The sequence below is a fragment of the Vanellus vanellus genome, assembly GCF_965231255.1.
Source record: "Vanellus vanellus genome assembly, chromosome: 3".
Taxonomy (NCBI): domain Eukaryota; kingdom Metazoa; phylum Chordata; class Aves; order Charadriiformes; family Charadriidae; genus Vanellus; species Vanellus vanellus.
Genome location: NC_138907.1, coordinates 101086143 through 101634029, shown reverse-complemented (window position 1 = coordinate 101634029; position 547887 = coordinate 101086143). Strand labels below are relative to the sequence as shown.

General features: G+C 40.1%; 7 protein-coding genes and 1 long non-coding RNA gene across 10 annotated transcripts; 3 read left to right on the top strand and 5 right to left on the bottom strand.

Moving 5' to 3' along the window:
- Positions 1-43066: 43066 nt before the first annotated feature.
- On the bottom strand, positions 43067-53131 carry LOC309670848. 2 transcript variants are annotated; one of them, XR_014269054.1, is made up of 4 exons: positions 53088-53131; positions 52754-52830; positions 52286-52390; positions 43067-43882 (listed from the first exon to the last, which is right to left on the bottom strand). It is a non-coding gene; the product is annotated as an uncharacterized lncRNA (long non-coding RNA). The 2 variants fall into 2 exon arrangements; XR_014269055.1 differs by lacking the exon at positions 53088-53131 and having other exon boundaries at positions 52754-52850.
- Positions 53132-108712: 55581 nt separating this feature from the next.
- Positions 108713-421890, bottom strand: DST (dystonin). Of its 2 annotated transcripts, XM_082481488.1 has the most exons (97): positions 421671-421890; positions 421169-421203; positions 405886-406074; positions 387118-387325; positions 323507-323568; positions 303497-303586; positions 300543-300620; positions 298179-298271; positions 279087-279253; positions 263298-263410; positions 263056-263162; positions 262401-262520; positions 261974-262069; positions 261767-261894; positions 258754-258847; positions 258279-258433; positions 256947-257409; positions 256732-256860; positions 256460-256537; positions 256186-256347; positions 255979-256083; positions 254133-254228; positions 252701-252826; positions 252140-252292; positions 251733-251887; positions 251473-251599; positions 250136-250319; positions 248964-249121; positions 248455-248633; positions 248088-248226; positions 247068-247261; positions 244630-244792; positions 243854-243937; positions 243656-243763; positions 242812-242910; positions 231440-231574; positions 228807-228895; positions 228029-228161; positions 217476-217628; positions 216336-216569; positions 215776-216057; positions 213455-214000; positions 211017-211193; positions 208225-208348; positions 206086-206294; positions 205505-205822; positions 205170-205336; positions 204422-204578; positions 204045-204171; positions 201631-201693; positions 200412-200647; positions 198615-198744; positions 196847-197046; positions 194249-194744; positions 191807-193281; positions 181840-182001; positions 180794-180964; positions 179342-179508; positions 176136-176295; positions 175582-175908; positions 175327-175411; positions 173981-174222; positions 172766-172972; positions 168841-168960; positions 168558-168665; positions 166569-166787; positions 163300-163503; positions 160221-160452; positions 159642-159868; positions 158851-158973; positions 157977-158078; positions 155881-155982; positions 154540-154713; positions 153577-153732; positions 150994-151191; positions 150379-150507; positions 147113-147283; positions 145632-145787; positions 145195-145401; positions 143434-143553; positions 137868-138037; positions 137371-137530; positions 135748-135942; positions 134449-134577; positions 130518-130661; positions 129474-129662; positions 126261-126390; positions 125281-125444; positions 124807-124969; positions 123175-123329; positions 122940-123014; positions 122044-122061; positions 118323-118440; positions 114913-115112; positions 114326-114436; positions 111438-111561; positions 108713-110036 (listed from the first exon to the last, which is right to left on the bottom strand). In XM_082481488.1, exons 1-97 carry the CDS (start codon positions 421849-421851, stop codon positions 109771-109773), a joined length of 17049 nt encoding a protein of 5682 aa, XP_082337614.1. In that variant the 5' UTR covers positions 421852-421890; the 3' UTR covers positions 108713-109770. The 2 variants fall into 2 exon arrangements, with proteins under 2 accessions (XP_082337614.1, XP_082337613.1); XM_082481487.1 differs by lacking the exons at positions 242812-242910; positions 243656-243763; positions 243854-243937; ... (30 more) ...; positions 421169-421203; positions 421671-421890 and adding exons at positions 219017-219250; positions 220261-220407; positions 220593-220808; ... (1 more) ...; positions 221328-226946; positions 239639-240949.
- Positions 232914-234806, bottom strand: LOC309669506 (desmoplakin-like; the record flags this gene model as incomplete). Its single annotated transcript, XM_082480208.1, has 1 exon — positions 232914-234806. One exon carries the CDS (start codon positions 234804-234806, stop codon positions 232914-232916), a length of 1893 nt encoding a protein of 630 aa, XP_082336334.1.
- On the bottom strand, positions 235364-238204 carry LOC309670305 (uncharacterized protein; the record flags this gene model as incomplete). The annotated part of the gene is made up of 1 exon (XM_082481185.1): positions 235364-238204. One exon carries the CDS (start codon positions 238202-238204, stop codon positions 235364-235366), a length of 2841 nt encoding a protein of 946 aa, XP_082337311.1.
- A 402-nt stretch (positions 421891-422292) lies between the features above and the next one.
- BEND6 (BEN domain containing 6) lies at positions 422293-446113 on the top strand (the record flags this gene model as incomplete). Its single annotated transcript, XM_082480748.1, has 9 exons — positions 422293-422455; positions 436340-436568; positions 436675-436820; positions 437340-437438; positions 437827-438004; positions 439481-439698; positions 441117-441309; positions 443277-443415; positions 445960-446113. Exons 2-9 carry the CDS (start codon positions 436373-436375, stop codon positions 446111-446113), a joined length of 1323 nt encoding a protein of 440 aa, XP_082336874.1. The 5' UTR covers positions 422293-422455; positions 436340-436372.
- Positions 446114-465713: 19600 nt separating this feature from the next.
- Positions 465714-507602, top strand: ZNF451 (zinc finger protein 451; the record flags this gene model as incomplete). The annotated part of the gene is made up of 14 exons (XM_082481352.1): positions 465714-465794; positions 474309-474392; positions 475562-475687; positions 477222-477333; positions 477954-478104; positions 479019-479145; positions 480856-481009; positions 483018-483165; positions 484110-485749; positions 486852-486986; positions 490197-490327; positions 494265-494451; positions 504906-504980; positions 506450-507602. 14 exons carry the CDS (start codon positions 465714-465716, stop codon positions 506500-506502), a joined length of 3204 nt encoding a protein of 1067 aa, XP_082337478.1. The 3' UTR covers positions 506503-507602.
- Positions 507603-514573: 6971 nt separating this feature from the next.
- Positions 514574-523489, top strand: BAG2 (BAG cochaperone 2). The gene is made up of 3 exons (XM_082481037.1): positions 514574-514895; positions 521143-521252; positions 522630-523489. The coding sequence occupies exons 1-3, from the start codon at positions 514744-514746 to the stop codon at positions 523028-523030; spliced, it is 663 nt and encodes a 220-aa protein (XP_082337163.1). The 5' UTR covers positions 514574-514743; the 3' UTR covers positions 523031-523489.
- Positions 523490-526387: 2898 nt separating this feature from the next.
- Positions 526388-543189, bottom strand: RAB23 (RAB23, member RAS oncogene family). The gene is made up of 8 exons (XM_082480990.1): positions 543154-543189; positions 541948-542149; positions 541026-541111; positions 535522-535678; positions 533891-533973; positions 532474-532566; positions 531031-531253; positions 526388-528627 (listed from the first exon to the last, which is right to left on the bottom strand). The coding sequence occupies exons 2-7, from the start codon at positions 542100-542102 to the stop codon at positions 531114-531116; spliced, it is 714 nt and encodes a 237-aa protein (XP_082337116.1). The 5' UTR covers positions 542103-542149; positions 543154-543189; the 3' UTR covers positions 526388-528627; positions 531031-531113.
- Positions 543190-547887: the final 4698 nt, after the last annotated feature.

Below are 547887 nucleotides of genomic sequence, written 5' to 3'. Positions count from 1 at the left end.
TGATTTCTACTGAACTATGTGAAGTGGTACTTGCTCATATAAGCAGAGATTTGGTGAATCAAATGTCATGATTATAAGACAGGATAGAATTTTACAATAACATATCTATGCATATTTGAACAGAAACTTTTTTCCCCATTGAGTTATTTGGTTTGCATTCAGAACAACATTGTCTTTGTGCTGCTCAATAATTGGCAAACCAACCTACTGCTTTTAAATTTTGTCATATTTATGGGAAAATCTCTAAACCATGAAAAAAAAAAGAAGCTAAATTCAGGACAAATTTTCAGAAGCAGTTCAGGGCCAATTTATTGCACTACCCTTCAGCACCACTAATTTAAGCATTTTACATCTAACCAGAAGACTAAATATTCCTCTTTTCTCTGCAGGCTTTGCTTTGTCAGTCATGTTAGTCTTTATCTAGTACACGACAGCTTATCATTAGCATTCTTGCTGCTTTTTTCAGCCCATTTCCTCGAATTGAAATGCCTTCCTTTAATAAGGCCAAGACTCCTTCCATTTTCATATCTTTTTCTTCTAGTCATAAACCTTTACTTATGCGCACACCAAAATGATCTACGCACTCACCTAAAAGGTCAAATATAAATGAAAGTATTTACTACACACAAAATTAAACGTCAATATATCGGGGGGATGATAAAAGTTGTGTGTATTTGTCCTTTCACCAGTAAAAAAAAGTACTGCCAGATGTTCTGAAACTTCTGTAGTGCTGGAAAATACTGTTCTTCAAAAATACACCAAAACACAATTCAGTATGGCTATTGAAAGTGCCTCTTAGGAGAAGAAATAGGTAAGTGGAAATAACTAACCATTTTCTTTGCCAAGACTACTCAAAGGAGTAAACTGAAGAGAATGCCATTTAATCACTATAACATACTGAGCAGCCATCAAGCAGCCAGTAAGCTGTTATCTGCAACAAATTTCTATAGCAATTAAACATAGACCTTTCTCTCTAAAGATGTATATACCTCGAGCACAGGTTATTTTTTCATCCCTACTTCCCGTTGTGGGCAGTGACATTTAAAGGAACAGACGAGCTCAGTCTATTAATACGTGGCTCCGTGGCTGGTGTCATTGCCACAATTTTGGGTTTTTCAACAATGGAATGGCCTATGTGGCACCAGGCCCGCTGGCAGCAGATGGGGGCTGGCTCACTCAAAGGGGGAGAAGGGGTTTTGCCCAAAAATTAGCAGGGCTCATTAACAGGGCTTTAAACTAGATTCAATGTGGGAAGGGGGTATTATCAGGTTTGCCTGTGACCAGCCAGGGATGTTGTACCAAGGACAGAAGAACGGGGTGCTGGTGAGGGCCTGCAGCCATTCACTCCGAAATGTGCTGGCGACGCTGCAGCATGCTCAAAGTCTTACATAGACGAGCCAGGAGCTCCTGGACCAACAGGAGCCAATGGAGAGGCACCGTTAATACATGGCACAGGAATGCTGCCTGGAGAGCAGCACAAAGTAATTACAGCTGTTCCAGCCAAGTCAGCCTCAATGAAGACACGGCTGAAGTGTCTCTATGCAAATGCACGGAGCATGGGGAACAAACAGGAGGAGCTAGAGATGTGTGCACACCTCCAGGGCTACAATCTCATTGGCATCATAGAAACTTGGTGGGATGACTCCTATGACTGGAGTGTTGCCATGGAAGGCTACAGGCTCTTCAGGAAAGACAGGCAAGGGAAATGAGGAGGCGGTGTTGCCTTATATGTCAAGGAGCAGCTGGAATGCATGGAGCTCAGCCTAGGGATGGATAAAGAGCCAACTGAGAGCCTATGGGTCAGGATTAAAGGGAAATCGGGAGCAGGGGACATTATAGTGGGGGTCTGCTACAGGCCACCCGACCAAGAAGACCAAGTAGATGAAGCCCTCTATAGACAGATAGGGGCAGCATCACTTTCACAGACCCTGGTCCTCATGGGTGACTTCAACCACCCCAACATCTGTTGGAAGGGTAAAAGAGCCAGGCATAGGCAATCCAGGAAGTTCTTGGATTGCATTGACAACTTCCTTCTCCAAGTGGTTGAGGAGCCAATGAGGAGAGGAGCTATGCTGGACCTTGTTCTTACCAACAAGGAGGGGCCGGTAGACAGTGTCAAACTCAAGGGGAGCCTGGGCTGTACTGACCATGAAATGGTCGAGTTTGAGATACTCGAGGCAGCGAGGAAGGCATGCAGCAGGCTGACCACCCTGAACTTTGGGAGAGCTGACTTTGGCCTCTTGAAGAATCTGCTTGGTATGGTGCCATGGGATGAAGCGCGGGAGGGAAGAGGGGCCCAGGAAAGTTGGTTAATATTCAAGGACCACCTCCTCCAAGCTCAGGAGCAATGCATCCCCACAAAGAGGAAGGCAGGCAGAAAAGCCAGGAGGCCTGCATGGATGAACAAGGAGCTCCTGGACATGACCAAAAGGAAAAAGGAGGCCTATAGGGAGTGGAAACAGGGGCGGGTAGCCTGGGAGGTATACAGAGGAATCGTTCGAGCAGCCAGGGATCGGGTTAGACAAGCTAAAGCCCAGATAGAACTAAATCTGACCAGGGACATTAAGGCAAACAAAAAATCCTTCTTTAAGTATGTCAGTGAGAAAAGAAAGACTCGGGAAAATGTGGGCCCTCTCCAGAAAGAAACGCAAGAACTGGTTACCTGGGACAGAGACAGAGCTGAGGTACTGGATGACTTTTTTGCCTCAGTCTTCACTGGCAAGGACTGCAGCCGCACTGCCCATGAGGCAGAATGCAAAGACGAGGATTGGGCAAATGGAGAACCGCCCACTGTAGGTGAAGATCAAGTACAAGACCACCTGAGGAATCTGAAGGTGCACAAGTCCATGGGACCTGATGAGATACGTCCACAGGTCCTGAGGGAACTGGCAGATGAGGTCACTAAGCCACTAGCCGTCATATTTGAGAAGTCATGGTGGTCTGGCAAGGATCCTGCTGACTGGAAAAGGGGAAACATAACCCCTATTTTCAAAAAGGGAAACAAGGAAGACCCAGGGAACTACAGGCCAGTCAGTCTCACCTCTGTGCCTGGCAAGATCATGGAGCAGATCCTCCTGGAATCTCTGCTGAGGCACATAGAAAAAAAGGAGGAGATTGGTGACAACCAGCATGGCTTCACCAAGGGCAAGTCATGCCTGAAAAATTTGGTGGCCTTCTATGAAGCAGTTACAATGGCAGTGGACAAGGGAAGACCAACTGATGTCATCTACTTGGACTTGTGTAAAGCGTTTGACACTGTCCCACACGATATCCTGGTCTCTAAATCAAAGAGGCATGGATTCGACAAATGGACCACTCGGTGGATAAAGAACTGGCTGGACGGTCGCACTCAAAGTGTTGTGGTCAACGGCTCGATGTCCAAGTGAAGAGCAGTGACGAGTGGCGTTCCTCAGGGGTCGGTACTGGGGCCTGTACTGTTCAACATCTTTGTCAGCGACATGGACAGTGGGGTCGAGTGCACCCTCAGCAAGTTTGCTGATGATACCAAGCTGTTTGGCGAGGCAGACACGCTGGAGGGGAGGGATGTAATCCAGAGGGACCTGGACAGGCTGCAGAGGTAGGTCCAAGCCAACCTGATGCAGTTCAACAAGGCCAAGTGCAAGGTCTTACATCTGGGTCGGGGCAATCCCAAGCACAAATACAGATTCAGCGGGGAATGGCTGGAGAGCAGCCCTGAGGAGAAGGACCTGGAGGTGCTGATTGACGAGAAGCTCAACAGGAGCCAGCAGTGTGCAATCGCAGCCCAGCAGGCCAACCGTATCCTGGGCTGCATCAGAAGAAGTGTGGCCAGCAGGTCAAAGGAGGTGATTCTGCCCCTCCACTCCACTCTCGTGAGACCCCACCTGGAGTACTGCATCCAGCTCTGGAGTCCCCAACATAAGAAGGATATGGACCTGCTGGAGCGTGTCCAGAGGAGAGCCACGAGGATGTTCTGAGGGCTGGAGCACCTCTCCTGTGAGGAGAGGCTGAAATTGTCGGGGCTGTTCTGAGAAGAGAAAGCTCCGGGGAGATCTTATTGCGGCCTTCCAGTACCTAAAGGGGGCCTACAGGAGAGCTGGGGAAGGACTTTTTACTAGGGCATGTAGCAATAGGACAAGGGGGAATGGCTTTAAACTGGAAGAGGGCAGGTTCAGAATGAAAAATTAGGAAGAAGTTTTTCACTTTGAGGGTGGTAAGGCACTGGAACAGGTTGCCCAGAGAGGTTGTTGAGGCCCCATCCCTGGAGGTGTTCAAGGCCAGGCTGGACATGGTCTTGGGCAACCTGGTCTAGTGGGAGGTGTCCCTGCCTATTGCAGGGGGGCTGGAACTCGATGATCTTCAAGGTCCTTTCCAATGCAAAACATTCTATGATTCTATGACATGATGTTTTTAGGAAAATGATATGGGGAAAAAGGGATTACAGAGTTGTGGGGGCAAGAAAATAACAAGTACAGAGGTAGTAATTTCAATGTCAGGTTCATTTCTGGTAGATTCATGATCTGTATTTGCCAAATAGAAGATGTGCCACAAAATCAGTAAGTTGATTTCCTCTGGCTTTTCAGTCAGCTGCTTTGCTTTTTCCACTGCTTATAAAGCACTCATTCCTTTAAGACAAAAAAAAAAAAAAGTATCTCCACAAACAACCTCAAGAAATGCACAAAAGTCAATTTCAAGGAAATGCTACTCCTACCTATTTATAATCCCCTAAAGTTAATCATTCAAAAACATAATTATTATGTTATTAAATATGACCTTCAGGTTACAGATAATTGCAAGGTAACACCATACTTTGTTATTCATATTACCTTGCACCAGAATGGGTGAGAAACCAGATGAAGCAACTTGGAGTCTACGGGATAGGACATAAGATGCACTGTTCAAATGATGCTACACAAATACTGGGATGTCAACTTCATTTAAATAGATTAAGTAGCAGTTTCTTGCCCCAGCTATTTGAAAAAGGATCTGTTTAAACTATGAAATTAAGTGTATATAATTACATGTAATAGGCATGTAATACATGAGAAAATCTTACCATAGTAGAAGTGGACAATTTACTTTGATTATTTCAGACTTGATGGTTTGTAAGATTCACTATTTTAAAATCACTTTCAGCCATTTCCGTGGCATGTGTTACTGAAGGGTGAAACACGTCTCTCATAAGGCCAAATTGAGCGATACCAAAGAACATATGAAATTAAATCTATGTGGGAATTTGAACAGCAAGCAACCAAAGGACTACTGCATTCTTTGAGAATATCAGAAAAATGTCAGCCTATAACCAAAAAAAGACAGACTACATACAGAGAGCTGATATATATCAATAAACCACAACGCTGGCCCCAACAAACTGTAAAATCCTAGAGATTCCTCCCACCAACAATCCCAAAAGAAACAGGTCCAAAAATTGATAAGGAATAGTTGTGAAAAAGACAACTGAGGAAAATACCACAACAGTACATTAACTAACTTTTGGTGTTTGTCATCTCTGTGGTTGCCTAAATGGTTATTTATGTAAAAGGAAAATAAAAAACAAGCAACTTAGTGACTTCACTACATCAGTCTTCATTAAAAAAGAGTACAGGCACTGCTACCATTAATATTGCACCTTTCTTTGAAAATAAAGCAGCACACTAAATTTGCAAAATTAGTTTAATACGCTTCCTACAGCACAAAACTTGTATGTGCTCCCTGCCATAAGCACAGGCACTTCAGGTCAGGCGGGGACACTGGGATCCTCTCTGGTCTCTCCGGTCACCAACACTTGCAGAAGCAATTAATGCCTTCCTTAAACTGCACCACATCCTTTCATCTCTGCTCACCCTTCCACAAACATTTACCTGCTGGTATCTTCAGGGATGAACCACCCCAAGATCGGCAGGAATGAGAGAAGATACAGGGAAAAGGAAGATGCTCAGAGCTGGCTGGGTGGGAAAGGGAGAGCAGGAGGATGCAAGGAAGCCCTGTGCCCCCAAGGAAGGAGGTGCTCCACAGAAATACTAAATGCTTCACCGTGGGAGAGTTGATATGCTGTGAAAGCAGCATTTACTGGCTGTCCTGGAGTAGAGAGTGTCAGGGAGCCTGGTTTAGGAGCAGAGGGGAAAGGTCATGTCAAAACCACTGCAAATAAGAGATGAGGGGAGTTACAGGCGAACTAGAAGTAAGCAAAGGAAAATTCATGGGGATATTCTGTGGTATGCCCCACTCAAGCACCCAGCCAAAATGTGCTGTCCTCTGAATTTTTCAGTTCTGCGTTCTTCTGTCATTCATTTGCATTCATCTCATTCATGCATATTTTTTAAACAACAGGCAAAAATTAATGGCACACTCCTCCTATGACCCTGCCAGTCAACTCTCATCAAGTTGCCTTTAAAACTCCGCAAAACAGGAGTCCTGAAAGGAAAAAAGGTGGAACACAAAAGAAGAAATATTTGCAAGTTCCTCCTGACCCCAGCCCAGCTACCCAGAGAGAACTCCTGTGCACCATGCAGCCCTGGCCTCACATGAGCACTATATCCAAACTCACTCTTGCTCCACCAATAAAAGAAATAATACTGGGAATACCTTCACAAGCTATCAGGCATCAGTGTCGGGGAGCACAGGAGGGAATTACAGGGCAGGAACCAGATATGTCTCACTTATCACAGTGAAGAATTTCGATTCGTCACTAGTGAATGCTACAGCAGCTGTTAGTGTACATCTCTAATCCTGAAAGACATTAAAGTAATGAAACTATCACATCAGAGCAAGATTTCCTTCAGTGAAAACCATGCTCCAATTTATATTTCTTAAAAAGAATCAGTAAAATAATTGGTAAAACAAGCTTATCTGATTTGCAGAATCAAATTGTATTCCCTCAACGGATCAATTTTTCCATGTATTTGTAAGAGTCCTTCTGTATTTCATTTACAACAAAGCCTGAAAAATATGAGATACTGAACTTGAGAACTTCATTATAAGCATAAAGCCAAATAACTATTTAGTCGTCCAAAACAGACTTATTAATAGAAACCAAAATTAAAAGGACAAACCCAAGACTTAAGCAACCAGCCAATAAGGATTCCAGGAATTATCCAGTATTCAATTTATTTGAAAGAAAATAATAATATATCACTGCATTTTTAACAGTCAAAAGAGATGCCAAACCAACAACTCCAGAGACCAAACCTCTGTGTCTTATTGATACAGTAATTATAGCACAGGCAATAGAAGTGTACTTGAAATTACTTACAGAAAATACTTGCCCAAGTGCCTTATTGCTACCATGGAGAGGCCACCATTAATATCAGCCCAGGACCTCTCCAATGACATTACTGCTGATCACATCCCTTCTATCTCCAGGTTTTTTAAGAGAAACAGAGAAAGTTGTCTCTATGGTGGTATATGGATGTGATCACTGCTTTCTTCTCTCCCCTGTGCACTAAGGGACGGTAAATCTGTCCCAGCACTGCACAGGCAGAGAGACAGGGGATTCACACTTGCTCCTTATTTCCTCCGCATCTGCAAACAGTATCCAGGACTCAGTGATCCTTATGATTGCCTTCCAACTTGAGATATCCTATGATTCAATGATATTATGCTAAGCTATGTGATAAATAAATAAATAAATAAATAAAACCAACAGAAAAGAATATTAAAAATAAAACTTTTACCTCCTGTCTTTTTCCAAATTATCCAAATTGGAAGGATTGCCTTCCAACTTGAGATATCCTATGATTCAATGATATTATGCTAAGCTATGTGATAAATAAATAAATAAATAAATAAAACCAACAGAAAAGAATATTAAAAATAAAACTTTTACCTCCTGTCTTTTTCCAAATTATCTGTTGTGATTAGTTTGTAGTTTTACCAAATGTAACCAGGAAAACACACTAATCAAACTGCTTTCCCACCTCTCAGTTGTTCCAAACCACTTTTAGTGTTGGAAGCTCAAGGAAGAGAAATCCATACAGGGTTACTAAATAGATACACAGACTCGCATCCAGCTCAAGTAAAGGATTGCAGACAGTGAGTATTAGTGAAGAAATAGCTTATGTGTTACTGTATTTTTCAAGGCATCCCCCATGGTTATTTCATTTTTCCACCTTAAATGGGACAGTGTGCTGCGCCCAGAGACTTTGTAATTCTGGTGATGCACAGGGTGGCAGTAACAAGCCTTTGGCTGTCTCCCAACTACACAAAACTGTTTAAATTAAAGCCACAAGAGCCTATCAGACATTAACTGAGACAGGATACTGGGTTGGGTGGACCTTTAGTGTGACTCATTATGCCCATTCTTCTGTTCTTCACTGTATGCTTTTTATCTTGTTTTTTTACGTGCCACTTTGATAGCAAAAGGGATGTTTAGAGTGAGTGGAAACAGTCCCCTGAGGTAAAATGGTCTACCTTGCACAGAGGGATCCCAAACATTTTATGTAAAGGTCTCTGCTCTGAGCCCTTGAAACGAGGGGTTGTAGAGTACACCGGGTATTTTTGAGTATGTTTGAGACTTGCATCAAGACTCAGGCAAGTTTCTGTGCATATCAGAGTAAATGAAAGGTAAAACTGTAGCAGCACTACTAAGCATCAGGTCCTTGAACCATGACCCACAGGGCTGTAGTGTAAGACCCTGTTCTCCACCAAAGCAGAGTTAGCAGACTATTATTTCTATCTTCACCAAAGGCAGGAGAGAAAAAGGGTACAATAAAGCTTGACTGTTATCAGCCCATGCCCTGTCAGTGCACGGTCAGAGACAGATGAATTACAGCCTCCCCCATGCACATTCAGTTGTTGTCACGTATAGAAGGAAAATCTCAATTAAGTTTGGAAATTGGTGACATATTGACTCACCTACATGCTGTGTCATTTTAGGCAGCTTTAACCAAATGGACAGTTCCTGCCACACATTTCTTGCTTTCTTCTGGGCACTGCAATTTTGCTGTACAGCAGCATTTGCACAAACAGAGCCACTGAACACCTCTGACTGGGAAGGAAATTGAACTCAGGTTTTCTACGCAGTGGACATGTGGTACAGCGATTATTGAAACCAATAGCCTCTACTCGATTTTTGAATGAATTCAAGGCTGCCCATGTGTTAGAGGTGGCAAAGGCATGCAACCCCCACAACAACTTTGCTAGGCAGAAGTGCCCAGAGGCTCAAAAGGCAGCGTCTCCTGTATGCATGCACAGCAGAAGAATTTCACATCCAAATTAAGTTTTCAGTAGGAAATTTAGGTGCCTAAGCAGGTTATGCAGTATTTCCACTTTGCCTTTAAGATGCCTAAAAGCAGCACCTTCTGTATCTCAAAAGGCAGTATACTGATGCAGTCTTTCCATATTCAGCTTTCCAGCACCCATATAAGTATACAATTTTACTCTTCCCAGGAATACTCTCTGAAAAAACTTTCCATTTAGAGCAATTTGGAATCTTCCAGAATCAAAAGTATTTGCTCTTCAGTGCAGTTTTGTCACTAGTCAATCCGGGGAATGGAGAGAGAGAGAGAGATTTCCTTTCTCTGAAAACCCTGGCTTCTCTGCTGCATGAAGATTTCTTGCCGAAGAACTACCCTGAAGAAATATACTGAAAGGGGGAGTTCCTTCCTTCACTTCTTCCCATTGCTAGTTACTGCCTAAGAAGAAAGCCAGGAAGGGTATGATTTTAACCTTTTCCAGCATTCCAAGAAAATAACCAGACTAAAGGTTATATATATCATCTTGCCTTCCAAGTATAAATTAACACTTCTCTCATATTACATCACTGTATAAACATCTCTTAATCCAACTAGAGATAGTTAGGTTTGGCCTACAAAGGAACAAATATTAAAACATTACAGTAATGATTGAAAGGACATACAGGAGATTCTTTGCATTTCCAAAACTTACGCAACACTACAAAAACTGTACAGCAAGAGAAAAGCAACCCTGAAAATCCTGATTTGAACGCATTAAATAATGTGGAGAAGTAATGCAATATTCCATCACCTTCTTGTTATATTTGTTCTCCCTGTTTTCAAAATTCATGGTTTTTACAAATGAAATGTTAAGGCTATTTACATTTACCTATTTATCCTTAACTCTACCTTATATTACCAGTTTTAAGCATTCAAAAAGTCTATGAGGTTACTCTAAGTCAGTTACTTTTAACAAGTCTGAGTCTGTATTTATTTCCACTCGGATTTCAGTCCCATTCTGCATTCATGTTTTCTACATATTCTTCCTCTTCATTTGTTTTTCTTGGTGGGCACAACTGATGGGGTTATTATATTTGCAAACATTTAAAAGAATAACAGCATTTCCTGGGAAGGGTGAGGCTGTGAAGATATTAATTTAGGCTTGGTTTACATATACATATATGTACATAAATGCAAGATTGTCTATAAATAGATAAAATCTCCCACAGTGACAAGTACACTAGTATTCCCCACACCATTTCTTTCTATTTCTATGTTGGAATTAACTATTTTGGCATAATCACACTCATACCACGAGTGTTCTACATTAAATACATGATTACAAGAGTAGTTCAGATGAGTTTTTATTAAGAGGGGTCAAGTGAGAAAATCATGCGTTTAAGTTACACACACTGTGAGTTTTCTTAATTTTTTTGAATAGTTAGTACTAGTGCAACAATGAAAAATAGTTGTAAAATGGTTCCATTCTGGCTAAGCAATACCTGTAATTAGTCTATATAAGAATAGGACGTGGCCTTGGGCAACCTGGTCTAGTGGGAGGTGTCCCTGTCTATGGCAGGGGGGTTGGAACTCGATGATCTTCAAGGTCCTTTCCAACCTAAACAATTCTATAATTCTATGAATACATGGCTAGACAAAGTACATAGTTAGAATACACAGTTTGAGATATTTTATTTCCTAACCCTGAAATCAAGCAGAAAGCACTGCTTGGACTCCTGTAAAAAGAAAAGGCTAATGAGGCTTTTGTTTGGGCCCTCTCTCCCATTCCCACGACTTTAGCTGTCCTTTTTACAACAGTGGCCAGAGTAAGAGGCACAGCTTTGTTTCCCCTCCCTCTAGAAGTGTAAAAGCCTACCTGCAGACAGACTAAAGAGCAGAGATCTCCAGACAGAGCTGGAGAAACACATGAAAGAATTGATGAGAGATGCAGACAAAGACCTATTGCAGCTGAGTGAGTATATCAAGTCCACAGCTGCAGCAATGGGAGCCGTGCCGCGTCGACGGCAAAGCAACCTGGGTTAGCTGAAGGTGAATGTCCAAGCACCTGCAGCAAGTGAACAAATATTGGAAATCTCAGACAAACAGTAGCATCACATCTCGTCTGCATTTTCAGAAATCAATCTCACTTGTCACTGCATATACACCTACATCTCTGGTCCCTCAAGTATGCATGGTCCGTTCCCACTGCTCAAACATTATTTTGCATTTCTCCCCCAAAGCTCAGTAAAGGCACTAACAACTACTTCAAGTTTGTGTTTGATATTTCATTAATTTGTGCCGCAGCCACAATTTAAATCCCTCATTAAAAAAGGCTGATTTAACAATCAGAAGAGCATTGCCCAAACTACTGACAAAACAAACCACTTCAATCTTCACTCCAAAAGACATTACAGGAATAGGTAAGAAAAAAAACCCAATGGACTGGGAGTTAAAATGAAAATATTCTGCAACAGGATTACAATTTCCACTATTAGAGGTATTCAATATACACAAAATAAACCCATAGGAATTTGTACTGCACTCTACATTTATAATTTTGATATATAAACTGCATGAAATATTATGCAGATTACATAAAGGCACAGAGAAAATTATAGAAATTATCGTATTTTCAGCAGATTTCAGAAAGAAGACTTCATACCATCTTTGATGCTGTACATCAAAGACCAACGTAAGCAGTTGATATATACTTTAACCCAAGCAAGAAGATACGTATTTCTGAAAGCAAAGAATCCTCTTAGGTGGGATGGGCTGACTGTTTATTTTGCACATGATTCAGTAAAGCACAGCAAACCCACAGACTCCTCCAGTCTACAGCAGAGAAAGTTTGTGTTCCTGCTCCAACATCTGAAGTCACATAAGGCTTGTAGTTTTAAATCCAATTTATTCTGGCACTTTGCACTTTGTTGGATTTATTCCCACTCCAAGAGGATGCTGTGCCAGGTGCTGGCAATTAGTTATTACGGCTTAAAGAAAAAGAAGGCTTACCACAGCATTTGAGCTGCTGGACTGATACACCACTGATGGGAAAACAATATAGGATGGGCAACTTATGTAAGCAACCACAGTTGGCAGCTCAGTGTTCTGGCTGCAAACAAATGAATTTCAAGTCTCCCTGGAAACCATGATTTCATCCCATCTGTGAAAAGCCCATGCTGTTATTTCTCTCTTTATCAAGCAACTTAAGATTCCACAGAATTTTCCCTCCTTGGACAGACCCAAGGAAAACAAAACCAGCTAATCAATAGGATAAAATCTGACACTCAAATCATACAGCTGAAATTAAGCTAGCATACGATGATAGGATTCCGCCTAAGAAATGTTTCAACCTACTCCTACAGGAAATCCAAAAGTCTGAATTCTGAGTGTGCACATGTATATGTGTCTATGTTAACATACAGGGAAGCAGAAAACAATTTAATACAAATGACTACCTGGAGCAATAGTTTGGGAGACCACTTTGAGCTAAGAAATGTAGAGTTCAATTGGGCCAGTGGCAATTTTGGTAATCAGAGGGAAAACCGTCATTGGGGCACACAATGCAATAACTGGAAATTATATATAATCATGATATATAATTACACATAATTGTATATAATTTAGCAATGAAACCACTATAGAAATTGGCTCAAGTCTGAAAGAAAGGTACAATGATCTCCAACAACAAATGTTGACAGGAAGAGGCATAAAGGCAGCATAAAAATGGAACCAATCCAAGTAAGAACTTCAAATGCAATTTAAAGACTATGTTAGGATCATGCCTAGTTGACAAAAGAATTGACACAGAATTGCTCTTCCATTACTGCTGCAGTCTCAAAGTCCTCAGAAAAGCAAGCCAGTTGAGGATTCAGAACTATTGGCAGTGCTACTCAATTCAGTTAGGTCCTGGTATGTCAGATACACATTTCTGCCAATAGCTCCTCACTCACTTCTTTCTTTCCCCCTAACATTTATTTTCTTTTCATCTTTTTATTTTTGTTCTCTGCTTTTAAAGAAGGGAGGGTAGGGCCGGCTTAGCTAAGATGTTATTTGCAATGTGATGACTGCAACATTTGCTGGGAAAACAAGACAGAAGCAGTAAGAAATACACAACAGGTGATTTAAAATAAGTTTGCTATATGAAGGAAAGAATAAGTCTATGGGCTCTGTTTGCCTCCTGCAAGTGAGGGCCAGCATCAGAAACAGAAGTTCTATTTTCTGTCTTCCTATCTTTTTCTTCTATTAATTTGTCTTGTTTATTATCCCTGAAACAGGTTTGGATTCCAGCATCAAGCACAACAGATGGAGGCCACTAGTGTTATTCATTGTCTTTCCCACAAATTATACTTAATGCTGTTCTCAGTGTTAATAAGTACTGTCAAATGCTGGAGGGGATAAGAATGATGACACTGACCCCTGCTTTAGCTGAAGGATTCAAAACTTTATTTGCAAGCTTAGTCCTTTCCAATTCTTTAACTGTCCTCCCTCTTTTTCCCTCATTTCCAGAAAACGTTCAATAAAAGGCAAAACAGATTTGTCTTTTTTTTTTTTAAAAAAAAAAAAGGCAATCCATAGCCATGAGAAAAGCTGGTTGAAGTCTCTGTTCAAGCTTCAAAATTCGATTTTATTGTTTTATGCTATGGAATTAATGGATGTTTATTTCATTTAACTTCATACAAGAGCCTTTAGACTACATATAAAGGTATCATGAAGTAGACTGGCCTTTAAAACATTTGAATATATGTTAGCATTTTGACAACGATATATAAACTCACTGACATCAAACCAAGAAGAACCATATAAGGTGAATAGACAAAAAGAATTTCACGTTTTCCAATTCTATGTTTTTTCAATGACGGGGGGGGGGGGGTTACATAGTTTTGTTTTTACTGAAAATGTTGACAAGTCATTCAAAGGAGGCTGTGATTGCTAAAGATATCGAAGTAGTAGAAATTCTAGAGAAATTTAGGACCTGAACTGCTGAAAAGTTTGACAGAACTCCGGTTGTCTTCAGTGGAGCTAAATCAGACCCTTAATATTTTAAGCAGTTTTTTGAGGGAAGAAAACAGAAATTTAGCACATTCATGCTCAAAGGGGAAAAGACAAACGTTTGCTGTTTCAAGTATATCCAAAATTTGGTACCTTGAGAAACACTCATAGTTCCAGATATGGTATAATCCCAAGCAAAATTAAAACCATGCAAAATTTACACACACTTAGCTGCTTTTCACCTGCCAGAAGACTACAGATATTCCAGCAAGTATTCAAGCTCACTTTCTCTGCAATATCATGACTCTTACAGCCTGTTGTAAGAAGATAATTATTTTTATTACAGTCATAAAGTATAAAACTGCTTCCTGCTCCCTACCCCATGTTTTTCCTTCAGTCCACCAAGCAAATAAGGACACAGTAGCTGCAGAGTCGAGCAACTAATGAATGGACAAATCACACCAAGAAGGTTCTGCAAATGTTCGGGGTGGGGAGAAGGCCAGGGCCATCCAGCACTATACAACCTCTGTCTCTGGGTATTCCCTCCCCAGAAAATTCCTGTTTATTCCTGTTTTCAGCTTTGTTTCACACAGGTAAATAGCATTAAGAAAAAAATATGAAGTAAGCCAGCAGATAACATACAACCCTCACCCTGGATGTAGTAAATCACTTTCTGACATAGGAAAAACACAAGTATTTCCCAATCCCACGGATGGGCATCTGAACAAGGAGCTGTTTGAAGTTGTACATGAAAGCACACACATTTAGAAAAGAAATGCCATTTCAACATCCATACAGTTAAGTGAAAGTTCATCTGCTTTGCTAAAGCTATTATGCATGATCTTGGGAAAAGAAAGGATCATCCAGGATATTTTTGTCATCTAGTTTGACCCCTGTATGCATAGGATATAGATTGTTTACATGAAACTGGATTAAACTACATTTTTAAGAAAAATACTTAATCTTGCTTTGATGACTCAAGTGCATCCCTCCTCAACCCCTTTAATCTTTTCCACTGCCTAATCAGCTCCGCTTTTAAGAAACTGCATCTTATTCCAAAGATTAATTTGTCTGAATTTCCAGCCACTAGTTCTGCCTACGACTTTCTCACCAAAACTGACAGGTCCCCCTGACTCCTTTCTATCTATATGTATACGCAGCCACCACTCCCTATCCTCTCCTTCATATACTAAACAGCTTGATCCTTGTAAGACTCAGGTTGCTTTACTTGTTTTCCACATCCCTTCTCCTTTTTGTTACTTTCCTTTGAACTCTATTTTTGACATAATGTTTTTGAGCTGTGGACATAGAACAGGGCACAATATTTTAGCATGCTTGTTATTTTAAGATCCCAGATTAATTCCCTGCTTCTACTCAAAAGCCTTGTACTTCACACATCCAAACTGACTGGCCTATTTTGTCCCAGCCCTGGAGCAACAGCGCATATTGAGGTGATTATCTAGTGAATGGTGACACCAAAAACCCCAACATCTCTGAAGTTATCTACAAAGAATAAACTGATGACAATGTTTATTCAGGATGATCTCAGCAGCACCACTGGAGGTAGATATCCCTCAGCGTCTGTAATGAGCCTGTTTCTAATTGTTTAAAGAATGGCCTTTGCTGAAGCAATTTAGCTCCGGGGGGGAGGGAGGCGTGCAGCATTGCTACAAGTCACCAAGAGAGAACCCAGAAGAAGGTCTGATGTCTGGGAGGACTCTGTAGGACTCCTGGGTCGTGGGGGGCGAGGATGGGGAAGCTGCATGCAGTCCTGGTCAATATTGTTCTGGGGCTGCAGGGGTCTAAGTGGGAGAGAGGAATAAAATCAGCGTCTCTTCCCCTCTCCCCCATCGCCAAGCTCCCTACCTAAATGCAGGGAAAGCTGCAGGGAGATCTGAGTGCAGTCCGCAGCTGCCTAGAGGGAAGGTGTAGAGGAGATGGAGGCAGACCCTCCCCACAGGGGAAGGGTGAAGTGAAATGGACACGCATGGGAACAGAGGAAATGCCAACTCAATATAAGGGAAACTTTTTCTACCAGGAAGATGGCCAGATGCTACAAGAGGTGGCAAAATTTACACCTCTGTGGTTATTCAGACCTGGACTGAACAAAACCCTAGCCAGCCTACACTAATTGGGTCTGCTTTGAGCAGAGGTCCTTTTGAACTTCTGTGTTTCTGAATCTCTGAAGTTGCTTTCCAGGACCCCTCCTTCTCACTCTTCAGAATACAATTTCCAGGACGCTTGCCCTCACGGTGCACGGCCCCCGTCCCTCAGGTACATCACCCTTTTCCAAGCCCTTTGCTTTTCTGTTCTGTTGCAGAACAAGGTCTATGAAGGTAAGAGGAGACTGTGATGAAGAGCAGAGAGGAGAAAGAGGTGGGACAGGGTGAGGAAAGCGGGCATAGACAGCCCTGCCCTCCTGCTGCCCTGGAGGGTAGAATGGGGCTTCAGGGATGGCCACTGCCACCCCTCATATCTTGACCTCTCCTCTTGGCAAGAAGACCAGCAGACAGCTGAATAAGCAGGAGACGAAGTCTGGGTGTTCAGAGTACACCCCAGACTTTGGGTACTCAGAGTGCATCCAGCAGCTACTCCATTTCTCCCCCATCACATGCACAGAAAATACAGCCATATTGCTGCATGTGAGATGTGTACCAAACGTCTTCCAGTTTCAAGTCAGCAATGACAAAACAGTATTTTTTTTCATTATGACCCCTCAGAGGTGCTTAAGAAGGAATTAATTGTGTGGTCAGAGGCAATAGGAGCCTTTGCAACAGACATCCACCAGTTCTTTTTCAACTTTCCAAGTGGCCTTTTATTGCCTGTGACTCTTTAACAAGTAGTGGTGGCCTTCCCCCTTTCATGAGTAACTCCAGCTCTTCTCTTTTGTTGTTTAGGGGTCAGTGTTTGTATTAAAATGTTACCTACATGTCTTTGGGTGCTTGAATTTTCTCATGCGATACTTCATACTTGGATACATAGCTCCATATCGGTATCCTAACTGCCTAGCTATCACATTTTTGTTTTATGATGAGCCATACCCTTGGTGATGCTGGGGAGTGATTCTACCACTACTAAGCTAGGAAAAACATAAGTACCTTCTCATCTCTCCCTATGAAAAAGTCCCTGAAGCCTGTAATACTGCTATAACCATTTACCTCCAATCTCTTTGCTTTTTCTTTTCTCTCACTCCACATAATCTGTGCTATTGGCCACTTGTTCAATATCCAGACATTCACTAATCAGGATTTAATCGTACAATAGGAGTACAACTCCAAATCTCCAGGATACCGTGAGGAGAACAAACTCAAGTCTGAGAGGTGTTTGTTTTTACAACAATTACAACAGTCAAGGCCATGCAAGTTTGTTACGCACTTGGAAATTCTCAGAAATCTCAATGTTCAAAACTGAAGAAAATTATTCCTCAGCCGTTGCAGACAATTCCCCGCAAGCTGGCACTGCAAGGATGGAGTGGGGGTGGAGGGCAGCATCCTGTTCCGTCTTGCCAGGTTACAGCACATGGGAAGAAGGCAAATTCTTTCCTCCCACTCTATGTCTATGAAGAAATCTTCAACATATGGGTCAGAGAGCCATCTGGGCCCCAGGGATGAGATTTGCCCCTATACTCAACAGTGATCCCAGTCAGTCATAAGCACTCATCACCCACACACCTCTTAGGTTTCCAGCAGGGAATCAGAAGAAATAAGGTGCTCTTTTCCCCTCTTTTGAGCAATAATTAGCTGTTATTTAGCATAAAGAGCATGCTACCTCAGACTACTCTGACAGATTATATCTTTTGCAACATTCTAGCCCATACAGTAAATAGCTGAAGACTTTCCCATTCTGCCTCCTTCATACCATTCCACTTGCAACTTTTCTGGTCAAGAGAACAGAGCAAACACTCTTACTTTTTTACATTAAGGGGACTAGAATTTTTTAATAATTCAAGAGTTTCACATTTCTGAATCAGCCAACTTGACTTAAATTAGCAACAGGCGAATTAAATGGCCATTAGAGGTCAGAGCAGTTTAGGCAACACTTTTTCTTTCAAAAGCACAGATGAATTTTTCCAAAGTAGTTCCCGTATCTCAAAACATAGAAAACATGTGTAACTTATTTTCCACAGAGCCCATTAAGAAATGTCTACTGTCACCAATGTAGTTGCGAAAGAAAAAATAAAACAACATGGCACACTTGCTAGGACCCATGACAAGTTGCTTACAATGTATATTGATGTATCAGACAGGCCCGAACAAAGCACAGGGCATGCTTTCTTGCATAAACAGGTGTATAGCTTACCTTTCAGAGAAATCCCACAAATTAAAAAAGCAGACTTTATCTTGTCAGAAATTTTAATACTTTTTTTTTTTAAAAAAAAAAGTGAAATGAATACAATATGTTATTATTCATGCCAGAAATTTGACATTTCTAAAGATGCCAGATGCATTTTCAGATGTATTCCAGAGTTATTAAAATTGAGATGGGCTTTTTTTTTTTAAATGTCAAACTCGTGCTCTTACAAAAAATGGGTAGATTTGTTTGTTTGTTTGCTTGTTTTAAAAAGCTGAATTTATATACAAGAGAGAATTCTAATATATTCTGTGTTCCCAAGAACACAAAATCTTGAGCATCACTTACAGTATTTCAGAGCAAACACTTAAGAGTGTTTCTAGGGTTTATTCTGGCATTTGAAGCTAAGGATTATACAGCTGGACAAAAGCACCATGCATGCAATCTTAGTGACTTCATATAAAGAAGGCTTGTGGAGATAAATTAATCTGTTAAATGTCAGTTCTAATTTGTATTTCTTACAGTAAATGAAAACTCATGATTCAAAATCATTACTAGCACAGATTCTTCAGACCAGGGTGTTCCGCAGCCTCCCTTTTGGGAGTAATCCTTTTTTATTATATCCAATCCTTAATCTTCTACAAGCACTCTCTAAGACTTTGACCATTTATCACCAGAACACTAAAGATGCTGGAGGTAGCAACAGAAGGTTTCTACACTTTTTTTTTCTTCAGTTAATTTTTAAATACTTGGTGCAAAGTAGTTACTTACAAAATGAGGTGCTGCTAGTGCCTGCCATGTTACAAACCAAACCCTCCGGATTCATCAGAGTTCAAAGCCTGCAGTCATGCTACGGAGCACCAACATAAAATCATTTGGTTCATATTTGCTCTCCATGATGCACAAGATTCATCTTCATTTCTATAGTGTTATTAGAAAATATCTATTAGCGTTTAAATTGTGGGATTCAAAAACTGTCAAAAATATAGTAAACCACCAGCATGAACAACCATTAAACAAACACAGAACAAGATAAAGAAAAAAAAAAGTTCTATACCAAACTTATCCAACGTATAGCAACAAATAATTTATGTTAGACAACATACACAAAAAGAGATCAAAATGGATCTAGATGAAGAGTTTCTAAATGTATTCCCTTTTATATGAAGTTCTCTGTCAATGAAGTTTACTTCATAACCAAAGTTTTAGTAGTCTTAACGTGAATTTAAAAAGACAGGTTCAAAAATGCATTAAAGCTTTATTTCTGTATTTCAGTCCTCTACTAAGGTAAGAGGTAAGAACATGGTACAACTACGAGAAAGAACTGTACCAGAAAGAAACCTCCTGGTGGTGAAGGGCAGCCTGGAGTCGGGCACAGTCTTTGCTGGGCACGTGTTGTCCGTCAGCGCTACAGAGCATCACTGAGTGAGTGTCAGAGAGACACTTCTTCAGTTCTGCTCAGAGATATCTTGAATAGGAAAATCCTAAAGAAGCTATTGAGTGTACTATGAAAAAGCAGTACAAACAATGCATTTGTGTGCTTTAATTTTGCAGGTTTGTTTCTAATAGAGCAACAGACACCCCCAATGTTTGCCATTACCCTTGATGAAACAAATCAGACTTTCCATGTAGCTTTCCTCTCCATCTAGTAAGAAGCATAATCTGTACCATAATTGACACATACACACCTCACTGTGGTCCAGTGTAAACAACTAATGCTTCCTGAGAGATGTGGCTTACTTTTAGAGGTCTAACACCCAAAACAAATCGGAGATCTCTAGTGTTGGTGAACAACAGTTATGCCACAAGGATCACTTTAGAAACTGAAAATGTGATACCTGTATTTATGGCTCTCTGCAGTACAGGCAAAAAAAGGCCTTGAAACACACAATACCACCCATAGTTACATCTATCCACCTCTATCCAGAAGCTCACCATTTAAACATTTACCAGAAATGTAAAGCAAATGGTTCGAACTGCTTCAGATTGAGGAAGGAACTAAACCTTGGTCTTCTTTTCTGACTAATGCTCTAACCACATGATATAAAGAGTAAAAAAATACTGCTTTTTGTGGAGCTTGCTCCAAAAAAACAGGTCTTAAAAAATCCTGCTGGATCAGTATCCACAGGTGAGACAGGTGCTAGGTACCTACTGTGCCACACAGTTCTAGGCACACCTAGCAGCAGATGTATAGGTGTGTAGGAATTTTTATTGACAGAAACACAGGCATATTGACTTCAGTTACCCCTGGGGCTAAGTAAAGCACAAGTCTCTATGGTATTTAAATGCCGGACCTAGGAATCTAAAGTAGAAATTACATACCAAAGTCCTTAGGCCTTTGAGGAATGATATAATCAAGGCTCATTTCTGTACCTGAGGGCAGCCCTCTCTAAGTAAGCCAGAACGTACCAGGAATGCAGAATGCAGATGCTCTGCAGTAGATTCTGTGCTTCAAAATAGAGATGCAAAATTTAACTTAGGCGCTGTTTGCTGAAGCTGCATTCCCAGAAATCCTGATTTCAGTGGTCTCTCCTTCTCAGGTTCACTCTTCCAATTTTTCTCTGTTCCCATGTGTCCCATGGAAACCTGAAAATCGAGTTTCTTTACTGTGACTTGGCAAATATCACTCGTCTAACTTCACCTGCATGACTATGCTCCTCGCTGTCTGCCCACAAGTAAGATCAGTTTTTAGAAATTTGTAACCGCTCAACCCAAAGCACTTCACTGGTTTCAGTTCTACACAGATTTTGATGGACCATTCAATAGTGGTTCATTCATTAGCACAAGCCAATAGTAATACAACCTGACCTGCACCAAAGTATATAGAAAACTTTGAACAGAATTTAATACTAAGGAGGAGATGGAGGAATTCCTTTTCAGTAAAGTTCAGTGTATTTTTATGTAGTAAAGCATATTATAGTCTACATTCTAAGATGAAGTATAAAAAACCCCGTAAACTCTAAAATAAAAACTGTAAAATAAATATAACATTTACCTGGAAGTTGTAAAACTAGCATATGTAGGTTTAGACAAAACCAATCATTGTGCAGACACAGTGTCACTCCTTCAACTTAAAATGATAAGGTGGACTGCTGTTTCCACTCAAAATAAAAGCCCCAAATAAATTAATAGCGATCTCAATGGATCATAACATTTGCACCTGGACTGTAATTTGTTGCATTTAGGCCTAAATAAACACATCATTGTCTGTAGGACTGGGCCTCCAAACTAAACAAGTCAGAAAGTCATCAAAATAAATAGGCATATGCATTATATTGTATAACTGGAAACTTTAAATACTGACTATTCTATTTCCAGTAACAGAATGATATGCCATGCTCTTACCTCCACCTAACATTGCTTTTCATGTAAAAGAAACAACCACAACTCAAGAAGTATTCTTTGAAATTCTATTCCCCCAATTTTGATACTGTATTTACAAATACATAACCACTGAAATACTGAATACTGTGAGAACTTAATATGTTTAGGAACATTTTATAGAAGCTATATTTGCCTGTGCAACAATGATGGTATTTGCAGGTACTTTAAGACCACAATAGTTATATAAGTGGTCTGTGAATTCTAGATACCCCACACAATAAGCTAATTAATTTCATATGTTTATTTACCACTTCAGAATGACTTGTATAAAAATGTTACCTCCTTCAAAAATAGTCTCATCGGAACAATCTCTGGGGTATAGTATCAACAACCAAAGACGGTGTGTATAACATCATATACTGTTCTCTTACTTAAATTATAAGAAACTGATCCACTGCTTGGCTAAAATGGATTTTCTTGCTTCTAAGCCTCATTCCATGATGTGTGATTATATTCTCTGTTTTTATATGGGCTGTATAATTGATCAGAACTCACAATCAATTTGCAAGTAACAGAATTTAGCTATAATTTGGCCACAATAACTAGCAACTATATAATCCATAAGCATTGCTTTGTATTTTAGAGCGTTAAAAATCAAATGCTGTCATGTTTGTTTTGGAATGAAATTGTTAAATATGAACTCTGTTTTTAGACACATGGTTATTGGTTCTCAGACAGTATTAAAGGTGAAAAAAGCACATAGACAAACACAGAAAGTCAATTCCTTTACAGCCATATTATAAAATATTCTTCCATGACAACGAAAATAGATTCAAAATATCAACCAGTGAAAATGTATAAGCAAACAAGACTAGAAAATAACCACTTCAGGAAAAAAGGCGGCAAAATGTCTATGTCACAAAAGATAATAGCATTCTTTCATAATAATTATCATGGAATCCCGGAGATTTCAGAGTTGGAAGGGACCTCTAGAGATCATCTAGTCCAACTCCCCTGCCAAAGCAGGATTGCCAGAGCACATTACTCAGGACTGCATCCAGGCGGGTCTTGAAAAGCTCCAGAGAAGGGGACTCCACAACCTCCCTGGGCAGCCTGTGCCAGTGCTCTGTCACCCTCACCGTAAAGTTTTTCCGTGTATTTGAATGGAACTTCCTGTGTTCTAACTTGTGCCCATTGCCCCTCGTTCTGTCACTGGGAATTATAACAATTATGAATATTTTCCATGGTCTCAAAATATTCTCTACTTCTTGGCCTATTAATTTTCAGGAGAAAAAGGCTGCCTCCTGTTTATTCAAACAAGAAAGGAGGTTAATGTTTCAAAGTGATTCTACCTTTATTTCAGGTGTCAATCATGCGTGCTTAAGTTCTGTTTTGCTGTCAGTGTAGCAAGAGTTTTCAGGACAAAATCACCACACAACAGAATTTTCATATCACTTTGATTTCTGAGCAAGATTTCACTGCCTGCAGTTGCCTAACTTTCCAAAGGCATCCTATAACTAATTCTGCAGGAGCAGAAGACATCTGACCCCAGCTCTATTTAAAAATCAGAGTGAACCAGGACACGAATCCAAAAGTGCATGTGGTCAACTGTTGAGGAGCAGAGAGAATTGGGTCCCTACAAAGCACCGAAACTTTTGCAAAGGGAATACTCTGTATTGAACAGCTCCAGGACGGTTTTGTTGGATGCCTTTTTCTTGCTACTGTCAGGTAGCACCAAACCATGAACTACCTATAGTGAGTACTTACCCTAAGTAGGTATACTTATGCATACACAAAGATGAATTTCTCCTTTGCTAGAAACACCTCTTCTGAGGGCAGATAACTTATTTAAATCCAGATTGGAAAAAAAAAAAAAAAAGAGATAAAATAAATGGAATGCCTTTACTCTTTAGGAAATAAAAATTAAGCTTTTTTCTTGGTACTGCTTGGCTTCCTCGAAGACAACTATGTGCTTCTGAAAATTAGGTGCAGCTGTCCTCTCTTTTGAGCTCCTTAATGAAATCCTCTGCATCTTGGCTTCCCTGCCCTTTTTGGCAAAAGTTGTCAATGTTCGTTTCAGCTGAGTCATGAGCACACCATGACCATGTGGGCCTCTTTGCACAGCAAATGGACTTAATCACAGGGGCATACAATTGCATTCCTTTCTCCTCATTGCAAATTCATCCGGGAATAACAAACATAAAACTCCATTGTCTAGGATGTTAAAAAAAAAAATCACTGTTACTCCTATTCAGCAAATCTTCCTCCCCTTCGCCACCCTTCATTCTTTTCCATGGTAGCAAAAAAGCAAGAAACCCCTTTATCACTTTAACTTCTATTATACTACAAGAGTATATTTCTCACAGTTTAATATATTGCCAGCATTTAGGTACATTTTATCATCGGTGATATCTCATGATTTGCTCAATTCTACATAGGATCTGAAGGATTCTCAATGTTACTTTTCAGGGATAGGAAGAATCTCGTCCAAGCCTCTTAATTGCCATTATTTCCCTGTTCTTCTTTTTCTCTCAACTTCCAGCCAGAGCTATTAAAAAAAACCAACATTTAATTTATTTGTTTGGTTTGCTTAGGGTTGCCATTTGATCCTCACTTTCTCTGCAAGTGACAGAGTTTCTGAAGGGCAAAGAGGACTTCTTTTCAGTAGGTGCTAGTTTCAGTTTCCTTTCAGTAAGATAATTTTTGTCTCTGAAAATTCCCCTCAACATATTAACACCTTTTATTTTTGCATTTCCACCCAAGGTTTCCTTTAAGTTGCTATGACATAAAGGGTTCCACTCTTTACATAGCTCCAATACTCTTGGCTGTACTTTTCCACATTGTTCTATCTATCTCATGAGTTGATGGTGAATCTCATGGTGTATCTCAAAAGTTCTCTCACTTTCACCCACCCACTTCTGCTCCCTCCTAATGGAAACCTTTTAAATGAAATGCAATAACTAGGCAGATACCATTCCCCTTGGGAAAGGAGGGCACACAGTTCCTTACCAAGGCACTGACATACAGTTTTACTTATATTCTTCCAGGAGTGATCTACTTTATCTTTCAGTCTTGTGCTATCAAGGCCAAGATTTTAAGAGCTGGAGACTCCCATGTCTACTTCCCATAAGCAATCAATCCTCCAATTAAATGGAAGTTCATCATTATATAACTTTCCCCTGGGTTTTTGATGGGCATAAAGTCTAATCTCAGCGAGCCACTTCCCACAGATTGCTTTTGTTCTGAAACATTTCCCACAGCTGAGAAAGGAAGGAATTCACGACCCTAACAGTCCAGCAATGGTCTACTCCCACTTCTTCCATTTTCAAGTCATATTTTGCATAATTCCCCTACCCTTTAAGTTACTGTACAGATGTACCTGCCTCCTCTTCACCACATAGGACACTGCAGCTACGCTCACAGTGTTTATTTTCTCCTCTGCCTTTTTATTTAACTGGGAATATTATTCTATCTTCTCTACTTGTACTGAGGAAAGGGGAAATAGTAGGAAACCAGGGTCAGATCCCAAGTGCAAGTAAGTACATGCTGATCTGGTCAAAGAGCTGCAACTAAAGGAAGAGACATTTATTTAAACAGCCTTGCTTAGATCTTTGTCTAGTGGAGTGTGTCTGGGCCAGAGCTCCAAGAGTGACACCCAGGAGATCCCAGGTGGCTAAAAGACTTAAAAAAAACATATATTATATTTGGGGACACTAAAGGCAATAGGTACTTTTCTAATCGCACCTATAATTTGAACCTTTTAAGTGTCTGCTGTCAGGGAAAGAAATAAGGTACCACTTCATACATCTTTCCTCAAATGTACACTGATAGTCTAGAAAGCTCATCGTGGGACCGTGTGATCCCTTCCTGGCAGCTCCCCTGCTAGTTTGGCAAAAGTTCACACAGTTTCGTGCACTTTAGTGAAGCAAGAGTTATACCACAAGATTTTAAACCGAGCTCAATAATCCAGTAGTTTAATAAACTTTACTGTTGATACAACTATGTAATGTTATCTTTACCTCTCCACATAAGATACTGCAAGCTGTTATGGAATTAAGGAACTCATAAGGGGGTGAGAATGGGAGTTACCTACTGAGACCAAAAGAAGCACAAGTTACTCTTGACAACAAAGACTTCCCAAGTGTCTGTCAAAGGCAGAGCCTAGAACTACTCCTGCTGTTATACCAACTGCAGCACTCTTATACGTCTTCAAGTCACTTTAATTGTGCTCATTTTTATATGCTGCAACAGTTTTTACTAAAAAGGAAACTTTTGGAAATCATTAACTCTACTTAATGAAGAAAGTACAGATTGTTATAAAATATTTTGGAAAATACAAGCTGGCATGCTTTAAAAATTGTTGGCTTAATCTCAGACTAGAGCTCAGGAGGTTTTTTTTCCACTTTCTGCTGATGTAGGATATAAATGAGTCCAGGCAAGTTAGAACATGTTTTATCATCACCATGGCTCTGAAGATTTACACAGAAGAAAGAGGAAAAGAAAAAGAAAGAGGAAGAGAATTGACAGTTTGAATAATGCAAATCAATATTGTACATTTGATAAGTTGGACTAAATAAAAAAAAATAGAGAGCTTTGGGTAGAGTAAATGGTCTTTAAAATATATAAATATATAAAAATGTTCTGAGCTAACCAATTAGTGTTAATGTACACTCCAACAACAGAAGCTGGGACACTCATTCCAACAACTCAATTTCTCCCTTTCAAAGACAGCTTTGATAAAGACGCTTGTCTAGCATGTTCCACAGATAAAATCTTTTTAAAAATCCTACAAGTTTCGTCATATCAGCAAATATACAGCACACTACAGCCACCTGAGCTGTATATATACCATGTCCAGACACACATTTAGAGGCCTCCCAGATAATCTTAACTTCCCAATTAAAACTTACAAAACCCCAACAATCGCTTCTTTGTTCAAGGTCTTTTACACCCACACCAAACTTGCACACTTCTAAGTAGTCCTCTTCCACTGGCAGATTTCACCTGCGCCAAAGGCTGACATCACTCCAATCTTCAAAAAAGGCAAGAAGGAGGACCCAGGGAACTACAGACCAGTTAGTCTCACCTCTGTCCCTGGGAAGGTAATGCAGCGACTCATTCTGAATATCATCTCCAAACACGTTGAGGAACAGGAAGTTATTGGAAGTGGTCAACATGGATTTACCAAGGGTAGATCGTGCTTGACCAATCTGATAGCTTTCTATGATGTTATAACTGGTTGGCTGGATGAGGGGAGAGTCGTGGATGTCATCTACCTTGACTTTAGCAAGGCTTTAAACACTGTCTCCCATAACATCCTCATTAGGAAGCTGAGGAAGTATGGGCTAGATGAGGTGACAGTGAGGTGGATTGAGAGTTGGCTGCAGGACAGAACTCAGAGGGTTGTGATCAGCGGCACAGAGTCTAGTTGGAGGCCTATAACCAGCAGTGTCCCCCAGGGGTCAATACTCGGTCCAATTTTGTTTAATATATTCATTAATGACCTGGATGAGGGGACAGAGTGTATCCTCAGCAAGTTTGCTGAGGATACCAAACTGGGTGGGGTGGCTGACACCCCAGAGGGCCGTGCTGCCATCCAGCATGACCTGGACAGGCTGGAGAGCTGGGCAGAGAAGAACCTAATGAGGTTCAACAAAAGCAAGTGCAAGGTCCTGCACCTGGGGAGGAAGAACGTAAAGCACCAGTATAGGTTAGGGGTGGACCTGCTGGGAAGTAGCTCGGAGGAGAAGGATCTGGGGGTCGTGGTAGACAGTAAATTACCCATGACCCAGCAATGTGCCCTTGTTGCCAAAAAGGCCAATGGAATCCTGGGCTGCATAGGGAAGAGTGTGGCCAGTAGGTCGAGGGAGGTCATTCTCCCCCTCTACTCTGCACTGGTGAGGCCACAACTGGAATACCGTGTCCAGTTTGGGGCTCCCCAGTTCAAGAGGGACCGGGAACTGCTGGAGCGAGTCCAGCGAAGGGCAACTAAGACAATTAAGGGATTGGAGCATCTGCCTTATGAGGAAAGGCTGAGAGAGCTGGGACTCTTTAGCCTGGAGAAGAGAGGGCTGAGGGGAGACCTTATTATGACGTACAAGTATCTAAAAGGTGGGTTGAAGGGGGATGGAGCCAGGCTCTTTTCAATGGTTCCAAGTAACAGGACGAGGGGTAACGGGCACAAGTTAGAACACAGGAAGTTCCATTCAAATACACGGAAACACTTCTTTACGGTGAGGGTGACAGAGCACTGGCACAGGCTGCCCAGGGAGGTTGTGGAGTCCCCTTCTCTGGAGATTTTCAAGACCCACCTGGATGCAGTCCTGAGTAATGTGCTCTAAGCAATCCTGCTTTAGCAGGGGAGTTGGACTAGATGATCTCTAGAGGTCCCTTCCAACTCTGAAAATTCTGTGATTCTGTGAAAGAAGATGGGGATGGCAGAGCTACACCCCAAACTAGCTGATTAGCACCTCCTGTTTACACAGCACTTCTGCCACCACCTCTAAGGACAGAGATCAGTGTATGTGAAGCAGCCATACCCCTCTGCTGAACTGCAAGAGAAGCAAACTTCGCTCTTCAAGGTCACTGAAGTGTCGTCTTCACCTCTGCATAGTCCCCTTATCTCTCTTCATATCTCCCTTTATCACCTTCCCAACAGCCAGAACAAGTGACACTGCGACCCCATCCCCTTTCCCAAAGCCTGGGAGGGGAAGGAGAGTTGGCAGGGACCAATGAAGAGGGAAAGGAAAACTGTTAGCTTGAGACAAAAATGGATGGCTGCAGAGGTGATAAGAAGCAACCACAATATAGAACAGTGGAGAAGACAATGAGAAGAGCTGGTCTGGATGAAAAGCATTGAGGGAATATGAGTGAGCATGCTGCAACAAAGCTCCCCCAAAACCTCCCTGTCCTAAAAATGCCTTGAGCCCTCCTCATACCTCTGTCCCTGTGTCAGTTCCCAGAAGACCCCCACCCTAGTCCCACAGCCAAAGGCCCTTACAGCCACTTCTCAACCCCTCCTGCCCACAAGAGCTGCAAATAATCCCAGCCCCTCCCTGTCTTTCCCTCACGATCTCCAGAACATGCTCAGTATTTATTTCTGTCTACACTTCTAAAAAGCCTCCAGCTTCTCTTTGTTATTAGTTCAGTGTCTCATGCCTCAAACCAGAGCTTCAGAGCAAGCTACTGGAACTAATCATGGGAGAGAGAAAAGTCTTGGAATATAAAAATCTGAGTTATGAAGAGGACTTGAAGTACTAATATACAAGGCAGAAATTTAGATTTCCTATGTGCTAATGCAGTACTCTTAACAGGCTTACTTTGAACTGACAGAGAATTCAAGGAAAAATGTAAATCTCTCACTGGCATGAATGATAGTTTTATTTTTCACCACATCAAGTTCAAACAAACTTCCCTGCAATTTTTGCATGTTCTTAGTTATAGAGAATATGTCTCATTCCAGTGCCTGTGTGTTTTACTTAGAGCAGCTATTAACTTCTCACTATTTAAATCCTGTTTTATTACAGCATAAAACACACCGATAAAAAGATCAATTACTCAATCCAACATTGAAACGATATAAATCACACAAAATTCCAAAAGGTTGACATGTATTTACTTTGTACTGTTATTTCCATTCATAATATTATTCAGTATGATCAACACTGCTCATCTCCCTGGTTTCTATCTGCTGTTAATCATGAATAGTGTGCCTGACATCTACCCTGCAAGGCTAAATCAATCAGCGCTGCTTTAAAACAATGTCTGTGCAGATTTATAGTAACTTAGAAAAGTTTCTTTTGTAAGTCTCACAGTACCCCAGTATCATAGAAACTAGAGAGAGGAAAAAAGCCTCTCAAGCCATTTTGTCTATGCCCCCCACGGGTCTAAGTTTTCTTCTACCATATATTGCTTTTTTCCACAGCCAGTCCAGTTCTAAATGAAGCAACACAGAAGCCTTGCAGGGCTCAGCCTATTTTCAAGGGCAAAAGCAGGGAAGAAATGCCAAGCCTCGATTATTACTTTTTTTTTTTTTTTTAATTTAACAAAGCTATATGTATTGCCATGGTGTAGCAACCTCTTTAACACATTTCTGCTTACCACTTCATTTGACTCTGGACTAGTAGAGTTGGCTACTTACAAGCAGACCCTGTAGGCTCACCCTTCCTAAAGCCCACATCTTCGGATACTTCAGATACTGCTACTGTGCTAATGGGTAGATTTCACACCTTTTCACCACAAAATTTGGATCAGTGAAGCTTTGAAGTTTGTCAGGACCCTCACAGCACAAACAGGTCTTTACTGGCCCCTGCCTGTGGCCAAGGACCCCATGTCAGCCCCTGAGGCCCTCAGCCCCTGCCCCAGCGACGCGGCAGCAGGGCTGGCTGCTCTCCAGCTCCCCACAGCCCTGCCCAGCCATGGGCCCCGCTGGGCCGGGACCACCTGGAGGCCCACATCCCAGCCTGGCCTCAGCTTGTCCCCATCCCCAGGGAGGTGCCCGATGCCCAGGGCTGCCCCGGTGCCCCCAGCTGCCCTGCTCCTGGCTGGGACGGCGGGACGGGCCCTGGCTGCCAGGCCCTGCCCTGGCGGACCCTCCATGGGGAGCCCCCACTGCTGTGCCCTGACAAAATGTGTCCTTTCAGACGATTCAGAGAAATGCTGACAGCATACAAGGCAACAAACTGACATCAGAAGAACTAAATGCAAGACAACACATTTTGTAATGTGCATTTTGGTCTCCTCAAGCACTCTAGATAGCTCTGGGTGTGATGGGAAGCGAGGGAAGCAGCAGAAGATGCTGCATGAAGAGCACGTCTTTGGCAGCGTTACGGGGCTCAGCTCTGGTCATGCCAGCTCCAAGAAGAGAAAAAAGACAGAAACAAAGACATCTTAATAATACAGATGACTAAGAGCATTAAAAAGGCCTGTCTTATAAAGAGACACTGGAAAGATTGAATCAGCTTTACTCAATGCCTCTCTAAAGCACTAAGGGCAGAACATGGGGACACAAAATAATAACAAATAACCTAGAAAGAAAAAGTAGGCCTTGTCTGATCCCACTCCTATAAAACAGGGATGTTCAAAAACTTAAGTGATCCTTTTTTGGACTGTGGAGCTAATTTCACAAGCGGTCGCTGGAAGCAAAGAACGTGGTAGAATTTTTTAAATAATTAATATGTAAATTGATAATAACAACACATAGAATAACACAATAAAAGAATAAAACTTGAGCAAAGCAGCAAAACCCTCTAGGTAATGGAAGTAAGGCAACAAAAACACCAAGTCTCATTCCAGCCAGCTATTTCTGTAATTAGTTGGGCTAATAATTGGACTGGGCAAAAAACTTGCTTAATCCAGTAGGACAAACTACACTTTTCAAAGTATGTTTAACAACTGAATTATAATCCAAGTAATTTCAAAGATGATGATCACAGCCAAGATAGAGATAAATTAAACCAAAGTAGTCAGGTTTTGCCTGATGGACTGCCTGAAACACACCTGTACTGCTGAGGACCCGAGGGAGCAATGTGATACAGTTTACAGAACTGTACTTTGAAACAGAGCTCCAATCTCCTAACATTTACCAATAAGTCAGTTTACTGGTTGTGATGGTGCCAAATCAAGATGTGATGTTCTTCAGCAGATCATCCACCACTGCTCTTTGATTTCAACTGTAAATGCAGTTAGAGCAGAAGGAAGAAGAATCACAAAATCTAGCATAAAAGTTAGGGACGTGAGTGAAATATTATAAGTGGATTACTGAGCCCTGTTTACCTTACAAAGCTGCCTCTTTGATATGCATGGTCGTCACCAAGAGTGTGAGAGTTCACAGGCTGGCCTCCTGGTAGCCTCTGCCACCCCTGGAACCTGTAAGGGAGCTGGAGAGGTCATGTAGTGTCTCTCCCAACCAGAAGGCACAGTCACCCTCACTTTAAGCATTTCTGGTAAATGTTTGTTAGATCTGATCTTAAGAAGCCCCAGTGAAGAAGATTCCACACCCTACCTGGACAATCCAGTGCTCAATTACCTGTACAATTAGACACCACTTTCCCTACCATTTAACCTAATCTCTCCTGCTGCAGTTCAGCATGCTGGTTCTTGTTACACCTCCACTGGAAGTGAAGAACAGTTTCTTTCCCGCCACTCTGCAGCAACCAATTACACATTTGAAGATTGTTATCACATCTCTCATCAGTCTTTGCTTCCCTAGGCTGTAAAATTCCAGTTCTTCCACTATTTTCTCATAGGTTATGTTTGCTAGATCTCTGATCACCTTTGCTACTCATCCCCTGCCTAACTGGTTTAACGGTGGTGCCCAAAATCCCATCGGGTACTGACACCAGACACAGACTCCAAAGTCACAGCTACAATGAGATGCCATCATACATCTGCAACACTCCTGTTACGCATCCCAGAATGATGCTTGTCTTTATTCTTTTACTTAAATATCTACACACACATATAAAAACAACGTGTGAGTTCCTTACTGACTGCTGTCCAGTTTCTGATCAGCTGTAACTCCTCAATCCTTCTGTTGTAGAGCCTCTGCTTTGCCAGTTCACCTGACCTTGTACTTACACAGCACATTTTGCTCCTGTCTTTAACATGTTGTATCCTATCAGAGTCTTCATGCTGAAAACTAAATTTCCTAGGGGAAATGCCTAGCACAGTTTTCACAGTTCTTCAAATAAATATTTTGTTTCCATTCTTCAGTTCAGTATTATGTCTTTGAATAATTATTTGAGAGACATAGAATAAGCACTCCCACAATCAGTAAGGTTTGGGAAAAACTTCCAAGTTTACTGGGTAAATGTAATGAACCCACAAGGCTTTCTCAGGTGCCTGAAAACTGGAAAATTATCAGAATTCACCAGTGGACTGTTTTTCCAGCCTGTGAAATCCTCGAATCAGAGACCAGATCCTTTCAGCACAGTAAGCACGATGTAGTACACCTATGCATAACACAGCTGAACAGTGGTAATTAGAAGTGGCCCACAGAGCAGATTTTTCTTTCCAGGTAGGGAAACAAGTACAATTGCAGTTATTACGAACCCTTCTACTCTACTTGCATAATGTCTGAACTCCCGTGCCACAAACTATCAAAGTTAAAGCCACACGTACGCGCAGTCAGTAACTTGTTTCACCCGCGGTGCGAGAGTAAAGCAGATTTCTGTATGGCACAGAAGGATATAATGCGATAGAAATGATTTCATCTCCTGCCAACGACACCGAGCAAGGACTTTAAGCTAGCACAGTCTGCCCGCGGGCACTGCACTCACAAGACCACACCGCCGACACCGTCCACTTTCACCTCCCCGTTAAAAGGCAGGCACAGATTTCCCCACCTCACACCCACGGCCTTCTGGTACCCAACGTCCCCACGCCCGGGCTCCCGCGGGGGCAGACGGAGGCTGCACCTGCCTGCTCCCGCACACTCCGGGGCGAGGGGAGCCCCCCGGGGGTGAAGCGTCCCCCGGGGAGCTCGACTCTCCCCCCACCCCCTCCCGCTCCTTCCCGCTCCCCCCGGGAGCCCCCGCTGACCTGCCGGTGGCCGCACGCCCTCCCTCCGCCAGCCGCGCTGCCCCACCTGCCGCGGGGCTCTGCTCGCTGCGGCGCGGCGCTGCCCCCACGCCAGCTCGGCGGCGGCGGCGGCGGCCCCAGCCCCAGCCCCGGCCCCGGCCCCGGTCCCAGCCCCGCACCGCCCGCGGGAGCCCGCCCCGCCGGCAGCACCGCCCCCCCGCCCGCCTCCCCGCCAGCGGGCACGGCCCTGGCTTGGCCGCTGAGCAGCGCTGGACCAGAGCCGAGCCGAGCCCGCCGCTTTGCTGCTCCCCCACCCTGCCCCCCGCCCCAAAATGAGCGCCCCTGCCATCCCACCCTGTTCCCCGTTAAGGGGTGGGGACAGGCTTTCCCCCGTCTGGCGGAGCATCCCGACCCCTGGCTGCATCTGGGATTAGCAAACTGTTTTGATGCAGGAGAGGTAGACCGATAGCTTGAAGTAACTTGGTGATGATGCACCTTGGTTTGGTGCGCTTACAGCATATTGGGTACTATTTGACCTCAGAGCTCCTGTTGCACATGTGGTTTCACACCTTCTGAAATGAAGCTGTCCCACAAACCTCCACTGATGATCACACGACCCTTTCATCCACACCCACAGCACCACCACCCGTACCAGGGTACCACCACCTGTACCAGGGTACCACCACCCGTACCAGAGCTCAGCTGCAGAAGCCCTTTCTCTGTTCATGCAAAGCTATTGGTGCCTGTTACCCAAATGCCTCCCTCCCCCTTGCTCCTTTGGACAACACATTCTGCAAGGTGTTCCAACGCAGGAATAGATTTAATCCTACACCTGTGAAGGCAATGCCCCGATGGACACCTTGAATAAATTCCCGGCCATCCTCATGCACTTCTTTTTCCAGATGGAGGGAACAGGCAGGATGACTTTTGTGAGCCCTGGCCTTAGTGACTGCTGTGTCCAGGAGACAAGCTGGTGAGAACATTGTGCCCTTGGGAAATTGGATGACCAGTGAGTGAGCACATGACTGACTTTCACATGTGGAGAGGTGTTACCAAAGCCAGGAGCTGGTGTCCTTCGCTGCCTTTACACAAACTTCACAAACCCATACACTTGAGGTGTGGCAAGCCTGGCACAGGCAAAGTAGTATTTAAAACATTTAGGGCCATTCTCTAATTGTTCTTTATTCACAGGTTGTACCTAAGTGATGTTCCCCATGTCTCCCCTTACATGTTCATGAAGGTCCTGGAGGAACTTCAGAGCTGTGCCACATGGGCCCTGTACTCCTGTGAAGGAATGCATATGAAGAAAAGCATTAAACAATATGGAAGTGGCAGCTTTCATCAGACTGAAGGCTGGATGACAGAGGTCTGAGGCTGGCAGGTAGGAAAGGCAATGCAGCCTCACTAGTTCACTGTTACTGATATACATGTTCTCTGAAACATAAACAGATACCTGCGTTAGAAAGCAGTATGGGTTATGGTTGCCAGCAGTCCCAGACAGAGGCTCCTTGCTCTCATACTTAAGGTCTTCACCCCCTCTGCCACTGCTATTTCCAGGATCTGAGGCCAGCTTGTCTTCTTGATGCTAAATGGGCTTTTCCAAGACATCGAGGGCTATTTGTACTGTGGGCACAGCAGTGCCCATGAGCAGTTCATTCATTTTGCAGTCAGAGTGCACATTAGTGAAAGACTTCAGCTGCTCTCTTCCCACAGATCTTTCTGGTTTACCTTATACCCATGCCTATGTACAAGCTTGTGTCTGCATAGTTCATTCAGCCAGGAGACAAATCTGCATTCAAACATAACCCTGACATGCTTTAAAGGGTAGTCGCTTTTCATAGGGTAGTCTCTTTTCATTTTGAGGATGGCTGAATAGCAGCAGATTTTTTTGTGAATGAACAAGGCAGTAAGTGTCTGTGTTGTGTGCTCATACATAGAGGCAAAGTTCAGGCAAACACCTCCACACTTGACAGAAAGAGCTATCACCTTCCAGTTAAGTACAAATAAGAAAGGAATTTAAAAAAAAAAAAAAATAAAATCAACCCTGCTGCTGTCTGTCTATCCAAACACAGCAAATGATCAAAAGATGCTTTTCATTATAAATCGTATCCTAGAAAGGCACTATTTGGGAACACCTGAAAGGAACATCTTTGATAGCAATTCCTTGTTTCCCACCCCTGCTCTGACCACACACTCAGAAAACTGAACCACTCAGCAATGAAGCAATGTATATCTTACTTTGTGATGTTGCAGTTTGATTGCTGTCAGTGAATTCATTCATATATATGTATATATATACCTAAAGACACACACATATGTGTATTTTGTGTATATTTTTTTCCTATTTAAAAGCTACTAGAAGGTGTTTAAGGGATTCTGCACATGTACTGTCATAAAGTAGACAATATTTATTTTAGCTAAAAAAGTTCAAGACGAAAAAAAATTTTTAACTATACCATGGACAGAGAACGTAATAGTAAATGCCAGTTCTAGGAGGGCCTAAATCTAACAGAATCAGTATTTTTCAATATGTAGCACCCCTGGGCCATTGTTCATATGAAGAGAATATTTCTATTAACAGCATGAACAATTTCCTACTGTTCAAGGCCAAAATATTGTCACCCTGTCGTGATTTAACCCCAGCCAGCAACTAGGATGATGCAGCCACTCGCTCACTCCCCCCCCCCCCCCCCCCCATCCAGTACGACAGGGAGAAGAGGGAGAAAAGGAGGGGAAAAAAAACTCGTGGGTTAAGATAAAGACAGTTTAACAGAACAGTGATGGAAGAGGAAAATAATAGTAATAATAATAATATTGACAAAAGAATATACAAAATAAAGTGATACAGCACAAGTTGCTCTCGCCACCTGATGATCGGCTGCCCAGCTCATCCCAAGCAGCGATCGCGGATTCCTGCCCCCCAGCCAACCCCCATTTCTATACTGAGCGTGATGTCTATGGTATGGAATATTCCTTTGGCCAGCTTGTCCTGTTTACGCTCCCTCTCAGCTTTTATGGGAAGCCAAAAAAGTCTTTGACTTAATATAAACATTACTTAGCAACAACTAAACCAATATGTGTTATCAATATTATTCTCATACTAAATCCAAAACACAGCAGCTACTAGAAAGAAAGTTAACCCTATGCCAGCTGAAAGCAGGACAGACTCCTTAAACGTGAATCATTTGCAAGTTTTGATGATGCTCTGTTTAACAAATTTGCTTCCTGGGAATCAATTATAATGCTATATGCATAAACTTTGCCTTTAACAGAATCTACAATGAAGTCTGAAAAATTAAAGTAATAAAGCTCAATCACAATTAGCTATCCTATGGCTTAAATCCACCAGTGATCAGCCAGTCTTCACTAATGATTTTTTTGTTGAACAGATGCAAAAAGGTAAGTCTTGTTTACCCGTAGGCTAGTCATGTTAGAAGCAATTATGCACGAAACTGGATTTGAACACATCCCCCACTATGTCATTGTTTTGCCATTATGACGTTTATTCACCCATTAAGATGCCCCTACCATTAAATTATGAAAACGGTGAGGTTTTGGCTGATTATTTATCAATAATATTTAATATCATTTCCTAGATGCTGAGCATGAAGAGGAAAAAAACCCCACGTTCTTATGCAAAGCATAAAAAAGGTATTGTGCCCAGTGGGGCCATGCGAAAGAGGAATTAAATGAAAATGCAGACTGAAATCTAAGCACAAATTGTGTCCAAATTAGTCATTTGGAGGTCTCAGCTACATTCCCGCCTTGCTTCAGGCAATCAGAAATTGTGTCATCCTCCTCCCACACTGTGAAAGCTCTCGATGTCTTTGTCTCAGGATTCTGTGCTTTCAAATTAAGTTTCTGGTTATTCCACAAACAAGTTACATTAGCCGAGTCTGTGTGGACAGAAAACTGTTTCCTTGTGGAAACTCTCCAAGTTACACTGAGCTAAATCAGTGTTACATAAATATATTGAGGATTCAAACTTTACTGACTGGGATTAAGAAAAGTACCTTTCAAAACCTATTCTTCCAGGTCTATTTTCCTCTTCACAGTATCACAGTATCACAGTATGCTAGGGATTGGAAGGGACCTCAAAAGATCATCTAGTCCAATCTCCCTGTCGGAGCAGGAACACCTAGATGAGGTTGCATAGGAAGGCGTCCAGGCGAGTTTTGAATGTCTCCAGAGAAGGAGACTCCACAACCTCCCTGGGCAGCCTGTTCCAGTGCTCTTCCTGAAGTGGGTATCACATTCTGCAGCCCTTATTCCTCCTCACTCAAGAAAAATCTTAAGATTGCCAATTTTTCCTTAGTGAAGTTTTAAAGGGCAGAATAAACAGGAACATAGCTTTCCTGTCTTACCTGAAGAGAAATGTTCGGCAAAGATAAAATGTACATTAATAAACAGTTATTTATGACACGGTTCTGCTTCTGTAATAGTTTGCACACTAGTAGCTTTACTCAAAAGAATTACGTGGTGTGCGTATTGATGTGTGCAGGTCAAAGTGTCCTGAGGATGTGAGTCATGGAGGTAGCGTGACTCATCAGTGTGGAAATCATATGAAGGTCAATTCTCCCAAGACCCAGTTTACCCGCCACAAATTCCCATTCTCCTTCCCTCACGGCAGCAACACAGGGCCCTCTCCCATGCCCTTTGGCGTGGGACAAACGGAGCGGATGAAGTGGTGGGCCGTGAAAGACCAGTGATGAAACAGCATCTTTTAAATTCACCAACTGTCCGGCACAATGTTTAAAAAAATATATCATTTATTTAGATTATTTCCAATGTAATACAGTGTTCAGATCATGTAATTTGAGAGATTTACATAAACTGCTCTACTAGTGATCACCGGTAAAATAGTGATATTTCAATGTGTTGCAGAAGACTAGGCTGGTATTACTTATACATTCAAGCTTAAGAATATTTTCTGCTAGCTCCAAACATAATTTCTAGTTTTCAGGTTTGTCTGGCTTGAAGGTTCAGTGAAATTCTGTGCCGATGATTACTTTTGGCCATCCCTACAAGTTGGCAATAAATAGTAGGAAGCCAGCCAAGAACCAGTAAGCTTGGAGGTAAGTGTTGACACTGGACCAGCTCAATTTACACCTGTGTATGACAGATAATTTTCATGGGACCTGTCCCGCTCCTGGCAAATAGCAATGCTTCTTTTAACATCAGCAGATGCCTAACAAATATTTACACTTCTGATACACATATGCTTGCCTGTGAATGAAAATATTTAGTAAGAGTTTAGGACACCGGGATCACACCTCGCACCCAAATGAGGTCCAGTGCATTTTAGACAGATATAACTTTAAGCTGTATATGAAATCTCAGTAAACACAGGAGCTGTAGTAAGAATACCAGTTAGAGTTTATGCTATAGAAAAACAGCAGTGCAAGACATTTACTTAATTCTGCTGTCAGCAACCACACCATATTCTTAAACCATCTCTGCAAGATCAAGTTATTTTTTAAGGGACAAAAGTTCGACAACCTTATTGCACACCAGTGGTTTTGTATTTTGCATCACTTCTCCAATAAACATACTTTGGTTTACCATATTGACATAGCCAAGATTCTGAAATGAATTCTGCGTTATCATGATGAGAGCAGGGACTGGGGCTGGGAAAAGAGAAACTAGAGCTAATGCATGAGAAATAAACAGCTGGAAAATAGTAGTTGGAGCCCAGGATTTGCAAAACAGAAGTTTCCACAATCCCCGTCATTTAAGCCATTGCTTTAAAAAGCTTGCTGTTTGGAAAGCTGTATTTCCATAGTTAAAAGCAATAGCTGTTCATAGTTTAATGATGATAATGTAGGCACTCTGGGCAAATGGATTCAAACACCCAAGTTGGGTGTCCACTTTATGAGCTCTGTCTCTTTGCATAAACACTGAAGAGAGAGACACTTCTCCAAGATACACATAAGAACATTTAGACTAAGTCTTTATCCTTCATTAATAATACAAATCTGGAAGGAAGTTACATAATGTGACTAGCCCTCATGGATTAAATAGGTCATTCAAAAATGGGGTAGTACAATTGATTTTCAGTAACTGTAGTCATTAACACAGAAGACAAGAGTATTTAAAATGCACAGAAACTTTTGAACTTGGAAAAAATTAACTCCTTGGACTTGGAAGATATTACAGATATCTTACAGATTTCTATTCACACAAAAAAAGTAAATAAGATCTAGGATCCCCTGCTTTCACTGCGTAGTGTTACATTAATTCAGTAGGCTCATCTACACCTTTACACCTTTTCAGAGTACCACAATCAGGCTAACTCAGGAGACGGAATCCGGTCCCGCATATATCATTTCCATATAGTCTGGTTATACAGAACATTCTCCAGATAAAATCAATCTGATTTTCCATGAGAAAGAAAAAAAAAAAAAAAAAGAAAAGAACAAAAGTAGGATTTATCACAGATAGAAGGCTGCAAGTAGCAGAGTCCAGTACTCTCGTGCATGGGGTGGGAAACTTACAGATGCAACAGCTGTCCTGTAGCTCAGGCATCCTGTAAACTGCACCATGAGCTATTTTCTTCCCCTGTGAATTAATATAATCCATATTGACCATTTGAAGCTCAGGATTGAATTTAGATCTCCTGTAGGCAAAAATTGTTTCCAATATATTTGCACTGGCTAACACCCAAGATTTTGTCTGTGATGTTATCATTGACTTACAACAGCTCAATAACATGCAGGTCCCAAAATCTGATTTTAACCTTGTAACGTATATAAGAATCTTCTCATTTTTACTCTAAATTTATAGACGATTCTCAATATGGAACAGCTGTAACTTTAATAATTGCCTAGCTCACCATCGTTACTGCAAGCAGAGACAGGATGCACAGGAAGGCAGCTGGCTGATTGGGCAGTCCCTGTAACAGTCTGCTCAAGAGATGGGCTTTGAAGCCTGAGTGAAAACTCATTTTGTAAATGGCTCCTGGTGAAGAAAGAGAACGTAGTGCATAAAACGATGACCAAGAGTTGCAAGCAATGAGCAGAAACTGTCATGGAAACTTCATGGAAGCATTTTTTTTCCCCCAGAGGCAAAACATGAGTGATTGTCAATGTAATCAGAAAATACTGAAGGACTTCAAGGTGTGGAAAACTCACAATAATGTCACTGGCCAGATAAGCGAGAAAACTTGTTTCTTGACTGGCTCCAAGCCGCATGGTATTTACAGGTGCAGTAGACTTCAGAGGCATCAGATGGTAGAACTATGCTGAGGAGTATCACCTTACAGGAGAAGAAAATCTGGTGTCGCTGGAGGGCTGGCAGCAGTTTTCAGAAGGACCTGGGCAACCCCAGAGCTTCTGGGATTCTTGTAATGCTTCTCTACAGACACCCACAGCTCAGAAGTGGCAAAGCTGTTAAAATGGTAACTGACCTGCACAAAAGAAGCAGTGCTCAGGTGGCTGGGCTGAAGAAATTGTGCTTAATATTAATCCTCTGCCACTGTAGACAAAAGTACAGCTTACTTTGTGTGCTTTCTTTCACAGTAAATTATTTTGTGCTGTTATAATATCAACATTTCTAATCAAGGTGTCCTGGTAAGGGGTTTGATCCAAGTCATGGGTATCCCCAGGGCACTAACAGAATAAGGTGGTTTCTGGATAATATTTGGGTGCTCAATATCTGTAGGAAGAAGTCTGACCTCCTGAAGCAGTGGCCTTGCATGCAGGGTGACAAGGAGGACATTCTCTCATTACTCTCATTCTAAGCAAGGGCTCATAATAGACTTAGAAAGATGATAAATCATCATGCATGTACAATCTGCAAGGTTAAGAACCACTCTTTGAAACTGGTACTGCTGTCTTGCAGAACTTTGATTCAAGCTAGATGAAAGATTGAGCTCTGAGGGAAAGGAACAACTAGGAGAAAGTGCAGCTGAAGAAAAAGCCAGTGATGGGGAGAGTGTGTGCAATGGGGCTGGTAGTTTAGAGCTTCTTAGAAGGAGAGAACTCAAAAGTGATGGAGTAGCACAAGAATCAAAAAATCTAGTAACAGACCCAACAGAAATGTGCACAGAAAGCAGTGACAGGAAGCCAATAGAGCAATTATTTTGTACCTTGTGTTCTCCAAGTATAATGAAGAGCTGGGCACATATGATGAGGAGCAGCAGTGAAGCATAATTCGTGGGATATTGCTGGGATGCAACAGCCTTGCTCCCATTGGATTTCCTAGCGTATCACATAGTACTTAAAAAAAAAATTGAATTTCATGCTAGAGAATGGCTTCAAGAAACAATTGCCATGATCTTCCACACTTGTAATTGTACCAAACATCTGATAGAGACATGAAAGGACATCAGGATTTCTGTTACAAAAGTCTTCATTCACAGATCAGGCGGCCAAGATCACTCACCATATTATACAAGAGATACTTTGGAAAAAAGGTAAGGAGCAGAATTAAATTTGTCCAATACATGGATATCCTTCATGTTGAATTATCATTCAGAGATAGAGGGGGGAATAGAAACAGCTGTTGTGATAACCTATGGATTGCTTCAGTGGTGCAGAATTCCTGTTAGACTCTTGAATGCACAAGGGACATTTCAGATGTTTGTGAAGAGTATAACCCAACTCCTGAGGATCAAAAAACATCCTCACATCCTTAAATGACTTCATCTGTTCCCATAAAACATGGGTGGAACATCTGGTAGAAGTGGAAAGTACTCCAAAACCTTTTAAGAGCCAGGGTTTAAATTTGTAAGAAATAATGCTCATTTACAAAGGATCACACAATTTTCCTGGGACAAAAAGTCAGTGATGGTGGGCTGGAGCCTTGTGTCCAAAAATATGGAGAGTAAAATAATGGAAAGTTCCTACATATGTGAGGAGGGCACAGTGACTTCTGCAGCAGCTTTGTACAAAATTTATACAGAGCAGAAAATACAAGCTACTCTTCTAGACTGAGAAATGTTCAAAGGATTAATCCTGAAGGAGGGAGGGACTTCTAAATTGTGCTGTGCCAGAAGCATCCCAACCACTTGCCATAGACCTGTGATAAGCCAAAGTTTTCTGTTAAGTTTGTACTTTGAAAAAAAATAAAAAAGGTCAAGTTCGACAGGTACAGAAAAATTGTCGAAGGCGAAAAACTAGAGAACCACAAAAGATCATTTATTTGGTTACTATGGAGATCCTCCATTTTTGTCATAAATTTACTTACTGGATACAGAGCTCACAGGTACATAGACCACAGTCTCTGGAGTGACTCCAGGGATGTTTGTGAATTCACAAGGTGCCTGAACATGCATTCAAATAACACCACAATGCTGGAAAGTGAAAAGTGGTTATGAATTTAGATTCAGCTACAGACCTAGTGAGAGTAACTTCATCCCTAACTTGGGATCACTTCTCAGAATGACAGTTACTTTGTAAAGCGGCTCTTCAGCACCACTGGAGAAGGCTTTCAGCTGACCAAGTCAGATGTGCTACCTGAGCTGCTGTACTCTGTCTCCTCTAAACAAAAGTCCACAAAGCAAATGGAAAAAAATCAAAGAATTTCAAGCTAGATCGCACCAATCTCAGTACAACTACAGGCTAAACCTATAATCAAATGCTGATCCTGACTGGGCAGATGAATGTGACTACATGTGCCAAGTAGCAGACTATGTAAATTCCTAAGGGTTCAGAAAAAAAAAGAAAAATCAGTTTGAAAAATAAATTTCTGCTAATTATTAAAATGGTTAGTGAAAGTCAATTAAAAAGTCATCTGTTACTGTTAATTCCTAAAAAAATTATAGCTTAAGGCAAGTTGAGGTCATGGAAGTCAATGAATAATAACCAGGGAAAAAAAAAAAAGAGGCTGTCAGGAACCTCAAGAAATCATAGTCCCTGTCCTAAATCATTTCCACGAGGTGTTTGCCTAATTTACTCTTAAAGGTGCCCAGCAATAAATAATTCCCACTTTATTCAGGCAATCTCTTATCAACTTCATTTACCAGTATTGTTAAAAGATATTCTTCTGATTTAACTTTTTTTTTAATTGACTGTTATGCCCACTACTGTTATTAACTTTTGATTTCAAGAGCAGATAATTTTTAATTTTTTTTTTCAGTTTCCCAGTTTTAAGACCAATAGAATAGCTCCATTTGCTCTGTGCCTTTGCAAATATCAAGTAAAAATTTGTGGTTCTCATATTAAGAACAACCTTTTTCATGTTAATTAAGAATTAATAATATTTGAGTTCCTATCATAACCTACGTGCCACTGATATTAAATCTACAGAAGCCAAAGTGAGTAAAGACAAAGTCAGATATTGCAAAATACTGCATCTATGCTACAGCCTGATCAATACTAGAAATTTATTCTTGATTTAGAGAAAGAATTTATATGGATGAAATCTGGCCCTATTGAAAATCAGTGACAGAACTGCCATATGTTTCCTTAGGGCTAGGATTTCAAGAAGGGGGATGTGTTTCCCTGTCAATGACTTGATTTAAACAAAGGGTTATCTTCCACATTCTTTCCTCCCTCTCCATTGTGGTTTTTTTTTTGTTGTTGTTGTGGTTTTTTTTTCCAGGAGTTCCTTCTTCTTCTGTGCGTATTATTTTCCTGCTTTTGCCTTTCTTCAGGTTTTTCAAATGTCTGTAAGTTGTAAGCGAGTGAGAAAATAATGTTAAGCAGTATTACATTGCTACCTAAGTAAAATGCCTAGTTCATATTCTAACCTCCATATAAAAGTTTCATAATTACTAAAGTATAATAGAAGTTTGTGAAAAGTACTCCCATCATACCATGCAACCCATCAGATTAAGGCATTATATATTTACTTTTTACTGAAAATTCTTATATATCCATAAGCTTATATCAAATAAAGTACCATTTATGATTTCCAGTACAATAGATAATAGTGCTGGGAATTATTCAAGGTTTGCATTGTTTTCCAGTAGAAGATTTTATAACCGAAACACAGGCTTTTTATTCTTATTCCATTATTCTAATACTACATATTTGAGCACCTAGTTTTTATTAAGTTCCCCTTACCAGCTCCAAGAAACAGCCACTATAAGTTAATTTTATACGGAATACTTCTATTCCGGACAATTTGTCAACCATTCACTTAATGTAATTTAATGAACAGAAAGACAGCTGTCAAAGTGCAATAAACAGGGGAATAACTATATTACAAAAATTAGACGATGGAGATTTTTGTCAAAGGATGTTACACATTTAAATTAATCAGAAATGCTCTAGGCAAGTCTAATATTCAATGGGTATTTTTAATATGGATGCCTGGAACAACTGCATGATATCAGACTTGTGGCATCTCCAGAAATGGCAATTTTTCCCCCTCAGTCTGCCTAACACACAAATTCCCACTATTACTTAGGATTATTCCCCTTTCTCTTTCAAGAGAAATGTGAACATGGAGCCAGGAAAACATGGAAAGCAAGGGGGGAAGGTAGGAAAGAAAAATCAGGAAAGAGTACATAAAATGGAATTGCATTTGAGGAAATACAGACTCCTGAAATGACACGCTGACTCAGTGCCACAAGGCTTGTATGGCTCCCCAATGGCTCTCTGCAACGTCTCGATGATATTCTGACTCCTTTTCAAGTCTGCTGGACCCTGGGTAGTCCAGAGAACAGGCAGGAATTTTTTTTCCAGTTCTGTAGTTTCAAGTGCTACTGCTTGAAGTATAATCAAGTCCATCCTGTTATTACACAAGGTTCAGCAATAAACTGGTGCAATAAAATTGTGACTCTAGCATAAAATCTGATCCTACTGTCTTTGGGAACTTGATTTCTGGAAACTTAGGAAGTGAAGCAACTATAATACTTTCCTTCAAGATCAACAGATATTAATATTCTTGTCATCATCACTGGTTACTGCCCTCTTTCACATATGAGAAAAAGATGACAGTTTATGTTTTGTGTGACACTGAGCTGTTTTTCCTTGGTAGTACACGCATCAGTAAATTGACATCAAATAATTAAAAGGATGGTAATTGAGAAGTCAAAACTCAGTTGAAGAAACTTAAAAAAAAATGTGTTAAGATGAACCTTAGAGAAAAACGGATGTGAGAATGAGCTTCTTTTTGAAAGGGTGTAATTTTACATCACCATACAGTGAATCCTATCTTAACCCAATGAAAGCTGAAAAAAAAAAAAAAAACAAAAGACAAACACCAAAATGCTGTTATGAATGAGCCAAATGAAGGTGACTGCCATTGCAACCTCTCAGCAGCCCCAGAGGGAGGGAGGGCAGACAAGGTGCCAAGGTGGGACTGCAGGGTGAGTCATCCCAGGGTTCATTTACTGAAAGGTCAGTGGGGAATGGGACAGGGACCAACCAGCATTACTCAGTTGCTCTGTGAGTTAACATTTCCCACACCCTGGCTTTCTTCTCTGATTCCAGCATGTCCTTCCACTCAACATTTTTTATTTGGAAAATTTGGACTATTTCCTTGGAAAATGTATATGCTCAAGTTACTAGAAGCAGTTTTGTAAACCACTGCACATCCAAAGCCCATGTCAGCATCATACAATGTCAAAGACCATAACTTATCCTGGGCTAATAGCATTAGCCCGTGACTACTCTGTACAGTTTCTGTATAAATTAATTACATTCCAATTTGGCTAAACTTTGTCTTAAGTTTCTGCTGTTTCTTTAAATAGTGAAGGGAACAAACAGAAGAGGATAATAAAGATAATTATGTGTTCCATGAATAAAAATATTTCCATTCCAATAACTGTGTAGTGTGTCTTAAATTCTAATTTTCCTCACTACAGAAAGCAAGAGTGAAAAATAAACATATTTGACTGTGTGATATTTAACTGCAGTAAGGCACTCTAAGTATCCCCAGCTATATGTTTAGAATTTAAAAAAAAAAAATTCACAGTACCAGAATACCAGAGCTCTCTTCTTGTATATTTAATGTCTTCAAAGGGTTTTTCTTTATTTTTAAGTCTGTTAAGTTGGAATGCTCCTTTTACTTCAAGCAAATTTTGTGATGAGCATTTTATACATCAAAATTAAATATTGACAAGATGTGCTTGGAGTTAATTTTCTGAGGTGTTTTAATAATATTCCAATTTCCATTCAGATTTTAAAACCAGTCATTTTCTAAGTGATTTCCAAGAAATGTGGTGACCTGATAAGGGAACCTAGCATTCATGTATAGACTTGAAATATTACAGTTATATCAAAAACTATTAAATATTCATACATTCTTACTAGATTTATTGATTTATTTTGAACAGTGCTTTGATTCACCATGCTACAACTCCCAGAACTCAGACTAGCTGGGAGAACTTTCTTCTTCCTGTAAATTTGGACCTGATTACCGTGCAAGTCTTCAGTGAGTATGCCCAGCAAACTACATTTCTTATTTTACAGCTGGCATAAAAATTGGAAAACATGTTTCTTTTCCCCACTGTACCCTGTCTGTACTAGGATTATTACTATTCAGTTAAAAACTCCAACATAACAAACACACTATTTGCACATATCATATCTGTTTGCAGAGTGCTTATTTTATTCACCAGCTTCTGTTAATCTTCATATATGGATAAAGAAAGTTGTATATAAAATTTGTATAGAATACAGAATTTTGTGTATTCCACCATGTACGTTCAGTGGTGTCCATATCTTCAGATTTTAACTCAAAGATTAACTAAAATATAGCTATAAGAAGTTTTGTCTAAAAATCTATACCATGCAGGTCAGAAAAAACACGAAAACTTTCACGGTGTTGTGTACATCTAGCAGCAGCATTCAAAGACGAATAATACTGCCATAATTTGTTAAAAAAAGGGCATAAGAGTCATGCCAGAACAAGGTTCAACAGTTTGTTTCTTTCGTCCAATTCATTGCAGAGATTTCAAAGTGTGCTGTCAAATAGCTTGGGCCTGATATAGCTGACCTCATTTTAGTTATTACAACTTGGCATTCATTTTCCTCTAAAGAAAGAATGCTAGAAATACACTATTGGGAACTACCCCTGTAAATTAAAAGCATTCCAGATCAATCACCCTACACGCAGTTAGACATAATCCTCCAGATGCTGAGTTCAACCCGTTCCACCACATGCTCTGCCCACCTGCTAGGCAGGACTTTCAAAGCGCCACAGTCCTCATAGCCTCGCAATAATAAAACACATAATAAAGACGTTCTTGGACATTGAGTTTAATAGGACAAAAATATTTGTGAGGACTAACCGTACTGCTTACTGCATCCTTCCCCTGCCCAGGCAGTGGAAGAAATCAGGAGCACCAGAAAGAATACAGAAAGGGGAAGAGAGGGAGATTTGAAGCAGGGCTGACTGGAGGGCAGAGAAACAGGCAGAAGTAAAGGACAATTTTTGGCAACAAGGCCAAATCCACTGTAAAAAAACCTAAGCAGTGACAACACTATTTATATTTCTTTCTCACACATACTGTAGAAAAGGTATTTTAAAAAAAAACTCACAACAAACAAACAAAAAACAGAAGGTGAACCAAAATAGTATATTCTTTTAAACCCTCAGGATCTCTTGGGTCAGTTTTAGGATTTTGGTGCTTTACAGCATACAGATTATTTATTCTAAATTATTTTCCAAAGAGAAATGATGTTCAGTTGTCACAACAGGATGCGCACATACATGGGGAATCATGCTGGATCACAGGCTGATCTGCTTCTGACAGAATCAAAAATACAGAAGTAATCACACAGACTGTGTTTTAAATGTATTTAAATGTATTTTTAGCAGGAAAATTTTCAAGAAGAAAACTTACCCCTTGGATCTTGGTTGACTTCAAAGCCACTTGAAGGCTATAATGCATAACCTCTGCCCCCTTTACCTCCATTTTCACCATGCTCAGCTAAAATTTGTGGGGTACTAACCACAACCACACTGGCAGTTTTTAATCACTACTAAAATGATCGGTCTCTTAACTAGTCACCCACTATTTTTCAGCTGCTTCAACGCCTCCCTTAAACTGACAAGTCTGCCTTGAGTTACAAACCCAGACGAGACAAAAGGAAACCTACTGGTAAGAACGATCAACTCAAGGACCTGGATCACCTGGGAACGTGTGCTTTGGGAAATGGTCTTCTTATCCTCAACACTAACAATTTCTTTTAGCTGTGGCAACGCTGGCGTCAGCAAAGGTTTAAGACACATCCTTGTATCATTTTTCCAAAGCAGCAAGCTCTGCTCAAGGAGGGAGCAGGAGAATAGCAGTTGAAACAGAGGGCACGGGAAAGCCTCCAGCTTCAGCAGCATCCTCCTCCATGAGGAGTGAGAAGAAAAGGATGAGAAGGCAGTGCAGCCCAGGCCCTCTTCCCCTCTGAAAATGCTCTCTTGTAGTTGGTGAGGAAAAAAGGAAAGAAGGGCTGAAATGTGGGCATGCAGAAGTCTACTTTTGCTTACATACAGAAAGGGGAAAAGAGTAAAAAAAAATCTTTTCAATATATTATCTCATGAGACATGTTTTGTTTTTTTTTTTCAAATACGTCCAGCTCAGGTAGAAGATTCATATAGTGCTGTTACAAAATAGTTTATATAGTGGCTGGATTTCGACATCCCTCATGTTCTTTATGTTTGAGTTAGATTTTTCTGATCTACTTCTGCCACCCAGTGGATAGCTCATGTGAAAACTCCCCTTAGGGCTTATTTTAAAAGTTGTCCTAGAAAATGCATCTTTGTCTGTGTGATTCTCACCTGGTTGCTAACACCGGGGTCTCAGAGAGCAGCCACCAAGCGTGAGCTTCCCAGGGTGAGTATCAGATCGAAGGTTTGATTGGCAGAACAGGGAGAATGGGTTGTATAAAGCAAAGTACTCTGGAACATAAATTTCAGGAGTTTGCTGTGTTTTTTAATACCATAGAAATGGCTCTTTTTTTTTTTTTTCTCCACCATGGTCCTTTTGTTCCTCAGTTTCATATCTATGGAGGAGAGATGAAAAATTCCTTTGCCATACAACGTAATGGCAGATAAAACTAACTCATCTTTTTGAAAGAGAGAAGACACTGCAGCAACAGCTGCCTGATAAAAGCCCTTATGAAGTTAAATGATATTTTTTTTCTAACAGCAGCTCAAATATCATCAAATAAGAACACACAGAATCACATACTGAGGTCAACAAAAGATCTAAAAGCTGTTCCTGAGGCAGCATTACCTATTCTGTGCTCTGAGTGATTAACCGAAGCAAAGCTGTATTATAATAATTAAAATCAGGCTTGAATTGGGCTTTTCCTAACATTGGAAAATTTTGCTTTCCAACATGGAAAATATTCTTATGAAGGACATTTTGCATTGAAATAGAAATTAAATTCATCTTCCATCTAAAAGGCTTCTAAAACTTACTAAAATTCATATAAATCAATGGAACAATCCTGGCTGTTTATCTTCTACCACAAATACTAGCTGTAAAAAGGGAAGGCATTACAAAAGACTCTGAACAAGGTCAGACTCTGAAATTATCACTTAGCTCAGCAAATCTTTATGTGTGACTAGCCACAACAGTTGTGTGAACACTGTAGTGTTTACAGGACTAGGACTCCCGAGTAAGCTTATTATAAGTCTCTCATATATCCACCCATTACACATTCAGAGACCAGTCTATGGGCTGAACTCTTCTTCATTAAGGTAGGGAAAATGGAGAAATTAAGACTACTATTAAACTAAAGTATAAATGCATATCGCTTTCACTCCCATTATCCCAAATGAATAACAGAGAATAGCCCTTTTAAGAGAAATCGTTGATAAAGTCCTGATCACATTGTGTATCCTTCATTTTGTTTATATATTTACATATTCCTACAAAAGCTGAATCGCTTCATGCAGCTTTATTTTCAACAGCTGTGTATCATCAGTCGGTTGAACAGGTTGTGGCAGTTTTGGAGATGACCATGGTTATACTGTGCACCTTCAGGTGTGTGGTGCATCCATGTTAACAAATAATTTTTCATCTTATTTTTTTCAGCCAACCATCAGATTGGTCAGTTTGACTCATTTGTAACTTTTGCCTCCAAAGTGGAAGGAATGGCTCCTGCAGCATTGCTGAGGTGAGGTTAAGATAATGAAATCCATTATTCCTGGAATAAATGTCATTCAGTCCCAGGCAGCGCCAGCACACAGACAGCGGTTCAGAGCAGACTGCGCTTTCACTAGCTGCTTCTCTGACTTGACCCAGAAATACAAATCTCCAAACCAGATAACTTTGGAAAAACACTGAACTATCCTCGCCTGTCTTGTTAAAGTGGCTTTAAAATCCCTGTGCTCACCAACAGCTCATCCTCTCCCGTACCTTCCTGAACACGCTGATCCTTCCTGCCCATTTCTCCTAACGCTCATAACTCAGTCTCATGTCACTTACAGACACACGTCTCCAGTTTGACTTGAGTCCCCAAGGGGAAACTTTGGGAATGGTTGTTATTCCCAGCTTCCTCTCTCCCTTGATAGTCTCGCTGCAGGGAGGGATGCTAATAAGACCAGAACAGAGAGATGTCTGCTAGCAGCTTAAAAGGATTAAACCTCAATTTCCCTTTGTCCAGTAGCTTGAACTTTATGGTTCATCAGGGAAAACCTTAACCCAAGCTGGAAGATAGATGTAAAAAATGCAGTATCTCAGCTATCATTTCCACAGCAACAGGTTTGGCAGCCAAACCAGTGAATAAAGTAGCCTTTCAGCTGTATGAACTTAACCCTTCCCGAACCCCATGGTCCTGTTTCTCCAGATCTCATACACCCATGTTACATGAACAAACGTGAACCATGTCTTGTTCTGCTGTTATGTAGCAGGAGATGCTGGGGAGAGTGGAGGACGTTTGATGCACCTTACAACCAAGCAACGACCTTGGGCTTTTGTGTTTGCTGGTTTGTTCCACAGTAGCATCATAGCAATCGGGCTGCACAGGTTTTCAAAGACCTGTGAGAAGAGCAGCTTTGATATTCTGTACCTGATAAACACTACGAAAAAGAAAGAGGGAGAGTCGGAAATTCATAATTCAAATAAGAATGAACTCCAACAGAAGAATACGAAGGGGAGACAGAGATAGATTTGTCCGTCTGGAGATATGAGAATATTATATTGAATATGTACATATTCTCCCCTACATAAGTATTTTCCTTACAGCTGTAACTGAGAGTAAAAAGAATACTTTATACGAGAGCTGGCGGAAAGCAACCATTCTGTATTTTTATATTCTACCTCCTGTGAAGACCCATAAGATTGCATCATATAAACTTCACCTTATAGATAACAAAAGGGATGCCAAGAATTGGTAATAACTTACCTGAAGCCATAATTTGCTGGATTATATCTGGTACATGATAATCAGAAATAACAGATTTTCTGCTTTCCAGTCCCATGTTCTAGTCTATAAACCTTCCCCAAAATACCTCCCTCCCTGCCCCAATACACGCTGTGTTCCTCTCCCAGCTACCCATCCCCAGGAGGGGCTGCTGGGGTCAGGGTCCTGGGAACAGCTTTGCTGACATGACCGTTCCAAGGGCTTGCAGGAGGAGCTAGCGACTCACAGCTGCCATGGGGAACCGAAAAATGAACAGAGCTGAAAACACTAAACCACTTTCTTTGAGGATGCAAGGGTACAAAAGCCGCATTGCATAAGCAGCGAAGTTAACGGTTCACAGGGGCATACTCATTTAAAATGCTCCAACTCAGTGCCCAAGCTGTTTATTTTGCTGTTACTGGAATGCATCACAGAGAAAATATATTCTTATAGGAAATATATGGTCCAGCAGGCAAATGCAACCAGCCTTGTGAGATGACATTGCTGTAAATATTAGGGTGTACCTGTTGTAGAGCTGTCTCCTGGAGTGCTATCTGGGGCGCGTGTAAAGCACAGCAAGCAGCATAACAGATACAGATAAACACGACAAACAAGAAAGAAGATCTCTGTCCTAGGGTTTCATGAAGTAAATAGTGCAAACAGTCACCCAAATAGTCAATTTTGCTGTTGATTCCTCGCTGGCATCCCAGGAAAAGAAATACAAAGGACAAAGTATGAAGCTTAGAACAAAGAATGCCAAGGTAAATATACTTAGCATGGTCTCTTCACATTTATTATTCTTAATAGCGATGCTGTACTATGGCTTGAGTGGGTACAAAAAGTCGCTGGGTTTCTTTCTTAAGGAAGCAGGCTTTGCTGAAAAAGAGAGAAAAAATATAAAATAGCATCTTTCCTGGCATCTTTCCTGCAAAACAGGGGAGACAGGAGACAAAAATGTTGAACAAAGAATGTATGAGAAAAATAGGGCTGTGTTTGAGTTGGATCTGGGAAAACTGCAGTTTCACTGTAAATTGAATAGATCTTGTGCCTTTGGTAACAGACCATCATACAAAGCTCTTCTTAGTACATGCATGTATACTAAGAATATGTATTTGTATGTATTCTGATGGTATTTTTATATCTATCATTGTAAATGTCATTTTGCAAAGCAAACAAAATTTCTTGTTGTACAAGTCCATTTATTCCCTTGACCATCAAAATTTCAAGAACAAAACTTACCTCTTGGGCCTTCGTTGCTTCAAAGCCAACCAGTCCAAAACTTCTGGCCCCTTTATCTCCATTTTCACCATGCTCACCTAAAATTTAATGAGTAAAATAATTTTAATGTTTACATCCACGTGGAAAACTGTTCATTGTTCATAAATTTTGAATTTGGAATTCACTGAGCAAAAGACAATATAAAAAAAAAAAGTCTTTCAAAGACATTCCACATCTCAGTCTCTGTTTTCCAGGATTTATGGGATCACCTGGCTAAACAGGTTTCTCAGCACAAAGGCGAAATGCAGGGAGTTGTAATTCCACTCAGCTTGGAATAGCTTAGGCAGATCCTTACCTATGCAGAGATGACTTGGGGTGAGCTGCGGAAACGGCTCAGCCCGGGGTTGCCTCAACTCTGCATCATACTAAGGACCAAAACCTGAATTCAGCCTGGAATAATCCCTTAACAAACAAAATGCCCGAGTCCCATTACACCACTATTCAGTAACTTTGTGTACTAGACATCACAAAAATAGCAGTAAAGACTAAGGGGCCACCACACCACCAAAGATAAACATGCCAGATAGTGTAATCCACTCAGGCATAATCCTGCCCACCCATCAAATCAGGAAATAAAACCCATAAGGTTTGGGTAGAAAATACGGAGTCTTTTCCAAGGATACAGCCGGCAGGTAGGAGATTCTTCCCTTCTGTCTGGGACACTGTACGAGGTAACTTCCCAGGGACTAGGAGGCCTTACCTGAGAGAGAGGGTAAGTGATTAAGAAACATATGTATGGTATTTGGCATGCTTTAAGATTGTGATTAGTGCGCTCTATTAAGGTATTAATATCTAGCGCGCTTGTGGTTTGTGTTAGTACATTCTGGGAATCACTTGTGGGTTGTAATAGTGTATCCTGTGAATTGCTTTTTAAATTGCAATGGTGCGTTCCTCCATTGTATCCATAAAACCTGCAATAGTGGCATATGGGGCCTGTGAGTGAAGTTCAAATAAATTGTTAGTTTGACCCTTACAGTGAAGTCTCTCTCTCTCCGTCACGCAGGATGACCAAAATCACCATAAAATCCTTCTGCCCCATACTACCCATCAATTCCTTTCAACGCAGGTTTGCCCTGTAAAATTCTTAATGTTGCTGCAAATCCATTATTTCAGATTATATTAATTTTTCCTTGTTTAATTGGAAACTGTAACATCAAACAAGATAAACTATGGCAACAGTGGAAATGAGTCCAAATTTTCAGTGTAGAAAAAGCGAACCAGCAATCTGAGTCTGAATAGAGATACAGCTTTTCTTTGCTTATGAACTAGACTCTTTGAAAATGCTTTTTTCTTTACACAGAAGGCATAGTAAAAGAATAAAGAAATAAGAAAAATGAAACGGAAGGACAACCTGAGAGACCTGTAGGACTTAATATGGGAACTTCCTTGTGTGGTTAGTTATACCTGTGAGAGCCAAGAATGTTTGTTCTAGATCGTGACCACGTGAGAAAAAGGCCCAAAGCATCTACAGATGCCTGCTTTATTAGGAATGGTGCTTAAACTGTGACAGCTGAGAGCTGGTGGTGTGGACCTGACTATGGCTTATTCTGTTGTGGACAAGGAGAGGTCCCGTAGTCCCACAGGCAGCAGTGCTCTGCATCACCTCCCGGCATGATTCTGTGTTAGTATGATTTCTAACTCTTTTATACCTGGGCAGAGATGATGTGAAGACATTAGGGAAGCTGGGAGAGGAATGATTATTCTGCTCACACATCAACTTTGAAAAGTGAGGCTTGGAAGGGGTGGAGATACAGAGAGAGACATCTCCCCGTGGAGGAATAAAGCAGAGACCTCATAGGAGCAGCCCGTGGAGAAAAAAAACAGCTCAGGAAAAACAAAGGGATCAGGAAGGCAAAGACTGTTTGGAGCAAAGAAATAGCATAAAATAAAGTAATTTAAAGTTTGTTTAAAAGGAGAAAACCAATAAAATCCAACAAAAAATAACAAAACCCCAGACATTTAACTGTCAAGAACTGGAAAGAAAACTGAGGTAATGTTGTGCGCTTTCAGTCTGGCACTGTTGTGTACACATACTGAAATTGTGTTAGGGGGAGTCAGAGCAAGGAGGGAAGAAGAGTTAAAAGCAGATGGGTACTTTCAGTCTCATTAAATTACTTGTAATACGGTAAGGTTATTAACATGTTATGTCTATGTGAGATGGTAACCTAAAATTTGCAAGGTGAAACAAGTTTATTTTTGCCTATTTTCCAAACCTGGCACGCAATCTCTTACCATTTTATCCCACTCTCCAAAGAGTATTTTGTCTATCTTTGGAAAACATGGCTAAAAATACCTCATTACCATGCTTTAACTCTAGATTTGGAAAATAAATCTTACCTGTTTTGTGTTCATGACACTGTAGGCAGTGGTCAGCAACACAGTAACAAAGACATATGAAGAACATATATGAAGATATGTGAAGGCAAAACGAAATAGCCCAGATATTTTTGCTGATAACTTTTTAAACCCTCCCTTTTCTTTTAGGTCATGCGAGAAGGTTTTGGCTGCAGCACGGTAATGAACAGAACTCCAATAAAAGATTTGCTTTGGAATTTACTCTTTAGTGGTATTCTTTGCTGTGGGTACTAGAAAATGCTAATCAACTGTATATAATCAAATTATGATCCCTCAAAGGTTCCTCAAGAAAGGAAACAGTAAATTATGGTCCCTCAAGACCTTTTAGATCAGATGAATACTCAGGTTATGAGTCACTGTTTGCTTTCAGAGTTATTGAGAATACGGACATAAATAAAGTTTTTAAACTGTTGCATATAATTTGGGGGTACTTTTTTTTTAAAAAAAAGTTTATTGGATTATTGCTTAGCTTGTAATAGCATTAAAAGTGGATTTATCTAATCTTTTACCATAACTTCACTGCCTGTTTCTCTAGGCTAAACTTAACATAGTAACGATCTCAAGTACTTGCTTTGGGCATTTTTCTTTTGTTTTGCAGGCTTCTAATTTCTTCCATAGCTATTCTGTATTTGTTTTCCCTGCAGAAAAACAAATTCCCCTGATTCCTGTTGAAGGAAATGGAAAACTCACTTCGGCTTTAGTTCAGTGAGGACAAAATCAAGTATAACATTACACCAAACAAAGTCTTTTGTGTTCTTTACACTACATGTTCCACGTCACTCAGTGCTTCAGCTACACTTAGATTTGTGAAATGGGCCTATTTTTCTCTTTCACTACACTTACCTCTTGCCCAGGGTATCCAGGAATATCCCTAGGACCTGGAGAACTCATCGGCACGTTTCTGTAGAGGGGGCAGCTGCTGGCACATTTCTTCCTCATGCTGTCTGCAAAATTTGATGTTTGCTCTAAGAACATTCTTTCACACACTTCTAATTACATGAGTTTCTGGAAAAGGTAGTCCCTGTAGTTAAAGAGCTTTAGAAACATTAGGAAAATAAAGTAGAAACAGTTCCATCAGAAAATCCAACCGAAACGCCTCCTAAATTTCCTGTAATTATCTGGTTAACAATGTTTGGCTGTACTGCCCTCTTCTAGCATCCAGCTAAGGCTAAAATGATGTTTATAGTCCCAATATTCAAGTGTGATTATTTTTAAACACGACTTTTACAAAAATAAGGAAAAATTTTACAAGAAAATGTCTGAGATCTTATCAGTTTGCATTAATTTCCTTGTAAAGTTAAATTCAGATTCAGTGAGCCAGAAATCTTCCCTAATGCATTTTCACTGGCCTGAGGAATAACTTTTCACCAGTTTTGTTCCCCTTCTGGTCTTTCTGATGTGTTAGTTATGATTTCCTGCTGTGTTGGCTCAATTTCATGTATCTTAGAATCATAGAATCATAGAATCCTTTGGGTTGGAAGGGACCGTTAAAGGTTATCTAGTCCACCCCCCCTGCAATGAGCAGGGACATCTTCAATTAGATCAGGTTGCACAGAGCCCCATCCAACCTGACCTTGAATGTTGACAGGGATGGGGCATCTACCACCTCCCTGGACAACTTGTTCCAGTGTTCCACCACCCTCATTGTAAAAAATGTCTTCCTAATATCTAGTCTAAATCTTCCCTCTTTCAGCTTAAAACCATTACCTCTTGTCCTTTTGCAATAGGCCCTACTAAAATGTTTGTCCCCATCTTTCTTGCAAGCCCCCTTAAGTACTGAAAGGCCATGACAAGGTCTCCCTTCTCTTCTCCAGGCTGAACAACCCCAACTTACTCACCCTGTCCTCATAGGAGAGGTGCTCCAGCCCTCGGATCATTTTTGTGGCCCTCCTCTGAACACTCTCCAACAGGTCCATGTCTTTCCTGTGCTGAGGCCTTCACAGCTGGACGCAGTACTCTGGGTGGGGTCTCACCAGAGTGGAATAGAGGGGCGGAGTCACCTCCCTGGACCTGCTGGCCATGCTTCTTTTGATGCAGCCCAGGATGAGGTTGGTTTTCTGGGCTGCAAGCATACATTTCCAGCTCATGTCCAGCTTTTCATCCACCAGTCCTTCTCGGCAGGGCTGCTCTCAGTCCCTTCATTCCTCAGCCTGTATTGATACTGGGGACTGCTCTGACCCAGGTGTAGGACCCTGCACTTGGCCTTGTTGAATCTCATGAGGTTCACACAGGCCCATTTCTCGAGCTTGTCCAGGTCCCTCTGGATGGCATCCTGTCCCTCAGGTGTGTCAACTGCATCACTCAGCTTGGTGTCATTTGCTGAGGGTGCACTTGATCCCACTGTGTCATTGATGAAGACATTGAACAGTACTGGTCCCTGTGGAACACCACTTGCCACTGGTCTCCATCTCGACATTGAGCTGTTGACCACTACCCTCTGGATCCAACCATCCAACCTATTCCTCATCCACCAAACAGTCCACCCATCAAATCCATGTCTCTCCAATTTAGAGAGAAGGATGTTGTCAAGGACTGTGTCAAAGGCCTTACAGAAGTCCAGAGAGTTGACATCCATAGCTCGTCCCTTGTCCACTGATGTAGTCACTCCATCATAGAAGGCCACTATGTTGGTCAGGTAGTACTTGCTCTTGGTGAAGCCATATTAGCTCTCTTGAATCACCTCCCTATCCTCCATGTGCCTTAGCATAGCTTCTAGGAGGACATGTTCCATGATCTTCCCAGGCACAGAGGTGAGGCTGACATCTCAGTAGTTCCCAGGGTCCTCCTTTCTACCCTTTTTAAAAATGTGTGCAATGTTTCCCTTTTTCCAGTCACTGGGGACTTCACCTGACTGCCATGACTTTTCCAATATCATGGAGAGTAGTTTGGCAACAACATCAGCCAATTCCCTCAGGACTCTTGGATGCACCTTGTCAGGCCCCATAGACTTCTGTATGTTCAGGTTCCTCAGGTGGTCACCAACCTGAGCTTCTCTTACAGTGGGAGGGACTTTTCTCCCTCAGCCCTGCCTTGTGGTCTGTCCACTTGAGAGATGTGGAAAGAGATTGCCAGTGGACACTGAGGCAAAAAAGTTGTTGAGTACCTCAGCCTTCTCCTTATCCATTGTTACCAGTTTACCAGCCTTGATCGTCAAGGGGAGTACACTTTCTTTGACCTTCCTTTTCTGGCTGTCATACCTGTAGAGGCCCTTCTTATTATTCTTTACATCTTTTACCAAGTTCAGCTCCAGCTGCCCCTTGGCCTTCCTGGCCCCATCCGACACAACCAGACAGCGTCCCTATACTCTTCCCAGGATACTAGTCCCTGCTTCCACTGCCTGCACATCTCTATCTTGCCCTCTAGTTTGACCAGCAGATCTCAACTCAGCCATGCTGGTCTCTTGCCCTTCTTTCCTGATTTCTTACACCTGGGGATTGAGAGCTCTTGAGCTCTATGGAGTGTCCTTAAAGATCTGCCAGATCTGTTCTGCTCCCTTGTCCCCGAAGTCAGTTTCCCAGGGGTCCTATCAACTACCTCCTTGAAGACCTGGAAGTTTGCTTTCCTAAAATGCAGGGTCTTGACCTTACTCTTTGCCTGACTCATTTCCCTCAGGAATGCAAACCACCAGTGCATGATCACTACAGCCCAGGCTGCCTCCATTCTTGACATCATCAATTATCTCACTTGTCTTGGTGACCAACAGGTCCAGTATCACATCCCCTCTGGTGAGGCTGTCTATTACCTGGCTTAAGAAGTTATCCTTGATGCATTCCAAGAGTATCCTGGATTGCCTACAGCTCACCATGATACTTTTCCAGTAGGTGTCAGAGTGGTTGAAGTCCCCCAGCAGGGCAAGAGCGTGCGAGCGCGATGTCTCCTGTAGCTGGAGTAAGAAGGCTTCATCAATAGGCTCCCCCTGATCAGGCAGCCTGTAGTAAACACCAACCGCAAGGCTCCCTTTGTTGCCTCAGTCTCTTATTCTTACCGATAGGCTTTCAACCTGCTCATGGCTATTCTTCAGAGACAGCTCTTCACACTCCATCCATTTCTTGATGGAGAGGGCAATGCCTCTGTTCCTCCTTCTTCACCTGTCCCTTCTGAACAGCCTTTAGCCATCAATAGCTGCACTCCAGTCATGGGGTTCATTCCACCAGGTTTCAGTAATGGCAACAAGGTTGTAGCTTTCTAGCAGCACGGTGGCTTCCAACTCCTGTTTGTTGCTCATGTTGTGTGCATTGGTGTAGAGGCACTTCAGCTGGGCTGTCGGCTGTGTCACCTTCTTAGAGGAACACCCCTTAATTCCTTTAGGTATGTCACTAGTGTTTCCCTGTTGGCTCCTATTACCTCAGGAGCCCCTGGCTCATCTCCATAAGACTTCAAATGTGCTGCAGTGCACCCAGCACGTCTCAGAGCAGCAGGCTGCAGGACCTTGCTAGCACCCCGTCCCTCTAACCATTGCCTGTCATCCCACAGCTTCTCACAGGCAAGCCTGATACTGCTCCCGTTCCCTCTCAAGCCTAGTTTAAAGCTCTGTCAATGAGCCCTGATAGCTTGTGAGCAAAGACCCTCTTCCCTCTTTCCAAGAGGTGAACCCCATGTGACACCAGCAAGCCTGGTGCCATGTAGGCCATCCCATTATGGAAAAACCCAAAATTGTGTTGGTGACACCAGCCACGGAGCCATGTATTAATAGACTGGGCTTATCTGTTTCTTCCAATGTTACTGCCTGCAACTGGAAGGAGAGAGGAAAAAGTAACCTGTGCTCCAGATTCCCTTACCAGCCTGAAGTCTCTTTTGATTGCCCTTGGACTACCATATGGAAGAGCAGCAATGGGTAATAGTCCAAGGGCTGTACCAGACTAGGAAGTTTCATAGTGATGTCCTTAACCTGGGCCCCAGGGGGGCAGCAGACTTCCCCAAGAGGAGGGTCTGTCCGGCATATTGGACCCTCTGTCCCCCTCAGAAGGGAGTCGCCTACAACTATAACCTGTCTTTTCTTCCTCATGGAGGTAGTTGTGATAGAGGGGGTAGGCCTTTCTGAGCTTGGCAACACATCTGGTGAAGATGGACTGTGATCCACATCATCATCCATTGGCTGACCTTCCACATCCAGACCCTCATTCGTGTTGTACATAGGCACCTGGGAAGGTGGCATGGGCAAGGAGGAGGTTCGTCTTCTGCCCTGAGAGTGAACTTGCCTCCATTTACTCCTCTCCCCTAAGCTACTGCCTTCAGCTTGGCAGAGGGAGGATACAAGATCCCCTTCATTTTGGTTTTTTGCTGATGGTTGTTCCCATTTTTGTCTCAGGGAGGGTAGAGCATGGTTCCACCAGTCTATCTCTTTCCCAGACCCCCTGATGCTCGTTAACCTTTCTACTTCCTCTCATAGCTCCACCACCAGGCTGAGCAGACTGTCACACCTCACACAGCTTTGTACTGTTCTTGTCATGGAATATTTTTTTTTTTTCCATGGAATTTTCCGAGTTGGAAAGGACCTCTAGAAATCATCTAGTCCATCATACTGACAGCACGGCACAGGCAGTCAGTGCCAACAGCATGTTACTCATGCAATTACCAGATTTTGTGGAGGAAAAAAATAACCCAGATATTTTGAAAGTGCAGAGAACTGAAGCTCTCTGAACCTCTGTTCACTTCTCATCATTGGAAGGCAAATAATAAAGGAAGTCTTCCAGTGATTTACACACAGGTTCTGCTTGATTCGTACATATATCTGTCCAGCAGTGAGAGGAGCCAGAAGGTTTCCTCTCGACTCTGGGGAGGATAAAAGAGCCAGGAACAAATCACTGGTGTATATGTGTACCATTTCTGCTCCGCAGAAGCATTTAACACACTAACAGAGGTGGGAATGACTAGTGGTGGAAGTAGATCTGTAGGACCTCAGACCCAGCCAGCAGCACTGACCTGCTCTTTGTCAGACACCATTAAGAGCAGTGGCAGCGAGCGCACCCAGGTTTCCCGTGCTTCGGGGAGCACTGTGTTTGCAGCAGGGTGCACGCCACAGCACACACATTGTGGTACAGGTTGTTCATCAACAGTACAAAACAATCACAGCAACGCCGAAAGATTTCTCCCAAGAAGGGAGAATTAAAGAAGAAAAAATAATCTTCAGTATTGTCTTCTGTATTTTATGGGTGCTTTTTTCCCTACAGACACACACATTTACACTTAGAAACTGGATATGTTTCCAACTAGCTGCTAATGGGCTTTCCTTATCTGTTTACCCCTACAATATATTTACTCTCCACTTTAACTTTAAATGCCCTGTGCTGACTACTGTAATAAAAAAATCAAAAAAGTGTCTAATCCTCATTTTAAAGCGAAGCCTCGTGAGAAACTGTCTCTCTCGGTACCTTCTGTCCATGGCGTCCTGGTAGCCCTGCATAACCCTGCGGAAATGAAATTAAAATTTTGCTAGTTACATTTCTTAGCTGCTTGATGGCTACCCATGTTAAGCTATATCCCAAGTCTCTCATCCATTCATGTTGATTACAAAACTGACTGACTTGTTTGCATGTAATTAGTAACAATTTAAACTCACAACTGCCCCCAGGGAGACTTGTAAGTCCTGGACTTCCAGGAATCACTGCTCTTCCTTTTGGACCAGCTGGCCCCTGTTCAGGTTCATATTTTGGAATCTATCGCAATTCTGTGACCATCGGCTACCGAAGGAGGAAAAAAAGAAAGTTTCACTTAAGCACCTTTCGTTGTGTATTTGTTTCGGTGGCTTTGGTGGCCCACATCACAGTGCCAGCCAGCATGCAAACAACAGTTAGTGTTTCCTTCTCTCCATTTGTCTCTCCATTTCTCCTAGAGCACATTCAGCTCTAAGAAGAGCCCTCCCCAAGAGCTCTTTCAGAAGCCAGTGGCCACCTCCCCCCACCTAAAGTATGCTATTAGCCAGGTCCACAAATATCCCAGCTGGACAACTAGTTATTCTGTTTCTGTTAGAACATATACACATATGCCAATATCCACTGAAAATTCAAATCTAGATTAAAAGAAAAAGCATACACCAAAGCATGCCTTCTGTGAAAATAAACCAGATTATTTCAGAATGGACAATCCCAAACAGGTCACAGAATGAAACATCTATAAGTTATGTCTGTCCCTTTTATCATGTTTTAAAACCCTGAAGAAATGTGACCATCTGTTCAAGAAAAATGAGCAACAAACCCATGATAAGTGCAAATTAGTTCTTCCTCAAGCTGTCACAGGAGCTGAATCTACCCAGAGCATTTGCAACCCTCTGCCGTGAACAACAAGAAAGGGCTCCTTGGTGCAATGTACAGTGGCAAATTTCAGCTTTTAAAGACCATGACGAAAGTAACCAGAACGTACTTGCTAATGAGAAGAATGTATAGCTTGTTTATGATCCTGTTTATGATCTTGAAAAGCCAGGTGGAAGTAAAGATGTAGTTACTCCTGGATTTTCCATCAGTATGAATCAGAGCTTCACTGGAAAGAACTGTTGGTCTTCTGTCATGGTGTTTGTAGACTCAAGGATAAAATGATAGACATATTCTGAATCACTTTCCCATTTACATTAATGACAAAGAAGGCTTTGGCTTCTTTTCCTGCTCTTTTACATGCTGTCAAAATAAGTTTTGTTTAAGAGAACTATTAAATTGATAAATAAGGAAAAGTTGGCTCTGAGAGAAAAGCCTCAAAGACTGTGCAAAGCTAGGCTTAGTCATTGAAAGAAGCTGTTTCCAGGCTTCCTTAGCATTTGCACATCCTTAGCATGGATATACACCCTTTCCTAGTCACCCAGAGCTCTGCGGGTGCATGCCGATTTCTATGTCAGTTATTTCATAAGTAATTGTCAGCCCTACAGAAGAGAAGATGCTGCCAGTAGCCCAGTGAAACCTTCCTCCTTTATGTCTTTCTGTTTATGACAGGCAAGAAATCCTCTTTCCACTGGCACAGCTCCAACCTCACCATAGAAAATGGTGCAGTTCTGTTGCCCTCCAAAACAAACCACAAATGGATCAACAAATCTCTTGTAGAAGTTTTTGTGCTTTGGATGACCACAAGAGCATGACATAGAAGAGTACCCCAGAATCCATAAAAAGGTCCAATTTCTGCAGCTGAGACAGCCAGTTCTCTCTTTTCAAATCCATCCCCCTCCCTGCCCTCCTCTCAGCCTTTCCCAGTCCCACCGCCCTTTGGAGGAAATCAGCTTTGTGCCAGATTTGCATAAAGTATTAAAAATGTGTATGCCCTATATATATAAACAGGGTTAGCTAGTAAAGAAGGCCAATCAGCCTTGGTCTTTGGTCGCTAAGCTGTATACAGAATTTGGCGGAGTTGGATTGTAATCTATTTGTATAGAATACAGAAATTTTAATCAAAATTAAGAATTCAGATTTTGATTCTAAAAACTATTCTTAAGGGATCACTCAGCAAGGATGCAATGGTAAGCAGGTGAGGGACCATGTAAGTACATTACTTGTACATTAAGTACATTACTTGTACATTAAGTACATTACTTGATCTTAATGGCTAAATTATTTACTTTAGGAACTACTAACAGCAAGTTTTGAACAGTGAGAAATTCCTAACTCTCTAAAATTTGTGAAATACATATGGATTTGGAAAGGAGAGGGGGGATATGCTGCAATATCAAAAGGAATCATTGTGATCATCCATTGGGACTTTCTGCCACTGACCACTCAAGTTTCTGCTACAAGTTCTGACCAACTTCCTCCACCTGACTCTGTAAACACAATTAATGTCACTTAAAAAACTTCTAAAAGTGAAGGAAGGAATACTGCATACTTTTTGAACATTTTTCTTAGCAGCAAAGATAACTAATAGCTGGAAAAATGAAACAAAGAAAGTAATGCTAATCTGTGCTTTAATCACCATTACTGTAAGTACTTCTTAACATGGTAAACCACCAGCCCCATTCAAACCTTCATCAAACATCACATGTTCATCAACTACAGTAATTAAAATTGTAGTTCAATACTCAGTATGTGAGACTATGACAGAAGTAGAAAGTAGTCATCAGCAGCCCGTGTGTACTGCTTGTTGGCACTGCTGGGAGCAATGTCTCAGAGAAGCAAAATGCTCAGGTCCTGGTCTTTAACTCCCCGCCCCACCAAGAGCATCATAGCTCATTGCAATGGAAAACCACACAATTTTGTGGCAAAAACTGTTGAACAAGCATAGGGTCGAGCTAGTAAGTCCATTGGGCAGAGTGTTGCACTGTATAGATGTAACAACTCAGGTTTCCAACAGCAAACCAGAGTCATACGGTGCTGCCTCCAAGCTGACAGATGCATTTCCCCACAAAACCAATCAATCAGCTTGCATACAGCCAACTCACCTGCCACTCTTAATTTCAGAATTAACATGAATGAGCTTCAGATATCTTTGTGTTGCTCCATCCACATTCTGCATTCCCTCAGTGCTGTAATTGTTAGATTTTTCTTCCACTGTTACAACAGTTGTCTTATGTTGTCAACTAGAATTAGGTTGGTTGATAGCACACTGGATTTTGAGCTGCCCTATTTCTATCTAGGATTTTCCTGACAGAAACACACTTGTATATGCACATACATGTATATGTGTGTGTACATACATCACAGAATCACAGAGTGGTACGGGTTGGAAGGGACCTTCGGAGATTATCTAGTCCAACCCCCCTGCCAAAGCAGGGTCACCTAGAGCAGGTTGGACAGGAACACATCCAGGCGGGTTTTGAATATCTCCAGAGTCAGAGACTCCACAACCTCTCTGGACAGCCTGTTCCAGTGCTCTGTCAGCCTCAAAGTAGAGAAGATTTTTCTCATGTTGAGATGGAATTTCCTGTGTTCCATCTTGTGCCCATTGCCTCTTGTCCTGTCACTGGGTACCACTGAAAAGAGTCTGGCCCCATCCTCTTGATACACCGTCCTTTAGATATTGATAGGCATTGATGAGATCCCCTCTCAGTCTTCTCCAGGCCAAACAGACCCAGGTCTCAGTCTCTCTACATAACAGTGGTGCTCCAGTCCCCTGATCATCTTCATACCCCTCCACTGGACTCTCTCCAGTAGTTCCTTGTCTTTCTTGAACTGGGGAGCCCAGAACTGAACACAGTACTCCAGATATGGCCTCACCAGGTCAGGGTAGAGGGGGAGGATGACCTCCCTCAACCTGCTGGCCAGGCTTTTTTTAATGCACCCCAGGATACCATTGGCCGCCTTGGCCACAAGGGCACATTGCTGGCTCATGGTCAACTTGTTGTCCACCAGGACTCCCAGGTCCCTCTCTGCAGAGCTGCTTTCCAGCAGGTCAACCCCTAACCTGTACTGGTGCATGGGGTTATTCCTCCCTAGGTGCAGGACCCTACACTTGCCCTTGTTACACTTCATGGTGTTTCTCTATGCCCAACACTCTAGCCTGTCCAGGTCTTGCTGAATGGCAGCACAGCTTTCTGGTGTGTCAGCCACTCCTCCCAGTTTTGTGTCACCAGCAAACTTGCTGAGGGTACACTCTGTCCCCTCATCCAGGTCGTTGATGAATATATTGAACAGGACTGGACCCAGTACTGACCCCCAGGGAACATCACTAGTTACAGGCCTCCAACTGGACTCTGTGCCACTTATCACAATCCTCTGACCATATATGCATATATATATCTGCATATACATATATATGTATGAGATACACATGCATGTATGCGTATACTGCCTGCATAAGTAAACCCAGCACTTGTGGGCAGCATCAACCCGCTAGTGCAGATGGACTCTGAGCTGTACAGAATCTGTTCATGCAGTCCAAATGGGATGCTTTACACGTCTGACACATGCACAGTGCAAAGTGATCCAAGCTCACAGCAGCAGAGATACAGTGACTTCACAGGAGTTTCAACTGGGTTGCAGGTGTCAAAATGTCCCAGAAAAAATGTTTTTAAAACGTCTTTTAAATCTGACTACACTAAGCGCAGTGTTCAAAAAGGATATGTCTGGATGAACTTGGATATTATTTGCTCTAATTGGGAGTTACTCTTTGTGTATGGATTTAACGATACCTACATTATGTATTAAAATACTTAGAGTATTGCCAGAAGGATGTCATCAAATTTTAGTATACATTATTGCTTTGTAGTGAACATTATACAGTTTGCTATGAAGTTTTAGACTTTATAGCTTGGAATCCCCCAAGTCCCATAAACTCAATTTCTCCTTGATCTCCCTAACAGACTGAATAACAGCTATCAATATTAGATACAGATGTTTTACTTTTCCCCCGGAATCTACACCAGTAATGTAGCACACTGCTGCAGAGAATTCAATGCAATTCATGTATCTTTACCTTCTTACAACACTTTATATTTACTTCTCTGGAGTTTTCAAATTCACACACACGCACACACAAAATACAGCCGTAGTTGCAGTGAACCACCAATACACTACAGCAGTTTTGGGGAAGGAATGAAAAATACTTCTATGGCTAAAGACAGAGAAAGTTTGAATGAAAAATACTTCTATGGCTAAAGACAGAGAAAGTTTTAGTCTCTCTTTTTCTGGGACAGAAAAGCAGTAGATAATTCAAAAACCATGAGTAACCAGAAACAGGTTTCTGAAAGTCATCAGGAAAAGGGAATCACCAGAAAGGTGTCCTTCTAAAAATTCTGCAACACCCCCAATTCAGCACTAACTCAGTGAGAAGAGAGCTGTCTTTTGAGTCATTGGTATCATCATTTGCATATCAAGGTTTCTCCAGCCATAGGACTAGTATGTTCAAATTTGTTTCTTCTTTTGAAACCGTAATTAGTGATCCCTGCAGTGGCAGGGAGACTTGCTGCAAAACAAATGAAGGGTGTTCTTTACATATCTTTGATGATCTTTATATATCCCCACTGAAATAAACCATTCAGCCTTTACTTTCCTTCTATATCTTCTACCAACATTCACGTAGTTCAGCACGTGGGGAAAAGCAACACCAGCTGCAGCTGGGCCAGACCTCTGGTGGGGCGTAGTGGGCACTTGCCACCCGACCAGCCTGCTGCTGCCCAGAAGAGAGGCTGAGTTCTGTTTATCTCCCCCAAAACAGGGACTGCTAACCCCAGCCCCTCTTGGTACTTGGTCATCCCTTTTCACAAAGCTTGTAAGACCTTGTTCACTCTGAGGTGAGTCACATTTTCTTGGAATTAGCCAATGGGACGTGGAAAGATAACAGTAAGAGTGATGCAAAAGCTTCATGCAGGAGACAAGTCATAAAATCAACCTTCTCCCCCTCTGCTTTGGGTTATCCTGTTTCCAAGTCTTCCAGATATTCCCTAAAGGGGAAGAATGTCATTCGTACTAACAGCTGCTTTCAGTGATAAGAATTTTATGTCTCCGTTGTAACTGAAGATGATGACATCATGTTACACATATTTCAACTCAAGACTCTAATAATACACTTAAAATACGGGAGGCACACAAAGGTATTGCAGTCAAAGAGCTGTCCCCCTTTGAAAGAGAAACTCATTCATAACACAGAAAATACTGCAGCATTAATCAGCCTGTCAACCAAATTAATGGCTTTTATTTCACCTATTTCATACAATTTTCCAACCAAGTATATAATTTCAAGCTTCAGCCTGAGTTTCTTACACTCGGGTATATTGCATGGTTCTGTGGATTTTAAAGAAGCTATACAAGGGAAGCACCTAAGGGTGTAGCTTTACGTTATTGGTAAAAGAAGGTCATACTCCTCCCTCATGCTTTTATATTTACCATTTACAAAGCATCCAGATAAGGATTTTAATTAAAAAGTGACATAGTTCCTTGTCAAGGTGCTCATTTTCTCTTAAAAGCTACCATAAAAGAACATTCAGCTTGCTTGGTTTTCCCACATGTCAGGCCTTTGAAAGCGCATGGAATAGAAAGCAAAAACTATTCCATCCAAGACATGAACTTTTCAGGCCTTTTTCACTTTAAACACTCACTATCGCCTGAAGAAAAAAAAAATCTTTATGAAGGAAATAAAACCAAAAATTAATCAGAGACAGTATGAATATAAAAATCTACTAAAATTATATGGTTGTGCCAGAACTCTGATATTTCCATGTTCTTCTGGGTCACCCAGAACTCCCCTAACAAGAAATAATTGCATTGTTACATGTTAAGTGAGTTTATTATTGTTGAATATTTTCAAATGACTGCCCTGAAACACAGCGCTTTCCGCTCACCTTCTAGTTACACCCTGAGGCAGACCATGCTGCAGTTTTACCCTCTTGCTCAGTGTGGTCCAGGAGGACATGGAGGTATGTCCAAAGAGAAGATGCTGCCGTTTACTTACCCCTGTAGTGATTCCTGCAACAGTCTATATCCAAGATAATGCCTGGGGCTGAGGAACCGACATTTCTAGTGCCGGCTACAGCATCTGGCATGCGTGACAGCTAAACGTGAGAAACCTTCACATCACACGTGTACAAAATGTAAAGGCACAGTGCAGATGAGGTCAGAGCCTACCACGACAGCAAGGATTAAAACCTCTCATCTTCCTCCATGTACTTTCAGGTTTGGCTGCCCGGATGACAGCTCACTCAGAGTGACATCAGAAAACTTCAGCTTGGGATTTAGGGTTTTTTTCCCCCAAAAAAAATTGTAAGTGTATGTTGCTGTCTTAACGAATAGTTAAAATCTCAAATCCCACAGCAGCAGCCCTCAACAGACCGTGGCCCTGTCTTCCTCCCTGCTGACAGGAGCCAAACGAGTCCTATACAAGGCCAAGCTTCTAAAGCCCAGGTGCTTTTCCACAACCGGAGGGAAAAGGTGTGGGAAGCCGTTTATAGTTTGTCGTGGGATCACAGTGTGCAGGTGTCCTGGTTTGAGGTAAAACAGAACCAATCCAAAAATTGTGCTGACCACCACCTTTCACTCCTAAAGGGAGCAGCAAAACCACACTGTTACTGGAGCCTAGCACAGATGGAGGAAAGCACCTTCACCCTGGCATTGCTGCTCTGCTTCCCACCCTACTCACTTCAAAGCTGACTTGGTAACAGAAGGATGAGACCTTCTTTTGATATCAAACTTTTAATATCAAATTAATATCAGTTTTAATAACTCTGTCTCAGACCATCCTTTTTGCCCTTGGTAGTTGTATTGAGAGAAAAACGGGGTATAGAGGGGAATCAGCAGCACTTCCGTGTGAACATGAAAAGCTCCTCATGGACAGCAAATTATGTTTAAAGGTTACCTGGTGGCCCAAGTGCTCCACATCCTTGTAGTCTGCTGCTGGCATGACAGGTTTCCAGTGACACCAAGTTCAGCACTTCCTCCATGTTGGCAACGAAGACGCGTTATTTATTTCCTGTGTCCTGATTTCCATCCAAAGGCAAATTTGCTGGCAAATGAGTTTCAGCGGCTCTGCAGGCAGGGGAGGGACAAGCAGCGGAGAGCTGGCAGGACTTTTCTTCTCCTGCGCCTGGGGAGAAGACTTCCAGGACAAAGCCTGGGCAGGCAGGGAGGAGGCAGAGGGAGGTGGAGAGAAAAGCAGCCCCCAGCTGTGCCAAGCCAGCTGGGATTTCAACGAGGAGCTCTCGGCAACGGGACTTGGTCCTGGCTTTGGTTTTGATTTTGCTGTGTGAGGGACTGCAGAGCTGCTGCTTCTCAGAGTGCATTAGAAAGGCTGTAAAGTCCTGTGGCAGAGCTGCCTCTTGGAAGACACTGCGAGTACAGTCACATAAATGTTATGGAGCTCCTGTAATTTCCACATCAAGCGGGACGTCCGTGGTTACCGCTGGCTGGGCACCCCGCGCGCCCCTCGGGAGGTGACCTACACGGCACCAGGCTGGCTGGCGGGCACAGCAGCTCTCCTCCGTTCCCAGCTAACGACCCCCTTCTGACCCCTCTCTGTGAGCAGCACACACTGTGAACATCAGCCTCTTCACTTTGACAAAAAACACCTTTCCAAATGCTCTCCCTTCTTATGCCAAGTGAGTGGAGCCTAAAGCTTGCTCTTTCTGTTTGTAATCTCATTTCAGCTGTGCAGTCGATAACGAAGCTGTGTGTTCTTAGGCAATAGAGAATTAGGGGGAGCTGGAAAGCGAATCTTAAGTAATCATCAGCAAAAGCAATCATGAGAGGAAGCACACAGTGCCGGGAAGAGCGCACAGCCTGACTGTATCGGGAAGCTGCCGGCAGTCTTCCAAGCAGGCCTTATTTGCATTACGGCCTGGATTTCAAGTTGCTGTAAGACTGAGAGACACATAAAAGAATTGCTTTGAACTACACACAGCATGACAGTAATTAGTACACAAATACAAGAGTCAAGCAAACCCACAAAACAAACCCCGAAACCTGTTCTGCTCCTGGACACAGCTTGTCACCACACACGTACAGCAGCCACCATGTCTGTTGTAGTAAAATTGACATAAACTAGGAAAATGAAATGTGAAATGTAAAATGTAATTGAAGCAACCAAGGAAACCTGCTCCTGCTCAAGTCCTCTGTACTGCCCCAAACCTATTTAATTATTTACCTTGTATTAAAATAGAGAAATAGTAACTAGACATGATTTATCTACGATTCAGTTAAGGAACTAACCACCAGACAATGCAGCATCGTTGATAAGCAGGGCATTCCTGTCAAGAGACTGATGAACTGTAGGCCTGGTCAGCAAACCGAGAAAACCACTTGGAACCGCCAAGATCAGTGGAGAAGTAGGCAAAAGATAATTCCAGCAGGGGGACATCACGACCACCAACTCATTGAACACCTACCCAAATTATACCACTTACTCAAAAGAGAACAATGGAAGAAGAAAACAGGGTCTGTGCGCTAATTTACATAGGAAGTGAAGAAATCTCAACCAATCATTAAAGAGAATAACAATAAATATGTATTAATTGTTTGAATATGTAATAATCAGTGTATAAAAATGGAGATTTTTGAAACTAAGGTGTCCTCCTGCTCTGGGAGGAGCACCCGATTTCTGCACACTAATGAAATAAACTTGGAAATACCTCTGCTCTGTGTGTTATTGGCTTGCACACCAGGTAGAGAACCCAGATTTGGGACACGTTGATCAGCCTTGTGACAGCTCTGTTTCCACACAGTCTTGGACACTGCCCCACTGGCTTCCTTGATCCCTCCATCCATCCGGCACCAGTAGGTAATCCCACACGCAAGACTGCAGGTCCTACAGAAAAGCTGCAGAGTCTTCTAGGAGGCAATTACATCTCTGCTGATTTCGGGGTTTTTTAACAATATATTAATTTACTTTTGCAATTGAAATTTTTAGGTAAAATACTCACTGTCTGCAGCTTTATCAGGAATAACACTCTTTTGTATTAAAAGTGTATTTTTGTCTAAGTAGTTTCTCTCCCTCTTAATTTCTTCCGTTTAGGATGAACAAAAAATATTTAAATTAATCCATTAAACTCTTTCACAAAGACCTAGTCTCGGTTAGTAACCACAACACTGCATTTACACACAAAAAGGATGTCAGCACTACACAGAATTGCGCAGCCTGGCAGTGTAAGGCACACCAGCGGGAAAGCTTCCCTCCTTTTGGAGCCCTACGGTCACCACTAGAGGGAGGCGTTGGTTAAGTAATACAGTTAATTCCATTCGCGAGAAAAATACCGACCAGTTTTAAATAGCTCTTAAGAAAGATAACTGCATAGTAAGAAAAGGGAAGAACAAATTTGCCACGTTTAAAAGCTCAATTCTTCTGCCTCGAAAAATCAGGGTGTTTTTTCCAATTTCTTGAAGACGAATAAATAAGAAAAAAAAAAAAAAAAAGAATCTGCCTGAAGAGCGTTAAAGATTCTCAGTAAAAGGGAAAAACGTAATAGTAAAGACTGCTTTTGGCAGAGTTAAAAACAAAACAAAAAAAAAAAGTTCCACAACCAAACGACAACAACAAAAAAAGGATACTGCCTATAAGGAAAGAAAGCGTGTCTTAAGAGATTACACAAGGAACAGTTCACACCACAGATGACAAAAAAATGTGCACTTATAAAAAGCTCATTTAGTAAAAAAAGATAAGAAAATAACCCACTAGTGAGTCCCACCAGTGAGGCTCACTGGTCAAGCCAGTCAGCATCCCACTCCGTCAGGCACTGGGAGGAAGCAGAGAGTGACCTACCTGGCTGAGCTCACCAGACCAGAAGACTCATCAGCTGATGGTTTCAGTGGTAAGATATATTGATTTCTGCAAGTGTTGCTCTCCTTGCTTGTTGGGCTAGAACCGATCTACCAACAATCAAGCAATAATTTTGCATTATTTTCTTTCACGCTCAGCGCTGTCTTGTGCCAAGAACCATCAAAAGCTTTCCTCGCATTCTTGTCTGTCCTGAGCATCAGCGTTTAATCTGGTGTGGTATAGAAGAGACCTGTCCATCAGGATGTGAATGCAGACATGGTCTTTGCTGTCAGAACTGCTGACTTGCCATAAATCCCACCCAAGCCATGGACTGTCTTTCACAACCTCAAAGGCTGCAATGATGGAGTACTTGGATGGGAAGTCATTTGGGTAAGCCACACTGTAAGAAAAATACATGTTAGATTCTGCCTGCTGACAAATACAGAAAAGATCCAGTCAATAAATCACATTTCTAATGGTTTTCACATAGCTATTTTAATGGCCCTGTAATGCGGCAGCGAGACCCACATCAAGAGATGTTAAGGAATACATTTTAGGATCAGTATTTAAAGGATTTGGCTGCATGAGGCTTCCTGATACTAATTAACCATGTGTCTGGGGACTTCAAAGAAGAAAAGGTCACTGTCTGCATTCTTATCTCAGGCAAACTTCTGCCGAAGACAGCAGGGCCGGTCTTCCTGTGGGTCTGCGCAGCATCCAGCGCTGCTCCGCCAGCTGTGCAGCGGGGCAGGCTGAGACTACCACCAGCAGGTTGCCCACTTACCTGATCCTTTGAGGTGGGTTGCCTTCCAGCACACCCAAAGGGAGTGATCTCAGGGAGCTTTTATGCGTATTGATTGCAATTAACACAATGATTTGTTTGCTTAGTGGTGTCTGCCTCTTAAAAAAACAACAAACCACCGAGGGCTTAATTTCTAGCTTGCGTATAGCTTTTGCCATGCTGCGTGGTAGGATTTCTGTGGTGGGCTACAGTTCACAAGCTGGATTCTTCAGCTATGCTTATCTCACTTGCTTCAGACAACTTGAATCCCTGAAGAAGCCCAAACACTGCAATTTGGAAATATTTTTATAACTCTAATTTGTTTGACATGGATCCACGCAAATTCGCACTTGGTAGAATTTTCTGTCTATCTGTTTGACCTCAGTGGTGGAGTTGCTCTTTAGAGGTAGTTGCTTATCTAAAAACCCTGCCTTGTGAATGCTGCCAACAGAATATCTAATCGTTGTGGTTATTTCCCAACTTATATTTTAAAATCATCAGGTTTGGCAACTCAAAGGGGTGAAGATACTGCCCTTCTTTCAAAGAAGGTCTGTATGCCAAGGGCATGCACAGCCCTAGTGCTGGCAATTCCCAAGGGGATGTTGGCTGCCCCGGAGGAAGTCAAAGACAAAATTATGGACCTGCTTCCTCATCCCCTACTAAAACTGGAAGTTTATGATGGTTTGGACTGGAGGACACACAATCCTAGCTCCCCACAGCTTCTAAATCTGCACCTAAATCGATCACCTGATTTCTCCTTTAAGAAAGCTCAACGTGATTTTTATTAATTTCCTTGTTTTCACTACCTGAGGCGTTCTCCAGTAAATGCACTTTCAAACCAACAGACTAGTTGGAAGGTATGAGACATTTCCTTCCCCAACTCTAACAATGACTTCTTGCCCTGGGAAAAAATTGCTGCTCTTCACAATTGCTTATTTCATAGGTAATTAGAAACAAAAAGGGAGTGTTTTGTCAGGAAATGCGTTTCTTATCCAGCTGCATGAAACACAATTGCATCTACTTGCCTAATTTACGTGTGGGCTTCAGTTTTGTAAGCCTAGTTGAAGTGCCTCAGTGCCGGCAGCTTGCAGGCTACAGGCTGGGACAGCACTGAATCAGCTGTAGAAATCGAAGCCAAGAACAGCGCTCGGTATGAGCGTTTCCGCACCAATATCCAACGTGTTATACCAACTAAAGGAGATTTACAATTTCAGAATACACTGAAAGACCCACTCATAGATGTAGAAAAAAATTTGGTGAGTTACTTTCTAAAATAGCATAATCTTTGCATTCAGAGCATATTTTTTTCTGTTCATTTTTACAAGACAGAAAAACATTTTAAGTTTAATGTTAAATTGCATCCCAAATGAAGGTGCAGTTCAGGCGGTCTTCTAATTCTGTGTATACACAAATGAAATAAGTACACATAAATATGTATACATCTTAAAAAAAGGGGGCACACACATATATTTTAACCAAAGATATCATTGTTAATTCCATGAGCTATAAGGTCATTTCTCTCAAAAAAACCCAACCAAAACCAACAAATGTGTTGCACTTAATTACTATTAATAGAATTTGTTGGACTATTTCCATTTTAAAACATCATGGATAAATTATGAAGAACAAGCATGGTTACTTCTCTTTTTTCTTCATCATAGTATGTTTGTGTAGCAAAGAAAAGTATTTTCAACCAATTTCAAATTAGAATTTATCAGCTATGAGGAGAAAAGGGTAAAAGAGAGCACTTTTATATTTGCATACTTGTAGCATTGATTAAATACAGACACAAGGAAGTACTGAAGAGTATCACCAGGAGAACTGAAACAACCTGAAATTGCGTTGTATGATACATTATATAAGTATCTACAGATGAAAAATTTAATAGTTAATTCTGATCACTAATAATGATAGTGCATTACTAACAATCTCTTAAACATTAGGCTTGCAGTGATTTTTATACAAAAAAACACATGTATGAACATAAACAAATTAGTTGATAACCGTATTTAATGTGCTATGAATGTAAATATCCCTTCACTATATAAATTCATGGCCTAGAAATATACACTGCAATACTTTTGAAAATTAGAATCATCTACAATAAGAAAGCAGTAAGTAGTATCTTCCATAGCTAGATTATTAATATAGCAACTCCTCACATTTTTTTTTAAAATAATAGAATTTGAACTAATGTGTATCAGTAACATTCCAGATGTAGCGCACAGAAGTAGTACAATTTAACTCTCTTTTGCCAAGAAGTGAAGCTAAATATTGAAGGTGCCACTTAGAGTTTACTGTGAAAGTTTGCTCTAAGAATTCAGCTTTCTGCTTTTCTACAGACTCTCACTAGATGATTAATGTAGCTTGCTTTTTTTTTCGCATGGTTTTGATGGTTTTTCTCTTTCCTGTTTCCTGAATTTAATTAGCCAGACATGGATCGTATTTTCTACAAGGAAAGTTAAGGTATTAAACAGATTTACTTCTTACCATTTTTACCACACAAGATCCAGCCATAAAGCTAGTGATGTCAGAGGAGTTTTGCTCTTAACTTTGTTTTCAAAAGATAAGGCTCAAAATTACTGATGGCAAAACAAATCTCAATTTGTTAAATTGCTACCTGCAAAGCAAACTTCTGCTTCCCTTCGGACTGCAGGGGGGTAGGGAGGAGACACCTGGTGAGAACATGTGGAGGTCAATGAGTTCCCCACTGATCAACCATTCCTGTTCCTTCTACTTCTGATCACCGTAAATGATCCTCTGCAGCTCTCCATCGACAGACTCGCAGTGCTGTGTTTGCAGCAGTGAGATCCTCACCACAGAGGGCTAATGTATGTATATACATATATAACATCTGTGAGTGCATGTATCTCTTGGAGAGAAAAAGAAGGACTGATCAATGAGTTCCAGGAATACCCTGCAAAGCCTCCCTGGAAACGATACAGAGACAGATCCTCCTCCTGACGTTGAGGCATTTTGGAGCGCTTCCAGCCGTGTAAGCCGAACTCTGAGCCCAGCTGTACCCTGCTCAGCATCAAACCTGCCATTGCTGGGGTTTGCAGCACCCAGCCTGCGTTATCGTCTTCCCCATCAGCCTGTTTCTGGCCATAAACAGAAAAGAAGCAGAGGAGTAAAGAGATAACGCATGCACGTGCGTACAAATGCTTATCAAAGCAAGGATAAGAGCATTAATGTGCTATTAGGCTGTTGCAGCAAAGTAACAATATGCATTTGGAGCATAGTGCTTTAAATACTGATATTCAAACAAATAACAACACCTAGAAATCACTTCCTAAAATAAAGATCGAAGGACTTTGAGAAGTCAGCTTTCAAAACTTTGCTTAAACTGTTCTATTAGTATCCCTGGTTACTTTTATATCTCTGCATACTTAATATAGGGAAATGTTTATTATATCACTTCATAGATATTTTTGCTAAATTATGTGTATATTTACCTAAAAAGACAGCCTGCATATTTTGTACTTGATACCTTGGCGAAAAAAAATGCTTTTAACAGTCCTATAATACAACATTAAAAAAATTATTACATGAACTGCAGTTTAACCAATTGATCCTTTATGTGTTCCAATTATTCTGAATAAAACCACACATTGTTATAAAGAAAAGGGAGGGAAATCAAATGTAAAAATTCTTCTGACACAGTTGACCATATGCTGTGCTTTCATGGCAGCCAGAAGGAACAGACATCTGGGTTGGATACGCTATGATGAGTAAAACTTTTACAATAGAGGAAAGCAACATTACAAATACAAGCAAGAAAAAGCAGATCTTTGGCAGGCAAGAGGCAAAGCTGCTGTGGGAAGTGAAAAAGTCTAAGGGCACACGTGGCACACACAGGTAAGCAGAAGGAAATACATAAAAGATTCAGATGAAAATGGACCCACAAGGATACTTCCCACCAAATGCCTTTTTCAGTCCCCCATTACCTTTGGGCACCTTTTCCTTCCCATTGCAGTGCCAACAAACTCTGCTTTCTTGCAGTAGAGTGGGATTACTAGGTCTTTGCTCCTCTTGGAAGGTGCCTTGCCAAATGGAGCTGTCTGGAGAGTCTAACCATGGCTGAAAGATATTTCTGGATTGCTTGACTCCCATCTGCCCAAGAACTTTCAAATACGTGACACCTTAGTGTCAGAACAATCAGCTTTAATTAAGCTCTGTTCAAGCATCCTTGAGGCTCAAGATTTCTCAGTTACTGAGCGTTCCTTATAAGATTTTCTTTTCCTTGTTTTACCTGAGGGTGGTAATATTTCAGCACATCACTTACTTACAGTCCAGCAGTAAGGGATACCTGCGGAACTGAAATCTAACAAAACTAACTGCTACTCATATCTACCATGGAAATTTTGGCTGCCTGTTCATTACAGAACACCAGAGTTAATAAAAATCTTCATTCACTATAGTAAAAGAGATTGTTGCTGATAATTAGAAGTCATAAGGAAACACTTCATTATTCTCCTTAGTTGAGGCAATTCTATTCATAGGTGTAAGATTCTGCTGGACCCTGTGAGACATTGTGTGGTAACAAGGTGTAATATTTTACAAGGACTTGGTAAATCCAAGAGAAATATATCAGCTGTGGACAGAATGAATTTTGGAGGTTTTCTCCAAATGATGCTGCTTGACTTCTAAAGATACCATACAGAAAAAGAAACAATCAGTGTTATAGCTGAGCAGTCCGTCAGTAACCATTTATTTATTGCTCCCTCTCACACCACCTTAGGGAGACTCCAGGGTGATGTTCTCCTTAAGCTACCTGCGGGCATTGGGATAGAGGAATGGGAGACTCCATGGCTGACACTGAAATGAACCCAAAATAAGCCATTTGAGTCCTTTTGTGGAGCCCGAGCCATCCCACCAAATTATCCTGGAAAAAAAAATACATGAAAACTGAGTAGTTGCCAGTAAACCAAATCAACAGTTTTGAGTGGTCCCTGGGTTATATTGTGTCTGGCTGTGTAACTAGCACCAGCAACAGGGGAGCAGGTAACTCTCACTGGTACCTGGGTGTATCTCCTCACTCAACACTGTATATAGTAAGTTCCAGGGAATACATGTGGTAGTAATTACCGCCATCTTCCATCAAGACAAAATGCTAAAAAATTCCTTTTAATCTGTACTTTTTCTTCCTGGTAGACCAGATACTTCAGCGTGTGACATCCAAGCCTGTTCTTTCTGTGAGAGCTGCACACTCCTCCCAAAAGAAGCAATAGCATTCGAACATATAATACATAAGAAGCTCCCCACTTTCAAATTTCCCTCCTGCCCTGAGCAAATCTAGTGCTAATGAGCTTCTATTATATACTACCTGCATCAAAACATAAAATCATGAGAGGAAACAGAGAATTAGTGTGTTTAAAATAAATTGATGCCACATTCAGGGTCCTTATTTAAGAGCTTGAATGGAGTGCTTGCCCGCATACTGTAACCTTGGCACTTGCACAACCACAATGTAACTTTCATTAACTTCTTGACTTAAAACACTACAACAACAATATTTTTTTTTTCCAGAGTAGTGTATACATCCATAGGTTTGAGGACTGTTACTTCTTCTGTTGCTCTTTAATGACAAAATAGAGATGTTTTCTATTCCTCTTCAAATTATCAGAAAATAATTCAGCTTCAGCCTACATGTCTAAGCTTGCTTTAGATTTCATGAAACCTTTATTGCAGGAGTGAGTACGGCACATTTTTAATAGATTTCTTGGTATCTCAGGGAGGACTCCTTACAAAATTTTAGTAATAGTGAAAGTTAGTGTTTGGAGAAGTAGGGAAGTAAAACTTGAATTAGGAGAGTAGCAGCATGCCTCTCAACTGGGATAAAATAAATCCAGCATGGTAGCCATTAAGTAGCCTTCATACCAAGAATTCAGCTGAAATCTGTTCTGTAGTAACCCTTCCAGCTCTAATACCCAGAGAGCAACTGCAAATTACATGAACATTTGAAAAAAACATGGGCCGTCAGCACACAAATAACTACCACCAAGTCACAAGCTCTTCAGGCTTTGGTTATCATGTGGTTCATTTTTATTGTCTGATAAGAATCACGCCTAGTTTCTTGGACTGAAAACAAACAGATTAATGTTTCTCATTCTTGCTACCACTTCCTCTGTTTCATACTAAAATGTCAGAACAAAATCAGCTGTGAAAATATCCATAGCCAAACCCAACAACTGTCCCCTGCAGCAATGGTTCAGCTATATCTGTGCTCTGTATTATAAGGATGGAAACCTAATGAAGTCCTCTGTACCATCATGAATCAACCCTATGGTCATCAAAAGTCTCCCCTACACAGGAAAATTCCCGGCTATAGGTACACAGCGAATATCTCTTCCAGCCTTCTTAGCGACCCTCACAAATTCTGATCCCAGCATCCATGCCAGTCTGTTGCTTCTTTCATTTCTTTGCAAATATCCATCCCTTCGACAGCTGTCCTTTCTCCACTTCCACATGAAATTTTTCTCCTTCAGCCCCAATCACTGCCTCAGTTTCCTATTTTGGTAAAGTGGGTCTTCAAGGGCATCCTCTCAAACATTAGCCAAACTAGAAAATATTTTAACAGTAAATGTTTCTAGATAAAATACTGACATTAGTCTTCCGCCAAGGACTACAACTGGTACACAGTTGCTGATGAATAAACGGCAAGGTCAACATGTCGTCATTGGTATAAAATACAAAAGTAATATACAACAAGCAAGCACAAAATCCACTCCCAAGCATAGATTCCTACAGATTCCTCATATTCGTAGATCAAGATATTACAGGAGTAGAGAAAGGAGAAAATTTTCCCTATTTCCAGGTATCTATTTATAAACCCCCACTTCTGTATTGCTCTTCTGTTTGTGGTAGAAAAAGTAAATCCCTCTGTAGCCTGAACAGGTAACAACTGCAGGTCCGCACCTTCCCGGGTAGCAGATGAGTCACTGGTCTACCAGGCAGAGCTTTTACATTTTGCAGTTTAAAACCAAAAACCATCTACTTTTCAGTTCAGGTAGAACACAGAGCCTTAGATACATTTGAAGCGATAGGGTCTCAGTGGCGCTCCTGTTAGCAGGGGATTTTCTCTTGCTGGTCCAGTGGAGGGCAGCAAAATATTTACTAAAGATATTTCTCATTTAATGTCCTCATCACTCAGTTGTCTCAACAGTTTCATAAAAATCTTGGAAGAGTTCAGTACTTCTTTGTTTGGCTTACAAGACCTTACGTATTTGCTTATTTTAGTTAAAATTAAGTTTTTAGAATATTTGAGGGTATTTTTCACATCAGAGATTGTGCCTTAAACAAACAATGCTTCCTGTGTAAATAACCGTGCTGCTCCCATTCTTTCCAGAGCCAATGACATCCATATCAAGGGAAGGAGGGTACTAACGCTCTGCCTCGAAGCCAGCTAGTCCTTTCTCTGGAAAGCTTGTATAAATTTACCAGTGGTTTAAATCCAACTGCGTATCTCCAGCACAGCTGTATTGGCACACTGATCATCTTGCATCATTCATTTGCTATGAGCACACGTTATCGCAGCTTTTAGTTTAATATAAAGGGGAGTCAGCAGTACTAATGGAGCAGTTTTGAGACTGTGTCTTAAGCTGGAAGCCAAACTAAAAAAAAAGGAAAATATTTTAATGTATCTGTTAATGGATTTTGTACAATTCTCTTTAGTGGAATCTGAATATCAAATACATGAATTTTACACTGATATTTCATGAAAAGCTACTGATAATAACCTTCCACATAGGGACAGATCGACTGCAGAAAGACTGCTGAGAATAAAATACAGAATGTCTCAAAGTCTTCAGTCTAAATCACAGGAGATATAAAAGGTCTTTAACTAAGGATTGCACATGTGTTTTATAGCCTGTAAAATCCCACTGTCTTTATCGAATCTTTGGGGCATCCTCCTGGAAAAGAGCTTTCCTACTGATTTTTACAACGACAAGAAGGCAGAAAGCAGAACAAAGAGGCACCACAGAATGGTTTGGGGTCAGGAAGGGAGCAGAGACGGCTGCAAGATGCCTCCGGCATCTGCTCGCACTTTACACAGAGCTGGCGATACCTGTGCCGCAGAGCGGCTCCAGCACTGGCAGGAGAGGGGAGCAGATGTCGGAATCCCAGGGGTGACAACTGTTGTGCTTCTGGCGTTGGCTTTAAGCAGTCAGGTCAGGAGCTCAGGCTGAAATATTGAGGAGCACACACTGGGAACAATGCACGCGTTCTGGTCAGAACAGAAACAGAAAGGGGTTTGCTGTGTTTCTCACAAAGGTATTGGCAGCTGCTGGTGCTGTAGCTACTTGACTGCAGACAGCGAAAGCGAAGAAAACCGTCATGCAGCAGAACTGCACTTTGAACCACGAAGAGCAAGGACTCCAGCTGGGGGATGCAGCAAGCTACCGGGGCTTTCCTGTAGGGTTGCCATACAGCCAACTCCAGAGTATTCACAGCTGATCCCTTTAGAGAAGGTAAAATTCTGGATAGCTCAGTGAAAATACAAAAGGGACAAGAGGTCTCTGAGTGAGACATGAGATTTAACCAGGAAAGGGAACAGCACTAACAGGGGCAAGGGGCAGAATTTTGTGCAGCATAATTCATAGAATCATAGAATGGTTTAGGTTGGAAGGGACCTTGAAGACCATGTAGTTCCAACCCCCCTGCCATGGGCAGGGACACCTCCCACTAGACCAGATTATTTTAATTCCTATGTTAATAAACTCCTTAAGTAGGCTATTTCAACACAAAACAAATTACCAACTTCCTCTTGGAGCTGTATGAACTACCTATAAGTAATGCTCACCTAGATAGGATGTAATGGTATGTAATACATCTTGGCAATGCACAAAGAACCTGTACATACATATAAATTCTATTTTATGTTGGCATTTGGCTCTGGCAAATTCTTTTCACTGACATATGCTGTAGTAAACGTAATTACAGAAAACACAGTGCTCACAGAGTGAGCACCAGCACCAGAATGGGAATCTTGCAGAAGAAAACTGCTCTGCTTTGCCGTACGCAAGGATTGACTGAGTAACTGTCCCGGATCGTGCAACGTTTAGGAGGTCTTGAGGGCCTGCTGAAGAGCAAGAGGACTCTCCGTGCAAGTTTCGCCCAACGTAGTTGTTTTCAACTGGAAAACATCTATATTATTTCTAAAGCATATGGAGCTGTCTTAAGTGGTTGTTTACAGTGGTATTAATTGCTATGGAGCCTGATCAGATGGAGATGTTGAAAGGAACAAAGGCGGAAAAGTGAAACAATAGCAAAGAGAAGGAGTGGCCCTGTGCACACAATAACCAGGTTCACAGCTGCTAAAAAACATCTCACGGACCCGGCTCCCTGGGACTGAAGTGTCTCGCCAAGGTTGTCCAAAAGACACCCATGCAAACACTTGAGCTGGTCTTTCCTTCCCAGGTTTGCTGGCTTCCCGTCGGGCCTGCGGGAAACGCCCTGTCCTGCTCACAGCATGTTCCCTCAGGCTTTTGCTGCGAGGCTCTTCTTACCTCCCACTGGCCCATCTCTGCCCGCTTAACTCTGGCGCTTTTATAGCACCAAGCGCCACTGAAGGGTCAGTAGCTCCCTTTCACCCTTGACAAAACACAAATCACTTATACCACCAGGATGAGACTCAACACAAAGTTTCTTTACAGCTGGAAGTCTAGTTATTGCATCTTGAGGTGTCCCTTGTCTTGGCTCTTGCCTGGCCTGGTTCCCTGATAACTTCCCTACTTTATACCCCTCCATCTTATGCAAAAATATGGGCAAACAAGTTAATGGCTTTTACTCTTCTCCCAGCTCCTTGCCCTCACCTCTACAACCAGTTCATTGCTTTCCTCTTATATGTCTCATTTTCAGTCCAGTATTTTTGCCAGGGCAGCATGCAGCTTGCTTGGAGCAACAGCTCTGACGTGGGATGTAGCACATTGACTGTGTAAGTGATTTAAAGTTCACCCGGGAGCACACAGCAAGTCTGGTAGGCCCAGAAAACTTAAGGTCTAACCGCATTAGCCGTTGTATACGATCGCTTGACATCACAGACTTACCCATATTTCTGCCTGGGATTTCCCTGCACAAACACAGAATATCTGCTAAGAGTCTCTCAGACGTAACTACCCCTGCAACTCTGGTTGTAGAAAACAAAACAAAAAATATTATCAAAGGTAGCGCAAGGGTGGTTTATACTCTTTTCCTGCAGTGAGCGACTAAGCCCAAGGACAACGAGGTCTGGGAGGCAGCCAGGGCTCCTGCCCTGGTAGAGCAGCACCTTCCTGCCCTGGGCTCCGTTTCCTGAGTTATACACAACAGTGGCAAAAGCTGCAGCTGGGGAACAGAAGAGCAGCTTGCCAAGCAAGGGAGTGAATGATGGCTGGGAGGGAGGCACCTTGCAGCTGGGACAAATAACGTGGGTACGGGCAGGAAACCAAGAAGCCAAGAGGCCCCGCAGAATGGCCAGGGGAGAAGCAGGACGCAGTGCCAGCTCCGCGGGGGGCTCGTGTGCTAAAGGATGGCCGGGGTCTCCAGGAGGGAGGGAGATAGAGATGTCTATCTAACAGCTTTTGTGTGGGCTGGAAGTCTGAACTGCAGAATGGCTCCTTTGTCTCGGCCCCTTGCTGGGGCGAAAAGCCATGAGGCATGCGGCCAGATGGCCAGGGCGGGCTCCCGGGACCCAGAGGGAGGAAAAGAAGGAAAGCTTCATTCTTTAAATTTGTACTGATCCCTGAGGCTTAGAGGACAAAACTCCAGGGAGCACACACAACTTCAGGGGGGTGATTTAGAGACTGAGGTTCTCAGACAGCTAGAAGGCACTTGCGAGGAAGGAGAGGAGCTGTGGATGCACCTACCTGATGTGACATGTAGTCTTAGCTGCGTAGACCTGCTTTATGAGACGTGTGTGACTTCAAAGTGCAGCTGGTGAACGGGATCTCCGTTCACTTACCGTGCCATGGGCACAGGAACAAATCTATTTTTAAAAGAACGCCCCATAACCTTGTGGTCCTCTGAGAGCAGTCACTCAGGGAGCTTCCCAAAATAGAAACCGCGTAGTGGGTGCCAGAGGCAGTGAGGCAGCGTAACTAAGAAAATGGATGAAAAACAAGTGCTGAGCAACAGAGGTATTTTTTTATTAACCTTGCCAAATGGATTATTTATATCCTAATCTTCTGCAGTTGGTATGACTGAGCTTTTTGAAGGAAAGTTGCAGCCAGCTTCTCCTGGTTATTTAATGAGGCAGATAAGCTCACACCTTAATGTGGTTCCACTAACCTCTGGCTGCCATCCCATGCATATGGATTTCAAGATAATTCTTAAGGAAGGCGGAAAATGGCAGTTTACAAAGAGTTATCCTGGGGACGATAGGACATCAGGACTGCCCAGACGGTAAACAGACCTTAAGTAGCAAAACTACATCAAGCACCGAAAGCGTGTAGCTTCAAGAGAAACATCCATGGCATGAAATGTTGATTTGAGGACCTGGAGCCTGGAAAGGGGTGACGATGGCTCAAGTGGTCTTTGCTGCCCATGAGTGTCAATGAAAGCCGAAAAGCAGGCAAACATACCTAAGTAGGACAAGGTGCTCCAGTTCATGGGAGTCAGGTGCCCCGGCGTGAGCACACAGGAGCACTTGGAGAACAGAAGAAAAAGAAGCTGGACTCCAGAAACCACCCTGAAAGCTTTAAGGTGAGGTCATTTCTGTCTTGAACAGCAGCATTTCACCAACAGCACCCACAGAGCTGACACCTACCTGCAACCCAAGACCTGCCTTCAGGTGCCTCCTTTTGCAAAGCCCTAGAGCCCCTCTTCTGTGTTACCAAAATCCAGGTATCGCTCCCTGAGTGACTGAAGCCACCTACGTGGGACAAGCAACAGCTTCTGCCTTTTCCTCATTAGCTCTGTTCATGTCATGATGTAAGAACAGTCATCCTCAAGTGTCCATAAGAGGCTACATAGCTCAGCACAGCTAATCACTGAACTAAATGTCCCAGTCAAACTTTATAAATATATATATATTTATATACATAGTATGTATGTATAGACATTTATTTTCCAGAATTTTAATAATGACCTCCTGCCACATCCCACTTCTCCTTTCAAGAACCTCCAGTACTTTGCTATCTACACTATTAGAACATTTATTTTCCTCAAAGTGTAACAGAAAGCTCCCTTACTGCTATTCAAGACCATTGCTTCTCACGTTTTCCCCACTGGAACAAATAATTTATTCCCTTCTTCCTTGGAGCATCCTTTAAAATATTTTAACAAACACTGTTATCATGCCTCCCCTCAGTCTTCTTTTCTCTAGACTAAACAACCCTAGTGTCTTCAACTCATAGAGCATGGTTTTCTAAACCTCTGGCATTCTTTTTGCTTGCTTCTGGACTCCATCCAACTGGTCCACATCTTTCTTGAAAGTGCAGTGTCCACAGAATCACATCTGAAACTTCACCAGCATGTTAAATTAGTTACTTCATAAATTAGTTATTTCAAAAGATCTCATTATATAGTACTCCCAACATTACGTCTCAGTGCTGGACTTGTTTTTAACTTCTTTTTTTTTTGTTTTTCAGGCTTTCACCGGGGAAAAATACAACTTGGGATGTTACCAAGATGGTTGAGGAGTGTAGCATGGACTCCCAAGGCAGCAGTCTGATGGATCTGTGTAACAAACCAGGCCAGATGCCAGGGTAGACTTAGGAGAAGAGGTGTTACCTCTCACTAGGTGATAGTCTTGACAGCGAATTTGATTCGACTTGGAATGATGTGCATAATGCTCTAGCCCAACTTTTTCAATACATCATGAGTGGCAAATGAGGGTATTTCTGTTGCCGTTACAGCACTTTTGGGGGATTTGGTTGTTGCTGTGTTTTGGGTTTTTTTTTAAATAAAATTACTTCTTGACCACTAAACTACTTCTTCACCCATTGTTAAAAATTATGCCAATGGAAAAACTAAGGAAGAAATACAAATAAAATTACTTATACACACACAAGTGTATGCTGAGATAGATGTCATAAATTTCCTAACTTTGTGAGGAAAAACATAAGATTATGAAACAACTGCCGCTATAACCCTAACAGGGAGGAAAATAACATAATGCTTGATTTAGGACTGAAGTTTAATTATTTGCTCTGCCTAATTATCTAGTAGACTCTGTGGCAGCATCCACAAAAAGTCTTCACTAACATCTCAGTTATCTTTCCTCAGCATCGAGATCTGCAAAAATTCCTCCAGAGCTTGCAGTTCTTCTATTTCTTCCAGATTGGCCTGAAATTTAACATCCAATTGCACTTTTTAAGCTTCACTTATGATTGCCTACCAAATTTTTTCTCAGGGCAGTGTCTGACTCATACAATCTGGCATCATCATCCCCCCAGGACTGCATGTTTGTCTCAACCAGCCAAGCTCTATGATAAAAGCTTTTAAGGTTTCTCCTTTCCTTGGTGGTTCTTCTTCTCTTGACCTATCTCCAAAATTTCCCTCTTGGTGGGGATTTAAGAGTGGGCAGAATCTGCATAGCAACACCTAATAACCAACCTGCTCTTCCTCGCAATATGTAGGCCAGCAAACATATCTCCTGCTACTAATTATGCAACACACAGAAAATTACCCATATTTCACTTCCTAAAGCATCTTCATTTCCCTTTATGAAAAGGCAGCTCTCTCACTTGAACTGCTTCCACCTGTCAGCCAAATTTTTTGAGACTGCACCAAAACTGTAAGCTTCTCCATATTCTCATTCACCACGTGTCTCTTTTCTTCTTGGTTTCTTCAATATCTGTACTACGTTCTTTCTGGTCTTGTCCCCATTTACGGTCTTTCCGGTCTTGGTCACATTTCCAAGTGGAGATTAATGAGGAGCCTGAGTCAATGTTTAGAATTAGCGAACAGGTGGGTTAATGAGCACTGAAGAAAGGTCCTTGTGGGAGGGAGAATCATGTACCTGCATTAGTCACACCGTTAGCATCAACACTCTTTAACAACTGGTTTGTACTGGAGTACTTCAGGAGTGGGTTAGATTTCTGCTTTTAAATGATTGCGTACCTTTGCGCTCCAGATTTAGAAATTGGCTCAGTTGCAAGCTTTACAATCTTTTCTCCTAACATTAGCTGTTTCTTCCATATTTTAGAGAAATTACGTGAAGTTCATGCAAAGTATACAAAGATCTTCCAAAATCAGAACAGGGTTAGCCTGTGGGGAGCACTGCAGTGGGGAACCCACCAAGGTCTTGCAGCTAAGTTGGGAGACTTGCAATCATCCAGAGGCTGACACAAAGACTAGTATTTTAAATTCTCAACTGAACCTAACAGAACGTAGTAAGCAACAAAATCAACAAAAGAAAACAAAACAGAGCAAACAAAGGGGAAAAAAAAAAAAAAAGAAAATCTTTTTCCTTCAAATTTAATTTGGGGTTCTTGCCACACAGAGAGGCAGGTACCCATGTTGACTAGGCTGGAGATTAACATTCCTGTAGCATGTAGCATCAAGTCTCCTCTGAGATTTTATATAATTAGAATAAATTTCTTCTGAGGAAATGAGGGACTGCTCAGAAGAATGAAAAGCCTAGACAGCATCTGCCTGGATAGAAGGAAGAGGGAAAAGAAATGTGTTGCGTAGACACTGATGGGGCTGTCTCAGCACCGCCAGCCCTGAGCTGGAGCCGACTCCTCCAACAGCTTGTAGGTGTGTGTGGCCCGCTCCAGTCTGGTGGTGCTCCCAGAGCGCTAGAAGTGTGTTCATGGAACAAGCCCTGGCTCTGCAGGCAGAAGCTGAGGTACGAACTGAGTGATCAGCAATGCCTGCGGAGTGAGGGTTTGGCGCACACCTCAGTGGGCTTCCAGCCATTCTCCCCCAGGGGTGGGAAGCAGCGCCTGGGAAGCTCTGGCCCTCAGCCCGCTTAGAGGTTGTTATCTTGTACGGGCGCAACACACAGATATCTGATCCACTTTTGGGCCAAAAAGAAAACCTGATAGCTGCCACTGTACCTGTGCTAACAAGCTCCTTCAAAGGCAGTATCAATAGCAAAAAAATGAAACCACCCACGAACACAGAACTGCCTAGATAACCACGGATGCCAACAGCACTATAGGATGCGCAGTCAAGCCATTCCCCAACCTGTAATTTAAGGTTTCTACCTAGCTCCTAGATGGTAGGGCAGCCAGCATAAGCGCCGCTTCCCAGGAGCATTCAGTGGTACTGCTCTCAATCCTGTGGTAGCACAGAGCAGCATTGCACTCAATCCTGTCATCCAAATTCTTCGTTGTTCTTGGAAAACATACCAGCATACCATGGGAGCAGCTGGTCTAATTGCTTCCTTTCATTACCATCTATGGATGCTTCTGTCAAGCTAACCTCCTTTACTCACTGGGCTTCTTTACAGCTCTTGACCTTCAGCCTCATGAGAGGGTTTGATACACCAGCTATATTGTCCACTTCCCCCATAGTCTGTTTTTTAACCATTCTCTGCCCTTCATGGTCATTCATAGCAGTTGCTGTTTTCCACAATTCACCCTGCTGCACAGCTTAAATTGCAGTTTTTCTGAAGAACAGTATGGACAGGGCATTTTGTGCTTCAAACAGGATAGTGGCCATAATATTAATTTTTTTTAAGCTTTCCAGGTCCTTTTTTTCTTGACAGCCTAGTTTCCTGTTACTTACTTATAAATTCCTACAGGGAAGAATTCTTCTTTGGTGTGAGGAAGCTATGGCAGAGAAATCTCCATACTCCTGTGAGGATCCCACTTCCTTTCTCATTCCCAGTACTCTGCATTGTTTTTACCAGTAACCACTATCTAAATAATGTTTAGCAGAATATCTGTGACACCTGTGGTAGGAAAATCACTCCCCATGCAGAATCATGAGAAACAGCAGCAGAATTACTGCAGAAATAGCAAAGCATTAGGTCATTTACTGAACACAGAGAGGAGTAAAACAGGTGCTTTTTTTTGAGACTTTGTAGTGGCCAATAATTAATAATCAGCCATTGAAATTTGTATAGGATAAATTTTATTTCCCTTGAGCTCCATTTTTTTTTTTTAACCCCAAAAGTAGACTTGTTTCAGATCATCAGTCCAACAATGCCACAATCTGATTCCAGCAGAAGAGATACAGGAGTTCCATCAGCCAGTGATGGTGACCCTTCACCACCACAAGACCCTTTCCTTGGTGTAACATCCCTCAGTCTTGGCAATTTTATCTCAGTCCTTTAGATGCCAAGAGAAAAGTGGCAAAGTCTGACGAGGATGCAGATTTCTCAGGTTCATCTGCATAACTTGTGACTTTGTGCTTAGAAGATGCTTCTAACAGGAAGGTTGGATTGTCCACCAGCTGTGACATCCGCATGGACAAATCAATGCTTGGTTGGAAACTGCATGGAACAACTACAGCATACCAAGGCAGGAGAGGATTCCCTTTAGCATCTTTGAATAGAGGCAATATTAATAACAGAAAATAACCACAACCATTTTGGACTGCTTGAGGACTAGCTAGAGGACTTGCATCTGCACTTAGCATCTGAAAGCTATACCAATTAATTTTTCTAATACTGGAGCATTTTCAGCTTAGACAGGAACCACACCAGAACAAGGCAAGTTGATACAGAGTGAAAGCATGAACTCAAAAAAATAGATATAAGAAAAAAGATAAGGAATTCAATCTACATTTGTGAAGAAAATTCCCAATCAGAAATACAGGGTATTAGTGATCCCTTAAAACTCTCCATCTTCACATTTTTCACATATTCAGCTAGACAGCAGGTTGCAAACAAAGGCGGAATTCCTCTCATGAGGCAAACCAGAAAAATGAACCAAATGGTAGAAGTTGAATTTGATTCAAAAGCCAATTAACCCCCAAAAGCCAATAACCCCCAAAAGCAAAAACATAAGTTTCCTTCAGACAAGTATTTCCATTGCTTAGCCGGTGGAAAATGGCTCTATAATTAGAAAAAGAATGAACTGTTTTTTTACTATTTATGTAGTAATACGTATTTTTTTCTGATAAGAACATTTGAGATACCTAAAAAGTTTTTGTCTTTATTTATAGATTTGCAGAGTGAGGTAGCCTGACCAACAAAACAGTATTATCAAGCTAGGGGGTTTAAAACACCAAAAATATGCACAAAGCTGCAAACCCAGTCCTCCTTGCAAAGTTTAGACTCCAGCCGACAGCTTGAGGTGAGAGAAGAACTGAAAGCTCCAAGAAGACAACTCTAAAGGCACGATCCAAACTATTCTTAAGGGTGAAAAAAAAATGAAAACAGATAATTTGCAATAAATGTCAGCTTGAAATTATTTGTGTTATAGCAGTACCCAGAGAGTTTCTTACAGCATCTGCTGTGTAATATACTACATAGTGTAAGTTTAAGGTCATATATGTACCACACAGTAGATTGTCATTTTAGCAATATCAAGGGTGATGCTCAGCAAGATGGTCTGGGTATAAACATCGTTAGCCAAAGCATCTGTTGTTGGCTGGTGTCAGAGACAGGATATGAAAACAGAGAAGCTTTTGATTTTATATTGTAAGGCCAACGGGCTGCACAGAGATATCAATTTGGGTCTCGGTGGCAGCTTAATGCTGCCAGCTTGACTCAATTAATTGTCCTTTTGGGCTGTATGAGCTGGCCAGGCACAGCCAGAGCCCCAGCGCTGCTGGGATATCTCCCCAGAGTTTAAATCTCGCTAACTTCAGGCGAATAGGCTGGGTGGAAAGGACCAGCCCGCAGAGGCCTGTGAAGGTGGCAGCTGCTTTCTGTTGTATGAATATTGTTAGAGACCCCAGTGTAGGAAGGTCACCATCAGCAAGTGACAGCAAGTCACTCGCTGAGTGGCTGTGCCAAGGGCACTGCAGGGAAAATGAGAGGGGGGAAGAGCAAGAGAAAGTATCAGAGTGCCCCAAAAGACTTTTGTCTACTTTAAATACACGAAAATCAGGTGAAACTAAGGATTTTCACCATGAAATAAAGGGTGGGTGCCATAAAATAATAACACCATGAATGTGAGTGAGACTTACTGTCAGAAAAATGAACAACTTCCAAATGACGGAAGCACTACTGAAGGACCCTATCTGTGATTGCTGTGCAGAAGCACCGTGTGAGGATGGGACCGCTCATCCCAGCACAGCAGGGCTCTGTGATGAGACTTAACAAAGGTGGGGGAAAAAAAAAAATAATAAAAAAATCAGGCTGAAGAGACCAACTTGGAAATCCAAAACATGTGTGGCCCCCCGCTGAGGAGGGCATGCACACAGCCGGCACTGCCGGAGGAGCGCGGGGCACCTTATATGGGACAAGGGAAACTGTTCTGATGAGCCACGGGAGATGTTACATGTGCAGACGGGCACTGCGTCGTGGCACGTTTTGAGGAGAAATCAGCATATGGAGATGGAAGAAAACCACCTTGGGTCTCCAAATGGAACATAAATAAGGCTGTGCAAATAAACTGTAGCTCGCTCAGCTGTTCACAGGAGATGGTCTGGGATCTTCTGAGATGTTCTTCTGAGGGAAAATTAATAAATAGCTAAAAACCTTCACTCAAGAGCAGTTGCAGGCTGGTACGTAGCAGAGACCCCGTCATGGTATGCTGAGCATCATGGTTACAGCTCTACACTGACTAGAACTGGGACCACTACCCAGCACTCGAGCCAGACGCCATGTAGCGACTTGCATCCCTATCACTAAATCCACTCTTCATAATAGGGGGGGCTGTATCTAAACCAGCTACTAGCATGGGATGAGGGCTGCTCCCCACTCCCAAACTGCACCCAGGAATTGCTTACGAGGGCAAAAGTTGGTTCTAGGCCAAAACCCTGCCAGAGAGCTTTCCAACAGCTTCATGCTACGGATGGACCGGGTACCGGTGCTCAGGCACTGTGTAATTCACTGCCATAAACACAGCTAGTGACTCCCAGCAGAAGTCTAATTCCTGCCGTGCACAGTATATGTTACAGTCTACATACTAAACTATATGCAAAGACTATATAAATCTTTATTGGGAGATGCTATATAGAGACTAAAACTGTTCCTAGGTAGTAACACCCAACTCCAGTTTTGTTTTAATGAGGTCTGTGTGACTTGAAGAGGTATTTACCAATAAATCTGACCTCTAGACTTTAGAAATTGGTAGAAACTATAGCAAGAAACAGAAGCAGCAAACACTGCCCAACACGATAGCCTGCAGAGGAACGCTCCTAGAAAAGAGGGAAATCATCTGTCAGCAAACTACTGGAGTTCCTGCAAGGATGGTACACCTGAAGTAATTTTCTTGGATTTACAAAACGCTTTGAATAAGATCCTTCCTAAACACCCCTAATAAATTAAGGCTGGTGCCAAGGAAAAGGTGAGATCCTTTATAAAACAATAATTTTAAGGGTGGGAGGAGAAAAGGTAGAAATGAAAACCAGCTTTCACAGTGAAGATTATGTTCCTGTAGGGAACTGTGCCTTTCAATGTACTCATAAGCGGTATAGGACAGGAGGCAGTTTACCACAAATGAAAGCAAAGAGCTGTGAGGACATCACATAACTCAGTGATGGGGCAGTACAATGAAAAATGAGGTTCAATGCTAAACAGCCAGAGGGTGTCGCGGGACAGTTTCCCATGAGACAAAAAGCTTACAACCAGCAAGTAACATTAAGCAATGTAATGAGGCTGGTAAAAGGCCCAGGTAAGTCCTTTTCTGATTTCTACCATTCCTGGAGGTACAGTAGAAGGCGGCGACAGCGGCAGAGCAGATCATAGCCATGCTCTCGAATCAACAACGCTTTTCTGGGTAACTCTAAGAATACAGCTGGAAAAAATAAAACAGTTATAAACCTGGCAACATAACTAATTTTATTTTTAGACTGTTGTCAAAATACAATGCTTAAAAACATCAGTGGTAATGGAAATTTCTTTATGAGACCCACCTCTGCCCTTATTCATTAGCTATGGCAGTGGATAGAATAAAACAATTTTTCATGTGTTTATTCTATTAAGCTGACCGAGGATAGTGCAATTTTAATCTCTGCTCTTCCCTGGTAACATCTATGACATATCACATCACGTGGTCTTATCTCCTCATCTCCCATTACGCCTTTGATCCTACTTTTCCAAACATCAGTTTTGTTTCCCCAGTCTCTGTTTCCTGCAGCAACCAACACGACCGTTCCTTCTGTAACATCTCTACGAGAAGGGAAGGATTTTGTATTCACAGGAAACACGACTTCCTAACGGAAAATGGTTTTCCCAGCCGCGCTTAGGTAACCAAAGTACAGCACCGCGCTGGCAAAATACGTTCTCTTCCATTTTAAATGATCTCCAGGCTAAGCCGATACACAAAAGTACTAAATGTAGGGTCCAAACACAGAACTTCGGTTCCTCTAACTATTATTTCTAAACTCTGTTGAAATTCAGAACTTCATTGCCAGAAATTACCATTGCTCACATTTTAAAGGCAGAATCAGAGCAGCTCAAGACTTGGATGATTTGCAGCTGGATCCCCTTGTTTTTACAAACAGCTGGATCCTTGTACCCCTTGAACTCTGCAGGCTTAAACTACGTCTAAGAAACATGCTTAACATAAAGACTGCCGAACCTGGCAGAGATGTAAAACGCCACCTGCAGCATTTATCCAATTTATTTGCTTTAATCCCATATTACTCGGTGCAAGGAGACATGCATTAGTTATCCAAGATTCATTCTGGTATCAGAAAACATAGGAGTGTACACAAGTCACACCAGAGTGGAAAAAAAAAAAAAAAAAAAAAAAGGGAACTTTTTCCATTAGCAAATCTGAAAACAAGTGCATCTTTTGTTTTCTGTTGGAACAGGATCCAGATCCGGCTCGGTTATGTTACATTCCTGGAGGGAGCACGCCCTTGCAGCATGTCATATATCAGATCTAGGCTTGAACCACTGAAAACTAACACTTGCCACAGGTGTTAGAAATTCTTTGTTTTCTGTGTTCCAAGGGATTTTTTTTTTCTACTTTGCTGATAAATATTATCAGACAATGCCTGAAATATAAAATCCTCTGCTTGCAGAGGAATGACACCAAGGGTGGCTACATGACCCTCAGCATCGTGAAGACCTTCTCCCTCTAGAACTGAGTGCTGTGCCCGGCTGGCTCCTGTCCTGGCCGCTGACCAGGCTGCCATGCAGCACTAATTTGTATTTTGGGTTTTGTCCTGCAAAAACTCCGCACTAAGACCATTCAGCACAGAAGCACTGCCCCAGTAACCACCCCATCTAGTCTGCATTGAAACCATTTGACGCAAGCTGAGGGGCACCTTAATCACTTCCTGAGCAATCCGGTTAGCTCAGTTAAGTCTTCAGCATCCCAAGGAAAATAAACTGCCAGAAGGAGAGCAATCCTGCATGCTCATGAAAGAATCGTCTTCCCCTGTCTGCCCTTCCAAAAGAACCGATCCGGGCTTACAAAATGCCTCTGCACGTAGCAGCAAGACAGGAGATGTGTGTCAAGCACAAGAAAAACCATCATCAAAATTTGACATGACAGATAAACATAGGAGGCATTAACAATAGCCGTTTTTTTCATAGCCTGCTTAGATCCCTTGGATAAGAGCAGGCACACGATCAACCAAAAATTCTAGCCAATAGCTGATGTTATTTCAGCATTTTTCAAATGCTTCAACTAGAACCTTGTCAAAATAAACGGTGGATTTGTGCTGTATGTGCTTATATGGCAAGGTTGATCCACGCTGATACTATTACAGTGTTGTGGAGCATAAAATCTAGTTAATGGTTGCTGCCAAACCATGAATCAGTTGCAAAATAATGACCTGAAGTATGTTCTTTTTTCCATTCTCTAATATTTCTTCGCAGCACAACCCAAACAATTGCTCATAATTAAACTGATTGGAGGAGCAGACACTGGCAGGAAATACACTGCTGGCACTGGTCCGATAGCACTTCATTGTGCTGAATTTAGAACAATTACATCAGTTCCTTTCATTTTGCAGAAAAAGAGCAGGGGGGCTGCTTTTTTATCTTTTGCTCTCTACGAGCAAAATCAATGTTTATCAAATCTCCTGAAGCAGATTCATGTGTTTTTAATGAACAGCGTAAGAGCATCCCTGGGTGCCCTGATGCCTTTGCTCATCCTGTTTCACCTTCTTTATGGATGTTTTGTGTTATTAGTCATGATCCATCAGAGTTTTTTCTAGGAAAGCATAAGCAGATCAGCTTTTAGTAATGGAAGGTCAGAAAATGAAACATATTATAAAGCAAGCAGGCAAAGGTGCCGCGTGAAACTCAAGTCCACATTTAAAACTACATGATGACTTGTGAATTCTTATACAATCATAGCACCATTTATGTTGGAAAACACCCTTAAGATCATTGAGTCCAACTGTAAACCTACCACTGCCAAGTCCACCACTACACCATGTCTCTCAGCACACATCGACCCGTCTTTTAAATACCTCCAGGGATGGTGATTCAACCACTTCCCTGGGCAGCCCGTTCCAATGTTTGATAACCCTTTCAGTGAAGAAATTTTTCATAATATCCAATCTAAACCTCCCCTGGAGCAACTTGAGGCCATTTCCTCTCATCCTATCACTTGTTGTCTGGGAGAAGAGACCCACCCCCACCTCTCTACAACCTCCTTTCAGGTATTTGTAGAAAGTGATAAGGTCTTCCCTCAGCCTCTTTCTTTCCAGACTTAACAACCACAGCTCCCTCAGCCACTCCTCATAAGACTTGTTCTCTAGACCCTTCACCAGACTAGTCTTAATTCCCAGTATTTTAGAAACTTTCCTTTCCCACACAAATCTAAAAACATTCAACTCTCTTTGAGTACCTACAGCTCACAGCTCTGTACATAGATAGAAGCCATTTTTAGGAGGTCCTTTAGCAGAATGAATGCCCTATATTGCATGGAGCACGGTTTTCAGATCCCATAGGTACCCTGAAAGAGCAGGCAGGGATTTGTCTTCCTTCTGCAGCGCACAGTCTACTGGGCAGTTCACAGAGAGTAAGAGGACAGGGTGGCCCAACAGGGGTTTCTTGCTCCCAGCAGAACATGTGCAGCCTTGGGCTTGTACAGAGGCCAGTCACAATCTGGCAGTCAGTTAGTTACTCATGCATTCAATTAAAGTGCTTTTTCTCTCACACATGCCCAGAGATGTAGCACTTCCCATGAGTGGCTGTGAATAGATCTTTAAAGAGGTTCTCACAGAATGAATGTACCTCTGTTTCCCCGAAGTGCTGAACAGAGGGCAAACGTGGTTCAGAAATATAATCTATATTAGTATATTTATAACAAGCGAGATCTGTGCATTCATATCTCATTTGTTACCCATGCAGACCTTGAAACAAAATCCTGAGTGTTTTTGGGGGGAAAAAAAAGGGGGGGGACTTGTGAATAGAGCACTGTGCAGGGAATAAGGAAGATATGACTTGCAGCTTGCCTTCAGCAAATCACTTTGTTTCTTTGCCCTTTTATTTCATGGTCCTAAGTCTTGCCTACCTGTATTGACAGCTCCTTGGGAGACATAGCTGTGGCCGATACTCCTAGCTTCAGTAGCAGTATAAATATCAAATATCATTAAGAATACAATTTAGTATGTTCTAAAGATGAGAGTATAAGCCACAGAATCAGAGAATTGTTGAGGTTGGAAGGGACCTCTGGAGATCATTTAGTCCAATCCCCTTGCTCAGAGGATGGTCAGCTACAGCATGCCACTCAGGACTATGTCCAGTTAGGTTTTTAATGTCTCCAAGGATGGAAACTCCACAGCTTGTCTAGGCCACCTGTTCCAGCATCATATCAACTTCAGAGCAAAAAGTTTCTTCTAAGTACTCTTCCTGTATTTCAACTTGTGCCCATTGCCTTTTGTCCTTTCCCATGACACCACCGAGAAGAGTCTGCTTCCATATATCTCCCAGTCAGAGAGCGCTCCCTTTCTCTCAGCCACTCTTTTTATGTAAAATTCTCCAGTCCCTTCATCATTGCGGCCTTTTGCTGGGCTCCCTCCAGTTTGTCCATGCCTTGAACTGGACAGCCCAGAACTGCACACAGGACTCCAGGTGTGGCCTTACCAGTGCTGAGCAGAGTGGAAAGGTCCCCCCCCTCGACCTGCTTGGCAATGCTGTCCCTAATGCAGCCCAGGATGCTGCTGGTCGCCTTTGCCACAAGGGCACACTGCTGGCTCATGGTCAACTTGGTGTCCGCCAGGAGCCCCAGGGCCTTTTCCGCAAAGCTGCTTCCCAGCTGGTTGGCCCCCAGCCTGTCCAGGTGCTGGGGGCTATTCCTCCCAAGTACAGGACTTTGTACTTCCCTTTGATGAACATCACGACAATCCCACCTGCCGTTTCTCCAGCCTGCCGTGATCCCTCTAAATGGCAGCACAGCCCTCTGGTCCATCAGCCACTCCTCCTATTTTTGCGTCACCTGCAGAGCAAGTCCCAGACCCAAATAAACATGGTGTGGATTGTAACGCAGGAGCAGCAGTGTGTTTCGATCTGTCTTCCTAGTGGATTCTGGTTGTACGGTTTGCACAGCCCCAAAGCTGCTGAGGCCACTTAGACTTGAAGATCACAATCAGCTCACCCGTCAGAGGCACGGTGGGGCCGCTGTGCAGAAAGGCCATTTGTCATGCTCGTGCTGCATCGTGCCATTCTCAGCCATGAGAATAAATCAATTACATGGGAAAGTGAAGGAGAAATAACAGCTGCTTATTACAGAAGTGCAGCAGCTCTGAGATACATGTAAAGTGTCAGCGTTTTTTATTGGATTTTTTCCATTTTGTGAACAATCTCCTTTTGCAGTTTATCTTTCAGCATAAGAAGGAGGGTGCCTACTTTCTATTTATATCTTTGCTGGGAAAGATTCAGTGTTTTGATTTTATTAGAACACTATTAAAACAGAAACATTCCAGAGCCCCAAACTGAAAGATAAATTCATATTCATACTTGTGTTTCCCTCTAGCCCGTGTTCCCCAGCAGAAACACTATATGGGCACAGTGTAGTGTAAGGGCTTGACTCGTACATTTGTACCTACCACATCCAACGCCTTCTCCACCAGATAATCCCCTATGAGTAAACGCTGACATTTAACTATTTTTAAAATTAATCATAATTTAAATTTCCAGATAACTCAGGATGCCTTTGCAGACAAGGAGGATTAAATTTAGGTTCCTAAACAGACGTAATTAAAAAATGATGTGCTTGAAAGAGAGGGATGTTCTTTTCAGGTTGAGGACTTGATGAGGTTTAGCGTGCGCCAAACTGGTATCCTGATTTGCCAGCAAATTTCCTCAATATTCCCAGCCAAATTGCTTAATCTGCTTCTCTGTTTCCTGCCTGCGAAGGCGGCATATTCCCACTTCCCTTCTTTCTGCTCTTTAGCTATCTTGGTTGCAAAACGGTAAGAGCAGAGCAGTACTCTGCAGAGGTTACAGATACTAGAACAAGGGACCAGCAGCGCCACAGTGATCACAGGTTTGTATTTAGGACACTTCCTCCAAGGACTGAACACTTGTACCCTGTGTACAATGTTGGTCCATGCTAACTTTAGCAAACGCTTCTTGTTTCTCTTTTGGGCCACATTGTTCAGAGCAATTTAACTTCACCAGGAGGTGTTTTTCTGCTCTCCTATCTCATCTGCTTTTTAATTTTAAACCTCTCTGTGGAGCAAAACTTAGATAACCTTATCTCTAACATAAGAGAAAGTTTGGAAGTACACAGATTACTTATCCCTTTCTAAATCAACCACCTATTGGCCTGAGAAAAAAAGAGGGGGGGGGGGGGGGGGGGGGGAACAGAAAAGGAAAAAGTGTTTCAGTACATTTTGAATTCCATTCTCCAGGTGAACTTTGTTTGTGATATGCTAGGAAGAAATATGTAGGAACAGGAAAAAAATACCCCAAGGCAAACGATTGAAGATTAAAGTTAGACTTGCATTTATTTGGGATTTTTCAAAGTACTCACATATATTGACTTTTGCATTCTCACATTGCACTTCATTTCTTGGTTTCGTTCAACATAGGGAATAGAAATACCAAATAGTCGCTATAATTTTTCCACCCAGAACCATGAAATCCAAGAACAAGAAAACCAACCCCCTGTGAGCAAGAAGTGCCATCTCTGGTTTTCCAACTCTGCTAGTCATCGCTGTCCATACAGTCTTCAGTTTAGCGAGAGAGGAAAAGTGTTGGCAGAGTGCCGTAACCACTTCACCAGACCAGACCAGACAGCAAAGAGTTAGATTTGAGAGGAGAGTCACCATCAGAAGTGCTGGAAACAAAATGTGTTTTGTTATGCTGATGTTTATTGGAAGCACAGCGTCACTGAAGCATTTCTGAGGCAAACCAAGACTAGCCAGGAAACTAACACATATGATATTTTTCATATTTCCAGTAATTTGTCTTTTTTTTTGTAAGTATAGAATGATCACCAACACAAGTGCTTTATACTGGTGCCTTATAGAACTGCGTCAAGAAATACCAGTTCCAGAAATGCCCCGATATCCAGCCTGACACACGAGCTTGCCACTTTACATTATTTTGCAACATCCTTCTGTGTAAAGATTCTCCCAATGTTGTATCGGCTTGAAGAAGCACTGTTCATCTTCTGCTTCACTGCCAGAACAAGAGCCCTGCCAAATAACAGCTATTGCAAGATATGACGTTAAATCTGAGACTCCCTGTTTTCATTTGGCCCGTCTTCCCTCCTGAAAGACTGAGGAAAATCCTTGACAGAAAACACAACTAAGCACTGATTTAAAAAAAACCCCAAACCTATAAATTTAACTTGATTTTTGGCCATCTTTCTCCAGGCTCGATCAAGTCAATCCCACACTCAACCTTCACCCACCCACCCAAATGCTCATAGACAGGAAAATACGTTTGGGCTACAGGACTTGCTGCTCATGTTTTAACTGTTGAGTTCCGTCAGATATTTCTACTGGAATTGCACACTTATTTCAGACTTTAATTAGGAACTATGTTTTAATATGCTTTTTCTTTGTCATCCATAGCAATGGCATTTAATCGCCATGATGTAGCATCCTTGGACAGGACAGGAACTAGGACAAAACCTTTTGTCTACAGGCACATGGATTTCAGCCTTGTTTCTGCTGTTCTAAGAGGTATGAATAAATTAAGCTATAATTTTCTCTGACATGCACTGTTAACTAGATCTCTCCAGCGATAGACCCGTCTGGTGCTGCAGTCTGAGACTACACATGTGAGTTTACACAGTACAATTTACAGCAAAAATATCTCCTTGCGAGTTACTATCACAACAACAAAATGATGTCTTTTCTTCGATTTTAATCCAACTGATTTTATCTCTAGCTCTACCTTCCAAACCATGTATACAACCTTGTGTTGGACTGCAAATGACCTCAGTCTGGTAAGCTCACACACAGGCCACCGGCAATCACAAAAAGCCATCACCAACCCTTAAACCAGGACTCTCCAAATCATCACATGGTGTTAATGCAGCTGCCTAAAATATTGCTTATCCAACAGGTGTTTCTAAACATTTTCAGTACTGTAACAAACATACCCTACATAATCATTGCACAATTATGCATTTTTTTCAGAGATTTTTTTTTTTTTTAATGGACGAATGACATCACTGTGCCTGAACTCAAACTCCCTCAACAACATTGGAGTACTCAGTTGAAAATACTTGCTTTTATTTATGTAGAGCTGGAGACTACATCTTATACCCTAGAGTTTAATAACATAGCATTCAGGGCCAGAGTCTGACTACTAATATATAAAGACATAATATGAAAAGACATTCCTGTATACTGCAGGCTGTATATCTAAAACAGGGAAAAGATTTCTTAATCTCTGCCATTTTTATTGAAAAACTCATCTCCAGCCAATAATCCCCCCTTTTGCATTGCTATTTAGGAAATTCCTGACTAATTGTCTACTTCTACTAGCATTTCACTAGAAATGAATAACATAAACTGGAGAAAAAAGTTAATAAAACAAAGGAATGGGTCTGCATTATCTACCTGTCTTTTCTGCCAAAACTAGTTTAACTCTAATCATGGTTAATAAAACTACAGGAGACCGTTCCACCCCTTCCAACACAATGGCATTTTATACAAGAAAAGAAATTTTTATCTTTTTCAAAGAGAGTTTTTAGAGGCATTAATTCTAAATTTTCGCCATATTCTAAGAAAAAAGGAAAAATTTACTACCTTCCTTTAGGAGGAGAAATGAATGCATCTTCAACAGTCCTTCCAACACAAAAATCATGGGGCTTTGTGAATAAAGAAACATGACCAAACTGGAAATTTCCACCACACATAAAGTCCTGTCCTTGAGGGAAGGTTAGAAAAGAAGAAAGCGTATCTTACAGCACTGAGTCCCACTGCTCCGTTACTCCTACATGGTACTCGTGTGCTGCAGCAAATAGCATAAATCCTGGTGGACCACCATGGACCAGCAGAACACAAGGTGATGGCACAGTCCCACTTTCACCTCCTGTGCAAGTACTTGGAGCTACAGATTCAATACACAGTTACACACATGCGCCTTCAGAAAAGGAGACCAGGTTTCCCAAATCCCCACCTGCCACATACTTCCAGAAAGCCCCTGTGAAGGACACGAAGAGAGGACGCTCAGATTCCTGCCAAAATGGAAACGCCAGAGCAGCTAACAGCCGATGTAGTTGTTGGTAACTACTCCCGGGTAAGTAAAAAACTATTCAGTTGCAGACTTTGGAAATTACTGGGGCAATTCTTGCCCTGTATATCGCCATCACTTTGTGATACGGCAACTGGCTGAAAGAAGCAGCCAGCCCTGAGCCTGATGAAGCCACGGAGGAGAGGTCCAACACGTGCAGAACCTTCCCAGCAGGGGCATGGTCTGGCCGGGGGAAATAAGGCCTCTCGCTGCTGGTGGTGAGGGTGCCCAGCTGTCCTTGAAGTCCTGTTTTTGTGAACCCAGGCCACGAAGCAGCTGCCTGCCACCCACCCCAGCCACCAGCTCTGCCCACAGACTGGTCTCTGCTGCTGAGAGGGCAGTTTCCCCTTGTGTTGACCTCAAGGCATTGGTCCTGCAACGGGGAGAGGGTGGTGGCGGTAGCCTAATGGCCCTGTAGCCACTGCACCCTAATGGAGGACTTGGGCGATTACTGGCCAGGGTTGTTGCACTGGCTGAGATCATGCCAACATGCTGTAGGTGAACCTGCTTTGGCATGGGGGTTGGACTAGACCATCTCCAGACGTCCCTTCCAACCCTGACCATTCTGTGATTTTCGGAGTCACACACGCAGCACTGGGAACAGAGTGAGAGCTCAGAGGGAAGGAGGAGCTCTCTTGCATGGAAAGCTTTAAAGCTACCAGATAGTAAGCGCTCATTCAGGGGCTGAAGTTTCCTTCGATAATTAAGAGGAGCTTTTCCATTAGCGAGAGCTACAGTAAAATTCTTTTGCATCATTAATAACAAAATCCTCCTCAAAAATCTGGAAAGATTTAATAAGTCCTCATAAGCTGGGAAAAAAAGATGGGGGGGGGGGGACCCTGAAGTGTGTGTGGGTGACAGACTAATGATTATTTCTTCACTATTCCATCTCCCAGGTAAACACAAAGTGTGTGTATAAAAAAAGAAATCCCATGGAGAAGACTGTGTTGGCTAAGCGACCACATCAGCAGACTTACAAAGACTTTCCAGCGCCTGAAAACGCTGCGGTCAGGCTAACGAACTTCCCGAACATCGGCAGAAGTAATAAGCCATCACCTCCCGGCAGGCCGTTTCTCTCCTGCCGCTGCCAGGCCCCCCGGGCGAGGAGGCAGCTGTGCCTGTGCGGGGACCATCACCCCCATCACCCCGTCATTCTCTGCCAGGAGGTTCAGCCCGGGTTCAGGAGCCACGCGTGGCTCGCACACACACACACACAAACACCCCTCCTCACCATCTGGCCGCGGGAAGCATCGCTTTGGCTTTTGTTACGGAGCCACGCACGCAGGCTGGAGAATTCGGTTCGCTTGTTTTAATAGGAAACGCTGCAGAGCCGCTGCTGTACAGCTCAGAACAACCGCACCGAGTATTTGCAAATATACTCTGCGAGGAAAAAACAATAACAACGCGTGGAAACAGTATTTGCTGCTGGCTTTTTGCCTTCCTTTTGAAAAAGGCGTTAGGCTTGCCTAATTTACTTGTGGTTTGTTTACTGCATCTCATTGTATTTTTACAGAACAACTTAAATTTGCTGTAAAATGAACGTCTGTGTTTTGCCCTTGAGTTCCAATATAATAAACTGTGCTCCGGATTAATTTCTGACTGAACAGAGAGCTATTCAAAGAGATAGTTTTCAGTAAATATTCATTGCACCCAGAACTTAACGCTTAATTATTTTTATTTCTCTTCATTCCAGAAGGAGCTGTTTATGCATGGCCACACTCAACTGCGCTTATATGGAATGCAAATAGAGAAAAAACCCAAAGCAACCACACCAAAGTAATGAATAGCTCATGTCTTTTGGGAAAACCCCTTTCTGTTATCTTCCTCCGATCCATAGGACACTTGAAGAGAAACACATCAATGTGGTATCCTTTTCAATGACTTAAGTTTTTAAATGGTTTGGGTCTTGAGGAGATGCATGGCCTGCCAGGGTGTCCCATGAAAGATGTACTTATTTATGCTGATGCCAGTGGATCCCAGTAGGATGAATGATCGGAGAACCCAAAGGAAACAGGATTTGCAGGTGCTCTGCAGAGGCGGCTGTGCCCGACAGCAACACAGTGTGAAACACAGTCGCTCACACCTGGGTTTGCTGCTGAAAGATCCCAGGAATGCTGAAAAGTTCCGAACATCTTTGAGAGCAATGTGACTCGATTCTCCACCCATCTTGCACAGTTTGTGTTTCTTGAATGTGACTAGAAATGGTGCTAAATTATACGTTGGTCTGTGCTTTGTATATCCCTAAAATACATTTAGTGCACCAAAAGGGTGTGTGAGTGATAAAAGCCAGCAGAACTTCCAAATCATTAATGAAAATCCCATCCCATGTCACCCTTAGCTAGAAATAAACTCATTAATTTGGGGTGGGATTCATCCTACTTGAATTAGCCACGTAAAGATTAGCTGGTGAGGGCTGAGCTAGTCACTGCGGGATCCTCAGCGTCAGTGGAAAGCAATGCACACCTCCCAAGAGGCGCAATGAATCACAGAGACGCAGCGATGCTTTTTTCCAGAGCACCCTTCCAACAACGTGCACTTGGGGAACCTCTGAGCCAGCATTTGCAGCTTTGCGTTAAAACCTGTCAAGGGCTCTGCTGCAGACCTCTTTCCCCTGTTAAAACTGACCACCTTCTCCTACATTGTCCTTCCTAGCCTTTAACATGCTATTTAACTTCACGAAGACCACCCTTTTGATCTCATAAGTGCTTACTTCTTTAAGAATCTGTGGTGAGAGACCTTGTTGAATTTTTTTGGAAAGCCATGTGGTCTTTCTCAACCTTTGTCCACAGTAACTGATCCTTTCAAGGGCTTCCAGGCAGCTTGTAAGGCGTGACTTCCCTCCAGAAGATAAGCCAACTCTTCCCTAGTATATTTATTCAGGTTTGCACTAATATACCATTCTACCATTTTTTTTTCAAGTCCAAAATGATCAGCAGTTTCCCAGAGCCTACCAGTACCTTTTAAGAAAAAGCTTGCCTATACGTTAGACCCTTTTCAATCCTCTTGCATTCCCATGGAACGAGAGGACTCCAGGTAGCAGCTCAGCTCCTTCACCCTTCAGTTGCTGTAGCAGCCTTTGGAGAACACCCCCTACTCCCAGTTACCTCGTTTTGATGATTTGGTCTACAAAGCTTCAACTCAGTGTTGGTAGAAGTGAACTTACACACCCTCTTCTGATCAGCAAATGTGGAGTCGTTCAATATTTGCAGTATTTACACGGGTTTTTTTTTCATCCTCATTTTGAACTGACTTGGTCCCCGTCTTATACTTTGATCAACAGGCTGTTAAATGCAGAGATATTTCTTTATCGTATGAACTCATTGCCTTTAAAAATAGCCCAGACAGTGCAAATGCTTCCATAGGTCCCTAGGTCCCTGTTATTCTGCCAATAAAAGAGGACTTGGAAGAGCTGTGATCAAGACCCGAAAAGAGGAAAAAAAAAAAATTAATGGTGTTGGATATTTTTCTAAATGCTGGAAAGACCATCGTGACCCCCACCAAAAGCTCCAAGTCAGCTTTTCCTGTCAGGACAGAGCAATCATCACTCCGTCTGCCTCCTCCCGGAGGAATAAAAAAACACTGTAGTTGTTGACAGGTCCTGATTTATGGTTTGGGGTTCTTACTCATAGTCAATCATCCGAGTGCTAAGAACACATCTATTAACTTTCTCATACACACTCATCCAGGATGAATGGCGCAATTCACCTTCATCATTCTTTTCTTCAACTTTCAAATATGGAAACGCAGTTTGAGCACCCCGAGCTGCAATTCAGACTATTTGAACAATTTCTGTGAAGAAGAACTACTTAATTATGAAATGACAACCCCCAAGACTCTTTTAGTTTTGGGTTAGATACCGCTTCATTTTAACAGAAGGACTTCAATCTGCATTAAAAAAAAACACCTTAAAAACATCAGCCACCACGCGTTTTCATGGAAGTTATGTGAAATTTAAGCTGCTGCCTCATCCATTATTTCTGCAGAGCTCCCTTTTCCTCTGTAATGTTCCCCTTTTTAACAAACACAACTTATTTTTTTCAGAGATGAACAGCTTACCTGCGTTTAACCTGACAACGCTATTGAAAACCTAACAAGCACCTGAGCCAACCATCTCTCCCACCTCCATGTCTGCAAACAGGTTATTCAAACTCAGCAGAGAGAACAATTTTGACGAGGAAAGCACATTCTCTTTGTTCTACAAAATTCCACTCACCTTGCACGAAGACAGAAACCTGCTAACACCACCGCTCCCTCCTATAGCCCACGGTTAGAGCAAACACCTAGCGAACCACCAGGAGCTCAGGTGCTCCCATTCAGCCTAAGAACTGGAAACACCTGGAAGCTGTTGGGGCAGCTGCACTGAGATGCAGCAAACCAGGTAATGCTTATTTTCCAGCCCTGTGGTTGTTTACAGAACATTTCATAGGTTGTTTACAGTTGTTAAGTTGTTGTCCTCTTGCCCCGTACCGTGATCAACGCATGTAAGCACTACAGCCCCTCTCCCATGCGCAAGCTCTGGGGCGTAGATAGTCTTGCCGGTCCCATGGTAGACATCAGCAGAGGCAGCTACAGGTTGAAACGTTGCTGCTGCTGATGGTATGGCATAGCTGCTTGCATCAGAGATTATTTTTATGAAATGCATTAATTTTTAAATTATGATTGCATATAACCTCTTCGCTACACTGTGAAGAGATGCGCTGCAGGCAAAACCTGAATTGCTGTTACCCGTTACACTGGCACATGAGTAAGAGGCTCACAAAATACCTAAAGCGAACAGGCTGAGGACACCTAGGCCACAAGGCGTCACTAGCTTTTCTAATGGTGCATTTTTTACTTACAGGTTTCACCTGCAGATTTCAGAAAATTCTGTAAACACTTTCCCATTTCGAAGGCAGCAAAACAGGCAAAAAGCTAAAAAATGACTGAGAAAGTGAAGGAGCCTAAAACTGAGGCAGCTTTTCCAAGTGCTAAAGAGAAATTATTCGCTAAAGAGTACGGCTCTTGCAGTCATAGGCTTTCCAACCCTTCTTCCCTCCCCATCACCTCTGCTCCTTCACTGCAGAGCAGAATCCCAGAATACGCAGGTCTAAGAGCCAAGGCCACACTAAAAGATCAACTCTACTTACGGTCACCCAGCAGGTTGGGTAGATTTAGGATTAACTCCTGTTGGTAGAAGGGGGATAATAAAAGGGAGAAAACACCTCTCCAATGATGAGGTTGTGTGAAAACTCACATTACTGAACAAGGTGGGGAACTGGTTATAGGGCTGATCCTTCCTCTCCCGTTTATGCTGGTACCAAAGAAGAAATTTTTTTGAATTACAGGAGGATGGAAACGGAATACCACTTCTTTACAAAAATAGTTCACTAAAACTGAGCTACCCGTCACTTACTTGAAGTCCTAAATACACCTTCTTCTTCAAATTCTGCAGATTCGTCCTTGGTTCCGAGAAGTGCAGAGGATCTGATGTTTATTTTCAGACTTTTGTCAGTGTGATTTTTGTAACATAGGGAACAGAATTTTGGAAAGTTTCTTAGTTTTGGGAGTTCTTAGTATCAACCTAAAGCAGTCAAATCATTTTTGGAAGAAGGTAATTAAGTAAGCTATAACATCTTGAGAAAGATTTTGGCTTTTTTTAACAGAACCCCTTGTCCCCCTTAGTTTGCTCTTATGTGGGTTTTCAATGCTGGATGATTCTCACACGCCCATAAAAGAACTTCCCCACTACGCAAGTCCCAACCTCCCCTGTTTTGCAGCAGCCAACAAGCCACGGAAATCCACTTGGTCCTTGGGTTCTCTTAGCTGACACTGGGTTTCTCAGAAGCTCGTCATAGCTGTAATATTTCTGTAAAGTTACAACGTAGCAACATGAAAATTCCATGAAGTTGCATCATTAATGAAGTATTATGAATACATCTAAAGCTAAGACCACAATATACACACAAAGTTCTTCAGGTATGTGCCAACACTACCTCCCTCATGCAGAATGAGCTGCTCTGTCCCTTTGGGGTACAAGGAACTGAACTACGCACCTATTATTGCAGGGGAGCGATCCAGGTTTGCCATCCCTATGCCTTCCCCATCAGCTCTGTGGTTATAAAATGCACCAAGAATGTTACATGGGGCACCATCTCCTCACACAGCCAAGTTATCTCTGCAAGTGCCTATATTCTACCCTTTTCCTTCCTTCTGCTGACAAGTAGAGATGCTTCAGTGACCACCTGTAAACATAGACTACTTCTCTTTATCCAAGGGTGTTGTGGGGTTCCAAAAAGCGCTGAAGACATCCTGATATATTTCAATGTTCTAGGAAAGCAATCACTGAACAAATTGCAGCAACAGGAGAGGTGAAACAGGGAAAGATAAAGTACTGCAGCACAGACTGATGCTTTAGTATTCGGTAAATGTGCGTGCCGATTCCCAAACTAGCAGCAGTGGGACTGGATACTGTCTGCTTTCCACAAACACTCACACAACTCCATGCTGGAGGAAATCCTGACACAAGTGTATTTTGACTGATTGAATTATCTTTTGAGCATTATTGTGGTTTTCTGTTTCTTATAAACTGACTGCGTGAGTCAACTTGTGAGTCTGCAGGAAGCTCTTGTGACAACTCAGAAAACATTGTCTTAGTAATGCTGCCGGTAAGTGCCACCAGGGAACGCAGATATCACCATTAACTGCGTGTAATTGACTGAGCTTCTGCTTCATTTTCAGCATGCTGAAGGACCAACCATAAACCAGGCTTTCCCCAGAATTCCTCTGCTAAAGGTACGGCATTTTCTGGTAGATGAACAGTCAGGTTTAGCTTACTTTGCCATGTTGGCCAAATTCTACTGGAGTCTTTCTGATATTATCAAAGAGCATTTTGAATTTCAAAGGACTCTGCCACTACTTACTACAGCATCTACCCAGGCGTTCCACAGCACTCCCATTTGAAGCTGCATCCTTCTTCCACTCAAAATGAACCATTATCAATCCTTTCAAAGAATCCATGAATGGCAAAAATATTTCACGGAGAAAAAGAGCAATCGAATTACTCTTTATGCCTTTCATGCATGGTATGTAAATGTCCCAGTTTAATATGGAGAAAATAATGTCAACAATAATTACATGTAATTTCAATATGTGCAATTTAGTGTTTTATTAAACAAATACAGTAGCTAACCAAAATATGATTGGTGAGAATGGGAAATTACATTAAAGCCTATGTTACTATGGTAATTACTGGTCATCTGAAATGATATACACCCTAAAACGTAACGCAGAAAATTATCTTCCTGTGAAATAAGAAATACAATAGAAATAAAGTTAAGGGACGTTTATTTCGGAGCTTTCTGCAAGCAAAATTGCTTTGATACAAAATGAGTTCAATGATACAGTGCTACCATCCACTCAAGCAAAAGAAAACCTCACATTTACATGAATGCACCTTATATTGATATTCTTACAGAATAATAGTTCAGATATCCAGAATGTGTCTGGCCTCATTGAAAGCAATGGCACAGAAATGCTGCAAGGTATTGGAGTATCATATTACTGGCAAGTGCTTAATTAACTCTGTGAGTTCTCCGAGAGATGCGGTATAAATAAGGGTACTGTGAATGTGGGTTTGTATTCCTTAGTAGTTTTGACATACATCCTTTAGTGTTTGTTTAGTTAGCTCAAAATGTGTAATTGTGTCTTTTGGCTTTTTAGTATTCTCTTTTTCTTTTTTAAAGAAAAATCATGAGGTATCCTTTACTGTTAACTAATGTCATAGTGACAGGCCTATTTTATTTAGGTTGCAGAGACTTACTGTACATTCAGTACACTGTACATTCGGCAATTATTTTTAGTGTACTTTCTACACATTACTGTGTACAACTGTTAGTTTACATTAAAACTCTTCCCCCTTCTCACAGGATATGGCATAAACAAAAAAAAATCTGACAAAAATTATACACATAAAATAAGAAGACAAATACACAAATAAGGCCATCTGCAGAATTAAAAATCCACCTCTTGCGATATTTCACAATAATTTCTACATAATATTTTACATCTTACGAACTTAAATACTTAACGTAAAAGGAAAAGACCTTTACGGAGCCAATCGTATTATCTCTTCAAGGACTTGTCCAATTTGCTGGCTAGTGGCCTTCTCTGGGGAGTTGGAATTTTAGAAGGCTTGGCTGATCCTGGCCGAGAACCTGCTCGGGGTGTCGGTCTGCTTGTAGCAGGAACAGTCTCTGACATATCTGAGCATACAGACTGGATTTCTGAAATGTCAAAGTCAGACGCGTCACTGCCTCGGCGGCTACTTGACCTGCTGCCAGCCTTGCTTCCTGCTCGGCTTCCAGGTCTGCTTGGAGTTCTTCTGGTTTCTAGAAAGAGAAAGGACATCCATCAGTATTAGAGGTAAGGATGGAAAAGGGGTGCAGTTTTTTGGCAACCCCAAAAATTCCTCATTGCACAAACTAAACTTTAGACCTCTGGCAGGCAAGCTAGATGATGAACAAAGTTCATCTTGATATTAAACAAGAACATAAAACAACACCATATCTCCCACTAAAGAGAAGGAAATGTGAGATCAAATGCTGAGACATAGTTAACTTGTCACTAGTACATCTCATTAAAAATGTATTATCCTGGCAACTTTTCTTGACTTGCTACACATGCACTGTTTATTCACTTAGCAGCCAGCTCCTTTTTTTCCCCTGCCATTTTCTCAACTCTGAATTGAAAGAATTCAGGATCTGGCTTCTCCATGCATTCAGGGTTTCCCAATATATGTACCTTGGAGAAGCAGATGAATATCCCAACTTTTAAATGTGTACCCTTCTTTTTTAAAAAAGTCAAAACCATACAGCTGAAAGCTGCAAGTAAACAAAGGCAGAGTATACATTCTTGCAAACAAAGGCCTGAGTCAACAAGCTCTCAGCAAGCCTGCTAAAGTGAAAGCCTGCCCAGACAGTGTGCCATGAAGAAAAAACCTCAACAAAGAATCTTAAACAGAAAAACATTAATGTGGTTTTTCATAATTTTCCAATTACTTATTGAATCTTTTTGATCTTGACTAATCTGGTTCCCTGTATGTGTGAAGAACACCAAGCTGAAACCGAAATCTCCGGTGGCTCATTTTTCAAATCCCCTATAACTTAAGAGACATCTACTCTTTGAACAGGATTTTCCAGTACTGCTCAGTATGATCTGCAGAGCTTAAGACATGAGGGAAAGCCAGCAGAGCTATCTTCTGTTCTAACCATCTAGCCCTCTCCCTTACACAGAGCTGCTCTGAGGATCCTGGAAGAGCACAGCTTCACTGCTTTCTATTTTCATATACTATTTAAAAAATATCTCTATGGGATGTTCCATTAATAAAGCCATCTACAGCTGTTCCCTGCAGTTCTTCTTTCCAAAGAAATGGACAAGTCACGATTAAGTGACCCCTTTGCTGCATCACAGTTGAGCATAAACTTGAACATTGTGAAGAACTGAACCCTTTCTAAGTACATGGTTCTTCCCTAGTTCTTTAGGCAGGTATATCGGAGGTACCGTTGTCAAGAAGGTTCCAGTCATGAATTTGCACATCCAGAGCTGAACGTACCGGCTGTACAACCATGTGATCGGAGGACCATTATCCTGACTGTGCACACCCTTGGCAATACAAATGTGGAGACAGTAGGACTGCCCACTCTTCTGACATCTCCCTCACACCCTATCGTGACCCTAAGTATTCCAGTGCAAACAAGTGGTGGATCAAGCTGTAAAGTCAAGACACTCACCTGCAAACTGAGCTCTAACTCTGGTAGCTGCTGTTGACAGGATGCCACTGTCATCTCCAGAGTGGAAACCCTTCCCTGATAGATATCCTGGCAGTCTGAGTTTACTTCCTTGAATTGGTGTTCCCTATGCAAAAAAAAAAAAAAAGGCAAAAAAAACCCCCAGTTGTTTTCAATTATCACTACTCAAGATAAGGTCTGTCATTAGGTAGCACATAGCTTAGAATATGATCATCATAACAACATTCACTGTGAATCTGAAATACTGCTCTGAGTCACTATGGACGTTTTTCATGATGTGAAGTTTTGAACGTTCCTTTAGGAGTTAGTATTTGAAGTGGTCCAAATGTAAGACAACAACAACAAAAATATCACTTTAACAGTCTGCTTGACATTAACATTTTAGCATTCTTTGTGTGTATTTCAATGCATGTAAGGAAAGAAAAATTCTACCTTCTTATAATTAGTCAAGCACATAAGATTAGTTGATGGTACATGACTTAAATAGAGACAAGTAGTTGAGGTTTTATGTCTGCAGAGCTTGACTCTCCACCATTCCGACTGTGGTTACAGGTGATGAATACATTGGTTTCAATTTTATTAATATTTTGATAGTAAAACAAACCTACCAGATTTCAAAACATTTTGCTAGAAAAAACAGCAGAAAAAAGACATAGGACTAACCAAAAAAGTTCTTGTTGTCAATATATTGCCTGAAATGTCTCTACTCCATAGTCTGACCCTGCCTGCTTTCTCATTTCTAAAATAAAATGAGTCTTTATTTACAGTCTTCCCCAAATGGGAAGATTTCTTTCAAACCCACAAGAATTAAATCCTCAAATCTCAAAGTGCATGTAACATACTGTATGCAAATAAGAGAAAAACTACAGTACTCATATTCTTTTACTCAACACAAAACTACTAAGTATATATCCAAAAAGAAGAACAAACACTGCAGCCATGAATGCGGCACGTTGAGTGGCGTGCATCCCAGGATCCTGTGTTCTGTGCCTTAGATCCCCATACAGTGGTAGGGTAGAATTAGTTACCAAAAACCAAGATCCAGAGGAGTGTGTTGGGAGCTACCCAGAGCTAAGCATCGAACGGAGGCCTGGCAGGAGCTGGCCTGGCAGCTGCCAGCTCGGACCACTTCTGGTACATCTGAACAAAAGAGCATTGAGGTGCCACAGAGCAATCTGCTGGCTCTGAGAGGGATGGTCACAATGTTAAACTCTTTAAAGCCAAGTGCAAGTGCTCAACAACCTGCCAACCACACCTTGGAAATCTCGGCTATACAGAGAGTACCTGGGAGGATGAGGAGAAAGAGACCGCTCTCCATTACCCCCACTGAGCGGCTGCACTTTGGGCAAAGCACTGGGATAGAATCACCGGTGCAAGAAGAAAAAGAGATCAAGCTTGTTCTTCATTTTAGCCCTAAACCCAAATGTAGTCTACATATGAAATACAACCGCAGAAAATGCTGCAGAATGCCTCAGAAATTCACTGCAACCTACCCCACCCCAGTCGTTCCATTTATAATCTTAAACCATGGTGGCTTACATAAGAGAACCTCACTGAAACTACTGGCAGTTGTAAGAGCAGGTGAGAAATACGGTGCCCCCATTTGAAATCAATGCCAACTGCTTTCACCTCATTGTAATTCAATGAAACCACCACCTTTCCATGCCTTATAAACCCTTTAAAGTACCATCAATTAATCTTACAATTCAGTTACCAGCTAAGAGATGAAAGAAAATACAGGAATATATTAGAATCTGACAACTGACTCAACTTTGTGCTATTGTTAATCATTCTAAGCAACAGCCCCGTATGCTTGAAGTGCTATATACACATGCCTGCAGTGTGCATAAGTAACGCACCCACTCGCACAGAAGGAGGGAGTGAAAAGTTCGTTATGCATCTTTGAGTAAAGCCACGCCGAGGTCACGTAAATTTAGCACCAAAAGGTGTCACACGAATAGCAATAGGCATCAAAGCGCAGATATGTGAAAAGCAGGTATAACAGAGGTGATGGTAGCACAAGCTTCCCCACACCGAGCCCTCCATCTAACCCAGGGCAAGAGTAACTTCTACAAGTGACGAGTCACTTCGCAGCCTGATCCAGCTGCAATCTCTTCACTGACTGTAACGACGTCAGAGGAGACACTTTGGGTCCAAGCCCATTCAAATTTTGCTCATACAGCTCGATTGCCAGCAAAATCCTAACTGCTCTACTAGCAGTTTCTATGCAAGTCATGGGCTGGAAATAAGACCAAAGCTTGTTTCCTGTTAAGTCATCAAATAGCTATCTTATTAGAGCAACAATTGGTCACTACCCCCCTAAAAGAAACTTTCAGTTGTTGGAAATATTTCTATATCACAGTCAGGCTTTTGTGCCATCTTCTTCACACTCACTGGGTATTTCTTTCTTTAGTGTTTTTGCGCTAGAGATCATAATTTATTAAACTCCTTCCCACAGTTCATTAATATCACGTTACATTATGAACTCAAAGTAAACAATTTTAGGAAAGAAACCTGCAAAGTATATAAACTGCTTTATTAAAAAGAAAAAAGTACTTTTCCACATTTGCTCATCCAGTTCATTGCATACTGTTATGATTTATTAACCATTTGCACTTTAAACATAAATTCATTGAGGTTGAGTTTTCCTAAAAGTCAAAAACCGTAACAAACAGAATAACAGCAACAAAGAAAAGACTTGGGGGGGGAAAAAGGAAAGAAATAATTTGACAAAGATCTAAAATAAAGACAATGCATTAATACACAAAGGACGTTGCAGCTGTGAAGCACTGTAACTCTAATGGCTGTTAGTGAAGTGACAGTTTTAGTGACGGAAGGTCATTAGACTAGAATCTCTGTCCTTACTGTACCTCTGCAGACGACCCTTGATAGTCTGAGGATTCTGGTGGCTTAGAAGGAGTTGACGTTTTGCTGTTTGTCAACCATGGTTTACCATAGTTGCGTGTTAAATGATGGGGTGTCTGTATGAAACAATGGTAAATCAAAATGTGAAGGACAGCAGATGGAAAACAATGTCATGGAGAAGAATACCCAGGTTTTCACAAGGAGATCAAATTTCATAGCAGAAATAAAAACTAAGCAGAAAGAATTGATGACAAATGTTCTGGAACGAAGAGATGGCAGAGCTTATTTTTTAAACGAAAAGGAGAGGTTCATTGCTCGTTCAGAGCATTTCCCAAATTGCCAGTTAGCTCATGCGTCAGCTTAAATGTAAAGAATTCTTCTATTCTCATATTGCAAACAAATAGTAGAGAAAATACACTGAAAAGACTTCTCAGATCCTTCCCTAGACTATGAAATAAAATTGAGACACCTCTTCCCTATCAGCTAGGGAAAGCACCGATATTGCTGGAGCAAGGAAAAAAAAAAAAAAAACAACCAAAACCAAGCTACGCCCCATTTGTTAACCAGTGTAGTTTTGTACATTTCTCCTTACCTTTGGCGTACTTGTAGCAACTGCTTGAGGGGCAGCTGCCTGGCCAGCCTGACTTGACAGAGAAGTAGATCTGTTGGGAGAAGCACCCCTCGAAGAGGGTCGTGATCTACGTCCCCGTGGTCGGAAAGCTGCCATGCTTTGACTGGCACCATCTGCCAAAATGAACTTTTCACGCAGCTCCACATTTGTCCTCCCTTTAGCTGCAGCAAAGAAAGATGTTCATTTAGTCAAGTATGAAAATTGTCACAAGGCTGTTTATTGTCATTTTTGCCATGCCAACTCCAACATATTTTAACAATAAATGAAATGCATTACAGTGTAATGCATTTATTTTGGACACAGAAGAGTTATGTGCAGGACTCGCTTATTCTAATACTTTATGCCAGCAGGAATGAACCACTGTCAAAGGAAGTCAGCGTGATAATGGAATGCTCAACGTGCTAAATCATTGTTAATCAATCAACTATTAATACATAGACACAACCTGATGAGCAGTTTTGCTAACTCTACAGCTATTCATAATAAATAATACTTGCTTGGATGTTCCAGAAAAAATTGCTAAGGACAAATTACAGGAAAGCAGCAAATATATTTATTCAAAACTACGAAGTTATGTAGTTTGGCAACATGCAATGATGAACATAAAACCAAAGTATGATGAGGTAATTGGTGGTTAAGCACTCACACACACACATACAAACACACATATGAGAGAATGTTCCGCAAGAATAGATGCAAGACATGTTAGCGTTTAACTGTGTCAGTGTGAATGACAATTGTTTTTGAAACACTCTTAAAGCGTGTCAAAAAAAATTAGCTCGCAAAGCACCAGCCCATGTAGGAACACATTAAGCTAAAAATGATGGGTGTAGCATATTGTTAAAAGTATATATTTTAATAAAGTGGGGAGGAAATGAAGAGAGAGGAGAAGAGGAAGAGAAGGAGACAAAGAGAGGGGTTTGCCAACCTATAGTAGGCTGAGTGGTAATTGAAGAGTTTGATTCCGAACGTAACATTTTACTCCCGTGATGATGAACTAGAAAAAATGACACAGGACATGGGTCACATTAAAGAAAATCGTTAGCAGGAGAAGAAATTAAGTACAGCAGCTGCATATGCAAGAGGCTCAGAGCACCGGGCCAAAAGAGAGGACTCGGAGCAAAAGCTGTCTCTAAGTGCTCCGAGGTGAGTTCTCAAAGGTCTCCTAGGCAAAAAGATAGACTTGGATAGACTCAGCTGCAGTCCCAAGTATACGTGTGTAACGGTATTTATCTGCTGACATAAAGAAGTAATATAAGCTAAACTTATTTTATATAACTAGGTCCAATACTTTTAAAGCTGTTTATGACAACAATTACTTGAAATGCAATTTATCTGAATACACAAGAAGCCCTTGGTGGAAATGCAGATTTGCTAGGTGAAGTGCTTAAGGAAAAGTCTGATCCTGCACCACTGACAGCAACGACTACTTTGCATACCACTGACTTCAACAAGGCTAGGATAGGTACCAGCATGCAACATCCAATGGCTGGGGGATTTTATAGAGATTGGTATTCCTTTAGACCCACTGCGTTGACTTACTCATCTGCTCATGTATTTCCCATGAAAAAGGGATAAAGTACTACAGAAAATACTATAGAAATATATAAAATACAAGGTTTATTAAAGAGGGGATAAAGTCCCAAATGACTCTTAATCTGAGGACAGTAATGAGGAATTCCAACAAATTATTTAGTTATTAAGTGTTGTATCTCTGAGTGTCAACCCAAGTAGGAATTGCAACAGTCTACCTGTCCATAGGCCTGAGAAAAATGTTTGAGATACATCAAAACTAACCAAGTTGATCCTTCAATGAAGTCAGATTTTTTAAGGCACGTTTCATTTTCCACTACCATGCATTTTTGAGGAACAGGAGCAGAAAACTATAACGTAAGGATGGCCCTGCAGTCATAAATGACTTTCCTATAGTAACAGGTGCAGAATCAGGTACTAAATTTCAGTTAGACCTGTGGTCCAACACCAATGAACATAACATTACTGTTGCATTTCTTTAGTAAACAATATATGCAATATGTTGGTAAGCAAAAGGACTGGTTTTAATACTGCTGAAAAACTCACAGATGTCATCACAAGGTTATGACAGCTCTTTTACAATACTATGATAAGAAGTTTTATGGGTACCTTTTAAGCCTGTAGACAAAGGTTTCTAAGCCTTAGTGGCACACTGTCAGCCCTTATGGGGCTTTGCAGTAGCTTCTTTTTGGATTTAACATCCTTGACTTAGGATGACAATTGTTACAAATACACCCTCTCAAGGTCTGCACCAAACTGTTAGAAACCTTGGTCCCAAAGTAGAACCCGTGTAAGACAGCTGACACTGGAGTAAGGCCTACACGACAGCCAATGGCTGTGTCTTCACTAGCTCACTTGCTTCTCTTGAACTCCTCTGTGCTGTTCTCATGCTATTACAATATTGATTATGATTCTGCAGAACTCCTGGAAGGTAAAAATGCAGTAAACCTAATGCTGCTAGTTAATAGGACAGAATTACCTAGTTACAGAATGTCAGCTCACTCTGAACACAGTCATTATACTTTCTGCAATTTTAGTACTCTGGCTATTATTTGACTTGTATATCTCCCACTCCCTTCACACATGGCTTCTTTCCTATCTCCAACTGCTTCTCCAACAATGGTGCCAGACAGATCCGATTTTCCCACTACAGAAGTACGCTTTCCAACAAACTAAGTGTACTTACGTTGCTGTGTACTGATAAAACAATGCACCTGACAGAAAGCCCTGGAGAGCATGGTGACAGAGCGCTCCCTGCTTCCCCACAGCACAAAGTCCTTCTAACCAGAGCATTTTCCACTTGCTTTGTACAAGGCTCAGGGCTCTGCGAAGTGGTTCTGGGGAGGACGCCAATGAAAAGACAGGGCTACACAGACAGAGCCTGAAAGCCTGGGCACAGCCACTGGCCAGAGAAGGTTTTTTTGTGTTGTTGTTGTTACTCTTTGATTCAATTGCCTTATTTTGATTTATTGCCTTAAAACTTCTCTCTTGCCGAGAAGGTTTTATTGGACATTTCTGTGTGCTACTTCTGCCAAGTCATACAAGCAGTTTACATGCCATAAACTCTAGCTGGGCTAAGTTCAATTCTTAATTACACCACTCTAATGCTGGAGGAACTGTGCAGAAGACACCACAATTATTCTAGACATCAGTGCAAGTGAAGAGGATCTTAACCATGGGATTTAAAGTTTACAAAAACAGATCATTACATAACATTTAGTGAGATGATGTTTACAGGACTGGCATTTTGTACAATTCAATCTCCATTTTGAGACAACGAATGGTGACAATATCCAAATAATTATCTGCATGTCCATTTTAACAGTGGTGTTACATACCCCTGCAAGGATCATTTTTCACTAAGAACTCATCAAGTGCCATCCAGCCACCTCCAACACGAACCATGACTGTACTTCTTAGGATACGAACAAGGCGCAGTTGCTGAGAGTCACCAAACTGCAACAAAAATCAAACAACAGTCTCAGGTTCTCGTTCATTCAGACACAGTTCAACACCGATAGGTTAAAATCAGACACTTAAAAAACTTTATTTTGATATTTAATCATTAGTATATGCTAAAAATCAGATTTATTTATGCAGATTATTAAAGCTGTTAAGATTTGTCAAATCAGATGCTGTTGCATTAATCCAAAGGATATGGCAGGACGGTAAGAAAGAATCTCAGGTTTAATTTTATGCTTGATTCTGAAATGTCTGAGCTCATAAAGGAAGCAAAATTAGTAACACATTATTTAATTGGTTACAGTCTGCATTTGTGCAAATTAATGAAGACCTATTTGCATTATTTCACCATTAAAATCTTAAGCAAATTCTCTTCTGCACCAGTCTAGATTTTAATGATGTCAGCTGAAAGGAAGGCAGCATTGCTTTAAATGAGCAGTATGCGGGCTGAAAAATCAATGCATTATGAGTGTTGCACAGCTCTATTGAATCATTTATAGGGATATTTTCAGGTATGGCGTTGACACCGCTCACCTATAGCAAGGCTCATGTGGGGAAGGGAACATTAAAGAAGTAATGAATGATTGATAGATATAATTATTTTCCTTTGCTATAAACTGTCACTCCTCTGTCTACACATCAAGGTTCTTCACAATTCAGATATGCACAAAAACCTGTTTCATATGACTCTTGTACTAGCTCATTCTTCCTTTGGGCTGATGGCCAGGCCTAACATATGTTTTGCTCCTGAAACCTGTGTAACAAAATCTGTATCTCCATTCAAATCTGGATCAAAGAAAACATGACCAAAATGTAGACCCCACAATCTCATGAAAGCTAACCAGAAGAATTCAGTACTTTTTGGCCAATGCCACTAAAATATTTATTTTGATAGCAGATCATCAGGTCAAGTGTAGTGCTCTTGCACGCAAACATGCAGAGCACTCACTGAAACCAACAGGAGTCAAATACACCTCTTTGGGCCAATCTTTGACCCTTGGAGAAGGCTGGCCATAGTTCAATTGTACCTACTTGCTCCAGAGAGGGGACTGAAATGCTTTAAATGCAAACCACACAAACGTGCTCCCTACTTGTTAAATGACTTTAGTTTTTTGGTACTACTTAAGCCAAGAAGAGAAAGTTTAAAGGAATATTACTTTTAGGAACCAAACAAAAGCAAAGCTTGCTGCTTAATTCAGTAATATCTTTTTTTTGTTATAAATAAGAACATTCACATGAGCATTATTTGTAAGGGCTTTTTAATAATGCATTCAATATGTGCTGAACAAAGAACCATTTTATATATGTAGATCAAAGTTAATAAAAGAAATGGCATCCAAATTGATGCTGGTTATTTTCATAGAATCATAGAATTCTCTAGGTTGGAAGAGACCCTTGGGATCATTGAGTCCAACCATCTACCCTACTCTACAAAGTTCTCCCCTATACCATATCCCCCAACACCACATCTAAACGTCTCTTAAACACATCCAAGGATGGTGACTCAATCACCTCCCTGGGCAGTCTATTCCAATGCCAGACCACTCTTTCTGTGAAAAATTCTTTCCTAATGTTCAGTCTAAATCTGCCCTGTTGGAGCTTGAAGCCATTCCCTCTTGTTCTGTCATTAATTACCTGTGAGAAGAGACCAGCACCAACCTCTCTACAGTGTCCTTTCAAATAATTGTAGAGAGTGATGAGGTCTCCTCTCAGCCTCCTCCTCCTCAAACTAAACAGTCCCAGCTCCTTCAACCGCTCTTCATATGATTTGTTTGCTAGGCCCTCCACCAGCTTCGTTGCCCTCTGCACTCACTCCAGCACCTCGATATCTCTCTTGTATTGAGGTGCCCAAAACTGGACACAATACTCGAGGTGTGGCCTCACCAGCACTGAGTATTTTTTCACTGGCTTGTTTGTATAAATAATTTTTCTAGAGGTTCTAAAGATACTATCTTTTTTCTTTTCTTTAATTTTTTTCCTCATCATAGCTTAATTCTTCAGTTAGACCCCATCAGGCAACTGTACCATGGGTGAGATACAGTATCCTTTGGAAACTGCCTGCCTAGGCTGTGGTTAATTCAGACAGTGGGGCTCCTGGAAAATAACACAGGGTACCTATCAAGGCATTTGTCTGAATGGTAATTCAGTCCATTTCCTTCTTAAAGTAGCCTGGATACCAACTTTCCTTAAGCAGTATTTAATATTGTTTCAAATAATCAGAGGTAAAACCACTGGAATAAAAATGGAAAAGAAGTCTAGTTTAAGCTACAAAAAGGCCTGTTCTTGACAATAGCCATATAACACCACGGTCACTAGAGAAGCCTTAGCCAACTTGCTGTAGGTGATTTTTACTATGATGCTGTTCTGCACCAGTAAGAGTTAGATGTTCTCAAAAAAATGCTTTATTTTTCCCAGATCTGAAAGTACAGATGGCAGATAAGACTCTTAACATAATTTCAAATAGCCTTTTCACATAGAGGCTTGTTCTATATACGTGGAAAGCATTTTAAATTATTACTTAGATATATTGCTTCAGGCATGTGGTAAGATTATCCACTGCTCTTTGTGCTTTCTTCTATATTTCAACAGTCTTTGCCAATAAATAAGAATGCATCTACATTTTCAACATTTCTAGATTTAAAATAGCTAATGCTGTTAACACTAGCATTTCCAGAATGGATTATAGATACTATTGCCTTTATAAGAACATGAATAAGATACTAATAGTATCCAGTATCCGGTTTGTGTAAGATATTTCCACTCTTACCAGGCAAGCATGATTTAACAATTTAAGAAGCTGCGTGTCAGTATGTACCACAGGAGTAAGCGAGCACTGGTTAGCATCTCCTCCCTGTACCACTGTACAGTGCTACTGTGGTATGATTCACCAATGACCCAACTGACAAAAACTATTCTTAAACAGAGCTCCAATATATTACAGACCTGCCACAGCTCTTTCAAAACTCTTTGGGAGAGGGAACAGTCTAAACTGAAACGGCAAGTTTCATTTGCCTATTTCTAATATATGTATTTAGTGATTCACTGCATTAGTATATAAAATACCAACAATCAGCTAGGTTCTTAATCAGTCTGATTGCAGAGATATTTTTTTCTGAAAATGAAACTATTTTTGCCTAGGTTGCAATAAATAAGTGATATGAGACCAGGATCTGTTTGCTGTGATTAGCCTTTAATCTGATGAAAATGCAACATAGAATTTTGAATTTTGAAGCATTCCACTATAAAACTGAAAACTGATAAAATAATAGTAATTCTAAAATTGCAGTTTAAATGCTCAAGACTTTTACTATGGAATTGTTGCTGACCATTATCTGGTTCCTTTAAAAGTAATCTCCTTAATGAGGAAAATGGCCAAAGAAAGCAGGTGAGGAACTGAAGAGAAGGGATCCTGAGACAATGAATGCCCCATAGCATTTAAAGAAATACCACAGCTGACCAGCAATGAATTAGCTGAAGATGAAAGGATGGCAAGACGACTGACCATTGCAAGCTTAAATCACTATGTGTTAGAAAAAAAGGAAAAAAAAAAAAAAGGGAAAAAAAAGAAACTTCATAACACATTCCACTGGTTTATACCTGATTTCCCAGGAAGAACTGATAAGAAATGAAAAATGGAAGAAAGACACGATTAGTTTACAGGAAATTCTCTATATGACTCTAGAACACATGCAAACTAACACATTAGACATTCTAAATAAAGTATCTACTTCGGAGATGAGCAGGGTAGGTAGCCATCCGGAGACTGAATATTGGAAAAATATTCAAGGCCTTTGTTTCCTTCCCATTGCTGTTTTTGTGGTCTTTTAAAATCATCTACAAGTATTTAGTAAACTCTCTTAGCCAAATATTGCATATTTCATCTGAAATTGTTCTGGTTGTTGAATCTAGGGGTAGCAGATCTTTCTCTACAATGTGGTATTAATTTTTCTGTGATCTAAAATCCTTCTGCAGATAAATTACCCATTTCTTGCACTTCTTCAGAAGGAACAGTGTGCTCCAATAAATTGACAAGGGAAGATAAAAGCAACTGAATGCACTTTGGTGAAAGATTTTTGAAGTACAACATAATACCATTGGAAAATATCACTATTTTTACGAAAGTAATAGAAAATCAGCTACAGTTTAAACACGGGTATCCAGGCAAAAATATTGGCTTTTAAGGAGCTGTTGTATGTATGTATGCATGTGCGTATGTATGTATGCATGCAGTTAAATTTTAAAAATTCCCATATATTGAAAACAGTTTCAGTAGTTTCAGTGAAAATAAATACAAGCAGCAGGATTTTCCCATATTTTTAGCCTATATGTTCTAGCAAGAAAAAACCCATAAAATTTAGACAAGCTTAAAGTAAGAGAACATACAATTGTCATACAAAATTCCTGTAAATGAACATAGACTAATTCCTTACATAACCATGTCATACGAAGAATCTTGTGTCTGAAAGAACTAAGAAGGTCCTTGGAAGACTTACCCTGTACTTGTTATCCCCAATCTGTTCCACTTGAAATCGTTTTGCACATTTACATTTAGCTACCTGCCTTGTAACCTGCAAAAAAACACAACTGGATGATTACTGCTAATATCACATTTCTAAATATTTATGTAACTGGTAAACTTCAAATTATACAGGAGTGAAAATAAAATTAATTATTAAAGAACATGACCCCAGTAGAACAGAGTGCAATCTAAGAAAGCAGAGAATGTACCTCATCTTCAATTTTGTCAGCATCTGTGAGAGGCTTGTATGCATCCTTGTTTGGATGAAGAGCTGCTACAAATTCATAATAGTCAATATATCCATCACCATCTCTATCAAAAATGTCTGCAACAGCACTCATTTCAAGCCGGCTTGTTGGGAATTCTGTAAGACAAAGACAACAACAAAAGCTAAGTTTTTTGGCTTTTCAACCCCATTACAATGAAAGGCTTTATCACAAATATTAAAACATTTTTAGGCACTAGGTGACAGAGTGCTTATCAAAAAAACCAAGGACATTCAAAAGAGTGTTTTTTCAGAAGGATTCCTTCAATCTGGATCGCCAATGTTACCTAGATATTGGACTAAAATGAGTATCATAGTGTGGCTTCAAGAGACACAGAAGCAAGGGCGCACATTAAACTGTAAGATATATGTATTTTTTAAACATTCTGACCTTCAAAGTGCATAAAATACCACAGATTAGGAAGATAAATTTTTAGTGAGGAAAGGTCAAGCAAGAATTTCACTGCTAATTAAATTTGGAATGCAAGGCCTTCCCACTGCAGAAATATACACTGTTTTGTGAAGTGCTTCTTTAGATCAAGTTCACAGCAGCAGAATATTAACACACACAAAGAGAATTTCAAGACGGTGAACAGCGATTAAGTCATGTGTATTTAGCAGTTATAACAAGTTGATACCAACTGAGTTAAATGAGTAAGCTGTTTAACCTCTTGGTGGTAATCAGGGTTTTTTCATCAACTTCTGTCAATTCATGAAAAACAGCCATGCACACATATAGGGATTATATCACTGCATTTCCTAAAGCAGGGGCAAAATATATACACTACAATACTCTCCTACTGAATAACTCGAACATGAGATGCTAAAAGCAGCCCAATTGTGAATCTTCGCTGCTCAAAGCAAAAGTCTCTACAATCTGAAGATAAAGGATTATTTTAAGTGGTAGGCCCTTATCTGTTATCAGTCAGTTGCTAAAGGGAAACGTTATCACACAGACATGATGTCGAAGGCTTATGTTACCACCGTGTATACCAAAGGAAAAACAATCCATCAGGAAAGCTAGGAAAAGTCCCTTCCTAGTCAGATTGCCTGACATTTTGATACTCATTATACAGTTATAGGAACATGGCCATGGATCATGGAAACACTGGTTTCAGAAATTACATGGTTTCCTTCTATAATTGAAACTACTCCATATAACTTCTTTAATAAAAATCATACAATCATATGAACTGATTTTGAAAGTTATCTATAGGTTTTATAAGGTACATTTTACCATTCTGACTAATCAATGAAATGTAATTGCTGAAGTGGCTAGTATACTGTAGAAATGACAACCCCAGACCAGTAAACCAGTAAACTATTAATTAGCCAATAATATAAATGTAACATTTGTAATTTCATTCACAATCTAAAAGAACTAGAAAAAGTTTCCAGAATCTAGAAATATTTTCAGGTAAAGTAATTATCGTTTAAATTAATCATAATTAATGACTTGAAAAGGGAAATCCGTGACCTTCTAACACCATAAACTGCAAAGGGTACGCTATATAGACAGTAAGACTTCATAAGATGTTTGTTCCAAGTTCAACATTAAGTTAATTTTAAAACTTACTTGAAGAAAGAATTCCATCAATAAATTCCTGCCTTGTAATCTTTCCATCCTGATCTTTATCAATCCTCCTAAAGAAGTCCATCACGCGAGACTTTTTATGGTTCATCCATCGCATATATTTTTTCCTCCAAATATCAAAATCAAAGTTGGCAAATTCTCTCAGCTTAATAAAAAAAGAGAAAGAATTTTTACAGTTGAAATCAATCAATCTAGAAAAATCAATGAGAGATACCATCTCTGTTCTTTTGAATACTTGGTTCTTTGAGGACCTATATAAACATTTTAAACATCTTAACTCTTCTCACATTTAAAATGAGAATGACAGCTTTTAAAGCACGTTAAGGCATGCATATCTATATGCAAGTTAGCTATATCATACAATATATGCAACAAATATGGAAGTTGTTTAGAATATTTACAGTTTAATCCAGGGTAAACAAAATTATGCAAAAATATTTATATTCCTTTTCTGACCTCTTCAAGTCTGTCCAAAGCATCATTAAGTTTTCTTCTTCTTTCCAAGGCCAGAAGCCAGACTTGCTGCCATTTGCTGACTAAAAGGTTTACCCGTGGATTCTTGGTTTCGATTTGTGCCTGGGCTGCTGATGGATATATGCCTGGTGTTGGGGAACGCTTTCCTGTTAAAACATGATACCCAGTTCAAACAAAACAAACATCCACGTGAAGGGTACTTGACCTTCCTAAAACTACTCCTTCCTGCCCCATATAATGAGCCCATACCCTGATATGATTCCATCTAAAGGGATTTATTTTTATTTTTTTTTTTAACAATGCTGGGGAAGGACCACGTGGTGGTTAAAGTAACTTTTGTCTAACCAGAAGCAGCTAGTAGTACCTGCACTAGTGAAGCTGCACAGGTTAAATAAAACCTTTGCAAATCTCTGAGAGCTGCAACACAAACAATGTGACTTCAGAAGCAGGTTCCATGTATGGGTAAGTAGAAAGTACATGTGGGTACTTTCTAGAAGTGGGTAAGTATATCTAATAATACAAAAAGCAATTTCCTCACTTGATGATTCACCTTCCATTCAACTTCACCGAACACACTTTCTAATTGGATCCATATAATTTCATAGCCCCTAAGAGCAAAATTTTGTTTTTACATCTTTATGCAAAAGTTGTTCGCACTTTCGGATAACGGTAAATTTGCAAAGACTCAGCACCTCAACATTCTTGGAAGTTTAACAGCACATGAAATGCTGCATGTTTTAAAAGTAGGTATTCGAGAAGTATAGGACAAAATTTAAAAATACAAGTCTGCTATGAGAAATTTCCTCACAATGAAAAATGAGAGATAATTAGAAAAATCAAAGAGAATTTCACTCTCTTTCACTAGAAGCTAATCAAACCTATTAGATTATTAGTAATCTGTTATCTTTATAGATAAAGCAATGGTGTGTGTGTGACCTGTCCCAAAATACTTCGTTACTTACTTCCTGCTCTCCCCTTATCAAGGACAGGAATATGAGATTGTACTGGAGTGGGTTCAAGTGCCTTTCTTTTATAGGTCTTTGTAACTTTATCCACGTCAGGTTGTTTTCTGGTCATTTCCTCCATGAACGACTGCAATCAGAGAGAGGTGGTTTTAATTAACAATACACAAAAGTGATCACAGGAGTGAAAAACATGTAACTTTGTTGTTTTGCTATTGTATAAGAGTGGCACAGAAAGACCCTTATAATGCCAGCCTCACAAAAAAGACACAGATAAAGGTTTCGTAGGTAAGAAAAATCAGCAGTATAAGACTTTAAGACCACTATGGCCTGGCTGTTAAAAGAAGGCTAAATCTAGAAAACAGTCTGTAAAACTCCTTTATTAAGTGTGTACGGTGAGGTGATGTACAACAGAATTTTGATACTGAGTACTCAGGTGTTCCTTGTTGTCCAGACTGCAGTTCATAGAAGTGGTGTGTAAGCTGGGGTAAGCCTATGAGCACTCACTGCATCAGCAGCTCCCTCTGGCACTTCATAAACATATATTTGAAATCAATGGTAGACAGTGGTAGACATGGTAGACAATCATTGGTAGACAGTGTCAAACTCAAGGGGAGCCTGGGCTGTAGTGACCATGAAATAGTCAAATTTGAGATCCTCAAGGAAGTGAGGAAGGTGCGCAGCAGGCTGACCACCCTGGACTTCGGGAGAGCTGACTTTGGCCTCTTGAAGAATCTGCTTGGTGTGGTGCCATGGGATGAAGCTCTGGAGGGAAGAGGGGTCCAAAAAAGTTGGTTAATATTCAAGGACCACCTCCTCCAAGCTCAGGAGCAATCCATCCCTACAAAGAGGAAGGCAGGCAGAAAAGCCGGGAGGCCTGCATGGATGAACAAGGAGCTCCTGGACATGACCAAAAGGAAAAAGGAGGCCTATAGGGAGTGCAAACAGGGGCCTGCAAGGTATACAGAGGAATCGTTCGAGCAGCCAGGGATCGGGTCAGACAAGCTAAAGCCCAGATAGAACTAAATCTGGCCAGGGACATTAAGACAAACAAAAAAATCCTTCTTTAAGTATGTCAGCGAGAAAAGAAAGACTCGGGAAAATGTGGGCTCTCTCTGGAAGGAAACACAAGAACTGGTTACCCAGGACAGAGACAGAGCTGAGGTACTCAATTACATTTTTGCCTCAGTCTTCACTGGCAAGGACTGCAGCCACACTGCCCGTGATGCGAATGCAAAGATGAGGATTAAGGAAATGGAGAACCACCCGCTGTAGGTGAAGATCAAGTACGAGACCACCTGAGGAATCTGAAGGTGCACAAGTCCGTGGGACCTGATGAGATACATCCACAGGTCTTGATGGAGCTAGCAGATGAGGTTGCTAAGCCACTAGCCATCATATTTGAGAAGTCGTGGCGGCCTGGCGAGGTTCCTGCTGACTGGAAAAAGGGGAAACATAACCCCCATTTTCAAAAAGGGAAACAAGGAAGACCCAGGGAACTACAGGCCAGTCAGTCTCACCTCTGTGCCTGGCAAGATCATGGAGCAGATCCTCCTGGAAACTCTAAGGCACATAGAAAACAAGGAGGTGATTGGTGACAGCCAGCATGGCTTCACCAAGGGCAAGTCATGCCTGACAAATCTGGTGGCCTTCTATGAAGGGGTTACAGCGGCAGTGGACAAGGGAAGACCAACTGATGTCATCTACTTGGATTTGTGCAAAGCGTTTGACACTCTCCCACACGATATCCTGGTCTCTAAATTGAAGAGACATGGATTCGACAAATGGACCACTCAGTGGATAAAGAACTGGCTGGATGGTCGCACTCAAAGAGTTGCGGTCAACGGCTCAATGTCCAAGTGGAGAGCAGTGACAAGTGGCGTTCCTCAGGGGTCAGTACTGGGACCTGTACTGTTCAACATCTTTATCGGTGACATGGACAGTGGGGTCGAGTGCACCCTCAGAAAGTTTGCCAATGATACTAAGCTGTTTGGCGAGGTAGACACGCTGGAGGGGAGGGATGCCATCCAGAGGGACCTGGACAGGCTGCAGAGGTGAGCCCAAGCCAACCTCATGCAGTTCAACAAGGCCAAGTGCAAGGTCCTACATCTGGGTCAGGGCAATCCCAAGCACAAATACAGACTCAGCGGGGAATGGCTGGAGAGCAGCCCTGAGGAGAAGGACCCGGGGGTGCTGATTGACGAGAAGCTCAACATGAGCCAGCAGTGTGCGATCGCAGCCCAGAAGGCCAACCATATCCTGGGCTACATCAGAAGTGTGGCCAGCAGGTCAAAGGAGGTGATTCTGCCCCTCTACTCCACTCTCGTGAGACCCCACCTGGAGTACTGCATCCAGCTCTGGAGTCCCCAACATAAGAAGGACATGGACCTGCTGAAGCGTGTCCAGAGGAGAGCCACAAGGATGATCCAAGGGCTGGAGCACCTCTCCTATGAGGAGAGGCTGAAAGAGTTGGGGCTATTCATCCTGGAGAAGAGAAGGCTCCAGGGAGATCTTATTGCGGACTTCCAGTACCTAAAGGGGGCCTACAGGAAAGCTGAGGAAGGACTTTTTACTAGGGCATGTAGCAACAGGACAAGGGGGAATGGCTTTAAACTAGAAGAGGGCAGGTTCAGGTTGAAAAATTAGGAAGAAGTTTTTCACTTTGAGGGTGGTAAGGCACTGGAACAGGTTGCCCAGAGAGGTTGTTGAGGCCCCATCCCTGGAGGTGTTCAAGGCCAGGCTGGACGTGGCCTTGGGCAACCTGGTCTAGTGGGAGGTGTCCCTGCCTATGGCAGGGGGGTTGGAACTCGATGATCTTCAAGGTCCTTTCCAACCTAAACCATTCTATGATTCTATGAAATCAGTAAAGCCACACTGTAACACTAGTTCTACGACAGCGGCACTATCGTGTATTTAATGTGGGGTTGTTTTGTTTTTTTTTTTTTTTATTATCCTTGTTTCTATGGGGAGTTGTAGGTTTGATTTTAGAACAATGTGGCACTGAATTTTTGTTTGGTTGGTTTTTTACCTTTGTATTGAATAAACTACAAGCACATCGTACACATACAAAACACACAACTGAGATTTTGAAAAGGGATTTGATTATTAGGAGAGAAAATAGCTAAGGAGATTCACAGTTGATTACGAAGCCCAGCTAAAACATGAGCACTATTTGTAGAATGCGTAGGACACTTGTCACTTAACGTGCCTTACCTGATGTTCGGCTATAAGTGCTTTAACATCCTCAATCTCCTGGGGGATAACCTCTTTATCTTTTTCAGTAAGTGTAGTCTCTGCCCACTGCAACCAGGACAGCAAGGCTTCCAGCAATTCCTGGTTAGCAATAAGTCCAGCCAGAGCTCCTGCCAGTCTCTGTTGATGTTGTTTAGCCCATGCTAAGACCTTGATAAAAGAACCAATGCATGAGTATGTGTATGTCCGAAATTCTTTAAAATGTATTTAAAATTGCTCTGCTAACTGTAAACTCAGAACTTCCTCCCAGGCCTATTGATGTTTGATTATCAAAGGTGCTAGATGTAGTGGCTGATCACTAAAGGTGCTAGGTAACTATAATTCCCAGTTCAACACATTTTTCCCACAGATGTTCAGAATTAGGTGCTGTTATATGCAGTAAATAGCACATTTGGGCAACATATAAAGAACTTTATCAAACAATACATTTAAGTCAGTGAATCATGGAGGATTTGGTGTCCATCTTCCTCCTGGACGTTCCTGAAACCATACTTTGCTAACCCAGCATTTTGTTTTTCTTTAAACTTAATATTCACAGAAAATACCACCTTAGCAGTTGAGACTGTGGCACATCCTCCAAGACCTACTTGTAGCCACTTTAATCATTTGGAAATCATCTAGATTAGAAATATGTTGGACTGAAATCCTTCCTAATGCAATCAGAAAATGCTTCAAGTTTGCCCTGTATTTTCTTTCCTCCATAACTTTTAAGTTTCTCCTAGAAACTATTAGTTTTCTTCACATGGGAAGTGTGAGGCAGTATTCTCTTTAATACATACAAACAAAGAAGCTTGACCATCTGCTTTAGTTCTTAAAGTCCTATAAGTTTAAAAAAAAAAACTAGGAAATCACGGCTGGTATTCACATCCATCACTGTGGGTATTTTAAAGGTTTAGGTCTCAACAGCTGGATCATTTCCTCCCAGTGTAACTACCATGTTAGTTGTCAGCTATATTCCAATCAAAGATGGACTGTCGCAATGAAGATGGCTTGACATATACTGACCTCTTCAAACCTGGCTCTGATGATTGTTATCCAGTGCTTAATGGTGGTGATGGAGTCTGGGTGGCAGATAGCTAGGATAGCTTCTCCCATACCTGTTGCTTTATTCAGTTCCGCCTTTTTCTCTTCCAGTTTCTTCATAAATTCCTAAACCAGAGGTAACAATTTCAATTAGATGTTGACAAAATTTGCAAGAGAAATCTGAGTGCATAGTCTGGGATGGTCACAAGCCTCTCAATTGCTCAAAGAGATTCAACTTCCAAGAAACAAGTTTAATTTGTCTGAGAAAAGTTATAAAAGTTTAAAAAGCCTATTCCACATAAAGTGCTAAATGAAGCACTCAAATCTTTACCTCAGCTTGCCACTCCTCAAAAGCCCACCATACTGTAAATACTTGAAAGACACATGTTCTTATTAAAAAAAGAAGGAAAAATCACAGCATTTTAGAAGTGCTGTAAATCAACTAGATGACGGTTAGAATCATCATTGGCAACATTTCAAATGACTTGGTTTGTCTGTCAGTTAGAGTAATTCTTCATAATGAACTATCAAGCTCCTAGCAGAGGCTGGAAATGTCCAACTATAATTACATGTTCAGACAAGATGATAGAGGACTTCAGGAGCAGCTATACTAAACTAACACAAATGTGAAAACTCAGCAGCTGAGGGAGAGACACATCAAGAACAGGGACAGAGACTGCTAATTAACCAGCTGTTTTCAGAGGAGCTGCCATGTGGGAAAAATCTTGTAAAAGCAAAAGGATGTTTACAGCTTTAGACATCCAAGTTCATAGCCATTGATGTTTCTAGGGAGTCTGGCAGAGGAAAGGGTGGCAGGACCAGAATTGGGTCCAGGGGGAAAAACAAAAAAACTGAAGGACTTTTCCCATCCTTTCTACAGTGTGCATTTATTTTTATTTCTTTTTTTAATTATTATTACTACAATGGTTTTACTGATCCTTTTTTGTTACCTTTGTTAACCTTTTTTGTTATGTGTAAATGTTGTGCAAGTCTGTATGTCTTTGTGAACACCCTTAACTGGAACTGCCAACATCTCTCAGTGCCTAGTAGAATTTTTTTGTTATATTTTAATATCTTTAATTGGGCTACAAAATGGAACCGTGTCTCCGACAGTTTAACTCTTCCTTTCTCCATCCACAAAGGGCTATTTTGGATACCAGAAATTAAAGATCAGCCAAGCTACATCCTAGAAAACTCAAAGTCACCTAAACATTGTAAAAACAGTTTCTACAATTCCTCATGACATTATCCTGTGCCTTTACAAAGTAAATATGAAGCTATTATTTCATAAAAGTGTAAAACAAACAATCTCTTCTACACAGTTCTAAAAGCCTGGAACAGGTAAGCTGTATATTTAAAGAGATTCGTTATTAACTGATTTTGACTTAAGCTTAAATTAATGTCAGAGTTTAAGACCCAATCACAATAGCAGTCCTCTCAAAAAAACACATGAGTTCTTACAATATTTCAGTTCAAAAGGGTTTTGGAAAAGTTGAGGTGGGTTGTAGTGAGAGATTATCAAAATAAGCCAGGGCCAGAAGGAAAACAGACAACAACAACATTGCACAACTGTACTAGAATATCTCAAAACCTAAATCTATGACACAGTACATAAGCTTTTCCTCAACTAAGGGTACTAACTGTATTGAACTCTGGGGCAGTGTGGCGATATAGACACACTTACAAGAGAGGGGATAGGATACTTATCATTAACTAATGCAGTGCATTAACCTACTACACCTCTCAGTCCCTACAGAGAATAGCAAGTGACAGAAACCTCTCTGCCTGAGATAGCAGAATTCATTAAATCATGTGCAGTATTCACGAAAAGAAAATTGGTAATGGGCATAAAGATGGACCATTTGCATAAAATATCGTCCTGAAGAAACCTTTCAACATGTAGCTGGATACAAATGCATTAAAACTATTTTAGAAGAATCACAGTGCTAAAAGGAAGACACATTTCATATTTATATTTTACAAAGGCACGTAGTGATATTTATATTTTACAAGGGCACGTAGTGATAGGATGAGGGGTAAAGGCTTCAAACTGGAAGAGGGGAGATTTAGAATATTAGGAAGAAATTTTTCACTATGAGGATGATGAGGCACTGGAACAAGTTGCTCAAAGAAGCTGTGGATGCCCCATCCCTGGAAGTGTTCAAGGCCAGGCTGGATGGGGCTTTGAGCAACCTGCCCACGGCAGGGGGGTTGGAACTGGATAATCTTTAAGGTGCCTTCTAAATCATTCCATGATTCTATGATTATGTAAATAATGTCAGTCATACATTTTTTGATATTAATACTGCAGCATTATAATACAGCCACGGTGTTTAAAACTAATATCATATATTACATTTTCCCTTATTTTCTTTTTTTTTTTCTTCTTGAAAGCTAATGTTACAAGCTTAAGAGGAGAGACCACTCTTTCAAGGAAGATTTTGCTGTATGTGCTCTTGAGTGTTAAAGCAGCAGTGCCACAACCTTTCTTAGCTGGACAAGTACTGTATTTCTATTATTTGGCCTTTAAAAAGAAAATGTGGTTGGGAGAACATCTTCTAAAGCCTACCAAAAAAAATTAAATACAGTATGGTCACATCTAACATGGAGGCCAATTGTGTTGTGCTAACAATTATTCTCCCCAGCTGGAGACGGTTTCTTAGAGACAAACTTTGTTTTGGTTTGAGGTTCCAAGTTATGCTTCAGCTTTGGCAGCACAATTTTGAGCTTTTATACAGAAATATTTCGTTAATTGCAGAGGTAGAAATTTAAGATTTTTTTCCTAATTATTTCAGTGGACTTAAGATTTCATTCAGACAGTTCTCTGTATTCAGAAAAGCAAAAAATTAAATAAAAGGGAACTGATGAAGCACATGGAAAGGCAGCTAAAGCCAAATTTAATTGCATTGGAGACAACAGGTTCCTACTGCCAACATTAGTCAGCATATGCTGATGCATACTTACATTTGCCAGCTAAAGAATAGCACCCAGTTTCCAGGGCTCTAAATTAAATCTGCTCTTCAAAACATTGCAGTCTGAGTACCTTGAAGACTCCTTAGCTAAGAACCATTACCTAGTCATAGCCTGCACGAACTCCTCTGCATAATAATATTCCCAAACTCAATTTAAGCAGGATGCTTTTCCACTCTCCATTTTATAAGTTTTGTTATAACTTTCTTCAAAGCAATGACGAACAAATCCATTACTGTTATGATTTGATCTATAACAGTGTGGGCACTACATTCTTGGTACTATTACTCCTGCACAAGAAGAGTTTCGCATGGGCTTAAATGTGCATGTTTGTAGTCTCCTACTTGAAGAGTGAAAATGACCTCCATGGTCTGTCCTTAGCCATTTTCCCATTTCATTACTGCAAAGTTAGTTTGAAGGCCTATAATCTACTATCTGCAGTACCTATGGCACTGCAGTATTTCAGTACCTAATGCACGTGAAGTATGACAGCACGCTGTTTCACCATGACAGAAGGTTAATGGATAATAACATAATTCTGCTGACATTTACAAATGACCTTGAAAGAAAAATATATGCTGTTTTGCTCAATGGTGGTAAGAGGACACATAGATTTTTGCTACTGTAGCAGTCTTTGTTGTAATTGTCAGGCAGCATACATTCCACAGAAGGGTTTGCATCTGTCTCTAAATGTTTACAGCAACTTTCTAAAGGCCCAGTATTTTTTTAGTAAGCCAAGAGGACGTAAACAACAGCCCAACATCAGTATGGGCACCAAACTGTCAACTCCATTAAATTTATGGCTTCTCTATAGAAACAGTTGCAAAAACAAACACTGGATGCTGGATATGACTATATGGAATAGACTTTGCCTCCTTTCCTTTATTCTACCCTGTAACAGGCCTATCAGAAGGAAGAGGATCCTCTTCATTTTCTTGCTTACCCTGTGCTGTTCTATCAGTGTACGCAAGGCGTCTTCATCATCTGGGAGGACCCCATGGAAACGAAGAGCCTGCTCCGCCTCTGCCAGCCACTCCAAAAGGACATGGACAACTGAGTGGAATTCTTCTGCCTGTTAAAATACAAGAAGTCACGGTCACTCATGAGGGGATCTGACAGACACACTGCAGCTTACACAAGGAGACTGAGCCCCCATTTGGAGTCATTAATCACTCAGCAGTGCTGGCACATTAACTTTCCATTAAAAAGTCAATGATATACCGTACTACATTTTCATAACTGTAAAAATATCTCATGCTTCCCAAAAAATTATAGGAAGCCTAAAAGCATGAACAGGCTTTTAGCCATCTGATTTATAGTGTATTTGCAGCTCAGTTGAGAATGTCATGCCTTTACACTGACAAATTACACAGGAGGTGCTTTCACGGACCAGCTGGAGAGATGAGAACTATATTTTCTGCATAGCCTAAATCACTGGTTAAGCAAAATTAATTGACAGCCCGTTGGTTACCGACCCTTTCATGCCTGGAGAAAAGACAGGTCCACCTTTAGGCACAGCCATATTCAAACACAATTAGTGTTTGGGGTAGCTCAGGATTGTGCCTGCTGAGAGACTGGAGAGCTGGACAAACACAGTACCCTGGGAAAAGCAGGGCAGGAATTTTGTACACAGTGGATACATCGCTACTGCAGAAGCCTCATCCTAGCATCAACCCAAGCTAGTGCATCTTCACAGAGCTGTACATACTATTTGTTTGGGATCGGTACCAGTCAATACTGACACACATACACTGTTCACTCACACTGTGCACTCAGCACAACTCCGTTTTTTCTGCAATGCACTTCACCATGCACTGTTGTTGTGCCAATGTAAACAAGTTTTCAGTACACAAATTTACTTCTTTCCAATAAGGCACGAGGGGAATAAATATGACTGCAATCTCCAGCTTCCTGTGAAGGGAGCATAGTTCTTAATCACCCTTCACGCTTGACTGTAAATTCAGTGATTTCCTTAGATGGTAAAGTTTTTGAAACATTTGCTTTGCATTTGTGGTATAGACTAATAATAAGAGCAATAATAAATGCTAAGGGGCATTATTTATGTGCTGGGGATGGAGACAAGGTAAGCAATGCATGAGCAAGAAAATTAGCATTTTAAAATTAAATCAAATGAAATTGAATGACATGAAGTAAAAATGAAATTGATTTTTTGTCAACTAGACTGTAAGATATTTTCTCTGCTTCTCATAGAGTACACGTAGCACCATTAGTACTCCTCTACCTGCCGAAGAGCCTGTTCCAGTCGTGTTTGCTTGGATACTGACAGGGCACAAACTGTCTCCCAGCGAGTGCTTAGCTCCTGCATTTGGACTTTCACCCAGGAAGAGTCATCACGACTGCCTTCTATCAGCTCTCTGGCAGAGCGCTTCAGAGCCTGGACACTGCTTGTTCTTTTTCCCAGCTCCTTCTGGAAGACCTAGGTACCACCAAACACATTTGGTATGTTTAATTCATTAAGGCATAATTATGTAAAGAGAAACAACCTACTGGTTATAAGAAGAAATCGAAATACGGATTTAGTTAAATCAATAATAACTCCAAAGTGACTCAAAATGCACAAGTTCTGCTCATTAGATTCCATATGAAGATATATTTACACTCTATCCTATCCTAATAAAACTGGAATGTAGTAGGAAAATGTCAGGCAGATCCTGAGAACCCATCCTGATGCAATGCATGGGAAATCTAGCCTCCTTACCATGCTGGCTTTACACTCTTCATCAAAGCAATTGATCTGACACACTTGATTAATGTGCAAGATTGCCACAGCAGGAAAAGATCAGATAAAATGACAACAAATAAGGAGAAGGTTTAAAATCATAAAAATGGAACTAAAACCCCATCTGGGGGGTTGACTATAAGGCTGTAGATCTCACCACATATCCATATATTTGCATGAGAGTATGTTCACATTTGCAGACGGAACAAGCTCCAGTTACATAAAGGAAGAAAATACAATTACAGTATACTGTGCCACTGACTATGACCTAGTTGTGACATACAATGGGATTTCAGAAGCAATTCCAGCATATTTCAGGCTAATTTTTATAGACAACACATGTTTCCAAATACTTATTTTTAATGAGGGACAAAGTCTCCTCCTCAGTGAACAGTCTTTGGGTACTGGAAGTCACTGGCAGATGAACAGAGGGACTTTCACCTTGTAATCCTCTCAGGCTCCAGAGCTCTGACTGTGCGTACCCTTTGCAATACCAGTAACTTCAACAGCTGTTTCTTCCGACATACTGAGCTGCAAAACTGGGATTCAGAGGCACAGTCCTACATCTCCTACTTTCCCCCATCTCCAAAAACACTTCAGTAACAAAATACTGTAGCTTGCCAATGTAGGCTTCCTAGGCTGTAATCTACTTGTATACTTCTGTGCACAACTTAAGCATTTAAATTACTTTTCTCCATGAATATACAGCAGCCCTGCAGGTTTGAAATGCTGCTGTAGTCATGATGAGTGCACTGGACATTTGGTTAGCAGATGTACTAAATAAAAAGCCCTGTCTCCCCAAAGATTTCCAGTAAAAGAATTTTTGCCACCTCTTGCCCACACACACATGTTCATAAGTGCACGCTTGTGATTTTTGACAATATTCATAAATACACAGGATAGCAGCAATAAACAGAATCTCTCAGTGCTAACTGGTGTCAATGAGTCACTAACAGTTGTCTTCTTCCACATATGTTTTATAGCATTTGCCATTGATGATGACATGTTTGTGTTATAAAACTACTCCATGTTTCTAAACATTACAGAACAGCCAAGTAAATATAGCATTAAAACGCTAGACTTATAAGCAATCTAGTAATTGAAAAAGAGTATTTTTAGAATTACCTTGTGATTGTCAATCAGGTTCATCACTAAATCAATGTCTCCGTGTACTGGCTGATCTTCTGCTAGCTGAGGTTCAATTTTGTATAACCAGTCAATGAGAGCTTGCAGAGCATCAGTAAATTGTCCCGAAAACAACAGGGCTTCCTCCAGTTTATTTTGTCTAGGGAAAAAAAAAAAAAAAAACACAACCAAACACACACACACAAAATAAGTCATTCATAAACTTCATGAAAACATTTTCAGCATAAAATCATAACTAAGGCCTTCAAACCAGTGTTTCCCTTTTCAAATTGTGGGACTATTTGTGTCCCTTGCCCTTCCCACCAGCCTCTCTCATACCATCAAGAACGTACGCATTTCTAGTATTTTACTGTTTTGGCACTCTTAATTATCAAACAAGCTAGCCACTCTGGTTTTACTTTTACACAACAGATGGCAAAAGAATTCTCCTAAGTCTTTTTCTTATCTGCTGAATAATTAGATCAGTTTTCATTTACCTTTCCACTGATTTTCCACAAATTGTATCCCACTTATCCCTTAATTCACTCAGCATATCATCAAGTTTCAAATTGTCATCAGCCAAGGTGGTTTTCTCTTTCAAGGAGCGTCCAGTCCTATTTGTGGTATCATACACAGAATGTTTGGCACCAAGAGATTTCTGGAATTCCTGCACATATGGAATAAAAAGAATACACCCATATAGCATTAACTGCTTACAGGCCACATTTAATTAATCTTTGACATATTTGCGATGGAAATTGTAAATTTTATTGCAAGAAAATTTTAAACTTGCTTCAAAATTTCTAGTCTGCTAAAGCCACAGTGCACCTGAAATTATATGGGGCTTGACACTAGCAGAGTCCCTGCCTTTTGTTCCTCTCTGGGAATGTAGCTCCACGCCTACTGTGAACCACTTCTGGAAAATCCCTCCTTCAGTGAGAGCACAGATTCCTGTCCTACCATAATATTCCTAAATTTCAGCAAGGGGCTGCCTGGTAGTCAGAAGAATGTGAAAGAACTGCTAGTTTGGAAGCCATAAAGCCACAAACTGCTAGTTTGGAAGCTTCACACTACATTTCTACATACAAAGATTTCAAGCCAGTGTACAGCACCCCAAGGGCTACAAAGGTCATTCTGTTTTACCTCAGCATAGTCAAGCTGGGAAACCTCCAACCACAGGAATTTAACCCTCCTACGACTGAAGCATGCTATATTCGGGAAGAATTGTATGCCTAAAGTACACAGGTCCAGGCACAAGAAGCAGCTAGGTGACATCCCAATAACTCAATTTGGGCTGGAAGCCACGATCACAAGCAGGTTTCTGTGATCCAGGGACTGCAGAAGATGACAGTGACACAGCAGTTGCATCTGCTTGCCAGCTCTGACAGCTCCTTCTGTCCAGAGCCCCTGGAAGCTGTACACAGGCACAGAGGAGCACATAGAAACACAACTCATCTGATACTGCAGAGGAGTTAACCAACTGACAGAGTAAATAATTAAATAAAGCAACACTGCCAAAAGACAAAACCAGCACTACGCAGCAGCTTTTAAATGGTAGGAATGCTTCAAGTGTTTTATTTCACACCTTCATGAACAGCTAGCAGGAAATCAGTTTAAAAAAAATAAAAATCACAAGTTTGCTTTAGGAAACTCATATATACAGAATCAGATAAATATTCTTTTTTTTTTTTTTTTCCCACAAAAAAATACTAGGCCAAAAGAGCTTTTGCTCAGTGTTCGCTGAAACAGATTTTCATCTGGTTCTCAGAGCAGCGTTCAATATCATCACATCCAGCAAGGAAATGATTACCATTTACAACTTATAGTAATTCCTCCAGGCGTGTAAAGATTGCAAAGATTCCTCATGGCCACTGCCCACATGTGTATGCTTGCTCCTGCTCACCTCCAACTGGCAAGCTGTTCCCAGCTGGCCTGCACCAACGTGTGCCACAACTCTTCCACCAACTTTCCCATGTGTCCACATAGTCATCTGCTCTTTTTAGATGTGAATGTGTGTCAGGAAACGCTCAGGTGGAATGGAGGTGTCTTGAGCAGGAGGTAGGCATTGGGTTACGCCATGCCATGCGGACAGTATGACAACTTTACCTGGGGTGATTCAAGGTTGCTTTTTTAAAACTTGCTTGGCATTTTGCACTGTACTGTCCTTACTTTAGGGTTACTTCAGAATCCAGAGGGAACTGAGGATTAAAATTTATCAGGGGGAAAAAATAAGGCAGCATTTGTTTCGGAATTCAGAATTTCCTTGCTGTCCTTTCATTTTCCTCATATAAAACAACAAGGAAACACACTTTAAGAAAGAATACAAACATCGTTGTCAAGCTAGAACTACAATAAAAATAATTTTCCAAATGAAAATAACCATTCTTTTATAAAAGTTCCTTCCACACAAACAATATGTCTGTGGTTCTTTCATTTAATGGTGTTTATTAGCTACTTAACACTACATGCACAAGTGTTACTTGATTTGCATGAGAAAACACAATGAAATTGCTGCCAGAGAAGAATCGTACAGGAAAACCAGATATAAAGGTGAACAAAGGGTTGCAGTCAATTCATTCTTTGAGAGCCTACACACACTACACCGTATCTACTTCCATTTGATTTCACGGAGGTGTAACTGAGAGTAGATTTTGGTTTAAGCTGCCAGGAGCAGACAGGTAAGATGAATGAAATCTCAGTAATTAATTATCTACCTTCCTTCTAAGGAAGATGGGTACATACAGATAAAATTAGCCAGGTTCATATAAATGTACTCTAAGGAACATTCAGCATTAGCACAGTAATGGATTGGGTGACCTAGTAAGGGTTTTTCCATTCCTGACTTCTGAAAATGAGAAAAAATTGCTGATAAACAGACCATGAATAACCCCCAAAAGTCCCTGGCAACACACTAGATACGAGTGAGAGAGAAAACATATTATCTTGGCTTTTCTCTTTCAGGGTCTTTTTTTTTTTTGGCAGTAACAACTGGCAAAGAGTGAGTCCAAATTATTGCTTACAGCACACAGAGAGCACACACTCAGTTCAGATAGCAAAATCGTTAACTAAATGAAGCAAGGAAACCTTCAAGGCTGGACAGAAAAGACAAAGACAGACACAGGGGGTATATGTGGGAGTGGAAGGAAAAGATTCAAAATATAAGGAAGGACATTGCAGTGTTGGGAGGTTTGACAGCTCATTAAAAAACAATTGAGTTGATTTCTTGGGGGGGTTGTTTGAAGTTTAAAGTCACAAAGTTCACAGAACTCCCTCACTCACACACATTCATCTTTTTCTTCCAAATCACCAGTTTCAATCCTAATGTCCCTGTACCACATTCCACCCCATTCCTTAATGAGAAATAAGATTCAAGCAAGTCAAGTAGCTATTCTCTTGCAGGCATTTTAGATGAAAAGACGCTGGAGAAAAGATATGTTTGAGAGAAGTGACGAGTCTGCCAATCCACGTGAGGAAGCTTGGGCTCATAAAATGAACTGCTGTAGGTATACAGAACAAATGGGATTACCAAGTTTAACATTTCAGAAGAGGGGAGGAGAATAAAAGTAGAGAGTCAAACCTCAGGACCCGAAAGGACTTCAAAGCAAAGTCACAACACGCTGACCGTATTTGTGAGAAGTTCGAACTTCACATAAAGAAAGAGGAGAGTGGAAGGATTAAAAGATTGATAGAGTCACAGAAGACAAGAAAGACTATCTTAACAGAAACTTTTTTTCCCCTCCCTAAGTTCCCATCACTGACTTCAAAATTCTGGCAACAGCAGCAATTCCAGAACAAACTGAAATTGCAGAGTTAGTGTAACAGAATGTTAATGTAGGTTTTATCTAAAAGTTTTAAACAGCAAACATAGGTAAAACTTTTTGCTTGACCACCAGCCAACTTTCCCATATTAAAGGAGAATATTTTCCTGGTTGATAAACAATGCTTAAATCATCATGTAAACTGAGAGATGATAAAAATATAAAGCAGACTGAGACAGCAACCAATCATTAATATACATGGCAAAACTTGTTAGAGGTGAAAGCAATCATCAGAAGCTACATTGAGAGGGAAAAATTAGATACACAAACCCTTGGGGATATTGTGCAGAATGAAAAAATAGGAGTAAATGGGAAATAATAAGACTGACATGAAAAGTAGAAGTAAACGTATGCCAAAATGTAGAAAAATGAATGATCTTTCAATACTCTGATGAAACTGCTCCAAGATAAATCTTGAGACACAGTCTGTGTCTGAAGATTCTACCACTCACCCACTTGATCCTCAGTAATATATTATTCTAGGCTCTTTGCAAAAGTAAAAATGAAGTAAAGACGTGTTCCATCCATCCTTTTGCTCTGCATCTGATGGAACTACAGAACTTTTACATTATCGTCATTTGCTTGAAAAGTCAGGTCAATCAGGGAGATTTTTACATTTTCACCTACAGTAGCTGGGATTGTGGAAGGCTAGTCCTGGAATTTTGAATCCCATGAAGAGAAACAACCTTTGCTACTAATGGCATCATTGTACCTTCTAAAGGATTTAATTAATATTTCCACTTCACAAAAAAGGGGCTGCCAATCAAAATACAAGATTATTTTTCAGTTTTGAGATGGTCCTGTAGTATTAAAAGGAAAATCCCAACCCAAATAACCGGATGGTAAAACTGCAGTTTAAGGACTGAAAAAAGCCTGTAATACCCAGTGACCTGCTGGAGGGTCGCACTCAAAAGAGTTACGCCCAATGGCTCAATGTCCAAGTGGAGACCGGTAATGAGTGGTGTGACATTCCTCAGGGGTCATTGGTATTGGGACTGGTGCTGTTCAACATCTTTGTTGGTGATGTGGACAGTGGGATTGAGTGCACCCTCAGAAAGTTTGCAGATGACACCAAGCTCTTTGGCAAGGTAAGACACGCTGGAGGGGAGGGGTGCCATCCAGAGGGACCCGGACAGGCTGGAGAGGTAGGCCCATGCAAAACTCATCAAGTTCAACAAGGACAAGTCCAAGGTCCTGCACCTGGGTTGGGGCAATCCCAAGCACAAATATAGGCTGGGTGGGGAACAGATTAAGAGCAGCCCTGAAGAGAAGGACTTGGGGGTTGTAGGTGGATGAGAAGCAGAACATGAGCTAGCAATGCATGCTCGCAGCCCAGAAAGCCAACAGTATCCTGTTCTGCATCAAAAGAAGCATGGCCAGCAGGTCTAGGGAAGTGATTCTCTGCCACTACTCCACTCTGGTGAGACCCCACCTGGAGTACTGCATCCACCTCTGAGGCCTGGAACATAAGAAGGACATGGACCTCTTGGAGCGGGTCCAAAGGAGGGCCTTGAAGATGATCAGAGGGCTGGAGCACCTCTCCTATGAAGACACACACCAAGACAGTTGGGGTTGTTCAGCCTGGAGAAGAGAAGTCTCCAGGGAGACTTCATAGCAGCTTTCCAGTATTGAAGGGTGCCTACAAGGAAGCTGGAGAGGAACTTTTCACAAGGGCATGTAGTGATAGGACAAGGGGGAATGGCTTCAAACTGGAAGAGGGTAGATTTAGATTAGATACTAGGAAGAAATATTTCACTGTGAGGGTGGTGAGGCTCTTGAACAAATTGCCCGGGGAAGCCGCATCCCTGGAAGTGTTCAAGGCCAGGCTGGATGGGGCTTTGAGCAACTTGGTCTAGTGGGAGGTGTTCCTGCCCGTGGCAGGGGGGTTGGAACTAGATGATCTTTCAGGTCCCTTCCAACCTAAACCATCCTATGATTCTATGAATCAAACCTCTTCAGAGATCCCTATTCTGAGATAGTATTACTTTGTTTCTTAAAGTTTCCACGGTGCTGTATTATTATGTCTGTCTTCTTCACAGTTAGCCATTCCTCCAGAGACCAGGTACTGTGAAAAGTTTTTTTTTCACTCCTCACCTGTAACACACCACCATTTAATTTAATGTTAATAAGCACTCCGTTGTAGTGAGGCCACAAATCTGCTTCCTTTGCTGACTGAACAGTGCAAGGCTGATAAGACTTACCTACATCTCACTGGGCACTCTGCTTTTCATCACTCATGACTCACCTTATGCTGTGCAAGCTGCATCTTTATTTTGTCAGGGTCATTTGCAATTTCAAGATCTGAGTCCAAAGATTTCTCTGACTCTTCTAGCCATTCCATAAGTTTGTGCCAGGCTTCATGGAACTGCAAGAAAGTCAGATTTGCATGGACTTAAAAATTCACTGATCATAAAATAGTCTGAAAACGTTAAATCCCAACTAATTCTCTACAGGCCAAACAAGAACTCTACAGACTTCAAAAAGATTTGGTGTGCTTTCTCTGCCCGGTCTCTCAAACAGGGACTAGCCCAATCATGTGCCCATTGGACTTAGCCCCCCTTCTCCCACATGAATTAGCAACCTTTTACGTACATGATCTTCAAACATAGTATGCCTCTTTCAAAGACATATTGGTAACTTCCGTTGATGTGTTGGTCATTTAGATTTCAGTAATGAATAGCAAATACAGCAAGAATGGGGCTTAGCCATTGTCTATATAAGACAGCGGTAAATCACTGGGGAGAACTCCCGTCTGCATGACTGCTCAAGATTTTCCCTGGGACACTCATAAATGCTCTCATTATATCAAATGCTATCTTAACAGGCAAGGAACAGATCCTTGATCTTCCTTCCTCTCTCAATAAAGAGTGCTTCAGGGAAGGAAGCAGGGAAAGACCAACGATTCAACCAGCTCTCACAAAGCAGCTTCCCTTTGGGATTAAATTTTTCTAAGGTGGTTGATTCTCTTTCTGTATGTCTCTTGAAAATTCTTTTTGCCTGAGCTGCTTATACATTAAAGTACAAGGAACCAGTTCAGAAACGTCTCAAGGCTCCTGGACCCTGTTTTTCAGGGCTGTGGATCAGGTCTTGACACCAGTACCCTTCAGGACCCCTTCCCTGCTCTGCATAGATAGTTGTTGTCCTAAATTAACAACTTAGTGTATTCAGCTCTGCTGTGTGTGTGAATGCACAAGAGAAACTGCTGGAAATAAATAACATTTGATTGGCTTATGGGTTAATTTATTGCTCAGAGAAGTTCTTACTCTATGAGCCGAGTAGCAGTAGCAGTGAACATGGGAATGTGGTTTGGCTGTGAACAAGACTAAATCTCCAATGGTCGTGTTCACTTGAATAAAAGGAAGCTAAAACTTCCTATGGACATTTAAGCAGATTACATTCCTCTCACAAATTTTGCGTTTTATCATTTATGTTCCTCAACGAGGGAAACACGAATCTAAGGAAAAAAACATGAATGCTCCCTGGTGAGGAAAGCTGTGTAAAAAAACTCTCCAGGTTTTTAAGGAAATAAATGGAGACATCTTACCACACAGCAGACACTGGTCTAGTAACTAACATACAGGACTGAGGAAGTGATGAGTCTTAATCAGGGTACAATGTAAACCCAAGAAGAAAATACTAAGGAATACTCCCACAGATTAGTGAAAGGCATTCATCACATTCTTTAAAATATAAGGGGTTGATTGTGAAACTTCTTTTTGAGGACAGATGGCACTAATACACATCTGGAAGCCATACTGTAACTTTCTTCTTTCAGACTATCCTGTATTGCAGACAGAAGTCACTGCTTGGGTTGAAAATGATGCTTTCACCTCTCAAATGAAGTGCTTTATGATTGAATCACAGAAATTGCTCCACTAACTCAACAGTGTCTGTTACACTAAACCCAGACTTACTTGAAAGTGCTTTAAAGCACCATATTCTTCAAGAGCCTGGATGTAATTACAGCTAAGTTCAAAGAGTTGTACAACAGCTGTTGTTCGATTACCTGTTTGGCTCTTTTCCTTGCATCATCCAAAGCTCTTCCCCTTTCAACTAAGCGTTGAACTACTTTTTCCCATCGACTCTGTACACTAATCAGCAGATTCTTAATAAGGACAACATCCTGTTTCTGGCTGAAATATTTCAAATGGGTTCCAGTTTTGTCCAGCTCTATGATCTGGTCTCGATGAGAATTCACTTCTGTGGCAAAAACCTTGGAAAAAAGGGAGAAAATTATTCTGAATACTACATTGCTCAAGCACTGGGTAAACGCTAAAAAACCCAGTCTGATAAAGAATGATGTAGCGAGAAAGACTATAAAATGCAATTTTAAAACAAATTAAATGTTTCTCTCAGTGCCAGTGTTACAGGGTTCATTTGGACATTGTTAAAGTATCTCCACAGAGTGGGAGAAAAACATTACACATCTGTTTCTTTACATACCTTGTGTTCATCAATTTGAAACAAGACAGTGTCCAAGATAAGACTTGGCCGAGAAGCTGCAGTTAGAGTTTGCTCAGCCTGAGTAAGCCAATTGATGAAATCTTGAAGTGAGTTGTGGAACTCCATTGCTAAATTGAGGGCTTCTTCCAGTTTGGTCTGTAAAGATACGTCATACTTTAATAGCAGTTGATATTGTGCAGGGGCTTCAGCCAAGTAAACCATTTTGGTTCAGCATTTTGGAGTACACCATTTTAGTTTAGCATTTTAAAATGTACTTCCAACTCAAAGTTTCAGAGTTTTAAAATGACAGCCTACATTTCAGCATATTAAGAGAAGAGTAGCAGTAAAATTATGTATGATAGATTAGTAGAAACTACAGCACCAAGTATCAAGATAAAATTTTCTACATTAGAACATTACATCTTCTACTACTTAATCCTAATAGGACATATGAATTTATCAATTTCAATACAAAACCAGTGGAGTCGCAGAAATCTAAGGTGGCAGTGCAGTTGGAAGAACCTCAAAGAGGTCATCTAATATATTCTCTTGCACTGAACAAAGAACAAATTTGCCTAAACCACTTCTTTTTAATAAAGTCCAATTGTCATCTTGCTTGCCTGAACCAAGACTAATATGGGGTACAGAATTTTTGTTCATCATGAGAGAGTAGTCAGAGATCTTCAAACGATCGCGCTGCTGGCCTAGGTGACAACTCCAACCTTACAGCTGCCTGCAAGAAGGTGCTCATGCTGGGTATTAGCTGGACATTCTTACATTATACAGTTACCTTAAGAGACACCAGCATTCTTACTTTAAAATATAAGTTGTTAGTTAAATATTTGTGCTTTATACATATCAGGGCTGTACAGAGAGTTCCTCTGTTTGTAATTATTGATATTTTTCATTGTTTGACTGAGGTAGAACAAGTGGACTACACTTCGTGAAGGAATGAAAGCAAAATGAAATTAATAAGAAGAAAACGTATGTTGCATATCAGTGAAATCATTGATCTATGTTAGAACAGAAGGTAGTCACTTGAAGTAAGTGGCAGAAGGCCAAGTGTTTAGCAATTTTAAGAAAAAAAATGGATAAAAGCTAGGAAAATTAATGCAGCGATTCTGTACTTGGAAGGATATAAACTTGAATGATCAAATAATTTTATTCACTCTCTCATGTCTATGATTACTGTAATAAAAACCTGAAAAGCCCTCGTCCTACCAAATGAGCATTATCAGTACCAGTTAACATATTTCTATGGAACAGGCTTGTGCCATTCTCACCCATCTTCTCCCCAGTTATGGATAATCAACTTCTTGAATCCCATTTACTTTCTAAACACACCAATTAATTCTGCATAACTGTGTCTACAATTGATTTTGAATCTAAAAGATCAAGCAAGTACGCATGCATAAAAGCACTGAACATTAACATCCTTAAATACATGATTTACACTTCCATTTTTATGTAAAAACACATACTTTTCTTTCACTGAGCTTTGTTTGTACTGATTCCCATTTTTCTTTTAAGTTATTTATGTCCTGCTCAACGTTTGTTTCAGCAGACTCTGGGCATCTTGCAAGCATCTGCTGGCCTTTCTGCATTAGACACTTATATGTCTCTTCTTTGGCTTCAAAGGCAGCACAAAGTTCCTACATAAAGAAAGCACAAAAAATAAGTCAGGTAGAAATTCAATACTCTTTACAAATGCTAGTATAATATTTATTCCTCCCCCAACATTTAGCCGGTATGATTAGGACTAATGAAGGAAACATATGTAATTAATAAAAAGTCAAACAAGCAAAGAAAGGGCCCGATTCTTCAGGAAATGAGAACTTGTACTGTCTGTCAGATGTTTTCTCTGAGATCCAAAGCTCGGCAAAGAAAGTACTATGCACTTATTGCACAAGATTTGCTACAATTTGGTTGGTTTCAAGTCCATCTGTAGCTGAAACACAAAAAGTGTCAGCGTTATACAGCGCGCTGAAAGCCCAGACCTACCCTATCCACCTTCAAAAGTGGGTGGGACAACTTGGGAGGGCTGCTTTATTGTAAACCATCTCTTTTGGTTTGTCTGTATCTTCCTTCACTCACCAAGCAAGAGCACTGAAGACATTTTGCACATACAAAGAAAGCTGGAAGAATAACTGTAAGAACTGTTTTACCAGCTAACTATTCTACTAATTATTTCCTTTTAACCATGTTAAAGATGAGGTGGCAAGAGCTCCCATGCACCCCTCTGACTCAAAAGGGCATATTCAATATTTGTCACAGATCATCCAAAATGTACCAACGAAGTTGCTGCAAACTCCCAAACAAGGAATGTCTTCCAGGAGATGAGCACTTAAATGGCTTGCAAATAGGAGGAAAAGAATTTTTTCCTCCAGTTCCCAGGACAAGAGCCCAAATCCAACGTTTTCTTTGGGTTAAGAGATACCGTACACAGGGTTGTACCTGATCACAGAGGAGAGCAAAGCAGGAAGCAGGTTCAACTGTGAGCTAAGATTTTAACAGGACAGAAAGCTTCCCTGCTTTCTTTCTGAGGACTATGAAAAGTGGTATCTCCTAGACTGCTTCCTCCTATGCTCCCTACCTCCCTACAATATTTCTGGTTTCCATAACTCCCCAGAGCATCTTATTTTACTGCGACACAAGAAGCCCTCAGCAGTAAACATAGGGAACACAGCACAGGCGAGACATGCACAGCAGGAGTGTCCCCAAACACTGGGGCTGGGCTCAGTCTAAGACAGGGGCTCATCACAGTGGTTAATTCTGCAGTAGTCACACACTTAAGACAGCAGGAGCAATTAAAGTTATTTTAAAGGAGGAACTGAAAAAACGATTGTTTTAAGAAAAGGGGAGGAATGTTCTGAGCAGCACTGGGCTAGTCAAAGAGGCCTCTTCTCAAGCCCCTTCCCTGCTGGTGTCCTGTAATGTCTCTTCCTATCTTTTGTTTTCCTGGAGCTGCCTTAGCTGGAAACACTGCCCAATCTCAACTCCATTTGTGAGCTGATTATGGTTGAGGGGTCTTTTATTCACATCTGTAGAAACAGACCTTGCACTCAAGAAGATGGGTCATAACATTATTTCCAATGAGAAACAAATCAAAATATAGTGCAAAACTTTCTTATCCAGTTTCGCATCACAACTTAACATGGTTTGTATCACTTAGGGGCAAGTTTGCATTTGGAACTTATGATAAATAGTACTCAACAAGTGGCCTCAACATTTCAGAGTATTTACACATAACTGCAGAGACTCTGAGGTTTAACTAAACTGAAATCAAGTCCTATTTTTTAAGGGTAATATACATTAAAGGCTAACCAGTCAATGCCTGCAGTTATATGATGGCCCACAGCACAGTAACAATCTGTTAAAATGTACACATACGGTTAGGAAATGATTGTACATATAGAGTACATATTACTGCCGACATGTTCACATTTGTTCCAACTATAATACTACATTCAGTTTAAAGATTCTTCAATTAATCGATCCAGGAAAAATTTTTTGGTCTTGATCTGACTTTAAATCCAGGATGAAAAATGGAAAAAGCTCCACTGACTCCCATGGAATTGTGATTATTCCTTACTCTCACAGAAAATAAATGAAAAAAAAAAAAAAAAAAAAAGGCGCTCCCCCCCCCCTTTTTTCTTTCTGTTTTTCTAAGACAAAAATAAAAGGATTGGGGGTTCAAAACTGCAAGGTTATTTCTACATTTTGTCCTAGTTTCCTGTCATAACTGGTTTTAAAACTGTAAATTATTTTCCGTCTCAAAAGTAGTTACTGGTAACTTTTGGAGGAAAAAAAAGAAGAAAAGAAAGTGTCCCACATTAGTGGACAAGACCTTTAGCATCATTTCAAAATAAAATCTGATTTTTAAAGCTCTGACAACGCAGTATTCTAATGGAAACTGTGTAAGGCATATTCGAGTTCAAGGACAGTTCAGTAAATATCACACTTATATCTGAGCCAGAAGGACAGGAGTTAGATCACTGGGTTTGGGGTTATATCCTGGCTTAACAGCACAGCCTGATTTTTGTATAAATGGAGCACTATGAACCACCTTCCTCTGAGGTAAGAGATCAAGTTTAAGTGTCTTTGTTTTTTTTGGGTTTTTTGTTTTTTTTTTTTTTTTTTAAGCTCTATGGTTCTTCAGGGTGGAGAAATCCATTGAACATTTCTCAAAAAGAAAGGAAGGGAAGGAAGGGAATAATTCAGGCATCCTGATCATCTTGCCACTTAAAATTAAAGCAGAGTCCCTATATGAGCCAGTAGTCCTTATTACATCTGTGCTAATGATGATTTTAATGTCAGCTTTGTTTAGATAAAGAATAAAGAATCGAGTCTTTTAATTCAAGGTCCAGTTAATGTGGACCGCTTTTAGATTCATCTTCATATCTTAGATAAAGCATAAACGTAGTTATGGGAACCGAAGGGAAAAGAAGAATAGGAGCCACTGAAAAAAATCTGTAAACACTTTCTGTTTTTCTTTATGACAACAAGGATGCAAGAGTTCTTTTATTTCTTTCTCAACACTATTAACGGTTCAGTTTTGGGCATCTCCCAAATGACTACTTTTCCTACAGTGAAAATAACAGTGTTGTTTTGAAGGCTATTAAAATTTTTTAAGATACTGTACAGACATTGTGATATATAGAACATGCTCTATATTTACCATAAACACTCTTGAAAGATAGTTAGTCCTAAAATGCAATTTGCAAAGCATTCTAATACTGATACTTACCATATGGGTATTAAGCTGCTCTCTTGCTGTTTCTGGTAAGCCTCCAACAGGTTTTGATGCCAACAGCTGACGTTCAGTGTCTGTCAGCCATTGCTGCATATCTTCAACTTCACCATGGAAACCTTGGGCCTAAATTATACCATAGAGCTTACTTAAATGTTCTCCATTCTAATACTAGTTCAGATGCAAAAGTATACTGGCAACAGATTTAAGCAGATATTTACAATAATCGAAGGAAATTAAAGGAAAAAAACAACCCAAAATTTAAACTAGCTCAATCTAATCTAAATGATAAAAACAAAAACAAAACCCTTGGAAATCTTGAAAGCAGGCTAAATGAGCAACTGTGAGATCAATGTCTTCCCTGAATAATATACCCATACAGAAGTTTCATCCTTTTAAAATATGTAGGCCAAAAGCAGGAGTCTTGATTCAACACTGTAAAAGACAGTGGCCACCTGTGGAAGATACAGCTGGATTCAAATTTTCTCCACACTCAGGAGTGTCTGCATTATGGTTTTGATTTAGGCCAACTTCTAATACATGTATCTATGTATTTAACGTAAAAAGACACTTTTTCTTAGTTATCTCTTTATTTGATCATTTCCTGTTCACCTGGATCAAGGCACTGTCCAGCTGCTGTTTCCTTTGTTCTGTTTTTTCCAACACGTTTTGCCAGCGCTGATTCAGAAGTTCCAACTTGCTTCGTAAATTACTTGCTTCTTCAACAGCACTTGATTCAATCAGGTCATTTCCTGCTTTCTTAACTGCTTCCACTGTAGACTGATGAGCTAAAACATCATTTTGTAGCACCTACAATTGTAACACAATATGTATGATTGGCCATGTTGATAGGTTATTGAATGAAGGCAACTACAGTGACCGAGCTATTCCTAATCCAGTGACAAGGCAAGTTTAACATCAGCACAGGTATTAGCAATTAAAGCTAATAACTAAGGTCTCTTCAATCAAAAGCAGTAACAGACCATTCTGCCAAAATGCTACATTTTATTTTCATATCTTGGAAAAAATAATATATTCCTTCTGAATACATATATTTCTTTCTGAAATTATGAAAGGGTTTTGGTACTGCTAGTAAAGAATTATTTCTTCACTTTCCGTAATTTACAACATACTTTTCCTTAATAGGATTTTTCTTTGTTATTGAAGATACGGTGTGAAAACAGTTATATATAGCAATGCCAATTGCTTGTGGAACAGTAGTCTAAGAAGAGAGGAGAGAGAGAAATAAGAATACTATGTGCCTGCTGTGCCATACAACAACCTGACTGCCTCAACATCTTTTCATGCATTTCAGGTCTACAACTCGTTTCACGTTATGTCAGGCTACCAGGACACTTCAACTGTGCTAAAAGCTGGGGAATGACTGTAATACTAACACCACAACACCTCCTCCATCTGGTTGAAAACCCGTTATCACCAATCATAGTAAAACCATAAAATGCAAAAAGTACATTTGGGAAACAGATGCTGTTTTCAGAAATATTAAAAACAAACAAACAAACAAACAACAAACAAACAAAAAAGAAGATAATGCTTTAAAATACCAGAAATCAGAAAAAGAGAAGATGCAAAATAGCTGGCAAGGGAATGGTAAACCCCATCTAAGAAATTCAAGTTTATGACTGCTGTCATAAACATAAACATAGGGTCTGGTTCAAAATCACCTCCCTCAAAATGCTAGCATATGGAAAAAATATAAAGCTAAATACAAAGGAACTTTCAAATAAACTATACAGAGCACTTGATGAAATAGCAAGTCACAAGTAGCCCTTGTATATAAAACGTGCATCACATTTGCTTTAATTCTTTTAAGCTAAGCACTGGAAGGTATTCGTTATTTTATTTTGCTAACAGAGCGAAAAAAAGGGATATTCACAGAAGCAGATGCATCTTATCCCTTCCTTCCTACTGAGGCTCACTAAGAACGAGGTCTATTCTTTCCAAAGTTATTCAAGAGATGGATGTTTTTCCAGGCTACCACAGGATGCACTACTGTGTGAACTTTCTAACCTATAAACTCTTGTTTTATGAAAAGGAAGCAGATTCATTCATGTGTTTGCTGAACTCCCTCAGCACTGAAGGTAGGTGAAGTCATAAATGATGTCTGGATGCTTCTTCAGAGCAAAACACTTCCGTTCAATAAGACTATAAAAGGTTCATGAAGTGGAAGCTGGATTTGTAATTTTTTTTTTTTTTTTAAGAGCCTGTTTCTAACAGTAGTCACACATGTTTTATTCTGCTCAACTTCCAACTGACCACACAAAAGACTTCAGAAGCTCCACAGCTGCATTACCACAATGAAAATGCCTTAATTATCCGTGTATTGTCAATTTCAATCAATTCCCTCTAAATCCAAAATGGACTCTGAATACTTTTCAAATCATATGCAGGCCAAAACTTAAATGGCAGATTTAAAGGAAAGGAGAGGATTTATGACATGAGTTTGAAGTCTTCAGGCCCAGAAAGAACATATCATCATGAATAGCATCGAATCACACAAAGAGGTAGAGAAGACCTCTTGCTCATGGGAGATATTCTTGAAAATAAAGGCACAACAGAAGCATTCTTCTACATGCTCCAAAGTCACAATTATCAGTAAAAATACTTTAAAAATAAATAAATAAACCCTACATTGTATGTAACAAAGAAAAAGATGGGGGCATGGATACCCCTAAAGTTTGCTGAGATTTTCAGAGATGCATTCTTTGTGTTAGTTGGACCCAACTGAGATACAATCCTGCAGAATTCAAAACAAGAAATCACTATTTTCTGAGAAGGAAGAAACAAGAATAAAAGATCTGTAGTGGTCACATGCATTTTCTGAGACCTGGCTTAAACAGAACTAATCAAGCGGTTTATTGCTTCAGGGAGAGTACCAGGTTCAGTAACTTCTGAGTTCCCGGGGTCAAATTAAGGTGAATAAAAGTGGAGACTAGAGTGAGCTGCTCTTTTTGGCTAAAACCTATGCCACTTGCATGGCATACGCAAGGAAGGAAGGAATACAGAGGAGTAAAAGGAAAGATATTAGTTATTCCAAGTCTGCATTTCAGCTATAATCTGCATCTTGAAAATCTCTAGAGACTTATTTATCGAGTGCTAAGTTTTACTACAAGTCTCGTCACTAAGATAAACATCAAAAGAACGTTTCAGTTAATATTCATTATAATCACATACATGATGTTTGGCAAGTTCAATTTCAATAGCCTTGGGGTCTCCACCCACGGGTTTCTGTTCATTCAGCAAGTCTTCTGTATGCGTCAGCCACGTCAGTAACTCATCCAGGGCATGCTGGAACTGCCCCAAGGCTAACAAGGCACCTTCCAGCTTGTGCTATAGTAAAAACAAAATTAACAATAAAACGGTTTCACAATGCTATTGAATTGGCTTATATTACCATTAGTCACCATAATCCAGAGCGGAGTCCATCCATAAGATATCATAAAACCCAGGGAAAAACAGTTTTCCAACACAAGCAACTGCCTTATAGTTAGAGCTGAGTTAGCGATTCCACTGTAAAGGCTTACATGCCAGGCTTAAATTCCTAATCTTCGAAGACCCCACATGACCAGAGCAGAGTTAAGTTTGGAGGTTCTCTCATCAGAGATATGACAGTAGTTTTTTATGACTTAAAACAGAATTTCAATATAAATGCAATTTGGTGCATGATCTTTTTAAAACCTTTTCTTTGTCATTAAATGATTCCATTTTGAAAAAAATACACTTCAAAGCACTGCATCTTTAAATCTCTCTTTCACTTTGATAATTTAAGGAAAGAAACTGATATAGTTTAAGATTAAGTTGTGGGTTTTTTTTTTAAAGTGCTCAGTTCAGCAGCTAATATTACTTTTGCACATATAAACATGTTTTCAACTGCTACTTAAGATGTCAAATAATTGAAATAACAATGATTTGACATGGCATTGCTGACAAAGGAAGTGACAAAAAATACTGCTAAGGGTTTAGAAACCATAAAAGCAACTGAATAAATTGTAAAATTCAAATTATATTATATATAGTTCTGTAATTTCCAAACCAAAAGGAATAAATATGTAAATTGATACAAACATTATACATAATAAAAAGCTTTTCTCAAAAATTTAAGTCATGAATAAAGCCCCCACCTTCAAGTTTATTTACCTGTCTATTTACAATTTTTTCTTCTAGGCTGTCCCACATTAGTTTGAGCTCTGAGAGAGGGTCTTGAACAGTGTGCTTGTCACTCTCCTCTGTTACCTTCTTCAGCAGTAGTTCTGCCTGATGGTTCAGTCTTTCCATTTCTATCTGCTGCTGATAAGCTTCTGTCTTAAATTGCTATGGTAAACGGAAGAAGAATACACATAAACCTATCACAAGCAATGACCTTCTTGAATACGGCACAGTACAGCAGCATTTACAATACTAATGCACCACTGTCAACTTTCATAAATTTGGGGAGTTGTATTCTAGGGTCAAAATGCTTGTGAGACACTGACAACCCAGGCAGTCCCAGCTAACTGAAAACATGCAACAATGTCAATATTCTAGCAGATGTTGCTAACTGTGGCCAGAGGATGATAAAGATGCCCAATAGGAAAGTATTCTCCAATGATCTCCCTGGTCTGTAAAAGAGGCAGAATGTATTTTGAGTAACTTCTAGCTCTTGTGGTTGTGATAATACAGTCCTTTAAACTTCAAGTAGGATTGTTTTTCAAAAGATCTGAAAGCAAATTTTCTCTAGTAGAACACCCTCTCTTGTACACACAACTTGGATAGCAGTCTGAATGCAACTCACATAGGTGCGTTCTGAACTATGTAAGATTATGGTTCATTTGAAGTTACATCATAAAATAGACAGATTACACAACCTGCCCACAGACAAAAAAAGTACAAGTGAGCAACAAAACCAAGGACATTCCCTGATCATTATACATCCCTGTTTTTTATACATAGCACAACAGCCTACTGATGTTAGGAGCATACTCAGTCTCAGATCCATACACACAGGTTTCTATGTTAGCCTGAAAGTTTGATTTTCAGCTTACTAATGTACTGGGAATGTTGTGATCTGCGTGAGCATTTATATAAAGCCTGTAATGGCAAAAGTGAAGCTTTGGAGGCATTCTCTCAGAGCTTCAAGGAAGCTGTTTATGATAGAAACCAGAAAATGAAAAAGTCATAGCAAAAGAAACCTGTACAAAATAACCTCACAGCCTTTCAAAGAGAAGGAATGCTATTACAAGTATTTCTTGGCTATCAGAACATATTCACAAAATAAAATGTAGTCTCACCAAAATTCGGAATAGATTTTAAAATGAAACACATTTTCAAATGAAAAGTTTGCAAGGAAATGTTATCTGAAATTTTCATACAGATTCTTTTTTACTAGAAATCGAAAATGAAAATGGCTTTTGACTCTTGAAAGATACATAAAAATACTAAACTACAGAGAAAAAATGCAGACAGTTGAAAATATAAATGAAATAAATTCCTAGTTCATACCTTAAGTTCCTCGGTTTGCTGCTTCACTGTCTCCAGATCTGTTCCAACTGGGGACATAGACGCCAACTTGCTGCCAGCAATGTCTACCCAGTCAAATATTGCCTGAAAATCACAGGATGAAATTGAAGCACGAGCAGAGAAATAGTGTTGTATTTCAAAGTTGTATTAAGTAAAATATCATAATTTTTTTTGTTCTCCAAAGAACAATATTGCTGTGCTCTTTGAAAGAAAACGGCTTTCTTCAGCAGAACCTAGGTTTCTTTGCAATACAAGGGATCAAATATTAACTGAAGTACTCCATGTAATGGTTACGAGGATGTATATGCTGCAAGACTGAACTTCTATTAAGCAGTAATATTCTGCCACTGCTATTCACGCTGACTAGTATTCTACTTCTTGAGTAAAATCAGCAATTTAATGAATACCCTGAAAGGTAAATACAAGACAAACTCTGTTCTGCAGTCCTTTGGAGCAAAGATGGAAGGTGGTAGCTGAATGATAATACACTTTAAATGACGATTACAAACAAACTTCTTTTGAAGGACTTTATCTGTGTAAGGAACATGGAACACAATCCATTCAGTACATATTAGATAGTGTAGTGATGGGCAATAGCTGAGCTTGACTGTATCTCGATAGGATAATGCAGTGATAACTTTAAAAAACAAATGAAGTCTCCCCAGTTCTCAGACTTTGTGGGTACACTTTTGCTCCTGATATAATGGAGAACAACCTCAAGAATATGCCACTTAAAGATTAAGAATGCCTGTGTCAATCTGGGTATTATTAAATGGGGAAAAGATACCTCTCTGCTAGGCCTTTTTCCTCCTGCCTGTTATCTGTGATTCATTACAGAGAAAGGCTTAGGACAGCTTGTCAGAGCTGCCCACTGCTACACAGCTCCTTGAGAAAAGGAGAACCACCCCAACAGGATGAGGCAGCTGTAGCTAACAGTCCGTTCACAATACTTTTCATATTGTCTATTGAAATGAGCATAAGAAGGCATTTAAATACAGTTCTTTCACAAAGTACCAAGTTTGCAGGATGTACAATGTACAGCCACAGGAAATACAAAGCACTCAAACCAATGGCAATGTTCCTAATGTAACCCTACAAGTCAATCTCTGCGCAGTATGAAAAAAGAGAACCTGGAGTTCATACAGAGTGAGGGTGCACTGCAAAACAAGCACGCTGCATTATTATTAATGAGTGCTGTTTGATCTGCACTGACCACACAAGCAACTGCCCTCAGTGTCACGTGAAACGCTGTTTTTAAAGATTTAATGAACAAAGAAAGATAGTAATTCCACTGAGCAAAAAGTTTTGCAAAATCTGACCATCAAATCTTTTCAAATGTTTCAATCTTCTAGCCATTCACTGACAAAAGATATGAGGCCTGCCACTCAGCCAAAACGTGCAAAGAATATGCAAAAAAAAAAAAAAAACCAACAAAAAAATACAGCACATATACAGAAAAGATATCTTAAAAAACTGCTGGAAAATTTACCAGAATTTAAAAAAGGTATCATCTTCTAAAGTATTGTGACTGGATAAATTATACTAACATTATGTTAATATTTTTTCCCTAAAATATTCAAACTTAAATATTTGACTTATAAAAAGTTGGAATAAAATTGAAGTTCTTTCACTGTCCTCCACTCAAAGAGTGAATATATGGACCTGTATTCTGTTCCTTTCAGATCATGTAAACATGACACAACTTCAACTCGCCTATCATGTAAAGTACTGACTATCACAAGAAAAAGTGAGCACAATTACTGTGAATTTGTGTGGTATCAAAAACCCTCTGCTTTTATCAATAAACATGGGGACATTAATTTCAAATCTAAACATAGTGCAATATATGAACAACTACATAAAGAAAACTACCCAAATAGATTTATTCTTTAATGCAAAAAAAAAAAAACAACCCACAACCCAACCAACCCTGAGAAAAAAATATCTGCCTACTGAAGAAAATAGTGGCTATGATCAGACTGATACATGTCACCTTCCCAATCACTTGACCTTTTTTATTAAAGACACATTAAATCCTATTGACTCAAGACTGGGTTAGGTGTATCACACCATCTTACCTGCAGTCCATCTTGGTATTGAACAGCCGCCTGCATAGCTTCAACAAGCTTATCTACCCGTTCTTTCCATGTTTTGTTTAAGGCATCCCAGGCAGAATTCAGCTGCAAGTAAGTGCAATTTACTCCAGTGGACAGAAGAATTTTACTGCTGTATAATGTGCATGCACTATTTATTCACTGATCAATAACACCAATAAACTCAGCATGAATAGTTCATATTCATTCCATATTAACACTCTTGTTCTCCCTATCACTGCGTAGTTACTTTCCTTCAGAATACACTAGAGGTTCTGGATTACAAAAGCTGTAAACTTCAATAATGATTATTGAATATTTTTATTAACACAGGGATTATAGTTAATATGGGAAATACTATTATTAAATCATTTGGTGTTCCATCATTATAAAAAAGGTAGCTTAAAAGAAACATACATTGTTGAACAATTGAGACACTAAAAATACTCTGTAGTCATCCAAACAGGATTGTCTCAGTTAAGATGTCTCACTTGGCATAAACCAGATATATCTGAAATTTATTCTAGCATTACTGTTGCAAAAAGTAGCCATCTGTTGTATTAATCAGTATTTAAAAAAAAAAAAAAAAAACAAAACAAAACACCAAACCCTTTCTGTCTTTTACAAAACTTTTAACCCATAAATCAATAAAATAAAATTGTCTGTACATTCCAGTCCAATGTGAGACAAGATCCACTTACCTGAATACAAACCTTACTTTAACACAAAGGCTTCAGGGATATCTTACTTTTGCCACAAAAATTTTATTTTCAAAATTTCTTTGGGGCAGGGAGGATATACCAGTTTCAGCCGAACAAGCATCTAACGTAACAGATTTAAGCATCTGCATTTCCCATACCTCATCTATACTCTTGTTGACAATAGGTTTGTCAGGCTCTCCACAAGCAGCTCTAAGCTCAGAGCCAAGACTCACAACTGTTTCTAGTTCCTCTTGTAGTCCATCAATTTCTTCTTTAACAGCCTACAAAGAGAAAAAAAATCCAATGCTGCTAATACTAAATTTAATAATCTATGTACAGTTTGTTTTCAAGATAAGACATGGCAGGATTTGACCTTTGCTTTCTTTAAAGTCACCTGGTCTTACAATTGGATGCTTAAAATACAAGTATCCTTTGCAGTGTCAGAATGAAATCAAGTGACAGTCTAAAATGTAACAATGGCTTATGATGTCATTTTGCCTGAGATGGAAAAAAATAAACAGGAAGTTTTCAATTAGATTTCTTTAATCAGAGTGTTTTCTTTTTCAGAGGTTATCATTCAACCTTCAAATCTTTAACTATCAGCATAAATAATTACAGGCTTAGAGCACAATACATCTGTACACCTTTCATTTAGATGTTACGTATTACTCAGGGAATCTAAAGTATGTATAACTTTTAAAAGTCTCACTGACATGCTTATTATATACATGTTTATAAGCAGATATGTAAATGTAATGACAGGCACATGTTGTATGCTCATTGCAATTACGCACTGATACATGTTATTTACCACAGTCTCTTGAGATATCATTATAGTACGTTTCTATACAATTATCCCTCTTCATCTCTACAAAAATATTCTCCTTTGGCACTTCATAGTAATTCTGTCTTTTCTCTGTATACTGTAAATAAAATACTTTCAACTGACCTCAGCAGCTTCTTGTTGTTGCTTGACTACAGATGGGTCAACTCCAGGTCCCTCCAGTTCTCGAATGAAGTCCTGAGTATCTTTAATAGTAGCTACAAGAGCCATATGATCACACCAAAACTTTTCAGCTAGTTCCATTACATCCAACAGTTTGGCCTCCCTTTCCTCAGTCAAGGTCTGGATGTCTTCCCAAATGAGGACCATTTGGTCTAGTTTATCTTGAACAGCTAAACAACAAAGGAACTAGATTACTACCTTGGCAAACAATTCTTGGACATAAATCTTTCTACAGTTCTACAGCAGAAACATAAAACGTACGCATAAAATTTAGACTGCAAAATTGTTTCTTTACGGGACTCCTTATAATGTTAAGTGGAAACAACCAACATGGCCTTTAAAAATAAAACAAAGGTCATACGCATGATGAATTATTTTAAATGAATGCTTTGCTTTTATAAATCTTTAGCAGCTTCTCCAGGAGAACACAATCCCCAGATTAGTGGTCATCAGAAATGAAGATTTTTTATATGCTGCAGCTTGCTGCATTTCCACTACATGAAACTTTCCTCAGTCTACTACCTTTAGCAGATATATCCTTATCAGCTCCTTCTGAGCGAGCAATCATTTCTTCCCCTCTCTGTTTAAGTGTCTCATACACCGGCTGAAGTTTTTCCAGATCCATGGACACATTCTTATTTTCACTGATTTGCTCTTTAATCTTCTCAACTTCTGCTGAGATCGAAGGTGGCTGCCTCAGACGTTCAACTATGCGTTTCAGACTCTCAAGAGTTGGATCTATCTTGTCATGAAACTGGGAGGGTGGTAAAGGACAGAAAGAAGCAGCAGGGAAATTAGGAAAAAAAAAACAACTGAAAAACAGCATCTGAAATTCTATTGGAAAATGGTACTTTAAAATTAATGTATTTAGTATCTCTATCCAACACGTGTATATGCAACTTGCAATACCACCTTTCGTGGTTCTCCCCCTCTTTGAATATCTAAATTACAAAAATGACCTTGCAAAATGGCACTTCCTTTCAGATTTAAGAATTTTACTATGAAGTCTGGGTTCAGTCTTGAGACACTCCATCTGAAGATACTATACATATGGTAGAATCTACTTGCATTTAGTCCTGCATAATTCATACAGTAGTTTGTACCTTATTTTGGAGAGCCATGGCTTTCTGTTTTCATCATTTTAGAAAGCTATTTACCTTAATATTAAATACATACTTTTTCATATCAGAACCAACATACTGGCATATAACCACTGATTAAGATTTGATATGTAAGGTCATTCAAAGAGACATTTGTTAGTGCCCAGGTGATGCTTGTTAGTGCAGTAAAGGAATGTTACTTTCTGCAACTAAAAGCACACAACGGCATGTATTATGCTCACCCACATTTGACTGAGCCCAGGTAGGTGCCCAGAAACTCAATTACAGCTATGTTAATATGGTTCATCCATTGGTATAGGTCTAAAGTTAGCTTTTACTATATGCTTTTGGATCCAGAGAGACTCCTAAAAATATCTCATCACAATGCCCCTGTCAAATTACAGAAATTAGTAAATTGTGAGTGCATTTAATGATCCTTCAGGATCTACAAAAAGCAAACCTGACTACACTTGGGAAAGGTGCTAGAGACAGCACAGCAAAACAAGATTACCTTATGTGAACAAATAGCTACATCCTTTCTATTCAAAGGAATATAGGCAATACAAATGTAATGACTTTTTCCCACCATACAACCCACTTCAAATCAAACTCTGTGATTAATGTTATGGACTCAGTGATTTTGTTAGAAGTGTGAATACCATACAAGCCAGCAAAATGTGTTATGAAAGATAAGGAGCCTTCCCACATTCAAGACTTCTGAAAAGCTGACTGCGGCAACAAAATCTTACAAAAGTGATAAAAACAGAAATTACATTGGCAATATTCGGGTCTAATTTTAGGACATATACATTACATTTTAAAATTGTCAGTACGTTCAGTAGGCATCCTTGTACTCATACTTCAATGAATGAGACAAGGTGTTTTAAAACTTAAAAGGAAGTAAATGCAAGTCATTACAACCTCTCATTCTGGCTCCATAGGTTATGTGCTGCCTTTGATACATAACGCAATTTAATATAATTTAAAACCTGAAGAGTTAAATAATTATTCTTCCAGGACTGTCTAGACAAACATTGACCTACCCATCACAGTACAGAGGCCTGATAATATATATTTATGTATCTTAATAAAAAAGTAGATTATATAAAATTACATTCTGGGTGTTACAATGTTTTGCTTCGTCATCTGCATATACATTTATGTATAGAAAATGAACCTTAAAGTATTGCACAAATAATTAAGTATTTTCTCAACATCTGATTATATTCTAGCTGTTACCAAAGAATGCATTTTTATTCTTGCTTTTTGTACTTAGCCAGTACACGTTAATGTCTATCACATACAAAGCAGGGACTCGAATGCTAAGTAAGTATCTTGAGTTTCAAATGTGCAGCTCCATGAGTATTAAGATAAAGAAAACACTGAATCTAAGTCATCAGGCATCTTTCAGAAGTCTGAATAAGGAAGGTGTTTAGAATGACTTAAAGTATAATATAATGTCTATAACTAGTTCAAAAGCAGGATAATATCTGATGTCACTTTTTTTTCCTTAGCTTCTTAAGCTCAGTCTGCAGGGCCTAGGAATATGACATTAAGTACAATGACCTATGACAAAAATTATTTAGAATGTAGAATTGATGAGGAGTTCAAGGTGTATTTCTTTATTTAGTATTTGAGGCCTGAGCAGAATATAGCACTTAATCTTCAGCAAACAGAGAAAAAGGAGAATTTCCTATAAAAAAATGCAGTACAGAACAAAACATTTTTATTCAGGTTTTTGTATGGGTTCATGTACACAGTTTTACTGAGTTCTTTTCTGAATTTGGGCTTGAGTAAAACAATTTTAGTTTGGGTTTAATGACAATTAAGTCTATATTTAAAAGTCTCCAGAATGTGACACCTAACAATACCCTATCGAGGTTCATTGCTGATGAATCTAAGATGTGCAGCTTTTAGGGACTTCACCTGAATTTTATGCTTATGATGAAATTTTGTGAGGTCTAATTTTGCTCACAATACTGTTACGTAACAGTTCAAGCATATGTTACGGTAAGTTCTTGTGGGTCTGCAACGAAGACCAAACGCTATTACCACTGCCAAACCACCCTCTAGTTCCATTGGCAACGAGCTGTTACTAAAGCTGTCAAGTTCAAGATGCAACTATATTCAAGTTAACTGAACAGTGACATCCATATACAAAGGGAGCATCAGCTAGTAACAGACCAGCAAGAGAGAGCGGAATAAATGAAAATAAAATCCCACATTTTTAAACCAATTTTTCCTTTTTTTACTTCAAAATTAAGAAGCAATAACATTTTTCAATGGCAGCAGTCTTAATACTGACCAATATATAAAATTATAACCCCTCAAGAAATAGAAAAATCAATGCCGTAAGCAGTGATATAAACTTTCACAGGCCATTAGGTTGAAAAATACAGATAAAACAGAAGTTTAGTCTTGATATATACATGTAAGAGGACAATGTCTGTGTATCTTTCCATTTGAATGAATCCAATTATACTTTAAACTTAAATTGATACCTGGGTACACTGAGAAATGGCTTCATCCAGTGCCAGTGCTCGCTTTTTCACATCTTCCTTAATTTTACTGTAAAGGGTGTCAGCTGCCACATATTTCTCTTGGATAGAAAAACCTTCTCCTGGGCTCAGCTCCAGCAACTGAGGCCCAGTTTTGTTCATCTTATCTATATGAGGCTTGTGCTCAGCGATCAGCTCACGCAGTTGCTATAACAAACGAAACAACTTATCAGTTTCTTATGCTTGCACCACCACATTACAGCTGTCCACACTTCTAGCACATCCAGCTGGCAAGAAATTCCAAACAAATACCCTTCGTCCTAATGTAAAGCACAAATAATATCAAATAGAAGTTAGTGACTGCTCTGCCAGTGATGGCTTCCATTCCAACACAGAACTATCCAGGCATGAAACATCACAATTAGAGACACTGGAAAGGTCTGTGCAATACTCTTGTAGGACATATGATTACAGGTAAAATAGAAGATGCAAACTATGCATATGATGCTGGCAACAAACACTCTCCATCACATATAGTACCTATAATGACAGAAACGGCAACAATATTCCAGACACGTACATAACACTACCACATATATACTTTTCATGTCGGTATTTGTCACTTGCCGCAAAGTCTTCCATTGAAGATCACAGAAAGAGGTACTGGCACTGCAAGAATATTAATTCAAATTATGCTTCCTTTAAGAAGAGGGAACCAGTACAAGGAAGAGTCAAAGAAATCAGTGAAAAGGACAAAAGCACAAGGAAGAGTGATTAGTAGAGACCTATCAACCTATTTTAGCAGCCTCCTCTCTAGCCCCAAGACCCCTCTGTCTTCACAATAGTGCTATTACTTATCTGACACAAAGTTTAACAAGTAATTAATTAAGTAAATTAAATTTGATCTCAGCTGTCTACTCCCTTTCATCATCTACTCCCTAAGTAAGTCAAAACTGTACAGAAGACTGCAGAAGCTTGTGGAATTGAAAGGTCACAAGGTGTCTTCCAACTTGCCTGAAGATTTTGGTTTAGTTTACTTGCACCCATAGATCTGACAAAAGGGAAAGGTTTTTTGTGGGAGTAGCACGATTCTTCCCTCCAGTTTTATTTGTTTTCTGAGCTCATTCCTCCCTTTTCAGAAAAACCCCACTGTCTTGTGAGGCACTGTCCCTTCTGGTGCTGTGAACTCCACGCAATTTCTACCCTATGGCCCCTGTGCAGGAACATGAGAGGCACATGCTCTGTTCCTCTCAGCTCAGAGTTTGTTTAAATTAATGAAGACACAGAAAAGGGCCTATATCAGTCTCAGTGTAAATAAATCCTCTTCTCATCAACTAAGGTCCTTCCCTTAAAAAGAAATCCTGATACTGGCTTGCTTACTTGCTCCTCCCCAGAAGAGGAGAGGCTGAGAAGATTGAAAAGACAGTGACCCTGACTCTCTACAGCCCCTAGATGACAGAACAGCAATGAAAATACAAAAGCCCCTGACTCGAGCTACTTGCTGAGAATGTAACACTTTGCATACCTTGCAAGAAGAAAAATAATGTTGATTAGCAGAGAAGAGGAAAAGATGAAACTAAGAACAGTCTGAAAGTTTGTAGAAAATAATTCTGTGTGTTTTATTTTTGTGCAAATAGATGATTTGACACAAGGCCACAAGAGTACACATTTCTGGGTCCAAACCTTATGTTAGTACTTTCCCCACGGCTCAGTTCAAACCAAATTGACTGCATGCTACTCACACAGAATCAACTCTATGAATTCCATGAGTTGGAACAAAGACAGTCATCAGTAAATACATCAGAACAGAAAAGTAAGTTAATATAGAAAACAGTTTTTGATTCACATTCAGAACCTTTTTTTTCCTTAATAGAACAATAAATGATTTGATCTTGTCCATAATCTACTATTGGGTAAACAATTCCAGTAAACAAGTATTACAGATGAGATTACGTGTTAAAATTGCCTGACATTAATCTTCTACTTAACAAACAAATCTCGGCTAATGGCATAGCCCAGGGAAAATGCAAAAGTAGAAGCTCATCTAAAGGGCCTCTCATGCAAGCCGAATGATTAAAGTAGATGGGGAACAATCCTGTAAGTGAAGCAAGCATGATTTGGTTGGTGACTAATCAAGATAGTTTGTAAAGCTCATGTTATATAGCTAGTCTTAATATAGCATGTTTGTTCATTGTGGACATAATAGGAAGACAAATGGGTGAACCCAGTGTTTACCAGTACGTAAGAGCAGCATATCTTCATTAACTGGTCTCAAAGTAAACAAGACTTTGAAGCCAGGGTTCATCCTATCTAACTTGAGTCACTTAATTGAGTCAGCTAAAATTAAAAAAAAACTAGTTACTCTATGCTCAGCAGGGAGAGACAGGTATGTCTAGTAGCTATATGGGCTTTGCATGTGCCAAAACATGCAGGCTTTTAACTTCGGTGAGATACATCTGATTCCATACGATACTAGTAGTTATATATGAAACGTACCAATTTTTATTCCAGCTGATTATTCCTCCATATAAGACAGCCCATATGGTGGCCAGCCTACAACACTGTTGCCTCTATTTTGTGATGTTCTGGTAAACAATTATTTCTTTTAATTATTACATAACAAATCCACTTGACATGAAAAAAGATTATGGGATCAGCTGGAACCCAAGCAATGCATTCTTGGCCCTTTAACTGCCCATCTTCCTGGCTCAGCTAAGTTTACTTCCAATGATAGCAACAAAATAAAAGCTAAATTTTTTACAAGATCAACATATGTGCATATTTGCATACAGACTGTACACAAAGGCAGCATTTCACTTTCAGCGTTCTGAGAGGAAGTACTCCAGTTCTTTAGATAATCAAGTTTTACCTTCTTTTGTTTCTTGCTACAACATCCCACGCCTGTTCTTTCTGTTTATAGGTTTGGTTCCTTCTAATACTGACATTAATGTGTACTTTTAAATATACTTCTTAAGTATTAACTTTTGCATGCTCAGTTCTCTCAGCACAATGATATTTTTTTCCCCTTTAGACCGCTTTAATGCTTATACATTGTTGCTTTCCCCAGAGAAGCTTGTTTGTATGCAGTTTGGAAAACAGCAGAGGCATGACTGAAAATGTATTTATTTTGTATTATTATTTTAAATAATTCTTCTTTCAACAGAAGTATAAGTGTCTGGGTTTTCAGCGTTTAGCAGAGTACTCCACAGTTCTAGGCAGAATACTACTTGGATTTTGACACTTTGTTTTTCATAAATTGGCAAAATGCTTACCCTATGCTCTTCTTGTTGTTGCTTCAAAGTTTCATATTCAAGGGCTGGTGCAGGAAGCTGAGAGATGATCATTTCTGTTTCAGTTAACCATGGCCAAAGCTCTTCATAAGTCTCCCAGAACTGGTTAACCAGGGACTGAGCTCGTTCCAGCTGGAGGTTTCTCTCAGAGTTCATTTGACAGACTGCATCGTATTTCCGTAAGAGGCTTTTCATTTTTTTCTGTAAAAAATTATTAACAGAAAAATCAATGTATGTTTTCCCACATCTATTACCTAACAATTTTAATTATATATATAATAATCTATTTCTAAACAATCTTTGATAATTATAGCACTAAACCACAGTGACCCAATTTTTAGTTTTGATAAAGTTTCTACAGTATCAGTGTTTAAGGTGGACAGAATTAATATTGCAGGAAATTGAAAGTACTCTGCCAAATTCTTAAGTAATTAGAACATATTTAATGATACTAATATTTACAAATAACACTTTATTCATAGGGCTTCCAGTCAAGCTGCATATGATTTGACTGCAGATCTTCGCCCCACTTCCTTACTGAAGAGGTTTATCTTCAATGACACTTGGCAGAAACTAAGTTTTCCACAGCATTTCTGAATCAAAGCACCACCAACAATACATGAAAATCTGTTGGGTTTGGGTTTTGGTTTTGGTTTTTTTCTATATAATCTGGCAAAAGAATATGGTACACTGTTGTACTTGTAGCTTACAAACTTGCAACAGAAACCACAAAACATTATTTTCAAGGTTAGCATACATTAATTAATGAGGATGTGTTACCATTAATAAAATGATAGAACTACAAGTTTTAAACATTACAAATCTACTGTATTTGGGCATGTGATAATAAAAGAAAGTATCAACTAGCTATACATTTTTCCCTGTGGAAGATTGCCCATGTTATCATTTTTATGAAACATTATATGTGACAATGCACATAAATGCTAGCCTTGGAGAAACTAGACATAAAGGCAAGCTATCGAATGTGAAGTAAAGAATCTTTTTTGGCAGAACAAGCTATCCTTTCATTTGTTATGTCTTGCATGTAAATTAAGTATAGAGATGCTATCCAAAGGACAAAACATAGCCTAACACACAGATATACAATATTTTTGACAAATACAAATATTTAATACTCGCATAAAACTGATCCCCCTTTCATAGACAGAACATCTCATCTATTTTAAATTAACTTAAGAGAAAATCAAATTTATTCAGAGATCCTGCAGCAGAGCATAATTAGTGAAGTATTGTTCAAGGAGGGTGATCATTGGAAGGACTAAATTTACACAACATATTCAGCCTCACGATAATTCAGAAAAAAAAAAAAAAAAACAACGCCACAACTAATCCATTCTTAAATGCCAACAGGAAAATTCTGTCTGTATATATATATATACAGCCCAAACATCGGGGGGGTGTGTGTGTGTGTGTGTGTGTGTAATAGACAAAGGCATAAGAATGCATTTCATGGACTGTGTTAGTAAACAGGATGGAATAATCTTGGCAAGTAAGGTCTTCACTGAAATCAGCAGAAACAAAAAGTAAAGATTCACGCTGAGGTGCACGACCATTGAATCTGGCACAGAAACACACACGCCCAGTGTCACTGACCCAAAAGAACTGGAGAAGATAAAAAGGCAGATTCCACACACACCATCCCAAATACCTAATACCTATTTGCTCGATTGTCCATTGGCTAAAATACTATTTACCATGATTGCAGATGATAAATGGGGCTCCAAATTAGTGTCAGGTAATGAAGCAAGTACACAGCGTTTGTTCTTTGAACATCCTGAAGGAAGGACAGTGATACACAACAGCATTTCTTCTAATATTACAATGCTCAGACTAGAAGTGGCTGTAATTAATGCTTTTTCATTAGTATTTTAAAAAGGACACTATAGGAATCCTTCTACTTATATATTGTCTGCATATCTACTGCTGTAGCTGCAATTTAAGGAACTTTACCTTCATGGTCTGTTTCTCTTCTTCGGTGCATGTGTTCATAATCTTATCCCCAGATTTAACAAGTTCATCTATAGTATCTTTGTGCCTCAAAATCTCCATGGTAAAAGCCTTGAAACACAATACAAATTGGTCAGAAAAAAAAATAAATAGACTACATGGAGTAAAAACTATTTTTGAAGTGCATCATGATGGACTGAAAATTAAATCATGCCAGTACATTTTCGAGATGGAGAGTGTGCCGGCCAATAATTAACATGACAGTTGGAAAATGCATTTCTTTTACCTTTTGAACTTGTAGCTGAGCCATGGTCTGGTCTTGCTCAAGCCTAATATCACCCAGAGACATCAGTTTCTTTTCTGTTTCTGCAATCCAGGCAAATTCAGCATCAGCTGCTTGATCAAACTAAATGCGGGAGACATGAATTAGTTCAGCGGTTCTATAGACATGAAATTAGAATGACCATTTCAAAAATTTTAAAGACTAAAAAGAATACTTTTGAATTGTTTGAAAGATAGCGGCTCACTTTCCATATGAGGGTTTTATATAAATGAAACACAAAGCCCAAAATGGTTCTGAGGGATCGCAATACAAGCAGCTTAATTCATAAGCATGACAAAGCAACAGAAGCAAATACATTTTTCCAAAGCCTACAGCTCTCTAACAGACATAAGAAAATAAAAAGGGTTATAATTTCAGAAATTTACCTAGACTATTTATTCTCATTTTATTCTCCTTCCATGTGTCTTTTCCCTCTCTATGTTAATTATTACTGCTAGTGTTGCAATTACGCTAAGAAACAGTTGTTTGATGTTATCCTTTTAATCTTAAGAGCTGCTTTGGTATTAAATGATAAAGGCAAAACAATCACAATTCAACTAAGTCAGTGGAAAAACCTCACCGAATTCAGAGAAGATAGGATTTCACCCAAAGCTAGACCTGGGATTAAATGTGAAAATTCTTTCAGGCATTTGAGTGCAGCCAGTCCTTTTCCTAAAAGATTAACTTTTGACTACTATTTGTCAACACTTAAATGTTTCAGAAATTACCTCAAAGCACTAAATTAATGAGAGGATTTAAAGGATTTGTTTCTTATTAATTTGTGAAGGAGAGCATGAGATCCTGCAAAGAAGTACATAGGGACCTAATTCTTCAGAAAAATAAGACCAAATTTAAAAAAAAAAAAAAAAAAACAAAAAACCAACACAACACAATCACACATCCTCTCTTCAGCTCAAGTTTATAGGCATGCATCTTAGCACACATGCATTGCAGTACTCAACAGGGGCACCTTTGAGCTTAAGCCATACAGAAATATTACATGGGAAGATCAGATGCACAAAACAGCCATCGTAGAAACTACTAAGAACTACTTTATTTATTTATTTGTTTTAAACTCTGACCCCCACTGCAATTAGTTGAACACTAATATGGCTCTGAGTTATTGTGAAAATCTATCAAGATGTTTTAGGTTAGAACTTGCTACTTCTGTTGTTGATACACCCACTTTCCCCAGAAGACTCTTTCTGACCATTCTCAGTCCCTCTTGCGTTTTAAATCTGCTGGTCTGTGCCTTTGTGGCTGTAGACCGTGACAGCCCTGCTCCTGCAATATAGCTAGAGTTCACTTTAGCCACTAAATTAGCCTTGTCTTAGTGGTTAATCATGAGTCACACAAAAACAAAAGAAGCAGTTCTGAGATTTCATTCTTTATGAGTCAATCTTTTTCAGCCTTTATAATCCATTTGTTACTTGAAAGAGAGCACATTCTTTTTCACTATATGTCATTTTTTATAGAAGAAACAGAAAGTAAGTTTTGTCCTAAATATTGTGACTTCTGAATAGAAAGGTATGTTCCAAAACAATCATGGCTGTAAACATTAGCACTATGCACATGCACCAGTGGTATTTTAATCCTGGCTTCAGAAACTGCAGCTCACACCAAGCTCTTCTGAAGCCCGTCTTTTTATGATCCAAATGAAGGAAATGAAGAAGGTGATTTCAAATACGTTAGATGTACAAATTAACTGCAACATGACTTCCCAATACCAAATATCCATGGATACATAAAATAATACTGAGCAAATATTTAATGGAAATAACAAAATCAAGGCACAGTGGTGAAAATTCTAGGTTAAATAGCATTGAGGAAGGACAGGGACTCTAAACTCCATTCGCTGAGGGTATAGGATTTCCAATTTGTGATGTTCAAATATAACACTAAGGAATAAAAACCACAAAATTGGTACTCTCTGCATCCAAAATTTAAAGTGTTTTCTTCCCATTATGCATGACAGTTATTTATGAGCCCTGAACTTCACTTGAGTCACTATAAAATCATCTATTTCATCCCCACCCAGTTTAACCAAGCATAGTTCACTGTGGTACTTTTTCTTCTAACCAGGAATGATTGACTTCTGAATATGATAACGTTGTGACTTGCTCTGTGAATGCTTTCTAAGGCACTCTCTATGGCTGCTTTAGAGTGAAGAACAACAAGTAAGCCAAAAGTAGAATGTGACCTTCTGTTTCTATGTAGCACTCCTCCACTAGGGTAGAAACACTGACCACTGCCTTCAGTATTGGGAAATGAAGATTAAAACATGCAGCTAAATTTATCTCTAGGATAATACTATCCATCTGAGAGCATTTTGCCCAGGTAGTTAAAAAACAGGGCATTGCATTAGTCTATTAAGCCTTCCAGCTTCCATTCACAACATGAAACAATAGGCTTACCTGTTCATACACCTTACTGCATTTCTCACTTTGGCCCATTAACATCTAGCACGCACCCTACACTACTCCCAATGAACCCCCATGTTCTTAGTGGCTTTGCCCCCACCCAAAACTTTTTAATAGTACAGGCATTTGAACAAGTTGCCACAATGTAAGCTTACAGAGCACTAGCTTCTCCAAAAATATTTTTTATTTTGCCTGGTCTTTCTCTGAGCTAAACGGAAAGTAGCTTATCCTTCACTGGAAGCATGTTAAGCCACTTGATATTTATCATAGGATATAGTGTATAGAAGAATATTGTGGTGATGTGAGTTGGGCTGATGTGGAGGCTAGTGGAGGCTAGGGGTATACAGGACTAAGGTGCAATGTGCCCTTGCAACATTAGCTAGTGGAACAGCAGCTCTGGACCTTTCATGCCTGGACCTGAATCTGCTGAACTTGTGCTAAGGGATGCAACAGACTCATGGAATTCAGAAAAGTTGAAGGAGAGCCAACATACACTCTTCTACCTCACCTTATCGCTCACTAAAAAAAAAAAAAAAAAATCACCCACCCTTCATTTTTGAGAATTTGTTTAATGACACAGGATAATATTCATATAAACCCCTTCAAAAGAAACATGAAGTTATTTTTAAAATCAGTTATGAGATCCAAGTTACTACCAGCATCTTTTAGTTGGCTTTCAGCAAACTTCGAAAATACCACACATGCTTTCTCCTTGTGCTGTTACAACTGTTTATGGGAACTATTCGCAGAAACAGAAATCGCCACCGATATTTTTACGCCTGAACTGTAGGCAGACACTGGAAAAATCATTTTTCTACGATGCATTTATAAGCGAGCTTAAATATGCGATTATTTAGTGATGAAATCAGAGTGTCAGTTCTCAAAGTTTACCCCTTTATATATACCTCTGTGCATGTATAGAAACCTCCACATATGAAATAACTAAATTTTTGAGCCCCAAGAAGAAAAGCATGGTGGATGTGAATAACAGCAATTGTTATTTAAATCCTCCACTACAGCTTGAACAAGATGATCCAGCTTTTAATTGTGGAAAGTACAGAGGAGCTAGGCAATCAGCTGATGCTAAAAGGTGTGGCAACCCTAGTGATTTCAGTGCTGCATCCAGTAAAATTGGATGGGGATCTGGAACATATTTTACTTAACGCAACACGATCTACAAAAGACACAGGTCAGTCAGTTCTTACTTAAGCAAACTCCCACTTAAGGAGCCACAGGATAGTTACAGTAATTTTAGCTACAAGACTGATGTTTGTGTAAACAAAAAGGACTCTAGACACAAGTGTACAGATCAGCTGAGTTCTGGAATTCATATCTTAACAGTGGAGTCCCATTTCATTCAAACAGGCCTTTTGCTGCTCAAGCACAACAAACTTTTGGCAACAAGGACATCTTTTGTTCAGGTACACATGGCCAGAGACTGTTATTGCCCAAAGAACAGGTTTCAGTACCTGCTGAGATCTCAGGATGGCAGCATCAATCTCATCCACCTTCTGAGAGATCGCGTCACTCACAAGTCTGTAACGTTCATTGTCCTCTGTTATCATCTTGTCAAGCCCCTCTCTGGCCCTCCATGGCACCAGCTCTAGGAAGGCACTGCCAACTTCATTCAGAGTGTCCAGTAAGCCTTTGTTGTTCTTTGCTTCTTTTTTCAACTCCTGAAAAAGGCCATTTAAATTAAACATGTGAGCATACAAGATGAACACATGCAGCTTGCATGTTTTTTTTATTCTTCCACCACTCCATGAATCAAGAACTACAATGTTTTCCATGCAAACCAAAGGGATAAATCAGCACACTTATTTTCAGCTCAGTTGTATTAGCTTTTTGATACTGCAAGCTATTTGGCAAAGAGGGTGATTCTTGAAGAGGATTTTCTACAGAATCTATCTTAAATATATTTCTCCAGTCAGTATGACAGTCTAAAATTCTTCGTAATTTTGCAAGAGTTGTTAGTACTTAATGAAGAAAATAAAAATAACGGATATTCATTGCAACCTGCAACTCAATAAGGAACTAAATCACCAGCAAGTGAAATCAGGCATGCAATAAAGCAAAATATGATGAATTCAAGTGATTCCTTAAATGAGCAATGACTGGATTAAATTCCAATCAAATCACCACACAATGCTTCAGGAATGAGTTTTTACCTGGATAGAAACCCCCACCGCTCTTTCATTTATTTTTATATATATATAAGAAATTTAATGGAAAGATATTTTTTTCAGCTCCCCCCCCATTGTTGTCCATGCCATCCAGTTTATACTCCAATTTTTCTTTTGAAATAAATATTGTTAAACAAGATTAGTAATATATATTTTAAATGCTGACTCTTTTTATACTTTACAGTATTTTATCCATGTAACAACTAAAAACCAAAATAACTTTGTTTGACAACTTAAGAGTTTTCCCAGGATTAGGTAGCTGCTTAAATAAAAAGGAAATGTTGTGCTTTTGTGTTAAAAATAAACCTCAGCCCAATTTTGTAAGTGATTATAACAGATGACTCTGGAAAGTGAGTTTGATTCTTAACTACTGTTACATTTAGTCAAATGATCTGATGCCAAAATTAGTTATTCACAAAAAAACTTCATGCCAAACATAACTTAAACCAAAACCTAGCTGAATCATACAGCAGTAAGTAACTCACAGGTTCTAAAACCTACTTTTTGTCTTTCTTGTACTTGGCTTAATTCTTCACCCTTCAGTATTTGAGTTTCATATGAGATTAACTCCACCTCCACTTCATCAAGCCATTTGCAGAGTTCCTCGTGAGTTGAGTGCAGCTGACCTGCAAGCTGCAGAGCCTGCTCTAAGGTCTTGGATACATCAGAACTCAATTTCGTAATGTCTTTGTATCTCGCTTTAATGCCTTCCAGTTTATCTTGAACTATAACAACTTCATCACCTAAAATATCAGAGGGGTGTTATTGCCTGTGATCACAAATATTTAACAGCAAAAAGATCACCCAAATCCCAAACCCCACCCACTACAGAAATCTCAGTATTTAAATTATAAAATAACCTAAACAAGATGACAAGGTCAATCCTCAACTGTTGTAAATTATCCTACCGTCACTGAAGACCACAGAGCTACAAAGCTTACCTCAGCTCAGGATCTGTCCTTGTCTTTATTTCTGCTTTACTAAACTATTAGAAAGTAAGAACTTAACAGAAACGTTCTTTAAAAAAATCCGTCCTTAAATTCACAATACTTCTTATAAAGACCAAAAAAACCAAAGATTATAAAAGTGTTGTTGAAAATGTGAAGGAAAAAAGCCCCAACAAAATACTATCTAGATTTTCCAATTACAGTAATATTTGACATGACTGTCCACCCTCATTACTATCCATTTGAAACACAACTCAAAGGCTAAATTAAAAAAAAAAAAAAAAACAACAAAAAAAACCCTACTGCAATTTATTAGCGTATATTCAGATTTCATTATAGACTGCATAATGTCTAAGTCTGGAACAGAAAAGGATACCCCCCACCCCCAACCATATGTGTGTCTTAAAGAGTTCAAGAACTTCAGAATTACATCCAGACAGATGTTGATCTACAGAACAGACACATTGTGTACAACTGGAATGCAACTTTTCCCACAGTATTAGCTCCAATGGCCGAAGCTTTCCTCTTGCAGTAAAAGGTAGTCTAATATCTTGTTCATCTGTGGATGCCTGCAGGGAATTGACTGCGTCCACTGCCAAACAGCCCTCCATTATGAGTAATGTCCATAACTCGCTATTAGGAATGGAATGCAGGTTCACTAAAATAATTTTCCACTAAAAATAATGAAGGATTCAAGGGCCAAATTCTCTACAAGCAAAAAAGGACTTTCGCTCACTGACTTTAATAGTAAAATTGGCCCAAAAACATCTTACCTTGACCTCAAACCTTTATTAAAATAAACAACTACAACTGCTTTAACCAGCAAATATGAACAAACATTTGCATATTCCACTTCAATTTTCTCATAAGCACTTACAAGTACAAGAAAAAAGCTCTCACCTGTTGTTTGCTTGAGAAGCTCTAAGCCATTTTGTATAGCCAAATCAACATTTTGTTTTCTAAGAAGAATCTCTTCTTGAAGATCCTAAGAGAAAAGACCATTTGTGGTAGCACAGCTATAACAAATTATATTATTTTTACTTGGAATAAGCATATTGCCATTTTAAAATATATTAATGAAAAAGAAATTAAGTATGGAAAAATAAATAAAATTTTAAAACAAATTAAATAATAAATGAACAGAAATAAAAATACCAGTAGTTCAGAGCGCTGCTTCTCAAGCAATTCTGTGCTGTGATCTTGGACTGACAATTTGCTCAGTTTATCATGGATTTCATTCAGCCAGTTCATCAATTCAACTTCGTCCTCCCCAAAAATCTGAGCATTGCTGTAAGCTTGCTGGAGAAGTTCAGACCTGCTGTTGCTCTTCTCTTGAATCTCAATGTATCGGGCCTGAGAAGAATCTAGCTTTTCCTGCACCATATCTTTATCTTCCCTGGAGCTCATAGTCTTTAGAGACTGACCAGCGCTAATGGCCTGATGTAAACTCTTATTGTGAGCTAAGACATCATCTTCTAGGGCCTATATTTTTTTAAATAATGAATAATGGAAAAGAAAATCAGAAAAACATAAAAGAAATGTAAGTGGAACTCAATGAAAACTGAACAAAAAAGGACTTATTGCCAACGTAAATATATAAAACTTAAATTACAGAAAAAAAATTCAGTATGGTAAAACATAGGTACACCACAACAGTTTTGCCAGTTGTGCTGTACTTTACAGAAGCAAGTGTGCAGTTAGTATCTTACTTTATGCTGAGAAATTTGCTGCTGCAGTTTGGAGGCCTGTGTTCCAATGGGTTCCGCATTTGCAAGCCTCTTCTCTGTGGCAGTCAGCCACTCCACCAACGGCTCCAGAGCTTCATGGAACTGCTGTGCTACCACCGAGATGCCTTCCAATTGACGGTTCCTATCAACATACAAAGAAAAAGGTTATTTTTGTGATGAAGTAAGTGCGAAATAGTTAAAAAAAAAAAAAAAAAAAAAAAAGCCCCTGGAATCCTTTACGAAGTAAAAGAAATAGTTCTGTCTTATTGTAGGAACCAGTCACCAAATGAAATAGACATATATCCATGATACTCAATGAAAACCAACGTAAAGTAAAAATCAAATAAAATTAAAAAACACCACCAAAGCTTTTGAAACTGTTTTAGCTAATATGCAAGTGTTGTAATTAAAAACAGCATCACTTTATTCATATACTTTTTGCTAAAAATAATCTAGCACTCGATTTAGCAAAACACTGGGTTATACCCAATCAGACTAGTTCAAGTTTCTAGCTGTCTTTAAGCATAAAGTTACACTCCCTTAACTATTTTACATGTTTTAAAGTTGGGCAAAGGCTTTACTGAACCAGAACATATTGTCATGCTTCCTCAGCATTGTAAAACATCTTTAAACGTTTGTTCAATGATGTGAACAGAACTATTTGGCTCTACTTTTGCATCTTCTGTTCTGAGTAATAGCTTTCAATGAAGTTAGTGGGACAACGTTAATAAAGCACAGAGACTTGACCTCCAAAATAAAAAAAAAGGAGTATCTAAAATATTCCTGTTTCAGATTATTAAATTTCAGAGAAGTCTCTTGATTACAGGAACAGTCTTCTCTACAACCACTGCTGAACAAACTTCGTTCAAGCAGACTTTTTCCCCTATGTGAATCACAAACCGGTTTAGGTTGGAAGGGACCTGAAAGATCATCCAGTTCCAACCCCCCTGCCATGGGCAGGGATACCTCCCACTAGACCAGGTTGCTCAAAGCCCCATCCAGCCTGGCCTTGAACGCTTCCAGGGATGGAACTTCCACAGCTTCTCTGAGCAACCTGTTTCTGTGTCTCACCACCCTCACAGGGAAAAATTTCTTCCTAGTATCTATTCTCAATCTACCCTCTTCCAGTTTGAAGCCATTCCCCCTTGTCCTATCACTACATGCCCATGAAAAAAAGTTCCTTTCCAGTTTCCTTGTAGGCACCCTTCAAATACTGGAAAGCTGCGATAAGGTCACCCTGGAGACTTCTCTTCTCCAGGCTGAACAACCCCAACTCTCTCAGCCTGTCTTCATAGGAGAGGTGCTCCAGCCCTCTGATCATCTTCAAGGCCCTCCTCTGGGCCTGCTCCAAGAGGTCCATGTCCTTCTTATGTTCCAGGCCTCAGAGGTGGATGCAGTACTCCAGGTGGGGTCTCACCAGAGTGGAGTAGTGGCAGAGAATCACTTCCCTAGACCTGCTGGCCATGCTTCTTTTGAGGCAGAACAGAATGCGGTTGGCTTTCCAGGCTGTGAGTGCTCGTTACCTGCTCATGTTGAGCTCCTCATCCACCTACAACCCCAAGTCCTTTTCCTCAGGACTGCTCTCAATCTGTTCCCCACCCAGCCTATATTTGTGCATGGGATTGTCCTGGCCCATGTGCAGGACCTTGCACTTGGCCTTGTCGAACTTCATGAGGTTTGCACAGGCCCATCATCAAAAGCATCACAATACTTTCTTTCAAATGGGGATCTCATTCCAGACAAAAGCTGTGTTTATATATGCTTCCCAAGGCTTATAAACAAGGTAGACATGAGACACTTAGCCACAAAACACTCAGTGAAGCGCTCTATATAGTTTTCAAAATATCCTCAAATCTCCTCTTCATTTCTAGAGACCAGCCAAAGAAAAATGGAGATGAGCTTGCGGTTAATAGATGGGTTGAAAAAACTGCAATTTGATTTTTAATTAAATATCACCAGACTGGGAGAATAATATTAAATTAAACATGACATTAACATTTACCCCAGCTAATGAGTCAGATTCCTTCAATAACAAAAAAAAAAAGAAAGAAAGAAGGAAATAATGGTCTATTAGTGGTTGGCTCCACTAATTAAATAATCACATTATTAGTATGAGGTAACAAAAGAGGTTCAGAGTAAAGGAACTAAAAAGAGGCTACCGAAAGGACTGGGAGACAACTGAGGAGAGTTCAATGCTACTCTGAGCGCCCAGATGCCAACACATCCATTTGTTCTTCACTGTTCACTTAAATTCCTTTTCTTCAAATTTCCAAGTCCTTTCTTGTTCTCAATTATGTGCCTTTTCCAGGCCACCTCTTATGCACACTCTTCTTCTCTCTGCTGTGAACAAGGCTGTCCTTTTTCAAATCCCCACCCAGAAAACACATTCATCAACCCTTTCAACACAAATTTCTTCAAAGACACTTTACAGTTCATAACTTTCCAGGTATTTTATATGTCAAGAACAACTTATAAATCTAAGTGTGTGTATACACAGATACTGTTTGTATGAGTTTGTGGTTTTTTTGTTGTTTTTGTTTTGTTTTTTTTTAATTGGAACTTGAATTGGACTGCAATGTCTTTAAGAGACAGTGTTTTCTGTGTTGCTAGAATATATCTACATACTTTGACGGTCCTTTTTCTTCCTGAGAACTAAGGGAGCTCAGCACCTTGCATAAGTACATCAGTAACTGACAGTATGAGGATCTCTACGTTGTAGAATATAATTATATGGATGACACCAAACAGGAAAAGGGAAGAAGAGTTGAGTGCTTCCTCTTTGTACCAGCATTACAAGATTTTGAAGTTCCGAGGGAACATCATTATTATTTGTTAAGTATAACATTTGCACTTGATTCTATGCAAAGCAGGTTCTTGCATCAAGAAACTTGCATTCTAATGAACTAACAGAGGTAAAATATTCAAAAGATACATATGCAGTTAATGTTAGCAGATACTGGAATCTTAGGCTAAACTTTTTTTAAAAGCTTTTGGTCTGTTCAAGTCACTTCTCTCCACTTTTCCTTCAGAGGACCTATTATATCAACATCAAGACACAATAATGTAATGTAATAACAAGAATAATAGTACTTACAAGATTTCATACCATAGAGTTCCACACGCTGCTTCGAACCATCTATTACATGCTATGTCTACATTTTTCAAATCTATGAAAGAATTTCAAATACCTTGTTTCAGCTTTAGTGAGCAACGCATCCCATCGACTATCCAGGAAACTCAACTGTTTCAAGATTTTCACTCTATCAGCAGGTTCTGCTGACTCTGCAATTTTCTCCCCTTCACGCTTGATCGCCTCAACAGTAGGCTTGCGGTCATCCAGCAACCTCTGGAGAAGCTACAGAGAAAGCAATCAGGCAGCCGGTTATTAAGAAACATTGTAGCAACACAAGTATAAAAACAGAAGGAGCTAGACTACTTGAAAACCTGTTAAATCAAAAAAAAGAAAAAGCGATACCTATATTGTGATGAAAGTGTGAATACTGTTAATCAAGAAGAGACACACACACACACACACACCACCCTGCCCCCCCACATACTCGTTTTAATTTCTCACTTGTTTTGCTATGAACAGCAGAGTTTCACCAAGCCCAAACAACCTCCTTGGTTTCTACGGGGTAAAGATGTGTGGCAGCCCGAAGAATGAACATATAGAAGAAAAAGTTCTATTTAATACCATTGAGGGAAACAAGCTATTTAGAGTATCTGATACATCATATAGGAACAATTTTGAGAAAGCTGAATGCCCTTCTAGATTTGGCAACACAAAGATAACTCCGATATACAGAGAGATAGGAAAATAGATGTAAAAACTATTATATAAGTGACTCATCACTCGTTTGAGACACAATTGAGTTCACTGATCTAGTCCAGTAAATGAACTTCTCTGTGAAGAATAAAACACACCTCTGTCTAAAATCCCCCCTTCCTCCATGCTCTATTTGCCTTTGGTAACATTAACATTTTGCCTCTGCAGATATCCCAACACGAATACCTGTATTGACAGTAACTTTATATGAAATCTCTGGGCGGCAGGGCCACACAGCCCAGCTGCATGGACTGTATGTTTCATAAGCTACATTATGGTTCATTCATTTTTCTAGAACTATTATGAAAATTTGCAGAAGTTGACAACACTGACACCATCTCTACATTAGCACAGGTCATTTCCCAACAGGATTCCAGCTAATTACCAACAAACAAATCACAATCAGGATCAAGAGCCAAGTATTTAAGTCCATAATCTGCAAAATTACCTTGGAATTATTACAATAAAAATGTACTAGTTTTTATTTCCTACTTTCCAAATGGCCAAACACTGCATTTTTTTTGCTTTCTCTTTTTCCAATAGGCCATTATCAATCCTTTCCGGACAGCCTTAATAATTCTAACCAGAGGTCAGATTGCACAGTGTCACTCTTTGTCTTACGTGCCAGAAGACAAGCACCTCTCCCAACCACAGACAGATTCTTGAGTATTGAACAGATGGCTGCTTTAAAACACCTCAGCACACTTCAATGTAATGTAATACACTTAAACAGATTTTATACTTTGCCAAAGACTAGGAATTTATTCTCATTGGTACAGTGCAAGGAGAGATATTCTTAACATATTTCACTTACTTTCTGTTCTTGTATTTGGGCCTTCACAACTTTGAATTCAGCAGATGGTGGTTTCTGATTAGCCACAAGGTCTTCTGTATCAATGAGCCAGCTAAGCAGAGATTCAAGGGCATCCTGAAATCTCCCACAGTGAAGGAGGGCTTCCTGCAATTGCGCAGCACGCTGGGCAACCTGAAGAAAATGAAGTACATTTGTGTTTCAGACGGTCTTTATTTTCCTTATAGAAAGACTGAGCCAAGCACCCAAAGTAGCAACTCCTGGTAAGGGGCAATAATACCTTCAAAGGGAAGAAGAAATAGTAAAGAAGGCAGCAAATAGGGTAACCACAGGTGTCTATGGTTCTGCTGCATCACTCCTTCAGGAAGACACAGTGGAGGAAAATGAGCACTGTTTCTACTTTCCACCCTTTCCATTTTCCAACAGAAGCTACTGCTGGAAGAGGACTCTTCAAAAACATAGAAAAACATCTACAGCCAGTTTTCCAAAACAGTGATACCCTCCGATGCCTCAAGCAATACAACCTTAAAGGTGCTATAAAGGAAATGCGTCACTAGTCACACAGAGCTGGGCCATATCACTGCTCTGTGCACTGTGCAGGTACAACAGTGTACATGAACAAATACAACAGAGTGAAAAAACGTGTAAACAAAGACTGAAGAAGAACTACTTGAAAGTGACTGGCTACAAAGTGACATAGCTACCTTCCCCATGAATGTGTCAAGACTCCAACCTCTTTGATTGGGTTATCAAACATCCCTGCTCTGCTTAAGTAGGAAGGAACACATGGTCCTAGAGGAGCCTTTCCTGAATAAAAATCCAGGACAGACCTATAGAAAGTTTGGCAACACCATATAAGTGATAGTAATACCTCTGGCTACTACTGATATAAATCTTATCCTCAGAATTACCAACAAAGTGATTGTGTAAAGTATAATATAATTCATATTCTTAGTGAATATTTAATTTCCTGTATTTTGAAAGGCATCAGCAAGCAAATAATAAAAAGCAGGACACAACAAAAGCAGAAGAGTATACAAAATAATAACCTTCTTATTAAGAGTCTTCCATCGGGTGTTGACATCTTCAAGGTCACGTTCAAGGTTTTCTGTGTTGGTACTTTTAGCAGCACTTTGAATAAGGCCTTGACCCAACCAATTTACCTCCTGTTGTTTTACTTGCAGGGGTTCAATTTCTTCTTTCTGGAATACCTGCAGTTGAAAACCAAGACACACATGAAACATTGTATCTTCTGACATAAAATGCATCTGGTGTTTACATTACAGCATGCAAGAAAAAAAAAACCACTGATAATTGGCATCTAGAAGAAAGGAAACCGTTTCTCATCAGCACCTTCCTGAAAACAAATTATTAAATCTAAACAGAATAGACTCAATCTAAACAGAGTAAATGCAATACATCACAGAGGGAAAATGATGTACACTTCCATGAGTAGATTTAGACAGGAAGGAAAGGGAGAGAGAGAGAAGGGAAGAAAGGTTTTGGGGAAAAAGAAAAAAAAAAAAAGAAAGAACTTCTAATAGAGGAATCAAGACTGGAGAAACTCATCTATCTATTTAATTATCTATCTACAAAATCTACAAAAAAAAATGGTACAGAAGGATCATTAAGTTGTCCTCAAATAAATAAACACACACACACTAAGAGAGACAATTAGGCATTATTTTCCAAATTACAACAAAAAGCAGAAGTTTTAAGTTAAAGAAGTAGTGAAGAAAGAGTTATTTTAAGGTAGTTTTTACGATACATATACATAATGGTAACAAGTGAGGAGGAGGCACTACAGATGCTGCTGAAACAGTATCCCAGCAGACTCCCAGGAGAATGGGTTTTCATTCAGAGGGATATTCTTGCAAATTGCCAGGGTTTTGACCGTACCCAAAGAGCACTTTTCTGTTTGCTTTATTTTACTCTTCCAGGTATTTAAGCTTTTCCAGAGCCAGATTATTACCATTAGCAACAGCAATGTAAATCTCCATTTGTATTCAGCTGCATTAGGCAGTGTCAATGAGATCAGAAAATGGCCTGAAGCCCCTGAATTAATTACACAGGCCAGTGAAAAATAACCAATGAATAAACAATGCTAAAGAATGCTCAACTTTTGACCCTAAATCCTTCTATTTCTATAGCAGCATTCAGTAACTGTTTTGGTGTACACTTAGTGCATTCAAAGCAACCTTTCTCAGCATCCTGAAAAGTAGAGATCACATTGAACATACCAGTGACTCTCCTCTTTTGCACCAAACACAGTGTGGCAAGTGATTGCTTTTAAAGCAGCAGACCTCAGGTGGCTGAGCACGCTTCCACCAGCTTGACAAATCAATCTAGGAGCTAGAGCAACTACACTAAACACGAGGGGTAAAATAAATTAAGCACCCCTAAGAATTTTGTTCCTAGGCACAAAAAAACCTGTAAACTGTCAGACCATGGTTACATGAAAACTGAGAGAGTGCAACCAGCTGGCTGCTCCCAGAAAACGGAAAAAGCTTGTGTTTTTCTTGACTGTAGGGTAGGGAGGAGGCAGAATAATATTTCCACACAGAATCAATAACAAATTCTTCCTTTATGTGCCATAAAGCCTCATCTTTTGAGAGCAATGTCCTACCACAGAGAGGACTGATCTCCATAATCTGCCCTTTAAAAACACATGCATTCTTTGCAGAGAGAAGCTTAAAATAAATTACAATTATTGCTGAGGCCAAAGTTTACCAGAACAACTTAGCAACAAAGCTTGAAGTATCTCAGATTTCAACCAGAGTGGGAAGAAAAAAATTACAGACCCGACAAACACCCTTTCCTTATTACAAAGCTTCACTTCTTACTCTCTTACCTCATCCACCAAACGCAAAGCGCTGCAAGATCCTGCGCTTGTAAAATACTACCGTAACGTCAGAACTGCTTTCTGGCACACAAATGCAAAAGTCGACTTTCAGAAGAAGCAGCGAGCCTTTAATCTGCCTGCTTTGGAAACCACAAGGATCTCTGATATTGTTGCTTATACCTTGATGAGTAAGGCTGGTCGGGCTGAACACATGGGCTGTAGCTGCCCTTGAATGGCATTGCCTGTAACCACGCTCTGTACAAACACTGAGCACCAACACGGGTGCGTGGAGGAGGCACTCCACGTCGGGAGTAACAGGCACCAGCTGGGCAATAAATAACCCAGCCCCACACAGCTGGAAGTAATCATCCCTCTCAGAATTTGCCCCCAATTCATTTTCTGAACTGACCATCTCACCCATTTTGGACATCTCATGTGTGCTATGCAAATGATACTGATTACTGCATCTGCCAAATTAATTTAAAAAATGACATTTTTTCAACAACAAAACTTAAAGAAAGCTTTAAACAAATATCTTTCAGGTTGCATTACAACTATTCCAAAAATCCACAGATTTTTTTTTTAAATTACCTTGTTAGACAATAGGCCATTGCAGACTGTATCCAAGGTTTCTTGGATGCCAGTAGTCCAGATATTGCCTTTATTTCTCCCTGGAACAGCTTTTGGACAGTTTACAGTACTATCTAATTCAAGCTGTTGAACAGAAAACATCATTTCACTTGAGCCCATACGTGCTATACTAGATTCCTCTGTATCAGATAAAATCTCGTATTTTGCTAAATCCAAGTCACTAGTATTTACAGCAATATTTGCATAAACATCTACATCATGATGTACATCATCCACATAATCCTCCTCTACTCTTGTGACTCGCGTTTTAATTTTTTCTTGAACTTCATACGCATTTTCCATTTCATTTTTGTCGAGGGAAATACTTCTTCCATCACTCTGAGGAGGATCTTCGTGTGACAGAGTTTTCTCTTTGAAGCCTTGCAAGTGAGAGTATTTCCCCCCCACCTCTTCCTGATCAGTCTCACATGTCTGTGCATTGCTTTGTTTTACTTTTCCAGAGGGTAAAATGTCATGCAAAGCCGATCTGCAGCTTTCTTTGACAGGGACACTACTGCTTGCAAGCAGTGGGGTTTGCTGCTCTCTGCAAATTGCTGGGAAGTACGGTCTGAACTGACCTACTGCATGGATATCTTCTGCAGAAGATAAACTTCGTATTTGAGCTTGCTCTCCTGCTAACAGTGTGTCTTGCTTTTCTTCTCTTTCTGTTGGAGGGCTGCATAAACCAGAATCATCCTCCTCTGAGGTAAGAGAATTTGTACCCCATTTGCATTTGCCCGACCTAACTGTATCTGACATATCAGCAGTTTCATGAAAGGAGCATTCACTTTTATTCGTGTAATCCGAAAAGTTGGGAGGAACAAACATTCTCCACGATCGCCTATGCTCCTTCTTTTCTGTATGAGACTTTGCTTTGGGTAATCCAGCTGTCCGAATTATATCACTGTTCAGTTTGAGAGCATCAAAGATCATTTTTTCATCTAACTTATTAGCTTCACGACTTCGGAGCTCAAAAACACTGGAAGAAGTAAGGGCACCATTGGAGCACAAAGTGCTGATGTCCAGTGTTCTGTGACTATAGGGTAAGGTTCGGTCTGTGAAATGCCTCGAGGAGAGGCTGCCCTTGGAGCCCGAATCGATCTGTTCATTCAGCCGCACAGTGTCATAGATGGACCTCTGGGGAACGTAGCAGTCCTCAATATTTAGATCTTCATCTTCTTCCCCTTTGCCAACACATGGAGGATTCTGACGTAGACAATCTGGCCTGCTAAGTGGCTTCCCCATCCTGAAAGTATTCTCACAAGTACTCCACTATACCTCTGTTTTCATGGATACAGGGGAAACATTTAAAAAACACTAGCACTCTGAAGAATTATAGTAAACTTGCCCTTAGCATAAGATGCATAGATACAAAATACACATCATAACTTATGAGGTGGTTGAGGTCATTCATAATCAGTGCATCAGTTTAAATGTGTTACCTGGATGTGAGGTTTTTCTCCCCTCCCTCCCACCTAAAATATAAAGTGCTTCAGTAAGAAAAGTAACAGAAATCTTCCAATGTCACAGAAAAACAAAGTACAGCAAAACCCAGCAGTAGCTCAAATATTTCAAATACTCCATCGAAGGCTTTATTTACTTTTCCAGGTCAGAATCTGTATCTGAAATCTCCCGATTTAAGCCTTCCAAATGAACAAGCGTTACAGAAGGCAGCACATTATCTTCTGTAGGTGACGGCTTAACTATAATCCATTTAACTCGTTTGCAGAGTCCCATCTCCTTTATAAATAAAACATGGTGAGGCAGCTTAAAAAGACACGAATCCACAGTGGCTGTGTATGGTTCAGACCAAGGCACGGAGAAAATCTTGAGGGGGGGGGGGAGGAGAAATAAGTTAATTCCAGAACAGTAAGAATAATAAACCAGCCCTCTACTTTTTTGGCAGTCACTATAAATAACCTTGATCCGAAAGGCAGCTTATCCTCCTCTTGTACCGGGCTTGTCCGCGGTGCCTCCACAAGTCCCACAGGAAAACATCACTTTCTAGCAACCAAGCCAACGCGTCCTTCGAGCAGACGGTCGGAAAAAAAAAACAAAACAAAAAAAAAAAAAAAAAAAAAAAACCAAACAAACCCAAAACGTTTTTACACCGATTCTCCCAACACCATCCTGGAGAGCTGTTTTAAGGCGACCGCAGAGCAGAAGCAAGCGCGGCGTGTTCCCCCCGAAAGGCACGGCAGGTTTACATTCGGCAGGTCCCCGCTACAAGCAGCAGCCAGCGGGCTGCCCTCGTTCCTTCCTCCTCCTCATTTCTGAAGCGCAGCTGCGAAGGAGGCTGCGAAGGAGGGAAATCCCCCCCCTCCGCTCAGCGCCCGCCGCCGTCCAGCTCTGCGCCTCGCCCCGCTCTCCCGCGGGCCGGCAGCGCCCTCCCAGCGCCGAGCTGTAAGAAACGCCCCGTTTCGCTCTTCAGGCAACATCTGCTGCCGGCCCGCCCGCTCCCGCGGCGCCGCTCTGGGGGCTCCCCCCCGCCTCCTCCTCCTCCTTATCTCCTCAAGTCCCCCGCGCCTTCGCTGCTCGCTCGTGGTTCTGCCGGGCCGGGCCGGGCCGGGCCGGGGGGACGCCTCGCCGCCCGCCCGGCGGTGACATCACGGCAGCCTCAGCCCGCCGGTGGGCGGCAGGGGAGCCGGCTGAGGCGGGAGCGGGGCGGCACGCCGCCGGCTGGCCGGGATTGCCCCCACCGGCGGGGCGCGGTGAGGTGAGCCGGCACCGCTCCAGCCGCCCAGAGAAACTCCGGTAACGATACTCGTGGCTTTTAACCACCGTCCCCATCAACGCCGGCTGATAAAGCCGTCATTTAAATGGACGCTTCCACGCGAAAGTTAAATCGGAAGTTTATCGGTGCATTATGCTAAAAAAAAAATAAATACCCCAAACTCGTCTGTAGGTCCCGGAATAGTTACGCACTACTCCATTTGCCATGCAGAGGCTCTCAGCCCAGTTCTGATTCCCTTCAAGTCTGGTTCCTGGCTCCGAGGCAACAGTTTGGGGTGGCCTTGTCTGACGGGGCAGCCACCGTCCCAGGAACACGGCAGCGCCAGGGCACCCCGCTCCCACCCGAAGAAACATTAAACTGTTGAGGAAAAAAGTATCTGCATTCGGAAGGCTTTTAAAATGAGACTTAGAGCTGCACAAAACCAGCCTAACAGGACAAAAATTGGGGTTTGGGATATGTACATCTTTTAAATACTGTTCAACATTTTGCACCTATGCTCATAATCACGTACGTGAAGGGTTGGGAGACTCGTGGGTAACTCGCCAACAGTACCGGAGAAGCTGTCAGGATCGAGCTCCAGTAGAACCCATACCCCCAAGAACCAGCGACCTGTGCTGCTCGTGTGACAGCAGCCATCAGTTACAGCCACAATTCGGACCTCAGCTTAAGGACAGCATATGGCAATTAGTGCTAAAACTTAACATAGAGCATTAAGTCCAATCAGCTGGAGCTTTCCGCATTAAGCAGCGAGCAGGATCCACTGTATGCAAGAAATACAAACACACCACACTTCTTGTTTAGTGATTTGCTTGATGTACAGTCAGCTACATATCAAAACACTGAAGTCACCTGAGACAAAGTCTCTCTTCCTCCTGTCTGGTGAGCAGCCATAATGTATTAAAAATATGCCAAACAGATACTCACCTCTGGATTCTCTAGTTGAGAATACATACTATAATGGTAAAGATGAGAAAACTATTTTTTGAAGTCCTGTCATCTGTGATTATTCTCACCCAAAACACACTCTAACAGGTCCTTACTGAATTCAAAGAGTGCCGCACCATTTTATAGGGGAGTGTATGACTGAAATTGGTCTGTATTTGTTGAACAGCAAAATTACTTTATTAACATTTAAAAAATAGTTTACCATTTTTCACTGTATCTACTGAAGACTTTTATATGACTCATCAAGTCACTTTCAAATGCAGTACTTAAAAAAAAAAAAAAAGTTTAAACAGTCACTTATTTTACCTTTGCTTTTCAACACAGACCACCCTAACTGTAGTAAACCCCCAAGGAAGGTTAGTATCTTATTCCAGTGTTTGTAAACCAGTGCATGGGAAATGGCAACACTTCTAGGTTTTTATTGAGCATGAAGACAAACCTCTGATTATTCTTTCAACATTATCTGCCTTCAAAGTGAAAATCAGATGACAGCCACTCTACACAACTAACATAAGCCAATTAAAATCTTAGTCCAAGCTCATTGGCAGGAATACTCAGGCTAGCTAAAAATTCCCATGAAGTCCAATTAGAAGGCAACCTCTAACGACTACATCTACTTTTGTTCCAAAAATAAAAGCAAAAATCAAATGAACCATATACTGATGAAAGCTGTACCTGTGCCATGTTGGTTTCAGTAGGAAGAATGCCTTTTAATGGCAGGACAAAGAATTGTGCAAAACTTTCAAGAAGTAAAATAATTCAACTTCTGGGTTTTTTCTTTTTCTATTTCAGAGAGAAACCAGCTGGAAATACTGCTCCTACCACAAACATCCTGGCACTGTGCAGCTACCCAAACCCAGGGCGTTCCGTTCAGCCCATTTGCACAATTCTTTTGTGTTTTGCTTTTGAAGAATGGTGGCAGACCCAGTGTACCTCAACAGAGCTCATCTACTGAAATTTCCTTTTAGTACTCATCTATGCATTGCATACAGACTTTGGGGAAAAAATGTCTAACAGAACTGAGTTAATCAGTAATAAATTTTGTGTGTTTTATATTAATTGCGACAAATTCTTCATTTGACTATACTCTTCCTGGAGTACTTTGTGAAGAGTCGTGGTTCTAATTTCAAATGAACTCCACGGGACATTTACATTTACAGAAAGCAAATTTTACATCTGCATTGTAAATAAATACAGTTTCACACTGACAATAAATATGTTCAGTTTAACACTCTATACTGACTTGAATAAGTAGATTACAAAGAAGGAATATAAATAAAACAAGTATGTATATATGTATTTTATATATATTTATAAAAATACAAATCATAGCCTGTTTATTTTTTTTAAATAACTACGCATCTTAATGACATGCCAAGAAGACGCACAAAGCTGTAACTCTTTGTACATAAAAAATTGGTCAAACCACAAAAAAACACCTCTGGCCCATGACACGAGATCCTTCCCTGAAGAGACTGAAGATTTCATGTGAATAAATCTATCTACCAAAGAACAACTCTCTTGCTTTACTCTTGAGGAATAGAAGTTGATTGTACGTGACCACAGATGCTAAAGCCATAAGGAGCTAGACTGTGGTTTTGTGGGCACAGCCACATTTTCAGGTTGTGTTTGCGTACGTGCACAAACATGTGAGCTAATACACTGCGAGTGGAGCAGCATTTGTGGGAGCCAGAGTCTCCCTACAGTTTGCTGCCTCAGGTAAAATTGCTCTGTGGAAGGGTAAAGATTACGAAGAGGTACATTACCTACTGTAATTTCGCTGTGCCCCAGTAGCACTCACACCGAGCATTAGGTGAGTAATCGTTGATCCCGATCCTCCTGCTAGCACTACCCCTTTGCCACCTATCACCTTCACCTAGTAAAACTTCCCATTCTGGTCTTCCTATTTCCTTTCTTCAAAGGCTCCCCACTCTGCTTCTTTATTCCTGCATTTGCTCTTCACTTATTTAAACAACCCCTTTACCTTTTCATCGTTTTTTACCTCCTGTTTAATGGCATTGTGTTTTCACTCATAAGCAAAAGCACGGCTTAAAATAGTTCCTTCGAGCAAAACACATTTCTAAGCTTATAATTATATCTAATATAAATACAACCCTGGAGTAGATGTCTGCATATAAATATGCTGCCATCACTGTTCTCCTTTATGCCTCTCCAGGTTTTTTGGTCTTTTTGCTGCACAAGCTCTTTGGACACTATGGCCCCACAGGTCTGCACAGACGAGAGGAGCCTCACACTCCTCAACTGTACAATTGCTGTGTCTTGTCCAATGCCCTGATGAAGTGCAACAATGAGACAACACACAGGGAACTGGATTCTTCCACTGCTCATTAGGCTGCTTCCCCCTAAAAGCATTGTTCCTTGTAGCCAAAAAAAGATAGATAGATATATATAGTAACAAAGACCTGAAGCTGCACCTAATGTTTGAAAATGCAAGAAATGTGGTAAAATCAGAGATCACAAACTGGCTACAATTGAAATCCTGTACAGTCAGCCTAAGAGCTTTTGCTATTTTCCAATATCCAAAGTGTTTTACTAACCACATACAAAGAAAAGCCATTTGTTTTTCTTTTGCATTGAGATAGACTTGTTAGGACACACTGGCATACAACTTTAATCCCCCCAGTCTAATGGAATCTCCTCATAATGTAACTATTTGTTCAAGATTCTTGTCTCTATTTATGTGTTTTGAAAGATCATCAAAACTCACAGTAACTTGCATCCGAAATTCCCACACTAAAGTTTTCAGTTTTAGTTTTCCTTTCTAATACGGTTTAGTTTAAACGAGCAAAATGCACCCTCTGTTGGGCCAAGCATGTAATAACTTTTTTCCAAGGTCATCTTTTTAACAGCATGGTTTATCAAATCCTGTTACGAAGGTTTGTTTTTATGATTAACTGTGAACTACTGTAGAAGTCACACAAACATTTAAATCAATATTAGACTGAAATGAAACCAAAGCAGCACAGAATATTCAGTGCTACTATATAGCCACTAGGAGATTTATGATCTTTTTCAAATACTGCTTACATCTGTAGGATTTATAAATCTTTCCAGTGAGCACTGAAATTCATATATTGTAACCTAAAACAAGGAAATATCTGTGCTTTGTTTCAGCACCAAAGCATAATTACCACCCACTATGACCGCAATGCATTTTTTTTTTGAGCTGGACAAGGATTTCTAACTGGCATATAAAAAAAGCTATGCGCAGAAGCTCCAAAGTGCATTTTGGATAAGGATGCTAGAGTAAACTCCCAATATAAAAAGGGGGTTATTTTACCTGATTTCTTCTTACTCAGATGTTTCTAGGCAAGGGTGGGATTCAATGAGGTAAAACTGGCCAATGTATCAGAACAGAAAACGGCAAAAGCTGAGGTCTTAAAAGTACATATGCTGCAGCCTATACCCACGTGAAAAAAATTAAACTACTCAGATGAGCAAAGTGAATATGTGAACACTGGAGTCTCACACCATAGTGAAGAAGAAAGTTTGTGTAATACACGGACAACAGAATAGAAACAATACGCAGTTCTCAAAACCAGAAAAGATAGATCGCATAGGGAAACAAGACAGTGAAGCGAGGTGAAGAGGGAACTGGGCTGCAGGAACTGTGAGGTGGGACACAAAGGTAGCAATGTTTGCCAAGGCGTAGCAAAGGAAAGTTTCTCTGGAGCATGAGAAGATATCCCATTTAAAACAGATAAAAAGCTTACAGGTAGAACTGACTGCTGTGAAACAAGACTTCTCCAAGGTCTGCACTAAACCAACCCCTTTCACAGTGGTATTTAACAAAAATTGCATTGTGGTAAAATACTTTCTAGCAGTAAGAAAGAAATCTTCCTACCTTGAATGTATTCAGCTGCTGATTAATAGTCTCTGTTTCCATTCCAACAGGACCTTGTGACTCTTCATGCTCTTCGGCTCTCCCAAGCAGACTGGAAAATTCTTTTAGCTTACTGTAAAACTCCTCAACACGGCTAATAGTACCCTCCACTTGATCTTCCCTGGCTTTTGCTCTGTCTAGTAGCTTGTTGCACTGTTTATTTAAAGCTTCCAGGTCTCTTTTTATACCAACAAGATCGGGAGAGGCTTCAGCTTCAGTGGCTAGCATCATTTTACAGTTTTTATTAGCATTTTCATTATTCATTATAAGATCCTCCAGCTTTTTCAGGAAACGTTTTATGTCCTCTTTCTGCGATTGCAGTACCTCGAGATCTCTCCCCACTGGAGCCATGCTATCAAGTTCATCATCAAACTCTGCAAACTGAGAGAACATCTCTCGGATGCTGTTTTGGAAATGGCCGATTCCCTGAAGTTTAGTCTCTAAGAAGGAGCACCTATCTTCAACCTGCTGGTTCACTGCAGTATATTCTCGCTCCAAAGATTCGGCTTGGAGCAAAAGGTCAGAAACACCTGCCGAATCAGAAGCGTCTACCACAAGGTCTTGGGCAAGCTTTTTTGCTAAATCAACATGAGGCTTTAAAGCCTGCAAGGCTTTCTGCTGGGCCTGCATCATCGTCAGGTGTTTGTTACTGAATGACTGAGGTCCAAGCGAGTCATGAGCTTCCAAATGCTCTTTGGCACTTTTAAGCTGTTTTTCAGTTTCCCTGGATGATTCCTGAAACTCTTTCAGCCTTTGAGCCATATTTTCCAAGCACTCTCTCTTCTTATGTAATTGTTCTGTCACCGCATTCACTTTCTGATTCAGCACCCTAGTTTCTTCTTGAACAATTTCTTTATCTGTTTGACTTGCACTGAGCAAACTTTCAGCAGTATTATTTAATAGCTCCACCAGCCCATGGTGTTTATCCAGGTCCTTCTGCCAGGCCCTCACCTGACCAATAGAATTCTCTATTTCAACAGGGTTTATGCCAACTTTTAATTCACACAGGTTGCTTTGGCACTTCTCTATCCATGGCTGCAGATTTTCTACATGCTGCTTGTATTTGAGGGCTTTCTCCAGACAGTCTGTTAATTTTTCTTGCCTTTCTTTTACCTGCTTATTCATTTCATCCCAGTTACTTCTGAGTGTGGCAATTTGGGATTGTAATGCTGCTTTGTCAGCTCCTTGAGTCTTCTGTAAGATACTTTCTCCTTCTGCAACAATTCTTTCATATGAACTAATCTGATCAGTCATGGTCGTCTTAAAATCTTTCTGTTCTTCGATCAGTGATTGCAAGGCATCAAGTTTAGCTGATACAGGACGAGCCTGGTTCAGCTCTTCTTTCTTTTTGCCCAGCCAGGCCTGGAAGTCCTTAGACATTTGCTGGAACTGATGAGAAGCGGCATACGCCGACTGAAGCTGCTGAACATGGTTATCTACAAAAGAGAAGACAGCACAGAGGTTCATTATCAGAACCTGCTAGTATTCAGTGAAGAAATAATAACTAATATTGATTCTATTATGAATGATCATTAATGAAAGGAAAGATGGTCCTTAGTATGTGGTATTTGACGGGAAGACAACCAAGTCAACCAACTTTCTTGCAAGGGACAGACTTGTGCCTGTACAACAGCAGAGCAGTGAAGGCATTTGGACGTGAATCACATGAGGTGAGCTTAGCCAACCTGTGTCTACATGAATCCCATTCAGGCAGATTTTGGGTGTAAAAAACACAGTTGTGTTTCATGGTATTATGAAGTGTAAACACAGGGAATATTAAGCAATCTAGCCTTGTATTGTCTAATTCATGGCCTGCAGGCAATATGTGTTCTTAGGGAGATCCTTTGAAGTTCCTCGTGACCAGAGGAAATTAAAAAGCTAAAGCTGAGGCTGTTAGGGAGAACAAAGTATGACATCGCTTACAGTGTATTACTTGCTCAGTTCTGTTGTTCACATGGTAAGGGAAGGCTGCAGAGTACCTGCCCCCTTCTGTTACAGGCAGTTTTATACAATTACCACCATGTTTCACCAAGCCATTAACTGGTGCTTGCCTAAAAATTACTGTTTTGGTTTACACTCTGCACCTATGCAGTTAAGTAGCTTACTGAACAGCATCCTCTTTTGGTATTCCAATTCAGTGAAGATGCACCTGAAGGAAGAGGTGAGAAAAGCAGCCCTGCTAGTGCGCATCAAATTCTCTCCCAAACTGTTCACTACAGATCCCAAGTATTGTTTTTATCTTTTCAAGGTATGGCAACTCTCCTAAATTCTAATGTCTGGAGGTTGGACTGGACAGAGAGCTGGCATTAGGCTCAGCTTGCTCAACATCTCTATAAAGACAAATGAGATTATGATGCTCTACTTTAAGCCTTAGTTACCATTTTTCTTTAAATAAATACTAACCTGATTTTTGCTCAATATCCTTAAACGATTTTAAGATGCCATCTAACTGTCTCGTAAGTTCTGCTTTCAAATACTCTTCTCCAACCAGCACTGACAGCTCTTCACAAAGAGCTTGAGCTGCATTTATATTCTTCATTTCCTGTTCTATTTCTTCCTTCATTTCTCTAGCAATTTCCAGTTGTTGTTTTACAGCATCAGGTTGTGTACTCACAGCCAGGCTGCTGCTTAGTTTGCTATCCAAGGCACTTAGCTTATCAGACAGACTTCTGAGTAGACTTTGATACTCTGTGCTTTTCACAATGGCTTGGTCAATTCGGTCACATCTGTTCCTCAGTTGGCCAGTTAGGCTGTCCCATTTTTGTGCCACAGCTGCCAGTTGCTCTTTTACAATTTCATGGGAGGGTGGATGTTCACCAGGTCTCTTCAGAATCCCTTCACCAGCCAGAGTCAACTGCTCATACTGTGGCTTTCTGGTGTCAAACTCTTTGAGCAGAATCTGGGAAGAAAGAAAATTTTAAAAAGCATTTACCTCATGAAAAAAAGAAGCAAAGTGCTTCTGACAAAACTCTTGTAGAATTTGTTGTAGCTAAGCTCTCTTATTGAGTAATCAATCTCAGAGTTCAAAAGCCAGTGAAATAATTGCACCTTCCACACATAAGATGTGTTGTTTCCAAGCATTTACATCAAAGAACCTAATAGAAATCTAACAGAAATGCAATCAGCAGATACAAGTAAACAATGAATTCTGTTAATACTACAGTAATTAAGTAACCATACCAAGTTAAATAATCACTATTTAGTTTCAAGTGGTGTTGACAGTTTCAATATTTGTCTTTAGAACTTCAAAGAAGGTGTGTTCTGACATAATATTGCGATGTATTATTATAGCACAGAGAATATTTGGATAATTTACGAAATGACTAAATGTGTACTTTAGGACCTTTAAAATTTACATCACTACTTCCCAGTATTTTTATTTTTTTTGACAGTAAGTCATACTGCTTGCAGAAAAAGGAAGAAATAACATGGTTTTACTTAACAGAACATTCCAAACCCTTTCTTTTAAAGTCAATTAGGTTTAACTTTTAAGGACTGTTAAGTGATATGTTATAGTCTTATGCCAGCTGTCTAGATTTTTGAAGCACTTACAAACCAATATTAAGTCATTTTCACATAGTATTAGAATATAGTTCATGTTTTAAACGCTTCATTTTAATCTACATTGATATTCCAGCTTTTATAATATTTTTGTGAAATAAAAATGTTATTTCTCATCACAGTTTAAAATAACTGGCAGCAACAGAAATGTTTGAAATTAAAATTTCTAGTTTCTGCAACTTTGATTTAACTTTTGTTTCTTTTGTCTGCAGTTTGCTGTATTTCTGTAAGTTCATTCCTCCACTTTTTCATTAAACTTTTTCTTCTGTCTTTCACACTCTTGGCCCTATTATCTATTCACAGTACTGCATTTCACTTGCCTTCATAATTTCATTAGCTACTGGCACAGTCACAGAATCACACAGAATCACAGAATTATCAGAGTTGGAAGGGACCTCTAGAGATCATCTAGTCCAACTCTCCTGCTAAAGCAGGATTGCCAGAGCACATTACTCAGGACTGCATCCAGGCGGGTCTTGAAAATCTCCAGGGAAGGGGACTCCACAACCTCCCTGGGCAGCCTGTGCCAGTGCTCTGTCACCCTCACCGTAAAGAACTGTTTCCGTGTATTTGAACGGAACTTCCTGTGTTCTAACTTGTGCCCATTGCCCCTCGTCCTGTCACTGGGAACCACTGAAAAGAGCCTGGCTCCATCCTCCTTCAACCCACCCTTTAGATACTTGTATGCCATAATAAGGTCTCCCCTCAGCCTTCTCTTCTCCAGGCTAAAGAGTCCCAGCTCTCTCAGCCTTTCCTCATAAGGGAGATGCTCCAAGCCCTTAATCATCTTAGTTGCCCTTCGCTGGACTCGCTCCAGCAGTTCCCTGTCCCTCTTGAACTGGGGAGCCCAAAACTGTACACAGTATTCCAGTTGTGGCCTCACCAGTGCCGAGTAGAGGGGGAGAATGACCTCCCTCGACCTACTGGCCACACTCTTCCCTATGCAGCCCAGGATTCCATTGGCCTTTTTGGCGACCAGGGCACATTGCTGGGCCATGGATAATTTACTGTCTACGATAATTTATGGATAATTTACTGTCAAGTGAATAAAATCTCAAAAAGCTAGTTCTGCAGCATAGAGAGTGTATGAGGACTGACCATAAAATGTTACATACACACTCAAATTAATAAAACTGGAAAGGAACATTTTCATTTGACTATAGAGAAACCACAGTATGGTCAAAACACAAAAATATATCAGAGGTTCGGTATCTCCTCAACATTTTTTCCTTTAGCTGTTCTGATCTCTCTTCACTCTTATAACAGTTTTTCTCTTGTAATTACTGTAGTCAAGTAGGTCTTAAGCTGATATTTGCTGATAAACAAATGTAATACCTCAAACTAACTGTGCTGTACTCTATCTAAATGCAAAATAGTACTTTGCTAATAGCAAAAAAGCAGAAGAAACTTAAGCCAACAATGCATGTTGGCATGACTCACCTGAACCTGTTGCTTTTGCGTATTCAGCATGTTAGGATCAATTGAGAGCGGTCCCAGCACGCTGACCATTAGCTCTTTTTCTAGAAGCCAGTGCTTTAATTGAGCTTCTGTTGTATTGAACTGCGTCACGTAATTCGAAGATTCCTCCAGTTTTTGTTGTCTTTCAGATGTAACATGACTGAGGTATTTCCATTTGGAATCTAACAATGATAATGTTAACATATTGCATGCATGTTCTAGCAGATGGGCTGTCAGACAGCAGACTATATATGAAACATAAACAGAGCTCCCTAATAAGGCTTCTCACTGATTAACTCCAGATGCCTTATTGCAGTGACTCGGCAAATACATCTTTTAACAGTCAGATTCATATACACTTGGATGAATGTCTGCAGTTTAGCACAGCCACGTGCGGAATTTTTAAGACCAATGAATATACAACATGTAATAAAATTGGATTAGAATATTACTAAGTGAAACACCACCAAATTTAGGCTTTGGTCTCAAATGACATAAAAGCCAAAGGGCTGTACTCAGTTATAACTTTGGTGCCTGGTTTAGATAGACATAGATAGAAATCTTACCGCTTATTCAGTAAAAAGGAAGATAATTTTCCATGGGTGAACAGAAACCCTAAGTAAGTCTTCTACTCTGAACAGCCCTCTGAAGGAGCACACCTCTTTCAAGCATCTGTATTAGAAGCCTGTGGAGATTAACTACCTCATTTAAACATCTAAACCAGGTACCTAATGACAGGCAATGAGAATAATTCTGTACATAGGTGTTTCAAAAGTGCTGTGTGAGCTTAGGTTCACACCTATAGCAAGCCACGGTCTCTTGCACTTGTAGAAGGTGGCTTCCGGAGCAGCGATTGAGTCTTACTATCTTCCCTCTGTGATACTGCCGGCGCTTGCTCAGTCAGCTCTGATATTTTGCTAACTCTCCTTGTCCCCGAATTTCAACTGTGTTTTTTCAGTTTCTTTTGCCACTTCACTGTCTTTGTCCTCTGCTCATTCTGTATTAATTCCCTGCCAACAGTACTCAAGTTCTCTTGGAGACCTTACCTGCTACTTAAACTTTTCAGAGTTTCACTTACAAACAGGACAGATCATAAAAAATCTCAGCTTTATAATTATTATTGGTGTAGCTATAGACATGCCTGTCAGTCTGAAACAAGATGGACCTATGATTTATTTAAAACATGACAAACCTAAAAAGAATTTTTAAAAGCTCATGAAAATTATGCATGGCAGTATCTCAAAATCCATTGTCCAAACATGGTAATTTCCAATTTTTTTTGGCTAAATTTATGGAATAAGTTTTAGAAAATGGCAAAAAGCCACCAAAACCAATGACAAAAGCCACTAGTGCATAGGGAAAAAGCATGCAGAAAAGCATTACCAACAACTCAAACTGTTCTTTCCATGAACCTTAATTTGTTCTATTTTGTAAGAACAACATACATATCTGGAGCAATAACTGACCAGTCAAGTTTTAGCAACACACTGTCTGAAAAAGACAAAGCCCTCTCAAACAGGGAGTCAAGCTGTAGCCTCTCTTAGTTGCACTGATACAAATTCAAAGCCTGTGGACTTCAGCAGAAATACTCCACATCTACACTCTTGCAAAGGGAGTTATTTCCACAGAATTTAAGGGCTAGGAGGAAGCAAGATACGAAAAATACTAGTGATTTCTAATAAATTTTAAAAGTTCGTAATAAAACAACTTCCAAATCAGTCTGAGCTATAATACAGCTTTACTGAAGTACCTATTTTATCCAACATTTGTCTCCACTTGGGTGCCTCAGGAGAATCAGGGTTCTTCTCCAACAGCTCTGTCACTTTGTCCTTTAGTTCCTGCACTTTATTCGCACTTTGCTTTAATTCCGTTTCAAAAAGCTGCAAAGTCAAGTGATAAAATAAATAAATAAGAGACTAAGACGAACAGTAATGTGTAAGTTTGAAGTCCATAATACTGAGATGCCAAGCATGAAGACAGACAACAAATATCTAGCACTTGCATATTACTTTTCTGCTATGAATCTCAAAACACTTTGTAATGGCGTATGTCAATTTTTTGGAAGACACAACCTGACAGATTTAAACTATATTAATAATAATTGTTTACGTTGAACAAGCGACGGAACTGGAAGAATTCAGATAAATAAGATCCACTAGGTCCCATCATATCACATACAAACGGAATCTGTTCTTGTATGGAAGGCAAACTGACTAACGCACAGTACAGTTCACAGCAGAAATAACCCAGCTAGCACCAACAGAGAGGAGCGTGGTGTAGCCTCATTTACCTCAGTGAAGTCCTGCTATCACAGATAGACTGCTTCTTGTAGATCATCTAGAACTACAGTTTAAAGAGCACCATAGCTTAAAGCGTAGACCTAGCAGGAGACTGAGATGCCCCAGCAATTCCTAATTCATGCTGCTCTTACAGAGAGAAGTGAACAGTCCTTGTGCCCGGCAAAGGGCTCCTATATGAATATTCTTAAGTAACAAAGTTTGCCCCATGGAACCGGATTTTAATTATCCAAACCCCACTAAAATAAACACTGTACAAATCTGTGCTTGATTTAGAACTTTTAGTAAAAGGTCCGACTGCGTCAGAAGGATGACTCTTGCCTGAGCACTCGCTCAGTTTACCACTTAGCTGTGAATGAATACTCTCCTGTTACTACACTGAGGGTAAGATGGTCATGTTATATTTGCACATGCTCTGTTAAAAAATAAGGAGCTAGTTTTCTTCCACATGTAGTCTGAGTTTTAGGACTGAATGTTATCCAAGTCTGAGGAAAGTCAGTAGCTGTTCAGGTTAATTTTTAAGGGTGGCCTGCCAAATATAAAAGAAGTACCTCAGTTGAATCAAATTTTGTCCTTGTTTATCCACAATCACAGGCAAGGAAAGAATTTTCCCTACCCATTACATTTCCCTTTATAGATGACCCTTTCCATGCGTAAATATTGTCCCTCATTGCTAAAGCAGCATACATCTCCAATGCTGAAACAGGACAGAAGCTTAGTGCTGATTCAGTGGTTTTCTCACATCAATTTAAAAGGGGGGAGGAGACTGTTGTGCAGCTATATAACTTAACAAGCATGACGTGGTTGCTGAAGAGAAACACTGCCTTGGAATAAGCATAAGCCACTGCAGCTGCAGAGACCGGGAGGTCTGTGGAGTGTCAGTGAACCAGCAGCTGCAGAAACAGCTTTTGGATAGATATAGCCTTTCAGATCTCATGAGCAATCCAGCATACATCTCTAAATCACTAAGGAGATAAAAAAATTTTATTGCATAATCAGTATAGCCTCATCTATTTAAACTGGCCATCAATATTACTATGTTCTGACCTGCACAACTCCTTCTCTCTGAGACAGCACTCCTTTTACTCCACTGACCCAGTTTATGAGATTTGCTCTAAGCCTGACTGGCATGCTTACTAGGATCATTCAAATACTCTCTGCAACATTAAGTTAGTCTGAGATATCAGTCGTTCAAACAGAATTTGCCCAATAATTGCAAGAAAGAGCATGTTTTTGAAGGCACAAAGTACCTTATGTTGCTCAACTTGGGTTTTAACCGCTTCGCTATCAGTTGGAGCAGCTTCCCAATCTGATGCAGTTTTGTCCATTTTTTGCAACCACTGCATCATTGAGGTCGTTTCTTCTTGAATATTCTGCATTTTTGAAAGCAGACTTTCTAGTTCTGAAATCTTTTCCTTCAATAAAATTCCCAAATCTTCGTAACTGTGGTTGACGTCAGACATAGCTTGTTGAACAGCTGTCAGTTCTGTAAAAGGAGAGATGCAGAAAGAATATGTTAGCCGTTACAGGCCCTTCAAACAATCCTGAGATTCCACAAACCTCTAAAAAGCACTCCAAGTTGCAATAGCTAATAGTGTCCCAAATAAGAAGCTGCTGAACATGTAAAGAGTTATTTCTAGTTCACTCTAAATGTGATAACACTACACCTGAATGACCTCATATAAGTTCATATTTGCAAGAGTTTCTCATTTCACAGAAATCATTACTTTAGCACACACAGGTACACAATACCTTCGACCCATTGTTACTTTAATATTTTAAGTAACAATTCCACGACAAAAAGTTCAACATACTGGACTACAGTTCAGTTACTTATATGAGAACCTAATATTACTGCAATAATATTTTGCTCATATTCATGCACCATTATAAATGTGTTTTATCACTGAGAGAGCACAGCAGGCAGACTGTGTACTAAGTAGACTGCAGTTTAGAACAGACAATGCAGACTCAGGACATAGTAAGTCACTATGCATAAGCACATATAAGTGCCTGCGTAAGCTCCTTTGTTTCTGTAATATGTATGTACAATGTATGTATATTCTGTAAAATGTATGTAAAATGGGTGTCTTTGTGTATGTTTGTGTATGTGTGCGTTGTGAATGCTGGTGAGTGTTAAAAAGTTTCAAACCACATACACACATACTAGAATTTTCTCAAAAGCCATGGATTGTATTAAAATAGCTATCCCTGTATACATTTATAGAAGCACATACTAATTCAGAAAACACAGCCAGATTTGATCTGTCTTCAAAGAGAATATTGAAGGTAGGTATTTTTACAATTAATTTTAGTATCATGTCCTAGTCAATATAGTTTCCTTATGTGATGAAGTCAAATTTCAGTCTAGTAGTGACTGCTACAATCAGATTTATATACAAAATACTTATATATTTAACAGTAATTGGCAAGTGCATTTTTTTATCACATCCTGAAATTTTTACTGACCTTTGTTTTTCAGGAAATCGTGAGTTCCTGGCGCTCCTCTTTCACCATTTAACATTGTGCCACCTGCGGATCAAGAGAGACCAAGTCCCATGCTTATCTGGGCCTTTTCCCACCAAAATCCCAGCACTGCATTTCCTCTTCAAAACATGATACATAGCTCCCATTGTAACATTCAAGAAGTATCTGAATGCTAACCTTGTAATAGCAGATATTTTATTTAAACTATTTTATATATTTTAAGGTTGTTTTACTTTTTAAGCTGCTCCAGCCAGCTAGTACCATAAATGGCACCACGTATGCAAAACATATGCATAGGGAGTGGGTGTGCACATGGATGCACATATAAGTATGCACATAAGCATGATGTATATAAGCAGTCCTACCACTCACAATACTATGTTAAATAAATGACTATAGTGGACAAAGGTCTATGCCCAGCTGTGAGGCCTACTCACATCCATATGGTTACCGTCACTTCCTTCCTCTCCCTGAAAGGAACCCGCTCCCTACTGCCTACTGAGAACAGGGTTTTACCCAGCCATGCCTGGGTATGGCCTAGAAGAGGGCTAGCTGGCAAATGTTGAGAATCGGTTAACAGTTGGACTCAATGACCTTAAGGGTCTTTTCCAACCTAAATGATTCTGTGATGAAGCAGCACCCTATCACTGCACAAAAAGCTCTTGATACCAACAGGACAAATCCCTCCCTATCTTGTCATGTTGAGCACATGCCCCATGACAGGGATTGCAATGTGGAGTCTTTACTGTCACTCGGAGGCAGCCACTCACCCAGGCAGCCCTACTAATTAAACATAATTTCAAAGCCTCTGGGACCAGGGCTACATGGGCTTTGTAAAACGCTGTCAGACCACAGAGCTGGGGCACATGATCAAGCCACAGACAACTGCAAGGAGAATCACTTCCCACTCTCCTGCACATATGTATTCCCAGATGAGCAATTAACAGAGAAAGATTAACGGTTGCCTTGGAAAAAGCTATGCACCCACCCCACAGTACCAGCTGGATAGTGAGGACCACATTAGTGGCAGCTGGAGGATGGCAACAGAAAATAAACCAGATAAGAGAAGTCACAGGCCCCAGTCAGAGCCTTGTAAATCTTCATGGTCTATTAGCTGGACTCTGGTATTTATAACTGTGATTAAGTGATACACAGTACAGCTCTTGTCTAGGAGGGTGAATACTCTAGTCTGGAGGATTACAGCTGCTCTTATATGCTAGTTATTTAATATTTTTCTATTTGGATGCATAGGAGTAGAAAAAGGGGCAGAAAAAGGAGCCCAAATATCCCATATAAGCTTCCAAAATGTTCTTTGAAAGATTTTTATTTAAAATTCAAACAAGAATGAAACCAGAGGCAGCTACTACAAAGAGATGTGAAAAGAAAGTGCTCTACTCTTGCCAAATAGGTATCCTCTGCCAGTCCCCATCCCCTCAGTCCTTTGCAGATGATCAGTGAAGGGCAACACACTTGAACTGACTAGTTCTGGAAATAAATTCAAGATCTGACTGATGTGCTTATGGCCATTAAAACACCATTGGTCCCATATGCCTTGAACTATGGCTTGAATTATACTTAGCAGAATTACTGGTTTCTGTAAAACAAATTAACATTTAAACACTAGAGTGCAGAAAATCATGGAAATAGATTTGCTGTCTTTAAAATCAGATTACCGATTTAGATGAAGCTCCAGACTGGAAACACATTTTGGCCCAAGAAAGTCATGCTGGGATACGGAGCTGATTCCCTTCCGTGCTGTTGTTTCAACTAAAATACTGACTAGCATTAATTATACTATCCTACTGGGATGATAATGTTCGCCTAGGCTCAATTTTGAGATAAACCATGTCCCTGTCACCCTTCTAACAAAAACTCTATGACTCTGCAAACCTTTATGTGTTCATTTGGCATCACACAGAACAGCCTTGTGGCCATGAAAGAGGTCTCTCTGTGGCAGCAAAGGGTTTTGAAGGGTTTGTATTTGTCCTGCTTGCAGACTTGGTGGATATGTGAAGCACTGAACACCGATGTGAATAAGTCAGTTTCTCATTATCAAAACTTTTCTGGGATGAGGTGAAGGCAACTGTGATACTGTTAATTTTGTTCATTATCTGGAAATTACATACTGGAAATAACAGCTTTAGGATCTGTTAATCATTTACACTGAAGTGCTTTTATGCTATTTTAGCAGTGTAAAGAAATCAGAATGTGTACAGCAGTCAGACAGTTTAAATGATAGTTATAGCAAACAATGGTCAGAACAGACATGGATAACTGACTTCTCACAAGCCAAAATATTCAGAAAGCTAATCCAAGGGTGAAATATTTAAATTTTTGTCTTAAAGGTTTTAAGAACTCCTAAAATGTTAAGCTTACCTGATTATACAAATACATACCTGATTTTGCAACTGCTCTCAGTTTGGCAGGAGAAGTTACAGCAGTAATTAGATTACACAGCAATGTTCCTCTGCTATTCATTTGCTGCAGTTCAGGTGCTTTTAATGTCCATTCATCGTTTAAATTCTGGTTAAGAAAAACAGTCACTTATTCACTACAAAACTGATTTCAGATTTAAAAGGTCTAGTGCAGAGAAAGGAATAACCTTGCTACTTGGGAATCCCCTGCAGTATATGCAAACATGCAAAGGAAATGGGAATGTAAATGTAGACTACAAGCTCCCTAGTCCCAGTTACTGTGACTGCTTACCCCTTAAGTCTGTACTTTTATGTTACTAATAGATACCCTATTTCACTTCTCATCTACAATGTCTTACCAATGTATCTTCCAAAGGTTTCTTTAACTCCTCTGTATTCAGAGAGGGTTGCGCTGCTGGAATTCGTTCTGTCGTCTCTTTTATCCATTTCTTTAATGATTCTACAAGGAGCTCAAAAGTATCCATTTGTTTCTGACAAGAAGATACATCCTCTTCTCTAAACAATTAAAGACAACAAAAGCAATTGAATACTGAATGTCCGTATTCCTTCTGATAATTAAACCAACAGATATTATCAATCTGGTATTGCTATTCCTAAATTCAAAGAGTCACAAAACCTAATTTTATGGATACGAGCAGAATGTGGAAAATCTAGTCTTGCTGTACAGGTAACTCATATGGAAGCTCTAACAATTTCTCAAGTTTTCCTTTGCAGACTGATTCTAAACAGTACTCTAAAGCAATGTGCACAAGCAGCAATTTATATCTATCGGAGAAGGCAAGAAGTATGGTTTTCTTAGAGCTGACAGGACTCCTGTGAATGTTATAAAATGTGAAGAGTTACTTGTCTTTACAGCCAACATTAGAGCTCTTGAACCAGACAAACTAACTACAGAGGCATCAGACTAACTACAGAGGCATTTCCAAATAGGATATCTTTTTTTTTTTTTTTTTTTTTAATAAAAAATCCTCTCTACTCTGTGGTTAACTGCAATCCTTTGAGACTGCATGCAAGAGGGTAACAGTCATCACAACATCCACACTGTATTATTAGCCAAGGTGGGAACACTTTAATTATTCAACTTACTTTTCCTTTACCGTTTCCTCTACCTCTCTGAATTTCTTTGACAGAGCATTTACTTTTTCTAATACCAATGCTTTATCTCCAGGAAGAGCATGGAATGAAAGTTCTTCAAGAAGCTGCTGCAAAACTTCCAGATCCTTCTTATGTTGTGCCAATTCTAAACTAGCTTCCTGCAAAACAGCATTACATCCTTCATATTAGACTTTACAATCACTTGTTCAAAATTAAATTCTTGATTTTACCTAACTAACCAAAGTTGGAAAACAAGCATGCATTTATTGTTCAATCACTTAGATGAGTTAGACTAGAGATGCACTATATGTACAAATATACAGTACCTGCATATATTGAGACACTTCACTAACATCTTTTCTTGGTGCCTCCGTCTCACTGAGTGCCTGGCTTTTCTCATCTAGAAATGACTGAAGTTTTTCTGACAGACCTTCAAATAACTCCACTTTAGTCTTCAAATCCTCCATTTTGACAAGCTTCTCTTTATGTTTGTTACTTGCTTCAGAAAATCGTCCTGCAAGTTCACTCATTTTAGCTTGCAGCGTGGATGCAGTGGATGGATCTGCTGTTTCTGTGAACTTCTTCACTTTTTCATTCATAGCGTTTATGCTGCTTTGGCGACCTGCAATGTCTTGTTCTAGCACCTGAAACAAGCAAGAACTACTTTGTATTGCTTGTAACTAAAGTTTAAGAAATGCAACTGGTCCACCATATGAAGCAACAGATCAGTACAGTTAGACCATCAGTGTAGATCTATTTATTTGAGCTACAAAAACCCTTATGTGCAGTTTCACTTCACACAACATTAAAGGTTGAATCCATTAAAGGTGCCAAACTAAGATTTTAGTTCTTTCTTGAAATCTGAATTATCAAACAAATATTTCTTCTTTCGCAGAATGCTACTTACAATGCTTTTACTAATAATATCCTGAATAGCAGCAGAATTCAAAGGCACTTGATCTTGTTCTTCAAGGCTCTTTTCAACTCCTTCCATCCAATCCAGCATTTCATCCAAACCATCCTGCACGCTTAGGGATCGTGTCAGAGTTATCTGGAGCTTCTCATTCCTTTCATTCACAGACTTGGATAAATTGTCATACCTCTCCACAATATCATCTGATAAGGAGAAAATATATTTCAATTTTTTCCTTTAGCCAAACTAAGCTTTTAACTCATTTTACCAGTTCTCACCATGCAAGCGCAAGTCAAAAATTGCCTACATCAGAACAAAGCAAAGACATAAACTTTATTCAGTAAAAACACACCAGCAAAGATCAAAATCTTCAAATACAGCCAAGACGCCCACAGGACAATGGAGCATCTTACAGCTGTGCTCCCCAGCTTTTAGAAGCTGGTTTCCATGCGGGTGTAGCTTATGACAGCTGTTGACTGTTCCCAAGAAATAAAATAGCAGAGTATTAAGACAGCTCTTCTACAATTATGTCTCTTATGTTATTGTTAGAGCTGAAAGGTTCTTCTAGATGGTTCCTCATTAGATCTTCAACACTTTCCGAATAAGCCTCTGAAAGTTACGTTTCATATACCTCCCATGGAGTTTCACCACCGACTCCAAAGTGGCAAGCCCACAGTTGTTTTGTTCTGTTGCACTGCAAGTTACTTAAGGGATTCCAGTAAGAGACAGTTGTGTGATACACATAGAGATTCTTCAAACTTCAGACGGTGGTGAATGTCATGCTGTGCTGATTTTCACAACTGATAGGAAAAAGTATTTGGTGTAGGTTGTTAAGGTTTTGGTAGTGGCAAGGTTTTTGGCCTCTGTGAGAAGAAGCCAGGGGCCGCCCCATGAAAGACACAGACAGTTCCAGTCAGCTCCAACTGATCCACCACAGAGCACAGCTCAGCTCCTCAGCCAAGCTGGGAGTGCTTCTGGGAAAATGTATTTAATTGGCAGGGGAAAATGCTGCCTGGCACTAGAAGCGAGGGTAAAGAAAGTGTGAAAAACAGTCCTGCAGACACCAAGGTCAGACAAGAAAGAGGGGGAAGAGGCGCTACAGGTGTTGGAGCACAGCTTCCCCTGAAGCCTGTAGGGTCATGGGTCACTGGAGCAGATAACCACACTGCAGCACATGAAGGACTCCACGCTGGAGGAGGTGGATACTTCCTGAAGGAACTACAGCCTGTAGAGAGCCCACACTGGAGCAAGATTATCCTGAAAGATTTTGGCCTACGGAGAGGACACACGCTGGAGCAAGGAAAAGTGTGAGGAGGAAGCTGCAGCAGAGAGGAGCTGTTATGGACTGACCACAACCACCCATGCCCCATTCACCCCACCCTGTTTGACAGGGAGGAAGTGTGAGCAATTGGGAAGGAAAGAGTGATGGTGAGCCTGGAAAAAAGAGCAGGGTGGGAGGAAGATGCTGCTTGAATTTGTCTTTGTTTCTCACTATCAAAACCTATTTTATTTTGTAATAAACGAAATTTAATTTTCCCCAAGTCAAGTCTGTTTTGCCCATGCCAGTAAGTGGATCTCCCTGTCTTTATCTCAACCCATGGGCTTTTCCATCTTATTTTCTACCCTCTTCCTGTTGGACAAGAGGAGAGAGACAGAGCAGCTAGGTGGGAGTATGGCAGCCAACCAAGGTCATCCCATCACAGACAATTTCTTGATGTCAGAAGGCAACAATTCCTTGGCTAAGCAAATTTCAAATAATTGCTGGGAAACAGATAGTTGGAGTCACATTCCTTGAACCTGAATGTGCTCCTTCCCATCGGAGAATTTATGATCCTCAGCAAATCACTAACTGTTTGGCATGCCCACCTGTAACATGGGAATTAAACATAATCCCTGCTTCTGAGAAAAAAAAAAAGTCAAAAATAAAATGACAGCTTTTAAGTGAAAAGCATATGGATCGATGTAGGAGACAGACCAGCAATGAAGCTACTGTGTTGTAATAGCTTATGACTCAACAAAACATGGACTTGAACAGTGACACAGGAATGTGGAAACTCTGTATTTTGTCTCTTCCAGTACCTGCATGCAGACACAAGTGATAAAAAGAGGTATTAAGAAAAGTAAACATTTTACCCAATGTTTTCTGAATCTCATATTTGTCTGGTGTCAACTCTCCCCTTGTATCCAATAACACTTCAGCAACTTTTTTCAGTTTTTCTACAGCAATTTGGTGGTTAGACACTTGTCCCTGAAGAACCTGTAAAATTCCACAATTATCAGTTATGCTTTTCAATGCAGCTAATAGTTACATATGCAAGGCTTGAGATAGGCCATACAACCTAAACTTAGTGCTGGAAATAAACTAACTCAATTTGTAACCTCTCCTTAAGAAAAATCTTCACCAATGGCTGTAACTGCTGTTGACCTTCTGGCCCTTGTTTTAGTTTATTCACCATCTTTTTTATCTTCTGTTTTACAATGCTTCTGACTCAACTGATTTCTTACATGTAACTTCAAAATGTGTTTTTGATTAATTGTTTTTAAAAAAACACTTGTACAGACTCATATACTATCCAAAAGAAAAATAGACATATTTTTCAACTCAGCATCAGAGTACAATTAAGGGGGAAAACTTACAGTCATCAGCAGTAGTTACACATTCACCATCAGTTGTATTGACAAAGGATAAGGCATAACCAGGAATAGCTTGAAACAAATGATGGCCTTCACAGTTTAGGAACTTCTTGGAGCCAGTGCCACTGAATTTTGCCTATGTTTGTCCATTTAACCAAAGAACACAGGTTTAGAACCTAGCCCAGCCATGACTCACTCCAGAGTCAACGGAGAAAGACAGGAAGGCTGTACCAATTTCTGAAAGTGGCTTTCTGTCTCCAGTGTGTAAAAGTACTTTAGAATGAATAGTCTTTAAATGATTTCAGGCCTCTGCGATAATATAGATAATGTATATAATGTACCTTTGTCTTGATTCACTTGAACTTTATACAAGTTCAAAATGAAGGGACTTCTCATTTATTTTTTCATACACACTAACTCAATGAACATCTGACTCAAAAGGTAATCCCATCTGCCCTGCCAGGACAAAGAAGTCATGTCTGTGCATTCAGCACTGGTAACCAGAGCACGACAGTATGCCAGAACATAGGATGTCTTGCTGACCCATTTGACACAATAAAACTCAGATAGACCTGAAGAGGAATTTTCCTTACACTAGAGAAATATACTGTACTAGTGCAGAAAAAAAAATACAAAAAAACACATACAAGAAAACCTTATATGCTGACAGAAAGCAACCAAGCTGATGCCAGAGGCACTGAAAAATATTCTGAAGAACAGTTAATCCCCATGAAAAGATTAGACCCCACCATGCTGCCAAGGTCTGTGTCTAGCTGGATTATCAGCTGCATGTGTTGGCTACAAGAGACAGCTTTAACTTGCAACACCTGACTTCTTCAGAAATACTCTTTGTTTTGCTTTCATTAATTGGCTTTCTTTCTTCAGCCTCCTGTTTTTTCCCTTCCTTTGAATCTTTTGACACTTTGTACCCTCTCCCTTCTTCCCAGCTCATAATCATTGAGTGCTCTTTTGTGTGGCAAGTAATCCATGTAGGCGTTTCATAAAAGAACCCCAGTACTCACTCCTTTTGTATTACTTGCATGAAAATTGGCATTATACAGGATATAACTCGTTTTGGCATTAGGAACAAAAGTTTAAATTAAGCTTCAAATTGTAATTGGTGTTATTCCTATTTTTCTAGTGCTTGGAAGCACAAATGTACCTAACTTGTTCCCCTGTTAGGAGTTCAAAATTTACACTTTTAATTTTGTTGTCTTACAACATCACTGTAATTTGTCTCCTCCGATGTGTCATGCACCAAAGTGTTGGGCAATTCCAGTGGCAGATTTGAAAGATACCATGTGGTAAAGGTACTACTGCTCAGGCTGATGTAAGGGAAATGGTTAAAGCATGCACTTTCCAAGAGCCGTTGATCATCATTTGTCAATAGCAAACATATCAGACCTGCATGGATACTCCACATAGTACAGACAGAAGAGCGAGGAAATGCCCAACCAATAGCCTGCTCATTGAAAAATAAATAATCTTGCATTTTAATTACAGTATAGATGATTGAATGTGTTTATGAAAATGTAAGAGTCAGTTCAAAGACTTCAGACTGTATGAAACTTTATATAACTCACCTTATACCTAGGTTCCTAAAGTCTTCTGTGAACCTACGTTTTACACAATTAACTGGAGTTTTACCTTCACAAGCTCCCTCAATCTGTCTTGCCTCTACTAGGTTTTACATGAAGTTGCGAGTTACTCCCTCAGAGGGGAAAAAAAACCAAACCCCACCAAAATACCATTTTTTTGTGCAGTGCATATAACGTTATATTCACTCTCTGCAGGGCATATAGTACTGGATATAACAGAAGTGGGCAAGCAGACTAGTCACATCGCACCGCTTATTCAGTATGATCCCTTTCACAGTGCCGTAACACACAAATGTGAACAGAAAAAAGCAAAAGTCACAGACAACAAATATGAACGTGTTCTGTATCAGGAACTCGGTCCCAAGCCGTACTCTGATAGCAAACTGGAGTCACTAAATCCTTTCTTAGTCCAAAACCTTTCCAGATTTCACCCTATCATTTGCTAAGCAATACGAAACGCATCTTGCTTTCACCACTGCTAATGGCATCTTGGTCCCTCATTTTTTTTTCACCTTAGTGCTTTTCAGGTAACACTCTGGACAGCTGAATTTCAGAACTATAAAAGTTGCGTGCCCACATGCAAGGCAAGAATTTGGCCTGCAGCTACCTGGATTATATTACATTATCCTGTTTTTTGGACAAAAAGCAGTTCCTTTTAGGACATAAGTACATCTGCATTTTAAAGCTTTTCACCTTTGTTTCTTCTAGTTGTCTTTGGAGATTTTTGGGATCCACTGCAATAGGCTCCGACAGTTGTTTGTTTACAGCTATTTCAGAGGCCTGAAGACCTGACAAAAGTCCAGATGAAGCATCTTCATAATGCTGGTATTTATCCACCAGGTCTTTAAGGTTATTTCCAAGGATGCTACACTAAAAGAGTAGAAAACAAACAAGCAAATACCCAGGTATTAAACTGTGTGCTGCATTTCATACCAATCTCAAGGTTACACTTTCCTTCCTGAAATACTGCATGATTTTTTTCCTGTCATCATTCCACTGTCTAACTGATTTCTGAACTAAGACACAACAGCTGGTCAGGCCATGCAGGTCTTTCCAGTTTGTGCTCCTCAACCATGATTTAGGATCAAATTCACTGATGCAGCTGAGAAACTGGAATCTAACCCATTGTACTAGAATAGGAAAAGCTTTAGGAACACTTTTTGACCCATCAACATAAAGATTCTTTATCAGCACTCTGACACCAAAAAGGTAGCCAGTGGAAGATAGAACTGAAAAAAAAAAAAAAAAAATCAGAAGATATACATATGTTCATTAAAATACAGACAGCAGAGTATTGCCTTCATAAATATCTTATCTGCAAAGCGAATCCGAAGTGGTATGGCTCGGTATTGAACATATGCTTTGTTTTGGTCACTTAAGAATGTCATCTGACCAAGATCCTATTAGTTCTATATATTAGCACACCCCAAAATGTATACATCACGTAAAAAGGTCGGTGGAACTCCTTCAGACTTTCTGGGGATGGTTTCACAAGCAAAATCTGATTGTATCATGTCATAATATTTATAAACAGTTACTGTAAATATTTATCTTCTGAACCTTCCATACATTATATTTAATATTTACATTTGGTACTTAGTCTCCACCTGGTGGGCAAACATAGAATGCACTCATTTACATAACCAGTTAACTGAGAACTGACTTTAAGATTCCTTTAACATATAAGCCTATAAACTCATATGCGTGTGTGTGAATATATATACATAAAACAATAAAAGCAATATAAATATTTATTAAAATCAAACCCATTTACAACTTGGAAGATCTCACAAACTGTGGAAGATCTCCATTTTTAAAAGTCTGTACTTCAACACTCGATTTAATAAGAAAAGTCTACTTTGTGTTGGGTTTACTCTGGCATATTTATGGTCAAATATTTACAGCATTCACACTCATACTAATCCAATAAATCCACTGGAGGAATTTTAACATGTTAATACAAGCTTTTAGCTTCATTGTTCATATAAGTTAAGTAAGAAAATTAAAATGAGCTTCTGTAAATGGAGAGCCTTCTTCACAAACTGTTTGAGAGAACACAGTATACACTGGTCTTGTAATCAAGCGATCACATCCACATCTTTACAGAATTTACATTTCTGAGCAAGAAAACATTAAAGAGATGAAAATTCCCAGACAAAGATGGCAACTGCTGCAGACCAACACTGTATCAGTGGACACTGAGGCTCCACTAAGGAGTCTGGACCTACGATCTTTGAAAATTATGAAACGGCATAGTCAAAGGATACTGACCAGGAACTGTCTCCTAAATGGTTCAATTAATAATTGCCTCAAAAGTTTACAACTCCAGAATGTTATCAATATTGAACAACACTTTGTTGTTTTTTTTTAAAACAGATGGAAAGTCGACATGTGAGACCAGTTGCTAATGTTTGTCTCATTCTACCAGACAGATTCCATACATGAATCTGGCACAGACAGCTGGATTATCTTCCCTATCTAAGGTACATGGAGGATTTTGCACTGCTAGTTTCCCATTATTTAGAGACTCATCTCAGATTGTTAAGGACAAAATGTTTATTTGGCAGAGTAGTGGAAAAGAATTGGTATCCTCAAATCAGTATGTTCTTGCACACCTAGTGCTGACAACAAAGGTCACATTGGGACAAACTATTTCAGGATACAAATCAAATTGAAATTCTGAATGTTAATCTTAGCATCTCTCTTTCTATACTCATTTTATTAGTAGGAAGCCAAGTAAATAAGCAGTTGTTGGAAATATCCCAAGGAACTAGAGAAATGTTATTCATCTAGAAGCTTTACAATTTCTTTCCACCCCAAAAAGCTACTGAGGCATCAAGTACTGTAATAAACTCTAAGAGTCTGCTTAAGGCTGGAAAGAACAATGCGGAAATCTGGTCTGATTTCTCCCTTATAACACAAGGTAGAAAGTTTCGTCCATTCAGACCTTAAATGGTTTGGCACTTGTCTAAAGCAGATCTTCTAGAAAAGCATCTTGTTCTGTTATCTAACTTTAAGAAACAAAGAATTTACAACTTCCCACAGTATTTGTTTCATCAGCTAACCCCTTTTTATACAAACTGCCAAATCAATTGTAGTAGTCTTTCCTACTCAATATAAATAAAACTTACCTTAGTATAGAGAGATTTGAAACGATCTGAAGCACTATCCAGTTTATTTTGCACTTCAGCATATGTCGCCGATGTATCGATACCATCTTTGTCAACCTTCACACCATCTCTTTTGCTACATGACCTTGCAGCATCTAAAACTCTTTGTCCAGAAATTGTAATATACCGTAAATCACCTTTGTGAGATATAACATCTTCTGAGAAACTCTTTTGCCTTTTCAGTTTGACCATAATACCACTGAAGTCAGAAGCACCTGCCTCCAAATTGTCAAGTTCTTGTTCTGCCTGCTGCAGCCAGGTTTCAAATTCACTATAGTCTGCATCAAATTTCTCAAGTTCTTCTCTTAGAGAATGAGTCAACTTCATTTTCCGTTCCGATTCAGCTAAAGCAGTCTCGTATTGAGCCTTGAGCTCTTTCATGTTCCTCTGCATCTTGTCTTTTTCTTCAGGGGAAAGGTAGTGGCCTTGTTTCTCAAGCAGTGCCTGAGCAGACTGAGTTGCTATTATGACAGCCTGCTGCTGTGAAATAATTTTCTCGTGTTGAGCCTTCAAAAACAAAAGAAACAAAAAACCCCAAAATTATGACCAGCACCTTCTCGGATGGTTCCATTAGACCATTACTGTCTTGAAATCTCTGCTGAATTCTGCTTAGAAACAGAAAATAAAAACGTCCATCAAAATGATAAAAAGCTTTTCTAATTTTCCTATTATTTATTAAAAAATATTTTGTGAATAATTTAAGAGAAAGTATGACTCCTGGTCATCATATTTCTGTGCACTTTCAAAATTTTACAAAAAATCAATGGCAATTTTAGCCAGATATACAGGGAGTCTTCAAATATCACTGAACTCAGAAATACTAGGATATATATCTCACCAAAACGCTTTCACCTGTACTTCTAAAAGACAACTCTATATAGTAAAGCTAGATATTATCAATCTCTTTAATCTTTTTTCCTAAAAATTATTTGCTTATTATTTAACATTTAGGGTAGTGTGTAATCAACGTTTTCCCAATTCCCTGTCTCAAAACAGGATTTATCAAATAAAGCATTCAAAGGTAGGCAACTTTCCAAATCAAAACTCTTTCATTTCCTTTTACATATATTGTAGCTACCATTTCAGACAAACAGACCACAAGGAGTGAAAGTATCAAACATTAAAAAGAATACAGATACTTTCTTCTTTTCTGAGTGAACAAACATTATTATCCAGGTTTTTTAATTTCATTTTTCAGTTTCAAGAGCAGTGATTCTTATCAAATATACTTGGTCATAAAACAGGTCCATTTGACTTTAAAAACCGAGACACAATCTGTGCATGTAAATTGTTTCAATCTCATAAAAAAACAGTAAGACGCAGAAAGCAGAACTGTATGCCAAATAAAACCCATATTTCGAATACATTCTTTCAGAAAATCTCCATTCTTGAAGATCATCTATTCCCATGAAAAACAGCTATGTAAAACAGACTGGTATGCTTTTCTTCCATGAGTACAGTAGGCAATTATCCTGTAGACATTAGATGCAGAAAAGAACTGTCAAAGACGCGGAAGTAAAAACCAAACTATTTCATTTTCTTAGGTTGGGGTTTTGTTTTTTTTTTAGTAATAAAGGAAATGCAAAATAGTATCAGCTGTCAGCATAATCATTTTCATCAACATGTCCATCAAACCACACCTGAAAGTTCTTGGTTGCTGAACTGTAAGTCAACAAAAGTCATAAAACTGAGCTCTTACTATTTTAAATTATTCCAATTATCTTACTTGGAAAATCTATTTTTAGAATGCTGTGCTGTGGTTTTATGGAACTTATCCTTCTGAAGCCTCCACAAATAGTGCTTTGCCAATGTGATAAAGTTAAAGGGAATAAAGACTGTAATTTCAGCAAACTATTATTTGCAGCTATTGGTAATCAGTGTTCACAGGGAATTGCAGGGGGTTGAATCATTTGGCTATTACAAAGATTTTTGAAAAAGTCACATAAAGGGTATGAATTTATGTTGCTGCTTTGTCCATTTTATTTATCTGCATTAATTTCTCACTATAAAAATTAAGAACGGACTCATTATCAGGATTCTTAACGTTTACCTTGTAGAATATGTCCTTTTTCTTATTTTGCAGGAAACAACCATAGCAACAGCAAAAGAAGTGACAAATTCACAATACATTCTAACTACTGAAATTCCTACCACCATATATCCCTAACTTCCTAACACCTGTTCCAAAGTCTATGACAAAAAGGATGAGACTGAGTTCACTCGTGTTGAATGAGGACTGACACATTTAGCACCTAAATGTTGAATAAACCCAGTAAAAGTACCTTGACTTTCTGATACTGCTGGTTCAGATTATCTTCTGTGCTTTTTACTAGTCCATCCACCTCAGTTTCAATGCCTTGCTGAATTTCCAGCAGATTACCATTGACATCATCCTCCTCTCCTTCCAAAGCCTTCACGTCTCCCTCTTCGAAGTGTGTTCCATTCTGTTCTATCACCTGCTTAAATTTCCGGCTGTGTTCCGCTTCTTTATCCACATTCGATAACCAATCCAAGAGATTTTCTATTGTATTTTTACTTTCTTCCAGCTGTTCTATGGCTGCAACCTACAGAGGAATTTCACAGTTTCAGTTTAGAAATCTTCTTGAGGCACTACAAAATATTATATGCAAACAGACCATTTAAAATACAATAACATTAAACAACATTTTTGATTGACATATATGTTGCTGTTCATTTTGTAAAAAAAATAAACCCATTTATTAGTCACCCAAATGAAATATGATTTTAATCTCTCCACAGTATATCAATAATAAGTTGTAAGACTAATCCCGTAAGACATGTAAAAAGTTTCAATAAAGGTATGAAATGGTTGTCTAAAAACCTTTTCTGTTTCCTGCTTAATTGCTGTTGTCATAGCCTTATCCAGTTCTTTTTTGGACTCTTCTGCCTTCTGGCTAAGGAGCAAACACTTTGTCTTAGCTTCATTCAGTTTCTGTTCAAGAATAGTCTTGTCTTCTTGTGACAACTTTTCTCCATTCTCTTTCAAGAAGGTTTCAGTATTTTTCACAACCTCTGCCAGTGTCTGGGCACTCATTCTCATGTCTTTTTGTATCTCCTTTCGAGAAAAAAGAAAGCAAATGGAAGTAATTTATTAATCAGATCTTTCTAATTAACTATTGAAAATCTTTCTGTTATCGGGGTAAGCACCATACTGATCCTTTTTAACTTGGGAGAGTACATGATACATCACTAAATTGCAGGATTATTAAAAAAATAAAATCAATTCAAAATTGATCATGCATTTTTTTTTTATTTCAAGTCTGTTGACTTCCGCTCCTATTCAGACTGAGGCCACTTTTTTCCTGTGTTTAGCAGCTCAAATATTGTATTTCCATGTACACAGAAGAAAATGTATCTTATTTTTTAGATATCAAGAGGTAAAATAAATCTGCTACGCTGGAGTTAGTAAGTTGAGGCTCTTGACAAATTCTGAAAGGGCTCTGTTACATGAGGACATCAGAGATACTGCAAGCAACACTAGAAAAATCAGAATTCAAACCAAAACAAGTGTGAGGCAACGGAAAGCCTCAGGCAAGAAAAACCCTTGCAGCGAAATTCTTCAAAATACTGTGAACAGAAATAAGCACTTCCTGATACCATTCAAAAAGCTGGTTAAATGATTTTAGTGTAATCAACAAGCGTGATTTTATCACAACCGACAGGAACAATCTTAAGCTAATATACAATAAATTTCATGCCTGCTCCAAGAATGCTTCTTGAAACATCTAGCGCATACTCCCTATTCTAGTGTCTCCTAATTTGAAAGTTTCTTTCCTCCCACTGGCGCATACTGGAGTGTATTCAGTTTAAATGCAAACCATTAATCCTTTACTTTTGGGAGGTCAAACAAATCTATTTTACTCTCCTCTCACATGACAGTCTTGTTATTCAACAAAAGAGTCTAGTCATTACCCTCTGCACTCAAATCTTCTTTAACTTATCTGACTAGAATTGTGCGTACCTCCTGTTTGGTCTGGTATTGTTCTAGCTCAGCCTTGCTGTCTCCAATAACAAGAGACTCTTGCTGTCCGATGAGTCGATTTTCAGTCTGTGTAAGCATATCACAGATTTCCTGCAGTTTCTCTTTGCACTCCTGCTGCCGTTCAGCCACATCCTGTATTAGAGCCAAATACAATCAAACAATAAAACAAAAACATCCTTCAGGAGCTAACAGACACTCAAATAGGCATTACCTTTGAACACCAATATTGCAAAGCAATTCTTTTAAAAGTATGCTGTAAACATGATAGCAGTGGTACAAAGAGCAAGATGAACATACAGAAGTTATGGATAAACCTCAAATATGTTGTAAGTAAAAGAGACCATGTCTGATGGAATTGCCCAATAGAAGTCTGGCCATGCACATAGGTGAAAGATGAAATCTCCAAACAGCAGGAGTGAAAATCCAGTCTCTTAACCGCTTGAAATCTGTGATAAACACTATTAATTCTGAAAAAAGGATATCAAAACAGAGGTTAGTTGTGATTGTGAGTTAGCTCTTGTTGGTATGCATAACATGTTACCTGAATAGAAAACGTTGACTTTTTAAGCAGTAGAAAAGAACAAAACATGCAAGCTCATTATTGTTACTAAGTCCTAGGAAAGTTATCTGTGCCTTTCCTTTACTCAATTTTACGTTTCTTTCCCAAAGTATGGAGGAAACAAATGTTCTTAAAATGTCAAAATAATATAAAGTCCTCAGAATGCTAAACCACCTTTCACCACGCATAAACTGGGGGTTGAGGTGGTGATTCTGAGTCTTAACTGTGCTTCGATGAAAGAAGAGGAGATGAAGTTACAGTGAAGCATCTAATCAGCCTCCTTTGATTCTACAAAGGCTGCTTACGCTTGCCAACTGCAGCCACGCCAGCTGAAGAGGTAACTGTCCCAACTTGACTCCTAGCTTTCCCAGTGACCGTGCCTAGAATTGCAAATATCTGAGCTGATTTACTCATTTGTTTGTCCCTCTAACTCATCTCAGTCAAAACAAGCCATGCTAGCAAGGATTTAAACAAATCTGGTTTTTTGACTACAAAGACCTAGAAAAAAGATCACGTAAGCAGACTACCTGGCAAATCAGAGGAAAAGAAAGTCTTGAGCAGGATAGATGTGATGAGCGATGGTGGAATAGTAAATTCATTATCTATACAGTTGCAGCCAGAAGAGTTTACTGCTTTATTTAATTACTGATATAGCTGCTAAACAAACAACATCTGTGAGCAACCTTAAGTAAATTTCTCTAATTGCTAGAAAGAGCAGACCTGGACACCTCAGGCTGTACAGATCCTAATGGCCAGAACCATTTCTGGCCATTTCTGTGACTGTATCAAGGAAAGACAAAAATGACAATTCACCAAACCTGATCAATACCATCTTTGTACAGCTATGAATGTAGCTGTAGTAAAACCGAGGACAGGAATACACTTAATACCGCATGCTGGTATTAAAATTCCTCATCCATAGACAAAACCACTCAGCACACATTTATACAGAAAGGCAAACCTTCTGATCACCCAGCTCTTGCGCTGCCTGTAACTGAGTCTCTAAACTTTCCATCTGAGATGTTATTGCTTCCTGTACTTCCTGAAAAGATTTCTGGGTGGTATTTAAGAGCCTCAGCAGCTGTTTGCTCTGATTAGGAGAAAGATCTTGGGCATGTTCAGAAATGAAGAACTGAACATCAAACGCAGTGGACTCCAGTTGCATTTTTTTACTGCCGAGCTCTGCAGCACAGTTCTGTAAATGAATAGAAGGAAATGACTAGCAATGAAGACAACTTCAGTACAAATAAAACACAGGTATCACCACCCTCTGTTCATAGCTCCTGTTCCAAAATGCTTTTGGGAGACAGTTTAGCCATGGTAAATCAAAACTCTGTCAGAATCATTCTGACACATTCAGATATGACATTTGAATTTGTGCATGCCTCTTGGACAGTCCATGTCCAAGTAGTAAATAAGATGACCATGAACATCTATTTCTTTGCTCTCTCATGGATGTCTGAAAACTGGCTTCAGCTCTGGAAGACTTGTGGCAAGTTAGGTTTAGCATTTGCAGGTTCTAGGTCTGAAGACCCAGAAATGTTAAAATATTTACCTGAAAGCATTCCTATTCTTAACTCCACAGCGAGAAGCCCCATTTCCAGCAGTGTGGCAAATTCTGCCCATAGTTATACACTGTACAACCCCTACGACATTACCATGCATACTGGAATGCTATTAAAGCCCAGTAAAATAATGTTTATTTTATCATTCAAACATACAGAAGTGTATGAACTTTACTAAAAACTTGTTCTGATTTGGTTTTCATTACTCATTTCATGAAGTGTGTAATGCAGAGGCTTTTTATCTCTCCCAATCTCCTGTTCTCACATGTAATTGATGTGGAAGGCAATTAAACTTCAGTAAAGATTTTGGATCTTATGCATAAAGATCCAATTTTAATGACTGAAATATTTGTATTATAAATTAAATTTCCAAAAAGGGTCAGCTTTATTGCAAGAAATGTAAGCAGAACCAATAGCTTTCTTAGTAAGCCAAACTCTATCAAATTTTTTTTCAAGACAAAAAGCAAATCAACATGATTTTATTATTAGATTATCAAGTAGCTGTCTTCTTAAGTAATTCATTCTAGCAGTCATTTAAGCAATAGACATTAATGAACAGGTATGCAAAAACTAGCTAATAATTCATAATAAGTAGTAACATTTATCAGAAGCACCGACATCTGCCATAAAGGATACTTACTTTAAGTGTCTGTAAACTTTTCTTCATCTCTTCTATATCATTAGTATTCACTATGCAGTCATTCATGATTTTACGATTTTCTGTGATCCAGACTGAAAATCTCTGTAGTTTGCTTAAAAGTTGTTGGTGTAGTACTGCAAGCTTAGACTAGAAAGGGAAATTGTATATTTATTTATGCCCCTGGAGTCTAGTCACATTTTCTATCACATTACATAGAATCATATATATATTTATATTAAAACAAACTAAAATAAAGCAAAATCAAACTCTTCTTTTTAGCCAAATTATCTTGAAGAAAACCAAGATAAAAATGCACACCAATAAAAACATACCATTTCTGAGTCAACAGCACAGACTATTTGTTTTGCTCGTTTCGAAGATGTATCACAGACCACCAAAAATGCTTCCTGCAAATAGTCATAGCTTATCTTCAGCTCTTTAAGTTTCTGTTCAGGAGTATCCCCGTGACAAAACTTTAAAAACTCTTCTGTCAACTTCATGTCTTTTTTTAAGATAATTGCAAAGGTAGCCAGTCCTGATTCAAATGACTACAAGGAGAATATATATCAAATTCATTAAGTTACTAAGTAAGAAATACATTTAAATCTGAATTACTTTAATTATATTTGAAATCTCTTTTTTTTTATCTAAGGGCTTTTTCTAGCAACCATCACTGAAGTACAAGCATAAGGAATACTTTACTTACCTCTAGTTGTTCCAGTTCCTCTTTTAGTATTTCCAGGTTGTTACTAATAGGCTGTTGTTTATCTAGGTGGCTTTTCATATCTTGAAGCACTGCCAAATGTCCTCGAATTTTCTCTGTTAACTTTAAACATTGTTGTACTCCATCGACCTGAAAATGAGTTTTAACAATAAGAAAAGCTTTTCCAAATGAACAGACTTGAAAATAAGCAATAAAAGTCCTTGTTTTAATTATCATGTATTTTAAATTTATCATTTAATTTTTCAACCATTTTTCTAGTCTAATTATTCCCTCCAGTGCTTGGAGGACTCATGCAATTCCTTTAACACAGGACACATAGCACATACCAGCTGTTGTTACTTACCACGCTAGTGGAGGTGTCTTCCAGGACTGCTTCTTTTCTTTGGAAAACAGGGTCAGTAAAGCCTTTGGACAGGCTGCCTGTTTTCCCATGCTCCTGGTCACTTTTCCAAGCAATGGCTGTGTCATCTGCCAATGTTTTCTCTTCAGCGATTTCTGATCCAAACTCCAATTGTTCTGTTGAGAAAAGCGTACAAAGCCCATCTACTTTGCCTTTACCCTCACATTCTGTGGTGATACCAGCAACCTGTGAGCTTGTGAGCAAACCACTTATCAGCTCCTCTAACTTGCTTGTACTTTCTTCTCCAGGTGAGAGTTGAAAAATCTCCAGAAGTTCAGAAGCAGTAAGTTTTGGAACAGGAGCTTTCACATCTGTTTCACTCTTCCTTTCACCTGGATCATCCATCTTTTGCTTGCAGGATTCCGGCTTCAGAATATCACGAAGAAGATCAGGACTTCTGCAATCAGGCCAAAGCAATGAAAGAGCATCCCTGTCCTTTGGCTCTGTACACGGTGGGGTAACCATTAATGCAGTTCTAACAGCATTGCTCATTTGCTTCAGATTTGACCCACTAGACATGTCACTCCCAAGCTGTGTACTTCTAACCATTTGAAGTAAATTTTGCATTAAAACTTTGGTATCAGAGTAACTTAGGGGTTCACCTTCCTGCTTACAGCAAACACGTTCCATTTTCAATCTCCTTTGTAATATGTTCTTTAAGTCTTCCATTAGTGTGTCAGTCATTTCTGGCAATTGTGAAATACCTTGCTTTACTTGAAAATTTTTGCAGGGACCCATTTCCTTTTGTAATGGCTCCACGGACATTTGTTTTTCGAAACCATTTCCAAGGGAAGAAGTCTCACTGGCCATGAAATTTTCTCCCTTTCTGTTTTTCAGCATCTCATGTTCTTTCTGGGCACCATAATTCAAATCAGCCCCTATGCTGCTCAGAATTGCAGAACAAACATCAGTGGTATGGGGATGACTCCCAGAAGGTAGCACTTTGCTCCCATCGCCCAATTCTTTGGCATCCTCAATACTTCCTAAAGCATCTGCTTTTATTGGGGAAAATTCACTATCATTGCCGCTCTTGTTTTCTGAGAAGTCTTTAAGAACACTGTCAGTATTTTGACAAATACCTCTCCCTGTTTCTTCAGTTATGCTAATTTCCTTTGGTTTCAGTGTGTCAGCTGGGGGAAAAGAATAAGTGCTAAATACACTTGAATGCATTTCTTCTGTATTTAGCAGAAAATCCTTTTCATTCTGTACACCCCTTTTCCCTTTTTCCCTGTCCTGAAAGCAACAGGATTCAGTTTTATCAAATTCTGAATGGCCACCTTCTTTTATATCAGTTGTATATTGTTTTAAAGAATCAGAAATGTCAAAATCTCTCTTAAATTCATCTGATTTTGCATTACCTCCAATGTCAAGCAAAGCTTTATCAACATTTCCATGTTCTTTAGTTGAAACAGGAGTTTTCCTCTCAGCTTTAATTACTGATGCATCAAATATTTCCCCAAGGCTTTCCATCTGAATGGGACTTTTACCTAGCCCCATGATATCACACTCCTCCGTAATACTTACTCTATCTTTATCTTCTGTAAGAATTTCAAAACCTCTTCCTTTTTGACCATGCTTCCTACTGGTGACTGGATGTACTTGGTCACTAAGTGACCTATCACCATCACTCATGTAAGGCATATCTGCAAGGAATTTATTGTCCATTTGGGATGAACTTTCCTTTAGTTGTTCTGTACCAGACATATCATTTAATACATTTTCTTCTGCAAATACTGCTTCTCTCTGTCCATTATCTGAATTTAACATTGGCATGGTACTATTGCTTTTATTCACACTATGAATAAAGCTTTCTGAGACAAGCAAATTTGTCCAAGTACTTTCATCATCATCAGTAGCTTGCTTTGTAATTGGGAAGGCTGTTACACCCATGTCAGATGTCACAACATCATCAAGAAACTGAGAACTTTGAACCTTAAGCTGTATTTTATTATTTTCTTCACTCTTACAGGACATCCATTTAGTGTCAAAGGTGTTTTCAGACTGAACAGGCTCAGTAATACCATGTGACATGTATTTACTTCTGACACAAGTCCTATATTCATCTTCTGTTTCCTGCTGTGTGTATTCTTCACTTGTACATGTAAGACTAACACATCTTTCCTCAGAAACACCTGAAGCAGATTCACATTTTTCTGAGGATTGTTTTCCATTTTCATTGTTAGACTGGGATTGCAAAGTATACCCTCTCTTGTGGCCTAAAGAATAGCAACAGTCATCAATATTCTGATTATTTTCATCACTATTTTCTACCTCTCCTAAGGAAATTAACAGCTGGTCACCTTTGTTTATACATTGATGGTGTGAGTAAAAAATACCCATTTCTTCATCACTGTCAGAATCTGTGTCAGAGTCATCATAGCTATCATAATCCTCCTCATAATCTTCCTCCTCCTGTGTTCCTTCAGATTCATCGTCATAGGAGTCACTTTCCGCTTTCATTTCATCTTCCTCAGTTCTGTCTCGTACTTCTTCCTCATACATCTTCTGTAAAGAACTAAGGCCTCCTTCCTTTCTTCCTTCACTCTCCAGAGGAACTGGTAATTTTTGCTCCTCCTCTCCAAAGCTCCCTGTTCTTTCCCTTTCCTCCTCAGGGATTCTTTCCATAGTTTCAGCACTTGCAGAAGCTGTATTTACGCTCTCAGGTGGACCTGTCAGATTTACATGGACGCTCTCTCCAACATTATTTGCAAGTTCCTGAAAAGAGCTGGTTTCTTCTCTCAGGGTTATCAGACCACCTCTCTCCTCTAGAAAACCTAATGGAACTGATGTTCCAGACAATTCTGGCTCTGGTGTATCATCATCACCCAACTGCAAGGTATCAAAACCATCATCACCTTGAGGAGTGTCATAGGAATCATCGTCATCAATTTGTGAAGTGTCATAGACATCACTGTCATCATCATCAACCTGAGGTGTTTCATAGGCATCATCGTCATCATCATCAAACTGAGAGCTGTCACCTTCAGAGGCTACCTCACCACACTCATGCTGCAAGCCGTTACTTTCAAACTGTAGGATGCCATCACCCCCTTCTACTGACGAATCAGAACTACTGTCACACAGCAGTAACTTGTCGAATGTAAGATTGCTTTCTTCTACTGTTAGCCTTTCTGCTGTGCTGTCATTTTCCCCCACAGGCAATCCAACATGTGTAACAGTATCTCCACCTGATGAAGGCCTGCAGTGCATATCTCCACTGTCTTCTAGACACAGTTTACTCCACAAATCAGTACAATCCTCCAAGGATGGCCTGCCATGTATATAAAGATAGTCCTCTAGGGGTGGCCTGTTATGTACATCAGTGTGGTCCTGTAGAGGTTGCTCACTATATCCACGATCTTCAAACTGTAGTGTGTTACTGAACTGACTAACCAGTTCTTCTTGAAGTCTATATTCAGTATCTGCACTGATGGATGAACCAAGACTTCTCTGAAAATCATCTTTCTTGTTGTTATCCAGTACTGTTCTGCAATTGTCAGCTTGCAGTATGTGAGGCCTGGATTTTGTGCACCTTTCCAGCTCTCTCCAGGTTTCATTATCTGACAAATTGTTCACGGTGAAGGAACTTTCTAAGGTTTTATCATTCCTGTTTTCATTACCCAGACTGTCTGCCATATAAACCCCTTCTTTGTCTGTTTCTGAAATAAGATTTGGATTTGAGTCATTTGGAAGATATCCTTCAATGTTTCCTGAATTTGCCTTCTGACTGTTAAGCTTAGGCAGTTCTGTCCACTCACAAGCCTCCGGAAGACCTCTGACTGCATTTCTGTTCATGGAATTTTGAGTGCTACTTACTACATTTCTAAGTTCTATAGGGTTAGTTAACAACATCTCCTGTGTATATTCTGATTGCTCAGTACCAATAGCATTGCAAACATCTGGTCTACACACATGGAGATCATCTTCCTGTAAAGATATGTAATTCCCCACATCTTCAAACTGATTCAATTTCCTGTTATTAGAAGTATTCTCAGCACCTGAAAGATCACCTTGAATATTGCCTGTGACATTATTAAAGTGGACGCTGCCAGCCGACTTTAGATTAATTCCTTTCAGGTTTATGTACTTGTTATTAAACTCCATTTCTGACACATCAGCATTGCATGCAGCACCATCACCTTCCAGCAACATACTGATGGCTTCTTGGAGTTGTCCATCATATAATAAAAGTCGTTTTCCAGTGTTTGCATCCATATAACTATTTACCATCAGATAAGATATGAATAATTTCTTAGCTTGATCTAAATTATGAAATACAGGGTCTTCTGTGCCAGAATCTTCATGTTCCTCCTCACAGTCATGGAATACCGATGGCACGAATTCATACATCGATAACCATTTTGCAGCATTTTTACAAGGGGACTCTAATTCTTCTACATTGGGCATTTTATCTGGTAAAGTCACATTGGTCAAAATAGACAGAGTATTGATGTCTATTATCCCTGATTGTGCAGCCTTATCTAGACTGACTATTTCACAAGTTTCTGGAATGTAAAGTGCAGCTATTTTCTGTCTATCGTTTAGTATTTTGAATGCCAGCTCATTTGTTATTATCTCTTGGTGCAAAGAAGTTGATATGGGGAATATTTCACCTGTGTGAGGCCAAATTAGTCCAACAAAGCCTCTCTGTGCTTCTAATACCAGCAGCGCACTAGTAGATGATATTAAGTTGCATTGTACAGCTTCATCAACAGTCAAGCGCTGTCCTGAATTTGGACAAAGGATTCCACCAGTCTGAACCTGATGTGTGAGGATCCCACAAGCAGTGTCCTGATCTATCATCCCTTGTCTCATGGCCTCTTCCACAGTCATTTGCTTCCCTGAGTCCGGGTCAATTATACCTCCAGACATTAACTGAGCACCCAGCAGCCTGAACATTGTCTCCCGATCGATGAGTCCTTCATGGGCTGCCCTCAAAACAGTTATCTTCCTTCCACATTTGAACATGATTCTACCTTTTTCTTGTGGTTTCACAGGTAGGAGTCTTAATCCTGTTTCTTTATGTATTATGCTTCTACGAACCATCTGTTCAAGGGAAATCTTCTCAGCACAGTTGGGGTCTATGAGATCTTTACACGTGTCTTGTCTTTCCAGAATCTTTGTATATAATGTTGGAGAAATCAGGTTTCTCTGGAAGGCATTCTGCAAAGTCAGGTTTTCTCCAGTAGATGGCAAAATCAAGTGCCCACTTGAAAGCTGATTCTCAAGAATTTTAATAGCCAAATGTTCTGAAATTAGACCTTGTTCTAAAGCTGATACAACTGGAAGATTTGATAACGATGATTCTGAAACAAGCTTCTTTGCATTACTTAATTCCTGCAACTGCAACAAAGTCTGTTTATCAATTAAGGCATGAGCTTCAGCTTCTTCCAAACCATAACATACTCCTAATTCTGGAGAAACAATTCCAGAAAGGATCAGCTGATTCTCAAGCAATTTAATTCCAGTGCCATAGTCAATAAAACCTTTTAAAATAGACTGAAAGACTGAAAGGACTTCTCCAGTCGTTTGGTCAATGACACCAGCAATGACTTTATTCACCTAAAAAGGAATATAAAAGAAAATTATCACTATTTTCAGACTGTGTATTTTAAATTTTCTTTTGATTTTGAAAGCATGATAAGCATAAAAACAAGTACTTACCAGGCCTGGAGGAATGCTGTGAATGTTAGCAGCTCAAAATGCGCAAGTGATCTATGTCAGTCATTCAACAGCACACGATGTGATAAAAGATTTAAAATCAACATGCATCTGTGAATTGAAAACCTATGCTTTGCATACATAAATAGGGTTAGTGAAAGACAATAGAAGAAATGATTGCAGAGTAAGCAAATAGAACATATACCTGAAAGGCAAATTTTCATGCTCTAAATGTCTGTGAAAGGTTAGATATTTGGAAACAGTACATGATTCAAAACTACCATGCTATTCATGTTTACAGCATACAGCACTTCTGTATATACACTCAACAATATGGAATCAGATACTCTAGCACCAAATAATGCATTTAGTTTGCATGGAAAGCACGAAGTCAGTTTGGCAACACTATTTGAACTAATTACGCAGACACTGCTTCTATGTGTATATGAGAACACTCATTTGCAACATAATTTCTAAGAATTCCATATTTAAGATCCATTAACAAATGTATTTGTAGTGTTTCAGAGCTAATCACGTTATGTGCTCCCATTTTCATATCCAGATAAATTTTAAGAAAAACTGAAAGTAGATCTCTTCTAGGACATTTCCAAGTGATATATGGGAGAGATTAACATGTTATTTTATGGTGTCATTTTTGCAGCAGAAACACAGACTTATCTAGCAGTCAAAGAATGGCTTTTAAGAGAAGAGTTAAGAGATGAATGATTTGTTTGTCTTTCTTCATGCAAGGCACACATTATTAAGACTCTTCACACAAAAAATCTGATGAGCAGAATGTTCATATGCACAGGTAAGGTCACACACAGTATTCCATAGCAAATACACAAAACCTTCAGTTAATTAAATCTCAAGTTCCTTTACACACTGTTAATTGCAGCTTCTTCTTTTACTGATCATGTGTGGTTCCAAAACCATGCAGTAAACCTCAAAAGAGACTGAAATGTAAGTTTCAATCTTGTTACCTTTTCTTCCATCTTTTCATCACTCAGATGTGCTTCCTGCAGCTGCTTCAAAGCTTCATTGGATAACAAGCTGTAGCTCTCCTGGAGGGATCTGACTTGCTTTTCCATTTCATTTCTCTCCTCATCTGTCATTCTATTAAAAAAAAAAAAAAATGCAAGAAGGAGATCTTCAGGTAATTTGTAACCTGCAGGGAGTGATTTGCTTACCTTTACTTTAAAAAAGGGAGCTGAAATTGGTAAAAGTAGTCTGAAAAAAATATAGCCTAATTACAGAATTCTCAAGAAAGCTACAAATTGCTTGTAGTCATTCAGAAAAAGGAGTTATATTAATCTAGAATTTATGGCATTTCACATTTACTTGTGCCTTTGTCTACTGATTTTCAGTCAAGACAGGTAACATAGCTAGCAAGGAGTCATGAGATATCTCAGCAATTTAGTATCTTAAAACAGTCTGGTATCAGACACAGATGAAACCAACTTGTGACATATAGTTCAAGTAATAATTTACTACTAATTTGTTAATTATTTTGACTTCCAATTATAATATTTTTGAGCTGACCAGAGGTAAATAAACCTAGCCAAATTCTTGAAATAAACAAAACCGCATCAAGCTTCCACAAATAGGAAGACAAAATTATAAAATTAAAGAAAAAAAACTCCCATATTTGTATATGAAATGTAATTGAAACTGTAAGGTGAGGATATGATTTCTTTTTAAGCAAACAGTATGTACTGATTCAATTAATTTACATTATTTCAAAAATAAAAAATGGCATACTTGTCACTGTGCTTAGCTAAAAATGACTGAGTAGTCTGCAGAGCTTCAGCTATTTGTTCTTTCTTGGTTGACATTTCATCCAGGGAAATCTGAAAAATAAACAACCCGTGTTCAAGACTTAACTATGCAGGTATATAAAAAGAAAAACAAACGAATAACATAGTATTTCTATCTCAGACTAAACTCAATAGTGTAAGAACTTGATTTTTTTTCTTTAAATCCCAGCTATTCTTAGAGTGATATTTGCTATAGAATTGGATCATTTATACAAGGATAAGTCATTGTGCCATGCCTTTTGGTTAAATAAGCTGTTTGAAAACTATTGGGTGAGAAAAAGACAATTTATTTTTAAATGTTATTTGTTTGAAAATTAACTATTCATTTAAAACCACTTATTATAGTTGGCACAATTTAAAGCAGCTTTATAGATATGTGTACAATGCTCACATTGAAGAAGTTGCTCACCAAGACAAGAGATAACAACCTTTTAAAGAAAAACACCAGAAGGCCACAAACCTTCGTGAAATTAGATGACTGAGACCAATGCAATATCAGACACTTGGAAAAAAATGAATTACGTATTATATTCTCCCTGCTACCATTTCTGCACCATCCTCACTCAATCACTTCTTCTGGCAGAGGAACTTTCAAGAATTTGATTTTGTAACTTTTTTCAGAAATTGCCTGCAGTCTCTTCAGAGACAAGCACTAATTTTGGATAAATAAAGGCAAAGTCTCACAGGGGAGTCTATGACTTCATTAGTAAGCCCAAGGTATGTTCAATGTCAGTGCCAAGAGAACTCTAGCAAGGTGTTTGAGCCCTACATTTACCTGGGTCTGGACACAACCAATTCTGTCCCTGTGTGCACTGTGTCAAAGGGCCTGAACACCGTATTGAACAGAGCCTCCCTCTGCAATCACCACCAGTGAGTCACAATCCCACCATTTGTGCTGCTTGGACAGAAATCAAGAAAGCAAGCGCTGTATGTACTATGCAAGAAGGCAACGGGAGCAAGCTGAGGCAGCACGTGGGGTCATGACCTCCACTTTGCTCAGGGAAGTGGCATCACTGCGACTCCTGTGTATGCCCTGTCACTACTGGCACCAGCTTCTCCACCCACTCCACGGCTACACCCCACAGCAACCCCAAACCACTGTGTGAAATGCATTTCAGCTAATATTAGTTACCAAATCGCTAGTCTACATGTTTCTACAAACTTGGCAAACTACCCACGCTAGCCAGTGGAGACACAAAACCAGGCACCTCTAGAAGGTGATGCTACCTCGCTGGGCCATTTCTCAAGGGAGGAAAACACCCTCAGCAAACGCCCATCTCCCACAGGCTGGAGGAAGCCAATGCGGCTACCTCAGAGGTTACTCGCTGAAGGCTAAGGCTGGATGGGGAAGATACCAGCCAGGAATTAAGCACTGGCCCAACGCTGACAAATGTTTGCACTATTGCCATTAACAAGGGCAGAAAAAGACCAGTGTTGAAAGCTTTTTGCAAATCCTGATCCTAACTGTTAGTGATTTACCAATCAATATGCTCAAATAAATACAAGCTTACTTGCTCCTGTAATACAGGGACAAACTCAGTAACAGAGCTAGCACTGGTCCTCTATGAACAAGCAGTGTGCTGGGACCAGCAGCCATCGGGACTGAAGGATTGCTGACCTGCCCAACAGCAAGCTTGATTTATGCACCACTGCTCCAGTGGCTCTAACCAGCACCAGCATGTGTGACCAAAATAAAACCACAAGAACAGGCTGCCAGGAGGGCCAAAATCACATTTGCATGACCACATCCAGCCCTGTACTGAGGGGTGAGGAAAAGAGATTGCTCCGTCTCTCTGCTGCTCAGCGTGCAGGTAGACCTTCACCAACTGAAATCTTTTTAGGTGTCACTAAGCTATTTTGTGCGACAAGCGTAGCAGGGGAGCTGTTAGAAATGATAGGAAACTTCACAGATGGAAATTTGTGGTCAGAGTTACAACTGTATAGAATGACAACGTACCTCTTAAATACAAAGGTGGCAACATGGGCCACTCCAGCAACCTATGGACTAGCGTGATAATGAAGAGGGCTCAGACTACACCTGACGTATTCCCTAAGAGAGCAGTTTTGACTATCCCATAAGAGGACCCCTCAAAATAACTTTTTAAAAGAAAATAAAAAGAAACCTGGCCCTCAGGTCCCTCCTGCCATCTCTCTTCTTCCTAGCGCCAGGGCAGAAGTTACCAGACTTATTCACTGAACTATTTCAGGACAAGGGGGCAGACCTACAAAGTGCCATGCTGCCAGGATGCACTGTCCCTCTACGAAGGCTGAGTTATGGTCTGCAGGGTCTGGTTTCTCTGAAGTGACATTTTGCAGTGTCAGAATACGTCACACACCAGGCCTGTAAAAAGCAGTTTGCACTTCTTCCCGAGTAACATGTTTGTGTTCCTAAACATTGGTGTTCATTTGCCCAACCCTCCAAATGTGAGGTTTTGCCACCAAATGTGAGATTACATCTTCAGCAAAATGTGGATGGTGATTTGGAGAAAACAAGTATTTATGGAATAGTTTCTCACTTTAATCAACACAGAAAGCTAAAAAGAGGAAGTGGTGTTTTACCAAAAGATATCTGTGTACCTGCTGCTTAGGCAAATCTGTCTTTTCAGCCTTTTCTCCTTCTTCTTTGCTGAGTGTCTTGCTGAGGTTTGACACCCATTTCAGTAAATCCCCAGCTTTCTCAACATGCTCCTTCTTTTCTTCTTCCATTGACTTCTGATGAGCGCCGCGAATTGTAAAAAACATGTAAATGTAAATTGTTGCAATATTTAACATTAGTGTCCCTAGAAACACAATTCTACCACAATGGCAGTATTATCACATAAACATAAAGTGATTTCTTTTTATTTATCACCACATGCATTATTACGATACTTTGATGTAGGAACAGAAATGCCACATAATTATAGACATTAACAAAATAATTCCTCAAATGATTTGCAATCATGATTATGGTGCTTATTCATACACACGCACATTCATTGTAAAATGACTGATAGTAAGAAAAAGCATAACTTCCCAGCCATTACTCAGCAGATAAAATGTAAACAACATTTGCATATAAAGTATCTTTGAATTGCTGCCTTTGCATTACCCCCATGTGTGAATATATACAGTCAGCATAGGATATCAGTATTTTGCAATCTATGCACACGGATTACTAAATTACAATTAGGAAGAATACACTGCTTTTACATCTACAGAAAAAAAGAACAATAAAAGTAAAATACTGAGACGTTTCATCTTTTTCTGCAAAGGAAAATATATTTCTTTTTATAGTAGTACAACCTGTTAGTAGTTTGAAACTTATCAATACTTAGGAAACATGCCTAAGTCCTTCCAGTCCTTAAGTAAAAATGAAAATATTTTATTTCAATTGATTGTTTTTAATTTGATATGTAATTGCAATTCATTTACCTACTAGAGCATGAAAACAATTCTAAAAAAAAAAATGTTACCTGAAGTGAGAGAAAAAATTATGAGTAGCCCATTAAAATTAATGAAATACCAGTGTGAGAAAAATTACTTATATATATGTTTACTAGACTGCAGATTTAATCCTTGTACACTTTATTACGCCTTTTGTAAAATAAACGATATCTGCAAACTGATTTGTAACATTAAATGAAGTATTGGGTCACATGAAATACTGCACTGTCTTCATTTGCAAAATGGCCAATCTCTTTCAATTTTTAATATGAGAATCTGATTCTTGTCTCACCTAAGTCTACCCATTTTGTACTAATGTTAACTTCACCAAACTCAGTATAACATCTGATTTACACTAGCTACATGTAGATAATGTCACACAAGGCCTTCGGGTAAAGACTGAACACCTAGTCTGCATTTTGAAATCACAAATCTGCCTTAGTTTATCTATAAATTTCAACTTTGTAACAAGTGGTTTATCCTAATTAGTGGTTTGTACTAATTAGTTTTACAGCAACTCATGATTACTTTAGAAAACATCATTTATGATTTTCCTTGAAGGCCATCTTAGATCTTTTCCTTGACTTGAACAGGTCCCAAAATGAGTACTAGTATCATGGTTCCATTACGAATTATAGTAAAGACTGGAAATTCCCGTTTTCATGGGCTGAGCTGCTTCTAACAATCGCAGCCCAGTGTGGCAATCAAAAACAGCTGTCTCTAAAGCTTCTTTGTAGGTTAACTTCTTCTTCGTTTTGGGGCATGTTAAAACTTTAACATACAACTTTTCATCTTTCATCTTTGTAGCTGTGACAGCATCAATAACACCATTCTTAATTGCATCTTCCATTGTTAATCTGGAATGAGACTTTGGATCTATCAACCCACCAGTCAAGTATTGATATTCCAGGCAGCGCATACCCATTTCTTTGTCTATGGCATTTACATGCATAGCTTCAATAGCTGACATGACCGTATTCCTTACAGGGTGAATGATCCCAGTAAAGATCAGTTCACACTGCTGGATTTGCTTGGCACAACCATCATCAATTAACTCCCTTTGCAAAGCTTCAGAAACACTGTACTTTTTCCCAGTAAATGGATCAATTATGCCTCCTGTACTAATCTGAGCTTCAAGACACCGGAGGGCAGTAACTCTATCTACCAAGTTTTTACGTGAGGCTTTTAAAACCGGAATTCTTTCATTGGTTTCAGAAAGCCAGAACCCTGCAATAGGACTGTTTAAATCTTTATTTGGCTGTGAACTGCTAACTAAAATATCCCCAAACTCATTAGCTGTGATTAAACCCTCCTTGTATTTATTGACTAATGCTCTGCCAATTCTAGCCTCATTTAAGGTCTCCTCGACATTAAACTGTATACCTGTTTTAAGATCTGTAAACAAAAGAAAAGAATTCCCATCAGAGTCAAAACACGTAGACTCCTTCCAATCAAATTCCTGTTTGGAAAGCTCAAGATATGTAGCTTTATCAACACAATTTTTCTGATAAGCCTCATATGAAGTCATTTCAGCTCCTGTTTTGATGTCTACTACAGAAATTTTATGACTTTTCTCTGCTGATGGGCTGCTTATTTTCCTTTCACCAAGTGGAAGAAGAAAGCATTTACTGCTTACACTGAACAAACACATTTTCAGCAAATCACAGTAGTACATAGCTTTCCTGTTATTTGGATTGTGAAAACATTTTGCATTACTAGAAGGCTCATGCAAAAATTTTAAAATTGTGTTATTAAGCAAGCCAAGCTGCACGGCAGTTTCTGGAGGTACGCGAACGCTTCTTACAGGATCAATGACCCCTCCACTAGCAATTTGAGCCTCAAGGATGTTTTTACCTTTTTGCCTTTCTAAGAGTCGAGCTTCCATAGCCTGATACACAGAGATCACTTTCCCAGAACAGCAATAGCCCAAAACAGCTTTCTCTGCCTCAAGGAGTCTACTCTTGGATTCATTATCTACAAGCCCTCTAACGACTGAATCATCAACAGAGAATTTCTGACCTGTTGTGGGATCAATGATGAAACCAGTAGCTGCTTGGGCCTCTAAAAATGCTAACGCCAACGCTTTTCCTATGATTCTTCTCTTTGCTGCTAAAGCAAAAGAGAGTACTTCTTTGCTGGATTCAAGGTACAGCCCAGCTACGGCTGTAGGTTTAGTTAAAAATTTTTCAAGACTTTTCTGAACCTCATCAATAGTTTTCTGCCCTGAACGGAGCTGCTCAACCGTAAGCCTGTCTAAAAGTTTAACTTCAGTCAACTGTCTGGCAGTTACATCACGTCGGAGACCTTGAAATTTAATATCATCATATTCCTCTATAAAATATTCCGACTGTGTAGCATCATCAACAGTTTTCAGAATCTCTTCCCCTAAGAAAGAGCTCATCTTTGCAAAGTCTTCTCTCCTAAACCCTTCGGATGTTTTGTATCCCTCAAACATTCTCTCTTCATTACCAAAAGTCTTGTCATTTTCTTGGTTTAATGTTGTGACTTCAACATGCATGTCATACTGCTTGTTCTTCGCTATCTGTAAATAGGAATTTTTTGACACAGTGAGAAATACATCTGCAGAACTATGCTGTGCATAATTCACTCCTAAATCCACCACCAGAGAAACAAAAGGGAGAACTTGAATGCAAGTCAGAAAGGAGAACTGCTACTAGCATTGGAGAGCAGAGAAATACAGATAGATAGTTTTAAAGTGCATTTGACATTTCAAGTATTTATTCAGTAACAGGAATATGACTAGACTGAGCAACAATAACTGTTGTATGCTACTATATGAACTAAGTGCTGTTAATCAAAGCTTATTTTGACCAACAATGATACAATGGTGTATGTGAATTCCTATTTCCACTACAAACTTTTTAAATAACGCATTTCTTAGATATTAACAAACCTGCTACAAAGATCTAATGAAAAGTGGTTTGCGTCACCCAAGAATGAAGGGGTTCCCTTCACCAAGGTAAGAACATAAGAAACATCAGAAAGAATACAGAATAGTGATAAAGCATAACTATAAAACAAACAAACAAACAGACAGAATAGTAAAAAACAGCACTAGGAAGGCAAAACCTCACAAAATGTAGTGTGTACCTCCAAGGGATGCAGTTTTACCACTCCTAATTCATGTTTCATGTCTTCTCCATGTCTAATAGTTTGTCTGGAACTGTGTAGGTTCCTGTTTCTCAATTGGTCCCTTTCAGATGTTCCAGACATTTGGCTTGCTTTATCGAAAGTTATCTGGAACTGCGTACTCGTTTGAGAAATAAACTCTGTAAAAGATTGTGGGCTTGCATCTTCTTCTAGTGATTGGTTTATTCTTGACAACTGGAACTGGACCTCTCTCGGCATTGTATCATCAGCACTCACGTACAATGTATTTTCTTCTATTTGATCAGATTTAAAACCTGATCTCTCCTGTTTCTGCCTTAACAAAGGGGAGCTAGGTTTTGCAGGTGGAGGAAGCTGTCCAAATTCTCTAGCTACGGTGTCACCCAGAAAATTGAAATCATTCCCTCTTCTCTCACAGCTCAATTTAAATCCAGAATCTTGGAGTTTATTATTTTGCTGAACTTCATTCTGAAATAAACGTAACCTGTGTTCACTCTCCTTGACCTGCAGGTCCATCTTCTGTTTCAAGCTCTCAACTGTGCGCTTTTGTGCTTCCAATTCTTCCTCAAGTTTCCTGCACTTCTGGTGATAGTCCATTTCAGCCTGCTTCCCTTGCTGCAGTTGTTCATGACATTTTTTAAGCCTTTCTTGCAGATCTTCCATTTGTATCTTGTAAAACATGATGTTTTCCTCAGCCATATGCTTTTCCTGCTGAAGAGCAACACATTCTAGTTTTATGCCAGAAATGTCCTTTTCTGTCATGCTATGGGATTCCAGTAATTTTTCAACTTTTTTCCTAAATTCCTCTGCAGAGTGTTTAAACTTAATGGACTCTTCCTGAAACAGAATCATCTTCTTGCGTGCCATTTGTTCATCCAGAGTCTTCTGATGGAGTTCATCCTGCAATTTTTTTAATTTACTACTTAGCTCTTGTATATGAGCTTGTTGTAGTTGTATCTTCTGCTCATGCATTCCCTTTTCCAGAGTTAAAGCATTTATTTGGGCATTTAGATTTTTAACTTCCCGGTCAATGGTTAGGGTGGAAGCACTTTGTTTATCACATTTTTGTTTATATTCACTAGCTAAGTCTTTTGTTTTTGCTAGATCAACTTCTAGACTTTTGATTTTACATATGAACTCTTGCTCAATTATTGTTTGCTTGTGCAATTGTTCATTTGTCATACGCAGTTGCTCTTTGAAACCATCTGCTAGGGCTTTTAATGCATCATTTTTCCTCTGAATACTTTGCTTTTCCAAAGTCATCTTCTCTGATTCAGACTGAATTTGCTTCATCAGTAGTTTTGTTTCAGTATTCCACTTATTAAGGTCCTCTATCTTTCGTTTCAATGTTTCTGACACCTGATTGCTTTTGGCTAATTCATTCTTCAGCATCTGAATTTCCTGATGTTTTTCTTTCTCTACTTTTGTCTTTTGAAGCAACTGTCCCTGAATTTTCTTATACTGATCTTGAAGATTATTTGCTTCTCCTTTGCATGACTGTGTTCTGTGTTCAGCTGCCAGCTTCTCTTTTTGAAGAGAACTGATTTGGGAATTTAAATGTTTAATAGTAATTTCAGCTTTTGTCTGTGATCTAGTTAATTCCTCTACTTCCCTTTTCAGCTGTGTCTTTTCTTGCTGAACAGATTTCAGCTCCTCCTGATAGTTCATCTTAATTTTCTTAAGATCTATAGCTTCTTGCATCACCTCTTCAGCTTTACCTGTGGTTCTGTGTAGCTGCTTCTCCAGTTCTTTCAACTGTTGCAAATACCGCTGCTCTACTTGGTCTTTTTCCTCCAACTTCATTTTTAGGCATTTAAGTTCACTATTGACTTTATCTAGTTTTTCTTTTAATAAACGAGACTTTTCTTCTGTTGATGATTTCTGAAGCTCTATTTCATTCAGTTCATATTTCAGGTCTTTAATAGTTTTATCGGCTTTTTTGTTAGCAAGGGTTAGCTCATCTATCCTCTGTTTGAGCTCTTCTACTTTTTTGGCTTCTTGCTTCTTCTGGAAACTTGTGATTTCAGAATCAGTCCTATGCTGGCTGCCTTGCCCAGCCGTGAAAGTTGGCAGGGAAGTTTCTTTAGTTACAGAGTATCTGCCTTCAACAACCTTCCTTCTGGCTTCAGTTTTCTCTTTCTCTTGAAGCTTTATTTCTGATAGATTCCTTTGAAATTCAAGATCTTCTTCCATTTGCTTTATCAGTTTCATAAGTTTCTCTTCTCCTTCCGCTTTTTTCTTGAGCTCCTGCATTAACGTTGTTTTTTGTTGCTCTAAATCATGAAGATTAGTATTTTTTCTTCTTAGATGCTCTTCAAGGTTTCTTCTGGTAAAGGTGCTTTCTTCTACTTGATTTCGAAAAGCACGGAGGTTTTCTTCCAGTATACTTCTTTGAGTCTCTGCCTGAAAAATGAGCTGCCTTACACACTCCAACTCCTGCTCTGCATCTGCTTTCTCTTTCTTAATGCTCTCTAGGTCTACACGACACTGCTTTGCCTCTTGCTCAGCCTTGGTCTTCTGAAGACAGATCTCTTCCATGTCCTTTTGCTGCTTCTTCCGCTCTTTTTCTGCAGCTTCCCTCACTTTAGGGAGCTCCTGTTCCACTTGGAATTTTTGCTTCTTCATATCCTCCAACATCTCCTCAAGTGTTTTTACCTTTCCCATGAGTTTTCTGTTCTCATCAATTGTGCTATTTTGCTGTGCCATTAGATCTGAATATGCCTCACGCACTGATGCTTCCTTATTCTTTAAAATCTGCAAAAGAACAAGATAAGTTGGAATGTACATTTTGTCATATAGCATATGAAACATGTTAGGCTCTTTGAAAAGCAGAGTGGAAAATACTTACTCAGATATATATACGGTACGTCCAGAAAGCAGGACAAGCAGTTCCCACCACCATCACCTTCTCTTGATACAATAAGCTTCAGGAAGTTACCATTAGCCAAATATGAAACCCTTCATAAAGACATCCACAAAGCGAAGAAGTCCTGAAGCCTCTCACTTCAGTCAGATGCGTCTTAGCGGTAAGCAGCGTCAAACAACAGCTTGCATGTGCTTTTTCTCCAAACAAATGGGTAGAGCAAACAGTGAGCCAAACACTATGTGCAAGAATTCCCAAGGAGAAAGTGGTCTACCATTTCTGGATCGGTTCAGTAGGAATAGAAAGAAGGATTTTATGCTTGCAAGCACAAATAACACAAGAGAAGTTTGGAAATCCCCTCCAAGAAAAGAAGGAGTATCTACAGCTAGAGCCAAGATGCATCAGCTCCAGAAAAAGTAGTATCTAAACCCCAGTACATCTACGCTCTGTAGTGCGTTCCACAGTCCCAATGCCTCCACTGGCTCAGCTGGGGCACTGGTAAGAGCACAGCTGCTCTGTGGTGTAGAAACAGTTAGAAGTATAAATATGGTAATTAGGAAAATCCTAGTGAAAACCAGTCAGGTAGTAGTCTCTGCATGTTGGCAGATCAAGGGAAACTCTTATAAGCAAGACGTGTATTCACACGTAATAACATGGTTGAAACCATACATACCTTGTCTTCATTAGCACTGTTATGGCTTTAGTTACCAAATGTGAGCTAATATGAGGTAAGAACACACCTACATTCTTATGATCATACAAACATGGCATGATGGGTAATTATAGCAACATTTTCAAATAAACAAAATGTTGGTTTAGTTAAAAATTACCAGATTTAGTTCATTTTTCATACGATATATGAAACTTATTTCCTAAAAGGCTAATGCAAAGGCAGCTTCTTCAGTTCCTCTCCATATTTTCCCTGTGTTACAATTTTGAACAGACCCCACTGGATACAAAATATATAAATTTGTTTTTTATCAGATCTCTTTTTATGCGCCCATAGGCACAAGATCTAATGTATTACACTTGAAGAACAGACACAGTCACGAACTATATCTTGTTAACTTTCATTATTTCTAATCAACGTGGCTGAGCATCAGCTGGGTGGAGAAAAGGATGATAATTAGATAGTAATATAAAATGAACAAAAATAAATGTCTAAGAACTTAAAAAACGTAAGTATCTCAAAATGCAAAGGAATTAGTATCATTAGCATATTCATTGTTTAAATTATGTTCAATCAACTTTAAATCACCTGACCTTGACATATTTTGAGATTCAAAAGTTGATTTAGATTGGTTTAGAATCATTCTTAAATTAACTGTTTCATTTGCATTGCATAAAAACTCTGGTACCTTAATAATAGTTGTGTTCCTTTTCTCTTCACTATCATTGTGTCTTTTTTTTTGCTTCTCTTTTTTTTCACGCGAGGCTTTGTTTCCTGTTTTCTTACAGAATATTTTCTGGAGTTCAGTGTTTTTTCCAGGTACCTTTGTGCTATGACCCTTATCTCTACTGTCCATTTCTGCAACTAGCAACAAATCTTTACGTTTCTGACCCTGTTCTGACCTGTGTTCTTCATTCTGCTTCTTCCCACTTATATTTATGTTGTCCAAGCCACAAATTTTACCCTGTGATATTTTCTTCTCACTTACTTTCTCACCGTGACTCAAAAGCTTTTTTGCTGATCCACATTTTGATAATGGAAAACAATCCTCTCCTCCAGAAATAATTTCTGAGAGGGCTATATTTGCATTTAAATCACCAGTATTTCCTACCAATTCAGTTCCTAAACTTGGATCACTCTGCACTGGTGACACTTCAAAATCTAATGGGTTAGATTCAGAGACTTTTACTGCATAATGTCTCTCTGAAACACGTCCTGAAGAAACAGCCAAAATTTCTCGTGTTATACTCTTGGCTTCATTTGGATTTAAATTTTTTTTTCCCAAGATTTCATTTTCTGCTATGAAGTAACTTTTATCCAGAGATGCTTTGTGCAGTTTGCTTGTATCCCTTTCAACACTACCAGAAACGCCTGGATTGCTCACAGATTGCAAATTTAACTTTGTTTTTCCACCTTGATTGTGCACTGCCAGCTTTTTGAAAGAGGATGCAACTTCCTCTAAAGGTGTTGCATCCCTTGCACCTGAAAGAGTCTCACCTATTTGACCATGCAATTGAAGCTCTCTGTCTTCAGAGTTTAAAGTATTATGGCTATTACATTCTGTAAAGCAGTGTTCTTTACACTGACATTTGAAATGAGTTCTTGGTGAAAAATGTTGCTGCTTGTAAGGGGCGACATCCAGGGCATGCCTTCCAGTTTTTGGAGTAACTTCATCTTTTTTCACTGTTAGCTCAAAATTAGTTTCTGATCGCATCTCACATTCTTCCTTTGTGGAAACATTGTTCCCTGCCTTTCTTGAACGCTTTTTTCTTGTGGCTTTGCGTATCATTTCCACTTCAGGCAATTTCATTGATACTGCCTCTGTTTTCTGTCTCTCTTCATTAACAATTTGCTCATTTAGCATTTCACCAGGATCATTATTCATACTCACACAGATCTCAGCTGAAACAAAACAATCTTTTCTACCATTTTCTTTACTTTGATTACCAAAACCCATTAAATTCTCTTGCTCTGTATATAGCTTATTTTCTCTGTTGCCATTAATGCAACTTTCCTGACCACTGAAATTTAAAAATTGCTTTAGTGTTCTATCAATTTTGATTTTATCACGTGTGTCTACATCTACTTTTCTTCTGTCAATTTCCAATTTATTTTCTGTGTGTTTAGGTTTACTGGAAGAGTTATGTTTTTGCAAATATTCCACATCCAGAGTGCTTTCATAAGGTGTGTTTTCCTCTCTGAATTCAACAGCTTCATTACATCCCAAACGTTGAAAGACTTCAGCTGACTTCACAGGTTGCTCGCGTTCACTCTCCTCTGGTAAGCTCTGAGCATGACAGCACATGGATTAAACTGAGATATCATGGAAAAGATCTTATTTTTTCCTTATTCTGTGCGTTCTGAATGCCATTACTGAAAGTTAGGAAGAAAGACTGGCACGGAAGAAAATCTTAGAACAATCACAGACTTCAGAGGTCTGATCCCACAAGAAAAAAAATATCATTCCTCCTTTGAAAAGGCTTATTCATTGCCTGATTTACTACCCTGATTACAAAGAAAAATCAAATCACTTTGAGACTGGAAACCTACTTAGGTTATCTTCAAAGAAGCTATCAAAAATTTAGAAGGTGGAGGAGGATGGAAGATTGGGGGTGTTTGATATCTAAAAAAGCAGTCCTGGAGATTCAGAGCAGACTGAAAACGTAAAAGATTCCATTTGCTCTTGAAGAACATGAAGCCTATCGGCATTCATGGGTTTCTTGATCCTTATTTCAATTCTTGTTCTTTGTTTCACTTTTTATCCTTGATACCATTAGCATTATTAGTCATACTAAATCCTCAGTTATAATGGCTACTTATGAATAAACATTATCTATTTCCATCTGTATGCTCCACCACTTCATGACGCACAGACACATGCTGTTAGTGTTACAGTTTGTCCAGAGGTATTCAACAGCAAGAAAAGCCAATAAAGAGAAAGCCAGCACCAGAATGATTTTTTTTTCCTGTAATAATAACATTAAAATTTATACCCTATGAGACTGTTCTCCAATCATGAGTAATTTACACAGGACTACATTTAATACAGGCACACTTAATTGCAGGACTACTTTTCATATGGGCATTATTTTAGAGATGTGCACTGTATATATTATACTAAAACACTGTAGTCCCTTAAGAATGACTATACAATCTCTTTCAGAGAGAAGCATTTCCAAAGAAAGTGAAGAATTTGAGAAAAATATTTTTAATTGTTTGGAAGGTTGATTCTGCAGCAAGCATGTATTTTGAGCAATTTGCCTGCTCAATTTCACTAACCTGCTCTCGTTAATAAGATTCAATGCTATGCATAAATAAAATTCTCTTTGACCCCAAGGAATCAATACAGTAGAAAGGTAGAAGGAAAAAAAAAATCTAAACGTGTCAAAGAAATGTAAGAAATTAATTAAGAGGGCACCGCATCTCCCTGTTTAAAGAACTCCCTTATATATTAAGTGGACCAGAATGCATACTATGGAATATTAAGGCCTACACAGGATATCAATGGTGCACGCACACTAAGTTTGCTCTCATCTTAATGTCTGCATTTATCCACAAGATCAAGCCCTAAAACATTAAAGCATTAAGATGTATGTAACTACATCTCCATCAGGATTTAGTGAATCATATGACCCTTCCAGCTGGAAGAACTGGTAAAATATATGGATGGTAGAGGATTTTGCTTATCTGAATGATAATGGTGTAATTTAACACTTCTACATTCCTATATAAAGTGCAGTATATAGGGAACTTTAGTCTTTCATATCTGCTGCTAACTTTGTGAGTAATTCCAACAGGTATGTTGCTCTTTGTTTGCCTAGCTGTTCTTATTGCTTGATTGGCTGCCAAGGGAAGACCTACCTCTTCCTCTTCCAGTCTTTTCAAAGAGTCACCTGCAAACTTAATGTATTGGATCATCAAGGTCACTAAGGCAGTATAACGAGTCCGTAAATCCATGAACTGCAGAGAAACAAGGTGCAAGGGAAAAGAGAGAGGGAAACACTCACATTAACTTTCAAAGTGAAAAACACTACTCTAGAATCTATCCCTATTTTGATTCCAAAATCCTGATTGTGGAATCCACAGTCCTAATTTTGATTCCAAAGTTGAATGCCATCAGCAGGTTTCACTCACACAAATAAATCCTAAGGATCTATGAAGAAATCCAAAGGAGAAGAAACAGAAGACAATGTTTTGACTTCATAGTCACTTGATTCTTCCCCCCAGTAAGAACAGGTTATGAGAGGGACAGACAAGCAGTGCCGGTCACTATTCCTCTCTCTAAGAGTTAGCCGGGAGACAGATTTCTCTTTCCCACCCAAATGAGGCTGTTTTGCCTTGGAATCTGTTCAAGTGTCCACATCTGGTAAGTTTTACCATAGCAATGATGAAAGCTCCCCCTGTTTACTCTGATCAAGATCCAGCCCAGAGGTAGTTCTAAACAGTTTTATTGAGGTACATTTCTCATATAGCTTTTTATAATTTGGGGGACTTTTGTTCACCAACAGCACTATACTGCCTCGTTACCTAAATACCGCATAATGACCATTATTTATCACATCATAAATCTATATAGAGAAAAAATAAACTCTCTGGGATTACCCTATTTCATCATTACTAAATTCTAAATCCCATTCTTGTGTTTACTCTGTTTTAAGCAAAGACTCAAAAAACTGTGTTGTCCTGACATAAGAAATCCATTTACCTCTTGAATAATGAAGTCTGATGAGCTCTGCATTCTTCGGCGTTTCACTGGAGATTTTTGTTGGGAGTCAACCATAGCTCTGTAGGTCATAGTCTGCAACTCATAGTCCTGTAAAAAGAGAAAATATACAAAAAGATCAGCATTCCACATAATACTGACACTAAAAAAAAAGATTCTGAGTGTAACATTATTTATTACCTTCACAGCAGCTGAGTATTGTTCTGAATACTTCTGGCATTCATCTATTTTGCTTTGTTTCATTTCAATCTCAGAAACCAGCATCTGTAAAACACAAATCTACATCTTCAGCTTAAAAGTGATTTTTTTTATTATTACTAGCATTTCTACTTTATCTAACATCATGACATTTACATAATATGCTCATTTCCATGTGTGTACAAGTAATTACATCCTCAAACCTGTGTCCTGGCTTTGTGAGACTTACACAAATAGTGAAAAAAACCTGCCAGGTTTATTAGCTGGTGAGTGAACTTAAAAAGAAATTAGGAATTGTCGTGGTTTAGGCCACAACATATATATACCACTTCATGCATATAATTTGTTATTCTGTCTCTTATTTAAGCTGTACTTCCTTCTTGCAAGAGAGAGTTATTGAATTTAGCTCTGCCTCCATGAAAATATTTCTACGTCCATAACTACCAAGAGCAGTACTGAATAAAAAATGATGTGATAAGGAGAACCCAGAATTGTAGGCACTCTCTAAGGTTTTGCTCTTCTTGCAGATTTGAAGACCAATACAACCTGATCTATAAAATGGCTATAATCTGCGAGTGATACATTAACAACGTTAGCTGTACTGTAAACATAAAAGCCGGTGAATATTTGGAATTTTACAATAAGGGCTGAGGGACACAAGCACTTCCTATCAAGAAATAAGACTGGGTTCAAAAGATACTTTAATTCTTTTTCAGTCATTAAAGCAGTGCTTTCCTACAATGAGATCCCTTTCATACCTTATGTTGGTTCAGCTGTTTAGCCAATGCTTTGCTATTTTCAGGATGGATTTCTTGAATCTTTCGCTGAGTATCTTCCACTTGTTGAATCCATGTGTCCAAAGAATTGTAAGTATCTTTGTAATACTTCAGAGATTTATTAATACCTTCTAAGTCACGCAACCTGATTTTATGTTAGAAGAGATGCCAAAGGAGAGAAGATGAAGATAAAAGTACAACACTAAAGCCAAATACAGCTTTAAAGGCTTCAGATGCCTTAGCTCTGCTATAGCTCACACTATAACATACCAAAATAACACTAACTAAACAGTAGATTAATTTCTCAACCATCAAGGTTCCCAGCTTCAAGAAACCTTTTCATTTGTCATAAGTGACACCCAGGAGAGATCCTACTACAGAAGAAATTCTGCATATAACCCTCATTAGTGAGCTAAACTGCTTGAAACTCCATGAGCACAGGAATCCCCAAACAAGAGGGAGGGCTCTGCAACAGCAATTAATTCTGTTATAAGAAAGGAGTCTATTTCAAATGTGACCTAAGTGAATCATGAAGGGAAAGAGCTGTACTGGAGGTTAAGTAGCAGTTCACTAGTCTGTGCCTCCCACAAAGCAACAGGAGTTACACTAACCACAAAAATTTTAAATATTCTAATGTGCAAAAGCAACTGATCCTGTTGGGCAAGTCAATTTGTAAATCATGGTTTTGACCTGGAAAAACAGTGGTGTCTATTTCTTGAAAGTGTTTTCCATACTGACAATACTGACAACGTTTCTTTCATGATCCTTATACTTCAAAGATCATACAAATACAACTAATCTAAAACACTGCACGATTAAGGATAAACATACTTAGTTACAACTTTTTATAGTCTGATTTGGAACGAATAGTTTGAATTGCACTAGTGTTGTTCTCTAGATGCTAAAAGAAGACTGAAAAAGAGCAAGCAAAGGAAACAAAATTGCTCAGGTTTCATACTTAAGCATATTTTAAAGCTAATAACCATGAAAAAGAGAAAGGATCATGATAACTGCAGCCAATATTTGTACATACTTTTTGGATAATGATCATCGGTGTCAAGCTGTTAGGAAGCAGCATAGTGAACATTTGCAGAAAGCAGCTTGTTTATGGCTACATGCTGCAACTACCACAATCTGTCCTATTTACACTAGAAGTCACTATGTATTAACTGTCATTTTTCAGCATATTCTATTCAGGATAAGGCCCTGAGAGGAAACCACGTGGTTCACATTTGCCCTCTGAAAAAATAAGGACACTTCAGTACCTCATGAAACTACTCTTTTATCATTTAAGTTCTGTCATGCTACCAGATGATGAAAAATCTGAGGTGGATTTAAAGCTAGCCATCCTGTAGTCAGCTGTAAATGAGTTAGCTTTTGCCCACCTCCCTTCTGACTTCTAGCAATGTTAAATAGAGACAACTAAATTAGTTAATTGCAAGTGAATAACTTCAGTATTACACCTGTACGGTTATTCGGTCCTTAAAAAAGGAAGACAAAAATGTGAAATGTTGTTGTGTGAAGTTTTACATGAAAAGAACTATCTTTGATGCTCTTGTTCAGGTTTGCTATAATGAAAAACTAAAGTAGATATTATAGGAAATAAATTCAGGCTGTATAGTACAGACTTCCTTAACTTGCTCATACTTTTTCCTTCAGACTCTATAGTTCTGTCTTCTTTCCACATAGGAAACAGAATTATAGAGACTGAAGGAAAAAATGTTTCCAGGAATGTCATGTATGGACGTCTCCTTCGGAATCACGGGTAGGTGTGCCCTGTTGTATCTGTACACCTGTGTAGGCATGTGCATTTGAGTAACATTCTCCAGTATCATCATGACAGTAATGCTGAAGGGCTGAATTTAGAGCAACATCCCAATTGGATATTGAGGCTGCATGAAAACAGTTGCACGCCAAAAGAAAATACTGGCACTTCACCAGAAGTTATTGTGACAAAATTATCACAGAAGTCAATGGAAGCTAAGGACTTCCAGATTTAGCACTTGAGTCATTAAAAGCAAGTTAACATGAATCTAATCACAACTGATGAATCAGCTCATCAGTTTAGCCTGTCAGAACTAATTATGTGGAGAAACAGATGGTATTTCCATAGGACAGCAAGCCAGTTCTGCAGGCTTTTTTTGGAAAGAAACAAGACAATTTATCTCTACTGTGTCCCAGTAAGTCATAAGTAAATAAAACTTCTATATCTTGTTAATCTTTTGGTGCTCAGTAGTAACAGACATTTCTTGCAGAAAAGTAAGACAACAATGTCAACAGCACAGAAAAGGTAAGAATCCTTGATCTTAGCACTTTTCACAAACTGATCAAAAAACTATTCTGATCTATTTTAATATTTCCTAAGAAACAACAAAACCAGCATAAAACATGAACAGATTATAATAAAAAATTATACAAACCTATTTTCAATTTGAGAATGAATGTTTTGCCACCTCTCGGCTAACTGATCAACTTTTTCTTTATGCCAGTCAAAGTCAAGATCACGTTCCTTGTGCATTTTAAACATCTGATCACTGATCATCTTTGCCTTCTGCAGTTCATCCTCTAAGGCATGGAACACTTGTCTTTTCTCATCTACTTCAGATCTCCATTGCTAGTATGTGATAAATGATAAATTGTAAATAACTCCTAAATTATGACACTATTTTATAAATTAGTATCTTACATGAGTAAAATATATAAATGAATAAATGAAGAATGTTTAAATTAATATTTTACTTCTGGTTGCTGAAACAATGGAATGGCACCAGAATGGGTCTGAAGCAACTAATTAGCTATGAACTGCAGAATAATTCTTAGCAACAGCATCCCCAACAACATATACGTCAAAACAGAGACAGCAAATTAACATGTTTATCTTATAAACTACAGCTTTCAAAAAAAAAATCCTTAGGTAGGTGCCAATCATTCTAACAAAAAAGCATAAGTAATAATTTGCAATATTAAAACGAGGTATATACAGCACACAAAAAATGCTGAACTTCAATCTTACCCTTTCTCAAAGACACCTGCCAAACCCCCTAGGAAACCCCGAGTAGTGTACCATAGCAGTAGCAGGAATGTTATTGTGACCACGTTTATATAACAACTTATTTATGTTATCTTAAGCATATGTTACCTTTTGAAGTGACAAAAAAAAAAAATAAGTCTTTCTGCAGCATTAACAAGTACCACTCTTGGAATTTCAGATACTGCAAGGCATTTCCTAACAGCAGAAACGAGCATGCAAACTATCCTAATGCTCCAAAGCTGTCATTTTTTTTCTGAGATGTCAATCCTAACACAGACTTTCGTACAAATACACAAGCCAACTTTTGATAGACTCTACAGTACAGCATAACCAAAATAGGTGTTGTAGGACAGATAATTTTCCTATCATTTTCTGATTTGCCCATGAAAAGGTACAAGCCAATTCTTACCTTTAATGTACCCATCAGATTTTCAATATTGTTTTTGTCAGCCGTTACTGCCTCTTCTTCACACAACTTAGTTTCATAGCGCTTTACTAACGATTCTGCATCTTGGGTGTTCTTCAGCACCAAATTTACAGTTTTTAATCTGAAAAACAGTAATCTCCTGTTAACTGAACCATCAATAACAACACTCAGAACACTTGTGTTTTTCAGCCTTTTCATGTCACAGGGTAGCCCTTTACACAACGTTAAAATATGTTAACTCCCTTTTCCCTGATCAGTATTATTCATACAAATATCTTTACTTTAAATTTATTTTTAAGAGAAAACTGTAAAGTAAAAAACATGAGATGGGAGATGGCCTATTACATACTTATCTATGTAAATGGAAGACATGGAATAAACTTGGTTCATGTTCTGAATAACAACATTGAGTTCAGAGCGCAGAGTGGGGACTGAAGGTGAACCAGCAGCTTGACTGAAAAACTCTTCGCATTTATCTGTGATGACTCCCAGGTCTTCCTTCAGTCGATCCAGTTCTTCCTTCAGTTTCTGTAAAATGAAAGGCGATTGACAGCGTGTTTACCTTACGTCAACCTCATGTATACTCTAAATATCATTATCAGTATGGGTCTGCTCTCCTTTGCTTGTTTCATGATGACACCATTAAACATTTTTAAAAAGGAACGTATGCATTAGAAGGAAACTAACAGAGCCGCCATTTATTGGCATCTTTTTTCTTACAAACACAAGCTTAATCTTTGACTCTTGTCTTTTCAAAATCCACTGCAAACTTTCCTGGCTACACTCAAAACGTCTGGATATATTTGTTTTAAAATAAAACTCTTTTCTTAGGTAAAATAGCCTTTCTCAAAGTCTAACCTCTTGCTCTGAAATCCTAGATACACTTTCCTCGGGATCATCCCTTTCCATTGGGGTTCGGATCTGTCGTATTAACCGCTCTTCACAACTCTCCAGCTGAAGTCTGATATTTCTAACTTCGGAGATGTACAGATTGTAAATAGATTCTTCCTGCTCCTCTGTTGAAAGAAACAAGGCACATGTTCACAAACAAAGCCATCCATCATATTATTTCCACAATGTCTTCCTACTAAACACTTTATGAAGTCACCATTCTACAGGTCTTTTCATGACTGGATGAAATCCTATCAGTTTCCATTTGAATTTTTGGCTATAAGGCAAATGTTAGGAACTTTTAAATTTTAGCCATTATTAGATCACCACCTTACAAGTGAAAAATTAGCATACCTCTTTGATCGTTCATCCCAACCACAAGCATCGCCCCTTATGCAGAAACTGCTGAACACAGTGACTGACTTTTCAGTCAGATATAATAGTACAGTAGTTCAGGCATAATAGTACAGTAGATCTCCAGGGTTTGTGTTTGGTTTTGTTTGTTTTTTTTTTTTAAAAAAAAATCCTCTCTTTCAGACATACAGGGCAATACACCTTTCCTTAAGTATAGTAAACTATGCTAATGTAGTAATCAGCTTTGCACTACTATATTTCTTTAAGTCATTAGCTACTTGACAGTAAATCAGAGCAGATATTTTAAGCTTTCTGTTCTTATTGTATTTAAAACCAGAGTTAAGAGAGAAATAACTACAGCATTCTGTGGAACTAGGAAAACATCTAGGACACGTTTCTTGCCTTAACAGTGTGTTCTAATTCTGTTACAAACTCAACCAAGTAATTGAGTTGCATTTCCAACATTCAAAACTAAACAGTGAGTTGTAGTGCACAGAATAAATTCTTGGGTGTAAAATTTTTGTAGCGCTCTATATTTAACACATCAATATTTCTACATAGGTTAATATATACAAAGTTAAAAAACTTAGAGCTTCTGTAGAATGTAATTGTTTGCATTGTTAAAATGATGACTCTCTACCTGTTCAGAAGAAGTGAGGCATTAACAATATCAACATGAAAAAATGGATAATTTACCAGAGTTTGTATTCGGAGACAGAAGTTTTACAAAGAACTACAATGTCTCTCATGAGGGCATCTTTCTACGCTTATCAGCAGAGCTTTACCTCTTTCTGCAGATTTCAGAAGCTCTTGATAGTATTGCTTGCAAACATTAACTTCCCTTTCCAGCTGTGCTGTATCAGAGCTTGTAAAGATTTTGGACTCCTGGCTATCCTCCACAAAATCATCAAAGCGGGACTGCAAATTGCTTAGAACCTGCTGATGTTCACCTGGCAACATCGTCTTTATCTGCAACAGATTATAAACCCAAGGCACAGTCAGCAACGATGCATCACCCACACAGTTCCCTGTAACGCTTTTTATCAAAAAGCAGTATTGATCAATTACTAAGATGGTAAAGTCAAAGAATCGAGGTCCTGAAACCTTGCTGCTCCTCGGCTGGAGTCCACTTGACAGGTACCAGCATAACAGCTGATAGTTTACACTCACTATAGAATCTTTTTCCATCTTTAATGCCAGTAATGTAGGATTGTCTTAACACAGCCCATCAGACACCATTTCTCCATCTAATGCCACGTAGCAACAAACACGAAGCCAGCAAGAGCCACAGAAGTAGGGACACTTCAAGAATTATCTCAGATTCCTTCTTTTCAACAGCAACAGTGGGACATTAGGAGTGAAAACGTTGTTTTGGGTATTACAAGTAGTATTCCAACAGTTTGTAGACAGATATACACTAATGTCATATAATTAACTATTATGTTAAATAGTGTTATGCTACACATCTTCAGTGATCTCACACTGTTATAGCCAGACAGAATAGTATTTTGATCTATATCACTGTATCATTTCTGACAAAATAATCCTAATTAGCTACTCAACATTTCAAGTTACAGATGTGTAAGAATGAAAAAAATGCATTACGGAGGAATGAGTGTTCAGCTGCCTTCAGCTTGAAAGACTAAATGTCACTTCGCCGTTATTCCATTGTTAGTAAGAAGTTGCAACCATAAGGAAATAATGGGGGTTTTCATGAAGATCAACCTTAGCCTAATGAAGCAAATGTCCTCAGATATCTTCAACATAAATGTAGAAGGTAAATTCTTCCAGAAAAAAAGTCAGATTTAGTCACTGTTCAATTGCTTTCAAGAGATCCTGTCCCTCTGCTGACAACAGGAGACTAGAGAGATTAGCGCAATAAGGCTACAGGTAGTGTTCAGAATACAACCTCTCTGCTCCTTCCCCAGATGCCTCTGTGTAAAGGCTACTCAGATCAAGGCCGGACGTTGCACTGGCCACTGCCAGCTATTCCCACACGGAAGATGGGATTTTTGCAGCAATCTCTTTGCTGCAAATTGTTGATTATACAGTATTTCTGGGAAGTGTAGCCTACCACTTCCCAGCAAATGACTAAGAGGCTCTTGCTAGACATAGCACATACCGAGGCAACATTCCCAGCTCGAACAGCTTCAATTTCATTTGTCAGGTAATGCCAGGACACCACACTTTTCATGTTTAGATGTGACTCGTGCCAAAGGGCCAGAACATTCTGAAATTGCTGTTCAATCCTGAAACATAGAAAGACTCCAACTTTAGATGAAAGTAACACATGAAAAGGGAAAAAAAGTTAGACATTATTTTAACCCAAGCTTCATATAAATGAATTTTAAAAGAAAATGGGTGTTTTTGTTTCATCCCTACCTGTTGGCTGTATCTATTGCTTCTTTGTTTGGTGGAGGAACTGTAAAGCATACAGATGGAACCATAGCCTCATTACCACTCGGGCTAATGACTTTCCATTTAGCACGATGGGAGTTGTTTGCTAATACACACTCGTCATCTTTGTAAATAGTTATCTAGTATTAACAGAAAAGCAGAATAATTTAATGAGCTAAGCATTACACAATCCTTTTAGAAAGCACTTCTGCAAATGGTGTCAACAAATAAGCAACAGAACAACAAAAACAGTGTTCAACACGAGGATTTGCTCTTATTTACTAGGGTGGAAGAAATTTAGAGCCTAGTGTTCTCCAGGAACATGGTAATTAATGAAACTTCAGCTGAATTCTCACGTTTGTAATTGATTTGAGTAAATTCAAGTTTCTAACCTCAATTTGTCTATAGTCACAGATGGCTTTAATTGGGATGGATGTTTTGAGTATACAGTCAGGGTTCCTTGGCTTCAGCTGAATTATTGCCTTTGCTCTCCCCACAAGGCCTGCTACTGTGCTCTTATACTGCAAGAGTTGTTCTTTTTCTTCCTAAAACAGTTAAGAAAAGAACACATCGTAAGAGATGGCCAGAATACAATGCTGCTTCTTTGATCCTGTTAAAGCTTTTCTTTTCCTGACTCATTTTACTGTGTTCCTTAAAAGTAACACATTTTACAAGAACAAAGCATCTTTCTGAAGTCACTGGTTTCCCACAACATCTGATATTGTAAAAACAAAGAAATAAATAAAAATGTATTTTAAGGGTATGAAAAACAGTCATTATACATGGAGAGATGCAATTATTTAATTATAAGTTCTAAAAACCAAATCTTCGTTTTGTATTCCTTCACTTCAAAGGAGTAATTTTAACACACCTTTTTTATATCCAATATATTTATAATCTACACATTTCTTGTTTAATTGTAACTCACATTAATAGGATCCTTGCATTCTTACCATAGACTCCTGGACAAGGTCTTCCAGCCTATGAAGGCTGCTTGTTCTGTCACAACTGTATTTTCGGTATATGGTATCTTTCAAATTCTTTAAATATTCCATGGCTTCTTTGGCATCACTGAAAAACTAGGATAAGAGAAAAATCTGGTTTACTTTTAAACAACCTAAAAAGTATACAAACAGCTACACTATAAAGTCTTCTTTAAGTGCTGTCTTTTTAAAAATAATCTTTTCTAGTAGCTTGAAGTGACCACTGTACCACACAACACTGTTTGTGATCTTATGTCTAAATGTACTGTTCAAGAAAGCACACGTTGTAACACAGTTACTCTCGGTGCTATTTACATGCAAAATTAATACAGCAGTTATTGAACTTTGGTTAATTACTGTTCCTGCAATGGAAAAATTTTCTGAAGTGATTCTTGCTTGCCTGAGAATTACAATTACTTGTATATATAAAGAACAGACAAAGCCTACAAACTGTAGCAAACTGGCTCCAAACTTCAGCAAGCACACTGGAGCAAACATTTTGTGCAGGAGGGGAAGTGAGCTGCCAAACTTGGCAGTTCTGCACAGGCATCTGCACCTCCAAACTACAGTCCTGGTTAAGAACGATTCGGAAGGGAAATGTCCTGTGATAATCCTCACTCCATTCTGTCCCTCAAACCTCATTTCTCAAATCCAGATTTCCCATTTCTTCCCCCTACCACTAGGAGCCCAAATCGCTCAACTTTGTCTTCTCCAGTGTCCATTTCCTAACTTTGGGCTCTCACCCTTCTCATCTGAATGTCACCCCCCTTCCTCTTCAACCACCCGACCAAGCCAGAAGACACTAAGGACTAATCTTTACAATTTAAATGTAAAAAAAAAAAAAAGAGTAGTTCTCCTCAAGAAACAAAAACTCTTAAATCTTCGATCCTCAAGTGTGTAATTGAGTACTGCATCATTTGCTGAGTATGTAAACAGGGGATAATCAGAAAGGTGTTTCATTGGATGTGTCTGCTCTCAGGGTGTCCTCTGCTCCATTTATTATCCATGCTGTACGTTCCATTTCTATTTGGGTAGTCCTGGAAAAAACACCCAGAAAATGTTCTACCTTGGCCATCACAAACCACCCTCCACTCTACATCATCCACAAAAGCTGTATTGACGGCAGTTGTGTATGACAGGGAGAGAACACGGCTTCGTTCTCAGAGTCTCTACTTGAAGCTGCAGCGCTATGAAAAAACGTCAGGCCAGATTTCCATCTGCTGTGAACTGATATAACTGTAGTGAAGACAATGCAGGTGTGGTAACACTGCGGAAGCATGGCTCATTATCTAATGACTGCACATGACAAATGTCAATTCTACAACTACTGAGAGACAGCAACTAGCACTTTCAGTGGAACTTTTTTGCTATGGTCCTAACTTAAAACGTGTCACATTCTTACCTCAAAATATGCAGCATTTTCTCTCAAATGTTGCTCAACACAGTGACAGAGCTGAAGAATCCAGCTCCATTGTGTCTGCATTGCAGCTCTGTAGGCCTTTAAAGGAGACGAGATTTTACAAAATGAAATTAAAATTAAAACATGCATACATTTCCAGAATTTAGGAATCATAGAAGTAATGTAGCAAACACAAACATCTAAACCTAACCTCTTCATCAAACAAAAGCAAGCTGCAGCAAGGAAAATTCCAATTAGACATGAGAAAAATCCTATTGCTACAGCACAGTCAAACATCAAAAAACTCACCCAGAGAAGCTGTGAAATCACCACATCCTCGGGCAAGTTCAGTATTCAGCCAAGCAAAGCCCTGACACTGCTTTAAGCCGGGGCTGGACTACATCTCCTGAGGTTCCCCCAGTCTAGGCTAGTCTATGATTCTGAAGCTCTATTTACTCATTCCAAATAGCTGGATTCTTCCTTGGATACAAATTAGATATTAAAGTAACACTGAATGCACAATAAAAATAATTAATCAGGACTCGCTGCAATGCGTAATTTTGTGTAACAGCTGCACATGAATTTAAAAAACATGACCCTACTCGAATGGTGCCCGTCCAGTGCCATCACTAAAGATGCACTGCACGAGTGTTCACCAGCAGAGGGTACTCTAGACTTTGTGAAATCAGCCAAAGGTCTCAATTTTTCAATTCCGTATGATTATCGGGGAATTCCTAAGAGCTTTTCTATTGGCTTAAATGAATTTCAAACTGATGCATTAATGCATAGATTCTTCTGTAAAAAAGGCATAAATTTCTTTTTTTATTTTCTTTTTAAATGTCCTAATATAGCATTATTGCAGACATCATAACCTGCATAGTCACTGTGATGGCCTGGTTTCATAACAAGTACCTTTAATATATTCATATATTAATTATATTATACTGACAAGAACCTATTAGAACAGCATATACTTTTAAAGAATAGAATTCACCACATTAGTACCTAAAGTCATTTATTATTCAAAGTAAGCGTTATGAGAAGAAAGGAAGGGAGCCAGTTTTCTTCATGTTTCCAATTTATGCAGATATAAACACACTGAGCTAAAGAACCATAAAAATCCATCCTCTCTGTTTTCATTCTTATATAATAAACCAGCTTTTTATTGTTTCCATTTTTACCACCCACTGTCTGTATTTGCTCTTTTCTTGAAGATCTACAGGGAAAAGCATTTTACATTCTCTTTTGAAAACTCATGACTCTACAACAGCTACAATAAATTTTCTGTAAACTGTTTACCTGTAATACAGAACTTGATTCAAGCCTGGTAAATCACATCACCTGGTCAGATTTTTAACATCCAAACAAGTTCCATAATTCACTGACAACAAAGTTCTGAAATCAACCCTAAACCATAATAGCAACTCGTACATACAGCAAGCGACTAGAAAAGCTCTACTGAAACTTCTTTCAATCCAACAGGAGAGAAATAACCTAAGGACTGTTCTGTGCCCTCAGTTTGCCAATGCAATTTGTATCAATAACTCTAGAAGCTGCATGTGTGACCAGAAATGTCTGTACGGACCAACTCTGGAAATTTTCATTTTAGACTTTAGGGGGATTTTATCTAAGCAACCCAAGACATAACCATAACTTTACAGAAGTGCTTTTACTTTTTGGAAACTGGAAGATAGATACAACAGAGATGCCAAAGAGGAAAAAAAAAGGCCCCATTATTCAGAGTCTTGTTGTTTAATTTCCTGTGAGTTACCACTTCCTTTCTTTTCTCCCCAAATCTATTAAATCACAAAATTATTTTCATGTTTGTGTGCTGTTTTTACTAACTTACCTCAATGGTTAGCCTCGCTGGGTGATTTTCAAGAAGCAATTGCTCGGCTATTTCTTGTACCGATTTAATAACTTCTTCTTTTTGATCAAGCTCTCTCATTAACTCCTTTTTTTCCAGACAAAAAAAAAGATAGAGAAGTTTCAGAAATCTCTTAAATTCTTAAAGATAATTTAATTATTCCCTCTGGATTATGCTAGCAATACATACTGCATGGTATTCCTTTTTTCTTGTTATATTGGGGTTTCTTTCACTCCAGTCATATGCAACCTCTTCCTCTTCTTTTTCATTCAGCCATATCAGCTCTCTAGTAGCACGAGACACAAAATTGTGAAGAGTATCTAGATGCCTTTCCTGATTTCTCGATGTGTTCTTTATTAAAAAGAAAAAAAAAGATTTACAAAAATCAGAATTTAAACCTCATCCCTTATCAAAGATGATGTACACTGAAAAGCTGAACATTGAAGAGGTATGACAAACTTACCAAGAGTTTTGAATACTGACTCTCCAGTTTGTGCAATTTTTCTGCATAACTGAGTTTAAGAGGGGCAGTCATTTGGATCTGTATTTGGTATACGAGGTCAAAAGACAACAAAAAGGTTAGATATGTTAAACCATTAGATCTCCTGATTTCATGACATGTCATCTAGAGGTCAGAAGTAAAAGTAAAGAAGACCGTGAAACCCATTCTAAAATTCAACATATGGGTCACCCAGTAAGAAAGTAACCAAAGAAATAAAAAATGTGGTGCCGTACCTCACTGATTTTAGCTTCTTTAAGGCTGGATTCAAATTCCTCAATAGCTTTGTGGACATTTTTGTGATTTTCTAAATGGCTTTCAACACTTGGTAAATCTGAACCCCATTCTGCTCGATCAAGTTGCACCTTACAAGCAAGAAGGAAAATCAGCCACGATCTACAAGGAGTAAACATAATAATTAAAAGCAGACTGTTTCTGTAAAAATTGCTACCTGCATTTCTTCCACCCAGCTCAATAGGTCCTGGACAAATTTCATGTTAACCTCCTCTTCTGTTAAATTCTGATCCACAAAAGCTGATTTCATAAGAGGTTTTCTGATTTGCATCAGTTTGAGTGTTTGCAGAGTCCCACTGTCTACTCCTGTCACATAGCTTTGAATTAACCGTGGTGGGATGCCTGGTGCGTAAGCAGGAGTGATGGTTGGTGTCAATCTGGAAGTAAGACCTGATGAAAGGCTAGATGTCAAGCTGGAAGAAGTCAAAGTAGGTGTTAAACCTTGGGTCATTGCAGCATTTAATTCAGGGGTTAAGTTTGTTGTAAATCCTGAGTTTAAGCTTTCAGTTATTCCTGATATCATCAGCTTTGTCTGCTCTGTTGTCAGTGCATGCCCCTTGTTGTACACGGAAGAACATTCGGTCCGTATGGCTATCAGTTCATCACGAAGTTTTGCGACTCTATTAAAATAAAAGAAAATAAATAAATAAAATCATTTCAATCAATGCTTATGATTAAGGTTTATTATGCTGAACTGAATAGCAGTATGAAATCACATGATCTCTTACACTTCAGTTGTTCGTAAATATTAATAAATAAGCATTTGTATCAGAAAGTATAGGGTATGTCACCTTACACTTCTATAAATACAGAAAATAGATGCAGAAATCGGGCAATGACCAGAAAATCAGCACGATATGGGCACTAGCATGCGCCATACACAATTCCAGGGAACAGTCAGCAAAGCAGAAATCTTACAAGATACTACATGTTGCAGTAGATCAAACACTTGCAGTTCACTGCCAAGGAGCTGTTTTGTGCTTGATCTCACCCACTCCAGGATGAATCCTGAAAAACTTTGGAGCCACTTCTTAAAAAGATTGAATTATGCCATTTAAATGCATCTTTCTGCTAAGACCGTACACACTGCCACATATAAGCTAATGTTACCACACTTATTACCTGTTAAGGCATCTACAGCTATCACCAGAAATCTCGCTTCCATTTTTAAAATCAAAGTTAGTGAATTTTAAAAGCATTTTTGGTGCAATAGAAAAAGCCAACATCTTTACACTCAGATATCTAGTAAACAATACACATGTAAGTCAGATTCTGGTTGATTACTTCATTTTCGCAGATGAGTACAAACAGCTCCTTCTGTCTTCAACAACATTTGTGGGCAATGTACCCACCAGAATAGCTGATAATCTTTATTTGGTTGCCCAGTGACAGGTTGCGAAGTTTATTCATAAAGATTTGAAAATGTTGTCCATAGTGGGTATCCATATTTGGGACATTTATTTATTCATATAAATACACTGTAAAGTACCTCTGCACAAGCTGGTCTGCCTGATAGTATTTTCCATCAATAAGAATTTGGGCATCAATCACTTGCTGGCGGAGAAGGTTCTCAGATTCAAGAAGATATCCAGCTAACTCTGCTTCATGTTGGAACTGGAGCCCTGACTCTAATCGCTTGGTGTCCTGAATAAATAAGAGAAAGCCATTAAGCCCAGCAGCTAAATCAGAGAGAGATGAGCTGTAAGAAAGCCTAAGATTTTTCTAAAAACTACTGGTCTTGAAACAATTGTGAAGCATTTTATCTAACTAGTGACAAAAAAAATATCTAACAGAATTTAGTCTAGAATTTGTTGAAGAAATGCTAAAGTAAAAATAACAGCACAACAAAAATAAAAGTAGCAGCTGTTAAGTATGGACTAAAAAATCCTAAAGATTTTTTTTTTTTAAAAGTAGCCATTCCATTGCAGTAAGTTCATGAACACAGACAACACTGACTAACTTACAGATTGCAGAGCATTCCGGGCAAGTATTAGTTTGTCCTCACAGCTCCGGCTGTCCCGCTGAATTCTGTTTGCAATCTGCTGCAGTATTTCCAGCCTAGGTGATGCCAAAGTATTTCAGAAAAATTAGTAAGTATTAACATTATCTATATTTACTAGACATGTTGCATGACTTTAAAAACAAACAAACAAGCCAACAGCATCTAACACAAAGCACAAATATATATGCAAGTTACCTGTTTCCTTCTAAGGTGCCATTACCAAAGCTTATACAAGATTTAATCAGTGTGGGACCACAATTAACAGAAAGGAAATTCTCATTAGAATCAACACTGGTTCGAGCACTAGTACTGTTGCTAAACAGTGAATCACTGCTATGATAGCTATAACTACTGCTATTCATTTTTACATCCAGAGCACGGTCCTTCTGGCTGTTTACATTTGCTGAAAAATGAAAAGATAAAACTCCTACAAAATGTACAGCTCCTAGGGATGAAATTTCACTACTGGCTTTTGAAACACCTAGCACTCCTCCTTTAAATAGGCTTCAGTATGCATATTCAAAACCCAGCAATTAATATTCTGCCAGCTCTTCAAAGGATTTTACCTGAGGCTATGTACGCTACCTTGCTTTTGGCTTCCCTACCTTGCATTAAAGCTTTGCAAGTACAGACTAGGCAGCAACATTAGGGCGTCTCTAGGAAACAGGCGTGCCAAATATTTTATTTAAGTGTCACTAAATGTCTATAAGCCAAATAAGAACTTAAAGAAGTCTTTGCAGTGTTTCTCAGACTCTTCAATGAAAAGTTTCAAAAAGGAGTGAAGTGAGAACTCAATGCTCCACAGTACGGTACAAAACACCTCTAGATTGGGCTGACTCCTTTTCCTTCACATGGAACTGCACAATAAACCTGGGGGAATATCATGGTTAATCAGCTCATAACAATTTAATTTGAGACACCTGTACACCATCTAACCCACTGTCATTACTCCACTGTCCAAGTATGCACATTTACTAACTAATCTGTCCTTCTGCAAATTTCCTGTCAACTTCTTCCACATTCAGAGCTAATTGCTTCTTGCTGTTTTGACCACAAAACAAGTAAGAAAAATCTGATCATTGCCCTTAAGTTTAAGCTTTAAGTCAGAATTTGGGTTAGGGGTGACTTTTTCAGTATTAAAAGCAGGGGGTGCTTTCAGGATCTCCTGAAAACCACACCCACACCATAACTTGACTGTTTTTACGCAGAACAGCATAGCACAGGCATAGACACACCCCTGCAGTAATGCCAAACTCAGCTAGTTTTGCAAACTAGAGCTCAGTTTGGCACTCTCCTCACTGACATCATATTAATTTTGATCCCATACACCAGTCTGGCCACACGTTGTATATTTGTGTTGATACTCTCAGATGCATCCACGAGACTTGCAAACAAAGTTTTAGTACTTGCCAAATTTCAGTATTAGCTGAGGTAACGTTTTTGCCACAACCAAATCCCACTCCAGGAGCTGTATCAACAACTCATATTAGCGAGATGCACTCATAACCAATACAAGAAACATGGATCAAGTTCTTGTGTCCAGATCAACCGACAACTTTAATTTGCTCACTAAGAATCACTTAATCAACTTTTAGCTCTCATTTTACAGTGACCACCACACATAGTGACCACCACGATAAGATCCGTCACTTTAAGTGTGTTTACTAACCCGGAAATACGGGAAGGAGTTTATGTTTATGTTTGTCTACCTGTGCTCAGTCCATCTGAATAAGAAAGAAATAAACTAATGTCATTTATACACATTCTCAACAAAGATAATGCAGCTTTCTGCAAATATGAATTTGCCTTTTGGCGAAGGGTGGCACTAACTTTGCTTTTGGCAGGTCAGGACAGATTAACCTACAAGATCTAGCAGGCTGTATTTCTTTCGCTGCTTTCCAGTGTCCTGCTCTGCATGGTGGGGACAACTTTCTATTTCTCTGAAGGAACTTCTTTCACAGCAGGATGCTGTGAATCAACACCTCCAATTGAATCTGCCATTTCCATCATGCTCTGGCTTTTGTAAGCATGACACATATTTAATCGACTCTGACTGTCTTTGGAATCTTCTCTTGCTAAAATCTGTCTTTCTGAGGACTTCCTACACAATGGTCTGGATTCTTCACACCTAATTTCAAGTACCTAAACCAGAGAGAATGATCACCCTATTGTTACCAGAAAGTCAGTGCCAGGATTCTCTAGAAAGCGATTCAGATCTTAGGTGTCTCCCTTGGATGCTTAAAGTTAAGCAGAATGAATCCAGACCCAGGTATCTATATCTACCTCCAAGTAGAAGCCCAAAGAATCATTTAACTTAAGAGTTAAATAAAATGGGGGTATTTAATTAATGAATGTATAGCAACTGTGTCTGCCACAGAACTCAAAAGAGGTACCATTATAAAGCAGAAATGCTCAAAGACTGCATCAAGATTTTAAACATGCCCAGTATGTTACTAGTGACGTACAAAACAGTGTCACACATTCTACTGCCATGGAAGACTACTCTACGCTTTGCACATCTAAACGCTTTGTGTGCTCTTGACTACAACCAACTTTTAAACAACCTCAGAACGAGATGTTAGCCCACAATGCTGCTCACCAAGTGAAAGATACATTTCATGTAAAGGATGAGGATGTTGCTTATATGAAATCAAGGCCAAATCAGAGTGCAAAGTGATATGAACCTAGCTCTGACTAACTGTACAAAGAAGGTGGTTATATATCTGTTTAAGTGCTTTGATGATCTGAGGCACAAACACTATTCATCGTGATCTTCTGAGACCACCCAAGTTAGTTATATCTGGACCTGCTTTATGAAGTAGGTAAAGAACTCGAGGCCTTGAACAAAGGCAGGATTACTTGATCTAGAAAAACAATGTAGGTGTTATCATGGAGGAAGACATTTACAATTTTCAATACAGGTTAAAATAACAGGAAATATATTAACCAAGCCTGTCAAACATTCACTAGTGTACCTCTCCACTTCAGGCCGAAGGGTCTTCTCTCTTTCCAGCATGGCAACAATAAGCTTTCCCCATTCCTTTTCTATATCATTTGGATGATAGCCTTGAGGAAGCTTGATGCGTCCAAATTCTATCCAGACCTTAACAATTCATACATATTTGTTATTTTAAGCCACAGAAAGAGAACTTCTATATATTTCAATGCATGTTAAGACTTACCTCTAGCAGTTTATACAGACGTTTAATTTTTGATTTATCTGTCTCCTTTGGTGGAATTTCTGTTTCTTTAAACTGTAAATATTGATTATAAAGTGCCTACAGAAACATAAAAACCATCATCAACTTTTGTTTACAGTCAATGTAACCTTACTCTCTAAACCCTCTCCTAATATCCTTCGTAAGCTTATGTTCTCATACTGTTCTACTTGAGTTCTATAAAAAATGATCAGCGGCAAGCTAAATATTTGCTTTTGATTGTTCATATGTTAGTAACTTATTTATTGTTCTTTGAAAAGGTTAAGGAGTAGTACTGTTCTACAGTTGATTTGATTGTATAAATCAACAAGCACTTCATTTGTTCAAGCATGCTTTCAGTCAGTGAGATAAAGTGTCATTCCAACAAGGAGTTTAAGACGCCACACCTCACCTTCAATTCCACAGGATTGTTGGGAAAGGTTCTGTCAGACATTATCGTGACATGGTGTCTGATCCACTGCATGAGGTAGTTCACCATATTCTGATATTCAACCCATTTGACTTCAACATCCTACCAAAGCACAACCCAAATTACAGATCAGAAAAAAAATCATCTGAGAGCTCATTTTTGCTTTATCTTTGAAGTCTGAGGTCTTGACACACATAGAAAAGAGATTTCTAAACCCTGCAATTCTGAAACAATATACTTGCTCATTATAGCTCACTTAAATATACGATTTCAGTCTTCAGTTTTGGTCCCAAATAATTCCACAGAAAACACAAAATTTTCTAGTTTAATAAACTTAAAATTGATAATAATCAGAGAGGCACAACCTCTAGGCACAACCATGACTGAAGAGTAAGAACTTTGACTCTATCTTTCTCCAGCTTCAGGTATATTGTTTTTAGTTAAGCTCTTTGCATGAATATTTTCATGTCCAGAACATGACATAGCTGCTAAGCCTCTAAAATCTCAACCTAGAAAATCATGTCAAAGAGAAGTGTGACAGCAGCCCTACGGAAGATCCAGCTAACATTCTGGAGCTGAAACCAAGAATCGTATTAATGAAGCTCAGACACTGCACAAGGATTTTTCTCCTACTTACATTTGCACCAATGCCTTCACCACCTTCTGGTACTTTGGGAAATGCATCATAAAGTGATGACACATAAGTTATTACTGACTTCTCATCAGGTGAGGAAACATCAACATCTAAAAGAGCAAGACAGAGCAGCGCTTTATCACGTAGTTGTAAGAATGCCCACAAATACGCTACAACCTGCAGGCAGATTGGATTTTATTTTAATGTTAGGGTTTTTGCAACAAAGCCCTTTGCAGCTATCTTACCTTCAGGATCCAGAAGTCTGGCAACACCAAGTTTTTCTGCTACAAAAAAAGCATGTTCTAAATTTGCAAGGTTGCTTTGAACAGCAACGGTATTCATGTCTATCAGGTCCGGCCTGTCAAATAAAAACAGTAACACTTGATTACAACTCTTTACCGGTTTTCAATCACTGCTGTATTAGTAAATCAAACCAAGAGCCTGGATGGATACAGCAACAAAGTTTTCATTAAAAAAGGATTTCATTAAAATCATGTGAACAAGCTGAGGTCAGTGCTAACTGATAAACACAAGCAGCAGGTAACTACAACACTATCAGTTTTTCTTTATCTACAAGCCAAAGTTTCTAGCCATCCCTTATATATATATATCTTTATTTTCTTATGCATATTTATTCATGTGCATTGCCATTGTATTATCATGCCTTGTCTTTTTCACTGCCCTTGAGGAGGTTAAACTCACTTTTCTCTTAGGACTCATTTACGTGAGGAACTTCATTTCTACTGCCTTTACAAGTTTTTAGTCATTCTGCATCAAACCCTTCAGCACATGTCAAAACCCATACAGAAACAAGTTCAGTCACAAAAATATCACTTTAACTTGGAAGACAAGTATTCTTACTGGGCTTTAAAGAAGACTTGTTCAAACTGCATTGAAGCCCTGCTTTCAGATACACATTGCTGTCAGTTGTCTTGTAGAAAGCACTCAGCCCCATGCACGTACACCCTCACACCTTCATCCTGCTAAACTCCACTGCCAGCCACAAAACTCCTGTTTTCACTTGTCTTAAGCCAATCTTGCCTATAAACATTTTTAAGGCCCATAAGTATTATCCTGTACCAACATCACTACTTTAATGTTTTAAATTAATGTAAAACTTTAAAATTAATATTGTCCTTTAGGTTCGCTATGTGGTGCTTGGCTTTTAGATCTTGCAGTTCTCGGGGCAGAATGTTACTGTCTGCTTCCTTCACCACCGGGAATCCTCTTAGCCATAACAACTAAAAGGAAGGAGGGATTTTCAAAGATCCTGAGCAAAAACTTATCCCACTGAAGTCAGCTAGAGTCACAAGGCTCTGAAACCTTTGCTACTGAAATCCTACGCTACTGAAAACCAGACCCACACTGAAAAAACCTAAACCAAAACCCCAGAAGACAAAAATATGACATACATTTTAGTGAACTAACTTCACTTTTAGTGAAGTTTTAGTCCTTAAATTTTACAATTTTTGTTTCTGGAGAAACTATTTTCTTAGTTTTACCTAGCAGAAGCTTTAAATAATTCCAACAGAGAGAAATGAAATTGTTAAATATCACATTGTTCAAAACAAATGATAACATTTCATTTGGCAACACCCCAAATTCCCTTGATCGCAAAATGGTATTAACTTTGGGAAACTCAATACAAGCTTGTCTCTGAATTAACTACAAGGGACTGTAAATAAAAATTTATTTCTTTTCAGCCATTTAGAATCACTGGTTTCCTCATGCTCTTTAGAAGACAAGTCTACAAGGAAGATAACAATACAGCACCTATTATTTCTTGAAAGAACATTTAATTAATAATAAAACTTAAGCGGTGTAAAAAGAAACATAATCCTCCCAAACCAGCGGGACTTTCCGCTTCCAATATGCTTAGTGGGAGCATGATGAAGTTCATGCCATTCTTCTCTGAATTTCAGTGCAATGAAAACAATGCAACGAAACCAATATCATCCATTGCTCTTAGCAGCACAGAAAATCCATGAAAAATAAAAGACAATACTAGAAAGGGAAGCAGAGCACTCCAGTCTCTTATTTCAGCCACAATAATGGAGACAGTAATAAAGATGGCTTTCACAGCACAGTTTTGACAAGAGAAGCAGGTTTTTGTAAGTGTACACTGTTGGTTTGGTTATTTTTTTTCACCTGCCTTCTTTATGTTTGTTTCACACTTGATAAAAATGGCCCAAGAATCACTTATGCTGCCTGTTCGATTGCCAACTCTCAGAACAAGAAAGAACAAGTTGTTGTAAAAGCCTTCCCTATTCCCAGAAAACGAGCTGCAAGCTGCAGACACACTGACATGATAATCTCCTTAGAACAGAACTTCCATTTAGACGAAGAAGTAAGGTTTTTCTCACTAAGATACAGGTAAAAAACAATAAAAATAACTGCTGTTGCATAATACATCATTTTACATCAGTGCTGTGGCTTTAGCCCCCAGCTGAAGAACCCACTCTGTGAGATGCTGAGATGCCTCCCACCCTTTTAAACATGCTTTCCCATCCCTGCAACTGCTACCAGCATAGGGTTATTCCGGTTCCCCTTTAACAACAGCAAGAAAAAATTGCAATGAATACTGCTGGTTTCAGTTAACTATACACTACCAACCTAGATTAACTGGTCTATATTTATCTAAAGAACCAGCCTATATTTATCTAAAGTCTTGATCTACCAGAAAATACTACAGAAGACAGCATTTGCCTCTGTCTTGATAGTGCTTGCCTTTGGTTTTCTGAAGCAGACAGAAGGCTCAACAGCTGACTGAGAACAAGCACACTGATGGCTTATAAAAGGGTAAAGACAGGTATTACGACTCGAATGCAAAAGCACCTGGTACTGGCCATGGGAAGTGCACGCTGCTGGGGGCTTGGGGCCTCCGCCCTCTGCAGGTCACCCTTTCCCCTGCCCAAATAGTAGAGGGATATGTTGCAAAGCCACAGAAGGAGCTTACCTCCCACAGCTCAGTAAAAGACTTTTTTTTAACCCCAGAAAAATGCATCCAAAAAACATGGCTCAGGAAATCACTAATTGCCACATTGTCCTACTTTTGTTTAAGAGTGTTTTCTCACAGTTTTAAATAAAAATAAAAGTCGCTCTGAGCTGCTGCAAGCTTGCAGAGATACCTGCCCACTAACTGCGTACATGGGAATTTGCATTTGAGCGTGCGCAGGGATTTCAGTGCTGAGATCACTGATCACCATCCTTCTCTGAAGGATCAAGGGAATCTGGTATAACTGAGCATAGACTGTGCACAGCAAGTGTTGTGGGGCTTACAAATATTTTCCATTATCTTTAGCATTTCATTTCTCCTTTCAATTCTGAAATACTACTAACTGCTTAAATTGCAGCTGTGATGAGTATCCTTCTAATATGTATTTATTTAACTGTCTTAATTGAAGCAAGCACTAAATTTAAAAGCATCATCCATCATGGCAAATGTTTTCATTTTTAAGACTAAAGACAAAATACACAAGTTTTGTAGAAGCTATTTGTCACGTATTACAAATATATTTTATATCAATTTGCATAGCACTATTAAGTGGTTTTATATGTAGTCAAGAACAAATTAAATTAAATGCACTTTAAGTAAAAGACGATGACTCTACCTTCTGTCATAATATTGTGAGTCATCTTATGGCAGATTTTTCAGCGGGCTGGGCCCCTGCCATCAAAACACACACATAAACATCCCAAACACCAGCCGAGTTGGAACATTCCATTCAAAGGAGATGCTCCGCTGCAGCCGCACCTAAGTCAAGGGGTTTGGCTTCTACATTGTGAGTCATTAATCATTTCATTTATAAAAAGATTGGTGCCTGCCATCGAGATCTTAGTGTAGGTGTTCGAAATTAGACACAATTTGTATCAGAAGTAAGGCAAAAAAAAGGTGTGATTAACATCACTTCAATTAGGAAGCTGACAAAATTATGATCAATTCAAGAAAACAAATACCTAGCACCACAAAGAGAAGCATGTGAACCATATGTGCAGAACAGCATGAAGAAACAAAGGGGTTTATAATGCAAGTTAAAGTTACATGGATCTAATGCAAGCTTTCTACTCTGCAAAGACTCCTTGAAATCAAAGAGTCATGCATAATAAATAGTTAGGCACATGTAGATTTTCCCATAGTCAGACCCTAACACATAGTGAAACAGTTCAATATCCAAACTAGCAGCTATAATATTTACCCATTAAAATAAAAGGTTAGATTTGAAGGGAATTTGATATTTCAAAGTGGAAAAAGGTATTTAACTGAACTTTTATTTTCCCAGGCAATGATGAAGAAACCACATCCTTCGCTTCACTGTTCCCGGATGACAGTTGCCCAAGTTACAGCAATGTTTAACTTTATTAAGATATATATACATCAGAGTATAATATTCCACATGAAAATACTATTAAACAAGTTCAAGAGGCTAACTGACAAGCCTGAAGTTATTTACATGAACTATTCAAGCTGTTTAATCTGCACAACTGTGTTTCAGTCAAAACTCTGGCCTCTAACTAATATCTGATACTAAAAGGATATTTCTTTCTTGGCTTATATTGAGCAGCAATATTAATGCAGTGAGTTTCAAACAGAACTCTCAGAGAAACTGACTGAATATGCAGAGTAAAGCATACACGTCACTGCAGTCCAGTTAGTTTTTCCACTGCTGTAATTAGAAAATGCTTACAAAAATTTAAAAAATTCTTTGCTACATTGTTCACAGACAATTGAAAAGGCCAGGTGCCAGAAAGACTACTACGTTTTTCAGGGATGGGAGGACTACTGAAACAAATTAAAGACCATGCCAGAATACATAGTCATAAAACACATTTTTTAAAAAAGACAACAATAGAGATACTGAAAGGAATCAGAAGATAGCAAACAACCATGTAAAACAGAAATTTTAGCTCTATCTGTTCTAACATTTATCTCCTGTTACTTTCCCAGGAATTCTACAAATGAGATGATGAAGCAAAATCTATTTATTATTTAACCTAATATATAGTAACACCTACCATTTAACCTACCCCTTAACAGAGTTTCAAAACCACTAAAAATATTTGCACCAGTTTATATGCAGAGTCAACCTTTGGGAACTTATAATTTGTCTCCACATCCAGTACAAATCTAAATCTTGTTCAAAACAGCGTACCAAAGAGCCTGCTTCGGAAAGACTGAGGCATCAACACAATGGCAATGACTCCTGGACTTCACCTAACATGCACTGTCCTTGTGGGCATTTCTATTGATGCCCAATGTTTGCAGACACAGTGCTCTATACAGCTTCATGACCATGAGATCTAGTTACAGTGTTAGAGATATCCTTTGCTAATGCATATGTATACCACAGTTGATTTCCTGATCATTTTCCCCACTGTCACATCAGAGCTTCAATATAAAGGATGCTATGTCTTATGGGAAAAAAAGGCCATATAGGACTAGCTGGGTTCAGTAGCCCAATTTCAGAGAACTTGGAAACCCAAGTTTCAGGGACCAGAGTAATTCAGATTTCCTTCCACATAGCCTGATCACTTACAGAGGAGGAAGAGGAGAGCTTGTGCTAAAAAATGGCAAGCAGGTATGACTTTGTGGCATTAAGGAGGAACAGACCTCCTCCATCACCAGAATCAAAGACCGCAATAGAGACACACAGCACAAGGTTCTGTAGCATGTTCCTTGGTGTCAAAAACACCATTCTGAGACGAGGAGGTAGAATATCATCTCCTGAATCAACACTATCTTCGACTGTACCCTAGGCTACCCCCCTTTCAGAAGCTCTGGATTCCTTACAAAAATGTGGATTTGCCTCAGAAGGATCTATGGAAAACAATCACAAATGACGTTTTCCAGCTTCATGGAGTTTCTTGCTCTGTGTTGGGAAAGAACCCTTCAGTCTCAGACCTCAGTACAGAAACATGAGCACTAATTTCCATGCCAGCATCTGCAACTGGCAAAAGTAAGTTTTGAACCACACGTCCAGATGTCTAAAACAGGTGACCTTTGTTGCCTGAAGCTCCTTGGCACTGGTCCCTGGGCTCATGGGTCTGCTAGATGGATAGTTTTGCACACTGCTCACAAACATTTGAGTAGAAAAGCTAGAAAATTAAACACGAACGATACATCCTGGACGTAATTTTGACAGAGTATCTAAATGAAGAAGAAATGGCTGCAGCTGTCCTTCAGAGGAAATAGTCAAAGGACAGGCAGGACTTTTAATCTATAGTTATACCACTATTAAGATTTGCTTAGGACTTCTTGAAGATCTTCTCATTCAATTAGTATGAAACAAATTCAAAAAGGTTACCAAAATTTTACCACCATAATTAAGGAGATGCATGGTATGTCATGTCTCATAGCTCATCATTCAGCTCTTGACTGGGAAAGAGGTGAAAAGTACTCCATGAAATCTTCCTGTCTTGGCCAACTGACACAGATTACTTGAAGTAGTTTACATAAATATTTGACTACTTTTCAGAAATATCTTTTTTTGGGGAGGAGATATGAAAAATATTTCATGCAATCTCAAATGTGAGACTAAAATGACTGTTCAACCATAGACTTTACAATAACATCTTCAGCTAACACATGACATGGTGAAACAAAAATTACCCCAATGCATCAAACCACTGGGTGAAGCTGAGCAGTGTCATCACTGAAATTAGGCAATACATCAGAATTCAGGGAAAATGCAAACAATTTTCCAATTGAAAACTGTCATTATAGAAAAGTTTTATCCTTACAACTGTGATAAACCAAAAAGCATGCTGCTGAATACAGCTCTGCATATTGTTTGTTCAAGTATGTGGCAAATGCTTTTCTCAAGCTCCACAGGTCCCCAGCCTCGATGACACACTGCGCTAATGTATTTCGCATGATCATTATGACTTGTACACACTTTTTGGTTTTGTCTTCTCTTGTGTTGGTATGACAGGAATGCATGTACTATTCATTATTTTATGTGCCTCTGTAGATGTCATTCAATGCCCCTCTGAAGATGAACAATCATGCCTTTTTATTCTCTCAAGAACTGAACAATTCTTATGTGATCTGAACACTTCAGCTCTCCTTTGTGTCTATCTTTTCATAATTCTTCATATAAATTTTCAGATAGTATGAATAATTCCGAAAAAAAAACTATTGCAAGTGACAGTGCAACAAGGGCACACTATTTACAGATACACTTCCTATCTATTCTTCAGACATCCCAAGACGTTATATCAAGACTTCCTATACAAAAAGAATGAATGTTTTAACTGCACTGAAAGTAAGGATTAAAAGCCCTCAGCTGCCCTGATTTATTAATTTAGCCCCTAACAATATACACAGCTAATTCAGATAATTCCTTCTATCGTGCATGTCCTTGATTTGACAAGCACCAAGTTTAAGAAAACTACTGAAGCCTTCTGTGCCGCCTTTGTTAGCACAGCAAAACTTTACCTGTAACTTGCCATACAATTGATTTAGATAAAGACACAATGGAGGCATTGTAACATCAAAGACCTATTGGTTAAACGTGGAGTTCAGCTTTAGCCATGCCTTGAAAACCCTAATCAAAACTTGGCAGTAAGTTTGCAATGTAGATTTCAAGCTCAGTATACACATGAATGAAATTAGAAAGGATCTCAGTCAGTCCTTTCACCAGCTTTAAAAACAGATTTTACATTCTCTTTGTAACACGAGATGTTTTTGTCATTACAAAACCAGAAAAGGTATAGTAGCTTTGCCAAATTTTTGCCTATAATAAAATTTAAATAGGAGCAAGGCTCATAGCTGTTAACCTCAACCCACACTGTGCAATCTACAGAAATAACCATAAATAATGTACTTTTCCATGGAGTGTCTGAATACCAAAAAGACAATGAAGAAACCCAACCAAATTATTTTTCTGTTCTGCTCCCTGAGAAAACTCCCTCCAGACCCCAGCAGCAGCTGCCTGACACACTAGTTTCCCAGTGGGATTAATAGTTACCAACAGGGAAGAAAGATGAGGTACCACAATGAGTTCAAAAGATTTCCCAAAGGTTCCTTGTGCCATCCTGTCTTGGAGGCAACCACTGCTCCTTGTGCCACAAATTTGTGAAAGGCATTTCCAGAAGACCAAGACCTCTCCCTGCCCAATTTATCATGGGCACATACGCCACCACTGCTCACACACCACACCCTTTTGGATAAAGGTTTCTAACACCCTTTGGTGTCCTGGTCTTTACCGATCAAAGAGTAAGAGAGGGATGAAAACTGAATAGAAAACTGGCCTTTTAATCCAAAGCTTTATTTTTTCACTTTACTCCCATTTGGCCTAAGCAAGAAAAAAGCTTTAATTTCATCCTAATATTTTTTTCTTCTCAGTTATTGCGAAAAGAAAACTGTTACCTTTCATTCAGCTGCTACTTAGCAGTAGGATTCAGCACAACAAACACAGGGATCATTTTAAGTCCAGATCTGAAATTAATCAACCCAACTGCCTGGAAGTCTTCCATCTAATTCCCACTAAGGCTAACCACCACCACAACACAAGATGTTAAAATTGCAGGCCCACTTCCAGTTCTATTTTAATATAGCCTTTACCAAGAGTCATCTCAGAATTTTTCTGAGTGTATTCAATTAAACTGCAGCTGAGGTTACTTGCTATTTCTAAACCCATTAGTTATATATATGCGCATACTTAGGCAAGTAACATTAAAAGCATGTCTGCTTGTCAATATTTTTAATCATCCTAAATGCTGTTTATCTTTTCCCAAATTGCCATTTCTTAGTGCCAAGTTTGTTTCTTCTACATAACAAAAACTGTTGAAAACAGTAACAACCATGCTTCTGAACATGGAGGTTGGTGGGAAGCGGGGGGAAACGCAACCAAACTCACATTTTCATTTTGTTAAGGCTGGGTAACAATAAATTACAAGTTACAAAATGGCAAGCCAAAACTAGCAGACTCAACTAATCTCTTTATTTAAAACACATACTCTAGCATTTTAAGGCTTGACACTGTGTAATATTTAGTTTCTTTCTCATTCATTCCCCAAGGGTGTTCAACAAGTTACTGCAAATTGAGGCATCACTATCCCTCCCCTTAAGGAATGTATTCGTGTCAGTACCGGATCAGCTGCAACATGTTTTAACATCAGAGGGATGCCACATAGGCTGCTTAGTGTTCAACTAACTATACATACACGGCAAATTGTCCTGGGTAAGGTTGAAACAGCTTGTTCTAAACCAGAAGACTTATTTAGCAGGCAGGAATCTAGCTTGTTCCCACACTCCAAAAAACATCTACTTAGTAATTCTGAAAGTGTATGGAATTATTATTTTAATATTTCAAAAGAAGAGTGTTGTGACCCTGGAAAATTTGTTTCTCACTTTATCTAGCATTTATGGGGCTGTCACAGAGCTCCTTCCTTTGGGGACACATTCTTTGCTGCAGTTTCTATTCCTCTTCCTCCAACTTGAAGCACTCCGTGTACCTACACTCTTTCTGTGCTGCATTCACTGTCAGCCTCTGTTCCTCTTTCGTTTGGGGATAACAGCCATTCTCTTCTTGCTCCCTCTCTAAACTATACACAACTTAAAAGTATAGGCATCACTAAGCTCTTGCACAAAGTTTATCAGTGTCAGAGGCCCCTTTGGATCACATCCTCACATTTCATCAACAAAAACATTTTCCTTCTAACTTGTGCTCAAAATGCACCCCTTTGAACTCTATCACCGCTCTCCCTCTCTGCAGCACTTGTAATACTTATCATTATTCTTAGGTGGTGCCAAAATTTGTAGACAACTGTCTGCATGCAAGGTCTCAGCAAACCTTGGTATAGCATTACATGAAATAACCTCGCTTGTTTCCTTGTCTCAAACCCTTCATGTGTACACCACAGTCCTGCTTGCTTGTCAGACTGCTGCCTGACCTAAACACAGTTTATCCACTTTTTTTCCTAACCAGTGTCTTTCTATTTGGTATGGTTGCTGCAATTCACCTAGAAGTCCAGGCATAATTGGACATGTCTATGCTGAAAGTGTAGTACAGAAGTCCAGATCAAGGGCCCATGACTCTTTAATTGCTAGTCCTTCCCATACCATGACCATGGCCATTGCAATTCATGCCCTCCCAGGCAATACCTGGACCCAGTTCAAGGGACAGCACCGACCTAGGACTGTTCTCAAGAGGCTGCAGCCTGTCTGGGGGATGGAGGGGAGGACTCAGCCATGCAGACACAAGCCCTGCTGTACCATTTACCCAGACAGCAGGAGCTGGACCTGCTTCATTCATGAGAACAGACTTACCACCTGAGACTAGAACTTAAAAAAAATATGGTTTTATCTGGGAACTGAGCTTGCAGTGCTTCCTGAACAGACACTATTTTTCACCATACAGGCACCACTGGGGCTACTCATTAAATGTTATTATCTAGTTACACAAGAACATACTGCTCTTTCTGGAATTCCTTTTGTAAGTGTTAAAAGCAAAATTATCTCTTTATTATAAAGATTGTAAGAATACAAAAATAAAATGTAGAAAGGAGTGCACACATTTTTACAAAAAGCATTTATGTCTGATGTCAATCTTCTCTTCCTACCCTCCATACTTCACTTTTTTTCTTTAGAAAGTAAGATGAGCTGGTCTGTAACCACATCTGTTTTCTGAGTATCAGTAGCCACTGTCCTTAATGAAGTTCTATAGGTGCCATTTAACTGTAAATCTTACAGCTATTATTTTTCCTGTTTCCTAAATTCCATTTTCAGACACTTTTTAACTGAAATAGCCTGCGGTCTTTATGTACCAAAGGCCGTACCTCAGGGCAGCCTGAGGTCAAAAAAAAAGCAGTTGTTACTTCAATGTAACTTTTTATTTGAATTTGCTTTGCTTTAAAATAAATGTATCTGCGAAGTGTAATGTAGATCTCTAATTTAGATTACTAGCTCGAATTTGGCATGCAACTCCTAATGAAAGAAGAGTAGCCTTCATTCTCTATAGACGCCAACTATTTCTATATATTTTACCAACAGGATAAAGTTCTAAAAAATAAGTATTTCTTGTTCCTAAGCAAAAGGCATGTACATATGAAAATGAAAATACAAATCAAGAGCATTTACCTAAAACACAGTCTAGTAACTAGAAATACATTATAGACCTGCAAGATGAAGACCCCAGTGTGTAGACAGCAGTACCTCCAGGAAAATCTGGGCATTACACACTGATTAAAGTCAGCCTCCAACTTTGAAGTCTGACTTAAAGGTTTTTGCTACGTATGATATGATGGTATGAAAGAAACATCACGTACTTTTTAAAGTGCCTGAAGTCAGATTTCTTCCAACACAACACACTGAAGCAAATAACATGTCTTCAATGAAAAATTAAGCTATAAAAGGCCAATTACATAAGAGATGAGACATACGGAATATTCTCAAATCTCCGGGGCATATCTGTAGCTTTCACTAATGGACCTAATCACCCATCCAGAGAAAGGTGTGGAGGTTCAAAAGAGAGTCTGAAAGATGATATATTTAAATAAAATTGTACAATTAACAAACCTGGTAATGTTCAGTATTAAAACTGAGTTTTTGATTTTATAATTTTATTAGGTTTTGCTATGAAAGAACAAATTTTCACACAGAATGACAAAATGAAAAGTAACATCCATGGCCTGCAATGGAGCCCCCTGAAGCAGTTCTTGAGGCTGGTGTGGAGCCCCGTTCATTTCCCAGGGATTTAACTGCATACAGGATGTTTTAAAATAGATGCTTTATATACTCTTCAGAAGTTCAGCTGAATAATCTTCAATCTTACCCTATAAACACAGACCACTGGAACCTGTTGAAAACATAAGCAACCTTCTCATGTGGAAACAAATTACATTTTCCTAAATCTGGGGGAAAAAAATCAAGTTGTATATGGAGCCAAGTACCTCAAATAGAATAATTTTTTCCTCTCATTTTGGTCATTCATAAAAGTACTTTCCTTTGATTTAATGAACACTGCAAAATCACAGGAAACTCATTCATACCCTTAACAGAGGTAAGAGAGAAAGTGACTTAAGGCCCTTACAAAAAGCTCTGACAACCTAATCCTTGTTGCTTGAGAGGAACAAACCCAAATATTCTGCATTTGCTCAGGAGAGCAGGTGATTGACTTGAGTGTGTGTGATCTGGCGCCTGCCTGCTGCCCATGTCCCCAGGCTCGGAGCTGGAAATGGAGCACTGCCAGCATGGCTGCGGGTGCATGCAGGGCAGGGAGACAGGGAGGAACTGGGCTCTCCCAGCCACCACACACATAAGATGCTGCAGCGGGTACTATAGTTAGTCATGCCAGGGAAATGTCAGCCTTATCCTACTTCTCCCACGCACCTTGGGTGGAACAGGGAGCCATGGCAAATCCATGCACTATTCCTGCAGTTCTGCATCATAAATCTTAGGTGGTTTGCACCAAAAAAAAAAAAAAAAAAAAAAGGTGCTGCGATCCTCTGCCGGGACAGGAAAAAAAAAAAAAAATGGAGACCACTACATGCAGCCCAAATGAAACAATCCTCACCTGCTGTGAAGAGCAGGTGGGCTGTCGGCCCTGCCGAGCGGAGAGGCTCCCTGCCTGCTGGCGACTGATTCACAGCCCAGCTCCTTGCCCAGCCCTCCACAGCTTCAGCAATTTCCTGAAGTCTTGAAGCTGGTGCTTACTTGTGATTTAAAAAAAATCTCTTATGCCTGGAAAGGAGGTAATTATAACCTGCCACTCCAGTCCCGTCACCTAGAACCGAACAGTGACATCTCCCTGTCTCACGGACGGCCCACTGTAGGGATCATGCTGGACCCATACGGTTTGTGTTCTCGACGACGCATCCAGAAAAGGCCTCTCAGCCATGGTATCAGGGCTGTGAGCAGGGGGGTTTCCCTGTCTGTGCTCAGGTTCAGCTCAGAGACAGCATGGCTCCTGTCCTCCAGGAGCTGCTGGTGCTCCCACCTCTGGCCCCTGGCTGAGCTATGGCCCCTGGAGCAGTGCAGCCCACCTGCAGGCCCACATCCCGGCCTGGCCTCAGCCTGTCCCCATCCCCAGGGAGCTGCCCGATGCCCAGGGCTGCCCCAGTGCCCCCAGTCGCCCTGCTCCTGGCTGGGGCGGTGGGACAGGCCCTGGCTGCCAGGCTCTGCCCTGACGGACCCTCTGCCACTGCGCCCTGACAGCTTACTGTCACTCAGTACCACTGCCATTCTAGATACCAGTAACACACCCAGGTATTTCTGAGTCTTCTGGTTATTACTGTCATAGCACTTAACATCATCCACTTAAAATTAGGTCTGGGTTGATTTAAATCCCTTCCAGGGCAGCGGCATTCCTGCTGAAGAGCCCCATTCCCACTTGCAGAGAGCGGATACTGCTCCTGGCCCAGGGCACATGGTGCTTCTGTAGGGAGAGCTATCTCCAGCAAGCATGGCATACCTGGCACAGGAGGGGCTGCCATGCTGCACCACAACGGACAGATGTACACCCACGGGGGTTCTCTGTGGTGGCAGCATCACAGTCCCACCCCACCACCCGAGCAGGCACCCCTGGTCATCTGTCCTGGTGGAGCACGCCAGCCGGTGGCATCGCAGGACTCTCAGCCTTGCTCCTGAGACCACCTGTGATCCACAAATTGGGAGCTACTAAAACAGACAAACAGACTATATGGACAATCACTGCCAGAAATGTGCACATTTTGTTAGTGTTTAACCTACTTGCTGCTCAGAATACAACCCAAGCTTTGAAAGAGCTCTCTGGAGTAAAATAATGTAGTTAAAAATATCAGATGACTGTTTGGAAAGACCATTCCTATCTCGTGAGCAATAGCTGGGAATTATCTCTGTTTTAACGGTACAAAACGGTAAAGGAAAGAAACATAGAAGCTCACTGAAATCAGTGTAAGAATCTCATTGATTTCATCAGCAAGGCAGAGTCCAAGAATCTGTAACCTCTCACAGCAAAAAGACATCAAATAAGAACAGTAAACATTCCTGGGAAGGACACGGGATCCTTAGGTGGAGAAGATATGTTTACAGGAAGAGGATAAGCTAAATGGAAACTGGTACAGAAGCACACAAAATGGGGACTCTGCTCCTCAGTCACTGAATCATCTGCTTTGTGCAACACACTCCTGTCAAAGGTGCCTGTGCTTTCCGCTGAAATGCTGTGAACGAAACTCACGGAGCGCTGCCAGAAACACTGCTCCAGCAAAGCAGTGTACTCAGTCTTGTCTCAAGGCATTAACATTTGCACAGCTGGAGGACCGAATTCAAGTTTTTAATTATTCATTAACTGATCTGTACCACAACTACTAGTTGCTGAGCTGTAAAAACTACACTGCTCTATATAAGTGGTACAAGGCTCTGAAGAAGCTCTAGGAAATATTTTCCATTATTTCATCTGATTAAGCTACTTCCTTTCTTCCCTGCTCTCTCTCTGTATCTTTCAAACTGTTTATTTTTTCAAATACTTGCCTGTGCTATGTTCATTCTTTTAGCTGCTCTGTCCTGAAGTAAAACAGCCTAGTCTTTTGCCAGCTATTTCCCTTTGTCTTGCCAGTGTTGTTAAAAGAAGACTTGATTGCTGGCATGCACCTCCTCCCTGACCAGCTACCCAGAACAAAAGCATTAGTCAGAAAAAGACCTCATTGATTCAGAGGCAGCTTCGTTTTACCACACAGCTACACACTGCCATGGCTAACTTCTCTAGGACTCAGAGCACTGTATCTTATCCTTACAGCCTTTTTACACAGCATGTGAGGAAAAGGCTGCATCTGCTTAACTTGTCTCCCATTTTACTTTAGTGTCCTGGTCCCCATACCACATGCACGTTGGCTCTCCCTAGGCTTCTTTCTGTGGTGAGCCAAACGGTCCCGCAAGAGGAAATCCAAGAACAGAATGATCTGCTCCAGCGTCTGTTCCCTGGAGCTGCATTAAAACATACCAAATTTGGCACTTTCTACTCGGGACACTCCTTCGGCATTATACCAAGGAAATCATGTACCCTCAAACTTCCTTATGATATGCCCCAGGGAATACAGCACAAACTCTTTACACATGCTACAATAAAACCCAGAAGATTCAACCTTTGCACAGTGAGGGACAAGTCAGTACACACTAATTAGCCCAGTGGCCAGAATACTCTCCTATGAGGTCCTCTAAGACACAAACCTTCTTATTCAATTTAGGAACCAAAAACAGAGAGATGCCACCAACCAAGAGGGAATGCCTGAGCACAGCAATGATCTTAAATCTCATTCCTCTGCTGAGTTTTGAAGTCGGTTTTGTCAAGAGAGACCTGTTTTTACTTAGAATCCAGTATTAGAAATCCTCTCTTGTCAGTAGACTTCTTCAACTGTACTTTATGTAAGTTAATATAGTGCATCCTCGAGCTTCTAGCCACAGCCACAGCCACCGGTGGTTTTACAGATGCCTGTTTATAAGATTGTGGTCACAAAAGCATAGAAAGTGGGAGAAAGTAGCACAACTCCCTTCTCAGATTGAGAACGTTCAAGGCAACTAGTCCTGTTTTTCATGAGAATACCCTGCCATTTTACAGGGGACACTTCTCAGAATAGATCTGGGCTCCAAGCAGAACCACTGAAGAAGCTGTAGGCTCCAGGGGTACGGTAAAGTCATACAGGGAACAGTAAGGGGATCTTGGGCATATCTCAGGCCGTGCAGTAGTTGATGGATTTCACTAGCAGTGCAGTTTTGGACTTCAGGGATCAGTTCTGATTCTACCCTGCCTATACTTAAATGTCAGAATGACAAAAAGGAACTGTGAAAAAGACTGAACCCTGGAGACATTCTTCTCAGCAGCTTGGAGGTACCTCATGAGAGATGCCCAGGATTTGTGGAGATGCTCCTTTGAGGACAGAGGGACACGCAAGGGCTAATGAAGCATCCTTGGCTGCAAACAGCAGGAAATTGCCCAGGGAGAGGCAGTGTCATCTCCACAGCTGCACTGCTATTACAAGCATAAATCACAGATCCCTCTCTCTATGTACATTAAAATGCTGCAATTAATATTTTTAAAGAGAACAAACAGAGTACTTACCTGTATTTATGAATGATGGCATTAAATAATCTTCCATCACGCCAGCAGGTAGTGAAATTTTCACAACGGATTCCAGCATAACCCTCGGTTGTCTGCTGTGACCATAGAAGCAGTCTCTCTTTAGCAGACATATCCTCTGACTCTCCAGTAACATGGATATCAGATATCTAAAATATAGTTAAATAAATATTAAAATTACATCTAACACATAATAATGTTCAAAATATTGCAGAAACCTACTCTGTATTACTGAAGAATTTTCTGTCTGATAACTGCATACACGAATATGTTGGTTATTCATGTACTGTATTAATACTCTTTCATGTTGTTATAACCTTACACACTCTTCGCATCTTCAATATGAAATACAAAATTCATAGCTTCACAATTTTCTTCAGTTAGCTAGTTCTCAGCCTCATAATTTTTGAGGACAATATAATACTATTACATAATTAAACATACTTAAATATGTCTATTTTATGTTTATAATGTGAATAATAATCTATTTTATGTATTATATCTATTATACATAAATGTTACATAATTACATATAAAATACAACATATTTTATACATATATATTCACACCTATGTAATACACATATTTATATTATACATACTTTATTTGGCTACAATGTTCCTCTCTAAAAACAGGTTAAATTATAATATATGCTCTTCTGGAATTCAATAACAAAACAGTCATTTACAGTGAAAACTGACAATAATGGGTTTAGGGCAAAATTTTCTAAGAAGCATTTTAGGAATGACTGAAAGGTTAAAGGCTTATACATGAAAATTTTGCCTGATACAGAAGGTTTGGATTTGTATTATCTAAGCATTGTCAAATTCATGTCAGACAAAGTAGGAAAGTATTGGGAAGTTGACACACAAATACTACTTTAAATTCTCCCCTAATGAAGTTCAGTCAGTTTGCTTAGAAAACTATCACTATAAAAATATAAAGCAGACATTTCTCTAATTTGCTTGTGTATTGTTCGCACTTTATGTGATAGAAATGGTATTCAACGGATATCTGAAACGCAAGATAGAACAAAAAGATGACATGCCTTGATAAATAAGGTGATATCACAGGTTATCGTTCTTCTGAGTGGCCACCTTTTACCACTTATTCCAACAGCAGTAGATAATATACTATGTTATTCGGAAAAACACTAAGAACCCAGGTACCATGAGGCATTGTGTAAGGACCCAAGTACCGTAGCTCAGACATTACAAAAAGCAGGCTGAGGGACTCAGGCAGAGGCAAGAGGGTTTGAGACAATAACAAGATTTGTAGGTGGACACTAAGCACCCCCATGAGCCCACCTGGAAGTGGCCGTACCACGCAAGCCTACACCCATCATTGCCAGGACAGACAGGTCTCCTGTGGCTCTGGAGCCAGCCTGAGGTCAGGGCTCGGGGGAGGTTTACCCACAGACAAGCTTGGAGATGAGGTAGGTGCTCAAGTCAGCTGCAGAAGAGGCTTAACTTGAGCTGTGTTGATTCCAGCAGTCCTGTTCTAGTGTAAACCAGAGAGCTACGTTCATGAGGTCAGATGGAACAGTCATGAAGATACCTCCTGGCCTTGAAATCTCTGCAAGCAAAGGTGTCTTCTGCCTGGACTCTTCCTGGGGGAATTCAGACAGGCTAGGCTGGAAATTACGTTTTTCTCACATCAGAGCCACACAAAACACGGTGTCAGGAACAAAGAGATGTAGCTTTCCTACTGACACCACTATGTCAATGCCTAACAGGAGGTGGTGGGAAGCACTAGGAAGCAGGGGACTAAAGGAAGAGCCTTGGAGATGTCAGCACAATGTAGCTGCCGCAGCACTCGCACAATTGCTGTTTAACCACCTTTCACTCTTCCAGGGGACAATGAGCATTTACAGCCATACAGTAAATGGTAAGTAAATTAATGCAGGGAACAAACTAATTTACATTATTTTCTATCCAAGTATCCACAAAACACCAAGTTTTGAAAGCAGTTCTTCAGATACTTATCACAGGCCATATCTGCTGGCTCTAGGTAAGGGAAAGGTACAGGCACTGATGCTAGAAAGCAAAGTAGCTTTAACTGTTCAACTAGCCCATAAAAACCTCCAAATATCTGACAACATTTTTTGCATCCTATTGTCTCCAGCTTCAACACTGCACATTTTTAAGAAAAATCAAAGAGAAAAAAAACAACCTTTACTGTTTAAAACACTGAAGAAAAACATATGCAGCTGTGGCTGTTTATAAATTTCTATAGATATATAAATATCAAAATCCTGCACGGAGTATTTACTACATGAAATCACACAAAATACAGACTGTATGAGTCCTGTATGTGAAGACAACAGGGAATCCAATGTGGCAAAACACCAACTTAAATCACTCCAAAAATGTTCTTGTAAAAATCTGGGGAACTCATCTGTAGTGTAAGATTTCCTTTCTGTGGCTTACCTTTATTCTTTGGTATTTCAAAGCAAGAAAGCAAACTAAATATTTTTTCAGTAGCTTTAGTTTCTATTCATCACAGAACAACCAGACCACAATGTAAATGAAGTCAACCATTTACTACTTATCCGGACATCGCTTCTGAAAGAGATGATGTCATCTGGAAGTGCCAGATGTCTAGCAAAAAAAAAAAAATCCTATATTTTTTTTCCCTGTTGTTTTCAGAAAGTCTTTTATGTGTAATACTTAAGTATCACATTTTTTAATGTATTCTAACTAAGCAAGCTAAAAATGTAATTTGCTAATGGCCATTCCTTACTGCTAAGTTCAAACCTTTCGCCCCCTTCACGGTTAATTGACTAGCAATGGCTATGTACATTTCAGACTGCAGAGAGTGCAAACACAGCATATTTGAGTGCACATTAGATTCCTCTGGCAACAAGTGATTTCAGACATCAAGGCAACTTCTGAAGGTCGTACTTGTATCTGTTGTTACATACAAACAACATTTGTAGCTATGGACACAAACACAAGGAGAATATTTCTTATTCTGAAAGTGACCACTAGGCAAGCTTGCAATCCAAATTTTGGAGGACTAAAACACGAATTTAGCTCATTACCCTAAGATCAACAGAAATTCAATCCAAAAATCTTCCAAGCACCATTCAGCACCCTAGTTGGCCATCTAAAGAAAAAGGAATAGACTAGACTGGCTTTAAAAACTGAAATTGCTTTTCACTTGTGGAGGTAGCCCGCGTTTCAATCCAGGTTAAAGAACACTAACATTAGCCTGAGACCTGAAACAGCCTAAGCACTTCCGTTCTCTAAATAAAGTATTTCAGATTCCAAAGCCCAGATTTCAGACTTTTTCATAAACACCAAATTCATATTTATTGACGCCATTTCCTCTTGTCCTATCGGTTGTAACTTGTGAGGAGAGACCAACGCCCACCTCTCTACAACCTCCTTTCAGGTAGTTGTAGAGAGCGATAAGGTCTCCCTTGAGTCTCTTTTTCTTCAGACTAAACAACCCTAAGTCCCTCAGCCAGTCCTCATAAGACTTCTGCTCCAGACCCCTCACCAGTTTCGTTGCCCTTCTCTGGACACACTCCAACACCTCAATGTCTTTCTTGAAGTGAGGGGCCCAAAACTGAACACCGTACTTGAGGTGGGGCCTCACCAGTGCCGAGTACAAGGGGACGATCACTTCCCTAGTCCTGCTCACCACACTATTCCTGACACAGGCCAGGATGCTGTTGGCCTTCTTGGCCACCTGGGCACTCTGCTGGCTCATGTTCAGCTGGCTGTCAACCAACATCCCCAGGTCCTTTTCTGCCAGGCAGCTTTCCAGCCACTCCTCCCCAGGCCTGTAGCACTGCTTGGGGTTGTTGTAGCCCAAGTGCAGGACCCGACACTTGGCCTTGCTGAAGCTCATACCATTGGCCTCAGCCCATCAATCCAGCCTCCAGTTGTTTGCTAGAGATCCAGTTCTCCAAATGATCTCAAAGCCTGTGAATTACAAGTTACACAAGAAAAAGGAGACAGAAGTAATTCTCTGCACAACCCAAGTATCTCAGAATGAGCCTTAATTGGCACTAAATACACTATTTCTTGTTTGTAACTGGGAGAACCAGTTCACCTCTGCTGCTGCAAGTGTTTTTTCTCTGCAAAGAGTACACAAAATCCATACACCAAAAAGCCTCAAGCTCTTTGCTTGCACTGATTTCAGTGATGCAGTTTTAAGTCCAGAGAGCAGAGCAGATCAGAGAACACCTTCCAGGAGATCAGCGGTGGTGCTGGATTTCTGTGGCTTGTTTTTTTACAGTGCAAACAGAAGAAGAGCAACGCTGGTATAGATAGTAAGGAGTCTTCCCTCTGATTCCATTTTATCCCAAATGTATTGAAGCAAGTCTAAACTTGACACAATGTACTTAACTGCACAAAAATATATAATAGGCTAGAGATGTATGATGTATAATGAAATGTATTCCAATGGCAGCTAGAAAAGTCTGAAGAACACAAAGAAATAAGAGAAAAAAGAATACATGAATATGGAAAGATTTTTAAATGCTATTTTCCACCTAAGCTAAGTAGTTATGTGTTGTGTTTGAAAAGGCCTGCTAACAGCACATTGAGGGAAGTATAGTTATACGAATGGAATTTGAACTTGCATGTGATCACAAGAAGTCAACTCCCCTGACGTTACAGTTGGACTTTGTAAGTTTCAATCTGGCCATAAATTCAAGTGCTCTTATTCAGCTCTTGCAAGGCTTTATGGAGCTGCGAGTCCAGCTTTGGTCAACACCCTTCAAAAAATATTGGTTCAGTTGAAGCAGATCGAAAGAGAAAAACAAGAATGACAAAGATCTAAAAATACATGACTTGTTAGGATTGAAAAATTTGGTTTATTTATTCTAAGGTAGGGAAAACTGGGGGGAGATCTGACAACAGTCTTCAAATATGTAGAATGCTGCTGCAAAAAAAGGTAATAAATCAACTCTTCTGGGAATGGGAAAAGAACTAATGAGTTTAAAATAAGCATACATGTTTTCAGTTAAAACCACGTTTTTATACAGAAGACAGATAAGCACTACAGTAATTACTCAGGAAGCATGTGAAACCACCAATAAGGCAGACACAGAAGAACAAGTATCAGTCACAAATAGTTTTCATTAAGTTATCTTGCCTCCAGGTACAGAGATGACCTAGATGACCTGTCCAGAATCCTTCTGACCCTAGTTTTGTAGTTCCATCAATGATTATAGATCTTTATTCACCAGCATCTAAGGTGTATTGCGCCTGCTTCTTTTGAGTATTACAAGGAAGCAAACAATACTACACCAATAAAGCAAGACTCTTGACTTCTGCACCTTTGCCCTGTCGATCACATTCCAGGAGATGAAGTGGCATCTCTCCCTCTCTTGACTTTACTACTTGAATAGATAATACAAGATCATATGATGGTGGACATAGTTGGAAGGTGTCCTGTTATCTTACATTTGTAATAATAACTGAAAAAATAAACAGTTGACTACTTAGCCAGAACTATTCCACTGAACATGCTGATTACAAATAATCTACATTTTTTTTATTTAAAAGCAAGTGTATTGCCTTCAGCCTGACTCAAATACATGTGGTTTGTTTTCTTGCAGAGTATTAGTAGTATTGCAGATGAGATAAGAAATCCACTGTATCAGACCCTATGTAGATGCATGGCGAGAAAACAGCTGAGAAACTTGCAGCGAAGTCAGTACTGGAGCCGAGTACTGGAAGTAGATGAATGATCCTATTTATATATTAGACTTTTTTTTTTTAGAAAACGTTTACATCCATAAATCAGAATAGAAAATACCACATATCAGACTAGAAGAATAATGATAATGATTGATAACATGATACACCTATATCATTGGTTTTAACACAAGCTCATAACCACCAAAACCTGGTGGCAACATCAGCTGGTAGCAATCTTTTGCTGATACTGAATGAAAACCATGGCTTGTTTCAGCCCAGGAGACAATATCCCCGTGTAGTGAAACCAAAACTACGGCCTTGATTTTCTACTCTACCTCCATTTGTGCTAAAACATCACTGAGAAGGGGTCTGCTGCTCACAACTTCTTGACCTTAATGCAAACTGCCATCTGCTCTAGGACAGCCCTGAGTTAGAACAATATCAGAGCATATCTTGCTTGAGGAAATAATCTTCCTGTAATAGGAACAAGGGCTGAACAAATTAGGCTCCAGCAGACAGTAAAAATACTTTTATCTGAAAGCTATTAGTGAGAAGTCAGGACCAAGCTTCAGAACACCCTGCTTACCTGAATTTTGCAAATAGGAAAACAGAGGAAATGAGGTAGCACAGATTTGAATACAAAATCATACACACATAGGAAGACATGCCACAGAAAGAAACTCATACGATATATTCCAGTAGTGGGGAGTATGCTGTTTCAGAAGGTAAAATGTCATATCTCTGTGACAGCACAGATTAGCCAGCTGTACCAATGAGTTTCCTCTGGTGTTTCTCCGTTTGAAAAGCCAACACACTTTCAAGTATCAGCCACATCTGAGGCACCGTGTAAACTGAGTACGCTACAGTGTGGGTAAGCTTACAAGGTGAGTGGAGGCTACTGATCTCTGTAATTACAGCAAAGAATATGGTAAAACCTGAGATGGGTAACTGCAAACCTTGTGTGTTAACTCAGGCTGACAACAGGAATTTTGTGGATTTGTATAAATAACAGCTTTACTGTTTTATACTAAAATACAAAATATTCAAATACTTGCTTAGTTCTCAAATGCAATCAAAAGGAAAGTTGTCATGACTTTGTAAAATAAGCTAGAGTCTGAAATCTAGTCTTCTCCTTGGATTTGTTTTTAGATCAAAGCTAGGTGCTCTTAAAATTACATATACTCAGAATTTTGGGTGAAGAAAGGGAACTGAACTGAAAACCAGACATTTCAGCAGCCCAGGCATTTAGCTTGATCTGTCAATAGATTTCATTTCCATATAATTACGCAGTGTTTTATCGATATGACCAGCACAAGTCTCAGTATTGATGTAGGTGTTCAGCAAAAGCCTCATTTTTTCCCCCTTCCCCCTGTGGTAACAAGGGGTATATGCCTGGTTTCAACAATAACTGCAGCAATATTAGAAGCTGTATTACTCTGCTTATACAGGAAAAAAGCAGCCATGCTTGGCTGAACGGACAAGGCCTCCTACTCTTTTGCTCAGTAATGACGTTTTGTTCAAATCAAAGAACATCCCTAAGCTGTTCCTGAATTCCAGCTAAGATTAAGAGGGCAAAGATCTCCGTCTGTATTAGAAGGCTATTTGTATTACTGTGTACTGTCTGTTGTAATTGGGCGTGTTATCTGTACTTAAAAACTAAGCTTGGAAAAAGTATAATTTGATTCCTCTTACAAAAGTAAATTATATAAACAACAGAAGTGTAGTTACTCTTTGCTGGAAAGAGTACATTTTGCAAATGTCCATTCCCTCCATTCACTCAACTCAAAGCTCAGATGTCCCTGTTGAGCGAGGGAAAGCAGTTTTGGATCACATTGTAGTATCAGTGTTTGACCCACACCTACAGATTTGAGTCATGCTGAAGATAAATGGGGCAGAACTGGTAACATGGATTGAATTCGTAAACATGAATACCAACAGACAAAAAATTGCTTTCCTTCAGACACTCTGCAACTAAGCTCGTATTTTGGTTGCTTTTATTATAAAAGGAAAATAATCCTACCCTCAGAGAAAGATGGAATTTCAATAATTAATATGAATAGGTCATCTAGACAGCTTGGGAGGAAAGACCTTTTAAAAGAAGTGCAGAGCATTATTAACACGATTTATGTTCACTTTCTCTATTTCAAGCTGCCTACATATTTATCTTTCTTCAGTTCCTATTGGTCATAACTAAAAAGAATTACAAATATTCCTTTCCTTGATACAAGACCCAAAGGAATTACAAGACCGTCAAGAGTTGATAAGAAAATTTACTGCAGATATTGAATGTGACCTTAAACAACTGTAAAACTCACTCCACCTGCTAGAACCATTTTATCATGAAAATCCTTTTCCTAAATTAGGAAACAAATCAAACTACAGACAGCAAAATAACCCAAGGATACATCAACACCCCTGAAGTATAGAGGTACTACTTAGCCTGTGAAAAAGATTAATTAATATGTTCTGTCTTATGACTACCTATAGTATCACAGCATGAGTAAAAGGCTTATACACAGCAAAGTGAATGTATTTTTCTAACAGTAAAAATATTGTTCCAATATTTATTCTGAGCTAACTTTCAAAGATAATGCACCGTGCCAAAATATTTACCTTGCTTCTGTTTGGTGGAATGCTAAATGATGCCTTTTCTTTTGGCAATTGGGAAAGCACAGCATCAGAAGAATGAAACTTCTTTTGTTCAAGGAGCCGATCACTTTTGCTTTCAGAAAGAAAATGATGCAAATTTTCAGATTTATTGCTTTCTGGGACATCTTCAACGATTCTGCAAGAAGTTATGTTTAACACAGTTTCTTCAGGTCGTCTGCCTAAAATGTGGATAGCAGAGTCCAAGCTGGCTGCTTTTCCATAACAAAGACCACTAGATTTCTTCAGGAATGCTAATTCTCTCCTATTGCTACCCTCCGAGTATTTCCTCTTCCATGTACAGCGTTTCTCTGAACTCCTCTTGTCTTGTTCCTTTAACCACGTCTCTGTTTCATCAGACTTGGTGAGCCTCTGATTGACACCATGAAAACTGTCCCCACAAAGAAAATCACTCTTTGTTTCACCCTGTAAAACTTTTGCTTTAACAAGATCAGACGAAGGGTCTGTACTCACGGGCAGAGCATCACCAGCCACTGTCACTCTCCGGGGGAAGGAATCAGCCAATCCCTCATCCTTGGAACATTTCTCGGTGTTTTCTGAAATCCCCACTTCATTCCGTCTTTTTTCTGCATTTCCTTTAACATGTACTGACTCTGGTCCCTTGTCAGTTGATTTCTTTCTCCTTTTTCTTCTGAAATATTTTCTTCCAGGGGAATGTTTAGCTGGACTTAAGGGAGCTTTGGCAGGATCTAAACACTGTTCCTCCTTTGCAGCCCTCACACATCCACAGACATTCCCCATTTGGCTTTCGGTAACTCACAGTCGCACAGTCTCATTCATTCCAGTATATTTACATACACTTAAATCCTCCTCAGAAAGTTAAGAACTGCTGTTTGCCCTGTAATTTCTTCCAGACTTCATGTCCATCCTCCTCAGTACGTAGCCATTTTGCTTATGAGAAACGCACACGCAATAAACGTAGTGGCACGGTGCCCAGGCAGGGCCTGTGTCTGATTAGACACTGTGGCTTATTTCTGGCCACCAATCCTCTTAAATAAACATCACTGCTTCAGCGTTGGGCTGTAATGCTGATGGCCTTTCACAGAGATGACATAGCATTTATGAGCAATAGAAATTTCTCGCATGCATTTTAACTTCCCGTTTCATTTAGTAACTCGAGCAAGATAAAGTAGAAAAATATGCAGCAACCTTTGAAACTATTAGCTGCACTCCAAATCCAAAAGCAAGCAGCGCAGCAAATAGCAAGGATTTAGTTAGCAGATTTGGTTTGCACTTCATATGTTTTTATTACGTATCCAATGACCACAGAAGGGAAGATTAAAGTGAAGGATCAGAGATTGCTCTGACAGCTTGTTGGGGGTCAAATTTTTATTTGTGTGTGGAGTTTTGATAGCAGCTGATGTGATTTTTTCACTGATTTGTCAGCTATAAATAACCTGCTGCTTCACTACTATCACACAAGCATAACAGCTTGCTCAGGGCAGTGGTGCTGCGTACCGGGGGCTGGAACTCTGCAGCAGATTTAAACCTTCTGGCAGATAAAGGTGAAACAAATCATAAGAGCGAGTCTGTCTAGAAAACTGTCCACAAAGTTACTGTTTATAAAAATGGAGCTTCATCCCCCTCTCGTGCTCCTGTTCTGTAGGCATCTCTGTGTAGCTCTGAATATAACAGCCAAGAAGCATCTAACTACATATGAAAACTAGGCAGAAATGTAAACTATTAAAATGCAAGCAAGTCTAATCACCAACATACTTGGTTTGAAAAAATATCCGTGTTTTGAAGCTTCAGCTTCATTTCTGTCACCAATATAAAAAAAAACTATCAGCAGAGGTAGATGTGCATGGTTTCTCATGCTGAGAAAGAACTACCAAGTGACTTGCCAACCATTATCAGGTGTTACCATTGACTTTCCCTTGTTTATTTGAAAAGGAATTGCAATAATGAAACCCAGAGACTTTATCCCCAGGCACCAGTTCCACTGAAGTATTCTATGACGTTTTACTGCTGGGACCTAGAATGAATAATACAGCAAAGAAGCAGGATCAGCCTCCAAAGAATTTCCAACAATACAGATGCTCATTGCTGACCAGTCTCAGGGCACTGGGGTAAAATTTGACAGTGATGCTTAGAAAATGTTATACCATAACACTAAGGGACTGGAAGGCTGGTACAGAATACCCCGTACTGCTGACAGACAGGCAACTACCTACAGGCACAATGCTAACATGTTTCTTTTCCAAGTAGATGTTTATGCCGTGACCACACTCTTTCATGGCCTCAATTTGTATTTGCATTTGTAGTATGCTTAACACACAGGTGCAGTTGCGACATTTGCCCCCTTTAGTCACAGTAAAAAGCTGTATTCTAGTCAGCTTATAAGAGCGACTTTTAGTCAAGGCCCAGAGGATTCACTGATTTAAAACACATCCACATTGGACTTAGTAGGGTCCTGACTTGCCCCTCCTTTAACTAACAGAAAAGCACATTAAAAAAAAAATAATACCACAGTCTTTGTAAATGACATCGCTGTGTTTGTACAAACAAATGGCTTTTAAAATATACCTCTTTCTCCTCTCTCATCAGAAAAAAAGATTCAGGACTTTGCAGTGCAATGGACCAAGACTGATTTAATTTCACACAGATACAGCTTCTGGTTTAATAATAACATGTCTAATAATAATAATACACGGTAAAACATAGTATAATAATATTGAAGTATTACATTATGTACTCATAAAAAAGATGACTTATGACTATTCTGATAAAGCAGAAATTACATAAAAAGTTAAAGACAAGAGTCCAGCATTTGAATGAAAAATTGCAAGCTATCAAGCTATATTAAATGTCTAATCAAAAACACATTAAAGTAAATATAGCCTAACACAAGTACACTGCCAATGTTGTTCTTCATCCACAAATTTCACAGGAGTTAAGAATTTGCTTAAAAATACTGCAAATTTAAATTTTCCACTGCAAGCACATATTTAAATTAAGACACATGGGCACTGAGGTTTCTGAACAATGATTATATTAGACTATCTGAGTTCTAATGGAGTGTGATTTAGTATATACTTTCTTTAAACTGTTTACCTGTTTAACAATCAGTATGATATCATGTTCTTCCAAAGAGAAAACATCCCTAAAGCATTCTCTGTTATTTCAAAACTCCTGTTAGAATTGGTGTCACTCTGACTGTCATAAAAATGTAAAATCAAATCTAATTCAAGATAGGTCAGAAGATACACATATTGTTATTTTACACTGACAATCTCTGTTTTGTAATGTAATCAGTAATTTAGAAAGTCTCTGATTTAGCATATCCTCTTTCATATATACCTTAAATTTGATATTTTTTTTTCTTAAGACTAGGCAATTCACTTTTTCAGAAAATCAGGTGCTTCCAAAGTGGAATTAAAAAATTGAGGCAGCAAAAGATACAAGAATCAGTTCTGAAACACTGGTTACAAGCTCAGTGCTCCCAATAATCCTGTCTTACTGCTGCATATTCCAGGTCAATTTAGTTAAATGCACAGGGTGTATCTGCAGCTACTCCTAGAATTTAATCATTTCTAAATATTAGCTAGGAATATTTGTATTCCAAATATATCTCTACAGATTATTAGTAGTATTTGTGTCTTTCTATCTTCCTAGAAATAGGTAACAAATATGTATTTTTGATACCTAATAACCAGTTTAGCAATACCTACCATCTGTTCCTGAGTGAGAAGGCTACCACCTCTCAATTAACAATTCTTTTTGCGGTTCCTTGTTTTTCCATGAACGAAAAAGTAGTCACTTTAACTTTATATGTCACTTATGTTCTTGAACCAAAGAAAGGGTCAAAGACAAAAGAATTGCCAAATTGCATTTAGATCAGTTGTGGGGTTTTTTTATATAAAAAACCCCCTACGCAAAATAATATTCCAGGTTAATGGAAGATGATAAATGAAAGTGCGAGTAACTAAAGACAAAATGACCAGTTTCAGCTAACTGAAATTCTATAAAGTTATTACTTTGCTCTCAGCACAGAAAGAGATGGAGATTAAACTGGAGACACAGAAAAGGGAAATTGAAATTTCTTCTAAAACCTGTCTGCTAGAGCAAAGAAATATGATATTCTAAAGCATCAAAAGAGATTACCACTGAAGCCAATGAGAACCACCACAATATAACAAAGACCTGACCACACCAGGGGCTTTGTCTGAGACGTTTGACTAGACCCGAATTGAAGCTCAGCACTGGCTAAAGCCAAAGATCCAGATGATCAAACCTGTTAAAAATACTATCACGGATTGTTGTGTTTCTTTTCTTTTTTTCATGAAAAACCCAAAGATACAAATTTATACCCACCAGTGCTGGGAAGTTTTAAGGGGAGATTAGCAAAAGACTTTCTGGCACATAAACACTTAAGAAGTATAACATGAATGAAGGATTAGACCAACACTTGTCTGCAATTTGATCTGTCTTAGAGGCTGCTTAATCACAAACAAGAGGTTAACATTAAGACATGGCAAACAAAAGATTAACATCAAGACATGAAATAGCTTATGCAGATTTGTACATGTTTGCATTTAACCCTAGATTTCTGTAACTTATCAAGCACGCCTGTGACTGTGAAATGCCTTATGCTGTTGACAGGTGTATTCACATTTGTTGAGTAACTGTGTATTTGTTAGTCTGCAAAACGCTGAGACCATTCATCCTTTATACACTGCTAATTTATGCATTATCATTGGTCATATAGTTAGCAAATGTAGTACATGAAAGGTTATTCCACTTTGCCAATCAAACTATGCCTGGTACCTTTTATCCTAGAATAACATGATCAAAAGTCTGCTAGGAATACATTTCAGGCAGTTTTGGTCTAGGATCCCTTCCCCCTCTTTTTTTTTTTTTTTTTTGTTGTTGTTTATGCAACACAGCAAAAGCAATGGAGCATTTAGCATAAATGGGACATGTCATTTCACAGTACTGAAACAGCATACCAGATAACCAGGAAGCATTTTGTTACATAGCCCAAGGGTCACATGCAGAATGACAGAGCCATAAACATAAGCCAAAGAGAAAGTGAAAATTAAAGCAGCACAAGACAGAGAACAAGGCAAAAAATAAAGGCTTGCAGTACACAATATAACAAAGGTTATATTTGGAGGTGTTCGAGCTGTCCTGGCAATCACTACTCAAAATCTGAAAGAGCTGTTCAGCTTTTAGGTACCACTAAGGTACCAAAAGTCACAACCCTGAACAGAAGAGGTTTTACATCCAGTGAGATGGCTTACAAAAAGAGGAATTTATTCCTTGTTTATGGTTTTATGAGATTAAGGATGAAGATAATCAAACAGATGAGCTAACTGCTTGTATATCTTATCCTGCTACAGATATCCCATTATTTGTAGAGATAAAGTTTAAATATGATTCTGCAATGAACCTTAATGCCTCTCATTCTTGCTGTGATTCAGGTGAGCCCCAGAAATTCCAAGAACTCCACACACATTTTCTTAACTGAGAGTTAGCAATTTATTTTTCAGATTGCTGAAGAATTCAGGAAGAGATAACTAGGAGCTCAGCTGAGGAATAAAATACAGGAAGAGTATACCCTATCGTGCTGAAGGACAGGTCTGCTGCACTGGGTAATGACTGGGAACTGCAGCTCCCAGGTGGAATACAGTTTACCCTACAACCACTTAATAGTCAGAGATTAGACAAATGGGTGCATAGTTCCATCTTTAAATCTTTGAGAACATCAGACTTTGAACCCTTTTAGCTGTTTTAAAGTAGAGGCAGATTAAACTTGAATCCTTGGGCTCCAAGACCCACAGCTCCAGCAAGACCCAGAGGCAAGCTGCAGAGCCAGCTGCCGCCAGCCAAGTGCTCCCAGCAGAAATGGGCGCCAGCAGAACAGTGAGTGGAGGCCAGACCCAGCGCTCTCGACTCCCCACTGCCACCTCAGGAAAGAGAGGAGGAAAGCAGGCAGCATCTCTCTTGTATGGTGACCTCATCACGGATTTAACAGCAGAGCAGCTGAAGCAGAAGAAGGTGCACGGGTCCCACAACACCCCATTACTCTTCTGCTTTCTGCATGTCATTTACTGGAATGGACTACCACAGCTGAGCTGTCTCCTCCTCTGGCCACCCCGTATGAAGGCCACAGCCTTCATGACCAACGCAAGAGTGATTCAAAATTACTACCTGCACTGCAGGCTCTGAACACCTAATTGTGGTAAAGGGTACTAGGAACTTGAGAAATGGCTGGGTAGCTGTCTTTTATCTCAGCTGAGTCATCTACAAACAAATCCACCCTTCTTACCTTTTTTGCCCAACACAAGTAAAAGTTTAACTGCTGATCTGCAGGATGAAATGAACTGTCTATAACCGCTTTGGGGCAGACTGATAAAGAATGAATTTTGCTTGAAGGCTTATGGGGAGTCAGCAGGAATAAAGAAAGAGTATTTACTGGCTGATGAGAGAAATGTGAAGGGGTTACACATGCTGTAAGGAGGTCTGAGAGAAACCAGCTGTCTGGCCAGAGGCAGCTGGACGGTACTGTAACAGCTGGGCAAAAAAGTTACTGACCAGAGCCTCAAAAAGCAGCATCCTGCAGAGGCCTGACAGCAGGGAGCTGGGCAGAGTGGAAGGAAAAGTGTTTCACAGCAGTTCCTGAGCTGCAAAATAATGACAAAACTGAAATGGAAAAAGTCTACTGAATCATCACTTAGAAGCTTCAGACATTTTTTTGATGTCTGAGCTCACAAAAGCCTAATTTTGGATGCTTGAAAGTTTAAAGTTTCAGATTTTGCTTTGTTTCAGTGTACTTTTTTCAACCACTTGCAAATTATTCTAAATATTTAACATTTGTTAAATTAAAGAACGTTTGCAGAGGTTTGAAAATAAATGATCCCCAATCTTACTAAAATTGTGGTTACTTACTGAGGCCAAATTCTGCTTTCATTCTGCTCATCTCCAATGTCATTGAAAATGTTTTGGGTGTTGAAGGAGGAGTCAATTCAAGTATTAATTTGGATATTTATACATACAGCTTATAATTATACAAAATACTGTAATCTGATTTAGTATGTTCTACAGGTGCTAGGAAAATAACTTACAGTAGTTATTGCATTATGAAACTGAATTTAAAAAAAAGCCACATATTATTAAAAGCACGTGAAATGCATACATTGAAAGCTTGCCTAAATACTAATAACACACATGTCTCAGGGATTTTCAATACCCACAGGAAAAATTATTTTCTAACATACTCAACTCAATAAACCACTGGATTTCCCATTTCATCTTTTCTATATCTTATATGTAATTACTTGGGACACAGAAGAATGTCCAATTTCTGGACTTGTGCAGCTGCAAAATCAGTGGTATAACTCAGAACACCAGTTTTATTTATCTACTTATGGGTACCAAGTTACAAAGCCATAACCACCTCTAGACATAACTCAGATGCAAGAGAAACATAATCCTCAAATGCGTATCATCTTTTGGTTTTGTTCATCATGTCTTTCCTCTAAATCATTCCTAAATTCATTCCAATACTCAGAAAGTTTTTCTGCTTTGAGGAAATATTATCCTCCAGATAAGTGCCATGACTCAGAGAAACAAGAAGCCACAAACAACAGCCAAAAAAAATCCCTGGCACCTTGACTACTTGCCAGGTTGCAGTGAGATTAGAATACTTAAATACTTAAATGATGGAGCAGAGGCAGTAACAGCACACAGCAAACAGCTCCTTAGACTCACTGAGAAAATAACTACTTCTGCAAATGCTAAGAAAATTTAAGGGGCAGTTCAGATTTAGACATCTCAATGTAGGTGTCTACAAATACATGTTTACATGCTGGCTAGGTCTCAAAGAGCCCATTTTATCCAACGAAGGCAAGATTTACGTTTCCTAAACATGAGCTTCTAGAGCTCTCTGAGACATCCTGCTATATCCCAACTGGCCTCCAGCTGCAGGTCTAGAAGAGCATGGGTGTCTCATAGATCTGGTGTCTCATCAGAGAATTCCACATGCATGTCCTGGATACCCTAGCACACCTCAGATGTCACTCAAATGCCACCTGTCTTTAGGAAACTGAATTAAAAGCCCTGCAGATCTAGCTAGTGTAATCAACAGATCTTGAACAGCAATGTTTCACACCCTGAAGTAGAGACCTAAGAAGAAAGTCAATTGACCATCTAGAACAACTGAAACACTTCAAACTATCTGAGATATCTACATGGGGACAGCAGATACACCACAGGACCTAAGGAAACTTGCTTCCCACTACATATCCTACTGGATATGATATGTCATCTCAGATCACACTAAGCATCTATGCTGGACAACTGAGTAACTCAGTAGGTACTCTAGGCACCTACTGCAAGTGATCTGAATTGCTCCACCACCCTCACCCGCTGTATTGACTAGTCTTCCAGTCCTCAAATCTGTTGCTAAACATGTTTTAGCACCATTTAAGATGTAGTTTATCCTGCCTGATCTGTCTCTTCCCAGATGATAGTGGGTTTCCCACAAGACCAACATCATGTTTCTCATACTCACATGGGTGTCTCATAAATCTCCAACAACACAGATGTTTGTGTTGAGTCAAAGGGAGTGAGCCTCTAGTAGCTGGTTAGTTGACTCACACTCTAGGCTATACTAGCTGTATAGACTAAACCTCTATCACTCAGATTATCGGATTATAGGGACAATTTAGACACAATGCAAATGAACACAGCTCCCCATAAGCACCTGGATTTAGGTGTCTTAACTTCAAATTGAATCTCACCATAACTTTCCCAATATCTATAGAATTACTCTGTGTATAAACATCATGATTGTCATGAAGTTTCACCCCTTTGTGCAGATTCTGCTGTTAAACTTTTCTGTTCAGTTTCCCCTCATTCGAAATCTAAGTGAAGCCAAAAACATCATGAGGTGTAAGCATCCACATTCTTCTGAACTTCTTTATACATTATGAACCCAAATCAGCCATATATGGGTGTCTATGACACCAAATTACCATATACTTCAAAAGAAGTGGTGTACAGGCAAATGCCAGGATAGCACAGATTAGCACAGAGGGTGTCTCTTCCATCACCTTACAAATCCCCTCTGCATTTAGTGTAGGTAATGCACCCATTAGCAAAAAGACAAAATATTTTTAAAAAATCTTGTTTTTCAGTTATTTCATATTTACTAATGAGGTTTAATATTTAGTCCAAGAAGGACTATTTGTTCTTAAATTATTTTAATACCGATCTTTTTAAGATCTTTTTGAAAAAAAATACAAGCTCACAGATCTGCAAGACCTGAATTGTATTGGTAGAGATTTAGTTGGTAGTTACTGGGGGTCAGGACAGAGAGAAGCATGTTTCAGCTACAATTTAAAAGCTTCTACTTATTTCATATGGAGCTGGCTACCTTACAGGGGAAAAATCCTTGTCACACCAGCTCACCTGAATTAGTTACTTTATATAAATGTTTCTTCTTCTCATCATTTCTTATAGCTATAACCAGTAACACTAACTTTCCTCACTTTTTATAAGCACCCAAAATTGTGTCAGAAGCCCTGTGCTTCAGCTAGTGAGAAAAAACTAACAATTTAATCTTGCAAAAACCTGTTCATCAGGTTCAGAAAGATAAAACATAGATCAAGTAAAGGCTAATTTCCACTAACAGCTTCTGTAAGTAAATTTTTAATAATCTTTATGTCTTAAAATACAGCAACGTTCAATCACTGCCTATTCTGTGTGTCATGCTTAAATACATTTCAGCCCAGCCTTCTTTCTCTGTATAACCATGAGGGAGCAAAGACTGACACAACGGGGGGAGCTCAGGGAACTTCAGGTCCTTAGTAGCAGTGGGCAGTGACTTCTTCTTTATCATGTGCACTGGCCTAGCCTAAGCCATGCACCCTGTTTAGACCAGGGCCACACCGGTCTTCTGTTCCTCGTTAGGATTTGCAGAAAGGCAAATTGGATCCCAGCAGCCTTTTGGGGTTTTTTTTAAGATTTTTTTTTCCCCAGTTGTTAATCCCGTGCAGGATATTCCCAAGTGAACCACGCTTTTTCTGTATGATCATGTAACTTTCTGATCATTTAAAATGCCTGCACAGCAGGGAGTTTATCACTAACAATGCTGCAGTCACTAAATGGGAATTATCTGTCATCTGAATTACCTCATCTACAGCCATGACCATTGTGAAAGGCTCATTTTGAGGAGCAATTTAACACCACACACTGTAAGGCTGCATTATACTGTACACAATCCCACCAGTGTACAACAACCAGAGTGCCACCTAGTGTGACCCGTGTTACTGTCGCTGGGGCTAAAAACAAATGCTGCAGTGTTGGGGATTGCTTGAAAAAGCTAAGAGTAGTGCTTGCTAACATACTTGTATCAGCAGAGAAATTCAGATCCGGACTGAAAAGAGATTTAAAACTTTTAAATATATTTTAACACGCATCAAAATAAGTCTGCAGAATAAAACAAGACAGGTTTTTCCACATGCTGGAAGGAATACATCAACTATTGTGTTTAATGATGTTCAAAACCCAAGCTATTTTTCTCTCACTCCACAGACAGGATACTAGCAAAAAAATGACACCTTCAGATTCAGCTTACATCACAAAATAACAGACATCACCAAAACTTTCAAATACATATTAAAGAAGAGATCAAATCTATTGTTTTTGCACAGCCTATATGAAGTCCAGTCTAAGTTGACACATTCATCATAACTGTACTCAAGAATATGGCTGAAAACACACTGACAAAGAAAACTAGACTTACCTGAAAGTGCAAAATTATGGTCCATATCAACCCCAAAGTCAATTTGGGATTCCCATCTGTTATGTCATCATTTCTAATGTTAACCAGTTTCACCTGCCATAGCAGAAAGAAAATACAGACAAAATTGAAATAAATATGCCACAAATGCATACTGCACTATACAGGAATCACTATAAAGGATGCATTACTCACTTCCCAAGCCTACTCTGTTGGCTTTTTTAATTCTCAAAAGCAGGAAGGAATTGCATTCTGGCTGTAAGTGACATTGTCAGGAATTGCCCTCTCCCACCCACAACGAGCCGAGGAGATTCCTCAGCTGTCACTACACTGGCAGATCTGCTCCCCGTGCCAAATACCCTTCACCTCCATCCATGTCAGAGGGGGAAGGTATGACAGAGGGGGAAGAATAAGACGACTACGATGATCTGTAACCATGGTTTATCAGTCTCAGGACAATGCTGAGACCTGGGAAGCTATCGGTGCCTTTCTTCCTCCCCATGCTCTCCTGAACCAAAGCAAGAATTCAGCAGTAAGAGAACTGGCCTGCTAACAGTCTGGCTTGATAAAACCAGGAATTTAGTATCATATTTACATAAACAATGGCTTTATAATGACATCAATTATTATCACTTCTGCTGCTGTACTCATTCACAGTGCTATAAACATGAAATGGTTAACAGGATTAAAACGAAGGCTGACATCCATGCCACATCCATAAACTTACATCCACTGTGAGTTCAATAATTCTATTTTCTTTGTCATGTTTTATTATTACATTTAATTTCTCTGTATGTATTATGTATCCATATAGCCTAGCAATTAAAGATGACTCAGCTAAAAGCCATTTTATGCTTATGTTCGTGAAGTTACAGGCATATGCTTTTTAACATATACCCTGTTATCAACCGAACAAGCAAAGGCATGTCCTTCTCTTGATCTGCAGACATAATCTTAACTATTAAGAAAAACAAACAAACAAACAAACAAACAAAAAAAACAAATCAAAACCACTCTGGAAAAAAAGAGTGTATTCCACAGTTCAAAAAAGAAATTAAAAACAAATCCAAATGTTTTCCTACCACTGCATTACAAAAACTGTTCACCTTTGGTGAAACTCTACAAGACAGTCAAATATGCCTTATCTTTGGTTTTTTCTTTGGTTTTTCCCAAGTCAGGCTTCAAAATTGCCGATATATGGGATCTCTCTGCCTTACAATCCCCATATTTGGAGGTTATATAGCCAATCTGAGCAAGTTACCTCCTAAACACGGTTTATAAACACATAACAGGGGGCTGAAACTTTAATCAAATCCAAGTCCCACTGGCAACTTGCCAAGAAGGCCAAAGCCCTACCAACATTTTGTACAGTAGAATACAGTCATCTTCTCAAAACCGCCAGGCTAAAGAGAACACAAAACTCCTCAGATCACAATTGACGGCTGTGTGATGGAGACTTGCAGTTCCCAATGACACACACGCGTTCATAAACAGGAGGATGACCTGATCCTACATCTCCTGTGTTTTAATAAGCGCAGTCTGTCATGTATAAATAAGGCATGGTGCAGCACAAGTCCAGAGGTCTTGCTGCATAAAAACACCATTGTGACTGTCATTTCAAGTAGCCATTCATTTACTTTGTAGCTTATTTGTTCAATGGCTCCCTTAGGTTAACAGGAAAAGTTTGCTTTGAACTCAGCGAAGCAGGATTGAGTTCTTAGTGTACACACATCACTCAGTGACCCAAAAAGATAGTTTGCAATTTTATTCAAAATACAAAAAGACATCTGTTTTTATAACCAAATTAAGTATCTGTCTATGGTTTGCTACCTCATACTTTTTCAAACCTTTTAAGTAGCAAATAAAATTTTTAAAAATTAAAAAATCAATCAATCAGAAAGCAGATTTCCAGTATCAATTCATTTGGATGGGATGGATGGGGAAGTACAGTTTTTCCTTCCATCCATGTTTTGGACCATTTTGCAAAGTTTTAACGTTGCCATTTTGCAAAGGGAGAAGGTAAGAATCCTGTAACCGTTTAAAAGAAATTTAAAAGCGGAAAGAAATTCACAGCAGCGGAAAACCACCCAGCAGTGTAGGTTTCACATGTTTGGCTTAAAGGAGATAGAGGTGAAATTAAGCCTTTATCTTCCTACAGCACAGCATGTTGATGTTACTGTTCAGAGAAGGGCGGTGTAAAGTCACCTATGCCACATCTCAACCATCACAAGCACCAGATCAAGCCAGGCCTACACCAGCAGCTGCTATACAACATGCATAAAAGACCAAGTAGGACATATTTTTTTATTTATTAGCTACAGGTGACAAAATTTTCATTAATGTTTTTCATTAACATTTTCACCATACCTGGCGTTTTTTCAAATACTCAAGTGCAATTTGGACGTTCTGGAGTCTGTGAAAACGCATCCGACCTTTTTCTCGGGGCTAAAATCAGAAAATAATAGTTGTGAGATTTTCTCATCAGGCAAAAGAATAGTCAGTCCGATTCAAAAGATACCATGTAAAACATATGAAACATAACAGTTTTAATGAAGCAAATAACTTTGGTGGAAAAGTGTGCTTTAACAATTTATTTTTTTAAAACTGTAGTTGGCATTTTTTAACCCAGTGCACGAGAGATCGATGGTCCCAAACTGCAACTTTGATCCATGCAGGCTGATAGCTGCTTCCCTATAAAGTACTAGTTAGGCCAAGAGGGCTAAAAAAAGCCCAACACGAGTCTACCTACAGAAACCAAACTACAATATGTTATTATAAAATATTTACAGTATATTAAGCAAAGCAAAATATAAGTAATGTCATGGACCTTTATGTTGCTCTTGTAAAGTCTGTGATGGAAAAGCTTACCTCTGTATGCAACTTTATGATTTAATGTTGCTTATTTATGGTATGACTGCATAATTATTATGGTATCAATACATATTTACTGAAAGTATCTAATAAAGATAATACCTTCCTCCAAACAGAATACTACAACATATACAGCCCTGGAGTGTAAGTTTAAACTCTTGACTTGGGTATAACATTATAAAACTTGAAAAAAAAAAAACTAACAAGTCACTCTTCTCAAAGCAAAGTCAAAACGAGCAAGAAGAAACTGTAAACCAAGCATGAGCGGTGTGGTGTGTTAATGGAAACATGGCAAAATTGCATGCAGTTAGTGTAAAATCAGCAAGAAGAAGAATCACACAGAAAAAGCATACTTTACTTAGCTGTCAGAGATCAGCAATGGGAAAGCAGTTAAATTTTTATCATCATCATAATCATATCCAAATCCTTCTATTCTTCTTCCTTATTTCAGATTTTTCACAAACTTTCACAGCAATAAACTGAAGCGGACTATAATTGCTAGAGATCAGCCATGAACATGAGTATTTCCTCAGACAATCACCGCGAAACACACAGGTAAGCCCAAGCCTGCCTTAACTGCCTTTTTTTTTCCCTGTGGAGTATCAGATGCTTGCCAAAAGGAAACAGGGGGAAAATGGAGTTGAATAAGAAGCACAAACTAAAACACAAAGAATTTTAATTTCCATTATACAACCTTCGATTTAGCCCCTTGTTTTCATACTGATAGCCCAGGATCAAGCCCTGCAGCCCTTGCTACTGAGTAGCTTCCCCGGATGGAATGAAGGACTGCAGACCCAAAACTTAGTGTTCCACAACAAAGAGGGTATAATATAACCAAAACTATACAATTAGGTATAGCATCTCAGAGGGGAAATATTTTTTTCAATGTACAGCTAAAATACAGCATTTTGAGTTATGTTATGCCCCAGAAAAAAAGCACACAAATTCCACTGGAATCACAACTGCAGCACAACACATGGGGAGCCTAGAAGGTACTTGGGCCCTATGACAGTAAGTTGCTTTAGCAAATGCTAATAATGTGGGGTCTACAAAGGCATGATACAGCTCACTTGGACAAGCACTCATCATTTTGCACTTTATAAGTAGATATTTCCCTTCTGGATGGTTAAAATACAGTGAAACAATAATGCAGCATTTTTTGCACGAAAGATAAATCCTGCAAACAATCCGTATGCTTAGGAGCCACTACACAGAGCTGTCACTTAACTTCTACTTCAACTACCTGCTTTGAGAAAAATAAGTATTACATTTTATAAATTCTAACAAACAGATCTGCGCATCTGAATTATCTCATTTCAAAATAGCCACTATTATGTCAAATACATCATGGGTGCAGTAGACTGGTGCTTCTAATTAAGACAAATCAATTTTTTGCCATTGACTTCACTAAAGGGAGACTTCAAGCCTTTGTCTAAATTACTTCTTTATGGACAATACTGTTTGCACTTTAAAAAAGAAAGTCTTGGTTTCATGGAATTATGGTATTTCCCAATTTATTATTAAAAAAGATTATTTTATAACATCTTGATAATGTTGTCCAGTACAGATTTGCGCCATGGTTTTCCACAGTTTAACGAAAGAAAACAGAAATCTTGAACATTTGTGTTTTAGCTGTTCGCAAAAAGGCTGAATAAAAATTTATCTTTACCATACCTCCATCATAAACATCACAAATCAACGTGAGTTCTTTCGTTCCTTTCTACAGCACACTACTGCAGCACACCAAACTAATAATTCACATTAGCAGACACCACACTTCAAACACTACATTAGTACAGTTACGGGGGTCGGCACCTACCCCCTTATCCTCATCCTCCACATCCTCATGCTGTTCATTTGCGCATGCTTCTGTTGAACTCACCAACCGTAAGGTCTTCAAAAAATCTCGCTCTCTTGGCTAATGAATATAATAGACAGGAGACAGGACAGCAAAGACACAAGACAGACCACAAATGAAAAGAAGAGCATGAAAAGAAGAACATAATGAAGAGAACAAATACCAAGCAAGGGAAGTAATGCTCACAAAGAAAGGAAATGACACCTGAGGAGTGTGTTAAGACAATTTCAGGGACATTTTATCCTTGCTATTTGTAAGTTACTCCCTTTAATGCGAAGGGATATTAAGCATCCAATACTTGTTAAAAGAAAAATTGTAAAGAAAAGAGAAGAAAATAAAAAATAGCGCATTACCCTATTAAGAAAGGAAGTGTCACTGACCACAAGAAATGAAGAGAACAGATTGCATTCCCCCACAAATTACACAGTGGAATATTTTACCAACAGAAATACAACTTGTGTCTTCGGTATCAAGTTACAGATTATGGAAAATATCAAAGAAATCTCCAGCAGTCAACACGCAAAGAGTTAACAAACAGAGCAAATGTATATATAACAAACTGGAACCATTTCATTCTGATCTAACAGCTTACCAAGGTGTCTCCAGAAAGGACTTCTAGAAGTGAGATCAAGTTATGTCCATCTCTTAGGTCTTCATATAGGTCATTCACATGCTTTCGAACCTGCACAGATAAATGCAAAATTTAAATATAAGATCTCAATTTATACCTAAGAATTCACACTCATATTAACACATATCTTTTAATATACAGATAAACATCAATTATACCTCAGCATGGCTTTTCAAATTTATTCACTTTCATCACAAATTTACAAACCCAAATTAATTTTAACAGGCAAAATTCACATCTATGTCTGCACTCGCACAGTTCCATCACATTTTATTTCATTTTACTGAAAAGGACAAGAAAAATAGTATGAAGTTATGGGTAATGAATGCATATAGCAACAACAACAAAAAAATCAGTAACTGACAATTTAAACCATATCAGATACCCACCTATTTTGACCTAAATAATGACCACTAACAGACAACACTAGCTACATCCAATGAATTGTAAAAAAATACACGACATACATCTTCAGCCCGCATGTTCACTGGAGTCAGGCCAAAAGTTAACGCACTTTCTAGCCTTAAATTTGTTACTAATCAAAGCATACCATCCACCAACTAACAACATGTTTTGTCACCTCAGATTTCCCAGTACTTAGTGAGTCTTCCCAAAGGCTCGCACATCCACCTTATACATCATACTAAAGAAATACGACATCAGCTTGATCTAATGAAGCCAAGTACACGCACAGCCCTTCTCACCAGCTGTGCTGGAGGCAGAGGTTAATGCTCTCTACAACTCAACAACACTCTACCACCAGCAGTCACCAACCCAACCAATCCCCTCCTGTGGTGCTCCCTATTAGGTGGTCAGCCTTTGCCAGCTGACCTCATTCAACAAAGTCAGGGTAAGCAGGGTTAACAACCAGCAGACCCTGCAAGGCCAACCATAAGCAGGGGAGCAGATGTAATGAGAGACAGTCCAATGCCCTAACTTTTCTGACAGACGCAACAAAGCTGGGAGACATCTGTCCACAGGCCAACTTCTTGTTTCTTAGCATTAGTTTAAATGTAACTTTATTTGAAATTTCTTCAACAATTTCAGCCAGCTGCTCTTTAAATGTGAAAGGACGGACCTAATTTCTCAGAGTCAGAAACATTTGACATTGCCAGCCAGGGCAGAGTTTGAGGGCCTTCCAGCTACAGTTCAGTGTCGGTTCACTGGCATTCCCATTGAGGCACCCGAACAGAAACTTCCTAAGCCTACAGAGGCTAAAATATGACATCAGAAATTTCTTCTGAAGTTATCACCTCTGCTAGAGATGAACTGTACTTCCAATAGGAGATGTATGGGGCACTCTTCTGACAGCCAACATTTCTCTGTGTGTGACAAGGGCAGCAGGAATTGACCCAGATCTTCGACTTCATACAACAGCTACGTTTACCTGACTTTTGAGGGAATTTCTAGATCCATCCTGTTGAATAAACAACTGTCTTCATACTGGTGATTAGCTTCATAAATGCTTTTAGTTTAGGTTTTCTTACTTCAACTTTTAAATATGAAATTACCCTGCAATCTGTTTTCACAATCATCTCAATTGAGAATAATATGAAAGCATATTTATGCTCGTGCTGAAGACTAGCCATAACAAGTCATCTAGAAGATTATTCCATAAGGAATTACAACTTATTTTCCAAAATGTTTATACAGACTCTGCATACGCAGTCAAGTTATATAGCAGCACTCTTAGACATATACATAGCTTTACACACTCACACACATACACATAAATTAAAATACAATTTTAATTTTAGTTGTGATATTTTAAAAAATCCTGTAAAAAATTTATTTTAAGAAATTTCCAAGAGAAAAATTCTCTGGTAATACTGACGTACTGTTAAGCTGAACAAAAAACCAAAACAGATGTTCTCCTACTATATCTGTGGTGAAAAGAAAGAAAAGGGAAGCTGTGTAGATATTAAAATATCTGATACGAGATTCGATTATGCTAAATACTTAAAAGATTAAAAGCACAAAGGTCTTTAATTTTTAACCCAAAACAACTGTGACTTTTTATTTTTCTACTCAAAGAACTATGACAGAGTGTTAAACTCTTTCCAACAAAAGCAGGCAAGTTTTCTTTACAATAAAGCCCTGTGAGAGGGTTCCCCACTCCTGCCTGCCCCACCAACCAGGATGTGCCACTCTCCTCTTCCCTTAGGAGAGCAGAATCCCAAGCCAGAGCAGATTCACAGTGCAGGCTGGTGGCCAGAGGCATGGGAGGACATCAGGTTAAGGACAGACGGAGAGAGCGTACATCTGAAAGACACCGCACCACCACAGCTGAAGAACTATCTGTGCATCACCAAGTCAATGCCCGTGCTCTTTTTAACACAGAACTCATGGGAGTTTCCCAGCGTGCAGCTGAATTGTGGAATGAGAAAATACTACCATTTCTAACCCATCTGCTTTTGTTTTCCATTAGATGCAGGATAATTTTGTTATCCTGCCAGTCTGTCTCTCACAACACGCATTTGTTGACCTTCTGTTTGTTTCATATGCTTTGAGGTTTCCAAAGTATTACAGGGACAACCACCTTCCCCAACTTATCTTTCTAGAAATCACAGATGCTTCAGAGATGAACTCATACTGTATATGAAGAAAGTCGCATAGAGCTGTCAAAACAGGAAAACCAGCAGTATGGCATAGATGCCTTAGTTCTACCATTGGCTGACAATTATGCGCACCTAAAAAGTTGTATTCGGGCTACTGGTGTGCAGCAAGCATGTTCACTCAAAGCAGCAGAACACTTCTTTTAAAAGGAGCATCTTGTGCTTCTCAAGTGATCCCACACTACCACTTGAGGAAAAGGTTGCAAAATCATCTCTCTAGCTACCACTTGGGCAAGTCTTGTCTATCAACATATATAATGAATTCTTAGATCTTTAAACTCACAAGCAACAAATAACACTATTTACTATTTCATTGTTGCTTTGCTGCCTCATTCAGCCTTCTTCAGAACACATAGTACCACAAGTACTAGATACAGATGTGGGTCCCTGGATGGATCTGTGGGATCTGCTGAGCTCCATGGCGTTTCATAACAGTTCCTGTGGTTTTTCAATAAAATCACAGAATTGTCAGTCCTATGTTTTTCAAGGTCCACGTGCAAAGTAGGTTACATGCTGCCCCGGGCAACTTCGCAATATACCCACGTCATTGTGGCAGATTGGATAATTTGGGTATGAGAAGAGATTCTTTAAGGAAGACGTGGGAGATACTGAATGGATGAGGAGCATCTGACAAAACTTAAACAAGAGAAGCAAAATGGCTTCATCAGTCAAAAGGAAACAAGAAGAATTTAAGGCACTGCTTCAGAAGTGATTCATCTTCTGATCTTCATCTTCTGGCATGTATACTATGATGTTTATGGTAAGGAAAGCTCCATCCCCCTTGATAGAAGCATGAGATATTTTCATACCATACTTTCCCAGCAAGCTAATGCTTTGCAGTCTAGTGCCTTGGGGAACCTGCACTACCACTAGAAAAAAACAGCTTTCAAAACTGTGGCAGTCACAGAGCTGCAATCTTGCCCCCAGACCTCAGCATGTTAGGCACTTGACAAATGAAGACCATGAAGATGGTTGCCGCCTCCAAAAGCTAGCAATCTAATACCTCGCATAACTCACATAGCTTTATCATACTGTTCAGCTGACACATCTGGTTGTCCTTACAATCAAGTTGCTATCGGTTCCAACCTCATGTACTGTTCTGCTTCTGCAGCTAAAGACCCTGGCCTGCTGGTCTTGGCTTCCTCCTCCATGTCTGGTGTGGCAGCTAATCTGTCACCACTGTCTTCAGTCTGCCTGGTTCTCATTTCCACTGACGGAGAACAAAGGCATGATTCAGCTGCCTGGGTGCACACCTATAGGTGTTTAGGGGGTACGCCACTTGGCCTCCATTTCCTTCTCTGGTAGAAATAAGGTTTGACTAAGTCCTGCTGGCCAGTCTCCCAGAGATGTCTGTCCTGAACAGCCCTACACATCTCAAACAGCCCTAGATGTCCATACTTAGGGAACTGAATCTGCATATAGTGATCTCTGGTTTTGCCATGGGTCACAGCAAAGAACAAGCCATATTCCATAGCAAGCCAGTTTCTTACAATTTTTCTTGATATAATTAGTTGTGTTGTGCTGATACTGGAACAAAATCTATAGTTTTACACAATAATATAATTTTACACAATAAAACCACAGGCTGCTTATGCTTGTATGGGTAGAAGGGGAAGAACTGTCCCTTATACTTCTGCAAGCAAAACCAGCTCGGTCTTGAAAAGGACGGACAAAAGATGCACAGGCTGGAGTACAGTAGGAAGGTCGCTCTCGCTAACACTGCCACACGTCTACTTGTTAGTAGGACAAAGGGTAATGGTTTTAAACTAAAAGAGAGAAGATTTAGACTAGATATTAGGAATAAATTTTTTACAGTGAGGGTGGTGAAACAGCGGCATAGGTTGTCCAGAGAGGTGGTAGATGACCCATCCCTGCAAACACTGAAGGTCAGGTTGGATGGGGCTCTGAGCAACCTGATCTAGTTGAAGATGCCCCTGCTCATTGCAGGGGGGGTGGACTAGATAACCTTTAAAGGTCCCTTCCAACCCAAACCATTCTATGATTCTATAATGGTTTTATGAAAACACAGAAGTTTCACACCCTTTTTCTTATTCAGAAGTAAATGTGGCAGGAAAATAGGGTTGTGGCCCTTTCTGTGTATACAGTAGGTACACACCCAGCATATGTACAGACAGACCTCACAGATATTTGTGTTAGGATACAGCATGTTCCAGACCAGCACCTAACATGCAAGGGACCACATTCTCAACTGAAATAGTGTAGGAAGTAGCAGAAACAAACATTAATGTGCTGCAGAATCTAGAGTCAAGGCAAAAGAGGGAAGGAAGAGTATATAATCAGACGCGGAAGGAATAACTATAAGTAACTCCCAAGTACCGGAGGCCACCAGGGACTCCCTGAGGGAGGTGAGGCAACTCCCACAGCCCGAGCGGGCTGCAGGGCTTGGAAACAAGGCAGAGTTTTGTGCTCACAAACTTGCAAAATTATCCATTTTTACAGGGTGAGGAAAGCAGACTATTGTAATCAAGTATCCTTCTTAAAACATTGGAAGTCTCCTTACCTATATTACAATTAAGCTGAACTGATCATTATGAGTACGTGCCAAATTAGACCTTTTCTTACAGTTTCCAGAACAGGCAAAATAAGAATCAAATCTGAATCACATTTATTTTGAAAAACAGAAGTTCAGCTGACAAGCCTTTATAAAATCAGCGTCATGCCCAGGCGTTATCAAGAATTATAACATTATGGATGCAACAGAGGCTTTTCAGACCACAGAGCCTGGGAAAGTCTTTTCAAGTACTGCTCTCCTCGCTTCTGGAAGCAAAGTTAATTAAATGCCCAGCACAGACATAAAGCATTACTGCTTTTCCAAAGGAAAATGGGATAAGGCTCAAAAGTTAGAACTGTAAGGGGTGTGTTTGGGAAAAAAGGGTCAGGCCTTAATTACCACTGAGGTCACAGATAAGTCCAAACAACAGCTGGCACAAGGCCACCGTGAGTCTCACAATAAACTTCAAATTTATTCTTTAAGAATCTGATTCAGTGCCCATGGAAAAAAAGATCCCTTAAGACTCCCATTCACTTCAGCTACAGTAAAACGCTTTTCTCCAAGATAATAGACACATATAGTTAAGAGGTCCTGTAATTACACTGTTCCACAGAAAATGCTATCAGCATTCAGACTGCTGAAAAACTGCTGTGGCCACTGCATGAGATCCTGACATCCTGATGAGTTTCCTTAGTGTTTCAGCTTCCTAAAAATGTACTTAAGCCTGTTTTTAAAAGACAAATTATAAAAACATTGTAAAAGCACTATTCTTGAGGAAAGAGTTTTCTCTAAGTTTTGAAAATTTGTATGTTTTAGTCCTTTTACCTTTGAAAATTAAGGAATCACACTGGCAAGTCTAACTGCATGATAACAAACCTATGTCATGAGTAAAGAACAAAGAAATCTCTCATAGGAAAAGTTTAATTTATGTACAAAAATAAAGGTTTACTATGCCAACACACAGAGAATGATTTATGACACATTCTAAAATTCTGAATAGGTTTTAACAAGATCTTTGCTTCAATGCAGCATGTAATTGTCAAAATATCAGATTTGTCAAAATATCCCCAAGTGACTGATCTGCCGAGCAACGCTGCTTCCTCAAACATCTTCAAGATTACTTATTTTGCTCTACAGACCTCTTGGGCTCCCCCAAGTAAAGCACACAAGTCTTGCTTGATACGCAGCAGGGCCACTCCACCTCGGGTAATTTCCATCCCAACGAGCTGCTCGGTGCAGCGAGGCATGGAGCTGCAGTCCATGGCCAACCTGATGTCATGCCAAGAGACCAGGGAGCCAAAGCAGTTACATGCAGATTGACATCCTCCCCCATCAGTTTCTTATGTTCTTTAATCTCCTTACTTTAAACCCAAAATTTATTTCTAGCGAAAAAGCAAACTGTAAATACAAACCCTCGTTACAATCTTTGTTTTGCACTGAATCCTATAATAAACTTCACCCATCCTGTTAAAAATAAACAGGCACACAAGTTCTGACAGAATTTAATCACTGGCTAACCCTGTGACAGTGCCTTCTGGGCACAGCTTTGCCCAGGGGATGGGTGCTGGGCTGCAGATGGTGCTGTTGCCCTGGCTCCAGGCAGGCACACACGCTCCATCACTGGACGCCCAGGACACGCCAACTGGCTCTCCCTGTCCCAATAGTACAGGCCCACAGCCAGTGCCGGCGGCAAGATGGCACAAAGGGCAAAAACTTCTGCTCAGTCTCTTCTGTGTGTCTATTCCCTTGCAAGCCAAGTCTGGCGAATCCAGATTTAGGTCCAGTGGTCCAAAATTCACTCTCACTCTTTTCTTTTCCTTGCCAGTCTGATAACCCACTCCACGGGAAATATTTCTTGTAATTCACTGAAAATAAATCATTCTTTATTTCATACTCAGGAGTAATTTTCTAGCTATTTGACTTTGTTCCTGAATATTAATTTTCCCAAATAGCAGGCACAGCTACTCCATTGCATAAAACTGATTTACCATTTCAAATACTTTTACTAAGTCACCTTTAAACAAGTTTCCCACCCAAAGTGAGTTCAACACCCCTGATCTTTCTTTGTAACAGATGTTTCCTAACTGAAGACTCATCCCTGGCTGCATCCTTGGGTTCATCCTTCACTTTCTCATCTGGCCAATGCCATACACTCTATTAGCGCATAAGAACTTTGTGATCTGAACACACTTCATGTGTTCCACCCCTCTAAAGCCCTCTCCTTGTAGCTAAGCTTAGATAAGTCATGATTTTTTTGTTTTGCTTTTACGTTAACCTTCACACCTCTTTCAGACAACTCAATCATCCAATTAATCCATTGCTTTTGCAAACTTTTATTTTGCATTTTGCCCCCAGCCTTCAAATATTTCACATGCCTCTAGATAAACTCTTAATAAACATAAAAAAAGATACCTGTATGGCTTTAAGACAAATATACTGTTTTTCACTTTAAAAAAAATAAAATAAAAAATCAGGTCATTGCTAAATCTTGTCCATACATTTTTCTTCTTATCTTCCTATATTTGGTTTCATGAAATGCATTCCAATATTCTCCTAATCCCCAAATCAGCAAGTATGCAAGCAGGTGCCTCAGTCTTCACTGGTAAGGGCTCCAACCACACTGCCCAAGTTGAAAAAGGCAAAGGCAGGGACTGGCAGAATAAGGTACCACCCACTGAAGGAGAAGACCAGGTTCGAGACCAGCTGAGGAAACTGAAGGTGCATAAGTCCATGGGACCTGATGAGATTCACCCGCGGGTCCTAAGGGAACTGGCAGATGAAGCTGCCAAGCCACTATCCATCATATTTGAGAAGTTGTGGCAGTCTGGTGAAGTTCCTGATGACTGGAAAAAGGGGAAACATAACCCCCATTTTCAAAGAGAAAAAAGGAAGACCCAGGCAACTACAGGCCAGTCAGTCTCACCTCTGTGCCTGGCAAGATCATGGAGCAGATCCTCCTGGAAACTCTGCTAAGGCACATGGAAAATAAGGACATGATCAGTGGCAGCCAACATGGCTTCACTAAGGGCAAATCATGCCTGACAAATTTGGTGGCCTTCTACAACGGGGTTACAGCATTGGTGGATAAGGAAAGACTAACATCATCTACCTGGACTTGTGCAAAGCATTTGACACTATCCCACATGATATCCTTGTCTCTAAATTGGAGAGACATGGATTTGACTGATGGACCACTCAGTAGATAAAAAACTGGCTGGATGGTCACACTCAAAGAGTTGCAGTCAACAGCTCGATGTCCAAGTGCTGAGCAGTGACGAGTGGTGTTCCTCAGGGGTCAGTACTGGGATGCTGTTTAACATCTTTGTTGGCAACATGGCCAGTGGGATTGAGTGTACTGTCAGCAAGTTTGCTGATGGCGCCAGGCTGTGTGGAGTGGTCGACACGCAGGAGGGAAGGCATGCCATCCAGAGGGACCTGAACAGGCTGCAGTGGTGTGCCCATGCCAACTTCATGATGTTTAACAAGGTCAAGTGTAAGGTCCTGCATCTGGGTCGGGGCAATCCCAAACACAAATACAGCTTGGGATTGAGCAGTCCTGAGGAGAAGGACTCGGGGGTGTTGGTGGATGAGAAGCTCAAGATGAGCTGGCAAGACATGCTCACAGCCCAGAAAGCCAACCTCGTCCTGGGCTGCACCCAAAGAAGCACAGCCAGCAGGTCAAGGGCAGTGATTCTCCCCCTCTACTCTGCTCTGGTGAGACCCCACCTGGAGTACTGCATCCAGCTCTGGAGCTCTCAGCACAAGAAGGACACGGACCTGTTGGAGCAGGTCCAGAGGAGGGCCACAAAGATGATCAGAGGGCTGGAGCACCTCTCCTATGAGGACAGGCTGAGAGAGTTGGGGTTGTTCAGCCTGGAGAAGAGAAGACTCCAGGGGGAGACCTTATAGCAGCTTTCTAGTATCTGAAGGGGGCTGACAAGAAACCTGGAGAGGGACTTTTTACAAGGGCATGTAGTGATAGGATGAAGGGGAATGGCTTAAAACTGTAAGAGGGGAGATTTAGATTATATATCAGGAAGAAATTCATTACTCGGAGGCTGGTGAGGCACTGGAACAGGTTGCCCAGGGAAGTTGTGGATGCCCTAACCCTGAAGGTGTTCAAGGCCAGGTTGGATGGGGCTTTGAGCAACCTGGTCTAGTGGGAGGTGTCCCTGTCCATGACAGCTGGGTTGGAACGAGATGATCTTCAAGGTCCCTTCCAACCTAAACCATTCTATGATTCTATAGGTGTCATCATTATCATAGCACTACCCCCACTGTTTTTAAACACACAGTTTTGGCTGGCTGCTTGTAACTTTGCATATTAGGATCAGATAATCCATCCAAGTGGACTCCATGCTGCGTAGATTCACCAGGTCAGTGGAAATGGGTATTGTCTAACATAAAATGGACACCTACTCCATTATTACTACAATTTAAAGTCTTAAACATTAATTTAAGTTACAGAAATATCCAGCCAGCTTTAGTATCTATTTCAACGTAACCTCCATTCTACAGACAGCTCTCAGTGGGCACAGAGGACAGATGCCACACATGGTGTGTCATGTGGTGTCCCATGCGACTCCATGCATGCTCGCAGCCCATTAACACTTCTTGCACCAGTTGTGATTTTAATGTACAGCACATCCATCTTTCTCATGTTTTGCACCTCAGTAACCTTTTATGATTCTTCCTCAATGCAATACTCTTTGTTCAAATACTTTTGTGTGTTAGAATATATATTTGTAAATGTTAAAAACAACTTTAAAAAAAGAAACAGATTATAGAACCCCCTCTACATCTCTATCACATTTGCTAGCTGTTAGGAGGTAGTGCCTCAGCACATATTACTAATGATAATTGAAGTGTGACTCATAACCTGCTTAAAGTCTCATCTGTGACATTTATCTTGTCTGCTTTTTAAAATATTTTCCTTATAAAGGCATAAATACAGATTAACGAAGAACACAACGCAAACATCACTACATTTCCCTTTACAGGGTAGCTCACTACATTCTCTGCATTCAGGGCATTCTCACTGGAACTGTAAGATTGATGCAGATTGAAGTCACTAATTTAATGAAAATACAAGCTTTGGTAAGGAACTTGGCAGTGATCAGCTCTGAGACTCAAAGTCAAACACTTTTGCCAGAGAAGGGCTGAGCCTTACTAGGCTAACTAATACAACTGTAAGGCTAAAAAGGACTGAACAAATCACCTCATCCGACTCAGTGCAGTGGAGCAGACTGAGTTTGGCTAGAACATCCCAGAAACACTTCTCAAATTTATTCTTGAAAATTCAAATGAAGGAAATTCTACAGTATGTAATACATATACTTCAGTGTTTATTATGCTTACTTGCTTTTCAGGGACGGGGATTTTTCCTTGCTAATCTTCAAACTAAATCTTCTGTAAACTAAGCTGAATTTTTTGTTGTGTCCCCCCTCCCCCTTAGGCCCTGACCTCAGAAAACACTTGTTCACCAGCCTCTGCATAACCACTATTTTTAAATACTGAGATGTTATCTATCACATCTCCCATCAGTCTTCTCTGTTTCAGACTAAATAAACACATTTATCACAACCTGTTCTTGATTTTCCAAGAAGACTTATCTTCTTACTGCTTTATTACAGATAGCTGCAAACCTCTTGTCATCACAAAGATCAGGAGTTGTCCAGCCAGGTGGAGTTTCACAACCATGTGCCCACAAGCACACTCATGTGTGTCTATGAAAAGGCAGAATTATGAGCTGTCTCCTAAGCACTGTGCTGGCCCACAGGCAGGGCATGGAGCTCATCTGTAGTTGCTGGAGCTCCCTGGGCATAAACCAACACAGCCCAGTGCAAGTGATGGATCTTGTTAAGAACTGTGGCACGGTGAGGGCCACACTTAATTGCTGATTACATGACAAAAGGCCTGAACCAGAGAAAAGTACAGTGCAGCTTCAGAGAAACAGAGATATCACTAGAAGTGTAAAGTGACAGAGCTTGAGTCCTCATTTGATGATGCAGCATGGCAAGGGTGGCAGGTGCTCGGATGCCATCTCTGGGGGGAAGGAAGACAGGTCTTTGCTCATGCTAGTGGCCTCCCAGAGCCAGATGATGATGCTGCAGTACTCGCTGGCAGCCATGACAGCAGCCACAACCAATGGCACTGCCTCCTCCTAGTGCCAGTTCTAGCTGTAGCCGTTACTGATGGCAATATCCAAGCAAGCTATATCTGCGATTCTTTTGTTCAAATTTTGTGACAGTAGCCTGCTAATGAGACTACGTGTGGTAGCGTGTCAAAAAATGTGGATAGGCCATGCGAATTGCTTCCCCTTTGTCCACGTGCTTTCAAAGACCAGTTGTTCAGCCAAAGGTGGGATAAGTGACAGTTTAATAATCTATTCCACGGTCTTCACAGTGAGAGAAATTACCTTGCAAGGTCTGTAACTCCCCGTTTTTTTCTTCTGCTTGGGAGAGAGGTATTATGCTTACTGTAACTGCAGGCTCCTAGGGGTCCCCTGTCCTCTCTGAATTCATAAAGAGAATGATAAAATGTTGTAAATCACTTCAATTAGTTCCTGTTGGGTGAATGAAGCTGTGCAACCAGAAAGCACATAACTTACCTGAATAGTCTTTGATCTGCTCTTTCCTTATGTTTTTTACCCTGATCTTGTTAAAATGTGTTTTGTCAAGTCAGTATTTTGTAGACTGAAGAGGCCAGAGTAATTCAGACTTTTCTACACCATTAAATACTATTTCTCTTTTTTTTTTTTTGTCTTTTTCCTTGGTAATGCATCCATAGTTCTCCTTCCCTCTTCACATTCTGACATAATTACAGAACCTTTCTCCTCTGGACTTTTGTGTCACACTCTTACTGTAACTCCTTCAGTACCTTTTACTTGTCTGATTTTACCCCACCACTGCTTTAGTAACTCCTTCATACAAATTTTATAGTCCGTCTGTCCTCATTTCCACATCTTGTATGGCTCCTTTGTATTTCACACATCTCTTAAAAGCAGCAGTATATTTTATACTATGCCTCCTATCTGTCCTGTCTGTCTGCAGCCTGCCTTTGTGCCTCCAACACAAACGCCTTCAATGACTGACAGATCTCCTGCATTCCTCCCTCTACTGGATTACTTCCCCAGGAGACCCTACCTATTGCTTTCCCCGGTTCTGCTGCTTAGAAGTTCATTGTCCTTTTGCTACTTCTCAATTCTCTCTTTTCTTTGAAAGATGAGCCTGAGATTTTGCAATTGCTTGCTGTTAAGTTACCTTCCCTTTTTAAATTTTGAAGCAGTCCCTCCCAATCAGTCCAGACCTAACTAGCAGCTTTGCTAGTGACTTTCTGAACCTGACAGGCTGAAGGTCTCTCTGGCTGGCACTTCTCTCACAAGGCACATGTCCACACCAGAGGCAGCCACCCCACATCCTGCAGCAGGTAGGGAACAGAACAGCAAGTGTGACCTGACCTGGTTTGCACATCTGCTTGCAGATGAGCTGACCTGTACTACAGAAAGACCTCCTTCTTGCATAGGCTACAGAGGGCACCTTCATAGGTGTTCAAATGCAGATCTCCACATCTGCTCCTCCCGTCAGTTATGAGGATAAATGATTTTCCCCATTGCCACACAGTCCTGTCCTTCTGATGCTAGTTAGCAACCAAAAATCTACTGTCAACCTCCTTGTTCCAGTTCAATAACTCAAACTGACAGCAACCATGGTCACCTTTTGTCCAATTTTACCTTTGTCCAGAGACACACTGCAGTATTTCAGTTAGACAGTGCCACCACTCTTCTTCAATATTCATGCTTCCAACTTGCCCTCTCCTTTCCAGCCCTGTACTATGTGTCACCAAATATACCTCATCAGAGATGAATTGTTTAAAGTATACAAATGTAATGCTAATAACATCTAACCCAGGCAATAAATCTGGCTTTCACAGCTTAAAACTACAGGTATTCACTAACTCAGACCACCAAAAGCAACAAACTCCATACCTGCCTAAAGCAGGTAAAACATAAGGTTGGCAGACATAAAGTTATTCTGATTAAAGCCAAGGTACTGTATTTCAGTAGGCAGATGAGAATTTTAAACATTATGTCACTATCTTTAAATTTCCTTGTCCAAAGCACCATAAATGCCTTTAGCAGACAATATATTCTTCACAGGAAAAACACGTAGTCACACATCTACACTACCTTGGGTCAATGGCTTTCCAAACTATGTGAAATACTGTTGTAGAATGAAATATTTTGGTAATGTTTATCACAATGTTGGAGGTTGCTTACTATCTGGAGTCCACCTATTGGAACAAATACTACTCCCACTGGAGCCAATTGCACAATTACACTGGCCCTATGGGAGCAAAATCAAGTCAGAGTATTTCTAAACCAATATAGAAATTATTATTAAATATGGATACATCAAAAGTATATAGGTAAAATATAATTCCATGCATAATTTAACAATTAATTAAAAAGCCAACATTTAATTGCAAATCGTATAATTTTATCTCTTGTGATCTCTACGGAATAAATAATACTAAATAAAATCTATGCTGAGAGTGAATTGCAAGCAATGAACCCACAAAAAGAGAATGAATTAATATATTAATATATTAGTCTACCATAGGAAACATATTGATTCTAGTGGTTCTATATCATCATACAGTAATCTCATGGTAGACTTAATTCTCCTTATACTCATTCTTTCATATATGAGCATCTATACAAAACAATTTAAAAAAAAAAAACTCAAACACCACAATAAAAAGGATTATAAAACATACACTCAACCAGTTCAATAGTGCTGCATGCCATAAAAATATCAGTGCACTCAAACTATCATGTATTTCATGCATATTTAATTTACTGTTTGCAATTATTCCCTTACCTGCTCCCAATTAGTCATGAAGTCTGCATGAATTAAGAGGATCAAATAAACTTGAAATCTGTGGCACAGTTTTTATGGACTTGGATTTATTTATATATTTGCTTGCAGAGAGATTTTGTGATGCAGTTTATCATTAGCCTCTGAAACTTTGTACAAATTTCCTCCTATTTTTCAGCTTTAACTCCTGGTATTCTGTCGCTATTTTTCCTCACTGTCTCCTGGTTACTTTCCTCCCTTGTCTAAACTTTGATTAAACACCAAAAATGTCCTGAGTTTGCTTGCTGATCTGCTTTGCAAACAGCTATAGATTATACTAAGCAGATGAAAGATGCTCTGCAGTTTATCTCCAAGTAGAAGACTTTTGAAAAATCTGTATGCAGTGTAGCATGAATAAACTATAATTGTGCATATTTCCAGGGATCATAACAAAATCAAATACTTCTTTACACCATTAACTGATGATCTTCAAGAGTTATTTTTATATATTTTTCAGAAGGAGCACTTCTCAAAGAAAAAACACTTAAAGATCTTTTAGAATAGCCCTGAACACAAAATAGCAAAAGATTTTAGGAGAAAAAATGAAATATTCTCCTGTACAAAGACAACAATAGGCCTTTCTGAACAAGTGAAAAACAAAATAGAGAAGGAAATACTGATACTTCAGCTGCACCCAATGCCTAAAGCAAGCTGCAGGCTGTACTGGAAGTGGAATTTCACAGGATTTGCTCCCAGCACAATTTGCAGCAGCTGTCAGAATTAACTATGAAGAATACTGAGAAGGCTCATTTAGATGCACTAGCACAGCAAGCAATCTTCATCTTATTTTCCTTAACACAGGAGAAAAAAAAAAACAAAGCAAGACATTCCTTTTCCAAGCATGTTTCAAAAATGAAAGGTGTTACGCTGAGACTTTTTTTAAAAAGCCACTACTATTAGGCTAACACCACATGCCTTATCCCTTAAAATAAATATAAAAGTAGAACTAAAAAAAAAACTTCATTTCTAGGAGAGGAGGAGGTGGGGAATTTTAGATTAACTGCATGGCTAAAAAGAAGATACTGCAGAGTAGTGCTATCTAAAATGATAACCAGTAGTGTCAGTGAAGTGCCAACTTTCAGCAAGGGAATGACTGCGCTGTATCAGGAACGTCCCTCTGCCATTAAGCGCAAACCTGAACATTTCACGAAGCAATCGACCCTAAGTGGCCATTTACAAACTGTGTGCTGCCTCAAGGATGCACAGGAATCAATAACTTCAGGTTTCTATTCTGAATTATTCATTCAATCTTTGCACAACAAAAAGCTGCTCGCTTTCTCTCTCTAATGCACTGTCACTGCAACACAGTACAGGATTTTGAACCCTGTGCTTTAGAACAATAGTTTTAAAAGCATTTTCTCCTGCTACTTATAAAAGCTTTCTTGCTCATAAGACCTTTAAAAGTGACTTTTGGAGCCACTAATGACTGTGTAGGGGTGCTCCCCCTGGCTCCCATCACCAGCACATTCCTTTCGAGGTCTGGTTAGTCCCAAGACAAGCTGCGCTGTGGGGGGCACTGAGTGGCGAGGCTCCCTGCCAGTGCCGTGGGCAGGACAGCCCTCCCTCTCCAGGGAGCTGCTCAGGCACTCCAGGATCCCATATTGCTGCTAGAAGGTCAGTTAAGAGGCTCTCTACAACTTTTTTTTTTCCCATGAAAAAAGAAGAAACATTTTCCCTTGGAGGAGAGATACCTGGGTGCTCACCACATTTTCCCCATCAGAGCACTGATCCAGCCAGTCTCTGATTGCCTTTCCTTTAGTCCTATTTTCTGTGCATCATCATTTCTGATAAAGAAACTACGTATTTCAAAATATCTTGTTTAATCTGTCAAGACTACAACCTGGCGCTACAAAAATATTTTTTAATTGGTTTGAGAAAGGAACTGAACAACAAAGAAGAATTTGTCCGCTATTACTCCTTTTTCATCATCAACTTTATTTTTGCACTTTTATCTCATTCTCCCCCTGTATTTCACACTTCTCATTCTTTCCTTAGGGTTTGGGGTTTGAGATTCAACAGAGTGTCAGAAAGAATTTCTGGGCTTTCATGGATGCTGGATTTCTCTTTGGGTGCTTTAGGACCACGCAAATGCTACACTAGAAAGAAACCTCTTTCTTCCAAAAATGTACCTATTCTTGTTACATCAAGGGTCACTTACCACTGTAGCAAGTACTAGAATTTAACATCCTATTTTGATAACAGCAAAGTAAAACACTTGCTGGAAGCAGAGGCAGGTTTAGAGAAGTGGAGAAGAGATCTCTACCCCACCGCCACGCTACGCCGGCGTGAGAGTTTCTCCTTGGACACTTATACCACAGCAGCAGGCGAGTCTGAAGTCCAGTATCTCACCTCTCCAGCCCATATGTCAACAAGAAGTAAAAGATAACGTTTAAACTGGAGCCCCATCATTAGACATTAAACAGTAGCCTTAGCAAGTGCAATGCTCTAATCAGCCCTAGGAAAAGGTATTATCAATTCAAAACAAAAATTTCAACATTTAAAAAATGTAGCAACAGTCCACTTGATCCTCAACAGCGGAATTCAAAGATAACTTGAACAGCTGAATTTTGCAAATAACACATTAGGCACCTGTCTCTACAACTATGTATCTCAAGATTATTTGCAGGAAATATTTCTGCAATGACTGTTTCTACTTTAGCAAAGTACACAAATACACGGTTAACTAGTCAGTTGAACTGACAAGGGACTAATCTCAAACACTGAATTTTATATACTATGCACTTAATCACTTTGAATCTAATGCAACTAAAGATGGGTAACGGCGAGCAAAAGGATAAATATTTCTCAGCCGTCTTCTTATTTGTGGTTACCCATAAATACAGAATTTAATTAGAAGAATAACAGTAAGCTTCCATGCCATTCCCTAACAAATATTGGTAATCCATAAAACCATCATGCTGCTGACCTAGAAAAAAAAAGTTTTTAATATAGTTTTATAAAGGGATAAGAGTCCGGTACTTTCCCAAGGACTGCAGAAGAACAGGAGCAAGGAAAGAACTAAACAAGTAGGGAAAAAATAAAAAAAAAAGACAAGAGGAGAAAAGAGAAACAGAAAAAATAAAGAAAACAAAAAAAAAGAAACAGGAGACCGAGAAAAGAAAGTGAGGAAACAGAAAGTAAAGAACATAAATAGGACGGGGGAAAAAAGACAACAAAAAAATGCAATCCATCCCCGTGGCCCATAGTGTGCTGCCACATGCATGGTCTAGTGCTTTCCACGATCTCTCATAATTTCCACGATGACCTTCATCCTTTCCGCTTCTTGTTGAATCCTACACAGCGACAGATAAAGCACACTGACCTCCTTTTTCAGTCAGTGGAGTGGAAGCACTTCTAGGACACAATTCACCTCCTCCTACAGTAGTAGATGTCCCAGACATCTAGAAGGGCCTGTACTCTCTGCTACCTACAAAAGAAGTCTGGATAACTAGCTTGAACAAAGCTACTGAGATGCCTGAAATAAACTGATTCCTACCTTTTTTGTTGTTGTTGTTGTTTGCAACAAGCTATTGGCATTGAGTGGGTAAATATGAGTCACATGTATTTTGTATTAAATCAAAGGTAATAAAGCTGAAAATTGGGACTCAAATTCAACTTAATGCATAGACCAGGACAGGTCTAGAGACTCTACTAAAAACATTTATGGTGATACTTTTCCTGCATTCCCTCCATTATATATAGTATTTTCTAAATCTGTCTTTGTGTCTTAAGAGAGAGAATCTGAAGGATTGTTTTTAATTTCCATGCAAGTCACTGTCCTAAAAACTACGCTGTAAGAACAGAAATTTGACAACTGTATCGCTAACTGCTTTCAAATTGAGTAATTCCAAAAAAGTTGAGTTGCTACATAAATTCAGTTAATAGAAGAGCCATAGTCAAACTATATTTGTGTAAGTTAACAATCCTTTACTTGAATTCTAAAGCAACCGATCTGAGATGAAAGATGAAAATCAAGGCCAGCAGTACAGACACACACATATATCCATCTATCTATAATCACTCATACTGAGAACTATTTGAAGATGAAGGCCTAAGGCCACTGACCTTGGCAAGCAAGTCAAAAGGATTTAATGTGAACTCTTTACCCTGATTTCCTTACAGGTTTAGAGTCTAAATCTTTTTTAAGCTACTCCCAAGAGGTTAACAGTATGGCAACTATGACTGTGCATGTTTTAAAATTGTGTAAGATAACAATGTATAGAAATATAATTTTCAATACACTGCTCTTCTGTAAAAACAGGCCTCATTTTAAACTTATGTTAAAGGATTGTTCTCCAAGAAGCTTCAGATAGTTTTCTGTGGGAAGCAGAAAAGCCTAAAACCACACCTTTAAAATACATCTTTAATACAGGAAAGATTAGTAACTTATACAATTACCTTCAATTAGAAAGAGATGGTTAATTTGGATATTGCATTTTGCTGCCAGAGTACTGGCAATCTTCCTGCATGTTTTTTTCTTTAAATCTAATTTGTCTGAAGTACTGGACAATGGATATATATCTTATATTATAAACAAGAAGTAAAATCCATAAAGGGAAGGCTGCAGGTCTGCAGTCTCTCGTCTTTGGGGAAGCTGTTTCTACATAGCATGATTGCTTTAGGTTTAGCAAATGCACAAAGAAAAACCTATCAGTATCAGCAGTATTAAAAGCCATTCTGCGACTCCAAACTCACCCTGTGCACAGAAAGCTTGTGCATAGCTGCTGCTGCACAGATGCTGGTGTCAGGACCACTCCTGATGTCTCAATCATAGTGAGAAGGACGAAAAGAGCACTCTGGAAGAGAGGTCTCTTGCTAAAGATAAAACTGGGACCAAGTTCACGTCTGGGCCTCGCTAGCTTCCTAACTCACATCATTTCCAAGAGCTACCCTCGTTTCAAAAAGATGCAAAACCAGAATTCTGCATCTTCTAAGGATTCAAGGAGCATTCCAAGTTGCTTTTAAACATCCCTGAAGAAATTCTGTTCTGCTTCAGTGTCCAATATTTCTCAAATGCCCACAAGTACAGACACAAGAAGCAGAGAATAATTAAATTGCCACCTAAAAAAAAAGTATTTTTCTCTAAATATGAACACGAGCAAATCTTTACAGCAGTTTCTGAACATTATAGACTATGCTTGTTAATTATATCTCAACTCTGACAGTTTGCAGATACTTTTTTATTTAATGTAACTTCTACATGAATCCAACCTCTGGGGACGAAAAAAAAAAAAAAAAAAAAAAAAAATCAAAGCAAGTTGTGTTAAGTAATTATACAATCTGTTGCTCCGGAGAAATGTCTGGCCTAGACAGTTGGCGCTGAAACAGCAGATTAAATTTAGAACTGAAGGGCCATGCAGTGAAGGTGAACTCACAGCTTTTAGTTCTCTGTTGACTAAAAGCTGTACATGTTGTTATAATGATGTGCTCTGTCCCTGAGGCAAAGTTCACTGCTATTCAAAAGAAAGATGTTGAAAAGTGACTTTTGTCCCTGGAAAGCCTCTATTTTTAATCCATGAGCAGCATACTGATGCCACAGGATGATCTAGAGCTATCCTTCTCAAGGTCATTTCCCTGTCCTCAACATGGTACTTAAAAAAATTTCATTTGCTTTAGCTGTGGTGCTACAGCCATAACAGTCTAATGCCAGAAAAGAGTCAAGATTTTTAGACAACCAAGTCCCTTAAACTTTGACTCATTTTAATTTCAAATGCAAGTATTCAAATAGATCACCTTGGGATATCAGACAGCAGCATTTCAACTCCCCCTTTACTCCTCAAAGACAGAGTACATGCATAAATCCCACAATTTAAGATCTTCCTTATTATACTTAATGCAGCTGCATCTTGAAATCAAACATTTAGTAAAAGACACAATCACTGCTGTACTAGTCAGTCATCCAGACATCACAGAAATATCAACTGACCTTCATGAGATGCTGATTTATCCATTTTGTGAAGGTCTTCTTTTGTACTTTGTCCCGCTCATCTATAGGTAAAAAGGAAAAAGAAAAGGGTTTAATAGCCTACAAACGATGCAGAAGACTTTTTTTTTTTTTATGGACAGCTTTATAAAATTAGCATTCTAATAAAGTTTAACAACAGAATAGCCTGCAAAAGCTCTGAAATGTCTAATTAAAATAACAGCATTCAAATGTTTTTGCAGTATACCACATCATGTCATGTAAGTTTCTTGAGCAGCAGTTCCAGGTGAGCTCCTCCAGGGCGACAGCCCCACTGCTATAATATCAGCACTACTAACAAAAATGTAACTTCCTAGAAGTCAACTGTTCCCTAAAATGTACTAAAAAGATCCAGGCAAACTTTTATGAGCTATAAATACTACTTATAAACTCTAAAATCCAACTAATTATTAAAGTATTTACCAATAGAAAGTCTCTTACTATATGAAAGACGACTTTTTTGATCGCTATGCTTTTTGACTAGAATATCACCCTTGTTCCACCACATAAGGATCAGCTATAGCTTCAGTCAGAGAAAGTGCTCTCTTTCTTTTAATCCTCTATAACATAAAAAGGGATGTTAACTAACCCAGATATGGGATCAAGCCACTGCCAGCAGTTTGCTCCCTGGCACAGCAGTTAGCATCAATGCCCACAAAATACTGAGAAGAAACAATAAAAGCATTAGATTTGGGTTGAGAAAGCATCCCACTTGCATATTACTTCCCATCCACATGTATTCTACAGACCCATGTTACAGAAACACTAGCCACCACTCTAGCGCCAGAGTTATGTCCACTAAATTATGTATGGTCACTAGCCAGTACAAGTGCTACAGACCCTGTTCACAGTCCCGGAGCTCCCCAGAGCAGGAGTCATGGAGCGTTAGGACCAAGACCATCTGTATAAGCTTAAAATAGCAAGATCCCTTAAGACCCTGTGCAACAAAATCGCCGCTGTTTCATTGACTCGGGCTATATGTAGTGTGGCTGAGAATAAGCAATGAGCTCAAGTAGCAAAACAAGACCCCTTCTGCAGCGACTGCCATCACTAGAAGATTGAATCAGATCCTGTGTTTTACATTAAAAAATACTGGTTTCAGATTGGTCAAAGGTAACATAAGTAATTTAAAAAAAATTCACAGAAGGTCCATATTCATGGACTTTCAAGTCTCTGGTGTGATACTGACGTCTTTCAAAATGGCATGAGATCCTACAAGAGTCCATCCTGGGCCAAACTGAGCACCGTACACTCTTCCTAACAGCAGTGAGAAATTAGTATTCGGGAACAAATGTGAAAACAAGACAAGCAAAAGCCTGTGAAGCCTTTGTATACTCCTCCCTTATATGACTCACAGACTTTCTATGTGCTTATACGTATCTTGACATTTAAAAGTCATAGATGTATTTTTTTTCCCCTGTTATTTTTTCCAATGCTTTTTTTTAACACACCTATAGCTTTTGCAGCCACAGTTCACTGTGGCAATAAGTTCTTCAGGTAGTATGTGTAGTACACATGTACATTCAGCTCTATACAGAATAGCTGCTGTTCCTTAAACACCTTCACCGATCTTCCAAGCTTCTGGCATACACTTTTTCCCCGCTCCACAGCTCCACAGTCTCTTATTCTAGTTGAGGACCCAAAGAAGAGGAATAAGAGACAAACTAAAAAGCAAAACAGCACTACTGGAGGAAAAAAAAAAAAAAAAAATCTGTCAGATTAAGAAAACTTTGCTATATATACATTTCCCTATAGCCTTCATCTAGTGAGACAGTATTTCCGCCAGTTATTTATCCTAATAAAGTGGAAGCTCTGTTTTGGTAGATGTAGAGAACAGAAAATCTCAGAAATAAAAGAAAAACAGAAATACTTTCACTTGTACTTGTTCCATTACATGCAGCTATTTTTAAATTCTCAGTTTTGAAAACTTGTGTACCTTTTATGTTCCAGACCACAAGTGTACAAAGTGTCTTTTTTCCTAAGGTAAGCTCAGCTAGTTTTGACTACTACCACTAAAGTTTACACTTCAGGAAATGCTACTGTGACAATAGTTAAAAAAAAAAAAAAAAAAAAAAAATAGTTTTAAGAAAATCCATTTCCTTGTATCTTGTTAGCCCATGCACTGACTATTAATTTCAACTCTATTGTCAATTAAAATGCCAAAATAAGCAAAAGAAGTGAAGTTTACTACCCATACTCCTTTTATATATGCATATATACACCCATAGAAGAACTCTGTACCTGACATCCTCTTTGTTACACATCTGTGTAAAGCTGTCATCTTTCATGTTGTGAAAAACACCAGGATTAAAGAAAAAAGAAGAAAAAAAAAAAAAAACCACACAGAAAACCCCATTCAACAACACAACTGTGATTTTTATTCAAAAAAACAAATGCTTCCAGAAAAGCAAAAACACACTGGGAAGAAAACAGTGTAACAGTATTCAGCATGCTTGAGCTCAGAGCAGAACATACCAAATCAAGCCCCCCAAATGAAGTAACTAGAAGACAGACTAAGAAAAAAGCACCAAACTAAGGAAGGAAACCGACTGAAAGTCTGTTGAGAGGTTCTCCCACAGAGCGCTCTGCTCTCTCCCGAAGGCAGACCTGCCATCCTGCCAGTCCGCGTTACTGACCCATGCAGCACAGTCCTTCCACCAGCTTTGCGCTCCAGTACTTTTCATCTTCAGCAAACTCACTCATTCTTCTCTTCAAAACTTCAGAGTTTCTTTTCTTTTCAGGGCAAGGAGAGCCAAGAAGTGACCAGGGCTTCTCCGAGCTGACAGCAAGTAGCAACTCCCCTTTTTAAAAAAAACAGGAGCAAACAGCCTGTCTGCTGTCCCAGCAAGCAAAACTGCAAGCCCCCTGGATTTAACTCACAATAAGAAGTAAATTAAGCATCTGCATGTGTTTGTTTTGAACTTTTAAGTACTTTAATACACATTTGAGCAGAAACTTTGAGCTCTTCAAACCAGGAAGTCTATTTTTTTTTCCTCTCCCAGCAGTGAGCAGCAAGGAAAGAGTGTCGCCACGGAACGAGCAGCAGCAGTGCTGTTTAAGCCAAGGTAATTTAAGAATACAGGTGAGGCAGGAGCTGCAGAAAGAAAGTACATCTTCCTAGATCGTATGATCTGTTGATCATCACAATAAGCCCTCAATGGTTAATTCATCAACTTGAGCTTCTCTGCTTTTATCTGTTACTACAAACACATAAATTACAGACATTATTCTGATGTATCAGACATACAAACCAAAATGCCTGGAAAGGACCGCAACAAGATGTCTCCAGTCAGACATAGATTGACACCTACTTTATGAACCTACACTACAACACAGCAGCATCAAAAGAGGCTCCAGATTAGAAAATTTGGATTTAAAAAGCTGTTGCCGCAACTACAGTACGTCATTGTGTTCCTGCAATTCCTCAATCCCAAGGACAAACCCAAGGGCCAGATCCTTCTAACACAGATGCCCCTTCCACAAATCCCTATCGCTTGCATGGATCACAGCATCTGAAAACTAGACCAGTTTCTCAAGACGATGGGTTTCCTACCAGAACTATACCAAAGGAAACAAGTAGCACTGACACCCCTTGAATGCTCTCCTGGGGAGAAGCTGCTGAACAGTCCTCTCTGCCTGAAGGCAACCTGAAACCATCTCTGAGCAACCGCACCTGATGCCACCAGTTTGAACAACAAGAACAGTGGGCTTGTCTCCACGCTGATGTGAGGAAAGGCAAGAAGAGTGCAAGAGTACAAAACCCCTCAGTTTTCTAGACGAGCTGCACATTTCTGTGCTGCTTTCTTCATTCGAATGGTGAAAATATCAAAGTTTGGATTTCCTCCAACTAGTGACAGACTTGCAAAAAATCTCCATTTCTTAGTCAGCTTTTTGCATTGCTGTTACATTTGCTTCTCTGCTTATATTTGTTTGCCTACATGAATGGCTAGATAGGCAACAGGTTTTTCCACATTTGGCCAGGTATTTACAAACGCCCTGATAGGCGTTATTCCTTAGTACAAATGCACTAGTTTTTCTGCACATACTGTTTCTATTTACCATACCTATTTATATTAAATTCAAAAAGCTGTGTTAAAAGAACATTATTACACTTGCAAAGTGAAGCACTCAAATGTGGAGTTAAAACTGGAATTAAAACTGGCTGTGAAACCTTAATACAACCTTATTGGGAATATACATTATGACATTTAATTAAAAGATCATTTATTGTTTTTTATGAGATTAATGTCTACTGCATAGAAGGGATGCTATGCATTTAAGGAATAGTTATTCAATAATGTATTTCACATTGTTGTTGAATACAGAGCACCAAACCTATTCATTCACCATTTTTCAAGCTCTGATAACAAAATTAATTTCACAATACGTTTTCCTCTGGTATTCCTAGTATTCCTTCTGCAAACTAGGCCCTGTATCTGAAACGTTGCACTCGGAGCATAATTAAAGTATGATCTCTTGGGAACATTTTTGCTTTGTGACACCCACCCAGAATCACAAAACTATATAAGAAACAGGGAACAAATCCAGTTCTCCAGTCAGTGCTGAAACACCTTATCTAGGAGGCCTTGCTCTCTGCTCCTGCAAACTTGACCTTAACTTCCTACAGGCCTTCCACGTTTATACCAATTATTCATTCTCACTCATTAATTAAGAACCAGGGGACATCCAACAAACCTATCACAATCTGAAATAGTCTCTAGGAAGGTAAAGTCTCAGTTCAAAAAAGTCTAGTTTGTATTTAGTTTGTAAAGTTAAAACTACAGGATTTTCCATAGGGAAGAACTGAATAACCTTACTAAAAGGTAATCTACCAGCTTTCATATCATTACTGAGTATTCTTAATTATAGCTGAGTTTAAACTACCCCTATCTGTAGACCTCGTATATCAATTTTGACTATCTGAAACAATGATTCAGTGAAAGTTACCTCTGTTATGAAGAATCATAGAATAGTTTGTGTTGGAAGGGAAGGGACCTTTGAAGATCATCTAGTCCAACCCCCCTGCAATAAGGAAGAACTAGGATTATCCTCAACCCTGTATAGTATCCTAAATTAGATAAACTTAGAAATTGATAAAACTCTACTACACAGTAAAGTATACGAGTACAGACCTATGCTATGAACTGTGTCCTATCACATCAAATTTTCATTAAGACATACAGCATATAAAAGCCTAAATACTTTGGCAATGACTTCTGATAATATATATATCCTTCTTGCTATAAAAATATCAAGGCTGAATTAGCATCTGTGTTTCTAACAAGATGACAGCTATGGTGAGGTCTTGTAGAAATACTAAAAAAAAAATCTGAAAAAATAAACATAGGGGCTGCATATGGGGATTTCTGAACACTCAACCCCACTACAATAGTCAAGATAAACACCGAGTCTGCAAGCTTTACAGTTCCAGGACCTGCTTTTGTGGGGGCAATATTTACTGTTTGAGAACAACTACAGGAAAACGGGGAACTCTCAAGTTATTTTCAACAGTTTCTACCTTTAACAAAAAACAAACAAAGAAAGAAAACAAACCCAACCACACACACAAACCACCAAACTCAGACCTCTATGAAATACTTAACAATTCGGTGACCCAGAACCAGAATGGCAATATACATTTAGTGCGTGTCATGAAAGATTAGTAGAGATCCTTTCACTGAGAAGCTAAGTTCTTGTTATCTTCACCCTCAAAAGTCCTGGGTAAATATCGGTGTTTTCTCAGAGTAAGCCCACCTGACAAGCCAGCTTTTTCTTAGGTATTTGTTTCCTCTAATGAAGCATAGCGCTTTATGGTTAAGATTTCAAAAGAATACTTCATGCATTTTAATATATAACAGTGCTAGTCTTAAATCAGCTGTTTTTAAAGAGCAGGAGATGTTTGTCAAGCTTAAAAGAGTATTTTATATTTTACCCCCTGTGTCATTTTTTTAATTTGATCAGCTTCCCCTTGGATTTATGAAATCAGAACTCATAACATTTCTTGTTTATGTCCCTGTTGGTGCTCACATATCAGGACAGCTTGGGGAATAGTGCTAGCAGTTTGCAGGAGCTTGCCTTGGAGACAGCATCACATTACTTCTTTTTTTAGAAGGACTGAATGGAGGTCTTGTCAGCCAAATACAAAATAAGAGGGTAACTGGTGACAGACTGGTAAGGTACACAGTTTAGACAATCCAGAGGAAGAAAGATAGTAAGGGCATGGAGCAAGGGAGAGACATGGTTCACATATTAAAAGGAAGAATTTAAAATGTGTGTGTGTATATGAATATATCCTACTATTTTAGAAATGCAAGCAAAAAAGAATATTGTTAGGCATAAATTGTAAGGCAAAAACTCTTGAAATGCATTGCCTAATTGAGGCTCACTTCTAAAAAGCCATGAAAACCTAAACCCCGCTTTTAAAGTCTTATTTCATTCAGGTAAAATTCCTTTATTTCTCTTTCCCACTTAAATCTCATTACCATCACTTCCCCCTTCATGACAAGTTTCAATTCCAACTCATCTGGCTCACGGATGTGAAGTTTCTACTACTACTGACATGTTCCACGCATACACAAAGGGGCATGAATGATGCTACCATTGCATATATATAAATGCAGCTTTTCAGAGAGAAAGGTAAGGCACAAAGCGCTTCTTTCTCATTATGTTACTCCCAAATGTCTGAAATCTGGAACTCATGCAGTGCCACAAAATAAGTTAGTTATGCAAGAGAAATATCCATCAGCATCCAGAAAAATCTAAGGGAAAGTGCTCACACCCAAAATATTTATTGTTTATGTTTAAACCCTATAAGAAAAGCTTGTATTATATGCTGGTGTTCCCATCACTGTTCATAGTATTTTTAGCTACAAACCACCCAAGGATGGGAAAAGTACCACTAGATCCTTCTCCTACTTCTACCAAGGCATCCACTACCAGCTGCTGTCAGAGAAGGACACTGGTGAGGCAAAACTCTGGGCTTTCCCAACGTGTCTCACAATCAGCTGCTACACTCACAAATAGAAATATTCAGCAATTGGCACCATCTGTCCTGCATTCTTCCAGAAAATGTATCCCACTCAATTACTGCCACCTCTGATGAGGTCTGCATTGACATGGCAAGGGTCTTTCAGGTGAGAATCGCTCCTCTTCTGCATAATCCTATCAGGCGAGCCATCAACTCTTACAAAGCTTCATTTTTATATGCCATGTCAGATCATATACATACATAGTTATGGAAGCAATTCAAGTTTACTTCTATCCTGAGCTTTGCATTGTTAATTTAAGTAGCAGTGAAATATGAACATCAGTTTAGGTCTTCTCTTAATTTTTCCGGTTGTTCCAATTATTCTGGGAAGAATTTAAATCTCTCTCCAGTTTCCTTTCCTCTGAAAAACAACCAAATTTCTTACACACCAGGGGGAAAGTTCACATATACAGTTGGTCTGATTACAAAGATGAATCAGAATAAAAGTTTTGCCCATTTAGTCCAATATATGATGCCCTTTCATGCTCTACTTTTATTAAACTGTGGACTACATACATCAAGAGCTGAGGATGAACTAGAAATCACGTGGTTTTCCTGGAATTAGAGTCAAATAAGACCAAATTCAGACCTCACTGAAGTTAACAGCTTTTACTAAGTAAAGCCCATACTGGCTTCTATGTCATTAGGGTTCAGCCTTCATGACATAAAAACAAACAATGCTTAGGATCTCTGATATTTTTCAAATAGAGTATTTTTATTTCTCTTTCGCAAAACAGTATTGCAAATTTCACTTGCCAAATCATTTCTGGGGGTATGCAGTTAGCTATAAAAATGCAAATATTTTCTGAAAAAAAAAAAAAAAAAAAAAAAAGAAGTCCTTTAAAGAAATGAGCAATTTAATTCATAGGCAGAATGTGAACTAAATTTGAAGACAGACATAAATGCACCAAAGACTGGGAAGTACTCAATTTTATAAAAGCTGCAGGAAAACACATACTCAAAATGACAAAGACTGAAAATAAACTGGGAGAGTTCAGCATTTTATTTTGTATTACATTCAGTCATCCCTTCAGTGGGCTTCCCAATGAAGTTGTCTTGATTGCAACAGCTGCAAACAGAATCCAAAGATACCACCCTTTCATCTGCGTTTTACTAAATGCATGTTTGTTCATTCTACTTCAGTGACCCACATCGGCAGCCTCCCAGCCTTGTAAGTGAAGCAGTGAAACAATACTGCAGATTAATTCCTGGAGAGAAGACTTAAAATATTACAGGGGTTTAAATGCTGTGATTTGGAACAATACTTAACCTTTGAAAGTTTGCAATTCTTCCTACCTATAAATCAGGATAGTCTGATTAATACGCCTGTTTGTTAAAATTTATAGAACAGACCACAAAATCTGAAATCAATTGCTTTGATATGTTAGCAGGATACTTGCAATGAAATTAAAAGGCTTGAAAAATAATAAAAAAAAAGTCTTTAGTCACACACAAACCATTCTATTTGTTCTGCCATCGGCTCTAGTAAAAGGCTTTGCAAAACACAGCGCTCTGTCTGGAAGATACGTTGCTACTCTGCTGTAAAATGAAATGCAACATTTAGACTCATATCCCCAAAACAATCTGTTAATTGATTAGTTGGGCTTATCAGGACTCAAATGTAGAGTCAACAATAAAACCGTAACATTAGCTGCACCTTCCTCTCCAGCTGCGCAGACACCAGTTGTTCATGTATTGTTTCTTAAACAAAAGACCCAATTCTATATGCAAACAAATAAGCGCAGTTCCCCTGAGTCTATGCAAGATAAAGGTCTAGCAGAATTCCATGAATCAACCAGGAGGACAAGGCTCAAGCTCCCTGCATGGCTTGAATACATTTCCCTCCTGTTGCCCAGGAAGACATCAGCTCCTGCTGATGAACTCGTGACACTCTTGAAGCTACTCTGGGTAACTGTAGTAAAACAGCTGTACCTGGGAGCATGAATTCACACTCTGGTCTTATGAAAACCTAGGTTGCTGTGGCTAAACTCTTCCAAGTTTCCCAACTGGCTGCTTCCCAGGTATATCAGATGATGCATGACAGCATGAATGTCAGACATGTTTGACTAACGTCAACATTCATAAGCCAGGCTGATATAGACTGATATCAAGAGATACTTCCTGAAATAGAAAGACAGAAGGCATAATATTGTCCTCTGTTACCACTATAGTTTGCTAGAAACAAAATAAGACTTTTTGATATTTTTGGAGGTCAGAGTTTAATCCTAACTGCAGATGAAGGAGCAATCATAAAACTCTCATTGACTTTGACAGAGCTATGACAACCTCAAAGATCAAAATAAAGACCACATGCAGACCAAAAACACACACACAAAAAAAAATCTAAGCCATCAGAGTGACTGGCTCACCATTTAGGCTTGTGATATTCTGTAATGCACTGCACCTCAACCCTACAAATACTGGCAAACGTGAGACCACAATAGTCTGTAAATGTGCTTTGTGCCCTGAAATTATTCAAAAATTTGCTAATTGCACACCCATCTGGCTCAAAAAGAAACTGCACTCATTAAATTCTCACTTAGACCTTTTTTCTGCCACTACTTTCCATCTATGTTTGAAGCAGGATGAAGAATTCAGCTGGCCTACACCTGAAACACATGAAGATAACTTAGCTGCATAAAATCTCTGCAGGTTTGCCCAGGTTTACCATCCTACACAGAAGATGCTATGTATATCTTCAACTACTGGAACAAGAACTATATTCCGATATGATTTGCAGGTATGTAAGTTAATGATACCCACACCTGCGTGGAAGAAATATTGCTATTTATGTGCATGCATACATCAAAATCAAGAGGAACACGAAGGAATGACTTTGTATTCACATGATCTGTCAGCCAGCACTTTGTAATGTTACTGTAGTAAGCAGCTAACTCACATCTGACACATGAAATAATGACACATGAACGACACATGAAATAAGCTCTAAAAGCATTTTTCGAGTGTCTTCCAGTTCCAGCAAAGAATGCTCTAAAAGGTTTAGAAACACAAACCAAAAAAGGGTACCAGCCCCTGAAAATTTACAGCTTTAGTATAAAACAAGGACTCAACCACTAACACAAATAGAGGAAAATGAAATAATGAAATAATAGCATTTACCTACAGGCCTGTTGTGCTTAAGGGGGGTGGGGGTAGGTAATACAGCATTCAACTTTGTTGTTTAGGTGATTAGAAAAATCACTCCTGGGTATGTATTGCACTAGCACCATCTCCTGTGAACAAAATTACCAAAGCTCAGTGGCCTTCTCGTGCATTTCCTTTTGTGGAGTCCTGTCCCTCAAGCCCTACAGTAGGAGAGATGGTTAACACTATTACAAAGAGCCCAACAAAGCAGAACTCCACAGACAGCAGAAAGCATTACTGAAAATACTCGTTTTCCAATTTGATTCAGTTTTCAGTATTATTTAATTTCTGCCTTTTATATGAGAGAAGACCCATGTGAAAATGTCACATCCACCTATAAAGACACACAAAACCTGCACATAGTCTAAAAAACTATCTCAGTAGACATCACACTGCTGCGAGGCATATCATAACAGCCGTTGACTTGTGGCTCTATCACCTTTTTACATCACCACCTCAACCACATATTTATTTTTTTAAGTGAGAGATTAATACAAATTTTAAAAGTGTTTCTACAACACCAGATGACAGCCTATACATTTTAAAATGTTGAAGCAAATTTTAGCAGAAATCCCATACTGGAAAGACATGCCTAACCAAACAGCAAAAGTCTTATGAGACTAAAGCCTACTTAATCAATCTGGTGCAAACTCAGGTCACAGCAATAAGCATCAAACTAAGAAAAACTGCAGTCATTTTCCCCAAGCCCCCAGAAGTCAGTGGAGATCTACACTGACTCTGTACATTTCTGTCCTTTGATCGAGTCCTGCTTCGCTTTTTACATTCTCTCTTGGAGAAAAAGCACAGGAATACATCTGTGGAAAGGTCCTGAGGGAAGAAAAGAAGACACAGAATAGCGTTCCCTTTACAAACTGTTCAGGCAGCCTTTGAAGCCCTGTGCTTGCAGCGACTGTACTAACTCCAGACTGCCACAGAGCATGAAGAACTGGAGGGAGAGCAGCTACGCTTCCACGTGACACGCATAGCCTCTAAATAGCACGGTTTACATTGCCATTCCCTCAGTACAAGCCAAGACTATGAAACTTTAATGCAGTATACAAAGTACATGAATACACTCACAAGCTGAGTCAGGTCAGCTTGAAAATAGGGGACAGGGACAGAGATCAGAGATTGGCTAAATGAGTAGGTCTTGCTGTGCCTCTCATCTTCGCACACTCTAATACGCTTACATTAAAGAAGATTAATTCAGTTTACGTGCAGTGCCAAGATAACCGGAACAAGAATCAGAATCACTGGGCATTTTAAAAAAAAAAAAAAAAAAATCTCACCAGCTGATGTTTACCCCATAGGCGTATGATACCGCTCCTCACTCATCTCCACCAGCACACTCGCCCCTTGTTCTCCCTTCAGTTTCACAAACAATGAAAGATTCTCCTCCACAAAAAAGAAATGTAAAAATAACTACTAGGATGTTTTCTGTGTGGCGGAAAGACAAAGAACACACACACTCTGAAGCCACTTTCAGAGATAGAATGCCAGCTCACATAAAAAAGTAGTTATTAAAGTATTACAATAAAAAGTATTCCGGCCAATTTAATAGGAAGACTTGGCCTCAAGAACACACTTTATTTTTAAAACAAGTCTACAGTAATTTGGAAATGTCATTGGCCACTTTTGATTTTTCCACACAAACCCAGAGTCAGAGTTGAAGTGTTTCATATACCTTTCATGTTTCACCAGGAACACCTACAGTCTTAATCCACTTCACAAAGCCTTATTACCAAAGCAGTTTTTTTCACTCACGTAAAGAGAAACCAGTTGATTGAATTGTCATGCTGAGATATGCAATATGACATTGAGTAGGAAAATAGGAAAATTATTCACTTAAAGAATGAGATGTGACTGCTTTTCAAATATAGTGTTGCTATACAGAATATACAGCTGTACAAACATCTGGTAAAGCAGTGGAAAGCAACTGGAAACTGCATGTGTGTTTAACAGCATGCTGAGAGCAGGGATGGAATCTACCTGGGCAGGCAGGTGGCCCCAATCATCAAATCATCTTTCTCATCTTAAATTCTTATTCTAGATTTCAGAGAGTCTAAAGCATGCAAACTTGCCGAGCATTTCTCCAGCTTCTGCATCTCCCCATTTAATGCAGACATACCATGCATATTTACCGTCTGTATCAAAATGTATCTCTGCCTTCAACTTTCACAGAGAGCTGTGAAAGCTTCACACAAGCTTTGGCATGATCACAAAAAAAACGCTCTTTATGAAACAAACACTCTATCTGTGCTAATAAAGGAGGCAAACCACATCATTTCTCTATGTGGCTATGCTGGTGCTATTAAGTTAAATGTAAAAGCTGTGAACTCAGGATACAGAGAAAGAAATAATGGTGCTAATTTAGTCATGTAAAAATTATTCTGAAATAATTATCACTTTTTTAAAGTGAATGTCCACACATAAACAACCAATTAAAATGACATATTTCATCAAATTATCTGTTTCCTTCCCATATTCACAGCAGCTACAGTATCACTTGAATCATCCATGATAATGATGCAAAAATGATTTATCAAGTCCTGTGATAGTACTAAAGCTATTGAATGAGGGGTCAGGAATGATGTAAGACCAGATACCCTCGTCTTCATGAAACTTACTAACCACATAAATGCCCCTTCCCATCTGATTTAACTGCACCACCAGAGCCCTAACTGGGATTTTACTCTGTGATGCAGGCACCAAGTGCTGGAGGAGCTGGGATACCTTTGCTCTCCTGATCCCCCAGAGGCTGGGGCCTCTAAACTCACCCCAACACACATTTCACTCACATGCAAAGGTCCATGGATCTCTGATGACTTCATAGCAGCTCCATGCTGCACCACAGATGAGAGAAGTGCCACCATGGATGGAGATTTTAGGGTTTCAAGGAGAAGAAAAGGTCACTTCTGAGAAGTCATTACCATGCATAAAAAGCAGCTGATAAAGAGCCATACAAGAACAACTGACAAAGGGAGTTTTGAAAACGACACTGTCAGAAGAACAGGAAAATTTAAGGAATGAGAAATGATAGAGCAGAGAGGGCTGTGAGTGGTACTGAAGATAAAGACAAGAAACTTGTACGTTTTATAGTGGAAGATGAGGATTCCAGGACAGCAATATAGGAAGATGATGACTTTAGTGAAAACATATGTTGGAAAAACTGGTTAAGCTCGGCATCTGGAGTAGCATAAAGATGGATCCTATAGCAGTTGGTACAAGACTCAGACCTCTCCGGAGGACAGCTTAGGCTGCATGTACAGAAAGAAAGGCAAGGTTTGAGAAGCAGTCTGTAAGTCTGAAAATACAGAATAAGAGCCTGAGAGATAAGTCGCATGTTTCAGTCTTAAGTGGTAAGCGCTCTCAACAGTGACAAAAAATAGGATAAACGGTGATTGAACTGGAGGAATTTTGTGTATCAATATCACAGGGAATTTAATTTAATTTTGGCTACATTTCACCCAAGGGGCAGAAAGGCAAACGGGAGAAACAAATGAGATGGGGCAAAACATAGTTGAATCAGCTTCGCTACAGCAACATATCATAGAATCATAGAATGGCTTGGGTTGGAAAGAACTTTAAACATCATCTAGTTCCAACATCCCCTGCCATGGGCAGGGACACCTTCCACTAGACCAAGTTACTCAAAGCCCCATCCAGCTTGGCCTTGAACACCTCCAGGGATGGGACATCCACAACTTCTCTGGGCAACCTGTTCTAGTGCCTCACCACCCTCACAGTGAAGAAGATAGGTGAAGTCACGAGGATGAATTGGACTGCCCAGAAATACTGAATAGAAGACAAGGCCAACAAGGCACCATCACAATCTCAGAGTAAGGAAAAGAACAAGGAGGACTTCCTTCAAGGAAAAGCCACTGGAACAACAAAAGAGAGAGAACAAGCAGGGAAGGAAGAGGAGTGCAATTAATTGCTTCAGAGTAGTCACTGAGGGCAAAGAAGGTGAGGACGGATTTAAAAAAGGAAAGTGAATACAATGCTCTGAACATGCCAAAACATTCCCTGACATTAAACAGCCATATGTAAAATCACAGCTAAATGCTGGATTTTCCATGTATATTATTTAAATATAATAATTAAAATATTTAATTCTTTAAACAAAAAGCTAATTAGTAGGAACACATTGTGCAATTGCTCTTATTGTCTTGGGTTAAAAAAGGAAAGGATTTCAAGCTATAGAAATGACAGCCAAAGTAGGGGTACCATGAGCAGAAAGCTGAACCCTGGCATGTTCCAGAGCAGAACAGTTACAGGTAAAACATCTAACAGCATTGCTCTGCTTCACCAAAGCTCCTCAACTGGAATAATTTCTACTACCAGTGATGAAGTTGAGGTGGCCCTTCCTTAGAGCGAGCAACACATGTTATGGTTCAGACTACAGCTAGATACTGATGTGTGTCTCCGGTGTCGCTCCAACTGACACTTTTGTACTGGTGCTTCTCAACTTCTCTCCATAAAGAATTCTTGCTCAGTGACACTACTCACAAGTAACCCTGCTGTAAGGGTCAAAGCACTGTCTGGAAAACAATTGGGGTTTTCAAATGAGAGGCCAGGGCTTCCCAGTGAGGTGGAAAAGCACAGCAGCTTCCCTGCCCACACAGTCTAACCATACCTTTAAAAATTGCACAAAGCTAATAAGTCTGTACTTCCTTGATCAGTGAAACCAAGGACAGCTGATTTCCTGTAAGGTGATTGACTTTGGTCTCAGAAAGTGCAAGACTGACTTGACGCTTCTCCTACAGGCAGGGCAGCGAGAAGGGAGTAAGGCTCTTCCTTTCTCCCTCTCCCTCCCCATGGCCTCACCTGTGGGTTCTCTGGGGTCTTATAAATGGAGCCACATGAACTCTCTAACACCTACATCTAAGTGCTACTACTCAGATTAAACACAAACAATTCAGAAAAGGTTTATGTGAGCCTAAGGAAGTGTATTTATTAATGAAAGCTTTTTGGATACTTAAACAAAACTGTGGGGGCTTCCCACCAAAAGAATCCAGCTACCACAGGAACTCTGGTGTGTCAGGAGCTCTAAAGATTTGATCAAGCATATACACCTACTTTGCTTATGCTGTATTTTACTATGCCTTTCTGCATACATAATTTTAAGAAATTCCTCCTTTCAGCTACTTACTACCTATGCTTTTTACAGCATAAACACTTTTTGAGCTGTCATGAACAAGATCTTTTTCACAAGTCCAGAAATAAAAACAGCAGCTTCTCCCAGCAGCTAAGCAAAAATGTTGTCCGTTGAAAAAACAAGACAAAGAACAAAAGAACCCAGCATATGCATAAATCTCAGCCCCACCAGTTAGTGACAAACTTCAGAGTTCACAATTTTCTTCTCTATTTAAGTAAAGCTTTGCAAAGAGGAAGTTATTAAAACAGTAGCCACATCTGTCCTGTAACTGAAAGAGAAAGGTGAGGAGCTCTGTAACCTGAGGTAACCTACTTAACAGAAGAACTATCACTTAAAAAAAGGCATAAAGTACACTTAAAATAATGTTTCTTGAATGAATAACAACTGCAGGGCTTTGCTGGTTTTCTTGGTTTTGAACCAAGAGCACAAATGAAAAGTGATTAGCAAAATGTACATTTGTATAGTCAAAGATAGTATTCTATATGTGGCCATAACCTTCCTGTCAACTTAAATCATCTCCTCGTGTGTGACCGTATGAGTCTGCAAAAAGCAAGTGCCAGGATGATATTGTGCACTCTGAAATTTAGCAGGGGAATTCTGAATCTCGTTTGAAGCACTGTACCTTATGGCAATAAATGAAGTAATATATCTAAAACCTTCTTTAAAATTACATTAATACCATTGGTTATAATTGATCCCCAAATCCAGTCAACAGAGTAAAAAAACCCAGATTTTTCCCCTCTTAAGACTATTTTTAATACCTCTGCTGTGGACAACTTTAAAAATTAAAAGATGGGGCACAATCCATCTCACATAACCACAGAAGTCTACAGTGCAGATGCATCCATCTGAAGGACTCAAAACAGGATTTCTTTATAAGCAATGGAGAAAAGCGAGCTCTTTCAGGACTGTCTTTTCTCCACTTACCACAAAAGACCTACACAGTTAGCTCATATTATAATATCTCCATTTGTTCTCATGAACCCAACAACAAACTCAAAAGATACTCTATTGACCTGGAAGTCAACCTGGAAGAAAAAAATTAAATCACTTAAATTTACAAATTTTTGGTTTTGTAATCTGTACAACTAACTTTATCCATTTCATATCCTTTGTTGCTTTTAGTCTTAAATTACTACACGATTTGAGCATTTTCAGTACAAGGTAAAGTAAAAAAATCAAATTTGTTTTCCAGACACAATGTGTACAGATATTAGATTTTTTCAACTGCAGAGAAGCTTCAATTATCTGAAATGCTTGTGCCCCACAAGCTGTCCATCCATGAAGCCAGAGTTTGAGGGGGCTTCCAGCATCCATCAGATCTGGAGAACTGGAAGTACACAAAAGGTTTGTGTATCTTGTCATACCTTTACATCATACTTTTACTCTGACAAATTCCAGCACAAATTGCACTGATACACTAGCTAATGCAAGCTTGCTTTCCAAAATCATTGTACCAAAGAACCCCAAAAGGTCCTACTTTTGGATTTAGCTACCTAGCCAGAAGCGTAAAGGTACTCAGATTTCATACTAATTATAACACCAAATGAGTGCACTTGTACAATACCTCTCTTCAGGAAGTGACTGTACTCATTTATAAGTTCTACCTCCCCTTGCTCTGACATAATTAAGCCTTTTGAGCCTTTCATCCCCACAGGCTTCAAAAGATTTCTGTAGCCAAGTTTTCAGTTACAGTCTTACTCCCATGTTTTAAAAGCCACACTCTATATTCTGAACTCAGCAAAACATAAATTATTCACTAAAACCTTGACAGCCAATTTCTGTTCTCACAGGACTAAAAATACACATACACTGACTTCAGCAGTAGCTGATTTTCTTCAGTCCTGTGATTTGTATTTGTGTTATATTTCATTTAATCTTAATGGGAGAAGAATCGAAAACAACATGGTGGAACACCAAGAATCATGGTATTCTCTTGGGACTCTAAAATATATAATGTACTTCAACCTTACAAACAAAAATTACTATGTAAGTAGAGAGAAATCATGAAAAACATAACTAGAATGCAAACATTTCAGAAAATTCCAAGTCCTGGGAAGAACACTAGATCAGAATACAGACTGATCTCTAACTTGAATACAAAAATCACCACTAACTTAACCATCGTGATGACTTTCTTCCATGTTTTCCTGGCTCCCTCTAAATCTTTAAAGATCTACACTCAATAGGAGATTTGTGCTATAAGAGGAAATGAAATACAACCTTAAGAAGTCTAATGTACTCTGAGACAGAGACCACAAGCGCAGCAGAGACAGGATGACAGTAAGGGGGGAACAGGCTGAGTGACATGCCACCTGCCTGTCCCAGGCAGAGGGATTGATTACCACAACCAGGGTTGCCAGACCAAAACTTGCCTCTCCGTCCAAGTTAAGATGTATTTTTAGTCTTTGCAAATATTACTGGACTATAAATGGATTTTGTTCTAATAGCTTTTTTATTATTGCAATATAGAATTAACAGCATTTCTATACACAGAGATTTAACATCCTAAATGCTGAAATCTTATGCTATATAAGAACAATCATGAAACCTCATGAACCTTGATTAGCCCATGACCTGAAGAACTTGCACACTGACAAGCACCAGTCAAGCATCAGGTCAAGGAGGGTCCATGGCTCACGCGGTTGTGTTACAGAACTGATGAAAGAAAACCAGGTGACAGGAACAACCATGGAGGAGGAAAGGGGCTCCCAGAAGAACCCAAGGCAGTAATCATGCAAAAGGAAACTGATCCAAGCATTGAGCTATGGAGCTATTTGCCTTCTTACCTATACTGTTGTTATTCAAATGAGAAGGAAACATAGCCAGCCCTAAGACAGACAGATGGACAAAGTCACCCACCATGGTAGAGCCAGACCCACCCCCCTGAAACCAAGAGCAAACTTCAGTGAAGGTTAACAGCATGAGGACTGGGTTGAGCAGGTCTGGTTTAGCTTTGCTGTCTCATATGTCACCATGTTATTTAGGGAAAAATCAAAGTCTTGTCTTCTATACGCAGTGATACATGTAAGAAACGCCACAAACAGAGTTTATTAGGCCAAAACGGCTGTTTTGCAGCTTGCTGATGTGGCCAGGGCCAATCCGACCAGAGTGGATACAGAAGGCGTAAAGGAGGTCGGGTTATGGCACCCAGTCACATATGTCAACCATTGAGCACCAAGCTCCCGAGCTGAACTGTTGTATTACCCAAACTACCTTACTAAAATGCGAACTCAGGTGCCACTTGAAAGTCCCTACAAGTCTCCTGGTCCTTTAAAGGGAGGAGGTTGGTTGTTTTTTTTTTTAACAAGCTAAGAGCCCAAAGCTTGGCTTGTAAAGCCTCAAATAGTTGCTGCCTGAGATAAAAGGATCAAATGAATTACTGTCTGAAATTACTGTAACAAAATAAGATACAGTCTGCCCAGTCACAAGATGCTGACAAGATGTGGAATACTTGATTTTACAGTACTGTAGTAGCAGTCAACCACAACTTGGAGTGGAGAGAAAACTATTTTCAATTGAGTGGGATTTTGTTAACAACTGGCTTGTTCTACCCATCAGATTTGTTCTACACTCGCTGCAGCAAATTAAACCTCATGAAATTTGTATTTTTTCATGTAAGGTACAGCTACAGACAAATAACAGACCTCATTAAATGATCCCCTAGAAAATCAGCAAGATTTTCTGCTTTAAAAAAAAAAAAATGAAGAAGGTATTAATAAAACTTATTTTTGGCAAAGATGTCCCATGAACCACACACAGACATCATCCAGCAAAGCCTCAACACAGAGATCTTCCGGCACTATGCCAGAATGGGACTACATATTTCTTACACCTAGATTACCACAAGGAATATCAATTTCTCTGAGTCTCATGAAAGAATACTGGATGTGCAGTTATAAAGACCATAAACCTGAAACAAGGAGTAACTGGGGCAGATGCTGCAGCAGTAGTCCGTGACTTACAAACCAGTGAGCAGAACTGGTCTTTCTTCCAGAAGATCTTTCAAGCAAAAATCCAGGATGCTTGTACTAGAAGAGATTTTTGAAACACTACACTTTTATGACTACGGAAATAAAGATTACTGAATATTAACAATAAAAAGGCAAAGAATGAAAAAGCTGTTTAACAGTCAGGCCTGGCATCACTACCTTTGCAGGGGCAAACATGTATTGGTTAATGGCTTCCTGAGGTTGTACGCCATCACAAAAAAAAGCAAAAATGCAATATTTATTAACACTACAAAGCTTAAAGTCAGGATCAGAGACCGGTCTCCCTGGCAGATCAGTATTTTCTTCAACCAGTTACGCAGTACTGAGGATTGCCTCCAAAATCCACAAGGGACGCACATGACACTGCCATTGAGGGAGATGAAGCTTATTCAGAAAATCTGGATTTTGCAAAACGTTATTGAGAATGGTAGTCAAAGCAGAAGTTCTGGTTTCTGTGAAAATATGATTATTTATGAAGAAACAATTTTCTTAAGATTGGCTCTGATAATGTTCCTAGGGAGGTTAAAAAGAAGTGAACACCCAAGTCTGTCTTTAATTCTTTGTTTCATTCAGTCCAGTGAAGACCTGAAGCAAATCAACAGGACTCTGGATGTGTTTACAAGCATAATGCTGTCCATGAATTTCAAGGATGTGCCTTTTTTTTTTTTTTTTTTTTTTTTTAATAATCACACAGCCTACAGCAGAGACACTCCTTGTTTCCAGGGACTCACAGACACTCTAGGTGTGATGGATCTTGTCTCCCCAAATCCCACCCAGAACAGCTGCACAAAGCCCACTGACTAATCAAGGGCAAGAATGTCACCCCAAGAATGTCACCCCACATTAACAGCTCCAGTTACAACACAACAATAGTGATTGTTAAAATATTCCATTCTAGGCAGCTTGTTGGGTTACAGATATATAACCTAGGTTTCCAGACTTATGGTAAATAAAATAAACTCAACCATAGGGGGAAAAAAAAATCAGAATAATTTGGGAAAAAATATATCCATGTTTGCAATGTTAAAAATAACACAAATGAGTCATGAGTACCAACAGCAAACAGAAGCTCATGCCCTGTTCAAAGTGGCTAGCTTGGACATCTTCAGAAAGAAAAATTATAAATAAACAAACACACCCACATTCAAATCAAATCCCCTTGAAAATAAAAAAATCTGAAACGTAAATCAGAAATAAAGTGATGATAAACGAGAAACAGTAACATACCCATTGGTCCTTAGCTGTACATACTTAGGAAACTACCAGTTGAACAGAGTACTAGCTAGTGGCCACATTAAATGTTCTTACAGTATTTTGTGAATACACTGGAAAATGTCTAACTTGCATTGAACACAGCTAAATAAATAGGTAGTTAAAACTAAATATTTTTATATGAAAACGAATAATAACAAAGATACCAAAGCTATTCACATACTTCCCTACAGACAGCGTGTCCTCTCTTCATGCCTGTAGGCACCAGATAAGCACTTTGTTACTGTACTCTGATGGTGAACTTGGCTGCATCTGCCCCATCACTTGACCGGGCCCTGTGTTTGCACTACAGCATGAACTCCGTTTCACTCTTCTGTCTTCACACAACTCAGTGCAGTGAGGGAAAGTTAGAAGATGAAAGACAGAAAAAGGATAATAACATGTTCTATTGTATTTCTTTGTTAGTTTGTTTATACTGTGGTAGTTGCTGATTGTCTTCCGTTGTGCTAAGTACTCAAAAACCAGAGGAACAGACAGCTATTGCAAACATTTTTTTTCTTTTTTTATCTTCAGGCAACACTTCTGCAAGAACTGTTTTAAACTAAAGCCATCACAGAGAAAAGGCTAAAGGAAGTAAATGAAAATAATCTTACAGCTCCATTGGTACTTCTTGTACCACCCAGTTCATCAGCAATGAATACAGAAAGCAAGGCAAGATGAAGCAACACAATGTCTGCTCAAGAGCATATATATATATATTTATAAAATTATATATAGTAATGTAATTTTATTTATCTACATTTAATATAGACTTAGTATAACTTTAATAATTTTATATATATAAAAAAAAAAATTAAATCCAGTTTGTCATGCGATGGGATCACAGAAGAGAAATAAAAGGGCAAAGCCCTTTCTCCAGAAAACTTTCCCAAAGAACCTCTCCCTTCAATACTGATTTTAGCACAGGATTTTATCATCCTAGTAATTATGTAGCAAGACCCATAAACAGAAAAAAAACTCAACTAGTTTGGGAAGGAACTGAGACAGAAAGCTGCAGCTCAGCCACACGCCCATACACGTTCACTCAGAAGGCACCTAACAAGGTCCACGCTGCCCAGGAGTCAGATACAATTCCTCTGAACTAGCTTGTAGCACAAACGTTATTTCCATGATCTAGGAACTTTGCTGTAACTTTTTTAAATTTGCAATTTCAGAAATGCTACTTTTTCTTTTTTAGTGATATGCCCAATTCTCACAGCTATAGAATAAATTGAAAAGAAGGAGCACCTGTTCCTGAAGTATTCAAGAAACAAGACAAATATAAGAGAAAAAAAACTTAAACTAATCTCACTTAAATAGATGAACACCATCGCCTTATGTTATTCCAGTTTAAACTGAATCGACAAACTAGATTATAGTGGATTAAGATCAACGGAAATAAACAACTCTTCTGGAAGCAACCCCTCCACCCAAGGAATCCTGTAACTGCATGTATAGACAAGCCCTTTAAATCCCGCAGTTAAATTTTAATGAGTGCTATTAACACCTAGTTAGTCAATTTTAAAGGCCCACTCCTGTATTCTTTTGGCCAGACCTAACCATAAAGATTTGCTGAAATTCTTATCTTGGATTTGCAACTCTAATACTACCAATTCCTATTCCAAGTCAGCGTGCTTGATTTGTAATCATAAAGTATTTTAGCAAGGACTTTTAACTTAAAACTCAGGAAAAAAAAATATTAAACTCTTCTGATACGAGATTAGAGCCTGCTCTATCACTTGTCTGATGAAACAAATGCTGACAATAAAAAGGCCTTTATCTTCTACACAGAAGAGCCACAAAAGGAGGATGAGACACAGTGTCTGCAGTTTCAATGTATTTTTGGACAGGAAAATTGTGTGCAGACCAAATATTCTTGGGTTTGGCTTCCAGGGTGTATTCTCCAAAGCCCTTTCTCCACCATTACTTCAGCTCTTCTCCAACTATCTGGCCTTTTGTGGCTCTCGTCCCCCACCACCCTGTCTCCTCCTTCTAAATGTCCTATTCTTGGTCTCCTGCTCCCCGCCATCACACTGACTCTTCCTCCTTTCATTTTTTTGCCAGTCAATCACCAGTCCTTCTGTGTGTTTCCATCCTTTTGATGTCCCTACCCCTACACACTCATCTTCCTCTCGTTCCTGTATTGAACTCTCCATCCACTGCACTCCTCATCCAAACAGGATGAGCCCCTTTTCCTCTGCATTACATGAATGTCAGCAGACAGAATGACTACACAAGAGGCAACCTTGCTAATGTAATGTAATTGAGATGTGCAGCATCTAAACATCATAGCTCCACCTACAAAACACATTTAACCACATGTCCTAGAAGTGTGTGAGAATAGCTTTGCTGTGCCAAAGCCAACAGTGAAGCTCTTGAAGTTACATCTTCACCCTAAGTTTTATAGCCATGAAGTTGTAACTGTCTCAGAGTAATCCTTTAATTAATTTTAATTAGTTGCAGCACAAAGTTCTTTTTTTCCCTCATTTTGAAAGCCAATGTTCTCCCATTTTCCTATAAATGGTTTGTGTTTACAGTAGGTTAACTTAATCCCTTAATTTTAGTTCACTGTAACAGAACATCATCTGGCTGCACACATGCTGTTATTAAAGATTGTGGCAGTAGTGTTTACTAGCAGTAAGCAAACTAATTCATTTATATTCATTCTTCACCACAGAAGCTTAACTATTTTAACTTATGATCAGTCAAGTCACTCAAACTGTCCAAACCCAGCTTTCCTCCTTGCAGAACTGAATAACATCATTCTCTTTGCCTTTTTCAACAGCTTTTGTTCTGTAAATGCACTTGTAAATGCAAGTTCAAATTCTCTTGCACTTTTCTAGCCATGAAAATAGCCTTCAAGGGAAGGCTTCTGCCATTGCCCTCTCTGGTTCTCACCATCAGAGAATTAATTAGCACCATACTGATACATGGTGTCTGCAGCATGGCTCATCCAGTAATCTGCCAAATCCCACCTCCAGTGCAAGGCAGAAAAGAGTACAAGGTAACAGTCCTACTTGGGGTCCAGGAGTGATGGAGTGAACAAACCACCCAAGAAAGAGCAAATGGTTCAAGTAACCTTGTCTCACTGCAGCTGGAAGGCAGATCACGCCTGGCAGAATAAGTTAAAACAAATGGAAACGTGTTCTGGTTGAAGCAGTCCAAGGAGGACAAATGACTATCTTGGTGCCAAGAAAGGGCATGAGAAAGGACAGGGACCATTTGAATGATCACATCCATCTTGAGCAAAAAAAGAGGGAATCTAGGTGACTACTGCAGCATTTCTGCATTTGTCTTTGGCTGTCTAACAACACTGCAGCTGAACTGTTTGCCAAAGTAAAGAAATTTGGGAGAGAAGGTCCTTTTGTTGCTGTTTTTCCATCAGTTTTTCTCATGTCAGGATGCAGCTAGACCCAGCAGCAACCCAGGTGCTGGGGGCATCAGGGGCTCCCCATGGAGTGGACAGCAGGGCCTGTCCCACTCCCCCAGCCAGGAGCAGGGCAGCCAGGGGGACACTGGGCAACCCCAGCCATCTGGCACCTTCCTGGGGATGGGGACAGGCTGAAACTGGGCCAGGATGTGGGTTCATGCATGGACCCGGCTCAGTGGGGCCCATGTCCAGGCAGGGCAGGGCTGTGGGGAGCTGGAGAGCAGCCCTGCTGCAGTGTCACTGGGTGACAGCGCCAGGGGGGCTGACATAGGATCCTGGGCCATGGGCAGGTAGGGGGAGCACCAGGGGTGAGCAGGGACAGGGAGGGCTGGCAGTGCCCTCAGGACCTGGTCATTTGTCAGGTCCCAGCTGGATACACCCCTGCAAGCTGCAGGTGAAAGGCTGAACCGTGTACACCACCATGTCATCTAAATAGTTTTAGCATGTCTAAGTACACTATTCTGCACAGCACAATACAGGAAACAGTTTAAGTAATAGTTATGGAATAAGATACAACCATAAGGAGCTGTTTAGCAAAAATGAATAGCTACACGGGCAGCTGATGTGAAATTATCTTCAGCTATGCTAACTGCAAGTGGTACAACTGGGAGCTGCAGAGAGAAGGAGGCAGAGCTCAGCATGGGCTTTCCATGGGTGGGAAAACCAGAGCAAGCCCTGATGCACAGCAGCCAACGGACACAGGTGGAGCACACGGACCCTTCATGCATCGCCATAACCACCAATGTAAAATATTCAGGATTTGTACTGGCAGGAAATCTACACTACCACCTGTACATACACCAATCACCTCCTTTAACCTCACTCTCCTGGGAAAGATGTAATTTCATCTCCGCATAAAATCTATTGAGGCTGATAATTCAGTAAGCGTACTAAGAGTAATTTTAAGATACTACTGGAACATCAGCTGAATGCAAAGGTCCAGACAGAATTACTTTCAAAATTCTACTCTAAGAGTTAAGCATCGCCACGTAAAACAACTTTCCCATCCATGATAATCCAGTGAACAAGGATAAAGAATTTACCTGCGTTCTCACAAAGACATTCAGAAAGTTGTTTTGCTAGGATTCAGGAAGTCACGGCACTCAAAAAAATAGCATATACTCCTGAATCTGGAAATCATTAAGAATTATAGCAGAGGTCACTTTTCCTTAAAACCATGTACTGTTGACGTGTTAGTAATTATTTTCTATTCTTCTTATTCTTCTTAAGCAAACCACATGGTGTTCAACCAGGAAGGGGGAACTACAGTAATTGAGAACACCAAACATTCAAAATAACTAGGATAAAACACACTTATTCAAGTAGGACATACATGTGAAATAATTCACAATTTACTAACCAATAACCTGTAACAAATTTGTAATCTAGCAAATATTTCTTACAGGTTTATATCATTTTTACAGAACAGATACACCTTTTTTCTTTTTTTTTTTCTTGTATACCCTATTCATGCTTATGGCCTATCTAAAAGTCAGCCGTGTTGTTGACTTTGTTTACCCAAGTGCAACAATACAGCCCTGAGGCAAATACAGTTACCTAAACAAAATCAAACTAACTTGCACGTTCTGCATGCACATAAACAAGCAGCAGAAAATGGAGGAAAAAAAGAAAGTGGGGGTGAAGGGAAGACAAACTGTGCATGCTCTATAAAACAAAATGCTGCCTTTAGGAACAAAGTTATGTGTGGCACTGTGAACCCTTGGGTTCAATTCCTTCCCCAAAAGAGCACAATGACCTTTCCGTGTTGCCTAGCAGGAAGACTGAAACTTCCTCAGCTGACTTTCAACCAGGCATGGAAGAATCCAAATGTATGGCTCCCCTCTGGAGCCCCGCCAGGGAGAGGAGAAGTACCCTCATTGTACAAAGATTGCCTTCTGACGCTCATAAAGGCTGCGGTAAGGAAAAAGAGTTTCCACAAGAGCTGCAGCAGGGAAAAAGAATGTTGTACCCATCCAGACAATTTTATTATTTTTTCTAAGGCTTTCTGAGGTAGTTAGACATGAGTGGTACTGAAAACTGACATAAATGAGTGATAAAAAGACAAGAATGCTATCTAAAAAAGCATGTCTACATTTTTGCTGTATTTGACTCCAAAAGACTTTTGTTCACGTATTAGAAACACATTAAAAAAAATATATAGAAAACGTCACATAGCATGAACAAAAAAAAAAAAAAAAATCAAGGCAAAGAATTAACATTTTCAAAGAAAGACTATGAGAGAACAGGTCTATATTTATATAATTTTTTGTAGGTACATAATCTTCTAGTCAACCAACCTTTTGATTTGGTGGTATCAGGCTAAACTCAGAACAGGCATTTACCATAACAAAATAGGCAGAATTACAACTAATACTGCGAGTCAGAATCATGTGGAGAAAGTTTTTTTTTATTTTTTTTGTTTTGTTTTTGTTTTTTAAGTCTTAGTTTGCAATTGTTAGCCAATTTTCAGTCTACATTAAATATTCTCAACAAGGACAAAAAATGGCCAAAAAACTAAATCCTTTGAATTATACTGAAAAGTTCATTAACAATAATTGGAAAAGAGAAACTGCCAACTTATTTTTACATTTTTGCATATTAACCTCAAACCAGAATAAACATTAAACAGCTTTGGAAGCCAAAACCACTCCTTATTTGAATTTTACATTAATTTCCATGTTACAAAGTTGTCTGTGGTTTATGAGCTTCATGGTTACAAAATAAAGAACACAGGATTCCTCAGGTCTCAGAAACAGTGTAGCTGGGGTACAAACACATAAAAAGGGGGGAAAAAATCCATTGCCGTTTATAACGCATGCAACTGGAAGATTTTGCTTGATGAGCTACGTTGTCCTCACTAGCAATGTGGCCTCTCATAAGAGATATTTTAAAGTTACAAATGAAACATGTAATGACATTCCACATGGTATGTATACAAATTTGTGTATTAACATAACCTATTTATCTTCTGCAATTAGTCCTTGTGACAAACAGTATCTACCAACAGAGCTTACAGAAAACAGATCATTTTCATGTTGAAATGGACAGAAATGGTGAAGTTAGAGTTAAAATTTTACAACGTATCTACTTTCTTCCATTCAAGAAAGATGTTTTAGTTCAAAAACTGGATTTTCTTAAGTATGATATACACTGCAGCCTGCCAAATCTTCCTAGTTCTCTTTTTGTCTTTTTATCCCATGACTCTACACATTCCCATGCACTTTGTTTCCTTCCTACAGGACACAAGTGCATCCTCACCTCCCACCTACCCAAGTGATACTGTAATGTAAACATTTGAATAATAACGATGGGTGTGCCTTGCATCCACACAACTCCTTTGGACAAGTTAGATCACCACTGAAATTGAGGGACTTGCATCACTATTCAACAGAAGTAAAACAACAAACCAGGCCAAAAAAGGCAAAATGAAACAGACTATCATGTTCCGGGCATACTAAGTTTTTCCCCATGCTTTCATATACAAACATTAGGAAGATACACACATTTTTTAAACTATTTTCTCCTTTGATAAGGTCAGCTCCTGCCACAGCACAGGCTCTTACTCTCCATATCATACATTCAGCACTGTGTAAGGAACATACTAAACACAGTCAGCTGTGTTCTTCCTCTTCTGTGGCAGCTCCCAGCAATAATTTCACATGATGCATACAATCCATTTATCATGTAGACTAAAATGAAGCCATGCTATTGCTAGTACTTTTGAACTGTTCTTCCCTAACTTGTTAGCACTAAATGATTTGCCCAGCACAAAAGAAAGATCTTTATGGGTCATCACACTCGATGTATCACTCAGGGAAGGATCCGAGATATGCAGAAAACCTGAATGTACATATCCTTGTAAAATACTAGAGACAACAGAAATTTCTTCTGGGTGGCAGGTGTCAGTTCAGTCCACTGAGGTTTAACAACAACCATCACATAAGGCCAGGCTTAGTAGTGATTTTAGCTACAGTCTCCTGAGCTGGTCACAAAAAACTCAGGAGTCTAAGAGCGTCCTTTGCTATTCCAGGAAGTAAACCAGAAGACTTCTTTCTAAGTGAAAAAATAAACCCGTGATTTTTAATTTCCTTTCATTTTTCAGCAATGTGTTTAAAATACTGCATTACAGCTTAGATATTCAGAACTCAGGTCATAAGACTGATGCAGAGATCAATGAGAATTTCACCTCTTAATCTCTTTCCAATCATCTGTTGGAGGTGCTTTTCATACTTTTAATATAATCTTTTTTTCCATCAAATGCTTAATAATAAATGCACTGAGTCTATCCCACAGTGCAGGCTATAAAACCTCATGTATCCTCTGCTATTCAAATTGTCTGCATAGTAAAGTCCTTATTTTAGATAAGATTAATAACAATAATAATAAAATAGTCACTGTTGCTCTAATCTCTTCCAACAGTACCAGTTTTAGTTATTCGTTACAAAAAGGAAATGCAATCATTTTGGTCCCAAAGTTATTGAAACAATACCTGACAGTGCAAGTACCTTTCGTCTTACCTATCACCATCAATAAACATGCACTCTGCCAAGCCCTCTCTGTTCACCTAGCCTTAACTTTAAATTGTCCTGTTATACAAATACCCCATAGACAAATCTGCGCAACCCCTCTTTTTGCTGCGTAACCTGAACCCACCAGTAGAAACTGCATTTGGGGGATTTTTTTCCAGTAACTCTAAGTCATTCCAACTCCCTGTGATCTGGAGAGAATCTAGCTTTTAAATTTAAAAATCTAGAAATCTAAATTTCAAAATCTTTCTAGATTTTTAAATTCTGACTATTACCAACACTAAAAAATAAAGAGTGGTTTAAAATTCATACGGTTGTTTGGTTTTGTTTGTTTTTTTTTTAAATAGTATTTCTTCCAACTCTTTCATCTCTTGAATCTTTAGTATCCATACTACCAAAATTTCCTGTTACCACCCAAGCCAAAATCTTATCTTTTCCAATACAGACAAGGATTCTTATGAAATCATATAAAACCAGAAATGCAAGCTTTTGTAAGAATAGCCAGTGTTATAAGGCAAAAAATAAGATGACCAGTGATAGTACTTTATTTTATTGTAGTGGAAGACATACTAAGAACACACAGAGAATTCTGATGCCAAAAGTGACACTTCCTTGTTTCATCCTATCATATTTTTGTGACAAAAACAGTAGAAAGGTAAGGTACTTGTGACTCGATTCTATACTAGAGGTCATCAATTTTGCACGGGAATAACTTCAGTGACATGATAGTTACCCAAACATGCTGCACCACTGTGAAGCATAAGCATTTTGTTACTTGATTAAGTACTGAACAGTAGGGTTCAAATTATCTCTGTTAATACTAATATGACAATTAAACCTTTGTATGCTTCAATCTCCTTAAAAACCTACAGTCCAAACAAAAGGTCCTACAATCAAAGAGAAATACTTCCACTAACCTCAGTGAGATCAAGATCAGGAGTTTACTATACTGTTTACAAAAATACTACTGCCTGGGAGCTGACTGTGATTCAGAAGAGGAAAGTACCACCATCCTTGTAACAACAGCTGTGAAGCCACCAAGACTGAACTGCCCAGAGGCAAAACCCCACTCCTGTGGCCATGGTATGAGGAACATCCTAAAATACTTTGGCATTTTCAAAAGGGCCACCAAACCTAAAGATAAGGGCCTGATGAAATAGAGGGAGTGACCAAGCGGGGTAATGTGAGAGTCCAAATTCCCAGCATCTGATTTCAGTTGCATAAAACTCCTGGGAAAACAGAAAGGTTTAGCTATGGCTTTCAGTTATAGCCACTGGAAAAGGCAGATTGTGACAAGCAGTAATGCTTCAGAACAAGAGTCATAAATAAAGCGAAAAATAATAGCATCAATTTTTAGGTGTGCCCTTTTGAAGTAGCTGAGAAATGGAGTGATGACTAAGACAATAAAAAGCAGTGACAAGTATAAATCCACCATGGATTTCAATACTATATTTAAATTATATTTTAATGGCAGTGGAACACTACAGAAGAATATGAAAATCTTTTGTACTGACAGCTGCAGAGCAAGGGGAAAAGTTGTATCTCCTGGACAGAGAAAGTTAGAGACCTAAGTTAGAAACCTGAGAGTTTTGAGTCCCTCACGTCCCACTTCTATTACATACACATTTGGCATCTCAGGAGACAAATGGCAAGGAGGTAGCCAAAACACTTTCTGATGGAGAGTTTTCCCTGCACAGGTACACACTTCCAGCAGCACCCATAGGAGCTTTACACTTCAAAACCAAAGACCTAGCAGAGAGAGATCTTCGATCACGAGTATTTTTCAGAAGTTCCTCTCCTTCCTTCTGTTATGTTTTTGTGGATTATTTTTCACATTGTATGATTCCAAAGGTGCATTTTTGCCATCAAAGCAGGCGATTATGTTTGTGTACCATTTAAACTGGTATTTGTCTGAACAGTCAGCTATACAGTTTTCCCAGACTTTTATCACAATGAAATAGCACTGGTGAAAGTGAGAATAGTCTACATTATTACTGCTCTTTTTCTTTTTTGGGGCAAATGCTCCCCTCCAAAATAGGGAGAGAAGATTCAGAATTATGTAGGGAAGCATTATGATCCCTTGATACCAAGCTGGCTAGTTCTACTGCACATCCAAGCTTAAAGACAGATACAATAAAAACAGGGGAGAAAGGACTTGGGAATGCACTGCTCAACCGTTGCTCAATTGCTATCTAAACAAGTATCCCCATTAGGCAAAAAGGAGGCATCCCAATTAGGCAGAAATGAGCACAGCAAGCATCAGCTGTATGGATGTAAGCTACAGAGCTGCCCATCCTCTGAAGCAAAGCATACAAATTCTCTGTAATAATCTGAAACAACAGATAAGCAACATAATTACACAGTCAACTACTCCAGATCAACTGCTACTTCACATGAGTCTACCTTTTTGGATTAGCAGACAGGGAGCAGGAAAAATCTGATGTGACTATTATTAACTGATGTCACGTTATCACAGAATTTGTACCCATACATTTTTGCACATAAACAGTTAATAGATGTACAGAGTTAATAAATGTAGAGAAGTCATGTTTGGAATCTGCTAGAGCAGCCAAGAAGGAAACAGGATTTGAAAGCAATCTTGGAAGATTTAATCTTCGATATCGTTAAGCCTCTCATTTGAGTACCTAGTATTTGGGTGCCAAAGCAAGTAAGATTGATTCAGCATGTTGATAAAAAAAAGAGCCAAGTGGCTACACTTCAATGTATATTTATGTATCAATGCAATACTTAAATCTTCAAAGAGGAGCCCTAAAACACTTTTGGGAAATACTGACAACACAGTTCAACTCAATAAATTCACCTTCTCTTTTATCAGTCTCAACACCATTCATCTATTAAATATTTCAAACAACTACATTAACAAAAATGTCTTTCTAAAGTTTTACTATGAGGGCAATTGCCAGTACACAGTGTTATTTCAGCAAGGAATTACTTTGTGAAGAAAATAAATAATGTTAAGTAATGTTATTTTAATTTATTTTTTAAAAAATCCAAAGCTCTCTAATAACCATTAACTATTACCATCTATAACGTTATTCCACTCACTGTCTCTCATTTTCTAGAAACAAGATGCAAACACACTGCTCAACATCTTTAACGTAGAAAGATGGGAGGTAAGGTCAATATTATTAGACTCTTCTAAGTTTTAATCCAGCAGAAACCTGGCATTGACCTGATACAGTTCAGGATGATGGAAGGGATGCAGAAATAGCTAGAGAAGGAGATTAATTCCATGTTCAGGAACTTGATCTGAGCCTCTTGAGCCATATGTGAAGTAGCAACGCCAGAATGCAATATGCTTTCCCACCAACAAAATGGATTCAACGTATAAATAAATCAGAAAGAAGTTAAAATAGCCAAGTTCAACTTCTCGCTTCCAGGGATGAGAAACTGGAAAGTGTTGAGGGATTTCATTTCGTTACCTAACTATTTTTAAGTGGTATCCCATTACAGAGCTTCCAGAACCAGAACTGGCATTGGGAAGCAAAGTTTTTACAGGAGTCACACTGCTAGAAGCAGAAATTTTACAGTTGTACAGTATGAACAACATGGATGTATCTTCCCAGGCTGGCCAGCTTCTTGATTCAAATTCCCTCAAACTTCACCCCCAGACCCTGAAGACAACCGTCCCAAAAAGCAGGGAAGGTGAAAGTAGGAACAACACCTGAAGTTTAAGCTGCTTCTCTTTTGTTTTTATTAGTATTCACATTCTAATCAAATTGCTATTAGTATTCTAATTCAAATCACCTAAAAGATCACCTTAGGCAAAGGATGTCATTGTTAGAATTTAATCTTTCTACTCCTTCTCCCTAAACAGCAGGGTATCACAAAAAGCACTTGCATTAGCTTCACGCAGTCTTCCAATGAACCTATGTTTCTAAGGCTAAAATAAAAAGACAGAAAAAATTCAGGCCTCCGTGATCACTGCTCATGAAGACTTATGCTAAGAAACAAATTACTTCATTAAACTTTTGATTTTGTTTTGTTTTCCCATTTAGTGTAAAGATGAGATTTTAAGTCTAAACTTAATACAAGCTGATTCCTCCAGACAAAAGATGAAGTGAAAAAATGGACTATCACCGGAAGGTCAATTGACTCCAGATCTGTCAGGAGAGGGAGGAAGCCACCTCTACCATCCTACAACACAAAGGTCCACCAGCAGCCCCCAGACATTTACAGTCAAGAACTGTTACCACGATTTGACCAGCTGAACTCAACTGTCAAGATGGATCATGCCTGAAAGGTAGCTGCTCAAGTACATGCAATCTAAATCACTTTGGGTTTTATTTTCTGCACTCTGAAATGTACCTGGAAAGGAACATCAAGTCTATCCAACCTTTGCAAAATTAGGACAATGTTCTCTAAATAGCCAAGTTGACTGCTTAGCTACCCTAAGTAGAGAATTAAATATTTAAAGCTGGAAAGAGATAGAAAGGCTGGCAAAAGACCATTTCTTCACCATACTTGAACCACAAGTTAAAACAAACAAACAAACAAAACCCCTATATCTACAATCCTTTTCCCTCTTTGAGGAACGAGATGATTTTTTTTATTTATTAATCAATTATATTTGTATAGTCAGAAAAATATTATAACACTTGGTAAAAATTACAGTCAATATAAAAAAAAAACTCTGAGGACAACCAATACTCATGTTTTGTACTAGTTTAGCAGATAGCTGGTACTGTTTATTCAGATCTGTGCAAGCATGTTTAGTATGTATAGTTAATCAATGTAGTTAATACACAGGTCAAACTATAAGTATGTAAAAGCACCACGATACTTTTTTCCTATTTACTGCACTTCAACACTGGCTCACAGTGCATTACTGTTCTGCTTAGTAGTAGAACAACCATTGCCACAGTGGTGGGATTTTTTTCCCTTAATTTCCTGTTTAGAATGACTTATAGGAATAACTTACCTCATCCAGCCAATTTGGTCTCCCTGATTTTGTGCCCCTTCAAATAAACTGAAAAATTCTGACTGAAATAACAGAGTTACTTCACCAGTCATAAGATCATGCTGTTCTTGCATTACAGCAATAGATACTAGACACTGCAAAAAGATTAGAAAAATGTAGTAATTTAATGAGATTAACAAGAGTAATTTATAAGCCTCAAATAAAAAAAAAAAAAAAACACCAAAAACCAAAAAAACAGATCAAGTTTGTCTTGAACTTTTTGGAATTATTATTCTGCAATTCAGTTTGTGTGGTTGCCACAAAGCCTAAGAAAACGTCTTTGTAAGGTGTTCATCCACAGTCCAACACAATGTGAGGAGCCAAGGTTCATCTGGGACATGAAGGTACCAAGGAAATGGAAAGCAGTAATTAAAAAAAGAGAAAAGATTGAACTATAAAAAGACAAAATCCACCTTAAGCCTATGTAATCACCAGACTTGGAACAAAAAAGGATGACTATCACTGATGGCCTTCTATGTCAATCTTATTTATTGTGCCTTGGCCCAGGATGTAAATCAGTTGCAGAGGCAGGAACATTCCAGTCTCTGAACTGATGGTAACAGACTGCAAACGATTTCCCAGATGCAACGAGAAACAATTTTCTATCACATCTAGTCATACAGAGTGCTTTTTCCAAAGGTATGAGAAAGGTCAATTTTCCTTGCCAGGAAGCTCTGTCTGGCAGTCTCCAGCTTTTCCAGCTCTCCTTTAGCCAACAATAAAGCCAAAATAAATTTGTCATCTTTACCTGCCAGCTTCTGCCTTCCAATTTTCCTAGACTTTTCATTAGCATATTGAAAATTCATTACTGCAGACAGCAGAATGGGAAATTAGAATATCAGTGTCCCCTTTACCCAAAGAAGCTTAGTCTCAATGTGCAACAGTAAGAGGTAGTGCCATTCTGCACTGGCAAAGTAACACAGCGTCTAGTATTTAACCAGTCAACTTCTGAAGTTACTCTCTAAACCAAAAAATATAGAAAATGCACATATATACACACAAAATAAACTACTCTTCCCCCAAGCACAACTTGGGAAGCATAGGGAACTGTTTAGAGAAACTTAAAGAATTTTTTTCACGGACACAAATCAATGTGGAAACATTTCGATTCAATATTAATTAAACATTAAAGCATGTTTCTATGAACAAAACTAAGAGTCTTTTCCTCACTGAAGAGGGAAGAGAAAACAGTCATGGATAGGAAACCAACATCTCACACAGCAAAAGCCATTTTACTCCAATGCTGTTAAACCAATTACAAGAAGGGGAGACCTGTGATCTCACCCTCAATACTAGTGCAAACAGACCAGTAAATCACAGCCAGCATGTAATTTTAGTATAACTCATACTGGGCAAGGGGGCTATCATGGTTACAAGAGGCAAAGGTGTTTACTCCAGGAGGAAAGAAAATATCTGGGGAGGCCTGCAAACCCTGACACCTCCGTCTAGGCAACACAACTATTTCAGCTCAAGAGCATTTGACTCATTTTTTTCCAGTTTTGCAAAGTCAGTTTTGTCAATTGTTACTGTTCTTGAATATGACTGCTTTTCAAACTCCGGACTATCCAACACTATTAAAATAATATTACTTTCAAACCACTTTAAAAAAGTAAAAAAAGACCACAACTTCTTGTAAATAGTCTTAGCAGAATTAAGGAGCATTATCCAGGATTATCACAACCAGATGAAATATAGACTAAATAGGTCAGTGTAGTACACAAGCTCTCTCTGCTTTACTGTACTCCATATTTTTCACTATGAAGTTATCTGTAAAAGACAGCCAACAGAAATATTCTTTCAAAGTTTTCCCATTTCTTTTTCACTAGAAAAGGATAAAATCAAATTTTACTGTTTGGTCCCAGGTATCTGGCAAACCACTAGAAAAAACCTCAATCAATGAAGTGTTGAACAATTCACCTTTTATAATGAAATCCAGGTATTTAAAAGGTCAAATTTCAATTTCAAAGAAGGGAAATCATAATAGATCTTTTTAGCAGGGATTATGGCCCGGTAATTGTTTTCCCACAGTACAAAGCAATTGCATTGTAACACAATTACTACAAAAACATGCAAGAGGTGCATTACTTAACAGGCCTCAGAGAACTCACTACTAGAAAATGCTGCTCCTAGAGTTTGATGATGTGTTCTCATTTCACTAATAAGGTTTCTTGCCTCTTTTTTTTACATCTGCTTTCTTCTCTGCTCGGGACATTTGAGGATTTATTTTTTTTTAATAAAATTTCTTCTAGGAAAATCAGATAGAACTTTGGAGTGATATGACTAAGCTACTACTCTCCCATGAAACACAAGTGAAAATATTTAAGTAAACAATAACGAGAAGACATTGTCCAGAATCTGTGTTAGATGGAAGAGGATTTTAGCCGCTGATTTATGCATCTGAAACATGTTGCCATGGGACCCCATTAGAAGGAGATTTTGTTAGCAAGATCATTAAAGGTCCTGGTAATTTTTTGCTCTGACAGTTAATGAATGTTTATTACCAGAAGTGAATTCAGCAAGCCTCTTGACCTTCCATAGATGTGTGATTCAGCAAGTTAAGTGTTGTTCCTGGGCCCAGCAATCTCTAACTGGATCCTCGAATTCCCTGGGCTGCGGATGCTCCAGGAAATTAATCAGCAACATCACTTAACTTTTACCAACTCCTTGCATTTTATTTGTGCCTATTAGATTTAACTGAGTTAATTTTACATCTCAAGTAAGTTTAAATAGAAGCAACACATACTATGAAGGTATATTAAAAAAAAAAATCATATGGTAAACACTTGAGTGCAAAAATTGGAAACTCTGTTATAACAGAGATGTCTAAAATAAGAAAGCAAAGTTCTAAATTGTAATTATCAAGAGGCAATCACTAGTGTTTTGGAGAAGTCCCTCAGCATTTGAGCACCCGCCCTGAGACACTTTGGGAAGTAATTCTTGTCTACTTGCCCTGTAAAATAAAAACGTTTACATGGTTTGAGTGGAGTCTTGGTATATTTGAATAATAAAATACATAGACTTTTAATCCAAAAGTATTTATAAACTCATGTCACCTACCAGATAAAAGTAAAAAATCTAGTCAAAGTCACTAGGTTTCCCTGTTTCCTTCTGGTAACACATTCCAGACAGCCAGAACTTGCACACCCTTTTACTCCCATGAAAGGAACAGAACAGCACTTACCTGTGTTGATATATTTGGAAATCACTCAGAATAACAGTGAACACAAATCTCAAAAGAACACTCACCCCATTTTCCCCTCAATATTTGTTGCAGAGCTCAAGGAAAATTCAAGAAACATTAGAAGTATAGTGGTTAATGAAACTGATGCTGTTATTATTAGCCTAATAGAAGAAGACTTCATCATGGAATGCCAGTGACTCACAAGTATATTTTACTATTTATATTAGTTGTGTTTTCTTCTGCTTCAACAAAGTCACCTATTTTGTAGTTTTATAATACTGAAATCTTCACGGGTATTAGTTCAACATCCTTCAGGAGCACAGGCCCCTCTGTGATGGAGCACAAGTACTCCATCATAAGCAAATAAAAACCTGGAAGCTCTTAGTGGTATTGTAAATGTGCCAGTGGAAAATCCCAAACATACAACTTCCTTTGGAAATACATTTTCCAAAATTGCAAGAAAATTCTGGTTGTTAAAATTTTTTCCGAGTTTGACTATTGAATAACTTGCTCTTGCTTCAAGATGGAAAAATCTAGTATTTTTGGAGGCCAACTGATGCAAGAGTTTTCTTCACAAAGCACTTTTATATATCTTTAGAAATATGATAGCTCCTCATGTAAAAGGGAATGTGAATATGAAAAAACATATGCGCAAGTAAGAATGTCATCTTATAGAGAGATGTCATTCATAAGGACTAGTGGCAGAATTAACAATTCTAGGTGTTCAACTACTTTTCTCCCACATATACAAGACACAATTATTAAAACTATCACAGGAAGAATGTCAAAGGATAGGTGGAGAAGTCAGTATTCACAATTACAGGCAGATTTGTTTCTCAGGAAGGAAGCAGAAGTATATCTGTTTAGGTTAGCACAGAAATATCAGGTTTTCAGGCTGGAGTCTTCCGTGTTGGAGACTCGTTTCTTCGTATTAAGTTTCTATAATAAATACCCTGTTGCTCTTTGAACATGAGCTGCTTCCTGTGCTTAAAATTCACCATCACCACCTACTTCTACAGTCCTCCTTTAAGTTCATCATCCTAATGAAATAAGCTTAGTAGACATCTGGCCTTGACCATCCTAATTGAAGCACAACCATGAGCTTATGTTACCTCAAAAATAGCATGTGAGATCGCTTCCTCAAAATAAAGGTTTTGTTCTCCCACACCATTAGCAGCAGACTGAAATTGAGTGCTGTTCAGCAGCCATTTCAAGGCTGAATCCACTGGTTTTAAAAAAGAAAATAAACCCTAAAATTTAGGCACCACATACTCTGCGAGTATATGGCTTTGCAAAAAGGTAGAACAGAAGTTTCTTGGGTTTCCCCTCTGCAAAAGTCAATGTATTTGCCTCCGTTGTATTACACCATCTTTGTCACCACTATTCTTCCATTTTCAGTGGACAAAGCCTTGACCCATGAAGATGCTGTTTAGGCTACACCTACACTGCAGAGTACCCATGTTCTGCAATGGGCTGTAGGATTATTCAGACTGAGGACCTGATCTGACCACACTATGGCTTTCTTCCACCTTCGTGGCCATATTTCCTTTCCTTGGAAATCAGGATTCTGGTCGAAAGGAGCAGCAAATGAAAAGAATAGTGTGTGCTCAGGGCTCACCCCAGTATTAAATCAGGACACGGACAGGCTGTGAGGCAGGACCTGGAAAGTGCTCCTGAGTCCCAGAGTTCAAATATAGCCAAAATAGGAGAACAGTCTAAAAGCACAGGGCTCACCTTCATCCCACTTAAGCAGGATGATTAACTTCACCGTTAAACTCAATTGCCTTCCAATTCCTATGTAGCCCACAGACAGAAAAGGACATGTCCAAAGAGTGGTTCCAAATTCAGGTCCCACACTCCTAATTTTGCCAGCTCAGCAAGGCGGGATTATGCTTGAACATGACATTTCTGTCTTAGCCCTCTGCATGTCCCTCAATATCAATCATGATTGGCACAGGAGGGAGGGAGGCTGGTTGTTTGACTTTTCTGTTGTTGGTTGGGGGTGGGTGGGTGGGTGTTGGTGGGATTATTTTTTTGGTGGTTTTTTTTTTTTAATGCAACAGTAAATTCAAGAGTAAGAAGTTCAAACATATCCACTTACATAAGTAAAAGACAAAGCTATGAACACAATGGCGTGTTTTAGAGATAACACTACAAAAGTTACAGCCTTGATCACAAAAACTGACATCGGACATATCAGGGTCTGTAATTCCAGCTACTGATACCGTTTAAAGTGTCCCTCACTAGCATTCTGCCAACAACACATAGAAGTTAACAGTACAAATATCCAAGTGACTTTTAAATACATTAAAATATGAATTAAATGTCAAAGAAACAAAATTGTAATGGAATGATTTATATTAAATTCTTCTGTAACAAGTATCACATAGATATTTTTAAAAGTCCATGTCTGAAATAGTTTGGTTTTTGTTTTTTTTTTTTTTTTTTTTTAAAATGAGTAAGGGCCTTTAAAAATACCTCTCAGCAACACTACTTAACATACCTTCCTCTGAAAATGATTCATGCAATCAAGCAAGTTACATTTTTTTTACCAAAGAAAAAGAGCATATATTGTGGAGTACTCTTACCACTAACACATTATGAACAAACAATAATTATTTGTTATTTGATAGAGCAAGAGCAGTTTTGTGCACCTCAATCTTCAGCTATGGATCACAGTAACTCACTGCAAAAAAATTTCAAAGGCAAAAAACAGTTTTAACTTAAGCTCAAATACCATCTATGTACCTCAACTTCAAAACACTTCTCCAGAACAACTTTTCCTACCTACAGGAGATCAGCCAATGTTCAATGACTAGACAAGGGGAGTGAAGCACTGTTATCAAAAGTCTAGAAATGCTCTTGAAATTCCTCATCTGTTATATAAAGTCCTTTTAAAACATTAGCAAAAATATGTCAATTTTTAGATATATAAATATATATTGTCATGGTCCACTCAAGAGAGGAGACAGAAACTATTCTTCTATCCCCTTCCTTTCTGTAACAGCAGTCCATGGGCAGCCTTCATATTTGTAGCCCTTTCTAGGAGAGCCAACATAGCCCAGAATCTCAAACCCAGATCAGCTCGGACCTACAGAAAGGCTCCTTTTCCAGACCTAAGAGAGAGGAAAGAGTGAAATACCTCCCTTTCCTCAAATGAAGAAAAGCAACGCAAAATTGGTAATTCTGCTAACCTTCTATATAATCTCCTCCCTCATCTGTACAGCTGAGCACAGATGTTCTACCTTTGCCATATCAGACACTTCAACAGTCAAGACAATATAAGCCTGTACACATATGCATACCTATACACATACAACTTCATCCTCCCCATCTTTTAATTCTTCATTAGTTATAAACTCTTCATGCAAAGATTTATTTTTTTACCTTTACAAGACTTGCAGTAACAGTGCTATGACATTTATCGAGGTTTTCAAGTGATGACTGAATTTAAATACCTCATTACAGCAGTGATCTGTTCAGCCCCCAGTGCGGGAGGGTGCCTACACCACCTGATGACTATATGTACTGATAGAGCATCTTTCACACCTCCTGTTGAAGCCAACTACCAGTAAGCAGAAAAGTACAAGCCAAAGCCTATTTAGAAACTCCCTGAAAGCATTCTCTCAACTGATCATATAAGGAACACATGCACTTAAAGAAATTCAGATTAGGGAGACCAGATCCCTGTCCCAATTTCTAAAGTGAACTTTGAGTGCTTACTGCTTTAGAGTTTTTAAAACCTTTTTGAGAAACTACTGTGTTCCCTTTCACAGCTTTATTTCTCATATTAAAAGACTCCTATATAGCATGGTTATTTGCTTTCTTTAAAAAAAAAAAAAAAAAAAAAAAATGAAGACAAAAAATTACGATCAACTAATGTTCCCATTCTTCCTACAAACTTCTGTTAAGTCTATGCAGTGACCATGCCATAAGGATTTTTCAATTATGCAATGTTATTGTAACTTGAGAGAAATTGTAATTGTAATTGACAGAAAAGTCACAAAGAAAAGAACATTATTTTAACAGTTTTATCCCTTCCACTGAAGACATCAGTACCACATCGGCAATCAACACTTGTTGCACGAGGTCTTACTCTCCTAGGGCTTGGTGGTCACACAAACTCAACTGCTTTCAGAGTATTCTACATTACGAAGTCATTAATTGATCAATGAACACCTTCCTCATACTTCAAAAGGTTAACCTAACCCACAAAATACAGTGCAGGTATACAAGAAACGATAATGATTTTTGTAAAGTAAGCATTGCCTTTGATCTTATCTGCTACAAATTCAGTTACCCCTCATCACCTCTGGAGAGCCTGTTTTGTGCTGCTGGGAACAGGGAACAAGATATCCAAGTGATCTCAGCATTTCAACTACGTGATTTCTGCAACTTGGCTCCCACAAGCATTTGATGCTATTTCATATTACAGATCACTACTGAGCAAAAAAAGTAAATGCTCATTAAAAAATAAACAAAAGAAAAAATGTGCAAACTTAATATATATTACTTAATGACAAGGTTAAGTCTTCCCAGTCTGCCATATTTCCAGTACAGTTTAAAATGGTTCTATTATTTTACTGCTGCTGCTTTATACAGCTCCATAAGCATAATAAATACTCCACAGTAAATATTAAGCTTTTCAGCATAGCATGATATTCTGAGCTCAAATCTGTGTACTCACTACAGCTTTCATATATTTTTTTCTGCTCTTTTGGTCTTTTAAACACATTCTATTTTGCTGAAGAAGCAATACTTTTTATCTACTGTTTATTTACTTTTTCATTTCCTGCTGATTTTGCTACATCTTTACATCAGCCAAACAGTGCTGACAATTCCATCTAATTATGGGGTTCAGTTGACTTGAAGAAGAGGAGTATAAAATTTTTCCAAAGTCAGTAAATCAACCAGCAGCATCTAGAGTTGGAGAATCAGATGTTTCTGCAGATGATGAGAAATCAAATTCTTCAGCATCATTCTGGGCACCATTATATTATACATTTTTGAGTTACTGATATACTATCTGCTCTTTGGTCATCTATCTTTCTCCCCTTTCTTCTACTGCAGAGTTAACTGAAGTTGAAATTATTGTTAACTCTAATTGACATTCTATGCATTAAAAACTTTTCTTCTAGAGGGCTGATGCTTACTATTCAACTTGTCTAATCTGTCAGAGGGTACAATGCAAACCAGTGCAACTCATTAGCTGCTAACTCATCATCTTCATATCACAGTGAAAACAATGACTGAGCAGTAATCCAATTTCACTCTGCATCTCATATATTATTATTTATGGTGGCTGCTCTCCGTTGAGCTAGGTTAACTTGGCAAAAAGTAATGTGAGCAATTTAAGTTTTCAAGAAAGATATAACTGGGGATTAATGTATAACCTGACCTAAGACAAATTAAATGTGGCCAAATAATTGGGCCAAATAACCTAAAATTAGGTATCTAGAGCAAAGTTAATGTAAAGAAAAACTGTATATCCTATAACTGAATTAGACAAATATGTTACGAAGTACTCTACCATACACCAGTTGCAAAGCAATGGGACCAAACAAGTAAAATTAATAACTGGAAAACATGCGAAAAATAGTTACTATGCACATCTAAAATAAGAAAAAGAAATATCAGCAATCAGTGCAAACACATACACCTCACAAAACAAGCTACACAAAGTACATACAAAACCAACCACCATGGCATAGGGAGCAAACTCTTGTATTAACATATAAGTGGTATTAAAATAAATAAATAAATTAATAAACCCATCCAACCACGAGAAGATCCCTTCTGGATCTTTTTTCAGTTATGCCTAGTGACAACACATTTGTAACATACATATTCTTCTGGCTACCTTCCTGTAAGGTCAGTCATAAAACAGAGCGTTTATCCATCCCACTGTGTTACTTCATCAAGTAGAAAGAAATGAGTGTGATATTTGTTCAGTTGTTCTTATCTGTGGTCCTGATGCGCTGTATGTGTCACGGCACACTGATTCCCCAGAGATACCCAACACTGCAGATGGACCACAAAGCACTGACTCACACTATTTATGCAGTTTAATACATCTATTCCAGATCTCACTACAAATAAACCCATCCAAAACTCTCAGCACATACTCCTCTCCATGCAGCTAAAAACAATTTATCTGGCACTCAGCAACATCATAAAACCACCCTGCAGAGAGCAAGAGTAGCTGCATTTTTGGGTGCCCATGCTTCCTACCATTACTGGAATCCAAGGCACATTCCCATGTCACTTTGGAAAGGTCACAGTCCCTCAGGTTTAGTGGCTGAAAACATTTATGGGCTACTGCAGGATTTCCAACAGGCTCTCAAAACTTCATTGATGATGGACAGTCATTTTCATGTCTCATCCTGTGTCTCTGCATAACAGAGAACAACCGGTAATTCCTGAGTACCAGTGACAGGCTGGTTGGTTGGTTTTGTTTTGGGGTGGGGTTTTTCTTCAGTTTCCAAATATTATTAAGATTGGTCTTTTTTTCAACCTACAAATGCCATTTTTGAGATTATTTTTTTTCTCTGAAGAGAGAGAAAAATCCTTTTTCCATAAAGTTATCAATTGAATATTTGGAAGAGATACAGTCACTCCATTTTAGAAATCACAATTTCATGCTGCACATCCACAACACATTTGTGTGTATGTAAGCACAAATAAGTGCTCTCTGAAGGACTTCTGAAGAAGCCTTAAATCACAGCTATTCTGCTTTAAGGAGATAAGCTATTTTCAGGGAAAAAAAATAAATCCGTTTTCCTCAATTTTGAGAAAACAAAATTATTTTCTTCCATACAAAAAAGGCTTCAAAAATCCTCCTCCATACAAATCATTGACATTTTTAGAAGTAATAAGCCTTGCCTAAGAGAACTATATTTTTGACATTTCATAAACTCCTGTTTGGAACAAACAAATGAGGAATACAACACTCCATCAACACAACCAAGCAAAACTACTTTGGCATTTTTCATAGTCAACTCTGCCAAAGGCTAAGGGACAGACCACAGCAGCATACAGAGGGTAACCATTTCATATTCTCCCAAATTTTTACTACATTACGATTCTGCAAATACTGATCATATGTCAGGCTTCAGGTTTTAACTCTATTGCAGATTGTTAATTATTCCCTTTTATCCTCTAAACTAGTAGGCACATTTCCACTGCACTTAAGCTTACGCCAGTGCGGACTTGACATATTTTAATGTTAACTTTTCTGTTACTAACAATATAAAAATCTTACTAAAATATACACAAGCATTAGTGCATACTCCTTGCCCATCAAACCTAAGAAGAAAGCAAGCTTCTCCGCTTGGTGTAATCTACACTGTATGATCTTATGCTAGTTTCTCAGCCAAGTATACAACTTCTGCTCAATGTTCACATATAACTTTCTTGACCATTTTAGTATTGCTTGGAACATGTAGTAATAGTGTCAAACCTTAAATTTACACCATTTTTTTGTTCCAACCTTTCCTGAAATGTCATTGCTCTGAGTTTGCTTAACATATGCACTGGAATACTCCCTCATAAAATACCCACTTTAAATACAAACTGAATTCATAATTGCAAAAAACAACTTATAAAGAGGTCAGGAAAAGCATCAGAAGCTTTTTATTCAAGCAGATGGAATACATTATCAAACAAATAAAAATCATAACAAATTAAGTAACACTTTCATTAACTTGGATTTCTTCTCTATAGCTTAGTATTCAGAACAAAATTTTTGCTCTAAATCTGCACATACAATTTTTCAAATCTTACCATCATGAATTCTCCTGAAAAATAGGACATCAGAATTTAGATTGCTTAATTAATATGAGTAGAAGCCAACTATGACACATATTAAAGCCTATCACTTTTAAAGAACTACATTTGTGTAAGTCTTTTTAGAACAGTTTTCAGACTACGTCTATCCTACCAAATTAAACATTAGCCTGGTGTTCCTGGGCACTGGAATTAAATCCCTCAATTCTAGTAAGCTTTTGATGGAGCCAACCCTAGCTTGCCTTCAGACTGTGCCAGCTGTCTGTCTCCCAGGCGTAGTTCAGAGTGAGCACGGGTCATGCGCCATTCCCAACAGAGCTTGCCTGCAGCCCAATCTGGAGAAGGAAAGAATTTCAGAGTACGGATGCAGGCTCTTCCATGGCAGTGGGAATCAGTATCACAGGATGGTCCTGATCATGTTAATTCACTAGCACTGATGTAACCACAAGACAAGTACCTTTTGCTTCAACTTTTTAATCCAGGTTTCAAAGTACTGAAACAACTGCCCTGAACTCCCTACTCCCAGTCCTTGCAAACATCAATCATGCTGTCTGCTTGCATTCTGGAAAAGTAAATGCTGCCTTCCTGAGACAAGTGGGGTACTGTGAGGCCAGGCAACGAAGGGACACAGATCGTATCAGATATATCACAGTTACTCTGAGGCAAATGTCAGATGTGCCTAGAAGCACAGTGCTCATTGAAAGAAGAGTTAGTTACATCCCATTTCACCACTGAGCATGAGCAGACACACAAGACAGCTAATACATATTAGCTAATGCCCTGTAATCTCTCATCTTAGTCCAGAGCAACTCCTCCGTTCTGCAACACCACACAGCAATTACAGTTCTTTCAGATGTAGACAGGAGGCGCAGCCCTGATGTTGAGCTGGAGGAAAAGGTTTCCAGACAGCTGGTATCTTGGCAAGATTAACCAGGTTATGTACTTTAATATCATCTGTGAACACACAGCTGTGCCTTCTTAACTTCCACATACCACAACAAACAGAGGAGGCAATAGTCAGTTAAAAAAAACTAAATCTTGGGAACATTGAACTTGTTTTTATTTCTTCTATACTAAATGTGGTTCTAAAAAGAAGGGAAGTTTTAGATGAAAATACATCATTCAAAAATGAACCACATGGGAATTTCACAGTCTTGGGGAAATGCTGTTGCTTGGAGATTCAGGTAGAAATTTGTTGCTGAAATAATAGCGACCAAAAATAGCTCAAGTGATATTTGACTTGGTTCGAGGTCATGAAGGCAACATTGGGAGACACGTGAGGGGAGATTCATAAATTTCAAAATCACTGGATCTGAAGCTGACCTCGCAGCAATGGACTTTTTGACAGTTAAGAGAAGCTTTAGTATCAGGAGACAAGGTCAAGACACAGAAAATCGGTACTACTGGGTGGAGCCAAAAAACACCACACAAAAAAACTACGAACAAAGTTGCATTAAACACAACAAATACTCAAGGACCGTCAGTAACAAAATCTACATGAGACTGTGAAAGACCTTGCAAGAATCTCTCCCATACTTCTAACTGTAGGTCTTTAGTACGTTACAAAGAATCTAGCAGATAATCCCCTCCTCTAAACTGAAACACCCTGAGCCTATATGCAGCAGTTCCAATCCAGAGTACTTAATGAGCCAACAACCATGTCAACTGCTGCAGCAGTTGCTACAGGTACTCCAGATCTGGTTGGAGTTACAGTGGGACATCAGACTGTGACGGCCAAGGAAGCACATTAGTTGCCACAGGGACAGAGAGAATGAATGCATCTTCTATCCACCTGAACAACTCGAATGACCATAAACTTTTCCCTCCTGAGCGACAGGATGCTGCAAAGCAGTCTCTATCCCATTGTTTAAAGAACATTTAACAGTATTGGAAATAATCACTCTATGGAGAGGAAAAAAAAAAACCAAAAAACAAAAAACAAATGCCAATATATAGGGCAGGGAGGGAATGAATTTACTGTGCAACTAGATTTAGGAGCAAGGTGTTTATTAGCCCATGCTGAAGAGAAACCAGTGATGGCACTACTGGAGACTGGTCAGCCTTGACAGTTCTCCTAAGGCCCCTGGGCACATCCCGATCCACCTGGTGGATCTGAATTGCTGACTGAACCTGGCTACTGCCCCCAGGCCGCTCAGAGGCTGTGGGGCTGGGCCCCGCGGGCAGGGGCTCTGCCAGCCTGGTTATCACACTGGGCTCCCAGTCCCTCACAGAGCAGCCAGCACTTGCTGCTCCCCAACAAGTTCCTCAGAGTTTCCATCCTCTAATCCAGATGACAGATTAGAAGGTATCATGGAGAAGAGAAATCATGGGTGTCTTCCGAATCTTCACTGTTGTTTTCATAAAAACTGCTCCAGCTCCCTGCTGCAGCCTGATTCTGTTGGAATTTTTACAGTTTTCTATCACAGATCGCTGTGAGGATCCTCAGTTCTCAATAGAGTGGAGGACATTATCAGTGCTTTAGAGGAAGACATCTACATCCTCAAATGGCAGTGTCATGACCTCTCCTGGTATTCTAGATGCTCTACATTTTATATGGGCTGTCAATGTTGAACAAGTTAGTGGAATTTCTTTGGCTCTGGTTCTTTGTGGAAGTGCTACCATACAGTAGAGTGCAGCTCAGTGTTTCACAAAATTCAAAGAATTTTGTATGAATATAAACATCAGTGAACAAAAAGCAGTGATAGCTCTAGAGGCAAAGACCAGACCCTATACCTTTCTCTCCTGCACACCAACCTATAACTTGCTTTCCTTTCAGCCTTCTTACTCCTACTTGTTTGCAGAGTAACTCAGTCTTAAGAGAAAAACATTATATTCCTACACAAACACCCAAAAACTTGTGGCATTCTGTGTTGCAGACAATCAAAACTCTTCAAGCTCAGAGGCCTAAAATTATGTCTTATTCTCAGGTAAATACTCAAATCACTGTTATTCTTATGCAAATTCACACAGAAGCAGCATTCAGTTTTGGATTAGGTTTCCCTGGTTAGTAAACCAAAGAAAACATTGAGACAGTTGGCCATCTGACCCTTAGCATACAGTGAACCCTAGGCAGAAGATAAGAGCATAGTCCCTATGAATGCAGTATTTCTGAGAAGACACGAGATACCCAATGGCTTTTTAAGCCAAACACTGATACCCCTCACAAATTCAGATGCCTAAAGAAGTTAGTTGGCAGTGGTGGAAAGCAGCTAACTTGGACTGCTGTACAGAACATACCAATTTAGGCAGAATTTAGGATTGGATTTTGCCCTTTGTCTTCTATATGGTCTTGTTAAACATGCCCTTACTGTTAAACGTCACTGAGTTTGCATTAAGGCTTTAGTACCTCCCAGCCTCCATTTCTGGGTTGCACCAAACAAAGGAGTTTTCTATACATTGGGTGGTCTGAGAGGTGGATATCAAATCAGCATAACAACACACTGCAGATAATTTCTTCCAAGGATTTCTTCCAAGGTATTTCCCAAATATTAACTAATTATTCTTCCATATGCACGAGGCTCTTACAGCTCCTAAGAGAGCTCTCTTCCCAGCTCCTTAGTGTCTTGTTAAAGTTACTTCTCGGTACCTTTTAAGCTGTGCAATGAACTTGTTCTACAAGTCTTCCTTCCCCATCACTGGGTTGTTAGGCTGAAGTAATTAAGCCCTGCTAATAATAATAAAAGCCATTATCTTCAAGCACACGTTTGATCTTCCTGTCAAGTCCTCATATAAAGGCAATGCCTTTATCTCAATTCTTCACTTTCCCTCTAAGACTTTCGATGCTTCATATTCCCTAAACATTTTTCCGAGATCTACACTTCTTGAACAAAATATTTTACTGTTGTTACTTACATTTTAGTCTGCTCAGAAACAGGGGGAACAAAAAACCCTACATTAAATTAAAAACTCAATACTAAGAAGCATTTAGTCCATCTTATTTTAAGAGTAATTCAAGAGTTTCTTCAAGAATTTCATAACTATTCCTAGAGCACCAAGGAGTAACAAGAGCTATTTATTGCAGCTACGCTGCCCTGAGCGGGCATGACAACTGCTGATTACTACGCCCATCTCAAATGAAACCACTGATCAGCCCTAAAACTGAACTTCTCCATACTCCTTTCAGATTAAAAGCTCAAATGTGTGAAGAAAAAGGAGAGGCCTATTTTTTTTCCCCTCAAGTAAACAGACATCCATAATTGCGGAAGTGTAATGCAGATACCTGTCAGAAAATTTGAATCAAGCTTTACCAAAGCTGTATAAAGAAATTAATTTTATGTTCACAGAAACTGCATCAATAACACTGCCTTAACACATCATTAAAATGCATTACTTCCACAGAGCAGTTTTTCAATGACACAATAATTTCTAGAATGGCCAGCACTTAACAGGATAACACAACCAGCCAGGAAAGTACAGAAAGCCAAGCAGGTGTAAACTACACTCTAACATGAAAAGCTGCCATGAGTAGATCATGAGGCCAGGAGAGAGGACAAAATTACAAAAAAAGAAAGTAATTAGTACTGGTAGCAGCAGGGGGTCCCCATGGAGGGTCCACCAGGGCAGGGCCTGGCAGCCAGGGCCCGTCCCACCGCCCCAGCCAGGAGCAGGGTGGCCAGGGGCACTGGGGCAGCCCCGGGCATCGGGCAGCTCCCTTGGGATGGGGACAGGCCAAGGCCAGACTGGGACGTGGGCCTCCAGGTGGTCCCAGCCCAGCAGGGCCCATGGCCAGGCAGGGCAGGGCTGTGGGGAGCTGGAGAGCAGCCCCGCTGCAGCGTCACTGGGGCAGGGGCTGAGGGCCCCGGGGACTGACATGGGGTCCTGGGCTACAGGCAGGGGCCAGTAAAGGCCTGGACAAAAACCACTCTAACAGCAACTGTGATGCCAATTAAAACATAAAAATAGCTTTACCCTGATGTCAAAAGTGAAAGTGGCCCAACGGGTGAGATAAAAAGTTCTGCTTGCAGATAAAACTGTTGTCATACTAAAAATATAAGCAGTAACTGACACACAAAAATTCCTGTTTACAAACTTCCCAGGAAGAAGCAGTTAGATCATGAAGGACGCCACTCTTCATAAAGCAGCCAACAGTATCCATCGGGAAACATTCAGCATGTGGAAGATGAAGCAGGAGAAAAAGGGAATATAAATATATAGTTAACAAATTTAATAAGAATGCCACTAGTGCCTTGCAAATAATAATAAAAAAAATAGACTGCTAATTTTAAAAGGTTAAATCTTGAAATCTTAATTCAGTCTTTATTTTGATTAATTGTCTCAAGATATAATTTAACAAATACTTATCTGCATGATTACAGAATGTACTGTCAGTATTTTGGACAAGATTGGGGATAACCTGATTTTAACAATGAGGAAGGCACTCAACGATGTCATCTTGTTCAAGTTTTAGAAAAACTTTAGAAGATAAATATGAGGCCACCAAACAGCTTAAAACCTTGTTGTAGTTAAGATTTCAAATGTCAAAAGTGATGCTGTATTTGAAAAAGGCAAATAGTAGTGTCTTTAAATTACTCATATTGAAAATAAGCAAGATTTATAATTACAAACCAGAGTAAAGCATAACAGGTAAGCCACACAGAAACAGGAGAAACTAAAACAACTTAACTCAAACACATATTTTAACAGGAAAAGAAAACAGAAAACATTAGGTAGTAAGGGAAATTTTTGTTTTATAATACACCCCCCCCTTTTTTTTTCCTAAACCTTTCCTATCCTATACAAGTACCATAGACATTGTCAGATGACAGAATGATGTTATAATCATTTTTAAAAAGGGAAGAGTGCAATGTTGCTCCCTTTTCACATGAACATTATGGAGTATAATTTACTCCGCTACCAACAGGCTAGTAATCTAAATACCCGATGCCAACAAAGTAAATTGACGCACACTATAGAAGTTTGCTATGCCAGAAATGCTTCCTTAGCGAGATAGAAGCCGTATCCAAGCAATGGTTGGAAAATCATGATAGTAAACACAAGAGACATAGTATCTATCAAAAAGAAAAGAGAATTTTGTTACAAATTGGACAACACACATATCCATGGATGACCAGAATCAGGGAGGCAGTGAGACTAGGCAAGCCACTGCAATGGCTAAGTCATCTGAGTAAACTCTTTACTGAGCAAGGACCTAGTCTTTAAGACAATAATTTGTTGTTCCTTTCCCCACAGCCTCTGTTAGAGAAAAATTACCACATTCCATCACAGGAAGGAGTCTCAAAGAAGAAATGATGTAGCCACACAGGACACCTAAACACATCCACGTACAAGCAGCTTACATAGCCAACTACCATCACTTTACTACAAATTCAGAAAGAACTTAAGGTATCAGAGAGAAAAAGCTGCTTACAAAAACTTACAGTAAAATACATCACTATTCTCCAGATTATTTGCAAGAAATAAATGAAGAAGCTTGAGAAATTATTGATGTAGCTCTGATTAGTTCCACTGGGAGTAACTGGAAAGCATAAATTAAAGCAAAAAAAAATATCCCTAAAATATTGGGATAGATTCTGAGAATATCATGCCAAATACCCATCATTTCTTCAATCAAATCTCTCCATAATTTTTTTGACTCCTTTGAGTTAAAAACAGAAAAGGTGTGTGTGTGTTTATATATAGGTAAATAGAGGGAAAATTGATGTATATGTCCAAAAGCTGACTAAAACCAACTAGGATATAGTATGTAATCATTTTGTAGCCTGAAAATTACTTACAGAATAACAAAGTCTTGAATCTTGGCTGTCTTCCAATGTGAGAAGAATGCTGTGGTTTTCCAGAAATCATCAATGCATTCTGCATTTATTAAAGATTTGGAGAAGGCAGTAAACAAAAAAATGGGATCTCTTCTACAATATAAATCTTTTCAGATTGGGAGAACTCCAAAATTTTAAGACTCAAACCCAACCTATTGAGACTGGAAAGATTATTAGACAATGACAGGATATGAAATATAATTTAAACAAAAAGTAAAAAAGTATTGGGAATGAAAACCAGAAGCTAAGCATCCCTGAACTATCAAGATCATCAGCAGAAAACTGCCTGCTAACTGCACAAAGACCAATAAATCTTATACTTGGTATTCTAGAACTATCTAAAAGAAAAAAATATATATCAAAGGGAATTCTCAAATACACATCAAAGAGAGATAAAACAGTAATGCAACAAAGGTACTACACACAATCACACTGTCATCTCACAAAGTACATCAGTATCAGGAGCACTAAAGTGCATGTACAGTCATTAAATGCTTTACTACTGTGGAACAGAGAGAAGTTAGAAGTGTAAAGAGACTGTACAAGCTGAGATTTTTAATCATAAAATACAGAACTAAAAGCATTTTAACTGAAATACAAAAAATATGAAAAGATCAAAAATATTAATTAGACTCCCTTTTGCTTATTTGCTAGCCTAACAAAATCAAATTGCAAGCAGGCTCCATTATCTCACATAGCATCTAAGCCATTTGTCAACACTAACTGCTACTCATTGAGATAAATACTGTGATGGCCTGTTTTATTTACTCAGAAGAAGAAAAAAAGGCAAAGAAATCAACTTAAAATTATATATCAACTGAGTCATTAAGCCCATATGTGCGAAACAAGTCTTGGGGGTTTAAAATACAGTTAAGATATAGAAGACTTCTCAGTGCAATGCATAATTAATTAACTTGGTCGCACACAGCAGGGAAGGAGCATTTGCTTTCATTGGCAGCATGAGGTCCAAGCACGAAACCAGACTGACTCTCTCACCCTAAACAGCAATGCTCACACATCCAGGTAGGAGTTAGAGTAGTGAAACCAAGAGCTGAAGAAATACATCCATTTCAAAAGAAGAGACCATGTTAGCATCTGTCCCCTGGGCGTTCTCTCTCTCAGCACTTTCACCTAGAGGGATTAAACTCTACACTTGAAATGCTCTCACAGTAGGACACCAGCACATCAGTACATGACCTGAGACTCAAGTCCCAGTCAGGCTTTATCCTGACGCTAGAAACTCGAGTTCACAGCAGGAACGAGCACATGGGCACGCAGCCTGAGGAATCTCATTCCACACACATGTATTTTTTACATTTGATTACTATGATCTCAAAGTTTTCTCTGCAGCTTCAACTACAGTTCAGGGAGTGAAACTCATGGTGCTCTCTGGTACCAGAGCTAGTGCTCTGCTGGTGCTCTCCACTCCAGCAGCAGGCAGGTGGAGACTGGAACCAAGGTCTCCTCTTTTTCCACCATGACTGGGAAGGGACCAGTCTGAGGAGGAAGTACGATTCACTCCTCTGCAAAGTTGGTACAGGGGGTGCGCAGGTGTGTCCCACTAGAAGCCCCTCAAAGCAAGCTGATCTTCTGTCTGCACTTCATCGGTGCAGGCCCACAAGAAATCCAACCTATAGCTAAAATGTAACTTGAAAGCGATGGAGGAAAGACAAAAGAGGAATCAAGGGTACAGTAACAGGAGTCACACTGTATCTTCCAGATGCTAGGAACAAAGCCTTTTCTTAAAAAACAAAACCACAATTCCCCCCTCCCCTCCCCCTTGAGGTATTTCTTACTAGGAACACAGAAGACTACATGCAACCTTCAATGAAGTATACCCTGAAGAAGGGAAATGACAGAAGATCAGAGGTGGGTAGACTCAACAAAGCAGACTGGTCGGGGAAACACAAAGGAAAGCTCCAAGCACAAACTGCACAAAGATTCATCAACATTTTAGTCATACATCTAAATCTCCAACAGACCGTTCACAGCAATGGTCACTGAAATGACTACAACAATCTAGGCAACTTCTTGTAGCAACAAATTCAGAATACATTTCATGGTTAAACATGATCTTCCACTTTCTAATGTTATTTAATCAGATCCATACATTTGGTATTAAATTGCAAATAATTGCAGAGCCACACATGCTTTCACAGTGTAAAATTAATTCTTTAAATTCTTTTGAGTATTATGTGGTTACCAAAGCCAAAAAATGCCTCAGTATGATAGGAAAAATATCAAGGCATAAACTTGTATTGTTTTAGGACACTAATGTAATCTTTATAAATTAGATTACAACTTCGATTAAAAACGTTTGATGCTGCAAACTAAGACAGCTGCTCAGTGCTACTGTAAATCCATTCCAAACAGTATGTTGGACTGTTGGAATGATTCAGTGTAATACAAGATCTGAAGGAAATGTATATCCGTGAGAAAGCAAAAAGAAATATACAATTTCAGTAGAAACATACAATGCTTACATGAACCAATTTGATTTCATTTAATACAATTTGCAACAGAAACAAGTAGAAAATTAGAATTTGGATTTACATTCTCAGAGGTAGGCTAGATCTGGCCTTACAAGGAGTGTATGGACTTTATTAACAAGGGCTCTATTTTAAAAAAAATGAAACAGAACAATGCAAAAGTATCCTGTTGAGCATGGTAAAATTATAAGGTAATTTCATCAAGGGACCTAATCAACTTTGGCTTTCTTCCTGTAGCTCATCTGTGTCTGGTCTTCTCTTCTTTAAAGAGATACTGAGCCAAATGCCGTTTTAACTCTACTGTAAACTGGACGTCAACAAAAATTATCTGCAAACTAGAAAAACAAAAAGCTACCCTAAACCACCACAAATGTTTCTCAGCAATGGTTTTGTTAAAAATTGAATGAAAAGAGTAGCAGTCAGAAAGCCTGAGAAAAACATTTGCTCTAAAATACAAAGAAAATTTCAGTATGTTTGAAAAATGTCCTTTTTAATTCTGAAATCAATTTTCTTTCTAAAAATTATGAATTCTCCTCCAGATTTCATATTTAAAACCTTTCCAAAACTGAGTTTTAAATACAGAACTGATCTGTAATACATGGTATTATAATGTGGTTTCCAGCATCACGTTACGATCTAAACAATGGGAAAGAATTTCCAAGGCACAAACAGCAATGAAGTAGCTAATTTCAATTAAAAGTCATTGATGCTAGCAATCAAATTTCTGTGTGTGCTTTTGAAAATATCCTACCCCGAAACCAGAACTATCTTAGCAAAAATACCTTATTCCCAAAAGTTATGGACGACTACATAGCAGTGGCCTCTCCAGGCAAATGCTCAAGTCATTTCCTAATTTCTAGGACATATTACCTCTAGATTAAAAATTTATCTAAAGGCAAAGTAATTTAAAGCATTAAATATTTATAAACATCAATAGCTAAGTTCCTGACTCCTACCAAAATTAACAAAAGGTTTGAGTAAAAACCAGAGCATAGCAAGTGGCATTCCTCTGTCAAAAAAGCTTTTGCTAGAACTACTCAAGATGCTTTATTATTATTACTGTAAAACACCTGTCCAAATGACCACACGCGTTTTCTAATGCTGCTGCTACTGTGCCTAAAAGACCTTGTCACATGAGGAACACTCAGACTGTAACCCGATCATGCAGGAGAAAAGTCTCGAAGCAGGATGACGGGATTCACATTTCACTATTAAGCAAAAGACATTTGGGGACTTCTCTGTTCACCTCTAGTCTCACCTGTAAAGTGTCTGAAGCATCCCTCCAAAAGTTTTATAAAGAGTCAGACTTCTACCCATTTTGTGAACTAAAACATATACACTTCACTCTAATCCCAGTATAGAAGAGCTCTACTAATTTTAGACCCAAGTGGTGCAAAGTGTCATAGCTGTCAGATTGCTGGATACCTGAATCTCAGGCCAAACTAATTTAGTTTTCCAACACAATTAGGCTATGAACCCCACTTAATTGCTAATCTGTATTTATATGCATTGTAGAACATATTATTAAATACTATAATTTCACATATTAACTATGAAACTGAACAATTAAAATATATTTCAAAGCAAACCAAGTTCAAAAGGGCCACGTGGCTACAATCAAGAACAGATTTTGGCCTATGCTACTGAAAAGCCCATCAGACGCCTAATCCTCCTTGTCTTACTGAAATAGTTACACTAATTGTGTAATTGCAATGCACAGAATTTAACCCTCAATATATTGCCTAGAATCTTTGTCCTTTCACAAACTTGCTGCTATTGTCAGTTTGTTTAAAGTATACAAAATCCCCAAAGTTGACAGATTACACTCCACAACAAAACAACGTATTCACCAGGTATAATAAAATTAAATCCAGAAGCACACTAACTTGCTTTTAATGCATCTAAGGGCAAATCAAATGCCCTAAAGGATAACTGATTTCAGCAGGAGTATGCCTTATTAAAGGCTGAGCTATTACTTGGGCCCCAATCTTGGGAAGAGGCTTGTGTGGCTGGGTTTCTGAAGCCACTCTATTCCCACAAAAGCACCCGAGACTGCCTACACAGATCAACTTGTAAGATCCAGCTATTAACATGCCCTTCAGGATTTGACCCACAGACTGAAGTGTCTTTGTAAGCATTGTTTCACCTGTTTGAAAGCTGGGTTGACGGAAAGCATTCAGTACATGAATATTTTCACCCACTACAGAAAATCAAGGCTTTGTTAAATTAAACGGCTTTAATGATGTTTTACAGGAAACATTTCAGGCATGCAGCAATAAGCTGCATTCATCTTTGACATTTACAAAACCTTATTCTTTTAAGTCTGAACTTATCAAATACTTGCACTTAACTTTAAGCATGTGAATAAGCCCATTTTTATTTTACAAAGCACTTGATTCCACGTATATGTTGAAGTTCTAGCAAAATGATGGAATAAATTCTTCAAACCAGGCATGTTTTAAATAGTGTAGAGGAGAAAAATAATGTACAATCTGGTTTTCAAGCAAAATATCACTAGGGATTAGCAAACTAGATCACAGCAAACAATTAGAAACACCTCGACCAAAAATATAAACTGTACCAAAACACAATGATGACTGAAGTTTATTTTCCTTTCCCACCCCACCCCCTCACCACCTCTGGTTTTGGCCATTAAAAAAGGAATTATGGAATATTCCTGTGAGCTCTATTTAAAAGATGTTGCTGACTCAATGGGAATTGGGAAGCACCAGAAAAGCAATGAAACAGACCTTTGATCTCTGCCCCAATTCACATACCAAAGATACTTGAATCAGTGACCAAATTCTGCCTGCCTTAGTCATCCAAACAGGTATCTTTTAAAGCCACAGAGACGCAACCACAGTTTACGTTCACCATCAAACTCAGCTTCAGAAACTGCCACCCAAATCTTGAGACTTTACACAGAAGAAACCTTGCTGAATTGGCTAACATTCAGGTTCTCGCTATTTTATTCCAATGAAATTAAGACCCCTTCAACTTAGCTCAAGTGAGGCACTCATACAAGTAAAATGAGCAGGATTTGGTTCAACATTTAGGATGAAATACGCTGAAAAAAACGCTATCTCCAAGCAAGTTGAAAGTGAGAACTTTCTGCTTAAAGAAGAAAGAATGTTGAAACAGAGTAAGACTGCAAGTTTTACACTTGCATGGCACAAGTCCATTAATTTTGCTTGACTTCATACAGCAGAAATGCCATTACACTTCCACCCCTAATTGAAGGCACTTTCTGTTGGCTAAAATCCTTTGTTCCCAGGAGGCTAACCTGCTGCAGGAAACATGCTAGGGAAACGACAGTGTTGTCATGCTGAAGACTTGCACGGTGGCAAAGAAAGGATTAGGTGACGTGCATCTAGATAATCCACACATACCCTGCACTAGACAGCAAAAAAAACCTGTCCTATTTGAAAAAAAAAGTGATCCATTCCAAGGCTAGACACTACCGCTCATGAAAAGAGCTGGAAGAAAACCATCCAAGGTGGAAATACCTTATACACCCTACAAAACTAACACCTATATGCCACCAGTTTTTGTTAGGCCAAGGAGAAGGAATACAAATTAAAAGCATCTAATCAATTACTCACACCAGTATTTCTTTCTGAGTTCAAAATCAGAAGGCCAGAAGCAGGAGATCTGATTAGTTCACAGCTGAGAACCCAGAAGAGCAAGACTTCTGCAGGCTGTAAGTTCAGGCCCCTGAGTTCAGAGCATAAATAAAGAAATTCAGAAATTCACAGCTTCCAGAGCCAGAAGCGTCTACCACAGCCCCTCCTGTGCTTGCTCTATGAAGCCAGCTCTGAAGAACATCCCTGGACTAAGTCTGATATCAAGCACATTTAGGAGCCTACAAATTCCTAAAATGCAGCAGCAGCTTCATTTTCAGATGTGCTAAAACCGTTCTGAGCGAATGGTACCTTCCAGAGGTCAGTTCAAAAGCGGTGGATGACAGGCATTTTTTTTTTTAATCTTAATTCAAAAACAGTACCCAAACAATGTCAGAACAGCTTTACTTGACGCTACCATCCATCAATCACTAGAACAAATTACATTACCTCTGAACCCTACAAAGGCAACAAAATGCATCAGATGATCTGCTAGTTCTCATTCATCTCCAGCGTCTTTGTTTCTCAGAATACAGAAACAGAACTGTTTGCGGTGCTTCAGCTGAATGTGTAGTATTATAGATCTTTTTAAAGCAAGAGAGAAATGCCAATAGTGAAACAGAACATACAAAAGTTTAAACAGCTCAACCTGAGTTTTGCTATCCCCAGTCCCAGACTTTCCCCTCCTTCCTGCAGAGACAGAGGCTATGCAGTGAACCTGAAGTACCCTAAGGAAGCAGCCAGCAAGCACCCAATCCAAAGAAAACATTTATGTGGTACCTTTCCTACCCCTGACAACAACTTAGTCAAGTCCCTGAACCACAAGGCTGTATTTTTCGTGGGCAGTCACATCAGGCAGAATTTTCTAATAGATCTGTTTCTTATGAAGCCAAAATCTACAGCACTAAAAGGTCTGCGCAGGCCAGATAATCCTATATATTTTAAACCTTTATAACTTACATGATTGTAAGAACATTCTTTAATAACTGCGATTTACTTAACACTAAGAATTAGCTCTTTTCAGAGACAGCAATCACACAGTCATTAACAGATGCGCCCATTTCAGTAATGATGTCAAAGGGAGGCAACTTTGTTACATAATTGTTCAAAATCTTGCAGGAAAAGAAGGTTGTTGCAATTGATATTTCAATAAATATTTACCACCTGAACTGAAAAATACAAAAAAGTTTTACCTGAGACAAAACTATACAATTTCACAGGAATCATATATCTAAGTCTTGATTCTTGGTGTATTACTTAAGATATATACCAGAGTAAATCTATTGAATGCATTGCAGTTAAAGCTTAAAATGGCAATCTTCAAATACTTAATACTCAAATCATGTTGGTATGGAACACTGCATACCTATGCCATCTGATAGAGACAGCATTAATATTTTAAAAATTAAATGTATACGAAATACTATTGGACATTTTTTTATTTACCAAGAAGGCTGCAGCTAACAATAATTGTATTAATTTTTGTTCCCAGGCAATGGTGAGATAAAAAAAATTGTCTTGCTGCTTTGTAAGTTAAGTTCTTTACAAGCTCCTAAAGAACTCAAATACAGTTTCTGAGATACAGCTGAACTGTTAGTTATATCAACAAGTATTTGTATGATTTCTCGTCTTCCTGTTCAGTCACAAACAAGATGTGAATTACGTCAAATGTTTCAGATAAAATATTCTGGGCATTTTATTGCCGCTATCACAATAAAGGCTTTGCCTTTGAATTCCTAGAGGTGCCAGAAACAAAGAAGCATTTTTCCCCCCCGAATAAGTAGCTTGATTCAACATAATTTCTAAATCATCTGAAATAATGTGACTTTTTCTCCTCCACCAAAATGCTTTAGAAATAATGCCAATGAATTACTACATGAATCAAGAAAAAAAGACATGACAGCCAGCAACTTAGCTGACCAGGAATCAGAAAACAACACACTCTTCTCCCACAGCAAACAACTCTTCTGTACTATCACAGATTTAGCAAACAGTTGCCTAATTATTTGCTGTCACAGCCAGAGACATGGTCAGCAGACAGAATTTGGAGACATACAAATATCCTGTACTGTTAAAGCAAGAAGGTACTTGCTATTGCACAGTCTTCAAGATCCACAGCCTACTTTAGCTGCAGAAATAGATGAAGAGTAAAATTCCACTTTTCTACATTTAAAAAGGACTGCTTTTCTCTTCCTAAATCAAATGTCCCAAATGTCTTAATGATGCGGCATCATATGATCCCATGCCTTCCAAGACAGGCAATGAATTTTGTACAGCTGACTCTGCTAGTTACAGTACTCAACAGCTGGGGCATAGATAATTTGGCACCCTGATAATGCCTTAGATGAATATGAGAGCGTTCTGCAAACTGTAGAAAGGAAAAAAAGAACTATTCACATTACAATTATTGGTTGCAGCTTGCCTTAAAAATATAAAGTCAATATGGTTTGCATTTGCTTCAGAAAATTACTAAAGGCGGTGTTTACAAAACTGAGAAATTCAGAGAAATGGCACTCCCTCTTCAAAGCCTATATTGTAGCAATTCTTTTCTGATTAGATCAGCTCCCATAGCAAGTCATCAGAACAACAATCGCTGTAGTGAAGTCATACTACTGGGACTCAGATGGGAAATCATGACCGGCTTGGAAACACATTTTGAAAAATAATGTGTTTTCCAGGTTTCCAATATATCTTAATTAAAACAAGTCGGAATCTTTACCTTTGCTCCCAATGGCTGAATAAAGTATACCTCAAGCAGCAAAACACAGCATACCAATATACTGAATATGACACTAAAAACTAAGATAACAGAAACTGGATCCTTCCAAATAATTTCAGCATTTGGCTGTCACCGAAAATAGCATATCAACAGACCTGATGTTACCCCCACAATATGATACACACTCAAATATTTCCAGAATGTGCTTTATTTGTAATAGAAATGCACATTAGTTTTATGAGTTTATTTTGATGAAAATCCCTTTAACACTTTAAAACACTTAAAAACCAAATCTTTCAGTCCTTATGCTGATAAAACTCTCAGTGAAATAGGGGAAATGAGGCCTAATATATCTTTCCCAGATTTTTAAGCAAGCAGACAAACTGGTATGAGAATGAACCTTATCATACCCAACTTTAGCAGCAAATTAAGGGTAATCTAAAGTAGAATAGCAGTGCTTTGGATTAGAACCAGAACAGAAAAACAAGTTTTCTCAGTGTTTTCTTTATTTAAAAAGTAAACAGTCCACTTGCTTTAAAATTTTGCAAAAATCAGTTCAGCTACATATAAAGTAATTGATGACCTAAAAATATAGGAGAGAATGGAATAGAGATGTGCTTTTGAAGATGACCTATTACAAACTGTAATTATTTCTCAACTAAAATGCACTAATGCATTTCAGCACAGAAATAGCGCACATGCTCCATAGCTGCATTGACACAATGGGCAACAGACACAAAGGAGTCATTAGTCAATACTGTTAATGACACATGAAATTGCAAGTGACACAGGTATACAGTAGACTCAGACCTGACAAGTTCTCATGTAAAAAAAAAAAACATCTGTAGAGGGTTTATTTTTCAAAATATTACCACTAACAATCCGGATTAAATAAAATCAACTATCGGTATCTTCAAATCAAGCTGTCTTAAACTATGCCACTCCCATTCCCATCAGTAGAAACCTTTTAATCAAAACCTTTAGAACTGACTGGAAACACACAGCTGAAAAATTTCAGGTATAAAATCTAACCTATCTTTTTCCCAAACATTAGAAAAGGACTCAGCATTGCAAATGTCAGCATATGCTGTGACATGCTGTAAAAACTATTTTTGGGATGAAGATTCAATCTGAACAGTTAAGTCCATCCCTTTTTCACTTGAATTAAGATCAGAGCCATAGCACTTCTGATAAACATTTTCAGATTTAATATTAGCGAATTTACTGAAAACCAGTGACGAATCATGTCTCTCAAACCATGTCTTCCATCGCTATGAATTTAAGACAGCAATGTAATTTACATTTCTAGCAAGATAAATCTAGCTGTGTGCATCTTCGCTGTGATAAACGCCTTGTTCCTTATTTTCCTGTATTCGATGAAAAAAACTCAGGTGCTACACGAACTAAGACCACCCTTGCACAACCACAAAAAAAAAAAAAAATAAAATAAAAAGGTCAAAATAAACTGAAGCTTTAAAGAAAAACACACGCCTAGACGTGAACGACCGCGTCCGCATTTCACTCCAAAAAGAGATTTTTAAATACAAGAGAGTGCGTTTCACCCGCTGGTGCAGGAGAGACGGTATATTTATTTATCGCAGACGCCGCCTCGTCCGTCCCCGCCAGACGGACGGACACACACCACGCAGGGACCCGGTGCCGCCGGTCGCCCCTCACGCCGGCGGCCCCGCGGAGCCCCCTCCAGCTCCGGAGCCGCCCGTGCCCGCAGCCGCCACGCCCGGGGCGGTGCGGCGCGGCGGCCCCGCGGCGGGGAGGGCTGCCCTACCTTTGTATCTCTCCAAGACATCTTCGTAGGCCTGCAGGTACTCCTGCTCCTCGGCGTAGAAGTACGCGCCGGGGGAGAGGTAGCCAGCCATGGCCGGGGGCTAGCCCTGCCCGCCTCCCTGCGCGGCTGCGGGCAGCCAAAAGCCTCGGGGACGGCACAAGAAAAAAAACCCAGCGGCTAACGGGAGAGAGGGAGGGCTACCGGGGGGGCGGGCGCTGCCAGCCCGGCCGAGGAAACGCCCCCGCCGGCCGCTCGGGTGTCGGTAGCCGCCCCTCGGAGCGCCGATAGGGGCGGCCCCAGCCCGGCGGCGGCCACCGCCTCCTCCCGCCGCAGCCCCCCGGGCTCCAGCCCCATAGCCGAGGCACCGCCTGCAGAACCGGCGAGCTCTGCCTCCGCGGATCAGGCACCGAGCCGCCTGCCTGCCTCCCTCCCGCCCGCCCTCCCGGGTTTCTGCCCCGGCTTCCCCCGGGACGAGGGAGGGTGGCGGCCGCCAGGGCGGGGACGCGAGGCCCGCGGCACAGACGGGGCCCGGCGGGGACACTGTCGCCCTACGGCGCTGGGGCTGAGGGGCGGCAGCACGGCGGACACTGACGGTGGGGGCGCGGGCAAGGACCCCGCGGGCAGCCCCCAGCACTGGCAACTGGCCGGTGCGGGACCCCCCCCCCCGCAGCCCCGGCGGCAGGGCGGGACAGGCGCGGCCGCAGCCCCAGCCCCGCCGCAGGTGTCACCGCCGTTCACCCGCCCCGGGCCGCGCGTCCCCACCGCGCCTGCGCCCCGCGGCGGCCGCCACCGGCCCTCACCCCGGCGCCGGGCCCGCCCCGAGCGGTGCCTCGTGCCCTGACCCCGGCGGGGCGCGGGGCCGGGCTCCCTGCTCCGCGCACCCTGCCTCCGTGGGGCGGCGGCGAGCCCCGCGGGCGGGCGGCCGGGCCGGCTCCGCAGCCCACTCCTCCTCCTCCTCCTCCTCCTCCTCCTCCTCCCCCCCCCCCCGCCGCGGCTGCATTCAGCGGCTGGCGAGAGCCGGGCCCCGCAGAGCTCTGCCACCGCGCCCCCCGCTGCCCCCAATAGCGCCCTTAAGATGCGTTACCCCGGGAAATGGTGCCCTGGGAGGGCACCCACGGAGGCGCACAGAAAGAGAGAACTGGGGGAGAAAAACAGCGTTGTCCCCGGGGAGCACCGAGGACCGCCGCATCTTCCTGGGATTTGTTCCCAGCTTTCGCCAGGGAGAACCAGACCTCCGCCCTAATTTCGACATCGTTTGTCTCCGGGCCGAGGACCAGCGCCCGCCCGCGCCTCCGGCACACCGGGAGGCTCCGTCCCGATCCCCATCCCCCCAAACGCGGCCCCGGCCCCGCACGGACAAAGACCGGCGCCTGGCCCCGCGGGGCAGCACCGGCCGCCGCCGCTGCTCCCTCCCTGGGAGGCGGGCTGCTTTCCCGGCCGAAACGCCGGCACCGGCTGAAATTGGCCAAGGCCGCTGCTGCGGCCCCTGCGCCGCTAATGCGTTTTCGCATGAAAGTTTAATGGGCGCACCTGCGCCTATTTCGGCTCGTTTTCCCACACGCATCAATTCACCCGGCCGGCAAAACGCAGCCAAAGAGCTTAGTCACCCCCGTCACCCCCATCACCCCCACCGGAGGGGCCGCGTTCAGAAAGACCCCCCCCGGGTCCCCTCTGCCCCCCACCTGCCCCCATCAGCCCCCAGCCGCGCCTTACCGGCGATGCGCAGCACGGCCCTCTCGGCGGGGTCCAGCACGGAGCCGCCCTGGATCTTCCGCTTGGACCGCTCGTGTTTGGGCAGGTTCCAGGGCAGCGTGTCCCCCGGCGCCGGCGACACCGTCCCCGATCTCTGGCTGAAGTCCTCCTCGTCGGAGAAATCGGCGGAGGACGACATGGAGCATCGGTAGGACGCGTTGCCGGAGCTCTGCACGGAGAGACAGAGAGAGAGGGAGAGTGCGTGGGGAGCCGCTCGGGACGCGGGGCCTCCGGTAGCACCGGCGAGTACCCGCCCCGAACGGCGTGGAAAAGCATCTCACGGGAAAAGGAGGGTAGGGGAGAGGGATGCCGCTCACCATTGCCGTGAATTTGGGGGGGAGGGGTGCGTGTGCGGAGAGCAGAGGATGATCCTCCCAAAGAATAGCCGGTCTCTAGTGGGAATGCATTTGGAGGGATGTGTGCGGAGAGCCGCGGCTGGGCAACCAGCTCGCAAATGAGCCTCCCCCTTCCCCAACAATAAACCCAGCAGCAGCAACAACAAGCGGAAAAAAAAAAAACCTTCCGGGCTACAAATCGATAGTGTTTGGCTCCCCCGCCAGGACGAGGGAAAGGTTTGCCATCATCGAGCTGGTGATGTTAAATCCATCTCTGGGGAAGACCCACGCCCGCGGGCGGCCCACGCCGGGCTCTTTGTTACCGACCCTCTTCCCCAGAACAGCCCCGCGGCGAGGGAGGAAAAGGGAAGGGGGAAAGGGAAAGAGAAATACGATTTATCTGAGCAGGCCCCTGGGGGAGCGGGGCATGACAGGCAGCTCTCGGTCGCGCTTTGCCGAGACGGCTTCGGCAAACAAACGGCTGATCTGGACGTACAGACCATACCCACTTCAGACTTTCCAGCTCCCCCAAAAAAGAGCGCTTCCAGAAATGTAAATAAGCACTGATGCAGTGCAGGGATGGGGCTCCTGCCATTTCTGGCTTTCCTGCTCAGCGTGAAGTGGGAAACGGAGATGTCTGAACGATAACATTTCAACACCATGTTGAGAATTTAGGATACATCATATGCAGGTTCTCGGGACACGACAGGGGCAAGGTGCTATTTCTCTCCCTCTGCATCTTCTGATTGGAGAGACCTGTGGTTTCTCCAGGGCACCTGACTAGAAAACAATGGGTTTGATGTGTGATTTCATGTGACAGCTACTGTGATAGTCTTTTAAATGTGTAACCTGATGCTAGTCCAGGTATGATGTTTATTTTTAGGGCTATGCTATTCTCAGTTTGGAGACGTGTAGTATACTTTGTTTTTCAGAGACAACCCTCATTCAGCCCATCTAAATTCCAGATTTTTTGATACTAAAACAGCTACCTTTATTTACAGAAGAAATTTGTACTGTGACTGAGATCTGATAAAATTTATTGTTGCTCTCTGAACCATTTTACTGTTGATTCTCATGGTGTGGACAAGTGAATCATCATTATTACACTGGGGGGTATTTCACCCTTTTGAAAACACAAAACCTGCATGATCCAGAGTAACAATGTGATGCACTATATACTATGCATAAAACTGCCAATAACATACAGTTAAATCTGTATGTTATATATAGAGGGGATCTCTTCTTAGTGGTTGCTCCTCCTGACCTCTACACTTCTACCCCAATCCTCTTTTCACCTTCTACAGTACTTCATGGTGAAGTTCAGAAGGGGAGATACATAAAACCAATTAACTGAATTCTTGTTCGCTGTATTGTGATGTGGAGAGAGCAAGAGGTAAGTGCAGAAAAACAGAAACACAAGATGTCTGATCTCAGCTCTGGTTGCCTTCATAATTAGCTCTAGTTCAAAGAATATTTTGCTGCCAGTTTATATAATAAGCTAAAACTCTCTGTAGGATCTCATAAGGCAGGATGGTCACAGACGGGTCTCCCTGATGGGAGCAGGAAGTGCACAGCTTGCCACAGGGCACAGAGGGCGCTTTGCTGTACCAGGTGGGGCTAACAAGGCCCCTGATGTGCTTAGTCAGGGATTAGGTTTCTTGTGGCCTGTCCTTAGCTCCAGATTTTGCCATAAAAGAGAAAGTGTTCCCTTTAATCCCAGCTCTGAACATCCTGCTTCAGGCCTGTATCTTCTGTTGGCTGCTCAGTAACCCTAAGTATCTTTGGATCAGACAGACCCATGGAGACAGATTTTGCCTTTCAGTTTCTTCACCTTCATCATTTCTAGCTTATAATATGAAAATGAGAAAGAGCCCAGACACAGTGCTGTGAGGGTGCTATAGCGATATTTTGTTAGTAGTTATGTAGCAGCTTGGAATATGCAAGGACAAAGTACAATAGCAATTGTTACTGAAGCTTTGAAGAAAAGATCTCTCAATTCTCAGATTTATCTTTGAAAGAAATTTTTATCCAGTAGGATTTAGCCTTTTCTCAAAAGAGGCCTTAGAAACCAAAAAGCACTGTTGAGTGATCGTTCCATGTACACCCCTGAATGTATTCTCCATACTCTCTACTGAGATGTCAATTTTAGGAAAAAGGAGACTGTCCTTCTGGTCAGCTGTGCTACAATACTGGAAGATACACTATGTGAGAAGACCCCACTTGTATTCTTGAGAAATCAAACTGAACAGGCAATGGTAGAGCAATCTTTGACATCTATATTATAACTCGCTATCTTCTTTTAAGTTGTTCTTCTACCTTACTTCATGCATACATTAACATGATTCCTGAAGAGTTAGTAAGCTAAAGTGGGGTTTGCTCATTCATTTTGTTATCTCATTTTCAGAACAAGGCAGGAAGCTCGGAAAGGGATTTTTCATAATGGCAAAATCTAGCAAACTCACATCTAAGAAATGCTAACTTCTAACTGTAGGCTGTAATCACAGCCTACATTTTTATTCAGGGTGGAGATACTTCTGAGTAATGTGTACACAGAGCTATTGAGCACATAAGTATTTTTAAGCATCTTGACTGCTATTCCAAAGACATTTATAATGGAACTTAACAACTGCTTTGCTTTGCTTGAGTAAATTACCAGCTTTGATAAGAAGTCTGTAATTGTTCTCTTTTTGCATAGCCACTGTTCACAACATGCTTACCACTCATCCCACTGGATTGTTTGTTTCTAGCAAACACATTTCCATGCCATAGCTCTAAGTCCCAAATAAGTCCATGATTACAACAACATATTAACCAGTTTAAAAAATACAAAATAATGTAGAACATCTGTATTATCCTGAAAAGGGTTCCTGGCCAATTAGGATAGCGTGTGGAAAAAAATTGGTTATATTCTATTAAAATCCAAATACGTAAGGCACTTCTGTTATTTTTCTGTAAAGCACATTGCTGTATGCAAGTGAAAAACATAACTGTCAATAACACACACAACTTTTTTGGGTTATGTGAGTGAAGTGTCTTTTATATCCACTAAAATAATGATCAGATGCATCCTTACTTAGCCTACTCTGGGACTTAGTGAGGGTCAGGGCTTGACCCTTCTTAGCTAGAAGGCCCATAAGGTCACAGCCCAGATGCTATAGCTGCTTATTCTGTGCCTCCGATTACGCATTCCTTCTGCTCATTAGTCTAAAGGCTTATCTGTAGCTTCTATTGTCAATCAGCAGGAACTGTTGCATTTGCAAGCAGTTGTGCATATAACAGCTTGTGCATCGAAGCCTGTTGGTCATACATAAGCAAATCTCAGAAGAGGTTTTTCTGCATTCAAAGTACAGGATTAAACGTAATGCATTTTTTCACCATCAGTACCACAGGGGGGTGCAAACTGCACAGAGTCTTCGCCGCTGCGGCTCGGGAGGCAAAGTGCTCGGGACAAGCATTTAGGAGAGCAAAACTAATTTCAGCCCGGGTCTAGGGTTTGCTCTGTAATCAGGTGATTTGCAGCAGCTGCCTGAGAGTCAGGCTTGCTACTTTGCTGGAAAAGCGAGCTGGTTTCCAGTAATGAGGATGATTTCAAAGAAGTATTTAGTACACTTCTTGTAAGAGGAATTTGGCCAAGTACCAAGTCTTGATTTTCTTTGAGGAGGACTGTTTGATTTTCTTTGAGAAGGACTGTTTGTCACAGGTGAGGCACTGCAGAAGTTCAGGGGGAAACTAGGTGGAAGACAGTGTAGCTGTAAAACAGTATGAGGTAACGCACAACACCATATATCAGATAAGCCACCCCTAAATAGGATCCAATACCGTCAAGAACACCAGTAGGTTTTGCACTATCATTCCTTGAGGCGGAAGCATTAGCAGAGGTCAGATTTTACACTTGGTCAAGCAATCCAGCTGGCAAAAGCTGCCAAGAGGCTGATACCGAATTATCGTCGTATTGCAAAAATTCCCCATCTTTATGACACATCAGAGGTTGTGCTAGCCAACTGAATTATAATCAAATATCTTATACTTTCACATCTTATATTTGAAAAGATTTTTCCATTGCTGTGAGTTTTTTCACGCTGGTTTTTGGAAGCTGTTGGGAAGTACAGGTCAACACTGACTGAAATTTAATTTTCAGTTTCATTATGAATTATTTATATTCCAGTTATACTAAACTATCTCAGAATTCCTGGAATACATTTTCTTTTCTTTCATTATGTTAATTGCTGACAATGAACAAATATGAACAGAAATGAAGTGTTTGAATCATGATTTTACTGAGTGTTTCAACAAAATTCCTCCTAATTTAGAATAATTTATAATATCCGTTGAATGTAACAGTCTATTTTTGTCCTTTAACATCCCAGATTGAATGATATTAAAGTGGATCAACTTTTAAAGTAAAATAACTTAATAAATTTAAGACAAAATCTAGGGCAACTGAATGTTCCCATTAGTAAATCTTTACCACTTTAACCTGATTAGATGATAATGCAATGCAGAATACAAAACATCCAATGTATGTAATCAGGCTGTGCGAGTCCCTTGGGACTGCATGTTGTCAGAAATGATCAAAATTCAAAACAGATACACAAATGACAGTACAAACAAGGGCAATGTAAAACCAACTATGCTAAGCTTAAAAAAAAATATATCCACCAGTGGACACACAGCTATATTAAATGAATATTTTTCTCTGGTTCTGTGGCAGTCATCTAAGAGGGCACCAATACTTGAAAGTATCTACATTACCAGGATATACAAACATAGCTACAGAGTTTCTGGGTTTGTATTTAATGTTATAAAGCAATAAGCAGAAAGCTGGAAGGCAAACACACTAAGTCTGAAACTCCACAGCATCAAGGGTCTGACTCTGTTAAACTACCTTTGTGAGCAGTTAGGCTTTTCAAATATCAAGACAAATTACTGCTCGGTAGAGCGAATTTACATTCATTCTTTCTAAAGGCAGGAGAAGATGGAAATAAGCATTCACTGTTTATTCTATTGCATGCATTTTGAGCCTGTGATTGTATTTATACAAGGAAATTCTGATACTTTCACAGGCTTTCGAAAGGAGATGGGATCTTTTCTGGGTGCTACTAGGTCAATCTCTACCATTCCCCCACTTTGAAAATAAACTTACAGAGACAACTTTCATGAAAGAAATAGGTTATTTGAGAAAATGAAATTCAAAATGGATCAAGGGCTAGATCCACAAATGTACTTGGACATTGCAATACAGTTTTGTAACATCAAACTATGTTTGCTGGATAACCAATCTACTTATGTATCTAAAACTGATGTGATGCAAAACTGAGTTTTTGGTAGGAACTAAGTAGTCAGAAAAAAACTGTTCACCCAGGATGATGCAGTATCTCATTCTTCAGGGACATAAGACACCCCCAGACCTTCTCCTGAAATTGGGCCTCGGTCATCCTTTCATAACAGCAGGGATAACTAGTTTCATGTGAACCATACAGGAAGTGAAGTAGCTGTTTGCCTTTTCCTTATTGTCTTAAGAAGCTTGAAAGCTAAACTCAAGCCCTCATCTCCCAGCAGCCAGCCTGGAGACTATTCTGCAACAACCTCCTGGATGTGGAAGTGGTACAGCTTAAAAAAAAAAAAAAAAGTTCATGATTTCTTGGTGTGGAATGAGGAGGAGGAAGAGTGAGCATAGCGCTCTGTGTCACAGCATGGCAGGCTCTCTCTGGGGAGAATGAAGCACTGGGTTCTGATCCCTGCTCCAATGACTGCTTATACATTCTGCTTTAAGTAGTAATTGGGTAAAATATGGAAGTAGTCCTTGGATGAGACGTGTGCAATGGAGGCAACAGAAACCACAATGCAGCTCACTTACTACTTCTGCACAGATAGACCACATTTCAAGTAGTTACTGGTCTGAACTGATACCATCTTCTAGTAGCTAAAAAAAGAAATTAGTGAATATTATGCTACAGCAAGTAGAGTTTCTGTTTCATTTACTTCAGGTATCGGTGATCTCTCTCAGGAGCAGAAAGTTGAAAGATGCTCCACATTTGTAACTCCCTGTTAACTGTGAGATGAGCTGAGGGATCAGATACTGTCAAGATCATCTCCACAGATCTCAGCAACTTCTGCCAAGGAAGATGGCCATCATAAAGAGAAAAATAAGGCAGAAAGTTCCCTGATGTGCATGTTGCTGTGCAAGGAAAACCTGCTTGCTCTTTTTTCCTTTTCAAATGAATAAATTGAAAAGCAAGGCATACTTCATTCAGTGTGATCAAGACCTGTATGTAAGTAGGGCCAAATAATACTCCATTTAACTAGCCATGTTGTGCCAAAGCCAACAGTTCTCTTGAAAAGCTACTGAGTAAACCTGTGCTAACAAAAATGTGGATTGAAAATTAATAATATCATCAATATGACAGCCCTGATATGTGATCCATTTAATCCATTCCTTTACTCCTAACCTATTTCCCCTATTTAGTTTTTCAATATGAATTGCAGGATTTCATCCTGAAATAGCTTACCTATGTTATAGAAGCTGACAGAAAGGTACTGAAGGTTTTGCAGACAGGAAGATAATATCTTGAGCTGTGAGTATCTGGGAAGCTACAGCATGTGGAATAAGTATTTTAGTTGAGTTTTATGCTAAAACCATGAGCAAGATATAAGTGCTACTTCCATTATAATTATCACTATCTTGTTTCAAAAATAATGTTTTGTAGATATTAATACCTAAAGTGTCAGCATTTCATCATCTCAAAATCGTGAATTATTTCTGTGAAAGAAATGCATATACTTTAGATGACTGCTGTACATAACTGTTGCAAAAAAACCCTTCCATTACCTAAAAATAAATTTAGTATTAATTTTTAATTGCAGCTATCTTGCATCCATTCAGATGCCCCTAGTCTGCCAGGCACAAAAGAGAATAACATGACAGAACAACTACAGTTTGAGGAAGGCACACAGTTTTATCTGCTTACTATGCCTACAAGACCAACCATGTAACAGAGGAAGAGCCTGGAATAAGAAATCATTTAGCTTCAAATACTTTCCTCAGCCTACTAAACTTCTCATTGTAGATTGTACTCTATTTTATCTATGTTTTAATAGAAAACCAAATTAGTCCTGCCATAAAAGGTGTATCAGAGTATGAAAACACTCTGGATAGCGAGAGCAAATTAAAGTTCTAAGTAGCTTTTGAATCCCTGATGGGCACAGATTGTTTTCAAGAAAAAACAAAAGGAGGACTTAGATTTGTTTTAAATGACATAATGAAAATCTAAACCAGTGGTACTGATATTCTGCTTTCAGTAACAACTGTTAATATTCCTGACTTTTTCCCCCCTTATAGAATTAAAGATTCATGTATTCTTTTCAAACTGTTTGAACCCATGTTTAGAAACAAAGTTTCAATACTTGATGCAGCAATCCATCAACATTTAACTATTTGAAAATATAGGTTCTTATAATTACACAATACTAGTAATACTCTTAATAATTAAGTTACCAGATTGTTTTTTCTTATAAAATCCATTTTAAGTTACCTTATCTTATGTTTGGTTGAAAATACTCCCTGCCCAAGGTTGAATTTTCTTGAAAATTTTTAGTCAAAGCCTGAGTGAGAAGCCTAAGAGTGAGATGATTAAAATATCCAGTAGTTATTTGTCAACACTAAAAAAATATCCCAGTGATCTTTTTTGAGAAAACAGTAGGCTTTGGGACGGATACTTAAAAACTAAATATCCTTTAAGCTAGACATAGGCCTTTTGCCATCTTTGTTAAAAATCTGTCTAAATTTGTCAGAGTGATAAGTCTTTGAGATAGAAATATCATCTGCTATCCCTGGCATCAGGGAGTATAAAGTAAAGCTTTTAAAGTTTGGGCCCGATCTCACTGCTCTGATGAGAAAGCTGCTCCAGAACCTACTGTTCTCTTGATTACAAGTAATCTTCCTCTAGTTGCCACCTAAAACTTATTCCTGGTCTTTGGGTTTGTTTTTTTTTGCAACAACAGTGTTCATTTCCTTCAATACCTTTTTTGCTTCCCTGATGCGTTCATAGCCTGCATTGTACCTCCTCTCAGTCTTTTTTTGTTTTGCCGAGCAAGTCAACTTCTTTTAATCTCTCCTCATCTGCTAGTAGTACTTCTTTGCAAAGGTAAATAGTTTGATTTAACTATTCCTAAAGCCCAGGGGACTACCAGTGTGATTTTACCAGATTTTTATTTTTAAAAGGCCATGTTTGAATTTATCAACTAAAATCTTTTCAATTTATCAACTAAAATCCCTTCAAGCACCCATTAACCAAAGACTCTCAGGGGTCTTATGGATGGTGGGCTAATACCCCACCATCATGGACTGACCAAGCAAATTCCACCCTTGCAGCTCTTACCTCTGCTATCAGGACACCTACCATCCCCACCGAGGAGCTGAGCAGGATCCTTCCAGCCTGGAGGTATGGAGCAAAAAATAATCTTTCCGTCTAATAGTTACCTGCTGTGGTTGCAGGCTGATGGCAGTGCGGGCAAGAGGCATGGAGAGCAGGGGAGAGCAGGCACCAGACCTCACAGAGGGGAGACTGTTTCTTTTATGTTCTCCATGACTCGCTCGGCTGTGCTTAGCCAGCAAGAGGAAGAAGCTGTATGATCTGAATGTAGAGAGGACAAACACCGGAACCAGCACACTGGAGGCCTGGTCAGTCCCAAGTCTATTTCTCCAGCCCTTTCCCTCCCAGTGTGCTGGTTCCGGTGTTGTCCTCTCTACATTCAGACTCACCTAGACTGGCAAGTCTGGTCCTCTGCTGGCTAAGCACAGCGAGCGAGTCATGGAAAACATAAAAGAAACAGTCTCCCCTCTGTGAGGTCTGGGACTGTACCTCGCTGGATCAGGGGAATCTAAGGATCTGTGCATGCACTGCCATCGCCTGCAACCAAGCATGTACAAGTTCTCTGATGGGAGAGGAAAGATTAAACTTGTGCATGAAGAGGTCTCCAAGAAGAGAGACAAGAGCCACAGAAGGTACGTGTAAAGTATGCAACCACAGGCCACAGGGAGACGCAGGAATCAAAGAGACTGTTTGAACAAGTGCTTCAGAGCAACGGGATGACTGACCAAGTGAGCTTCGGAAGGGCTGTGCAAGAGATGTGACATGGAGGAGTGATGCAAGGACTGCCAAAGCGAGAGGAGAAGGGCTGAGGTTGGCAGAGGTCTAAGGACTGTGGGCAGTGAGGAAGAAGCCAGTGGTGGGGCAGGGGCAGGTCAGGACCGGGCTAGAGGAAACAGGGCAGAAAGAGCCACACTTGGGAGGAATGAGCACAAGAAAGCATATCTCCCTCAGAAGCCTGTTAGGAAATGGAAGCTTCATCTCAACTCCACCATTAGCAAATATCTGAGAGTTCTTTTAGAAAAAAATACCTCTTCCCCTATGTTTTCTTTTAGAAAAAATACCTCTTCCCCTATGTTACTGATTCATATGGAGGAATAGAAATATCATCAGTCTCTCCCTGAAATCCAATAGCAGAATTTTCCATTCAAGCATCAAAACCTGCTGATGAGCCACACAACAGACCTGGTTTTAAGTTTACTTCTTTTACAACAGTAGGAAATTAAACACAAAGTTCCTGTTAAAATATTTTTCTTAAGGTTGCAAAGTCATGCACTAAAATGTTACCAAATCCCAGATTCAAGGTTCACCCTGCAACCTTAGTTTAGCCTGTTTATTTGTATATTTTATATGTGATCACATACTATTATTTCCCCAGTGTCTTGCTCTCACTTAGTGCAAATGACGGGTGATATTCACTTCATAAACAGCTGTTCAATATTTCGTTTTGTCATCCTCTCTTCAGTGGGCAGTCCCAAAACTTAACTTGTTTCATGCTATTCAAATGCTGGTGTGAAGAAGAAATTATTATTTCATAGACTGTTCTGTGGCGCAGTATCTGACTGCTTCATGAATACTAATGATCTTCCCCATTACACAGGATGAAAACTGAAACCAGGAAGTCAATTTTGATACCTAGGTCAAAGTGAGATGCCCACCCTTCAAATCTCCAAGGCAGCACTCACTGCTTTTTAAAGAAATAAGAGATCCTCTCTTCATGCAATCTCCCATTTTATTCATTTACACACTTTACAACTTCTGCAGCAGAACTCCTACACATAAGAGTCATCCTAAGAGCACTTCCATCCTACGATGAATACAGAATACAGCCTGTGAAAAAACAGTATGCCATCATACAATTAAAGTCTGTATGACAATGCAGATGCATAATTGACTGAATTAAAGCTGCACGTGTAACCTTAATTCCAGAACTTGCTAACGTTTGAAAACTTGCCTTTGCCAAACTATTCTTTTAACATAATACCCATGTGCAATGTTATATATAAATACGAACAGATAACGGAGTCCCTTGCTATATAAAGATGTACTGTTTATGTGCCACAGTAGGATGTTACACAATACAACTCCAAAGAGTGACTTCTGTGGCAGCAAAGGAAAAGGAAACATCTGCATTTAGACTATAATTACTACACATCTATGAGACAATTACTGGTCATTTTAAGTTGTGCAAACAACACCATCATAACAAAATCAGAGCTCATTAATATTTTTTTTCAACCTGCCATTAGCTACCATAGAGAATTTACTATTTATGATTACTTACATGAAACATTTTTTTTTATACAATTAAGGCCTCTAGCATAATTTAGCAGCTTGGGCTTATATTACTAGGTCTCAAGGAAGGACACTGTGGTTTTAAAAAAGAAAAATTCTGAACAGCTAAAAATTTCATTTCTCAATGAGGCTACGCTGCATACATGTAGTATAATTTTACGAATGAACACAAAATCCCAGTTGATACAAATCATGGCAAAAAAAATATTAGACATTTTTCAAGCCAGGGTTTTACAGCTCTATTTCTTTGATAATACCAATGAAGAATATTTTATCTCATTCACTTCTAATTTAGTAGCAGGTTAGCTTCACCTCCCAGGACCAATATGATGCAAAGTCAGGTTTATCATGAAGTTATTGCAATCTGAACAAAAATGTAATCCACAGTTTGGAAACAGCAAACCACCATACTGGCAAGTGATGTCAAAGGTGTTTATTTGATAGTAAGCACTATTTTTACATCAAGAAGAGTGTAATTGGCTATGCTGCTTGCCTCCTCTCCTGCCCCCCCCCCCCCCCCCAAGACTAGCTCTGCTGCTTTCTTTTTTCTGAGCTTGTAAAAGAGAATTGAAGTCATAGTCACATCCTACAACAAAGATTGCTGTCTTAGCTTCATGCTGATGGTGCACTTTGACCCTAACTTCAACACCTTAGATCAAACATAGCCAGGCCACTTTAAGCTTTCATCCTATTTTCACTACATAAGCATTTGTGCTGGGAATGAAAACTGATAGAGACAAAATTAATCCATAGAAAAAAAAATCACTAGTAAGACAACAATATTTTTAAATCTCAGATCTATCTAATTCTCAACGTGTTTTAACAAAAAGCAGTTTTAAAGTTGTAAAGACATCACCTCCTTGGCCTAGTGAAACTCATGACAATACAATTTCAAAAAATCTAAACTGCCTAGGAGCTTTGCAAAAGGAGTGGAACAGGCAATTGCTACAATGCAATAGCTGAGCTGCAGGGTGGAGAGGGAAAAGCAGCCAAGAGGAAATCGGACGCAGGCAGCAAGGGAGGAGGTCACAGAAGCTAGAACAGCGAGAAAATGAAGTCTTTGTGATAAACTGTTTATGAAGAATTTATCAGAGAGGAGTTATTTGCTATAAGAAAAGCAATAAAACACAACAGTCCAAGAGAGAGATGTAAACAGTCTCTTGGTAGGCATGTGTACGTTTGGAAAGAGAAGAGGTACTTTTGAAGTCAACCCAATGACCACTAAAAGCTTTCTCTTCATTTCAAAGATTACTGGATTTAGCATTTATAGTCATATTTACAAAGATCCTACACACCTAAAACAGGTTGCTTGAGGTATTTTTAAAAATGTTTAAGATGGCTAGAAGCTTAAATCTTGTTAAAAACTTTACTAATCAGTGACCTAATAAACTCACAGGTGTTTCTCAAAATCCTCATCAATATCCTTTAGGTCTTAAAGCAAAAAATGCAATCCTTTTTTCCCTTTTTATATTCATGCACGTTCCCTGTATTTCTTCATTGTGGCTGTGCTCAAATTATCCTGAGAGAGGACACACGAGTGTGTGTGTGTGTACACACACAAGCGCATTCAGAGGCTGGTAGCTCACAGCTTTGTCATATATTTTGAGAACATTAAAACAATGTTAATAAAAATGCTGAATGTAGAAGTTTATATGATAATGTTTTGCCATATTTGCTTCTAAATGTGATTCACTGAAGACATAATCCAACAAAAGCAGATGTCTCCAAAAGAAAGAAGCTATGAATGTAATCTATACATTAAATAGCTAATACTTGGAATTAACCAAGTCTTGTGCAGGGTGATGAGTAATTTTTCTATGATGTCATATGTATTAGGTCATTCAAATATCATATAAAGTACATCATGGTGTTGCAAAACTAGTAAATTACACCAGAGTAAGAATGAATGGAAATCAGTGAAATGCAATGGCAATTATTTAATGGGACATATAAAAAACTCTTAAAAAGCCCTGTAGAACAACTTCATCCATATGAAAAAATTTCATCTCAAGCAAACTAAGTGTCAACTAATACCTAGACTTCTTCTATAAACGATTTGGTATCAAATGTTTAAAAAAAACTCCTCAGTGTTTTTCTTACAGAATTGTAACGCTGTTTTTCTCATAAGTTTTAATGCTTAAACACAGAAAAGCAAAAACCAGGATAGCTGAGTAAGACTATGGATGGGATGGCTCATGGTTTTACATGCATTAGAAACTGATTAACTTTACTTTCAAGCTTGCATCATCAGTCTTTACAGTGCAAGCTTCACTTCAGTCATGGGAATAGTCTCAGTGGAGCCAAACGAAGCTGCTCACATCAGTAGATTTTTCACGTGTCCTCCCAGACATCTGACCTTGCTCTTGGTTCCCTTGTAGTGAATTGTAGCAATGCTGCACCCACCCCTAAGGAGCTAAATTGCTTCAGCAAATGGCAGTCTTTAAATAATTAGAAACAGGTTCATTAGGAGACACTGAGGGATACCTACAAGCAGCAATCCTTCTGAGATCATCCTTAATAATCATTATTTGTCATCAGTTTATTCTTTGTAGGTTAAGGTTAATGTAGAGTTACATTTTTTTTTAACAGTCTTCATTAGATAATCACCTCAGTATATGCTGTCGCTACAGTGCTGGGATAAAATAGACCAGTAAGTTTGGCTGTGTAAAGTAAAAGGCTTTTGAGTAGAAACAGGGATTTCACATCTGAACGCGAAGGAACCAGGCTTATTTATGCCCCAGTCTCTGTAGTCTCATCTGCCACACATCTTACAGTGATCCTGTTATGACAAACGCAAGTGCAAATTTTGTTACTACATCTCATGATCTTAAATAATCCTTGGTGGCTGCATGAGTCAGGCAATTTAGGAGCTCTTCAAATTGTTTAACAATGGAGATGTCAAAAGACACTGCTTTAACAGCATCTTTCAACTATGTATTTAGACATAGAGGTGAAATGAGAATTTGGCTGAACTGTATGTCTAACTGACCACACAGCTGAGGAGCCAGATATGTTCACACAAACTCAAGGCCATCTTTTGGTCCCAGGCCAACACAGGAAAAAAAAGGATTAATAATTTGCAGAGTTTTATACATTTGCTTCAGAGCTGACCACTATTTAAAATATAGATAATATTTGCAAAATGCTTGTAATAAAACCCGCAATATAAAATTTGCCCTGGAGAACTATTGCTAGACAGCAGCGAACTCACAACAGGGGACTTCTGTGCATCCTTCCACACCTTCAGAAAATTTAACTACCCAGACAGAATCAGCTAGTGATTCTTGAAAGGAGTGATATGTAGCACTCCTTTGCTTTGCATGAAGCCATGCTAATTTAAAGAACACGGTTCTGTTTCTTCTCAAGAGTTCTACATTGTGTTCAAATATTCAAAGCACACTCCAGTAATAGGTATCTGTACTCTCCTCATTGTGAAGTTGATGTAAAACTGTCACCTATAGAGAATGTCAGCACAAATAATACAGCCACCAATGACAGAGTGACCTAAAGGACACAAGATATAACAACGTGCCATAGAAGGGGTAAGCTACACACCATTATGTTGATGTTGCACTGCAGTAAGATGAATAAAATAAAGTGAAAATGGCTATGCACTCCATCTGGTAAGGATCAGTATTAGGATGAAATATATTTAATGTCTTCATTAATGACCTGGAAGGTGTAAAAAAATAATGACATTTTCAGAGAAAACTAATGTTCTGTTTCTGCAAAGATCTGGTCATGTAGATTTTCAAGGGGAACAATTATTGTCTTCAACGGGATTACTCCCATACACACAATTACACCTAATTTAGTTCTGACAAGAACAGGGACAATACAGGAAAGATCTGAGATTGCTACACAAGAAGTGACAAGTAATCCAAGCAAATTCAGATACTTATAGCCATGTCTAGGAAACTGCAAAACAACATTAAGACACAACAAAACCAACCAAATACAAAATAGTCTAAATTAGCAGGAATAAGAAAGCCTAGCATCTAAACACCCAACAAAACTTTTAATGAAATATCTGAAAAGTCTTTAAACATATATCTTATCTTTGCAAGGCTTTTGACACCGTTTCCCATAGCATTCTCCTGGAGAAACTGGCTGCTCATGGCCTGGACAGGTATACTCTTCGTTGGGTAAAAAACTGGCTGGATGGCCGTGTCCAGAGAGTGGTGGTAAATGGAGTTAAATCCAGTTGGTGTCCAGTGACGAGTGGTGTCCCCCAGGGATCGGTGCTGGGGCCCGTTCTCTTTAATATCTTTATCAACGATCTGGATGAGGGGATCGAGTGCTCCCTCAGTAAGTTCGCAGACGACACTAAACTGGGGGGGCGTGTTGATCTGCTTGAGGGTAGATTGGCTCTGCAGAGGGATCTGGACAGGCTGGACAGATGGGCTGAGGCCAATGCTATGAGGTTCAACAAGGCCAAGTGTCGGGTCCTGCACTTGGGTCACAACAACCCCATGCAGCGCTACAGACTGGGGGCGGAGTGGCTCGAAAGCTGCCTGGCAGAAAAGGACCTGGGGGTGTTGGTGGACAACCGGCTGAGCATGAGCCAGCAGTGTGCCCAGGCAGCCAAGAAGGCCAACACCATCCTGGCCTGCATCAGGAATAGTGTGGTGAGCCGGACTAGGGAAGTAATCATCCCCCTGTACTCGGCACTGGTGAGGCCTCACCTCGAGTACTGTGTTCAGTTTTGGGCCCCTCACTACAAGAAGGACATTGAGGTGTTGGAGCGTGTCCAGAGAAGGGCTACAAAGCTGGTGAAGGGTCTGGAGGACAAACCTTATGAGGAACGACTGAGGGATCTGGGGTTGTTTAGCCTGGAGAAGAGGAGGCTGAGGGGAGACCTTATCACCCTCTACAACTACCTGAAAGGAGGTTTTAGAGAGATGGGAGCTGACCTCTTCTCCCTGGCGACAAGTGATAGGACAAGAGGAAATGGGTTCAAGTTATGTCAGGGCAGGTTTAGATTAGATGTTAGGAAGCATTTTTTCACTGAAAGGGTTATTAAACATTGGAATAAGCTGCCCAGAGAGGTGGTGGATTCACCATCCCTGGAGGTGTTTAAGAAAAGGGTAGATGAGGTGCTTAGGGACATGGTTTAGGAGTGGTGGTGTTTTTATCAGGGTAGGTTAATGGTTGGACTTGATGATCTTAAAGGTCCCTTCCAACCTCACTGATTCTATGATTCTATGATCTTAGTACAGAAACAAAACAGGCTAACATTTTTAGGACTGATTACTCAAAAATTTCCTGGATTAAAGAAATATGTTTCCATAAGGCCGTTTTACAGTTACTTTGGAAATAACGTTCTCTCTTGTCAGAAAATGCAGACAAAAAAAGCATGAGTAGGAAAAAAGCAACAAAAATTATGAGAACTGTTTTATGAGGAGAAATTATGTCTTCTAGTTAGCAGACATCATACATAATTTTTTTCAAGAGATGACTAAGCAGGATATGGCCATAGCTGCCTACAAATATTTCCATAGTGTAAACATCAAGACAACAGATGATTTATTTAAAGTGGTTCAAGTGGGCAGAGCTAGGAATAACAGGAAAAAATAATGGAAAGAAATTATGCAGACTATCAAGAGCATTTCTGGCACTGAATCATGTAAAACTGTACAAAGATAAATGCCAAAAGTATCATCACTGAAACTAAGTGGAACGAAGCTGCGACAAACCGCGGAATGGACAACATTGTGAATGCGTGGAACTTCACAACGCTGCAGTGATTTGTCATGGCATGAACCTTACTCACCCTGTCACCGTGGCATTAATAATACATTCAGAATAATTTACAATGTCCATGAGAAATGAAATCAGTGACTTATGTTTTCTGGATCACAGTCTAATAAAGATAATGACTTATTCTTTTTTGTAAAAATGTGAGTTCATCGAGGCTGTAGAACAAAAGGCTAGCAAAAGAACTACATAACATTGCATAAAAGATATACTGCAAAAGCAATTTCAAAACAGTGACATAATAGTGACAGCACTGAGGGAAGTTTTCTCTAAATCTGGGATTTATTATTGTTTCAGTGGTAGGTCTTGTCAGACACAGCATAAAGCCATGAAATGATAGGAAAGTGAAGTTATATAGTAACACTGTGCACTCTCTATTCTTATACTTTTTTTTTTTTTTCTGCTCCAGAAGCCCCTGACACGTTGCTGACTTTGGGGAAAAGAAGGGCTTTCTTAGCTTCACTAATGCAGTCTTCAAAGCCTGATTTGCTGCTTAGACCGTTTCCACAGTCTTAGCTCTTCAATTCACCACCACTCATGCTCTTTTTCCCATGTTAGAGGTCAGTGGCAGTTGGTAATAGCCTCAGCAACTACAGGCAGGCTTACCCTCAGCATAGGCCTACCATGGAAAAAATAAGAACAATCAAACAAAAAAGGGGATCAAAACCAGGAGTGGAATGGAAAATAATAGAGGAGATGAAGGAAGGACAACGAAGCAGGGAAAGGACCAGAAGCAAGTAATGAACAGAAGAGAGCCTGGTGAGAAGCTGGGCACCTAGAAGGAGTAACAAAGTTAGACAAAGTAGTCTAAGAGAGCAAGATAGGATGGGAGTGAAAGGGAGATGGTTAAGAAGAAAGGAAGAGCGGATCATTTAAGAAGAAAAGAAGACAAATCCATCAGATCAAATTAAACCACAGCAACAGCAGCAGAATAAAATAAATAATTAGCAGAAGCACAAGAGAACAGAGGAAATTGTGGAGTAGTGAAGTGAAAGCAGAGAAACGAAATGTATTTGCTACACGGTAAAAATTCTGGCAGTTCTTGGCAGCTCTAGCTTTCTTTTCCTTGCACAAGTTTCTTGCTCTCTCAGGCAATGTACTTCCACTAGGGAATACTCTTTCTCAAACCGACTTCAGAGCGTACTGATAATTCTTGGTGTTCAATTAACACAAATCTAGGAAGGTTCAGTTAGGCTGAAGCAACCTCGAGATAATCTTTTTTAGGGTATGTTCAATAGTTGCCTTTTTAATAATATTGGCTTACCAGAAGTAGTTCAGGCCTTTTAACACTGGCACAGATAGGTTAGTCAGCAAATGGGTCAAAGCAATAAGCTCTCATTAAAAGGAGAAATGCATTATGTCTGCAGGATATATCTTCACATGCATTTACATTAGGAATTGTGTAAGTGTTTCAACGAATTGTCATGTTTCCTCACTAAAAGTAGGTTATCAGTATTAAAAGAATTGTGTGTAGATCAAGCTGAGGAGCAAAGAACAATGAGACTTGATACAAGTTTTGTTGAGCAGAAAGATTGTAAATACTGTATAAAGCAGAAGAGATTTCAAAATTGCATCTAGTAATGAGATGTATTATAAATGTGGTTTAGTACATAGAATCGCTGATAAATCTAATTGTGAGGTATTTCAATAATGTACACGTATGCTATAAAAATATCTTAAGTAATATCACTATAAAACTATCAAATGAAGTGTCTTATTTGAATATTGACTATAGACTGAACATTAAATAAAAATCAAAATTAAATAACACTCTTCAGAACCGGATTTTTTGGAGTTACGAATTAGCATTAAATACAGTCTGACAAACTTATATCTAGATTCACTGAACATAAGAACTGGAAAAAGTTTTTAAATTGAGGAACAGAATATGGTTGCCCCCAAAATTAGAATTGTATTATATGCTTCTATAATATACTTTGAGTGGTATTTATCCCTAAAGGTAGAATACTTACAGGTTTTCGAGTTGGGGTAACTTGAACAGAATGATAAAATTCTGGTTGAACTCGGCTGCTTTTTTTTATTTTTCTTTTTCTTACAGAAGTTTCCTGCTCACTTAGGTGGTGAGCTTCCACTATAGGTTGTGTTTCTTCAAGGCGAGGTGCTACACGTCTTCTAGCATGACGAGGACTTGATCTAAAGCCCTGTAACAGAAAAAGCAATCATCGTGGTTGACATCTCCCAGAATGGACTCATGTAACAACAGAAAAATCATACAGGATCTTAACAATGACTTGAGGTACAAGCATGCTTATCTTAAATTAATATATTGTCCATATATACTGCATGTAACAATAAAGGGATGTTGCCAAGTGCTATTAATATCACATTTATTTTATATTTCTCAATTATATTTATTATTGACACAGCTAGTAGCAGTAACTCCTGCTGCTTTCTTTATAAGCTCACACTTTTAGTTATTTACAACTAAATAGTTCTAATTTAAAATTTCTAATTAAAATTTTCCAGGTTAATTCTTGGCCTCATGAGAAATTGTTTTAAAGAGCATGAGCTGAAAAGGTGCATTTTTTCCTGAGAATAAAAGTGAAGAAGAATTGGTAGCTGGCAACACTTAATTATGACTAACAATTCTCATTAAGAGTTCTGATGCTGCTAGATTTGGGGGAAGACCTCACCATTTGGAATAAAATAATTAAGACAGAGTGCTGTCTTTTGCTATCATCTGAGAAATACATGTATATTTGGACAAATTAATAAACTCAGGAAAAGCTGCCCTTCACAAATGCTTTTTAGAGGCTTGCTGTGAAAACTCTGAGCATCATCCAGAATGTCTCATAGCCTTACAGAATTTCATTCCTTTAATGGCAACACATATAATGCTAGCCCTGTATTGCTACCTGCAGAGCATTTACAGTGAGCATTCACTCATTTCACTGAGTCTCCTCTACGCCAACCATCCTGAGCATGCACGAGCCTACCATGCGTCATTTGTACCACATAAATGTTGGTGATATTAAACTTGGCCAGGTTGTAAACAAGAGTTTCATTCACTTAGTCACATCAGCTTTCAAATTAAGTGAGGCAAATGTATGTCCTTAGTGACAGTCTGTAGTTTAAAAACTACATTCCCTTTCAAAACCAAGAACAGATGCAACAATTATGAATTTTCTACCTTCTTTTCCGTTCCAGCAAAATATCTCTGCTGAAGTCCTTATGCAGCAAACCCAGCACTCAGAAATGGCTGGTCCATATAAAGAATCAAACTTCTGCAAGGTGCGATCTTAGCTAAAACTGCAGAAATTTATGCTGTGAATCTAAATAATCTGAGTTCCTGCAGCTAAAAACTAGTGGGAGCAATACATTTCCATATAAACCTGTTGTTCTTTTTTCCACCTTCCCTTAGCTTTTGGTTTGGTTTTTGTGTTTTATTTTGCCTTTTCTTTTGTTTTGTTTTAATTAGGAAATCAGCATAGAAAAGTTTAAGTGTTTAAAAGTTTAAAAAGTTTAAAAGCTTAAGTGTTGTTATGTTGGTAAATTGAAGCAATCAAAAGTCAGATGTATGGCTCTGTGGAAATTGGATTTACTCCTCTAATGTTCGTGAGACTGCAACGGAAGAGAGCGGCAACCTGTTCTGGGCACTCAGAAAGACAGCTTTTTTCATTATTTAAAGGTATGCCCCATTAAGTAAATGTACCCCTAAATAGCCAAAACACATTAATTTGTATTTACATACACATGCTAGTAATTGATACAGATACACATTGCATGCAACAGATGATGTGAAAAGGTTGAAGTGCCAAGGTGAAGTATCGGGTGAAGTAACTTTCAGACACTGGACAGGAGGGATAGGAATAGAGCCCAGCTCTACTTAGTCCATCTGGGAGGTTTGTGTCTGTGGTGCATCAGGGCTGTGAAATATATATGATGGAAAGATACCACCAAGATGTCCTGAATCCTATCTTATGATCCTTCCTATTCTACTGAAGCAATAGAGTCGTTCAGACTACAGGTAGGGCCAGACTTTGACTCCCTATATCTTAATGGAAGTGGGACCCTGTCCGTATCAACCAACACATGCAGCACAGTGGAAGCCGCTGCAGCCAGCAGACCTGCACGGATTTAGGAAGATCTCTAAACATTCAAAAATGTACATGTGTGATATACTCTGCCACACTATTCTAATGGGAAAACTTACTGCCCCATTTGCTTTCTACACTGTGAAATAGCTAACAGATACTTACAAGCTGTATCATTCAACAGTATACTAGGACTATTCAGGATGACAGGTAAAAATACAACACAAGGAGCCTACTATTATAAAGCTTATTTCTTATGGAGATTTTCTTTTACAAAAAAATGTTAGTGTGCATCAGGGATTATTTCATAGTAAAAGAAAATATTCCTTCCTGGTATTGCTTATACCCAGCAAATCTATTTTGAGTTCTGAAATCAGAAGATATTTTCTAAATGTTAAATGCATTATGATTCATTTACAGATGATGGCTACTGGCTGAAGTCTGGTTATATACCCTGCACAGCAGCTGCTGCCTCACCATGCTCCCATCCCCATTAGCTGGATAAAACTCTTTGGGAAAGTATGTTTATGTAACAGAAGAATTTGGTAGAAGCTAAGCAGCTCTAAAAGTGCTTAGAGACACATGCCAAATAGGGATTTAAGTATGTGGGTCTCTCTCACTGAATGACTTCACCTCAAAATACTTCAAGGTTTACTGATTATTATGCTTCAATATGAAACAGTCACTTGTGACTTCCAGAAAAGTCTGTTTATAGACAGTGCTTCTCCTTTGTATTTTATATATATTTCTCTTTTGCTAGCAAGAAAATGGAATCTTTATCTCTTTAAGAGCTCATCTGCTTCTGTTTGCTGAAGCTTATTCTTCACTTGAAGTCATAATCTGCCTACAGTATCACAAATGGTTGCTCTGGGGAGGATTATAATGCAATAAAGGCAGAGGATCATGATTTCAGGTGGAAAATTAATTCCATATCAACAAAGATAATGTTACAAGGGCAGAGTCCTCATACCAAACCCCAAAATGCTTACTCATTCCTGCAATGAGATTTTGCCAGAGTAAAAACCCAAATCTGGAAAATTTCAAAATTTGGTAATCAAAAATGAAGACAGGAGTCAAAAGTTATGTAATGTATGGGAACTGCCACTCCTATGCTCAATGCAAGACTAGAACAGTCAGTGATTCCTTCTCAATGGTGAAATGAATAGACGTTCCTTGCATCATCTGTGTTATTTATCCTTCAGCTGAACCCATAATTGAGAACACATCATGCTGTTACAGCAATCAAAATTAAAAAATATGAAAATGACACAAATATCTGTTTGGTAAAGAGAGCGCTATTTTAGATGTTAAGCCAGCGCTCAGAGGAAAGCAGGAAAGTATTACAAAATATTCAGTGACGCACAGCACACCACCTGAGACCAAATCACTGAGCAAACACTGGAGATTTTAACATCATACTGGCAATACAATGAGGTTGCTATAACACCATTAACAATTTGTAGTTTCCGGTATCATGTGAATGCTGTGTCACTGGACAGTGACAAACATTTTCTTGTTCTTTGCATTGAGAGTTGCTCATCCCCTACTGCCTGACTCATTTTTATGCCTGTACAATTTTGACACAAGGCAAACCAAACAAATAAGACTTCAAACATATTTTTAGAAAATCTGTTTTCTTCTAAATATTAAACATTTACACTACAAAGTATTTTTCCTTAAAGAAACAACTCAAATGACCACCAGAATGAGTTTTAGATATCACAGAGGAAGACAGGAGGCAAACTGGGATTATCTTCTGTCCAAACCCATCCATGCACATCCTCCTAGTTAGTCAGTTTGAATCCTTGAAGAATGATCTTCCTAATCATCCTCTACTGTCAGCAGGAGTGGAGAGGTGTCTCTGGAGGCCAGTGCAGAGCCAAAGCCTCATTCACCTACTCTCAAGGGAGCTGTTCTGTCTTTGGAAGGAGGCTGGGGAGATCAGCCTCTTTTAGATGAAATACATCTTTGTGAATTAATACTTTTATGTCTTCTCTAAAAGTGTTTTTTCTTCTGGAATGAAGTGTGATAGGACGAGAGGAAATGGGTTTAAGTTATGTCAGGGGAGGTTTAGATTGAATATTAGGAAACACTTTTTCACTGAAAGGGTTATTAAACATTGGAATAGGCTGCCCAGGGAAGTGGTGGATTCACCATCCCTGGAGGTGTTTAAAAAAAAGGGTAGATGTGGTACTTAGGGACATGGTTTAGAAGTGTCAGGGTAGGTTAATGGTTGGACTTGATGATCTTAAAGGTCCCTTCCAACCTTAGCAATTCTATGATTCTATAATATTGAAAGGACCTCTTGTGTCTATCTTTACACCCCAACCAACAACGAATGTTGCAAGACTGGGTGCTGTGTGCCAGAGAGCACAACCGAGCAGTTGTGTAAAATTACTTCCACTGTAAGAGGTTTTGTAAAAAAGTATCTTCTTATCCAGCCAAATTTTAACTTAACACCCCCTGATTCTTGTGTATAGAAACACAGTGTGGGGTTCCTCTGACCAAAGCTCAGCAGACCTTCCCTCTCTGGGTTCCCTTTCGAGCCACTGGAGTCAGCAGGTCAGACAAACCATTCCCTAACAGCATCTATTTCTCTCCATTGGCCTTAAAGGGAGCCCAAGTTGAGTACTTTGCTCATAGACATCCATACTGTAAGTATCCAAAATCAGATAGGATGGATAAAATCTATGATGACTAGGTTTTGGTCTGCCTTCGATACTGTATTCATCATTCCATATATAATTTATCATCAGATTTCCTCTTATTTTCCTCCTTCTACATGAAATAATTCCAGTGTCTTCCATCAATGTTTTTTTGGTAAGAGTTTTACATGTCCTGATTCACAGACTTTTGCTGGATCCTGATAAGCACAGTACTCTTATGAATTTGCATTACTGATATATATATATAAAATAGTATAGCATGTTTTTCCATTCTGTTTAAATATTTTCCATCCCATCTTCTTTTCTGTTCGGGCTATACATCTGAAAGAGGTCTTCACTGAATTGTCAAGAGTAATTCAAAAGGCGCTTTCTGGAGAGCATAAACTGAAAAATTAATAAAGTGGGTAAACGACTTTTCTCTGTAATACATCCAGCCTTGCATTTATGAATATCATGTATGTTCATTTGCCCCATTCTTCAGAATTTATTCAGTATGGTTTGGTATTTGATAACCAAGTATGTGATACTCTGCAATCCTTGTTATGTTTTTGCCTATTCCCATTCCTAGCCCACCTATTAATATAAAAAACAGGATTTTGAAACTTCTTAAAAAACTTGTCTAACTTTTGCTTCTTTTATTTACAGATGAGGACATTTTGGATAATGTATTGAACCTTTTTCTTTCACTTTCTTGGTTTTTCTGTATTTCTTTTTAATTCTTTTTTCTGATACTTTAATAGCACCATATGACTACATTAGTGCTATCCCATGTGTGCATTATTGCTTTAGTGAAATGAATACTTGACTTCTCTATTCTTTCATTGTGTGATTGTATTAATTCACCACATGCTTTTCCTCTCCATTCTAGTTTCTACTGTCCCTACTTCCTTCATCATACATTATCTATTATCTTTATGCTTGATGAGAAACCATATTAATTCTTTTTTAATTTTTTCCAGTGTGTATTTTATGTGTAATATATTGGGTGTCAGAATTCTAATCTTGGAACCCAACCTTTCCAGCCAGTATGTGTATTCAGAGTCACTAAGCATTAACTTCAAGAGAAGTGAGAGTGCGTTATCCGATTTCCAGCTGAAGTCAACAGAAATCTCTGCATTAACTTCAGCCGACACTGGACTGCAGCCCAGTTTACCTTCTGGCAGAACATCAGTAAACCACAGAAAAAGCAGTAGCTAGCATTAAGCCACAATTCGGCACGCTAGGAGGAATGACAACGGAACTCAACTCTTTGCAAATGCCTTTACAGGTATTTGAGTGAGTCCTGTAGATTAGATGCACTTTTGCAGGTGCACTAATGAATATCAAAGCCAAAGGAGATAGGATATCCAACTTCGTGTGCTTGCTTTTAAGGCTTTTGACAGTGGTTGTGTATGCATGAGAATTGTCACATATTACCATTGTCAATTAATGGCCTCAAGAAACAGTCTTTGAATTGTCAGTTACTGCCTGTTTAAAGCTCGGAAACTTTCATGTATATGCAACCTACAACATCTTAAGGCCTGGAGACATTAGTATGTGTGGTATCAAAACCGTTCTCAAGATGCCAGAGTTCTTAGCTGTTTTGCAGACAAGCTGAAAAAGAATTAAACCCTATAGCTGAAGTACCTACTTGAACTAAAAAGGCAGGTTTAATTAAATAACTTTATTGTATCAAATTCCCCTGCACGCTGAAAGAGACAAAATTGAGTCTTTCTGCTGCACATGAAAACATATATATACACATCTGTATTGTAAGAACAGTTTTAAATTAAAAAGTGACCAAGATTGTATTATTTCCCTCCTTCTCCCATAGTGACTTCCATCCCAAATATCCTCAGTCTACAAAGAAACAACAAAAAAAAAAACTCCACAACTTTTACTTAACTTCCAGTTCTGCAAGTTAAACCCAAAATACAGGTTTCAAGTTAAGTCCCCCAAACTACTTATACATCCTCTCTAATAGTAAAGATTGCTAATTAAAGCTAGGTCTTAGTTTTCTGTAGCAGAAAGATTACCTACACTCACTCAGTATATTATTTCACAAATGCACAAGGAGGAAGCAACTGCATTTACTCTTTCTTGGTTCTAGCAGGTCTCAAAAAACAGACTGCAGCCTTTTATTTTATTTTAATCTTAGCTAAGGGTTACTCCCGTAAAGATCTGAATCAAGATTTAAAACATCGAATGTAAGATTTTACATTCAGTTTCTCATTCCACTCCTTCATTACTCCTTCATTCACTGATGCTTCTTTGCATGCCTTATGTTTAATTATAGGAGATATTATTCTTATCTTCTAAAACCTAAACTCTAAGCAGTGCTGGAGCCATTTCTCAGATATTGAAGACTGATTTGGCATGTGTCATATTCCAAGATAAGTCCATGCATTCTAAGGGATTAGAAGCAATTGTCTTTTACGTAACCTGAACAAGATTACTCTTCCAACCGAGTTCATGAAATACAACATCAATAACCTGCTTTCCAGCTCCTAAGCAGGCCCCTAAGTGTATGTATACAAGCCCTTGTGTGAACCTAGGTTTTAGATATGAACTTAAAATACAGTTTTTAATAACCCATGCTGCATTACACTGCTGGTTTACACAATGTGTTTGTTTTTCCCTGTCATAAGGTTAGGATTCCTATCAAAGCAGGTAAACTGTAACTCTACAGGAAAATCTGATGATGTGGAAGCAAATAGCCAAAGAGCATTCCCAGTCATGCCTCAAGATACCCTTTAAATACTCTTTCCTGTCTAAATCTATAAAACACAGAAGCTGGCTTGTTCTCCAAGCAGTCCTATCATTCTCTGACACGAAGGCTTGCAGCCCTCCACAGACGCCTTGCCTTTGCGATGGTTTGTCCCAGTTCCTTCCCTGTTACCTCAGGGCACCACAAGCCTACAGTAGGAATGGAACAATTATTTAAGAACAAAAATAAATCAGAGTACTGCTTGATCAGTGGTCTGCAAGGGAAAGTTTAATTTACAATATACTAGCACATTCCACAAGCATATCCCTCTTCCACCCCTTCTTCCTCCGTTTTCCATCTCATCACTTCTCCTCAGCTTGGGCAGTGTACGGTATACATCAAGAATCTGCCATAAGGAATTACCTTTAAATATTAAAAATACAGTAAGAAGGAGAATAAGAAATAATACACAGATTGCTAAACCACACAAGTGCTGCCCCAATATCTAATACAATGAAATGCTTCTTCTGTCCAGTGTGCTTGTTTGAAGTGCAAACTGCTGAGAGAATTCATGCCACCACAGTATGTGAAGATGGGTTTGCACTTTGTCAAGCATAAAATAGATGCGTAACTGATGAGAGACTTAACAGGCATATATAAAAAAAAGATACCCAGATACCTAGAGATACCAATAATATATCTGAACAGGTCTCTCCTTCAGGCGCTACTAGTCTAAGCTCCCATTACAGCCAATGAAAAATTTAGTCAATACATTCAGTGAGGCTTGAAGAACTGTTTGGCTCATTCCGAAGCAGACACCTACACTAGGTCAGCTGAGTAGCTCTACAGACTATAAACTGTAAATGCTTACAGCAAGCTTATCTTGCTGTATAAGAAGATGCTGGTTTTGCAAAGTCACTTTCTGACTCCAACTGCACTTTACATGCAGGAAGGTAGTGGCAGCAGATCAGAAGGGAATGATGCCTCGACCTAGTTGCATCATTTTGTTCTCTCTAGAACAAAGAAGGAGGATAAATATAATGCCTCAATCTGACATGATTATGCATTTCAGTGTTGTTGGTGCTATCGATTCAGATAATCATAAATTAAGTCTTTTAAGAACTGTGCTTCACTTCCAGTCTGCTCTACTATTCACCCTGCCATCCTGAAGCCGAGTGCTGTATTTAAGCAGCTGAGTGGACAGGGGCAATAAGGACATTGGCACAACTTGTAAGAAATGTGTCTTTTCCCAAATGTCAGCTGCAGTTAGTTTCTATAGCTGATGTAGTGTTTTCACACTTCAGCCGTAACTCATGTTTCATTCCCGCTGATGAGTCAGGAACAGCAACCACCGACTCTCCTTGATGCAAGGCAGTAGGGCACAAGGGAGTACAGCGGGGGCTCAGACACTTTGGACAGCAGAAGTACCCAGATAACAAGTACCCAGGCTTGCAGGTGAAGTAGAAGCACAAGGAATCGGTTCAAAAACAAGCCAGCTTTGCTAGCACTAGTGTGCTCAGCAGTAGAGTGCCAAGTCCTTGCCCAGGGGAGCTGGAGAGGCCCGAGCACACCCTCTTCAGAAGCTGAGACCCCTCCAGACCGCAGAGCTCAGGGGGCAGGCTGAGAGGCTGCGGCTGTGGATGGCACCCATTCACGTTTGACACTGCCAGGCCCAACAAGACCAGATCAGCTGAATCAGATCCTGCATGAAAACAGCAAGGTGACTTCACCCTGTGTTCTGCCTGGTTCTTCAGCAGCACATCAAAGGTGCCACTCCTTAAAAAAGCCTGGGGGCAGAAGAGAGTGTGAGTGATGCTTCCATGCCCTAGGAAAACACGTGTAACAGCCCAGGAGCGGAAACAGCCCCAAGGGTGATACTATCCTGTTCTCGTGGTGCTTGCTTTCATTTAATAGCCTCAGCTTAAAGTGCTGAGCTGTTTCTGAAGGGGCACCCACAACCTGATCTGTCACCCTAATCATGGTAACCAAGAAATCACTGTAGATGATTAAGCTTTTCTGAGGCATGTGTGATCTGTGGACCCCTGCATGATCCTTTCTGTCTGTATAAGAACAGTCTACAGCAGATGTGGTAATACATGTGTTCACCACAAGTATGACCTCAGCAATTTCAATTCACAGTTTCAATCTGAGGTTAATTTCGGCCAAAAAACAGTAGCTAGAAGTTCCCATTCTGTACACGTATACAATGTGGCTGCTAACACACAGATGGTGACAAACTGTGCTCCACCTGGATCCCCTTGAAACCAGGGCTCTGCTTGCTTGCAAGCAGCTGATTGTGTGCACCAAGAATGTGGCATACAACACCACTGAAGCTGCGACCTCATCTAAAACACACATTTCCAGTAGTTACTGAGAAGCCTGGATATGTAACTACTTACATGATAGCTAGGAGGTTGTTGACATAACTATACAAATGGGAAACAAAATAGTAAGAAGAACTTTTATTATGTACTGGATCTTTATGCAGTTGTTGTCCCTAGGTCCTTATCGCCACCTGCTAGAGAACGGTGAGGACATGTTCCCTTATAATGCAGGTCCCAATATGCAGTGTATGGAGACCATGCATTACCACTGATGTGGACCGTGACAAAATGTCAGTACTTTATGGGGTGATTGACGGAGCTAAGAGGAGATCCCCTCAGCATTTCAATGCTCTGCAGACTGTCGGAAGCCAGAATAGAGATGCAGGCAACCAGATGGCTATAGAAACATTTGCATAGCATTTGTATACTGCACTGTAGTACAGAGTAAAGGTATCCCAGTTAACTCCTCTGGAGTTAGCTCAGGAGCCCAAGTGGTCTTGCTGCAGCAACCAGAGAATTGCCATATATTTTGTGATACAATTGCCAAACAAGCTGTTTCTCAGCATATACCCATGCTTGCTAGGGTATCTGAAGGCAGCACTGCAGTGAATAAAGCTGGCAAACGGTGATGGACAGATGACGTCTAGTAAGCAGAATCTCAGTGGTACTTAGTTTGCCATGTAACAGCTCAGGGAGACATACTCTGTCTGGGCCACGTTATTGGACATGTTATGAAAAATGGAGAGAAGGATTTGTCCTTATACAGTGTAACCTGTATTCATAGCTCTCCATTCATTCCTGTACATAAGTGCTTTCATCCATCTAAGAAAACAGTTTCTTTTTGTCTCTGATATATTTTCCCTTGAACCTGTTCCTTAACTCTTAGACGGCTAATGGAAAAACAGCTTAAACATCCTGGGGGAAAAGCGTGTCAAACAAAAAAGTAAAATATTTTCGGGCTGATTCAGCTCTGCAAAGACAAAGAGACATCCTTTGAATAAGTGAATGAATGTATTTTTCTGGCTAGTCCTGTACATTTCTGTTGCTCCTTGACTGCACTCCCTCCAATCAAACAGAAGACTCAAATTCAGCTTGGAGGGTCTGCTGATTTCTCTTTTCACTGGAGCTGTACATATCTAGAGCAGTTTATAAATAACCATAACATTCAGGATGAATTATGGTGCAACTCTTCAAAGACTATTCATTATTGTTTTGTAAGATATCTAGAATTGTATTTTTAGGCACAGTCGCCTCAGAAAGGGGACGATTACGGCAAAGGTATGCTTAGGGATAAATTTATTAACACTTTTTCTGGGTATCAGTTGTTGGCAAAGTCAAGATATACATTTACCAGAAATTGTTGTAGTATAGTTTTGCATCCATTGTACCATAATGGATGATTTAGCAAATTCATTTGTTCTTAAAAATTGTCATCAGTCGTGGCTGACCTATTTCACTACCAGTCTTGTCACAACAATAGACTGAATATATATTAACCTTGTAGTGACTGTTCAGTAAACCAAGAAGAAAATGTGGGGTCTGCAAAACTGAAAACAACCAAATGTTATTCCTTTGCTACAGCTGTGGTTAATACATGCTTCCAGCCCTCCCAGAGAGTCTTTTCATAAAGTGTCAGCTCCTGTTTTCCTTACTGATGTGCCTAGTCCCACCAGACATATGCCTGGGTTATATGAAGTCAGAATTTACGGTGGACTGTAAAAGTTCTACAGATTTGCTTCCTAGTAGGTTTATACCTGCAGATCTCAGTGGAACCATTCACAGGAAATTTGCCAAAAATATATGAGTCAAAATTAAATAAATACAAAAAGATACCATATTGCTTGTGACTACCCACTGACACTGATACCTTCAGTTCCTGAGATCACAGTATTTCTAATTTAAAAGGTAAAATAAAGGAAAACTGTAAAGCTCAGACAATTTCAGGCAAAAGATTTGTAAATCTGGTGATTTTTTTTTCCCCAGTAATATGAAAAACATCAACTACTGGTTTAGCATTTGCACAATTATCCCTTCACAATCCCATAAAAATCAACCATTTAAAGATCCTGAATGAGAACCTTCCTTTTCAACAGTTCTTACCCCCAATTTTAAGAATTACACCATTTGGATTAATTCCTTCTAACCTAAGGGCTAGAAGCTTACTTCCTTTTTAATTGAAAGGTAAAAATCTCACATAATCCCATGACTCCAGAGGCTTTGGCAATAAGGAAAACTAATTCAGAAAGAAATTTAAATCACAAGAAGTGGAAACACCAACACATTAAGCAATGCCTTTAAATTGTAAAGTACAGAAGACATTCAAACCTCTTTTTAAAGTGTAAGATGCTAAACATTGAAATGTATCAAGCCCAAGCCTCCAAAGTACTCAGAGAAAATTCCTGTGCTTCATGAAAAACCAAACTTCTACAGAGAGCATGAAAAGAATGCAGTCAGTGAATCACTGATTACATTCACATTTTTGAATATACAAGGAATAATAATAAAACCAACAATGGATCGTAGTCCCTATTTTGGTAAAACTCTCCCTGAGTTACATTGTGGTTTTGGTGTGGTTTTGGTTGAGCCCAGACATTTCATTCTGCAACTGATTCTCAAAATAAAGAAAGGAGAGACTAGTGCAAATAGCTACATCAAAGTCTGATTTGTCATGTAAGCAATGAATATTTCCGTTGGAAATTTACTTGTTTTCTTTTTACAGCCATGGCATATCTAGGTCTCCCTCAGATTAGAAACATTAACTATTCTGGGTGTGATTCATGGAGTATCAATAGTACCTGGGAGATGAAGGAATCTTAAGAGCAGTTACAGTGATAATGAACTTAATGGACAGAAATAAAAAATGTATTAAAAAAAAGGCCTGACAAACTTCAGATGGTAGTAAATAAACATTAGTGGGGAGGTGGAGACACCACTGTATTATCTCAGAAAACTCTCACATCTTTTTGCTGGTTATTTTTTCTGTTATGAAGCACTGCTAACAAAGACAGACTTTAACCTACTTTATATTCATAATGATTCATGCAAATTTACCTCCTTTTGAGGCAGGGGGTCAAGTGTTTTAAGTTCATTGTATAATAAGTAATATCTGCATAGACTTTTGCTGTTTAATAATAAGGCACGTTTTGCAGAGGCATTCAAAATCAAGACCCACAAAAATGGACTATTTGTGGATTCAGTTCATCAGTGGCATATAAAATTCAGAACAGGAGAGCTGATAAGGATCATAAATACATTTTCAAATTTAATATTTACTCTCCCATAGTATGGTGTCTTATTTTTTAATGTGGGGTTCAATACTAAAAGAAAGGGATGAAATAGTTCTCACTGTATGTAGACAAAGACAATGTAGGCACGCACCATGAGAGCTGCAGCTCTGGCAAAGAACCTCAACATAAATTTGCTACACATCTATTTTTCCAAATATAAGGCTTTCCTGGCAGGCAGCCAATCATGCAGGAATTGCCAACCGTTCTGTAGATAGGGCAATTATAATTCTCTGTGCACTGCCACTAGACCACCTGCACATTCACGTGCGATGTAAGTCGGATTTGAACCTAGCTCTCAGGAGATGAATGCCAACCCACTGCTATTTACTATCAACCTATTTTTCATAATCTTTTATTATCATTAAGCCACACCATTTATAACTGCACCTGACAAACAACTAAGCATAGTGGATGCTAGCAGATGGACCTTATGCTATAAAACTTAGAGTTGAGATTTTATGTTCATTGGGGGGAATTAGGTAAAGCCCATATTTTCATGTATCATGCTTTGCTTTTATCAACTTCTTATTGGAGTTGGAAGGGCATCATGTTTTGTGCTGATATAGAATGAGAACATCGAATTCTGCTTTAGATAGTGCTGCCAATATTTTCATGGGAGTATGCCTGTGGTTTTTTATTAATCAATTTGATTAGATTCATTAAAATAAGGTTTTACTTGAAAAAAAAAATTGGAAAATGAAAATTTAATGATTTCAAATGAGTCATCGTTTTCTCTTAAGAACTGAAAGTCTATCATCAGATAATGAAGGGGAAAACAGCTCCACCACTTACCTAAAAGGGTAGTTTAGACCATTAACTGTGGTGTTACTCTGTCTAAACAAAATGTAGAAAATTATGAAAGACTATAAAAGTTCTTATTAGTTTATTCTAGCACATTTCAGTAAATGGAAACTTCTAGGAAATATTTTAAATTCATCTGCTTCTAACTGGCTTATATGCAAAGAACCACATGCTGAAGTAATAAAAATAAATTAGTTACTTTGCAAACTTCCCTTTTAAGAGTCACCATACAGGACAACACGTATTTCAAAAGGGCATGACACATTAAACTTTTTCTCTATCTAGGCTCAAGAGTGAGAGAATTTTACATGGAAACCAAGTATTTCATATTGGAGGAACTAAATCAAGAAAAAATCTTTTGACTTCCAGAGGGACATGGTTTTTTGTTCGCTTTACTGCAGCACTGTTCAGTCAACAACAAAATCAGACTTTTCATGTTTTAAAGATGGGATACTCCCTATGTTGTCTTCTTCTTGTGACAGCGTGTACAAATTTCAAAATAGTTAGGAGTTTCAAACTAATTGCCAATATGAACCACGTTGCAAAAATATATCCCGTGAACACTTTTGAAAGCATTACTCATAATTGGGTAATTTTCTCACCCACAATCGGGTAAGGAAAAATGCAAATAATTCAAAACAAGAGATCACTTTAGCACAAAACTCTCTCTCAAGGCTTCCAGAATAACAGGCAATGGCATGAAGATATGCTTTAAATCAAGAGCAGGAGACCAGGCAAGAGAAATAGCTAGACAGGAGCTCTACTGGGCAGCATGGAAACAAAGTAGATACTAAAAAAAATATTATTTTCCATATTTTCCCAGCAATTACCCTCCTCATTCAGAATCCCTTGGAAGTGACTGGATTTTCTGTTATACTTTTAGCACTGGCACATAAGAGTTTTGATTCCCCTGACCTACGAATACAGAGTCACCAAATGAGGCACCTGCCAAGCAGGCTTGAAGTCTGGATCCTTCTGGGATCTCCCACGGCAGTGTCCAAGCCAAGCGGGCAACTTCCCTGACAAGGAGCAAGTCACAGATGAGGGCTGGCGGCAAAGCAAGCGAGCCGAAGCTCTGCAGTCGCACAACCTACCAGCTCTGCACGTATTTACAGTGCAGTCAGTAACTGGGCTTGGGGGTTGCTAGCTGGACAGAGGGAGGTCTGGCACGTACATCAAGCGCAGCTTTTCTTGAAATGACCAATTGCTTTGGAAATGACACAAATCAGCAGGCTGGTTAGGGTAACACAAATAAACAGTTCACATTTTGTGTGGAGAAAAAAAAAAAAAAAACAAACAGAAATGAAAGAAGACATTATGTCTTTCATGCAAAATTAAAAGTTTGCTATGTGATTTCATTAACAAAAGACCAACACGATATGTACTCAGGTAAAGAGAACAACTTCTGACCTTGAAATTGCGTGCTAAATAAATTACCTCAGAGCGAAAGTGATGAGTTCTCATGACAGCATCTGGAAGGGAAGCAGAAAGACACACAGGCTGCATCCAGCTCCACCTCACATTTCGCTCCGACTAACGGTTTTATCTACTTGCTCGCCCTTTTGGCACATATTCCCGGACGGGGTCTGTCTCTGCCGGCGCGGCTGGCAGCTCCGCCCGGCATTTATATTTAATTCATCTGGAAGAAGTTGAGCATAAAGTTCTGCTGCACTTGAGAGGCCGGGAAGGGCTGAGGGGGGTGGGGGGGTTTCCCGGCCCCTCGCTTCCCTCCCGCGGGCCGAGGTTTGGCTAAGGGATGGGTGGAGACAAGGCTGCCGCAGTCCGGGATTCGGCTTGGATTTGCTGTAAAGCCTTTGCCCGGCTAAAGGGAGGCAGAGCGGCCCTCCAACCGGCAGAAACAGCGGGATGGGCCGGGGGCACACACACACACACCCCCCACACACCCCTCCGCCCTCAGGGACCCAGCGGCATCTCTCACCTCGGCTCCTTGAGCGACCCGAAAAGACGGATTTGATGGGATGCCTCCCTTTCTGGAGCCTGCGGTGCCAGCAGCAGAAGAATAAAATCGTAGCGATGGTCCCCAGCAGCAGCAGGAGCAAGAAGAGGGCGCACTGGATGCTGTAGGGTCTCAGCAGGACCAGGAAAGCCGCGGCGATCATGGCTCAATGAGCGCCCGGCTGCCCCTGTGCGTGCGCGGGTCTGCGGCGAGCGGCGGGGGGCCGGGCAGCGCCGGGCAGCCTCTCCCCCCGGCAGCGGGGCGGGCATCGCCGCCGGCACCGCGCTGCTTGAGCCGGCTGCCGGGCGGGGAGGCGGGGGAGGAGGAGGAGGAGGGAAGAAGGAGGAGGAGCGGGATGAGATTCAGGCCGTGACTCAGCAACCGCCGCGGCGGCGACTGTTGCGGCGGGTCTTCCCCCTCCGCGCGGCGGGGCCGGAGCGCGGCGCGCAGCGGGGCAGGAAGGCGGCGCGCGGCGGGCTGAGGGCCGGCGGGCACCGGCAAGGGGCGGGGCGGGGCGCCGGCATGGCAGCCGGCGCGGGCACGGTGGGGCGGGGCAGCGGCGGCGGGAGGAGGAGGAGGAGGAGGAGGAGGAGGAGAAGAAGAAGAAGGAGAAGAAGAAGAAGGAGGAGGAGGGTGTTGCCGCTGCTGCCGCCGGCGGGGAGGAAGGAGCACAGCGCAGCCCGCCGCCGCGGGGACTTGGCCGGGGCGGCCAGTGACATCACGCGCTGGAGCTGCTGCAGAGGGAGGCGGAAAATGGCTGCTGCGAGGTACCGGCGGGGGGGACGACGGACCGGGGACCCCCGGGGTGGGAGAGGGGCAGGGGCTACCCCCGTTCCTGCCACCGCGGAGGGCAGTGACCGGTGGGGCGCGGGGTGGCGGCGGCGGCGGCGATGGCCGTTGGCAGGGGAAGGGGGAGGGGGATTCTGCAGCGGACCCTGGACCCTGGACCCGGGGCACCGACCGCCGCCGGCTTCGCGGCAAAGCTGCCGGCGGGAGAAGAGGCTTGGGAAACGTTAATGAGATACGTCCTGACAAGGTGTTTAGGGTCCTCGTGCCGCGCCAACCCGTGTTTGTGGCGCTGGGGGCTGCTGAGGCGGCAGTTGGCGGCGGGAGCGGCTGGGCAACGGCCGGGCAGCGGCCGGGGGCGCAGCGCGGGGCCGGCTCCCCTCAGAGCTGCGTGCGCTGCGGCGCGTGCCCCACGCCGGCTGCCGTTAGCGCACCCGCCACGGCGCTCCCCCCGCGCGAGCCGCAGGGCAGTTGGTCGGTGCCGGGGCTCGCTGCAGCGAAGGCTGTCAGAGGGCACTAAGGACGTGTATATACGTACCCAGAAAGCACTAATGCCGTGTATGTCCGTACCCTGAAAGGGCTACTGCCGTGTATACGCGTAACCAGTATGTATATACTACTGCCGTGTATATACTACTGCCGCGTATATACGTACCCCCTTACTGCAGTAAACTGCAACGTGCTGCAGCAGATGCCACCTCCCCGTAACCCCCCGTCTGCCGCCCCGCCGGAGCTGATGCATCGCATGGTATAGCGTCAAAATCCTGCACGTGGAGGTTTGCTCATGCAAACGATCGCAAGGGTTCACAGCTGTCGCTGTTGCGACCGCCGCAGCCGATACTTTGACTGTGCTCCGCACTTTCAAAGACTCGGAGGTCTTTGAAAATGCAGTTCTAAACACCCTCGTGCTACTAAACCCCCCCAAAAATCTCGTGCTGAAAATGTATCCGGGCGTTACTTGCTATATTGTGTTTGCCTGGGTTACTGGGGGGGGGAAAGTTGGGTTAATTCAAGACAAAATTAATATTCTTTTCATGCGTCTTTGATGTGAGCACAGAAGTCTGTGGAACATTTCTGAAACTTTATAGAAATAATGAAAATTTCTGTGTAAATGCTGGAATAATATTGAAATGTTGCTGGTTTATATGACTGCCGTAAAACTACATAGAAAAGCATATGTGCAAATTTACATTAAACTGCTGGAAAGACAGAGAGGGAAACATATCTGTGGTAGCTTAAATAAGAACAGGAAAAAAGATCTCTGTAATACTGAAATTAGAAAACTAAAATTAATTTATCACTAAGCTAATAACATTGTAACAGTTTACTGTACCCTTAATGTTAGGGAAATCCATTTTCATTGAAAGATTCTCTTGATACCAGGTTGGGGGGCTCAGTAAAGAAAGAAAAATAAAAATACATTGGCTTTTAGGTCTATAATGTTTTATTCTGGGAATTTTGTATCACTTCATACTATTTGCCAACATAGTGAGCCAAAATAGCCTGTCCTATTACTCCGTAAAATGGAAAGTTGCTACATTGCAGCCTTTGATTTAAAGCTTTCCCTTTCTGCCTAGGAACTGACAAACGCTATACGGTTGTGTTGCATCACATGGTGCAATATTGAAATCTTTCCTAATACCGCAGTACACTGCAGTAAAATGGTTTTAATGCAGATTACCTGGAGATTATTCGAACGGTTCATGTTACCTCACTATAACATGAAGCAAATCAGCGTGATCCTCCCGGCAACACACTGCCCTGCTGCAGTGCTTCCCTGCAGTATGTTGCAGGAGCAGGAAACTTTTCGATACCTTTTGCTCTGCGCTGATTTATTGCTTCAGAATGGGATGGTGGAGGAAATGTGGCACAGCAGTGACTGCACAGTAAACCGCAGAGAACTGAGAGGGAACCGTTATTTTCACATTGTTCTCGGCTAACAGTGGATAGAAAACATTTGACAGACAAATCTCTAATGCTAGCTTGTTATTTTAAGGTTTATAGCTTTTCCCTTCTAAGGCTTAGAGCCCATTGGTGTCTTGATGATAATATTTTGTCATGAATTTTGTTATATCCTTTTGACAACTGCTTAATTTTTTTTTGTCAAATGCAAAAGAAAGTACAGTTTAGTACAAGAACTGCTGACAGGCATGATTTTTGAGAGAGCTACTGCTATAGGCTTCTGAGTCAACTGTCTCACTTGTATACCAAACTGCTGCTGTGGATTTCTTTATATTCTTTACTGCTCTGTTAAATACTGTGGGGTTTGGCAGTGTGGTTAAAATATTACTGCCATGGTGAATAAAGTTTAAATTTCTGAAGTTTTTTCACATTAAAAATAAGCAAACTAGATGTGGGTAGGTTTTTTAGTAATAAAGAGAAATGAAAAGAAGTTTTATAAGTATAGCGTTTTTAATCTAAGCTTCTTTATAGAATGTTTTTCAGGGAAATTTTCATAAATCTTAAGGATGATAAGCAGAGAAGAGAAAAGGAATGAAGAGAGGAGGTTAAAGCAAAACTGTTGGCTCTCAGCTGAGATTTGTCCTCAGAAGAAGAATCCCGGAGGTGAAGCTATTTCAGAGAACAGGAAGTAAAAGAAGGTAATGAAGTCTTGAGACTAATGGTGGCAAGAGTGTGTGGAATGGCAAGGCAGGTCAGAAAAGAGATCTAAGTTGTTGAGAGGCTGAAGCAAGTTCGAAAGAGTTTTATAACCTATGAAGGCAGCCTTCAACCCTGAAATAAAATAGGGGCAACTGCTGCCATTTCAGAGTACCCATGATGTGACCGCACTTTTGTGGAGATGGGAGAAGATGGGAGGTAGCGTCCTGCAGATACTTATTTGGGAAACAGAGCACCAACAAAGTCACGAGCATAGCTGAAGTTTTTGGCAGGAGGCTCGGAAGCAGCCTTTTACTTCAGCGATGCTGAGGGAGGAGGTGGTGATAAGTATTTGGGCAGAGGGATGAAAAAGGAAAGTTTTGCTTCAGGGACTCCACACAAAAGAGTTGACCAGCAGACATTTGCAGTGGAAGAGGACAGGACAGGAGGATATTGCTCTGGCTGCAGTCACTCTTGAATGCAGTTGTTTACCTATTTTCCCAAGTTGTGTGAGGGAGGGGAACAGCAGGGAAATTATGTCAAAGTTCTGCAGTTTAATGGAAGAGATGAGCAGGGAATGTGTTGTAGCAGCAGCAGCCCTCCTGCAGGGAGACAAGGCAGTGTTGACATAAAATATTCTTTCAGCCAGTCTCACATGATAACCTGTTCTGACTTAGCAGCCTTGCACAGCAAGGCTGAAGGCAGAGACACTTTCTTCTCTTCCCCTTGTCCTGTATCCAGAATTGCAGTACAATCTATGGACTAATGCATATTCCTTGAAATGTACATGAGGTTCAGCAACGCTTTTTAAAAGAAACTAAAAATCCTAGCTGAGTACCATGGGTTAGGCTGAAAAGAGGAAAAAAAAATTGCAAAAAAAAAAAAAAATAATTGTATTTTGAGTGGAGAAATCATGTCTGCAGAGATTTGCTGACCTCCCCCAGGGTGAGCTGTGGGATTCAAGGGCACTCCAGAACTCTGTGAAGGCACCTCTCTGCTCCTACAGATTCAGACCTTGTGGACATCACTTTGCAATTATAAGACTCCCTGTATCAGTGAGCCAAAAGAAAAAGGTCACATGCTAGATCTGGTGATGTGATTAGGAAATGATGCATGATACGATTTCAGAAGAGTTTCTGAGGAAGTGAAAGGGTAAGATAATTTCCTTTCACTGGTATGTATGTATGCTTTAAGGACTGTGTTTCTACTAATTAATTACAATTAAGTAAAATATTCTGCTTAAAGGACTACTTAACGGGTTAGAAGGGTTCTCTAATCATCTAATACTTCATAACAAAATACTTGTTTTTTTCTAATCAAACAGGAACAAAAGTAAATACAGTAAAAACCAAAGATGCAAGCAAAGTAAATACAGACAATATCGTAGTATCCGAGTATTATCAACTGCATTCAATAAAATAATTGACTTTCCTCCTCAATATTCTAGTTCACAGGTTGCATGTTGTCCTCAGTGTGCTTCCTAGCAGTTTAAGCATGATGTGTGAGAAGATGTTATGGGAGTTTCTGATAGGTGATTAAGCCTTGTAAAATGCATTCTTTAGCTGAAAGATTAACAATTTCCAGCTTGATATAGGCATCACATTTCAAAAAAATCTTATGTGAAATGATATGTTCTAAATTCAGCAAGGTTATTGCAAATCTTTTTTCTGCAAAACTTGATAAATTGTTTGCTCCATACAGTGCTTTGTATGTGTGGAAGGCACACTGGCATTAGTTAATTCTCACAATATCCTTGAAATTAGGCGAATATATATTATTATTTCAGATTCTTTGAAAAGAGAATGTAAACTGTATAGGTCATTTGATTTACACAAGACCAAACTGTCTGGCTCCAATGCTACAGGCTAGACCCCCTCTATGACTGGAACATTTTGCGGTCTGCAGGTGTCTTAGGTGACCATGTAAAACCAAATTCCTGTCTGCTTCATCTATAGAGAGGTAACTGTCCTTATTTTGCAGGTTCCTATCGACTCACACAACTTGCATGTTTTGATTCCCTCTGTTTATTAGACTGAATGTAAATCGAATGGAGTATGAGCCATGCAGTTGTGCACTCACGGCTTACAGTGTTGCTGGAAAAATGCTGGCAGGAATTCTGTGGGCATAAATTGACTTTGCAGACAGAGAGACTGATCTCGAGCCTAGATGGAAATATACTGCTAAAGCTCCTATGGCTTTTTTTTTTTTATTACAGCAGTGGTATGCCCCTTTGTCCTTGGTTAAAATTTGCTCTGTATTAATTTTTGGCAGTGTTTAATGTAGCAGTTGTCAATCTGAATGTGGCCTTGCAATCCCAGGGGGAATTGCACTTCATTAGTATTTTATGTATATAATTGGAAGTTGTTTAAGGATTGTTTCAGACCAATATACAATATTGTTTTTTTCGCTCTTATATTAATTTATATATAAAGTTAGGTTGAAGTACATAGACTAAAAAGACATTTAATTTTACAGGAGGCAAAAAATAGCTCTAATAAGGTTTGAGGTTGTTATCCTTGTAGGGAAAATGCCTTTCTGTCAATTCTCCTAAGTGCATGCAGAATTACTCTTAGTTGCAGTAATATTCCCTGGAGTAGGAGGACAAGGTATATGTCTCTTGTTCTAGCTCTTGTTCTACCTTTACTAGCAATGCATATTTTTTATTTTTTTAACTGGAGATCATCAAGTTCATTCCCTCCTACCAACATGCTGCAAAACCAGAGGAATTGAGGAAGAGCTTTGGAGTAAAAGAGCAGGCACTTTGAGTATTAACCAGGGATGACTTCTAATCTGTCATCACTCACCTATGACAGCCAGTAAAGACATATGAGTAGAGATAGTTAGGATGCAACTAGATTATTAAATACTGACCAGAGCTCAAGCCTGGGATTTCCTAGCTGCTATTTCACTTCTGTGCTCTTAGAGTTGAAGGGAGAACATCACCAATAGTAAGGCTTTGGGACAGCACAGCTTATCGAAATATACAAGATAGCTTATGCTTATAAAAAGAGCAAGATGCATCATCTTATAAATTCTCCCATCACATTATGAGTGAGTTTCAACAAGTCCAGTTTGAAAGTACATTAGTTGCACATGGAAAGTATGTCTGATGTTTTTTCAGCGTTTTAGGAAAAGGGTATTTGACTGCTTGGGCTGTTACGCATAGCAAGTGCACAGTTTTTGCATCTCAGCACAGATTTGCATGTGGTCAAACTTTCCCTAATGATGTTGCCTTCCCATAAACATCTTTAGCTGAATAAGTGACTACATCACTGGTCTTTAACCTTTATAATTTGGGAGCTGGTAAGATGTGTTGTGTTGAATTACCAAAGCCAGGTCAGAATGAGTACAGCCAGGTGTTGGACTCTACAGAGCCATGCTGACTTGTTTCTCCTCCCAGGCTACTTACAGCTTCTGAGAGTTTGAATATATTAACCTGCATGGAAAGAGCTTTCTTATGACTAATCAAATTCCTGTAGCTTAGGTATCTGTCGTGGTTTGGCCTCAGCCAGCAACAGAGAACCATGCAGCCGCTCGCTCGACTCCCACAGCCTTGGGAAAAATCAGCAGAAAAGGGCAAAACTCGTGGGTTGAAATATTATAATTTAACAGAACAGACAAAGGGAAGAAAAAAAGAAAAACAATAACACCGGTAAAGGAATATAAGAACGCAATTACAGTACCGCCGCGAAGCGCACCGACCAGACCCGCACCGCCGCAGCCCACCCCCGAGTGGCGACTGACTCCCCCTCCCCGGCTAGCTCCTTTTATAGCGGGGCATGGGTCACGTGGTATGGAATGCGTGCCTCCCCTGCCGGCTCCTTGGGGAAATTAACCCCATCCTTGCCGGAACCAGGACAGTATCTCATCCAGTTTAATAAATAAACAGATTTTTGTTGGTCTGTACCTTAATATATTTTGTTGAGCATGGCATTTGCGAACAAGCAAATCAAAGTGGGTATTAATTCTCCATCTGTCAGCTGTGAAATAGCTATTTAATAAAGCTACTAATCTGTGATGTAGAATTAAGATGACTTCCTGTGTCTTGTTATTTGGCATCTTATCTTTATGGGGACCTTTCACTGAGTGGGAAATTAAAATACAGATAAATAAATGTGGTTTATAGGCATGTGAGCTATCTAAGGTCCTATTTAAACTCAATTGAATCATTACCACCCAGAGAACAATGCATTTCCCTAAATGTATGTGTTTAGTGCCATTTGAGATGCCTGGAGTTAGTAACCACCCTCATGAGCCTCGAAGAGGGTCTAGGCCCTGTGTGAGATATGTGACCATCAGAATAGGCAGTTGGAGGCCAGGCATAATAATTTATGGTATCTAAGATCACAGAATCAGAGAGTGGTAGGGGTTGGAAGGGACCTTTGGAGATCATTTAGTCCAACCCCCCTGCCAAAACAGGTTCACGTAGAGCAGGTTGGACAAGAACACATCCAGGTGGGTTTTGAATATCTCCAGAGAAGGAGACTCCACAACCTCTCTGGGCAGCCTGTTCCAGTGCTCTGTCACCCTCAAAGTAAAGAATTTTTCCTCATGTTCAGATGAAATTTCCTGTGTTCCATCTTGTGCTCGTTGCCCCTTGTCCTGTTGCTGGGCACCACTGAAAAGAGTCTGGTCCCATCCTTTTAACACCCACCCTTTAGATATTGATAAGCATTGATGAGATCCCCTCTCAGTCTTCTCCAGGCTAAACAGACCCAGGTCTCTCAGCCTTTCCTCATAAGAGAGGTGCTCCAGTCCCCTGATCATCTTTGTAGCCCTCCACTGGACTCTCTCCAGTAATTCCTTGTCTTTCTTGAACTGGGGACCCCAGAACTGGACACAGTACTCCAGATGTGGCCTCACCAGGACCATAGAGGGGGAGGATGACCTCCCTCTAACTGCTGGCCACGCTCCATTGCACCATGCATTTATTTTCGGGCAACTGAATTGAGCTCTAGAGCATTTGAAATAAGCTGAATTGCTCTCCAGGGAGCTTTAATTGTGTTCAATAGGGGCTTGACTCTTAATGAGTGTTGGAGTTGCTCAAGGCTGAGGTATCTCCAAAAAGACAGCAGTTGTGATAAAAGACCTGTGGGAGATTGGCGGTCTTGGAGGGGCAGCTGAAGGCCAAGCAGAATACCAGAGGACACTGGCCTTAGAAACCTACATTTAGGAAGCCAAACTGATCTCTAGATCTCCAGTGATTACAGTGATAACATAGATACCCATTGCACCAGTGACATGTAAATGTAAGCATCTTAATCTAGAACTGAATCCTGTCCTGAAAGCCCAATAATGATGCCGGGTTGCTATCTTGAAATTTACGGAAATGAACGCCATGTTTCACTGCTAGTTGAATAAATTATTAGTTAGAAGTTTAGGACTTCTAGACATACTAAATATACCTGCTTAATAAATTCATTATTCATCCTTTCCTATCATTCAGTATTACAGATAAAATTAATGGTTCGATGCAAAAATCAGAGGTTTTCCAATAAGCTTCTTCAAGCTTTTTATTTAAGCCACAGCCTGACAAAGGGCTTTGACATACTTAAGTATTAATGTTATTTTATAGAACTTCCAGGTTGCTGAAACTCACAGCATAGAGGGCACTACTGTGAAAAATAATAATGGTTTCATTAATTCCTTGGGCCACTCAACTGGATTTTAGCACATAGGACAAGGTATGGACCGAATTCTGCATATAATCCTGTGGGTTGTAAATGCTGCTGAGGCTTTGAAGTCAACAAGACAATCTGCGTAAGGCCAGAAGATGTTGCTTTGCCATTAATAGCATCACTTCCTAGAAAAATATCTCAGATTATTTCATAGATAGTCACACCAGGATAGTGATCTACAGTCAGGAAATGAGCTGTTGGATATCAGTAATAAAAATCCTATAGTTTTATCCTTCCTGTGGAAGAAAAGTGTGATTATTTCTGTGTATTTATAGTCTTGAAAGTTGCAGTAATGTTCTGATTGATGCTCCCACAGATTATCTGCTGAATTTGGAACACGGCGATACTGGTGATTCCAGAAAATCTGTACTCTCTATTTCTCAGCTGAGACCAGCAGATTTGTGCTTTTAAGTCATAATTTTCCATAAAATTACTTAAGACATCAGACTGCAAATTTTTTGGGCAGTAACAACACTTCTATATTCCTCTGACAGTGCCTAATTCCACTGAAATCATTAGTAAATCTTACACTGGTTTCAGGGGAATAAGACAGAATCCACAACAGGGCATATAACATATTTAAATATGGTCATGTTTTCCACCTTACACTTGCTACAGAGAACTGGGGATTTTGAGACTTCAGTGCAGCCCAAGAGTTCTTCACCAACATTGTATTTAATGACCTGACAAATTCAGTGTAAAATGCCAGAGTCTAAGTAACACAAACCAAATCTGTGACTGATTATCCTGATTTGGAAATAAATAGTTTTGAGTGAGGTAGATTAATTTCTAGCCCAGTAAAAGTTGTTTGTTTGTTTGTTTGTTTGCTTTCCCAAGGAAAACTGGGATTATCAAAGGCTGAACTTACAGGGTAGATAATGTAAAATCTTAGTGCTTTATTATGGATCTGTGTTGCACCGTTGCGGTACAGTTTCTTGTTTTGCTGAGATCAATAGCGAAGCACTGTTTTAAACCATGGCAGAATCAGACCCATCGGCCCCAGTGGGCCTACAATCTCATGTTGTAAATTTGTAATACTTTACACTGCGTTTACTGAAAGGAAAGAGAAATAATGATCTCAGCATGCCATCTGCCAACTCTCTGGCTGAATGGAACAGACTATGTCAGTCAAAGGGTGAGATACGTCTTTAAATTACTTTTGTGGTTTGTTTTTTTTTTTTTTTTTTGTTCTGGCTTTTTGGGTTGCTTAGTAACAATATTCTGTGTGCAAATTTGTAGCATCTGTGCAGAATGTGAGGTGTTAACATGTTTGTAAAAATTAAGGAGTCTAATTAGTGTTTCTTCTGCAGAGCTCTAAAATTAAATGGCTCCTTCCCCCACATCTACAATTTACCTGCTTTTAGAAAAAGTAAAGGCAGATTTGTGTCTTAGGACAGTGATAAATCATACATTTGCATTTCAGTACTTCTCAAATAAGTAGCTAGTGTTTTCAAATGGAGAATATAGCAGAATTAAGTAACTTGCAAAACATAAGTGGCTTTCAAAGATCATGTAATTCTGCCTCTGTGGTTAGTAGCTGCACCCAGGGTAATGTCTATGAACGATTATATATCTTCCAATTAAACCACTGAACAAAGCACTCAGTGTCAGGAATCTTACTTGATGACTTGCAGAACTGTGTTAGAAAGATTTAAAATGGGGAACCAGGTACACTTTAACAGACTTCATACTCCATCCTTTTGGCTCCCTATAGCAGAAGGTCTACTGGAATCTATCCTGCTATTCAAAGTCTATTAAAAAAAAAGAAAAAGTTAATATCAGATGGGCTGGACAAAGCCAGCTTCTGTAAGGAGACATACCTACCCCTGTATGGTCACTGAATAGTCAGTGGAGAGAAATAGGCACTCCCAGACAGTAAGTCATCTGCAGTCTTTTAGATACATGTCTTAGGGTGAGATGAATCACCTCTCTCTGCGGTGACTGAGCCAAACGTGGCTAGATGCCCTCTTGCTTTTAAGGCAGTAAAAGTTTGGTAAGATTAACCCCACTCCCCAAGATTATATTTTTCTTGGTGATACAGTATATTTTGCCTTTGATCTGTTTTGGCAAATAAAACATTTTAGAAGGAGGCATGTGCAGCAATCCTGACTCAGACAAGGTTCACATTGACTACAGAAGGAGAAAAGGGTGAGAAAATACTGCAGGACTTCTCTTCCAGTATTTTAGTGTTCCTTTTCTTCATTAAAGACATTTTGTTCTACATTTCCATTCCGTTTAGTCACTGGATAGAGATGATGCCAGCAGACAGTTAGGTATTATCCCCAGGGCGCATGGATTGTCACAATAAATTCTGTGGAAAGACACAATTTGATTCATGTCTGTCAGCAGAGTTGAAGCCGTAGCTGTAGGAAAATACTAACAATCAACTATTGCACTCTGTTCCTTTTATTTGGCAATGTAATAGTTTCATTACTTTATATATAATGCAAGCAGTTGAGTTGATGCCCAGCAGAGCTGCAGCAGAGGAGAGGGGACCTGGCCAGTTGCTGTTGCTGCCCCACAACTCCTTTCCAGCTTTGATGCCTTCAAAGCAGCAGGAGCAACGGGACTGAGCACAAGCCTTGGAAAGCTGTCAGGAGGCTTTCAGACTCCTGCCAGGAGCTAAAGGCGTGGATCACAGAATCACAGAATGGTAGGTATTGGAAGGGACCTTCAGAGATCACCTAGTCCAACTCCCCTGCCAAAGCAGGTTCACCTATAGCAGGTTGGACAGGAACACATCCAGGCGGTTTTGAGTATCTCCAGAGAAGGAGATTCCACAACCTCAACCCCATCCTTCCTCCCATGACTACTTGTGAAATTCACTCCTTATTTCTCTTAGCATCCTATGTAGCTTATATTTTAACTTGGCAGCTAAGACTCTTGGTGAAATCAGTTTAGCTGTTTACTAGTACACCCTCCCACCACAGGCAAGAATCTTGACAGCTCTAAAGAGCTTTATAGATGATGTAGACAAATTGCTGAGCTCCGAGTCCTGTCATGACCATGGTAAAAATTGTCCCTAGCTTTGAGTGGCGGGATGGATTTTTGTGGATCCAGGTGCTTGTTTGGTCTAAAGACTGTGCGAGGGATTTTGCTGGCCGTGGCCTTCACAGTGTCTACCAGTGGCACCAGGCTGCTGTCATGGGCTCCGAACATCCAGAAGTCCGCATGTCCATTGACTTCATTAAGCTGTACAACACGTACGTAAGTCTGATACCTTCCAAAAGCTGTTGGACTTGCTACCAATGTGCACAGTGTTGGCGCAGCTTATGTGTGAATAGCCCCAGTGCCATGGGGAATCATCTCTTACCCTCCATGCTGGGAACAGCCTGTGTATTCAGTGCGTCCCCGGAAATTCCAGGCTGGCTCACTAACCCTGGATGAGCACAGACCACAAGCACTTCCCGTGGCTCAGAGGATATTTGTCTCAATACAAAATGAGAGACAACATATAGACTGTTAAGAGAACTACAGGGAAACATTAAAAAAATATAGAAGTCAGTCAATCAGTTGTTAGTGTGAGCGCACTGGCAGCTCTAACTTTGCTGCAATTCTGTTGATCTTGTGGGGGCTTTTAGAAGGGTAATGAAGTAGCTCGCAACTGCCAAGGGCCAAGGCGGAGAAAGCTGAAAGTACTTCATTAGAGAATCGAAGAACTGGGTGATGGGTATTGCTGTGCTGTGTTGATCAGAGGTAGAAGCTAACATCTTCGTGCCAGATGAGAAATTCTAAGCTGACTGGGGTATATACTCAAAAGCATTTTGAAAAAGAAGGAAGAATATTGATGCCCAATATGATTGCACACACCAGCTGGTTTAAATCTGGGATATTGTTGTTCGGACAAATCTGCCATTTCATTTTGGACCTCGCCTATCCCTAGTGAGGTCAGTGCTGAAACTTTTCTTCCTTTGGGTTCTACTTTGTCTATATGTTTATTCATTTGAATGATCCCTGTCTGTGGTATGAGGATCCACTCAGCATGGATCGGTAACAGAACGAGGCCTCCAGTGATTCATGATAGGCATACATATTCAGGCTGCTTTCTCTCCAGAATTTACATGGGATGGATGTTTCCTGGTCTTTCTAATTCTCTTTAAAGAAAATTAATGCGAATTCTTGCAAACACAGTCTCCTTTCTTCAGCAGGGCTGTACTTAACAATTCTACTGCTATCACACTCAACACATTCTGCATAAAAGCATGATTTAATACTCTTTTTAATGGCGATTTCTTACACCACTTGCCTCATTGTATCAGTAAACATGTTGACAAGAGCGCAGCTGTCTTTCACAAATTAACAAGTTCACCCCTGTGTGAAAAGCCAGCTCTGTTGAGGCATAGCACAGACATGGTGAATAGTGGTGAGCTGGGCTTCTGCAAACGAATTGACATTGCGTCTTGGAGCACTGCAGCCAGATTTTCTCACTTTGACATAATAACCTCACATAATTCTCCTTCCTAGCTCTGAGTTACCTTTTTGACAGCCTCTGCATGAGGCACTAGATTTGCTTCTGACTGATTGAGGCCAAGTAAATCGCAAATTACACTGTCACATCTGGGAATTCATAAGTTTTCAGCTCTGTAAAAGTACTTCACTTCTATGAACTGACAGGATAAACCATATGTTTATTGGAAAGAAGATCAAGGTTTGACAAAATCAGATCTTCTATTTATTTATCTGATTTAATAATTTTAAAGTAGAAAATATCTTCTGTGAGTATAATGGAAACACTTAAATGAACCGGTTACATTTCCAGTAGAGTTTAATAACGTATGTTACATTCCACACTTTCGTGTAAGGCATATCAGCTTCATTAGAAAAAATAAAGCACAAAGTATGACTTGTTCCCTTTTCTCAGTGTAGAACTCCAGTGCTTTAAAAAGCCTAGAAATGGTCCTTTGCTTTAAAAATATTGTTTTATGTAAGCAAAGGATTTAGCTGTATATTTGGGTTAAGAGTTCTCCTTGTTGCTGTTACTCTTTATGAAGCAGCCCAGCTCTCTTCTAGTCCTCAGCCTGTCATTTCTTTCATTCGTCAAGTTTTCCACTGCCAGAATGTGTCATACCTCACCCAGTCCGTTGTCCTGGGTTGGTCTTCTGTGGATACAATTGTACATCTTACTGCCCATGAGGTGATTAATACAGCCCTGGAAGTCATACATCCCTCTTAATAGCATGCATAGCTAGCACTTTCTTTAGTCCTAGGGGAAGTTTTTACCACACCTGTATCTTTTAGTCAGAGGCTGGACTGACAACTTTTGTTGGGGAAAATGTAGTAGTAATAAACATCCCAGCCAGGAGATGGATTAGGCATAGCAGTAATATGGAAGCGAGGGCTCTGCGAGTGAAAGCTGTTTTCTGTGCATAGTTTTGGAGGCAACTGTCTGATGTACGTGTATCGAGCAGACCATCTCCCATCTTTCAGGGGAGATATAACACACTGCTTGGCTAGTTTTCACTTCGTTATCCAGGATATTTTCATACAAGCTAATTACTGATATCCAGGAATAGGGGCTTCTTAAAGTATTCTTGTAACATTCCTGTGGCACAATACCGTAACAGCTATTTTTCCTATGATGTCCTGCAGGCAGTGTCTGTGTGACAAGAAAACCACTTAACAATGAAAAAATTCACACTGTTTGATTTTGTAAACGATAATTCACTGCAAATTGGAGAGACTTCATGGATACAGGACCTTCCCAGCGATGACAATGAACTAGAGAGACTCCTGAAACCAAATGAGCACATGCTAGTAAACTGGCCTGTGGGAGAAAGAAAGACAGAAAAGCACCTGGTGAAAGTTGTGTACATGAGTGGTGAGTGCAGTTCCAGAGCACTTGTCTGATTATGAAATTTTAATCTAGTTGTAAGGTATTGCTACCTGATTTTCTGTGCTTTGGCCTTTTTTTTCCATCACTTCAGATGACCCCCAAGAGCTGGTGGAAATGATGCAAAAGATATTACAGGCAGATGAAATTACAAAAATACAAGTCCTTGGAAAAAGCAAGAGGAAGAGGATAGAAATGATATTCTCAGAAAGTGAGGACAGTGACCTGGATAAAGAACAGGTGAGTTTCTGTCTTTATGTGCCTGATATTAGTCCTCAAACCAGGACAGCCCATAATGGAATGGAATAGACTGTAACTATTGATTCTTCACAATATAATACACAAAATAGGTATAGTAAAGGTAGGAATACAGGCAGTCTTCACATGGTACCTCAGCACAATAACCTGTCAGAGTAGGCCAATAGATTTTGTCCTTTGCTATTCAAAAAGAAAAGTATTATTTGAGACTTGGATGCTCTGTAGCTTCAGTAGTTTTTCTTCCATAAGACAGAAGTCTGACCACTGCATAAGAAAGGGAAGGGATCAGGTTTTCTGAGCTTTGCATTGTGCTGAGAGCTGCAGTGACAAAATGTAGGAAAAGAAAACATAAATCTTAACGAAAAGTTACGAACATATTTTTCAAAAATACTAACCAAGAAAATCAAGTGCACAGTGAATAAAAGTTTATGGAATACTATGAGATACTGTAATGAAAGGCTCTATAGGAATGCAAAGGCACCGTTATGCTTTTGCTTACAGGGGAAGATGATGAAGCATATAAAAAGAAAGAAATCATTGCAGACATCTGCTCCTGACAACATCCTAAGTCAACTTGAAACATCTTTAATTAACAAACAGGTAAACATCTCATCTTCAGCAATTTTAATGTATTAAGCAAAAGCAAACTGAAATGTATTTGTTTAGGGGGACGTAAGGCTTTTGTTTTAGTGAAGTTAATGGTTCTAAAAGACACTGCCTTAGAAAATTGGGGATGGAGAACAGAGAGAGAAGTACCTAACAGTTACATGCTACACTGACATTTCATTTTTATTTTTAACAGGAATGGTAATAGCTATGCCCAGTAACCGCTATTACTAAAATGCACTGAGTCTGTTTATGCATTCTGTGTACAAAGAGAATATTCTGATTTAGCCAGATATTTTAATATTAGTATTAATGCATTAATTTTATGCTGTTTTGTCTCCAGATAGCACAAGGTTGGTTTGTTTTTTGTTTTTTTTTCCAGAGAGAACCATATTCAGGAAGCAACTTTCTGTACAGTGAAAGTAGCAGTGATGATGAAGAGCCTTTATTTCAACTATCCAAGGTAGAACTGTGTGCCAAAATAAAAAGTCTCAAGAGGAAGCTGACAGACACCATGAGAGAAAACTGCCGCCTACGGCAGTCCCTGGTGATGCTTCAAGGTAAAGTCAGGGGAATTATTTTGATGAAGAGGAAAGCCTGAAGGTCATGAACAGCTTGATTTATAAGAGGCCATTTGGATGGGAATTATGGATGCTCAAGCACCTGACACGATCAAGGCCGACTATTAGCATCAGTCTTTGATACATGGCAACATTTAATTCCAGCAGCACTTAGAAAAAACTGTCTTACACGGAGGCCATGCAATCATAGAGTTAGAAACGGAAAAATCTGTCTAAATCCTGTCAGTTGTTCCCAAGATAACCTTTCTGTATGCTGTGTATAACCATTGGCTAAGTTCAAACACGCCACTGATCCGTCCAACTATATTTATTAGCAGTCTTTCTTGATCTACTGAAATTTTATTTATTCTGGAATGATCTTATTTCTAATTACTTTGGTAATTCCTCATTATTGATAATCTGAGTTAGTTCCAGGTGCAACAAATTTAGTCCTTTCCCAGAGGTGAACCATTTTGCTCTTTCATAAATGAATCCTTCATCACTTAGTGATCATCTCTGAAGCTCCTCTTGCTTGTCTCTGTCCGTTATTTTGGGGCATCCAAATTTTCAAAACATTAGTGAATGAATAGGGCTGAAAGAGGATTTGCTCCTTCCCTTGTCAGCTACATCATACTGTCCCTAGACAGCCTAGTATTTCTTTTATTTTTTTTATTGTCACATGATTTTGCAGGTGCTTCTCAGTTTCATTGCCCACCTGATTCCATTCCATATGTTACTCATCTTGGTTTGAACCATTCATCTCCACCTTTTTGAGTATTACTTTTAAACATTTTGTTAGTGTCTGACAACTTTTCTTACACATTTAGGTCCATTTGCATTGTATCTTAAGCACTTGTATTAGTCTTCTACAGTATTTTCTGTAATTCAGTGATTCTGTATCTTGCTGATGCTTTATCCCTTGGATCCTTTTTGCTCTAAATTGATTCTTCCTAATGGACTCAATAAAATTTAATATTTGAAAATAAATATTACTTGGAGAAAAGGTTATTTAAAAGATATCCTCTATAGGTTAAAAAAGAGGGAAAAAAAAACCAAACATTTACGCAGTCCTATGCAGTCTATGTAACTTCTTTGAAGCAAAAAAAAAAAATCAGACATAACATTACTTAGCCCATATTCAACAGCTCTACAGACTTGTAGAGATTTTGAGATAGCAAAAGCAGAAATAGCCCGCTTAGTGCCATGATGGGTGTAAACTAATGGTTCCTCTTAGCCTTGCAGAGAACTGATCTATCCTGTTCTAGAAACAGAGGACAGATCTTCACAGGTGGGGACAGCAGAATGGCAGGAAAACATTTGAGAGAATAGAAAAAAAAGTACATTAAAGCATTTTCTGACTACTTTGACTCTTTTGCTTTATGACAGGAATCTAAATGCAAAAATATCCATGTTTATGTAATTAGAGTCTGAAAGCTTCAATTACTATTTTACCCCTCACTTTCCATTTGATTTCAGTGTTGCCACAGGCAGTCACCCATTTTGAGGAACTGGTAGGGATGGCTGAAGCACTGCTCAAGGGGGGAGTGACATCATCTACATCCAGTCTGCATTCACATGCTGTTTGGAAAGCATCTAACAATCCGTTAGCAGATTCATATGCAGCTATGCACAGTAACTCCAGTTCACCAATAACTTTGAATGTGGAAGATGAGGAGCAACAGACTGAAAAACAGGTCAGTTAAAAGGCAATTTCAGGCATAAAAAATAAAACTTTATACAGTATAAGCTTTACTGTTACATTATAAAAAATATAAAAAATAAACATCAGTAAAAATCATGTTATCACCATTCAGTTGATGATGTGATTAATGAGCTCCTTTTGTGCAGAAAGCTTTTTCCAGGAGAAACACTAGACTTAATTCAATATGCTGGTACACGCTCAAACTCGCTTTGATTTCTGTGGTTTTGCACATCTGTGACTAAGGGCAGAATGTGGATGCATGGAGAAAATACTGAGATCCAGGGATATCTTCCAGCCTAATGGTTTGGATGCCAAAGGGGAATGGTAGTGTTTCAGAGATAATCTAAGAAAAATACCAGCAGTCTGTTTAAACTGTTAGTAAGTAAATGGAGAATGGTATTTTTCTGCTCTTGTTCCAGACACTGGCCAGCATTTAAGTAGAAATACATATATATATATAGACACTGAGTAAAGATGTTCCCCTATTCTCTGTAATTGTAACAGAGCATAATTGAGAAATCTGAGGCACAGAGGCTGTACATGATAAATATAAAGACACAACCAAAAGAATAATTCTAGCTTCTGCATTCACAATTTACATATACATTCTTATGCACTGAGTCATGCCAGTTGGTGGAAATCATTCTCATGTGTTGTCACAGGGTCCTAAAACCCAAATAACACTATTATGAATTATCAAGGTATGATGTTTTGACTGAACATTGCACTACGCAAAATTTGACTTAACTTCTCCAAAGAAATAAAAAGACCTGATTTTCTAAACAACCTAGCCTTTCTTAATAGAGGTAGCTCCAAATTTCCCATTGGGAGAGTTCAAATACTTAGGCTGTACTACTGCTGTGTGCAGAAGTCACCCTCAAAGCCCAGGGCCAGATGTCACAGTTCTTAGGGCATGTCTGCTCGGAGGCAGGAATATTAGCTTGGGCGTAGTGCCATGCTTCCTGAGGCTGTACAGAATTCACGCCAGAACTGGACCACAGCCAGCCCACATGGAGTGCAAGCAGAAGGATTTAGATATGTCTGAACATGTCCTGTCCCCACTGGTGAGTAATCAGGATCGCTTGGTGAAGTGTTTGCTCGGATGAATGGGGTCCTTAGTCTGCCCCACACTTGCTTCTGACAAAAATCAGCCTGCGTGTACAGTTGCAAACGTTGAGTGGTATGCAGGTTTAGCATTGATCTCAAGCACACAGTTTGCAGAGATTACTTTTGAAATTGTGGTTTAAAAATAGAAAATTAATAAAAATATTTCAGAGGTAATATTATGTAATGTTTCTAGAGAATTGCAGTATGCCTATACTGATCTTATGCCTATGATGATCTTAAAGGTCTTTTCCAACCTAAATGATTCTATGATTCTATGATTCTGTGATCAATTTTGTTTTCCAGTTCAAGATCGAAAAGTGGCAGATAGCACTTTGTAACAAAAGCAAACCTCAAAAGTTTATAAATGACTTGATGCAAGCACTTTATACACATGAATACATGGCTACGCACAGCCTGACAGGTGCAAAGTCCTCCTCTTCAAAGGACAAGGCGGCGAAACCAGCTATGAATCAGAATGAAGTTCAGGAAATCATAGGTGATGACTTGTTAACGTTACTCAATGTGGCACTGACTTGACAGAGGGCTTTCTCTGAGGGAGGGGCTGTAATGCTTAACAGCTGGTCTACTCAGGTGATGTGCTGTTTCATATTTCCTTCTTCTGCTACATACTTCTTTAACCCATCTGTTACAAATACTGTCAGTGAAATGCTAAGTAGTAGTATTTCTATTGTGTGAATTTTGTGGGTTTTACTTAAGTGGCTACTCAGCACAGTGATATTAGGTTTTTTACCCTTTGAAAGGTTAATCTACAACAGTCAAACTTAGAGAATGATGATAACGGGTAAGGGAAGGCAGAGAGGACACACTCCAATCAAATTTAAAATAACTTCTGCTATATTCTGAAGTTACTGAATGTTATGAATTCTGACATTTTAAATAGCGCTGGAGGCAAAATTAGACAATAAGTGCATAAGACAGGAACAGTGATCAGAGAAGCAAACAAAATTTATTTTATGCTGAGGTTTAAGGCAAAAATTGTTTGGTGCATAGGAAAGAATCATTTCAGATGGAAGTAGCAGCTTTAAAGAAAACAGTATTTTGTGAGCACATGAGGCCTCATTTTTATTGGAGTCCCACCTATAGCTTAATAGTTGTCCAACATAGCCTAAATTCCTGTACTAGAATCCCTCGCCCTTTGCCATTCCCTTGGACTTCCCCAGTTCTCTCAGTTCCCTTCCCAGCTTAGCTCCAGTTCCTGTACCTTGGTCCAGTTTTGTTGAAGTTGGCCAGGAGTTTCAAAAGTTGCAGAAACCTTTCCTTAAGAACCTAGCTAGAGAAAAAGGCCAAAAGTCAAGAGAGAGAAAAGGAAAGGGTGTGTAAGATGGTGAAAATATATTTAGAGCCAGTAAGATGAGACAATTTCAGAATGATATATGAGAAAAATTAAAAAGATTTCATGGGATGAGAAGAATGGTTGGACTCAAAGATCTTAATGGTCTTTTCTAACCTAAATGATTCTATTATTTTAAGAGTTAGTAGTGACTTTTCTAAAGGTGGATTCTGGGGAAGGATCTAGGCAAAACTGAAAAAGGAAGCAGAGAAGACAATCAGGACACTCAATACAGCATTTTGCAGAGAATTCTGTGATGAAGGGAAGTCAAAGAAGTTTGTTAAGGGAAATGAAAACACTCCTGAATTCAAATAGAAAGAAAAAGAAAAGAAGAAAAATAAGATGGAAGCCTGGGAGTTCTAGGACCATAGAAAATGAGTTAGTAGATCAGCTTAATAGATCCTGGGCTGTGGATCTAAAGAACTGTGGCCAGCAGGTCAAGGGAGGTGATTCTGACCCTCTACTCCGCTCTGGTGCGACCTCACCTGGAGAAGGTCCAGAGGAGGGCCACGAAGATGATCAGAGGGCTGGAGCACTTCTCCTGTGAAGACTGGCCGAGTGAGTTGGGGTTGTTCAGCCTGGAGGAGAGAAGACTCTGGGGAGACCTTATAAGATGGGCAGGGACACTTTATCAGGGAGTGTACTGACAAGACAAGGGGTACTAGTTTTAAACTGAAAGAGGGTAGATTTAGTTTAGATATTAGGAAGAAATTCTTTACTTTGAAGCTGGTGAGGCACCGGAACAGGCTGCCCAAAGAGGTTGTTGAGGCCCCGTCCCTGGAGGTGTTCAAGGCCAGGCTGGATGGGGCTTTGAGCAACCTGGTCTGGTGGGAGGTGTCCCTGCCCATGGCAGGGGGGTTGGAACTAGATGATCTTTAAGGTCGCTTCCAACCTAAGCCATTCTATGATTATCAGTAATACCAGAATAATTTTTACTCAAATCAAATTATCAAACACAAAATCAATGAAGTAGTGTGTAAAGATAGCACAGTAACTAGAGCTGAAGCTGAAGTAGCTGGAAATTTCAAAGATGCAAGAAATACGGTTTTGATCATACATCTGTTGTTTCCCTAATTTGGAGGCCTCATATATACCATCTCTTTATTTTGCAGGAATCACTAAACAGTTGTTTCCAAACACAGATGATGCTTTAATTAGGCGAATGATGGGACAAAAACTGAACAATTGCACCAAGAAGCCAATTTTAAGCAAAGATCTTAACTCAGGTGCTTTTCAGAAGCATAGCTTTTGGTAAGTCTTAAAAAAAAATGTAGCCTGCAATGTGTAATTCCATATATTACCCTGTGGTAACAAAATCTAAAAGCAGTCTTAAAATAACCATGAAGATACATGTTCATATATGCATTGCCAAGTAGGTAAATATGTTCATAACCTTGTACAAAAAGTACGTAATACAGAAGCAGTCCAGCCTAACATTACAGCACAAAAAAAGTTGTTCATTCCAGACAAAGCAGCACACAGCTATTAAATTACAGGAAGAGATTACAGAAGTAAACACATGGAGTTACTTTGATCAATATGTCTATTTTAGATTTGGCATTATTTACTTTTCTTATTATTTTCTGTAGGCTCTCCAAAGACCAGTCAATTCCATTTTCATGTCACCTGTTGTGCCTCAATTAACCCACAAGTAAAGCTAAGGAAAATCATATCTCTTTTGTACCTACTGATAAAAGCACTGTAGGAGAGCTAAATTACCATTCTTTTACTTCCATAAGAGTCTTAATTATTGGGGCAGAGGAATTATTAAATAACATCTTGCTTAGTATGGGCATTCTTACCTTTTGAACAAAACTAGTCTAAAGGTGTTGAACTCATCCCTTTTGTCAGTGAAGTCAGCTATTTGCATAGTACTGTTTCGCTATATACCAAACATGCATATCATGGAAGAGTTGGGGTTGACCTCTGTGTATTAGCTAGTCCAATCCCTGCTGCTCAAAGCAGGGTCACCTAGACCAGGTTGCTCAGACCCATGTACAGTTGGGTTGAGTAACTCCAAAGGTGGAGACTCCACAACTTGTCTGGGCAACCTGTGCCAGTACTCAGTCACACTCACAGTGAAAAAGCGTTCCCTGATGTTCAGATGGCACCTCCTGTATTTCAGTTTCTGCCCATTTCCTCTGGTCCTGCCACTGGGCAGCACTGAGAAGAGGCTCTGTCTTCTTTAAAACCTCCCATCAGATGTTAATACATGTAGATAAGATCCCCTTCAGCCTTCTTGAGGCTAAACAGTCCCAGATCTCTCAGCCTTTCATCAGAAACAGGATAAGAAATTAACAACGAACAAGATAAGAGATTAAAATCAGTGAGACAGGGAGAACAGATTTGTCCTTACTTAGACTTTCTATACAGAAGTAATATTTTACTTCTTCCTAGTTCAGTTATCTTGTGCATGTTTTAAAATCTGTATTTGCAACTGTAAGACACTTCATAACCAAAAAAACCCCAAAGCAAACAAACAAACAAACAAAAAACCCAACACCCCAAGATATTTGACTATGTTATGACACAATTGTTTGAAAAGTAGCTTTGCTACTAAAATTCCTCTCTAAGCCACCTGGAAGGACTCCATAGACCACCAGTGGTCTATGAATTAATTACTGCTTGAGAAATACTCAGATAGTATCTATTGGAAGAATCCACATACACAGGTTTTCCTATTTAGAAACAATAAATGAATGCACTAGCCTGGCTAAAATACAGTTGACTATGTTAATGCTTTTATCCTAGAGATGAGAAGGCTTCATAAAACAAAGGTCCTCTGTATTTGTAACATACAGTGTGCATTGATTCACTGCAGTATTTTTCCTCGTCCTTGATACAGGAGGTAAAAATAACAGCACAGAAGCAGAAACTCTGTCTTATTTGAAAGTATTAAAATCTTAAATATTTTATATTTTAAATCTTCATCTTCATCAGATGAATCCATAAATTTTGCTAATTCCTGAGTCTTCTCATGTACAAATATAGTATTCCTGAAGCCTTGACGGGAAGATCTTGAGCTAGCACTGTAACAACTCTGGGCTGTTTTTTAATACTGCCTATAGACCTTTCAATTTAAACTTGATATCTTAAAAATGTCTTTATGTCTGTTATTGATAAGTCCTTATATAAAATCCAGCCCAACATCCACTGAAACCAATGCAGATATTGTCTGCATAGACTCTCTTGAGTTATTAGAATTATTATTATTAGAATGCATTTATAATGGATTCATTTTACATTTGTTCAGAATTTCCTCACTGTAAAAGCATTTAAGCACCTTGTAAGTAATCAAGATAACAGTGGTGATTCCTTCAACTCAGATGACACAAGTTTTCTCTGTAAGAAAATTAGGAGAATTTAAAAGTGCTCACAATCTCACAGTTCCTCCTTCAGTTCACCTTCCAGCAATGAAGTACAGAGAGGGGTCAAGAGAAAATCTTAGTAAAAACTTAACACACAAGTTACTACCTTTTAAAACTGGTGATACTGCAGTTTTGATCTCCTCCCTTGCTGGTCCTCCTTCCTTGTCCACCTGCTCCACCTTTCCGCAGAACACGATTACGATTAAAGAGAAGGAACTTGGAGTCAATTCCAACGAGACAGAGAGTCACCATCTCAGATCCATATGGCTGAGGTGAAACAAGGAAAAGGGGAATGTGTCAATGAAGAAAACTAGTTCACTAGCTAATAAACTCTGCTGCTTGGAAACTAAGAACAGAAAGACTAAGAACTAAGAAATTGCACATTTAATGTTAGTATCTCAAGCTTAGTTATAAATTGTCTCAACAGTGGCTCAACAGCTGCTCCTCAGGGCATCATCTCTTCTGCTGTTCCTCCCAGCACACAAGACCAGCAGGATGATGATTCACCAGCTGCTAATGCACAAATTCAGCACAGTGACAGCCGTCTGACTCCTCCACCTCTCACTACACAAGGTCAGTAGGGGTGCTTCAAACCCACTTCTTCTAAGGTGGAGTTTCATCTCGCCAGAAGCTCACCAGCACCCTCTCCCAACCAGGGTTGCGGACAGGATCTCAGGAATTCAGACAAAGAATAACAGAAGGTATTTCATACCAGTTCAAATTCCCAACAGAGATTAAAGAGTAGTATAAAATAAAATCTAAATGAGCCTAGCAACAGTGGACAGAGATACTGGTAGCAGAATAGAAGCCTGAGACCATTTTCTCAAACAAATTATTATCCCACGGCCTAGAAAAAAATGAAGGCACATTAATATCTTTGGCTTTAAGATATTATTAAATATATGCATGTTATGTGGTAATTAAAAAAATAGAAACTCATTCAGAAGAATATAAGAGTTCCCCTTAGTTAGAGAAAAACATTATTTAAAGTAATACCAAAAGAATGTGTAAAAGAGGAACCTTAATCCCCTTGCTTTCACCTTGACAGCTGATGGAAAACCGCTTTACTGATCAGAGAAAGCTATTGCATATTAATACAAAAAAGATATAGAGGTATGAAAAGAGAATAGAAAAATTTCCTAGTGAAATGAAGACTATGGCCAGCATGGGGTTAGAAAGCACAGGGCCACATGAGCAGAGAAGAAGAAACAAAACAGATATTTAAGGATGGCTGTTAACTTGGAAAGAAGAAAACATTCTTAAGGCAATGAAACTGCAGCTCTCAAGTTGTCTGCAGGAAAGAAGCAGCTCGTTTTTAACCTCTGAAATTTGGAAAGGCAATGAAAGAAGCCATGTTCCCTCTTAGCTCAGGGAAGAGTCCTCTAGGATAGACTGTTTGGTTGTGGAGGCTGTGGCTTCTCTCACAGGCCTTCTGCTGCTGGAACCCTGCTGGTTTGGCAGCTCTCCCTGTCTCTTCTTCCCTGAACAACATTACTAGTCACTTCCAAGAGACTGTCCTTTACATCAGTAGAGGGCAGAGTTGCCAGCCTCTGCTCCCTGGGTTTCGATGTTGGTGTGCTAACTCTTACTTAAAGAGAGGACACCAGAAAAATCCCAGTAACTGGGCAGTTCCTCGTGAGATCTAACACCAGTTGTCCCAGGGAGTAGCTGGTGGTCACACACCCTGTAATTGCCTGAGGAGGAGGAGGGAAGGCACATTTTTTTTCCTCACTGACTGATTCCAGGTTTACAGTGTGCCAGTAGCATGGGAAGTACGCTTGGATTATAGCTTTCATGCTTGAGTGTACTTCTCCCAGAACAGAGAGTACTAATAGTTAAATCTGTTTCGTATGTGGCAAACAAGCAACTAAGGGATCAAGATGAAGGAAAAAAAAAACAAACATAAAGTTGAAGAAATCTAGCTTAACTTGAGGAGTATTTCTATAACTCAGGAGATCAGAGTTATAGAAATAAATTAGAAATAGTATTAGGGTGAATGCTAGGAAAAATCTGAAGATAAGGCTAGCAGCCAAATACCTCTGAAGGAAAGTGCTGCAAACCTAACTGTACTAGAACAACACACTAATAAAAGGCACTGTGGAGAAGACTTTTGTGTGGGATAGGGAAGGAATTAAGTGAGCTGCTAACCTTCTTCGTCTCATGTCTATTAGTTCCTTGTAGATAGGATCAGGAAGAAAGCAGGTATGAAATCTGATGTAAGTTCTATCTCATATTATTAACTACCATCCATAAAATGGATTGTAGTTAACAGAAGGATGTTTGCTATTATGTATATTTTGTATATGTACCTGTATGTACAGCATATAAGAATGTATATAGTTAATCATATTTTTGAAGCAACTTTCTATCAAATAAAATGAAGCATTACTACATCTTAGTTCTATTTTATCGTCCTTACTGTCTTCTGAGCCTTTTCTTGCTTCAATCTCTAACATGTAAGGTGGGTTGTTTTTTTCTCTCACTCACTTTTTTTCCCTTTTAATAACTGTTCTGAAGCCAGCTTCTATAAAGCTCGTGATTTTTAGCCGGGGAAGGGGTTGGCCCACCTTACAAGGGCTCTCTAACCTTAAAGCTGTCACAGCTGCTATTGCACAGCTGTAGTTGTCCTGCTGTTCGGGAGGTGTAGAAGCACTCAGGCAGGTACAGGGAGCCAAACATGAGTGGTTGCTCTCCCTGCCGCTGGTGCAGCACTGACGATCAATGACACTGTACCACATGCTCCTCTATTCTGCTGACCAGTTGAGTTGTCAAAGGCTCACCACAAAGAGTAAAGGAGGATTTCCATAGTAGGGTGATGGGCCTCCTCCCAGGCACAGGCCAGGGAGAGAGATGGGTGTTCTGGACAAAAAGCAACATAGAGAGACAAGACGTTTTAATGTTTTACCAAAGGGTAAAGAGGGAGCAAGCTGCAAAGAATCCTTCCTCTCTCCTAAAGTATAGGACTGATGTTATCCCACCAGATAAAAGAAGACAAATAGCTTTTACACAACTACAGAGTTAACAGAAAAGCCATACTCCTTGCAGTATAACCTCCTCTTGGCGCAGGAGTTGGCAGGGCTCATTGAAGGGGCTTTAAACTAGATTTGAAGGGGGAAGGGGATGAAACCAGGCTCTTTAGAGGTAAGCTTGGGGGTGGTGCGCCAATGTCTGTGGGACGGGATGCTAGGGATGTCCCTAGGTCTGCTGATTCAGTGAAGGTAGAGGATGGAGACTCATGCAGCAGGAGAGATGTGAGGGACATTGATGGGTTAGAAACTACGGTCGTGCCTGGGAATGGTGAGGTAGGAATGAGGGTTTCTCCCAGCGAAAAGGTGGCAGGACCAATAGCCCAACTGAAGTGCCTCTACATTAATGCACGCAGCATGGGCACCAAACAGGAGGAGCTGGAAGCCACTGTGCAGCAGGAAAACTGATGTAGTTGCCATCACAAAAATGTGGTGGGATGACTTGCACGACTGGAATACTGCGATGGATGGCTATAAACTCTTCAGAAAGGACAGGCAAGGAAGGAGAGCTGGTGAGGTGGCCCTGTATGTTAGGGAGTGTTATGAATGTCTAGAACTAAATCATGGTGACAATAGGGTTGAGTGTTTATGGGTAAGAATCAGGGGGAGGGGCAACAAGGCAGATATCATGGCGGCAGTCTGTTACAGACTGCCCAACCAAGATAAAGTGGCAGACAAAATATTCTATAAACAGCTGGGAGAAGTCTCAAGATCACTAGCCCTTGTCCTCGTGGGGGACATAAACTTACCAGATATCTGCTGGGAATACAATACAGCAGCGAGGGAGCAGTCTAGGAGGTTCCTGGATCATGTTGAGGATAACTTCCTGACACAGCTGGTGAGGAAGCCAACTAGGGAAGGTGTCCTGCTGGACCTGTTGTTTGTGAACAGAGAAAGACTTGTGGGGGATGTGACGGTTGGAGGCCATCCTGGGCATAGCAGTCATGAAATGATAAGAGTTTTCGGTTCTTGGTGAAGCAAGGAGGGGGGTCAGCAGAACTGCCTCCTTGGACTTCTGGAGGGCAGACTTTGGTCTTTTCAGGAGCCTGGTTGATGGAGTCCCTTGGCAGGCAGTCCTCAAGGGCGAAGGAGTCCAGGAAGGCTGGACATGTTTCAGGAAGGAAGTCTTAAAGGCACAGGAGCAGGCCATCCCCATGTGCAGAAAAATGAGCCGTCGGGGGAAAAAGACCAGCCTGGCTGAACAGAGAGGTTGCCACTCAAGGAAAAAGGGAGAATTTATGGCCTTCGGAAGAAGGGGCAGGCCACTCATGAGGGCTTCAAAGATGTTGTGAGACTATGTAGGGAGAAAATTAGAAGGGCCAAAGCTTAACTAGAGCTTAACCTGGCTTTCTGATGTTAAGGACAATAAAAAAAGTTTCTATAAATACATTAGCAATAAAAGGAGGACTAAGGATAATCTCTGTCCTTCATTAGATGGGGGCAAAAACATAGTGACAAAGGATGAGGAAAAGGCTGAGGTACTTAATGACTTCTTTGCCTCAGTCTTTAGTACTAGGACCAGTTGTTCCCTGAGTACCCGGCCCCCTGTGCTAGTAGACAGGGGTGGGGAGCAGAATGAAGCCCCCGTAATCCACGGGGAAATGGTGAGTGACCTGCTACAGCACTTAGAGATACACAAGTCTATGGGGCCAGATGGGAGCCACCTGAGGGTACTGAGGAAGCTGGCAGAAGTGCTCACCAAGCCACTTTCCATCATTTTTCAGCAGTCCTGCTTAACCAGGGAGGTCCCAGTTCACTGGAGGATAGCAAATGTGATGCCTATCTACAAGAAGGGCCAGAAGGAGGATTCGGGAAACCACAGGCCTGTCAGTCTGACCTCAGTGCCTGGGAAGGTTTTGGAGAACATCACCCTGAGTGCCATTATGCAGCACATGCAGGACAACCAGGTGATCAGGCCCAGTCAGCATAGGTCGTGCTTGACAAACCCAATCTCAGAAACTGGCTGTTTGTAGCTTGGATGGGTGTACTTTTTGCTGGATAAAGAACTGGCTGGATGGCTGTGCCCAGAGCATGGTGGTGAATGGAGTTAAATCCAGTTGAGGACCGGTCACAAGTGGGGTTCCCCAGGGCTCAGTATTTGGGCTGGTTCTCTTTAATATCTTTATTAATGACCTGGATGAGGGGATCACGTGCACCCTCAGTAAGTTTGCAGATGACACCAAGTTAGGCAGAAATGTCGACATGCTTGAGGGTAGGATGCCTCTACAGAGAGATCGGGACAGGTTGGATCGATGGGCCGAGGGCAATGGTATGAGGTTCAACAAGGCCAAGTGCTGGGTTCTGCACTTGGGTCACAACAACCCCATGCAGTGCTACAGGCTTGGGGAAGAGTGGCTGGAAAGCTGCCTGGCGGAAAAGGACCTGGGGGTGTCGGTTGACAGCCAGATGAACATGAGCCAGCAGTGTGCCCAGGTGGCCAAGAAGGCCAACAGCATCCTGGCCTGCATCAGGAATAGTGTGGTGAGCAGGACCAGGAAAGTGATCATCCCCCTGTACTCAGCACTGGTGAGGCCCCACCTTGTATTGTGTTCGGTTTTGGGCTCCTCGCTCCAAGAAAGGTGCTGGAGTGTGTCCAGAGAAGGGCAACGAAGCTGGTGAGGGGTCTTGAGAACAAGTCTTAGGAGGACAGTCAAGGGAACCGGGGTTGTTTAGCCTGGAGAAAAAAAGGCTCAGGGGAGACTTTATCACTCTCTTCAACTACCTGAAAGGAGGTTGGAGCAAGGTGTGGGTCAGTCTGTTCTCCCAAGTAACAAGTGATAGGACAAGAGGAAATGGCCTCAAGTTATGCCAGGGGCGGTTTAGATTGGATATTAGTAAAAAGATTCTTCACCGAAAGGGTTATCAAGCATTGGAACAGGTTGCCCAGGGAAGTGGTGGAGTCACCACCCCTGGAGGTATTTAAAAGATGGGTAGCCATAGTGCTTAGTGACATGGTGTAGTGGTGGTTTTGGCAGTGTGTCCTGGTTCTGGCAGGGATGGGGTTAATTTCCCCAAGGATGTGGCAGGGGAGGCAGGTATTCCATCCCAGGTGACCCATGCCCAGCTATAAGGGGTGCTAGCCAGGGAAGGGGAAGCAGTCGATGCTAGGGGGCAGGCTGCAGCAGTCAGGGTGTGATCGGTGTGTGGTGGTATTATAATCACGTCTGTATATCCCTTTATCATTGTTATTATTTTCTCTTCCCTTTTGCTGTTCTGTTAAACTGCCCTATCACAACCCACGAGTTTTGCCTTTTTCTTCTGATTTTTCCCACGGCTGTGGGGGTTGAGTGAGCGGCTGCGTGGTTCTTTGTTGCCAGTTGAGGCCAAACCACAACACAGTGTTAGGTTGATGATTGGGCTCGATGATCTTAAAGGTCCCTTCCAACATAAATGATTCTATTATTCTGTGACCAAAAAGGAATCAAATACAACTGGTTTTCCAAAATTAACCTGACAAACTACCAGAACACAAAATTGAAGACTAATAATCACAGATTAGAAACTTCAGAAGTAACAGAAAGGGAGAGCAGAGCAGCCTAATGCTGCTTCTCCCGAAATTTGCACTAAAATCAAAATTAATTGGTGATGTGTAAATGTGTGGTGTCACAAAGTGTAAGTTAAGGCTGACATCACTCCGAACTTCAAAAAAGGCAAGAAGGAGGACCCAGGGAACTATAGACCGGTTAGTCTCACCTCTGTCCCTGGGAAGGTAATGGAGCAACTCACTCTGGATGTCATCTCCAAACACATTGAGGAACAGGAAGTTATTGGAAGTGGTCAACACGGATTTACCAAAGGTAAATCGTGCTTGACCAATCTGATAGCTTTCTGTGATGTTATAACTGGTTGGCTGGATGAGGGGAGAGTCGTAGATGTCATCTACCTTAACTTTAGCAAGGCTTTTGACACTGTCTCCCATAACATCTTCATTAGGAAGCTGAGGAAGTATGGGCTAGATGAGGTGACAGTGAGGTGGACTGAGAGTTGGCTGCAGGACAGAACTCAGACGGTTGTGATCAGCAGCACAGAGTCTAGTTGGAGGCCTGTAACCAGTGGTGTCCCCCAGGGGTCAATACTTGGTCCTATCTTGTTCAATATATCCATCAATGACCTGGATGAGGGGGCAGAGCGTATCCTCAGCAAGTTTGCTGATGATACCAAACTGGGTGGGGTGGCTGACACCCCAGAGGGCCGTGCTGCCATCCAGCGCGACCTGGACAGGCTGGAGAGATGGGCAGAGAAGAACCTAATGAGGTTCAACAAAAGCAAGTGCAAGGTCCTGCACCTGGGGAGGAAGAACGTAAAGCACCAGTATAGGTTAGGGGTGGACCTGCTTGGAAGTAGCTCTGAGGAGAAGGATCTGGAGGTTGTGGTAGACAGTAAATTATCCATGACCCAGCAATGTGCCCTTGTTGCCAAAAAGGCCAATGGAATCCTGGGCTGAATAGGGAAAAGTGTGGCCAGTAGGTCGAGGGAGGTCATTCTCCCCCTCTACTCTGCACTGGTGAGGCCACAACTGGAATACTGTGTCCAGTTTTGGGTTCCCCAGTTCAAGAGGGACAGGGAACTGCTGGAGCAAGTCCAGCGAAGGGCAACTAAGATGATTAAGGGATTGGAGCATCTCCCTTATGAGGAAAGGCTGAGAGAGCTGGGACTCTTTAGCCTGGAGAAGAGAAGGCTGAGGGGAGACCTTATTATGGCATACAAGTATCTAAAGGGTGGGTTGAAGGAGGATGGAGCCAGGCTCTTTTCAATGGTTCCCAGTGACAGGATGAGGGGTAATGGGCACAAGTTAGAACACAGGAAGTTCCGTTCAAATACACGGAAACACTTCTTTACAGTGAGGGTGACAGAGCACTGGCACAGGCTGCCCAGGGAGGTTGTGGAGTCCCCTTCTCTGGAGATTCTCAAGACCCGCCTGGATGCAGTCCTGAGTAATGTGCTCTAGGCAATCCTGCTTTAGCAGGGGAGTTGGACTAGATGATCTCTAGAGGTCCCTTCCAACTCTGAAAATTCCGTGATTCCGTGATTCCGTGAATTACGGAGAACACATTATTTGCATTACTCAGAATTGGAGAAGGCTGACAGCTACTGCAGAAAAACCTAACGGTTATATGACTGCACAGCATTTCGTAACTGGAGATTTAGCACTGAAAAGGTAAGCAATATTGAAACTAATAATTTGAGCTATTTGTTTCTATTACTACATTTTAGATTGAATTTTAAGATTACCATGGGAAAGAATTTGGTCATTGTTTATTATGAACTGCTCAGTAAGAACACTTGCTTTCTAAGGATGGAAGAATATTGACATATGTGTAACATGGGATAATGAAAAACTTATTGAAAAAGTAAGCTGTTGAATAAATTGGGGTGTTAATTCATGTCAAGTTCATGTCCCCTCTTATTACAGTATATCAATACAAGTCAAAAAAAAACAGACCACAAGACATCTAAATTTTCTAGATCAAGTGTATGCAATGTTGACACAAAAGAGAAATTAAAAAGGCAATGTTTCACTCCCTTTAAGGAGCAACAAGAGAAACAAGAAGGTTGAAATGTATTTAAATTCTATAAAAGAAAATAATTAAGGGCACGTAATGAACATGCGGAATTGGTTGCTTTAGAGCATTACTGAGTTTATATAAGACAGTCTGGTCAGAAACAACTTCCACATCCTATGTGATACGCAGACATTGTTTGGAGGTTTGGACTTGGAGATCTTAGCTCATGAAGAGCCGATGGTGAGTGCCCCCTGCTCTCCTAAGTTTGTCTGCTTCTACCTTCGGCAGTCTACTGCTCCTCTTTAAAAAAATCTGCATACTCTCCTACTGAGTTAGACAGTGAATGTGCCATGCAGGTGGCCCACTGTGGGAAACCTCAGCTGGTCCGAGGGATCAGGATGCAAGTTTAACATTGACCTTGAGCAGATATCCATGTACCCTTGAAGAGACAGGGGAGTCGTGAGAAGAGCTAAGTAAAAAGATAAGGGTTGGCAAACATCCTGGCTTTGACCAGAGCATGAACAGTGTGTGATGTGAGAGCGTATCGGGCAAAAGTAGAATGCTAGAATATATGCATAGATAAGCACCTGGGTAAAAGAATATAAAAAAGCACTGCTTGTTAAATAAAGAAAGTGGATTGCTGCAACTTGATGTTCAGTGTCGTGTCCGTCCCAACAACAACTGGTGACCCTGACATGATTCTAAGGAAGAAGACAACTGGAAATAGCCATGGGGACGGAGCCCAGTGAAGCTGAGGACAGCGGGCAGAGCTGTTGATGGATCTGGATCATATTTAAGAAGACACCTGTAGTAGGTGAGCCACTGGGGACATGTGAGGGAAGTTAACTAAGGAGGAGCAGACTATACTCTCCACATGGACGCTGTTGTTGAAACGGCAAGGTGTAATCCTCCCTGAAGTGACTTTGCGAAAAATGCTATTGTGGGGAAAAGAATGGGGAGTAAAAGTAACATCGGTTACAGCATTTAGTATAACGCAATGGATAAAACTAGGGCAGACTTTGAGGAAGCTACGCGCGGCTCAAAAACAGCTGTTGTTAACTACGTGGCGACTTTTATTAGAGACATAAAAGAACTTTAAGGAGCAGAGAGATTTAGCAGGAGGTTGTGAACAGCCGTCCGCAGCCCCTACGCTGTTTGTCTCTAAACCTCGTGTTGATAATTTAAAGGGGCAGGAGATTGACGCTCAGGAAAATAAAGGACTGCTCCCGATGAACACAAAAGATAAACAATATAAATATGTATTACCTTGCGACCAAGTTGCAAGTGAAGGTGTTAACCGATCGGGATTTGTATTGCCTAGAGACCAAATCAAAAGCAGTGAAGAGGTCCAAAAGACCCCACCGGAGGAGGTGCTCATCCTTTGTGAACCTCCTAATCCACCGTTCCCTTATCCACCTTTGCCCCCTGAATCGGACAATGAGGAGGAAAGCAATTTGATCGACTTGGGCAATTCTCCTCCAGTTTCTGTCCCTTCTGACCCACCTCCCCCTTGTCCTTCTCCAATTGATGTAAAATCGCAAATAGAACAAGGGTGTCCTCTCTGTTGTTCAAAGTATCCCTGAACTTGGGACTTACCACCAGTTCAAGTGACGGTTAAACCCCGAAACCCTGTCCAATTTTGGAGGGACGTGAAGCAAAAAGCGATGGAATTGGGTGAATGGGACTTGTCAGAGAAAATACCTGTTTCACTTTCTCATGCCGAGTCTCCTAGTGCTGAAATTGCCGAACCTGCTGCTTTTCCTGTAGTATATATAATGACCCTGCATCAGGGCAGCCTCATGAACATATGCCCTATTCCTGGAAAGTGATTCAGGATTTGCAGAAAGCTGTTGCTCAGTACAGCCCTAACTCTCCTGCAGTAATGCAACTCATAAGATTGCTGTCCTTAGAAGCGATGACTCCTTATGATATTCAACACCTCATTCAGATTATTTTTCAGCCGGTGCAGTTAACAGTTTTTAGAAGCATTTGGCAACAAAGAGCTGAGGCACAAGCTGTGTCTAACTTAGATTTTCCGCAAGGGGACCCTCGCTATGGTAATGGCGCTGAAGTATTAACAGGGATGGGTCAACTTAATAATCCACAGCACCAAGCACAATGGCCCCCCCTTGTGTTAGAACAAGTGAAGCAAGTAGGAATTGAATCATTAATCCGTACTGCCGAGTTGGCAGAGCCAAAACAGAAATGTATCACTATTAAGCAAGGTACTCGTGAAGCATTTCTTCCGTTTGTTGAAAAACTGCAGGCAGCCATTGAGTGACAGGTGTTTGGCACTCATCTCCGTGAGATGCTACTGATACAGCTAGCCCGAGATAATGCGAACGCGGACTGCTAAAAAATAATTGAAGCTTTGCCAGGTGATCCCACCTTAGAGGCAATGATAACCGCATGTGCTAAAGTTGGGTCTGTGGAACATAAAATGACTGCACTTGCAACAGCAATGGCAGCAGTGCCTGTGCAAAGCCTAAAATGTTATGGGTGTGGTCAGTCGAGCCATGTAAAAGCAGAGTGCCCTAAAAAGAAGCCACAGAGAACTAGCCCTCAAAAGCAGAGTATAGGAGGTGCTGCAAGCATGATGTGTCGTCGATGTGGAAGAATGGGACATGTTGCTAAGCAATGTCACTCAAAATATCACTTTAATGGGCAACCTATACCATCGGGAAACTGCAAGAAGAGCACGAAAGGGCGTGCGCAGACACAAATACCCCGCCTCAACAATCCGTTCCTGGGAGTAGTGCGAGAGCAACCCTCTGTGACAGGCTATCAGGAGAGACAAGAGAGGCAGCCGGGATGGATGTATCCACTGCCGACGCAGTGACAATAAGTACGAAAGAGGTACACAAGGTGCCCCTGGACGCTTGGGGACCAATTGGCAAAGGTTTAAGTGCCTTACTGATAGGAAGATCTAGTACCACCTTACAAGGCCTCATGGTACATGTTGGAGTGATTGATGCTGATTGCACAGGACAAATATGTGCCACAGTATCAACAGCTACACCACCTGTGACTATTGAGAAGGGAACTCGACTTGCTCAGTTAATCCCATTTCAAAGTTGTGTTCCACGAACAAACAATGTTACACGTGGTAATGGTGGTTTTGGCTCTACAGGAAAGCCACAAGTCTATTGGGTGCAAAGAGTATCTAATCAACACCCACAAATGCATTGTGTTCTTGAACTTAATGATGCCACCCCCAAGAAGATCCAACTGACTGGATTATTAGACACTGGCGCAGATGTGACGATCATCTCTTTACGGGAGTGGCCTGTTACTTGACCATTAACCTCCAATGCCTTGGAAGTGGCAGGACTCAGAGGAGTTGCCAATAGTTATATGTCCACTAACCCTATTGTGATTGTAAACTCAGAAGGACAAAGGGCTACAGTGCGGCCATATGTGACCTCAACTCCTTTAAATCTATGAGGAAGGGATTGCTTAGGCCAATGGGGAGTTTGCATAACTACAGATTTTTAGTCGGGGCCACTGTATTGCAGGGTGTTTCTCAACCCACTTTAGCTCTAAAATGGCTAACAGAAAAACCAGTGTGGGTTGATCAGTGGCCCCTTGGCCAAGAGAAATTAACGGCCCTGCAGCCTCTGGTAACAGAACAACTTGTTGCAGGACACATAGAGTCCTCACATAGCCCTTGGAATACCCCAGTATTTGTTATCAAAAAGAAATCGGGGAAATGGAGATTGTTGCATGATTTGAGAAAGATTAATGATGTCATGGCAACAATGGGAGCACTACAACCGGGATTACCTTCGCCTACTATGATACCTATGGGGTGGGAAATTTTTGTAATAGATTTAAAAGATTTTTTTTTTTTACCATCCCTCTGGCAAAACAAGACAAAGAAAAATTTGCATTTACTGTTCCATCTGTGAATAACATGGAGCCTACCAAAAGGTATCAGTGGAAAGTGTTGCCACAAGGTATGAAAAACTCGCCTGCACTTTGTCAATGGTCTGTAGCAAAAGCGTTGACCATTTACCTTCACACCCACTGATTAAATTAGGCACACAAATAACCTTTGGACAAAAAAATCTCAGTCGTAGAAACCCAGTGAAGGGCCCCACCGTGTTCACAGACGGGTCAGGAAAAACTGGAAAAGGTGCCATTGTCTGGAGACAAGGAACACAATGGCGACATAAGATTGAACATCAAGAAGGTTCGCCCCAAGTCATAGAACTACGAACGATGACCATGGTGTTTCAGAGTTTCCCCGGCCCAATCAACATTGTGACAGATTCAGCTTATGTGGCCAGTCTGGTACAACGTTTAGATAAAGCTGTTTTAGGTAATGTAACTAATGAATTACTGTTTGGTGTATTGAAACTGTTATGGATAACAATACAGAGGTGACAGCAGGAATATTGTGTGATGCATATTAAAAGTCATACCCAGTTACCAGGATTTATTGTAGGATGCAATGCACAAGCTGATGCTTTAGTGTCTGCAGTGGCCCTGGGACCTGTACCTAATGTTAAACAGCAAGCGATAGCATTGCCTAGTTTTTATCATCAGGGATATCGTGCTTTAAAACATCAGTTTAATCTTAGTAATACTGAGGCCCGCAATATTATTGCAGCCTGCCCCGATTGTCAAGATGAACACGTACCTGTATATTATGGCACCAATCCACGAGGATTACGCGCTTTACAGCTTTGGCAAACTGATGTCACACATATTACTGAATTCGGCCGTTTGAAGTATATACATGTATCAATTGATACCTTTTCTTCTGCCCTCGTAGCCACTGCTCACACTGGAGAATCAGCTCGAGATGTCTTACGCCATTGGCAGTGTGCATTTTCTGGTTTAGGTGTCCCACAACAGATCAAAACTGATAATGGTCCTGCTTATGTATCACAAAAGGTAGCTTGTTTTTTACAACTCTGGGGTGTGACACATGTCACAGGTATCCCCCACTCACCCACGGGTCAGAGTATTGCTGAGCGTGCACATGGTACTCTAAAACGCCTTTTACAAAAACAAAAAGGGGGAATGATAGGGGAAACCCCTGAAGCACGATTAACTAAAGCTGTATATGTATTAAACTTTTTGCAGCTTGCTGATGATACTCCTGCTGCGATGCCACCCCTTCTTCGGCACTTTGGTTGCTTGTGACCCAGGAACGGGTGGGTCCTGGAGCAAAAGTGCTGCTGCGAGACCTAATAATCGCGGCATCCTTTTTAGCCCCTGGAGTGGCATCAGCTAAAGCACTCACTACGCTTAACAAGCTTGGGTGTTGGCTGGGTAAGCAATCTAATGCTATACCTTCAGCTTTAAGTAGTTTACTACTAGATGTAGACTCAGACATGCCACACTGCAGAATCGAGCTGCAATAGATTTTTTGTTGCTGGCTCAAGGTCATGGTTGTCAAGATTTTGATGGGATGTGCTGCATGAACTTATCAGACCATTCTCAATCTATTCATGCACGCATACAAGAGTTAATGGAACGAATGAAAAAGTTAAAAGAAGAGGATGGGTTCTTCTCTTTTGATCACCTTTTGCAAAACTGGGGACTCTCGGGATGGCTGGTTTCAAAGGTCAAAGCAGGATTAATGATATTGTTGATAATTGTAGTTGTGCTAATGATGGTGCCATGTCTCATCTCCCTACTGCAAAGGGCCCTGCAGCGGGTGATGGGGACGGCATGTGTAGCACAAATACAAAAAGGGGGAATTGTGGGAAACCTCGGCTGGTCCAAGGGATCAGAATGCGAGTTTAACATTCACCTTGAGCAGATATCCGTGTACCCTTGAAGAGACAGGGGAGTCCTGAGAAGAGCTAAGTAAAAAGATAAAGGTTGGCAAACATCCTGGCTTTGACCAGAGCATGAACAGTGTGTGATGTGAGAGCGTATCGGGCAAAAGTAGAATGCTAGAATATATGCATAGATAAGCACCTGGGTAAAAGAATATAAAAAAGCACTGCTTATTAAATAAAGAAAGTGGATTGCTGCAACTTGATGTTCAGTGTCACGTCCGTCCCAACAACGACAGCCCACCAGCCAAGAAGTCCTGCAGGCTACATCTTTTCTCTTCTCTATGAACCGTGTATGAACTTTCCCAAGTTGACCCAACTGGGGAAGCCCGTGCTTTCCCAGGAATTAGCCGAAATACTCAAATTTTGAAATTCAGGGTTCTGTTAGCATATTGTAAATGCTGACATGATTGCATGGCAATTCCCTTACTACTTTTTTTTTTTCCTTAACTGTATTGTTTAAATATGAGGAGGATGTTTGGATGGGCCATTGCAAGAGTAAACACTTACATGAATTACAACTGAAAAATTCATGTTCAAATAAGTGTAATTTTCATTGGGAATCAGAGATTGGAAAAACAATGCCACCTTACTGTTCTAGTAACTTGTTACTATTGCACCTCCTGTTATCTATTCTCAAGAATCAAAAGTAATTAAGTGCAAATGCAAGCTACAAACAGAATGGCTGCTATCAATGTTCTATTAGCAAATTTAAGTTATAAATGCAAAATATGAAAGTTTAGGCAGCAACAATTACTTTAATTTTCCAAGTGGTTGTCCAGTTTCCATTATTTTAATAAGGAAATAAAAATGCTCAAATCAGTGTTTAGAGTCCAACAATAGTGATTAAGTTGTACAGATTTGTTAACTAGTATGTTTTAATTAGCAGTCAAACAATAAAAAACAAAAACCCAAGGATCACATCTCATGGAAGGGGACAATTACGAGTGTCCTGGTTTGAGGTAAAACAGAACCAATTTTGTTCAGTAACTTCTCTTCTTAGCTGGGCCTCTCTAACTACTGAAATTAACTGCATATTGTGCAGTCAGTGTTCACTCTCTCAAAGTGATAAGACCAATGGTTTATAGCTGATGCCCAGGCGTGGTATGCAGAGAGGCTTTTATGTGCAGAGAGGCTTATACGTATTGCTATAACAGCCAAGGCCAACCAACTTTGTTATTTACCCCTTTGGAGGGTCGGAAACGGAAAAGCATAGTGGGGTCCCACCTGCAGGGAGAAGCGGACAGGACAGGCGACTTAAAACTGACCAACGGGGTATTCCATCCCATCTGCCTCATGCTCAGTATAAAAGCTGAGGGATCAAAGGGTCAGCTCTCTTCCTTCAATGGCCGACGTCTGAGGAGGACTCTGTTCGTCTGCCTGTGATCCCGATCCTGAATGCAGATCCGGAATCCAGTTCCCGTCCGTCACTGAGTCCAGCCTGGGACTGCCCCAGTGCCAGCCGGTGACGTGATTGTCATCTTGGGAATTTGATACGGCTTTGTATATTTTTCATTATTTCTTTTTATTTTATTATTACTATTTCATTAAAGTAGTTTAGTTCCTTCTAAACTCATAAGTCTCTTTTTCCTCCTCTGCCTCTCTCTTTGCAGAGGGGTAGAGGGGAGCATCTGTCGGTCCTGTCTGGGGTCCCTCAGGTCCCCAGTAGTGGATTTTGGCCTAAACCGCGACAACGAGTTTACATATCAAATTCAGGTAATACATGGAAAAATTATTTCAGCTGTTGTGTGATTATTTTTTTTTTGCCTTTCAGTATCTCAGTATGTCTATCTTTGATGATAAAGCTATTTTTTCATTCATATATGGAAGGAGGCTTAAAACCAACATCAGTAATAGTAATTCTATTTGCAAGAAAAATAAGTGCACTAAATTAATGTTGACATTAAATACCAAGTGACATGTTATTTCTGATAGTTGTTTATTCACAAAGCTCCCATAACATCAAACTTTAACATGCAACCCTGAGTGCATTCTCTCCCATGTATACAGAATTTGATAAGCACACACCAGTGAAGTGCTTTGTTTATGTGCAGGCAGCTCTTTCATATGAACACACAACTCAAAGGTGACATTACACTGCTGAGCTTCCTCAAAGCCAATGCGTGGAGTAAAGATGATTCATACCAACTTTTACTTTGTGTGGCTCAAAGTAACTATATGATGAAGCAGGAGAGCAGTAGTAGATAAATAGCAAGAATCATGGACATGGAGGCCTGGGTGATGTTTCTTCAATCCCGCCACTGAGGAAGGAGCGGGATTAGTGCTGATTTCCTTTGAGAAGGGCACTAATAGGACAAGTCAGTAATTGTTTGCAGAATTGGTGTTGGCGACAAGGTTTTGAGTTCCATGACCATGGGACCCTGCTTGCAGATTGCCGCCTGCTTGAGAGAGATGACATTGACCTCACTAAGCAGGGCAAAGGTATTTTTGCCAGTAGGATGACTGACTGCATAACGAGGGCTTTAAACTAAGAATGACAGGGGAGGGAGCAAGTAACCAGCAGCCCTGTTGAGGGAGTGATGGACGTGGTCGAAGAGCAAAGGGCATGGGGTGATGTGACAGGAACAGAGCACAAAATCAACACAATGGGGCTTAAACAGGGTCACCTCCAGCACTTGTGTGTAAGCAAGGAAATGCCTGCAAGGCACCACGATGAAGAAATCCCCCAATTCCTTTCTAGGGAGTCAACATGCTGGGGTGCCTCTCTAAAGTGCCTGTATACTAATGCATGCAGTATGGGCAATAAACAGGATGAGTTATAGATCTGTGTGCAGCTGCAGGGCTACGATCTTGTTGGGGTCACAGAGACGTTGTGGGATGGCTCCTATGACTAGACCATTACAATGAAGGGATACAGGCTCTTTTGGAAGGACGGGGTAGGAAAACAAGGGGGAGTTGCCCTTTAGTTGAAAGAGCCGTTGGAGTGCATAGAGCTCTGCCTGGGGATGGATAAGAATGAGAGTTTATGGGTGAGGATTAAAGGGAGGACAGGTAAAGGTGACATTATAGTGTGTGTCTGCTATAGGCCGCCTAACCAGGAAGAACAAGCGGATCACGTAGACAGATAGGAGCAGCCTCACATTCTCAAGCCCTGGTCCCCATGGGCACTTCAACCACTCAGATATTTGCTGGAGGGACAACACAGCAGGGCATAAGCAATCCTGATCCTGGAATGCACTGATAAATTCTTCTTCCAAGTCATAAAGGATCCAACGAGGACCAATGAAGACCAGTGCCTTGCTGGACCTCATACCAACAATAAGGGGCTTGTTGAGAATGTGATGCTCAAAGACAGCCCTCGCTGCAGTGACCATGAGATGGTGGAGCTCAGGATCCTGAGGGGAGGGAGGAGTGTAAAAAGCAGGCTCACAACCTGGACTTCAGGAGAGTGAACTTAGGCCTCTTCAAAGATCTGCCTGCAAGAGTCCCATGGGATAGGGCCCTGTAGGGATGAGGGTCCAAGAAAGCTGGTTAATAGTCAAGGATCACCTCCGTCAAGCTCATGAGCAGTTCATCCCCGTGAATACAAAGTCAGGCAAAAATGCCAGGAGGCCTGCATGGATGAACAAGGAGCTCTTGGTCAAAATCAAATACAAAAATGAAGCATACAAAGGGTGGAAGCAAGGATGGGTAACCTGGAAGGAATACAGAAACATTGTTCAAGCTTATGGGGATGAAATTAGGAAAGCTAAAGCCCAATGGAAATTGGATCTAGCCAGAGATGTCAAAGACAACAAGAATGCCTTCTGTAAATGCATAGGTGACAAAAGGAAGACTAGTAAAACATGAGCCAATAGCTAAGTGAGGTGGGTGATCTGGTGACATAGGACATGGAAAAGGCTGAGTTACTGAATGCCTTCTTTGCCTTACTCTTTACTAGCAAGACCAGCCTTCAGGAATCCCAGGTCCCAGAGACCAGGGGAAAGGCTGGAGTGAGGAAGATGTACCCTTGGTGGAAAAGGATCAGGTCAGGGGATACTTAAGCAAATTGGACATACCTAAGTCCATGGGCCATTGATGGGACACACCCATGAGTGCTCAGGGAGCTGGCAGATGTCATTGCGAGACCACTCTCAATAATCTTTGATCAATCATGGTGACTAGGAGAGGTGCCTGAGGAGCAGAGGAAAGCAAATGTCACTTCCATTTTTGAGAACAGCAAGAAGGAAAACACATGGAACTCCAGGCCAGTCAGCCTCACCCCAATCTCTGGGAAGGTGAGAGGGGAAGCTAATGCTGGAAACCATTTCCAGGCACTTCAGTGACAGGAAAATCATTGGAAGTCCCCAATATGGGGTTACCAAGGGGAAATCATGCTTGACCAACTTGATAAACTTCTACAATAAAGTGACGGGCCTGGCAGCTGAGGGGACGACAATGGACCTTGTCTGTCGGGACTTCCTCACAGACCACCTGTTGATGTCTGGGCAGCCAGTGAGGCGGATCGACAACTGTCAGACAGAACCGGCGGGGGCCGCCCCCGCCGCCTCAGCGCTTTCCCCGCCTTCCCTCCCCCTCCCCTATCAGCCCCAATGCCCGCCACCCTCTTCCTCCTCCCCCGGAAGCGGCGTATGCGTTTCCCTTCTTCCAGCAGGAACTCTGTGCAACCCAACTGAAGGCGGAAGAAGGGAAGCAGGAAGTTATTGAAGGAAAGAGCCCCGGAAACGCTGCCGCCGGGGGGGTGGGGGGGTTGCGCCATGGCGTTGTGGCGGTAGCGCCGGCATCCGCCATGGGGGAAGAGAAGGAGGGGGAGCCCGGCGAAGCAGGCGGCAACTACAAATCCCGGCAATCCGTGCTGCGTTCCTGCCCCACCTCTCCCCTTCCCGCCGCCCCGGGGTTGAAGAGGAAGTGGAGGCGCGGTGGGTCGGGGCGTTGGTGCGCCTGGGGATAGCGGGGCTGGGGTATTGTGAGGGGCGCGGGGTCGTCGCTTGGCGACCGCCAAGCCCCGCGGGGCGGCCGGGCGAGGAGAGGGCGAGGCCGCCGCTTCCTCACCCGCCGCCCAGCCCGAGCCTGCAGCGGCTTGGCGGCGGTGTGTGGCGGGGGCTGGGGAAAGGGGTGGCCGTGCGGGTGAGGTGAGTCAGCAAAGCCGCCCTCGGGTGGGCCGCGGTTCCCCGCCGCTCGCGGGGATCTCGCCTTTGGGAGGACGGCGCTTGTTTTGAGGCAAGAAGCTCCGCTTTCTGGCCAAAGGCGTCCAGATTACCTGTAGCTGCTAATTATGCCTGGGGTCGCCCCCGCGTCTGTTCATAAGCCGTCCCGTGTTTGCGTTCCCGCGGTGCCGTTAGGCCAGAGCCCCCGTGTGCCCCTCACTGAGGCTTTCAGGCTTAAGGGTGTTATTGAACTCCAGCGGTACGCTATAGCCGTGGCTGCTGGGGGCATATTGGTATTGGGATGCTTTGTAGAGCAGGCCGCGTTTTGCATATTTGGAGAAAAAAAAAATAGTAATGCAATTCGAGTCAAAGTTATTCTGGCATTACCGATAATCATAGAATGGTTGGGGTTGGAAGGGACCTTATAGGTCATGTAGTTCCATTCCCCCTGCCATGGGCATGGACACCTCCCGCTAGACCAGGTTGCTCAAAGCCCCATCCAGCCTGGCCTTGAACATTTCCAGGGATGGGGCATCCACAACTCCTCTGGGCAACCTGTTCCAGTGCCTCACCACCCTCACAGTAAAGAATTTCTTCTTGATATCTAATCAGGAATAACTGTCAGTGAATGATACAGAGAGGCTTGGTGGGTGCAGATAGGCTGTAAAGCCAAAGTAGGTATAAAACGGAAAATACTGTGTACTTAAAAAAAGTTACAAAATAAATGAACAATGTTTTGTTTGTTTAGATAATGGAGTCTTGTAGCTCTGTCGACATTCATGAGAGTAAATTGACAACTTCTGAAAGTGAAGATGAGATCGAGTTCGTTGGAGTAAGTAGATCTTGAACTGGAAACATACTGCCTGTAACTGTATATATGCTCACAGTAGCCCAATAAAATAGGAGGGAATTTTTCTGTACTGTACTGATGATCTTGATTATATTTTGATGGAAAGCATTACTTTTGGATTTAAAGATAATTTAAGTTGTGAATCTTTGGCAGATAACAAGTTTATCTTAGCGCTTTGTCTACCCCTTCCTTGGAATTGTATAAGATGATGACAGTTGGTCCTATAGAGAGAATATAGACTTGAATATCCAAGCAGGTGAGTGGGGGATTATAGTGATCAATGAGGTACATGAGAAGTCACTGTGGATGACTTTTCTGGTGATTGTGTTGCATAGCATTTTGCTTCATGAATAGTCCCACTGAAGTTAATGGAATAAAACACTGCTCACTCTGCAAAACAATGTCAAACACACTATACTTTCTTTAGAAGAGGAAGGAAGTAATGGGTTAGAGGCCTTAAACCGTCTTCTCAAATTGTGAAGCAGTGCATAAGAGCTACAGTACAACATCTAGTCTAATGTTGGCATGTGGCTTATGTGAATGTAACTTTAAGACACTTCAATCTATTGAATATCCAAGAAAAGCAGAATGTTTTTCATGCTGTCTGTGTTCTGGCCTCAATCCGTCATCAGTGAAGTGGTGCTGGATGGCAGGGATACATGCAAGAGCAGAAAGGTGACTTTTCCCTAAAGAAAAAGTCACGTGAATAAGATCAAGTGGTTAATTGCTGCCAGGACTAATAGGCTCGTTTCGTATGGATTTGTTTCAGTTTTAATGCTAGAATAACTAGGTGATTAGTGTTTTTTCTGTTTTGCACGATGTTTGATTAAAGCCTATCTTCAATATACAGACTTTTTCTGCAGGCGTATTTAGGTACTCCACTATGAGGGACATGTATATTTCTGCAAAAAATGTAGGTAGTTGATTATCTCTCAGACTTCTTGATCTTTTAGTTTGTTTGGTCAAAAGTGACTCGTGAGTTCAAAGTTCATTGTATACTCACACAAGCATTTGTGTGGCATGATTGTATAAGGTTAACTTTCCTGAAACACTGGGCAAAGAATGAGGAAGCTAGTATAGCTTTGAATGTGTAATGAGTGAAAGGCTGCTGGAGTGCCAAGAGCAGTAATTGAAAGAAAAGAGACTTACTAAAATCAACACTTCTGATACCTTTTTTTCCCCTTGGTTTTGTCCATGGATAATACGGGGCCCTTGTGGTCCCAGTGATGATTGCTTCTGAGGGAGGCTGCTATGTATAGGAAGATGACTGTGCTTAGGCTTGTTTGTACAGGATTGGTATCTTGGGGTGACGAGCTTACTGTTGTCATCGATGAATACAAGGGGAAGGGTGTGTGACCCTGGCCATCACTTAAAAGTCAGCAACGCATCCTTGAATCTTCCATTTGCTCATCTGAGTGAGGGTGAACTTGGACTGTGCAAAAGGATTTCTAAACTGTTTGGGTAGCTTTAGGTCATTGTTTCCATATAATCACGTGTATGACTAGAAGTGTATAGGCTTCATAAATGTTGTGTATGAATGCTACCTGATCATACAAGTACTTTTTTTCTGCATGCCCTAATCAGGGACCCGGTGCACAGGTGATACTGTATAAATTAAATGAGAGAAGCCACTTGGATATCTCAACCTGTGCTCATTTTGATAGAAAACAAAACAATTGTAGGCCATGTGATCTCTGTGTTTTTCTTGTATTTTTTTTTTTCACTTGAAAGTTGGGTGGTTTTTTTGGTTTGTTGTGGTTTGTTTGTTTGTTTGTTTTTTCATTTCAATCACACATCTTAAGGTATTTGAATTCTTACTGTGTTACTGTAACAAAAAGTCTTCATTTGATGGAGGAAAAGCAATGTCTGCTGCTGCCAGAGTTTTTGAGCTTTTACAGTCAGATTCACCCTCATTCAGGAAACTTAACTATTCTTCCATAATTTCTCACCTTTTAATTCTGCATTACAAACATACTTTGTCCATTTAAAATCATTAAATTATAAGTTTTGCCTACCAGCAGAAAAATAAAATTTAATCTACAATGCAAGTCGTTATTCCTAATGGCTTATTTTTTTAGGACAGGATGGTTTGGCCCCCATCCTGTTTCCTTGGGAAGGATAAGGTAAGAGTGAAGAGTTTCACAGGTTTAGTGGGTTCTATAGCACTTAAGTAGACGGATTATTCAAGTTGCCACAGTCTGCACTGAAAGCATTGGACTCCTCCTGAATTGATTGTTTGGTTTTTGTTTTTTTTTAATGGTCTACTCGTTGTTGTTGATTTTTTTTTTTCTGACAAATTTATTTAAAGATGAGGCTCGTCATTATGCTGCTCTTTTGAAAAATAAAAGTTATCTCTGATAAAGTTGGTGGCTTTCCTAGGCAGGGGCTCTTCTTACCTTTGTTACTCTATGTGGGACCTCAAAATAATTTAAACACTTTATAAAACTATATATACCTCCTGATTCCTCTGTTGTGTTACAATGGCAAACACTGTTAAGGAGGGTATTTGTGCTTATTTTCTGTAAATGTTTGTTAAGTACATATAAAGATTATGTGTACAAAATAACTCAACTGGAAAATGGAAGATCTATATATTTAAAAATTACTTTCGTATTCTGATGCAATGGTACATTTATGCCAAGTTTTCTTCACTGTTGGTGATTTTTATTTCAAAAGTCTGAATTCAAAGGAAAACATTCTTCCATGGGCCCTGGCTTATTCGATAATGAGCTCTAAATTTATTTCAATTTGAGATCCAGGACAAAAAAACATACTTTGTATACTTTGCAGCTTTTCCATTTTACAATGTTTTGCCTGCACTTCATAACAATAGATACAGCGCCTGTCTGCCTTGGAAGAGTTGGAGCACCCACTTATGTTCTTGCAGATGAATGTTTTTATTTCAAACCTGAAGAGGACTTGTGGCCTATTTTGGGAACTGATAATATTAGAAAAATCAATTCATTAAAAACAATTGCAGTTCTTTGAGTTCCTACAGATGTCTTAAGGAACAGGTAAAGTTTTTGGTTCTCCTTGTCATTGTTGTTTTCCAATAAAAATGATGTCTGAAGAACACTTGGCCCTGGAATATACTAAAATCGGGTGGTTTGCTGAAACATGATCGTTGCCATTTAAATGTTTTGTTTCCTTTCCCCCCTAAGGTGTTAAATATTAGATATATAGACTCAAGTATTTGTCTCTCTGGCTTTTAGTTGCATCACAGCAGGAACAGAATACAATCATAGAGGTGTTAAGAAGCACCTCTGAAGCAGGACTTCTATTTTTGCTCCCAACCCAAGTCACCTGAGGACTTGGATTTTTGTATTTGCTAGGTCACAGATATCAAAACAGAAATTTCTAAGTGCCCATTGGTTCACAACGTCAGTCAGTTACTCAGCAGTCTTCAAGTTGGAAATCTGCTGGGACAAAGATTTCAAGCACAAATAGTACAATTTGTACGGATTTTTTTAATTTATTTTAATGTAAGCTTGTTCCATGATAATTAGTGTGTTTATGTGTGTATACACAATTATACTGGCATAATTGTTTTGTCAAAGATACGTTAAGTCTGTGGTCACGTATATTGCAAGCTAGTTGCATGCTTTCTGTGTGCTAGTGTGTAATTACGCAGAAGTTTAATTGTGCTTTTAAATTAAACTGGGCATTTGGTCTGAATGCATGTAAAGCTAAACACTGAACAAACAAAAAACCCCTTATGTGATGTATCAGTGGACTAGGTGTCTGTTAGCTAGGCCTGATTACCCAAAGATTGATTGAAATGAAGGAGGGGGAAAAAGTGAGACCACAGTCTAGGACTTTTTGAGAAAACTTCTGGAGGCAGTAAAAATGTGCTTCATGGAATTCCTTGAGAAGAAACTGTCCTTGGGGATGAATATGAGGGTCCATCTTTACCAGCCACCGATTAAACAGATTTGATTATATTAACTGTTATAATTGGTATTTTGCATAGCATAGTGAAATTACTGTTTTGTTGATTTAGTGCTAATGCTTTCAACCAAAGCTATGAATAACAGCAGAGATACCACAGCTGTCTGAAGGCTTGAAAGATATTTTTCTATGAATTAAAACCTAGAAATTCTTCTAGCAACTGCAATAGCTGTGATTTAGCCATTGGTTTATTGCTCGGTGGCATGGCTGTTGGTTGTTGAGAAGACCGGCTTTCAAAGATTGTTTAGAGAAGTAATTGAGAAGTGGAGTGTGGGAGGGTTTTGTTTGGGTTTTTTGAGGTTTTTGGAATGTGAAGGATCTGCTTCTAAGATGTGAAGACTGAGCATTGATGGCTTTCTGGATGCCCAGTATGCCATATAGTCAGCTGGAAAGGCCCCAGCTTTCAGCTGTTCATTGAGTGCTTGTCCATGTTGCTTCTTCTGTAATCTCAGGCTCTGGTGTGCCAAGATACGTTTTAGCTGGTGGTGTTTGTCTTGTGGGGAAATACAGAGTTGGATGAAGCTAACTGATCCTTAGCTTCTTAACTCTCCTACAGTGATGGAATCATCAGGGTTGGCAGTATCTTTGCATTATGTCACTGTGTAGTTTAAATCCATTGGAAAAAATGAAGTTATTAAAACTTCTCTTAACTTTCAATTTGGGTCTCACCCTGTGCAGAGGTGAGCCAACAAAGCAAAGCTAACTTCCTGCTGTTGAGAACTTTCCCTCCATGTGGTACTAGAGTATTAATTGGGAATGTTTGCTTGCAACACGTGCTCTCTCTTGCTGTAAAAAGGGTATGTTTCACCTGGTGCCACTTCTCCAACCAAGACTGAAGATACAGGAAGTCCATCTGAAGCTATGGCTTGTATGAAATTCTCAGAAGGTCTCTATGATAGTTTACATAAAAGAGTAGTCCTAGATTCCCTCCATGAGGATGATTTCTATCCAGGGCCACTGAATAAAGAGCCTTTGAACTTCCGCTTTCATTTTGGTATCAATGCTTTTCAGCAGAGAGAAGCACTGTTGTCAGACTGGGCTGAAGCCACTGTCCCTTCAGAAGTAGTATTTGGAGTCTTTTCTATGGAATGGTACTCAACTGGGATGGATCTAAAGCAGTGTTGTGACATTTAATGATGGCTTTCAATCAAGGTTTCTCATATATTGACTTAAGCAGTTGCTGAGTGGATCTAATTGGGATAGGTTTATACTGTTTTCCCCAATCATCATCTAAAGGTTAAACTACCAACCAATGAAATGCAAACTAGCCTAAATGCTATGTTTGGGACTTGCATTGTTATTCAGGAGTGTGTATAGGCAGATGGTGTGATGGACTGGTTTTTTTTTTTCCCCATTTTATTTTTGTGGAAAATAAGGGTGTATATCTTTGAGGAATTATTTTAAAGTATTACCATATTGCATTTGTGTTCAAATTGGAATGCAACCCAAAAAGTAATACACAAAAAATGTGTAGTAAGAAGTCCAGAGTTCATCAGGAAAAAAGAAAGTTTCATGTATGCAACCAATATTTAAACAAGTGTAGTATTACTTGAATTAAATTGAATTTACTGTTCTGGTCATTAGAAATTCCTAGGCTTGAAAGCAAGTTACTCTGATTTTCAGCTGTCAGTTTCCTAATTTTTAAGTAGTTGCTGATCCCAGGGAGTAAGTAAACAGAAATAAGGAAAATAACTGCATTTGAAGAAGCTACAGCTGTTAGAATCAGAGTTGAACACTTCAAAATGCATTCTTGAACTGATTGGACAGTCAGGTGGTCCGAGTGTCTCTTTGAACTGTTACTTGCTAACACTTGTTGTTTAGTAAAGATTTAATTTCTTATAAGTTCGTAGAGGTTTTCAGTTTCTACAAAAGCAAATCTGTCATGGATTTTTTTTTTTTTTTTTAGATTTCATTTAGAAAACAACATTCTCTTTGTTTAATCATAAAAATTAAACACTCTTTTGGGGTAATTTGAGGCCTGTGGCTTGACTCACATAAGCTTTTGTCATCTGTCCAAGATCTCATCATCCCTCTTCCTCCCCAGTGAGACAATGAGGACTGTTTATGCCTCACCAGTTGAACAGCTTTACAGCCTTGAAAGGTGGAAGAATGTAAAGAATGAAATGCAGTAAGGACAGCAGAGAGAATTGCATGCTGCTGTTCTCTCTGCTACTTCTCATGAGGCAATAAATCTTCCTAGCCTGCCCTAGTTGGTTGATGCAGTCCCAATGCTTTTAAGAGATTGTGAGCATTGGTGGTTCCTGCCAGTGTGGTCTTCTGCATTGTCTTCCTGGTAATATCTTGTTTTGGTTTGCTCTGGCTGTGTTTTGCTAGATTGGGCTATGATGAAGAAAAGACTATTGTCCCTTTTACCAGCACAGTTTTTTAGCACAGCACTTGAATTCCCCTTAAAGCCTCTCGCGCTGCAGACCTGATCTAATTCACACAGGAGTTTAGAATATTTGGATTAATAGTAAAATTTATATGGGAAGAGTTCTTGAGGACACAGCCCAATATATGACAGAGATGTGGATATAGTACTGCACCTCTTCAAAAAGTCAATCTGTTGACTATCGTAAGTCCTTTTGCCTGGAGAACTTTATTTTTTGTTACAAATGAAGAATACTTTTGGGGTATACAACAGCTCTGTGCTATCTGCCAGCAGTATTGTCAGACAAATGGCTAATAATGCAGTTTAGTCAAAAACTCTGTGATGTGGTGTAGATGGCATTGCATGTACAGACTTAAAAAAGAAACAAACAAAACCCTAAACAACCCCACCCACTCCCCACCTCCCAAAACCAGCTACCGCCCCTCCTCACTGCCAAAACCTTAAACTAGCCTTGGTTTTGGTTTATTTACTTGAGGTTAGATAATAACTTTCAGAATTTGCGTCGGAAACTTTTTCTGGCATGTGGAGATTTTAGTTAACTTTGCCTCTCACTGAAGATGTGTACGTGTGTGGCCATGGATGTAAGTTAGGGTCACTGGGAATATTTTCGTTTGGTGTATGTAGACTTACTCATCCAGTTTCATGTTCATTATACTGATTGTTTAGTTGGCATGTGATAATGTTGTAGTATGATACAGAGGTTTTTTTGCGTGACATCAGATTATGTGGTCATAGTGCTGCTTTTTTGGCTTTAAAAATAGAAGACTCTTGTTGCAATGAGTGTGGATGGAGCTCCAGACATTATTTTGTGCATCTTCTTTAAAAAACTTATAACCTATGTACATAGTTTGGGTTGCTGATTTTAATTTTTCTTCTCTGTTTACTTGCTCGTGTTTGTGTCAGAATTCTGCTGCCAGAATCTTGCAGTAGAAATGTTAAAATTGGTATGAGTGGAGAGTGAATGGGAATATATACACATGCATGTGGGCATGCACCACGCAGAATGAAAAAAAGGAGGCATATAAAGGTACATAAATCAACTGGTGTTGATACTGCCTAGACTAGCAGGTCATTGAGGTCATAGACCATCTACATGAAGTTTCTGAATATACTCAGATCAGGAAAGCGAGGGACAACATTCACACAAATTAAAACCCAGGCTTAAACCACTAATGTGATTGCAGGAGACACAGAACAGGGCTAGAGCCTTAAGAAAGCCTAAGGAGGAAGCAAACCCAGTAACATTTAATGACTCACAGAGAAGGGGGCAGCCTTGAGAGAGACAGAAGACTGCAAAAGGAGCACATGGCTGCCAAGCCAGGAATAGAGACGTAAGGACTTGCTGATAGCCAGCATCCTTTGTCCTCCATATAGCTGCATGGAGTCCTGACCAGGCTTCCTGGATGCAACTGAATGCTGGAAAGACTATTTGGACATATGTCTCTGTGCTTTTGAGTATGTGGGGTGAATGGGTGAAATGTGTTTTCTTTAAAAATCAAGTGACACCCTCTCATTGTGATTCCAGTATAGAGAAGATACTTCTAGCCTGCTTATGGAATATCTCCTCAGAAAGGAGTAGCCTTTGGGGTTTAAATACGTATGAAACTGTTCCCCACTTTCTTAATGTTTGAGATGCCTAAGGAGTTGAATTTCTTTTGGAGTTGGAGTTTAATTTGTGTCTTTTAACCAAATGAAGCACTGAAAAAACAACAGAAAACCATTTAGCGTTGCTCAGTGGAATCTAAGACTGTTCCTCTATTGGTGGTAGCCTGCTACCCTATTACCATTGAGTTAATAGTGCAAGTTGAGTATCTTTGAATAAATTAAGCTCTAAGTTAATTGAGAAGGTGAAGAATATAAAGTTATTAAGCAAGCCAAGACTGTTAATTTGGTATTTTTTTTTCCTAGTTGATATCTATATGTTAAGTTGATATTTTAATGATTTGTGAATACTTATTTGCATGTTTTACCAATTTTGTGGATTAGTCTGTTAAGTGGAAAAGTAGCCATGCAGGAATTTCACTACTTCTCCCTCTTGAAACCTTGGTGAAATTCTCCAAGTATTGTTCATGCTGACTATGTGCTGTAATGCATGCAACATTTTATCTCTGGGGAAGACAATTTAATGCTTGTTTGTGTTTACCACTTTTTTTCAGGAAGAACCTTTAAGACCTGTACTTGAATGCATTGACCTTGTCAGTAGTGAGGATGAAGAACCTAACAGCAGTTCTTACGTTCATGTGAGTAGGTTGTAATGTATATTGGGACTTCTCGGATTAATAAAATAGTCTCCTGTATTTTTTCCCATCAGTTACACTTCACAAAAAACTTGTTAGAGATGTTTTTAACAAGTAATAAATAAATAAACCAACATTAAAGTCTTTTGATTTTTACCTACTGTTGAGTGGAAGGCAAGGATGGCAATGCTTAATTTTTTTCTGGAGCTATTTTTTGCCTCCTTAAAATGGACTTGGAACTTTTATTTGGCTTTCAGTGGTTTTTAGCAAGTGTGTCAAAGAAAAATACCACTTTACAAGCAACCTCAGAAGTCTGTGTCTAGTCTCTAGCCTGTAAATGTATCTGGCCTAATCCTAGGTCTTTTCCTTCTAAAATGACTCTTTAGGAGCAGTTTATAGGTTGGAGAACCTTATTCTGATCACAATCTGGTTATAACTGAGCCTCATTCTTCATAATCCCTTCTAAGAATGTACAAGTCAGAAGCAGGCTGGTCAATTCATGTATCCCTCAAGCTTATTGTGCCTACTCTGCAGGGCCTTTCAGAGGGACAGTGATTGAGAATGACTCTACTAGAGTTGGTTTTGGCAGCATTAAACATCTCTTGACTTCTGCTTTCCAGTGTTGCAGTAGAGGATGTGTGTAATAAACCTGGTTCTTAAGGAAAGGCGGATCTTCTGTACATGCACACACTCACTTCACAGTGATGATTGCTAGAGCTGATGGTGTAGCAGGAGCAAACTATAGTGTATGGCCTATCCCTTATGTTAGATAAAAGCTAATGATCTGCCTTTCTGAAGATACTGGGCAATGTTGTCTTAGAGCAAGAATGATAGCAGTTCTCAGTGTTTTAGATGGGTTGCATGTTGGCTTTGAAATCTTTAGGAATTTTGTTTACCTACTTAGAAGAAGTCATCCATGTTCCTTCTAGTGCTTTGGTGAGGCTGATGTTGAACTGCCTTGAATGTGTAGGGCTGGGGATTGTTTCGTTAGTTTTTCAACACAAGTTACAGATGCTGGTAAATAGGAAGAGACAACTAGCAAGGTAGGTCATGGAACTTGGGATCATAGTATCTGTACTGAATTATGTCCTGATGCGTGGGCATCACTCTTCACTGTATTTGTGCCTGTTACTTAACAATTACCAAATAAAAGTTTAACTTTTCAATTGTAGAGAAATATTAAGCGTAAAGATCACATTGACTATCAGAAAGAACGAGTTGCATCAACCCTGGATCGTCTGGCACGCCATGTTGAAGTAGAGAAACAGCAAAAAGAAGAGAAAAACAAAGCCTTTAAGGTACTGGACGTATTTTGTTTCAGTAGAATTGCATAATACGGGCCTTGTAGTCATGAGTGTGTGTGTTTTCGCTGCAAAGTTAAAAAAAAAAAAAAAAAAAAAAAAAGATTGGTGAGCCAGGCCTTGAACTAGTAACTAGAAATTTTTGCTTCTGGGGTGTCATTTGAAACAGACCTTGTCTCTTCAGTGGCTTTTAACCGATGAATTTGCTAGTCTTCTGCAGTTTGGGGGGGGAGGGGGAAGGGGGGAAACTAACTTCATGCAAGCCAATGACAAAAAGTTGTTCTCTTGTTTGTATATATAGTAGAGGTACCTTAGCATAAATTATTCTAGTTAAATAATTGAAAAATAGCAGTTATCACAAACCACCATGCAGTAAACCTGGTTATCTACCTGCTTTTGTCTGAGACTTTGGGAAAGCTGTTTGCCACATTAAATCTCTGTATCAGGTAATATTTTATAATGGGATACAAGTTTTCTATGTGTAAGGCAAAATTTTAAAGTTGAATCCTATTAATAGTGTTGTGCGGCTATTTAAAAGGTGTGATTTTTTTTTTTATTTTTTTTTTAATTTCTATTACAAACTGGGAGATGCAGTCAGTAGGCTTAAAGGTAGGGCTGCTGTCAGTGGGACCAGGACAGCTTGAAGAACCTCATGAAATTCAACAGGAACAAATGCAAATCCAATATTTCTGGAACATGCTGACTTTCCAGCCTAATTTTCTGAACACTGTTAATGGCTTTTAAATTCACATAATTATACTATAGTTACAGCTTGTTATAGTCTACAACAGTCTATGCAACTGTAATGCAAAGGAGTAAAAGGCTGTTAGATATAGTCCAAGGTAGCCCTGAAGTCCAAAAGGCTTACATCCCTCTCCTGTTTCCTCCGCTTTGAATTTGGCAGTCTCTTAATGCATGGTTTTTCAACTGTAAAGTGGAGTCAGAGATAGCTATGTAGTTTTTAAAGTAGTCTAAGAATGAAGACTAGACCATTCTTTTGTTAATGATGAATATTTTCCTGCTGGGCAGCACCTCACTCCTCATCGGGTAATGCAATCTGCAGAATTAAATTACTCTTCAAAATGAAACTGCCATGGGGATTTTTTCACTTTGGCAGTGGAACCAATTGACCCTTTGGTTTCAATAACCATTTTGTGTTGCTTTTTTTCTTTAAATTTCATTATTATTTGTTTCTTTTTATGATCTTATCTTAAAACTCTTCTTGGTTATGTGCATGCTTCAGAAACTACAGTAAGTGCAGTAAAAGTAAATTAATTGACTGAGGCTGTAGCTTTTATTTGGGGCACAAAAATTAGTACTAATCTTTTTATTGCTGTTATATTCGATCTTTATTGTGTTATATAGAAGTCAGTCAAGTTGTAAGATTTTATTTCCCCCCCTTAAGTTTTTGTGGGTGGTTTTTAGAGAACCATGTGTAAGTTTTGGTGTACATACTTAATATTGAACTGTTTTTTGTTGTTGTTTTTTTTAAATTTGATCACCACCTTGCCTGATATGTTTTTCCTTTCAGGAAAAAGTTGATTCCCAATATGCTCATGGGTTGCAAGAACTAGAATTTATTCGGGAACACAGTGACACAGAAGCTGCAAGATTATGTGTGGACCAGTGGTTAAAAATGCCAGGTAAGAATAGGAAATTAAGTTTCAGTGGTATGTTTTCTAAGACCTGCATTGCAGAATAGAACATGTGATAATTACATGGAGCAATACTGACAGTGAGCTTGCAGGTACCTCTTACACATAAGCAAATCTTACAATATTAACTTTGCTAGAGTGTGGCATTTGAAAGTTCTTATACACTTATTTCCATAAAAGCAATTTTTCTAATGTTTTGCTGCTTACAAAATGTAGTATACGAAGCCTAAAAACCACTAAGGCAGTGTTAGCTACTTTTATAAGTAAAATTGCTGGAAGGAAAAATATTACTATTGAACTGTTGCTCAGGAAAATGTCTACATAAGTAAGTATAACTTCAGGACTTTCAATCAATTTAAAATATTGCCTGGAGGACCTGGAGGAAGGGTTTCAAAGTATTTGAAAAGTAATCCTACTGAAGATTGAAGAGACAGATTCTTCAGCTGAAAGAGCAGACTTACCATAGTAGAGTTGAGTTACAATGCATTGTTAACTTGCTTTCAAGAATCAGTATAACTTGATCTTTAAATGCTTTAGGGTTTGTATGTTTTGTTTTCTTAACCAGAATCTGAATTATAGAGGCTTAAATGCTTTGTTTTATAACACAGGTCTCAAACCAGGCACTGTTAACAGTGGAAAAAGAGGTATTTGTAAGAGGGCAAGTCAGACACAAGTCAACAGCAGTCCCATATCTTGTCCCGTCATGCATTGCAACAGAGAATTTGATAACAGACATCTTCTCCTAGGTCACCTTCAAAGGTAAGGACATAGTGCAGGAGCTCAGTGCAAGAAATAATAATGAAATAATATGCTCAAACTTAGGACATCAGCATCAAGTCTACTTTAAATTGCCCATAGTGACAAAATTCCATTTGGAGAGCAGATTTAATATGTTACAGAATCAGAAGGGTAAAAATGAGAGAACTCTGGGCTGAGATAGAAACAGTTCAATAAGTAAAGCAAAAGCTGTGCATGCAAGCGAAGCAACATAAGGAATTCCCATTGGCAGACAGGGCTTTATCACATATAAGGGTTACTTGGGAAGACAAACGCCATCACTCCAAACGTCCCCCCTTCCTCCTCCTTCACCCAGCTTGTATTCGTGAGCGTGGCCATCATGTGGTATGGCATATCCCTCTGGTTTGTTAGGGTCAGCTGTCCCCACCCAGTCTCTTGCCTAGCCCCAGCCTACAAGGCAAGGCAGTCTGAAAAACAGAGGCGGCCTTGATACTGTGCAAGCAGTGTTCAGCAATAGCTAAAATATGCCTGTGCTATCAACACTGTTGTGCATAAATCCAAAACACAGCACCATACAAGCTGTTACAAAGAAATACAACTTCATCCCAGCCAGAACTAGTGCAGGGAGGTAAAAATAATTTTTTTTAAATCCGTCTGTAGGAAAGTGAAGCTCTGTTAGTTCTCTTGCTCTTAAAAACAGTATGATTCCTCTGCAAAGTGGTCATTATAACACGTGAGCTGCAGGGAGAATAACCTCTGTACAGAGTACTTCAACTAATACAGTTAATGATAGGGGAAGTAAGGAATTTTACAGCTTTGATTTGATAGGCTTTTGTCCAACAGCTTCAAAAGACTTTTTTTTTTTTTTTTCCCGTTAAAGAAACCTTTTGACTATTTAGAGGGGACTAGTTTGTTAATTATTTTTTCCTTTCCAGGTTTGATCATTCTCCTTGTGACCCAACAGTCACATTACATGGACCCCCCAATAATGCTGTTGCCTGTGTGATATGCTGCAAAACCTTTTCAACCTCTCAGCAGTACAGCGATCATCTTTTATCTAAGGCAAGATCATAAGGATAAGTAACTCACCTGACTGAATGTAGTAGAGGGTTTTCAAGACATATAATTATGCACTGATTATTTTTGTTTCCCCTTTTAACCCTCTTTCTCTCTCCTCCTTCCTTTTGGTCTTCAAGATAGTTTTTCTTATTCTGCTGTGTTTCAAACAGCTGGTCTATCCTGACAGTACTCCCATTAGGTCTGACCATTAGGTTGTACATTCCAGCGTATTTTCAAGAGGACTGTAGTTCTGTCTTGAACCTTTTGTCCTTTTGTTGGTGCTGTTGAAAGGTGTTCCCTTTTTTTGAATCTCCAAAACTATGAAAGATAAAGGCAAGAAGTTAGGATGAAATAAGTGACTGTAAAGAGAAGCAGCAGAAAGGAGATGGGGGGGGGTAGGGAGGGGTGGGGGTGGAGGAAGAGGCAACGGAATGAGAAAAGAAACTTGGGTGATTCAGATGCAACTGTTTCTTTGTTTCCAGTCTCTCTGATAAATAGATCTATTTGCTGCTACTCACTAGTTAACTTACAGAAGGGAAGAGGATAATCTAGTATTTGAGGTTTTATTTCAATATAAGCTAGTAGTATTTGCTTTTTTTGTTGTTGTTCCTTCCTACCTCTGCTCTTCTCACTTTTTTTTGATAGTGCTCACTCTTTCCCTTCTGTTCATAACTTACCACTGTAAAACCTCAGTTCAATGACAGCTGTTCAGGTGTTATCTTCTGGGTGCGTGGTTTTATTTAAGCAGTCTGGTGTTGAACTGGATAATGGATAACATTTTCAAAGTTTAATGTTTTAATAGCAACTATTGTTGTGTACCCATCTAGTCTCCAGGAGCTGTGTTAGATTTAGGTTAAGTTTTAGATGCTGTGAAAATCTGACTACTTTTAGCTAGTAGAACTCCTGATGCATAGTCATACCTGACAAGCTTGAAAGATTGCATCATAGTTTGTCCCTGCTCTTTTTCTGTCACTTCCGAGTGTGTGTGCTTGCAGTGTGTCCAGGGGCATTAGCAGGAGTTACAGCCAAGTTTGGGAAAAGGGAGCAGCTCTTGCAACAGGCAAGACGATGGAATTACCTTGGTTTGGAAAGTTGGGGAGATAATCCTAATCAAAACTATGGAAGAAAGCATAAGCATATCATGAAGATATTTGAGTGACATAAGAAGGGAATAAGCAAAAACGTCCGAAGCAAAATTAAAAGATTGAAGGTAGAGATCTGAAGTTGATGTAGAAGGCGAAGGAGTGCACTTTGATAAAAGTCATGGGCCTGTCAAGATACTCTGAGGAGCAGCATTTTGAGAGGTTGGAGGTTAGCAAGATTAGGGAAGAACTGACATGAGGAAAAGCAGCTGCTTTAGTGAGAGAAGAAGCTTTTTCTGAGAGCCTGGTTAAAGGGACTACCTAAGAATTGATGGAACCCGTAGTTCCTGGGGAAGGCGGCTGCTCCCAGTGGTGCAAGAAGGGGATGGAAAAGTTGCCAGTGTCATAAGGTTGAGTAGCTGAGTTTGACAATGGCAGTTTGGCCAGTCCCTTGTGACTCATGAGCTGAAGTGTGTAAGGGTAGGCTGTAGATAAACATAGATGTGGTAGCTGAAAACCTGGAAGTGAAAATATTGCCACAGAAGGGAGAGAGGAATGGAAAGATGTGAGGAGAACTGGGACTGGTTTATTGACTTAATATTTTTTCTAACTAGATCATTTTCTCTTGCAGCTAAATGAAAATGACGGACATAAAAAAGATCTCCCTCCACAGCATATTCAGTGTTTTGCATGCCCAAACTGCTTCCTCCTTTTCACCAAAAGAGATGAATGCTTGCAGCATATGTCAGGAAAGAACCACTTCCTCCAGGTTTCTAAATTGAGTGGTATGTTGCTACTAAGTGTACCGCTTTTTATTCCTTCTGATAATTGATCCTTATGATATGAAGTGACTTGTATTTTTCTGCTGTGTAAAAAAGTTCAAGGTTTTTAAGTTTGTTTTTAATGAATTCTTATTTTTCTTTTAAGGTATTAAATATGATACAGCTCTGTAAGAGGACATGCTTTGAAATTCATATTTTTGTATAGAATCCTCCATCACAGTTGCCGTAATGAGAAGCAAACTTTCCTTTATCTCCGTGTCTCTTTGTATAAGCTTCTCATTCTACAATGACTCTCTGCAACTATTGTCCTAAATAAGTTTACATTTAGCGTGTTGATAGGAACTCAGACCAAAACACATATATTTCTTTTTCAATTCCAGTCAGACTGGCTATGGTGATCCTTTCCCTTACTGTACTGTCTGAAGTCTGCTGAAAGCTGTCTTTCTTGTTGGTTTCCTTGGCATTCCTGATGGAAAAGACCTGTGAAGGTTTCTTCTCCATGTAATTGCAAATTTAGTCTGCTTAACTAGAACGGTGCTGCCAGTCTGATGCCTTGCACTGGTTGCATTGCTACTGAAGACTAAAATACTGGTTATGTTGTGAGCTGGTAACATTCTGAACCATACTTACTAGATTTCACAGAAGAGATCTGTCTGATCATGGTCTTCAAAACAGGATTAATGACCATCATAGCTGTACTGACTTTTTAGTTTTGACGTGAGCAATAGGCATTAAAGCATTTATTTTAATATTAGGGAAATGACTGAGACAGATGATATCTAGATGGAGTTGACCTCTTATTCAAGATGCTGCCATATTTTAGATAGTATATCTTTTGGGATAAGTCTACATGGTCAAAAGGACTCGTATAGTTATTTCTCGTCTTTATAACTATATGTTCTACTTCTGCCCTCCTCCATAGTGGCTGCAGGAAATGTACAGTAAAGACAGACTTAAGGAATCTTCCTGCAGGTTGAGTCAATACTGCTGTCTTCATGGAAGTGACAGTCAGCTCCATGGTTCTGAGTTCTCTTATGTGTTGTAAATCTAACATACTTTTATTCTCAAATAAGTTATTAATTCTGAATGTGCTGACTGTAGATGCCTTCAAAATCAGCCATAGGTTTTAAGAAAGATTGCTTGTGAGCTATTGCTTTGAAAAGACTAAAAACACAAAATAGTGGTTTTTCTTTAGAGGTAGATAGCGCTTAGCTCAGAACAAAAAAAAAAAAAAAGGAAGCGCTCCATTTTTTTCTTTTGCATTGGTGGGTCTGCCAGCATGGTCTGTAAGATCTGTCACTGAAGTTAATTGAAAGGCATAACCTCAAATCACTGCCTGCTAATCATCACATCTTGCTAAACAGAAAAAAAAGAGAATTTGCCTCCTAAGATACAGAACATTAACAGCAATATATAGTTAATAAGCCATTTCCTAGTCTGTTTTTCAACAGAAATTTTTTATTCTGTTGACACTTGGAGTTAAACATGGAGTATGTACTTGGAACAACAGAATGTGCTGCACCTAAAAAACTTAAGGAAAAATAACATTGAGGATGGGGAAAGAGAGCGATGGTCAGAGTATGTGGGAATCTTAAATGAGTTGTATACTTTTTTCTTTTTTAAACACTGCATGGCTTTAAACAAAATTGTATGTAGTAAGAGTTGACAGGTGGTGATAGATGGAGAGGAAGAAGGTCAATAAGAACCTTCCTAAGAGAGATACCTGATCTGACCTTGTAGAAGGAGGAAAAAGGAAGTAGAGTCAGTCACCGAGTATGAAAAAACAAGACACAAACAGATTCAGATATGAGATAGTTACAGAAGTTTAAAAAAAATAATGCAATTTTACTTAAAGCATCCATTGCACAGTTACTATGGCTCAGCTGACACATGGTAACTTGCTTCCTGAACCCTGCAGGAAATTAGTACAATTGTAACTGTCAACTGAGAGCTGAAATACTATGAAAAAACTCTAATGTGTGGTTGTGCTTTCTGCCATTCCATATTATAGGTGAAATGAAGGCTGGCATTCCTCTACCTTTCCCATCGTATGCAAAGAACCTTCTGATATCTCTGTGCAAAGAGGTCCCCTTTCAAGTGAAGTGTATATCCTGCTACCAGATATTACGCTCACATATGGAATTAACGGCTCATTTCAGGTTTGTGAGAGACAGCTCTCTTTATAATGTGATCATCCATAGATAGATAACAGATAGACAGGCGTGTTCGTAGTGGTGTGAGTGCATTTCAGGGCATCTAGGACCATCTGAATGTTGACTTCCTGAGTAAACTATCAAAAAACTGCCCCCTTTCAGTATCTTTTACCCTGCCTTACCACACACAATCCACTGCAAAATGCTGATCGATGTATGTATCCTTTTTGTTACTTTCTGTACGAGAACAACAGAACGTGGTCTCTGTTCCACTATTTCTAAGTTCATAGAATCATAGAATAGTTTGGGTTGGAAGGGACCTTTAAAGGTCATCTACTCAAACTGCCCTGCAATAAGCAGGGACATCTTTAGCTCAATCAGGTTGCTCAGAGCCCTGTTCAACATGACCTTGAATGTTTCCAGGGAGGGCTCACCGACCACCTGCCTGGGCAACCTGTGCCAGTGTTTCACAACCCTCATTGAAAGAAATGTCTTCCTTCTATCTAGTCTAAATCTTCCCTCTTTTAGTTTAAAGCCATTGCCCCTTGTCCTATCGCAACAGGCCCTGCTAAAAAATTTGTCCCCATCTTTCTTATAAGCCCCCTTTAAATACTGGAATGCTGCAATAAGGTCTCCCCAGAGCCTTCCCTTCTGCAGGCTGAGCAACCCCAACAAGTTGGCAGCATCTGATTTCCAGAATGCACTGAGTCAATAACATAAGCATCAATCTAGTTTTGGAAATTAGCACCTAATTTTCTCCAAAGTGCAGACACTAGGTAGGCATTGCATGTTTTTCTTGGCAAGCAACTAGGTGAGTTAAAGGATACAGAGGGCAGTATTTCCACACACTAATTTCTGTAGCTACTAGGTAATATTTCGAAGTACATCTGAAAGTTTAAAAATGTTTTGGGTTATGATATAACCTCTTTATTTTTTTTAATCCATTCTAGAACACGTTGTCGTAATTCTGGGCCTGTGGCAGTGTCAAAGAAGAGCGTATCCCAAGTTGCAGAGATATTTAAAACAAAAGGTCACTGTGAGAACTGTGATAAACTGTTTGCTGATAAGAATCAGGTCACCCAGCATAAGGAAACCACTCAACATAACATTAAAATTCTTAGTACAATGGAAGAGTCCATCTTGATGTTCTGTCATATCAACGGAAAAAATAAAAATCAGTCTCATTTGGGCCATATTGTGGATCGGTCAAGACCACTACTTAAAAGACATCTGACTTCGAATGAGTCTATTAGTGAAAGGGGATCTACTCCTTCAAAACGGAAGAGCAATTTAAAAGATCAAAAGGAAGATCATGTAGCAAACCAAAGTCAAGGTAGTGCTTGCAAAGTAAAAGCCTGGTTTTGTGAATGCCTTCAAAAGTTTTTTACAGAAGAGTCAGTAGAAAAGCACATTTTATCAGCAAATAGGATTTGTCACAAGTGTGCTGTGTGTGGAAAGCTTGCTGAAAATTCAAGCATTATCCGCCTGCATATGAGTCGATTCCATGGGGGAGCACACTTGACTAATTTTCTCCTCTGGTGCAGAGCATGCTCTGTAGATCTCAGAGAAGAGGATATTATGGGACACGTGACTGAATTTCATGGTGGACATAGTTACTATTATGAACAAGAAGCTCTAGAAGATGAACCTATGCCATCCACTTCTGACACAGAGTGTATTTCTGTAAGTGAAAGGAAAGACTGCGTTCCTAGTCCTATGGAACTCTCCCCTGAAAAAAGTCCTAATCTGGGAAAATGGCAATGCCGCATTTGTGAGGAGATGTTTGAATCTGAAGAGAGCGTTAAACAACATTGCATGTCCTTAGAAAGCCATGCATTTCACAGATACTGCTGTGGCTTATGCAGAAATCACTTTCGGAAAGTAGGAACGCTACAGCGACACTTCCAAGAGCACCATAACCAGGAGATGCAGACTAAATACTTCTGTGGCCTTTGTGGTAATCTCTTCTTTGACACAGAAGAAGAATTTCTAATCCATTATAAGGAGATTCATAGCATGGACTATGCATTTGTGCCTGAGCAGATGGAAATGTCAATAAAAAAAGAGGAGGACTTCCTTCCAGTAGAAGAAGGAGACCGTTTAACCTGTGGTTGCCGGTCAACTTATGTCTCCAGAATAAACAGGAGGAATGATTATATAAATTGTCAGAAAGCCATGCTGCAAAAGGGCAACTTATGGTTTCGATGCTGCTTCTGTTCTGCAACTGCACAGAATTTTGCTGATTTGAACAGTCACCTCAGCAGTCACACGTCACTGAAACATAAGGAAGAGATGTATGTTGTTAGATGTGCTGCGTGCAACAAAAACTTTGATGATCTTCAGAGTGCGCAGCAGCACTATCACATGAAACATTGCTTCTTGCAGAAACCTGATCTATCAAGTCTTGCATCAGAATCGGAAAATACAGTATTCAAGTTCACAGCAAGTGGGGCTTGTGTGGACAGAAAACCTCACAAGTTAAAACGTGAAGCATCTCCATCTAAGACTCAGGGAAGACCACAGCTGTCTCCTCCACAGGGACAGAAAGGAAAAAAAGAAAACTCCACACACTCTGAAGAACCTGGTGAAGGTTTGTAGAATTTTTTTTTTTTTTTTAACATTAGAAAAATATTGTTGTCTTTAACATACTTTCAATGTCACTACAAATATGTAGCATACCATTTGCCTATATCCAGTCTGTAAATCCACTCAGAATTTAATATTTGTTATTTCTTAAAGCTGCACTCTGAATTCTCGATATTTGAGTTTCCAGAACTTGGACTCAACAATTTATTGCTATATGCTGTATGTGTGAAGTCTTTAAAGAACTGAAAAGTAGGCAGATGTGAGAACCCTGGGACTGAAACATTTAATTTTCTAATTAGTTGGGAGCATAATTAGATGTTAAAAGGAAGAGAACAATCAAAGACCCCGAATGGAGGTCTAACTCCTAGGAATGTAAAAGTGGTCTATAATACACACATGAAACTTGCCTTCTTTGTATGTACAAATATTTATGAGCCTGGTAGTGCTTTCTCTGTGGGCAGTCCTATTATAACACCATCTTCTCAGTTTTCTTAACTTGCCAAAAAATAATTTCAGCTGAGAATTTATATTGTCAGTATGTATTAGCATTTTTTTTTTGCCTGAGCCTGCAAATATTTTTTGAAGTTCATGTTACATCTAAAAATGACATAAAAAATGCTAAAAGTGTACCTTGTGTTCAAAAATTGGAAGTGTTTTTAGTTACTCATGGTGTCATAATGCTTTTCATTAAAAGGTTGACATTTATGTTAGATACGCAGTGAAAAGTATGTCTCTAAACATTTTACGTGCTTTTATGCATTAAGCAATTAAATGTCACAGATGTGCCAATAGTAGAGGGTGCACAGTTGAATATTAAATGGACTGTTAAAATGTCTCAGTGCAGGACAACAGCTTTCTGTGCCTAGCACAAAACTATCCAGCTCCACAGCATGATTCCACTTTCTTTTGTCTGAATTGTGCATTCCTAAATGCTACTTCAGTTAATTTAAAAACAGCGCAGTCACCAAATAAGATCATGTTTTATAACTTTTAGCTTATAGAACAGTTGGATACATGAATTTTCAAAAACTTATCTTAAGTCAATGTATGTTGGTTGGCCAGAAAGTTAGGTGAACTTTAAATGCATCCTTTTTGTCCCATTGAAGATGGTGAACTTCCTGATCTCGACTACCTGAGTACAATGACTCACATTGTTTTGGTGGATCTGGACAACTGGGGAAGCTTATTCACACAACTGCCAGCTAACCTGAACCAAGGGACATTTATCTGGGGCTTTCAAGGTAAAAAGCGATTAAAGGAAATAAGATTAACAAGTCTACACAAATACATGAGCAGAGGTTCTTTGAGTCTGAAAGAATGAAGAACAGGAACAAACAGCCACTAAGGCTTCTTAAGTTACAGTGTCACAGGCACCATGTAATAGAAACATTCTTGAACTTTTCTAACTCCATTTTAACCTACTCTGCTCATAGTATTCCTTGTAAAATATTGTCCCAGAATTGCTGAATGGTTTAGGAGTCTTTCTGGCTTCCCTGCTGAACTTAGGCTGTATTATACTAGGTTATTTCTTTTTATCAGGAACAGCCATAATACTCAGAAGTTATTTTCTTTCTAACTCCCAAGTCCTTGTCCTAATATTCTTTTTCTTTTTAATTCCAAAAGGCATGATTTTACATTCTTGTACTTGAATTTTGTTCTGTCTCTGACTTGCTCCTTAAGGATGTCGCTGTTCATCCCGTATCTGATAGGTGTATCTCACATCTGGAAGATACCCGTAGTGGTACAAGGTGGTTGATGGAACTCATGTTGTAATGGGTTTGTAAGAAAACTTTGCAAAGTCTACCAATAGCATCCCTTTAACTTGATACTTTTTCTTCCCTAACTATTTTTGAACCAACTTCTCATCCACCTCATGCTGTTTCTACTAGTTTTCTCTGTATCTGCCTTTATAATTATTTTGCCTGTGGTACATTGAATACTTCAGTAAAGTCTAGATAAGGGATGGTTTCAAAATATTTGTTGCCTGGAACATAGGCATCATCTTAAGACTTGTAGGAGTTGTCAGGCATGTTTTACATTTAGTGTAACACCATTGCGCTGCACTTCTTTACTTAACATTCTTGATTATCTCTTCCTTTAAAAGGTAATCAAGAACATCCTGAAAGCTGAGAGTTTTCATGCTGCTAAGGTTGGACAGAAAGGCCCGTTGATGCCTGAATCCCTTCTTTTTTTTTTTTTTTCTTTTTTTTTTTTCTTTTTTCTCTAAGAAACAGGTATTCCAGTTAGCGATGAAGGCAGAGCAAGTATGTTTGTTAATGTAAAGTGTATGTTCTTCAGTCAGCTGTGCTCATGGATCTGTAGTCTAATGTCTGGTTGTTAGGACATCTGGGGACGAATCCTCTGATTTTTCTCTGTTGAAGTGGGTTGTGCTCCTGAGGTTTGTGTTCTGGTCAGGTGTTACTTCTGTATCATTGCCTGTATTGTCATTACCTAGACTTTGGCCTCTCACTACACTAACTGTATTCTTGAGCGTGTATGTGCACAAAGCCACAGAAAATACTAATTTTGAGGGTTTAGATTATACCTAATCATCCTGGATTTCTATTTCATCCTTGCTGGCTGGCTGCTGCATTTATTTATGTTCCCTTTTCTGTATGCCTGAACAACCTGTTGGTTGTTCTTACTATCATTTGTGAGGCTTTGCCCAGCTTGACTTCTGGTCAAATTCCACTTCGCCTCAGTGCTCCTTGACTTCTAAGGCTATTGTGATTTGGGCTTTGCTTTGATTGTGGTTTTTAATTGCTGAAAGTTTGTTATTTATTTCTGCAGTTATTCAATCCACTTGGCCTTGGAAAAATGTTTTGTGGTTTTTTTTTTTTTTCCTTTTTCTACAGATAAAAATAAGAATCTGTTAGGAATCTGACTTGAAGAAATGTCAGGCCTGTTTGACATCTACTCTACCCAAAGCTTCTCTGTCTGGGTTTTTATAAAGAATTGCTTAGTAAAGAATAATTTTTCACAGTTACATCAGACTTTCACCACTTGAATTCAGACACTTGTTTCAGTCATACTTTGTTGTTCTATTTAATTTACTTAAAACTGGTTTGTTATGACAGGGTCTTCTGTGCTATTGCTATTCCAAGGTTTTCATTTCCATGCCCTGTTTTGATTCAGTAAGAACAATAACGATTGAACCCAGGAATGCCTGATTGTTGTCAGAAATGTTTCTTCTCTGACCAGTCTAAGAAAGAGAAATAATCCGTAGTACAGTCTTAGTGTTACTAATCTATTGTTACGAACCTCTATTAATACGATAATCTTACCCAAAGGTACCTCACCAAAAAAAAACAACCTAGGAGAAATCTACTGAAGATTGCTTCTACTTTGTCAGGCTCAGGGTGGGCAGGTTGGAATACACAATCCTTTGCAGCCTGTTTGCTTGAGCCTTGGTTTCACATGTCCTCACATGCAGTTGTTGATGGCACTTCTTTCACTTTCCGTTCAAAATCTTTTCTTACATCCAGCCACTCTGTCATCTGGCAGATAAAGCAACATTTTTTCCTCCCCGTTGCAGACCATTTACATTATACCGTAGCAATTGGGAATATCATGAAATTCTTAGTTACCCCCTTCAACTTGTCCTTCCATTTGTTTGGTTTTTTTTTCTTATGTTGTCATAGTAACTGCAAGCTCCTCTGTTTTTCCCTCTCTTCTTGAGAGTCTTGCTGCTCCTTTCCTTTCCCTTGCAGCCTGGTATTCTTTTTATCTGTAGAAGGCCTGTTACTCAGCTCATCTCTATTATCCAACTATTTTCTCAGCCAGTAACTATGTTTTAGGATACTGTTGAGAAAATTCCTGCGCTTATTTTTTTGCTAGTTGTAGCCTCATTTGCCTTATCCTTGACTGCATCCAAGTGTTTGCAGGACTTCAGCATTTGTTTCAGCTGTTGTTCCAGTTCTTGGATCCTCTTTTTAAAGAGTTCCGACGTGTGATGTGTCAGGCAGTTACAGAGTCTGTTTGAAATAGTCCTAGGCGTTACGTTAGTACAAGATTCCATAAGAGAAATGTTTCTGTTACTTGTACTATGTTCCAAGAACTCCCCTGCTTCTGCATGTTAACCATAATTGTGCTTAAAACTGGGGGGAAAAAAAAACAACCAACCACACCCTCGTCTCTAAATGCATATGACATCTAGAAGATAATTTTTGGGGGATTAAAAGGAAAAAGTCATACAAAATGAAATGAGAGGCTTTGTGTAGGATCACGCTAGCTACTTTTTCCTTTTTTTCTTTCTAACACAGAAGCTAGGGTTCTTTCAGGGTTTTTCTTATATGTTTACTTCAGCTTTGACATTGGTCAAAATAAATCTGACTTTAAAGACAGAATTTATCTCTGCTTTTGCCTTCTTGCATTCTTAATTCATGGTGGCATTTCCGTTGGTGTTTTTCTTTTCTTTTTTTATTATTATTTTTTTATCCTTCACTATTTAGGAGGATACAGCAACTGGAAACCTCCAGTGCAGTGCAAAATTTACAATTATCTTAAGAGGATTGGATGTTTCTTTCTTCATCCACGTTGCGGTACCAGAAGAGAAGCAGCAGACTTTGCTCTCTGTGTTCATGTAAGTTAGCGCATACTTTATTGTTGTGTTTCTGTACCCAGGGAAGAGTGGCAGATGATATCTGCTAATGATGTTAAGTACTTATTGTAGATGAGGTTCTTAGATTCTTTTCGTGTGACTTCTACGTCCACTAAAAAGAATGATAAACCTGTCACTGAACTGAGTTGGAGACAGCCTGTTGAGAAGTGCTTTATACTATTTTTTTCTTTCTGTGGGAATAAAAAAGTTAGCCCAAATAGGACATCGGTCTGTTGTGGAGGAGAACAGGGCTGATTAGGGAATGAAGAATAAAAAATCACAATTCTTACAGTTTCTGTTTCAGAGAGAAATATAACTCCTGCCTCTCCCTTCAAGTAGCCCAAATCGAGAGCCGTCTTTAAGATGGAGTTGGGTAGGTGCCAATTTCAGAGACCCTGTTATAGAATCATAGAATGGTTTAGGTTGGAAAGGACCTTGAAGATCACTTGAGTTCCAAGCCCCCTGCCATAGGCAGGGACACCTCCCACTAGACCAGAATGCCCAAGGCCACGTCCAGCCTGGCCTTGAACACTTCCAGGGATGGGGCCTCAACAACCTCTCAGGGCAACCTGTTCCAGTGCCTTACCACCCTCAAAGTGAAAAACTTCTTCCTAATGTTCAATCTGAACCCACTCTCTTTCACTTTAAAGCCATTACCCCTCATCCTATCACTACACGCCCTAGTAAAAAGTCCTTCCCCAGCTCTCCTGTAGGCCCCCTTTAGGTACTGGAAGGCCGCAATAAGATCTCCCCGGAGCCTTCTCTTCTCCAGGCTAAACAGCCCCAACTCTTTCAGCTTCTCCTCATAGGAGAGGTGCTCCAGCCCTTGGATCATCTTTGTGGCCTTCCTCTGGACCCTTTCCAACAGGTCCATGTCTTATGTTGAGGACTCCAGAGCTGGACACAGTACTCCAGGTGGGGTCTCATGAGAGTGGAGTAGAGGGGCAGAATCGCCTCCTTTGACCTGCTGGCCACACCTTGATGCAGCCCAGGTTACGGTTGGCCTTCTGGGCTGCGATCGCACATTGCTGGCTCATGTTGAGTTTCTTATCAATCAGCACTCCCAGGTCCTTCTCAGGGCTGCTCTCCAGCCATTCCCTGCTGAGCCTGTATTTGTGCTTGGGATTGCCCCGACCCAGATGTAGGACCTTGCACTTGGCCTTGCTGAACTGCATGAGGTTGGCTTGGGCCCACCTCTGCAGCCTGCCCAGGTCCCTCTGGATGGCATCCCTCCCCTCCAGCGTGTCTACCTTGCCAAACAGCTTAGTATCATCGGGAAACTTGCTGAGGGTGCACTCAACCCCACTGTCCATGTCACCGATAAAGATGTTGAACAGTACAGGTCCCAGTACTGACCCCTGAGGAACGCCACTCGTCACTGCTCTCCACTTGGACATCGAGCCGTTGACCGTAACCCTTTGAGTGTGACTGTCCAGCCAGTTCTTTATCCACCGAGTGGTCCATTTGTCGAATCCATGTCTCTTCAATTTAGAGACCAGGATATCGTGTGGGACCGTGTCAAACGCTTTGCACAAATCCAAGTAGATGACATCAGTTGGTCTTCCCTTGTCCACTGCTGCTGTAACCCCTTCATAGAAGGCCACCAAATTTGTCAGGCATGACTCGCCCTTGGTGAAGCCGTGCTGGCTGTTACCAATCTCCTCCTTGTTTTCTATGTGCCTCAGCAGAGTTTCCAGAAGGATCTGCTCCATGATCTTGCCAGGCACAGAGGTGAGACTGACTGGCCTGTAGTTCCCTGGGTCTTCCTTGTTTCCCTTTTTGAAAATGGGGGTTATGTTTCCCCTTTCCCAGTCGGCAGGAACCTCGCCAGACCACCACGACTCCTCAAATATGATGGCTAGTGGCTTAGTGACTTGATCTGCCAGTTCCCTCAGGACGCGTGGATGTGTCTCACCAGGTCCCATGGACTTGTGCACCTTCAGTTTCCTCAGGTGGTCTTGCACTTGATCTTCACCTACAGTGAGTGGTTCTCCATTTGCCCAATCCTCGTCTTTGCATTCTGCATCATGGGCAGTGTGGCTGCAGTCCTTGCCAGTGAAGACTGAGGCAGACAAGTCATTGAGTACCTCAGCTCTGTCTCTGTCCCGGGTAACCAGTTCTTGCGTTTCCTTCCGGAGAGGGCCCACGTTTTCCCGAGTCTTTCTTTTCTTGCTGGCATTCTTAAAGAAGGATTTTTTTGTTTGTCTTAATGTCCCTAGCCAGATTTAGTTCTATCTGGGCTTTAGCTTGTCTAACCTGATCCCTGGCTGCTCGAACGATTCCTCTGTATACCTCCCAGGCTCCCTGCCCCTGTTTCCACTCCCTATAGGCCTCCTTTTTCCTTTTAGTCATGTCCAGGAGCTCCTTGTTCATCCACGCAGGCCTCCTGGCTTTTCTGCCTGCCTTCCTCTTTGTAGGGATGCATTGTTCCCGAGCTTGGAGGAGGTGATCCTTGAATATTAACCAACTTTCTTGGACCCCTCTTCCCTCCAGCGCTTCATCCCATGGCACCATACCAAGCAGATTCTTCAAGAGGCCAAAGTCAGCTCTCCCGAAGTCCAGGGTGGTCAGCCTGCTGCACGCCTTCCTCACTGCCTCGAGGATCTCGAACTCGACTATTTCATGGTCACTACAGCCCAGGCTACCCTTGAGTTTGACACTGTCTACCAGCCCCTCCTTGTTGGTAAGAACAAGGTCCAGTATAGCTCCTCTCCTCGTTGTCTCCTCAACCACCTGGAGAAGGAAGTTGTCCTCAGTGCAATCCAAGAACCTCCTGGATTGCCTATGCCTGGCTGTGTTACCCTTCCAACAGATGTCAGGGTGGTTGAAGTCACCCATGAGGACCGGGGTCTGTGAACGTGATGCTGCCCCTATCTGTCTATAGAGGGCTTCATCCACTCGGTCTTCTTGATCGGGTGGCCTGTAGCAGACCCCCCACTATAATGTCCCCTGCTCCCGATTTCCCTTTAATCCTGACCCATAGGCTCTCAGTTGGCTCTTTATCCATCCCTAGGCTGAGCTCCATGCATTCCAGCTGCTCCTTGACATATAAGGCAACACCGCCTCCTCGTTTCCCTTGCCTGTCTCTCCTGAAGAGCCTGTAGCCTTCCATGGCAACGCTCCAGTCATAGGAGTCATCCCACCAAGTTTCTATGATGCCAATGAGATCGTAGCCTTGGAGGTGTGCACACATCTCTAGCTCCTCCTGTTTGTTCCCCATGCTCTGTGCATTTGCATAGAGGCTGTTCAGCCATGTCTTCGTTGAGGCTGACTTGGCTGGAGCAGCTGTAATTACTTTGTGGTCCTCTCCAGGCAGCATTCCTGTGCTGTGTATTAATGGTGCCTCCCCATTGGCTCCTGTTGGTCCAGGAGCTCCTGGCTTGTCTGTTGGCCTGACAAAGAACAGTGCCTCTGTTCAGTAGACCTAGGGCTTTAGCTGGGTTGGGAGAGGTGCAGGTGAAGGACAAGAATCTGGGATGCCATGGTGATTCATATTCTTAATATAGTGCTTTATCAGTTAAATTACTTGAGAATGTAACTATATGATATACGTGTGTTTTGCAGCAGTGTTTGTGTGTTATATGACACTATTTTATGATTCTTAAAACATTCTGCACAGATGAGTTGTTTTATGTGGAGATGGTTCTGAAATGCTGCTTTCTAGGATTCATTCCATACTCAATCTGTACTGTTCTGGTAGCTGTGTCCTGTATCTGTTGTCATATGTGTAGAATAAATGTAGTGTCAAACTGTTGAAATAATACCTTTCACAGTGGTATAATGTGCATCGGACCATAAAAGCAGAGGTGAGTTGCTTTAGAAGGCTTTCCTATGAAGACCTGTCTTACAAAGAGCTAGCCAAACCCCACAAGATAAAAAGATGATCTCAGTTCAGCATTTGTCACTTGTTTCCATTCAGGCTGGTCGTCTGGATGAGCACCTGCCCAAGCAAATTCCTTTCACTGTACTTTCTGGAGACAAAAGCTTCCTGGAACTGGAATCTCAATTTAAGATGACTCAGCGGTCAGCTCGCATCCTAAATCCTCACCACATTGAAGGAGACATGATGTGTGCCTTGCTAAACAGCATTTCAGATACCACAAAAGGTAGAAAATAAACATTAAACACAATCTTTCCAGTAAACCGATAGTTCTTTCCAATAAAAGAATTGAACACTTGTGCTAGTAATGCAAGCTGTTGCTTGATGCTCCTTGTATTATACTGCTATTTCAGTGAAATAGATCAGAAGATCAATTTGCTTGGGGCGTGCTTGAAGCCAGACTTAATTAAGCATTTATATTCAACACAACAAACTGTCCTCCTTGTATTCTTTATTGTAACAGGAGACAAATGGTTGTTTCAATTTGAAAACTCCTTTCTAGTTAAAGAGAAGCTTTAGAAGAGTGCTCTTGTCAGTCTGTCAGTTTGTACTCAAATCTGCTTTGCTTGATTTGTTCTGGCTCTGAAACAAATGTGATGCTGCTAAAGCATCATTATTTCCCAAAATATCTCTGCCTGTTAACTGTGATTGTCCTCCTGGTTACTTCCAGTCACTTGGTAAGCGTCTTCACTGGCACATGGCTCACACATCCGTTTGGAGGAAAAATATCAATGAAAGCTTTTAAGTTTTCTAGAATGACATACTCTAATTAATGGCCTGCTAAAATGGCCACACTGTTTTTATGTAGGATAATCAAAGATGTTTGAGCCAGGTCACTTTCATGCAAAGGGTACCGGACCTGAGATGAGTTTTAATTTTTCTGAATATTTTAAAATATCTTGAAGTAAAGTTTTCCTAGAAGACCTGACATTTCTCTGTAGACATGTTATTGCTTTTTCTGGTTTCTTGTTGTGTTTTGGGGGGCTTGTAAATTGAGTGCAGATTACAGAAAGTTGTTTCCAAATTTGCTCTAAACTGTTTTCAGAAAAATACACTGCTAGTCTTGGTGCAGGTGTATGAGAGCATCACACAGTGCTGCTATTATACCAGGAAGACTAAAGTGGAGTGTTCGCACTGAAAGATGAATTGTCATTAAAGGGAAAAGTAAAGACAGGATAATTAAGTGGTTTCCTGAAAAAAATGACCTGTGGTGAGCTGGAATTGACTTATGTGCTTCTGAAACAGAAAAGGTGCTTATAGAGTTTTCTGGCCACCCCAGGCATTTGCTGGTCTGGATTTTTCAGCTGGTTAATGGAAATGTGATTCCCAGCCAGAAGCAGCCATACCAGTAAAGTTTCTTGGCGTAGTTAATCATAGAAGTATCATTTTCACTAGTGCAGTTCATTTTTGCTCAAGGGGGAAGATGACTTTTCTCCACGATTATCCATAAAGCTACACATTGAATCATTGCATTCCCACTACGAATGTTTTCTTTGTAGAGCGTATTGAAATTCCTAGGTTGATAGATCTCTTCTAATGTAATTACAGCTATATATTAATGTGGGAGGCTGTTTTTGCTTTGAGAGCTTTGCATATTTTTGGGAGGAAGAATTGGAAGAGAGCTGTAACTTGCAAGCAGTCAATTTAAGTCAGTTTAGCTGTAAGTCAATTTAGCTGCAGGGTCTTGTACAGTTTGCACAACTTAATGATATGAGATGGTGAGGACAGGGGAATGACTGTTTTGCTGCGTAAGGGTACTCTAGTTCCCTGCCTGGGTGGTTCTGCTCATGTAGCTTTTTGCTCATATAGCAGGGTATACTGGCTGAGAGGTGACGACTTTGATCTAACCATTTTCTGTTTATAATTTATACTCCAGGTTTTTTTTTTAATATTGGTCTTGCTTTCAGAAGTTTCCTAATCTAACCCTTCTTTCAATGTCCTTTATTACATTAATATTTAATTTACTATTATGGTGATGGTCACTATTGAGAGACCTCAAACCTTAACTTGCTGGCTGATTGTTGTGTATACCACTTAAGTTATCCATGTGGTCCCTATAAAAAAAAAAAAAAATACTTTGAGCAGGAAAGGGATGGAATTATGCATGAGTCTTTTGGCTGTCAGTGTTCCCTGGCAAACTTGTAAGGAACGGAATTGTCTCGAGCCACCCTTGGTCCCTTTCTTCAGTTGGTGTTAGCAAAGGGGACCCAGATAGTGAGAGCTGCCTTTGTCTCCTGTTCCTTTATTAAAACAGGACATTAGAAAATTCAATATTGATAATAGGCCTATGTTCACTGTGTAGTGGGATGGTGTTGTTACCAAGATTCTATAATGTTTTTTTTAAAAAGATAAAGACATCGCAGAATACACATTTCAGTGTGTGGCTCAGCAGGATCAGCAAGCATTTGCAAGTCTTAGTTTGGCAAGACCGGTATTGGAGGGCTGAGATGGAAAGTCGCGCAGTATATCATAGGCTGGTATAACCTGTTGTCCTATTACAGAAATGCAGCTGAACATAAGGAAATATAAACAAGAATTACATGCTTTGTGACTTTCTCAAGCCTATGGCTATTATTCTGGAGGGAGAAATAAGTGAGAAATGGTTACCACAGAAAATTGTGTTTAAAAATGTGTGATAGTTGTTGGTATTGGATGAGCTTGAAAATTGAAAAGCTGTTTCCCTGAATCATCTTCACAGAGCTATCATTAGTTTGTGAGCAGCTTGACTGTGTTTGGATTGTGGCAATCTCTCACAGTTGCACCTTGTGAACCATTTTACCATGTCAGCAGAACTGATGTGGGAACTGTGGTACATGCATTCATTTTAAAATAAATAAAAAGTTCCTGCATATGTTGCAATAGGTTATCAACTCTATGTTACCTTAGGAGACCACTGGCTGTAGTGGATGCATTAATTTCCTTTGAGGGTAGGCAAGACATTTATTCTTATTTGCTCTCTTCTGCTGCTAAACTTGAGTTCATAAATACAGGAGGGTTTTTTTCTTTTATGCGGAAGGCACAACACACAATGGGACATTCATGCATGTTAACCGAGTGGTTTGAGAAGGGTAGAAGGGAAGAGTTTTCAATGTCTCCCATTGTAATTCCTTTGCAAAGAAAAGTTTGTAGCACGCAGACAAACACCATTATTCCCTACTTGATATCTAGCCACGACAGTACTGCTACAGTTTATACTTTTAATGAGTGCTGTACAATGTTGAGTGCAAAACTGATGGTAGGTTAGGGATTATTATACCCATCCTGCCACTGACAGGAGTGCCACAACTTTTTGGTTGACAAAAGGGATTTTTGTGTAAGTTGATGGCTTTAGCTTAACTATATTTCTCACAGTCATATTCAGATGAGATCCTTTATTGACTGAGCTCTTAAGTAAATCAGACTTTTTTTAATAAGAGGACAGAATTTATTGGAGTATTTTAAAGAGCCAGGCTGTTTCAGGAGACTGTCAGAATCAAGATGTAGTCAAGTACTATGTTGTCTGCCAAACAGCCACAGCACCTCTTTCAGTGACCCGTAAGCTTCGTTTCTGCTGTACTCAAGTGGAGTTGTCAGCCTGCATCTTCAATTTGCTACTACTGCCTGAAGTGTTTAAATACTACTGAATGCAGCTTCTATGAGAGTTTATTTGGCAGAGCAGGATTTAATTTCATTTTGATGAATGCTGCTAAGCTTCCTAGCTCCCACTATCCAAATAATTGCTTGCCTTATCAGTAGTCAAGTTCTTGTGGGTGTTGAGATCCAATATGAATATTGCATCAGACCACAGTTTCTACTTTATCCAAACCTTCAGTTAACACAGACTGCGAGTGACTAAAGATATGTCATGACCTCCAGCTCCTGCTGTCCAGAGAGACAGAATGTGAAGGGCATGAGCATCTGCAGTGTGATGCACCATGAATGATAGTTATGCTAGTAAGAATCTATTCCTTTATTTACAGTTATTACAGTGGGCACAGCCTGTTGTAGTAGGGAGTGATAAGAAAGTCACCCTTGAGTTGTAACCTTGTGTTTAGCTACAACAGGAAGTTATTATTGCCTTTGGTATGTCAGTGGCATCTCTTGTATGCATCTTTGAATGTATGTGTATGCCCTAGGGAGAAAGCAATATTATAAGACCTAAGATAATGAACAAGAATTATAGCCAAGTGGATGAACTGGGAAGACCTCACACTCAGATCATACAAAAAAAGTCCTCAAGGTTTAGTTTACTCTGGTTGTGAATTTGAGAGGTGTCTAAAATAAAGGTTAAATGAAAGTCTCAGTGACCATGATGGTATTGGCCACAGTTTAAAAAAAAAAAAAAAATCTGATTGGAGGAGGGTTGGGATTGAGAGCTTTATTTTCAGTCATGTTACACTTGAATGAACCGATGAATGAGCATCTGTAGGAAAAGATAGAGTGAAGCTTTAGTTTGCATGGAGGAAGAGAGGTCTTGTGTATTTGGGGACCCTCAGCAGGAAAGGAGTAGCTGTACTTACAGTTACAGATGATGTTACCGTAATGAAGAAACAGAGATTAGAGCAGTGAGTATTGGGGAGGAGTATGTGGTGAGGATCCTCCAGGGACATACTGAAGAAGGAATAAAGGAAAGGATTCTGGAAGCCAAGGAAGAGTATTTTAAAAGCAGCATGATCACACATACTGAATGTGATTGATAAGGTAAGGATGGGGTACTGATCTTAAGTTTTTGGCTAAGTAGTGTCATGAATGGAAATATTTGACACAGTTATGATTTAGCAGCAATTCCAAATTTATTAATGATTTCTGGTTGATTAAGAAGTTGAATATTAGCAGCACTTAACCATTAACTGATTTAAGGATTTGCAGGTGATTTAACAAAATAATTGAACAGTGACTTAATTACAGATTCAAAAATGACAAGACTCGCACTGACTTACTATAGGGTATCCTAAGTCAATATACATGTGTACGAACACAAACATACCAACACACATCACTTGAGGGGTCACGCGCGCACACACACACAGATGTGAGTCTGACTGCTAGGACCAAAGGTCCCTTTGCAGTGAGCGACTAGTGAGCCAGCGGGTGCCCTTTTTGACTCCTTACATGTACACAGCCAGATGGACAGAAAGTATTTGGATCCAGTAAAAGGTAAGAACGCCCACACTCATAAAAGCTAATGTGTGGCTCTTCGGGCCACAATCCATATGTTGTCTGGAGTGATCGATTATCGTTACTGTTTCCAAGCAATAGGGGACACAGGAGCCAGGTGCACTAAGAGGTTGCCATAACGTTCTGGTCCATTACCCTTCACTTCTTTCTTTCTTTTATGGTGGATTATTATGTGTCCCAGGTGTTAATGGATTGTTATAACATTCTAGTCCATTGTATTGTTATGTGGCCAAGGTGAGGGGCTGGGGGGATCACACCAGGCACCAAGTAGCCTAAAGGGGGGAGGGGTTGCACCACCACAAGTAGGTACTAGGATCCTGAATGACACAACTGTAGTGGTCTCCTTAAGGTCAGGTAGCACTAAAACTTCAAACATCAACCGTAAAAGGAAAATGCTCAGTGATTGGAGAGAGAGTGAGTTAAATGTGATATTAATGTCACTGTACATCAGGATGGAAAAGAGGCAGATGATGTTGGGATTTACTGAAAAGACTAAGAGAAGGAAAAATGTAGGAGAGAAGTGGAGGTAATGTGTGAGACTGCACATGCAAGTAGTCAGGAGGTACATTAAGAAGTTGTGTGGCAAGGGAGGAGGACTAAGGCCAGGGAAGGGACATCGAGTCTGTGGTGAGACAGAGGAACCAGGAAACCTGATGGAAATTATTAAGGGGATAGTGGTAACTAGGGAGGCTGCAAGAGAAGAGGGTCAGATATGGGGGGAGGGGGGGGGGGGAATTATGCTGAGCCATGCAGGCAGCTAATCCAAATTCAAGCTGTGGCGCTTTGATGTCAGGACAGTGGGTGGCGCATGTATTCTGTGAAAGTTGGCCAGTCTCTTCCCAGAATAGGTTTCTATGAGAGACTCATGAAATGTCCAAAAAATCATTATATTTGCTCCCATCTATAGGGTTAATCTTTTTGATCTCTGAACTATGTATTCATCCAGAATTTGATTTCCTGGTTTTTGGTTCTTCAAGCAGGAATTTGGCAATACTTGAGGACAATAGTGAGCAGTAGGATTTCTTTGAGAGAATAGTTATGGTCACAGTTTCTTAGCTGTTGTTTATTTAACAAAATGTATTAGAGAAGAGGGCATATCTTAAGATCTCTTGGCTGAGAAACTGGTCAGTTGCTTTTCCTCTGACCTCAGAGGAGTTGGGAGCTACAGAATGTACTCAGCATTTTAACAAGAGACAGGACATGTCTGATTTCTCCAAATTAAACATTCTTATTTACTCTTCATCACCAGAAGATGCCAGCTGTACCAGGAGTATATGCTGATGAAGTGTGAGCTGAATGAGCAAACAGTGAAGTGGATTGAAAACTGGCTGAATGGCCAGACCCGGAACATGGTGATCAGTGGCATGAAGTTCAGTTGAAAGCCAGTAAGCAGTAGTGTACCCCAGGGGTCAATACTGGGTCCGGTCCTGTTTAACATCTTCATTGATGACCTAGATGGTGGAGCAGAGTGTATTCTTAGCAGGTTTGCTGATGACACAAAACTGTGAGTGGCAGCTGATACACCGGAGGGTTGTGCTGCCATCCAGAGGAACCTCAACAGGGGAGAAATGGGCTGATAGGATCCTCATGAAGCTCAACCAGGAGAAGTGCAAGTCCTGCACCTGGGGAGAAACAACCTGAGGTTCCCAGTACAGTATCTTTTTCGTAATATTCAAAAGCTTTCTGGACGTAGTCCTAGGCAGCCAGCTCTAGGTAGTCCTGCTTGAGCAGGGGGAGGCTGGACAAGACGACCTCCAGAGGTTCCTTCCAACCTCAGCCATTCTGTGATGTGTGCACGGAGTATATGCAATGCACGATCGCAGCTGGGAATGCCAACTGTATCCTGGGATGCATCAGAAGTGTGGCCAGCAGGTCCAGGGAGGTGATTCTGCCCCTCTGCTCTGCTAAGACCCCACCTGGAGTACTGTGTCTAGCTCTGGAGCCCCCAACATTGAAAAGACGTGTACCTGTTGGAGCGGGTCCAGAGGAGGGCCACAAAGATGATCAGAGGGCTGGAGCACCTCTCCTATGAAGACAGGCTGAGAGAGTTGGGGCTGTTCAGCCTGGAGAAGAGAAGGCTCTGGGGAGACCTCATAGTGATCTTCTAGTATCTGAAGGAGGCCTACAAGAAGGCTGGAGAGGAACTTTTTTACAAGGGCATGTAGTGATAGGACAAGGGGGAATGGCTTCAAACTGGAAGAGGGTAGATTTAGATTAGATATTAGGAAGAAATGTTTCACTCTGAGGGTGGTGAGGCACTGGAACAGGTTGCCCAGAGAAGTTGTGGGTGCCCCATCCCTGGAAGTGTTCAAGACCAGGCTGGATGGGGCTTTGAGCAACCTGGTCTGGTGGGAGGTGTCCGTGCCCATGGCAGGGGCATTGGAATGAGATGATCTTCAAGGTCCCTTCCAAACTAAATCATTCTATGTCCTTAACTGGAATGCAAGATTTCCTTGAGACCTGAGTTCAATCACAGGGTACAGGCACACTATGAGCAACATCAGATCAAGCACGATGACTTGTTCCATGCAGGAAATCAGCCTGGTGTCTTCTGACTTGAAAATGCATCTGTTCAATCAGTTGGCCTTTCCTTCTCTTTAGTTGACAAGTGCTATATTCCTGCCCCCCACCCCTTTATTTGTTGGAACATCTCTGCCTAGGATTTTTGCCTACAGATGGCTTTTCTTCTGTCATTACAGTCTTCTTCCTGGTTCCCATAGAAGCATATCAGAACTTAAAATTATCATTTTTACTACTTTTGTGCCTTTAATCTTTGCTCTGTGTAGCTTGGGGGGGGGGGGGCAGGGGGGCACACTGAGGACAAGCATAACTGTTTTTTGTTTTGCACAAGGAAAGTCTCAGTATAATTTGAGATGCTGCCAAGCCTTTGCCTGAAAAGCTCCTAAATAAGATTTGGCTCTTTGTTAGCCTCTTAACAGGTTAACTTTCACCAACTCAAAGATTTCAGAGACTCCAGTAACTGCCTTCATGGGAAGTTGAATGTGCATTAATACACGTAGGTAGAGGGGAGAGAAGTCTTGCAAATAATGACCACTGAAGGCAGCGTAGCTCATGAGACTTTTAACATCCTTCATAACTATGCTTGACTGTGAGCTGATTTCCCCCCACAAACTAACAGAAGATCATCAGTACTAATTGTTTTCAAGTTTCGTAGTTTCTGGCAGTGGAATGGTGGTGTCTTCAGCTATGCTTTAAGCAAACCTGTTCTCTGTGATGTTGTAACTGAGTAGTATTTAGTTATTGCATATCAGGTGCAGTGATAAATCATGGGGCAGGCAGCTTGTTTTAAAAATGTTTAAATGTTTTGCATGCCAGCTTGCATGTACCTCTGTTCCAATATGAGTGTGTGCCCCAGTGGTGTGATTAAGGTAGTGTGACTAGCAAAACACTTTGGCAAGATGAGGCCTGCATTAATACATAAGATGAATCTTAAACATTGTTAATGAACTAAGGTAATTCTGTCTACAGACCCTGTTTTAGCATTCATAACTGTCCTAATTGACAGTAAAGTCAACTTATCTGCTGGTCTGCTGTATTCTGAAAAGTGAGTGTGAAGTCAGCCTGTTGCCTGGGTTGGGGAAGCCAGGAGTAAGCAGGAAAGTGCTGTCCTCTGATAGCGTGTCAGTGGGTTGCCATCATGGCTTCTTCTGTGGTGAATGCTCACTGACTCTATAACCAGTCCCAGGAAAGTTGACTTCTTTAGATCATATCTAAAAGAAACTCCTGGATTTCTGACTATTCCTATCCTCTGCTTGGCAAGATGCCAATCAGAAGAATATTGCCTTGCCCATTTGCCAGCATCTTCTGTCAAGTTGCCTAAAAAAAAAATGCCACAAACCTTCAGAAAAGTTGTCTTAATGCATTTTTATTTTAAATGGTAGTAAACCAGAGACTCTCTTGGAGCATGCTGTACTGTTCACAAGAAGTAGATTCTTCCATTATGCTTGTGCCAAGAAATTAGTTGGGGAGTGATTGCTTCAACTGTTAGACCTCTAACAGGTACAGAAGTTTTTAGAGGAGTCTGAGATGTCTTCTGGTGTGGAAGATTAAAAAAAGATTAATAAGGGAGAAGCCATTTGTGCAAAACCTTTTCTTTGTACTTCTTCCTCTCTTTCATAAGTGATTGTAATGATGGGGTTTTTTTGTGTTATGTGGATTTTTCTTTCTTTTACTTTGTTTGCTTTGGAAGATGATGTGAAAAATAGTATCTCTTCTGCCCAGAGATAGTAGGCAGCTCCAAAAAGGATTCAGTCAGTCTGCCAAATGACTGGAGAAAAGACCATTTTAACTGCAGTGTATATCCAGCTCTTTCTGGCATCTTTGTAGGCTCCTGATCTCTGTTTGATACCAGCTGTTGGCGTTTGTATTCCTGGAATTGGGAAAGTCAGCAACATTGCTGTTCAAACAAGGTATATGTGTCAGAGGTTTGAAAACAATTTTTAGAAAGTGTACCCATCCCTTTGAATACCTAACTTGGCTCATTTAAAATGCCAGAAGTCACACAGTCAGTAAATTAGATGTCCATATTGGAATGTTGTTTGCTGGTAAACATAATCTGAAGTACATTGGTGCACTAATAAATGTGATGACTTTAAGGGAGGTGCTTCTGTTGATATGACCCTAGGAGACCTAGTTGATTGTGAATACTATAAGACCTCATTACAGAGACCATCTCCCAAAATAGCAATAGCCTGTAGCAGGAGAATGAATCCATAATGTGACTCATTGACTTGTTTATTTTTTAACCTGTTGTTTACTGAGACTCTGTTTAAAACAAATGAGTAAAAAAAAAAAAAAAAAAAACCAAAACACCTTATGTACTAGACAGTTCAAAATAGGGCTGTCGTGCATGAGGCTGGTTTTTAGCTCCAGGATAGAGTTATTTAGAAAGGGAAAGGTAGTGGAGTTTTGGCTGGGCTTGGCTGTGACGAGTTAGCAGGTTAAGTGTATCAACTTTTTTCTTCTGTGAGACTTGAACAACATCTGCTGAATTGCATTGCTCAGTTGACTTATAGCGCTCCATTGGTCAAATGGAGTATTTAGGTGGCGAAATACAGCTAAGATCATGTGTAGGCAGAGACACACTGTAGCACTTCTTCCCACAATTAAATCCTTGATACATTTTGTAGACAGTGAGTACTGCCTGTTTTTTTTTTTTTTTTTTTAAAATAACTGAGTGTTATGAAAAAGCAAATGCAGTAGACACTAGCAGTAGCTTCTGCACCTATTATTTCTTGTTACCCCTTTAAAATAACATCAAATTGAAGCAGTCTGCCTCTAGATTTTGGGGAGAAAGGGAAGGAGGTATCTGAAAAATAACTCTCTTGAGTTACTGTCTTAAACTACCACCATAATGTATTTTTATCTTGGTATTCACATCATAACAAGTGTATTTATTCAAATCCAACCTACGATGTTGTTAAAGTAAGAGAAATGCAAGAGGTGACCGTTAACTTTTTTATTAGAAGCAATGTGTAATTTATGTTTCTTTGTGCATTTAAGGTTCAGATAGTGAAGATGATGAAGATATCAAACTCACAGTGAAGAGGAGCTTAGAAGAAACGAAGAAACAGCAAGGTCTGTTAACTTTTACTCTTCTGTGTTCAGGAGTGCTATTAATAATGGAAGATATAGAAATTAAACTTACAATCAGTTTTATGGCAAGTGACCTCTTAGGAATACTGTCTAAAACATGCTGGGCAATCTTGAGTAGTTAAGAACACTGTGAGTTATAAATAAAAAAAAATAATTTGGTAACCTGAAAAGGATGCCAGCAGACTCAAAATCTATTTTATTGGTGCACCACAGGGTATCACTGTGGAGCTAACTGCGTACCATTAGCAACAGAGTCACAGTTTGGACCTTATTCTTGATTCTTGCACATGCTTAGTGGCCAATTGACAATGTATTCTAATGCAAACAGTTGTCTGCCAATGGCTTTCTGATTTACTTTGGTTTCAAAAATTCTCTTTTGTTTCTGTGACCATGTAATGTTTTCCATTCAGAAACTAACTTACCTCTTTTATCAGTAGTACCGAATGTTGCAAGAAAGTCCAGGTGAATGACTATGACTGTTAACATGAGAGAGCGTTCGTTGATACTATTTCTGTTCCAAATCTAGACCTTGCATAAAACAGCGCCAATAATAATTAAAGCTTTAAAATCTGTTATGTTAATATATATAATTATTCTGTTTCCTTTGTCATAAGAACAGACAGCTTTTGTTATAGGATATGCTTCTCTCCTTCTAAAGCAGAAGAATAATTCAAGAATGACAGTATGTTGGAAAGCTGCTTTAACTTTTCCAACTATACCATTGGTATTGATATTTACTGTACGTATAAACCTTGTGTAACTTAAAATATTTAATTCAGTAACACCAAGCAATTAGTTCCCAAAGCAACGTAAATGTAATGCAGAAAGAGTTTCTTCTTTGAGTATTATGAAAGGTGTTTAAGAGAGGTTGTTAACAAGTTGGGATGAGTGCAATGCAGGTTTTCCCACCACCATCAGAAATGTTACAGCCCTGATCTAGATTATTCTTACTGTTGATATTTTTTTTTTTTTTTTTCCTCTACTTATGTCTGGTCATCTTAGTAAGAGTGACAACAGTGGTGCCAAGTTAGAATGGAGATACGGGAGAATCTATTGATAAAGAACTGGAATGAAAATACTGAAACATCTCTGCTTGTTTTGTGTGTCTTTGTTTTCATACTTTATTTTTCTTGTTGCATACATATGGGTTCTAATCTTGGTATTATTTCAACCAGTAAACATGTAGTTGTACTCTGAAACTAATAATTGGGCTGCCACTAGTTAATACAGTGGAAAGTTGTAGAGGTTCTTCCTATATTTTGAAGTGTTGAAAAGATAGTATAAGAGAGAAGGGGAAAATCATTCTGTTTCTCTACCTTTTTTTGCAGTCTGCTGACATTGCTCACAAAGTAATTTGTTGCTTTATGTAGTAATATTAATGTAGCTGTGTTTTATGACTAGTTATCAATCATAGTTTGAGATTATAATCGGGTTTTTTTCTGTTTATACAGAGGAAGATGCAGAATTGGAAGAAGCTATCAAGAGAAGCCTTGAGGAAATGTAAATGAAGGTACTTCAGTACACTAACACCACATCACCAGAGCTGCTCACAAAAATGGAAACTTGTTCATCTATTTACAAAGGTTCAGAAACACCACTTGAAAAACATCTGTATCTTGAATTATTAGATTTATAATCTGATGTCCTCTGTCATGCTGATGAACAGCTGGAGTTTATGGATATCCGCTGCAATATATTGTGTATGACAAAACTAAATTTCTAAGCCTTTGCATATTCTGTTTCTAATGGGCGATGACTAAGTCTTTTCAGTCTAGCTGTATAAGTTGTTGCCTATAGTAGGCTGGTCTTACTAGGTATTTTGGGACTTTTAGTTGTTAATTTCTTTTAAAATTGGTTCTCGTATTTAATTTTTCTGTCACAAAATGTCTTTGTCTTTTATTTACTTTTTCATGCGGTCTTTGCAACAGATAAAAATAGTAAACTCCAATTATCTCAGATTTGTCTAGCTAATCTTGTTACAAAGAGAAGCTTAGATCCCAGGTTTATAAATTGAAAACATATGGCCGAGCTCTTGCCTGTGGCCGGTCTCTTCTCATAGACCGTAATTTTGTCTACATCCTGTTTGTTATAAATGTCAGAATTGGGGCCACAGGCTGTACAGTTTGTTAGTTTTATTTTTATAAATGTGTATGTTTTTTCCACAGCAGTATGGTAGAGTGTTGGATTTGATAGCTTAAAGTTTGACGGGTTCGGTTCTTCTCCCTGATCTGAGGCTGGAACAACTTTTTAAGGGAACAGAAGCTAAATAGACTTTCTAGTTCCTGTTTGGAATAGATGTGTGAGAATTTAGGTGGTATTATTCCTGTATACTATTGTCTCTGCTCCCTTCTGTTCATGAAGAGGTGGCCTTGGGTAAATGAATGTAAATGCATTAATTATTTTTGTACTGTCCTTATTTTAAGCTGAACAATTATTTCTGTTGTTAAAATAGTTATCTATGTCACATTTCTTAGTTTCTTTGTTTAAAAATACCTATGCAAGCCGTTCAGCTTTACCAGCCTATTGTACTTCAGTTAATGATTGCTGTCAATCAGTAAGAAATCTCAATGTAATAAAATGCCAGCTTGTTTTTTTTAATTATTATTCATTATCCTGTGAGTTTGCTTCTAACTGCTGTAAATATAAATATTTATTATGCAAAAAAATACTTTCTGTGGAGAGTGAGACATGGGAAAGGCTAGATTTTTCTCACTCTTGATTCCAAAGAGTCAGAATAACTACAGCTGTGTGTCATCATGATTAGAAAAGCTGGGAAACTGGCACTGGTTTATTTCCAATCGCAGTTCTGATATAATTGCTGTCTCTGAAACAAATAGAATTAATGAAGAATCTAATAAGTTATTTCAGCACTCATTAGCGATCATACAACTTGAAGAAACTGTTCAAACACTAAAAAGTAGTTTGAATGCTTCCAATGCATTTGACTCTGACACCCAAGTGTCACAGAGTGAACAGGACCTCTTAATGTTTTTCCCTAGTGCCTGCTGCTTGCTTTCCCACTGCAAATCTCAGATTAATTGCACTCCTGTTCAAATCTGGGTGTGTAGCTCATACTGCTGCTGAGGAAGCCCTATTCTGGAAGATTTTGAGTTGCCTTTAGCTACTGACTCAAGCTGAATCAGTTCCACAATTTTTACACACTAAGTTCTAATAAGGGTGGACTGAGACAGAAAACAATTTCCTCCTTAAAAACATATCAGTAAGTTACAGAGGCTTTGGGGCAGGCTTTTTTTCAGTGCAGACCCTAAAAGTTGCAAATTTCTTTCACGTGGAAAGATGTTTCAGCTTGAGGAAAGTTATTTGCTTGGCTCAGCAGATGTTTAAAACCTGGGTAGGTGGTCTTCTCCAGAGTCTGCTATGTAGATTTTGATCATGTGCTTTATTCCTCATAACACTTTACTCTGTCATAAATGTTTGCTTGTACCTCATGGGCCATGACTTAATTGGTTGCATTAAAAAAAAAAAAAAAGCCATGCGTGCACACAAATTCTCTATACTTGGAGCTCCAGTTATTAAACACATTATATTGGCCTCCTCATCTGCTTACCGAAACAAGTAGCAAATCCCAGCCACTGCTGCTACAGCTTCTATAAAACAGCTAAATAGAGTTTTAGTCTCTGTATTCTTTTTACATTAAAAGTAGCCTCCAGAATTATCGGTGTCTTGAAATTCATCCTCATGTTCTTTGGTCTCTTTGAGGTTCTCTTAACTCTCTGAAATTTTTCTTTGTAAAGTTTTCTGCCATCACAGGCTCTTGATACTCCTGTTTCCAGAAGAGCAGAGAAAATTGGATTCTTAAAATGCTGCATGTACAGACATATGACTTGTTACTCACCAACATCTTGCAGTCCTGCACCTTGTTCTTCAGCTGGAAAAGGTGTCTTGTAAATGGCTGCATTTTAGAATTTAATGTTTCTGGGTGGGGAGTCTTGTTTAACTGGCTGGAATTCTTGAGGTTTGCCCTGCATATGCTGAGAGGTTTGTCTGTGTTTACGAGCACAACTCATCTGTTAAAAGGAGCTTACCCAGCATCCTTTACATTTGTACTAGAAGTGATTTGTCCTGCTCTTTTTAAGAGAATTTGCTTTTGTGGTGATGTTTGAGTTAATCATTAATCTAAAGCAATCCTGTGGTGATTTTTCTTTTTTACCTTTAATGAAGAAAAAAAAAAAAACTAATCTCCATGTCACTACCACCAGCTGTTCATGTTAATGCTCTTAATTTCTTTATGGTGCATGCGTAAGTTTTACAAAACTGAAATCGTGACAAGTTGAGATTGGTACAAAGCTCTTATCTCTTTGGTGCTTTGTGTGCCATATTCTTTCATATTGAATGAAATCCCCCTTTTGGTCTTACTCAGAGACAAGATGAGATGCCAAATAAGTCAGTGCAACTGTTATGGAAGTCACTGGAGCAGTAAAACATGATGCCTGCCTGGTTGCTTCTGTAGTTTAATAATACAAAAAAAAATTTAAAAAATAATTATATTGGCTTATTGTAAGCTGCTTGCTTTGTATATGTTTTTGGGTGGTGGGTTCATTTTCTTAGCTCTTCAAGTTATACAGAAATGACCACTACTGTTCCTATAGCAGTCGCAGAATGCAAACCTTTACTGAATCTTTACCAAATATGGTGAAGTTTATAGAGGTATGAAGTTACGCTGTTTTCTTTCTTAAAAGGAAAGTGTTCCATCATCTGCTTGTGCTGTCCTAGCAATGTTTACAATGACTGCTATAAATTGGAAGGAGGTGAGGAGGCTGGATGACGAATTGTTTCAAAATTAATTTAGAAAAATTGGCTGACACTAGCACAAAGATACTTTCTGGCAATTCTTTCCAGCTAAGCAGCTTTATTAAAGTCTGCATCTGCATATTTCCTTGATGCTTCTAAACCCCCTCAAGTTCCCTGTAGAAATTCTTAATTCAAGTGGTTTAGAGCTCAGTTGTAACAATCTGGGTCAATATGGTCCAAGATATTACAAAGGTGAATGTAAACAAGTCAGAAAACTTATGGTAAGTGGCAAATACATGTGAAGTGTGCTCTTGGACGGCAAAGCTCTGCGTGCATGGAAATTTGATGTTAAAGTCCCTTTGTAAATCTGTGCAAGCTTACTTTTGCTGACTGGAGTATCCTAATTTCTGGGAGTCCTTCTGGGTTTTGGTGGGGTTTTTTTTGGTGGTTTTTTTTTTTTTTTTTTTGCTCAGACCTTCATCGACAATTGGCTGAGCATCTGCAGCTGTATAGAATTCACTGGCTCATTTACTAGGCAATTTTCCTTCCTGTGAGAATGAACTGCTGTGTCCCCTGAAATGGTCATAGCAGCTTTGAGATCGTTTCTGAGATGGAGGACTTCATTCAGACTTCTGACAGGCTTGGGACCTTAGGGCTTGCCTACACAGTAAAATGACTGCAACATGTATAGGCAAACCCAGGGCTAGCTGTAATTAGCATTGGTAACAATAGCAGTAAAAACACAGTAGCACAGGTTCAGCAGGTGCTGAGTGAGGGGGCAGCCTACTGTGATACATATTTTGGTGGAAAACGTACCCTAGAACCCCGTGTCGGCCCATCTTTGCTGCTGCTGTTATGGTGCTGGGAAGACTGCAAGCTGGCTTTGGTTGCCTACCCAAGCCATAGTCTTATCCTTCATGTATGTATGGGAACTGTTGTGTTTCCATAACACCTGCATATAAAGAAGGCTTTTCAGACGAAGTTTCTGTAGGTGAAGGCAGGAAAATAATCTGGCATAGCACTTCTTGGGTGTGGACTTTTGTCTTTGATCCTATTCCATGACAGCTCATGTATAAGCGTTAGGGTATGTGACAAGGTATATATCAGGGTTTGGAATAAGGCAAAGCTGGAACTAAGGTGCTATTTAGCAATGTGACAATTGGTAGTGCTCTTAGTGCAGATCATCTCTCTGGCTCTGGGACTTCTACAGCTACACCAGATGTCTGAGACCTGGGAAAGCTGCTTTTTCTGCTACCTCAAGGGACCTTGTGTGTGTGAATGAGACGCTTCTGTATGTTGCTCTGTTTTGCAAGTGGCACCCATTTTTCATGATGCTGTAGTTTAAACTGGAAACCAGACAGCAGCTTCACTGCTGAGGCAGGATTGCAAAAACCGTGAGACACACCTTCTCCTCATGTTCTTCTCCCTGGTGCCTACAGCCAGAGCAGGGGTGTGGAGTCCATCGTATGAACACAGCTGTGGAGAAGATGAGAACACAGTCATGGCAGCACCAGCAGTCCTGACCTGGCTATGGCTGTTCTTCACCACAGACTGCAAGGTGGAGGATGAAGTCTCTGCTTTGTTTCCTCCTCCTGTTGCCTCATGGCCCCAAAGGACTCAGTTCCTGCCTTTTATGTCCCCAATTCAGCTGTGAATCACTTCCCTTCTTCCAGAGACAGACTCCTATCTTTCCAGCCTTCTATTATTTTGGAAAAGTGGTGACAAGTGCCCCTTTGCATACCTCCGCAAGAAATAAAGGGTACAGGGGGCAATCTACCCTTCTAGGGAGACAGGAAAAGCAGTTTTCATGGTCCTTCCAAGTTTCTAAGTGGGAAAATATCCCGGGTTGCACAGGCACTAATGTTGAGGCTTGCCACCAAAGACCATTTTTGCTTATAAACCTGTGTTTTGGTTCCAGGGTTCATGCTATTCTCACTTCTAGGGTAAAATGGCATTTTGCTGTTAAAGAGGGTAAGTTATGTGGGATATGTTTGGACACAACTACAGCTGTTCTGTGCCTGTGTTTCATTGCAGCTTTGACCTGCCTGGAATTAAACCCCTCTGCAAGGAAAAAAATGTTCATAGCTGTCCAGCTATTTTGATTTCTGCTTTTTAAACCCAATCTGACTGATACTTAATAAATTGGCTTGGGAAGAATAGAAGGATCCTAAGAAAAAAACGTTTGCAAACTGCATGTCATGCCTACAAATGGTTTCTGTTTGGGGTGGAAAGCGTTTTTTAATTACCTTCTACAAAGAGGTTCCATCCATCTCTAGAGAGATGGATGGAACAATTGTTCAAATGTAGTTATTTCCATGAGCTCACAGGCAGTAAGCCTTACTTATCCAACTACGTAAAACAAAGAAAACTCAGGCAATTAATTTAACGAGAGCACTTGGGACATGATATCATTCTCAATGGACAAGCCTGAGAAAACAGCTATTTTGAATCACAGCAGGATAAGCATACAAAACAGTATCCCTGTGCAACAAAATCCCTCTTGGGTGCCAAAAATTGGTCTGTTAGAGCCATGGGGTATTTGCCCAAACCTGGACTTTTGGGATAAGCAAATTCCTTTTTAAATACTCACAGTAGTGGCAAGCGAAGCCTATGTGTGACTTGAATCACTGGAACTGGCGCTCCCAGCAGGAACCTGAAGTACAAGAGATTCTGTGCAAGTTGTTTGCGAAGTTGGCACGGTGGGTGCTTGCGAGAGAGAAGGTACTGCTTCGTACAGTTGTCTTGTAGTTAAAGGTAACAGTACGGTCAAGTTAAACATGATCTCAGAACAAGTCATTGCTAGATGTAGATCTGCCACCTTGGCTACCATGAAACAGATCTATTTTTTTCATTCTGGCATAAAAAGAGAACATTAAACACTTTTCTTCCCAGTAAGCCTTTTGTATCATCTGCTGGTAGAATGGCTTCTTTTCTGCAGATAGTCAGGGAGCTCTTATAGTTGGCACCAGAAAGATACGTGATCAGTGGCAATATCTCAAGTATCTTAGGTTTAGGAATGCTGTTCAGGTTCTGTGTACAGTAAGGGCTGTCTCTGGTTTACTTCTCTCTCCCCTCAGACAGGATTCTGGGTTTTTTAAGCATTTCTTGTTTTCCTCTTCCTGTTTCTTGCGTTTTCAGATGTTTCAGTTCTGTAGCTCACTTTTTGAATAGCTTTATATAAAAATAACAGTTGGGTGGTGGGATTTTTATTTCTTGCTTGCTTTAATGAAAGAGCAAACCAATGAACCAACCACACAAACCAGTTCTGGAAAGCAAATTCTCATACTAGCCGCTACCATCTCAAATGGAGTTAACATAGATACTGAAAAACTCATTGCTCCTGCCTTGGTCTCTGGTTTAGCAAGAGACAGACCTCATGCTGCTTCTGGCTGGTCCAGGGTTTGCTCCTTTTGTCAGGAAGGGGACTGGGAACAGCAGCAGAGGTCTCTCCATGCTCCAGAAAGCCCTTGGGGAGCAGCAGGGGTGCCCGGGGTGGCCATGGGGCACCTCTGCTGCTCCCCAAGAGCTTTCTGGGGCATGGAGAGATCCTGAGCTACGTGGGCAGCTGGGCACTGCACTCCAGCACCCCCATGGGGCAGGACACAGGGTGCCACTGAGGGGTTGATAACAACACGAACCACTTCTCCCCTGCAAGTTTTCATCCCTGCATGTCACCCACCAGTACCCTTGGCTTGCTGATGAATTCAGCCTGTCCACCACCAATCTGCTGTTCAACATCTTTGTCAGTGACATGGACAGTGGGATTGAGTGCACCCTGAGCAGATTTGATGACGACACCAAGCTGTGTGGAGCAGGTGCCACACTGGAGGGAAGAGATGCCATCCAGAGGGACCTTAACAGGCTGGAGCGGTCAAGGCGTGGTTGAACCTCATGGAGTGGTTGAACTTCAAGTACAAGGTCCTGCACATGGGTGACAGCAATCCCAAGCACAGATACAGGCTGGGCACAGAATGGATTGAGAGCAGCCCTGAGGAGAAGGACTTGGGGTTGTTGGTGAATGAGAAGCTCAACATAGGCCAGCAATGTGCAGTGCAGAAGGCCAACTGTATTCTGGGCTGCATCAGAAGCAGCGGGGCCAGCAGGTCCAGGGAGGTGATTCTGCCCCTCTGCTCTGCTCTGCTGAGACCCCACCTGGAGTACTGCGTCCAGCTCTGGAGCCCTCAGTACAGGAAAGACATGGACCTGTTGGAGCGGGTTCAGAGGAGGGCCACAAAGATGATATGAGTGCTGGAGCACCTCTCCTTTGAGGGCAGGCTGGGAGAGTTGGGGCTGTTCAGCCTGGAGAAGAGAAGGCTCTGGGGAGACATTATTGCGGCCTTCCAGTATCTGAAGGGGGCTTACAAGAAGGCTGGAGAGGAACTTTTTACAAGGGCATGTAGTGATAGGACAAGGGGGAATGGCTTCAAACTGGAAGAGGGTAGATTTAGATTAGATATCAGGAAGAAATGTTTCACTCTGAGGGTGGTGAGGCAGTGGAACAGGTTGCCCAGAGAAGTTGTGGGTGCCCCATCCCTGGAAGTGTTCAAGGCCAGGCTGGATGGGGCTTGGAGCAACCTGGTCTGGTGGGAGGTGTCCCTACCCATGGCAGGGGGGTCGGAACTGCTTGATCGTCAAGGTTCCTTCCAACTCTAACCACTCTATGATTCTATGACACAGCTGCTGTTGCTGCCCGGTCCTGCCGGCGGGGCTGCCTTGCTGATCCGCCTCGCAGCCGGCCGGGGGGGGCAGCGCCGCGGTGTCGTGTCATGTCGTGTGCCTCCCCCCGTTCCCAGGCCCGGCGACCCGGTGCTCTGCGTGAGGCGGTGCCCGCGGGCCCGGGGCCCGACGCGGAGGCGGGGTGGCCGCGGGGGCAGGCGGCTGGGCGGGCTCCTTCTTTGGCCATGAGCGAGGTGCCAGCATTCGGCCGCCGCCTGCGGGACGCGGGGAGGGAGCGGCCGCAGCAAGGATCCGCCGGCGGCAGCGGGCGGGTGCTATGGCCCAGGCCAAGATCAGCGCCAAGGCTAGCGAGGGGGCGCAGCAGCAGCAGCAGTCAGGCGGGCAGCTCCGAGGCCGCTTCTACCGCTCCACCTCCATGGCGGACCGCTCCAGCCGCCTGCTCGAGAACCTGGACCAGCTGGAGCTCAGGTAGGGCCCCGGAGGGCGGAGGGGAGGGGGCCGCGGCCGGGCCGGGGGGGGGGGGGGGGGGCGGGAGCCGCCGAGGCCCGAGCCGGTGGCTCCTCACGGCGGGATGGAGGGGAGCGGCGCTGAGGTGAGGCTTCCTGAGGTGAGTGGGGGAGAAAGGGTCCCCCTTCGTGGCGGGAATGGGGGGGAAGGGGAGGCAGAACAAGTTTAAAAGCGGCAGCTGCTGCTCTGGGGTGAAGTAGCGTGGCCTGGAAACGCGTGAAAATAGGAATGTGCGTGCGAATGTATGAAAATAGGCGTTTTTTCAGAGAAAGCGAGGAACAAGGGGGGATGGCGGGTTGGTGTTTCAGAACAAGCGAGGCCAAGGGGGGATGGCGGGTTGGTGGCGGGGCGGGAGTGACAGGGCCGCGGGTGGGGGATGGAGTCGGTGTTCCCGCTCGGTAGCCCCACAGGCCCCGTCCCGCGTCCCTCCGGCGGGTATTTCGTAAGAAGATGCAGGAAAGCTGCGGATTAAACGCGGTGTCGTTCGAACTCTCGGAGGCCCTCGCAAGCCTTTAAGCCGCAGTGCTGAATGCCGGCGGGTGAGGCTTCGTGCCTCCCAAACCTCCCTTTGCGCTTACGGGTCCAGCTATGGATGTTTTTGTTGCCCATGTTTTTGTCCAACTTCTCTCTGAAGTGTAATAAATCATGTAACTGTAACGTGACTAGCATCACATTCCCCAGCTTAGGTGTGTTTTTCCCAGGTAGTTGCGAATTTCGTTGCGCTGAGATGCATCCTGTCTCCTCCTGCTACTTGACGTTCCCCCAAAAATCCCATTTGATTTTTTTTCCTCCAGTTCAGCCACGTGAGAGACAATTCCTTGCCTTTAATCATCTTCCTCGTCCTCTCAGCTCTGCCTAATTACACGGTGTCCTTCCTGAGGTGGATGGATGCGCAGGGTGCCGTGGGTGTACCACTGATTCACCTCCTGCCGGTACTGTTTCAACACGCCCTTTTCTTCATTACAGCTGCATATTGATCAGCAGCTTTCACAGAACCACCCCGAATGTTTCTAGGACTTGCCTGTAATTAAAAGAGCTCTGTGGGATACAGGAGTTGCGTTTTCCCCTTTCTGCCTGCATTACTTAGCATTATTCAGGAGTGGACTTTATGTGCCTTTATATTAGCCTTTCTCTTAGCTTGATTAAGTCTCCTTGAAGTCCTTCGCAGACTTCTCTCAATTTGACTAAACAAAATCGCTGTCTGCAAACAAGTTTCACTGCTCACATCGAGGTCTAGTGCATGAATATATAATCACAAAATGAGCATCAGAATATGCAAAAATGTGTTTTAAATTTGCTGAGCGACTCTGAAACAAAGCAGACAGTTTGGTTAACCAGAAACTAGACCCCACATTAAGCTTCCCAGTTTGCTGTGGGTCTTTCAAACAGGCATAGTTCTAAATCCAGGACAGTTACAAAAAAAGAGCCAAACTATTTTGATTGAAGTCACTCAAGTCTCATTTCTTTTCCACGCACAACTAATCAACATGCTTCATTTCAAAGTTATTTGAATGACAGGAGGAATAGCTTCCCCGCTTCTTGCTTCTCCAGCCGGTTTAGTTTGGCTATAGACCCTAGCTATAGAGATATTGCTTTTAAATATAATAAGTAAAAATGTGTCAAAGTGAACTACAGGCTTTAATTAAACCCGTCAACAGTCTCAGTTCTGAAGTTGCTTAAGGTCGGCCGAACCCCACGGCAACCCTCATCCCATCGGAAATGCTCTGGTTTGAACAGCCTTCCCTTTTCTCCCTTCCCTTCCACTGCGAGAGCTGCTTTTCTGACAGTAACAGGGTATTTTTGTGCCTCCCTGCTAGGTGTTTGGGGAGGGAGTTTCTTCTTGTAGGGAAAGTGAGCGGGACAGAGGGATCAATCTGGCTGCCAGGGTGTAAGGCCGCCAGCAGGGACAGCAAGGGGGGGCAGGTGGCACGTTTGTCCCTTGTAAGGGCTTGGACCTTCGTCTTGCCCTGGCTGCTGGTGAGTGCTGAGACATCTCGGGAGCAGCTGGAAGCAGGAGCAGAGTCTCTGTTTATGAGTCACCGTGTTCTGGTGGTTGTGCGAAGTGAACACTCAGTCCTAGGTGTAATGATACATGGGATAAGTCAGACTCTTGCCTTTTTTTTTATATAAAAGAAATCTTAATTTTGTTTACTTTTTGTCCTGATCTCCTTCGGAACAACCATATTCTCGCACCATTCCTTTGTATGTTCATGGGGACCGCTTACCCAAGAACAGAAACTTGGTTTAAGCATCTGAGGATGCTGGGGTGAAACCCCCTGCTTGGTCTCCATCCAGTGTGCTCAGCTCTGTTTCAGGAAAAAAGCTGCACCATCTTCAGATGTTTCTTATTTCCTTTGAAAACTTATCTGTACCTCCAGCGCGCAAGCTTTAACAGTGAGCTGTTTAAGTCAGTGAGTAGTTTAAAGGACAGAGTTATTGCAGTTGTCATAAGAAAGCGGGTATCGAGTTTCTCATCTGGAAACAAAAGCACAGGCTGGTCCACCTGTTCCACGGGGGAATGCTCTGCTCATGCAAATGGCATGTAGGAAGGAAAGGCACTGTGTGGCTAATCGCTCTTGGACCGGGAAAAATCAGAAGTAAGGAATGGTTGTTTTTTAGTCTTAGGTAATGGATGGATATTGAGTTGATGTTCAAAGCAACAAATACACTCAAGGTAAAATTGTGATTGGATGTTTTCATCTGTTAGAAAAAGATCACACTGCTGCATCTAGATGATTGATAATTGGGCATTAATAGGAGTTTTGTGTTCTCTTTTCTTTGCCTTTTGTTCTTTGGTTAGTTGTTTTTTTGAGACTTGGGCTGTTTTGCCACCCTTTTCCATGTCGGTCACTTTGCTAGAGGTTTAGCTTTTACAATTTATTTGTTTTTGTCCCCCACACAATGAAAGTGAAGATTTACACAAGCCTATGAAGTTAAAGCACATTTTAGGACAGAAGTTATGAGAGCTGATCATGAGGTGTGGACTTGATGCTCTCACAGCAAGCAAGGAGGGAAAGGTGCACAGTGCCTGCCGGGGGGCCGGGGTCTCTCCCGGGCTGTGGTCTGGGGGCTGAAGGAACTGGCAGGACTCAGCCCACCATGGGGGCAGGTGGCCACAGGCCTCGGTACAAGCCGGGGCAGAGAAACAGAGTAAAGCTGGGGTGGGTATCTCACCCTGATAAAGCTCTGCAACATCTTCTCTGGAGCACTAACTGTTTTCCTGAGGTGGCTGTGAGTGGTTTCCTTTTTTTTTTGTTCTCCCCACCCCGAGCGCTGTTCCAAAATGATCCTGTCCTGTTGTTGTGACCTCCAAGGGATCCAGGTCCCTAGCAGTGACAGTGGGCTGTTTCCGCTGTTCCCTTGTCCTGCCTTTCTCAGGCCATTCCCCCACCTTCTTCTGTTTTCCTGCTCGCTGGCTGGCTGCTCAGGTGCTGCCTTTGCTGCCCATACGCTGTTATCCCACTGTGCCTCCGCTCTGCCCTCGACAGGTCTCTGAAACCCCAGGAGTTTATTTTTTGAGAGTTATTTAGCCCCATCATGCTGCTAGTAATTGGCCAGGATGGAAATTTCTAGAAGGGATAGCAGAGAGGTGGGGGGAGTCCTGACGTGCTGCTTCTCTGTCCCTTTGCCCCAGTGGCAGGAGCTGGTGTGCCCCCTCATGTGCCATTACGTGGTGCCAGGGTACATGCTTATTTTCACTGCCGTTTATGGAACCAAATACAGTAAAATTAAAATTCCAGTGGATTTCAGTTGTATGGCACTCTATTGGAGTTGAAAAAGTGGTTAAAATAATTCCCAAGAAGCAATTATTGCAAATAAAATAGTTCTCAAGATTTGGTTATATGACTCTCTGCAAAATAATGTCAATCAAAATTCCTGTTGGTAAATTACAGGGGGTTTTTTTGCGCTATACAATCATTAATTCTGATCATTTGGCTTTTAGGTCCTACCTTGCATACCAGTAGCTAGCTGGCTTTTGGCAGCAGTGATGTTTTAGGCACTCTCTTTAGAATTGCACCAATTCAGCCCACATCTTTGCAATGCAGTTTTTCCACATTCTTCATAGGACCCAGCAAAGCCTGTGGAAATCACGGATTGATCCATATAGACTTATAGTTTTTAAGTCTGTACAGTGATATACTGAATCCGATTTAAAAACACTATTAAAATTGAAATTCCGCACTTCCACATTTTAAGCTTTCCAGCGACCACAATGCATTTTTAAAATTGTGAAAATACTAGTTTTTTTAGGAAGGCATGGTGAGGCATTTATGAAAATATTGCCAGACTTCCTAAATTACAAAGTGCAGACATCTGAAGTATGAAATGACTCCACCTGCCTCACTGCTCTTACTAACCAGTCCAAAATAATAATTAAAAGTATTTGCTCCCGGCAAGAATTTGCATTGCATTAACTTTTCCCACTCCTCCTCAGAATGAACATTAAAGGCAAGGCCTGAAGCTGGTGCTTTCACTGACTAAATTAGGCTAAATATTTTGTAAAACAGAACCATTTTGTGAGCAGGCTGCCTGCGAAGTGTGACTATTTATATCCTCAAATGCTCCCGTTCTGCCTTTTTTTGCCCTCTTTTCTCTTACTGCTGTTTTTCTGGAGTTACCTGCCCTCAGCTAGCCTTTGAGGAAGGAGCAGCAGCTCCGTACCTGTCTCATCAGACAAGCCCTTATCTGTTGAAGCAGCAGTGATAAGCCACCATTAGCTTCTCGGGGCAGCACCCAGTAATGTTGAAGAGCACAGAGCATCTAAGAGACTTAAGGATGTTTTGGTTTGTTTCCCCTTTTCCTGGTCAGGTTTAATAAACATTTCAGGGTAGATGGATTCCCATGCTGCTCACAGCAGCTAGACCTCCTGAGCTGTGTGTTGAAAGCATGTGAAACCATCAGCCAGGTTCACATGGTATTCAGCTTTTCTGTGGGTTCTGGGAAGGCAGAGTTGACGTTTTTTGGCACAACTCTTGCAGCCAGTTGCAGCTCAGCAACTGAGCCTCTGTCCTCAAGCCTCCAGGGCAAAGCCAAGGGAGGGGGGACATTTCCCTCTTGTCCCCAGTCTCCAAGGTAGTTTGGGGTTCCCAGACATGGTTTTCCAGATGACTTGGCTGAAAGCAAAAGCCCCCTCCTTAAAACAGGGAATAAGACAGGAATTAAGGCACTGGACTCAGATTTCTAGTATGGCATTTTCACCTGGCCCATGGCCAGACGGGTCTGTACCTGTGGCACAAGGAGGAGGGCAGACTACGGGCACCCAACCACACAGTTTATGGAGACCAAATGGTTCTCAGGGAGAGCAGTTTCTGATGGGCTTTCCCCTCACCTCTGCCGCACCACATGTGAGTTTCAGTACAGTGAACAGGACTGGAGTAGGGGTCCTGTTTTGGGAGGAATCAAGTTTCCTGCTTCCCTGGAAGCCCAGAAACAGGAGCTGCTCCCACAGAAGCTTCCTTCCCGTGTCAATCACAGCAAGCACTGCTCCGTGGAAAACACCAGTGACTGTCAGGACAGGCGGTCCAGCATCTTCTCCCAGCCACCAAGGCACACCACCTGGCGGGGAAGCCCTTGTCACATTAATAAAAGTGTGTGAGCTTTGTCCCTCTTGCTCATTTTTCTCCCTCATGAAACGGCTCGTTCGGCTATAAGGTGGAGTTTGAGTTTTCTGGAGTGTTTGTTGCTTTGTAGGTGGGTTGCAGTGGTTGTGTGCTGCTGGCCTGGGAACCGCGGGGGAGCCAGGCCTCCTTGCTGCCTCCATCCCCACAGCTGCAACCTTCACCACCAAGTTCCCTGATGGGGACTGGGCCAGTTTATCTTCTAGTTAAGCAGCTGATAATAATTGCCAATTAGCTACAGAACTTCTGCTGTGGGCCCATAGTACCATCAGGCTCTGAATATCCAGACTAACCACGGAGTAGGATAGAACAGCACTGTCAGTAAAATAAAAAGTTTAAGTCTGACTGAATTAATGTTGTTTTGGTTTTGTTGGTTTTTTTTTTTCCCCATTTGTTTTTTGTAATTATATTGAGCCTTGAAAAGTGAAGTTAAGATATGGGAGAAGGTCTTGAAATCAGAGAGTCTGGCTCATGGAGAATTACGAACTGACTGTACTTAGGCCGAAGATTAAAAAAACAGTTCTTGGCAGCTATGTAGGTGAAGAGCTATTTTATTATTTAAACATTTTGTTTGGTTCAACCACGTGCAGGGTAGAGGCTTTCCGTGACGCAGCGTCTGCTATGGAGCAAGAGAAAGAAATCCTGCTAGAAATGATCCACAACATACAGAACAGCCAGGATATGCGGCACATCAGTGAAGGTGAGAAGCTGCTTTGCCGTACCCTCCCAGCTGACCCACAGCCAAAACAGCCCGTGCCTTAGGCAGTGGCTCTGGTTGGTCGCTGGCAGTGGCTCCAGTTGGTCACTTGCTGCTGCAGAAGGTGTGGGCATTGGAGCCAGCAGAGGTTGCTGAAGGGCCAGCCAGTACTCTGGGATCCCCTTGGTCTTCACCGTGTAAATTCACATACTGTTAGAATTATACAGTGGTTTAGAGTTGGAAAGGACCTTGAAGATCATTGAGTTCCAATCCCCCTGCCATAGACAGGGACACTTCCCACTAGAACAGGTTGCCCAAGGCCACGTCCAGCCTGGCCTTGAACACCTCCAGGGATGGGGCCTCAACAACCTCTCTGGGCAACCTGTTCTGGTGCCTTACAACCCTCAAAGTAAAAAATTTCTTCCTAATGTTTAATCTAAACCTGCCCTCTTCCAGTTTAAAACCATTCCCCCTCATCCTATCACTACATCACATACAAGTCCTTCCCCAGCTCTCCTTTAGGTACTGAAGGCCGCAGTAAGATCTCCTGGAGCCTTCTTTTCAGCTGGACAGTCTCCCATGAATGTCACTACCGTCTATGTGAAAGCCCATACTCAGTTCACAGATTTATTTTCAAAATCCAGGTTAATATAGCTCAGTTGAGGGAGCATCAGTTGATGATAATTATGATGATTAAATATAGTTGATTTTAATGGCTTTGACTACTGGACAGGCATGAGTGCTACAAAGTGTACAGCCTGCAAAACCTGTTGATTAAGATCATTGTTGTGGTTGCGTGATATATGGCTTTAAATGTATTCCCTAAATCTGTATGGTTTATATTAGGAGCTTTAAATTGCTGGTTTATTGGCTCTTCAAGAGCAAATGGCAAATATGTTGTGTTTTAGGAAAAAACTTAAAACTTATATTTTCAGAAAATAGAAAACCATTTTTTTTTTCATGGCTCCTAATTGCATCGGGTAGTCAGAAATCGTTTTTTTTTCTTTATGGCCTTCTGGGGTACTCTCTAAATCTCTCCCTCACAGTGGCGCATAAGGTCCTTAACGTGCCCGTTCTGTTAATGAATAATGTTTCCTGATAATAGCGTATGCTTTGCTTTAATGTGACACAGCAAGCATTGTGTTGGCAGCAGAAAAGCATTGCTTACATTTTTAGTAAAGCTTAATGCCTCATTTCAAATCAGAAGAAATAAGAGGGACATAGGCAAATGCAAAAAAAACCTCTTTTCTGTCCCTTGGAAATCTTGTTGATTGTCACTTACTTAAAAAAACAACCTTGTTTATTGCAAAGTTGTAGCAGTTTGATTGTATTCACCTGTATTCACCTGTAACCTAGAATACTTTCTTGTCTTCGATTTAGGTGAGAGAGAAGAACTTAATTTGACTGCTAATCGTCTGATGGGCCGAACCCTCACTGTAGAGGTTTCTGTAGAAACCATCCGAAACGCCCAGCAGCAGGAATCCCTACTGCACGCCACCAAGATGATCGATGAAATTGTTAATAAACTTCTAGATGATTTGGAAGACGCCAAAATCCGCTTAATGTCGCTTTACGGTGCGTGCACATCTGACGTGCCAGCAGGACCCATCGATCAGAAATTTCAGTCCGTGGTAATCGGATGCGCCATCGAGGATCAGAAGAAAATTAAAAGGCGGCTAGAGACTCTGCTCAGAAACTTAGAAAATTCTGAAAAGTCAATCACGTTGTTGGAGCATCAGAAATCATCTGTTCGACAGTCTTGCAACAGCAAGCAGGATTAAATTATCCTCCTGGCTACTTCTGGCAAATCGCAGGATGAGCAAACCTCCATAAAAAACACACAGAAGCTAAGAAAAATTCTCTGTACGAGCACACGCGTATGTACGCATACACATGCACCAAAGTAACTTTGATTGCGAGGTGCAAGCATTTAGTGGGTTTTGGTAGCATTGGCATCTTCTTTTGGCAATAATGAATGCTAGCAGGAGTTCTCCTGTAGAGTCGATACTGCTCTGTTGCAAACTGTAATTGTGCTTCTGCTGAACTGTCAAAGCGTCCAAATTTAGCCTTTCCTCCATTCTCCTGTTGTTTTTTTTTTTAAACTAAAGTTGTTTTGTCATGTAGTGAGATCTCAGCTTTTCTCTGCTGTATACATAGCGTGTGAACCAGACTTTTGGGGACAAAGACGAATCATGGCAATAAATCAAAAACATTAATAAACTGTGTATTTTCCTAAACAACACACTGTCCTACTCATTACCATTTATCACTTTAATAATTTGGCACTATTCATAAGCAGATCACAATGCTTTCAAGAGACAGATCCTAACTCAGGAGGTGAAAAGCAACACGTCCATGCAAAGGTCACATCCCAGGCTGGAAATGAGCTCCAGCTCTGGCGACACATCCGTGCCAGCACAGCAAACCGTGCTGCCTCCTACTGCCTCGCTGTACTGTCAGGTTGCTGTGGGTTTTGGTTTTTTTCAAAGATAATATAAAGGGGAATTGTATTTTATCAGCTACTATGCCGCAAATTCTTTTTGTGTCACCATCTGTGAAGCAACAGAGCGAAACAAACAGCTGAATTCTCAACTGGCACATACCATATCTGTTTCTTGTGTAGGATGATAGTACACTTTTGTAAGTTTCACATTACTTACTCTTTGGGTGAGTGTTTTTTTCTTGGGGTTTTAGTTTTTTTTTCCTTCTACCCCCTTCACGCCCTCTAATTTCTGCTTATCATCACCATGCTCTGTGGTTGTGGGTTAAAAGTTGCAGATTTCAGGGTGAGCCTGGAATTTTGCAACCCCTTCCCCACATAACCTGTGGGTCTTGCACTATTTCACCAATGGTGGTGGTCGTCACGGAGGGGAGCAGGGGGCTTGGTGGCTCAGCCCTCACCCGTCTGAACTTGGCTCAGATAAAAGCTCAGCTGGAGGGAGTGGGACAGGAGGGAGTGATGCCACCAACAGCAGCTCCCTTAGTAGCAGTACGCTTCCTTGAGTGTTGCAGCCCCACCACCCCACCCCGATGCTCTTAGAGCACTGGCTCAGGGTGGGAGCTCTTAACTTCAGGCTCCTCCTGCCCAGCTACAGCTCTGGAGCTCCATGGCTTTAAAGGTCTTGAACATGTGCAAGCAGGCTGCCAGGGAGCACTGCCCCGCACACCTCGCTAACCTCAGCTGCTGTGAGGCTGCCGTCACTGCGTTGTATCCACATAAAATGCACTCCAGAGGGCTGCTTTCAAAACAAGCCAAGTTTCAGCTCTGAGGTTGTGAAAAGGTCCTAAGATTTTGGTGAGATTAAGTCTATAACAACTCCATTTTAGAAATAACTAGTCTGTTTTAATATGGTTTAGCTCCTTGTGAACTTTAACAAGAGAAGTAAAGCTTCCAGCTATTTAACACCATTAAACCCCTTGACAATAATATACAGCGCAGGTTGTTTGCAGAAATCATGCTGTGAAATAGTAAAGTGGAACGCAGCCTATCGAGGTTTAGACTATTCCTTCTGAATTAGTTGGGTTTTTTTTTAAGGCCATTGTAAGGTTATTCAGGCCAGGAGTATTAAGGGTTTCTTTTGTTTTCTCTTTTAGATCCTCTTCACTGTATCAATAACTAAAAGTTTTATTATAGCACTTGTACAACACAGGTATGTGTTTGTTCCAAGGACAAAATGAGGTGCTCACAATCTGGATATCTACACATGAGTTAATAGTGTAGATTTAACTTATTTTGGCCTGTTACTGTGTTGGTTTTGGTTTTTTGTTGTTTGTTTGGTTGGTTTTTTTAGAAATTCTTTCTTCTCTTTGCCTTCTACTTTCTTAACTTTTGTCATCTGACCCACAGGGGGTCTGCAATACATCCATCACTACCTTCTCCTATGCTTTACGATTGCGTACTGACGTGCTATGTCTATTAAAGATCCCACAGATCTGAACTATCTAATTTTAAACCCAGTGATACTGTCTTTAAAGTTTCTTTCACAGTCACACCTGTAAGCCACAGCAAAAGACATCTTATCTACTGAGCATTTTACTGCGGTTTCATAGTGGCTATCTTCAACATTTATCATTGTTAAAGTAACTCAAAATAGCTAACCGGCATCATACATGTGGCAGAAATCAACAAAAGAACAGATTAAAGGTTTTTGCTCTTTTTTAAGTACTCTCTGTTGTCAAAAATCGCATGACAGTAGACAAGGCTCAGCAGGCGTAAGAGAGCTGGGACAGAGGTGGTGTAGAAAAAACAGTGAACTTGTGGTCCTCTTAACTGCTGAGCAGTAAAATAAGGCTGTGCTCTTCTCAGCATAAGGCAGTGTTGGGAACGGGACCTTAGTGAGCACAAAACATTTCCTCAGGGACGCCAAGAAGCGCCCGGGTGTTCGCAGCAGGGGTCTGGCAGCACAGCCACCCACCTTCCCGAAGCTGAAGGGGATACGGCTGCACAGTACATAAAACCCCCACCTAGATAGTGTCAAAGCTTCAGTCTTCTCAAGGTCTTACGTGTAGTTAAACACTTCCCTGACCTAAAAACACATGATCATGAAAATGTGAGTTTTCTCGCATTTCATGATTTTTTTTTTCTTGCCTAAAACATTGCTAATTAATCCTTAGTGGAGTGTTAAGCAAGCAAATTGTATTTCTGTGCAAAACTGCATGCAAGAGGAAGAAGTATATTACTTTCCAGATTACTGAGACCCCTGGGTAAAGAGGCAGACCCAGATGCTGCGAGTTGCGTTTTACTAAAACAAAACAAAACAAAAAATTAGTGTCTAGTTACTCTACTTACCTGTTTCTTTTCAGAAAATGCATCGGGCATCTTTGACATATTAGTACTATTTTAACGGCACTTGCAGCATCCACAAACATTCACCGTGCTAGCCAGGCCAATCATGAAAAACGAAATGACCAGAAAGAGCAGAACAGAATCCACATTTTGTATCATCTGACCTGTGTGGTGGAGAAATTAGGGCCAAGAGCTCAGAAACAGCATTTTTGTCAGATTGGGGTGCCCACACTTGTTCCTTTGAGGGTATCTAACCTGTCCGGCCTCAGATCGCAACTGTTAGCAACACGTGGACCAGAGCTGGGCACACGAGTTTCTTGAGCAGATTGAGGCTGCACAGCTACGTTTTTTTTTTTAATTTAATGCACTGACAATTTAATATAACCACAACAGTAGTGACCTGTATCAGACCAAACAGTAATCAAAGGAACATGCCTAAATTGCATGATACAACTAATGTCACTAACAAGAAAACAGCAGAATTAACTCATAGGGATTTTACAGGAACGGCATACACAGAATATTCCGTTTTAAACATTTATTTTTCCACTTGAGGATTTACTGTAAGGTGACTTTTTTTTCTGAAAATATATTACATTTACTTGAAATCACAACGGTGAAAAAACCAGTTATGTACATTATCTGTTTTAACCATTCAGATTCATATGAACTTGCAGATAAGAGGAAGTAAAGTACTAGTAATGATGCATCTGTATCCTCACAATGAGAGTAATATTTCTTCTGGTCCAGATTAATTTTTACTTGTTTTGATCAACTTTAGTCAGTTCTGCTGAACGACATTTATCTCAGTAAGACAAGAAAGAACACTCACTCCACAAATTATTTATCAGTATTACCCTACTACTAGAAACCTGAGAATGAGTCTAGTTCTGTACTAGGACTCACCTGGCTTTGAGATGACTCATATAGCACAATTTTTCAACATGGAACTGTTTGAAAGTTTCTCTTAGTCTATTATAGCACCTTTCGTCTTAAATCTAAACATCGCTGCAGTTTTTCTTCTATAATTTTAATTAGCTATTAGGATGCCATATTAAGAGAGAGAAGTATTCTGTCAATATTATTTGAGCATTAAAAAAAAAAAAAAGACACACAACTGTTGCTTCCTACAAAAAGGTGGTAAGGTAGTTTTGATGAAATCAAGCTGGTTGGACCACACCTGCTCTCTGGCTTATGGACAATTAGTGTTCAGGAACTGGAACGGCAGCCGAAGGTCCATGATTACATTTAGAAAAGCAGGAAGGGCTTAGGTACCATCACTGGAATCCAAGAAGCAGGTTTGTTCGTATGTTGTAGGATCAAATTCCTACAAGAGGGTTATGCAGTGCAAATAATTAATTCTATTATTAACTGGTAGCTATCAACTCGAATAGATGAATTAACAGGTTCAAAGTGCGTGTTCTCTGAGTATTATGCACATAGCCCTGCATAACCTCCAGGCAGTACAATGCATTCAGCTGCTCAATTCCCTTTAGTATAATATACATCTACAGAAGTGATGCAAAGGAAAACTATGTGTCAGATATACTGTAGCCCAATAACTGAGAGAAAGGACGGACAAATTTTACTGAAACATAAAAAAAAATTACACAGGAAATTCAACTGACAGTGTGGTAATCAGGCATTTGGACTCAAAAAGGTAAGCGTTGCCTTAAGGAACACTGAAAATAAGAAAGCGCCAAAATTGTCTTAAGTGGAATATTTAATTATTATTATTATTTTTAAAATTAACCACACACACACAAGCACAAAAGTCTTAGTGTGATCAGTCTTACAACTTTGAGATTTGTTATTTCCAGTTGGAAATACATGCCTAGCATTACCGCTTTGCATCAAATGACGCCCCACTTACTGGGAGAACACCCATTCACTGAATGGATACAACACGGGAGCGACCGATGCTTTAGTGTCCGACTCTTTAGTGAATGCTTATTTCACTAAGGCAGTAACAATTACTGACGTTTTCTACTAGTGGTAGCATTATCAGCTGAAAGCAAAGCATTTTTGGCAAGATTCAGGTAATACATCCAAGGAGCTATTCAAGAGATATTAACAGATAAAACAGGAGTGCAACTAGCTTAGTCTCATGGGGCAAAACACGTGTCTTGTGGCAGGAACATCTGTTCCTCCTAATCTGGGATGCCGCTCTGCCACGGGTTTAACAGAGCGCTACACCCTCTTCCACCACGCAGTCACACAAAAGCACAGAGAAGGGCATTTTTATTTACCAGCTCTGCACCTGTCTGTTTTGGTAACTAAAACGGATGATATTTTAACGAGAACACTGTGAGTGGAGAATGGGGCAATGTTTATAATTAAAAGGATTCACAAGGGACAATGCGAGTGCTAAACATTTTGGCATGTGTCTTCATCCAAAAGCCAAAAGTTACTCCCACTGAACAGTGATGAGAATACCTAAGGATTCCTGCAATATGCAAGTCATCTGCTTTACATCCGCACACTAACCCCAGCAGGATAAAAATTTAATTTTCAAGCAGCGTACATGCAGAGTGCTTCCAGGAAAAGGCTAATTTGGACAGTCTCCATCTCAGTGGTACTGGAGAACAAGCACTGCAAAGTCACAACAAAGAAAGAGCCACTTTAGATTTAAGGGGGGAATGAAATGAAAACTCACCGTTGCCCAAGGCTGCAAATACATATTCCTACGTTAAAGTATGTGTACTAAATTTCAACATATCCTGAATTTAGCATGTCTGCCAAGTCCCCAGCTGTGAAAATTTCTACCGAGTTTTCAGTCCTTACACCGTGGTTTATAATGACAGACCTTAACTACAAATGGCTTCTGTAATAAATAGTACAATATCTACAGTATTACATGTAATAGTACAAATGGTCATTATATGGAATAAAGACTTATTTTCCAGTACTCTGTACAAAGTCAAACAAGGCAAAAGAAGATGTTTCAGACACTTTGTGGTTTTGTTTCTTTTTCGAGAGAAATGAATAAAAAATGTGAAACCGGCAGGCAGATAATGAAATGCAAAAGTTTCCATATTAAAAACAGCTGTCGAAACTCTACATGCACACAGTCTATCCCACAGCCTGAAGTTGTAAGGTGGCCCCATGATGTACAATCATAATTCTTATCCCAAGTACCTTATTTTTTAGATCGCTAAGACAGATAGGACTTCATTTATACGTACATACAGTGATTAAATGCACTTGTTAAAAAATAAAGGCCTTTCTCCAAGAGCAAACATAGGAAACATTACAGTGAAGAACACAGTTTTGCTGCAAAGGGGATCGAGCGCCTTGAAGGCCACCTTCTTGCCAGCAACAGGAGATGCTCTAACAGCTCATGAAAGAAACAACGGTACTCGGTAGAAAGTCTAATACAGTAAACATAAAATACAGAGTTCAGAGATCTTTAGTGTTTGTGCATAACTTGCCACCCACTTCTCTCCCTGCAGACAGTGGGAAAAAGAGTACATTTCAGTTTTCATACTCACTGACTTAGAAACAAAGTAAGTCAAGCTTCCTACGTGAATTCACACAGTGAAAAGTCCTTCCTCCAAAAATATACAAGATCACTCAACTCATTTTCATTCTTATACACCATTTAAAAAACTATTAAAATTCTGAATTTTCTCAAGCAGCATATTTTGCATTTGTCACCGGCAGCTTTGTTGTAGAAATCCTAGAAAGTTAAAATTATATCATACCATACAAAACCATGTAAACAAAATGGATATTTTTTAAAAGGCATGCATGCTCTTGAAGAGGATTAAAAAGTGTTTATTTTTGGTAAATAAAAGATAATTTGCTTAGCATTTTTAAAAGCACCTTAGTGATTTAGGAGCCTAAGCCCAAATGACTTTAATTTAGATTTGGGCTCCTAAACTTCTAAATCAACTCTGTAAAATTACTTAAGCACTTTGAAAATTTTTTGCCATGTCTCTGATCTTGCAGAATTAGATTTTCTGTAACCGGCAGCTAACTTTGAACCTGAGACAACATTCAAGAATGTCTCATTAATGTAACTCAGTCATCAGCTGCAATTTTTTGGATCCTCCATAACTTAGTTTATGGTATCTAAAAAAATTTTTTCCAAAGATAGGCATTTTGTGACACCACTTTGCAAGTTCCTTTTTCATAGACAACACAGGATACAACAATCAAATTTGAACAGGAATACGATTATATGATATGTTCCTTCTGAATAGCTATTAGTGTGAAAGACTATGTTATTTGTTCAACCTGTTAAGACTGAGAAAAACAAACTTACAAAAACATCTGTAGCGCAGCATTAGGTAAAAGGAAGGAGCATTTTTGGCACCGTACATTTTTAAATCTAAGCTTTTAGGCCCAAAGTACAGCAAGTTAAATGTACACAGTGGCACCTGGGAAAGCCTCACCTGAAATGCAACATTTTTAAAGGGAAAATTTTTTTTGGAAGATGCTATTTTATAATCATCAGTTGATCTCCAAGTAACGTATACACTGGAATTTAGCCTAAATATTCATACCAAATGTTTACATATATACCTTCGCACGCATATGTATAACAGAAGTATGTTGCACTGACAGAACGGCCAGAAGCCATATTAATATAGTCAGGCATAAAATATAGTGTCTTCTTTTTGCTGTTAATTTATCTTCTTAGTGTACTGACTAACCAATTTAACATTTTCTTTGAAATTTAGCTGCAAGGTTGCTATTTTACCTTGGGCCATAGTGTTATGGTCTGTACCTATACTTGTAAGTATTATCCTTATGTTAAATGTGCTTTGCAATTCAGCAACACCTAGTTCATTGCTCTGTAAATAATTCCTTGAAAAAGGAGAAGCTTGCCTAATTTTTACAAAGTGCTCGGGGCAGTCACGGTTCGGCGTTTCGCCACCAGGTGTCTCACTCTACACACCAGAAAACACTGCATCAGCAAGTTTATATAAATCCATCTCTCCATCAAGGATCCCATAGGCACAAGATTTGCTAAAGCACTGGTAAAAATACCTCTACAGCTGGCTTTATTCTGTACTCAATTGCACAACTTCATCCAATTCACTGTGTTGGGTTTTTCTTCCTCCAGAAGTGGTCTACGGTATGCTGCAGTTGCTAAAAGGACTTCTGTTTTTCTTGGTCCTCTGTTTGTTTGGTCTAAGGTTGATGACATCTCCACCATTAAGAGTGCTAGAATTTTGGTTGGAATGACTTCCACCAGCTGTATTAAAAACACCTACAGAATTTAAATACAAGAAAAGTATTTGTATTTCCTTACTTCCTGCAGCATAATTAACACTTCAGACGCAACACTTACTAAGGCATAGTAGTGCATCTCAAATGCATACTCTACTTTTTAAAGGCTTGATCTATTTCTGGGTCGATTTTGCAGCTAAATTTGAAGTAGAGCCAGTTGGAAATACTAGCCAGGCAGTATTTAAAGCTGGTATACATCTATGTAATTGAAGGGCAGCATAGGCACTCATCAGCGTATGTGTATGCTACTAATTGCAAGGTAACAAAGTTACGGTTAGTTGAGTAACATAATAAAAGAAAAACATGACAATTTTAAAGTTAGAAACTTTGCTGAGATAAAGGTAAGGAAAAGCCTGAATAAAAAGGGAGCGTTTTAAGGAAAATAAATGAACTGACTCAGAAATGCTTTAAAGAAGGACTACAGAAGTTCAGTGTTCTCTTACAAAACGCAATTTACAAAGACCTTCTGATTAGATGCCAGATTCTTTCATCGTGACTCTCTTGTAAATCTGCACCAAGATGAGTAACACAAGTACTAAGCATCCTTTCTCAAGTCCTTACACAATGTTTGTTTAAACGACTTTAATAAAAGGGCACTTGCCAAACATTAGCTAGAAACTTTAGCACATCAGTTTGACAGTCTTGTAACTTTAGAGTCACAAAGATATTTTACATAAGGAAAAGAGACAATATCCCAAGATTGGAATCACAGAATGGTTTAGGTTGGAAGGGACCTTAAAGACAACCTAGTTCCAACCCCCCTGCCATGGGCAGGGACACCTCCCACTAGACCAGGTTGCTTAAAGCCCCATCCAGCCTGGCCTTAAACACCTCCAGGGAAGGGGCATCCACAACTTCCCTCGGCAACCTGTTCCAGTGCCTCACCAGCCTCAGAGTGAAACATTTCTTCCTGATATCTAGTCTAAATCTACCCTCTTCCAGTTTGAAGCCATTCCCCCTTGTCCTATCACTACATGCCCTTGTAAAAAGTCCCTCTCCAGCTTTTGTGTAGGCCCCCTTTAGGTACTGGAAGGCCACTATAAGGTCTCCTCGGAGTCTTCTCTTCTCCAGGCTGAAGAACCCCAATAGGTAACAATTAGACCCCAATTCACCCTGTACCAACTCCATAAGGAAACAAAGGAGACCATAAGCTTTGATGGCACAAAATACTGTTTCTGGCTTTTATTACAGTATACATACCAATCTTGTTACTGCTTGTATGTACTAGTTCTGGATCTTCTGCTGTTTGTTGCTTCAGCCTTTGAAGATATTTATCAGCCAAATACTTAAAAACTGGAAGTTTAAAAAGAAAAAAGGTACATCAGAGCATGCATAAAAATAATCAATAATATCAAAATTCTGTGTGGTGACTAAAGTGCATTCAACATCACTGGTTTAGCACGACCTGGTAAGCGATTCTCTCTTGGCAGGCTTGTGTACCTGAGCAGAATCCACATTAGACCAGTGTGTCTACCCAGGTCTTACAGTCTGCAGTAATAGGGTCTTGCACAGCAGACAGAAACATCTCAGTACTCCTGTAATAGAGCTGGCACATACATATTGCCAAATGTTCCAATTCATGCAACTTGGAACTTTTAAAGTTATGTAGCAATTTTATGTTGGGTTGTTTTTTGGTTGTTTTTTTGTTTTGTTTTGTTTTGGTTTTTTTTTTTTTTTTTTTTTTCAAGAAGCCTTAGAATAGTAAGTAAATTATGTAATTACGTAAAGTAAGGCTATTAATAAAACTTGGCATCAACATTTTTCTAATCAACTAATGCTGCGCTCATTTGTATTGGGGGTATAAGAAGTCTACCTAGGATTTTGAAAAAATCTACAACTGTAGGAGAGTTCTCAGAACCTACATGTGTTATGATTATTTACATTTGTAATTAATAACTCATGTAAAGATGATACAGAAACATTTTACATTTTCTCTTGCAGAACTTTTTTTCCAAGGTGAATGATGTTAACAGAGAAGAAACAATTAGTTTACTACTAAGTTTGTCTGATTAAACAAAAAAATAAGTTATCACAGACTACAATCAATTATTATTCAAACCTACCCCACAAAAGATAGTGAAACAATTTTACAACAGTAGTCATGAAATTAAATATATGCATTAAGAAGTGATAGTGGGGAACTAGTGAAATATCACCAGTAGACAAAAGGCTGCAAGAGATCCAATTTTTTAATGTACTTTATTTAAATATGACTAAACTATTAAATAATTGTTTATATCAATTATTAAATAATAATTACAAAATATTACATTCAACATTTTGTATATTATAATAATTGAACTTCTATATTTAATTTTTTAAAAGCTTAGTGCTTACTGACAGTCATTAGGAGTAAGCAGTCTTAACACATTGGTACTTCTAAATATTGAAGCTATGTACTGTTTGTGGAAGAGAAAGGGAAGATGTACACAAAGAAATGGGCCTAACACACTGATATCATCAACTAATTCTAGCTATCTTTAAAGTGTGCTGCTAAAAAATATAGAAAGGATTGCCAACAGCATGCAACAACATGGGATATAGCTCCAAACTAGCGAGACGTACAGTGCTACACAGCAGAGGGCAGGACAGACACCTGCTCTGCTGTATCTCCTACCTTCAGTTACGTTTAGGTCTTCCTTCACAGATGCTCGGTAGAACCTTAATTTTAGCTTTTTTGCCAGTGCTTCTGCCTCTTCACTGCACAACAGAAGAAGACTTTGTATATACTAATTTGTATTATTTGCCAGCATTTCCTCTTATAGACAAATTGCTTTGTGGTAATTTAAACGTGGCAAGGTGCATTAAGAAACTCAAGACAGTTAAAAAATACCTGATCCTTAATTTCCTTACAATACCTCCACTATGACAAGAAGGTATTTTACATCCAGTCTCTTTACGACCAAAAGTCATAAAGGCTTTTCAAAATTTATCGATTCCATTAACTAAAATTTCCCAGGGTTTGAAGACAGGTGTCTGTGAAACCAAAAGGAAGGAGGCTGTAAATAACAGCACTAGAGTGAGAACAATTATCACTGCAAAGTCAAAACAACAAAGTAATCCTTAAGTATATTTTAGTGAAGCAGTAGACTATGCAATCAGATGAGTGCAGAGATGAAATCACAAATTTCTTTTTTCTGTGAAGTGAAAGAGCACTTATGCTAAATTTTAAGGAAAACTTGAGGAAACATGAAAATTTCACCAAGGCAAATCACGTCATCAGAAAGATGAAGTTACTGAGGTAGACAAGAGTATTCTGAGAACAAAACCTAAGTGACATACCATGAATAAAGGAGGAGTTCAAATGCAATTTTGCTTTTCCTTTCAAAAATCCTCAGTATTCTTTGCAGAAGGAGTAGAAGCTGATTTATGCCACCAATGATAGCAAACAGAGAACAAAGAAAGCCAGTGCAGGAAACAATAAAAAGAAGAAATAATTTAAATCTCTCAGGAAGATGGTAGACATAAACAAGTGGAGAATGATCAACTTTATCATGCAGTATCTTCTACACTATATGCTGTGGTAAAGAAAAGTTAGCATTTGTTAAGCTGATTTTATGGCAAGAATGAAATTGGTCATATATACAAAGGCAGAATGAATTGACAGTAAAAGCTGTAAAGAAAAATACAATGAAGAAGGATCAGCACCATGCAGTTTGAGAACATTAACAGATATGGATTTCTATAGAGTTATAATGTTTTGATAACAATGAGCAACAGAAACAAATTAAAGAAAAGCAAAGCAAAGAATATTAAGACACTTTTTCAAACAAGCTGTTTAATACTACTTCATCATTTTAGCTAGCATTCACTCGCCAAACCAGACAATGAAACTTCATTGGTGCACAGCACAGTTTAAGAGTAACTGTAAGTTTTAACAGGAGAGAAAATTTAGTTTTAGGATTTCCGATTAAAAAAAAAAAGAGAAACATCATGGCACAACCAAACTCTTCATGCTATTAATCTATTTTTTTGACTGACACTTCAGAAGAAGGCATGAAGCAAACAGAAAACTCCTAGCTTGGCAAGCACATCTGCCCAACTAACTACAGTCATGCAGCAATACCTGTCACCTGTGCTCCTAAGGCATGTTTTGATGCAGGGCACTGGTTTGACAACCTACATATCTTAAGTCTTAACCAGAAACTACAACAGAGGGTTTGTTTTTTTTTTTTTTTAAAAAAAACAACACACGTGTATACAGGGGGCATATATTGTTCTTTAAAAATGGTAAGATAAAACTCCTACTTCTTTATACAAGAGTCATCAAGAAGATCAATCTTATTCTGCACGAGAACTGTCGGAATGTCTCCAACTTCAGTCACAACTTTCTCCTTCCAGGTAGGGATTGCTTTGAAGGACTCTCTATCAGTTGTAGAAAACACAAGAACACAAGCCTGGGCTCCTAAAAATATACAAATCGATTACAAATACAAAGAAATACATAACAACCAACAAACATAAAAAAAAAATCATATATAATGTATTTCAAATATGAGGGATTTTTCAAGTTTCTTCCATAAAAGTGCACTTTTACCAACCAGCTTGTGTCAAACCAGTGGTCATAAAGTCCCCAAATGAAAAGAGATTGTCGTATAATTTTGATCATTATACCCATTCTTCAGGATGGCTACGGATCTGTTACCTTTCAAGCTATTCCCAGCATGGCTCATGTCTTCAGGGGAAAGGAATAGGAGGGGGTGTGGAAAGGCTGGAAAAAGGCAAAGGGATGTTTGCTTATTGCTGGTTTGCAGACAGCTTAATGGAGGCCAGAAGGCAATTATTTTTCCGTATGTTGTATCTGTGAAGCACACGTCCCATTACTATTTGTACTACAGTAATTTGGATTTTGAAAAGCAGAAAACTTAAAAAGTTTTCAGAAAAAGTTGTGTAAATTGTTTAGTAGCTTTTTGAAGAAAATAAGTGTATTTCTAATTCATACTTATTCTGTCACAGCACTATGATAAATTATGTTTTGTACCATTTTTGTTACAGTTTTGTAACAGCATTAGCAAACAACAGGTAAAACCCATGGGTACTGAGAAGGTACTTCCACACATGAAATACTAGTGAGAGGCCTTTTGACTGTCTAGTAGCCCTTTGTTATCCTCAAGACACTACTTTTTTTTTTTTTTTTTTTGCACATAAACACATGGAGAAACACTTTATTATTTATATCCCTTTAATATATTTGATATTTAGTAACAGAGGACAAAAGGAATAGACAGCTAATGTCTTTGAGACTCCAGTGTTATCTTACGGTGAATATCCCAATCTAATTACATATAGCACAAAAAAATACTTCATCAAGATGAATTTTCTTTTATCTATGAGTTTCACCAAGTATCTCCCATTCCTGTATTCTGTTTGTCTCTGTATTTCTTCGACACAAAGCACTTGAGTTCTTTTATTAGGTTTCCTTTTATTTATCTTTTCAAAGCCAAGTTCAGTCTATCTTTACAAAAGTTTTCCTATGCTCTTTAACATTCTTTGGCATGCCATTAAGACCCTTCTGGTACGGTTTTATACAGAATAATAAGAACTGCCCTCAGAATTTCAAATCAAGCTCTACCAATAAAATAGTAGCAATGTAGTCTTCCATGATTTTCCCTATTACTTGTGTTCTAAAATTTTGTTTGTTTTCCCTAATGTCCACACCATATTCTAACGTATGCTATTCTTCTGATGCAATTCCAGTTAGAGCCCTGTGAGATAGGTGTAAAATTAATCATTCTTTCCAAAGCAGGTTACTTTGTGTTCATCAATGCTGAATTTAACCTATCGTCTCGCAGTCTAGCTTAAGCTTCTCTAGTTCTCTGCTCTACTGGAGATGAGAATATTTATTAAAAGACTCTCACCATCTGTAAACATCATCTTGTTCAATTTTAAGACTAAGAAATCCATCGTGACGTTTCCACTCTAAGGCACTTTCACTTCATCCCTTTCCTTCCACCCATTCCTTCTGAATGCTAAAACACGGAGATAACTTGGTAATAGTAAGTTTAGAAAGAAAAGTCCTAGCACGCAGTAGGTAAAAATGGGGTGACTTACATCATCAGACTTCCTTATTCAATTTAGATATAATACATGTAGAATGTAGTGAACAGGGACAGTAAAAACCACTCAGCTTCGCCATATTGTTTTTTAAAGAGAATTATACAAGAGGCTCTAATTAGGAATCAAACTGAAGATGATGATACAGGGCAGAGATCTTACTAGGTAAATTCTTTTAATTGTCTAAGAATAGTGCTAAAGAGTCAATATAAAACAAGATTAAGAAATTATAATGCCCCTGTAGGAGCTCTAAGGAGGGGAAAAAGAAAAAGGAAAAAAGACAAACCCCAGGATTTAGGAATTGCAACACCTTTCTGTATGCAGTGACTGACAGTATTCAAGAGTCAGTAACACTATTACTTCACTCGTTCACTCCAAATGGAGTCATACACCACCTCTGTCATACAACAGACTATGTACAACAACAGACACTAGCAGCAAAGGCACAGGATAGTGTCAGACAGAAGTATAACAGCTAAAACCAGGATGTTCTCCATGAATATACAAAATCAAAGTTCTTTTGCAAGAAGCTATTTTGTAAATCTACTTTAAAGCACTGAAGAAAAGGACACCGGACTTTTTGTGTGTACTTACTGTTTGATAACCCCTATATCTTTATTTGAAAAAGGTTCCAACTGGCCGCAGAATCACTAATATTATATTAATATCTAGACTAATTCAGAGAAAAATGAAGAGTCGTGCTAGCATCCCTACTCGATGCAAGTAGAGCATGAGCTTGTCAGCTGACTAGGTCTCAAAGATCCTCAGCAGACTATCCCATCCTCAAAGACTCTATTTTCTCCTTTCACAACGGTACAAAGCCTATCTAATAGACATATATGTAAAGAAATTCCTTGCTGTGAGTGGACTCACACAGGGCTTTATACTTGGCACCTATTGGTTTCACTTTTCTGTTCTTTGCCTCAGCTTTTTCAGGCTATGACAGAAAACACATATTCACTATAAAATTGGTGGTGGCTCCTTCAACCTTAAATTGAGGTTAATGCAAGGTCAAATGATATAATAATCCAGTTCTTGTTTACTGTTGATGTTCTTACTGCTCTGGGTCCTGGCTGTCTTTAAGAGGCTTAGCAGGGTGTAAGGTCTCACTAACAGTATCCAGAGGAGGGCTGTCTTGCTCCAAATTGGACCAGAACAGTCCTGTAGCCCTCCCGTTATCACAGTTACTACAGCCAAAAGTGGCCGACAAGTGAAAGCTAGAGCAATGCTACAAAGGCTAACTTGTGCCCATTGCCCCTCGTCCTGTCACTTGGAACCATTGAAAAGAGCCTGGCTCCATCCTCCTTCAACCCACCCTTTAGATACTTGTACGCCATAATAAGGTCTCCCCTCAGCTTTCTATTCTCCAGGCTAAAGAGTCCCAGCTCTCTCAGCCTTTCCTCATAAGGCAGATGCTCCAAGCCCTTAATCATCTTAGTTGCCCTTCGCTGGACTTGCTCCAGCAGTTCCCGGTCCCTCTTGAACTGGGGAGCCCAAAACTGGACACAGTATTCCAGTTGTGGCCTCACCAGTGCAGAGTAGAGGGGGAGAATGACCTCCCTCGACCTACTGGCCACACTCTTCCCTATGCAGCCCAGGATTCCATTGGCCTTTTTGGCGACAAGGGCACATTGCTGGGCCATGGATAATTTACTGTCTACCACAACCCCCAGATCCTTCTCCTCAGAGCTACTTCCAAGCAGGTCCGCCCCTAACCTGTACTGGTGCCTAGCATTCTTCCTCCCCAGGTGCAGGACCTTGCACTTGCTTTTGTTGAACCTCATTAGGTTCTTCTCTGCCCAGCTCTCCAGCCTGTCCAGGTCACACTGGATGGCAGCACAGCCCTCTGGGGTGTCAGCCACCCCACCCAGTTTGGTATCGTCAGCAAACTTGCTGAGGATACACTCTGTCCCCTCATCCAGGTCATTAATGAATATATTAAATTTGGTCCCTGGATAAGAAGAGCTCACAAACAGGCTCTAAAGCATCCATTTGTGCAGCCATGGATGAAATGCTGATCCCTGAAGAACTGACAATACACAAGGTTCCAAGAGAGTGTATAACAATAGTGGGACAGTGACCTGTGGGAGGCAGACCTTGAAGTAACAGCCAGCATCTATCTTACCTACCTTAGAGGTGTCCTCCCCTTATCAGCAATAATTGGCAAGGAAATCCTTGCATTTCCAAAGTAAACTTAACTTTTTGCTTCTATAACATTGTGCTTGCAGACCTGATGCTAAACCAAAATTGCATTCTAAGCTCTTATAATTTCCCTTGTCCCTCATAAGCCAAAGTCTAGTGCAGAACAGCCACTGTATCTAATAGCTTGAACTGTTAATACATCCATCATGCTGTCTGCAATGTGTATCCACAGGGTGACTATGTCCTATTTCACAGCAGCCTCGTCAGTATAAAGATCCTCAAGGTAGAGATCTAAATGCACCATGCTGGGCACAAGTCATGAGCAAGATTTCAAGGTACTCAAGATATGTGGTAAGTGAGGCCAGTAAGCGTACTCTACAGTTCTTCTGAACATTTCATACTTCAGATTATCAGTCCCAGTAATTAGGAGGAAAAGACTTTGGCTTGGAACAACTGAGGAAAGTGAAGCACGCAAGGGAATTGAAGGCCAGGAGAGTAAAAAGGAAGCTCCAAGAGAATCAAATACTACCTTCTAAAATTCATAAGCTCAACTTATCAGCTGTAAAATAACAGAATGATCTATTTCCACATGAGGATAAAAATAGGAAAAGAAATATCTTTCTCTGAAGAAATTGTTATCATCAATTATAAGTGACAACGAGAAGTACTACCAAAAATACCCCCACTACTAGTTGCCAAAACCGATCATGAAATATAAAAAGGCCAGAGGACTACACCACCCTGAAACAGCACAGCATAACTATTATTTTATCTCTAAATGAGGTCATTTTTCTAAGATTTTATACCATAGTGATATATTTTTCCCAGCCATCAGGTAATTGGTTTGACAAGAATTGATGATGGACTCTTTGCCAAGTCATTAATATCTCCCATGTTAAAAAACAGAAAGGAAAGATTTTCAAAACCATTGTTAAATTATATGCAAAGAAAGCCTAAGTATGCAATTTATAACTGGCTAAATAGATAACCTACCTTTATACAACTGAGTAATATAGTTTATATTTTAGGAAGTAAATACACTGTCCTTATTACACCATTGTGTTAACATGTTCAATGCGGTCTGTACTACTAAGAGAACTGCCTAGTAAACTAGTAAACTATCTTACTAGGGTAACTGGCAGATTTTTTTTCCCTTGGATTATTTTGTAAGTGCCTCAGCAAGAGTTTTTGGAACATTTACAAATATACATAGCTCACAGAAGTGAGAAAACACTTTTAGAGGGAAAAATATAATTGCATTTGGTTGTCTGAATGGCTACATTCTGTGCAGTTTCTGTGCAGATACTGGTCTCGTTTTGTTTTTTAAAGGGCACTACTGCATAAATGACAATTAAGGCAAGGATCTTACATGAAGGGGAAAAACATTTAAGAACTCTAAAAGGTAAACTAAACATGCTTTGGACACACACGAAATAACTAAAATTCTTAAGACAGACAGGAAGATATCTTAGAGATGTGCAGACCAAAAAAAAAAAACCAACCCAAAAAACAAACCACCAAAACCAACTTCCAAATAACAAACATAGTATTTTCACCTCTATAGTAGGCCTTAGTTATTGCATCAAATTCTTCTTGACCTGCAGTGTCCCATAACATTAGCCTGACATCTTCATCATTAACTCTGAAATAAATGACACGGTTTTGTAATCAATACAACAAACGAGCAATTCAAAACAACTGACATGGAAATATTTCTATGTCTACAATATAACAGTAATTCAGTTCAAATTTAACTTCACTTAAATATAATGTAACTCAATACTGATAATGGTTCAGCTCCGTAACATGCTATGACAGTAGTCCCTCAATTACATTACATGCTCTTTCCTGACAATCCATGTGAAATTTTCCTCTTCCTTTCCTCCTCTTCCTCTACATTCCCCTCTATGAGGGAAAACATAGATTTCAAAACAAAACTTAGGTGTCTGAATAATGGTTCGTCTTTTTTACCAGCTTACAAAATTTACAGAATTTTCTTACTTCTCATTACCATAGTATTTTCCATTTTAGCAAACATATTTGGGTATTACCTGTTTATATTATATAAAGAGACTAAATACATAGCATATTTAATTTTTTCCAGTCATTTTAATCTACAATGGCTAATAAATTTGTGTAATCATTTTATCATAAGCACTTCCACTTCCTCCACAAGAAATTAAAAAAATAATAAAAAAATTAAAATCAACAAGTGGTAGAATACAAAGGAAACTTGTCAAAAAGCTTAGTACAACACAGATTCCAAATTTTATTTTGTTTTTCATTTATAATTCTAAGTCTTGAATGGAAAACAGAGTGCTATAACGTCAGCCCACTATGCAAGAGAGAAAGCAACTCCCTTCACTGTGCTTTGGGGACAGCAGGCCTTATGTATCTAGTCCTTGTAAACCTTAGAATTACAACAGAACAAAGAGGGAAAGGTAAAAATCAAGAGTATGGCAGCTGTTTAATACATACTGGATTTGTCTTTCCAGGAAATCTACACCAATAGTTTTCTTGTAGTCTTTTGTAAAAATGCCCTTGCAATACCGCTGAATCATACTGGACTTCCCAACAGCTCCATTTCCTACTACCACCACCTTGATGGCCACCTCCATATCTTCTTCCAACATCTTTGCAGCCCAAGTGGCTCTCTGGCTTATTCAGGAAGCTATTGATTCTGTAAACAAAGTAAACAGCTGCGTTCATTAAAATGCTGTGAATAAAAAGCAAGAGGAAAGATGATCACATATTAGGATTCACACAGATAGTACAATTTATTTCCAGCTCTGCCACAGACTGCTTGAATTGGGCAAGTTATTTAACCAGTCTGTACTTTGATTTGCTACTTATTAATTGGAAATTAATTTAACTGTTCACAAAAAATATCCTTCCACTGTACGAATACACTGTCATATGTTGATTATGTTCATGATGCTCCACAGTTAACACGTACAAGACACCCAACTGATGAACCTAGCATGTATCGTGAGTCTGAAGTGTGGCAACTTCTAACTTCTGCCACTGTTCTCTTACACCCAGTTCAGGTATTGTCACCTAACACCAACACCGATGCTTTGAAGACATAAGCCTGTATCATTCTGTGATTATATCCCTTACTCCAGTTCTTATGAACTTGTCTAAATTTGTCTTTCTAGGGAAATAGGTAAAAAAAAACAAAACACAACAAAAAAACCCAACAAATCTTGTGTGTGTTTTTTTTTTTTTTTTTGCGTGGGAATCAAAACACTAAATGTACTAAATATTACTGGATAATTCTGAAGATTATGCATTTTCCAAAGGTCTTTAAAAAAAAAAAACACCCAGAAATTGAATAATGCAACTATCTTTAAAATTTTAAACATTTAAAAATGTTTTAACTTTTAAATGTTTAAATTTATTGTAGATAACTTACCAATACTCAAGACACAAGTTATTTACATTTAAAAGTTTCATAAGTATATTAGGTGTGACCATAATCTCACACATATCACACAGCCACTGCAGGGGAGCCACCTCTGCCTCAGATTTAATTCTGCCACACATTAATCGTATACAAAGCCAAATTGCTGAAGCACATGCATGAAGTCCACATATAGCGCGCGCAGTTCAGTATAGCGCACACGGAGATTTCTATACAAACGAAAACTCCAGTGTGCAAAAATGGAAAATAATTTGTCTTACCGTAAAGATATTTCATTCAAGGTTTAGGTGCTGTATTTTTTTTTCTTTTTATGAGGAAGAAACAGAAGCGCACATATAAGCTAAGTGTCCCCAAGTGTCCCCTGCGCTTTGCGGCGCCGGGCTACCATCGCAGTGAGGCTCCGCATTTGCACAGCAGCACAATTTCTCCCCGGAGGGAAGGAAAAAGGAGGGGGAAATCCACCGGTTGTGAAGCCTTTGCCCGCCACCACCCCCACCCCCCACCGGCACCCGGTGCAGGGAGCGCTGGGCCACCCGACGCCCCGGCTCCCCCAGCCGAGTCGTGCTCCGGGACTGCCTTTGGCTGCATTCAGTGCTAAGAATACGTATATACATTTATTTTTTTTTATCGGGTATTCGGCAAGCACGGCTAAAACCGCCTCTAGCTCGGCTCCCGGGACTCGGGATGGCCATTTTAAGCGAGGACGGAGACAGCCGCTCGGTGGTCTCCCCGCAAGGGGCTGCCCCGCCGCCACCGCCACGCTGAGGGCAGAGGCTCGACCGGCCGCCCCGGCCCCCCATCCCGCTTCCCCGGCGGCCCGCCCGGCCCGGCCCGACCCGACCCGGCAGCGCCCTCCCGCCTCAGGGCCCGATTACCCGCCCGCCCGCGGCCCCTCTCACCAACCCCGGTAGGGAGCGCGGGGCGGGCGGCGCTCCCTCCGCGGGCACGGCGGCGACTCCGCCTCAGCGAGGGCGAGGGAGGGAAGGAAGGGGAGAAGGAGGGAAGGCGAGAGGAAACGGCTCGCAGGGGCCGACCCAACCCGGACGCACATCCCGGCTCCCCCGCCCGGAAACGCCGTCAGGACCGGGGGCGCCGCTCGGGGAGGCGCCCGCCCGCTGCCTCCGCCCCCGCGGCGGCGGCGACGGCCCCCGGCTGGGGCGGCGCGGGGAGGGGGCGGGAAGCGGCCGGGACCCTCCTCAGGGACGGGACAAGCCTGGGGGTGGGGGCTGGCCGGGAGCCCCCCGCCGTGGGGGTCTGGCTTAGGGCTCGTTGGCCGCCCGGGTCGGGGGAGAAAGGAGGGAGAGGCGGCGGCTGGGCTGCGCCTGCCTGGTTGTGAGAGGTTTGCCTCAGGGTTCCTGAGGAAAGGGCCGGGCAAGGCTGGTTTTCCCGGCCCCCGGGTGCGCTCATCCCAGCTTCGCGCCCTGCCCGGCGGCCTTTCTTCCTCACCTCGTCTCCCATGGGGGACAGACCCGTGTGTGACCGCCCGGGGCCTTTCCCCTGGGCGGCACTGAAGGCAGCTGCCGGCCCTGAGGGGGGCACCCATTCCTCTGACCAAGGTGTCACTGCGCCACAGCTCAGCCCATCACCGTGGCACATGGCCTGCCGGCTCCCACGCTTTACGTATAAAACAGATTATGATAGGTTTTAGCATAATTGTAGACATCATAGTCTTGAGGTCTGAAGATGTTCTGAAAACTGCCTGGCACAACTGAGGTCTCTATCCTTCTCCTGTGCTTCCCAAGGCAGTGTCTTCACTTGAGTTTGATTGGTGTTGCCTGTGCCTAAATAAATGCCTGGTGGATCAGAGCATTTTGCAGCTACACCCCAAAAGAATAGTTAAATTTTACGCATTAAATTTATCCTTTCATTTTGTTAATGCTGACCCTGGCTGCTAGTCTCGGAGCCCGTCAGATTGCCAGCGCTTGCATGTGCCTAAAGACCTTGAGTTAGAGAACCCTCCCATTAACTCTAAGAGAAATTTGTTACGTGCTTAATACCAAAGCAATTAGGTCAGAAATGCTCCTTATTGTACTTTCCAGGTTTCATCATGGGAAACACCAAGTGCATGGCTGGGATTCATTTCACCTAATAGCTATATTGTAAACGTTTGTATGGTACGGTTCACCTTCAGATGGCTGTCAAGTAGCCCAGATGAACTGCTCCCCCAGTTCCCTCCATTGACTGGAAATGCAGCCTGTGGCCACAGCTATAGACACTTAGAGATGACATGCCCTATCCTAAGTGCTCTAATTTGGGTTGTATGTTACTGACTGCTGTAATAATTTTAGTTTTTAATTTTCTGTTCTTCAAATTCCATACATTAGGTAATGCTTTTATGAAGTGTAAGGCTAGAACATGTACTATGACCTGTCTGTCATGTTGGTGATGCACGGATACTCCTTTGTGAAATTCCAAAAATTCAGTAAGGCTAAACTGTTCCAGCATGTCTTATGGGTATATTGAGAACAATTCATAGAATCATAGAAAGATTTAGGTTCGAAAGGACCTTAAAGATCACCTAGTTCCAACTCCCCTGCCATGGGCAGGGACACCTCCCACTAGACCAGGTTGCTCAAAGCCCCATCCAGCCTGGCCTTGAACACCTACAGGGATGGAGCTTCCACAACTTCTCCGGGCAACCTGTTCCAGTGCCTCACCACCCTCAGAGTGAAAAATTTCTTCCTAATGTCTAATCTAAATCTCCCCTCTTCCAGTTTGAAGCCATTTCCCCTTGTCCTATCACTACATGCCCTTGTAAAAAGTCCTAGAGTCTTCTTTTCTCCAGGCTGAACAACCCCAACTCTCTCAGCCTCTCCTCATAGGAGAGGTGCTCTGGCCCTCTGATTATCTTCATGGCCATCTTCTGGACCCCCTCCAAATAGGAAACTTTTCTTGTCATGTTCCACAAAGGAAAGAGAAGAAGGAAGGAACTGATACATTCACAAATTTCAAGGCTTTAGCACGTATGTGATTTGATGACTCCTGATGAGATCAGCCAGCTGTGTGACTTGTTTGCAACGAAAACATTGGATCTCCTTTCAGTTTGTCTAAATTAGAATTCCAGGCACTGGATCTTGCTACATCGTTTCACAGAGATTAGCTAGCAACTACACAGAGATTAGCAAGATACTCTTGGATATCTTTTCCATTTGTAGGTACCAGGAAGCAATCATGAAATCAGCTGTGAAACTGCTCTTCAGCAAACTGGATATCCCAAGCCCCTTAAGACACCTATCATAATGCTAACTTTTCAGCATCTGTATCACTTTCTGTGACACTCCTTTGAATACTTTCCAGTATTTTGATGTTGTAAGTAGATATACCAAATTAGAAAGCAAATTATACCAAATTAATGTTATAGTAGTAGATGTACAGAGGCGAGGGAACTTCCTACCTTCTGCTTTGCATTCCCCTTTACAGACCCCTGAAAGGTCATGCTAATCCCTTTTGCCATACCATTTCACCAAGGCCTTCTCAGACAGTTTTCTGTACGTTCTCCTGTGATTACTGCTTTCCAAGGCATTTTTTTAACATGAGCATATAGCCCTTATTCTTTTTATTTTCCCAGATGTATTACAGTGCAGTTAGCTTCAATGAAATTATCTTGTTTGACTGCAAGGCAAACCAAATCAATGTATAAAAGGAAAGTAATGCCATCTTTTATTAAAGTCATCTGTTTGTTAACGGCAAGCTTTACATGAATATCATTATATCATTACCTGATTAATCAAAAAAAAATGTTAAATAATCTTTCACCAAGAGTCCTTGTGAGGCCTGTTGAGTCACTCTAGTTGCTGATATCTCCATAATCACAACTATGTTTTGAAATCTCTCAGTGAGCCAATTTAATGCATCTGCTGCATGCCCTGTTTTTTCCACACAATGTATGCACTTCAGCCAATGCAATCCTGAAAAAAAAAAAAAAACCAAACAAAAAGAGACAGCAACTTCTTGATATTTTTTTTTTTTTCTGTGAAAATATGCTGCATGCTGGACTTTTAGCCACTATATTTTTGTTAATGTAATGAAAATATTTCCATTTATATATATTTATATTTTACTATCTTTAATTTAAAAGTTGGATTTAAATGTAGTTACTCATATAGAATACCTAGTAGCTGAACTGCATGCTAATAAGTTGTTAAGAGTAAGATCATACAGCTGAAGTAGAACATATAGGGTCACAGACACAAGTGAATGGTGAAGCGTTCCTTTGAGTGGACTAAGATCATCAGTTCACTCAAGCTCCTAACCTTACAGGGGTGATAGTGGACCTTCCCATCGCGAGGCATGCAGTCAGCTGCAGTGATTCCCCATCTCAGGCTTTCTCTCCTCTGTACTCCACTGCTTAATAAAGAGATAAGGTTAACACATGCCAAGAGAGATGCTTCTCCACAATTCAGCAACTCAGACTCATAGACACAAACGATCTGGACTTTTTGAAAGGTTTGAGTTGGAAGCCAAAGTTTGCCTCTCAAATATGCTGCCACTCATGTTCTTCATTATTCTTTTGTCTCTCTCTCCTTCCCATTACTGAAGCATGCACATTTGCAATTCTGACCTGCCATTTTCTTCTGACCTACTATTTCTGTTCTTATTAACTATTTTTGTAGCTTTTATGTATCATCCTCTCTATGATATCAAGAGAACTAATTTTTCAAACAATGCCTGTAAGAAATCATCTAAGTAGCCTAAAATAAGAATGATCTCAAGCTTTTCATTACATTCCAAGCTTACACATCACACCCAATATAGCGTCCTCTCAAAGCAGTTTTATGTTTTCTTTCTTTCATTGAAGAGAACCTCTGCTAAAAATTGGAGATAAAATATACAACCCAATCACAGGAATATCTAGGAATGAAAGAAAACATTCACTTGAATGCCACAGTGTAAGAGTGTCCAGAGCTATGCGGTATTTTTTTACGTGAAGCTTATCTGTGAAATAGAAAGTGCCATTTTTTAATTAATATTTGCTTGCATTTTTGACACTAAAA

What these genes read in the sequence shown, in the direction of transcription:
- DST (XM_082481487.1), bottom strand. Translation starts at nt 240,907, where the DNA reads ATGGGTTTTGGTAATCAAAGTAAAGAAAATGGTAGAAAAGATTGTTTT. An exon ending in GAGAGCAGTTGCAAAATCAG is followed by an intron (nt 201,694 to 204,044) that starts GTATGTATTTGT and finishes CTTGATCCGCAG; the next exon opens with GTGGCACAATGTTAAATGGT. An exon ending in CTCAGCTACAAGTTCAAAAG is followed by an intron (nt 168,666 to 168,840) that starts GTAAAAGAAATG and finishes TTGTGTTTCAAG; the next exon opens with GCTTTTACCATGGAGATTTT.
- BAG2 (XM_082481037.1), top strand. Translation starts at nt 514,744, where the DNA reads ATGGCCCAGGCCAAGATCAGCGCCAAGGCTAGCGAGGGGGCGCAGCAG. An exon ending in CTGGACCAGCTGGAGCTCAG is followed by an intron (nt 514,896 to 521,142) that starts GTAGGGCCCCGG and finishes AACCACGTGCAG; the next exon opens with GGTAGAGGCTTTCCGTGACG. An exon ending in TATGCGGCACATCAGTGAAG is followed by an intron (nt 521,253 to 522,629) that starts GTGAGAAGCTGC and finishes TCTTCGATTTAG; the next exon opens with GTGAGAGAGAAGAACTTAAT.
- RAB23 (XM_082480990.1), bottom strand. Translation starts at nt 542,102, where the DNA reads ATGTTGGAAGAAGATATGGAGGTGGCCATCAAGGTGGTGGTAGTAGGA. An exon ending in AGACCTAAACGTAACTGAAG is followed by an intron (nt 532,567 to 533,890) that starts GTAGGAGATACA and finishes TTAAACTTCCAG; the next exon opens with TTTTTAAGTATTTGGCTGAT. An exon ending in TACAAGCAGTAACAAGATTG is followed by an intron (nt 531,254 to 532,473) that starts GTATGTATACTG and finishes TAAATTCTGTAG; the next exon opens with GTGTTTTTAATACAGCTGGT.